Source organism: Dama dama, chromosome 22 (assembly GCF_033118175.1).
Source record: "Dama dama isolate Ldn47 chromosome 22, ASM3311817v1, whole genome shotgun sequence".
In the NCBI taxonomy this organism is placed as follows: Eukaryota; Metazoa; Chordata; class Mammalia; order Artiodactyla; family Cervidae; genus Dama; species Dama dama.
The window spans coordinates 57,590,999-58,063,451 of record NC_083702.1 but is presented as its reverse complement, the minus strand read 5'-3'; the positions used below and the strand labels follow the sequence as shown (position 1 = coordinate 58,063,451).

General features: G+C 39.4%; 2 protein-coding genes and 1 non-coding gene across 4 annotated transcripts; 2 read left to right on the top strand and 1 right to left on the bottom strand.

The window, feature by feature from the left end:
• Positions 1 to 74,512: 74,512 nt before the first annotated feature.
• CFAP54 (cilia and flagella associated protein 54) lies at positions 74,513 to 368,854 on the top strand. The gene is made up of 68 exons (XM_061125597.1): positions 74,513 to 74,840; positions 84,769 to 84,874; positions 89,069 to 89,212; positions 92,703 to 92,874; positions 97,117 to 97,175; positions 102,089 to 102,232; positions 104,018 to 104,131; positions 104,250 to 104,351; positions 109,809 to 110,007; positions 112,498 to 112,679; positions 112,762 to 112,918; positions 114,016 to 114,101; positions 116,276 to 116,410; positions 117,850 to 118,000; positions 122,202 to 122,278; positions 128,189 to 128,317; positions 128,655 to 128,781; positions 137,537 to 137,623; positions 137,715 to 137,836; positions 147,843 to 148,019; positions 151,553 to 151,645; positions 151,914 to 152,099; positions 161,756 to 161,892; positions 163,044 to 163,191; positions 164,791 to 164,946; positions 169,082 to 169,204; positions 185,711 to 185,839; positions 187,615 to 187,729; positions 189,728 to 189,817; positions 190,605 to 190,731; positions 196,478 to 196,592; positions 197,086 to 197,186; positions 202,269 to 202,499; positions 204,846 to 204,988; positions 206,880 to 207,061; positions 208,590 to 208,817; positions 214,727 to 214,950; positions 215,051 to 215,186; positions 217,654 to 217,762; positions 232,808 to 232,960; positions 235,809 to 236,003; positions 238,122 to 238,209; positions 238,503 to 238,712; positions 241,952 to 242,018; positions 244,172 to 244,354; positions 246,758 to 246,844; positions 253,011 to 253,133; positions 258,611 to 258,664; positions 263,798 to 264,005; positions 267,458 to 267,537; positions 269,120 to 269,289; positions 281,093 to 281,198; positions 283,182 to 283,326; positions 284,143 to 284,300; positions 284,472 to 284,651; positions 284,770 to 284,896; positions 291,554 to 291,709; positions 292,994 to 293,099; positions 293,968 to 294,064; positions 300,086 to 300,184; positions 300,690 to 300,831; positions 309,510 to 309,683; positions 311,136 to 311,359; positions 316,294 to 316,467; positions 334,109 to 334,215; positions 337,114 to 337,255; positions 346,018 to 346,092; positions 368,615 to 368,854. The coding sequence occupies exons 1-68, from the start codon at positions 74,524 to 74,526 to the stop codon at positions 368,732 to 368,734; spliced, it is 9,510 nt and encodes a 3,169-aa protein (XP_060981580.1). The 5' UTR covers positions 74,513 to 74,523; the 3' UTR covers positions 368,735 to 368,854.
• On the bottom strand, positions 99,575 to 99,646 carry TRNAG-ACC (transfer RNA glycine (anticodon ACC)). Its single transcript has one exon. It is a non-coding gene; the product is annotated as a tRNA-Gly (tRNA).
• Positions 368,855 to 407,690: 38,836 nt separating the features above from the next.
• Positions 407,691 to 452,326, top strand: NEDD1 (NEDD1 gamma-tubulin ring complex targeting factor). 2 transcript variants are annotated; one of them, XM_061125595.1, is made up of 16 exons: positions 407,748 to 407,804; positions 408,823 to 408,940; positions 409,963 to 410,106; positions 413,655 to 413,749; positions 417,451 to 417,567; positions 419,502 to 419,642; positions 429,026 to 429,255; positions 432,681 to 432,882; positions 433,260 to 433,458; positions 436,480 to 436,608; positions 439,206 to 439,253; positions 440,407 to 440,609; positions 441,669 to 441,822; positions 442,737 to 442,893; positions 449,948 to 450,014; positions 450,463 to 452,326. In XM_061125595.1, the coding sequence occupies exons 3-16, from the start codon at positions 409,971 to 409,973 to the stop codon at positions 450,565 to 450,567; spliced, it is 1,983 nt and encodes a 660-aa protein (XP_060981578.1). In that variant the 5' UTR covers positions 407,748 to 407,804; positions 408,823 to 408,940; positions 409,963 to 409,970; the 3' UTR covers positions 450,568 to 452,326. The 2 variants fall into 2 exon arrangements, with proteins under 2 accessions (XP_060981579.1, XP_060981578.1); XM_061125596.1 differs by lacking the exon at positions 408,823 to 408,940 and having other exon boundaries at positions 407,691 to 407,804.
• The last annotated feature ends 20,127 nt before the right edge of the window (positions 452,327 to 472,453 follow it).

Sequence of the window (472,453 nt, the reverse complement as noted above, 5' to 3'; positions counted from 1 at the left end):
GGGCCCTCCGCCGCGCGCGCCCCGCTTCTGGGGTGGCGAGAGGGCGGCGGGAGACGTGATGAGACCCCACGGGGGCGAAGTTAGGCAGTGCCTGTCCACGGCGACTGGGAGAAGAAATCTGACTGGCTCAGCCCTTCATCTTTCAACATCCCCCCACCAGCACAAAAGCTGTGGCTTAAATTATCCAAGTAATTATGTAATTTAGATGCCATTGCCACAGTTCTCTACCCGTTCTCTAGAAAGCTCGTGTCAAAGGACCCACACTTGAGCTTGATTGCTGCAACTTTTCTCCTTTATTCTGGGAGGCTGGGTGGATACGAGAGTAGCAGTCACTCACACACAGCATTTGTTCAGTTAAACTACAATCGCCTTTATATTATGTTTTTGACAATACAGTAGGTCCTTAAAGGACTGAGAGCCTCACTGGCTTGAAAGATATGCCATAAGCAATTATAATGAAAACCCGAGCTTTCTGAGAAGGGAAATAGAAGGTGCTGTGAGGACAGAAAGGAACTTGTGTTGCTGAGCTGGTTAGGTTTTGTTTTCTTGGAGGAGGGGGGCCGGAGAGAGGTTGGCCCAGTTTCTGTAAATGTTTTTACTTTCTTCTCTCCCAGAGGCTAAAAGCTAGTTCAGGAATAAAGAGCAGAGTGAAAGTGAAGACAAACTGAAGTAATACTGACCCACTTTTTTTCCTTTAAAAAGGATAAAAGCATAAAGTAAACACAAAAACATAACCCCCTAGAGGGAGATCATGAGAGGACTGAAAAGAGAATGGAAACCGGATGTAGACAACCTAAACAAGAAAAAAAAAAAACTTTAAAACCACATAAAAGGCCCGGTGAAGTGAGATATAAATATTTTTCCATTGTAATGCCCAGAAATAGACTTACTAAAATTTTAATGTAATTTCAAATCACATTATGTTCTAAGGACTTCTGACAATTATCTTCTTGGATTCCTGGGTGAATCTTTTCTCCCTAAAAATAATGTCTGCCTATTTCTCTTATTTTGTTGGACCAAACTGAACATATCTACTGTAATATTCAACAATCATACATTTCGATCTAGCCACTCCCATACATCTAAAATTACCAGAATCCATAAGTTAGCAGCATTTATGCTCTACACATATTTAACACTTGCTTATCATAACAAGAAGACAAATATATAACAAGCTGTCCTTTAGAACAAGTGGGCTTAAAAAAACAAAACTGTAATTGACACTTTTTAAATTTGTCCAAGTCAAAGAACTTTGTAATATGGCAAGAAATAGCATGATTCAGAGATCTTTTAAGGTTGGAAAGACAGAAAAGTTGGTATTTTTATAAGACCTACTTACATACCAAGTATTTATCACACCCTAGTGGCTCAGACGGTAAAGCATCTGCCCACAATGCGGGGAAACCCGGGTTCGAAAACCCGGGTTTCTTTTCCCCTGGAAAAGAAAATGGCAACGCACTCCAGTACTCTTGCCTAGAAAATTCCATGGATGGAGGAGCCTGGTGGGCTACAGTCCATGGGGTCACAAAGAGTCGGACACGACTGAGCGACTTCACTTTCACTTGCCTTATTAAAAAAAAATAATTGTACATCTTTTTTTGGACCCTTAGTAATGTTAAAAATCATAATAAAAGTAAGTTTACAAAATAATATCCTGAGTTACACATGAATAATTCCCCCTTCTATCATTATATTAGAATTACTCCATTGTAAATCAAAAGATTATTCTAATTGCCCCATCTAAAGCTGGTGAAAAGTACCTTTTCCTCTTTCTACATCTTTTATTACAACAAGGATTTCATAATTAGAGCTTAGTTAATGATTGTATCATCTATTTGTTCTTTCCATCAAAAAAATGTACTGATTACTCCTGATGTGCCAAGCACTGTTCTAGGCAGTGAAAATATAGACGTGAACAAGAACAAGATATAGCCCTTATGGAACTGTTTGTTAGTGGTAGAAACAAGCAATAAACATGTAATCACTTAAGGAATTCATAATTCATAATCATGAGAAAGCTAAAAAAATGAAATAGTAATGGAAAGGAAATTGATAGAACAGGATAAGTGGTGAGGTGAGGAAAGTCTTGATTATCAACAGAGGCTGAAAGCCATGGGTTCTTTCTTTGTATCAACTTAGTAAATTATTTAATCTAGAAAATATCACATGTGGTATTTACGTACAATGGAATATTATTCAGCTATTAAAAAGAAGGAAATGATGCTACATATGGTTGAAACCAGAGAACTTTACCCTAAGTGAAATAAGCCAATCACAGAAGCACAAATGCTTCATGATTCCATTTATATGAACTATGACAGACAATCAAATTCATAAGCAGAAAATAGGAGAAGGATTGCCAGGAGCTAGAGGGTGTAGGAAATGGAGAATGCTATTCAGTGGGTATAAAGTTTCAATTATGTAAGAAGAAAAAGTTCTAGAGGTCTGCTGTACAGCTTTGTGCCTATAGTTAACAACACTGTACTGTACCCTTAAGAATTTAAGAGGGTAGATATCTTTTAATCTATTCTTGTGCAATTGTAAAAAAAGAAAAGAAAAAGTCACATTCAGTCAAAATAAAGGGTGTGTGCATTTAGTTAATTTTTAAAACCATTTTAAAATTCACGCGTCATGATTTTGGCATGGTCGTAATATAGATTTTTTCTTCTAACCTTGTAAAATAAAGTTAAATGATAAAGTTATAAATCATCTCCCAAACTGTGCTTAATAGATATTTCCTAGAGCTTGATGGGCTTCCCAGATGGCTCATGGGTAAAAAAATCTGCCTGCCAAGCAGGAGATGCAGATTTGATCTGTGGGTAAGGAAGATCCCTGAGATGGAAGGGCGGCCATGGCAACCCACTCCAGTATTCTTGCCTGGAGAATTCCATGGACAGAGGAGCCTGGCGGGCTACAATCCACAGGGTTGCAAAGAGCCAGAAGCCACTGAGGCAACTCAGCACACAGAGTTTGGTGGGAAAGGATCGAGAAGGGTTTCAAAGTCAAACCAACTACTTAATCTCTTTTGGAAATTCACAATGCACATTTATATATTAAAAACTCTGAAAAGTCCTGACACCAAAAGTAATTTTCTCTCCAGCTGAACCAGTGTATCCCAAAATGTTCTGATCCTAGAGTAGCTTTATCACAGGACATATATGAAAATATTGAGGAACACACAATTGCTGATGAGCAGTTTGCGAAACTGCTCTCTTAAAGCCTGAGACATTTACTCTTCAGCCTCAGGAAAGGGGGTCCTTGAAGGGGAGAATTTGAAGGTCATTGAACTTTGCACAGGGTGTAGACAGAAAATCTTTTCTTTGATTCACACTTTGAGAGTGACATAGCCCAGAAAACAAATGTGAAACATGACCAGATAAGATATGGAAAAAAGAAGCTGGTTTTCTTAAGCTGGTTTTCAGTTGCCTTACATCAGTGGTTCTCAAACGATGATCTCTAAGCCAGCAGCAGCAATATCACCTGGAGATTTCTTAGAAATGAAAATTCTCAGGCTCCACCTGACACCAACTGAATCAGGAACTCTGGGATGGAGCCCAGCAAGCAGTTTTAAGTCTGCTGGATTCCAGTAAACAAAAAAGTTTGAGAATCACTTGTGTACACAACATTAATATATAGCTTTACCTGTCTACAAAACGATTTTCCACATATATGAATTTCTGGAGCTTTTCCAATTATTAATAACTGTAAAAAAGTCCTCAAAGAAATTAACTTACCAAACCGAGGGAAAGCTTTTTTGTCTATGCGCTTCTCTGTTTCGCTAGGCCAAACACATCGTACATTTATTTTTTTGCAATAAGAATGAAGCCAATTAAGCTAAGGGCAGCAATCAACTATCATCCCATAATATTACTTGAGCAAAGTAATTTTATGTTTCATAAAAGTGAGATGGTGACTGCAGCCATGAAATTAAAAGACGCTTGCTCCTTGACAGAGAAGCTATGACAAACCTAGACAGCATATTAAAAAGCAGAGACATTACTTTGCCAACAAAGGTCCATATAGTCAAAGCTATGGTTTTTCCAGTAGTCATGTATGGATGTGAGAGTTGGACCATAAGGAAGGCTGAGCGCCAATTGATGCTTTTGAACTATGGTGTTGGAGAAGACTCTTGAGAGTCCCTTGGACTGCAAGGAGATCCAACCAGTCCATCCTAAAGGAAATCAGTCCTGAAAATTCATTGGAAGGACTGATGCTGAAGCTCCAATACTTTGGCCACCTGATGCAAAGAGCTGACTCATTAGAAAAGACCCTGATGCTGGGAAAGATTGAAAGCAGGAGAAGGGGACGACAGAGGATGAGATGGTTGGATGGCGTCACTGACTCAACGGACATGAGTTTGAGCAAACTCCGGGAGATGGTGAAGGACAGGGAAGTCTGGTGTTCGGCAGTCCATGGGGTTGCAAAGAGTTGGACACAACTGAGTGACTGAACAACAACAACAAAAGTGAAACTAGCGAGACAAGTGTTATTTTCAAAGGATTTTTTTTTTAACATGCTTTGAAAACAGAACAGCTAGCCTCACCTCGACATTTAATTTTTATAAATATTTTGTACCAATCCAACATTTGCAAAACAGCTTGATACCAATGCATAATGACATGGCTGTAGCCTTTTATTTTAAAAGTTAACTGTAGAGAGTTGGTTTACAGAGTCAGATCTGTTTACAATCATTATCAGAATATCTCCATAGACATACAATTTACAAATCTGGGGAGGGAAATTTCTTCCCTGTCTACATCTTAATTTTCAAATTTTCAATGTTTGAAATACTGGATTTAACTGTAAAGGGTTAATAGATAGCATCCAGGATATTTGGTACAGTCCAGGCAACATTATAAAAATCTCTCATGAAAGTGATGTCAAGTGTCCTTACAAGGGAAACAAATCCAGAAACCAAACTCACTCTTGGCAGTTAAGGAAGGCATAGTTTTCAACCATTTCATTTTAAAATGAATCTGTTCTCTAGTTGTTGACAAAATTGCTTCATTTTTTTTTGGTCTCTAGAGTGTTAGTCTCCAGGCTTCCAGTAAGGTTCCACACAAGGCTCTATTAAGAGACTAAGCAGGAATTAAATAGTTTTTCTTTGTTTTTTAAACTTTGTGATATTAACTGCTCTTAGCTAAATTGATGGTCTGTCTACTGGGAAAAGAAAAAAAAAAGCAGGGGTGGTCTGTGAATCAGTATTTGAGCTTCCTGAGAAACGAAGCAATGCATGAAACTATCTTTAAGATTTAACAAATTCATCCCCTTAAAAAGAAAAAAAAAAAAAAAAAGTGAAGAGTTAGGTTTTTCCCTCTTAAGCATATTAAGAAGGGAGATGTGGCAATTAGCCATTTTCCCAAGGGCTTGTCGGAATGATTACTGACCTTTTTTCATCCTTGAAAGAATGAGAGGAGAGAGGGAGTAGCTGCAATGGCCTTTTCATTTGGTCATCTTTGAAATTTGGCACTGGTTCACTTTTAGAGAAGTTTATAAGGCTGATTTGTAGATGTGATCCTTCTACTCTTACTTATTAGTTCACAAGGGCAAGTTTCTCAATAAACCAACTTGCCTTACCCAAGCCAATGGGACCCTGGGATCATTTTAGAGTTGATATGACTTATGAAGAGGAGACTAGAGGAAATGTTAGTGGCATTTAACCTTCAAAAAATGAAAAACAAGAAAGAAAAAAGATGACAAGAAAGGTAAAAAGCAGGGGCAGAGAAGAAGGAAAAGAATTAAGCCTCATAAATGTAATTTTATTTCAGCCACAAGGAAGTTGCAGATGTTAATTAATATTAGACTTTATGCAATAGAAAGACTAGAAAAAGCACAGGGCTAAGCAGGTTAGTGTTGTAGCCCTGAGGCAGTATTTGCAAAGGACCTGCGCTTTGCAATCAAGTAATTGGATAGCAACCTTAGCTTTGCCACTGTGGGATTTTGGTTGGTTACTTAACTAAGAGTTTCCTCATATGTAAACTTGGGATAACATACTTACCAGGTGGTAGAAGTTGAGACAATGAGTGAAAAACACCTATATCACAGCTTTTGTAAGTAACAGAAACAGCAATTCAAACAATCTAGTGGTGGTGTTTAGTCGCTAAGTCGTATCCCACTCTTCTGAACCCCATGGACTGTAGCCTGCCAGGCTACCCAGCATTGGAGTGGGTACCCATTTCCTTCTCCAGGAGATCTTCCCGACTCAGTGATCGAACACACGTCTCCTACGTCTCCTGCATTGGCAGGCAGGTCCTTACAAATAATTTATACAAAAGGGGAATTTTGTTGTTTACATAACTGCAAAAACCAGAGGTAGTACAGGCTTCAGGGACATCCTATCCAAGAAGTGCACATGATGTTGTCAACACCAGCTTTCTCTCCTTCCTTTGGTTCTGCCTTTAGTAACCTTGGTTATCCTCCCATTAGGTCAAAAGATGGCTGTAATATTTGTAGTTCTAAACTTTCTGGTTCAAGTCTTACATGAAAAAGGGAGCAACGTCTGTAGCACAGACCTGGCTCTAATCAGCCCAGCTCGCATCCATGAACGTCACTGTGGCCAAGGCAATTGAGTGAGTGGCCACATATACTCTACCCTTAAAGCCAGGGTGGAGTTTGCTTCACCTGGATACCATACACTGAGAGTATGGGAAGAGAGGTTCCCTCCAAAACAAAATGGGGGTTTACTTTTACCGTAAGTAGGGTACGGATGCAGGCATCCACATAATTAAAATGCAAAAGGCCAGGAGCCAAGCGAGCTTTCTCCTCAGTTGGACCCAGGAAGTCTGCCTCAGAACACAGTCACTTCATCTTTCTCTTGAGCTTCAGTCTGTGCCTACCTCTTTCTCTCACGATTCTTTTCAAGCTCACTGGCATCTCTGGGATCACACCCTCACAGTTCCTAATCTAACGGAAAGGAATTTCTTTGAGAAAATTCCAAAGAAGAACTCTGATTGGTCCAACCTGGGTCATATGTGTCCACCTACAATCAAAAGAGTCCCACTGGATCATGTGGAATGGGGGAGACGAAGCTGTCTGAGAAACAGGAGGGTGCTATTAACAGATGTAAGTGGGAAGGGGTACAGGACAGTCAAAAATCACAGGGGTCTGCTGTACCTGAGTAAATGCCAAGGGCATAATCAGAAACTGCAAATTAGATAAAGTAATTTCGGTGTGGTGGGCAGGGTGAACCACAAGGATTGAGTAAATGAATGAATAAATAGATAAACTGTGGTATATTCATACTTAACATAGGACGCTACTCAACAACCAAAAGGGACTAGTTATTTATATATGCAACAGTGTGGAAGAACTCCATAATAATTATATTGAGTAAAAGAAGTCAGATGGAAAAAGAGTACACATTCTGTATGTTTCCATTTTTATAAAACTATAGGAAATGCAAATTAATCTATAGTAAGAGAAAGAAGATCAGTGACTGCTTGGGCCTGAGGGAGGGAAAGGCATGCGTACATTTGGAAGGATGATATGTTCTTTTTTTCTGTATTGTGTGAGTTTCATGGGTGTACACATGTGTGAAAACAGCAAATTGGACACTTTAGTTATGTGAAATTTATTGCGTGTTAATCATAACTTAATAATACTGTTTAAAAAGAGAGAGAGAAAATGTATTCCAAAACACTATCCTGTTTCAAGGCATTTAAAACTATTACCTCACCTGTCTGTACAAGTCTGAATTTTTCGACAGTATTATAAATGCAGACTTTTTAAAAATATTTGTATATATATATATATATATATATGTATGTGAAAGTATGCTTCACTCAGCGAAGCATCTCACCACCTCCTGCTGTTCAACCCTGTTCCTGACCCCATGGGGGTTGAGGACCCCTGGACTATAGGATTCAAAGAGTAATGATTTAAATCTCAGCTCCACTATCTGTTGTAAGGCAATGAGAAAGATGGTCAGTCTTTCTGAGCTTCAGTTTCATCATATGTAAATGGGCATATGTCATGCAGTCTTTCATGAGGATTCAAGACACCAAATGTAAAAGTGCCTAAACACAGTCTTTGGCACTTAACAGGCAATGAGTGTATGTTGGTGTTCGTCCTTCTACTGCACACCGTGACTATAAAAGTCATGCAAAAATACTGTGGTGAAAATGCATCTAGATAGGCAGAGATCTAAGTTTGTAATGCTCACGAGAAATAATCTGTTTTCTAAGAAGAGGAGCCAAAATGTTCAGAAAAAAGAAATAGATACAAACATTTTTACTGGAAGATTAGCAACTCCATTTAGAAAAGAGGTGTTTATATGCCAGTGTGTTTCATCACAAGCATTAACATTCAGATGTGAAGGGTCAGTAATAGTTACTATGAATAAAATACATGTACTTTGTGATCTGTAAAAGATTTTCCTGGAAGAAGAACAAAACACATGAATATAGATTCTTATTTTTCTACTTTTTACATCTTGTATTTATAAGTACAACTATAAAAATAAACCTCAATTTATTTTATCAGTGGTTCTCAAGCAATTTCAGGTTTGGGAAGTGGAAGAAGTCTTCCAGTTTTCATATTTACTTCTCAGTGATCACTTTGTTCAAAGTATTACTCCAACCAATAGCTATTTGGCATCTACAATGTACCATGCACTGTAAGGAACAGAAAGATAACAAGCAATGTCTCTGTCCTCCCCATGAGGGGAGAAAAAGGTCTGATCATAAGTCAAAAATAACTAATTGCATAAGATAAAAATTTGAGGAGTTCCCTGGTGGCGCCAGTGGTAAAAAATCTGCCTACCAATATAGGAGAAGCAAGAGACACAGGTTCGATCCCTGTGTTGGGAAGATCCCCTGGAGTAGAAAATGACAACCAACTCCAGTATTCTTGCCCAGAAAATTCCACACACAGGGGAGGCTGGCAGGCTACAGTCCCTGGGGTTTCAGAGTCTGACACGGCTGAGCACGCATGCCACACACCATCTGTATGCCCAGTGGTTAGGACTCAGCACTCCCTCTGCTGTTACGTGGGTTCAGTCGCTGGTGGAATGGTCAGCAAACTAAGATCCCATAGGCCACACACACAAAAAGGTAAAAATTTGAATATGCTCCTCTGGAAGAGGAGGAGAACTTCTATTGGAGAAGTGGAGGGTGTAGGAAATCAAGGCAGGCTACTCTCTTACAGACACCCGTCAACAAGCCCTTATTGGCGACTAATTAGGAGTCCAGTGTTGAGTGCTATAGAGAATACAGGAGTACCTTAAGTGGTAATCCCTGACTACATGGAATGCACAGCATGTGGTTTAATGGAATATCCTAGCCGGGAAGAATTTACAAGGTAGGCAGGCTATCTCTACTCCTTTTATAACTTAAAAAAAAAAAAAAAAAAAACTTGTCCTTTTTTTTTTTCATTTTTATTATTTAATTTTTTGTCTGAGTTGCATGGCATTTGAGATCTTAGCTCTCTGAGTAAGGAAGTACAGAGTCTTAACCACTGGACCACTGGGAAAGTCCCATCTTTTAAAACTGTTGATCTATTTATTTCAAATGCCAATGGCTTGTTAATATTAATTGAAGTATTAATAGCAATCCAGTCTCAAAAAAAAAAAAAAACAACAAAACAGCTGCTCTGTGACATGTAGAGACAAAAGGTAGGTGTTTTTCTTTGAGTGATTTGATAAACAGTGAAAAAAAGAAATCAAGACATTTTGAAATAATCTCTAGTCCTTTGCCAGATTGTGAATGGGCCATGCCATTCTTTAGCAATTTTGTTTGCATGACAATATTTTGAAAATTAAAATTTGAATTTAGTTATTTGGTTACTGCCTAGGCACTTGTTTTTAGAGAATAGTGTAGTTATGGTGAAGAGACATATAAAATTTTCATCTAGTGTTTACACATAGCAAGATTAAGTTGGGTACTAAACTTCTATTAGAAAAGTTAAGCATTTTATTTCATAATAGATGTGAATCCTTAAATTTATTTAAAAATGGTTGGTTGGTTTAGTCGCTAAGTCGTGTCCAATTCTCATGACTCCATGGACTGTAGCCTGCCAGGCTCCTCTGTCCATGGGATTCTCCAGGCGAGAATACTGGAGTGGGTTGCCGTTTCCTTCTACAGGGGGTCTTTCCCACCCAGGAATCAAAACCGGGTCTCCTGCATTGCAGGCAGTTTCTTTACCCACTGAGCTACAAGGGAATCCTTTATTTAAAAATAATCTTCAGAAATAAATTTAGTTTTTATTTGTATTGTAAGTCCATTAAATGTGAATTAATCTATTTCTTTCCCTAGAATCAAGTTTCCAACCTTCCCATCTAAAACAACTTCAGTCCTCAAATGTGGCACGTAAGTTTTTCTATTTTTCCCCTGAGAAACTGCACTTGTCCTTTTGTATCTGATTCATGTCTTCTGCTGTCTTATAAATTGCATGTCTCAGCTTTTTTTTGCAAGTCACGTACTTCCACCTCAGATTTAGGCATGTTTGTATGGCTCACTCCAGTGACACCCTGGCCAGCAATACACAACAGGCTCAAACTATATCATAATTGAGCCTGAGGGAGAGTAATTATTTTATTTGAAAGAAAGAACAAATTAGAATGAGAATCAGCTTGAAGACAGACCTTGAAAAAATGACAAAGGATGGAAGAAAAAATTATTAGGGTTTTTAAGAACTTTCTCTTTTTCTTGTAGAAGATAAAAGTGTTAATTAAATATTCTCTTCACCCATTACCTTTTTGGGTAAAAACTCTAAAATTTATAATAATATTACAAAAGAGTCAGAACACAAATGAAAGAAAATCACCCATAATTTTTCAACACAATAACTTTGACCATTGTGAAGTATCTCTCTTTAGCCTTTATTTCATATTCATGCATCTTTAAGTGAAAGTATTAGTTGCTCAGCCATGTCCAACTCTTTGCAACCCCATGGACTGTGGCCTGCCAGGCTCCTCTGTCCATGAGATTCTCCAGGCAAGAATACTCGAGTGGGTTGCCATTCCCTTCTCCAGGGGACCTTCCTGACTCAGAGATCGAACCTGGGTATCCCACATTGCAGCAGATTCTTTACCATCTGAGCCACCAGGGAAGCCTTCATATATCTTAATATACAGGTAATTTTTATCACATTCTTCATTTATGGTTATCATAAACATGTGTTTCTGTTGTCTTTACCCTATTTGCTGACTGCCTAACACTCTGGAACTTGTGTTTCCAGGGCCCTCCCCATCTTTCTGCAAAGTCTTTCCCAAAGTGTGCTTGGGAGTCACTACAGGGAATGAGCTCTTCACTTGTGTCTCTGTCTGGCCAGCTGTCATGGGTAATATTTAATTACTCTTCCCCATCGCTGGAGACTCCCATGTTTGCAGGAAGCTGAGTCTGTGAAAACCGATGCTGGCCCTGGATACTACTGACTCCCATTTTAGTTTATCCTCTTAAACCACCCACCTGATACCACCTACTTCTGCTTCAACCTACAGGGTTCCTGCTTGCAGAGAGGGGACTTTGGGCTAGGGACCTATGAATACTCTTGGGGTTCCTTAGAAGTAGGCACACATTTTTCCTGAACTACCTCCAGGGATTCTCTAGGCAAGAATACTGAAGTGGGTTACCATGCCCTCCTCCAGGGGGTCTTCCCCACCCAGGATTGAACCTGTGACTCTTATGATCCCTGCATTGTAAGGTGGGTTTATGTCCCTCTAGAATTCACTTGTGAAGTCCTAATCCCTAATATAATGGTATTAGGAAGTGGGAGCTTTAGTAAGTGACTAGGTTACGAAAGTGGAGTCCTCATGAGTGGGATCAAAGCCCTTATAAAACAAAGCTCCCTTATAAAAGGGAGCTCCAGAGAGCTCCCTTGTCCCTTCTGCCTGAAGGACTCAGTAGGAAGGTGGGTGTCTATAAAATAGGAAGTGGGCTCTTACTAGACACCAAATCTGCCAGTGCCTCAGTCTTAGACTTGCCAGCCACCAGAACTGTGAGAAATAAATTTCTGTTGTTTATAAGCCACCCAGTCTATGGCACTCTGTTGGAGCAGCCCAAATGGACTAAGACAGTGTAACATACAGAGTTCAGACAATGGCGAAATGACAAGCAGGAAAAGCTAGGGTTTGGGTTTAGGGAATAGAGACACACCCAGGTGAAGACCAGTGTTGGTTATTTAAGATACTTAAGTCTGCTAGAGGATTTGGAACTGGGACATCTGTCATTAAAGATGAAAAACAAGCAGGAACAAGATGAGGTAGGTGGCAGATGGATTTCCCAAGCAGCTGACAGGTCTAGACAGGTTGGTGGTGAAGGTTGAGAAAATCCAATAGTAACACATTTGGAACAAAAGCTTTTTTTTTTTCAGTTTTTTGTTTGTTTGTTTTTGGTTGATTGGTTGTTTTTTGTTGTGATTCCAAAGAACTTTCTTATGTGACTGTTGCATGTTCCACTGAGGAACTTTAATGGCAATAGTGTACAGAAGTCTTAGACACAGAAATTCCAGTTCTAACACTTACCATCTGTGACTTTGAGCAATTATTCCAGTGTTGTGGAGTCTCCACTGTAAAATGAGGTGGCCATATTAGTCACCATACTCAGTCGCTCAATTATGTCCGACCCTTTGTGACTCTATGGATTACAGCCTGCCAGGTTCCTCTGTCCATTGAATTTCCTAGGAAAGGATATTGGAGTGGGTTACCATTTCCTCCTCCAGGGTTATTAAATCTAGAGTTCTTAAATGTTTTGGAGAGGGGGTGTCATTCACCTCCATTGAGCAGATGAAAGAAAAGGATCACTGTCTCACAAAAATGCACATAAACATCCCTTCCAATTTGGGCACACACAATTTTATCACTTTAGAAACTGATTTCCTTCACATAGAAAAAAACTTCCAAAAATTTCCTTTTCTCATTCTTGTTTACTCATACAAATGAAGAAATTTGAAATTAATCCAAGTGTGAAAATACAAAATAGCAAAATTAAAATTCCTTCCCAAAGCAAATTTAAATGAGAAGGCTATCATCATTTGACTTGAAGAGAAGAAATTAGGGCATAGTCTTTATAACACAGTGCTTGTCATTTGTGCTATTCTATCAGTTTTAACTTTTAATTTTGATACCTAGTGGCTCATTTGTAAAGAGTCCGCCGGCAATGCAGGAGAAATAGGTTTGATCCATGGGTTGAGAAGATCCCCTGGAGAAGGGAGGGGGCAACCCTCTCCAATAATTCTTGCCTGGAGAATCCCATGGACAGAGGAACCTGGCAGGCTACAGTCCATGGGGTCATAATGAGTCAGACATTATCTAGCCACTAAATAACAACAACAATTTTGTTAGCAACAATTGAAAGAAAGCCCTAATTAACAAAGCAGATTGTAGCAAACAGATAGGCTTAGGCTGAGACACATTGGATTTCTCTAGGATTCTTCAAGCTGATATAGTCGCATCATTTCCTCTTTCCTTGGGTCAATGAGTTTGGTCATCTTTGCAAAGTCTGAATCATCTCTGCTGTTTATATCAGTGAGAAAATGATTAAAACCCACACTTAAATTTTAAGGTCAAATGAATAAAACTAACCTTTGGAGAAGTTCTGCAGTGCTTCCAGGTGTCTGTAGATTTTTGCCTTGTGAGAAACGGACACGTTTCATCACTCTTAAGCAGGGCCAAGAGACTCTCCTCCAGCACAGGCAACGTTCTTATCTGTCTGTTTCCAATCTCTTCTCCCACAGTGGCAACTTGGCCAGAAGGGCTTTTGGGGTTTCTTGGTGTGTGTATGTTTTGGTTAGCTTCCAAAATGGTGTCCTCAGAGCCTTATGCCAAAAAAAAAAATCTTACTCAATTGAACAAATAAATCAAAGCAACAAATGACTTTTCCCCTGTGGAATTATTTTAGGAGGAAATTTCAAAGAATAACTTCAGACACAGATGTACAGAACAGAATTTTGGACTCTGTGGGAGAAGGCGAGGGTGGGATGTTTCAAGAGAACAGCATCGAAACATATATGTTATCTAGGGTGAAACAGATCACCAGCCCAGGCTGGATGCATGAGACAAGTGCTCGGGCCTGGTGCAGTGGGAAGACCCAGAGGAATTGGGTGGAGAGGGAGGTGGGAGGGGGGATCGGGATGGGGAATACATGTAAATCCATGGCTGATTCATGTCAATGTATGACAAAAACCACTACAATATTGTAAAGTAATTAGCCTCCAACTAATAAAAATAAATGAAAAAAAAAAAAGAATAACTTCATATTCTGCTTCCATTTCTTGACAAAAACTTCTTTAAATCCCAATGAGTCAAATCTCTGAGTCTGGAGAAATTGATGACTTCTGTAGCAATAGGCAAAATGACTTCAGGACTGTTGGCAAGGGCTTTGGTGCCTATGCAAGGTGATGTAGACAACTGTGACTAATGGTTGTGTGTTGAGCTTCTTTCTTCATCAAAGCAGGAAAACTACATGTGTTGCCAAACACTGCATGGGCACTGTAGTTCCCAAATTTTGTTTGTAATAGCTTTTACTTGAAGAAGTAACTCTACCATTTCAAGTAATTCTGGGTCTTTGAGGTTTCCAAATGGAGCTCATAAATTAAAGTTACTTACGTTTTTTTCCAACACATATTTGACAGACATTAGAAAATGACTGGCACTTTTTTTTGCTGAAGAAACTGGCATAATTGCAAATTTCTCCAAAATAACAGACAAAATGTCAGTAAATCCAGGGCAGAGTATGTCATTTGGCAAAGGCACTGGTTCCATATTATGCCTTTTTTCCAAGCCATAATTTAACTTGACCATTGAAAAGCACAAGGTTTGTGTGTGGCTTCTTTTGTCTAGCAGTGCAATTAGAATCCTTCAGACAGGAAGTGTTGGGGTAAATGCAGGCTTCCAGAAAATTCAAGCCTTTCCAAGTTGAGCCTTCTCAAAATAAAACAAAAACAAATAACGACCAAAGCACCTCATTGTATCAGGTATTTTAAGGGTAGGGAGATACAGAGGTGTTTCTTCAGCTCTTCACCTGCTAGCTGCCACGAGCCAGAATCACAGTGTAAAATATGTAACCTTTCGCATCCCATAACAACAGAGTACAGGTGAGGAATTGAAACTCAGAAAGGATAACCAACTTGCCTAATGTCACACAGCTAGTGGCTGAGCCAAAGTTTGAAATTGGGTCTCCTTAACTCCAAAACCTGTGCTCTTAATTACTATACAAATATGAAGGAATCAGAGATGTATGTGAGAAAGTAAGTATAAGCAGAATTCTTAGCTGAAAGGTAAATATGGGATATTCATGGGAGGGGAGATTAATCGAAAGAGAAATGACTAAAAGTATTTTTGGAGAAGGTTGTTGCTCTTGCTAGTCACAAGTCATGTCCAATTCTTTGTGACCCCATGGACTGTAGCCCGCCAGGCTCCTCTCTCCATGGGATTTCCCAGGCAAGAATACTGGAGTGGGTTGCCATTTCCTTTAACAGAGGATCTTCCCGACCCAGGGATCAAACCCATGCCTTCTGCATTGGCAGACAGATTCTTTGTCGCTGAGGCAGTGTGGAAGCCCCTTTGGGGAAGGTAACGTATTACAAACAAATCCAGCTCCCTTTGTTCTTAAATCTATACTCCCAAAGAGTCTCCTGATTTGTGACTTCACCTTCACAATTGTATTTATCAAGAATGGAGCCCCAATTCACAATTTACAACTCCTTAAAAATTTCCATTGTTATTAATATCTAATGAATTTCTTTCACGTTAAACAATCTCCTGGAGGTGTTGAGCAGTAGGAGACAATTTTTCTGAGACCTAATCACACCAACTCCTTCTCTGAATTCCTTCTTTCATTCATCCCTGTATCCTCCCAGCCCTGCACAGCGGCTGGCAGTTAGAGGGCCCCCAGTAAGTGGCAGCTGACTGATAAAATACTGAAAAAGGCTTTGAAAGACTCACCAAGTCGAGTTGGCAGACTCTAATACCTAGAAACTTGTTGAAATTGTGCTGCAGGAGAAACGTTTAGATAAACTTGACCAGTTACTCCTCCTACCTCCATCCCATTAACAACATGGAGTTTGACAATGAGCAGAACCATCTTGCAGTTCTTGCCTGACAAACCTTTGTTTCAACAAGCACGTGCCTGAATTAAGCAGCTCATCTCTTGGTCCCTGTCGTCTCTTGACTCTTTATTGCAATCATTTTATGCCATTGTTTTTTTATCTTTAGAAAGCATATTTTTTCCACTGTCCTTGGCCATACTAAAATTTGTTCATTTGAATTCTGACCGCTTTGATAATACACAACAGTTAATTTGTGCTTTTTCTATTAATTCCTTCCAGAATGAAAGGGAGAAGAGCTACATTTTCTTTTTAGTTACAAACAATACTTTGCCCCTTTCCAAGCCCCTGTCACAGTATCAGGTAATCTTAGTGACAGATAACTAAAACACACAATGCTGTAGAAATGCAAAAATTCCACCTTTCTCCCGAATTATTCTTCAATAATCCAGTTTTTGCCGTTTTCCAATTGTTAGCTCGGCAAGGTGACTCTGCAGGTTTCTGTTTTTTTTTTTTTTTTTTTTTTTCTGGGGAAACACCTGTTCTTCCTGCAAAAGAAAAGCTATTGCTCTCACTAAACGAGTCTGAATGCCCTGGGAGGATTTCCTTCTGTGGCTTTGTTTGTTCCTGAAACAGGTTCTGCTGCTGAGCTTTTTCGCCTCTGCAGCTCTGGTGAAGGGAAATTCATTTTGCTGGCAATTTCTTCTATTATTAATATATTAATAGCCCTGTTTTCTTAGCAGTGCCGGTGTAAACTCTTATCAGGAGTGAAAAAAAGATAGCCTTGACTACCCACCCCCCCTTCCCCCCCACCCCGCCCCTGCCAAAAGACAGCATTTGCCTTGGGAATAAACTCCAATAATTTTCTTCTCTCTATAAACTGTTTCTATAAAAATGCAAGGGCAATCTTGGCTGATAGAATACAGTTATTTAAGTGTTAAACAATGTAAGATTCTCCTGATGAGTTCAACTTGAGTATCTGAAAGAGCCAGGAACCCATGATCCGATTCCCTGTTAGGAACCAATCTTATATTAAAACATGGCAAAACATTATCTATGAAATTTTACTGCAGTGCAGCTGGGAACTCTCTTTTTGAAATTTACTGCAGTGCAGTGGGCTGAATTTTGAGCTTGGAGGGATTCTTTGTCCAAATTCATATTCTGAAGAAATCTTAAAATTTCTTACATCTTCAATTGTGTACTGAAACTATATAAAAAATACTCTGTCTTTTAGGTCCTACTTACCTATGTCAAATAATCAAAGGTTTTGTGGACTCTTGTTATATATCTCATTATGACGGCTCACTTGGTAAATAATCTCCTTGCAATGTGGGAGACCCAGGTTTAGTCCCTGGGCTGGGAAGATCCTCTGAAGAAGGAAATGGCAACCCACTCCAGGATTCTTGCCTGGAAAATCCCATGGACAGAGGAGCCTGGTGGGCTATAGTCCGTGGAGTTGCAAAGAGACATGGCCAAAGTGACTAAGCATCATGACCACCAAAGATAGGTCATCAACATCTACTGTATTTTATTTTAAAATTCAATTTAAATAACTTTATGTAAATATACATATGTCCATGTAAGCATATGTGTATATTTTTCTCCTTCTCTTTCCTGAAATTATATTAAAATGTTTAAAACACCTCACATGAAAAGATACTAAAATACCTCACAGTGGGAAAGTCAGACAGTTCCATCCAGGCCCCACTACTTTCTATCTGCTTGACATTATTCTAAGTCTTAGTTTTTTTAATTCATAAAGCTCAGGATTTTTGTAAAGATCAAATGAGATTATTCACGTAAAGCACTTAGCACAGAGGCTGGCAAACTGTACTATTAATCATTATCAGGAGAAAAGTCAAAATCTGGGAAAAAGAAAAGCACATACTATAACCATATAGATAAATATACTGCCTTAATTGTTCAAATTAAATAGTCAGATTAATTTTTAGTTTTCTAGCTCCCACAATAGTAAGATGAAACACAATCCATTATATAAATTTGAAGTTCAAAAAGAAAGAAGCAAATTAGTTCAGAAGTAAAATTTTTGCTAACACTGAATTCCAAAAAGAAGTTCTAGAGAGTACATTGAATAATATACTGAATAATATTTTCAATGCCGTTTAACGGCAAATACTGTAATGAATTTAATATCACTGTTATTACAACCTTTGGTAAAAACCCAAAGCACCCATGGCTGATTCATTTCAATATATAGCAAAAACCACCACAATATTGTAAAGTAATTAGTCTCCAATTAAAATAAATAAATTAATTTTTCAAAAAGAACAAGAAAACCCCCAAAGCATTCAATTAAAGTGTAGCTCAGTAAAGGACTAAGTATTGTGAAACTTAATCTATGGGCTTAGTAAATATAGCCCCAATTTATAATCATATGGAATTCAAAACATCATTACAGAGTATCTGGTTTGTACAAGATACTGTCCAAGGCTCTGCAAAGATAAGCATAGATAATTTGGACTCAGTTCTTGCCCTCAAAAATCTACGAATTGTGGAGACTTCCCTGGTGGTTCAGTGATTAAGAATCTGCCTTGCAGTGCAGGGGATGTGGGTTCGATCGCTAGACGGAGAACTAAGATCCCACGTGCTGCAGAGCCACCAAGCCCGTGGGCAGCAACGAAAGATCCTGCACGCCGCAGTGAAGATCTCTTGGGCCACAGCTAAGACCCGACACAGCCAAATCAGTCAATAAACATTAAACAATAATTTACTAATTGTCAGTCATGAAAGGGAGAATAAGAAAATGACGACAAGGACTATGACTAAAGGAAACGAGTGTAAACCCCAAAGGAACATATGAAATATTCTGAAGGTCCAAGGGAAGGAAAGGTCTGTTCCTCAAACAAAGCAAGCTCAGCCTCACCTCCTGGATTCTGCATACACAGTTCCGTGTGCCTGGAAACATCTTCTCCCCGTGCAACGTATTTCATTCTCCTCTCCCTTCAGGCCTCAGCTTATGTTTTCACCGTGTCCAGGCCTTCCCTGACCCCCTATCGCAGAGGAGACTCCCCTCTCTAATTCTCTGTCTCAGCTCCTTATTTGCCATTGTTGTTTTCCTCCATAGCATCCTTTACAATTTGTGGGTATTTCATTCATTTGTTTGTCTGTCTCTTCGTGTAGCATATAAGCTCCACGGACTTATATGGAGCTTACATATAAGCTCCAGGACTAGGTCTGCCTGTGTTATCTGCCATCTAATCCTTGTTGCCTAGAACAGATTCTGGCACTCAGCAGGCGCTCTGAATATTTGTTGAACGAACCAATGAACAAACAAAAGATCGCATTTGGTTGGTAGGATCGGGACAGGGCTCATGAGAGGAAGGAGGGAATCCTTAGAATCTGGATAGTTGTAGGGAAGGGTGGGGAGAAGAGAGATGGTCCAAACAGAAGGAAACCTGTGTGTGTGCTCAGTGGTGACCAACTCTTTTGTGACCCCATGGACTTTAGCCCACCATGCTCCTCTGTCCATGGGATTTCCCCGGCAAGAACGCTGGAGTGGGTTGCATTTCCTCTTCTGGGGAATCTTTCCAACCTAGGGATCAAACCTGCATCATCAGCATTGGTAGGTAGATTCTTTACTGCTGAATCACCTAGGAAGCCCAAATAGAAGGAAAGGCATAAGCAAGTGTTGGGAGCTCAAGAAATACAAAGCATTTTCTGAGAGCAACAAACCCTGTCCACCTTTTAACGTAAGATGCACACTTATCCTTCTTCCCCCTTGTTTTTTAACATTTCCAAATGGTGTCTTATAATCATTATCTGAATGTACTGTGGTTATATCCTTTTTTTTCTCTAAAATATTATTAAATTGATAGCGTGTCTTATCATCATCTGTGGCATTTTAGAAACAGGAAAATAAAGTAATTCAGTTTCATTGGAATGTAGAGTATGGGTAGGGGAGCTGAGAAAGTTCTGTTGTAGAAGTTATGCTGTAGGCATATAACAAGGCCAATGTGGTGAATATATGCTATATTAATTTATCAACAATGAGGAGTTCCTACTGAAATTGTAGTACTATATATTTTTTTAGATTCTTTTTAAAATATATATATAAATTTAAATTAATCAATTCATTTGGCTACACCAGCTCTTAGTGGCAGCATTCAAACTCTTGGTCCAGGCGTGTTGGATCTAGTTCCAAGGATCAAGCCTGGGCTGCCTGCACTGAGAGTGCAGAGTCTTAGCCACTGGACTGCCAGGGAAATCCCTGTAATACTGTATTATCTCCTCAAAGTGTAAATTTTTCTGTAAAGATGTATTTTTCCTCGACTATTTACATATAAACATTTAACCTCAGGACAAATGCTTTGTATAGGGAACAGGAAGAGATAATTTCTCCCCATTTGACAATGAGTCTATGAGGACAGAGACATCTTCAGCAACTACATGCTACCTGCTATGGAGTAGTATTGTTAGTCCCTCAGTCGTGTCTGACTCTTTGCGACCCATGGATTGTAGCCCGCCAGGTTCCTCTGTCCATGGAATTCTCCAGGCAAGAATACTGGAGTGGTTAGCCATTCCCTCCCCCAGGGGATCTTCCCAACCCAGGGACTGAACCCGGGTTTCCTGTGTCTCCTATATTGGAGATATGGAGTAGAAGCTCTATAACTACTTATGGAATGTTAAATTAATAAAGAGTTGCAGAAGAAATGACAAATGGCATTTTACCATTCTTATACAAAAAATTATTAAGTGGATGATGGAAATAAAGGCATGGTGGGTAAGCATTTTTGATGAAGTTATTAATAATTGAGGGGATGGCTTTGGAGGCGGAAGAGGGAAGTACTTGCTTAGCCACTATTTGGAAGCAGGGGAGAGATGCGGATTGGCAAAGAGAGATGTAAAAAACTCTACCTGGGAGACAAGACACTTAAGTCCTGTTAAGCTTTATGCCCCAAATGGTGAAATGTGTGGGAGCCAGAAAGGAAGCCAGGGGAAGAAATTGTACCCAGTGGGAATTCCCTGGTGGTCCAGTGGTGAGGACTCTATGCTTTCACTGCTGAGGGTTGGATTCATTCCCTGGTTGGGAAATGAAGATCCTGCAAGCCAAGCAACACAGCCCAAAAAAAGAGACAGAGAGAGAAAAAAAGCCCCCAGTGAGGGCAGGGGGAGAAGGAAGAAGTGAGCCTCAGAACAAGAGAGGGCATGAATATGTCATGACTCACTCTTAGAGAAAGTCAGTTATGAGCCAGAAAATACACGTGGAGGTGTGTGTGTGCATGCAAAGTCGCTTCAGTTATCTCCTCCTCTTTGTGACCATATGGGCTGTAGCCCCCAGGCTCTTCTGTCCGCGGGATTTCCCAGACAAGAACATTGGAGTGGGTTGCCATGTTCTCTTCCAGGGATCTTCCCAACTCAGGGATCGAACCTGCATCTCCTGTGGCTCCCGCACTGCCGGCAGATTCTTTACGGCTGAGCCACTGGGGAGGCCCAGATGGAGGTTTACGTGTGACTATTAGAGTCATCCAGAACATCAGCAGGATCTCTCTCCCCTTCCTACAGGCAGTTTCCACACTAAACACAGGGGATATGTGAGTTCTCCCTACACCTGAGAGTTTAGTAATATCTGATTCTATTGACCTAGCTTCCCTTTTTAAAAAATTGTGATAAAATACATATAATGTAAGATTTCCCATCTCATCCCCTTGAAGTGTATAGCTCAGTGGCGTGAAGCATTTATATTGGTGTGCTACCACCATCATTGTCCATCTGTAGCACCCTCTTTATCTTCTAAAAGGGAAACTTTATACCCATTAAACCGTAACTCCCCGTGCTCCCCTCCCCACAGCCCCTGGAAACCACCGTTCTACTTTCTCTCTCTGAGTCTGACTACTCTAAATTCTTCATGAGAGTGGAATCCTACAGAACTTGTCTTTTTGCAACCGGCTTATTTCATTTAGCATATTACCTTGAGTTTCATCCTCGTAGCTCAGTCGGTAAAGAATCTGCCTGCAATGCAGGACACCCGGAGTTGATCCCTGGGTAGGGATTCCCTGGAGAAGGAAATGGCAACCCACTGCAATATTCCTGCCTGGAGAATCCCATGGACAGAGGAGCCTGGCAGGCTATAGGCATGGGCTCTCAAAAGTCAGACACAACTTAGTGGCTAAACCACCACCTCGAATTTCATGCATACTATAATGTGTGCTCAAATTGCCTTCCTTTTAAAGGCTAAATAATATTTCTTTTTTTTTTTTAACATTTATTTGTTTGGCTGCACTGGGTCTTAGTTGCAGCATGTGGGATCTAGTTCCCTGACCTGGGTTTGAACCCGAGCCCTCTGCATTGGGAGTGTGAAATCTTAGCCACTGGACCACCAGGGAAGTCCGCTAAATAATATTTCAATGTCTCTATAGACCCCACATTTTGCTTACGACCTCTCTTGACTTTAGGAGGCCCTTTTAGGGTCTCCCTTAACATCCAGAGCCATTTTTCTTGGTTGCACTCTTACCTCCCTGACATCTGTTTCTCTCCTTCTTTTCAGACTTGTTTAATGTTCCCTAAAACTTTGTCTCAGGCCCACCTCTCCCCTTCCTCTCTACTCTTTCCTTGTCTTCCCTGCCTGTTTATTTGCCAGTGTTTCCACAGGTGCAGCCTTGTGGACAAGGGCACACAGCGAACAGTGAGGAAGTGGGCCGGGCCATCTGCCTCCCCAGCCAGATCGGTAGCATCATCACCGACGACAAAGGGTCCGCGGATGTCTCAGCCAAATTGTTCTCACATCTGGAGCAGGAGTTTCAGTCTGACTGTAAAGACATGAGGCCAAGGAAGTTGACTCCGCTATGATTTCACAGGAAGGAATGGAGTGAGAATAAGCTATTGGGAGCTCAGGTGCAAGGGAACTGGTATCTGGGCTGTCTTTGATGATAGAAATACAGTTGAAGGAAAAATTAGTTTGTAAAGGAGAAACGGACACAAATTGGTGGTTGAAAATGTGGGATATAAGAAGGGACAAGTTAATGCTTTCCCTAAGGTTTTGGCCTAGAGATGCAACACACCATCTCCGTTTTGATCATGCTTAGGTCAAAAGAACACTCCCTCTGAAGATGAAATGAAGAGACCTAGTTAGACCATTGAAATTGTTTTCTTGCCAGTTCCTCCGATCCCTTTTACTTCATCCTCTAGGGTGAAATCTATGCAGAATTCAGAAAGACGCAGAAGACAGGCTGATGATGGTGTCAATTGTCTATGCTTTGCCTCCACTGATTTCCTCTAAAACTGATTTTTTTGGTTAACAACCTCATTTTTACTCTGCTTCTTCCAATCCTTCAAAAACAGCCAAGTTATGTCCCTTTATAATTATCATTGACAGGCTTTCTGAGTTTAAAAACCTCTAATAAACATGAGTTTTCTTTAAAATACAAATGATCAGTGTTTCCAGTCATGTTAAATAAAAACAACCAACAAACCTTAATCATCGATAATGGTTGAATTAGGATTTTAGGCAATGTGGTGGATAAGATATAATCCTTGTCCCATTAACATAATATAACAAATATAGAGCAACAAGACAGTCACAAGTAACAGTAACAAGGTTGCTTTTCACCTTACTCCTTCTGCTGGTGACAGCCCTCTAAATTTGGGGTACTACTGGAGGCAAGTAATTTTTTTCAGCCAAACAAAGAGGTGGGCGTGACCCGAGTTAGGCCATCAGATGTTTGCTTGCAGGAGTCTGAATCTTAAGCAGAGGAAACAAAAGACTGAGAAAGCTAACTTGCCGGTTGCTGTCTGGATCCCCAGGTTGCCCTGGTCCTGGTCTTTTCTGAGCTTGATCACGGGGCTGTGCTTCCCACTCTATGAGCGAATGCACAGACTGGGAAGTTCTTTTTTGGCCTACTTTAGCTTGTTTGCTTTACTTCCAATCAGCATTTTAGCTTGAATGCTTACAAGTGCCAGCCACTATTCAAAAGGCGTTGGGTGGGTGATGTCATTTGATCTTCAAAATAACCCTACGATTATTATTCCCTTTTGAACAAATGAAGCTGAGCCTTAGAAAGATTAAAGCTACTTGTCAAACTTGACAGAGTTAGCAAGAAATAGAACTGGGATTCAGACTCAGGTAATATGACTCGTCCTCAGCATCTAATCTCTGGGGAAGGATTATTTAGGAAAACTCATTAAGTGGATCTTTTGGTAATGAAGTGGTGGGGAAGTAGTTCTAAGAACTGGGTGAGACAAAAGGTTGTGACTTGGAACTTTCCTTAGGGAGCTACAGTCTAATTAGAAATGTCTGTGAGTGGCAAGATGGTGAAGAGTTTTATGTATCACTGTGGACAGTGACTGCAGCCATGAAATTAAAAGACACTTGCTCCTGGGAAGGAAAGCTATGACAAACCTAGACAGGATATTAAAAAGCAGAGACATTACTTTGCCTACAAAAGTCCAAATTGTCAAAGCTATAGTTTTTCCAGTAGTCATGTATGGATGTGAGAGCTGGACAGAAAAAGGGTTGAGCACTGAAAATTTGATTCTTTTGGACTGTTGGTGCTGGAGAAGACTCTGGAGATTTCCTTGGACAGCAAGGATATCAAACCAGTGCATCCTAAAGGAAATCAGTCCTGAATACTCATTGGTAGGACTGATGCTGAAGCTGAAGCTCCAGTACTTTGACCACCTGATGCGAAGCTCTGACTCGTTTGAAAAGACCCTGATGCTGGGAAAAATTGAAGGCAGGAGATGAAGGGGGCAACAGAGGATGAGATGGCTGGGTGGTATCACTGACTCAATGGACATGGGTTTGAGCAAGCTCCGGGAGATGATGATGGACAGGAAAGCCTGGCGTGCTGCAGTCCATGGGGTTGCAAAGAGTCGGACACGACTGAGTGACTGAACAGCAACAGACGAAGGTGGACCTTTAAAATGAGGCACCAGTGAAGCCTTCAGAATATGGAAGTCACAGGGTTGGCGGTTCATCTGGCAACCATCACCATGATGAATCAGAGGGTAGAGCGACCAAAGATGGGAGATGGGTCAGGAAATTCCAAGCCAGATTCCAAGCAAGGATCGACAAGGGTCTGGGCTAATGTGTGCTATCTGGAAAAATAAAGGAAGAGGTGGGTTTCAGAGACATCTAGCCTGCACTGACGCTTTAAGCTGTCTATCACATCTCTGTTTCATGCAGCCGGAAGCACACTGAGGAAGTCTTCCAGGAGCTGCCCAGACACACTTCCAGTACTGACCTTTTCCCCAACTATTCCCTACACTGCATTCTGACATGCTCCTAGTCCCCTTCCCCACTTACTACTCATCTTTACCCTTTGGACTTCACCCCAGCACTACTTCACAGATTACTGATTGGTTTCTACCACTTATAGGATGTTTTAACAGCTACAAGAAACAGACAATCCAATAAATTGTAGCCTAAGACCATAAGGGTGTTTGTTCTTTACTTAACCAGAAGCCTAAGAAAACTAAGACCATGGCATCTGGTCCCATCACTTCATGGCAAGTAGATGGGGAAACAGTGGAAAAAGTGACAGACTTTTTTTTGGGCCCCAAAATCACTGCATATGGTGACTGCAGCCATGAAATTAAAAGACGCTTACTCCTTGGAAGAAAAGTTATGACCAACCTAGATAACATATTAAAAAGCAGAGACATTACTTTGCCAACAAAGGTCCATCTAGTCAAAGCTATGGTTTTTCCAATAGTCATGTGTGGATGTGACAGTTGGACTATAAAGAAAACTGAGTGCTGAAGAATTGATGCTTTTGAACTGTGGTGTTGGAGAAGACTCTTGAGAGTCCCTTGGACTGCAAGGAGATCCAACCAGTCCATTGTAATCCGTCCAATCAGTCCTGAATATTCATTGGTAGGACTGATGCTGAAGCTGAAACTCCATTACTTTGGCAACCTGATGCGAAGAGCTGACTCATTGAAAAGACCCTGATGCTGGGAAAGATAGAAGGCGGGAGGAAAACGGGACAACAAAGTATGAGATGGTGGGATGGTATCACCGACTCAATGGACATGAGTCTGAGTAAGCTCCAGGAGTTGGTGATGGACAGGGAGGCCTGGCATGCTGCATTCCATGGGGTCGCAAAGAGTAGGACAAGACTGATCAGAAGCCTGTCTCAAAGTTGGCTTGATAATTCAACAATGGTATCAAGAAGGCATGTTCCACCTTGTATCCACAGTGAGTCTCCTTTTGTGAAGGTCAGATGGCTGCAACCACTCTAGGAAGCAAGGGGAGGGAGACAAAAGGGTTATCTCATCTTTTTTATTTTATCAGGGAAAAAAATCTTTCCTGCAAGCCCTCAACCAACTTCTCCTTACACTGCAGTGGTCAAGTTGGGGTCACATGCCCACACCTAGACCATTCACTGTCAAAGGAGAATGGGTTCAACATGACTGGATGAAAACAGTCATCACTTACCCTGTGTGCTGAGCACTTTCCCTGAACAAAAATTGAGGCTTGTTAGCAGGCAAGAAGGGGAATGGCTTTTGGTCAGGTGCCTCAAGGTGTCTGCATTGGACTAAAGGATATTGAACCTCAGCCCATCTCTCCCAACCTGCTCCATTATTCACTACCAACTGGCTCTGGGAACCCCACCCTCAATGCATCCAGCCTCTACCTCCCCTGTTACTCCAACGGGAAGTTCTTACCTGATTCCTCCCGAGTCCTTAAGCAAACGATGTGTAACAGCAGTCATTACAGAGGAACTGGCTGGCCTGGCCATTGCCGAGGTCCTTGAGGCAAGGCTGACTGACGCTCCAGGACATCAGGGGGTCATCTGAACCTCTCTTACCACTTTTACCTTCTGAGCAAAGATTTGAGAATATAGTTCTTTAAAAAAAAAAATCCCTGGAGTCTGCAAGTTGTTGGATTTTAAAGAGGTGGATAATATAAACATCCAGGATTAGAGAACAGTTTGAGGAGGAGCTGAAAGAAGAATAGAGGGTGCCAATGTGTCTGCAGATGACAGGGCTTTTGTAAGCCTCTCTTATTATCATCTTTTCTGTGGTTCATTTCACATTAAAATTTTGCTCAGTGTTTTGGCGTGGATAAACCTTGGCAATGTCTCTTTGAAAAAATAATTATCATGTATTTTTTTTTCTTTTTAAAGCCAAGCAGATTTTTTAAAATGGTTACAGCTCTGGAGTATTCATTAGTAAAATCCACTGGGCGTTTAGGAAGTGGGTATCATTAGAGTCCTGTAATGTAGCTAATTTCACTCCCCTGACCCCCTTTTCCATCTACCTTTTATTGTTCTTTCTGCTAACAATTTTAGTAACCATAAATATAAAAGAGGTAAACCTTTCCTTATTTTTTTTTTCATTTTTTAAAATATAAATTTATTTATTTTAATTAGAGGCTAAGTTTTTGCTTTTTACCATCCCCCAATGCTGTGCTGCCCTGTGCTTACCAATACCCCTGTTAACCTTCATGCCCTGAGATTTATTTTTGATTTGAGAGGAAGAAGGGCCTTGTGACTAAAAGGGGCCAACTCTCTTTGACCTCCTGAGCTTCTTCTATTTCCCTAAAATAGCTTGTCTGTGCCCCATCCTAGGCCATATTTATGCTAGGACTTCGTACTATGCCAAATAAAATATATAAGAAAATCTGAGCTCAGTTGAGAAGAACTCTAAGGAAGATAAGCTTTTAGTTAAAGAGTGTTTCATTTCTACACACACACACACATACACACACACACACACCCTCCCTGTTATCTGGCCACCCTTGATCAGTCATCGTTCACAGAAAAACCTCCTAAACTTTGCTCATTATATTCCCTTTATAGAGAAGGGCCATGACTCTCTACTTGGTTGTTCCAATGTATCCTGTTCAAAGGTGTAAGGCCTTTCTAGACATCACCTCTGTCCTATTCTCTATCTAGTCCTGTAAGAGTTTGTAAGTAGCTTTACTCAATGCTTGTAATGTCCCTGCCTGTCCCAGCCCTGTCCACTGCTGGCTGGAGTCTGGCTTCATCATTGGGCAGTGCCTTTTAGAACCAGGACACTCCATCCTCCTCTTAACCTTGATACTTAGGGAGGCAAGCTGCAGCTCAGCCCGCAATTAGCCTGAGTTTTGGGGTAGAAACATCAGCCCTTGTCAGCCAAGTGAGTTCTGCTCTTTGGGCATTATCACTGGGATGGCTGCATATTCTTTAGCCTGATTTACTCCCATATCCCCACTGTTTTCCTGTATTGCTAGACTGTGAGTGAACTCCTTGAGTGCAGGGACAGAGATGACAACCTAGAGATGACACAAACTGCAATATCTCAGTGTTAGTGAGAGTCACATTAAAGACCTTGATTTAATTTGTGTTGAGTCACGGTGCACAGGGGATTTAAATATAGAGGCTGCAAAGATTGTTCCCTTGGTGAAGGTGGCTTCAAAAACAAGCGGTTCACAGAAAAGGAAAAACAAATGATTCTTGAACATCTAAGATTATATTTAATTTCACTCATAATAAGAGAGATACAATTTAAATATATGCTGAAATGCCACTTTTCACTACCCAAATATATAAAAAGCAAAATCCTTGCTAACATGCTGTGCTGTTGAGGATATGTAATAACATACGCATAGATAGATGCACCTATTCTCTGACTACAAATTATCATTTTCAGATGTTTAGGCTAACAGATATGTAGGTAGGTGTGCAAAACAGCTACATAGAATGTTACTTATTTTTCTATTATTTCTGATATGATCAGAGTGTAACAACTCATGTTTCATCAATAATAGGCTAAGTGAGTTAATTATGGTACATCCCCATGTTGGAATACTATGTAGCCAAAAATGTTGTGGAAGTTTTTAATGTACTGATTGAAACAGTTTCCAAGATATCTGACTGGGAGAGTAACAGCATGTGGAATGCATGAAGTATCAGGAGCATGTGTATGGGGAGGGGGAATCTCACTGTTTATCCTCTTGTGCTTTTCCTCTTTTGAACCCTAACCATGCGTTACCTTTTAAAGAAAATGAAGCAAACAAAAAAAGAGCATTCAACTGTAGAGGACTAGGTCTTTTCCTGAGCAGTAAGCAGAGGGTTTGGTTTTCGCCAGATGTTCAGATTCCCTAGAAAACAGAGCCTGACGTAAGAGCTCATACACCTGGAGTGTAATCTCAGAGAAGAGTGAAGTGAGAGTGAGGAGGGAAGAAGGGAGTGAATGAAGGGAAGAAGAATGGGCACGAGGTAGTGCGTCACCGAGCTGGCCTCAGCTTCGCAACCAAACAAAGCTGATTGTTCGGTGTCCAAAGAGGCCATAGGAAGCCAGAACAGTTCAAGGATGTGATGATTTTTTTAAATTAATTTTTATTGGAGCATAGTTGATTCACAGTGCTGTGTTAGTTAGCTCCTGACACATGTGTCCGTGGATGGGAAGAAGGACAATCTATTTGCTGGGTTCTCCTGTCCCCCACCCTTCACTAGGTGAAGTCTGCTGTATTGACTCCTGTTGCCTTCTGTGATTTTCAGCCAGTCCAGGCAGCCTCTGGTGAAGTCAGAGCCTCCAGGGTCCAATGCAGCCAATCTGTACATACAGCGATCCCTCTGCGTCAGCTGACACTCTACACAGGGGCTTCTCTCCCCATTGTGTTAATGGTGGAAGCATGTCAAATGACTGTGGTGGGGGAATGGGGACCAGACACTGTTGAGTGATCTGGTATGGCACATAAATGACTCAATACCAGAGATGTTCAGGTTTGTTTTCTTAAATATACTTTATTTTTTTTTAGAGTAGTTTTAGGTAAAATTGAGCAGAAAGTACAGAGATTTCCCATATACTCTCTGGCCTCACACACTCACAGCCTCCCCCACCATTAACATCCTGACCCAAAGTGGTACTTTTGTAATAATTGATGAACCCACATCACTATCACACAAATTCAGAAGAGTTTTTTTATTTATGTTTGTTTGCTTAATAGGTGGTTGATTCATTGGTTAAAATAAGCAAGGTATTTCCTATTAACTATAAATCTCAGAGTCCCTAAGAATCTAGCTTATTTAAATCCCCCAAACACATGATCATCTTGTTTCAGTGCTAGATTATTCCATTGCACTTAAGTTGACAGATGTTTGTGTCAAAGTTGTTACAAAAGCATACTGCTGCTGCTGCGAAGTTGCTTCAGTTGTGTCCCACTCTTAGTGACCACATGGACCGCACCCTACTGGGCCCCTCTGTCCATGGGATTTTCCAGGCAAGAGTACTGGAGTGAGTTGCCATTGCTTTCTCCACAAAAGCATGCAAGTATGCTTTAAATGTACTTGCATTAAAACAAGGATGCAAGAATTAAGAAAAAACATTGCACAATAAAAGAGCACAAAATGTGCTCCATCAGGGAAGTGATTAACAGCCAAGTGAGAAGTAGATACAATAAATACTATAAGGTTTAAGCAATTCCTTTTACCTGGAGTAGTCAGGGAAGACCTGATGGTGAAACAGTAAGTTGAACTGGTTTTGAATTATGGACAAGAGTTAGAGAGGAGAATAGAAATGGTGAGGTCATTTTATCTGACAGCTGAGCCTAAGCCCAAGTTCTGAAGCTTGCAACACCATGTGTAGATGGGTTTTGTTTTTTTTTTTTCATTTTTATAAATAATAATCATGGGATGGATTGAGATAAATTCTGGAAAGGTGTATAGGTACTATTTTGTTTGAGGCTTTCAAATTATTTGCAAATAGATTAGAATTTTATTTCATAATCAAGGGAAGGTCATTGGAATTTTTGAGCAGAGCCATCATACCCTATTGGAAAACAGTTTCTGATGAAGTGTCTCCAACATACCCCTGGCCCAGACTAAATCAGAAGACATTCCCCCAGATCCTGCCATGGAAATGTCTGTAGTAGAGGCTGACCAAAGATTGAAGGTACGGGTTTCCCTAGAAAGAGATCTTGTATATTTCTGGAGCTTACTCGATCACGGTGGGGGCGGGGTGGGGTGGGGTGGGGAGAAGGATACTGTTTGTAATACTGAAATAATTTAATTCTTGTCTTCCTGTATCTTGCACAGCATAAGCGTTTTAAAGGTCTGTGTAGTTAAGGGGTGGTCTTTGAAGTCTGAATCTAGATGAGATCAGTAGAAAACTGTGAATCACTGGCCACTGAATGGAAGGTGGCAGCGTTTATCAGCACCATCTAAGACTCTAAGGCCAGCACTTACAACATCACATCCTCTCCTTTCTGCTATCAGTTGGATGCAACAGGAAACTGACGAAGGTGCTAGGCAGTTTCCTTTCTGTTCTGACCTGACTAGCTTCCTCTGCAGCTTGCTCACAGCTTATTGTAAAGGAAAATCATGAAATACCAGTGAATTTCCTCCAGTTGGATCAGGTCTAGGACAAGGAAGGAAAAGCAAATTTCTAAGATTAGTCAGTTTCCCTTTACAGCTATGAAGTTGGTTCAGGGCCTCCAGCTGAACCTTCTCTTTAGACATGTCTCTCTTATGGCTCAGCTTTGTATTATAGGCAAGATAAGGACTTGTGGCAAAGTGAGCAATGCACATTATGTACTTCTTATAGGAAATCTTGGATTCATTCATGGGAAAACTACTTGCATGGAACAGCTTATTTGATAAACTTTTTACTTTTTATTCTTCTTTGACTTCTATCAAACTCACGAGTTCCAAAGAGTTAAACAAAATACAGACAGTTCTCCTGGGTATACCCAGCAGCCCTCTTTTGCTCTTTTCTTAGTGTGACGATGGAGGAGCTGTTTCCATGGAGAATGTTTATGCAAAATTAACAAAAGAATTGATTTAGTTTTGTGGAAGAGACAGGGTTGGACTACCCAAAGAGCAAGAAGTTTTATCTAGGGTCCTAGGAGGTAAAGTGAATTTTGAGGGGTGTGAGAAGGAGTCGCTTCGACCTGTTGAAAAATGTAATGAAGAGTCTGGCATCTGAAGAATGTGACTGGCTTACTTTGTGGAAGTAATTCAACTTCAAAATAGAAATTACCATTTAAAATATCTTCTCAGCAAACAACAATGTGGAGGAACAATGCGGTATTGGATTTCACATTGAATAAGTATACTAAGTTAGCAGGTAGATGATTCTTCTGCATTCCATTCAATTTCCTGTTATTTTAACTTACCTGCTTTTAATTTCCCTTTGAAAACTCCCCTCATTTCTGTATTCATCATTATTATTAAAAATAACTCTCCCATAAATTTCCCTTTTATATATTTGCATGATTTTTAAGATGTATACTATAGAAATTCCTCTAATCCCAGGCATAAATTGTGATTGCTGTAATTGATAATGTAAAAAAGAAAGAATACAAATATATGAATCTTTGAAATATAAACAGTTGATAAAATGAATAAGGTAAGGATTCAAGGTTTAACTTTAATAGCATTTGGAGCAGCCGTTTTAACAGGCATCTGACTAGAAACAGATTTGTGGGGGCTGTGGCATTCTACTCCTTTTTTTCCCAGGGACTAATTATCTATTATTTTCCAGACTTGCTAAAATACTGCAGAGCTCTGAAAAACAACTTGGTTGATCAACTGGCAGTAGCATTATTAAACTAGCAAACAAGAGAATTTGCACACAGATAATGGGTTTAAGAATCTTTTTAGGGGATCTGTAGATTTTTACTTAACATTTATGAGAACAACATACCTTTTATTTTTGAAGATAAATCAGCTCTCTGAGGAGGTGGCTATACCCGAAATTTTTAATTAACCTGAATCAGTAAAATGGTTTCCATGATCATCATTCATAAACATTTTAATAGTGGGTTCTGGGTGAATTTGCCTAGCTAAAATTTTGGACAAAAACAGCACATGTGATTAATTTCATGTAGTCAAAATTTTAGCAGATCTGATATCCAGTCAATTGAACAAGGTTTGCATTTTTCAGAGTAGCCAATGAGTATTTTATGATATATACTCCAGTAGGCCTACAGAAACTGTGGAAAGGTCTGCTTTGCACTCCTCCCCTTGCTCTGCCCACCTTCCCCAGGTGTTGATGTCAAGGGAGATCATTAATAAACACCCTGCATGCTACAGACTCTTGTCTCAGAGCCTGCTTGCTCAACGCCCTCGGTCAGCCTTGACCTACTGGAGTGTGAGTCAGAGGAAAGGATGAAGGGATGGAGAATCATGTCATATAAGGAAGACTACACGGACAGCAAGAAAATAGGGGAGAAAAGTTTGTGTGACACAGTGACTGAGTGAGTAGACTCAAAAAAACCTAGCTTGAGGGGATTTCCCTGGTGGTTCAGTGGTAGGAACTGTGCTTCCACCGCAGGGGAGGCGTTCAGTCCCTGGGTGGGAAACTAAGATCCTGCAGGCTTTGCGATGTGGCATCCTAGCTGGGATATTCTAACTGAGAGACCAGCACAGGTTTATTAACATTCTGTGCCTCGGTTTCCTATGGGGTCAGTGATAATATTACCTAAAATTATTGTGAAAGTTAAATAAATTACTCCAGGACACTTTGAATAGTGCTTGGGACACAGTCTGCACTATATGTAAGTGTTTGCTGTTATTATTACTTGACTCATCAGATACGTGAGAGATCATGATTATGTGCAGAGGAGGATGTGACTTTATCTGAGTAGTTCCTGAGCGCATTTCCTGGACCAGCGGGCGAGAATGGCAGCAACCTTGACTTTGGCTCAAAGATGAGATCCGTCCAGGGCAATGAAGGCTTGTTTCCACTAGAGCATGGAACTTCTCTTAGGGATGTTACCAGCGTGAGAGTGGATTGGGCTGGAAACTGGAGAAGGTGAATCCTCTTGCTCTATTACAAGGGCTTTTCCTCCCGTTATCAAAGCCATCCCTCCTTCCTCAGATCAGCAGAGGACTGGAAGGAAGGAGGAATCAGAAAACAGACCTCCACCTCCTTTTGATGATTTGAACAGACTCCTTCCCAAACAGGAGGCAGAACGCTCACCCACCCAGCCATCTTTTTACTTCCCCTGTCTTTTCCCTTCCTCTCACCCAAAACCACAAAGGCAGTTGGTGGGTGTGTGGGTTTGTGTTGGTTAAAAGTGGGAATCGGGCCAAATATTCCTTTATCTCCTCATTAGTTTCTTTTTGGTATTTTTCTCTCCAACTTTTGATGGAGAAATGATCCTGGAGTTAAAGACATGAGACTTACCTTTAGCACAGTTAGAATATGCCCATATGAACAAATGGTGGAATCTTCTGGGGCTAAACTTCTTTTTTTTTTTTTTAACTTCTTCTTTTGTACAGGGAATAGTTTTGGTGGGTGTGATGATGAAGGAGGTTGTGATAGGTAATATGAAAGATTTACTGCAACATTGCATTTCAGGTGGAGATAAAGAAACCGAGTAGGACCCTGTGGGCTCCTGGGCATGGAAGCCTTTCCACAAACCCTGTTTGCTGTTTGTAGGGAATAGACTCCAGCCTCCAAGACCTCCCCTGAGTTCCAAAGGGCAAATTGAAACAGTTACTAATCAGGGAAGAGAGGGTTGCAGAGACAAGGGAGGAGCAGCTATGAAACAATAGCGCAGTCTTGGGGTCCTAGTTTCACCTCAAGGGATGCACAGAACAATATCTTTGAGCCCTTTATAGAACTAAAACCACCAAAAAATGGAAGCTGTTGTGTGTGCTAGGTCGCTTCAGTCACGCCCGACTCTTTGCAACCCCGTGGACTGTAGCCTGCCAGGCTCCACTATCCCTGGGACTCTCCAGGTGAAAATCCTGAAGTCGGGGTTACCATGCCCTCTTCCAGGGGATCTACCCGACCCAGGGACTGAACCCGCAACTCTCACCATCTCCCGTGCATTGGCAGTTGGGTTCTTTACCACTAACACCACCTGGAAAGACCCCTGGAAGATGTTAGTATTCTTCATTCCAGAGAAGACCACTTGAGGCCAGATTAAAGGAGTACAGGCCCTGCACACACCCTAATCCTTATCAGCAACCCTCTCCTTGAACAATTGCTCTAAAACTCCTAGTCAAATCCTCCTGGGTTGGACATACAGTCTTGAGAGGCACGAGCCTGCTCTGTTCCCCTTTGTCTGGCAAAGCAATAAAGCTACTCTTCTGGTGGGCTTCCCTGTGGCTCAGAAGTAAAGAATGCACGTGCAAGCAGGAGACACAGGAAACGTGAGTTCAATCCCCGGGTCAGGAAGATCACCTGGAAGAGGAAATGGCAACACGCTCTAGTACCCTTGCCTAGAAAATTCCGTGGGCAGAGGAGCCTGGCGGTCTAGTCCGTAAGGTCACAAAGAGTCAGACGTGGCCAAGCATACACACACTCTTTTCTTCTACCCCAAACTCTGTGTCCAAGACTTGATTCAGTACCGGCTCCCAGATATCAAGTTTTCAGTGTCAATACCAAACCCACAGAGCACACAAGACCCCTGCGGTGTATTTCACCATTCAGGTCCCTCCATTATAGGAGTCTTCCTAGGAATACTTGATATGTATTTATTCTAACTTATTTTTGAAGTTTTTTAATGTCTTTATTGAATTTGTTGCAGTATTGTTTCTGTTTTATGTTTTGTTTTTCTGTCCGCAAGGCATGTGGGATCTTAGCTTCCCCACCAGGTATTGAACCCATACCCCCTGCATTTGAAGATGAAGTATTAACCTCTGGACCACCAGGGAAGTCCCTAGAATACTGATTCTTGAAAGACTTTTACATTATCCTCTTAAATACACAGAACACGAATCTCATTCCTTTGGGAATCTAGTTTGAAAAGACTGTAATTAAGTTGCAGTTTAATTTGTTAAAGTAAACTATGGATTAGTTGATGATAATGTTTCCTTCACAAGAGACAAACTTTACTGATATTTTAGGGAAAATTACTTAACCCAAAAGTAACATAAATAGTAGCAACATAGAAGAATGTAGAGAAAACGTTTGGAAACAGGTAAACTCTTCAGTGGCCTCTAATTGCATGTTGTAGTAAACTTTAATTCACCTGTGCATATGACTAGCTTATGAAAAGTAAATACTGTCAGTGATGGTTAATGGTCTAGTATAACATTCAAGAATATAGACTTCAGATTCAGGCAGCTCTTTAAACAGAATCTAGGGTCAACTCCTTTCTACCTATGTGACCATTAGCTATCTCTAATCCTTAGTTTTAAAATTAATAATGTAGGGTTGTTGTGAAAATTATTTTAAATAAGCAAATATATATAGAATATCTGGTGTCAATATATTGACTAGTACTGAACAAATGGGAGATCAGTCCTGGGTGTTCATTGGAAGGACTGATGCTGAAGCTGAAACTTCAATACTCTGGCCACCTGATGTGAAGAGCTGATTCATCTGAAAAGACCCTGATGCTGGGAAAGGTTGAGGTCAGGAGGAGAAGGGGACGACAGAGGATGAGATGGTTGGATGGCATCACCGACTCAATGGACATGGGTTTGGGTAAACTCTGGGAGTTTGGTGATGGACAGGGAGGCCTGGCGTGCTGCGGTTCATGGGGTCGCGAAGAGTCGGACACGACCGAGCAACTGAAGTGAACGGAACTGAACAAATGGCAGTCATTATTCTCACCATTGGAAACTTGAAAGTGGCCAACAAATTGATTTTTCCTTTTATCTCAAGCTCAGTTTTCCCCCAGCTATAAAAAAATAATGCGGTCGGCTCTTTTTTTTTAATTTAACTCATTAATTTCCAGGGCCAACCTTCCTAACCCCAACGCATACCCAACCCTAACCCCATATATATGCTCAGGAAATAGTTGGTGAATATGAACACTTGTGGCCAAGGCTACTCCTCCTTCTGCTGCTACTCTATTGAAGATTGGCATGTCTGCCGAGGCACATCCCAGAAAGAGCTTGTCTCAGCTCTCAGCTTCAGGAGGAACTCAGAGATGAGAAGGGTTTTATTTCAATGGCAGTAATTTATAAAGGAAGGGTAGACAGATCAGCCTTGAAAACTCTAGACAGAACAAACTAAGTTGCTTTTCATTGGTTTGATGTTGGCCATCCTCGCTGCTAATGTAAATGGTAAAGTAGCTGATTAATCAATGGAGAATCAGAACAGCTCCTGCTCTGAGGATGCTTCCTGTTTTCTTAATGTTGTTACAAATCATTTTCATATGCTTATATTTTTAATGTAGATATGTATAAATTCATAGCACTATTATATTTCTGAGATTTATGCACATTGATAGATTTTTCTGGTTTGTTTCTCTACTTATTACTGTTTTGGAGTCCACTTAATGAATACATTGTTTTGATCACTAGGATAAAGTTTGGCTAAAGATGACCAACGAAAAACAAAGAGGGTCTTAAACAAGATAATAACATTTTCTCTCTGGTGTGTAAGTCCAAAGGTAGTTTTCCAGAGATGGTATGGAGTGCTGCAAACTCAGGGACCCAGCCTCCCTCTACCTGGTTACCTCACTCTGCACGGATCTCTACATACCGGTCACCTGAAAGTTTAGGATGGCCGCTCCGGCTCTAGTGGACCCATCCACATTCCGCTCACAGAAAGAAGAAAGAGAAGACATTTCGTTCTCCAATTTCACTTGCATTCTATTGGCTAAAACTTAATCATGTGATCACAGCTGTCAAAGAGCATGGGAAAAGGAATCTTTAAGTGACCACACGCCTAAAATTTGGCTGTTCAATTACTGGTGAAGAAGGGGGAAAGTAAAGTTGGGGGACCAAGTACAAGTCTCTACCTTGATGGACATTTAGGTGATTTTCAAATTTTTGCTATTACAAACAATGATGTGACAAATGGGCTTCCCAGGGGACGCAGTGATAAAGAATTCCGCCTGCCAATGCAGGAAACACAAGAGATGCAGTTTTGATCCCTGGGTTGGAAAGATCCCCTGGACTAGGAAATGGCAACCCACTTCAGTATTCTTGCCTGGAAAATTTCATGGACAGAGGAGATTACAGCTTACATGGGGTCACAAAGAGTCAGACACGATTGAGCATGCACGAACGCTGTGACAAATATTCACTATACACACACACACACACATATCTTTCTGTGCTCATGTGAAAGAATTTCTCTAGGGGAATATGTTGTTGGTGATTTCTGTTTTCAACTTTACCAATTGCTTTCCAAAATGGTTGCATCGATTTTTACTCCAGCTGTGAAAAAGTTCCTGTTTTCCCACATACTCCTAATATTTGATATCAGACTTTTTAAAAAACGTTTTTACAATCTGATGGGATTGTGGGGCTGTGACCTTGTAAAGGCAGTTTTGGTAGAGTGGCAGGAGCAGAGAAGACAGAGAGCCTGGGTTGAGAGAGAGTGGGAGACAGTGAAATCAGGCTAGTGGGTGTAAATTATGCTCTCAGCAGCTTCAGCTGCAGAAGGAATGAAGTATTAGAATTGGTGGAGCATTTGTGTTACAACTGGGGAGTCTTGAGCTGTTTGGAATAAAGCAGTAGAAAATGTACTCAAGAAATTGGGGGTAGCAATTGGAATGAATTTCCATGGGGTTTAAGATTTCAGATATGGGACATTTCCAAGTGATGATTGAAGTGGGTGTTGAAGTGGGTAGCTGCTCTTTGGTATTCCAGAGGACAGAAGGCTTTGAAGCTTGAAGCAAGCCAAATAAATTATTCATGCAGCAAATATTTTCAAGCACCTCCTAGGTGTCAGGCATTGTTCTAGAAACTGGAGTTGCATGTGGAGTAAAATAAATAGGCAAAAATCTTCTCTAAAAAGGGCTGACAGACAAAAATTGTGTAAATAAATGAGATAATTTGTGAGCGCAAAAAAACAGCTAGTAAGAAAACAGGAAAGGATGCTGTTTTAGCGAGAATTAATAGTAGTGTAGCTAGGATATTGCTCTGATGCTTCCAACTGGAGACATCAGTGTCAAGAGGCAAAAGGCAAGCCAGGTGATTGGGGTGGTATGGAATGAGGGGTTTTGCTGATTGCAAAGAAGTGCATCTTCAGAGAGAATTGTGGGTAACCTGGGTGTCCCAAAGAGAGTGTTCATAGATTGATTAGCTCTAACTGGAGACAGTCAGGAGACAAGATGCAGGTATTAAGTGATAAGAATTATTGCTTTTTATCTTGAATTTATAGTTTTTATGAATAATTTATAATTATGAACAACAGACTCTAGAATTTAGTTCCTAAGTGCCTCTAAATAGAGACTATTGAGTATCCACAGCTACTTCTTCCTTATAACAAAGGATAAAATACATAAGCTTATTTTTACCTTTTTACCCCCCTTTTCCTTCTAGAACATCTCCTTTTGGTCTTGTACAACAAGGGTTTTTTTCTCTTTTTGTTGCACAGTGTGGCATTGTGGGATCTTAGTTCTCCAACCAAGGATTGAACCCATGCCCCCTGCCGTGGGAGCACTGAGTTTTAACCACTGGACCACAGGGAAGTCCCAAGAAGGTCATTTTTATTTCTGTTAGAATGTGAAATAGTAATTGCTTGATAAATCGTGAAGTATCTCTTAATTCTCCCCCTTTTCCTTTATCTCAAAGCCTCTTTAACTTTTCGAATGTTGCAATTTCTAGAACATATCTGTAGCACAGAAAGTCAATTGCTATCAGGAAAAACAAGAATTAAGAAAAAAACTCCTTCTTCTCAAATGTCATTAGTAGAGGGGTGATACAGATTACCCCAGGAACTGGCAAAAAAAGCCTGATGCTCTTGGCAAATGAGTCAGTTGAGACGAAAATGTGAACATATTTGAACAGATATGAGTCAATGCTATTCTGGGAATGAAAAGAAGCATGGTTTACTGTATAGGCATGTATATCACTCAGTTGCAGGGAACCATGACAGGTATGACAATTACTTTTAAAGGCTTCCTTTAAAATCAAGATAATAATTTTCATTAAAATGTGGGTTTGGATGTAGATCAAACCTACATAAAATGATCATTTCTAGATGAAAATCTAGATAATAACATGATTTTAATGATTTCCTAATTCGGTTCCCAAAGCAACCAAATAGAGAGGCAGGGAGATAGAATGAAAAGAACTCTGAGTGAGGATACTGGGTGGTAATTCTGGCCTTATCACTAATTATACTAATTAGCTGTGAGCCGATGGGTGAATCACTTGATCTCTTTGAAATTAGTCTTCTTATTTGCAAAATAATGGGATTGGCTTTGAGTTTTCACTGTTCTTTTCTGACTTAAATAATATGATTTGGGATTATATACTGTAAAGGATACACAATTAGGACCCTGAGGTGACCCATAATATACCTACAGTGGAGTGGCCAGGGGCTGTGTGGAAATTTCCAAGGTATAATTTCCTGCTTTTTTTTTTTTTTTTTTTTGCAAGATTTTTATCCAGTTTTCTAGATTGATAAAGCAGAGGGAAGTCATGTGTGAATGTTTGTGCATATTAGCAAATGCTGGCTAAGGTTGAGACTGACTACATGACAGAAAATAATCCTTTAGACCAGAAACCTTTCTTTAAAATGACAAAACAATTGAGTTTGAAAAAAATTTTCTTTTGTAAGCTTCTGGTTTAAATAGTTAACTGAACTCATGAGTTAACTTCTCTTTCCATTTTAAAGCCCCACAGAAATGACAGAACTAATATAGAAGCTCTAAACCCAGAACAGCTCTAGAAAGCCAGGAACAGTGTTATTGTCTGATATGAAGGGTTTAGGTGGTGGTTAAAAATATGAGCCCTGGAACCAACTGCTGGGTTCTTAGTAAGCTGCCTACTCGCTTTGGGTCTTCCAGGCCTGGGTAAATTACTTTCCCTTTCTATGCCTCAGTGTCCTTATCTGGAAAATGAAAGTACCTACCTCTGAGAATTAATACAAGTAAAGTGATAAACAGTGCCTGACACATAAGTTTTCACATCTCACCTATAATTATTATTGTGTTCAGTTGTGTCTAACTACGGTGACCCTGTGGACTTCAGCCCTCCAAGACTCCTCTGTCCTTGGAATTTCCCAGGCAAGAGTACTGGAGTGGGTTCCCATTTCCTTCTCCAGGAGATCTTCCCAACCCAGGGATCGAAATCACATCTCCTGCATTGGCAGGCAGATTCTTTATCACTGAGCCACCTGGGAAGCCCATAATTATTGTTATTGTAGATTTAATACTGAATATTAAAACAGATGGGGTTAGTCATGGATGATAACACCCACCAGGGATTTAAATACACACACACACACACACACACACAAAAAATGTATAATCCTATTTAGGTGAAAGACGACAGCTCTGGTGACCTCTGAAAAAGAAATCTAAGATGTTAAGTAATAAAGGCAGAAGAAGGCAGCCAGTAGGATAATTAATTAAAGGGATGTGAAGTAGCTATATTAGTCTTTTATTCTGCAAGTGGTTGCTGTAGCATTTGTCCCCAGGTCTTTATGAAAGTGAAAGAGGAGAGTGAAAATGTTGGCTTAAAGCTCAACATTCAGAAAACTACGATCATGGCATCCGGTCCCATCACCTTATGGCAAATAGATGGGGAAATAGTGGAAACAGTGGCTGACTTTATTTTTCTGGGCTCCAAAATCAGTGCAGATGGTGACTGCAGCAATGAAATTAAAAGACGCTTACTCCTTGGAAGGAAAGTTATGACCAACCTAGACAGCATGTTGAAAAGCAGACCCATTACTTTGCCAACAAAGGTCTGTCTAGTCAAGGCTATCGTTTTTCCAGTGGTCATGTATGGATGTGAGAGTTGGACTATAAAGAAAGCTGAGCACCGAAGAATTGATGCTTTTGAACTATGGTGTTGGAGAAGACTCTTGAGAGTCCCTTGGACTGCAAGGACATCCAACCAGTCCATCCCGAAGGAGATCAGTCCTGGGTGTTCATTGGAAGGACTGATTGAAGCTGAAACTCCAATACTTTGGCCACCTGATGCAAAGAGCTGACTCATTGGGAAAGACCCTGATGCTGGGAAAAATTGAGGGCAGGAGGAGACGGGGATGACAGAGGATGAGATGGTTGGATGGCATCACCGACTCGATGGACATGGGTTTGTGTGAACTCCGGGAGTTGATGATGGACAGGGAGGCCTGGCGTGCTGCGGTTCATGGGGTCGCAAAGAGTCGGACACAACTGAGCGACTGAGCTGTACAGTACTGTAAAGCCATGACTTCTGCTCCCTAAATTAACTACTATGTATGCTGCCAGATTCTCCCAAGGTGGGTGCTGGGGCCAAAGAGAGAAATGGTACAGTATTTCAGCTAACTTCCATCTGTCACGAGAAGGATGAAAATGTAATCTGTTGTCTAAACTGGGACACTTTTGAGTAAAAGCAAGTGCTATTAATAATTTTGCCAGGATAAGAAATGTAACCTGTGACCGTCCTAGGCAAACCAGGACATCATCTCCCTGGGCCTTGAGGGACAGAGAGATACTGAAACCCCCAAAGCAAAGCCCACTTGTCAACACAATCACTCTCTCCTACCCCCAAAATTGCAAAGATCGCCCAGAACACAAGAATTTTATGAGTTCAAACACTCCAGCTACCTAAATAGGTCAATCTAAATCTGAACTTATAAGTGTGTTAGATGTTGAGGATTCCTGAACATTCCAACGCCTGAGTGACACCACACTGTTGAAACAAAAATGCCCTGTGTGGAAACAGAATTAATGCAAGAAGCTGAGAGATACGTACAAACTATATCCATAAAGCAAGAAGTGGTTGCTATTTTTAAAACAAGCAATTTAAGTTCTGGGAAATTAAAAAAAAAAAGAATTGTCCCTCTTTTATGGTTATAAGATTGAGCAAACTAGAAAAAGGACACTCAGCTAAATTTTAGTTCTTTCTAATTGCTTATGAATATGTTGTTGCTGCTTAGTTGCTGAAAGTCGTGTCTGACTTTTTGCGGCCCGGGGAGTGTAGCCCACCAGGCTCCTCTGTCCATGGGATTTCCCAAGCAAGAGTACTGGAGTGGGTTGCCATTTCCTTCTCCAGGGGATCTTCCCAGACCAGTGATCAAACCTGCGTCCCCTGCATTGGCTGGATGATTCTTTACCACTAAGCCACCAGGGAAACTCCTGTGTTTAAGAACATTAACTTAAAAAAATATTGCATACTTATGCAAAAAAAATTATGTTTTTCTGAAATAAATTCTAAGTATCTAAATCTCATACTTCTTCCTTTAATTGCATTTCCTTTGTCTATCCTTAGTAATTCTTTGTTATGCCAAATTTGCTTGTAAAATGTCTTTCAGTTACAGTCCAAGTTCCATTTATGCAACATAGCTTCTCCAGTTGTCAATTTGTTTCATTCTTTTGTCCATTGAACATTCATTACTGAGAAAATATGCTCAACATTAGTAATACGAGCCAGTGTACTGGCCGTTAACAATGTTAAGAAAGTTGAAGGAGACAACACAATAATACAATATTTCAGGTACAACTTGTTTTTCCATTTTGCAGGCTTATGCTGCGATGCTTTGATCAATAACATTTAAAAATGCCCACCAACAAAAAAGAGTCATGTCATTGATTTTTATTCCCTCTTCTACAACACTACACATGATCCCACTTGTTGCCATGCTGGAAGAGAATTTAGTACCACCGTGTGAAAGAATAGAATCCTTCAGGTGACTAAACTGTCACGAGTGCCACATTAGTTACTTATGTCATGTTGGAATTTCTTTTCCTGTCCATAAATCACCTTATTCCATTTACAAACAAACTCTACAGTTGGATAAATATTTCACCTGTTTTTTTAAGAAAACACATTTAACAACGGTTTTTTTTTTTGTTTTGTTTTTAAAGCAATGGGGGTACTTTAGTTGATTATCTGAGCTGAAAGACTAATACATGGTGTTAAAAGTTATTACAACTTCTGGTGCAATTATTTTATCTTCCTCATCTGAATTTCTCTTAATAAAATACTGTTATTTTATCACATCCTTTGGTAATAGTTGAGTAAGGGATACATCTCCTATGCTTAGTTGTTGGTATATGCTGATTAGTATATGACTTTCTGCTATTTTTGATATTGAGAAAACGATTGCATACTGAGAGCTTCAAAATGACTTCTTCATTATCTAATGCATGCATGCTAAGTTGCTTCAGTCCTGACGTTCATTAAATTGTTTTTAAGTGATTGAGTGTTCATTTTCTGATCAGTGGTACGAGGTATGTACTAACATTATTCTCATTTTTAAGATCAGCAAATTTTGGAATTGAGATGTGTGGTAACTCACATATGTAGCTTAGTATGTGGTTGAGCTGGAATTTGAATCGAGGTGATATTACTTAAGGCCCATGTTCTCAAGCAGTATGCTATGCTGGCTCTGTGTATAGCATAAAACCATTTTTTTAAAAAGAAAAAAGTATTTGTGTGCATGTTTATGGTTATTTTAAGAAGTGTGAAAGATACCCTACAATGTAATATTGGTTACCCCATCTAGTGGTGATAGCTTTTTCTGTATGGCTTGATCTTTTTTCAAAAAATATCCCTTGTAACGTAATAAAAATCTTAAAGTAAAAGTTTAAGTTTGCTGATACAAGTTGAAGTGATCCCATGCTATTGATGCTACAGTGTAATCATTAAGATTTAGTACCAAGCCAAGTATCTTGTTCATGGCAAATACTTGGTAAAAACTTGGAAAAATGAACAAATCACCAGCCTCTTCTGCTAGTCTTTAAACTCGTCAGGTCTGCGGACTGCATTTTATATCTGATCAGATTCTACTCTGTTACTGTGGATTCCATCAACAAATATTGTTAAACTTATGCATATATTCCCATTAAGTTGAACTATACTTCTTATTTCTTATTATAGTTTCCCTCTCCCTTTTTAAAATCACAGTCTTAAACTTTTGCCTCAAATTTTGTTTATATCATTATTTAGAAAACTGAAACTGTCTTGTAATATGTCTCCTAAGTAGTAATCAATGCATGCTATGAATAAATATTTAATGGCCTATCATGGTTTTTGTTCCTAATGAAGTGAAGTTAATACTGCAGAACTAATCTAAAAATCATCTTTAGGCTTCAAGTTGTAAAATAATATTATCGAATTTTAGAGCTTATAAGCTTTCCCTTGTTTGGGGAAATGAGTCAATTTGAACTATTTGAAATCTAATGGGTACTGTTTTCTTTGTTTCTAGAGAACACTGTATTTGAAAGACAAGGACTTTGCTTCCAATTAGACGCAGATCTTTTGCATTCAAGAGAAACCTGGAGCCTCTGGAACATACTGTGACAATCCAGTGCACTTAGCAACTGAAAAAGCGTGGGCTGAGAGTGTGTGGAGCCTGGTGACATTAAGAAATCAATTTGCAAAGAGGTGGTTTCAAATTTGCAGGCTTTTCTCAAGGTGTTGTGAAGAGGTGTTGAAGCCACGAAGGGATTAGAAAAATGACGTGCATTTCACTGCTTGTATAATATTCTGTGGTTCAAATTTCCTCTATATATCTTCTGTTCTATTTTCTCTTATTCCAAGACAGTACCATCATGCCTTGTAGACACATGTACAGAGAAAAAAAAAAAAAAACAAAACACCCTGTCTATAGTGTTTGTTTCTAATCTAAGGATCAAACCCCAGTCTTTCGCATTGCAGGCAGATTCTTTACTATCTCAGCCACCAGGGAAGTTCCTGATAATCACACACCTCTTGAAAGCTTTCCTTTTTCAGGACTATTCACTAGAAACAGGCAGACATCATAAGGCTCAGAAATTTGGGAAGCAAGGGTACTTTCTCTTCTGAGGTTAAGGTATTAAAAATGCACTTGTGTTGTAAGATATCTCCTAACAAGACAAGAAGAAAAAGGCCTGGCAATTTATTGAAGACATAATGAAGAATGTTGGAACCCTTGGGCTAAATGAGGTTAAAAAAAAAAATCCTGAAGAAGGAAAGAAAACCCAGATTTAACATATCCCAAAATGAATCAGTCATCTACCGCCCTGTCTAATCAATGATTCTGGAGTCAGCACCGGAAAATAAATCTGATTACTTTGTCTTCTTTCCCCCCAAAGTGAATTTATTATAAGGATATCCAGAAACAATGGCACGAAGGCAGCTGGCCTCTGGGAGGGAATAGAATCAGGACCAGAAAACTCTCATTAACGCAGGCAGTACTGTCTCCAGGTTCTGCCTTTTGCTTTTCAAAGACGTCTTGCTTCTTTCTCTCAAGACAACTGTCTCTGTTTTTCCAAGCTCTTGGAAGACTTGACCATTCTTACAGGCAGTTCTGTAAAAAATCCCTGGCCTCACTATCAAGTTCTACTGATTTCTGCTATGCGAAGCAGAAACTCAGTTTCAGATTCCCAGGAGAAAGAATCTGTCGGTCTAGCTAGATCAAGTGTTCTTGGCTTAATCTTCTGTAACTGGTGGTGAGATCACAGGACAAACAAGATGTCTGGGTGCATGGGGAATGGTTTTTGGAGTCAAGTAGGTTCATGTGCTGGAGAGGGAAATGGCAACTCATTCCAGTATTCTTTTCTGGAGAATTCCATGGTCAAAGGAGCCGTGGGCTACAGGCAATGGGGTCGCAGAGAGTCAGACGCAGCTGAGTGGCGCTCACACACACACACACACACACACACACATACACACACACACAGGTTCATGGGCATTGGTTATCCACGGTTGTAATGCAAGCTCCTCAAGTCATCTCTAACAGCCCTTATCTTGAATATTAACATCATTAAGATTCTTTCTGTTGCTCAAGCTTGAAAACTTGGATTCATTCTATATCTTCTTTCACCTTCCATGCTTGTCATCTATTTTTTCATTCATTCAGTCACACATTGTGGAGTGACTACTTAGTGTCCAGGCGTTCTAAGCACTTGGGAATACAATAATTAACACATCAAAAAAATAAAAAATCCCTGGCCTCACTATCAAGTTCTACTGATTCTTCACTCCTGGCTTTGCCTTTCAGTTTTTTCAACTACAGCCCTGACTCAAGACCATTCGGATTGATCCTTGTGGTTTAATGGAATCACGGGTAAGGAGTTAGAGATGGATATATGATTGACTCATTTTGGAAGTAGAACCAGGGTATCAAAGGGCCTGAAAATTCAGGGAAAACTGTTTATTCTTGAAATATGGACATACAAAATGGAATTCTAGGTAAGATGATTAAGCACTCATCAGTGAGCCTTTGGAGTAAAAATACATTATTTCAGTAGACTTATGATGTTATTTGGAGTGCAGAGTTTTAGGAACTGCCCTAATGATGTATATGTCCTTGAACGGTTGAGAGTTGAGATGAATATATGAATATACATATATATATATATATATAAAATTTATTCTGAGGCAGAAAATAAAACCTGTGCGTGTTTTAATCTGTGTTTCCTGCTGAACCCTAGAGAACAGAAGTATCATCTGCTTCTTACCCCCAGATGCTTCTCATTTGTTTCTCTCTTCTTTAAATGCATCTGTATACTATATTTCATATGTCATTTTCTGTAGTTCATTGTTTCACAAATCGAGTTCCTGCTTCATTGTGGGTATGTTGTTGTATATTAGACATGATCAAAGTTACAAGGTAAATATAGAATAACATCTAAGACAGGGTTGGCAACCCATGGCCTGCAGACCAAATCTGGCCTGCTGTCTATTTTTGCAAATAAAGTTTTTATTAGAACCCAGACACACTCATTTGTTCACTATTGTCTGTGGACGCTTTGGGGCTACAATGGCAGAACTGAGTAGTGGCAGGAGAGACCCATGGCCTGAAACACCCAAAATATTTGCAATCTGGCTTTAACAGAAGGATTTGCTAGTCGTATTCTAAGACATTAAATTACTTGAAGATTTTTGGGAAAAGGACTTTTTGAAGTTGGGGATTTAAAAATTTTTTCCACATTTCAGTGCAAGCAAAACAAGCAGAATCTCATTTCCTTTTGCTTGTGTGTGTGTGTAAAACCAGAGAGTTGAAAAAAATTCATACATGTGACAGAGAATCTGATGATTTTAGCTTTGTACTCATGATACTCCCAAGAGGGCTCGTTATTGAGATGAGAATTGAAATTATACATCAGTGGATAAAAGAAACGAAAGATTTCCCTGTAAGTTTGCTAAGCCCCACAAACAAATCTTTTGGAAAAACAAATGAGCTTGTCACCTTATCAACTATTCTTTTATATTATTATTTTGTAAAATCAGTGATGACATCTTAGGTACTTCACTAGTTTTAATTCATTTAACTCTTACAAACACCCTACAAATGAGCTACTATTCTTGTAATCTTCATTTTACAGATGAGGAAACTAATGCACAGGGAAGTTGAGTGAATTTTCTAAGGTCACACAACTAACAGGTGTTGGGCCGGGCGGTCGGACTCTGGAACTGTGTCCCTAACTCTGCGATACTCCCTTGACCATTAGCACAGTGAATCTGATGACAGCGCTGTGACAAGCACACAAGCATATTACCTATATTTACCTTGTAACTTTGATCATCTCAAACCCACAATAAGCAGCAGCTGTCAATCTAAACAATGTAAGGTATGCACAAATGTTTGCTTATTATATAACTTCAGCAATTAAATCTTTGTGTTTTTGTTTTGTTTAAAAAAAAAGACACCTGAGTAACAACTGCTTGAAAGTACTCTTTTAGTAACAAAATAGTCATGCAAATTTGGGAGGAAAAAACAACTTTTTTTCTTTACTGAAAGAGAGAAGTCTTGGTGGAGAGTACTACAATGATAATGAAAATTCATTAGCTAGAAATTGCTTGCTTCTCCCTTCAAGGTCATCTCATAAAGGATAGTAAAAGTCAAAGTTCACATAATGGAAGAAATTTGGTAAAGCCTTTGCATAGCAAAATTGAAGAGTAACCTTTTTTGATGATGCCATCAAGTGAGCAGGAATTGTAGTTAAGTGGTTGCCTGGGGAGGGGAGATAAGGGAGAGCAGCCTGAGGAGCCCAAGCCATTTAGCTGAATAGGCCAAGCTCTTGAGTAAGGCTGGAGCTGAGAAGGTATATATGCGTGTTTGTGTTTTGGGGACAGAAGTGGTCATGGTGGGGATATGGGTAGCGTGTCATGAGAGATAAGTTAGATAGTGGTCTTTGGACTTTCTTGTTTACTCCCTGAAAGCATCTCCAAAAATTCTGTATTTCCTTATATATTCTAGAATAAATTTGCAGCATGGTGTGAATATTGTATTGGCAATATATCTTATAATGGGTAGGCAGGCAGTAATGGCACCTTGTTTAAAGGAATTGGTTAATTGTTCTTTCAATGCCTCATAGTAAGATTCTAGATACTTTTGCTTTGTCAAGAATATCTAGAGGAATAGAGCAAAAGTCAATGGGGAAAAAGGAAGAGAACTTTGACTGCAGGTGCCTCTGAAAGCACAGAAATATGTGAGAAATATTTAAGAGGAAGATCTGAAAACTGACTCACTTAAAACCAGGTATGCCCAGACCTTTGGAAAATCTTGCTGTATTCCAGTGGGTAGGAGTGGCCTAGGTTGAAAACTAGGGGTTGGGTTCATCAATTCAGTTCAGTTCAGTCGCTCAGTCATGTTCAACTCTTTGCAACTCCGTGGACTCCAGCACTTCAGGCCTCCCTGTCCATCACCAACTCCCGGAGCTTACTCAGACTCATGTCCATCGAGTTGGTGATGTCATCCAATCATTTCATCCCCTTCTCCTGCTTTCAATCTTGCCCAACATAAGGGTCTTTTCCAAGGAGTCAGTTCTTCACATCAGGTGGCCAAAGTATTGAAGCTTCAGTTTGTATTGAAGCTTCAGAAAGTATTGAAGCTTTCAGTTTCAGTTTCTTCCACTGAATATTCAGGACTGATTTCCTTTAGGATTGAGTGGTTTGATGTCCTTGCCGTCCAAGGGACTCTCTAGAGTCTTCTCCAACACCACAGTTCAGAAGCATCAGTTCTTCAGTGCTCAGCTTTCTTTATGGTCCAAATCTCACATCCTTACAAGACTGCTGGAAAAACCGTAGCTTTGACTAGATGGACCTTTGCCAGCAAAGTAATGTCTCTGCTTTTTAATGTGCTGTCTAGGTTGGCCATGGCTTCCCTGATAGCTCAGTTGGTAAAGAATCTGCCTGGAATGCAGGAGACCCCGGTTCAATTCCTGGGTCAGGAAGATCCCCTGGAGAAGGGATAGGCTACCCACTCCAGTATTCTTGGACTTCCCCTGTGGCTCAGCTGGTAAAGAATCCACCTGCAATGTGGGATACCTGGGTTCGATTCCTGGGTTGGGAAGATCCCCTGGAGAAAGGAAAGGCTACCCACTCCAGCATTCTGGCCTGGAGAATTCCATGGATTGTATAGTCCTTGGGGTCACATAGTCAGACATGACTAAGTGACTTCCATTCACTAGGTTGGTCATAGCTTTTCTTCCAAGGAAAGTGCCTTTTAATTTCATGGCTGCAGTCACCATCTGCAGTAATTCTGGAGCCCAAGAAAATAAAGTCTGTCACTGTTTCCATTGTTTCCCTATCTATTTGCCATGAAGTGATGGAACTGGATACCATGATCTTAGTTTTTTAAATGTTGAGTTTTAAGCCAACTTTTTCACTCTCCCCTTTCACTTTCATAAAGAGGCTCTTTAGTTCCTTTTTACTTTCTGCCGTAAGGGTGGTGTCATCTGCATATCTGAGGTTATTGATGTTTCTCCTGGCAATCTTGATTCCAGCTTGAGCTTCATCCAGCCTGGCATTACGCATGATGTACCTTGCATATAAGTTAAATAAGCAGTGTGACAATATACAGCCTTGATGAACTCCTTTCCCAATTTGGAACCAGTCTGTTGTTTCATGTCTGGTTCTAACTGTTGCTTCGACTTTAAATATGAAACTATGAAATTAAGACAATGGTGACTCATAGAACAATATCAAACTATTTGTGTTAGCTTGACTAGATTTTCAGTTTAAAAGATCATTCTGGCCCCTTTGAATACAAGGTTGGAGAAAGGTCAGAATGGAGGCAGAAACACTAGTGTGGAGGCTTTTGCAGAATCTCACTGAAATAGGATGAAGGCCCTAGCTAAGGCTAGGACCATGGGGATGAAGAGAAAAAGACAGCCTAGAGCAGTGCTGTCCTATAGAAATATAATGCAAGACACAAATGAGAGACACATATGTCATTTTTAATTATCTAGCATCATATTAAAAAGATAGAAATCAGTAGAATTGCTTTTAATAATATATTTTAGTTAATATAGCCAATATATTGTCATTTCAAAATGTCATCAATATAAAAATGTTTTATATTCTTTTTTTTTTAACAAAGTCTTAAAAAATCTGTCTTGTATTTTACATATATAGTACATTTCAGTTTTTACTAGTTGTTTTTCAAGTGCTTGATATCCACATGGAGTTAATGGCTGCCGTATTAGATAGCACATGTCTAAAACTGGGACTGAATAGAACAGAAGAACTCAAGATAACACTGGTTCTTATTTGGGTAACTGCAATGGTGATATCCAATGGAGGGCCCAAGTGAGTGAGTTGAGGGGACCTCAGCCAATTCATAATTTCAATCAACTCCATCAAGCTGATTTAAATGATCATGCAGTCTAAATAACAATTGTGTGCTTGCCTGGAAGATGCAGCTTTAAAACTAGTCTCCTAGCTCTTCCTTCTAACCTAATTGTTACATCAACCCTCTTCTAGTATGAAAATTCTGGCACCTCTACTGGTGAGTGAGAGAAAGCAGGAGAGGAGGCGATTGAAAGATGTGTGTTTAGTCTGGATATGTTACAGTTGAGGTACTCTGGTAGCTTATATTATTCAAAATATTACCTGTTCCTCCCTGTGGGAGGATTGTAATTCCTGGCCCCACTGAGAATGTCCTTGATAGTTTTGGTTGTGTTTGAAAATGAAGTGTAAGTGAAAGTGATTGGTGCCAATTTGGGGCAGAAGCTTAAAGAGTCATTGAATGGTTCCTCTATCATTTTTCCTCCTCTGCTTCAAGGTTTGCAACATCCCACATATGGCTTGCTCTTCCAGCCTTAGTCCCAAGATGAAGAATGTGTGGAACAGAGATTAGCTGAACTACATTATTCATAAATGTGAGCAAAGGATAAAATTTTGTTTTTGTAAGCCATGGAGATACAGTATTATTTGTTACTCTAGCATAATTTAGTCTAAGGAGACTGAAGTAGTGTTTTGTACTGAAATTAGGGTGCTGCTTTAACAGAAATTTAAGATGTGTAGCACTGACTACAGAGTCAGAGAGTGGGAAGCAAGGAAGTTGTTCTTGGAGCCTAGAAAGATGACTACTCATGTTATTTAGTGATAAAACATTTGGTAAAACTGACATCTGCAATAACTTGGTAGCATAAAATATACTGAATAAACTTGGGGCTTTAGGTGAAGGGAAACAAAAAGCATGTGTTGGTTGCTATTGGCTGCAGTTGCCAAGGTACCACAAGAAAGATGTGGGAGGGGCTTCCCTGGTGGCTGAGTGGTAAAGAATCTGCCTGCCAGTTGAGGAGACGTGGGTTTGGTCCCTAGTCTGAGAAGATCCCACATACTAAGCCCATGTACCACAACTACTGAGCCTGTATTTTAGAGCCCCGAATCCACAACCACTAAAGCCCGAGTGCCCTAGAGTCCATGCTCTGCAACAAGAGAAGCCACAACAACGAGATGCACAACCTGACTAGAGAGCAGCCCCCGCTACTCACAACTAGAGAAAGCCCACGCAGCAACAAAGACCCCCCACAACCAAAACAGATAATTTGTTAAAGAGGAAAGGTGTGAGATCAGAAAAGAATCTGCTGATTCTCAAGCGAGGAAGAATGAAACAGTACAAAAACCCTAAGACTTTGCAGGTTTTTAATCCCATTTTGGTAACAGGTAAAACCAAATGCAACTCCCTGGCAGAAGCCAAACTAAAATTATGGTCATAATGCTGTTTGTATTTCTGATCATACATTCTAGTAAAAAGGTTTGGAAACCATTAGACTGAGGTTTTATGACCAATCCAGAAAGTCAGATAAAATTTTTTTTTCTTTAAACAACTTGTTATGTGACAGATAAGATCATTGGAGAGGCCTCTTTTCAGTAATCTTCCAATCTCCACTCTGCTTAAGCTTTTCCTTAGGAGACCTAGTGTTCTGGATTTCTACATCTCTCATATATTCCTCTTTATTTCTTGCCTGTAATACACTAGGAGTCATAGTATTTTAATTCATGGTAAATGAAGAAAGTTGGTGGTAGGGAGAATGAAAAGGAGAGGTAGGACCTTTGGTGGGGTCCATGTCGACCCTAAGGGTTGGAGTTGTCTTAAATATCCATGCTGTTTAGTTTCTCTGCCATGTCTGATGGTTTGCAACCACACAGACTGTAGCTTGCCAGGCTACAGTGAATCAAAATGAATCAAAGACATTTTCTTATTTATTTATTTATGGTTGCATTGGGTCTTCACTGCTGCACAAGGGCTTTCTCTAGGTCCAGTGGGCAGGGGCTCCTCTCTGCTTCTCATCCTGGGGGCTTATCTTGTTGCGGAGCACAGGCTCTAGGCGCTTGGAGCACAAGCGCTCAGCAGTTGTGGTGTGTGGGCTTTAGTTGCTCCTAGGCTTGTGGAATCTTCCTGGCCCAGGGATCAAACCCATGTTCCCTGCACTGGCGAGTGGATTCTTATCTACGGTAACATCAGGGAAGTACCCCCAAACCAAACATTTTCTCCTATTTCTGAGATTCAGGAAACAAAGCAAGTAGTGTGTAGTCCAAGATTGTGCTTCTAAATACTTTCCCCCCAAATGATGCAGTTAGTGAAAATTCTGTCTAGCTAAGGAATATAGAAATTTTAGTTTTAGTTTGTATGTATATTGTTGTGTATCTTCAGTCTTTCAAAAAAAGTATGCTTTTTTTTTTTTTTTTTCTACAATGGAAGTAATACACATTCATTGTAGAAAAACGAATATACTGAAAGGAACACAGAACAAAGATCCTCATAACCCAAAATTTTACTGATAGTAAAACTATTAAGTTTTACTTTACTTACTAAGGGATGCCAAAAAGAAAAAAAGAAAAGTTTTACTTTATAGTTACTGTTACATTTTAAAATTAACTTTAATTACATTGATACTACAGGAAGATCTTTTCTTTGTTTAAAAAAAAAAGACAAGGCTAAAATCTCACTGGATCCCCATTTTCAATTCTAGTTTCTTGACAGACATAACCAGTTTCAATAATTTATTGAGGATTTTTTCAGAACTTCTCAGCACTTTTATCCTCTCTTTCACTCTCCCATCTTCCCTGGGGCTCTTATAACATATACACACATATAAATACAAATATTATAGACCCACTTTGTGGTTCTTTCATATAGATAAATGATAACATATTGTTCACATCATTCTAAAATTTCTTTTTTAATTAAAAATTAAACATGAAAATTAACATGAAATAACAAAAAATAAAATTTATTTAACAAAAAATAAACATGAAAATTATTTTCATGTCAAAACAGAAAGATCTACCATAGATGGTCCCTGACTTGCAATTTTTGCCTTTATGATGGCATAAAAGTGATGCATGTCCAGTAGAAACTTCGTTGAATGCTGAATTTGGATCTTTCCCTGTCTAGTGATAAGGGGGATCTGCTACTGTCTCGTGGGCAGCGGCATTGAGCCCCAGCTGCCAGCCAACCTCGTGATCAGGAAGGTAAACGACTGACCCTCTGACGACTGCTCTGTACACACACGACCATACTGTTTTCACTTTCAGTACAGTACTCAGTAAACGACATGAGATATTCAGCACTTCACTGTGAAGTGATTAGGTGATTCTGCCCAACTGTTAGGCTATCGCAAGTGTTCTGAGCACATTCTGAGCCTCTCTGCTGGAGAGGCAGCCACTGGTGCCCACTGAAGTTCCATCTAGGGTAACTGAAGAGCCCAAATTGTGATGCAGGGCTGGACACTGTGTGCCCTTCTGGGAAATGGCTGTGTCTCTGGGTCCACGCACACTGGGTCTCATGGAAGCCCCATCTCTGATGATCTCTGAATTGCCCATGTGGCCATTCTTCCAGCGTTTTGAACAACAGCTCCTAGGTTCTGTAGAGATGACTGATCCATAATTAACTCCTTATCAAATGATCTCTTTGTATTCTCTTTCAAATATTCTTCCTCATTTTTTACCCTATGAATAGGCTGAAAATTTTCCAAATCTTTAAGCTTCTTTTTGGCTTGGTCGTTTCTCTCTTTCCATGTTGTCCTATAGGCTGTCAGGAGGAACCACACTGTACCTTCAGAACTTTGCTTAGAGATTGCTTCAGCTAAATATTCATTTCATTGTTCCCAAGTTTTACCTTCCACAAAACACTAGAATACAAACACAATTCAGTCAAGTTCTTTGCCACTTTCATAGAATGACCTTTCCTCTGTTGTCCAATAATACATTCCTCATTTACATCTGAGTGAGACCTCATCAGAATGGCACTTACCATCCATATATGTACCAAAATTCTGTTCAAGATTACTTAGTTATTCTCTAAGAAGATTGAGGCTTTCTCTGCAACAACTCCTATCCTCTTTTCTCTCTGAGTCCTCTCTAGACTTTCTCTAGAGAGGTCCATTCATGAGGAATGGAGGCTTTTTCTAGCATGCACATTAAAACTCTTCCAGTCTCTTTACATTACCCAGTTCCAAAGCTACTTCCACAGTTTAAGGTATTCATACAGCTTCCAATGCAGAGGGAACGGTTTTGATTCCTGGACAGAAAACTAAGAGCCCCACATGCCAGACAGCATGATCAAAAGAAAAAATCCATTGCAGACTAATAGGAAATATGTATCAGGAATATACATAAATTGACAAGGAATTGACTTGTGATTATGGAGGTTGAGAAGCCCCATGATCTGCTGTCTGAAAACTGGAGAACCAGGAAAGGCAGTTGGTAACTCAGTTCATGCCAAAGCCTGAGAACCAGAAGCGCTGATGTCCAAGGCAGGAGCAAAAAGATTTCCCAGCTCAAGCAGAGAGAACAAATGTGCCCTTCCTCTGCCCTTTTGTTCTCTTTGGACCCTCAGTGCACTGTCTGATGCCCACTCCATTGATGAGGGCAATGTTCTTTACTCAGTCTACTGATTTTAATGTTAATATTTTACACTCTAACAGACACACCCACAAATAATGTTTTACTAGCTAGCTGGGCTTCCCTTAGCTCAGTCAAGTGGACACATGAAATTAACATCGGAGCTAAGGTTACTTCCTTCTCTCCTACTTCTTGCTTCAGAATCACTTCCAAAGAAAGCACAAGCACTTAAGCTTTTACCAGAAGGGGACGACAGAGCATGAGATGGTTGGATGGCATCACCACTGACTCAATAGACGTGAGTTTGAGCAAGCTCCGGGAGTTGGTGATGGACAGAGAAGTCTGGCGTGTTGCAGTCAATGGGGTCGCAAAGAGTTGGACATGACTGAGCAAATGAACCGAACTGCTGTCTAGAGAACCCAGGTTAACACAGTGATTTGGTTTTAGTCACTAAGTTGTGTCCGACTCTTGCAACTCCATGAACTGCAGCCCACTAGGCTCCTTTGTTCATGAAATTTTCCAGGCAAGAGTAGAGGAATGGGTTGCCTTTTCCTTCTCCAGGGGATCTTCCAGACCCAGGGATCGAACCCCAATCTCCTGCATTACAGCAGATTCTTTACCGACCTAGCTACCCGGGAAGTCCAGAGTAATGAGCTATAAAATGAGCTATAAAAAGTGGCCTCCCCAGGATGGGATTTTAGACTTGAATCACCCACCATCTGAAAGCAATAGGGAGCCAATTGTGGTCATAAGTTGGGTTGGCATGCAGTGATTTCACCCATGGTTTCGTTGTGATGAGGTGTAGGTAGACAGCAAGGTATGGGGAGATTGAATAGCTATTATACTTAGTATGGGGCAATATTAATGAAAGGGATTGGAGGATGGCTTCCTTTGAGGCACTGGAAGTTCTTCAAGCATTCTCTAAAAGTCAGATTGCCTCTATTACAGCTCAGGGTAATGACTGTGTAGACTTTGCTAAAACTTGGGCCCACATCTGATTATGTAGCAGAGGTTCCAAGAAAATAATGGGATTCATAGACATAAAATGAAGATATTTAGGTAGACAAGTCTAATTTTGAGCTCTTGAATTCCTCTGAACCCTCCAGGGTCACAGAAACACCCTCTAACCACCTGCCAGAGAAAAAGTCTTCTTTTTTTTTTTTTTTTGCCTGGAGGAACATGCAATGACCTAATCTAAAGCAGGTGCCTTTCAAGATGATTCTTGTTTCCCTCTGGATATGCCCCCAACACCCTTCATTACCTCCTGGCTAAAAATCAAACACATTTCAGCACAGCCTGAACAGGAAAATACAAGCTGTGCTCTGGGAAGAAATAGCCCACATGCCAAAGGAATTGCAGGATCTGGCATACAGGGATTAGCTGAAACTGGGGGTAATGCGTTTGGAGGGTATTTTGAGTATGTTAGACCAGAAGGACAGAATGAATACAAGGACGGATGGGGTAGAATTCATTAATATGGGGGTTGTTGTTGCTATTCAGTTGCTAAGTTGTGTCTGACTCTATTGCAACCCCATGGACTGTAGCCCGCTAGGCTCCTCTGTTCATGGAATTTCCCAGGTAAGAATATTGGAGTGGGTTGCCATTTCCTCCTCCAGGGGATTTTCTCAACTCAGGGATCGAACCCACATCTCCAGCATTGGCAGGCAGATTCTTTACCAATGAGCTACCAAGGGAACCCAATATGGGGGGCTCAGCCATGATTCAGAATTCCTAATCCCATAACAAGGTAGTTTCTGGAAGTGAGGATCTGATAATGTCCTACATCAAATGAAGTGAGGATGCAGCACTTCCTTGACATGATTTTGAAGACAGGGCCAGAAAGCCCAGAGAGATAGAAATGTTAGAATGGATTTATTACATATGTCCCAAAGACCCTAATGCTGGGAGGAATTGGGGGCAGGAGGAGAAGGGGACGACAGAGGGTGAGATGGTTGGATGGCATCACTGACTCGATAGACATGGGTTTGAGTAGACTCTGGGAGTTGGTGATGGACAGGGAGGCCTGCCGTGCTGTGATTCATGGGATCTCAAAGAGTCGGACACGACTGAGCGACTGAACTGAACTGAACTGAAAGAACCTAAAGAACTTTTGGCTATGTTCCCCTAGTTGGCCAGAGGATGACTCCACTGAGGATGCCAGGAATGTAACAACAAGGTGAGTCACAGCATCTTTGGAGAAGCTTGGAAGTTTTCTGTCTTCTGTGGGCCAGGGCTGTGGGCAGTAAGGGAGTCTGCCATGAACTTTAGTTTCATCATATTAGTGGTGCTCAGTTGCTCAGTCATGACTGATTCTTTGTGACCCTGTGGACTGTAGCCCATCAGGCTTCTCTGTCCATGGGATTCTCCAGCCAAGAATACCGGAGTGGGTTGCCATGCCCTCCTCCAGGGGATCTTCCTGACAGGATATATGAGCTCAAACCCATGCTTCCTATGCCTCATGCATTGCAGGCAGATTCTTTACTGCTCAGCCACTGGGGAAGCCCATAATATTAGTGGGGATGATATAATTCCAGAATGGCAAAGTCAGGTGGTAGCAGTTAACAAAGGCCAGCATGAGATGTCGTTACCATAACGGACAGCCCAGGCCAGAGTGACAACCAAGGTGTCTCTACCTATAGGGATATGCAGTGTTGGCTAATGAATCATGGTGTTACAGGGTCAAGATAGATGGATGAGAAGGCAACAAAGTTGCTGCTTGATAAGTATAATTAGAAAAGTCAAGAAATGGTAAGCAAAAGTTCGATATTTGCTGCTGCAATGGAAAATTGTGCTTCCTCATCTAGTTTCCAGATCTCAGGCCATTCAAAAACCCCAAAATCTTTGATTGAAGGTGAGACTTAGTTTCTAGCAGAACCCTAACATGGGATTCCTAATCTGTGGCATTAGAGATTGGTAGAAGAGCCAAACGGAAGTATCTGAAACTGTCCACACACCAGAGTATTAAATTGAAGCAACACTGCACTCCAGAGGAACTGCAGCCGTTTGTTCAAGCTTCAGAGACTTAGTCAGTTTAGTCACTCAGTCATATCCGACTCTGTGACCACATGAATTGCACCACTCCAGGCTTCCCTGTCCACCACCAACTGCCGAAGCTTACTCAAACTCACATCCATCAAGTTGGTGATAGCATCCAACCCTCTCATCCTCTGTCATCCCCTTCTCCTCCTGCTTTCAATCTTTCCCAGCATCAGGGTCTTTTCAAATGAGTCATATCTTCGAATCAGGTGGCCAAAGTATTTGAGATTTAGCTTCGGCATCAGTCCTTCCAATGAGTATTCAGGACTGATTCCCTTTAGGGTGGACTGGTTGGATCTCCTTGCAGTTCAAGGGACTCTCAAGAGTTTTCTCCAACACCATAGTTCAAAAGCATCAATTCTTCAGCACTCAGCTTTCTTTATAGCCCAAATCTCACATCTATATATGACTATTGGAAAAACCATAGCTTTGACTAGATGGACATTTGTTGGCAAACTAATGTCTCTGCTTTTTAATATGCTGTCTAGGTTGGTCATAGATTTTCTTCCAAGGAGCAAGCATCTTTTAATTTCATGGCTGCAGTCACCATGTGCAGTGATTTTGGAGCCCCCCAAAATAAAGTCTCTCACTGTTTCCATTGTTTCCCCATCAGAGACTTAAAAGACACCTGGATATTACCATCCAGCATTGTGCACCACTGATGAGGATGCTAGATTGTGGAAATTTATATTCCGATCTCTCCTGGATAATGATGCTGATATCTTTGTTGTGTACCTTGACTACACTGACTTCCACTGGTAGCCTGTAATAAGTAAAGCTGTTTTATGTACCAGTCTCCTTATCTGGTCTTTCTTTTTTTTTTTTTAACTTATTTTTTATTGAAGGATACTTGCTTTACCAGAGATCAAACTGCCAACATCCATCGGATCATCAAAAAAGCAAGAGACTTCCAGAAAAACATCTACTTCTGTTTTATTGACTATGCCAAAGTCTTTGACTGTGTGGATCACAACAAACTATGGAAAATTCTGAAATAGATGGGAATACCAGACCACCTGACCTGCCTCTTGAGAAATCTGTATGCAGATCAGGAAACAACTGTTAGAACTAGACATGGAACAACAGACTGTTTCCAAATAGGAAAAGGAGTATGTCAAGGCTGTATATTGTCACCCTGCTTATTTAACTTATATGCAGAGAACATCATGAGAAATGCTGGGCTGGATGAAGCACAAGCTAGAATCAAGATTGCTGGGAGACATATCAATAACTTCAGATATGCAGATGATACCACCCTTATGGCAGAAAGCGAAGAGGACCTAAAGAGCCTGTTGATGAAAGTGAAAGAGGAGAGTGAAAAAGTTGGCTTAAAGCTCAACATTCAGAAAACTAAGATCATGGCATCTGGTCCCATCACTTCTTGGCAAATAGATGGGGAAACAGTGGAAACTAGCAGACTTTATTTTGGGGGGCTCCAAAATCATGGCAGATGGTGACTGCAGCCATGAAATTAAAAGATGCATACTCCTTGCAAGAAAAGTTATGACCAACCTAGACAGTATATTGAAAAGCAGAGACATTACTTGGCCCACAAAGGTCTGTCTAGTCAAGGCTATGATTTCTCCAGTGGTCATGTATGGCTGTGAGAGCTGGACTATAAAGAAAGCTGAGTGCTGAAGAATTGATGCTTTTGAACTGTGGTGTTGGAGAAGACTCTTGAGAATCCCTTGGACTGCAAGGAGATCCAACCAGTGCATCCTAAAAGAGATCAGTCCTGGGTGATCATTGGAAGGACTGATGATGAAGCTGAATCTCCAATCCTTTTGCCACCTGATGCGAAGAGCTGACTAATTTGAAAAGACCCTGATGTTGGGAAAGATTGAAGGCAGGAGGAGAAGGGGATGACAGAGGATTAGATGGTTGGATGGCATCACCAGCGTGATGTGTATGAGTTTGAGTAAACTCTGGGAGTTGGTGATGGACAGGGAGGCCTGGCGTGCTGCAGTCCATGGGGTCTCAAAGAGTTGGAATGAGCGACTAAACTAGTTGCTTTACAGAATTTTGTTGTTGTCTTCTGTCAAACCTCAGCCTGAATCAGCCATAGGTATACATATATCCCCTCCCTTTTGAACCTCCCTCCCATCTCCCTCCTCATCCCAACCCTCTAGGTTGAGGCAGAGCCCATGTTTGAGTTTCTTAGCCATACAGCAAATTCCCGTTGACTATCTATTTTACACATGGTAATGTAAGTTTCCATGTTACTCTTTTCATACATCTCACCCTCTCCTCCCCTCTCCCCATGTCCATAAGTCTATCCTCTATGTCTGTTTCTCCATTGCTGCCCTGTGAATAACTTCTTTAGTACCATTTTCCTAGATTCCATATATATGCTTTAGAAAATGATATCTATCTCTTTCTGACTTACTTCACTCTGTATAATAGGTTCTAGGTTCATCCACCTCATTAGAACTGTCAAAGGCATCCCTTTTTATGGCTGAGTAATATTCCATTGAGTATATATACCACTTCTTTATCCATTCATCTGTCGATGGACATCTAGGTTGCTTCCATGTTCTAGCTATTGTAAATAGTGCTGCAGTGAACTATAGGATACATGTACCTCTTTCGATTTTGGTTTCCTCAGGGTATATGTCTAGGATGGGATTGCTGGGTCATATGGTGGTTTTATTCCTAGTTTTTAAAGGAATCTCCATGCCGTCTTCCATAGTGACTGTGTCAATTTACATTCCCACCAACAGTGCAAGAGTGTTCCCTTTTCTCCACACCCTCTCCAGCATTTATTGTTTGTAGACTTTTTAATGATGGCCATTCTGATGGTATGAGGTGATATCTCATTGTAATTTTGATTTGCATGTCTCTAATAATGAGTGATGTTGAGTGTCTTTTCATGTGTTTGTTAGCCATCTGTATGTCTTCTTTGGAGAAATGTCTGTTTAGGTCTTTCCCCACTTTTTGACTGGGTTGTTTGTTTTTCTGGTATTGAGTTGTATGAGTTGCTTGTATATTTTGAAAATTAATCTTCTGTCAGTTGTTTCATTTGCTATTACTTTCTCCCATTCTGAGAGCTGTCTTTTTACCTTGTTTATAGTTTCCTTTGCTGTGCAAAAGCTTTTAAGTTTAATCAGGCCCCACTTGTTTATTTTTGTCTTTATTTCCATTACTCTAAAATGTGGGTCATAGAGGATCTTGCTTTGATTTATGTCATTGAGTGTTCTGCTTATGTTTTCCTCTAAGAGTTTTATAGTTTCTGGTCCTACATTTAGGTCTTTAATCCATTTGAGTTTATATTTGTGTATGGTGTTAGGAAGTGTTCTAGTTTCATTGTTTTACATGTACCTCTCCAGTTTTCCCAGCACCATTTATTGAAGAGGCTGTCTTTGCCCCATTGTATATTCTTGCCTCCTTTGTCAAATATAAGGTACCCATAGGTGCATGGGTTTATTTCTAGGCTTTCTGTCTTGTTCCATTGGTCTATGTTTCTGTTTTTGTGCCAGTACCATACTGTCTTGATGACTGTAGCTTTGTAGTATAGTCTGAAGTCAGGGAGGTTGACTCCTCCAGCTCCATTCTTCTTTCTTAAGACTGCTTTGGCTATTTGGCATCTTTTGTGTTTCCATATGAATTGTGAAATTTTATGTTCTAGTTCTGTGAAAAAACGCCATTGGTAATTTGATAGGGATAGCATTGAATCTGTAGCTTGCGTTTGGTAGTATAGTTATTTTCACAATCTTGGTTCTTCCTACCCAGGAACATGGAATATCTCTCCATCTGTTTATGTCATCTTTGATTTCTTTCATCAGTGTTTTATAATTTTCTGTGTATAGTTCTTTTGCTTCCTTAGGTAAATTTATTCCTAGATATTTAATTATTTTTGTTGCAATGGTGAATGGGATTGACTCCTTAATTTCTCTTTCTGATTTTTCATTGTTAGTATATAGAAATGCAAGTGATTTCTGTGTATTGATTTTGTATCCTGCAACTTTGCTAAATTCATTGATTAATTCTAGTACTCTTCTGATGCTAACTTTAGGGTTTTCTATGTAAAGCATCATGTCATCTGCAAACAGTGAGAGCTTTACTTCTTTTCTGATCTGGATTCCTTTTATTTCTTTCTTTCCTCTGATTGCTATAATTAGGACTTCCAGAACAATGTTGAATAATAGTGGGAAAAGTGGGCACCCTTATCTTCTTCCTGATCTTAGGGGGAATGCTTTCAATTTTTCACCTTTGAGAATAATGTTTGCTGCAGGCTTATTATATATGGCTTTTACTATGTTGAGGTAGGTTACTTCTATGCACATTAAAACATTTTTTTTTATTTTAAAAATTTTTTTCATTTATTTTTACTAGTTGTAGGCTAATTACTTTACAATATTGTAGTGGTTTTTTGCCATACATTGACATGAATCAGCCATGGATTTACATGTGTTTCCCATCCTGATCCCCCCTCCCACCTCCCTCCCCATCCCATCCCTTTGGGTACTCCCAGTGTACCGGCCCTGAGCACTTGTCTCATCTATGCCCATTTTTTGAAGAGTTTTAATATTAAATGGGTGCTGAATTTTGTCAAAGGCTTTTTTCTGCATCTATTGAGATTATCATATGGTTTTTATCTTTCAATTTGTTAATATGGTGTATCACATTGAATGATTTGCGTATGTTGAAGAATCCTTGTATCCTTGGAATAAACCCAATTGGATCATGGTGTATGAGCTTTTTGATGTGTTGCTGAATTGTTTGCTAAAATTTTGTTGAGGATTTTTGCCTTTATGTTCATCAGTGATATTGACCTTTAGTTTTCTTTTTCTGTGTTGTCTTTGTCTGGTTTTGGTATCAGGATGATGGTGGCTTTGTAGAATGAATTTGAAAGTGTTCCTTCCTCTGCAATTTTTTGAAAGTTTCAGAAGGATAGACATTAGCTCTTCTCTAAATGTTTGATAGAATTCTCCTGTGAAGCCATCTGGTCCTGGGCTTTTGTTTTTTGGGAGATTTTTTTGATCACAGCTTCAATTTCAGTGCTTATATTTGGATTGTTCATAATTTCTATTTCTTCCTGGTTCAGTCTTGGAAGATTGAACTTTTCTAAGAATCTGTCCATTTCTTCCAGGTTATCCATTTTATTGCCATATAACTGTTCACAATAGTCTCTTAAAATCCTTTGTATTTCTGCATTGTCTGTTGTAATCTCTCCTTTTTCATTTCTGGTTTTGTTGATTTGATTCTTCTCTCTTTTTTCCCTGGTGAGTCTAGCCAAAGGTTTGTCCATTTTGTTTATCTTCTCAAAGAACCAGCTTTTAGTTTTACTAATCTTTATCATTGTTTCTTTCATTTCTTTTTCATTTATTTCTGCTTGGCTTTTCATGATTTCTTTCCTTCTACTAATTTTCTTTTTGTTGTTCTTCTTTTTCCAGTCATTTTAGGTGTAAAGTTAGGTTGTCTATTCAATGTTTTTCTTGTTTCTTGAGGTAGGATTGTATTGCTACAAACTCCTCTCTTAGAGCTGTTTTTGCTGCATCCCATAGGTTTCATGTCATCGTGTTTTCATTGTCATTTGTTTCTAGAAATGTTTTTATTTCCCTTTTGATTTCTTCAGCAACCTGTTGGTTATTCAGAAACGTGTTGTTTAATCTCCATGTGTTTGTGTTTCTTACAGTTTTTTTTTCCTTGTAATTGATATGTAGTCTTATAGTGTTGTGGTTGGAGAAGATGTTTGATATGATTTCAACTTTCTTAAATTTGCTAAGCTTGATATGTGACCCAAGATGTGGTCTCTCCTGGAGAATGTTCCATGTACACTTAGGAAGAAGGTTTTTTCTTCCGCATTTGGATGGAATGTCCTGAAGGTATCAATGAGCTCCATCTCATGTAATGCTTCATATAACATGTTTCCTTATTAATTTTCTGTTTTGATGATCTGTCCATTGGTGTGAGTGGGGTATTAAAGTCTCCTAATATTATTGTGTTACTGTCATTTTCTCTTTTTATGTCTGGTAGTATTTGTCTTATGTATTGAGGTGCTGCTATGTTGGGTGCATGGATATTTACAATTGTTATGTCTTCCTCTTGGATTGATTCCTTGATCATTATGTAGTGTCCTTCCTTATCTCTTGTAATCTTTATTTTAAGGTTTATTTTGTCTGATATGAGGATTGCTACTCCAGCTTTCTTTTGCTTTCCATTTGCATGGAATATATTTTTCCATCCTCTCACTTTCAGTCTATATGTGTCTTTAGGTCTGAAGTGGGTTTCTTGTAGGCAGCATATATATGGGTCTTGTTTTTGTATCCATTCAACCAGTCTGTGTCTTTTGGTTGGAGCATTTAATCCATTTACATTTAAAGTAATTATTGATATATATGTTCCTATTGCTATTTTCTTAATTATTTGGGGTTGATTTTGTAGATCTTTTTCCTTCTTTTGCATTTCTTGACTGTATAAGTCCCTTTAACATTTGTTGTAAAGCTGGTTTGGTGCGACTGAATTCTCTTAACTTTTGCTTGTCTAAAAAGCTTTTTATAAAAAAAAATAAAATAAAATAAAAAGCTTTTTATTTCTCCATCAATTTTGAATGAGATCCTTGCCAGGTACCATAATCTTGGTTGTAGATTTTTCTCTTTCAGTACTTTAAATATATCCTGCCACTCCCTTCTGGCCTGCAGAGTTTCTGCTGAAAGATCAGCTGTTAAGCGTATGGGGTTTCCCTTGTATGCTACTTGTTGCTTCTCCCTTGCTGCTTTTAGTATTCTTTCTTTGTGTTTAGTCTTTGTCAGTTTGATTAGTGTGTGTCTTGGCATGTTTCTCCTTGCGTTTATCCTGTATGGGACTCTGTGCCTCTTGGACTTGACTGACTATTTCCTTTTCCATGCTGGGGAAATTTTCAGCTATAATCTCTTCAAATTTTTTCTCATACCCTTTCTTCTTCTCTTCTTTTTCTGGGACCCCTATAATTCAAATGTTGGTGCATTTGATATTGTCCCAGAGGTCTCTGAGACTATCCTCAGTTCTTTTCATTCTTTTTACTTTATTCTGTTCTTCAGAAGTTATTTCCACCATTTTGTCTTCTGGTTCACTGATTCATTCTTCTGCTTCAGATATACTGCTATTGATTCCTTCCAGAGTATTTTTAATTTCAGTAATTGTGTTGTTTATCTCTGTATGTTTATTCTTTAATTCTTCTAGGTCTTTGTTAATCAATTCTTCCATTTTCTCCATTTTGTTTTCAAGGTTTTTGATCATCTTTACTATCATTATTCTGAATTCTTTTTCAGGTTGTTTGCCTATTTCCTCTTCATTTATTTGGACTTCTGTGTTTCTAATTCGTTCCTTCATTTGTGTAGTATTTCTCTGCCTTTTCTTTTCTTTTCTTTTTGAAACTTATTGTGTTTGAGGTCTCCTTTTCCCAGGCTTCAAGGTTGAATTCTTTCTTCCTTTTGGTTTCTGCCCTCCTAAGGTTGGTCCAGTGGTTTGTACAACCTTCCTATATGGTGAGATTTGTGCTGAGTTTTTGGCTTCTTTGTTTTTCCTCTGATGGGCAAGGCTGAGTGAGGTGGTAATCCTGTCTGCTGATGATATGGTTTTTATTTTTGTTTTGTTCGTTGTCTAGATGAGGTGTCCTGCACAGGGTGCTACTGGTGGTTGTCTGGTCTTGTGTTCAAGTGGTTTCCTTTGCGTGAGTTCTCACTATCTGATACTCCCTAGGGTAGTTCTCTGGTCATCTAGTGTCTTAGAGTCAGTGCTCCCACTCCAAAGGCTCAGGGCTTGATCTCTTCTTCAGCCACATTCCAACAATGTTTCTTCTGTCACAATTAAACCGGAGGTTCAGGCTTAACAGGAGATCTTCTGGAATCTGAGACTCAGCCGCATGAGCTTTCTGCTGAGTTTGTTTTTGCTGTTCCAGTGTCCAGCACGCTGGGCTTCTTGTCATTTCCCCTCAGCTGTGTTTTCTTTGTGTTCAGCTTCCACGTGGGAGCTTTCACTGAGTTGGGCTTCTGCGGTGCTTGGCTTCCGCCTGGGGGGTGGTGGGGTGGGGGCACAATAAGCCGAGACTGTTTCAGCCAGGTTAAATCCGAGCATTGACGCCATATACGTCAGGGGAGTGTGTAAGTTCCTCGGTTCCATGTCACTGCAGCAAACATTTGAAGTGGCGGACAGACCAGTGTTACAGCTCTGTGTTACATCTCAGTTTCGTTTAGAAAGCAAAGGAAAATACATCCTTTAGGCATGAGGGTGGGTTGACCCAAAAGACATGAAGAGAAGAGAAGCCCTATCTGGTCTTCCTATTAGTCTTCGCCTGATATTTATCAAAACAATATTCACACAGTACGTTATGCATTAAAAAAAATCTTTTTCCAATGTATGTTTTGTTGTTTCACTTCTGTGGTGGTATCTTTCTTCCTTCCAAAAGTTTGCCTTTTAATATATTCAAGTTGGTTTGTATTTTCCTTTTTGTCCTGCAATTTTGTAACTTTTAGGGAAGACTTTACTGCAAGACTATAAATACATTCTGTTGGAATTTCTTCTAATATTTTGCAACAACTACATATATAATGAAATATTATATAAAACATAAAATATATATTATTATGTTTAGTATAATTGTTATATAAATTATGTATTACTCCATGACTCTCACTTAATTGATCAGAATTTGGTTTCCTACTGATTCCAGCCCTGTGACTATCTGTGGTTTTAGTTTGACTGATTCTGTCTGATTGTTGACTGTGTATAATTGTTGTCATGATCTGTGGGGCTTAGATCAGATATAACCTTCTTCATGCAAATCTTTTGTTATACCATAATAATTTTCCTTCTAAATTACATAAAATATAGACCGGTTCATACTCTTTTCTGGTTAAGGATGTTCAACGGTTCCCAACTGAATAATTATATTAACAAACATTTATACAGCACTTGGGGCTTCCCTGGTGGCTCAGCAGCAAAGAATCCACCTGTCAATGCTGGAGGTGCAGGTTCAATTCCTGGTTTAGGAAGAGCCCCTGGAGAAGGCAATGGCAACCCACTCCAGTATTCCTGCCTGGAGAAACCCATGGACAGAGAAGCCTTGCAGGCTACATTCCTTGGAGTTGCAAAGAATTGGACATGACTTAGCAACTAAACAACAACAATATAGCATTCACTATGTGCCAGGCACCATTTAAAGGGTTTTACATATATTAACTCATTTAATTCCAAACAAAACAAAACTATGAGGTATGTAATATTATTATTTCATCCCCTTTTTACAAATGAAGAAATCAAGGCACACTGAGCTTAAGTAACTTGGAAGAACTGGGGATTTAGCCATGATTTCTGGCCTGATATTAGTTTGGAATTGGATTTTTAACCTCTACATGACATTGTTTTTCTAACTGAGGTTCCCCACTGAATATAGAAATAAGTCAAAATTTCTAGCATATTTTCTAACTATCCACTTGATTTGATCATGCTTCTTTTTCCACCTCACCTTCTGCAGTCTATGACTCACCACACTAGGCAAATTTTTTAATTTAACTTGCTGTGTGTGTTTATGACTTTGTTCCTTACTCAGTCTTTTCTCTCAGTCAGGAATATCCTTCTAAATGCTCTTCATCTTGCTTTTTTTCTTTTCATCCACTCATTTATATGGGGACTTCCCTGGTGGCTCAGTGTTAAAGAATCTGCTTGCAATGCAGGAGACCATCTGCAATGCAGGAGATGCAGGTTTGATCTCTGGGTTGGGAAGATAACCTGGAGAAGGAAATGGCAACCCACTCCAGTATTCTTGCCTGGGAAATTCCATGGACAGAGAAGTCAGGTGGGCTATACAGTCCATGGGGTCACAAGAGTCAGACACGACTTAGTGACTAAACCATCACCACTCATTTATATACTCTGCCAGCAGCCAGTCTTCAGTGCTAGGTTATGACATGTGTGTTCAGTCACTCACTCATGTCTGACTTTTTATCACCCCATGGACTGTAGCCCACCAGGCTCCTCTGTCCATGGAATTTTCCAGGCAAGAATACTGGAGTGGGTTGCCATTCCCTTCTCCAGGGGATCTTCTGACCCAGGGGTTGAACCTGCATCTCCTCCACTGAGGGTGGATTCTTTACCGCTGAGCCATCAGTGCTTACCAGTAATTAGGCAAAAGCATGTTAAAAGACCTTTCTATTAATAAAGAGTGGTTATGGTTCAAGGTCAAGACACCACCTCCTCTAGAATCCTGTATCCTCTCTCCAGTCCCAGACTTCATTTTGGGGTTCCTATAGCCTTTGAAAATCTTTATCACAGCATGTTTCACAGTATGCCTTCTTCAGGGTTAGTTGTGGGTGTGTCATCTGCTTCTTGCAGGGAATATGTGGTTCATTTATGCATTTATGATATATTAAAGAAATGGCAAAATGCAAAAGTAGGAAGTCAAAAGAGATACCTGGAGCAACAGGCAAATTTGGCCTTGGAGTACAAAATGAAGCAGGGCAAAGGCTAACAGAGTTTTGCCAATAGAATGTTCTGGTCATAGCAAACACCCTCTTCCAAAAACACAAGAGAAGACTACACATGGACATCACCAGATGGTCAGTACTAAAATCAGATGATTATCTTCTTCTTAGCCAAAGATGGAGCAGTTCTATACACTCAGCAAAAGTAAGACTGGGATCTGAACTTTAAGGAGTTCACATCATGAACTCCTTATTGCCAAATTCAGACTTAAATTGAAAAAAGGAGGGAAAACCACTAGACTATTCAGGTATGACCTGAATCAAATCCCTTATAATTATACAGTGGAAGTGACAAACAGATTCAAGGGATTAGATCTGATAGATCTAATCATGCACTTCAGTTCTAGAATGCCTAAAGAACTGTGGACAGAGGTTTGTGACATTGTACAGGAGGCAGTGATCAAAACCATCCCCAATCCATGGCTGATTCATATCAATGTATGACAAAACCCACTGAAATGTTGTGAAGTGATTGGCCTCCAACTAATAAAAAAAAAAATAAATAAATAAACAAAGTGGTACCTAAAAAAAAAACCATCCCCAAGAAATGCAAAAAGGCAAAATGGTTGTCTGAAGCGGCTTTACAAATAGCTGAGAAAAGGAGAGAATAGAAAGGCAAAGAAGACAAGGAAAGATATACCCATTTGAATGCAGATTTCCAGAGAATAGCAAGGAGAAAAACAAAGACTTCCTCAGTGATCAGTGCAAAGAAATAGAGGAAAACAATAGAATGGGAAAGACTAGAGATCTCTTCAAGAAAATTAGAGATACCAGGGGAACATTTCATGGGCACAATAAAGGACAGAAATGGTATGGACCTAACAGAGCAGAAGAGATTAAGAAGAGGTGGCAAGAATACACAGAAGAACTATACAAAAAAGATCTTCATGACCCAGATAACCATGATGGTGTGATCACTTACCTAGAGCCAGACATCCTAGAATGTGAAGTCAAGTGGGCCTTAGGAAGGATCACTATGATCAAAGTTAGTGGAGGTGATGGGATTCCAGTTGAGCTATTTCAAATCCTGAAAGATGCTGCTGTGAGAGTGCTGCACTAAATATGCCAGCAAATCTGGAAAACTCAGCAGTGGCCACAGGACTGGAAAAGGTCAGTTTTCATTCCAATCCCAAAGAAGGGCAATGTCAAAGAATGTTCAAAGTACCACACAATTGCACTCATCTCACATGCTAGCAAAGTAATGCTCAAAATTCTCTAAGCCAGGTTTCAATTGTACATGAACCATGAACTTCCAGATGTTCAAGCTGGATTTAGAAAAGGCAGAGGAACCAGAGATCAAATTGCCAACATCTGTTGGATCATACGGAGAAGGCAATAGCACCCCACTCCAGTACTCTTGCCTGAAAAATCCCATGGACGGAGGAGCCTGGTAGGCTGCAGTCCATGGGGTTGCAAAGAGTCGGACATGACTGAGTGACTTCACTTTCACTTTTCACTTTTATGCATTGGAGAAGGAAATGGCAACCCACTCCAGTGTTCTTGCCTGGAGAATCCCAGGGGTGGGGTTGCACAGAGTTGGACATGACTGAAGTGACTTAGCAGTAGCAGTAGCAGTTGGATCATAGAAAAAGCAAGAGAGTTCCAGAAAAACATGTACTTCTGCTTTATTGATTACACCAAAGTCTTTGACTGTGTAGATCACGACAAACTGTGGAAAATTCTTAAATTCTTAAAGAGATGGGAATACCAGACCACCTGACCTGCCTCCTGAGAAACCTGTATGCAGGCCAAGAAGCAACAGCTAGAACCAGACATGGAACAATGGACTGGTTCCAAATTGGGAAAGGAGTATGTCAAGGCTGTATATTGTCACAGTGCTCATTTAACTTTATGTAGAGTACATCATGTGAAATGCCAGGCTGGATGAAGCACAAGCTGGAATCAAGATTTCCTAGAGAAATAACAATAACCTGGGATACACAGATGATACCACCCTTATGGCAAAAAGTGAAGAGAACTAAAGAGCCTCTTGATGAAAGTGAAAGAGGAGAGTGAAAAAGCTGGCTTAAAACACAACATTTCAAAAACTAAGATCATGGCATCTGGTCCCTTCACTTCATGGCAAATAGATGGGGAAACAATGGAAATGGTGACAGACTATTTTCTTGGGCTCTAAAATCACTATAGATGGTGACTGCAGCCATGAAATTAAAAGACGCTTGCTCCTTGGAAGAAAAGCTATGACCCACTTAGACAGCATATTAAAAAGCAGAGACATTAACTTTGCCAACAAAGGTCTGTCTAGTCAAAGCTATGATTTTTGCAGTACTTGTGTATGGATGCGAGAGTTGGACTATAAAGAAAACAGCATTGAAGAATTCATGCTTTTGAACTGTGGTGTTGGAGAAGACTCTCGAGAGTCCCTGGGACTGCAGGGAGATCAAACCCGTCAATCCTGAAGGAAATCAGTCCTGATTATTCATTGGAAGGACTGATGCTGAAGTTGATGCTCCACCTGATGCAAAGAGCTGACTCATTAGAAGAGACCCTGATGCTGGGAAAGATTGAAGGCAGGAGAAGGGGATGACAGAGGATGAGATGGTTGGATGGCATCACCGACTCAATGAACATGAGTTTAAACAAGCTCTGGGAGTTGGTGATGGACAGGGAGGCCTGGCGTGCTGCAGTCCGTGGCATCGCAAAGAGTAGGACATGACTGAGTGACTAAACTGCACTGAATGAAATGGCTCTATTTCACTGAAGGAAAGCATGAAATTAAGAATGGTCTAAATATTAGTGAGGTAGGAAAGGTAGATCTTCGTGCTTTTTTAAAAAATATCTTACATATTTGGGACAGTTCAAATGATTAACAACCACATTAGGAATAGAAAGAATATTAACTTTATTTATTCTTTCTCTAACAGTAACTTTAAATGATAAAGACTCTTGAATGGGCAAAAGGATCCCTGCAGCCTGTAGACACTTAATTTCCTTAATTATAAGGAAACAGAAATTTACATTATTTATAAGGAAGCTATTTACATTATTTAGCTGTCAGACAGTTGCAAAGCTCTATTCTTTTAGTACAGTAAAAAGAATAAAGCGAAGTGACAAGAAAATAGAAAAGGTATCCTAATAGCTGCTTCTCATTATCAGAAAGATAACATCTCAAGAATATTTTAAAAAATGAGTTAAACATAATTTAAACTGCAGAAAATGGAAATATCCATCTTACCACAGTGATGATTCCGAGTATAGCACCCATTTAAATATGCAGATGAGCTTTAAAAAACTACTGAAAGTTATGCTTTGTTAGCTTGAGTGTGTGTGCAAGGAGGAAAATGACTAAGATACAATGTTTCATAATTCAAGTATTTGAATTTAATTAGTCACATTTTCTTTTACCAGTGACTGATATGTGTCTGAGCTATGAAAGCTGTTTCTGAGAGCAGTCAGACCAAGGGGAAATAAATCTACTTTATGTGTTTTATTTTTATTTTCTTTCCTCCTCTCTGACCACTTTAATTTACATTTATCTTGCAGTTTCACTTTCATCAATATAAAAGACAGTACTCAGTGGCAAATTATACCAGCTTTTGATCTGAAGAGGACATGTTTGTTATGTAAGAATAAAAAGATGAGAAGAGAAAGAACTTATCAAGCTGACTTTTCAAAAAGGCCTATTAATACTTTTTGTAAATGCTCCAAGGATGAATTATTTCTTTAGGCCTAAATTCTTTAAAGTCTTAGCATTTTTACTGTTCACTTAGAGACAAGATAAAAATCTTAATCAAAGAATATTTCTACATTCTTATTGGAGAATTGAATTCCTTGTAGTCTGGTGTCAGAGGAGCTTGCTGCTTGCCAGGAAGGTTCTTGGGCCATAATTACCTGCCTTGAAATGCAAAATCATCATCATTTGCCTTCAAAGAATATTAGGGTACAGTACACATGACGTACTAGGCCAGTCTTGCAAATTAGCACAGGTCCAGAAAGTCTGCAAGAAATTAGGTCAGCCCTGAAAGAAATCAGTCTGTGGTCCAATAAGCTTCTTAATCTTAAGTGGGAAATTGGGCTCACAGGGTGTAAAGGTTCCTGTCTTTACAAGACGAGTAACAGTTTTCAGTGTTAAGACCCCTTTTCCTAAGCCATCAAATATTTCTGTTCCTTCTCTTAGACAATTTAACATTTATAAACAAAGCAAGTTTTGTACTTGTTGGAAACTCATACTTTAAATGTATAAATAAACTAACTATTGCCCATAGTGCAGGGAAAGAACTTCTCTTGCCCCCAAATAGTTTCCTTGAGGCCATTGCTTCCCCATCAGAAGCAAAGTCTCCTAAAATCCCCATTTAAAATGCAAAATTCTTTGAGAGTTACTACTTCAAGCATTAGTACACATTAATGTCCACAGGTTAAGGCTGAGTTAAATGCTCACGAATTTAAAATATAGTGATAATCAAGATAAAGCTGAAATACAAATGAATAAACAGAATAGTCATAACTACTATTATACTATCATATATATCTATCATATATGATATATATATCATATATATATTATATATATACTATCATATATATCATAACTGCTATAACTAATAGACACCAACATCATTCACATTTACAGACCTCAAGATCCAATAAGAGGGACCAGAGTGGATCAGTTGCATGCAATTGATTCTTAAACTGCTGTTAGATATTTTCCTATTTTCAGTTCTGTTGCTAACCTTACTTTGAGTGCATGGTGGTGGGGGAAGGTCATTTTGAGCACAGCCTTTGGAGTCTGAAGGCAGGTCCCTGACCCTCCAACGATTTACTCTGACCTTGGTCAAATGGCTAAGCCTCCCTAAACTTTGGTTTCTTAAACTGTGAAATGGGGATACTAATAATATCCTAAATTGCAAAGTTATAGTGACGATTAAATGACGTAAATGAGATTACCTGTTTCAAATGCTTAGAATAACTCCTGGCATATATTAATGAGCATCATTATTAAGTGGTCGAAGTGGAAAAAGTATAGTTTGGATATGTGATCCTAAGTTTCTGGCTCTCCTATTGGCTCTCTCTCCAGAATCCTCTGTTACCACATCTAGCGGTGAGCAAGAGAGCAAAAACAACTCAGGAGGAACACTGCTTTCTGGACAAGGTTTTTCTTCTTTTGCCCTCCAGGGGCCGCTGTATTTCCCCAAACGCTCGCGGGAAGCCTGGTTACCACGAGACCGTCGCCGGGCAACCGCGTGTACACACACCCCGGGACGGGCCCGGGTCTCGTCAACATGGCGGCGCAAGGCACCTCCTCGGTCTCTTCACCAAACGCGTCTCCCACCTCCGTGTCGCCGCCGACCCCGCCCCTGCCCTCTACTGCGATTTCGAAGTCGCCCCTGGAGTCGAAGGCGAGCTCTCTGAGCCCACAGCCTCGCTCGGCCGGCCACGAGGACTTGTTGCCCCTCGCAGTATTTTATGGGCCGCTGGACGCAAAAAACCCACTCCTGGCCACCTGTGAGAAGGAGATTCAGGAGTTGCTAGGCTTCATGAAGAGAAAGAAGGCTTTAGCTACAACGGAGGAACAGAAATATGAGTTCCACCGGCTTTGGTAAGCAGAGGCAGGGCCCTGGGGCGGGTGCTGTCCGGAGAAGACAACTCCCAGGGCCAGAGGAGGAGATGCTCTGAGGAGGCGGGCGGTGGTCCCTGGAGCTGGTCGGTGTTGCGGATGCAGAACCTGGCCAAAGGGCCCGGAGATATACACGAAGTTTAAGAAGTGAAGACTCGTCGCTATTACAATCCTTAATGCCTGGTAAATGTGTCTTGACTTCCTGCTCGGGTCAGAATAAAAGTCAGCAAAGAAATGTTTCATAATTCACCAGTTCACATAATTCAACATTTGTTCTGAGTGTCTTCTAGTTGCCGATGCATGCCAGTGAAGTTTTGGCTCACTCACAGGTTTCACAACTTTCCATGTTGTGGGTACAGTTTTGTATATGGAGGGAGAGGAATAATTTTGAGGTCACTTAGGTTCATGAAAAAGTTAATTCTTGATGCCATTCTGTGAACATTTGTACTTTATTCCTTTTTCAACTGCGACTATTAATAGCATCACAGTAACTTGTTCTTGATTTTGTGACTCATTTTGCACGTTTGCCTTTTTCGGATTCCATCACCATGTTATTATCTCGAACTGCAGACTACCTGTTTTTAAGGCTCTTTCCTGTTTGTGTTAACCATCTTTCTTTCCCAGGCAAAACACACTGCAAACCGAACAGTTAGAAATGTAGGCAAGTGGTGAAGAATACTAGAATAGTCAATAGTTTCATCTTATATTTTTCATCCATGTATTTAATATGAAGAAATAGTTTTAACTTATATTTATTATTCATTCATGGATTTAACTGCATATTTATTGAGCACCTCCTAAATATCAGGTTCCATTCCAGGAACTAGGAAAACATCAAGTTAAAAGAATATGCAAATTCATATCCCCATGGAGTATGTATTTTTGTGTCTACAAACAGCCACTAAACAAATATGTAAGGAAATTATTTTACAAGGAGGTAAGTGGTAGAAAATTAGAGAAAATTAGAGCAGGGAGGAAGATAATGATATCAGGTGGGTGTTATAATTTAAAATGGAATGGCAGGGAACATGGTCAGGGAAAGTCAGGAAAAGTGACCTTTGAGAAAGATGAGAGGGAGGTATGGTAGCAAATGATAAGATTTCTATACCAAGAGTTGGCCACACTGGGAGAATGGCAAGTGTGAAGGTCCTGGGGTGTGATTGTGACTGTGGGAAGAACATGTTCAGACAGGAGTGAGGGAGATGAAGAGTTAGTTTTTAGATATATTAAGGTTGAGATGTAATTCACCATCCAGGTAGAGTTATTATGTAGGTAGTTGGATATGTGGAGTCTGGGGGTCAGAGGAGAAATACATTTGGGATTCATCAGCGTATGGATGACATTTAAACTTTGACATTTGATGGAGTAGCTAAGGGAGTGAGTGTAGATGGAGAAGAGAGTCCAAGGGCTGAACTCGGGAACTCTCCAACACTGACAAGTAGGGGGAGATGGGGAGAAACTGGTAGAGACTAAGAAGGAGTGGCCAAAGAGGCAGAGGAAATCCAGTGGTGTACTGGAAGCCAGGTAGAAAAAGTGCTCTAAGAAGGAAGGAATGGTCAGTCAGTTGTGGCAAATCCTGCTGATGGGCCAAGTAAAATGAGAACCAAGAATTGACTAAGGAAAGTACGTTACGTGGCTAAGCTACATGTGCGCACGTGTGTGCTAAGTCGGTTCAGTCATGTCCGACTTTTTGTGGCACCGTGGATTGTGCCCCCAGGCTCCTCTGTCCGTGGGATTCTCTAGGCAAGAATACTGGAGTGGGTTGCCATGCCCTCTTCCAGGGGATCTTCCCCACCCAGGGATGGAACCTGCATCTCTTACATTTCCTGAATTAGCAGGTGGGTTCTTTACCACTAGTGCCACCTGTGAAACTCAAGCTACATATATTTATATTTTAAATGTTTCTGTTTTTGTGCCTTAGATAATAGTTTGTCTTTCCATCTCCACTGCCAACATTCCTGTTCAGACCATCACCATCGCAAATTTTCTCTGTATCCGCTTGAGTCTCAAATCTATCCTTCACATGGCAATCAGGGTGACCTTTATCAACAAATCACCCACTCCCTTATCTAAAGACTTCTGTTTCCCCTTGCTTTTAGAATAAAATTACGACTTTTTCTGGTGTCCTCTAGGGTCTGAAGCTCTGGTCTTGCCTGCCTCTTTCATCTCAGCTCATCCCTCACTTCTTCTAGGACTTTCTGGGAAAACAGACCTTTGTTTATCATCCCAGGGGCTTTATATTTGCTGCCTCCTTTGTCAGAAATGTTCTTTCCTCAATTTTTCAAGTATCTGGCTCCTTCTCTTCTTCCAGGTCTTAGTTTGGTTGTTACCTCCTTAGGAGGCCTTTCATATCTAACGAAGGGTTCACCCATCAATTTATACTTTTATTGAATATTCATTTCTTATGTATTGTCTATCTCTCCTGTTAGAATGTAAGCTTCCTGTTGAGTTTAGATGGTGATCCACTTTTTCATTGCTGTATCTCTAGCAATGTATCTCTGAGGTTTGGGATATTGTGAAGATTCAATGAATATTTGGCATTGAAAGAATTTGAGAATTATCCTTTTTTTCCCTCAATAATTGTTGATATGGGTCAATTGGTAAGTACAGTGTTGGCCCCACCTTTAAACAGAAACTCACAAACATTAAGGATTGTCGTGGACCTTAGCCATTTAACTTCTTACATGTTTAGGTATTTATTTACAGAGTAATTCTTTATTGAGTGCCTACGATATGCCAGGCCTGCACTGTTGTTACTGTTTAGTTGTTAAGGCACATCTGTCTCTTTTGTGACCCCATAGACTGTAGCCCGCCAGGGTCCTCTGTCCATGGGATTTTCTAGACAAGAGTACTAGAGTGAGTTGCTATTTCCTTCTCCAGGGGATCTTCCCAACCCAAGGATGGAAGCCCCATCTCCTGCTTGGCAGGTGAATTCTTTACCACTGAGCCACCACGGAAGCTCTAGGGCCTGCACCAATTACGGGTTATACGGCGATGAGCAAAATAGATATGGGAATCTGTGCTCATGGGAAGAGGGAGATAGGCTTTTAATGAGTCACTTTTAATAAGTGAAGGCTTTTAATAAGTCAGCACACAAACAACAAGCGCCGTGAAGGAAGAAGCTACTGAGAATTTACATGTGCCATGTATTGCCCTAAGTCCTGGGGATACAGCAATGAACCAGACCAAAACCTCCTGCCCTCTTGGTGCTTATATTCTAGAGGGGGACATAAACAATAAATATTAAATAAGTACATTTTGTGGTGTCCTAGAAAGTGATAAATGCTAGGGAGAAAAAGAGAGGAAAAGTTAAGGAGTGGGAGACAGGAGGTTGCAATCTTCAATAAGGTGGTTAGAGTAGATAGCAATTGAGTATAGTGCTTAACGGGAACATAGTGGAGACTTGCCTTCAAATGAATGGTGAGGGAGGTGACGTGAAGCTGAGATTCGAAGGATGCCCGGCAGTCCACCAGCAAGGAAGAAGAGGATAAACAGAAGGAACGATCGTGTGGGAGGATCTTGGCAGGAAAGAGGCGGGGGCCTTGGAGGAGTGGACAGAAGCCTGTTTAGCGCAGTGTGGAGAGTGTGGGTGCAGTGCTATGAGATGAGATGAGATGAGATTAGAGGGCAGATCGGGGGGTGCAAGGTTTTAGAGGCCATTTACAGAGTTTACATTTACTCCAAATGCAATGAGAAATCGTTGCTTAGTTTTTGGCAAAGAATTAACCATATGTGATATTGTTTTAAAATATGTTGTTGACTTTGTCCAAATGGAGTAATGATGGCAATGTGGAAACCAGTTAGGAGTACTGGAGGTAGGAGTTGCTTTTATAACATATTTGACAAGATGGTTATTTTTTAAAATAAAAATTGCTTATTTTTATAACTGTAGAGTCTTATATAAGTATAAAATTTGTAGTACCTAAAATACAGATTCTGATCATACCAGCAATGTCCTTAAATTTAGAGTGTGATGTATTTTAAAGGTATGCTTTTGTTATAAGGACACAAAATTTTTATATTCTTTTTACATAGTTATGTTTTTCTGCTTTAGAAAATTCTAAATATCCAGCAACAGTTACAGTCAAATAGCAATCAAAAGTGTATTAACAACCTTTCTTAAATGATGTGTGTTACATATTATATATTTTCCCTATTTAATCATTATGTAAGCCATTTCCCAGTAAGCAATTTTAACTTGAACTTATGGCTCACTTTAAAAAAAAGGAAATTCTGTTACGTAACCTTGAATGATTTATGGATTTGGTATTTTTCTTTTATGAGTAACAGACCTACTCATCATTATCTCATGTGTAAGGTTTGGGAAGAAAGAACTCTTTCAACTATGTAACTTAAGATTTCTACTTTAAATGTCTTGGATTTACTATATTTTATTTATTATAATAAATTTCATGAAGCAGAAATCAAAGTGAAAAAGGCAAAACAAACAAACCAAAACACATTTACCTTTTTAAACTTCTGTGAGCTGTGTTTTCCATACTCTTTATTTGGCATGATTACATGTGTATATTTTACTACCCTTAAATAGTATTAATCTGTCCATGAAGGCAGGAATACTCTGTATCCGCCTCCTCTCTTGTCACTGAGCTATTATCATTTAACTTTTTTTTTTGAAAGTCACTCAGTCGTGTCCAACTCTTTGAGACCCTATGGACTGTAGTCCTTGGAATTCTCCAGGTCAGAATACTGGAGTGGGTAGCCTTTCCCTTCTCCAGGGGATCTTCCCAACCCAGGGATCTAATCCAGGTCTCCCATATTGCAGGTGGATTCTTAATTAGCTGAGCCACAAGGGAAGTCCAAGAATACTGGATTGGGTAGCCTAGCCATTCTCCAGGGATTCTCCCTGACCCAGGAATCAAACCAGGGTCTCCTGCATTGCAGGCAGATTCTTTACCAAATGAGCTATCAGGGAAGCCCCATCATTTAGGTAATTAATTGACCTTTTTTTTTAACATGTTTTTGTTGAGGTTGTTCCATTAATACCCCGATGTGTACCTGATAAGTACTTGAGCCATCTTCAGTCCTTAAGTTTAGCTTCTTGCCTATATTAGTCTGCTTGGGCTACTAAGAATACTGGAGAGGGTTGCCATGCCCTCCTCCAGGGGATCTTCCTGACACAGGGATCAAACCCACATCTCCTGCATTGTAGGCAGATTCTTTACCACTGAACCATCTGGGAAGCCCAATTACTAACTTCAGTTCAGTTCAGTTGCTCAGTTGTGTCCAGTTCTTTGCAATCCCATGGACTGCAGCACCCCAGGCCTCCCTGTCCATCACCAACTCCCAGAGCTTACTGAAACTCATGTCCATCGAGTCAGTGATGCTATCCAACCATCTCATCCTCTGTGGTCCCCTTCTCCTCCCGCCTTCAATCTTTCCCAGCATCAGGGTCTTTCCCAAGGAGTCAGTTCTTCACATCAGGTGACCAAAGTATTGGAGTTTCAGCTTCAGCATCAGTCCTTCCAATGAATATTCAGGACAGATTTCCTTTAGGATGGACTGGTTGGATCTCCTTAAAGTTCAAGGGACTCTCAAGAGTCTTCTCCAACACCACAGTTCAATAGCATCAATTCTTCAGTGCTCAGCTTTCTTTATAGTCCAACTTTCACACCCATACATGACTACTGGAAAAACCATATCTTTGACTAGATGAACCTTTGTTGACAAAATAATGTCTCTGCTTTTTAATATGCTATCTAGGTTGGTCATAACTTTTCTTCCAAGGAGCAAGCATCTTTTAATTTCATGGCTGCAGTCACCATCTGCAGTGATTTTGGAGCCCCACAAAATAAAGTTTGCCACTGTTTCCACTGTTTCCCCATCTATTCTGCCATGAAGTTATGGGAACAGATGCCATGATCTAGTTTTCTGAGTGTTGAATTTTAAGCCAGCTTTTTCAGTCTCCTGTTTCACTTTCATCAAGAGGCTTTTTAGTTCTTCTTCACTTTCTGCCATAAGGGTGGTGTCATCTGCATATCTGAGGTTATAGATATTTCTCCCGGCAATCTTGATTCCAGCTTGTGCTTCCTCCAGCCCAGCGTTTCTCATGATGTTCTCTGCATATAAGTTAAATAAGTAGGCTGACAATATACAGCCTTGACGTACTCCTTTTCCTATTTGGAACCAGTTTGTTGTTCCATGTCCAGTTCTAACTGTTGCTTCTGACCTGCATACAGATTTCTCAGGAGGCAGGTTATGTGGTCTGGTATTCCCATCTCTTGAAGAATTTTCTACAGTTTGTTGTGGTCCACACAGTCAAATGCTTCGGCATAGTCAATTATTAATTAGTCAGTTTGGGCTTCTATAGCAAAATCGCATAGACTGGGTGACGTAAACAACAGAAATTTGTTTTCTCATTGTTCTGGAGGCTAGAAGTCCCAGATGAAGGTCTGGCGGCATCAGTTTCTGGTGAGAGCTCTTCTCCTGGCTTAAAAGATGTCCCCTTTGTTCTCATACAGTCTTTCCTCTGTGAAGCACACACAGAGAGAACTTGCTCGTGTCTCTTCTTAGATGGATTAGTCCCAGTGGACCAGGGCCCCACCCTCACGACCTCATTCAGCCTTAGTTACTTCCTCCGAGTCTCCTTGGAGGGAGACTGCGCGGGGGGACTTGGGCTTCAACATGTGAGTTTTGAGGAGGCACTCCCATTCAGTGTATAATACCTTTCTTACCTAGGAATTTACGAGATAGGATTGGACAACTATTAAGAGAAATTTAGATTTTTCCCTCGAGGCATTTATAATTTCCAAGAGAGAGGGAAGGAGTAAATATTAACTAAATGGGTGAACAAAATAAGCAATGATCTGCTTCCCTTTGAACTCTGGTTAGAAATCACATAGGAAACATAACCCTAAATGGACTGACTGGACAGTTGAACCTTTGAACTCTTTATAGAAAAGCATAAAGTAAAAACAAAGAATTCTTTTGCCTAGTCCTTCATCCGTTCATTCTTTCTGTCAACAAATATTTATTGAGTGCTGACTTACACTAGATATTCACTACTCTTGGGGCTGGGCAATGACTAAACAGATGACGTCCTTGCTCTCAGGGAGTTTAGATTCCAGAGGACTGGAAGGCACAGTTGTATGCTGGCTAAGAGTATAGATGCACCCTGCCTCAGTTTGATCAGCTGTATATTTGGGATATTGATACTACCCATCTCAGTTGTGAAAATGAAATGAAAAATACTCATGTTGGCAAAAGACCCAGATTAGGCAACACAATATTGAAGGAGAAGAAATTTGGAGGACTGACACTACCTGACTTCAAGACTTACTACATTGACTAAGACAGCATGGTATGGTGAAATAATGGACAAACAGATCAAAGGAACAGAATAAAGAGCCCAGATGGATGTAAATATAGGCAACTGGTCTTTCACAAAGGAGTGATGGCCATACATTGAACAAATCTTTTTAACAAATGGTGCTGCAATTGCACATCCACATGTGAAAACCCTATCTAGCTATAGACCTTATACCCTTCCCCAAAATTAACTCAAAATGGATCACAAACCTAATGGAAATTCTATGCTATAAAACTCCTAGGAGATAATATAGGAGAAATCGAGATGACCTTTAGTTTGGCAGTGGCTTTTGAGGTACAACACTGAAGACATGATCCATGAAAGAAAGAATTGATAAACTGGACTTCATGAAAATTAAAGTTTTCTGCCCTGTGAAAGACACTGTCAATAGAATGAAAGCCAAGCCACAGACTGGGAGAAAAAACTTGCAAAAGATGTATTTGATAAAGGACTACTATCTAAAATATACATGGAACTCTTAAAAACTCAGCAATAGGAAAACAACCTGATTTTAAAAATAGGCCAAAAATCTTAGCAGACATCTGCCCAAGGAAGATAAATAAATGACAAATAAATATATGAAAAGGTGCTCCAAATCATGTGTTATCAGGAAGGTGTAAGTTAAAACAACATTGAGATGCCACTACACACCTATTAGCATGGCCAGAATCCAGAACACTGACAATACCAAATGCTGACAAGGATGTGGATCAACGGAAAAATTTTCATTCACTGCTGGTGGGAAAGCAAATTGGTAAAGCCACTTGAGAAGACAGTTTGATGTTTTCTTATAAAACTAAACATATTCTTACCATATAATCCAGCAGTCATGTTCCTTAGTATTTACCCAAAGAAGCTGAAAACTTATTCCATACAAAAATCTGCACATGGATGTTTGTAACAGTTTTATACAAATTGCTAAAACTTGGACACAAACAAGATGTCTCTCAGTAAGTAAACTGGTAAACTGTGGCATACATAGACAATGGAATATTATTCAGTGCTAAAAAGAAATGAGCTATCAAGGCATGGGAAAACATGGGTGAATCTTAAATCCTCATTACTAAGTGAAAGAAGCCAATTTGAAAGTGTTACATATTGATACTACATGATTCCAACTATATGGCATCTTGAAAAAGGCAAAACTATGGAGAGAGTAGGAAGTTCAGTGGTTGGGGTTAGTGGGGAGGGAATGATGAACAGGCAGAGCACAGAAGACTTTTAGGGCGGTGAAACTACTCTCTATGATACAATGGTGGATACATGTCACTATACATTTGTCCAAGGCCATATGACGGACAGCACCAAGAATAAACCCTAACCTAAACTAGGGACACTGGGTGATAATGATGTGTTAATGTGTGAATTGTAACAAATATACCACTTTGGTGAGTGATGTTAATAACGGAGGAGGCTGTGCTTGTGCCAGAGACAGGGGCACATGGGGGAGTCTCTATGCATTCTGCTCAGTTGTTCTGTGAATCTAGAGCTACTTTAAAAAATAAAGTTGATTTTAAAAAATGCTTCCAAAGAGTCAGTCCCAGTGTTCATAGCAGCAATATTTATAATAACTAAGATATGGAAGCAGCCTAAGTGTTCTTCAAGAGATGGATGGATAAAGAAGATGTGATACACACTTGAACACTTTACACACACACACACACACACAGGAATATTACTCAGCCATAAAAAAGAATGAAATCTTGCCATTTGCAACAACATGGATAGACTTGGAGAGCATCATTATGCCAGCTGAAGGAAGTCAGCCAGAGAAAGACAAATACTTTATGATATCACTTATATGTGGAATCTAAAAAATACAACAAACTAGTAACTATTATAACAAAGAAACAGACTCACAGACATAGAGAACAAGCTGGTGGTTAACAGGGGGGAGGGGGAAGGTGTGAGGGGCCAGATAGAGGTAGGGGATTAAGAGGTACAAACTACTATGTATGCTACAAGGATATATTGCATAGCACAGGAAATATAGTCAGTGGTTGATAATAGCTATAAATGGAGTAGAGCTTTTAAAAATTGTGAATCAGTATGTAGTACATCTGAAACTATATCTCAATAAAAATATTAAAATTTTAAAATCATTACAGATGCATATAAAGAGCTGTCGGTGCTTGGTACAAAGGAAATATCACTTATAACCATAATTACATTTTTCAATAATTAGACATTGACAGTATGGCACATTAGGAAGCACAAGGGAGGAAGGATGGGGGGAAGGGATAGTTAGGGAGTTTGGGATGGACATGTACACAGTGCTATATTTAAAATGGGTGACCAACAAGGACCTCCGGTCCAGCACAGGGAACTCTGCTCGGTGTTATGAGGCAGCCTGGAGGGGAGGGGAGTCTGGGGAGAAGGGATACACGGACATGTACGGCTGAGTCCCTGTGCCATTCACAGTCCCTGAGACTGTCACAGCATTGTGCATTGGCTCTACCCCAACACAAAATTAAAAGTAAAAAAAAGGACTTAGCACAAGGTAAGTTTTTAAGGATTGCTTGCTAATTAATGTAGGTTTCCTGCTGACTTTGAAGATATCGTTTTATTTTATAATTTTTACAGTGCCACCTCTTTGTTTAATATCTGGACCAAATACGCCCCCCGGCTGCCAGCTGCCTATTACAACGAGAAGCTTCTGAAGGTTGGAGATAGCCTTTGTGAAATGAAAGTAAGTACCTCTGGAGTAAAAAGAGCCCAAATGAAACTCATTTGGCTAATTATTATTATTATTGGATAGCATTCCTCTTTTACACAATTTCTTCCCCCTGCCGCCCCCCCCCCCCGCCCGTTGGAAAAATCCAAGGGAATATGTAAAAATTTTAATGAGGCACAGTGACAGAAAAAGTGTTCACTTTTAAATTTTGTAGTTGGGATTCTCCAGAGGTGAGAGGTTCCTGAACAGAAAGACAGTTGGCTGAGGCTGAGCCGGAGCACAGACGGTAGTTAGCAGAGGGTGTGGTAGGCGCCCAGCAGGAAATGCTGAGTCATCATGTTCCTACCTCATACAAAGGAGCCCAGACCCCACTTCCTGTTGTTTTTCACATGGCTGACCTTGCCCACAGCCCTTGCAGGGCCTTGCTGCTGTGTTGCTTGCTTCCAGGTGCCTTGTCTCAATGACCTTCAGCTCCTCAACACTTTGCCGTATGTAATTGCAGCAGTCATCCCATACAGGCCCCAGTTCTTACTCAGTGTTGTATTCCAACTGAGTTCCTGCCTTATTTCTAGTTCCATTATTAATGCCTGGGTCTTGGATTGCTGCAGACTCATAGACTTGGTTTGATATGACCACACCGAGGCTGGGTTTTCAGTTAATGAAAATGTGAATTTTTCCCCATAACCTCTGGCTTGGGCCCAAATTATTCCAAGTTAAATATGAGTCTTTGGCACATGTATTAATAGGATCCTTGGACCAAGTGTTATTTTATACAAAGTGATTTTAGGCCAGACATGGTAGGGATTCTGTTACCAAGCCAGGTCCATTTTTCTGACATGAAGCGAGCCAAGCACTGAGCCGCTGAGGTTTGCAGCAGAGAAACAGTTTATTCACAAGGCAATCGGGCGAGGAACAAGTCTCAGATCTGCCTCCTGGAAGGCGAGGGAGTTGGGATATTTATGAGATATCAACAGGGTGGTCTTAGGCTCGGGGAAAGGTGATTGGAGGTGGGGGGAAGGTGAGGTAGTCGGAGTTCTGCACAGGTGCACCCGGGTTATGTGTGTATTCAAAATGGAGGTGCAGAGCCTGATGGGAGCCCAGAGCTTTTCAGCCTCTGACGTCAAAAGGCTGGTCAAGAGCCCTGGGCAGGCCTATTGTAGGGTTGGGGGTCCCAACCATCCCCCAGTTGGCTGGCTCTAGGCAAGAGCTGACTCTAGTTCCTGTAAAACAGCTGGACAGCCTGAAGCTGTCCATTCAGTTCAGTCGCTCAGTCGTGTCCGACTCTGCAACCCCATGGACTGCAGCACCCCAGGCTTCCCTGTCCATCACAAATTCCCAGAACTTGCTCAAACTCCTGTCCATTGAATCGGTGATGCCATCCAACCATCTCATCCTCTGTCCCATTCTCCTCCTGCCTCCAGTCTTTCCCAGCATCAGGTTTTTTCCAGTGAGTCAGTTCTTCCCATCAGGTGACCAAAGTATTGGAGTTTCAGCTTCACTATCAGTTCTTCCAATGAATTTTCAGGACAGATTTCCTTTAGGATGGACGGGTTGGATCTCCTTAAAGTTCAAGTGACTCTCAAGAGTCTTCTCCAACACCACAGTTCAAAAACATCAATTCTTCAGTGCTCAGCTTTCTTTATAGTCCAACTCTCACATTCATACATGACTACTGGAAAAACCACAGCTCTGACTAAATGGACTTTTGTTGGCAAAGTAATGTCTATGCTTCTTAATATGCTATCTAGGTGGGCCATAGCTCTCCTTCCAAGGAGCAAGGGTTTTTTAATTTCATGGCTGCAGTCACCATCTGCAGTGATTTTGGAGCCCCCCAAAATAAAGTCTATCACAATGTTTCCATTGTTTCCCCATCTATTTGCCCATGAAATGATGGGACCAGATGCCATGATCTTTGTTTTTTGAATTTTGAGTTTTAAGTCAACTTTTTCAGTCTCCTCTTTCACTTTCATCTAGAGGCTCTTTAGTTCTTTGCTTTCTGCCATGAAGCTGGGAAGGTAGGCAATTAAGGAGAGAGAAAAAGAAAGAGAAAAAATAACTAAAGCTACCTTAATCAGTGAAGGTAGTTTACAAACAAAGGGCTTTTAACAAACTCTTCCTTTATCTGTGTTCTGTAAGACAAGCTCATGAATTTCTATTTGTTATGAGCTTCTCTTAACTCTTTGGGGCACAATTTCAAATCTTCTCAGTCTACAGTTTTTCAGCTTCATTTTCCTCCTCCATTTCTATTTTCTGGGCTTGAATCTTTTTGGTCTGGGAGGGAAATTTACCGAATAGAGGCAAAGATGCAGAGGAACTTGCATAAGGGAGCATTAAGATCTATTTTCGGCTGCCCAAATTAAAGAATCCTCTCAGCTCCATGTAATTGGACCATGGTTCTTAGAGACTTGAAAATGCAGAGTTTGGGAAACTACAGAAAAAGAAACCCAAGTGCGATCCAACTTGTAAGCTATATTCATGTGAAATGGAATAACAGTTTTCACAAGAATTAGATGAGTGCCCCGCTCTTTATTTTTATGCTTCTCAATATAACAAGGCTTCCCTGGTGGTTCATATGGTAAGGAATCTGCCTGCAATGCAGGAGACCTGGGTTTAATACTTGGGTCAGGAAGATCCCCTGAAGAAAGAAATGGCATCCCACTCCAGTATTCTTGCCTGGAGAATTCCATAATAAGGAGCTGGTGATACACAACATGGTCTGAGGTTGTTTCAGGAGTATCCAGGTGGGTGGAGGGAGGAAGAAGGAACATGTTAGAAGTTGATAAAGCAAGTTGATAATGGGCAGTGGCCAAGCATTCAGAGTATTTCAGGTAGAATATCTAAAAGATTCACTAAAGAAACAAAGAAAATGTTTTAACTACTTTTCACTGATGGGAAAGTGGGCCAGAAAGGTATTTATAACCCTGGAAACAAACCTGAGTGGTTACTTTGGTTTCTAGAATCTATTTTTATTTTAGTTACAGTAAAGCTCATCTTGTTGGACTACTCTTGTTTTGAACCTAGATTTGAATTCATTGTGTGAATCAAGTTAGAATGGAAAAGATTCAGAATTAATTAGTGAGCAAGTAACAAACAAGTCAATAGAAATAGGAATAAAAGAGCGTTTTGACTCTGAATCTGCAGAAGGGCAAGGTAACCCAAGAGGCAGTTCACACCCAGGGCAGCTGCTCTTCCTGGAAACAGTCTCATGGGAAGAAGCAGAGGAAGGGCTGGAGCTGACTCATCTGTGGAGCCCTGCTGGCATCCACCGCCCTGAAACTTTCCAGGTCAGCTGTGCCCTGTGGGCTTCAGAAATGAGGCCTCCGACTTTGTAATGGGAACCTAAGCATGAATTAGAACTGACGAGAATCGTTAACGAACAACAGCTCAGACTGATTGGTCCTGAGGTAACTTCAGAAATGGGACATGAAAGAGCCAGCTCATCACCTGCAGTCTTCTCTTCTCTTCTCCCTTCTTTCTTTCATTCCTTCCTTTTTTCCTCTTCCTTCTTTCCTCCACCCACCCCCATTTTTTTCTCCTCTCCCTAGCTGCCCTCCCCTTCCTGTCCTTTCTTTTTTGGAGCTTAGGAGGTATCAGAGAAGCAAGGCTGGTTAAACAGTTCCTCCACTTCTGTGATTGAGTTGGTGGATTACTATCCTCTGTTGAGGTTGAACCTGCTGGATTTTGAGTATATCCATCCAGGTATTACCACACACAATACCCTGGGGAGCATCCCCGTCTTTGAAGTCTCATCTCGCAATTGTTTTGTTGTGAGGAGAATTAAATGATGCACGTGAATTGCCAAGAACAGTGTCTGTCATGTGTGTGTTTGGAAATAGTTGCGATAATGTTAACAATGATGTCATGATGGAAGTAATGGTAGTCATAGTAATTATCAACATTGACATCATTGAGAATAATACCAACATTGGGTGTGCTAGGTTGCTTCAGTCATGTCTGAGTGTTTGTGACCCTGCCAGGCTCCTCTGTCCATGGGATTCTACGGGCAGAAATACCTGAGTGGGTCGCCATTCCCTCCTCTGGAGGATCTTTTCCACCCCAGGGATCAAACCCACGTCTCTTCTGTTTCCTGCATTGGCAGGTGGGTTCTTTAGCACTAGCGCCACCTGGGAAACCCAATATCACCTGATTTTAATAATGATAAGAAAAATGGTGTTTTAAAACCTTCATCGAGTCCTTTTTCTATTTCAGGAATATAAACTGGCCCTTTTGCAGTGCTATGGCAGATATCTCCAGCAGTTCAGCATCAACTTTGATGAGACTAAAGCGGACGTGAATCAGTTCAAAGCTGTCTTTTTCCCAAAAGGCTTTGGAGACAAAACCGCAGCACATACAGTAAGATGAGAGTGGTGGCTGAAATAGCTACCACTGATGATCAGCCGTGCGGCAGTCTGCCCCTTAGTGGACAGCTTCTCCGTGTCTTTCATTTGCCTGGTGTGGTATTTACCTGTGGACTATAAGTTGCTTAGTAAATATTTTCTGTGCTGGATGAGAAAGTGCACTTATTAACTCTTGTAAAGATGCTTTGGAGATTTTGTCACTATAATCACTTATTCATCCAGTAGGCAGTTTTATTATTATTATAACTAATACTGGTAGAATGCTTTTACTCTTCAAAGTACTTTGGAAAACATTGGCTCCTCACAATAACTCTATGAGTTAGATACTGTTATTATCCCTATTGTATAAGAGAGAAAAAGAAAGCTAATCACACAGTATAATAACTAGTGACTCTGGAGAGGAAACATAGATCTTTTGATATGAAAAAAAAAAAAACCATGCTTTTTTCTAGTATACCAGCATTATTATGTTAATTGCTACCGATGAGTCACTGGTTGAGCAGTTACCATGTGCTAGGTAGTCTTCTAAATGCTTTATATGAACTGTTATCTTGCAGCCTCATTACAGTCCTAAGAGATGGGTACTATTATGCCTCTTTTACAGATAAGAAACTGAGGTTTATTGGAGAGTAAAAAACCTAGTCGTTTTAAAGCAATAGACACAGTTGGTGTTTGAACCCTAATTCGTCTGAATCCGAGGGTGTGTTATTCCAAAATTAATGATTGTTCTAGGCCTTGAAAACAACATGTGGTTTAATAAGCAGAAATGTTGAAGCATGTTTGAAGGCACATTCAATTTGCCTGTGACACAAGTGTGTGAATGAGAATACTGGGCAATGTGAGTTGGCGCTTAAATTGCATGGAGGGGAGGGGAAGGGATCCTGATACCAAGACATAATTCTTGGGACACTAGCTGATTGTCCTACAGCTCAACTCGATTCTGACTCTAGGAGGAGACAAAGTCAGATTCCACAGGTTAAGGGTTCAGTCTCACAAGACCACCCCCCATTCCCCCCCAATCCCATACCCACTTCAGATTGTTGTTGGGGTCGAAAAGATCCTCCAGGGGAGGAATGGCAACCCACTCAGGTAACTTCAGTTGTTACCTCTATTTGTGACCGACTGGCTACAAATCAGAGGTTCTTGCGACCCATCCTTGTGTTCAGTAATTTGCTGTAGTGGCTCATGGAACTTGTGAAAACATTTTAGTTATTAGATTACAGGTTTATTGTAAGCAGACATAATGCAACTCAGGAACAGCTGGAGGGAAGAGGTACATAGAGCAAGGTGTCAGGAAAGGCTGTAGTGCTTCCATGGCCCCTGCAGGCACCCCACTCCCAGCACCTCCATGTGTTCATCATCTTGGAAACTTCCTAACACCATCCTTTTGGGCTTTTATGCAGGCTTCATTGTTGTTGTTCAGTCACCAAGCCGTGTCCAGTTCTTTGAGACCTCACGGACTGTATTATGCCAGGCTCCTCTGTCCTCCACTGTCTCCTGGAGTTTGCTCTAATTTATGTCCATTGAGTCGGTGATGCTGTATAACCATCTCATCCTCTGCTGCCCCTTCTTTTGCCTTTAATGTTTCCCATCATCAGGGTCTTTTCCAGTGAGTCATCTCTTCCCATCAGGTGGCCAAAGTGTTAGAGCTTCAGCAACAGTCCTTCCAATGAATATTCAGGGTTGATTTCCTTTAGGATTGACTGGTTTGATCTCCTTGCAGTCCAAGAGAGGCTTCATTGCATAATTGTGCAATGAATCATTGGCCACTGGTTGTAGATTCAACTTCCAGCCCTTCTCCTCTTCCCTGGAGGTCAGGGGATGGGACTGAAAGTGCTAAACCTCTAATCACATGGTTGGCTCCATTGGCAACTTAACCTCCATCCTTAGCCACTTTCCAAAAGTCACCTCATTAACATAGCCAAAGATCTTTGTCACTCTCAACATTTAAAACAATTCCAAGGGTTTGGGGGGGTTGTGAGCTAGAAACTGTGGATGAAGAACAAACATATATGAGAAACATTTTGGCCATCTGAGTGGCCAAGTATATATTTCTTACAAGTTGTAATATCTCAGTGCCCCATTGGGAAGAGTGCTGAATGAAAAGTTGGAACTTTTGAGCCCCCGCCCCCTCTACTACCTTGGCCCAGGCCTCCATATCTCTTATACTATTGTGTTATCATGCTTACACTCAACCTCCCTAGCTGTGAAATCAGTTTTGTGGTGGCTAGAAATACGTGTATCTAAGCAGACAATCTGCATGGTAGAATAAGGCTCATTTGTGTTATTGAGTGTACACTCGCATAGCTTTAGTAGTTCTGATGTTTCTCTAGCCAAAATCACTCTCCTGAACTCCCCACCTATCCAGGTAACCTCATAAAGATCTCATAATCGGCATGTCCCAAAGTGAACAAACATCTTTTATCAGTCCATCACCCAAGCAGGAAACCATTGCAAGCCTCTTTCTCTCTCTTACCTCTCACTTCTAATTGGTCATTAAATGCCATGGATCTTCGACAAGACTTAGCTCTTTCCTTTCTCTTCATCCCCACTTTCAGAGCCCCATTTCAGGGCCCTTTTGTCTCTGGACAACCTCAGAAGCCTTTGATCTCTGTTAGCCTCTTGCAAGTAGCTTTGTCCCCCATCTGCTTTGCATCTTTCATACTTTTGTCAGAATTCGTTTCTAAAAAGTGTAAATCAAATACTAGTCCACATTCCTTGGAATGGTGTCCATGTTCTAACCATGGACCACTTCTGTAGCTCAATTTGTCTTAAACCTTCTTACTTTAAAAAAGACTTCCAGCTCAGTGACCACAGCAGTCGCCTTAAGCATCCCTAACACTGTGTGTGCCTGGAAGCCTTTTTCCTCTGTCAGGAGCCTTGTCTTCCTCATCTTTGACTCCCTGTTGCTTAGCAGAGTGTGGCAAACAGAGGTGCTCAATAAACATTTGCTGACAGAATTGTGTACATACATAACATCTGAATTAATATGTTAACATGCCATTAGGGAGACTTTTAAAAATTGTTTCAATCCTATATTTTTGGAAGTAGGACTTTGTACTTTTTTTTTTTTTTTTTGGCTGAGGAAAGATGATCTTAACTAAATGGATGGTTTGAATAAACTTATTTTACCGAGTTTCTTTCCATGTGTTAGTCCACTAAGGCTGCTATAGCCAAAATCCAGAGATTGGATGGCTTAAAAACATTTATTGTTCATGGTTCTGGAGACTGGTGAGTCCAAGATCAGGGGGCTGGAAGACCCTGTGTCTGGTGAAGGCCTGCTTTCCCGCTATGTTCTCATATGGCAGGGGTGAAGTTTCAACATATACATTATGGAAGGACACAAACATTTAGTCTCCTGTACTCTACTGACCTATTGAGTTAGTTATGCATAATTTGTTTCCATTTTAGTTTTTTACATTTTAAGATGTGCTTTCCTAAGTTGTGTAAACATTATTTATATTCTTTTTTTTCTCATGTTTCAGTTTCATGCTTTAAATGGCAAAAATATTTGCAACTACCAGTTGGTCTGTGACAGTGATGTGAACCTGCAGAACAAAGATTCTGTGATCCACTGTCTGCAAATCTTGTCCTCCTTCAGGCTCATCATGCAGGTGGCTTTGCCACAGGAGCACCTGTGCTGGATTATCTTCAATGGTATATATCAGTGTTCAATATTCTATTTTTCATTGTGTCTTTCAGGAAGTTATTTAAATGCCAAGTCCGATGAAGAATAGATTACCTTGTGATTTAGGTGACGTTCCTTTCATAAGAGGACAACGGGGCTCTGTTACGTTTTTAGCACATTTTAGTTTGTCCTTATGAGCAGGGACTCATGCCGCAAGTGTGTGGGTTTTCTGCTCGAGGCAGGGTCAGAGCTGTGGAGTTAATCAGTTTCACATATGAACAAAATGGGGGCGCTCAGTGAGTAAGGCGATAGTGGGTTGGCCAAAAAGTTCGTTCAGGTTCTTCTATAACATCTTACAGAAAAACCTGAACAAACTATTTGGCCAAATAAATCTAAGTGGAGAAGGATCAGAGGACCCTTGCAAGTTAGATTATTTCTAAGCATCATCTATTTATCGGTCCTCTCCTCAAATATTTTGGCCAGTGACTAGGGCTTCCTACACATCAACCTTCTCCTCCTACTTGTTTTTGAGTGAGGAACTCTGAGAATGTGCATGTATATGTGTATATGGTTTATTTATATAGATATATATTCATTGTATAGATAGACATATGTATGCATTATATATGTTTCATAAAGTGAATCTTATCTAAATCTTATCAAAATGTAACCTTTGTTTTTTTTCTTTTAAGAGTTACAATTCAAATTCAACTTAAATTCCCTTTAAAGTTAAAATTTGAAATTATAAGGAGTAACGTACAATATTGTTCTCTGGATCACATGTTCTTGTAAGAAAAAGAATGACAGTCTGTTATGAGTTTATAAGACAAGGGCAAAACAACTTGAAAGAAAGCATATTGGATTTTCTCTCGTCCATGGCGACTTACAGTATGCTTCCTAGTCTTTTCCTTCTTCACGCTCCCCAAATAATTTTTGTTGACATTTTGACTGTAATCAGACCTTACATTTGCTACCGAGATGAGACTGTCTCTGGGAGACATTTTTCAGGCCAGTGATTGTTAAACTTTTGCATCCCATCGTCATCAGAGTTGCCAGGGCCATCTCTCCGGGTGCACTGCTCATGCATCTTGGCAGGGACTGAGCCAGAGCAGAGCTTCTGTGCTCAAGAAAGGGCGATAGACCTGAGTGCTGGGCCCTGGGGTCAGGCTCTGCTTGAGAGGTGGAGATGATGCAGTGTGACTCCCTGTCTGAAATCCTTCTGAGATTCCCACAAAACCACCCCCCTCCCATTTTCTTTTTCAAAAAGATAGAACAACTCCTGTGTCTTCCACATCCTTATTCTGCTGTATGCTTTTTCTTTGGCATCATGTTCTAGATTTTATCCTGTTTCCTAAATATTTTTCTGCTCAACACTATGGTTTTAGAATCTAGCCATGTTCCTATATGTAAACCTGGCTTGTTAACTGCCTGCTGAATTGTCTTCGGCAGAGACCCATGCATGTAAGGAAGGGCACCTGGTTGGCCCTGCCTCTCTAACCTTACAGGTAGTTCTGTGGTGAGTGTCCTCACGTCGGCCCTCTCAGAGACCTGTGTGAGTTCTCTGGGATGCATGCCCAGGAGCGGGGTTCCTGGGTTGGGGGAGGTACATGCACTTACTGTCATTGGTTGCCATCCCTGTTTTAGTTAATTCATCTCAAACTTAAGTGCCAGGCATTGTTCCAGGTGTTAGGGATACAGGAGTGGACAACACACAAAAACCCTGTTTCTCATGCTGCCGTAGTACTTCAGAGAGATGATAAACAAATCAAAACTAAATGATGTATCAGGTGGTGATGAGAACTATTTGTGTGTATGCTCAGTCATGTCTGACTTTTTTGTGACCCCGTGGACTGCAGCCCACGAGTCTACTCTTCCATTGGACTTCCCAGTCAAGAGTACAGGAGTGGGTTGCCATTTCCTTCTCCAGGAGATCTTCCCGACCCAGGGATCAAACCCTCATCTCTTGCATTGGCAGGCAGATTCTTTTACTACTGAGCCACCTGGAAAGCCCCTGATGATGGAACTATGGAGGGAAATAAAGTCTAGAAAGGGATTAGTGAGAGTGATGGCTGGTCTGGGGCCTGGGCTGCAATTTTAAATAATGGTCAGGGTAGACTTCACTGGAGATTTGAATAAACACCTGGCTGAGACATCTGAGCATTCTGGGGAAGGGCATTCCAGCTGGGAGATTAGCAAGTGCAAAGACCTTGTAGTTTTAAAACTTTGGAATTTGAGTTGTGAAAAAATGACCTGAAGTCAATTTCTTAAAATACATTTGAATTTTCCTGCTAAACATTAACACTCTTTACTCTAATTGACTATTATACAATTATAAGAGCTGGTTTCTTAAGTTATTTAATCAATCTTGGTTCTTTCACAAAGTCTAACTGGGTAAATGAATATTGGATAATATTGGATAATATCTGACTTCCCAACTAACCTGAACCCAAATCATTTAAGCCTTCAAATAACCAGATTATATTGGTGGTGGCTGTCTTTGATGAAAAGGAGTCACATGTCAGGGAATCACTTGTCACAAGTCACAAGTCACTCTGTATCAGGGATTTGGTTAAAACATCAAACTAATTTCCAGAGGCATTCTGAGATCATCAAGATTCAGTTTGTGCTCCCTTTTGAACCATTTACTCTGTCTATTGGGCTTCTGCAGTGGAATCTGTAAGCCATCCCAATATTCTGAACCATCAGGGAAGAATGCTGTTATAGTCAGGATGCACTAGGGTGCAAAGATTAAAGGTACATCTTTGAAGTACCAAGGGCCCTTGTTATTCTTGAGAGCGGTCTCCTGGGGCTTTCTGAAGTCCCCCAGTTCCCATTGCTGAATGTTTGTCTGAGTTCCCTGCTCACACCTGAGTCGAGTGTTTTGTGAAGAGTCACATGTCTCCTATGCATATCCTCACTAGGCGATTTTTTTCTGAGTAACACAGTTATACAGACCAGGTCAACAAAGCTAAGTTAAGAATGCTGAACCTGAGCTCTTACTAGCTCAGTAATTGTTCCTACTGGATCTTACTGGAGATAGATAATTCTACGTCATGAGAGCAGGCACATTACAAATGCTGAGGCCCTGAATGTGAAGGACTTAATTGCATTCTCTGTGAACTTTATGGTTGTTTAAGTGTTTAAGATTTTATTCAGTGTATTTTGGTCACTGATTTGTGTCACGTTTATTATGCTAGCAGGTGCATTGTAATCAAGGGATGTGTGTTTTGGAGCAGGTGCTATTTTCTCAGAAGCTTTTTAAGTTTAAAAGTGAACATAGGATTTGTAATTGTTGAATTGTGGTGGTTATGAATTTTAGATCAAATATTTTATGGGAAATATTTAGATTGCTTGCCATTATAATTAAATGCCTTTTTAAAGCATGCTGTATTGTCTTTTGGGTTATGTTTATAGCCTGATAATATGTTTTCTATACAGAAAGATATACAGTGATGTCATTCTCCACTTGTCCTCCAAATGCTGCCATGAAATGAGCCATCTATCTTCATTTAATTATTGGCCTGATTTAAAAAATGATCATATTTGAATGATCTTACATAGGAGTTGGAAATGGCATTTTTCATCAGAGTGCTTATGGGACATACTTAATAATGGGATAGATATTATATGAAAATGAATATAATGTAACCTATTACGCATTATGAGTTTTAAATTATGAGTTTCCTTGTTGAGTATTGTGCTATATGATTAAATATGTATTCTAGTCTTATTTGGAGATAAATGTTTAGTTATGCAACTGTGAGGAAACCATGGGAACCAATTAAATTTTATATGAATTAATAAAACCACAAAGTACATACATTATGCTATTAAAATATCCTTTTGTTCAGTATATTTCAAAACTTAAACTTATATCTTGCTGTGGAGCTTGATCTGCATTTTCCTGGAAGAGCTTGGACTGTAACTTACAGCCCTGATACTAGTTGGCTAACCACATACCTCAGCTATGTCCCTGTCATGAGCTGGCTTTGTTTTATAGTAAGGTTCTCACTGACCAGTACTTTAAAATGCCTTTAAAGTAAGATTAAAAGTTTCCTGTGTTAACAGTTTTAAAATATGGTCATATTAATTCTTTTAAAAATTTAACTACAAGTTACAAAAAGTTTTGTAATGATTATAACTTTGGCCATTATCAGATTTTCTCATGAGAGAGTCATTTGTTTTGGGAACTACCAACTTAAACTATAGAAAGTGGAATGTAAAGTTCTATCATGTGACTATAAAACATATTAATCTTTTTCTCCATCTAGGTACCATTTACATTTACACTATTTGCAGAAAATTGATGATCAGAGGTCATTCTTCCAAGGTATGAAATTTACTGTCAGAATATCTTCCCCTGTATTTCCTGGTTGTCTTAAGACTTTTGTTAGCATTGAATGCTAAACAAAGAAAATTTAATGACTTAGTGTCACAAAAGTTAGTGGCTCTATCTGTATTACTAGGTATACTGTTTTTAGTTTTCCTTTAACATGATCATAAATAAAAATGTAGACAGAAAAGTATTCATGAAAAGAAAGAATTTCCTAAATGGATAAATATTTCTCCAGGGTCCCTCAGTCTTTCAGATTAGTTGTAACTTGTTAATATGATACTGAATATCCATCTAATAACTACATCTCTAGGTAGGGTAGCCATCCATTCTAGCTTGTCCAGGACAGTCCTGGTTTATGCCTGTTGTCCTGAAGTAATTACTAATAGTACTCACTTTTAAAAGTGTTGTAGTTTGGATGATAAACTGTGGTTAGCCTGTGTGTGACTTGCCGCGGAACTTGGGCCACATTTGCTTGAAGAACTTGGCCTGTACTTATGGCCCAGCTACTCGATGGGTGAACAAACACCTCAGCCATGTCAGTCATGAGCTGACGTTGTTTTATAGTAACCTTCACACTGACCTGCACTCACTGCCTAGTTTTAGCTGGAGGAAATGGCTTCTGTTGACTTCCTTACCATGTTGGTGGCACCTTTGTCTGCAGGAGACATATTTATTCCCTGTGTTCACTATCCAGTCATTGGAATGTAGGCCAAGAAAGGACAATATTCTCCCCTCGAGACCATGCTTGAGTTGTTGCTGGCATTTGCAACATTGCTATTTGAGTCTTCTCTATTGTGTGTAAATACTTGCTCTGAATATTCGGACACTTGGGACAGATATTTTTTTCCCTTATTTCCTCAAAACATAGCCAAGTATCTTAAAAACTGACAATACTTAAAAAAATAGATGGCAAGATATTTGCATGCTTAATGGATAGCATTAATTGTGTGTTCTCTCTCTCTGTTTTGTTCCTTGCATTTAAAAACTCTATTACTGACAGTGACTTAGCAAACTCTATGCCAGCTTTTCGAGTGTGAATTAAAACAAGGAGAGGCTGTACCATGCATAATGTAAATTTGGCCTACAGACTATTCCAGCGATTCTCTATTCAGTTCCAGATGATTTCCTGAAAGGAATTTAGGAAATCTCCTGTTGTGCTTGCTGTGGCAACAAATAACTGCTTCACAGAATCACCACAGTTTGGTCTGCTTATAACATTTGTCTGGCAAAGCTTTGAAGGGCAGAGATGTCTGTGCCAACATTTAGCTGTTGGTGTTTGTACTTGCTAATGCTGAGGGAATTTTGATTTAACATGATAGCCATCTTAAAATAATTTCTTATTTATATTCTGTGTAAGATTTCTTCTCTCCCCCTCATATAACGTGAGTTTCTCACTGACAGAATAAGGAAGGCCTGAAGGAAGATCATTTCATAGCCCCAGTCTTGTGGAGTGGGAGTTGGGGGAGTGAGGAATGCAAGAATTTTGGGATGGTGGGTGGCTGCACAGTTGGCACTTGCAGATCAGGGTGGAATTCTTTCAGTGTATGTTCAGTGTAATAAGGTTCAAGGAAATTAATTTTTTACCCTGAAACTCACAAACCCTCAGCTGATGAGTCGACTCCTGAGCTGAGACTCTACATGGACATGATGGGTCCATTTAATGGGGACAAGCCCTTGGCAGTCCGGCCCCATCTGAATCCTCCTGATTTTGTAGCTACTTTAGAGTTCAAGTTCATTACAGTTCAAAACAGAAGCAGAAACAGACGCGGGGTCCTCAGGTTTTTTGTGGTGTCACCCCAGAGCAATCTAAACTCCTATGCCTATAGGATTTGGTAATTATGATTACCACTTATTATTGAATATTATCGAGTCCCTTCTATGTGCTAAGTGCTGTGTGAAGGGCTCTGCATACACAATAATGCCTTGGTAGTCTTACGAGGGTGAGACCTTAAGACTATCATCACTGTCCTTTGTTGAATGAATGCTTACCATCTCTCAGGTATGCTTCCAAGCCATTTTCATGTATTACTCATTGAATCCTCATACCAGCACTTGGAGAAGGTAGCATCATCACTTTTATCTTACAGATGAGGAAGCTGAGGCCTGGAAAGGTTAATTTGCTCAAGGTTGCATATCTAGTTAGGATAGTTAGAGATGTAGCTGAGGCCAGAGCCGATGCCACTGTGTACTGCCCCTCAACCCCATCAGAACATGGCGAGTCTGTTGACAAGTTCCGTGACCCACCCTGTTTTGGTTCATCTCTGCAAATGGAGGAGTTGTGTGGAAGCTCCTGATACAATGTTGAAATATTTTCTCTTTTATTTATTTGGCTGCACTGGGTCTTAGTTGCGGTACCTGGATTCTTTATTTTAGTTGAAGCATGCGGGATCTAGTTCCCTGATCAGGAATCCAACCTGGGCCCCTGCATTGGTAGTGCAGAATCCTCGCCACTGGACCACCAGGGAAGTCCCTGAATATTTTCTGACATGACTCTGAAGGCGTCCTGAAGACCAAGACTGCTCAGGGCTCTTCATAGATGGGAAGCACTTTTGAGCTGAGGCAGGCCACCAGCATACACTTAGCGAATGCAGGGAGGGCAGTTTTCGGAAGCCTGTTTCCTTGAAGACACGTGGCCATTTGCTTTCCTTTATGGTAAGGGCTGTAGTTTCTTCTAAGGCATTTGCAACTGTAATATAGTATTCAGCAAACATTAAAGAAGTCAGTAGAATCTATTCATTCTAAAAAAAAATGTTGATTTCTGTTTCACTTTCCTATGAAACCGAAATAGTTTGATCACATTTGTGACTTCCACAGACCATCACATAAAGTTCAAGTCCAGACTGTAAAGTGCTTCTCTTTGCTGCCCCCAAAGGCTGTGAACTGAAATAAGTGACGCTGCACTGCCATCTCGTGGCTCAGCTGGTTAATCCTTGTGTGGGTCTTCCTACTTGACACCTTAACCATTCTCTTGCTAGGCTCCTAAAATTTGTTTTTTCAAAATTTTGTTCTGTTTTCTTTTAATGAAGAGACTAGTCCTGCTGAAATAATCAAATTTTTGTTAATAGAAGTAATTCTTTCTTTTATGGGTGAGAAAAAAATGCTGCAATCAAATTAAGTAGTTTTTTTTTGAAATGGCATTTCAGCTTTGAACTCTGAATGATGGTTTCTCAGAAACCCCAGTGGAATGATGGCTTTTTTTCTCTTTGCTGTAGTTGCCCCGTGTAGTGGGAACAATCCTGCTGCCCTTAGGAGTCCAGAGACCTGAACTCCAGCCCCAGCTCTGTCACTTCCAAGCAGTTTAGCCTCTTGGAGTCAGATTCGGTTACTTTTAAGGTTCCGTCTGGCACTAAAATCTGTGATGTGGGGTCTTTTATACTAAATCTGAGGCCACACCCAAGTATTATGTGAATAACTGGTAAGTGTAGCTAGTTTTATTTTATTTTTAGCTAGTTTTATTTTGAAGTATGAAAATTTGAATACCAGGAATCCTGAGAACTTTGAAAGCCACGTGTATATAAAGGGGGAAAAATTTATACATGATTTAATCCCACACCCCGCAAACCACAACTATATGAATGCAAAAATCCCCAATAGGATTTCTTTACAGCAGATAACGTGAAACTCAAGAATTTTGACAAGTGTTAATTCCATATTAGTTCACAGTGTGGCAAAATTAGCAAACAATGAGAGAAACAATTAAAGTAGCAATAAAGCAACCCTAGGTTGACTTAATAGAGATATAGGGACCAGAACCAGGGAGTGAGTGTTTCATTTTCTGTGGTCTAGTCATATACTGTACAGGGACGCTGGCCACCTCGAATAATACCATGGTAAGAGAGGGAAGCTCTGTACTGGGATGATAGAAGTGCTTGGGGATCTTTGTCCTGGAGAGTGCTGGGGAAGGGGCAGGCTGCATAGGTGCTTTCAGATTCTTGCAAGGCTGTAATTCTCAAGTTGAGTCTTGAGTGGTCTTGTGCTACTCTAGAAGGCATAACTAGGACGAATGCACTGGAGGTGTATCAAGGTGGTTGCATTTCAGGTTAAAGAAGATCATGTTTTGAAGTGTCTTCTGCTATGTGGCACACCCCTTGTTGCTGGAGGTGGGAGCTTGTGGGCAGAGAAGGTGAGGGACATCAGGTGGTGGTGCTGCAGATGCTGAGGGAGTGAAATTAGATTCTCAGCCCCTTGATGCCATGATTACTAGATTGGGAACTGAAACTTTTCAGTGAAGGTCTGTCCTCAGTCCATCAACAGACATTTGTTGTTAATAACAGTTGCATTGTTGCAATTAGCTCCTTGGGCTTCCCTTGTGGCTCAGCTGGTAAAGAATCCACCTGCAATGCAGGAGACCCTGGTTTGATCCCTGCATCAGGACGATCCCCTGGAGAAGGGATAGATTATCCACTCCAGTACTTTTGGGCTTGCCTTGTGTAGCTCAGCTGGTAAAGAATCTGCCTGCAATGTGGGAGACCTGGGTTCAATCCTCTGTGTTGGGAAGATCCCCTGGAGAAGGGAAGGGCTACCCACTCCAGTATTCTGGCCTGGGGAATTTCATGGACTGAATAGTCCACGGGGTCACAAAGAGTCGGACACGACTGAGTCACTTTCACTTTCACGCCTTTCATTGTTAGCTCCTAGACTAGGGCTGACACTTGGTAAATGTTAATCAGAATAAGCTGAGTTCATAGGACTTTAGGAGCTAGGCAGGAAGACATTGCAAAATGACTGAGATTTTGAGTTCTTGAAATTCTTCTTTAACTTTTAAATGCTTAGCTTTCAGTTGACTCTTTGTGTAGTTTTAGCATCAGTGACTTGTGCTCACCATTCTTCATTTGATTATATTGAATAAAAATTGGCATTATTCGCTTAAAATGAAGAGACATTCAGTCGTGCCCTTTCTGATTCAGGCCTTGGAATACCTCCTGTGGGCCAGTGTGTGTATGGAGTCCTCGGTGCCTCTCCTGTCCGTCAGGTACTTGACGTGGAGAGCGACTCTCTACACAGCTGTCTGCCAGTGCTGCTATGACTGCCAAGCTGGAGTTCACGGAGAGGTAGGCTACTTCTTGGGCTTCCCAGGTGGCACTAGCGGTGAAGAACCTGCCTGACAATGCGGGAGACGTAAGAGATATGGCTTCAGTCCCTGGGTCCAGAAAATCTCGTGGAGGAGCACGTGGCAACTCACTCCAGTATCCTCGCCTGGAGAATCCCATGGACAGAGGAGCCTGGTGGGTTACAGTCCACAGGGTTGCAAGGAGTCGAACACACTGAAGCGACTTGGCATGCATGGGTGCAGGCCACTTTTAAATTATGAGGATGCCAATACTTAAAAATACAGCATATTCAGCATTTTCTTCCTTAGATAAGTGGCAGGAAAACAAGCAAACCAACAAAACCCAAAGAACTGCAATGAAGCAAAGATACAAGTCCCAGGCTTTATTTGCAGACATTTGCCTGGTTTTTTCTCCATTCTGTGAATCTCTTGCTTTCACTTTCTGCTTCCCCGTTTATTCTCTGTTCACTTCCACCATCTTTGCTTCTTTTCTGAATAAGATCTCTGATATCTTCCCTTCCTCTTTATATTCTTGTATGCAAGCCACTTCCCTTCCCTGTTTAGTTTTTATATCCCATGCTATCTACTATCTGTTTTGTTTTTCTCTGCTTCCAGCCACCATTTATTTAGTATACTCTGTTTCTTATTTTTCCTCTTTTCCTGTATATATTTTTGATTAAATATTTGAAATGTAGCTTAACTGATTGGGGCTTCTATTGACCTCTGTCACATCTCTGTGAGAATGAAATCTGGTACGCTCACTATAGCATGTAGTACTCTGCTTGTCAATGGATGGGGTCTTGGTGAAAATTAGAGACAGGCATTCCTTCCTTTGGACCACCCCATCCCTGCACCAGTGTGCATAACTTGGTGAGTGCAGTGGGGTCTGGATTTCAGCAGGAGAATAGCTTAATTCAGTCCTTGTGGGATACTTTTCTAGCCTAGGATACATTCTAGAAACTACTCACCATATATGCAGAGTTAGTCTTAGTGTACTAGTGGTGGCATATTGCTATAGCTATTAAATTTATCAGGGATAGACACATTTGCGTAGTTTTAAATTTGATTCCTGTTGGAACTTTTTTCTTATTGAAAAATGTAACCCTTTATGTTACTATTATGTTCTAGAAACATCTTCATGAAAAATCATAAATTATAAATAAAATACTTGAAAGAACTGCTAAAATAAATTGCAGGAATGAAACTCATTTTGCTATTATCTCTATCATAGCAATAGAGAATTATAATAATGGTGATCTGATTAAATAAGCAAGCCTACCTTCTTCCTTTCCCCAGATATTAATAAATACTTTCTGTATGTTGGGTACTGGAAATAGAAAAATAAGCCCCTTTAAGGACCTCACAATTTAGTTGACAATGTGTACAGTTGAATAAATAATACAGCTGGTTTTGGTGGAAGAGTTAGAATTTGAGAAGAGCACTGAGGAGGGGTGTATGTGGGTGTATGTGCATGCATGTGCAATACCGGAGAAGTGGTCATCTATAAGAAGCTACTCTGTAACCCAGAATTTGAATTTCCTTACTTTTCTGAATTCTAAGGTTAGTATAGTCAACATTTCATTGACTTTAGATTTACAGAAATTAGTGGTGCTTCTAGGAAATGATTGACGGGTCAGCACTATGTTCTAAAAAAGTCAGCATCAGCCTAGAGTTTAATTCACAAATTAAATCAAATGTCTGGGAGAGTAAAACATACTCTCTTGATACATTTTTAATCACTGTACTCTAACTTCTTATGAATTAAATTTATTTTAATTGCATGTAGGCATTTGCTCGGCGCGCTTTAGCTAAAATTGATGAGTTACGGCAACTGGAATTAATGAGTTCCTCACAACCACAGGAAGAATCCAGAGAATATTATAGAGAGGCCACAATAAAGGTATAAAAATTTCGTGAGATAAATCTACTCTACTCTACAGATGATGAAGTACTTAATATCAGTAGTTGAGAAGCGTATCCCATTGATGCTTCATAAGTAATTCTTCTTTTTGAGGCAGATGGCAGTCATGATCTTCAAAAGAGGAGTATTTGAATCTAGAAGAAAAAACAAAAGTTTCTTTAGACCAAAGATAAGAGTTAACATAAAGGAAGCACAAACTGTAAGTCTCAGAACATCTTCTGTGTTTCAGACTATTTCTGCAGTGTTTATATTTTACCTCTGTGTCTGTAACGCTTGGTCATTAGGCTCTGCTGGTGGCTCAGATGGTGTAGAATCTGCCTGCAATGCAGGAGACCTAAGTTTGATCCCTGAGTCGGGAAGATCCCTTGGAAAAGGGAATGGCTGCCCACTCCAGTACACATTACTTGGAAAATCCCATGGACAGAGGAGCCTAGTGGGCTACAGTCAATGGGGTTGCAAAGCGGCCTACGACTAATGCTTTCACTGCTCAGTATTAAGTCCTGCCCCCTAACTGTGGTGACCTAGAAGGGCAGGATGGGGGCTGGGTTGGAGGGAGGCCCCAGAGGGTCGGGATGTTTGTATAAAAGCTGATTCACCTCGTTGTACAGCAGAAACCAACAGAACATTGTAAAGAGCATTCTTAACCTCCAGGTAAAAGATTCCTGCCCCCAATCCCTGCAGATAGAAGAATGTCTTCCTGATTTGAACATGGTCTTGTTTCATCCTTTCCTCAGAGCTTTTGTATCTTCGCATAATCCTAGTTTTGTAATGTTAAAGGGCAAGAAGCCGAAGAAGAGCCTGGAAAGGTTCTTCTGAGCGAGCCTTCTGAGTGAGACCGCAGAAGCCTTTTGACCACTTGGTGTCCAGTTTTGAAGGTGTTGAGGATGGAGAGGAAGTGGAGGCACCTTTTCTTACCAACTTCCGGTTTCATCTTCGGGAGTATTTAGGATGTAGGTTGGGCTTCCCTCATGGCCCCGTGGTAAAAGGATCCACCTGCCGATGCAGGAGACGTGGGTTTAATTCCTGGTTAGAGAAGATCCCATGGAGAAGGAAATGGCAACCCACTCCAGTGTTGTTACCCCGGAAATCCTGTGGACCGAGAAGCCAAAGAGTCAGACACAACTTAGTGGCGAAAATGACAACAGAATGTAGCTGCACTAGAGTAGTAAACAACCCCCATGTCTCAGGGGGCTTTAAAACAATAATTTATTTCCCACTGGAGTCAAATGTTATTATGGTTATCTGCTCATGACTGATGCTCAGGACCAAATTGAGAGGTGGTCCTCATTTGGAAAATTGCTGGGTTGTTCTGCCAGAGGAGACCTAGGAGAGCTGTGGAGGACTTCACGTAGGTAGTGATGCTCAGTATGGAACTGACTGCAGTCTTCTTTCTCACACAGCCCCTGTTGGCCACAGGTATGTTTGGCCAGTTGCACTAAGGGAGGAGAGTGGGACATAGATGTGCCTGTGGGATCCTCTGCCCTTTCTCCCTCTGCCTTTTCCCCTCTCCCACTGTCTTCCCCTGGGCCATTCGGAGCCTCAGTGTTCCTTAAATCCCAGCTCTGTATATCTTTGCAGTGCCGTGTGACTGTTCTGGACAGCTGTAAACTCTCCTCTATGAGCTTCTGCGTAGGGATTGAAAATGAAAGTGGAGGGGAAGCATATGAGCACTTTCTGACAGAAGAGATGTAGAATCTCAGAACCTGGAAGGGATTTTGGAAATCATTTGGTTCAGTCCTTTTCTGTTACAGATGGGAAAAATAAATCCCAGAGTATTTAAGCCAGCTGCTGGCAACCCTTGAACCAGAATCCAGGTCTCTAGCCCAGGGTGTTCTAAATAATCCAATGACTGCTGTTCTCTTTCCTCATTTCTTCTTATAAATATTTGAGAGGGCTTCTCTTTTCTTTTAAATGAATCCAAATATTAAATGAAAATATTATTTGGACACAGTAACTTTTCATTGCTACTTAGTGTCCATGATATATTGACTAGTGAGCCCAGACATACAGTTCATCCCTTATTGACTCATGGTGTCTAACTGGTCTAGGGTGGTAACCTGTCAAATTGTAGATAATTGATTGGATGAGCCATTGAGTAGCCTGCATCTGGTATCATTAAGTAGTAACGCTATATTGTTTGAGAGCAGGGGTCATATTTTGCAGAATGTTCTGCTTTACGCTTATGAAACCATTTTATTATGTTTCTACAAAAGAAAATAATTTCAATATGCATTAAATCTATTTTATAAAAAATTTCTGAGTTTTTAGGTCAATTGTTAACTTGCAGTAAATCATTTTGACTCAAAGGATTGTTTTGTAGGACTATTAATTCAGACTTCTCATGACTGACCACTTAGTGATTCATTCAATAAATATTTTAAAGTAACTTCTCTGTGAACAAAATATGTAGAGGTTATATTCTAGTGGGACAATTATATAATAAATAAGCAAATTAAAGCCTGTGATAAGAATTAAGAAGGAAATAATGGTGGTGATTAAATGAGTTACATGTAACGCCCCTAGAATGTTCCTGGCACATGGTAGCTCCTTAGTAGTATTAGCTGTTACTGTTATTTATTTTTCATTCATTCATTTAGTAACCATGTATCAAAGGCCTGAAAGTGAAAGTGAAGTTGCTCAGTCTTGTCTGACTCTTTGTGACCCCACTGACTGTAGCATACCAGGTTCCTCCGTCCATGGGACTTTCCAGGCAAGGGTACTGGAGTGGGTTGCCATTTCCTTCTCCAGAGGATCTTCCCGACCCAGGGATTGAACCTGGGTCTCCCACACTGAAGGCGGGTACTAAGGCCTACTGTGGTCCAAGAGTGGTGGCACATATTAATAGAAAACATGAAGTCACTGTTCTGTCTTTTTTGAGTGGCTTTGAAATAATAAGCAGGATTTGACTGGACGGGGAGAACAAGAAAACATTCTAAGTAAAGGACAAGAGCATGATAGTAGTTTGGAGGCAGAAGTAAGCAAAGGCTTTTGGCACACAGTGAGACAGTGACCCTGAGCTTGAACAGGGTGCCTGTATTATGCTGAGAAGTTAACACAGTAAGTCTCATGGCGTAGATCTCACGGGAGCCATGGCATTCAGGATTGGAACTTACCGCATGGGTTGTATCATTCAGCTTCTCATCCATCCTGACATTTTAAGAGCTATCTAGTATACCCTAGGCATAGCTCAGTTGGTAAAGAATCTGCCTGCAATGCAGGTCACCCTGGTTCAATTCCTGGGTCAGGAAGATCCCCTGGAGAAGGGAAAGACTACTGACTCCAGTATTCTGACCTGGAGAATTCCATGGACTGTATAATCCATGGGGTCACAAAGAGTCAGAAATGTCTGAGTGACTTTCACTTTCACTTTTCACCCTCAGCAGTGCATGTACCAGATTTGTCCAGTACTTTTTATTACTAGTATTTTAGTTGTTTTCCAATCCTTTGCTATTATAATTATTGATGTAGTCAATATCTTCAAGTATATTATTTTTTCCTTATTTTGTTTCCTGTGGATAAAATTTAGGGTATAGAATTTGAGTAAAGTTATAAACACTCTTATTTCTCTTGATGTATATTGCCAGATTGAATTTCTGAAATGAGTTCTCCAAGGTAACAACCTGCGTGTGCCAATCTTCAAAATAATTAAGTTTTCATAAAATGGCTTGTTTTAACTTTATTGTTTTCATCCAGCTTTCCCTTAGATTTGTATTTACTCTTTATATTTTCTCTTTAGGTGAATTATCTTTCATAGTCTTTGACCATTTATCAACTAGAGATTTTAACTTTTGAATTATATTTGAATGGGCTCATTTTTTTATAGACATGAATATTTTGTTTGTCATATTTGACAATTCAGTGTATTTTTATTACATTAGCTTTAAATATTTTTATAGACCTTTTAAAATCATTTGCTTGTTATTCATCTATAGACCTGATAAATATTCTAGTTCACTTTTTGTAGTTTCTCTACAATATTTTAAAAAACAAATTGCACTGTAATCTATCAGGGATTTATCATTTCATTTTGAATACTTCTAATTATTAGGAAGTTTATTATGTTGTTTAACTATAAAATTTTAAACATCTGTTTTAACCTATAGCAAATATCTTAGAAGAAACCCTGAGCTCTGTTTGTAAAGCAAGAGGCATGAAGTTCAAGTTTTACTGAATTTTTTTTTAATTGGAGTATAATCTCTTTACAATGTTGCATCAATTTCTGCTGTACAGCAAAGTGAACCAGCTCTATGTATATATATACCATCTCCCTCTTGGCTCTCTCTCCCACCGCCCCCCCGTCCCCCGCTCTAGGTCATCACAGAGCACCGGGCTGAGCTCTCAGGATCATATAGCAGTTTCCCACTAGCTAGCTAGCTATTTTACACATGGTTCAGATCAGTGACTCAGTCATGTCCGACTCTGCGACTCCATGGTCTACAGCACGCCAGGCTTCCCTGTTCATCACCAACTCCTGGAGCTTGCTCAAGCTCATGTTCATCAAGTTAGTGATGCCATCCAACCATCTCATTCTGTTGGCCCCTTCTCCTCCTGCCTTCAGTCTTTCCCAGCATCAGGGTCTTTTCCAGTGAGTCAGTTCTTCACAGCAGGTGGCCAAAGTACTGGAGCTTCACGGTAGTAGTGTATATATGTCAATCCTAATCTCCCAATTCATTCCACCCACCCCTTCTAGAGAAATGGCACAGATGAGTCTATTTACTGAGGGTTGTTTTTTTTTTTTTTAAAACATATCAGTCAACCTAAGGGTTGAAAACACATAGACTCTAATAAGCAGGGAAGTTGGTATTTGGAGAAAAATAGTCCAAAGCAGCTTTATTTCTGCTTTTGCCTTTCTGTCTTCCTCACTTTGCCTCAGGAAGATGAATGAAGCAAGGAAATCATGGGAAATATGGATGCCCGCTAACTAGACATGGATTCTAGAAAAGCCAACTAAAGCTATCTTTCTTATTTCCTGGTAATCTAAGTACAGAGAACAGGTCATTAGTCAGAGAAGAATGAAGTGTGTAGGTAGGCCATCTGCCAGGAGTGAACTCCTTTCAGGCAGACACAAAGTAGAGTGACGGGATCCCTAAGGGGCTGTGAGTGGTGCCTGCTTCTTTGTATCCAGTTGGTCAACTCTTCTTTTTAGCTGCTGTAAGACCCATTACTTATACTATAAAATATTATTTCCAATTTGAGTTTGGGGGCCTTCTTCATTAGCATTTCCACAGGTTTTCTAAAAATGCTCCACCCAGACTCATTGACTCTCTGGAAGTTTGGTTGGTGAATCTAAAAAGCTCTCCTGAGAGATTCTTAGGCAACTCGAGTATCAGTTCCTCAGGGCTGTAATTAAGTCGCCACAGAGCATGTGGAGGCCAATGCTGTTGTTTATTAATAAAGTGCCTTTGTAGGCTGTCTCGGAAACACAAACATATAAAGAAAGAGCAAAGTCTTTGATGTAATGGTAGCACAACATAAACTGTAATAAAATCTGGAGTGACACCTCAAAAATGAAAACCCTGGAAGCAGCTGTCTCATCAACAGGCCAGCCACTCTGTTAGCATTAATAAAGCGCACCTTACTCATCTTTGCCTTATGCCATCAGACATTGTAGAACTTTAAAAAAGTGGGCTGTATTTTTGTTTTTTTTTAATTCCAGATGCCATGGCCACGTACGGTCACAGAAAAGCTGTTGGAGGAGTTGTTCGATAGCACTGCCTCCCGCTTTCTGGCTGTTTTGGAAGCTCTCTCTGACTCAAATCGGCGAATACTACAGACTGGACCTGTTTTTACAGATGAAGTAGAAGTTCGTGATGTTGTCTCAGAACTGTTTATGGCAGGAAAAGAACTTTTAATAAGTAAATAAGTTGTTAAAATAATATTTTGTAAAAAATAAAAATACTATTTTGTGGTACAACATAAATAACAAAAATTTTAGCATGGTATTTGACACATAAGAAACCAATACCAATTTATTGATCTTTTTTCCTTAAAGATTTTTTTTTTTTTGATGTAGAACATTTTTAAAGTCTTTAGTGAATTTGTTACAATATTGCTTCTGTTTTATTTTGTATTTTTGGTTTGCTAAGAGTTTTTAATTCTGAACAGTTGTTGAATTTTATTAAAACCTTTTTCTGGGTTTTTTGAGATTTATTAAGTTCATCAAATGGATGAACTTTTTTCTATTAATATGGTGAGTTACAGTGATTACTTATATAATCTTTAATCACTCCATATTCACTGCATATTTTTGGAATAATCTTAATCTGGAGGTGAGAATTATTCTTTTGATATATTGCTTGGTTTTCTTCCTAGTGGCTAATGTTTCTGTTCATGAGATTTCTTTTCTTACAAAGTCCTTTTTGGATTTTCCTCTCAAGGTCATGTTGGCCTCAATCAGAAGCTGAGCTTTCTACCCTCTTTTTCTATTATCTGGGAGAGTTTTTGTCAGATTGGTGTTATTTCTTGCTGAAAGTTTGAATTTTCTGGTGAAGGCATTTGGACCTGGAATTTTCTCCATGGAAATGTTTTAAACTATGGATTCCATTTCTTCTATAGATATAAAATAATTTAGAATTTTGTTTTCTTTAAACAAAACCTTCTGTTTGGTAAATACTACTTTGACTTTATATTTTCAAATTTTCGTAGAATAGTTTATGACATCATCATCACCTCCTGTGTGTGCTAAGTCTCTCCAGACCTGGCTGACTCTTTGTGCCCCGGGCACTGTAGCCCACCAGGCTCTTCTGTCCATGGGGTTCTCCAGGCAAGAATCCTGGAGGGGGTTGCCTTGCTGTCCTCTGATCTTCCTTACCCAGGGATCGAACCCGCAGCTCCTCTGTTTCCTGCATTGGCAGGTGGGTTCTTTACCACTAGCAGCACCTGGGAAGCCCTGTCATCTTCTAAGTGAGCTTAAAGATATGCACGTGTGTGCCCATCTGAAGGCAAGGGGCCTCTGTACTACAGTTCGGTCTCATCTTTTCTTCACGAGGAAGATACAAGATCTCAGAGGAGAATTTCTTTGACTTCCTTCACCCACACCTGAAAATTTACCTTCATCTGCACCTTTCCTTTCCACTGTCTCTCATTAAAATGGAAGGGATGTTCTTCATCTTCCCCTTTAGGTCTTTGGGCCATATCTCTGCAAATTGCCCCTTCATGCCTATCCAACTTCCTCCCCGAATTTCCTCCTCTTGTTAGAGTCAGATTTGTTGAAGGAATTGCCTGTGTTCCCTGTGCCTCCCCTCCTACCTACACTTGGCAGTCTGCCGTCATGGACAGAGCGTCGTGGGCAACCTCCTTATTGTTCAGCTGAGAGTCCGTGCGCTTCCCCCTCTGCTTTCTGCAGCAGTTGTTGCTGACACCTTCCTCCTCGTTCAGTGCTCCCCTCTGCAGCCTTCCTGCCCGCCTGCCCTTCTGCTTGTTGGGGTTCTTTGCTCTTCTGTCCTTGGCAGCCTTCCATTGCTCGCAGCTGACCCGCTTACTTACTCACTTACAGAGTGCGATGACTCTGGAGCCATGTCCCTATTTCAGGTCTCCTTTCTGACCTCCTGGTCTGTAATATCTCGCTGTGTATTTCACTAGTTAACTCTTGCTAATTCTCTATTTTTGAGATTCTGGGTGGTCTTTCCTGACCGAACCTCCTACTCCACACCTAGCTTTGAGGCCCTTCTTATTTGTCCCCAGAGCATCCTGTGTTTGCCTACTAGGTTTCTTAAAAAATTTATTTAAAAAATATTTTATTTTTATAGATTTTATATTTTATTTTTATATTGAAAGAAAGTGAAAGGGAAAGTCACTCAGTCATGTCTGACTCTTTGTGACCCCGTGGACTATACAGTCCATGGATTTCTCCAGGCCAGAATACTGGAGTGGGTAGCCTTCCCCTTCTCCAGGGGATATTCCCAACACAGGGATCAAACCCAGGTCTCCTGCATTGCAGGTGGATTCTTTACCGTCTGAGCCACAGGGGAAGTCTAAGAATATAGGAGTGGGTAGCCTACCCCTTCTCCAGGGCATCTTCCTGACCAGGAATTGACTTTTTATATCGTATTTTATTTATTCAGTGTGTTTTTGGCTGCTGTGCAGTGTGTGGGATCTTAGTTCCCAGACCAGGGATCAAACCTGAGCCCCCTGAAGTGGAGGCACAGAGTCTTAGTCACTGGACCACCAGGGAAGTCCTTGCCCGCTACGATTTCTTGTTTTCCCCGCCAGAGTGTGATCTCTATGAAGGCGGGAGTTGTGTTTGCTTTTTTCCCTCAGTGTTTCCCGAGTGCCTGGCAGTGTCTGATATTTAATGTTTAGTAAATATTTCTTTGCACGAATGACCCTTCTCTTTTCTTTTCTAGTGTCAAATACTGGTGCAGATGGGATACTTGATTTTCCAAAAGCACGTCTTCTGGAACTTATTATAAAAAGGAAGAATCTTATTTCTGTGAATGCTGCCGTGAAATTTATAAAATTAGCTTTTATGTATGAGGAATGGAGTTTATTTGAATCTGCAGCTGGGCAGCTCATTGATTTTCTCCAGGTAATACATGCAAAACAATTGCTTTGTTTTTATGGTATTAACATGACGTTGAAGTGCTAATTGTGAGATACACTTTTCTTAGAGGCAGGATGAACCAGAGTCAAAGAAAGCGGAAAAGGATTTACTACTTCTTGTTGCGATAGAACCTTTGATCAATGTAAAGAGAAACAAAGGTTTGATCTTTCCTTTTGACAACTACAAAGAAGGTCAAGTCTATGTAAAAAAAATTGCTGTTCATGGTGAGTGTTTATTTGCCCCTTTGAAAACTTAAGATGACTTTATACACTCTCTATAGATGAAGCGAGAGAAAGAATATTCCAGGTAGAGGGAGCAGAAGTGTAAAGGCCCTGAAGTGAGAGCATGCTTGGTTGTTGAAGGGACAGCAAGGAGGCAGATATGGCTGGAGTGTTCTAGTGGTGGTACTTGCCTTGGAGAATGTGGTAAGAACTAAGATCAGAGAAATAGCTGGGTGCCTGGTCTTGCAGGTTCCTAGGCCTTGCACAGATGCTGGATTTTATTTATTTACTTAAAATACTTTTTCTTTTTTTTTTTTTTTTGTTCACACTATGGGGCATGTGGAATCTTAGTTCCCTGATCAGGGATCAAACCCACACCACCTACAGTGGAGGCACAGAGCTTTAACCACTGGACCACCAGGGAAGTCCCTGGATTTTCTTTTGCAACATGGTTTTGGGTAGAAGAATGAGGCTCTATTTTAGCCTGCTGCCTTGTTAATGAGAGGTCAGCAGGGCATCAAATCAGAGTTATCAGTTGACTTTGATAAGGAAAAGTTTGCTGTTCTCCTGTCTCTTTCCAGTATGCAGAGTTTTCCATTCTAAAACTCTTGAAGTTTTAGGAGTTATTGTATATATAAATGAACATCTGCAGCCTCTGTCTTTTAGAGAATTATTTAATACCATGTTTTATGTTTTATCACATGCTTAAGGCATTGCATGGCTGCTCAATTGTGGTAAATAATTTGTACCAAGTAATGATGCTTTTTTTTTTTTCTTCTAGTAGTTTCTGAATAGATATCTTTGTTATTTTTATTTCAACAGTCACAAATGTGTTAATATTATAAACCTTCTCAATTCCATTAAGGACATAGTTGGTATACAGATTGCAGATAATGAAAATGATAGTAGTCCATTTTAATTGAATTAAAGCCTACTTAGATTAGTTTTCAAATGGAAGCATTTAAAGTGTCTTATTGACATATTTGCCCAGATATCATTTTTGCTATTTTTGGAGAATTTCTATGTTTCTATGGATTTTCTACTTGAAATTTTGTAACAATTTTTTTTTTTTTTTTTTTGCTTCATTTCCTGTACTTTAGATACTTGTGTGAAGTCTTATGGATACTCAGAAGACATTTTCCGTTTGGCAACAACCTTGTATTCCTGTGTCTGTGACTCTCCACAGGTGAAAAAGTTATTTTGGATAATTTGTAATAGTGTCAAAAGAGGCTCTTCTCGGTAATTTAAAGCCATATTTAAAAATCACAGGAATTTCACCTTGCTGAAATTCTATACTGTTCAGTCATTAGAATAAGACATTGAGTTATATCATGACTTATAATTTTAAATCTGTATTTACTATTGTTATCATTTTGGGCATCCATCTTTTCCTTTCTGGGAAATCTCAAGGCTAGCTATATTTCTGATAATGGAGGAAATGAAGCAGTAGTTTTGATGAGAGTTAATATTCTTAATGAAACCCTGCTTTCCAGTCCCTAAGTGCAAAGCCTGGTTACTGTTTGGAGTCACTTAGCATACAATGGCCAGTATTAAATGACAAGTTGTGGGTGTGGATGTTTAAATCTAACTAGTGCAGCTCTGATTTTAAAACTGAATTCCATGGATCCTCAGAGCTTCTCTGAGGTTCCTTAGGAGCCCAACTTTAGATCATAGCACCCTGTAACCTTGAGATCCTAATGGAATTTCTTTTGAAAATTTGGTTTTACTGTTATAGAAAAATGTTTGAAAACCACAATTTTGTTCAGGAAAGTGAAACACTGTAAGGGACTTGAGAAGTTCCACTCTTATAATATTTTCTATTTATTAGTTTATGTTATAACCTGTGACAAGTATTTAATTTTTGAACTAAAAGTATTAATAGCAAATATAAGGAGTATAATGGGCAAACTAAAAACAAAAAGTTCCAATCAAGGCTGAGAACGGCATGGAATTTTCATCTCTCTGTTTTTTAAAAAACCATGTGTGTCTTATTTCAGTTCAATTCAAAAAGCATTTATTGAGCTCTGTGTTTTGTTCCCAAGCACTGTACTAAGGTACCATGTGTTCAAAATAAGTCTTAGAGCTGCCCCAAAGGAGCTCAGGGTTGGATGTATTTTTTTTTTTTTTGGTTACCTATTTTATTTTATTATTATTTTTTTCATTGATTTTTATTAGTTGGGTGTATTTTAATCATAAACTTGCTCTCTTTCTAGTTCAGCTATAATGAGTACCTTTATTTTCCTTTTGAAAAGAGCCAAAGTAACTGAACCAGGAGGAGATACACTCACGTTGGGTCATCTGTTGATATCCAGTGTGATGTTCTGTTTAGTTCCATCATGGCTCTCTTCTTTTCCGTATCTTTTCCCAGCTCCCCTCACCTTCTCCCCTTACTATTTTCTCCACTCCCTGCCCATTCTTTGTTATGTTAAACCAGAGATTTTAAAAAGAAAGAAGTATACACTCCAAATCTGGATGCAACAGATTGGCTTACATAACTTAAAAATATTTGGAACTTTTCTTTCCAAGAGAGGTCAAGTGACTTAGAGCAGTGAAGACTACTCTAGATAGAGCTAGACTGCTTAGGTTTGAATCCAGCCTCTGCTACTTTATCTTAGGGAAAATGACAAAATTTGCTTGTGCTTCAGTCTGCACCTATAAAGTGAGGATGGTTGTAGTAGTACTCACTTCATAGGTTGTTGTGAGGATTAAATTAGTTGGTGGATATCTTAGTCCATTTGAGTTTCCATAATAAAGATATCATACACTGGTTGGCTTAAACAACACTTATTTGTCTTGGTTCTGGAGGCTGAGAAATTCGGCATCAAGGCATCATCTACCTCCTGGTTCAGAAATGGCTGTCCTCTTGGTGTGCCCTCACTTGACAGAAAGAAGGAGTGTCTCATTCTCTTTCTGGGGCTCCTTTTATAAAGACACTGTTCTAGTTCTTGAGGGCTCCATCCTTATACTTCCCAATGTGTGTGTTTTAGCTGCTTGGCTGTGTCTGACTCTTTGCAACCCTATGGACTGTAGCTCACCAGGCTCTGTCCATGGAATTCTCCAGGCAAGAATACTGGAGTAGGTCACCATTTCCTTCTCCAGAAGATCTTCCCAACCCAGGGATTGAACCTGGGTCTCTTGTATTGCAGGCAGATTCTTTACCATCTGAGCCACCTGGGCACCTCCTAATACTATCACTTTGGGAGTTAGGAATTCAACATAGGAATTTTGAGTTGACCAAACAAGTCAACTGCAGTAGGTATGAAGCTCTGAGAATGTTGCCTGGCACACATTAAATGTCTTATGTTCATATCTATATATCTTATTGTTCTTATTGATTTACTTTACCACTTTTGCTTTCAGAATGCTCAGCCGGATAAGGAAATTGTTGTGGACATGATAATGTTCCTGTGGCAGAAATGCAAATTAGGGATGCAGCGGGTCACTGTGTCCAGAAATGACTATGCAAAGTTTACCCAGAAGATCAGCACTAATAAAGTATTCCTTTTTGTTTCCCTTCATATGCTTTTTGTTATTGCTAATTTCATTTGTGATGCACATTTCAAATCTAAATTTTCCCTACTTACCCACCTGCATAATTACTACTCTTTAAATGTAGTAATGAGGGAACCTTTCCTTTAAGTGTATTCCCTGCACTTCTGCTCCAGCTTAGTTTTGGGAAACAGGGAGGTGTTTCAGTTTTTTCAGGGAGGAATAAATATGGTATGTTTAAGGTTATATGAACTTGAATAAATTCATTAAGATGGTGAATAACAGAAAACAAATAGATAAGGCATTTTAGCTCCCTGGTAGCTCAGACAGTCAAGTGTCTGCCTACAATGCAGAAGACCCGGGTTTGATCCCTGGGTTGGGGAAGATCTGCTGGAGATGGAAATGGCAACCCACTCCAGTATTCATGCCTAGAAAACCCCATGGACCGAGGAGCCTGGTGGGCTACAGTCCATGGGGTCACAAAGAGTTGGACCCGACTTCACTTTTCGCTTTTCACTCTCTGTAATAGTTCTCTGTTTAGACTGAAGAGCTCTCTCGTGGAGAGGAGAAGGTGGAGCAGGTGGGTATTGTAACCTGGGAACTTAGGAGAGAGTGTTTTAACAGTAACTCAGTCTGCTGTGACTCTGGAGCCTCCTAAGATTAGCTGTATTAGGATGCATGGACATAATTTTATCATATACTCTAATGAAACAATGATCTGGGCACGTAAATGTTATTTTCCCATTTTAACTCCCAAAGGGTGATGGCTAATTTTATGTGCTGAGCTTTGAGGTGATGGGCATGAAAGGCAGATTCCAAAGCACCTGGTGTAGAGCCTGAAACACCTACTTCCCCCTCACTATTTGGGAGGACTTCGATAGTGATAGTCACTGCTGCTTTTTGAAGGGAGAATGGGAATTTTGAGGATACAGATAATCTTCACTGATACATAAAAAAGTCAGATGATAAATTTTCTATTATAGCTATAGATATGCAGACTACAAGCTAAATAATTCTTCTTCATGAGTATGTGTAAACAGAGTGATCATTAACTATCATCTTATTAGGATTATTGATTTTCTATTACTTATAATTAAGATCCACTGATAAAAAGGTGTTACTCACTCAGTCGTGTCTGGCTCTTTGCGACCCCATGCACTCTAGCCCACCAGATTCCTCTGTCCATGGGATCCTCCAGGCAGGAAACTGGGGTAGGTTGCCATTCCCTTCTCCAGGGCATCTTCCTGACCCAGGGATCGAACCCAGGTCTCCTGCATTGCAGACAGATTCTTTACCATCTCAGTCACCAGGGAAGCTAGTACCCGTATAACATTATATGATTAGAAGGTGGTGATTTCAAGGAAGTACTCGATTTTATAAAATGTGACTCTTTCTACAATGTAGTGCACTTTCAATTGATTTTACTGTGTATTTTCTCTTTTTAGTGGATTTATCTTCTGTGGCAGATAAATGAAATCATTCACTGCTATAAGATGGAAGATATTGATGTTGTGATGGTGGCAGAGGTCACGTTACGATTAAGTGAAATATTGGAGTCTTTAGGAAACCCAAGAAGAAAATTTAAAAAATTTCTAGGTAAAATATTGAATTAAAAGGCATGAGGTTCTATATATATATATATGAATATATAACCATAAGCTGTAATACTGTTTAACATCTGTTAATGGAAATCATACATTTCAATATTGTGCTTCATGGATGATTTATAATCAAAGATAGAAGTAATATAGGTTCAACCAAGTTGATGTTAAAAAATAAAAGGTTATATGCTTTCTGGTTCAGTGGCAAATGAAAATGTCTGTGTCTTCTCCTCACTCATATATTTTCCTTCTCTGTCCCTCACTGTCCACCTACACCACTCACCCTTCCCCTCCGTTCTTCCTTTTTTCTTTTCTCCCCTCATTTTAATCCTACATCCTCCTCTTCCATTTCCTGCTAGAGTTTATACTTCTTGAAGGAAGAGAACGTATTCTGGTCACCATAATTCGTGACACCATCATGCTGCCTGCCACAGAGGAAGAGCTGGAATGAGTGGATCCTTGTCCTTCTACCTTTTATCTCCTTTTTAAGTCTCTTCTCTCTTGATTCCCTCCTGTGAAAATTCTTCTTTCTTCCTTTGTCCCGTTTCTTCTTTTCTTTTTCCTCTTTATCTTCTTCCTCTTTTTGCCCCCTTCTCACTCATTCTCCTCCTCCTCTCCCTGTCCAATCCCTTCCCACCACTATTCTGCTCTCCTTCCGGGAGGTGCCTTCTCTCAGAGGATGCTGTGACCTCTTCATTCTTTCTTCTGCCTGTGATGGAACCCCAGAGTTGTCTGTGTCGTCAGGTAACTCACATATAGAAAATGAGGTAGAGGAGCATAGGGGTGCCTGCTTTCCTGTCTCACCCCTCTTATAGTGTATGTGTGACATCTGAGGGATTCGGTAATAAAATAGTTATTGTAATAATTGTTCTCCCAGAGATTCACTAATCTGGCTCCACCTATTCTCCATTGTTGAGCTCAGCTTTGCAGATTGAATTAGATAACTATGGTTCTCAAAGTTTGGTTGATAGAAGTATCACCTGGAAACGTGTTCAAAATCCGAGGCTCAGTTCTATTGCACCTCAGCTAGTATGGACTTTTCTAGTCTTGATTAGCTTACCAGGTGATTTTGATACACTTAGAAGTTTGAGGATCACTGGTCTCTGGCTAGCTAACACTTTCAATGGCTTGAAGTCATATTTTTCCCTAACTTTATAATTTCTGTTTTGTGTTGGGGTAGAGCCAGTTAACAATACTGTGGTAGTTTCAGGTGAACGGTTAATGGACTCAGTTGTGCACATACATGTATCCGTTCTCCTCCAAGCCCCCTCCCATCCAGACTGGCACATACCATTGAGTAGAGTTCTAGGTACTAGGTGATAGGGCCTTGTTGCTTATCCATTTTGAATACAGCAGTGTGTACATGACCTTCCCAGACTTCCTAACTATCCCTTCCCTGCCCTAGAACCCTTAGTACATTTTCTAAGTTTGTGAGTCTTTTTCTTTTTGTTAGTAAGTTCATTTGTAATATTTCTTTTTAGATTCCACATATAAGGGGTGTCATATGATATTACCCTTTCTCTGTCTTGAAGTCATACTTTTTGACATATCCTGTCTTAAAACATTTTTCCTTTAAAAATTTTTTATTAGGTAGAATTTCAAATAGAGACATGAAATAAGTCACTGCGTACTCCTCATCCAGCACCAGTAATTATGAACATTTTGCCAACCTTATTTAATCTCTCTTGGCAACACTTTGTTTTTTCCTGGAGAGTTTTAAGGCAGACAGCATGTCATTCACCAACAAATACCTCAGCATATACACATATGTGTGTGTGTTGGTCTATCTAACAGAAGGTTTTTTTTTTTTCTTTTTACACAACCACAATGCTATTAATACATTATACCTTACAAAATTAGCAAACATTCCTATGCCCCTGATTGTATTAAAATCTCTTAAGTTGGTTTGTTTCAATCAGGATCCAATTGAGCCCATACATTTTATTTTCCATCATGTTTCTTAAATCTCTCTCTGTAACCTATAGTCCTCCTCTCCTTACCCCTGAAGAAACTGAATCGTCTCCCTGGAAGATTTCCCACATACTGGATTTGGCCATTTGCGTCCTTATGGTGTTATCTTGTTTCTCTACCTGGTAGTTAGATCTATCAGGTTGGTTATATTCAAGTGATACATTTTCAAAAAGTTTTCTTGTCAATCTTATTTTTTTTGGCAAGCGTATTTCATGCATACTCCCTGTTGCATTGAGTCAGGAAGTATGTAATACCTGATTGTCTCACTTGTTATGATGCAAAGATTTGCCAGCAAGTTCAGATGTTGTCACTTTGACCTTTTTCCTGGATTGGTTTCCCCAGAAGCAGATTCTGAGACAAAGAGTCGAGTGTAGCAGTTAATTTGGACTGCTATCCAGGGAAGCAGGGTGGTGGAGTGAAGCGAGACAGAAGGAAAGGAAGCCAGTACAGGGTACTGGAAGTTCATAGGAAGCCTGCTGTTGTGGGTATAGGTCTCATTCCCACAAGGGGCTTCCGGAAGACTGTATAGAATGTGCCTTAGAGAGCTGGGAGGTTGGGGTGTTTGTTCGACCATCATCTGTCATGGGTTGAAGGCTACTGGAGTAGGGCTAGAGGGAAGCCAGAAGGGGTGTCTGACTTCTGTCATCTCATCCGTGGTTATTCTGTTGATTTCTTAAGTGCAGAACTTGCTTCATCAGCTATTTGGTTAATCTGATTATTTTTAATCTTGTGGTAGACACTATATTTGCTACCAATATTTTATAAAAGTAACTTGAAGCCTTAGATGATCTGTTCTTCCAGGGAAGACTTATGCTTGCTTTTGCCAGATATATGAAGGCAGTGCAACTCCAGGTTCCCCTTAATCCACTTTGAGATATTAAGATAATTTAAAGTTGAGATGCTCTTTATTCAGCCTATTTTCAGTTACTCTGACTCCTAGGATGTAGCCCCTTCTAGCTTTTCACCCTTGGTGGGCCCTGGATGCCAATCTCTGTTGCTTTAGCTCCTCAAGGCTGTCAAAGCACCATTCAGCTTCTCAGCTTACCTTTCCAGAACTGACGAAAATCTTCGGAGGGAAAAGTAGCTCAAAGGACATTCTCTAGGCCCCGGGCTCTCTTCCCAAGATCCAGGGGATACTCTCTTTCCAAGATACTGGCTATGTACTGAGACTTGCAGAAAAAAGAAAAAAAAAAACCCTGTATTTTTCCAGCTTTTCCAGCCAGGGGAATGTTTCCAGAATATCTGTTACTAGAACCAAAAAGTCTAATGATTGCTTTTAGAAAAAAAATATCTGTTTCTTATTAAATTTTATTATTTTGTTTACTTTGGGGAGACTAATGTTTTATTGTATCTTATATTCTTTAATTATGGATGGGCTTCATACAACTGATTATACTGATCCTTTGTTAAAATATTTGATTTCTAAAAATGTAATCAATATTAGAGCATGATCCATTTGTAAGTTTGAAAACATCTACGTTTATGTCATGAGCAGTTGTTCCCATTTAGATATGTAAATTTTTATTTTTCCAACAATGTTATTCTTATCATCTTATTGGCACATAAAATATGAAGTACAAGTCATTCTTTCTAAGTTAATTATGATAATCTGCTTCAAGATATTTATTAATATTTGTCTATTAAGTAATTCATTGTTTAATTGGAATTACTGAAAAATTTTTAGACCGGGAAATTAGCATTGTCATATACATTTTTATTATTTGTATTCTTTTAATTAAAGCCAGACTTCTCTGACATTTGTCTAAATTTGCTGTTATTTTATGAATGCTTTTCAATGGATTTTCCATAGAATATACAGAAAGACAATCTGTTTACCATAATATTATCATGCTGATAATCAAAATTTTTGAATTGGTTTGTTGTATTACAAAGTACTCTTAAATTTACTTTTTTAAAGACAAAATATAACTAGCTGGAAGAAATAATTTGGTATGCAACTTCTAAGTATTGAATCATTTCTAAACTCATGAATAATTAAAAAGATGACTAATTTAGCATAATGTTTTTTTATGATTATGATTCACTGTTAATTACCATTTTTTTCTGTCATCCTTTTATTTCCTCTGGTCCTTTTTCTCTCCATTTCTTCCTCTCCTACTCACTCCTTCTCTTCCTATTTTTCCTCTCTTTTATTCTCTTTTTCCTCCTTCCCTCCCTTCTTTCTTCCTCTTTCCTTCCTTCCTCTCTTTCTCTCTGTTTTTCAGATGTATCTTTAAGGAAAGGGACTAGTGAAATCCTTGGGGCTCCGAAAGGGACCATAGATATTCTTCCAATAATAAAGGTAAGGTACTGCAAAATATTTTAGAAAATACAGTTAAAAACATTTAATTTTAAATGTTTTAAAATTTAATTTTTTTAAAAAACCATTACATCTGTAAATATATACTGGTTAGTTATAGAAATAATTTTGAGCATTTAATATCTGAGAAATTATGGTTTCTGTATACATTGAGAACTATAGGAATATTTTTCTACCTTTTGTTTTTACTTTAGAAAAAAAATCCAATCAGCTTCAAAAATAAGCTAGATAAAGGGTCTTAGAAGGAGTTATAGTTATATTACTACTGATATTTTGAATGTTGTATTTCATAGACTCACATACAAGGATGTCCTCCTTAGCACCTACCTGCTTTATGAGTCCATGAGTCACAACATTCAAAAAAGTAGCTCACTTTTTATCTTGGTGCTGTGTTTGTGAGGTCGATTTGTATAGTCACAGTGATCGTTTTCACTACTACATTTTATTGGATCAAGGTTGCGCAGCTAAGTGAATTTGAAGTTAGAGTGTTTCCTTCAAAGTTCAGGCATTTAGCAATTATGCTATGCTGTCCATTGATTTAAAAAGTGTCTTCAGAATATTTGTATAAAGCACACTTTTTTAATACACAAAAATGCAAGTGCTAAGAAACTGGGTATAAATAAAATATCATAAGTATATCAGAACTTTCTTGAATATTATATTCACCTCTAATAACAGGCTTCAGGGAATGCAGTTTTGAATTTTCTATGCTGTATTGTGTCTTGAGAGTTGAAAAATTTGAAATTGACAACAGAGGAAGTTTGAACTGCATAAGAGAATGAGGGGGCATAAGAGCTGTCTGCCAGTGGCTTTTCCAGGGATCATTTGCAGTGCTTATTAAATACATAGCTTCCTATTTTCCATTTTGGACATAGTGAATCATAATTTCAGGTATGAGATTCTCAAAAGTTTGTAATTCAGGTTTAAGGTTCTTAAAAGTTTGCCAGGTAGATTCTTAAGGAAACTAGAATTTAAGGATTACTTGCTTAGAGTGCTGGCACTTATTCTGCGAGGCTTCCTACAGGAATAGGCATACTAGCAGAGGTTACAAAGTGCTAGATTTTGACTTGGATAGAAAAATTCTGGTGATTAAAGGCGCTAAATGAAATGGATTTCTTAGAAAGTGACCATGAAGAAACAGAAAATCATTTATGAATTATTGCTACTGTTTTTGAATTAGAAAAATGCACCCTTTCCTTGATATAATTTATTACCATCTGCTAGGAAATTTTCAAAATAAACATAGAAGTCTATGATGCCTACAGTGTGAATAGCACCTCTAAACTTGTGCCATGTGCTACCTGCTCAGCTATGTGGGGGTGTGTGGTATATGGAGTAGGGTTGATTCATTGATACGGCATAAGGGCATAGCAGTTGATATTGGGGGACTTGGAGTTGGATTCTGACTTTAATGTTGACTATGTGATCTTAAATAAGCTAATCTGTTTGAGTATGTGTCCTCCTTTGTAAGATGATAACAATAATACCTATTCTACTGGTAGTTTTTAAGTGGTTCTGTCCAAATGAGCTGTTGGTAACATTGTGGCACTTGGTGGCAACTCAGTTTTTCTCTTATATTTCACAGAGGGCACTGAATCTCAACCTAGAGTCTCAGAGCTATTTGGAAGGGAGTGAAGTGGGGAGGAGTGAGAATTTATAGAAAGGAAAGTCCAAAATCCATATGCTCACCTAGCAGAGTCTGCAGGTGGGGTAAACTGTATATCTTGCATGTTCGTAGTTCATGTTCAGTCCCTAAGTTGTATCCCACTCTCTGCAACCGCATGGACTGCAGCACTTCAGCTTTCCCTGTTTTTCACTGTCTCCTGGAGTTTGCTCACACTCATGTCCATTGAGTTGATGATGCCATAGCATCTAGCCATCTCATCCTCTATTGCTCCCGTTTCCTCTTGTCCTCAGTCTGTCCCAGCATCAGGGTCTTTTCCAATCAGTCAGCTCTTGGCATCAGGTGGCCAAGATATGATATCTTGCATATACACATGTAACTATTTAAAAAATATATAGGGTACTATTGTGATTATATTTTTTAAAATTTAAAGTTTTACTGAATTCATGGCTATTTTTGACAAATGGATTATAGTGTTAGTTGCTCAGTCGTGTCCAACTCTCTGTGACCCCATGGACTGTAACCCACCAGCCTCCTCTGTCCTTGGAATTCTCCAGGCAAGAATACTAAAGTGGGTAGCCATTCCCACCAGAGAATAATAAGTACCTCATAGGATTATGGTAATTTAAAAATTAGTCCACATAAAGCATTTAGCCTAGCACTCGGAACACATTTTAATTCAGTATTAGCTGTAATGATATTACAATATTAGCTGGGCTTCTCTTGTGTCTCAAATGGTAAAGAATCTGCCTGCAATGCAGGAGACCCAGGCTCAACCCCTGGGTTGGGAGGATCCCCTGGAGAAGGAATTGGCAACCCACTTCAGTACTCTTGTCTGGAGAATTCTATAGACAAAGAATTCCATGGACAGGCTATAATTCATGGGATCACAAAAGAGTCTGACATGACTGAGCAACTAACTTTCATTTTCACTAGCTGTAACGTTGACAAAACTGACGGTGGCGGTGATGACGATGCTAGAATGTGTGTGTGTGGGGGGGAGGTCTTTGAAACTTTTTGGTGTTAAAAGCTGTGCTTAGAGACTTCCGTTTGTGGCTAAATGGGAAACTAGATGACTGAAAAAAGCTCTTGCTGCAAAACACCCGGAAATTTTGGAGAAAATTGAACAAATATCCTCAAGCACACCACAGAGTTCACAAGAAAGTAAGGTAAATTCCAGGAGCCAAAATAGAAAGGAGAACTGAAAACCAGAATGGTCAGTTTATGAATAGATGCTGCAGTAGGCTGTTGGTCTCAGTTACAAAGAAATTTAAATTCACCAGTGTAAGAGGGTTCCCTTTTCTCCACACCCTCTCCAGCATTTATTGCTTGTAGACTTTTGGATAGCAGCCATCCTGACTGGCGTGTAATGGTACCTCATTGTGGTTTTGATTTGCATTTCTCTAATAAAGAGTGATGTTGAGCATCTTTTCATGTGTTTGTTAGCCATCTGTATGTCTTCTTTGGAGAAATGTCTGTTTAGTTCTTTGGCCCATTTTTTGATTGGGTCATTTATTTTTCTGGAATTTAGCTTCAAGAGTTGCTTGTATATTTTTGAGATTAATCCTTTGTCTGTTTCTTCATTTGCTATTATTTTCTCCCAATCTGAGGGCTGTCTTTTCACCTTACTTATAGTTTCCTTTGTAGTGCAAAAGCTTTTAAGTTTCATTAGGTCCCATTTGTTTAGTTTTGCTTTTATTTCCAATATTCTGGGAGGTGGGTCATAGAGGATCTTGCTGTGATTTACACTGTTGGTGGGAATGCAAACTAGTACAGCCGCTATGGAAAACAGTGTGGAGATTTCTTAAAAAACTGGAAATAGAACTGCCATATGACCCAGCAATCCCACTTCTGGGCATACACACTGAGGAAACCAGATCTGAAAGAGACACGTGCACCCCAATGTTCATCACAGCACTGTTTATAATAGCCAGGATATGGAAGCAACCTAGATGCCCATCAGCAGATGAATGGATAAGGAAGCTGTGGTACATATACACCATGGAATATTACTCAGCCATTAAAAAGAATTCATTTGAACCAGTCCTAATGAGATGGATGAAGCTGGAGCCCCTTATACAGAGTGAAGTAAGCCAGAAAGATAAAGAACATTACAGCATACTAACACATATATATGGAATTTAGAAAGATGGTAACGATAACCCTATGTGCAAAACAGAAAAAGAGACACAGAAATACAGAACAGACTTTTGAACTCTGTGGGAGAATGTGAGGGTGGGATATTTCAAAAGAACAGCATGTATACTATCTATGGTGAAACAGATCACCAGCCCAGGTGGGATGCATGAGACAGGTGCTCCGGCCTGGTGCACTGGGAAGACCCAGAGGAATCGGGTGGAGAGGGAGGTGGGAGGGGGGATCGGGATTGGGAATACATGTAAATCCATGGCTGATTCATATCAATGTATGACAAAACCCACTGGAAAAAAAAAAAATAAATAAAAAATAAAACAAACAAAAAAAAATAAATTCACCACCACGTAGGGGAAAGAGATGAGCCTTGGACACGTGAGAGATGGGGCTTGGAACTCAGACTCACACATTTAGTTAGAGCCCACAAGACTTATCCCAAGAAAAGGTCAACTAGAAAAGCATCTGCCTATTTGGTAAGGAGGTTTCTCAGTTTGGGCATTGAGAAGTGGCGTAAACAAGAGAAGGGCCCTCTTCCTAATAATTTGGGTGCCCTCATGTTGGTCTGTCATTCAGATTTACACTGCTTGAGTTGCTTAGGAAACTCTCGGAGCCTGTGATTCCTTTCTTTTTTAATTAAAAAATTTTATTGAAGTATAGTTGATTTATGATGTTGTTAATTTCTTCTGTACAGCAAAGTGATTCATTATGCATCTATATTCTTTTCCATTATGTTTTATCAGGAGATACTGAGTATAGTGCCCTGTGCTGTATGGTAGGGCGTTGTTTATGAACTTGTGATTCTTGAATGGAGATATCTAGCTATATATATGTTGAATGGATGTGTGTAATCAAATTATGTATATTCCAGAATGCAGGGATGTTTGAACACTAGAAATTCCATAATGCAATACACCACATTTTCAGATGACAAGGGAAAAATATGACCACATCATCAGAAAGAGATGCAACAAAAGCATTTGACAAAATTCAACAACGACGTTTTAAAAAATAACTCTTAACAAGTTAGGAATAGAAGAGAACTTTTGTATCCCATAAAGGGTATCAGCCAAGACCTTTAATGACCATTACACCTATGGTAAAAGATTAAAAGTAATCCCTTTATCCTGATGTAAAAACTTAGATGTCTGTCATTCTTCTAATCAACATGCCCTAGGGGTCTTAGCTGTGTGAAAAAAGAGAAGCAGAAGAAAAGGTAGACCTGTAAAGAAGTCTCAGACTAGGATAGTGACATTGCACACTTTTAGTAATAGCAGTCTAAATGTCCATTGGGAAAGAGTGGATAAGTGAATTGTGATGCAGTCCTCAGCATAATACCATTTCATCCTAGCCATAGAAGGTGAATCAGCTGCAGTGGCCTTGAACTAGAGTCAGCTGATATCATTGCTATCCCCCTTCCGTAATCAGCTTCACGCTAGAGCGAGAAAGACCTGGAGCTACATTTCACACCATCTCATTTCCATATGGTTCTAGGTTAGTCTTCCAATTAGGGGTATTTGAATGAATTTGTTATACACAAGGGAAGAAAGAGTTCTTATACTGCAGAGGAGGATGCAAGAAGATAATTGATCAGCCTTGTTGAGCAAGCCCTTGCCATTCATTTGTTTCAGTGTGGTAGACACTTGAGATTGTCACCTGGCTCCTGGATTCTTAGCTTGCTGCATGCAGTTAAGTCATCCCTGGCAGCTCTGTTGATCTTTGCTCCCCCAGGGCTTCCAGCAGTGATGGACACTTCTAGTTCTGTCCATTAAATCCCTTTCTGCTTGGAATACTTAGAGTTGCTCTGTGTTCTTAACCAGACCCTGCCAGACACCCTGAGTTGCAGGAGAAGGTTTCAGTGACATATGGTTGAGTGAAAAAAATGAACTGCAGAATTTTACAAGAGAATCAAAAACATGCAAAGCTATATTGCATCTTGTTAGTGGATACATACATATGTAGTAGAAATTTAAAAACATGCAAAAGAATGGAAACCAAATTCAAGGACAGTGGCTTCCTTGGGGAGGGGATTTTGAATTACTATTAAGTTTGGAAGTATTGTATATGATTTTTCCCTTAAATCTGAATTTTCTGTTTTGTTTATAAAATTACTTTAGAAAAAACCTGAGGAACAGCTATTTTTGGCCTATGAACTTCTTGACAGAGCCATTGGTGGTATCAATTTGAGCTGCATGTTAACTGCTTTGCCGAATGGATCGTCAGTGGTTGACCATTGCTATGCCACGGTGAGCATGAGAAACGTACATTAGACATGTTTCCCTTAACTAGGAAGCATGGGTAAGCAAAGAGTGGTCTATGGGGGCCCCCTCAGACTGGAAATGCGTTCCTCTCCTCTCAGAGGAGACCAAGGAGGGTGCAGAGTCTGAACCTGTCACTGAAAGGCCTCTGGGGAATGTGGAGAGTGATTAATTATTGTGTAAGCCAGATTTTAAAGGGTTGAGAAGTGAGCATAACTTACAGGCTAAGAATAAAATGATAACCTGAATGACAGTAGGATAGAGCTATTTTTGTATGTTTCGATAACTGTATTCCTTTTTAATTTTTGCTTCAATTCTACCGAAGCACACCCACTGTATAGATGGAGACATGTGCAAACCAGTCACACCGAATAATTTCATAATGGACTTGCATCTTGAGCTAATTCAAGCCCAGCACCGAATATCTGTTATGCTTCTTGACCAGTTGCAAGGTTAGTAATCATCAAAGCAGATAACTTGTTCTGAATCCATTTTAAGACATGTTCAAGCATGGAATCAATTTGATTTGTGAAGAATGTTCTTGTTGACTGGGTGTTTTTCAGATAAACTTTGTTGCTTTGTTTTTTCTTACTTCCCTGATTAATATCCATAGATATCTTTCATCATTTCTTTACACCTTGGTTAGCAAATCTGTAAACTTCTGAAAAATTAAATTGTTTGAGTTATAGTAAATTATTGGTATTTTATTTTTTTATTTTTTGGTATTTTATTTTATTTTATTTATTTATTTATTTATTTATTTTAAATCTTTTTTTTTTATTAGTTGGAGGCCAATCACTTCACAACATTTCAGTGGGTTTTGTCATACATTGATATGAATCAGCCATGGATTTACACGTATTCCCCATCCCGATCCCCGCTCCCACCTCCCTCTCCACCCGATTCCCCTGAGTCCTCCCAGTGCACCAGGCTGGAGCACTTGTCTCATGCATCCCACCTGGGCTGGTGATCTGTTTCACCATAGATAGTATACATGCTGTTCTTTTGAAATATCCCACCCTCACATTCTCCCACAGAGTTCAAAAGTCTGTTCTGTATTTCTGTGTCTCTTTTTCTGTTTTGCACATAGGGTTATCGTTACCATCTTTCTAAATTCCATATATATGTGTTAGTATGCTGTAATGTTCTTTATCTTTCTGGCTTACTTCACTCTGTATAAGGGGCTCCAGCTTCATCCATCTCATTAGGACTGGTTCAAATGAATTCTTTTTAATGGCTGAGTAATATTCCATGGTGTATATGTACCACAGCTTCCTTATCCATTCATCTGCTGATGGGCATCTAGGTTGCTTCCATGTCCTGGCTATTATAAACAGTGCTGCGATGAACATTGGGGTGCACGTGTCTCTTTCAGATCTGGTTTCCTCAGTGTGTATGCCCAGAAGTGGGATTGCTGGGTCATATGGCAGTTCTATTTCCAGTTTTTTAAGAAATCTCCACACTGTTTTCCATAGCGGCTGTACTAGTTTGCATTCCCACCAACAGTGTAAGAGGGTTCCCTTTTCTCCACACCCTCTCCAGCATTTATTGCTTGTAGACTTTTGGATAGCAGCCATCCTGACTGGCGTGTAATGGTACCTCATTGTGGTTTTGATTTGCATTTCTCTAATAATGAGTGATGTTGAGCATCTTTTCATGTGTTTGTTAGCCATCTGTATGTCTTCTTTGGAGAAATGTCTGTTTAGTTCTTTGGCCCATTTTTTGATTGGGTCATTTATTTTTCTGGAATTGAGCTGCAGGAGTTGCTTGTATATTTTTGAGATTAATCCTTTGTCTGTTTCTTCATTTGCTATTATTTTCTCCCAATCTGAGGGCTGTCTTTAATACCCCACTCACAACTATGGATAGATCAACTAAACAGAAAATTAACAAGGAAACACAAACCTTAAATGACACAATGGACCACCTAGACCTAATTGATATCTATAGGACATTTCACCCCAAAACAATCAACTTCACCTTTTTCTCAAGTGCACATGGAACATTCTCCAGAATAGATCACATCCTGGGCCATAAATCTGGTCTTGGAAAATTCAAAAAAATTGAAATCATTCCAGTCATCTTTTCTGACCACAGTGCAGTAAGATTAGATCTCAATTACAGGAAAAAAATTGTTAAAACTTCAAACATATGGAGGCTAAATAACACGCTTCTGAATAACCAACAAATCATAGAAGAAATCAAAAAAGAAATCAAAATATGTATAGAAATGAATGAAAATGAAAACACAACAACCCAAAACCTATGGGACACTGTAAAAGCAGTGCTAAGGGGAAGGTTCATAGCATTACAGGCTTACATCAAGAAACAAGAAAAAAACCAAATAAATAACCTAACTCTACACCTAAAGCAATTAGAGAAGGAAGAAATGAAGAACCCCAGAGTTAGCAGAAGGAAAGAAATCTTAAAAATCAGGGCAGAAATAAATGCAAAAGAAACTAAAGAGACCATAGCAAAAATCAACAAAGCTAAAAGCTGGTTTTTTGAAAAAATAAACAAAATTGACAAACCATTAGCAAGACTCATTAAGAAACAAAGAGAGAAGAACCAAATTAACAAAATTAGAAATGAAAATGGAGAGATCACAACAGACAACACTGAAATACAAAGGATCATAAGAGACTACTACCAGCAGCTCTATGCCAATAAAATGGACAACTTGGATGAAATGGACAAATTCTTAGAAAAGTATAACTTTCCAAAACTGAATCAGGAAGAAATACAAGATCTTAACAGACCCATCACAAGCAAGAAAATCGAAACAGTAATCAGAAATCTTCCAGCAAACAAAAGCCCAGGACCAGATGGCTTCACAGCTGAATTCTACCAAAAATTTAGAGAAGAGCTAACACCTATCTTACTCAAACTCTTCCAGAAAATTGCAGATGAAGGTAAGCTTCCAAACTCATTCTATGAGGCCACCATCACCCTAATTCCAAAACCAGACAAAGATGCCACCAAAAAAAGAAAACTACAGGCCAATATCACTGATGAACATAGATGCAAAAATCCTTAACAAAATTCTAGCAAACAGAATCCAACAACATATTAAAAAAATCATACACCATGACCAAGTGGGCTTTATCCCAGGTATTTTATTTTTAAAAAATTTTTTAATTAAAAAAATTTTTTAAACTTATTTATTTATTTATTTTAACTTTACAATATTGTATTGGTTTTGACATACATTGACTTGATGGGTGTACATGTGTTCCCCATCCTGAAGCCCCCTCCCACCTCCCTCCCCACCTCGTCCCTCTGGGTCATCCCAGTGCACCAGCCCCGAGCACCCTGTCTCACGCATCGAGTCTGGACTGGCGATTCGTTTCACATATGGCAATATACATGTTTCACTGCCATTCAATTAAGCAAACATTTATTGAAGTGAATATCAAGATCTGGGAGCTGTTTTCAGGCTTGGTCTAAAAGAGACACAGCCTTTAATTTTGAGCTCTAGATAAGTAAGCCAACTATAACAGGCAAGGCTATTAAATGCAGTGAAAGTGGACTCAGAGTGTTTGCTCTTGGCACACAGAAGAGTGTAACTGACAAGGTCAGGGATGGCTTCCCAAAAGAGATGAGAGCTGACCAGAAAGCTAGCAGATGTCTTTATGAAGAACACTGAAAAGGAGGCAGTCATTTTGAATGGAGAAAGCAACTTTTAGCAAGGGGGGAGCAATTATACGAAGTATAGAAACTGCTGGAATTCTCTTACGGCTGCAGTAAAGAGCACACGTGGGAGACTGACACAGCTAAGCCTAGAGGTGGATTACGGAGCTTGAAGGGTTAAAGGGTTTATATAATGTCCTGAAACTACTGAACTGGCCTGAACTGAACTGCATGGAAAAATTTAGAAAGGTATCTCTGACAGCAGTGTCAGAGGCTGGATGAGTTGGATTATGTCGCATCATATGCACGGTTTGTTGCTCAGTCGCTCAGTCATGTCCAACTCTGTGCGACCCCATGGACCCCAGCACGCCGGGCTTCCCTGTCCTTCACCATCGCCCAGAGCTTGCTCAAGCTCATGTCCATTGAGTCGGTGGTGCCATTCAACCATCTTGTCCTCTGTCATCCCCTTCTCCTCCTGCCTTCAATTTTTCCCAGCATCAATGTCTTTTCTAATGAGTCAGCTCTTCGCATCAGGTGGCCAAAGTATTGGAGCTTCAGCTTCAGCATCAGTCCTTCCAGTGAATATTCAGGATTGATTTCCTTTAGGATTGACTGGTTTGAAAATAGATTTAGTCAAATGCTGGTTAATTAAATAATATTTGAGTGCAGATTTTTTTCTCCTCAGCTTTATTAAGATATTATTGACAATTATATTTTGTAAGTTCAAGGTGTACAATGTGTAGATCTGCTACACTAATACATAGTAAAATGATTATTGTTATAGCATTAGCTAACAACTCCAGCACATTACATAGTTGCCATTTCTTTTTTTGTGGTGACAATATTTAAGATTTACTCACTTAGCAACTTGTAAATATATACTCCAGTATTATTAACTATGATCCATGCTATATATTAGTTCCCCAGAGTTTATTCTTCTTATGACTAGTAGTTTGTACCCTTTCACCAATATCTGTTTCTCCACTCCCTCAGCCCCTGGTAACTTCCACTCTACACTGTGTTTCTATGAGTTTGGCTTTTTTAGATTCCTTGTATAAGTGATACCATCCAATATTTGTCTTTCTCTGTATGATTATTTCACCTAGCATGATGCCCTCAAGTTTTATCCATGTTATTGCAAATGGCAGGATTTCCTTCTTTCTCATGACTGAATAATATTCCATTGTGCATGTGATATATATCTATATCTATCTACCTCTATATGTACATCACATCTTCTTTCTACATTCACCCATTGATGGACACTTAGGTCATTGCAATATCTTTGTTGCCATATCTTGGCTATTGTGAATAATGTTGCATTGAAAATGGGACCATAGATATCTCTGAAATCTTATTTTCATTTCCTTTGTGGATATATCCAGAAGTATATTTCTGGATCATATAGTAGTTCTATTTTTAATTTTTGGAGATCTCCATAATGTTTTCTATAGTGGCTTAACCAATTTACACCCCCACCAATAGTGCACAGTGGTTCCCTTTTATCCACATCTTCGCCAGTGTTTGTTATCTCTTGTCTTCTTGATGATCAGTTCCGTTTAGTTGCTCAGTTGTGTCCATCTCTTTGTGACCCCATGGACTGCAGCATGCCAGGCTTCCCTGTCCATCACCAACTCCTGGAGCTTACTCAGACTCATGTCCATTGAGTTAATGATGCCATCCAATCAGCTTATCCTCATCGTCCCCTTCTCTTCCCACCTTCAATCTTTCCCATCATCAGGGTCTTTTCTAATGAGTCAGTTCTTTGCATCAGGTAGCCAAATTATTGGCACTTTAGCTTCAGCATCAGTCCTTTCAATGAGTATTCAGGACTGGTTTCCTGTAGGATTGGCTAGTTTGATATCATCATTCTAGTTGATAGCCATTCTAATAGGCATGAGGTAATGTCTCCTTGTGGTTTTGAATTGCATTTTTCTGATGATTAGTAATGTTGAACATCTTTTCATGTACTAGAGAGCTATTTGTATATTTTCTTCAGAAAAATGTCATTTAGTTATTCTGCCCATTAAAATCAGAGTTTTATTATTAAATTATGTAAGTTCTTTATGTATTTTGGAGATATGTGCGTACATATATTTACATGGAATTATTATTTCTTTGCAGTATCTGGATCTGCTTGATGTTTTTCTCTGCCTTATTGAACTGCCACCCTGGCACGGATGATCTTTTTTCCTCCTGTCACCCTCTACTGTCTATGCTGCTGTCTGACTAATGTTGCCTAATGACTGCTTTTGTCATTCTTATTCAAGGACTTTACAATGGGCGTCTGTTGATGATTGTGCTATAAAGTGTGACTCCTGTATTGGGCATTCACATTTTTCTTGCAGTCTCATCTTTCTTATCTCCAATGATTATAATCATGAGAGCTATCACTTAATTAGCATTTATAATACTCTAGGTGCTGAGAGAATGGTGCAATATTTTCTGTTTTCCATGCAGGTAAATTTCCTTATCCTTTGCCATTAAAGAAACTTTATATTTTTTAATGGTGTCTGTTGATATCTTTTTATCAGGCAGTCATCATCCCATGGTGGCTCATGTGCATTAGCACAAATAATTAAACCTCAATAAAAGGGGTTTATTGTAAGGTTGTTACAGGTACCCTATTGCCAGGTCTTTTGAGAACCAGACCTAGAAAATTAAGAATGTTTATTGATATATTTTCTACCTCCCTGGGTCAGCATACCTTCATCTTCTTTTCCCTCATCCTGCTACCTATTTCCTGGACCACCATGATGGTCAGTCTCAGCTACACACCAGGTTCTCTCACTGCTCATAACCAGCTGGCAGTAATTTGTGTGTTAGTTGAAAATTTTGAGAGAGGCTCTGATTTTATCAGCCGCAGATAGAGCAGAGTGGAGATCTTCATGTGGTACCCAGAATTCTTGCAGGGAACATGGATGGAGCAATTTTGAAAAGCTTTTGAGGAAGGAAAGTGACCAAAAGTAGGTTGGATCCTATTTATCAACCTTCAAGATCATTTTATTTAAGATGAAATAGAAAATAAAATATTTTTATAACTTGAAAATTCTTCATGTTCTCATACTGTGGCTAATAAAAGAATTTAATGATAAAACTCTATTAGATTTGTTTGAATTTTTATCTATTAGTGAAAAAAGATGACCTGATAGAGGATTTGATTTAGGTCATACCTGAATGGTCTAGTGGTTTTCCCTACTTTCTTCAATTTAAATCTGAATTTGGCAATAAGGAGTTCATGATCTGAGCCACAGTCAGCTCCTGGTCTTGTTTTTGCTGACTGTATAGAGCTTTTCCACCTTTGGCTGCAAAGAATATAATCAGTCTGATTTCGGTGTTGACCATCTGGTGATGTCCATGTGTAGAGTTTTCTCTTGTGTTGTTGGAAGAAGGTGTTTGCTATGACCAGTTCTCTTGGCAAAACTCTATTAGCCTTTGCCCTGCTTCATTCTGTACTCCAAGGCCAAATTTGCCTGTTACTCCAGGTGTTTCTTGACTTCCTACTTTTGCATTCCAGTCCCCTATAATGTAAAGGACATCTTTTTTGGGTGTTAGTTCTAAAAGGTCTTGAGGTCTTTGTAGAACCATTCAACTTCAGCTTCTTCAGCATTACTGGTCAGGGCATAGACTTGGATTACTGTGATATTGAATGGTTTGCATTGGAAATGAACAGAGATCATTCTGTCGTTTTTGAAATTGCAGCCAACTACTGCATTTTGGACTCTTTTGTTGACTATGATGGCTACTCCATTTCTTCTACGGGATTCTTGCCCACCATAGTAGTTATAATGGTCATCTGAATTAAATTCACCCATTCCAGTCCATTTTAGTTCGCTGATTCCTAAAATGTCGATGTTCACTCTTGCCATCTCCTGTTTGACCACTTCCAATTTGCTTTGATTCATGCACCTAACATTCCAGGTTCCTATGCAATCTTGCTCTTTACAGCATCAGACCTTGCTTCCATCACCAGTCACATCCTCAACTGGGTGCTGTTTCTGCTTTGGCTCTGTCTCTTCATTCTTTCTGGAGTTATTTCTCCACTGATCTCCAGTAGCATATTGGGCACCTACTGACCTGGGGAGTTCCTCTTTCAGTGTCCTATCTTTTTGCCTTTTCATACTGTTCATGGGGTTCTCAAGGCAAGAATACTGAAGTAGTTTGCCATTCCCTTCTCCAGTGGACCACGTTTTGTCAGAACTCTCCACCATGACCCGTCTGTCTTGGGTGGCCCTAGATAGCAGGTAAAGCGTGAACTTCCAGATGTTCAAGCTGGTTTTAGAAAAGGCAGAGTAACCAGAGATCAAATTGCCAACATACTCTGGATCATCAAAAAAGCAAGAGAGTTCCAGAAAAACATCTATTTCTGCTTTATTGACTATGCCAAAGCCTTTGACTATGTGGATGACAAGAAACTGTGGAAAATTCTGAAAGCAATGGGAATACCAGACCACCTGACCTGCCTCTTGAGAAATCTGTATGCAGGTCAGGAAGCAACAGTTATAACTGGACATGGAACAACAGACTGGTTCCAAATAGGAAAAGGAGTATGTCAAGGCTGTATATTGTCACCCTGCTTATTTAACTTAGATGCAGAGTACATCATGGGAAATGCTGGGCTGGATGAAGCACAAGCTGGAATCAAGATTGCCAGGAGAAATATCAATAACCTCAGATATGCAGGTAACACCACCCTTATGACAGAAAGTGAAGAAGAACTAAAGAGCTTCTTGATGGAAGTGAAAGAGGAAAGTGAAAAAGTTGGCTTAAAACTCAACATTCAGAAAACTGAGATCATGACATCTGGCCCCATCACTTCATGGCAAACAGATGGGAAACAGTAGAAACAGCGGCTGACTTTATTTTTTTGGCCTCCAAAATCACTCCAGATGGTGACTGCAGCCATGAAATTAAAAGACGCTTACTCCCTGGAAGAAAAGTTATGACCAGCCTAGACAGCATATTAAAAAGCAGAGACATTACTTTGCCAACAAAGGTCTGTCTAGTCAAGGCTATGGTTTTTCCAGTAGTCGTGTATGGATGTGAGAGTTGGACTATAAGGAAAGCTGAGCACCGAAGAATTGATGCTTTTGAACTGTGGTGTTGGAGAAGACTCTTGAGAGTTCCTTGGACTGACAGGAGATTCATCCAGTCCATCCTAAAAGAAATCAGTCCTGAATATTCACTGGAAGGACTGATGTTGAAGCTGAAACTCCAGTACTTTGGCCACTGATGCAAAGAGCTGACTCATTTGAAAAGACCCTGATGCTGGGAAAGATTGAAGGTGGGAGGAGAAGGGGATGACAGAGGATGAGGTGGTTGGATGGCATCACCAACTCAATGGACTTGAGTAAACTCTGTGAGTTGGTGACAGACAGGGAGTCCTGGCGTGCTGCAGTCCATGTGGTTGAAAAAGAGTCGGACACGACTGAGCAACTGACCTGATCTGAACTGAATGATAGAGGAAGCAATAATTCACAAATAGAGACTTACTCTTTGGTGCTTTGAAATATTTCCTTTCTTGAATGTAAAGCTAACTGTAATGACCGTCTTCTTCTTTTCTTTCTTCTTCTTCAGTTTTGCAGACTCCAACTGTGAGCAAGAGTACGTCTACCAAAGGTACAGAGACACTAAAAAAAACTGCAAGCCCTGATTGTTTTACAGGTAATTAAAATTTGGAGAAAATGCCTTTCCAAATTTCTTCAAGATAGTTTTTATGTTGCCCTTTTGGTAAAATAGTTGTCTGCTTTTACAGAATTAAGTGTAATGAATAAAATAAGGAAGAATAAGCTATCTAAAGCAATTTATTTGATGCAGAAAACTCTTCTAATGTTTGAGAACGATGCGACCTGTTCTTCTCTACAGAACTACTTGACGGTAACAGTGTACCATTCCTTACTTTAGCCCAGACTTGAAACCCCTGGTAAAAATGAATGATTTATTGCTCTTTTCTAAAAATAATGTGTTGCCCTTAACATTGGATTATGAACTTTCAGATTTGCTGTGTTTAGTCCTCTCTGTGTGAAGTGAAATAGTTCTAAGCAGGAAAATTAATGTATATCTCCTGCCTTGAACTCTCTTGAGAGAGAGATTCTCCCTCTGCAGGGGGTATCTTACATAGGGAACCAAATAAAATCAGAAGGGTTCAAAATGAGGTAAACTGTAGCATGTAAGTGACACCATGCACGCATAAGTGCATTCCTTACTATGGAACTGAAATACTTAACGTCCTTAGGCTACGGCACCTTTCCTAAGATGGAGATTGCTGATTTGTGGACCAGTTGCCTTGCTGTTGTCTCTCTGTGACCTGGAAATTGTTCTGTCTTCTTACTAATTCATTATGTTGATTTTAGAGTTTAAATTCCTGAGGGGAATCACATTTCTGTTTTATTTTGTCCCTATGCATCACAAAACTTTGGTTGTGTTGGCTGAATGAATGGCACATGATAAATTGGAGACTATCAGTAGCTTGACTGACACAGGATAGAAGAGTGTAGGTCAAAGCTAGGGGGAGGATACAGAGGTGAAGAAGAGTCTGACATACAGCGGGGATCCTATAATAGAAGAGGGAAAGGAGATGGGACTGAAAGCACACACAAAGCGATTCCTCTCCAATGGAGGGTGGACTGCAGAGCAGGCACCTCATCCCTCTGATGTAGAAGGCAAGGAGCCACAGACAGATGTAGATTTCAGTAAGTCTGTTGTGGAGGCAGAGAGTTGAGTGGATACTTTCTTATCTGAATCATCTGTTAAAGTAGGAGGCAAGGAGATCTGCCAACCATGGAGTGTGGGGCTGGGTAGATGGACTGAGGAGAGAGAAGGTAATGGGAGAGTGGAGAGGAATGGATGAAGGCGCTAACTCTAAGATAAAGGACTGGCCAGCATCCTGAAGTTCAAGCTGAGGTTGAAGTCCATGGATTTCCAGAAGGCCCCATCTGAATGCTGGTATGATATTATCCTGGTGTGGTATTCTTAGTAGCTGTGACAGTAGAATTCTTGTGACAGTAGAGATCTGTACCAGATTGGATTTTTAAAAAAGTATGAAAGTATAGGTTAAAAGTTCACAATGAGAAATGGGTGCAGATTGAGTAGGGAAGGCAGTAACACCCACCAAGGCTTTTAAGGACTTGGCAAACTATGGAGATATCAAGAAATCGGGCTTCTCTATGAGGTCGGGGGCCATAAAATCAGAATTTGAGAGAGCTAGAAGGATAGGTGTTTGAAGTCAGAAAGTAGAATATTGGAATTTCAGATTTCTGGCATGTAGGGTTTCCTGATCATGAGTCCGTCACTTCATTTATCCAACAAATGGTTTTGAGGGCCTGTGATCCATTCAGCAAATGTTTCAAAGCAAGTTGACTATGTGCCTAGTATTATGCTGAGTACAGGGGATAAAAACAAAGATCCTTCCTTTATTCAACTGATACTGATGGATTGCCTAATCTTTGTGGTTTCTGCCTTCAAGATAAATCCAGTCTATGGGAAAACAGACATGTAAGTAAGTGATTATGAGTCATTGTCATAAGTGCTTTAATTGCAAGAGTGCCAGGGAAATTCAGAAAGAGAATACCTCACCCAACAGTGGAGAATGTTTGAGGAAACATTCAGAAAAGATGACACGAAGTTGAATACTGAAAGACAGGCAGGAGTTGCCAGAGACAGAGAAAGAGAAAGGTGGAAAGGACATGCAAAGCAGAGAGAACAACTTGTGCAAAGGTCCTGAGGCGGGGAGGGTCATAGAATGCTTGTTGTCCTGTAGGTCATTCGGTGTGACAGAAGCTAAGACACAATGGCAGAGGGGAGGGGGTTGTTTGGAAAGGATGGTAAAAGGTGAGGCCAGAGAGAAAGTAGAGTCTGGTTCAAAAGAAATCCAAGGGTTCTGGATGGATGCTGCCAGTATTCAAGGGGAGGAAGTCTGTCCTGGCCCTATTCAGGGAGAGCCTTGATACATTAGAATCTCCAGTATTTGAATGAAGGAATTTGATGATGGTGTTGGGCAGTCTCAGCTGACCAGGCCAAGCGGTATCTGATCTCTGTCAGAAGACTCCTGGGGTGCGTTCAGGATCCCATTTCTTAGCAGATGCTTCTACAACCAGTCTTTATTAGCTAGTGTTTGGAGGACATGGGTACTGCAGTCCTATTTCGGTGGCAAGTAAAGCTTATCTTTTAGAAACTATTTCTCTCAGGACTCATCTCATGGCCTCTTAGAGTTCAGAGAGAGTAAATCCTCCAGGATTTTCTCTTTTGTTTTATTATGACACAGTTTTGTCTTTATGCTATCACAATATACCCATTCCCCTGTTATGTCTCTATCTTTCCACTGTCGTGACTGGAAGCACACTGGAGATGTGGGAAAGCTGAAGTGTTCATTTTCTTCCCCATGTGTATCTTTTCTATTTCTTAAGTGAAACTATTTTAACTTAAGAAAAATTATAATATCCTCTTAAACTCATGAAGCATTTAGAGGCTCCACTTTTTTTTTTATGAGGGGTCCTCCATAAGGATTGTCACCAGCTGGGAAATGTTGAATATTTTTTTAGAAGTCCTGAAATTGTCCATGGCCATTTCTGCTCCTCCATGGAAATTTTTTTATCCTAGTGTTTAAAAGCTTAATGATTAGTCCTCAGGGTACTCTCATAAACGATGATGTTATGGATCAAATAGTTGCCAAAATTTCTTTCCTTAAAGAAGACAAATAAATTTCTTTCCCTTGGCAGTCATTTTTTTTCCCAGCTACATTACAGCATACTTTACATTATCATCATCTGGTAATAGAATTATCCCCAAACCAGTATCTGATGTGTCACCTGATACCATAAAAAAGATTTGGAAAGCCTGGGTCTTTGCAGAACTCCTCAATAATTCATACCGTGTTTCAGTTTTTCAGAAGTTTCCTGACCTCATACTCTCATTAGGTGTCTGTTTTATTCTAAGTCCATTAAAGGTGGACCAGATTGTTGCCACGGATAAGGGACCAACTTTTGATAAGAACCTGTTGGCTTTCCAGATGAGATGGTTGGCTTATTTTTTTTATTGTGGGGATTTATTTTTCTCATTTTACTCTCTTGGTTATTTGACTTCTGAAAGTCCTTACTGGCATTTTACACACTATACCTCTGATTTATTTTAATGGCTTGCATCTAGAACCAGCCTGAGATGTCCCTGATCTTCTGCTGATCAAGTAGAGAGGAATCAGCATATGGCTTATGATCTTCACTCTTAGTTCACTTCAGAGTCCAGTAGTGCAACACTGAGCATCTTTACAGTGCAATTTCTCACTGGGCAGAGGCAGGAATACTCCTCAATACAAGTGCTAAGGGTACCAGGGCAGATTATATACTGCTGTTTTCTGTTGAGCATCCACTTTCCTTTCCAAATGCCACCTTTGAAGGAATTTCTTTTTCCCCACTAGATGTAACCAGGTGGGACTTTTCAGGGCCACTCTTCTCAGCCAGCCAAGAGGATGACTGGTGAGGCAAGCTAGGCCGATAGGTTGTTCCCTCTTTGGAATCTGAATCTTGAGCAGAGGGATGAAAAGACAAAAACTAGTTGGCATTCAGGACTTTCCAGTTGTCTCAATGGTAAAGATTCCTCCTGCCAATGGAGGAGGGGTTCAATCTGTGGGCCGGGAAGATTCCCTGGAGGAGGAAATGGCAACCCACACCAGTATTCTTGCCTGGAAGATTCCATGGACAGAGGAGCCTGGTGGGCTATAGTCCATGAAGTTGCAAGGAGTCAGACATGACGGAGCGCGCGCGCACACACACACACACACACACACACACACACACACACAGAGTTGGCATTCATTCATTCTGATACCTGTGTCCTGATCAGATTCTTTTAGTTGTATTCTGAGGACCCTCTTACCTCTGGTCCTGCTGTGGTCAAAGTCTCATTTTCCTGTTGCTTCTGTTACCAAAGAACCCTAATTGATGCATCTAGTGATAGCCTTGTTCTGTTTGTTGAAACTTAAATCAGTAATTGACTGTTCCAAAATTCAGTTATAGTGCTTCAACTCTAAGCAAAGAGAGCATTATGGATTAGTAGATTAATTTTTATAATCAACACAAAATCTAATTTTATGGCCCTAATTTGGAACCATAACTAATGAAGACGCCCAGCCACTAGAAGTTCTAATCACTCCTGGCTTTAATGTTTCCTGGATTTACAACTCAGGGCTTCCCAGGTGGCACAGTGGTAAAGAATCTGCCTGCCATTGGAGGTGATACAAGAGACTTGGGTTTGATCCCTGGGTTGGAAGATCCCCTGGAGGAGGAAATAGCAACCTGCTCCAGTATTCTTGCCTGGAGAATCCCATGGACAGAGGAGCCTGGCGGGCTATAACCCATGGGGTCGCAGAGTCAGACATGGCTGGGGGACTGAACACAGTGTGGAACTCCTGAATCCTGTTGTATTAACTCTGTTACCAACTGAAATGATTTCCCCTATTCTGTAGCATTTTAGTCAAATCAATCCTGTTTGCTCTTTTGAGGAAGAGTATATGTAAGCCAATTTATTTCCGAGATCTTCTCAGTTCTTTTAAATTGTTCCATCTTCCTCATAAAGAGTAAACCCCTTTTTGATTCTGACCCCCCTCTTATGAGGTCGTATTTTGACCCCAAGTCTTCAAAAGAAGACTTCTTTTAGCATATTTACATTTTAGGGTTTTTTTCTTTTAAATATTTTGAGGTTATTGCAGAGAAAACATCACCTAGGTTGCCTTTTCATGCTTCTTTTAAACTTTACTTTGTATTAAGACAAGAAATCACAGTGGTTAGACGTAGAAGGTTCTTGATTAGAGCTGTGGTTCTGCTGCTGACTAGCTATATGACCAAGGTCAAGTTTCTTATGCTCTCTTAAGTTTTAATTTCTTCATTTGTAAAATGGGTGATCTTGGGGGAGATTTAATGAAATGCCTATAAAATGCTTAACATTTGGCACAGAGTAAGCAGTCAGTAAGGGCTTCCCTGGTGGTTCAGATGGTAAACAATCTGCCTGCCATGTGGGAGACCTGGGTTTGATCCCTGGGTTGGCAAGATCCCCTGGAGGAGGGCACAGGAGCCCACTGCAGTATTCGTGCCTGGGAAACCCCCGTGGATCGAAGAGCCTGGGGGGCTACAGTCACAGAGAGCGACTGAGCACAGTGCATGCAGTCGGTAAATGCTAGCCGTCGTCCTTACTACTGCTTATGTTCTCTGCCACTTTAAGCACTCTGGGATGTTCTGTTTTGTCATATCAGGATAACTTTTGGTGCTTTCAGTAGATTTTTCTTTATCGAACTACACATTTCTGTCTTTTCTCTTAGAGCTTGTAAGTAGTATATTTTATTCTCAGCAATATTCTTTGTTAGGATTCTTGGATAGGACTTAACCTACTTTTCCTCTCCTTTTGAAATGTACATAATATTGTTGAGAACCCAGAATATACTTTGGGAGATCTACTAGATGAATAATAAATATGACACTTTATCTTTCCAGTCTTACGATTGTTATCATGCCCTTCAAAGTTGCATTACATCTTTCCATAAGTGTTCTGCTGCACTGTGGATGTTAAGGCATTTTCAGATATATTTAACATCAATCTGTCCTTATAAGCATTGCATACATGCTGCGTGCATACTAAATTGCTTCTGTCATATCTGACTGTCTGTGACCCTATGGACTGTAGCCCTCCTCTCCTCTGTCCATGGGATTTCCCAGGCAAGAATACTGGAGTGGGTTGCCATGGCCTTCTCCAGGGGGTCTTCTTGACCCAGGGATCAAACCCGTGTCTCCTCTGGCTCCTGCATTGCAGGCGGATTCTTTACTGCTGATCAACCGGGGAAGCCCTTTTAAGTGTTGAGTAACTCATGAAAAGAAGTAGGTCATGTGTTCTCTAATTGGAACTATAGGGAGAGAGATTGCATTCAAATGATTGGACTTCAGTACTATTGTTTTGTGGCAATAAAACAGTATGTTTTTTTTAAAATTATTTTTTGAAATTGAAGTGTTGCTGTACAATGTCATGTAAGTAACAGGTATACAATACAGTGATTTACAACTTTTAAAGGTTCTATTCCATTTATGTGCATGCTTGGTTGCTCAGTCATGTCCGACTCTTTGTGACCCTTTGGACTGTAGCCCTCTAGGCTCCTTTGTCCATGAGATTTTTCATGCAAGAATATTGGAATGGGTTGCTGTTTGCTTCTCCAGGGGATCTTCCCAACCCAAGGATCGAACCCGTGCCTCCTGTATCTCCTGCATTGCAGGTGGATTCTTTATCTACTAAGCCACTGGGGAAGCCCTATTTCATTTATAGTCATTATAAAATACTGGTTTTATTTTCTGTGCTGTACAGGATATCTTTGTAGCTCATTTTTAAGAAGTTATTGGAGTATAGTTGATTTACACTGTTGTGTTAATCTCAGATATACATCAACAATCTTGGTTTGTAGTTTTCTTCTCTTGTATTATACTATCCTTGTCTGGTTTTGGTATCAGGGTAATGCTGGCCTTGTCAAAACAGTGTGTAAGTGTCCCCTTCTCTTCAGTTTTTTGAAATAATTTGAGAAGGATTGGAGTTAATTCTTTAAACTTCTGGTAGGAATTTACCACTGAAACCATCTAGTCCTGGACTTGTCTTTATCAGGAAGTTTTTGATTACTTATTCATTTTCTTACTTGTTACTGGTATGTTTGTGTTTTCTATTTCTTTATGGTATTTCACTCTTGGTAGGTTGTATATTACTAGAAATTTATCCACTTCTTCTAGGTTATTCAATTGTTGGCATATAATTGTTCATAGTAGTTTCTTATGATTCTTTGTGTTTCTATGGTATCAGTTGTCTCCTCTTTCATTTCTTTAATATGTGAGTCTTTCTCTATTTTTTATTCATCTAGCTAAAACTTTGTCAATTTTTTTAATCTTAAAAAACAGCTTTTGTTTTAGTTGAGCTTTTGTATTGTCTTTATGGTCTCTATTTTATTTGTTTCCCCTCTGATCCTTGTTATTTCGTCAACTAACTTTGATCTTAGGATTTTTGTTCTTCTGTTTCCTTGAAGAAATTAGATAAAAAGTTAGATAGTTTATTTGAGATCTTTGTTCTTATGGTGGACATTTTCACTATAAACCTTCTCTTAAAACTACTTTTGCTGAATCCTGTAAGTTTTGGTATGCTCTGTTTTCGTCTTAAGATACTTTTTGACTTCCCTTTTGATTTCTTTTTTAAATTAATAATCTTAAAAACTGCTCAAATGTATTTTTGGCCATTGAGCCTGTAATCATATTTTTTTTTTCTTTTGATTTATGGATAAGTTAAATTATATTCCTAGATTTCCTAGTATTAAATCGTCCTTTTATTCTTGAGGAGACAACATAATTACAGTACACTATTCCTTTAATATATTATTACATCAGTGAACTAGTATTTTATTTAGAATGTTTGCATTTGTATTTGTAAAAAGATTTCTCTGTGTTTTTAAGTGCAGTCACTTTTTCAGGTTTTGTTATCAAAGCTGTAATAGTTTTAGAATATATTTCAGAAGCTATCTATCTTTCTCTGTAGTTAGAAATTTAACAAATGACAGGAATTATCGGTTCTTTGAGATTTGAAATATTAACTTTTAATAATATCATTTAAGATTGACATGTGTGGGAAGTAGGTTTTTGGATATCTGAGTTTCTTTCGTCATTATTCCTGTGTCGAGGTTTTTCTGCTTTTAATGTATTTTTGAGTTAGCTTCTGTATTTCCGTCTCCAGTGATCAGTGATAATGTGCATCTTTTCATCTGCTCACTGGCTATTTGTGTTATCTTCTTTGGAGAGATGTCTATTCAAACCCTTTGTTTATTTTTTTTAATTTATTTTTTTATTGAAGAATAATTGCTTTACAGAATTTTGTTGTTTTCTGTCAAACCTCAGTATGACTCAGCCGTAGGAATACATGTACCCCCTCCATCTTGACCCTGCCTCCCACCTCCCTCCCACCCCACCCCTCCAGGTTGATACGGAGCCCCTCTTTGATTTCCTGAGCCAGACAGCACATTCCTGTTGGCTGTCCATTTTACACGTGGTGATGTAAGCTTCCATGTTACTCTTTCCATACATCTCCATACTCTTTCCCTCTCCCCATGTCCATAAGTCTGTTCTCTATGCCTGTTTCTCCACTGCTGCCCTGTAAATAAGTTCTTCAGTACCATTCTTCCAGATTCCATATATATGTGTTAGAATACGATATTTATCTTTCTCTTTCTGACTCACTTCACCCTGTAATAGGTTCTAGGTTCATCCACCTCATTAGAACTGACTCAAATGCATTCCTTTTAATGGCTGAGTAATATTCCATTGTGTATATGTACCACAACTTCTTTATCCATTCATCTGTCGATGGGCATCTAGGTTGCTTCCATGTTCTCAGTTCAGTTCCCTTCAGTCACTCAGTTGTGTCTGACTCTTTGTGACCCCATGAACCACAGCACACCAGGCCTCCCTGTCCATCACCAACTCCTGGAGTTTACCCAAACTCATGTCCGTTGAGTCGGTGTTGCCATCTAACCATCTCATCCTCTGTCGTCCGCTTCTCCTCCTGCCTTCAATCTTTCCCGACATCAGGGTCTTTTCAAATGAGTCAGCTCTTTGCATCAGGTGGCCATGTTCTAGCTATTGTAAATAGTGCTGCAATGAACAATGAGATACTTGTGTCTTTTTTTAATTTTGGTTTCCTCAGGTAAACCCTTTGTTCATTTTTTAGTGGAATTTTTCATTATTGTTTATTTTTATTATTTTTAAAATTTTTGCAACAGTTCTTTATATATTCTGAATACAATTCCTTTATCAAATATATGATCTGCAAATATTTTTTTCCATTCTGTCAGCTGTCTTTATTGTTTTGATTTTATCATTTGAGGTTTTTAATTTTGATGAATTTAAATTTATCTGCTTTTTCTTTTGTCGGTGTGCTTTTGGTGTCATATCTAAGAAAGCATTGTTTAACTTAAGGTTGTGAATATTTACTTCTATATTTTCTCCTAAGTATTTTATAATTTTAGCTTTTACATTTGGGTCCATAATTCATTTTGAGTTAACTGTTTGTATATAATGTGATATATGGTTCCCTCTTTTTTCTTTTGCACATGGATGTCTAATCATCTGAGCATTCTTTGTTTGAAAGGCTATTCTATTTTCTATCATTCAATTTTAGTCTTTACATGGGTTTTTGCTTTAGCACTCTATCAGAGTCTTTGCTTTTTCATTTAATATAAAAGTTTAACTCATTTACATGTATTATTGTTGATTTAGTTAGTTTTACTTTGGAAATATTTAGATTTTCTGATTTTTATGTTTTTTTTGTTTTATTGTTGTCACTAAATGTGTAACCTTTAAAAAGGTTATTGCCTTTCCTTTAGGTTTATAGAATAGATATTTGTGTATATTTTATGTCTTTCTGCTGATAGTAAGAAACCCTCAATAATATTAATTTTGTAAACCGCATATACCAATGATCATTACTTGAGAGTCACATTTCAAGTTGCATTAAGTGTAAATGTACAATTCATAAGCATAAATGCAGATAATTGTGTTACAAAATTTTTAAGGATAATGAAATATGATGGCAGATATTCAGAGGACTTGATCTGAAACTGAAATGTCTTTTATTAATGTATAATAATAATGATAAACATGTTAGACATACAGTGTAATTGTCTTAATAGCTATTTTTTACTTGTCCTTGTTTAGTAGTTAGTTTTTACTTCTGGAATATCATTCAATGCTTGAAATATGTTTTTTAAGGCCCCAAAAATACATATATCAAGATAGTGTTGTTTAACATCACCAGAATTCTCCAATAAAATGAAGTTCAAGCCCTTGAAATGTATTTTTCCTATTTTCATACTTTATCATAGGAAGCATATTCTTTGATTGAGAAGACCGAAGCAGAACAAAGTATACAATATTCATATCAGAAATGTGTGGAAACTGCCGAAAGAAAGAAAAGCAGGGTCCCTCCTCCACCCATCCTGCTGTCCCGAACTTACCGTTCTGTGACATTAAAACCTGCCCCATTTGTTTCTGATGTTAAGGTATGTTGTCTATTTTGATCTTTATCTCAAGGAAAGCATCAAAGGTACTTCAATAACTGTAATGATTGATAGTTTTACTGCTTTTAGCACTTGGATAGTCTTATTTATAAACCCTGAACACCGAGATTAGTATTTTAATGTCTTAACTACACTTAGCGTCTTCGTTGACGCTTTTGCCTTTATGCTATTTCCTGTTTGGCTCCATATAGCTTTGCTACACCCAAATATATAATAAGGAGAAATAAGAGAGAAGCATTTCTCTCGAAGTACCTTTATCACCATGACAGTCATACACTGATATACTGGCGTGCTCAGTATCAAGAAGGTTTCATTAAAATAGAGTCAGACACTTGAAGGGGATAAAAGTTACTCTGAGAACCAATGGTGAAGATAAGAAAATTGAGGGGGGGTGATTTTAGAGGCTCTTTCTAAAGTTCTTCTGAGTAAATGAGGATTGTTTTAATAAAAGGCTTCCCTGATAGCTCAGTTGGTAAAGAATCCACCTGCAATGAAGGATACCCTGGTTTGATCCCTGGGTTGGGAAGATCCCCTGGAGAAGGGAAAGGCTACCCACTCCAGTATTCTGGCCTGGAGAATTCCATGGAATATATAATCCATGGGGTCACAAAGAGTTGGACTAAATTTTTATTAAAAGAGTCTTTTAATAAAAACAAACTAATTGCAATCACATTATAAGTCATAACTCTATGTGTTTATTGAAGCCCAGCCCCAGTGCCTTGGAATTAGTCTGTGTGTGACTGTAACTTGAGATTTAGTTTCCTCACAAGCATTTGGTTCCATCTAATTAATATTTTAAGTATTACATTTTCCTCTTTTGGGTGATGAACACATGCTCTTTGATGTTGTATAAAAAACAAAGTTGTTTCTTTGATTATCCTTGGGATGTTCTGTTTGAGCTCACACTGACTTGATACAGTGGAAAGGGCATGGTCTTTGAAGTGAGACAAACACAGAGGTAGAATTCTGTATTAGATTGGGAAGCAGTATTAGATTGGGAAGTCTGAATGTACTTTCTGAACCTTCCTTAAATTTGTTTTTGTTACTTTTTCACTTGTAAAATGTTTCTGCTGTGAAAATTGAATGAGATATTATATCATATTCTTGGCATGTTAACCAAGGTCCCTACATTTCTTGTATTAACCATATGTAATAAGGTTTCCTAAAATCAGTTAATGAGGTTATACTCTGTGATTCTATTATCTGATGATTTTTTTTTCATAAATTCTGTGCAGTGATCATTATTGAGTGTCTGTTGTTAAGCTCTGTGTGAGCTAAAGTATAGAAGTAAACACAAAGCACAATTCCGTTTTTTGAGGAGTTTTAGACTAATGGGAGGTGGACGTCAATGAGAAGTAATACTACCTTCCTAATGCCTTATAATTGAAAGAATAGTAACAGCATTCATCTTATACCCAACTGTGCTATGATAAATGCATTACTGCAATTTTTAGCAGTATTAAAACTCAATTTTGGATTTGGGGGATCTGTTTTAAGAATAAGGATTCATTGGCTTTAGAAATTCAGGATAGAACTAAGACTGGATAATTTCCCAAGAGTTTTTGTTTGTTTTTTTGTAAATATTTTGATTTATTTAACCAGGGTTTTATTTTTTATGTATCTCAAATTAGTGACTAGTTTATTTCATAATGGTTAGAAATAGGAAGACATGAGAATCCCACACTTGACCTGCAGTTGTAAGACTTGTTACTCAGCACATTCTGTGAAGTTGATGTATGTTCTATGTCGGGAGAGTTGCATGCTGCTGGAAATGACACCTTCTTTTATCTACTCCTTAGCACTAGATGGTGCTGTGGGCTTAAATACATTTTCTAGTTTGTGATTTCAGCCATCTTTTGTTTTTCAAAATCCTCTTGTTAAGGCATTCGTTGCATTAACATCTACTTTGATAGCTGAAAATATTAATGTTATCTATAACATTTTACTTTCAAAGTTAGTGGTGGTTTGTCCATTGTGTCCTTACTCTTACATAGATCCTAAGGACTTATTCTTCTTATATAAACTAAGATGTTTTCATCTGGGTAACAAAATAGAAACATAAAGCCTGCTTGTAAAAATGCTTTTAGAGAAAACTTACTCTTCAAATTCTGTAGAGCTTCAAAATATGTAGAGCTTCACTTAGAGCAATAATGATCTAGGTCATAAAACAGCACAGTTCTTCCTTTTTTACCTCTATGGCACTTTTTTACATGAAAAGTCAAGGAAAGTTAGTTTCTAAGTTTTTTTCTGAGAGTCATGCTGAGCTGTTTTTTTTTCCCTCTTCTCCTGGCTTCCATCTTCCAAGTTCCTTCAGCGTGTTTTCTGTCCTTGAAGTTCTACCTTTCCTAGTGCTCTTTAATCACCTGAGAAATTTTCTTTAAAAACACAAAAGTTGGGCTATTTTGCACTAGGTATTCATATTCATTGAGGGAGGCAGGCTTGGGTAGATGTAATTTTTTTTTTAATGGTTGATTATGTACAAACTGTATTTTAAAAAACGATCCTGTTGCATAGTCAGAGTGGAGAACTACTTGTGCAGACAACACACAATTAGTGTTTTTCTGTTGACCCAGAGGGAGAAATAGCAGGTGGAGCTGTAAGAGGCAGCTGCTTCTGAGACAATTACATTCCCACCCCCCCCCCCCCCCCACTTTTTCCTAGTTTTAGAAGTTGAGATGTTGTGAGGTGGGGCCTTTGAGGAAAAGGAAACAAAATGACCCCCCTTCACCTACCCCTGGACAGTGTACCTCCTAATGATGCTTTTTCCTGGGTATCACCTCTCGCCCTTTCCCTACAGTGAGAATAATTCATGATGATGAGGAATCTCCATTATTTTGATGTTTTGGCGAAAAGACCATTATTGTCTAACCATTTAGTCAAGTTTTAAGTTTGCTTTTTTTCCCTGTGCAATTTGCATTTTGCTTTTGGTTTACATCTGTATTTAATAATTATCAAAGGAAAACAATGTTTCAGAAAATTTATAGACCAGAGGAAAAAATATTACCCATAATCTTACCATTTTATCATCCAAACTCTACTATTCTTACTTAGAAATATTTTCTTTTAGGCTTTTTCATATGCATTTTTACATTTTATTTAAAACACTACAAATTAGTGCCTTGCTTCTTTTACCACTTGCTTTTTGTCACTTATTATTAAATAAAATGTGAAAATTATTTCCGTGTTGGTCTTTTTGTCATCAAGATGAGCTCATCTTTGGAGTCACTCTCTGCCACTGTCTGAACAGTGCTTAACAACATAGGAACTGCTCACTTCATAGTAGCTAAAAGTAATTAATAATGAATAATATTTTAGTCTTGGTCCCAGGTAAACTATATTTGTATTTTTAAAAAGTGTAAACCTGAGTATTTTTGTAAACTGAGGTTTCATATTTTAAAACTTGAATAGTTATATTTTTGTATAGAAAAGTATTCCTTTTGCCACATCATGATAAAAGAAATCAAATGCTGTGTTAAACTGACTAGAGATGACAGGCTCATCTCTCTCCTTGGCAGGTCTGCTGGTACTGCATTTTGGGTCGCAAAGCGGAAGGAAGCTATGGAAAAGTAAGACTAAACGATAATCATCTCCCAAACTCAGGAGAAGCGGTATGTTGAAGTGAAAAAACATTTGAATGTCAGGAAATCTTACCAAAAAGTTTCATTAATTACAACTGAGTGTTGCTGGTTTTTTTTCCTTTATGTAATCACTGTTTCAGTGAAATTCTCTTGATTTCAGCTTGAGTCATAACTAAAATCTTAGAGTAAATGGAAAGGTTTTTTTTTTTTTAAACCTATAAAGATCACTTAATTATATTAAAAAAACCCCCTTACTTTAATTTTCCATGTGTAACTTGAAATATGTTTTTGTTAATAGATACCAGCGGATGGCAAAAGCGTTTTTGAGGTGAAAGGTTTAGAAACCAATGAAAAATACGTCTTTGCAGTTGCGGCTTACTGTTCTAGTGGAAAGCTGATTGGTGATGCTATTGGCGAGACAACTAAACCAATTCTGATTTATCCACCTCTTTCTGCTGTTACTACTCGGATGTTATTGACGCAGGTAGATGAGATTTCTCCTAATTTTTTCCTCTATTTTTTATCCTGTTAACCAGTTGCTAAGTAATTTCTGATGAGAAAACAGTCACAGCAGATATTCTGAAGCTCCTGTAATACATATTTTCCTTGACCACAGTTTAGCCTCCTAAAATATAAATCATTATTTCTCTCACTCATGAGTTTGCTGTATATAATAACATTTTTTTTCCTGTATTAAATAATATTTAAGTGCAATACATACTGATTTTAGAATTTTGGAAATAAATGTTGCCTGTTTTCCTGTCAACCAGAGCAGCAGTTCTTAACCTGAAGCAGTCTGGGCCCCCAGGGGACATATGTCAATGTCTGGAGACATTTTTGGTGGTCACCATCTAGAGGAGTGCTACTGACATTTGGAAGGTAGAGGCCGGGGATGCTGATAAGCATGCTACAATGCAAAGGACAGCATTTCCTTCCCTCAACAAAGTGTTATCTGGTCCAAAGTGTCAGTAGTGTCATGGCTGAGAAGCCCTGATCCAGATATATCCTTTTCTTTGCATGCATATGTATACATTGTTGTTTAGTTGCTAAGTTGTGTCCAACTCTTTTGCAACACCATGGACTGTAGCTCACCAGGCTCCTCTGTCCATGGGATTTCGCAGGCTAGAATACTGGTCTGGGTTGCCATTTCCATCTCCAGGGGATCTTCCCCACCCAGGGTTCAAACACACGTCTCCTGCATTGGCAGGAGGATTCTTTGCCACTGAACCACTTAGGAAGCCTGTATGTATACAAATGCACATATACATGTGTGTGAATTTATGTATAATATATAATTTTAGTCATAGTGTACATATTATTTTACATCTGATTGTTATTTATTACATAATTGACTTTTTTCCATTCCATTAAGTATTGTTTCAAAACATAATTTTTAACATTTGTATGGTATTGCATCTTAAAAATGTCACAATGTAATATATTTTTGTGTGTGTGTATACACACATACACACTGGAATACTACTCAGTCACAAAAAAAGAATGAAATAATGCCGTTTGCAGCAACATGGATGGACCCAGAGATAATCATACTTAAGTGAAGTAAGTCAGACAGAGAAAGACAAATACCACATGATGTCACTTATATGTGGAATCTAAAACATGACATAAGTGAACTTGTTTGTGAAACAAAAGTAGAGACTCACAGACATGGAAAACAAACTTATGGTCACCTAAGGGGAAAGGGAGTGGAGGAAGGATAAGTTAAGAGTTTGGGATTAACAGGTATAGACTGTATGTAAAATAGTGAAACAGTAAGGTCCTACTGTGTAGCACAGGGAACTGTGTTCAGTATTGTGTAATAAACCATAATGGAAAAGATTATGAAAAAGAATATGTGTCTATACAACTGAATCACATTGCTATACACCAGAATCTAATATAACATTATAAATAATTATTCTTCAATAAAAAATATATATCAGTTGTTTTACAATATTGTGTTAGTTTCAGGTGTACAACAACATGATTGCTTTATATATATATATATATATATATATATATGTATGTATTTTTTCAGATTACTTTCCACTGTAAGTTATTTTAAGATATTGAATATAGTTCCTTGTGCTATACAGTAAATATTAATACTTGATGATTGTTTATTTTCTGTATAGTAGTTCATAGCTGTTAATCCCACACACCTAATTTATCCCTTTCCTCCTATGGTAGCCATAAGTTTGTTCTCAATCTCTGTGGGTCTGTTTCTGCTTTGTAGATAAGTTCATTTGCATTGTGTTTTAGATTCTACATGTAAGTGATACATGGTATTTGTCTTTTTCGTCCTGCTTGCTTTACTTACTATAATATTCTCTAGGTCCATCCATGTCGCAGCAAATGGCAATATTTTATTCTTCTTAATGGCTGAGTAATATTCTATTTGCATGTGTGTGTGTACCTCACATCTTAAACCAATTATCTGTTGTTGGGCACTTGGGTTGTTCCCATGTCTTAGCTATTATAAATAGTGCTGCAGTGAACACTGGGGTCCATGAATCTTTTCAAATTATACTTTTCTCCACATATATGCCCAGGAGTGGGGTTGTTGGATCATAAACTAGTTCTATTTTTAGTTTTTTAAGGAACTTCCATCCAGTTCCCATAGTGGCTGTACCAATTTACACTCCTATCAACAGTGTAAGAGGGTTTCCTCTTTCTTCACACCCTCTCCAGCGTTTATTGTGGGTAGACTTTAGATGATGGCCATTCTGACCAATGTGAGATGATACCTCATTGTAGTTTTGATTTGTATTTCTCTAATAATTGGGGACATTGAGCATCTTTCACTGCATCTATGATTATTTTCTTAGGATCAGTTTATAGAAGTGAATTTTCTGGGTGCATAGAGACAGACCTGAGTGTAAGATGCAGATCCTCACATTAGCTGTGTGATATTAGTCGATTAACCCTCATCTATGAAGTGGAATAATAATAGTAGTTACCTCCCAGAACTGTTATGAGTATTAAATGGAATTATGCATGTCAAACATTTAACCATAGCACTTACCCCACGGTAGGCATTTAATGAATATTATTGTGGTTCTTAGTTCTGGATATACTTGTGAATTGACATTTTTTCTGAAATAATTGCCTGACTTAAAACATGTTACCAGTGAATGGGATTCTAGAAAAAAATGACTCATTGACCCAAGTCTCAAGCATATGATTTTAAGTTTATTGTTGGCTCTTCTAAATTTTATCCCATTTCTATTGTGCTATTTTTCCTCTTAATAGTTGATTAGTATTATAGGCTAAAGTCTAACTGGAATTTTATATTATCATATTTTTCAAAGAAAATTTAATTGAGAGAATTGCTAGGATTTGTCTAGCATTGGTTTAGCATGTCATTTGGGCTCATGGTTTTCTGATGTTTTGATTTCTTTGGAATCTAATATATTTCCTAATTTGCAGTGATGGAGTTATTTCAAAGTAAGGCCCCGAATATTTCATCAAGGTCTAATTTTTCTCCAGGGAGTGGTTTGACTCTTGGGCTTCATTTGGCATAACTTTCATTGAAAGTTAATAAAACGAAGTCCTAGCTATCCTGCTAGGATAATGAGAAGTGTCATAAAGTAATGGCCTGTGTTTCTTTACTGATGCTATATTTGCAGTACTGTAGTTCATTTATGACAGTCTGAGAGCATTCTCTCTCATAATGTCAAGTTGGATAAGCAAAATTTCCTCCACTTAAAATTTGAGTTTAAGTTTTTAAATTTTAGCAGGAAAATGTACCTTTCTTTTGGAACTGTGATGAAAAGCTGCTGTTTTTTATAAGAGTGGCTAATTTTTAGTTTCAAGATAATTCTGTTCTTTAAAAAATATTATCACAAATATTTTATAGTAAAATATGGAGTTACTTTGCTAAATGTTTATGAATAACTTGGCTTAGAGTTTTTGGTTATACTTTTTACTAAACATTATTTTATAAATAAAAAGTTTATAAAGTCAGGTGAATCTTTACTAGATTTTTCTCTTACTGTAGGAAACTATAATAATTTAGGCTATCTGGAAAATTTTTTGAGGAACCTTTATGAATTACATATTGTCTACATTTATTTTCCAATTTCATTCCCTTTATAGCCTCATTTCTTTTTATTATTCCCTTTTAAGTTGGGAATGACTAGATAATGTGATATAAAATATAGACAATTAGAAATCTGTGAGCAAGATTGTAGGATTTTAGGCAAATTGCTTGGTCTTAATTTCCCTATCTGTAAAACGGATACACGACCAAATGCCACATACTGCTGGATTATTGAACTACTAAATCAAATAGCAAGTGGGCACTATGACTTGTTGAGATGAGAAAGTGAGGAATATCATTTATTGAAAAACTGTTGCCTGACAGACATTTTAACATTCATTATTCCATTGATTACAGCAACTCTAAAGATAGAGGTGGTATTATTACTTTCAAGTTCAGGAAACAGATGAATTTAACCCTTCCTCTGCCAATCTCATTTTATTCCAGAAAGAGTGTCTTAGGGAGGTTAAGTAATTTACCCAAGGTTACTGCAATACTTTAGCCACCTGATGCTAAGAGCTGACTCACTGGAAAAGACTCTGATGCTGGGAAAGATTGAGGGCAGGAGGAGAAGGGGACAACAGAGGATGAGATGGTTGGACGGCATCACCAACTCAATGGACATGGGTTTGGGTGGACTCCGGGAGTTGGTGATGAACAGGGAGGCCTGGCGTGCTGTGGTCCATGGGGTCACAGACAGTTGGACAGGGCTGAGCACCTGAACCGAACTGGACTCTGTTGGTAGATGGCAAGCCTGCCATTTGAACCAGCTTGTGCCTGAACGGCTCTGTCCAGGTTCACCATCTAACATGTGCCAAGTTCATCCAGAGTTCACATCTCTCCCATCTATTCTCTTCTTAGGTTGTGCACTCCACAGGTCATCATGATCTGTGGGAGCAGTAGAGTTTGATGTTGGGTTAGGAATCACAGTGGTGGCAGGAAACTGAAATTTGTACATTTTTTCCAGTTCATATATGAATTCATTGAAACCCTGTTATTAATAGAGGTTTGCCTTTTGTCTATGACCATTAAAAAGTATAGAGCTACCAGGTAAAAGGTAGTCATCCCCATTTTTAAAGTTTATAAGAAGTTTCAACTCTTTTTTTCCCTCTTTGAACAAACAAAAATCCAATGTTTGTTTTCTGCCAGTGAATGGGTTTCTAGAAAAAAAAAGCATTTTTTAAAATCAGTCTCATCCCCACAATAGTAACCCTCATTGTAGTTGATTTTGACTTATGGTTTCAGTTAAGACCCCGATTGCAAGAAAGCCTCCCTTGGGGAAATGCAGCCAGGCCCTGGGAAGGCTGCAAAGTTCAGGCAGCTGTAAGCCTCATACCCCTGATACTCTCTATACACTTGCTTTCTTTTTCTCTCTTTAAATATTGGTTTTCCTTTCCATCTCTGGAGGGAATATGGCAGCCCCTTGAGTGTTTGTGTGTATTCCTCAATTTCAGCCATATTCTCGGACTGGTTAGCTATGTCCTAATCTTGATTCCAAATTTCTGGAAAAGAGACCTGCATTGGTTCACCCAATGTAAGAAAGAGTCTGATCTCATTTTTAATGTTTGGCTACTGACTTGTTTTTAAATCTCACCCTTCTTTGTTCCTTTGGCCCCACATCTGAGCAGGCTACTACGGAGGTCTCTGACTTCACCTTCTCCTTTGGTCCCTGCAGGAAATTTAAATGTCCCAGCTGGCAGGAACTGTGCCCAGTCCAGCCACTAACAAAGCCCAGCCTATTCCTTCTGCTCTGCCCAGGATAACCTGGGTCTGCCTGTGCCTATCCATGGGACTCTCCCAGGGAGCGCCTTGTGTGAATAATAAGCTTTCTCTCAGATCCTTGTGGTGCACGTAATGTCTTCAGCCGTAATACCTGAAGCAGACTGTGTGTGTGTATGTATGGGGTCCATCTTGCTTTGCTGTGGACCCAGCTTGCATCAGGCACTCACCCTGGGCCAGTCAATTGTGTTCTTTTATAGCACACCTCCTGGATGTTCTCTTCTGTACAGAGAGGGAAATTATCAGGAAAAGGGGAATTTTAAGTTCATGTAACACATTATTATTGAGTGCTTACTCTGTGTCCGGTATTGCTCTAGGCTAGTGATTCTAAAACTTGGACCTTAATCAGAAAGATCTGGAGTGCTGGCCTAAAGAGGTTGCTGCCCCCCACCGACAGAGTATATGGTTCACTTGGTGTGGGATAGGACCTGTAAAGTCTGCATGTTTAACAAGGTCATAGGTGAGGCAGATGCTGATGGTTCAGGGACCATACTTTGAGAACCACTGTTCTAAGTGAAGTGAGCAAAATGCCATGGTAGGAGGTAGGTAATAGACAATGAACATAGTAAAGAAATAGATTGCCTATTAATAGTATGTTAGAAGGCAAGTCCTGTGGAAAGATAGTGTAGAGTTCAGTCAGAGGAACTGGAAATGTGAAGTGGGATAAAGGAAGGTAAATTACAGTGTTACAGTGTTAAGTAAGCTGAACAGAGAAAGTGTCATCTGGAAGATGAGATGTGAACAGACATTTGAAGGAGGTGAGGGAGCAGCTCTGGAGAAAGATCCCACAGAAGGAGCTAGAAGAAGGGCCTAAAGGATTCCAAAACTGTACTTGGTATAACATAAAGAGCAAGGAGGCCAGGATGACTGGAGCAGAGGGGCCCAAAGGATTGCTCAGGGAGGTGAAAGGTGAGCGGATGGGGGGAAGTAGATCGTGATGAGAATTCCAGGCCATTGTAGCAAGTAAGGCTTTCACTGTAAGTGACTTGGACGGCCACTGGAGAGAGTCTGATGAGACAGGACAACATAACGTGACTTCTGTCTCAGAGGCTCACCCTGGCTACCGTGTCGCGCACACACCATAAGGCGTGAGTGTAGGAGCAGAGGGAGCTATTGAATACCTACTGCTGTTGTCCAGTCAGAGGTGGGAGTGGCTTGGCCAGGTGTAGTAGTTGATGTGATGAGAAGTGGCCAGATTCTGGATATATTTTGAAGGAGGAGTTAACAAGAATTCCTGTTGGAAACAATGGATAGAGAAAAATAGAGATGCCTTGAAGGTGTTTAGTCAACTGACTAGAAGGACAGACTTGGACCACAGCTGAGTTGGGGATGGCTGTGGGTAGTGCAGAGAAAAATCAGAAATTCAGCTGGGGGCATGTTAAGGTCAGATGTTATTAGATATTCAGAGAGAATTGTTGAGTAGTCAGTTAGACACGTGAATCTGGAGTTTGGGAGAGAGGTCTGGGCAGCAGAGGGAGTCGAGAGTAGTCATGTGACAACTACAGCCATGGGGCTGGGTAACAGTAGCAAGGACATGGATGCTGAGGAGAGGAGAGGTCAGAAGGCTGAGCCCTGGGGCATGCCGGTATCATGAGATTGAGGAGAAGAGGAGGAGCTTGCCAGGGTGCTGGAAAGGAATGTATTGGGTTGGCCAAAATGTTTGTTCCATAGCATCTTACGGAAAAACCCACGTACACATTTTGGGATCTAGTTCCCTGACTAGGGGTCGAACCCAGGCCCCCGGCGTTGGGACTGTGGAGTCTTAGCCATTGGATCACAGGGAAGTCCCTCCTTTAGCGCTTCTTTCTCGTTGTAACCTCACCCCCTCTAAGGTCTGTTCTGCACGTGCCTACTACTTAACCATCTGTGAACCTGGGAATATCAAACTCTCCTCTGTTAACTCACACAGACTCATGAACTTACAAACCTTTAATATTATCGTAGCATTTTTCTTGTTTTGCAACATCCACTGACTGAGCAAATAGTTATTTTTATGTTTTCACCCTTTTTTAAAAAAGTGAAATATAGTTGATTTAGTGTTGTGCCAATTTCTGCGGTACAGCAAAGTGACTCAGAAATAACTATTTTTAAAAGGCTCTATTTTAAAAGGAAAGAACATTCAGTTATAGTTTCACCAACTCCCTTACACATCATCTGTTATCATTTTCCATGGTGAATCTTAGAATTATAATGGTGTTTTAATGACCACTTAGTCCAACTTTTTCATTTGCCCAGTGTGGCCCAGAGAAGAGACCTCATCTATCACACTAAGTCTTGATTCTACTTTTTCATTTTATTTATTTTTTACTGCATATTTGGCTCTGTACAAATTATTCTACTTGTCAATACCCCAGTTTCCTTATCTGAAAAACAAGGACACTCATAGAGCTCACTTCACAGAGCTGTAATGAAGAATCAGTGCAATAATGCATGTGAAATGCTTGGTCCAGGACCTGATATCTTTAAATACTTCCATCTGATTTTCAGGGCTTTGGCTCGGTGGTAAAGAATCAGCCCTCCAATGCAGGAGATGGGGGTTCAACCCCTGGGTCAGGAAGATTGCTTGGAGAAGGAAATGGCAACCCACTCCAGTATTCTTGCCTGGGAAATTTCATGGAAAGAGGTGCCTGGTGTGCTACAGTCCATGGAGTCGTGAAGATTTGGACACGACTGAGCAAACACGCACACACACATCTGATCTGCAAGACTTTCTGAAACGCTGTCCCACTTTACCTGTGCAGTCAAACTGCCTGTGCTGCGCTTCGCTGCTCTGGTCTTGTGGACCCTCTGCGATCCCAACGGGCTGCAGCCCGCCAGGCTCCTTTGTCCATGTTCTTCTGGCAAGAATACTGGAGTGGGTTGCCATGTTCTCCTGCAGGGGGTCTTCCCAACCCAGTGATTGAATCCAGGTCCGCCTCATTGCAGGCAGATTCTTTACCAGCTAAGCCACCAGGGACGCCCACGATACTGCCTGAGTGAGTGTGAGTCGCTCAGTTGTGTCCGACTCTGCAACCCCAAGGGCTGTACAGTCCATGGAATCCTCCAGGCCAGAACACTGGAGTGGGCAGCTGTTCCCTTCTCCAGGAGACCTTCCCAGCCCAGGGTCAAAGCCAGGTCTCCCGCATTGCAGGCGGATCCTTTACCAGCTGAGCCACGAGGGAAGCCCTGCTTTTCTTCAGATTCTGATCTGTCTTTCCAGTCTCAAATGCCCTGTGGCAACGTCCTTCACAGGACCTTTTTCAGGTTCCATCTAAACTGTGCCCATTTGATCCCTGCCTTAGGGTTTACATCAAGCCCTGCTTCCTTCTTGAAGTCTTCATTTCTCCTTTTTTAAGTCTCCACAATTATGATGTGATAATTTGCAATTTTTCTGTAATTTCATGTGTTTTACCACTGTAACTTGATTAGTTTCATGGAGTATGAAATTGTTTTAAGCTTTGAAGAATCTAGATTTACAGTGCTTAGCACCAAGTAGAAACTTCATAAAAGTTTACTGGTTGGTTGATTATTAGTATTGACTTGGCAGATTTTAAAAGTTCTAGCCCTGTAAGCTATTCCTTGTGTGGAATATAGTCTAGCAACGTGTCATTTACATACTTAATGAATTTATTCATACTTAATACTCTGCCTGCTTCCACTGAGAATTTGAAGCAGCATGTAACTCATGTGGTGTGATTTCATGTCATTATACATATTTGAATTTTTAGAGATATAGTTAAAGAAATATATCCCAAAAGATATAGGTTAAGTTGATGATTTTTTCTTGCAAGCTTCTAGGTTTTTTCAGTGAAATCGTTTATTTCAGTGAAATCAGTTATTTCGCCAAATGGTGAATGTGTGAAACTTAAAACACATTATGGTGTTTTATTCCTCACTCTTTTCGGCTCTGAAGCCTTTGTTGCAAAAAAAGTTCTGAAAGCGTCAGTCAGAACCAGAGAAGAATGAAGTATATTTCATATTTTGGGTTTGGGAAATCTGATTGTTTCTCTTGGAACAGATTGTTCATTATAACAGTGTCTGTAATAAATGGAGTGCACTGCCGAGATAGATGGAAATGAAATTAATTTGGCTCAGATGTGATCTTTGTTTTGCTTATGAGAATTTGAAACATCCTTACAGAGTTTCAAATTTCCATGCAATTTAGAAATGAAAGAGATTTCAAAATGTGTTTCCCCCTTGCCGTGGCCCTGTAGAGCAGGACAGCCAGTGTGAACAACTGCAGGGAGTTAGAGTGGGATTGGGCCTTGTCAGAATTCTTGTTGAAAGTGTACACTCCCCAAACTCAAGTAATGCCTAAAAGAATGTGCTTTTTGTTGCAGGTCGCCTATCAGACTGGTAACTATGATCTGGCTAAGAAAGTTTTCTCGCCAGTCTGGGATTATTTTGTTGCTTCACCACCTCAGGGTGACCAATCCATTATTTGTTTAAGCAATATAATGACTATTACACAGAGAAGGTAATTAGAAATGTTCTTTTAGAATATTAATTTGCTTATTGAAAAGACAGGTGTTGGCTGTGAAGCCTGGAGTTAATTTATTTTCAAGTTCATGTTGAGATGGTATATGTAAAACTACTTCCAACAAGTAAAGCATAGATATTCTGAAGGTTTGGGTCCTTCTTAGAACCCAGGATGTCTCAGATGGTGAAGAATCTGCCTGTACTGCGGGGGACCCGAGTTTGATCCCTGGATTGGGAAGATCTCCTGGAGTAGGGAATGGCTAACCACTTCAGTATTCTTGCCTGGAGAATTCCATGGACTGAGGAGCCTGGCGGGCTGTAGTCAGACATGACTGAGCGACTAACACTTTCACACTTCAGGGGCAGATTTGGGACAATTGGAGGGGCAGTGTGTTAATTGCTCAGTTGTGTCCGACTCTTTGCGACCCCATGGACTGTAGCCCACCAGGCTCCTCTGTCCTTGGGATTCACCAGGCAAGAATACTGGAGTGGGTAGCCATTCCCTTCTCCTGGGGATCTTCCCCACCCAGGGATCAAGTCCACATCTCTTACATCTCCTGCATTGGCAGGTAGGTTCTTTACCATCTGAGCCACCAGTGAAGCCCAAAACTGTCTCTACTTCTCTTCATCCATCGCTGATTTTGCTATAAATAACCCTCACTTTCAGAAAGTTTATTGATTGAAATATTGGGCCTATTTTCCAAACTTCTAAGTATCTATAATGATTTCCATTATATTGATAGAAAAGAGCTATATATTTTAGAATCAGAAAATTTTGCCAATGGTTTATGTTTTATATATCCATGATATATGTCCACAGCTTAATTTTCTTAGTTATGAACTTGTTAAGAATAGTCTTTAATTTCAATTTAAACAGCTGTACAAGAGTTACTATGTTACGTACTTCTGCTGCTGCTGCTAAGTCGCTCAGTCGTGTCCGAGTCTGTGTGACCCTATGGACAGCAGCCCACCAGGCCCCTCTGTCCACAGGCTTCTCTAGGCAAGAATACTGGAGTGGGTTGCCATTTCCTCCTCTGACTTTTGCTGCTATCTTGGGATAATTGTGTTGGTATAACAAATCAAGCTACAAAATTGAACTCACATACTAAATCACCTTATACCTGTAACATCATTTACTTCTTTTTGCAGATTACATTCAGATATTTTGGCAGAGAGTTCTTCAATTCTCTTATATCTTTTTCTTAGAAATATTTTTGTAACAAGTGACATTAAAATTAAAGAAGAAAATTTTTTCTGTGATAATATTAAAGGCAATGAGATTTTCCCTTCTCAACAAGTAAGTGAATTAAAATCATTGCAAATGCGTTGATTTCTCTTGATTTGTTTCTTGATGTTTCAAGTTTATGAGCTGTGAGGATTGTATATCCTCGATTGTGAATGGACTGAGAGACCTTTGTATGATTATGCTGGTTTATTTGATATTGTTTGTAGATTTCACAGGCCTAGGCTCATGGTCCCCCCCCTTCTTTTCTATTTATATATATATATTCCTGTATAAAAGTAGTATAAATTCAAATATTCAAAATGTATAATGTATAAAGTGAAACCCATTAGAATCCTATTATCCCTAAGAATACTACATTCTTGTTTTCATGTGATTTCTCCCATTTTTAAAAATATGCATAGACAAATATGCTATTATTATTTACAAAAACGGAGTCATGATCGACTCACTGTTCTGTAACTTGCTTTTTGAATATTTTTTATAATTTATCTTGGACATGCTTTCATGCTGGTACATATCCATCTGGTACATTTTTTAAAACTATAATATTGCATCCTGTGCAGAGGCAGGGATTTAACTTCTTTCCTATTGATATGTTCTCAAGGTACTTATATATTTTGCTCTATTACACCTACAGCCTTACAATGCTCTTGCTTTTAGTAACAATCCTACATAATTTTTTTTCAATCTAAATTGAGGTTCACTTTTCTTTTTCTCCCTTCCTTCTTTATTTACTTTAGATATATGGAGACTTTTGTAATTTTTGTTTTTCTTTTACAGTTGCTTTTTTCTACCCATCCACTTATTCATTAATTAATTAGCCAATAACTTGTTCGATGAGACTGTGCCAATTTCTCTGGGTATGAAAGTAAAACAAACAAACAAACATGACTCTCTGCCTAAGACAAGTTCACAATCTTGTAGAGCCCAAGCATTCATAGCCAATGACCTGTTCCTACTAAGCTGCATTCAGCTTCTTTTTTTTTTTTTTCATCAGTTCCAGAATGCTGGACTACCATTCTAATAACAATTTGCTGTATAGAAATTTCTGGTTGCCCCTCATATTGTTTTCTTTGAATGAAATCTCTCCCCAGGAAAGAGAAAGGAGTAAGATAGGATTCTTACTCTTCTTAAGTGATGTTTAATCACAAAAAGCCTAACTTTACATTTTGCTTTAAGTAGCAGAAGTATAATAGAAGATAGGTTGGTCTACAAAAAATTTACCATTTTCTCACAAATCCAGAAGAGAAATAGACTATTAATCAAGTGGAGGCCACATTACAGCAATACTGTGTTTTAATTATTATTTGTTATAGTTATGTTTTTGAAAAAGCTAGAGTTTTCCTCCTAAAATATAGCCAAGATTTTATCTTACCAATCAAAAAAGATTGGTGCCTTTTCTGTTACTAGTGGTATTTGATTGTAATTCATAAAAAAAATTTAGGTTTAATTCTAAGATCGTCTCATTCGTATGTATCAATAGCATTACTGGGGAGTTAGAGTTGTTCCTGAATTTAGGTTTTTCTTTATATCAACATTCATGTTATTGTTAAGTTACAAGGATCACATTTCTTACCCTTTCCCCTCATTAGAGACACACAAGTTAAGTACCTGTGTTCAGCTTGAGTAACAATGCCTGTTTCTTTACAGATTGCTAGACTAATTGAATGTGAGAGAGTATTGGTGGCATTGGAACTGAGCAACTACCTAAATGATTCCAGTTATGCCCTTCAGGCTGTGACTCAGTGTTACGGCCTCCTTGCTCCTATCATTTATCACAATATTGTTTTGGTACCTGTTGTACAGGTAAGGGTTTCACCCCCTCCCCATAAGGGTAATTTTTTACAAAAGCAAGTCAACACTGCATTTTGGAAAAGAAAATACAACATGTCTCTTAGAAAGTACAGATAGGTCAAGAACCAGTATTATGACATTTCATGAGTTAACTGAAAGAAATTTTAATAATTTAAATTATATGTCTGGGAAAACATAAATGAGAATTTAAAATGTGTTTCCCTGAAAACATTCAGCCCTGTTGCTGTCCATATTTAAATATGGGTAACATACTTTTCTAGGTTTTTTTAAAACATCATTTCAATTTTTATGGTCTTGTAATGTTAGAAACAGCAATATTTATTCAAGGCATACTGTTAAAGCCATCACTGAGGGGAAAAAAAATTGGTGGGTAACCAGAAAAAAAAAACTTGATGTCTCTGTGGTGAAATTGGAATTTTTGGAAAAAAAGGTTGATAAAACTTGGCTGAAGGGATTGTATTAGTTGTATGTGTTTCCTAACAAATCACCAACACTCAATGGCTTAAAACAACACCCATTCACTATCTCATAGTTTCTGGAGGTCAGGAGGCTGGATACAGGTTGTCTGGATCTTTGGCTCAGGATCTCATCAGGTGTTGACCAGAGCTGTGGTCAGAATTTTAGCTCAGGATCAGGCTAAAATCAAGGTGTTGACCAGAGCTGTGATCTCATCTAAGGCTTGGGGTTTTCTTCCAAATTCATTGGTTGTTGAGAGATTCATTCCCTTGCAGCCATGTGATGAGTCCCTTAGTTCTGAAAGGCTGACCACCAGTGTGCTGCCACATGCCCTTCTCCACGACATGGCAGTCTGCTTCTTAAATCGTCATCCTTTCTTCTTAGAGGTGAGAGATTAGAGATGTCAGACCTACTTTGGAGTGGGGGCATGTCTCAGCACGTCCCAGACATTTCATTAATGTGTCAGGCCCCTGACTCTTCTTAGGGTTTATTTCTATCCTCTGGAGGGCAGGCATCTCACATCTTCAACATACTTGCCATTTCTTGTTTATTAGGTTCAGTTAACATGATTTATTGATGTAGTGGTCCAGTGTTTTGTTTTGAGACATGTCCACAAAGTTAAGGTCCTTTCATAAAATATTAGGTCAGAGAATGGAAGCGTTATCATTGCCCTAGGTCAAGACTCTAAATACATGTTCTTATCTGCCTGGTGTGAATTGGAGCTTCTTCTGATACTTCTTCCCCATAGGATATTATTTCTGTCTTATTGATAAAAAAGGCAACATTAGCCACCTCAAGGCACCCCCACTCCTTTTTAAAAAAAGAACTTTTTATTTTATACTGGAGTATAGCCAATTAACAATGTTGTGATAATTTCAGGTGGATAGCAAAGGGACTCAGCCATACATATACTCCTTTTATTCATTCTCACCCAAACTCCCTTTTAAGTGCTCCAGCAAAGATACCACAATGGAACAATGCCTGCAATTGGTGCTTCATTGGTTGAGTTGAGGGTAGTCCCCTGTTATCCTCTGGGATCCTACTGATTCAGGATGCATTTAACTCAGAAAGTGGATTATAGCTATGAGGGAAAGACTTAGGAAAGGAGTTTTTAAATTAAACTGTATAGTTTAGAGCAGGAAAAGATGAATGGAACAAGGGAGAGATGCCAGAAATAGGCCTCACTGTAGAAGAATGTAATGTATGATGGAATTGGCTTTCCAATTCAGTGGGAAGATGATGGATATTTTTAGTAAATGGTGGTGAAACATCTGGATATTCCTCTGAAAGAAAGTAGAACTTGACCCCTACTTTGTACCATATGTAAACAGTCCAGATATATTAAAGGCCTAAATGTAAAAGAAAGCAAAAACTTTTGGAAAAAAATAATCCCAAGAGATTCCATGTACAGTCAGTGTTGAGGAACTCTAAGCAAAATAGAACTCTTAGATATAAGAAATATTTGACTGTATTTAAATGGCAACCTATGTGTGGCAAAAAGAGCCATAACAAAGATAGTAGGCAATTTATGGATTTGGGAAAGGTATCTAACACTAATGAGGGTAACTATATATAACAAAAAGTCTTTCAACAACTGAATAAATAATTGGCGTGGGATAATAATGTGAAGTTTATAGGAGAGCAAATCCAAGTGGCCAAAAAACATAGGAAAAGATGCTCAGATTCTGAATATCCATAGAAATGCCCATTAAATCAACAATATACCACTAGCAGAATTGAAAAGATCTGTAACTCCTATTTCTGGTGAGGATGTGAGGCAAAGGTATTCTCATTCATCAATGGGAGAAATGTGAACTGTTATAGTCTTTAGAATTTGGTAATGCAAACCTAATTTTAATTAAACTGAATATAAGTAAAACTAAAAACAAATATGCCTAACATAGCAATTCCTCTGCTAGTAATTTATCTCGTGGAATAAGATTTTAGTAAATTAAAAACTGCATTTACACAGCCCAGCAATTCCTTTCTTAATGATTTATCCCGTAGATTAAAATCACCCCTAGTTCCACCCATTGCTTCCATCTGTTCTACCTACTGGGGACACAGTACCACATAATGGGGACACAATACCACATAATTTAGAGGGTCTACTGTGTCCTGGAGGATGGTACCTCACCCTCCCTGGGTATCATCTCAAAGCTGGCACATCACTTGCTGCTCATTTTGGCAACTGCATATGTAGGAGGGTAGTTTTTGTTGTGGTTTTTCTTTTTTTTTGGCCATGCCATGTTGCTTGTGAGATCTTAGTTCCCCAACCAGGGATTGAACCCACTGGACTGCCAGGAAATTCCCTGGGTAAGGATGTTTATTGTAGCTTTCTTAGTGAAGGCAAAAAAGTTGGAGACAAAGAGGACATGCAGTAATTGAAGGATGGCCAGAACTGCCAGACTGTTAAACATCAACATTAAAACTGTGCAACAGGAAGGCTCTGGAAACGGTTGCAAAATTGTGATTGGTTTACAGTAAATAATGTTATGCAACCATTAGAAATGATGAATTAAATATATAGATGTAGACTTGGAGGGATTTTTCACACAACATGCCTGAAGGGGAAATGCATAGTGCAGAAAGTGTGCTTAATTTCACTTTGTAAAATAACTAACTTCTCACTGTGTGTGAAAGTGAAAGTGCATGTGAAAGTGAAGTGAAAGTGTTAGTCGCTCAGTCATGTCTGACTCTTCGCAACCTCATGGACTCTAGCCCACCAGGTTCCTCTGTCCATGGAATTCTCCAGGCAAGAATACTGGAGAATACACACACACACACACACAGACACACACATACATACACACATAGGATTACATGAGCCCAGAGAAAACTACAAAACTGCTAGGTGGTTAACTTGATTCAGGGATATGGAACAGTAGGTTGGGAGATGGTGACGGTGGAAGGGAGGAATTAAAGCTGCATTGAAAAGAATTCATAAGTGTTCTGTGACAACAGTAATAATGTTAGATTGATGCCTTGAAGCAATTAATGTGCCCACAAAGGACCAACCTCCATATATTAATTTGTCCTTTGGGATAATCTAAATGATGAATAGATTGATGCAATCTAAATCTGCTTTTCTGATAGCAATATTGCTCAGAAGTGTGTGGCAATATTGAAAGCTAAACTTAATTGTCTAGCTCTGGATCAAATTCAGGATCACATGATATGGAGAGTAATTAAGGAAGTAAGTGCCAATATTAATTGATTTCCTGGGATATGAGTGCTTGGTTTTATTTTAAAGGAAGCTCTTATACCAAGTACCCATATTGCTGTATATTTGATATGGTACATAGTCCTTCTCTGTAAGTTTTTTTCAAGATTCTCCTAAGCCTGAATGTGATCTTTAGTTTCTTGTACACATGTAACATTTTACCTGTATCTTTTGTGGTACTTATCAGTATGGGCTTTGTTTTATCTATTTTTGTATTTATTTTATCCTCTCCACTAGATTTCAAGTTACTTTAGATGAAGGACTCATCTGAACATTGAATTTATCAATTTTATCTCAGGGTACACTTCTTTGTACAAGATGAGCAATTGGTCCATAATTATAAACAACAATAAAATGTGATGGCTTAAACTTGCATGATTTAAATAGGGTATTTTTTTAATGAGTAAAGATATTTTCAACAAAAAACATTGTGTTTCTATTTTTCAGATCTTGATAAAGTGTGTGGTGGTTTTGCAAGGACTACCAAATGTCATCCAGTCAAAGAAACATCTTGCGAGCTTTGAAAGTGTACAGCATATGATAGCTTGCTGTATCTTCTACATAACAAAGGTATCTACCTCATCCTTTAGCTAGTGTCATAAGACTTAGGAGCTCTAATGATTTAGAAAGTTACACTACTTTTAATCACAGTGATTAGAATACTTATTTATTTATTTTTCCATTTATTTTTATTAGTTGGAGGCTAATTACTTTACAATATTATAGTAGTTTTTGCCATACACTGACATGAATCAGCCATGGATTTACATGTGTTCCCCATCCTGAGCCCCCCTCCCACCTCCCTCCCCATCCCATCCCTCTGGGTCATCCCAGTGCACCAACCCTGAGCACTTGTCTCATGCATCCAACCTGGACTGGCGATCTGTTTCACACTTGATAATATACAAGTTTCGATGCTGTTCTCTCAGATCATCCCACCCTCGCCTTCTCCCATAGAGTCCAAAAGTCTGTTCTGTACATCTGTGTCTCTTTTTCTGTTTTGCATATAGGGTTATCGTTACCATCTTTCTAAATTCCATATATATATGTTAGTATGCTGTAATGTTCTTTATCTTTCTGGCTTACTTCACTCTGTATAATGGGCTCCAGTTTCATCCATCTCATTAGAACTGATTCAAATGAATTCTTTTTAATGGCTGAGTAGTATTCCATGGTGTATATGTACCACAGCTTCCTTATCCATTCGTCTGCTGATGGGCATCTAGGTTGCTTCCATGTCCTGGCTATTATAAACAGTGCTGTGATGAACATTGGGGTGCACCTGTCTCTTTCAGATCTGGTTTCCTCAGTGTGTATGCCCAGGAATGGATTGCAGTTCTATTTCCAGTTTTTTAAGGAATCTCCACACTGTTTTCCATAGTGGCTGTACTAGTTTGCATTCTCACCAATAGTGTAAGAGGGTTCCCTTTTCTCCACACCCTCTCCAGCATTTATTGCTTGTAGACTTTTGGATAGCAGCCATTCTGACTGGCGTGTAATGGTACCTCATTGAGGTTTTGATTTGCATTTCTCTGATAATGAGTGATGTTGAGCATCTTTTCATGTGTTTGTTAGCCACCTGTATGTCTTCTTTGGAGAAATGTCTGTTTAGATCTTTGGCCCATTTTTTGATTGGGTCATTTATTTTTCTGGAATTGAGCTGCAGGAGTTGCTTGTATATTTTTGAGATTAAACCTTTGTCTGTTTCTTCATTTACTATTATTTTCTCCCATTCTGAAGGCTTTCTTTTCACCTTGCTTATAGTTTCCTTTGTTGTGCAAAAGCTTTTAAGTTTAATTAGGTCCCATTTGTTTATTTTTGCTTTTATTGCCAAGATTCTGGGAGGTGGGTCATAGAGGATCTTGCTGTGATTTATGTCGGAGAGTGTTTTACCTATGTTCTCCTCTAGAAGTTTTATAGTTTCTGGTCTTACATTTAGATCTTTAATCCATTTTGAGTTTATTTTTGTGTATGGTGTTAGAAAGTGTTCTAGTTTCATTATTTTACAAGTGGTTGACCAGTTTTCCAAGCATCACTTGTTAAAGAGGTTGTCTTTTTTCCATTATATATTCTTGCCTCCTTTGTCGAAGATAAGGTGTCCCTAGGTACGTGGATTTATCTCTGGGCTTTCTATTTTGTTCCATTGGTCTATATTTCTGTCTTTGTGCCAGTACCATACTGTCTTGATGACTGTGGCTTTGTAGTAGAGCCTGAAGTCAGGCAGGTTGATTCCTCCAATTCCATTCTTCTTTCTCAAGATTGCTTTGGCTATTCGAGGTTTTTTGTATTTCCATACAAATTGTGAAATTATCTGTTCTAGTTCTGTGAAGAATACTGTTGGTAGCTTGATAGGGATTGCATTGAATCTATAGATTGCTTTGGATAGTATACTCAATTTCACAATATTGATTCTTCCAATCCATGAACACGGTATGTTTCTCCATCTATTTGTGTCCTCTTTGATTTCTTTCATCAGTGTTTTAAAGTTTTCTATGTATAGGTCTTTTGTTTCTTTAGGTGGATATACTCCTAAGTATTTTATTCTTTTTGTTGCAATGGTGAATGGTATTGTTTCCTTAATTTCTCTTTCTGTTTTCTCATTGTTAGTGTATAGGAATGCAATGGATTTCTCTGTGTTAATTGTATATACTGTAACTTTACGATATTCATTGATTAGCTCTAGTAATTTTCTGGTAGAGTCTTTAGGATTTTCTATGTAGAGGATCATGTCATCTGCAAACAGTAAGAGTTTCACTTCTTCTTTTCCTATCTGGATTCCTTTTATTTCTTTTTCTGCTCTGATTGCTGTGGCCAAAACTTCCAAAACTCTGTTGAATAGTAGTGGTGAGAGTGGGCATCCTTGTCTTGTTCCTGATTTTAGGGGAAATGCTTTCAATTTTCCACCATTGAGGATAATGTTTGCTGTGGGTTTGTCATATATAGCTTTTATTATGTTGAGGTTTGTTCCTTCTATTCCTGCATTCTGGAGAGTTTTTATCATAAATGGATGTTGAATTTTGTCAGAGGCTTTTTTCTGCATCTATTGAGATAATCATATGGTTTTTATCTTTCAATTTGTTAATGTGGTGTATTACATTGATTGATTTGTGGATATTAAAGAATCCTTGCATTCCTGGGATAAAGCCCACTTGGTCATGATGTATGATCTTTTTAATATGTTGTTGGATTCTGTTTGCTAGAATTTTGTTAAGGATTTTTGCATCTATGTTCATCAGTGATATTGGCCTGTAGTTTTCTTTTTTTGTGGCATCTTTGTCTGGTTTTGGAATTAGGGTGATGGTGGCCTCATAGAATGAGTTTGGAAGTTTACCTTCTTCTGCAATTTTCTGGAAGAGTTTAAGTAAGGTAGGTGTTAGCTCTTCTCTAAATTTTTGGTAGAATTCAGCTGTGAAGCCATCTGGTCCTGGGCTTTTGTTTGCTGGAAGATTTCTGATTACTGTTTCAATTTCTGTGCTTGTAGTGGGTCTGTTAAGATCTTCTGTTTCTTCCTGGTTCAGTTTTGGAAAGTTACACTGTTCTCAGAATTTGTCCATTTCTTCCAAGTTGTCCATTTTATTGGCATAGAGCTGCTGGTAGTAGTCTCTTATGATCCTTTGTATTTCAGTGTTGTCTGTTGTGATCTCTCCATTTTCATTTCTAATTTTGTTGATTTGGTTCTTCTCCCTTTGTTTCTTAATGAGTCTTGTTAACAGTTTGTCAATTTTGTTTATCTTTTCAAAAAACGAGCTTTTAGCTTTGTTGATTTTTGCTATGGTCTCTTTAGTTTCTTTTGCATTTATTTCTGCCCTGATTTTTAAGATTTCTTTCCTTCTGCTAACTCTGGGGTTCTTCCTTTCTTCCTTCTCTAGTTGCTTTAGGTGTAGAGTTAGGTTATTTATTTGACTTTTTTTCTTGTTTCTTGATGTAAGCCTGTAATGCTATGAAACTTCTCCTTAGCACTGCTTTTATAGTGTCCCATAGGTTTTGGGTTGTTGGTTTTTATTTTCGTTCATTTCTATGCATGTTTTGATTTCTTTTTTGATTTCTTCTATGATTTGTTGGCTATTCAGAAGCATGTTATTTAGCCTCCATATGTTTGAATTTTTAATAGATTTTTTCCTGTAATTGAGATCTAATCTTACTGCATTGTGGTCAGAAAAGATGACTGGAATGATTTCATTTTTTTTGGATTTACCAAGGTTAGATTTATGGCCCAGAATGTGATCTATTCTGGAGAAGCTTCCTTGTGCACTTGAGAAAAAGGTGAAATTGATTGTTTTGGGGTGAAATGTCCTATAGATATCAATTAGGTCTAGCTGGTCCATTGTGTCATTTAAAGTTTGTGTTTCCTTGTTAATTTTCTGTTTAGTTGATCTATCCATAGGTGTGAGTGGGGTATTAAAGTCTCCCACTATTATTGTGTTATTGTTAATTTCCCCTTTCATACTTGTTAGCATTTGCCTTACATATTGCGGTGCTCCTATGTTGGGTGCATATATATTTATAATTGTTATATCTTCTTCTTGGATTGATCCTTTGATCATTATGTAGTGTCCTTCTTTGTCTCTTTTCACATCCTTTATTTGTAAGTCTATTTTATCTGATATGAGTATTGCAACTCCTGCTTTCTTTTGGTCTCTGTTTGCATGAAATATTTTTTTCCAGCCCTTCACTTTCAGTCTGTATGTGCACCTTGTTTTGAGGTGGGTCTCTTGTAGACAGCATATATAGGGGTCTTGTTTTTGTATCCATTCAGCCAGTCTTTGTCTTTTGGTTGGGGCATTCAACCCATTTACATTTAAGGTAATTATTGATAGGTATGGTCCTGTTGCCATTTACTTTGTTGTTTTGGGTTCGCATTTATACAGCCTTTCTGTGTTTCCTGTCTAGAGAAGATCCTTTAGCATTTGTTGAAGAGCTGGTTTGGTGGTGCTGAATTCTTTCAGTTTTTGCTTGTCTGTAAAGCTTTTGAATTCTCCTTCATATCTGAATGAGATCCTTGCTGGGTACAGTAATCTGGGTTGTAGGTTATTCTCTTTCATTACTTTCAGTATGTCCTGCCATTCCCTTCTGGCCTGAAGAGTTTCTATGTATAGATCAGCTGTTATCCTTATGGGAATCCCTTTGTGTGTTATTTGTTGTTTCTCCCTTGCTGCTTTTAATATTTGTTCTTTGTGTTTGATCTGTTAATTTGATTAATATGTTTCTTGGGGTATTTTGCCTTGGGTTTATCCTGTTTGGAACTCTGTGGGTTTCTTGGACCTGTCTGACTATTTCCTTCCCCGTTTTAGGGAAGTTTTCAGCTATCTCCTTGAGTATTTTCTCATGGCCTTTCTTTTTGTCTTCTTATTCTGGGACTCCTGTGATTCCAATGTTGGGGCATTTCACATTGTCCCAGAGGTCCCTGAGGTTTTCTTCATTTCTTTTGATTCTTTTTTCCTCTCTGCTTCATTTATTTCCACCATTATATCTTCTACCTCACTTATCCTCTCTTCTGCCTCCGTTATTCTACTCTTGGTTTCCTCCAGAGTGTTTTTGATCTCATTTATTGCATTATTCATTTTTAATTGACTCTTTTTTATTTCTCCTAGGTCCTTGTTAAACATTTCTTGCATCTTCTCAATCCTTGTCTCTAGGCTATTTGTAACTCCATTTTGTTTTCAAGATTTTGGATCATTTTTATTATCATTATTCTAAATTCTTTTTCAGGTAGATTCCCTATCTCCTCCTCTTTTGTTTGGCATGGTGGGCATTTTTCATGTTCCTTTACCTGCTGGGTATTTCTCTGCCTTTTCGTCTTGTTTAGATTGCTGTGTTTGGAGTGGCCTTTCTGTATTCTGGTGGTCTGTGGTTCCTTTTTATTATGGAGGTTTCTCCCAGTGGGTGCGGTTGGACGATTGGCTTGTCAAGGTTTCCTGGTTAGGGAAGCTTGCGTCGGTGTTCTGGTGCGTGGAACTGCATTTCTTCTCTCTGGAGTGCAGTGGAGTGTCCAGTAGTGAGTTTTGAGATGGGTCTATGTGTTTGGTGTGACTTTGGGCAGCCTGTATGTTGACGCTCAGGGCTATGTTCCTGCATTGCTGGAGAATTTGCATGGTATGTCTTGCTCTGGAACTTATTGGCTCTTGTGTGGTGGTTGGTTTCAGTGTAGGTATGGAGGCTTTTGGATGATCTCTTATTACTTAATGTTCCCTGTAGTCAGGAGTTCTCTGGTGTTCTCAGGTTTTGGGCTTAAGCCTCTTGCCTCTGGCTTTCGGTCTTATTCTTCCAGTAGCCTCAAGGCTTCTCCAACTATACAGCACTGATAATAAAACTTATAGGTTAATGGTGAAAAGATTCTCCACAGTGAGGGACACCCAGAGAGGTTCACAGAGTTACATGAAGAAGAGGAGAGGGAGGAAGGACATACAGATGGGCAGGAGGAGAAAAAGGAGGACTGAAGAGGAGAGAGACAGATCTATGCAGTACTCTGTTCCCTAAGTGTTCTCTGTAGCCCAGAACACCCACAGAGATTCACAGAAATGGACTGGGAAGAGAAGTGGGAGGGAGGAAATAGAGGTGATCTGGGGGAGAAAAAGGCAAGTCAAAAGGGGGAGAGAGTAATCATCACACTCCTGAGTAAAAATGGGTACTGAATATTGGATTCTTAAATGTACAAAATTGATATCAAACACTGAAAAACAAAGATTAAAAATCTAGAGTAGAGATTAGATCCTTAAAAATACAATATTAAAAACAGAAACAAAAACACAAAAAATTTAAGAAATATATATGAAGTTCGCTTTAAAAATAGAGTCTTTTTTTTTTTTTTACAAGGTTATAGTGAAATGAAAATGAAAATTAAGGAGTAATAGAGGAGTAATAGAGGACTTTAAAAGAAAATAAAAGAAAAAAAGAAAAAGACAAAATTTTTAATTTAAAAAATAGTAAAAATATATGAAAATGAAAATTAAGGAGTAATAGAAGAGTAATAGAGGACTTTAAAAGAACATAAAAGAAAATGAAAATTAAGGAGTAACAGAGGAGTAATAGGGAATGTTAAAAGAAAATAAAGAAAAAAAAAGAAAAGAAAGTTTTTTTAAAATAAAAAAAATAGTAAAAATATATCTAGGAATTTCTCTGGAGCTGTTGTGGGCCGTGTGGGTTTGGTTCAGTTTCAGATAGCTCCTTTTTCCAGCTTACACTTCTCGATATCTATAGGCCCCATCCAGTGCAGTTGGTTTTAAATACAGGCATTTTAATCTGTTGCACCTGTCACTTCTGAAGCGGTTCCCTTTGTTTATTTGGCTTCTGTTTGCAGGTCTCTTCCGTGTCTAATTTCCTCCCTGACACAGGCGGGCGGAGGTGGTCCTTGTTCAGGTTCGCTTGTTCAGTCGCTGCGGGGAGGGAGGGGCGCTGCAGACAAATGTCACTGGCGTGTGTGGGGCGCACTCGCGGTGTTCCGGCCACACTGGGTTTGCCCCCGCTCCCGGTGTGTGCTTCCCCCGTCTACACTGCTCAGGCTCCAGGCTGCTCTACAGGGAGCGGGCCCTGGGTTGCATGCGGTTCCAGTTTTCGGGTACTCCACAAAAGCGCAGACTTGGTTGGGCCTGCGTTTTGTGCCTTCCCCGCCGGAGCAGCTCAGGCAGCCAGGAGTTTGACGAGCGCACTCTCCCCAGGTGCGGTGCGCCTTCTCCCCTCCGCGGTCCAGCCTGTTTCCGTGGTCCCAACCTCAGTTGGGTGCGCCTTGTATCTGTTCAGAGGAGCTGGTCTCTAGCCTCAGCCCTCCTGGCAGATGTCAGCCATCCAGAATCTCAGGAAGTCTTTGCTTAGAAACTGGGAGCCTGTTTGCAGTTTGGTAGGAGGTGCTGTCTCTGGGGCCGAGTTTGCCCCTTTCCCCTCACCCCTGCCTCCTGCCTCTGGCAGGGGATGAGCCGGTCCACAGCTGGCTAGCTCTTCTCTGGAATTGCTCAGTCTTTCTTTTGTTCCTAAGCAATGCCGCCCGCTCCTCTCTATTCAGCCCTCACTTGCTGGTGGCAGATGCGAGCATCTGGGGTACTTTTCTGCTGAGAGTTGCTTTTAGATGTGTAATCTGTGGGTTTTATTTATTTTTCCTCCCAATTAGGTTGCCCTCTGAGATTCGAAAACTTCCCCTAGACCTGCCCGTGAGAGGGTTTCCTGGTGTTTGGAAACGTCCTCTATTTCGACTCCCTTCCCGGGACAGCTCTCTGTCCCTAACTCTTTTGTCTCTCTTTTTATCTTTTATATTTTGTCCTACCTCCTTTCGAAGACAATGGGCTGCTTTTCTGGGTGCCTGATGTCCTCTGCTAGCGATCAGAAGCTGTCTTGTGGAGTTTGCTCAGCGTTCAAATGTTCTTTTGATGAATTTGTAGGGGAGAAAGTGGTCTCCCCGTCCTATTCCTCTGCCATCTTAGCTCCTCTGAGATCTAGAATACTTAAAATAGTACTACTTTGTTGTTATTCAGTCGCTAAGTCACATCTGACTCTTTACAACACTATGGACTGCAGCACGCCAGGCTTCCCTGTTCTTCACTATCTCCTGGAGTTTGCTCAAACTTATATCCATTGAGTTGATGATGCCATCCAACCATCTCATCCTCTGTTGCCCCCTTCTCCTTTTGCCTTCAGTCTTTCCCGGCTTCAGGGTCTCTTCCAGTGAGTTGGCTCTTTGCATCAGGTAATTAAAGTATTGGCGCTTCAGCTTCAGCATCAATCTTTCCAATGAATATTCAGGGTTGATTTCCTTTAGGATCGACTGGTTTGGTTTCCTTGCAGGCCAAGGGAATCTCAAGATTCTTCTCCATTACTTTAGTTGGGACTTAAGTTTGCTTCTGTGGAGGTCTGGCAACAGAGAGGCTTCTACTTTCTACCTTAGCAAAGAGGTCATGATTTCCTGGCAACTTATGTCCTGACCTGAGGAGCAGGAAATCGTATTCCTTTGATCACTCACTGGTTTGCCACTGTGGGATCTCTATGCCCTGGTCTGTGTAGATTCTGAGGGAGCATAAGCCATTAGCAAGAAGAAATGGTAATAAGTCACTTATGGGAACTCAGAACCCCAAGGAGAAAGAACAAGCCAAAAACTAGAATAATTGTGTTATTTGTTCTTACAGTGTTGAAAAGGATCAGAGATGACTAAAGAAAAAGAAACCTTTCAAGCAGTACGATTAGAACAGATTTAATTTTTTCTTCCAGTTTCGTTGGGATATAACCGACATACAGCACTGTATAAGTTTAAGATGTACAACATAATGACTTGATTTACATACATCATGAAGTGATTACCATAAGAAATTTTGTGAACGTGGACATCTCCTATAGATACAAAATTAAAGAAATAGAAAAAGTGTTTTTTTCTTGTGATAAACACTCTTAGAATTTACTCCCATAGTAACTTTCATACATAGCAAATTTAATTTTGGATTAAAAATTAAACAAGTGAAGATTGTGATTATACTTCTTGATTCAGATATGGAAGCTCAAGAAACCCTGCAGATGTTGAATAGTATTACCTAGAGATAAATTCAGAAGACAGATCCAGAAGTCAAAACATGAAATAAAAAAGGAGTCTGGAAGTAGAAAAGAAATACATAGATAAGTAATCATCTTTCTGAATCCAAGGCAGGATTAATGTTAGAATATATATGTAGACACATGTTGGTGAAATTCCTGAAATCCGAGGATAAGGACAAATCTTAATATTTGAGACTGAAAGAACAGGTTACTTATTTGCAATGAAAAGAGAATCAATTAGCTTCAGACTTTTTATCAGCAACACTAAAAAAAGTTAAATTCCTGGAGCAACATTTGTAGAATCCTGAGGGGAAAAGACTAAGGCCTATAAATTAATAACCAGGAAAAGATATCATTCATTTGTCAGGGCAAAATAAACATTTTTAGAAGTGCAGGCATTTAAAAAGTATTCCATCCATGTACTTATCTGAGAAAAACACTTGAGGAAATACTCTATCAAATGACAGTTGGTTCAGAACAGAAATCCCAAGATGGGGAAAGACGAAAAGGAGAGGAATAATGGGAGTGACAAATCTTGCAATATATGTATTATTAAAATTAAATGGATAATAATGATGTGATTAGGATTTTGTAATATAAATGCTAAATAGGGAGTCTTGAAATAGAAGAGTCATCCATGAAAGAAAAATCCATTAGTAACCTAGAGCTAAAGCTTCTATCCTGTTTAGGGTTGAGGGAGTGATGAGCAACTATAGATTCTTGGTGCATGTGTGTCAAAAACACACATAGTATAAAAGTACATATTGTATAACTTTATTATTTTCTTTTGAAAGGACATGTATATTTAAAGATGACTCAGGAGTATGTAGGCATGAGCTGATCTTTAAAACACTGTAGGACTTCTAAACTGTCAAAAAGGAAAAGCAAACAGAGGAATGACAGGGAGGAAAAAAGAACAAAAAAAAGTGGCAGGGACGAAACATGGCTAATTTAAAAGTAAGAAGTAAGGAAATTGAGATTGTATTTCAGATGGAAGGAATAAAATCAAGTACATTGATTACTTCACTAAGCGTGAATGACTCAAGAGAGAGAGACTGTCACATGGGCTGAAAAGTTAGATTCAAATGTGTATTATTTCAAGACACCCTGTAAAACAAAATAACAAGGAATTTGAAAAATAAATGGACACAGATATTGGGAAAATGCAAACAGAAATGAAGGAGGCGTGACAATTTTCATATCTGAAAAAGCAGAATTCAGGGTCTAAAACATGGACCAAAAATGGATAAAGAGAGACATTATGTCCATCCAGCCTGTTCTGTTGATCATCTTTTCTGTTCCCAGATGGCCTCTGCACTTTCCAGTCGTAGGGCAGTCTCATTGTGAAGTATTAAAGATCAAGTCAGAATTAAAACAAAACTTCATTTTTTATAACAGCAAATTAAAGGAGAAAAACAGGTTATATGAAAATGCTACAAAGGCACTGGATAAACCTTAGCAGCCTTTTCTAATAAACCTTAGCAACCTTTCCTAATAAAATTTCTAAGTAGGTTAGGCATGGAAGGAAGTTATTGCATAATGATAAAGACATTTACCAAAAATTTTTAGCAAATATCATGCTAAATGGCAAGTTTCTGAAGTCATTTCTTTAAAATCAGGCACAGGAGATATTGACTCTTAATACTGTGATTCATTATTTGTAGAGATTCTGTCTCATGCAACAGACAAGGGCATGAAATAATTTTGTAATGTTAGAAAAGCATAATTTGTAATTGTAAGGTCTCAAAAAACACATGAGAATCTAGCAAAAGGCTACTAAAATTAAAAAGAGAATTTATAAAGTGATATATGAATTTATAAAGTTATATAAGATACAAACTTGTTTTTATTTTTAATATGAGCAGTAGCCAGGACAGGGGAAAATATACCACTTACAATGATATACAGTATTTTAAACTTAACAAAATGTTGAAGAGCCTAAATAAAAGAAATGTGAAATCTTACTGAAAGACACAAAATAAGATCTGCACATATGGCAGGCCGCACCAAGTTCTTGAATAAGAAGACTAACTGTAATCGTAAAACGAATGTTTCCTAAAATAATATTTACATGCAATGCAGCTTTAATCAGAATCCCAATGGTGTTTCCTTGAAACTGATTAGGATTATTTAGAAGTTCTCAGTAGGTATTAAAATTTACCAAAAGTTCACTCTAGTGAAAAATGGTCTTAACAGAGTAATGGGCAAAGAGATCAGTGGAATAGAATAGAGATTCTAGGAAAAACTGGCCCTGGGTCTACAGGAAGGACTTAATATAAGAAAAAGGTGGCATTTAGGTTCATTGAGAAAATGATAATTTATTTATAAAAGGTGCCAGTATTACTGACTGTTCATCTGAGAATAAACAAAGCCAGGGCCCTTTCTCATACCATAAACAAAATGAAGTCCAGGTGGATTTGAGCATATTTGGTTGGCCTTGAAATCATGGGAGACCTTCTACAACAGGGCACAAAATTCAGAAGGTGCCAGAAAAAGTAGATATTTATCTATTTATTTATTTATCTATATTATATATATTTATCTATATATTTATTTATCTATTTGGATTACATGATAAGTAAAAAATAGTTGTTTATGGCAAGACACTATAAATAAGCTTCAAGGCAAGTATTTTTTGAAAATACAACAGATGCAGGATTATTAACATTGATTGCCTCAGATAGTAATCAATATGAAAATAGGAAATAATTTCACAGTTTGGGAAAAGAAGAATCAGACTGATTTGTAATTATGGAGGATATGATTAAATATTTCCGTCAGTTTAAAAAGTGGAACAGTGAACCAGTACCAGACGATGAATGGCCATATAATGAGGTCAGAGAGAAGCCATCGAAGGGTTTCAGATGGAATCTTTTCAAATGGAAAAGGGTTTCAAATGGGAATGCTGTAATGAGATTTGCATTTAGAAAAAAGAAATTATTCTGGTTGCACAACAGCTAATCATTAGAGGAGAATAAGACCTGAGGCAGGAAATGAGTTAGAAGGCAAGAGATGATAAACGAAGCTAGTATGGAAAAGTGGGAGATAGAATTGAAAAGGTTTCAAGAGTTGTTTATGAGATGGAATTGAATAGAGGGGGACTGGGGAGGGAGAGGGAAGAGTCCCCAGTAATCCAGATGTCTGAACAGTTGGGTGAATACAGTTTGTTGAACCCTGAGTAAGAAAGGGGGAAAAGATAATAAGTTTTGAATATATTGAATTTTGGGGCATATAAGATATTCACAGAGGCAGGAATTATATACTAAATTCTCCAAGCCAGGCTTCAACAGTACATGAACCATGAACTTCCAGATGTTCAAGCTGGATTTAGAAGAGGCAGAGGAACCAGAGATCAAATTGCCAACATCTGTTGGATCATAAAAGCAAGAGAGTTCCAGTAAAAACACCTATTTCTGCTTTATTGACTACACCAAAGCCTTTGACTGTGTGGATCACAACAAACTGTGGGAAATTCTTAAAGAGATGGTAAAACCAGACCACCTTACCTGCCTCCTGAGAAATCTATATGTAGGTTAAAAAGGACCTACATATAGGACCAGACATAGAACAACTGACTGGTTCCAAATCAGGAAAGGAGTACATCAAGGCTGTATATTGTCACCCTGCTTATTTAACTTCTATGCAGAGTACATCATGAGAAATGTTGGACTGGATGAAGCACAAGCTGAAATCAAGACTGCGGCAGAAATATCAATAACCTCAGATATGCAGATGAAACCATCCTTATTGCAGAAAGTGAATAGGAACTAAAGAGCCTCTTGATGAAAGTGAGAGAGGAGAGTGAAAAAGCTGGCTTAAAACTCAGCATTCAGAAAACTAAGATCATGGCATCTGGTTCCATCACTTAATGGGAAATAGATGGGGAAACAATGAAAACAGTGTCAGACTTTGTTTTGGGGGGCTCCAGAATCACTCCAGATGATAACTGCTGCCATGAAATTAGAAGACACTTGCTCCTTGGAAGAAAAGCTCTGACAAACCTAGATCGCATATTAAAAAGCAGAGACATGACTTTGCCGACAAAGGTCCGTCTAGTCAAAGCTATGGTTTTTCCAGTAGTCATGTATGGATGTGAGATTTGGACCATAAATAAAGCTGAGCGCCAAAGAATTGATGCTTTTGAACTGTGGTGTTGGAGAAGACTCTTGAGAGTCCCTTGGAATGTAAGGAGATCCAACTAGTCCATCGTAAAAGAAATCAGTCTTGAATATTCATTGGAAGGACTGATGATGAAGCTGAAACTCCAATACTTAGGCCACCTGATGCGAAGTGTTGACTTATTGGAAAAGACCCTGATGCTGGGCAAGATTGAAGGCAGGAGGAGAAGGGGACAATAGAGGATGAAATTGTTGGATGGCATTACTCACTCAATGGACATTAGTTTGAGCAAGCTCCCAGAGTTGGTGCTGCAGGCCTGGCATGCTGCAGTACATGGGGTCACACAGAGTTGGACACGACTGAGTGACTGAACTGACTGATATATTGGCTTGGCCAAAAGTTTGAGTTTCCTGGAAGAGCATCTGAAGCCCAATGAACTGTGGCCAACCCAATATTAATGTCAGAATTTTGATACAAGAGCTGATTTTTTCACAAACTGATAGGCTGGGAGAATCATCATTTCATGTTTCTTCCAGCCTGACAAATAGACCAAGAAACCTGACTACTCAATCCCAGATATGAGGTATTCATTTGATATAAATATATATATTCTACAGATTTTCTCTTAGGACATGTAAAGCCCAATTAGTCAGATGACCCTCTTTCTTTTCTCTGTTATGTTTTAAAGATTGGTAATCTTTCCAGATGGTTCAGTCTTTCTTCTTTAAGTAGCAGTATTTTTTTCTAAAAGTTATCAGAATTCTAAATAAAGCGCCACTTCTGAGATATGTCATCTTGTGTTTCATTATTTTTGAGTTGTTAAAAAAATTTATTATGCCAAACATCTGGCACATTTAAAAAATTTCTGTTTGTCATTTGGTATGTTAAATAGCATTGGTTTTTTTTCTTTTGTTTGGAAAAAATTCATTCTCATTTAGTATTTTCCACTGGCATATTAAAACAAGGGGAAAAGATTGCACAGTTGTCTATAAACCAAATAGGTTGGAAAGCAAAGGTGAATGAGGTGCAAATGTTAGCTCATTTCTGTTTTCTAATAACAAAACTCATTCCCTCTCATATCAATTTTATGATGAGTTGGACTGTTGTACTTGGTATTCAAGGCACTGCTTGGCCTAAACCCCTACTGCCTTTGCAAAGTTTGTTTCACCGTTTTCCTCCCCACATTCTGTCCCACAGTCAGCATTAGTTGAACACCACTGCCCTGGTCTTGCAGAAATAGTTTCAGTTCTTAGCACTTGCATTATGTAGGTCTTATCAGATATAAACAGCCCCTCACTGCTTTTCAGCCACTTATATATCCTTCACTTCCTGGGAAGTCACAGTTGTTCAGTTCAGTTCAGTCGCTCAGTTGTGTCCGACTCTTTGTGACCCCATGAATCGCAGCACGCCAGGCCTCCCTGTCCATCACCAACTCCCAGAGTTTATTCAAACTTAAGTTCATCAAGTTGATGATGCCATCCAGCCATCTCATCCTCTGTCGTCCCCTTCTTCTCCTGCCCCCAATCCCTCCCAGCATCAGGGTCTTTTCCAATGAGTCAACTCTTCGCGTGAGGTGGCTAAAGTATTGGAGTTTCAGCTTCAGCATCAGTCCTTCCAATGAACGCCCAAGACTGATCTCCTTTAGGATGGACTGGTTGGATCTCCTTGCAGTCCAAGGGACTCTCAAGAGTCTTCTCCAACACCACAGTTCAAAAGCATCAATTTTTTGGTGCTCAGCTTTCTTCACAGTCCAACTCTCACATCCATACATGACCACTGTAAAAACCATAGCCTAAACTAGATGGACCTTTGTTGGCAAAGTAATGTCTCTGCTTTTTAATATGCTATCTAGGTTGGTCATAAATTTCCTTCCAAGGAGTAAGCGTCCTTTAATTTCATGGCTGCAATCACCATCTGTAGTGATTTTAGAGCCCCCCAAAATAAAGTCTGACACTGATTCCACTGTTCACAGTTGTTACCTATCTTAAATTGTTATTGTTTAGTCGCTAAGTTGTGTCCGACTCTTTTGTGACCCTGTGAACTGCAGCACACCAGGCTCCTCTGACCATGGGATTTCCCAGGCAAGAATACTGAAGTGCGTTGCCATTTCCTTCTCCAGGGGATCTTCCTGACCTAGGGATTGAACCCATATCTCCTGCTTGTCAGGAAGTTTCTTTACCACTGACCACCAGTGGTAAAGAATCCAGTTATCTTAAGTACTAACCTATTCAACCTAACAGAATACATCTACAGATAAGTTCATACAGACTTATTTATACCCTAAGAGAGCTTCCCTGGGGGTTCATGGTGAATGTGTCCCCTTGTGTGATCTCTTGCTAGAGTAGGGTCTATGCAAATCAGATTGTAGGCCAGGGAAGCCTTCCTGGGTTAATGTTAGAGCCCAGGTTTTAATGACCAGGTAAAGCTGTATAAATAAGGAGGGAAAGCTGTTCTGGGAAAAACCTCCACTGTAGGAAGACATGAAGTCCTGACACCATGGTGAGTATCAGGACTGATACTTGATTCGATATTTTGTAAGCTGAAAACACAACACAAGGAGATGAATACTGGCAGATGACGCTGGAGAGGGAGGCAAGGGCCTGGCTAGAAGAGGCCAGTTAACGGTTTGTACCCAGGAATGCGGATGAGACTGGGTGGCAGAGCGGCTCCTTCTCTTCTTCTGAGTATAGCAGTGCTGCCCAGGGCTCGTGGAGAATCTGCCCAAACCAGCTGATCTCCAGCCTAGTTCAACATGAATGTCATGTACATCACTCACAGCTAAAAATGATCACCAAGATGTCACGAGGTCAGTAATTGTGCCATTTCACAAAGAAGACAACCCAAGACAAGAAGTGGTGGTTACGTGGCCTCTAAGAACGAGTTTGTCTTAGCGTGGCTCTTTTAAGTGGAAATGTTTTTAATAGTTAGCTTACTATAATAAAAGATGTATAACATGCCAAAAGCTGTGTGTCCCAGCTGTGCTGTGCTGTGCTCAGTCGCTCAGTCGCGTCCGACTCTTTGTGACCGCATGAACTGAAGCCCACCAGGCTCCTCTGTCCGTGTGGATTCTCCAGGCAAGAATGCTGGAGTGGGTTTCCATGCCCTCCTCCAGGGGATCTTCCCAACCCAGGGATCACATCCAGGTCTCCCGCACTGCAAGTGAATTCTTTACCATCTGAGCCACCAGGGAAGCCCCAGAGATACCAAGAATTCATTACTGATGAGATTACTGGTTTTTCATTTGTTTGTTTGTTTTTGGTCCCTTATTTAAAATACTGAAATAATACAGTTTGAATTCTAGAGGAATATGACCTGGAGGTATGCTTACATAGCAAAAACAGGGGCATTACATCCAAAACATGAAACTTGTGAATTTCTGGAAGATGATACATGGCACTTGAAAATAGATGCGAATTTCCAACAGAGATAATTAATATTTTTAATTAGGTCCTGCGTTCATGGAAGGAATATGACCTGGCAGTAATGATTATAAATTATGGAAAAAAGGTGTTGGACATCTCATCAGGTTGCAAATCTCTATTTGGTACTACAGACCAAGAGGAAATGCAAGAAGAGGTAATTGTTTATTCTTGTGTCTCATCTTTAAACATACACTATTTGAATTTTATGAGAGGTCATGTAGTGTTAGTAAATATGTTAGATAATTGATTAGTTTTTAGTTTGTCACATTTACATAAAAGAAGATGAATGTAAAGTGAAGAGCTTCTTTTTTCTTCCTTTTCTTTTAATTTTAATTACTATCCAGAAAATGAAAAGGTCTCCATGCTAGAATATTGACTAGCCCCCTGTTTCTAGTATTGATGATCAGTTAGGTGTTGATAGAGAGCTTCCTATACCCAGTTGGACTTTGGACTGAAAGCCCTCAAAGGTCTCTCCCAGACTGAAGATTTTTATTATTTTGGGTGGGTCCCTGAATGCAGTAAGTACGTCAGAGCTTTTAGCTCTGCCCCAAGTAGATTTCCTGAACTTCTTGTGACACCTACATTGTCTTCTTTATGAGGCTTCTAATGTTTGAGATAACTTTTAAGTAAGACCCATGCTGCCTCCAAGCATGGGTCTTACTAGATCTTTATTGCCTTTTCTTGAAACTATGTGGTTAACTGATTTTGTAGATAGATCAAATTTTGAAACATTGCTTAGTTTTATCCAGTTTCTGAGGTGTACTGGGAACTGCTTTCAGCCTCTTTTGTGATCAGGATTGGGGTTGAGGCTATGACCCCTAAGCCTGTTTCAATTGGAGTAGCTCTCTCTCTATTATACATGGAAAAAGCTTAAGAAAAATCCCATGGTTTCCCTGGATGAATATTTTTAGCCATAATACTTTTTTGGGTGTGTGTGGGGATTCTAGAGAAAGTTTTGATTAAGCTGAAAGTGACTTGAGGATTTTTTCTTCACCAAGTGTTGTCCACTCTCAGAGTCCATCAGCCAGCCCCTTCATGTCACTGAGGCCTTGACTCAGGGCCCTGCCCCTTCACATCATGGCAGGACAGGACCCCATCCCTCTTTCCCGGGAGCCTTTAGTCCAGCAGCAGGTTGTGATACTTCTTTCAGAGTAAGACTGTGGGGATCGAGAGTCTAGTACCTAGTTTATAGAAGTCAGAAATCGTTATAAGCATCCAGGGTCCCTCAAAGCCTTAAAGACCTTGGGAGGTCTATTTTTTCAGAGAGTGGGAGACATAAACCAGTCAGTTCTCAGGCTCAGACAGTTGAAAACATGTGGGGAGCCTGAGTGCAGACCTGCCAATTCTTAATCCACTAATTACTGATCATGTTACCTTCAATGAAAGGCAAAGTAGCAAAAGCAATTAGCTTAGTTGTAAGGAAGCTCCCTCTGGGGCCAGGAAAAAAAAAAAAGGAAAAAAAGATAAGGAAAGAAAAGGATACATTTCTGAAAGCATTTTCTTTTGAGGAGTTTGAGAGCTGTGGCTTCAGCTGCTCTCAGAAGGGTGTATGTAGGGGGGAGGGGCTGGTTAGGGGAGGAGAAATTATTGGGAGGAAGGGAAAGGGAAGAGAAGAACTATTTTGATCAACCTCCATAAAACACTTTGTATTGTGTCTGGCATTTAGTTAGACTACAATGGGTTGTTATTATTTATATTTATATATTTATGTGTTATAAATATATATATTTATATGTTCATATATAAATGTATATATGTTAACATATATGTTATTTATTGATTATTAATTATTACTACATTTAGCCATGTAGATTCATAACTTCGTCTACCAAGTATGAGAGTATGATCATAATTTAAAGAATGTTATTTGAAAATGACAATTCTTGAAACATGTTGAAGTATGTTCTGACATTTAACCAATGTTTCTAGGCTTCTTCCAAGAAGTCTTACAAGAATAAGAAGGCACAGCAGGTATTAGCACCTGAAAAAATAAATGAACAGCTGGTTTTATTGGAGACACATCTACTCAAACTGACAAAGCAATGTAATCTATTATTTTTCTTTCTGTATATTTCTGTTTAGCATTTTGTTTTTTTTTAAATAAGAAAATATTTTGTTAAAAGGATTAGAATGAGATTAGCATTTGGAAAGCCCTTTAAGGTTTATGCAGTACTTTTACATTATGTCCTTAATCCTAACAATACTCTGTTAATAAGGGATTGCTAACCCGGTTTTTTACGGATGTAACTCATAAAGATTAAGCGGTTTATTTAGGATTACATAGTTGACTTGGATTTGAGCTTAAAGCTTCTCATTCTAAAGCAGAATTTCTCAACCTCGACAATATTGCCAATTTGGGCCAGATAATTATTTGCTGTGGGGGACTGTCTCAGGCGTTGTGGATGTAAAACCGCATCTCTGGCCTTTGTCCAGAGATGCATAGCACACCGTCCCCTCAGGACTGTCTCCCCTATCTCTGCCCCTCACCTCCCCAGCTGTGACACAAATGTTGGCAAATGTAGAAGGGGAACACAACATTGAGAATCACTGTTCTAAAGGCAGAAAGGTAACTGAGAAATAAGGGATAGTGTGAGAGGTGTTAATATATGAGTGATTTGAACCATGTGAAACACTCAAGTGAAACTGATTTTAGTCATTGTGCTGTATCGTAATTTAGTAATAGACCAAAATGCTGACACAGTGATTGGAGTTTTGGAGTTTGAATCTTAGAAATCTGATTAAGAAATTGATTTAATTTCTGGTGATGACAACTGTTCTCACATTTTTAAGAAGCAGGACTTCAAACCTTCTAGAAGAACAAAAGAGTACCTAAGTTTCTCTCATTAGGAGGTTCCCCTTTTGGCCCCTTGGTTTTTGGGAAGTAACTGCCCTTGTAGAATTCTGTGTCCCCATCTCACCTCGCTGACTCTGTGCCTCAGTTATATATAGGTGGTTGTACTGTTTCAGAATTCCCTGACTTGAGTCTCTCACTTTATTTAAACACACTTCGTATCTCTGTCTCCAACTGAACTTAAGAATTGAACCCAATGCTCTATTATTTCACGTAACCTGTAAACCTAGTTTTGGGAAATCTGTAATTGCCTGGTTACATATAAAAATTATAATTTCTTAAATTATAGAAAGGGTTCTGGAAATGTGAAGGGTTCTGGAAATGTGAATTACTTATTTTCATATTATCACCCCTTCCACATTTCACTAAGGAGCGCAGTGTGAAGTTACTAGCTAAACAATAGGTTCAGTAACAAAGCAATAACAGTTTTATACAGTGGTTTCTGTGAGCCAAGAACTATTTTAAGTGTTTTATTCATATTAAAACTTATATAGTCCTTCTATAACAGTCATATGAAAAAGGTACTATCATTATCTCATTTTAAAGAGATAAACTTTTAAAGGAAAGTGAGGCACAGAGAAGGCAAGTAACTTCCCAAGGTCTCATAACTAAAATGTGTCAGACTTAGGGACTTCCCTGGTGGTCCAGTGGTTAAGACTCCATGCTCCCAGTGCAAGGGGATGGGTTCAATGCCTGGTCAGGGAACTAAGATCCTGCACCCCACATGCTGGCAGCCAGGAAAAAGTGTCAAACTGAGAGTCTTAATCCAGGCTTCCTGGCTGTAGGGGCTGTGCTGTTCTTTACTTTACACTTGACTGTCTTTTAAAGATAATTTTATTAACATGCAGTTCAAATAATTGGCAGGTTTCTGTGTCTGATATTTGTTGACAGACAATAGCTGTTTAGTAATAAAGACTCATACTTTGGAAATTCTTCCAAAGAATTCTTCCAAAGTCTATTTGGTAATAGACTCCTTGGCTTTTAGGGGAAAAAAAATGAAAGGAAAGTAATTGAATTATTGAATCTCTTAAATCTCAAAAATATGTAATTTATATTTTAAGACAAGAATTTAGGACATATAAAATGTTTACTTGGGTATTTTCCTATTTTTCACCTTCCACCAAAGGATTTTCATTTTTGGTTATTGATATTAAGCAGAACCAACAATTTACTAATTCTTTTTAACCTTAGATGTTACAACTGAACTCTCAGGAGCAGAAGATCCCATATTTCTTTACCCTATAGTTTTAAACTGGTCGGTCAAAGGTGCTGTGAAAGAAGGTAGGTTACCTTGTCATACATATGTTGCTTGCTCACCTTACTGCTGAAGATCTTTTATTCTGTGTATTCTGTTGTTGGCAGAAGATTTCAGATTCTTACCCATTAAGAATAAAGCAGACTCTTGATTGTGAAGTAAGGGAAGAGACCAAAATAGGTACATGATTTAAAATCTGAAAATATGGAACCTTGATGTTGACTTATTTTGGTAATTGGTGTTGTGTTGTTATGAAGCTTAAAAAACTAGGAACTGAAAAATGTTTTAGTGATTTTTAAGCTCAACTGTGAAGAAATAGCAGCATTATTGTTTATCTCAGAGTGAAATATAATAAGAATTAGGATGACTACTTATTCTGGCAGTTATCAGCAGTATATTTCCCCCTACCTAGTCGTATGTTAGGGAACTTTTAGGAAATCTTTCAAACACTGAGATATTTGGAAAATAAATGAAACTTAGACTATAAAGGAATGTTTGATCATAGGAAAACAACAGTCTCACCACATTTACTCCTATACATTTTTAAAAAGTAAGAAATCTGGAAAGAAGTTAAGGGACTTTGCTGGCAGCCCAGTGGTTACGACTCCGTGCTTCCAGTGCAGGGACCGTGGATTTGATTCTTTGTTGAGGAACTAAGATTCCATATGCTGCGTGGCATAGGCCAGCAACAGCAAAAAAAAGCAGGTTAATAAACTTGCCTGTTAGAACAAAATGACTAATAGCAATAGTATCCTTTCAATGCCATTAACCAAGTGTATTGGTGATTATACATGAATTTCCTTGTTTTCACAGTTATGAAATTTAAGCAGAGACCTAGATTCCTGGAATTCTTTACACAAGTTATGCAAAAATGTATGCATGATGAAAAATTTCAACTTATGGTGGAGATAACAAATCCCATCTATGACTTCTTGAAAAGGTACTGTAATATTTGTTTTATTAGCATTAACAACTTTAAAAAATGAGTAAAATTGTTCCTTAAAGATATATGGTGTGATTGTGAGTTAGTCGCTCTGTTGTGTCTGATTCTTTGAGACCCCCTGGACTGTAGCCCACCAAGCTCCTCCATTTATAGAATTCTCCAGGCAAGAATACTGAAGTAGGTTACCATTTCCTTCTCCCAGGGATCTTCCTGACCCAGGGATGGAACCTGGGTCCGTCCTGGGTCCAGGTAGATTCTTTACTATCTGAGGCACCAGGGGAGCACTAAAGTTATATAAAGTGGATGAAAAAGAGAGTGGCGTCTATGCAGATAAAACAGGCATCTAGAAGGTAGTGAGTATCTGTGTCTGGGTAAACAAATAAATACACATAAAAATGTTTGTACACCCGAATGAAAGAATAATACAGCATGTTCATATTTCTAGTAGGAAATAAATTATCCCTTTTGCTATTGAGACATGTTGGATGATTGAATTTCTGGGCCATTAGCATCTCTCACACAAACTTTGGGGTCCAGTTATTTACTTAATTTTTTCATCCAGTTTTATTGAGATATGATTGACATACAGCACTGTATAAATTTTAAGGTGGGCGACATAAAGATTTGGCTTATATACATCACTGAAATGATTACCACAGTGGGTTTGGTGAACATCCATCATCTCATATAAATGCAACATTAGCAAAGCCGAAGAATTTTTTTTCTTCCTTGTGGTGAGAATTCTCAAGATTTGCCCTCTTAAAAACTTTTATTTATAACATGTAGCATGCACGTTAGTTGCCTTTATCATGTTGTACATTGCATCCCTGGTTGTTCTTTGCCTTGTAACTGGGAGTGTGTGTCTTTGGGCTGTCTTTGGTAATTCCCCTTCCCCTCTCTTCAATGGAGTCCCGTTTGTTTACTAATGCTTTCTTTCCTTTAAGGTGTCTACAACTCATTTTAACAGGTTAAAATGATTGCTTACTTTTGCTTTTGTTTCCCTTGCCTGAGGAGACATATCTCAAAAATATATTGCTAAAATTCATGTCAAAGAGCATACTGCCTATGTTTTCTTCTAGGAGTTTTACGGTTTCAGGTTCTTCCCTTTAAGTCTTCAATCCATTTCCGGTTTATTTTTGTGTATGGTGTGGTTTTGAAGTCTGGTTTTGGCCATATACTATGCTTTTCTAATTCTCTACAGTAGCAAGCAGTTATCCCTTGGGACTCCCATATGTATATGTGAATGGAGTTCCTCAAATAGAAGTAGTAAAACTTTAAAGTTAACCCTTTTATTCACTAAGCCCAAATGGCTCTCTCTGCCCCCAAAGAAAATTGTGTTTTGTGCCAATTAGTTATGAGAGATGCCAAATGAATCCAGCTTTTCTTCCAATAGTTGGGTTTTGATTTTAAAACTGGACATAGGTCTAATCTATCTCATTGTAGGAAAAACATCAGTAACACAAGATCTACTTTAAAAATGTCAAAGAGGAACATTCTCATAAAAACCTACAAAGAAATATTCTTCCTAAAATAGGCACTTCATTTATTAGAACAAAAGCTTGAGATACATGTGCTTCATATTTTCAAAAGATGAAAGAGGAAATTGCCTTTGTTACATGAAAGCAGACCATTGTAATGAGACAGCTGGACAGAATTAGAAAGTCCCACCAAATGAACTAAACGATAGCCAAAATGAGAACCTTGGAGGCTGTAAATAATATTCTTGATACCAAAGACAATCAGAAGGCACTTTCAGTATGCACTAAAATTTGGAGGGTGACCGTGGAGGTCCAACTGAAGAAGAATAGGTAATCTGAAACAGAACAAGTGTTTGAGACCAGCGGTACAACAAAAGATGTGAGTTTGGAGACTGAGCAGTGTAAGTCAAAGGTAATGATTTCAATATTTAAGGCTGGGCAGATGTTCTAGGATGTTCTTCAAATCAAGAAATATAGAGGAGGGGCAGAAGTAACTCCTTGATTTCTACTTTGCTGGTAATATCTATTTTCTTTTTGTATTTGTATACCTGACATATTTTTGCATGAAGAAATTTTTTTCTACTTCAACAGACTAATATGCAGCAATATTTTCTTCCAATTTTTTAGTTTCACAGTTTAGATTTAGTGTTTTAATCCATATGGAATTTATTTTGGTGTAGGGATTTAGATTAAACTTTGGGATTTGTTGTCTTTAAAATTTTAATAATTTGTCTTGGGAACATTTAAAAGTAATCTCTTTGTACTTATTTTTAATGCTACCTTTTCACACTGGTGATTCTATTAATAATGCTTATAAATCACAATGAAGATATTTCATGAATTTTTATGTTCTACATAATAAAAAATCAAAGTATATGGAAATAACTGATGAAAAAGACAAGGCTAATTTGATAGAAAATAATGATATTGAGAGTTTAACATGATACTTAAAAAGAGATAGGGACATAGAAAATGTACATAACTAATAAGATTAATTTAATATATATAGTCAACTGAGACTAAACACCCTTTATATTATAGCACTTATTAAATTTTAGAAAAGTAATTTTTAAACTGCAAAATAAATCTCAATAAATCACCTAGCCTAAAATTTGTAAAGATCACATTCATACAATGCAATTCATACAATAAAACTGAAATATTATAACAAAATAAATTACTGGTATATATAATTGTATATAATTATAATATATAAAAAGAAATCTAAAAGTATAGCGCATGAAAATCATGCTAGTGAGAAGCCCAATATCAAATGTATTCAAAGCAGTAAAAACAAATTTTTAGCTTTAGAAGCTTCTGTTACTTACTAAAAGATGAAAATAAAATTAAATTAGCTTTTATTGAACTCGAGAAATTGGTAAAATAACAAAATAAATCTAAGACAGCAGAAAGAAGAAATAGAATATGTTGAAATTAATCAATTATAAATTGGTTTTAAAATAGTCCAATGGTAACTGCTAGGTTTAGTCTTTGAAGATATGAATAAATTAGGTAATTTTCTGGCCAACAAAATAAGAAAAAGTGAAATGTAAGTAATTGAAAGAGAAAATAGTCATAAATTTGGAAGTTGTTAAATTTTAGAAAACAATGTAATTTAACATGAATCAATTTGAAAATCTAACTTAAAGTGATGATTATCTGGAAAATTTTTAATTATATGAATTTATTGAAGCAGTAAAAAATTTGGAGAGATCAAAAACTTTTTAAGGCAAGTTCTCTCATAGGAACAAATACTTTTGTTTTACATAAAGTTACTTCAGGGCTTCCCAGGTGGCTCAATGGCAAAGAATCTACCTGTCAATGCAGGAGACACAGGAGATGTGGATTTGATCGCTGGGTGGGGAAGATCCCCTGGAGTAGGAAGTGGCAACCCTCTCCAGTATTCTTGCCTGAAGAATTCCATGAACAGAGGAGCTTGGTAGACTACAGTCCATGGGGTCACAAAGAGTAAGACATGACTGAGCACACACACTTCAGAGTGTAGTTGTGGCTTCCTTGTAAATTTTTACAGCAGGCTCTGATAACACATGTGCAAAAAGAGAATAAAAAAAGTAGAAAATTAGAGGTTGACTTTATTTAGAAATATACAGAATCAAAATAAAACACTAGCTTATAAATTTAGCTGTGAGAATGTAGATTTTGTTCTCAACATATCATCAGAAGTCTAAATATAATTATCACTAGTGGTCAAAGGAGTTTTTTGTGCTCAAAAGTCATGTCGTGAAGTTCAGCAGCAGCAATTCCTAGAAAATTAGAAGAAGATTTTCTGTTAAAATATGCAGTACCACACAGAAACCTATTATTCCTCCTATCTTTTAATATCATTCTGAACATCATTGGCATGCCTTAAAGTAAGAAATAGAAATTAGGATTAGAATTCATGTGATTATCACATGATAGGGTCCCCAAAATGTTTGCCAAGTGAATTCCAAGGTGAAGTACTCGGAAAATAGAAGGATTGATATCTGCAAATTATTATTTTTAACTTAACAAGTTAACTAAAAACTATCAGAACTAACAATAGAATTCCATAGGATGGGTAGATGCAAAATCAGTGCTTTGCTATGTCAACTAGAAAGTATAATGGAAAAATGATTCTGTTGTTGTGAAGTACAGGATTAAGTTTATCAGAAATTGTGAGGGGATTTAGGCTAATATAAAGAAGACCAACATCTTTTCTAAGAGGTATAAAAAAAATGACTGGAATAAATGGAGATTCATTGTACATTACTTGAGCAGATGAAATATTGTAAAGATTTCTATTATTCTCAAATTAATTTATTGGTTTAATGCAATTCCAATCAGGTTAGTTTATATGGAATGGGCTAGAATAATGAAATATATTTAAAGAATAAAAAAGGGTGAAAAGAGAGGCTTTTCTGTCTGATAAAGTATAACAGAGTTGTATTTATGAATTAATAGGCAGACAGTCATTGGAAATCAATGTTTTGGGCCAGAAGCAGGCATGATGTATGTAACCATAACAATGAATGAGCCATGAAATCAAAGATCAATAACATTGATTATATGAAAGTTTAGAAATATTATTTTTCAGAACACATCATCAACAAAATAGAAAGCAGTCAGAGCTAGGAGAAAGCATTCTATGAAGAGGTGGAGGAGTGGAGGAGTTTACTCAGTGGAAGAGCGATCTGCAGAGCATGGAGGAGATTGCTGAGAGGACGGGGAAGATGGGGCTCCATAACCTGCTCTTCTTCCCAGCTCTTTCTGGAATAATAGCAATAAAGGCATTCTGGTGGGGTGGGAGAGATAGGAGGCAGAGGACAGATCAGGCTGGTTGGAGAACAGCAGGCAACTGGGCTCAGAATGTAAGGACCAGAGCACAGACGCGATTCCCGTCTCCCACTGATCAGTGGTCCAAGCTTTGTGTTCTAGTTCAGGCAGACAAAACATTTGCCAAAATGAATGCCAGCTAGGGGAAAGGGAGAACATTGAATATTGTTGGCCGTTGGCATCCATTCTCCATCTAGGCATTCAGCCAACCATGGATGGGAAATATTCAAAAAAAATTCAAAAAAATTCCTGAAAGTTCCAAAAAAGTAAAACTTGAACTTGCCACACTCCTGTCAACTATGTACATAATATTTATGTTGTATTTACAGCTATTTATACAGAACTGAACTAATACAGAATTTGCGTTGTATTTTAAATGATTTAAAGAGATGATTTAAACTATATAGGAGGATGTGTGTAGGTTATAATAACATGCCATTTTATATAAAGACTTGAGCCTCCTTGACTTTTGGTATCTGAGAGGGTCCTGGAACTGAGCCCCTGCAGATACCCATGGGTGAGTGTAGTAATCTAAAATGCTTAGCTCCTGTTCATGTCCGAAGGTGGTAGTGGCCGGGAGCTTGCACATGAGGGAACTAAAGGGACTGAAGTCAGTTGGAAGCAAGATATCTTGTTTAGGGTCACTTGGTTTTAAAGGAAAGTGTTCACTTTTTTTTTTTTTCAGTTCGATTCTATTCCTTCTACATCATATCAATACTTTAGCTCTCATCACATTTGATGTTATGCTTTACATTTTGCTCTTTTGAGAGGCCAGCTATTCCTTGATGGGACTGGGAGTATGACAGTCTCATTTATGCATGGAATGCAACCAATTTTGGAAATGCTTCTAGAATAATTTCGGTGACCATACTCATTAAAGATTTATTACTTTGGGGTAGTTTTGCAAAATCTTGCATATGCTTTTAACTGACTTTATCTTTTTGTGATAGGAGGAATGAGTCCCTTCTCGGAATGAAAAAAAAGAAATACAAGGATACTTCTTTGTCTAGAAAGGTCATCAAACCTGTGAAGAAGTACAGAGCTGCAGTAGTGGAGATTGGAAAAGTAAGTTTCATATAAATTTTGAATTTTCAATTAGTGAACTTAAGAGATATATGTATCTAGAGATGGTTGGCTGCACTATAATTTATTATAATATTAAACAAGATAATGCCAACAAGCATAATCTTATAATTATACAATATATTTTAATTCTTAAGTTATATGCATATTTTTATAATCTTCTTTTATCTACGGTGGTACTTCTGTTACTTTTGATAAATAATTTTAATTGAAGGGCATAAAGAAATCACTGTTTTAATGTCAAGAGATAAGCATTAGAATACAAGTAAATTATGTTGTACTTGGAGAAGGCAATGGCACCCCACTCCAGTACTCTTGTCTGGAGAATCCCAGGGATAGGGGAGCCTGGTGGGCTGCCATCTATGGGGTCGCACAGAGTCGGACATGACTGAAGTGACTTAGCAGCAGCAGCATGTTGTACTCAGATTTGTGTTCAGATCTTAATTTGTAACATTTTTTTATCTCCTGTGTTAAGACTACAGAAATGAAGCCAAAAAAGAAATCTAAAAGAAAGGAAACTCTAAGAGAATTTTTGAATAAAAACCCTTTTATTTCTGAAATGCCGGAGCATGAAAGGTATTGATTGATAAATTAATTAATGTTCACTTGAGGGTTACATGTGTTATGCATTATTTTAGGCACCAGGGATACACTGGTAGACACAACAGATAGGATCACTGCCATCAGTGAGCTTACATACTAATTTATTATTAGTACTAATAATACTAATTATTCCTTCATTTTCTTTATTTAAATTATGGTATAATTTAGGTGAGTATAGAAAATAATATAAAAAATGAACATGTACTCAATATGCAATGTGCCATATAAAACATTTGGAATGCATTTCTGTCCCCCCTCTATCCCAGTAGTAATACTGTCCAAAACCTGGCATTTATCATTCTTATGAGTGGCTTTATACTTCAATTATATATATGTGTATACCCGTAAGGAACATGTGGTGTTATTTTTTACAGTTTGTTTTGCCAATATGCTTTTATTCCTCAATATTATGTTTGTGAGATTTTTTTCATGTTGATTATACATAAGTCCAGTCCACATTTCCATTATGTAAACAGTGCTACAAAGGACATTCTTATAAACATCTCCACATGTACATTTGAGAGTTTCTGGGATAAATACATAGGAGTGTAGTTTCCAGGTCATGAACATTTTAACATTTCTAGATATTGCTAAATTGCTTTAGAATTTTCATCAGTGGTATGTCAGGTTTCCATTATTCAGCATCTTCCCTGATACTTACTATTATCATCAGATTTTCACATTTTTGTGGACCTATGAGCTGTGAATTTTTATTTCTTTGATTATGAATGAGTTTAGGCAGCTTTTCATATTTGTTTAAACTCTAGGGTTTTCTGTTCTCAAGACTGCTTGTTTAGATCCTTTGCTCATTTACAACTTTTGTTTTCTCATTTATTTTTAGAGGTTTGGATACTAATGCTTTTCCCAGATGTCATTCATCCATTTGCATTTTAAAGGTCTTCTTTTTTAAATTAAAAGTTATAATTGTTAATGGGATCAAAGGTATCAGCATTTCCTTTTATTATTTTTGAAATTTTTCTCTGAGTAAAATATTTTCTTTTTCATTGTAAATATTTGATTTTACAATTGGGAATTTCATCCAACTCAAATGAATTTTTGTGAATGGTGAGAGGAAGGGTGTCTTTCTCCCCTTTTTAAGTTTCATTATACCCAATTGAATAACTCTTTTTTTTTTGAGTAGTCTATTCTTTCATTTTTGTCACTTAGCAAGTTGTCATATGTATCAAATTTAAGAAATTGTCTTTGATTTCTCGTTTTCTAGAAATTTTCTTCTGATTGTGTTCAATTTTGCTGAATATTTCTCCACTGAGATTTTTTTCTCTTTTAATCTGTGCAAAGTACATTAGTATGTAAATGTTAAACTGTGTGCAGTGTCTTTGTCTCACACCTTTGACTCCAATGGGGTGTCTTCCAAAACCAACCACTTCTCAGGGGGTTGGGACAAGACAGTGGAGTGGAAGGGCCTCGGGCTCACCTCCTCCCTCCAGCTCACCTCCTCCCTCGAGCACACCAAAATCACAGCTGCAGAACAACCGTCAATAAATAAAACTGGAAACTGCCCCCAAAGATATCCTGTATCCAAAGATACAAAACCAACCAATTCTCTGACTCCAACTGAGAGAACTGAGAGACCCTCATACACCCTTCACCTCGTTTTCTCCTAGTGGTAACACCTTGTAGAACTATAGCATAAAAATTCAATTCAATTCTATCTACCTGGAGACAGCCTTAGTCCCACCAGTTAAAGGACCCTGCCCCACCTGTGGTGCCAGCCGCAAATAGGATGGCCAGGCTACACACATTTCTGTTGCTTCTATTCCAACTAGGGGGTTCCCATAACTCCTCTTCCCCTCATTCAGGTCAGTAATTTGCTAGAATGGCGCACAGAATTCAGGAAAATATTTTGCTTATGTTTACTGGTTTATAATGGCTGCAAATGACCAGCTAGATGAAGGAGTTCATAGGATGATGTCTGAAAGGGTCCCGCGCACAGGAGCTTCTGTCTCTACGGAGTTGTGATGTGTTACTCTCCCAGCACGTGGTTGTATGTATTCACCAATCTGGAGGCCCTCTGAACTTCACTGTTAATAGGTTTTTTAAAAAACCTAGTCTGCAGTTACTCTCTCCAGAGACTGGGGGTTGAGACTGAAAGTTCCACTTGCTCATCATGTGTTTGATTTTTCTGGTGACCAACCTCTATCCTGAGGCTCTCTAACAGCCCAACCCTGAGTCACCTTACTAGACTCAGGTGTATTCCAAAGGAATTCATCATGAATAACAGGAGACTCCTGTCACTCAGGAGACTCCAAGTTTTAGGAGCTCTGTACCTGAAATAAAAGACAAAGACCAAATATATATATTTTATTACAGCATTCTAGGTCTGCCCACATACATTCATCTTTTTACCCAATGATTCAGCTTCTTTAAGATGAATAGCCAATTTGAGTCTGTGATTTTTTTTTGAGTTCTTTTTGATGAATTCTATTTTTTAGGAGATTATCCATTTTACCAAATTTTCAAATTTATTCATAAAATGTTATTATGTTTTCATGTTATTCTTTGAATCTCTGCTATATCTACAGTTACACACTGTATTTCATTCCTAACTTCATTGATTTTTGTTTTCTCTCATATTTTTGTGATTTATCTTGCCAGAGGTTTGTCTACTTTCTCCCCCATTTTGTCAAAGAGCCAAATTTTGTCTTTGTCAGTCCTCTTTATTGTGTTTATCTTCCTTTCCCTTAATTTTTTGCTTTTATACTTACTTTTATACTTCCCAGTTCCTTTTTTAAAACAGCTTCACTGAGACTTAAGGCCAGCAAAAAATGAGTTTTCCTTCTACTGTCCTAAGTTCTCCAGCTGGAACTTGGTAAAATTAGACTAACAGAAGAGTTAGTCTGTTTCTAACTGTTTAGAAGAGTTTCTCTTGTTCAAGAGGAAAAAAGCAGGAGTTTATTAACATTTGCTTATGCATGGGAGAACTCAGTGATGAGCAACTCAAAGGGGTAATTAGGATTTGGGCTTATAGGGCATCTTAAAAAGGACAGTGAATTTACAGTAGCATGACCAGGGGTGTAGGCTTTCAAGAGCAGCAGACTGTGGTAGAAATATGAGAGAAAACTAATGGAGTAAGACTTGTTTGGGCAGGTCCATCCAGGTGCTGTTTTCCCCTCTTCCTGGTCATAAAATTTCCCAGGAGAGGAGTTTTATGGCATTCTTCATCTTTTTCAGAAGTTTCTATTTTCCCTCAGATAAGGGCATCTCCAAGAAGGCATCCTTCTGCATCTATTGATTCTCATTTACCTCCAGCTCAAAATAATCCTGACGCGAAAGCGAGAGCTGTCTCCTTGCACCATCCCACCCTCTCTAGCAGGGAAGATGCCTCTGGTTCGGTCACTCTCCTTGGCCTCTTGAGGTGACTTAACCATCTCACATAGAAAGATCCCCTGGAGAAGGAAATGGCAACCCACTCCAGTATTCTTGCCTGGAAAATCCCATGGATGGAGGAGCCTGCCAGGCTACAGTCCATGGGGTCACAAAGAGTCAGACACAACTGAGCAACTTCACTTTCACAGCCATCTCACACAGGAAAAAGATTGACTTTTATTTTGGAAACTATAGTTTTAATTTTTAGGGTTGAGGTATTTAAAACATTTCTGTTTGGAAATCACATAACATTACCAAGACAACCAAGTGAAGCAAAGTGAATTGAAAGTTGCTTAATCGTGTCCAACTCTTTGTGACCCCATGGACTGTAGTCCATGAAATTCTCCAGGCCAGAATACTGGAGTGGGTAGCCTTTCCCTTCTCCAGGGAATCTTCCCAACCCAGGGATTGAACCCAGGTCTCCCACATTGCAGACAGATTCTTTACCAGCTTAGGCTCAAGGAAAGCCCAGGAATACTGGAGTGGGTAGCCTATCCTTTCTCCAGCATATTTTCCTGACCCAGGAATTGCACCGGGGTCTCCTGCATTGCAGGCAGATTCTTTTTTTTTTTTTTTTTGCAGGCAGATTCTTTACCAACTGAGCTATCAGAGAAGCTAACCAAAGATAACCAAACAACAGCAAAAAGCTCAAAAAACCTTGGATTAAAAGAAAGTCAGTCACCAACAAATAGAGAATAACTCCACACTGAATGATAATATCAACACTGCATGTCGAAAAGAGTTTCCTTCCTTCCTTCCTTCCTTTATTCTCTAGAATATCTGTCCTTCCAGTGCAGCGAGGTCGACCTTCCTTCCTTGCATCTATCCATCCCTATTTCCCTTCCTTTATTTCTGTGTGTGTGTGTTGACTCAGATTCATACTTGTTATCTATTAAAGTGAGCAAGATTCTTTAACTTACAAATTGAGATCTTTCTTCCCCCCTTTTCAGTATAAATCCGGTAGAATGAGGCAGCAGCATCATCAACTGTTTAAAAAAAAAAGATTAAGTATTTTGAAGAAATAAAGTCATGCCGTATAAACAATTATGTAACTATGAAATTAGATGGGCTACGTTGAGATTTTGATAGAAATAATTTGAAACAAATTGAATATATATTATCCTTAAAATCTGAATTATTAGCCAAAACTTGAGATATTAGTGTTTTTCAGAGCACATTGGGTATGGATGTATGAAGTTATTGCATGTAGAGTTGACTGATGTTTTATTTCCTCTGTAGTCTAGATAATGATAGGAAAAATTTGGCTCCATTGTTTTCCTTTTCCTTAAGGAAAAGAACAGAGAAATGATTTTCTTGTTTAATATTAAAGTTAGTTGATGAATGTGAACATTACCTTATAATTTGATTGTCTAATCTCAGTGGCCTTTTGGTGACAGAAGAAAAGCTGTTTGGTTTGGGCCTGGGACGCAGACAGCAGAGAGAGCCGAAGGCAGGCTGTAGTGTCCTTGTCCTCAGTGTTTATCCTCATGCCTTCCTCATTGTTTTGCTTCACACGTTTAGCACTAAGGGAATGACAAATAAGCCAGAAGCATTTGCATAAGGACAGTCAAGTGATTTCTTGCTGTACTTTGTACAAACAGGGATCATTCTTTGTTATAAAATGTCTAAAATTTCTTGTAATTGCAAAACTTCCTTTTCCCTGGACAGAAATAAGAGAGCTGATGTTCGAAAAGCAGCATATCGATTCCTGGTGGAAAACTTGAATCCTTTAATATTAAGTTATGTTAAAAAGAAGAGGTTCCATCAAATATTTCTTGAGGAGATGCCCTGGAAAGCTCAGATGAACCTGTATCTGGCAAGCGCACACTTCAGCCTGCTTTTAACAAAGCTAGGGGAACGTACAAAGATAAAATTTGGTTCTTCACCGATAATGGTCAGGTATAGTATATTGTCAATGAATACTGTTTTAGTCTCAAAAATATGGATCGTATTTGTATGTTCAGGGCTCCAATGAGGTTGGAGGTAACTTAAAGAGGTTCACAGAGTGCTTTGAAAATTTCTTACCTCAGGATCTTTCCCAAACAAGTGCTGGATATAAGTACTTATGAAGTGCTAATTTGCATACATTTGAATATGCTGTTCAATATAGCTTTCAGGGAAAGGAGAAAGTGAATTTTCCAAGAACAGTTTAACATTAATTTTGTCTCTGCATGCTCAGTCTCTCAGTTGTGTCTGATTCTTTGCTGCCCTGTGGACTCTAGCCTGTCAGGCTCCTCTGTCCATGGAATTTTCCAGGCAAGAATACTGGTGTGAGTTGACATTTACTTATCCAGGGATCTTCCCAACCCAGGGATCAAACCTGCATCTTCTTCATTGCAGGCAGATGCTTTTACCACTGAACCACCAGGGATCCCCCAAAATATTAGTAACCAAAATATTAGTAGGCTTTAGGCACATCTCTGTTTCATTAGAGGTATATTTTAAGCCTCCATAAACACAGGTCATACTTTCTTATATAATTTACACTTTCTGTCATTAATTCAAAAGATATTTTCCAGTTCTTGTTTATTTTTGGTTAAAGTACTAGAGGAGATAAAATGGGAGGTAAAAATATAAGATAAATACATAATACGGAATACCATGTAAGCAGAGTTAACTTTATGTAACCAGAGTTTTTCATTTAAAAAAACTACTCATTGAAGGAATTCCCTGAAGTCTGGTTATTAGTACTGCATGCGTTCACTGCACAAGGCATGGGTTTGATCCCGGTCAGAGAACTAAGATCCAACAAACTGCATGTTGTGGTGGTTTAGTGGTTAAGTTGTGTCTGACTCTTTGTGACCCCATGCACTGTAGCCCACCAGGCTCCTCTGTCCATGGCAAGAATACTGGAGTGGGCACAGAATACTGAAGTGGGCTGCCATTTCCTTCTCTAGGGTATTTCCCAATCCAAGGATCGAAACTGTGTCTCCTGCTTGACAGGCAGATTCTTTACCACTGAGCTACCTGGGAAGTCCAATGCAGCCAAAACCAAAACAAAACCCTCATTGAGCACTTATTAGAAACAAGGTACTGAGGTAGGCGTGAGGTGCATTCTGAGTCGAACAGGATCTACAAGTTGGAATCTGGTAGAGTGGCTCACAAATGTTCACAAATAATAGTCAATAAAGGTAAAAGGTGAAGTACACGTAAAGTCTTGGTACCTGGGAAGGAGGCTTTCTACTGGCTAAGACTGCCAGAAGAGGTTTCACGGGAGAAGCTACTCGGCCTGAGTCCTGATGGACAGGCAAGATTTAAAAATGGGCAGTAGGCAAACAAGCTTTCCGGAAAGATGGAAGAACGAGTCACAGCCCAGGAAGGAAACTCAGGACAGGAGCCCCTAGTGGTCTGACTAGAGTCTAGGGCATCTGAAAAGGAGAAATGATCAGAAGAGAAGGTCGGTACCAGTACATGAACAGTCTTAACTGTCTATAAATCTGAATTTTAATTTATATATCATGGGAGATTATTAAGGTTTTTTTTTTTTTAAACAGGGCTATGATAAGAAACTTTTCTGATAGCAAGCTGCTGGATGGATTGGAGGAAGGAGAGACTAATAATGATAGGGATATGAATTAAGAGGGTATTTATTTCAGTAATCCAGCGATAAAATATGCAGGTTGAAATCTGCAAGGAACTTGAACCCAGTTTCTGTTTCTCCAGAGTTTTGGTTAAAATAAAATTCTGGTCTATGTGGGCTAGACCAAGTTAGCATTTAGAAAGTACTTAGATTTCTTGACGGAGAAAACTTTTAGCAGTGTGACCCATTTTTGAGACTCTGAGAAGGAAAACAGTTCAGATCAGATGGGCTTCCTTATTATCCTCTGGACTTGGAGAACTCTTTTCATCTGACTGTCCAGTCACACATGACCATTCATGCAGCATTGCTTGGCAGCATGACAGTTAAACAATGACTGAAAGTCTCAGGCAGTAAAGACTCTGCCTGCAGTGTGGGAGACCTGGGTTCAATCCCTGGGCTGGGAAGATCCTCTGGAAAAGGAAAGGGCAACCCACTCCAGTATTCGTGCCTGGAGAGTTCATGGACAGAGGAGCCTGGTGGGGTACAGTCCATGGGGATGCAAAGAGCTGGACATGACTCAGTGACTTTCACTCATTCAAATTTGTATCAGGGTAACTTGGTGCTAAATCCAATTTCACTAAAACATTTATTTATTTATTTAGTATTTGACAGAATTCAATTTTGCTTCTGTTGTTTTTTTAATGAGTTTTTTTTTCCCTTTGCAGTTTCCGATCATGTGACCCTACTATGTTCTCACTGTATAATTCAGGAACAGTATTGCCAACAGGAAAATTGACTCTAGAAAACTATAAAGGGATGCTTGATTTCCTTCTTACAGCTAAAAAAAGAAAGGCTCACTTACCATCAGGTAAAATAAATACGTTATATACTATCAAATTGTCTTTAGATATTTTTATTCACAAATGGAACACACACATACACAAATACATGTTCCTTGACATGCACCCCAACAGACATTGAGTTATATGGATCATTTTCCAGTGACAGAAATTTTGTTGAGTTGTGGTATTTTGCAGAAGATTCTTATTTGTTCTATTTTTTTTTTAACTTACTACATTTTTATAACGTCACATATGTTTGGAAATATTTATATTGAATTTTCCCCTACCCCAGTTTGCCCATTCAACAAATATATTGTTCTTTTAAAAATATTCATAGCCTTCAGTGGCCAAAGTAAGGGAAAACTTGCTCTCAGGTGATGAAGGCTTGGATGAGGCAAAGTTGGTGAAGATGGAGAAACATAAACAGACTAAGAGCACCTTTTGGAGGTAGAACCTATGGGATCCATTCAGAACCTGTACTGAGTATCAATGATATACCATGCCTGGTTCTAGGCCCTTAGTGTATTCACTCACTGGGTCATTCAACAAATGTTAGCCCTGCCTGCTCTCACATGTTCAGTCCCTGGGTGGGGAAGATCCCCTGGAGGAGGAAATGGCAACCCACTCCAGCATCTTTGCCGGGAGAATCCCATGGACAGAGGAGCCTAGTGTACTACAGTTCATGGGGTTGCAAAGAATCAGACATGACTGAAGTGACTGAGCGTGCATGCAAGTTTCAGGAAAAATTCCACCAAACATTCTGCTGCAAGCAGGCATGCCAGCATCATTTCACTGCTTTCTAGTTGTACTCAGGATCTTGCCTTAGGATCTTCAGTCAGCACCTTCCATGAAAGTTTACTCCACGATGAATGAGATAATATTCTATTGGCAGGACCAGCCAATACTGTCTTCTGGTCAGGTGGCAAGGGGCTCCCAAGAGGTGGAGAGATGTGTGTGAGCAGGGCTCTCTGTTTGGGTGTTGCACTGACACTGTTCCTGAGTAGTCACCTACCTTGAATACCACTCATTTCACGAGCAAACATTCATCTCCAATATCTTTATGTTATTACAAACCCTCTTATATACGTTTTTTTTTTAAATGACACTTTAAATGCTGTATGGCTTATTGCTGGACAAGCTATTTCATATGCTGGTTAACTCTCCCAGGAGTTTTGATTCATATTTGAGGTACTTGACATGCTTTTTAATTTCTTCTGGGGTACAGTTTTACTGGTATCTGCATGTCATTCTATGACTATTAAAGTATTTAAAAGTAAATTCCCTAGACATGGAAAGAGTCCAAGTTTTCATATGTAGACTACTATATACATATATATATATCTTCTTGAGTTTTCTTTTCATCTCGCTCCCTAAGACCTCCAATGAATTTACAATAGATTCTGCAACTGAGACTTAGCATTTTAATGCAGAGTTGTAATAAGAGAATGTTTGTGGCAGAAGTCCTCCGTGGTTTTCACAGCAGAGCAACGGGAGGATGAGTGATCAGGGCTGCTGCCCTGCCTAACTGCGGGGATCCTCCTCATCTCCCAGTGTGTGTGTCCAGGGTATAGCCTGTTTGGAGGGAAGTTAAGAAAGAGTGGGATCCTGTCATTCTGCTCCCCTGAAACATGACATTCCTGCCTCTGCATCATTCCTTTGGCCAATCACCTTTGCCTGAAATGTTCTCCATACTCTTCCCCCACAGCTAAATCACAGTTCACCCCTAAGAGCTAATCTAAGCACCTCCTTCTCTGGAAACTTTCCCTGGTTCGTCACATCCATAACAATTCTCTCCTCTCTCCAAAGTAATGTAGCAGTTGTTGTCTGAATTATTCATTTGATGCTAGTCACCTATTGTGTTTTCTGAAGCTTAACTGTCTACTTTCAATAACTTTATACTTTATTTTTATACTGTAGATGCTGAAGAATTTTTGGCATTTCTTAATTCCAAAATGAGTGATGAAAATGTTTCCAAGACCCAAACGGTTTATGAATCAGACTCTCAGTCGGGACTTAGCAGTAAAGAAAAGGATCGATCAGCAAATGTGGCTCTCTTGGATCATTTTATGAAAATCTTTTTATATTGCAGGAGAGCAATGGTAAGTTGGTCCTTCTTCTTTGTTGCAGTGGACATGAATCTCAGCCCATGAATTTGGGCATGTGTGATATATTTATTTCCTTATTATTCATAATTTTAATTTCAACAGTGAGACTAAACTTGCTGGATTTTGTGTCAGTCATCTGTGAGGCTTGCCACGGTACGGAGGTCTCACACGTGGTAGAGTTGTGAGGGAGATGATGAACCCCTTTTGTCATTAGTCATCCCATCATCCAGAGCCGAGGTGCCCTTTGTCCTTGTCTACAAAGTCTCCTTGAATATTCAGACACCCCTCTGCTGCTTTCTAGCCACACCTGGGATGTGGGCTTCTCCAGTGATACCAGGGGTTCTTCTTTAGACTCTTGCTCCCTCCTGGGCATCGCATGCTCCTTTCTCTCCTCCACGAAAGGGTAAGATCTTTCTAGGCATGGGAAAGCCCTAACCCTTCCCCCTGACCTGCTTCTACAGGCTATTTGTGTCTTCTCTCAACTGCTTTTCTCTTTTTTCTTCTTAAATGTTATCTGATAGATTGTTAAACTCAGAATAGGAATTAACTACAGAGAAATTAATTTCCTTTTTCTCATAGCAAGAAGTAGAGGTACATCAAACTTCTCAAGAGGTAAGAAGAAATCTGTCCTTTCTGGACAAGAAAGACTTAAGTTCCCATATTTCTTCATGGAGTAAAGAGTGGCTTTTTAAAATATGCAAAGTCATCTCACATCATCTCCTATGGCCATGAACAATATATCCCATCCTCCTTTCTAGCAGCTTCAGGGCCCTGGAGGGTCTGGGTCCTGCTTACCTCTCAGAACTCAGCTCCTCTTTCCCTGGTGCAGTCTACTCTCCTCTCTGCAGTTCTGAAAGCACTAAGTGTGCTTCAGAACCTCCCTCTTCAGTCCTCAGGATCACCATCCATACTCTGCACCTCCTGTTCCTTCAGCCCCAAATGCCCTTCTCCTCCCGATGATCCCGCCCCTCCTTCACGTGACTTGTTCAACTCAGCATTCTGGGCTCTGCTCATGTGTCACCTGTGAGAAGACTTCTCTCCTGACCACCCTGTCCTCTCACCCTTACCAGGGTGAGCAGTTTCTACTTTAATTTCCTTTATAACACTTATCATCCCCTGAAATTGTACTTTGATATGTCTGCTTAATAGTGTCGGACTTTCCTCATCAAAAGCAGCACAAGGTCAGGCCCAGTTTCCCTTGCTCACTGAGACATTCCCAGCACTTAGAACAATGGGCATGTTGGAGTCCTAGCTCATCATTTAGTAGAGTCATAACCCGGGGCAAGTTAGCCGCATGCCTCTGTAAAATGAGGAGAATACTAGTGCATACTTACTTCATAGGAGTTGTTATATAGAATGTTATATTAGCATATAAATGTCTTACCATGGTGTCTAGCACTGTAAATAGCATATAACAAATGGTGTTAGTTACTTTTATTACTGACTTAGAGTATTAGCAGAAAAGTGAAGTCACTCAGAGATCTGTAACTTTGGCATCTTTTGAATTTTGTGGTTGTCTTAGGTTCTTGCTCACCGTGGTGGCTATTGGACTCTGCTTCAGAATTGCTGTCGGGCCCTTTGGAACTTTACTCAGGAGCTACAGATACTGCATAAACAAGCAGTGGATCTGTATAAGACATTTCCTATTAGCCAGGATAGTTTCCTCTGTATCTCTGTTTTACCATTCTATTTGGGAGCAGAATTACTTATTGACATGTTAATAGAACTACAGAATACCGATTCTATTAAGGTAAGAGTATTCGGGCAATTCTTTTTATTGTAGTTGATTAACAATTTTTTTTGTGTACCATACAGCTTGGGATAAGTAGAAATTTTATATTTTGCTTGAGTTGTTTTTTGGTTTGTCTTAATTTTGTTTGCTTTGTTATTTGGTTCACAGTATATAATGTGCACTGATGTTAATTACAAATATCTGCCTGAAAATCAGTTTCGTAAATGGAAAAGAAAGTAGCATTTATTGAGCTCCAGCTTCTACAGAAACTAACCAAAATACATTTAATCTTCATAGCAATCATTTGACAGAGGGAAAAAGAGACCCTAAAACAGATCATGTAGCTTGTTGGTTGATACTTGTTTTAGTCCCTGTTCTATTTCTTTAGATGTAGAATTTACAACCATTTCAAATCTACCACACTGTGATTTAAAGCATGAAAATAAAACTGAAAACAAAGCAAACCTCATGTAACTTAAACACATTAAAAATTAGTGAACACATAACTATTTTGAATCATGGGGTTTATAACATTTTTCAGATATAAAATATATGATAATGATAGTACAAAAGACTGGGAGGGCAAATAAAATGAAACTGTCATAAGTTTTAAAATTTTATATAAATATAAAGTGATACAGTATTAACTTTAAGTGGAATGTGATAAGTTAATTATACATTTAATAATCCCCCAAGTAACTACCAAAAAAGTGATATAGCTAAAAGGCCAAATGAAAGCTAAAACTAAAATGGAAAACTAAATAATAGTCAGTTAACTAAAGAAAGCAGGGAAAGAGGAACACAAATACGTGAAACAAATAGAAAATAGCAAATAACCTAACCCAATTATATCAATAACTATATTAAATATAAGTAGACTAAATACCCCAGTTAAAACGCAGAGATTGTCTGGATTAAAAAAAGAAAGACATGTACTTGTCCATAAGAGAAGCACTCTAGATACGAAGAAACAGATAGATTGAAAATAAAACAGTGGAAGAATTATACTATAAAAATAGTTAGCATAGAAAGGTTGATGAGGCTATATTTACATTAGATAAAATGATCTTCAAGTCAAAAAGTATTTTGAAAGTTAAAGAAGGACATTTCATAATGAGAAGAAGGTCAATTAATCAGAAAGACATTCTAATCATAAATGTGTATACACCAAATAACAGAGATTCAGAATATACTTTGGACACCCAAAGCCTGAAGAACTTTCTGCTTGGTGGACACATTGATGTACCAAGCAGATCTCACGCCCTGAATCCATGGGAAGAAGTCACAGAAGTGCCTTATCCTAGACCCATCCAGACCTGGCCCATCTTGCATTTGGCTATTCTTGGCTTGTATCCTTTATAAGAACACTGTGTCAGTGAGTTCTGAGTCATTCTAGGAAATTACTGAACCTGAGTTTACAACTGGCCAGTCAGAAGTCCAGGCGCCCCAGGACCTGTGACTGGCTTCTCCAGCGAGCACTGAGCCCGTGGGCCTCTGGAGTCTGACCCTAGCTGTGGGGTGGTTGGTGTCAGCACCGATGCGCGGTACTTTGACGGAGGCTGGAAGCAAAGCACATAGTGCGTTCGCCAAGATGGATTGTACACAGAGTCAAAAAAGAAGTCATAATAAAATGTAAAAGACTTAAGTCTTAAAGAGTATGTTTACTCTTTATAATGTAAAGAGCTACATTGTAAACAGATTAATATAATGTAGGAAGAAAAATCTTCAAATATCCGGAAATTAAACAACACAATTCTAAATAATCCATGGGTCAAAGAAGAAAACATAAGAGAAATTTAAAAAATATTTCAACTGATGATAACATATCAAAATTTTGAGATGCAATAAGCCAATGCTTAGCAGGAAATTCATAGCTTTAAATGTTTAGTAAATAGGAACAAAGATATAATATTCATCATTTAAGTGTTCATCTATAGGAGCTAGAAAACAAAGAGTAAATTAAACCCAAAGTAAGTAAAAAGAATAACGAAAATAGTAAGAAAGAAGAAAATGTTAAGAGCAGAAGTAAATTAGATTCAAAACAACCCAGAAAATTAATAAAGTCAATCAATTAATCTTTTGAAAATATTATTAAAATTGACAGAATCTTAGGAATACTGATGAATAAAAGTGAGAAAAGTGTGAATTACTATTATTAGTAACAAAAGAGGGATATGGTTACAGTTCCCATATATATTAAAAGAAAAATAAGAGAAATCATATCCAATTTTTACTAATGAATTTGATATCTTAGATGAAATGGACATGTCTATTAGTACAACGTGAAAAAACTGACACAAAAGTGATAGATAAAAATGAATTAACCTAAGTATATTAAATTGAGTTTATAATCAGAAACTTTGACATAAAACTCCAGGGCCAGAATACTTTTCTACAGAATTCTAGCAAACTTAAAGGAAGAAAGAATAAATAATATACTGTTTTTGGGGAGTGAGGCCAGCTTAACCCTGACAGGTACATCAAAAAGAAAAATATTAATCAATATTACTCATGAACATATACACGAAACTCCTTAATGAAGTATTAGCAAATTAATCCCAGCAATATATAAAATATGCAAAGAATATATATAGTATATACAAATGATGATCAAGTGGAGTTTGATCCCAGATATGTAAGGTTCACATTTGAAAATTAATCAATGTAATTCACCATACTAACAGGATAAAGGAGAAAAATCATATGGCCATTGAAATAGATACAGAAAAAGTATTTACAAAATTCTGTGTCACTTTTTCCATCTGCTCCTTCTCCACCTCTGGTTGAACCACACTCGCTCTGAGCTCTGGGTACCTGCTAAGCCAGGGAAGCTGTCATCTCCTTCTATCACAATTATTTACCTGGACCTTATCAGCCATCATGTGATGTTCCCTGACAAGTATAAGACCCTGAAGACCCTGAGCAGGCTGTGTCTGAAAGCGGAAGGGAAGATGGTCAGTGTGGCTGAGGATAAACTAGTTTCACAGAAGGAGCAGGTAAGAAATAAATCAAGGCGTTCCTGGTGGCTCAGTGGTAAAAGAATCTGCATGACAATGCAAGAGACACAAGTTTGATCCCTGATCTAGAAAGATGCCACATGCCACCAAGCAGTTAAGCCCATGTGCCACAACTATTGAGCCTAGGCTTAGAATCTGGGAGCCACAACTACTGAAGCCTGCGTGCCCTAGAGCCTGTGCTCCTCAACAAGAGACGCCACCGCAACGAGAAGTCTGTGCACTGCAACTAGAGAGTAGCCCCTACTTGCTGCAATTAAGGGAAAACTCATGCAGCAGCGAAGACCAAAATAGATAAACTTTTAAAAAAAGAAAGAAGTAAGAGATTCCGTGAACTCAATCAGAGGCAGACTTGAAGAACAGAGACCAGAAAGAATAAAGCCTTTTATGAGAGAGTCTGAAAAATAAATCAAGCATTTCCTTGCTAATTTTTTAAAAAAACTACCAGTTTTTTATTGGTGAAGATATGAATCTAGATAGTGTGGTTGCTCTACTAGACTACTGTAAGGATGGTATCACCCCATGTGTGATTTTCTTTATGAATGGTTTAGAAATGGAGAAATGTTAAGAAAGCTGGCAATAACTTTAGATCTATCACCTATAATCATAAATTATTCCATTTTTCATCCACACAGCAAGAGAACTTAGTTCCATTTATAACATCAGCAAAATGACATCTGTCTTTTATTGAGCACGTTATGTGCCAGACACTATGCTAAGGGGGCAAATTCACATAGGTCATGTATGTCACACCTGTTATTCATACCCTCACAAGCAGATGATTTTCAAGGTCTCTTCCAAGTTCAAGGTCTATGAATCTTACGGGAGAGAACGTTTATCCTTTACTTTTGTTGAGGCAAGTGGAAGCGCTCCTGGGCTTTACTACTTTTGTTGATACCTACTCTCTCCTATGCATGTTATTGTTGAGGTTACCTTTAATGGTAACACCAAATTAGGAGAGGCTAGACTTGGTTTGTTGTTATTGTTGTTTAGTCTGACCCAATGGATTGTAGCCTGCCAGGCTCTTCTATCCATGGGATTTCCCAGGCAAGAATACCAGACTGGATTGTCGTTTCTTTCTCCAGGAGATCTGCCCAACCCAGGTTTGAACCCATGTGTCCTGTGCTGGCAGGCGGATTCATTACTGCTGAGTCACCAGGGAAGCCCCGCTAACTTTATTGGGCTGTAGTCTGGCCAGTGCATGTGTGCTAAGTCGCTCAGTCGTGTCTGACTCTTGGCGACCCCATGGACTGTAGCCCACCAGGCTCCTCTGTCCATGGGATTCTCCAGGCAAGGACACCGGGGTGGGTTGCCATGCTCTTCTCTGATAGTCTGGCCAGTAGGTGGATCTAAAGGGTTTTGCTAATAAACACATGAAAAGATGCTCAACATCACTCATTATTAGAGAAATGCAAATCGAAACTGCAATGAGATATCACTTCACACCAGTCAGAATGGCCATCATCAAAAAGAATCTACAAACAACAAATGCTAGAGAGGATGTGGAGAAAAGGGAAGCCTCTTGCACTGTTGGTGAGAATGTAAATTGATACAGCCAGTATGGAAAACAGTATGGAGAGTCCTTGAAAAACTAGGAATAAAACCACCGTGTGACCCAGTAATCCCACTAGGAGGCATATACCCTGAGGAAACCAAATTGAAAAAGACACATGTACCCCAATGTTCATTACAGCACAATTTACAATAGCTAGGACATGGAAGCAACTTAGATGTCCATCAACAGATGAATGGATAAAGAAGCTGTGGTATGGATGTACAATGAAATATTACTCACCCATAAAAAGGAGTGCATTTGAGTCAGTTCTAATGAGGTGGGTGAGCCTATAGTCTATTATACAGAGTGAAGTAAGTCAGAAAGAGAAAAATGAATATTGTATAGTAACACATATATAAGGAATCTGGAAATATGGTACTGATGAAATTATTTTCAGGGCAGCAAAGGAGACACAGACATAGAGAAGAGACTGATGGACATGGTGAGGGGGAGGAAGGAGAGGACGGGATGCACGGAGAGACTAACATGGAAATACACATTAGCATGTGTAAAATAGATAGCCAATGGGAATTTACTGTATGATTGGGGAACTCAAATCTGGACTCTGTAACAACCTAGCGGGGTGGGACGGGGAGGGAAGAGGGAGGAATGTTCAAGAAGGAGGGGACATATATATATACCTATGGCTGGTTAATGTTGATGTTTGGCAGAAACCAACACAACACTGTAAAGCAAGTATCCTTCAATTAAGAATAAATTTTTAAAATTATAAGAAAGCATCTCTAGGGTGTATCAAATGCAGCAGGGACTTACAGGAAATGAATACAATAGTTACATAGTAACTCTTTAATTTTGGTGAAAAGAGGGTCTTCTAGAAGACTTTTTTCTCCCTGAGTTTGACATTTGCATCAGGGAACTGGGCAAATTTTTGTACAAACTGAATGTAACCAATGTATTAAGGAAATGTAATTATTTGTATATACTCTAGCCTGTTTTCCCTCATAACCTTGCCTTCTTTATGGGTTTAATGTTCTTACTCAGTGACTATGCACCGGGAAGGATAGTGGTGAATAACCATAGGTGGCTATTTATCTTTAGGCTTAAATAATTAGACTTGCGCAAACCTAGAAGCCCAGTCGCCGGGTCGCGCCTCAGCCCCTCAGTGCCCACGTGTGCTCACTGGCCGCTGTATGGACAGCACAGATGCAGCGCCTTTCCCTCGCCACATAAGAGCTGTTGGACAGGATCGTCAAGCTTTGATTTGCGTAATAAACACATTCAAGTTTTTCTGTTCAGTTCTTTTCCATGTTATGTTTTTAGCTATCCATTCCGTGTTCAGACCAAACATGTAGTGAAATATGAAATTTCAAAGTGTTCCTTCAATGTGCCACTTGCAGACTATTGATGAAAAAGGAGAGTTCAGTGTTCCGAGTTGCTATGGAAATATTAAAAATGATAACGGTGGTTCCAGCCTTACCTTTGAGCATCCTCTGGATGACGTCAATGTGGTCGATTTGAAATGGATCCACGACTTTGTATTAAAATCTCTGGAACTCGTCTATCAAGTAGAAAAATGGGAAACACTCGTATCACTTGCCATTCAGTTTAATACAGTTTCGCAGTGAGTACCACTGAGAGGGTGGCTAACAGTGATAGACTTCGCTGAGAAGAACGTGGCTTTACTAGTGTTTGTTTCTAATATATACTTTACTCTTATCCAGTGAAAGATATACAGAGCAAGTGACTCCACTCCTGGTTTACGCTCAGCGCCAGCTTCTACTGCAAATATCCAAGTGCAAGGGCCCAGACATCAGCCAACAGGCTTGTGTAAGATACGAGGCTGAATACAAACAGAAGGTAAGTTTGGCTCTGTTACTCATGCAGTTGTGATTTCTTATTAGTATGGATATAACTAGCAAGATTTGGGATCAGATAAATGTTGCTATTTTCACTTAGGCATTTATCATTCAAATCAGCAAACATTGTTGAGAATTGCTATTTGCAAGTATTTTCCAGATGCAGAGAAAACAAAAATTAAGTCCTTGTACACAAGGACCTTATATCCAGGTCAAAGCTGACTTACCCATTAGGCACACTGAGAAGAGTGCTGGAGACATAGCCCTTTTTTAGGAGCCATTAAATGTTTTGATTTCTTTTACAATAAGAAGAAAAAAGAAACTTTTATGTTAAAGACAGTGTTTCAGTTTTAATAATGGATTTCAAATTTCCATTTGAAATTTGAAATCTGAAAACTGAAATTTCTGAAATCTGAAAACAAATTTCAGTTTTGATGGAGCGGTAGGCCCGTGAAGGCAAAAGTACCCAGGGCTCACGAATGACATGTTGCAGCTTTAAGTTGGGGGAGGAAAGGGATACATCTATTCTCTTATTTATTAGCTTAATAAATATGTATTGGCTCCCTAAGATTAGAGTTGCTGCATTCAATTGTGCAGTCTGTGTCCTGCCCTAGGGCACTTGGCATACGTTGGGGGTGCTGAATCCAGCCCCTGCCCCACACGTTAATCCATGTGGGCTTGAGGGGCTTGCAGCCCCCCAGAGAAGACTCCCATGTTTTCCTTCTCACAGCGGCTGCTTATGGCCTTGGCATATTCTTGCCTCTTGTGTATTCTATGTAGGGAGAGCTGTGTTCTTGCTTTATGGAGTTTAGTTTCAGAAGCATGGAGGTAGGACCAGTGGATAAAAATGTAAACAGATAAAAAGATTTATGATCATCATAAATTCTCTGAAGAGGATAAAATAGGTATGGGATAGAGATAGGCTGGGGTGAGAGGTGGAAAAGTTGAGCAGAGGTGATCGGGAAGGTCTCTTGGAGATGGTCACATTTGGTGGGGAGGGGCCAGCCCTATAGTGGAAAAGAACATTCTAGTCTAAGGGGAGAACATGATCGAAGACCCTGCGATGGGACAGGAAGGAGGCCCAGGCCCTGCCGTGCCGCAGACAGGAGAGATGAGAAGGAGAAGGGGCTGCTCTGTCTGCATCTTCTTGGTGCCTCCTCCCCTTCTCCCCAGTGTCTCAGCGTTCGTACAGCCAACGCTCTGTCCTTGGTCTTCCAGCACTCTCTATCTGGGTGTTCTCCGCTGGAGAGTTAACTCAACCTGTGGCTCAAAGTGAACATCTTTATGATGATGGCTACCAAAATTACATCTTCTGTCTAGACCTTTCTCCTGTATTCTGTGCCAATGTATCCAACTGCCTGTACCAGTCAGGGTTCAATCAAGGAAGCAAAACTAGTTACAGCTGTCTGTCTCTCCCCTCCCCAAATATCCACACTGATTTTTCCCACACCTTTTCCAGTCTTGACTGAATATCACATTATCTGTGAAGACTTTTTCCTCACTGCCTTGTTTAAATGTGTGTGTCTGTTTGTCTGCTTTTCTCTATAGCATTTATAACTCTTAGTCCACTTTATCATGTACTGTATATTTTGTTTATTGTCTATTTCCGCTAGAATAAATACCACAAGAAGAGGGATTTTTGCTTATTTTGTTTTCTGCTATATCATCTATGAGCTTGGAGTAGTGCCTGGCACATAATAGGTGTTCAATAAAGATTTTTAAAATGAAGCTGGAGAGGTGGGAAGGACTAGGTCAAGTAAGATCTTAATAGGCTGGGGGAAGGAATTTGCGTTTTCTTAGACTGTCCTTACATCTCATCATAGAGGTAACTACAAGGGATGATAATAAAGAAGCATCATCTTCATCAGACTGGGGTTCAAGGATGGTTGTATTTTGAGCAGGGTTGTGGGAGTTGGGGTGGAGAAATGGAGAGAAGAGGATCTTGGACCTTTTAAAAGAATTACCTTATGTCTAAAAATACTTTGTTTCATATATTTTATCATTTTAGGACTCAATTATCTGTTAAAAAATACTTTAAAAAATACCACAGAGGACGTTAGTTCTGAAAAACTCTACCAGGGAAGTTTAAATAGCGTTAATTATGAGTAGAGGGGAAATCTGCCATTGAAAAAGCAGCCTCTGTTTTAAATATGTTTCAACTTACATAATGGGAGATATATTTAGACTAGTGGATTTATAGAACATCAGAGAAATTATTCTAATTGCTCTACATAATTTGCCTAATGCTTTTCCAGCTGTGGTATACATAAGAAATATGAAAAATTATGTAGCCGCTTTTTTCCCTCCAAAACTTCTCATGATTGAATGTTACTCTGGAGCTTTTATTTGTAGCATCTTTCTGTATCTCTTCTTTTTGGTTAATGAAAAATAAGATGAACATTTCAAGTAAGCAAAAATTTTGGCTCTAAATACCTAAGTGATATTTGTTTTCTCCTTTCTTTTTAAAGGTAACCTGCCGAAATTTCGTTGGGATACAGCTCAAGATTAATCCTCCAGCCAATAAAGTGACAGTTATAGGACAGCGAACAGATGTCCTTAAAAAGCTTATCTCTTCAGGTTGGAACCAATCTTAGCTTGAAGCTCTTTCTCTCTTCTTCAAAACAAGATTTGCTGTTGTGTTCTGCATGTCGAGTCTCCCATAATTAAAGTGTTTGCAAAATGTCTTTTGCAGATTTGACTGAAAATAATCCATTTGATATTTACCATCTTATGTTGCTATAAATGTCACTTAAGGGGAATTAAAATTCATGTCTTTTATTAGTTTAATCTGTAAGTTAAAGAAGAGAAATAAGAGAAGAGGGAGAAAGGAAATTGATGGGAAAAAGTAAAGGAGAGAAAAGACTGTTAACTTGTTGGTTTTTAAAAAAGAGTACAGCAGAAGATTCTGAAACATCATGACTCCTTTGCTTTTAGCTGGTGAGCCCTCTTGGAATGTTTTGGCAATGTGGCTTATAGGAATGAGGTGATGGGAAGGGATGAAAATGGAAGTAATGCCTCTCTCAGTGGTGGTTTTCCTGTCTCTGATTTGGGTAGAGGAAAGAAATGCAGGTCTTCCCTATGATATCTCCTGCATTGACAGGCGGGTTCTTTATCACTTGCATGACCTGGGATGCCTTGATGTGTTTGGATTCTTTCATTCATTTATCTATTGATTTTAGGTATGTATGTGTGTATGTATTTATGCATTCATTCATTCATTTCTTGAGTCAGGCAGCCATTCAGTCATTCAGCAAATATTTATTGAGTTTCTACCTTGTGTTAAGTGCTATACTAGGTCCTGAGAAACTGGGAAAGATTGAAGGCAGGAGAAGGGGATGACAGAGGACGAGATGGTTGAATGGCATCACCAACTTGATGAACATGAGTTTGAGCAAGCTCCGGGAGTTGGTGATGGACAGGGAAGCCTGGCGTGTTGCAGTCCATGGGTCACAAAGAGTCGGACACGACTGAGCAACTGAACTGAGTGACTGACTGAGGTCCTGAGAATACAAAGATGAATGAGACTAAAGATTTGTTATATGATTTACAGCCCCCTGAATGAGACCGATAAGTAAGCCAGAGATGATAGTGTAGAGTGGTAAGGTCTCTACTGTTGTGACTCCTGCTGCTGCTATAAATAATAGTTAATGGCTAGCATAATTTTTGAGAGACTCTATGTAATTTAGTGGGGTTATCATGAAAGTAAAAGGCGAAAGTTGAGAGTAGAAAGGTTGGCAGGAATTGGATAATAAGGGGTCTTAGAAGGTAGGGTAAAGAGACTCAGATTTATCAAGGGAGCTAAAGGGAGCTAGTTACAAGGGTTTAAAGAAGGAAAATGAAAAAAGACACTTCAGCAACGTGGGGAATAAGTTGGAAGGAGGCCACACGGCGGCAGGAGAGCTGCTGCTGCCTGCTTTTGGGTTTACAGATGTGATGCAGTCCTGGACTTAGACAGTGAGAACAGACGGGTGGGCAGCTGTGTGCTCGTTGGGTGAGGGGGATGCACGAGGAAGGGAGGGGCTCGAGTTGCTTTGGTTTCTGGCTTGAGTGGCTAAGTGGTTGTGGCATCTTCGTTCTATCAAAAAGTACTGAAGTGGGGGGGCAGGTTAGAGGAAAACATCTTTTCTATTACTGAGTTTGAGGTGTCTGAATAATAGCTAAGTAGAATCATCCAGTCAGTCAGTGATCAATGCAAAGAAATAGAGGCAAACAATAGAATGGGAGAGACTAGAGACCTCTTCAAGAGAATTAGAGACACCAAGGGAACTTTCATGCAAAGATGGGCACAATTAAGGACAGAAATGGTATGGACCTAACAGAAGCAGAAGATGTTAAGAAGAGGTGGCAAGAATACACAGAAAAACTATACAAAAATGACCTTCATGACCCGGATAATCACATGGTGTGATCACTCTCCTAGAGCCAGACATCCTGGAATGTGAAGTCAAGTAGGCCTTAGGAAGCATCACTATGGACAAAGCTGATGGAAGTGATGGGATTCCAGTTGAGCTATTTCAAATCCTAAAAGGTGATGCTGTGAACATGCTGCACTCTATATGCCAGCAAATCTGGAAAACTCAGCAGTGGCCAGAGGACGGGAAAAGGTCAGTTTTCATTCCAATCTCAAAGAAAGGCAATGCCAAACAATGCTAAAACTACTACACGATTGCACTCGTCTCACAGGCTAGCAAAGTAATGCACAAAATCCTTCAAGCCAGGCTTCAACAGTATGTGAACTGTGAACTTCCAGATGTTCAAGCTGGTTTTAGAAAAGGCAGAAGAATCAGAGATCAAATTGCCAACATCCATTGGATCATTGAAAAAGCAAGAGCATTCCAGAAAAACATCTACTTCTGCTTCATTGACTATTTCAAAGCCTTTGACTGTGTGGATCACAACAAACTGTGGAAAATCCTTAAAGAGATGGGAATACCAGACCACCTGACCTGCCTCCTGAGAAATCTGTATGCAGGTCAAGAAGCAGTAGTTAGAACTGGACATGGAACAACAGACTGGTTCCAAATCAGGAGAGGAATACATCAAGACTGTATATTGTCACCCTGCTTATTTAACTTATAGGCAGAGTACATCATGAAAGATGCTGGACTGGATGAAGTACAAGCTGGAATCAAGATTGCTGGGAGAAATATCAAAAACCTCAGATATGCAAATGACACCACCCTTATGGCAGAAAGTGAAGAAGAACTAAAGAGCCTCTTGATGAAAGTGAAAGAGGAGAGTGAAAAAGTTGGCTTAAAGCTCAAAATTCAGAAAACTAAGATCATGGCATCTGGTCCCAACACTTCATGGCAAATAGATGGGGAAACAGTGAAAACAGTGACAGACTTAATTTTGGGGGGGGGGGGGCTTCCAAAATCACTGCAGATGGTGACTGTAGCCATGAAATTAAAAGACACTTGCTCCTTGGAAGAAAAGTTATGACCAGCCTAGACAGCATATTAAAAAGCAGAGACATTACTTTATTGACAAAGTTCTGTCCAGTCAGAGCTATGGTTTTTCCAGTAGTCATGTATGGATGTGAGAGTTGGACTGTGAAGAAAGCTGAGTGCCGAAGAATTGATGCTTTTGAACTGTGGTATTGGGGAAGACTCTTGAGAATCCCTTGGACAGCAAGGAGATCCAACCAGTCCATCCTAAAGGAAATCAGTCCTAAATATTCATTGGAAGGACTGATGCTGAAGCTGAAACTCCAATGCTTTGGCCACCTGATGCAAAGAACTGACTCATTTGAAAAGACTCTGATGCTGGGGAAGATTGAAGGCGGGAGAAGAAGATGACAGGGGATGAGATGTTTGGATGGTATCACCAAGTCAATGGACATGAGTTCGAGTAAACTCTGGGAGTTGGTGACGGACAGGGAGGCCTGGTGTGCTGTCATCCATGGGATCGCAAAGAGTTGGACACGACTGAGTGACTGAACTGAACTGAACTGATGATTGGATACACCAGTGCGGCACTCAGAAGATTTGTATTTTCATCACCAATACATTGGTAGTGGTTGAAATCAGAGGCTTGAACAAAGTCACCCAGAGAGTGTTCTTAGGAATATGGACCTAGGGATGCCATCACTTTGGAATCTGTGTCAGTCAGAATGGGCTGGGCTATGTAGCAGTCATGAACGATTGCTGAATCTCATTGCCATAACCCAAGGAAAAGTCTGTTTTTTGCTCATGCTACTGTGTTCAGTGAAGTGAGCAGCTCATCATGGACTGATGGAATGTCCATCTTGACACAGGCTTCCGTGATTGTTTTAGAGGCAGGAGACAGAACACTCATGTTATCCTCTAGGGCAGCTATAACTGGAGGCATATAGGAAATGGTTAAGACTTTGAAGTGAGACCACACGCATATACCATACACTTTGTGCTAAGGGCTTTACGTAGATTATTTTATTATTATAGGAACTGCAATAAAGTTCACTGGACGTCAGGCACTCTGATAAGTGTTTTGTGAGTATTAGCTTACAACTGCCTGATGAGGAAGGTTTGCTGTTGTCTCCATTTTTTAGCCAGTAAAAATAATGTTTTGTATATTTTTCATATTTTATAATTTTATTTTATTTTTTTTTATTAGTTCTACCTTTAAATTTTTTTTTTTTTATTAGTTGGAGGCTAATTACTTCACAACATTTCAGTGGGTTTTGTCATACATTGATATGAATCAGCCATGGATTTACATGTATTCCCCATCCCGATCCCCGCTCCCACCTCCCTCTCCACCCGATTCCTCTGGGTCTTCCCAGTGCACCAGGCCGGAGCACTTGTCTCATGCATCCCACCTGGGCTGGTGATCTGTTTCACCATAGATAGTATACATGCTGTTCTTTTGAAATATCCCACCCTCACATTCTCCCACAGAGATCAAAAGTCTGTTCTGTATTTCTGTGTCTCTTTTTCTGTTTTGCATATAGGGTTATCGTTACCATCTTTCTAAATTCCATATATATGTGTTAGTATGCTGTAATGTTCTTTATCTTTCTGGCTTATTTCACTCTGTATCAGGGGCTCCAGCTTCATCCATCTCATTAGGACTGGTTCAAATGAATTCTTTCTAACGGCTGAGTAATATTCCATGGTGTATATGCACCACAGCTTCCTTATCCATTTGTCTGCTGATGGGCATCTAGGTTGCATCCATGTCCTGGCTATTATAAACAGTGCTGTGATGAACATTGGGGTGCACGTGTCTCTTTCAGATCTGGTTTCCTCAGTGTGTATGACCAGAAGTGGGATTGCTGGGTCAAACACATGAAAAGATGCTCAACATCACTCATTATCAGAGAAATGCAAATCAAAACCACAATGAGGTACCATTACACGCCAGTCAGGATGGCTGCTATCCAAAAGTCTACAAGCAATAAATGCTGGAGAGGGTGTGGAGAAAAGGGAACCCTCTTACACTGTTGGTGGGAATGCAAACTAGTACAGCCGCTATGGAGAACAGTGTGGAGATTTCTTAAAAAACTGGAAATAGAACTGTCATATTTTATAATTTTATATTCATAGTTTATATATAAGTGAGATGATGGCTCTTTAAACTGATACTTGAGGGTGGCACATTTTCTGCAGTTTTATTGGCTAAAGTCATGTGGCCACATCTCACTTCAAAAGGGGAGCGTAGTGTGATTGTACTCTACTCCAAGGATAAAGACAACTATGTGAAGAGCCCTAGTGACTGATGGAAAAAACAGGAGAACCCATATCTGAAAGAAACTGGGACGTGGCGTAAGAGGTGGGGGTGCACGGGCTGAGAGTGGAACAAATAAGGCCGAGGAGAGAGAGAGTGTGAGTCAGCAGTCAGAGGGGTCCGCTGAGATGCGGGGTTCTGTCCACTGTATGTGGGAGGCCACTGTCCCGGCCTTTCTGCTGTGACACCCTCACCTCAGGGTCTTGCTCTAGCTGTTTCTCCTTCCTGAACTGCTCTTCCCCCATCCAGATGGCTCTCTGATAAACCCCTCACTTCCTTACAGTCTTCGTGTGCCTCTCATCTTTTCAGTGAGGCTTACCCTGACCATTCTATTTGTTTTTTCCATTTATTTTTATTAGTTGGAGGCTAATTACTTTACAATATTGTAGTGGTTTTTGCCATACATTGACATGAGTCAGCCATGGATTTACATGTGTTCCCCATCCCGATCCCCCCTCCTGCCTCCCTCCCCATCCCATCCCTCTGGGTCTTCCCAGTGCACCAGACCTGAGCACTTGTCTCATGCATCCAACCTGGGCTGGTGCTGACCATTCTATTTGAAACTGCATCCTGCTTCCTTCCTTCCAATTCCCCTTACCCTAATAAATGTATTCTTTTTTTTTCCTGTGAAGCACTTATAGCCGCTTAACACATTCTATAACGCAGTTTTTAAAAAATTGTATTTATTGACTACTAGTCTGTCTCCACTGATGAAAGGTAAGCTCTGTGAGGTCAAGGACGATTGGTTTGTTCGTCGATGGAATCCACATGCCTTCATCAGTACCTGACACGTGGTAGGAGCTCAGTGTCCGCTTGCGGAACGACTGACTCTAACAGTAGTGGTTTCAAAGCAGTGGTTGTCAGCGCGATGGCAGTCTTGTGTGTGGTGGGTGCGGCCGTGGGAAGTGTGCCTGCTCAGAGGTGCTGAGTGAGCGCTGCCTTTGGTGAAGCTTAGACGTGAAAGAAGAGAAAGAAGCGGGAGCAGCCAGAAGGGAAAGTGGAGCCCAGGGGGTCTTTGTTTTACTTGTGTGGTTGTTTTAGTAGAAGAAAAGGAGGATATTTCTATATTAAATGGAGAGAGCCAGGAGAGAGGGACAGCCCGGAGAGAAAGATATTTGATCAGGCAAGGAGCTTGAGCATAAACGAGGCAGAAAATGGGATATACGGGGCTTAGGAGGTTGGGACACCCCTGATGCTAGATAGGAAAGGAAGGAGAGAACAGGTTCAAACGCAGGAAAATTTGTAGATGGTAGTGGTAGAAGTTGAAGGCGTCTTTACCGGGCATTAGAGATTTTCTTAATGAAGCAGGGGGTTGAGAGCACAGCCAAGGTTGAGATTCCAGGAGGGATGAGAGGTGGTGGACTGGAAAATAGGAGAAAGGAAGATGGGAGGGCTGCAGAGCAGTGTAGATGATCCAGTTGAGTAGGGTTGGTGACCATGAACTTGTAGGTTTTACCGCCAGTGCTAAGTTATTTCCTCATATTCAGTGAACAACAGGAGGACCAGCTACCCCTCATCAATCATGTGTGACTAGTTCCAAAGAGCATGTTTCTTCCTGGGTGTGTTTTCCTTTTCTTCATCTTGTCTGTCAGACCTCTGGAGAGCCCCCAACTTGGGATCCATAACTCAGAATGTGATTTATACTGCCCCCTGCATCCTAAAAAGAACTGGCAACAAATGTGAGAAAATATGTCAAAAATGCTTGTTATCAATCTTCTGGTTACCGGGGGGTGGGGGGTTGGGAGAGGGGTGAATTGGGAGATTGGGACTAACATATACACATTATTATACATAAAATAGATAACTGTTAGGGACCTGCTATACAGCGCAGGGAATTCCACTCAGGACTCTGTAACGAACTCTGTGGGAGAAGAATCTTCAAAAGAGTGGATACGTGTATCTGCGTGGCTGATTCTCCTTGCAGTGCAGCAGACACTAACACAACAGTGTAGATCAAATATACTCCACCAACAACGAAAAGAACATGCTTGTTATCAAAATGATGGCTAACATCTAAGAGCCAGGAAAAGCACACCTAGGAAAACTCTAGACCCATGTGACCAGGAGGTGCTTAATGGCAATGACTGCTATGTGTCAGGAAAGCACGTTGCCAGTCTGTTGTTAGGTTATATTTGGAAAGGCAAGAGGTGGGTGGTAGGGCAGAAAGAAAGATGGGGTCCTCAGGCTTCAGTGATCCTTTGAGCTGGTTCTCAATGGTGGTGGAGGCACAGCTAGTTTGAGCGATGAACAGAGTTGTTGTTGTTTAGCCTCTAAGTCACGTCTGATTCTTTTGTGGCCCCATGGACTGTACCCCTCCAGGCTCCTCCGTCCATGGAATTCTCCAGGCAAGAATACTGGAGTGGGTTGCCATTTCCTTCTTCAGGGGATCTTTCCGATCCAGAGATCGAACCTGAGTTTCCTGCACTGGCAGGGGGAGTCTTTACTGCTGAGTCACTTAGGAAGCCCATGGACAGAATAGGAGTATTCAGATAGATAAAATCTAAAAAATATTGTAATGGCAGTAATAATTGATTGAGCCAGTACTTTATTATCTTCTGGTGGCTCAGATGGTAAAGAATCTGCCTGCAGTGCAGGAGATCTGAGTTCAATCCCTGGGTCAGGAAGATCCTCTAAAGAAGGGAATGGCTACCCACTCCAGTATTCTTGCCTGGAGAATTCCACGAACAAAGGAGCCTGGTGGGCTACAGTCCATGGGGTTGCAAAGAGTCAGACATAACTGAGCTACTAACTCTTCAACAATTGTAGGAGGTAGATATTGTTATACTTATATTACACATTAGAGAATTAAATGTTACAAGTGAGTGCTGGAATCATGATTCAAACCCTGGTCTGTCTGATTGCTCACAGGGCTCCACTGAGCTATCAGGTCTGTCTGTCATTTGTCCCTTTTCAGGTTAGATTCTCTTCTTAACTTACAGCATTCAAGAAAAAATTTGCTATATATCAGTAGTCCTGGGGAGACAGATATTTTATTGTTACTTGTTATGATAGTTGCACAATTTTAAGATGATCCTGCATAACTACTACAGGTTTTGCACTGAACCTTTATCATTAAAATCTTAGCATCCCCCTGATAGCGCCTTATAAAACTTTAGGACCTCTGTGTCTAGGAGCATAATTTGGCCTGTGCTTTTGGGCTTATTGGGCAAATTTTTAGGATGCTGAATTTTTTTTTCAGTGTACTAAATTCAGATCATTAATGTGTTTATAAGCATGATGGTCCTTATGTATATCACCATGACATGTTTGCAATTCTTAAAAGAATTAAAAAAAAAAGACCAAGTATACTCCTGATGGTTTCCACCCCAGATTGCTGCTTTAGAACATCATAGATTTTCTTTTGGCATAATAACATTTGGTGATAGTGCTTGATACATTTAATTCTTCAGAACAGATAACTGTAACGCTCTGGTGCCTAGGAACATTTGGTATTCTCATTATTTAACAGCATTCTATTCTCCCTCTAGCTATTTAATAATGCATATGTAATTTGGTACAGTCTCTGTAGGATTTGGAGGAGTGAGAATACCTTACTTTATAGATGATTTTTTGTATGGATGAGTAACCCGCCTGCTTGTTAGGCTTCAAAGGGGTGATAACTCTGTGGGTCTGCCTTTTATTGTAGCTGTTTTTGCTTTCTGTCTGGGATCTCTCTCTTCAGTTTTGACCTTCCTGGCGTCTAAGTTCTCTAACAGGATAATTCAGTCATCACGTGTGTTGGAATTTTGAACCCTTTGGCTGGTGTGTTTTATTAGTGCCTCTGGGCATTTGGACTGATGTCACCAAAAGTGTAGAAAGTGGCCCAAATTTTGTATCACTCACTGGGATCCTTCCCTGTTGAGCCCATCTCTCTGGAGTCATTGGCATTTCAATTTTAATGTCTACACTGGTACATGAGAGACGTAGTAAATCTAGTCTTTTCTCTCCTCCTCCTCCTTATTTTTACCTATTTCAAACTGTTGAGGCTATTAGTGCCTTTAAAATAGCTTCTGAATTATCCATAGAAGTTCTCAGAGAGGGACCCCTTGAGACAGAGATGGCAGAATAAGGCCTGCAAGCTAATGATATTTCCTTATTGTTTTGCATCATTTATCTCCTGTAGACAGCCACCAAAACACCAACAGAAGCCTAATTAGACAATAAGAGAAAAAAAGGGTATACTAGGGCTTGAAAGAAGGGAAAAAAAGTAAGGTAAAATATAATTTAGGAAAACAACAAAGAGGAATGATTTATAAGCATATATTTGCTAAAAAGTAGCAGTATGATTTTATTCAGAGCCCGTATTTTAAAGATGGCAGACATCTCCCCTTTTCCCTCTTATAATCCCTAATCGCTGGCATGCCTTTGTGACTTTTACTCCAGAACGTAAGCTCTGGGAGAGCAGGGAGTGTGTCTGTTTTGTTCACTTGTACCTGCTCGGCGCCTGGCATGGCACCTGTGCTGGTGCTCAGTGGGCATTTTTAAAACATATGAGCGGCAGTCATCATGTGAGCTCCATTTACTAACTGCTTCCTCCGTGACCAGTGCTGTGCTGGACATGTCACAGACAGGTTAAAACATAGTGTCCAGTAACTCCTGGAGGTAAATTTTTACCATCCCAGTTTTAACAGATCTTGCAAATGAAGGCCTGAGAAAGTTACTGTCTGAAAATATTAGTATGTGAGGGCTTCCAGTTTCCTCCTTTTCCTTGCTTTGCTGAACTTCTTTCCCTCATCTCACTCCCTATGGAAGAAAAAAAATGCAAGCCAAGCTCTTGAATTCTGGCAGGAAGAGTGGAGAAACAAAGCAGAAACCTATGATCTTCAGGGCGTTGTGCATAAGGGTTGGGGTGGGAGGGGAGAGGGCATGCCTTGTCAGGACTCATGCAGGACTGTGCCTGCTTAGAGGAGTGGGGTGGTTGAGACAAGGTGGAGGGGCAGGAGAGCGAAGTTGGCAGGAGAAGAGTGTGACCTGTGCCTCATTATTTGATCCTCTTAAATGTGTGACAGGGAAGTGTGTCATGAGTGAACTTGCTGGGGGCACAGATGCACCTCTCAACGTGGCCGTGTTCCTGGTTTGACCAGAGCCTCCAGGGTTTCTAGACATCAAGGTGTAATGAAAGATGGGTCTCCATGGCTGTTGAATGTGACCCCATGTTATTAATTTCACCAAGACTTCACTGGGCTTACAAGGACCCCAGACTTAATCTGTATTATTCTCAAAGTATCTCTGTGCCCACATTAGCAGGCCTTAAATTAGGATCATTGCCTGTTCCCCAAATCTGACACCCTTTGGGAAACTATTTGGGAAAGGCATCAGACTAAAACCCTGCTTCTCTCTCTTATGTCTTGTAAGAGCTTAAAACAAGTGTCATGTTTAAAACAAGTCATGTTTGACTCTTTGTGACCCCATGGACTATATAGCCCACCAGGCTCCTCTGTCCATGGGATTTCCCAAGAAAGAATACTAGAGTTGGGTTGCCTTTTCGTTCTCCAGTTAAGACAAGTGAATGTCCCTCAAATTCACTTTTCCTCCTTTGTAAAGTATGAGTGACATTTATCTCTACTAGTTGTAGGATACTGTGACAATAAGTTGAGATCAAGGCCTATGGAAGTGATTATTAATAAAGTTTGTTCCAAGCATTTAGCTTTGAAAACTGTTGTTGTTCATTCATGTAATAAATATTTATTGAGCACATACCATGTAATAGGTACAGTTATAGGCCAGGGGTGAATTCAGTGGATAAAATAGGCAAAAATCTCTGCTCTCACAGAACTTGCATTTTAGTGGTCAGAGACAATCAATAAATAAGTAAAACCCATAACAGATCAGAAGCTAACGGGTGCTGAGAAGAAAAGAAAACTTGCGACAATTTTGAGAGTGATCAAAGAAGGCCTCACTGAGGAGTTAACAGTTAAGTCATAAGCTTGAGAAGCTGAGGAATCAGACCTGGGGATATTTGAGGGCAGAACGTTCTAGGACAAAGTGAACCACCGGTGCCAAGACCCTTGGGTGGAAGCATGCCAATGTGAGAGGGAGTAAGGGGGAGAAAAGTAAGGTCACAGGGAATCTCTTCTTGGTGGGCCTTAGAGGTCACTCCAAGGACACTGGTGTATGCTCTAGGTGATGGGGTAGTCTTGGACAGGGGTGTAACATGAGATAACTTATATTTTAAAAGGGATAGCTTATCTTTTAAAAGGGGTCCTCTGGTTCTTTGTTGAGAGTGGCAAGGGTAGAGATGGGGAGAATGGTTAGGGGGTGGTCGGAGTGATTCAGAAAGAGATGGTAGGTCTTAGAACACAGTGGAATGGAAGTGGTGAGTAGATCTCTGGAGAGATGGTGGTGCTCCAGACATTTTCTGAATGGGGAGCCTCCAGGTTTGTTGTGAATTTGACTTGGGGCTTGAGATGAAATAACAAGTCAAGGATGATGCCAGCTTGTGGTCTGAGCAACTGGAAAAATAGAACCACTCTTTAATAAGATGAGGAAAGACTATTAAAGGAGTAGGTTTAGGGAGGAAAGATTTGGAAATCAGTTGGGAACATGCTAAGTGTGAGATGTCCATTAAATGCCCAGCAGAGGAGACCAGTGGATAAGTGAGCCTGGACTTCAAGAGAGATGGGGCCAGAGATAGAAATTTGGGAGCCACCAGCATGTAGACACTTAGACTAGATGAGATCATCAAGGGTGTGAATGTGTTACTGAACTGAGTTCTTGGACTCTTTAATCAATAGGAATTGATAAGGGACAGGATGAAATTCAGGCAAGGCTTCACTGGGACTTATGCTACAGCACAAAGGAATGAGAAGTAATAGGTTCCCTTCCTTGGTCTCCTACTGGCAGGGGAGCCAGTTTCTGAAATTGGGCGTGAGATCAGGTCAGCGTGCTGGCAGGGGAATCACCGAGGCTGTCTCCCCGTGCCCCGGCGGTTCTATGTGCAGCACCTTGCTTTTGCTCCAGGCCCCAGAGATGGCAGATGCGTTTTGGCCTTTGTGTATGTTATTGTTCATGATTTGCCCCAACTGTGCATGCACACAGTTGTTTTTAGTCCCTTATAGTTTCTCTGTATTCTATTGCTGGAGGAGACGTTTGTCCAGATGCGAGTATTCCAGTAAAGGGTCCCAGGTTCCAGCCTGTCTCAAATGTTAGTTAAGAAGAAAAGAGAGGCAGTCTAAGGGTTGTGCCTTGGGACTTTCAAATATTAAGAGTTTGGGTTGACGAGGATGAATTAGCAAAGAGGGCTAAGAAGGAGGGGTCAGTAGGTTGGTAAAGGACCTGTAAGCCAAGTGAAGAAAGTATTACAAGGAGGAAGGAGTTAGCAACCGGGTCAAATGTTGTTGAAAATTTGTGAGATAAAGGCTAAAAATTGAACACTAGATTTATTTTAGTGAAGATCCTTGGGGTGAAATAATTGGGGAAAAGTCTGCTTTAAGCAGGTTTAAGAGAGAATGGGGAACAATGAAAATAGAACTTTTTGAGGACTTTTATTATAAAATGGAGCAGAGAGATAGGATGGTGGCTTGAAGGGAAAGAAGGGTCAAGAGAAAGCGTTTAAAAAATTTTTTTAAGAAGTTTAGATATAGTCTCTGTGCTATACTTTATAGTTTCAGAACTTACTTGTCTTTTAATTGACATTTGTACCTTTGGGTCACTGTCACCCGTTTTGCCCACCACCCCGCAACTCTGCCTTTGGCAACCACCAGTCTCTTCTCTGTTTGAGTTCGATTTTTTTAGATTCCAAATGTATGTGAGATCATTCACTGTTTGCCTTTGTCTGTCTGATCAGGGCTTATCTATGTTGTCACAAATGGCAGGGTTTCCTTCTTTTTTATGGCTCTGAATAATATTCCACTGGGTAAATACCACATTCTCTCTATCCATTCATTTGTTGATGGGCCCTTAAGTTGTTTCCATGTCCTGGCTATCGTAACTAATGCTGCAATGAACACAAAATTTTTGATGATTTTTAAAAATAGGAAAAAAAGCAAAACAAAACGTTGACTCAGCAGAGGGAAAAACTGGTGACTGGGAGGAGAGAGGAGAATTGCTGGAGTGATGACCTTGCAGTGCAGATGGCAGGGGGACTGGGGGCTGTGTGGGTCTCGGGGCAGGGGCTTGCAGGAAATCCACTTGGGGTCCTGCCATTTATTCCCACTGAGGTAGGAAGCAAGGTCATCAGCCCTGAAAGGTGGATAAGAAACAATTTCCACTCCTGTTTTTTTCTTCACCTAGTAGCCAATTAACCATTCTCTAATCACTTCTACCATTGGGATTTCCCGTGTCCCTCCCTCATTCCCACTGCTCCCACCTTAGTCAAGTTCAAATCATACTATGTCGGTGTTGTAACCTCACAACCTCTCAGCCATCACCCTCTTTCTATTGCAGCCTGCTGTGCATACAACTGCTGGCTCACGCTTCCTAAAATATGAATCTCTTTCTGCCGGGGTCTTACTCAAAACGCTTTCTTGGCTGCCCATTAAAGAGGATGAAGGCCACATACGCAGTGAGGGCTTTAGGCCTCTGGAAACCCTTCTTGGTTCAAAAGGACTGGCTGTGTCATCTCACTGTGCCTTGCATTGCCACTTTAATCCTGATTCCACCCTCTCCTGTGCAAGCTGGTTCTGTGACCCAAGGGACGCTGAGACTTCTCTATGCCTGATTCTCCTCATCTGTAAAAGGAGGATATAATGGGACATACCTCTTATGAGTGTTGCTAGAATTTAATGAGACTGTCACAGTGTTTATTTAGAATAGTTACTCAGCTATTCTTTTTGAGATTTTTTCGATGTGGACCATTTTTAAAGTCTTTTTTGAATTTGTTGCAATAATCCTTCTATTTTAAGTTTTGGCTTTTTGGCATGTGGACTCTTAGTTCCCTGATCAAGGCTTGAACCCCCAGCCCCTGCATTGGAAGGGAAGTCTTAACCAGTGGACCTCCAGGGACGTCCCAGATTCAGCTCTGCTCATTCTATCTGAGACCCCTTCCCTTACTTCCTGATAATCTTCCCTGTTCTCTAAGACACAGCTGGCATGCCTTTTCCCCCCAAGAACTGTTTCTTGCTCATCCTTTCCTTCCTGCACTGATCTCTCTTCTTTCTCTCCATCCTTTTGGCCTGTCCCCAGACACTCATAAAGGGTGGATTTCTTGAGAGCAAAGGTCATGCCTCTTAAGCTGTTACAGCCCTGTTCCCTAGCAAGTTGCTGGACTCTCACGACTTCAGATTTGACAGGGGTTATTTGACCTGTTCAATTCGTTGAAGGGGTAAATTTGTCGTTCAGTCTGAAGCCTGTGTGTCCTCTCTCCCATGTGCTTGCTTCATGGCGTATGCAGCTGGTCTGCAGCCTAATTCATGGGTCTGTCCAGAGACCTCACAGCAACTCTGCCAACATCTGCCCTTCTGGCCACTTTTCAGGATGCCTTTTCAGTTCCATACCTGTTTATGGCTTCATCTTCTTTTCCTCTGCTTTCTCCAGTGTTAGAAAGCTGTCTTTTCCTTCTCTTAAGAGAGCAATTGCCCATCTCCAAGCTTCTTTGTTTCCTCCTTTCGTCTCTTTCCCAAGGCACCTTGGCTTTGAAGAGGGTGCTGAAAAGGAGCAGATTATTTCATCTTTTATGATCAGCAAAGGAAAAAGTAGGAGGCTTCATAAGGAAAATTGGCAAGATCTAAAGTTATTTGCATTTCATACGAATCAAAAGTTTTCTAAGTTTTTTTTTCTTTTTTTAAAAAGAACTGTCAAATAAAACAAGAAAAAAAAATTGATCTGAACATTGAAACACCTGCTGCAGACCTGGGGGCTTTGAATTTAGCAGCTTTAGTTTGGGCTCAAGAAATTCTCTGAATTAGAAAGGCTTTTGCTTCTCCTTGGCTTGCTGCAACATTTCATTTCTAACGTCACTCTTCCCTTTCCTTTCAGAATACAGCAGAGCCAAAGAGCTCCTCTGCGTGCCTGTGGATGTGACAGACACTCTGAGATGTTTTAGAGAGACCTTGGAAAAATCCAAATATCACAACAGATCAATCCGGCACAGCAGAAAGTTGCTTTCGTTATTTCTCGCACAGACACAAGGTGAAATACAGTCATTAATCGCTCCTATGCACCTGCGGGAATGGGTTCTGGGACCCCCTGTGGATACCAAAATCCGTGGAGGCACATGTCCCTTACAGTCAGCTCCCCCCTGCCTGGTATCCATGGCTCTGCATCTCCAGAAACAGAGGGCTGACTGTGCTTGCTCTGTGTTCCTATCTCTTTATTTCCACAGGGTACCACCCTGTGGGTCTACCTTGTTCTGCAGTAGGTTCCTTCTTCCCCCACTTGCATGCCCGCTTTCAGCTGCCTTTCGCTTTTTTCTTCTTGTCCAGTGGATCACACCTCTGTTTCCCACACTTGATTCCAACCAAAGCACTGCCTCACTCATCTGCTTGTATGCCTTCTGAGTATACTCCCTTGAGTGGAGTAAATAGGAAAGCAGTGTTAATGTTTGATTCCATACCTCTGTGTCCTTACTATTTGCTTTGCAAGTATGGTGCTATCGTCTTGTTTTATTTTCGTAGTAGATGAATTGATTCGTACAGAATTAACTACAGTCTTTACCAAAGCACTACTTTATCAATGTCAAACAAATAGATGCATTTTAATATACACACCAGTAAAATTCCTTAGTAATACCATAGATTTTTATCTTAGCTTTAAAAAAAAAGATATTCATTATGTTTGGTTACTTTACACTTGTATTCTCCCTTCTCAAAGTCTGTTGATTTGTAAGCTCAGTCAAAGCAGGGCTTCAAGTGGTTAACCTCAGAGAGAGAAAGGATACTCAAATGTAGGTTAAGAAATCCCAAATTACCTACATTTAGGTAATCTAAAATCCTAATTTATGTTTATAATCCTTACTGTTCAAGTTTATCAGAATAATAAAATTACATTTATTTTAATAAACTTAAAATAATAGTATTTTAAAGTTATTAATAATAGATTTAAATTTAGCATCTAAGATGCTAATATTCTCTGAACTGATATTTTTTTTTTATTAGTTGAAGGCTAATTACTTTACAATATTGTAGTGGTTTTTGTCATACATTGACATGAATCAGCCATGGATTTACATGTGTTCCCCATCCCAATCCCCACTCCTTCCTCCCTCTCCATCCCATCCCTCTGGGTCTTCTCAGTGCACCAACCCTGAGCACTTGTCTCATGCATCCAACCTGGGCTGGTGATCTGTTTCACCCTTGATAATATACATGTTTCAATGCTGTTCTCTCAGATCATCCCACCCTCGCCTTCTCCCATAGAGTCCAAAAGTCTGTTCTGTACATCTGTGTCTCTTTTTCTGTTTTGCATATAGGATTATCATTACCATCTTTTTAAATTCCATATATATGCGTTAGTATACTGTATTGGTCTTTATCTTTCTGGCTTACTTCACTCTGTATAATGGGCTCCAGTTTCATCTATCTCATTAGAACTGATTCAAATGAATTATTTTTAATGGCTGAGTAATAGTCCATGGTGTATATGTACCATAGCTTCCTTATCCATTCATCTGCTGATGGGCATCTAGGTTGCTTCCATGTCCTGGCAATTATAAATAGTGCTGCGATGAACATTCGGGTGCACGTGTCTCTTTCAGATCTGGTTTCCCCGGTGTGTATGCCCAGGAGTGGGATTGCTGGGTCATATGGCAGTTCTATTTCCAGTTTTTTAAGGAATCTCGACACTTGAGCTGATATTTTAGAAATTAAATCAATTATTTTTTTTTACAACTACTGACAGAAGTTTACTTATGTATATAATATATGTATATGTGTATGTATATATGTATATATATATAAAGTATGTATGTATGCATGTATGAATGCCTATATGTGTCGTTGTCGCTCCCCTTCTCCCCCTAAAAAGCACTTGTTATGATATGTACCCACAGATTTTGGTTGTATTGTCCACAGACACACTTTACATTAAATTAGCCCGCCATATCATGTTTTTGAGCTTCCCTGTGGCTCAGATGGTAAAGAATCCGCCTGTAATGCGGGAGACCTCGGTTCGATCCCTGGGTTTGAAAGGTCCTGTGGAGGAGGGCATGGCAACCCACTCCAGTATTCTCGCCTGGAGAATATCTATGGACAGGGAAGCCTGGTGCGCTATAGTCCATGGGGTCTCAAAAAGTGGGACACAGCTGAGCGACTAAGCACAGCATGTTGTGTTTAAGCTCCTTTGGTTATGGTGCATGTTAACAGTGGGGAAGGGTGTGAATTGAAAAAAAAGTAGATACAGTTCCTAAGGATGGTTTACACCACTTCATTCTGAATCTCACCTAGTATTAATACTAAGATACCTTCAGAAGTTTATCTCCAGTCCTTGGCTGTAGACCTAAATCCATTTTAGCTTCTCTCTCCCTCAGGTTTTTAACTCCTTCCCCTAGAATATTTTCCCCTTTCTTTTCCTTGTGTGTTCTCTGACCTTACACAGACACAGATTCTTTCCTATTTCTTTCCCCTCAGGTCAGAAGTACCTGTATGTTGCGCCTATCCCAGAGGTCTCTGCCCCAGAGGCAAACTAACATCTTACTGTTGGAAACTCTTTTAAGAAAGTAAACTCAAACTGCACAACTTCTCCCCCTCCGCCCCCCACCCCAATCCCCAGGAGGAGCAAAGCATTATCTCAAACTTTGCTTTCCACCAAACTGCCCTCCATGCTATTCCTTCTGAGGTAATTCGAGTGTAGAGCACGTTGACGCAACAGACCCTTCAGAAGGCTCTTCAGAAGGCAACAGAGCCCCTCGAACTATAAATGAGGCTCAACTCTGTGTAAGCCCTTCCTTCTCCCTTTCTATTTCTCCTAGTTTTTCCCTCCTCATAAACTTCCCTTCTTTCTCCATTTGTAAGCTTCTTTTTAAATTTTCCCGTGAATTTAGGAGACAAAGGAGGAGTGAACAATTTGAAATTTGCTCCTGGGAAGGTGGAGTTCTCCCTGGGGACAGAAGAGATGCACATGCCGACGCCCCCCGACCTTTCTCAGGAGCACTTCCGAGTCTTCAGCTCAGTGGAGAAGAGCAGGCTTCCCTCCTCACAACTCGGACTCGTGATTTCTTCTTATTATGAAACTATTAGTAAGGTTTATTCATTATATGTTCATTTTCAATATGATCTGCCACATTAATGTTGAGATTGCATTTGGTCTTGAAATGATACCTTTTTTAATATATTTTTTATTGACGTATAGTTGATTTACAATATTGTGTTAGTTTCATCTGTATAGCAAAGTGATTTGGTTTTATATATATGTGTATATATTTTCAGATTATTCTACATTGTAGGTTATTACAAGATATTGAATATAGCTCCCTGTGCTGTACAGTAACTGAAATGTCATCTGTAGAAGTGTGATGAAAGAGCTTGAACATAGAGTCTATTCATCACACCCTTGTAGGCAGTAACAGAGCAGTGAGGAGACAGGCCGCTGCCAACCCCCTCCCGTGATCGTCTCCAGCCTAGCTGTTGCCATTGCGAGATTCTAGGTGCCCTCCCACTTATCCCGTTTTAACTAAATCTGTGACCCGTTTATTGAGATGTGGCCACTGTTACGTGCTTTTGCTTTGCCCCGGCTGGTTCCATTTTCCTGGTCTTTCCACTTGATTTGGCTTTTCTACAAATTCAGCAGTATAAATTCAACATGTTGTAGACCCAATGTTCCCCTTTTTTATAACAGGAAATATTCCCCCTTTAGTGCCTGAAATAAACTTTGTATTAATATACTCTGCCTATACACATTATTTAAAAAAATAAATATGAAGTTCTAAATATCAATTGAAGGGTAAATGAAATGAAATCACTTTTTAATAAAAGAATCTATTTGTTAATATGTAAGAGGTTAGGTGGGCTTCCCAGGTGGCCCAGTGATAAAGAACCTGCCTGCCAATGCAGGAGATGTGGGTTCAATCCCTGGGTTGGGACGATCCCCTGGAGAAGGACATGGCAACCCACTGCAGTCTCCTTGCCTGGAGAATTACACAGACAGAGAAGGCTGGTGGGCTGCAGTCCATGGAGCTGCAGAGTCAGACATGACTGAGCAACTGAAAAACAACAGTCGCAGCAAGAGCTTAGGCGCCGGAGGCACAGAGAAGCGGTCAGATGCTTGGACATGGTGCGCACGGCATACAGGGTGCACGGGAAGATGGCAGCTGCAGACGCAGACTGATACAAGCGTATTATACTGGTTACTCAGGTACTGTTAGCACTGTTAATTTTGGTGCCATGATGTTCTAAAATGGCAAATGTAGGGCCTTCTAAACAAAAACAAAATATTACGGGGATTGCGTTTCTGGAAAACTGCACATTTTGAAAACATGCAAAAATACCCTTTCTATGTATAAAATGAAGTTAGATGTTAGACTCAGATAATTGTCTACAGGTTTCTCATCTTTTTCCTCCCTGTGGGGGAAGGTTCTGTCCATTGCAGGCCCCCCAGTGCCAGGTCCTCACTGAGGAAACACTAGCAGTTGCCCCATTGTGACAAATAACAACCCCCTTCCTCAGATTTCTAAAACACCCACTAGCCAGTGGTGCTGCCCTCATTAGGAACCAGTGCCATGTTAGATGGGTGTTTTTTTGGCTGCACATCCTGGAATGCATGCATTCCTCAGAAAGCAACAACAAATTCAGGTGACAGTAAAGCTGTGCTTTTCTGCATTTGGGTGAGGGAAGACTCTGATATGCTGCACTCTTGTCACATCTCTGACCCAAACCAAACCATTCAGGCCTTCCCGTCTGCTGTAAGGCAGTGTTCGCGTTTTCCCCTTGGCATTCAGATGCCTCAGTAACCTCACCACTACTGCTCTTCAGCCTCCCCCAAAACCGCATTCTGGCCACACGTGACATTTCTGTGTTTTATACCCAGTCCGGTCTCCCTGCTGTGCTTTTTCTGGATTCTTTCTCCTTCACCATCTTGACCTGCCTCACTCTTATTCTATCTGCTTTATTCACGTTTCCTACCTGTTAGATCCAATCTTTTTTCCTCCCTCTTAGAACCACTTTCCTACTCCCTAACATTCAAACAGAACATCGTTTGTTCTCTGTGGCTATATCATGTGACATTTAGAGGGTCTATTAATGTCAAGTTTGCTTATCTACACAGTCAAGGTATAAAGCAATTTAAAATATTCTTGCATATATAAAGGAAATATTTTACAGGGACTGACATTTGTTCTTTCACTTGATTAAAAATACAGATGTTCTTCAAACCAGCAATCAAAGAAGTCTTAATGTGCAGGCATTGCATGAACTTGGAAATCTTCTCATCTTCGCACAAAAGAAAAGGTAGCTTGTTTACTGACTAGTAAAACAAGGAGAACTCTGTTCACTTGAAAAATGTTTAACTATTGTGAGAAAATGCACCATCTTTCGTAAATTTTAGTTCTTGGATAATATTCCATTGCTGTGTTTTAGTCATCAAATGCTACTGGAGAGAAATGGTTATGAGCAATAAATGGCACAGATCCATTCTCTAACATTTTGATGAAAATGTTTATTCAATGCATTTTCCTTCCTTTTTGAAACATAGATTTAACAACACAGATCTCATGCTGCCCAATGCCCCGTTTCTGTTTCAGGGCTGCTTTTAAGTGTTGGAGTCAGGCTCTGGATAATATTTTCAGAAAAGAAGATGTGCTCCATACATGGAAGGAGCTTGGCAGCTCGCTCACCAATGCCACTGATGGCCAGTTACCTCCAGGTTCCAAAGACTACAGTGAGGAGCTCCTGTCCAAAGGCGGCATCTGGGGGTGTCTGCAGGGAGCGGTGATATCAGCAAAGATAGCACAGTGCGTGTGACGCTGGAGCCGTCTGTGTGGGACCTGGGGCCTTCCTTGGTGGGCCACCCCCCGGGCCACGTGGGGTGCCTCCCACACACGGGGTTCGGGGCAGCTGCTTTCATGTCCTGTGGCCTCTTACACACTTCACTTGTTTGGAGCAGCTCCGTTCATGCCGTGTGGCCTCTTACACGCTTCACTTGTTGGCGCTGTTGCTTGTTCAAGACCGTCCCCTCCCCCTGTAGCCTGGCCACCTCTGGGATGCGAGCACAGCATGGGCACAGGTCTTTGCTTTGTTCACCACTGTCTCCCACTGCCCAGCATGGAGATGGCATTCAGTAACTGTTTGCGGAATGAATGACCGAGTGGATGAACAGTTGGTAGGTGAGCAAGAATAAGTGTGGAGGCAGGCCAACTGAGGCTTAATTTAAGAGCCTTCTAATAACTCTGGGCGCCCCCCGGCAAGTTACTCATCCTCTCTGAGCCCACTATTCTCATCTGTAAACCATGGTGACAGAAATTACATGACATACCGTATTCATTTGCTAGTACAGACTCGTGACGGAATACCATTGTGTGAGAGACTTACCGTCTCACAGTCTTGGAGTCTTGACATCTGAGATTGAGCTGTTGCCAGGGTGGCTTCTTCCGAGGCCTCTCCCCTGCTCATAGGTAACTCTTCTCAGCCTCTTCTCACAGAGTCTTCCTTTCTGGGTGTGTCTGTGTCCTAAGCTTCTCCTCCTGTAAGGACACCTCTCATATGGGATGACGGCCTACCCTAATGACTTCGTTTTAACCTGATCACTTCTTTAAAGACCCCATTTCTTAGTCACATTCTGAGGTTACTAGGGGTTAGGATTTCAACTTAGGAAATTTGGGTGTGCTTATGTGTCAGTGGCTCAGTCGTGTCTGACTCCTTGTGATGCCATGGACTGTAGCCCGCCAGGCTTCTCTGTCCGTGGGATTTCCCAGGCAACAATAGTGGAGTGGGTTGCTACTTCCTTCTCCAGGGGATCTTCCTGCTCTGGGGATTGAACACGGGTCTCCTGCATTGGCAGGCAGATTCTTTACCACTGAGCCACCAGGGAAGACCCAGTGGGGCATATAATCAAGCCCATAACACAGACTGTATTAGTTTCCTCTTGATGGTGCAGCAAATTCCACAAAGTTCAGTGGCCTGAAACAATACTGATTTATTGTCTTACGGTTATGGAGGGCAGAGGTCCTAAAATCCAAGAGTTGGCAGGGCTGAGCTTCCTCCAGAGGTTCTGGGGGTGAATCTGTTGTTGCCTGTCTCATCTTCCCGAGGCCTCCTGCATTCTTTGTCTTCTGTCTTCAGGACCCACAGACTTTCATCTTCCTTTTTGTCAGTATGCTTCTATCCTCACATCTTCTCTGACTCTGACCCTCCTATCTTTCTCTTGAAGGACCTTGGTGATTACACTGAACCCACGTGGATAATTTAGTAGAACTTTCCCTCCCATCTCAGGGCCCTTAATTTAATAACATCTGCAGGTTTTTTTTTTTCCCCACTGCATCATATAACTGGAAGGAGCTTAGTTTCCCGACCAGATCATAGATTGAACCCTGGCTGTCTGCAATGAAAGCGTAGAGTCCTAACTGTGGGACACCAGGGAATTCCCTTCTTTTTTTTTTTTTTTTTTGCCACATGAGCAACTTACACATGGGTTTAGGGAATTAGGATGCTGGTATCGTTGGGCAGCCGTTTTTCAGCCTGCCACACATGACATATGTCGAAGTCTTATCACAGTGCCTTATGTCTACTTAGGACTCACAGATATCTTAAATATTGGATTAATGTGAAAAACATAAAAAGTATGAAGAGAGTAGAGGTATAGCTTTCCGTTATCTCTGTCGTTACAGTATAAGGCATGATAGGCAAAACATCTGCACAGTATTGTGAGCTGTAGAGAAAATTTTTAAAAACAGTAACTTGTCTTAGTTCACGATCACATTGTTTTCAGAGAATTAGCATTTGGGCAAGGGAAGTATGGAATTACCATTTTAAAAGTATAAAACGTTCAAAGATTTTTTTTTTAAAACTCTGTCGTTTGATTTTTCTTTTGCTCTCCTGAGAAGGAACTCTTCCTTTCACACACACACACACACACACACACACACAAAAACAGAAAAGCTGAGAAAGGTTCCCAGCTTGAAAAGAACAGCTTACAGCATTCCTGCCTGAGGACACCTTAGCCAGAGGTCTCTGGGCCTCTGAAGTTGTTACTTAGTGATTTTCAATCAACAGAAAGTCATTTCCTGGGTTACCCAGCTGAAAGTCTGACTTCACAGGCTCTGTGGTACTCCAGGGGTTTTGGCTATTCTTGGAGACTCCCTGAGGAGAAGAAACTTTTCTCTCCCACCGCTCAGCAGGCAAAGCACCTCACAAAGAAGCTGAACTCAGACTGGTGGTATTAATACAGTGAAGTCCACTGGTGTTAAAATAAGACTTAGGAGAAGGTAATGTGGTTTATAGTCACAAATGCGAGTTTCAAGACCCGTATAAAGAAAACTCAGACTCTACTAAGGGACATGAAATGAGACAGTAATAAACACAGAGTTACCTCAATCTTTGGTGGAAAGATTTAATATCATAAATGGATCCATAATTTGCTGGTGAGGAAATACAGTGTTTCAGTCTATGAGAAGAAATTAATTAATTGTGCTCATCAAAAAACTTTAAAATTGTGCACCTCCTTTCCCCCAAAATTCCACTTCTAGGGATTTATCCACTGGAAGTAATAGGACAAGTGCTCAAAAATGTAGGTACGACAATGTGTGTTTCAACAATGGAAAAAAACCAAATGGAGATGAATATTTTAATGCTCTGGTACATGTGTCTGATAAAAATATTAAATTCTGTAAAATAATTATATAACTGATTATGTTCAATAATAGAAAATTTGTTTATAAAAATATATATTGCATAATTTCAGTCTTAATGTGAATGTGCATCTGTATAATTATATATAGAAGGAAATCTAGAAGGAAATTAACTGAAATGTTACTGGTAATCATGTTTAGGTGGTAGCATTATTGGTGAATTTTCATTTTATTTTTTTCTGTCTTTCAGTGTTTTAAATCTTACATGAGGATATAGCACTTTTAGAATTAAAAATTAAAATTTTAACTTTAAATTAAAGGCTACTTTAATTTTGAGTTAAGATCTATGAATATTAGAGTAAAAATATTCGTGGAACATTATCTCTGAATCAGTTTCTTTTTCTTAGATTTATTCAGACATTGGATGTTGAAAAGAGAACCAACTGTTGCCTTTTATCAGCATTCCTCTTTCAGGTAACACTTCATATGCGTTGTTCTGTAGTAGCACAGCCATTTAATTAGTAAAAATTTTTTAAAATGCAGTGGTTTATTACATTCATAAAACTGACATTAGGAAAATAACATGAACCTTGATTAAATATCCTACGCCCATCTTTCCTTTGATGACTGAACCCCTGTGGCATTTTTACCTTTAGTATCCAGCAGGGTCAGTTTTCTCGTGTTCACTATAGATGGAGAAGTTTTGCAGATAAGGAAACTGAGTCTTCTGTCCTTCTTTCATGGAGCAGTGAAGCCAGTCTGATTGAGTCTAAAGGGTTGCCCTGCCTCATCTTGAAATAAACTTTTGCTTAATTGCATGATGTAAAATATGCCATATAATGCAAGCCAAAAATAAGTTGAAGACTACAGAAGTAGAGTGTCTGCAGTTCTTAGTTTGATTTTACTGAAGAAGATAGGAGCTTTTATCCAAAATGTAAGACATTCTGAGATTCAGGAATGTAGCCAGGGGCTTCTGCAATCTCCTAGAGGTCCTGTTTACTTTGAAGGATGGAATACCCTTGTTCTGTGTATCAGAGAGTCTGATAGCTTATGAAATCTGGGTATATAAGATCTTTGAGACAGGTTTCTTGGATTATATGGCCAGAATTTTTAGTTTTCTTATGTTTCATACACCCCTTGCCAGTGCTTCAAAGGGACGAGGTAGAAGAGGCAAGGATGCAGAGGGAATGATAATCCGAATCAGATTTCTTCTGTTGCATCCTTTACTTTCTCCTGATATTCCTCATTCTTGAAGATAATGCTATTTATATTTTAGAAAATAAGTAATTTTTTTGCTTAAATGTGGACAGCATTTCTTAGTAATTTGATACCTAAAATAAAAATTAGCTCTGGGATTTATTTTAAAAACCTGTTCATTCTTTTCATGATTTTAAAGCAAATTTGTGAAACTAAAAATTAAAAAATTGCATAATATTTTAGACTAGGTATCTTATAAGTTTAATGAGCAGTCTGATTAAAGTTATTCCTGATATATGCATTAAAATAATTTGATGATGCATTTGTCATCAAGAAATGTCATTGTTTAAGATAACATAAGAAGCACTCCTAAATGTACAATTTGGTTTTGTGTATTCATCTTGTTTCTGAATGTCTGGCACAATGTTGGTCATATAAATTGTATTTAGAAAGACGGGTCAGATTAAACCAATTACCTTTTCACTTAATTCAGTTAAAAATTTAGAATCACCTCTGCTTGATTTAGACTTCTGAAGTATGTTTTCCCTTCCTCTACTTGTAGGTTGGTAGAGTGGAGAAAACATAGATTTTTGAGTCAGATAGACACGTCTTTGAATATTCTTTTTGCCAGCATTAACTGGGTGACCTCAGAGAAGTTAATCGTTTCAGCCTCAATTATATCACTTGTGAGATAATAAGTCTTCCTCCTAGGGGTGGGTTAAGTGAGGATGAAATGAGATAATATTTATGAAGAATAAACTAAGAGTGCCTAACACAAAGCCAACTCTCAACAAATGATAAAATAATGATAATTTCTTCTTAAGATAATAAGTATCCAACTACCATGGAGTTTAAAAGGCCCATTGTCAGTGATAAAGCATTTGGAACCTATAGTGATGAGAATATAAATAGGTAACTTTCATTGACGTTTTCAAACTGTGGTGCTAGAGAAGACTTTTGAGAGTCCCTTGGATAGCAAGGGGATCAAACCAGTCCATCCTAAAGGAAATCAACCCTGAATATTCACTGGAAGGACTTAAGCTCCAGTATTCTGGCCACCTGTTGTGAAGAACTGACTCATTGGAAAAGGCCCTGATGCTGGGAAAAATTGAGGGCAGGAGGAGAAGAGGGTGACAGGATGAGATGGTTGGACGGCATCACTGACAATGGATCTGAGTTTGACCAAACTCCAGGAGATGGTGAAGGACAGGGAAGCTTGGTGTGCTGCAGTCCTTGGGGTCACAAAGTGGTGGACACTGCTTAGCAACTGATCAACAACAAACAACCCTTTATTATGGGGTACAGTGTGCTAGGCAGCACAGAGCACTTTGGGAAGGAATGCACTTATTCCCCATATCCTTTAAATGCTTATCTCTCTTGTTGTTCCAAATACAAGTTCCAGCTGGTCATTTCACCTTTTTCGAACTCAGGGTCTGCTTAGAACCACACTGCCACATCCTAAAGCTGAACGTTGCTACGCTCAGTATGAAATCACTCAGCTTCTCCCAGGCATCGAGCTCTTCTCAGACAGATACCGGGCTGACATCTGCTCCGTCATTGCGAGTCTGTATTACGTCATCCGCGAGCTGCACTTTGCTAAGCAAAATCTAGTAGTAAGTGATTTGCAAAATCAACAAATCTTAATTCACTTAATTCACCCCACTTATATTGTACTTTTTACTTGGCAGGGTTAAATTTTACTATTGCTCTTGTGATCAATTCTTGTTTAACTTTTAAACTCTTTTCAGGATTCTGATCTATACTTCAAAATAAAATAATTAATGTTCTTTCTTTAACATCACTATTTGCATGCCATTTTGGATACAATAGCCAGGTCTATTTGATTTGGTTCTCTCTGTTTTTAACTCTATTATTTATCGTTTTTTCCCCCTTAAGATATGGTGAAATTGACTAGAATGTTTAACTGGTCTGGAACACGGAAATCTAGTGCACTTACAACTTCACTTTATTGTCATGAAGGAATATCAGTATCAAAACTATGGGAGTATTTCTTTATTGAGACAAACTTATCTTTGTGTCTGTCTCATCTCTTCTATGTTAAGGGCACATCTAAGTGAAAAACAGATTCTAAATATGAAATTAAAGACAGACACTTCTTAATATCCTAAGAAATTAAAAGGCCCAAATGAAAACTCATTTCCTTTGGGAAAATAAGTCACAAATCATAAATTTGAAGTTGATTTCATTTTAGACATAAATTAGTATTTTCTGTTGGTCTTTCCTCCTTTATCTTAGTTTTTCTTTTCTCTTCCTCTGTGCTGTTTCCTCTACTGTTGTCTGTCTTTTCCCACTGTGCTTGCTTCTTAACATCTGTTCTTCTTTCTTTCTGCTTCTTCCCCTTTCCTCTATAATTTTAATACTTACCTTATTTTTTTCTCCTACGTTATTTTCTGTTCTCTTGTTCTAAATTAACTCTCTCCTTGTTTTGAAAAGATTTATTGTCCCCTGAAATTAGTTATTAAATTATAATGTCATGTGTTAATGCGAAAAGGTTGATACATGCTTGTAATACTTGGCAGATTTGGCACACACAAAAAATGTTTATTAGAAAAAAATAACAAAAGCAGTGTTCCTCTCATTGTTAAGGGGATTCATTTCTGGATTTAGAAAATAGTTTTACCTATTCCCTGGGTAACCTTTAGCTGTCTAGTCCTATTCATATATAATACATATCACTGCACTGGAAAAGAAATGAGACTTTTTTCTCTGAAGCTTAAGAAATTGAGAACATTTTTCTGAATAATTGAGCTGTTGGCAGCAATAAAGTGGTGTGTTTTTATTTCTCACTAAAGAAAAGATACAATCTCAAAGGTGATAGCCAACCCTTATTGTTTTGTACTGCATTAATTGTAGAAAAAGTTATTGTTATGTTTGCAGAGCATCATTATGGAAAAATGTACTGTGTTATGTTTGAAATCATTTAAGACCAGTTCTAATCCTCTGTAAAAGCTGTTGCTATTAGCAGCTGCCAGTTGACTGACAATGAGAGATTCCTTAGCTGAACTTGCAAGATGTAAACAGTTTCCATTTTGTATTAACTACCTTCTAGAAGTACCTAAGGAGATTGCTATAATACATAAAATTTACCAAGCGACCCCTTGCTGTGGAATCATGGGAAATAGTTTGCTAAATAATAAGGATCCAAGTCCCTATTCTTGCTCCATCTCCCTTTGATGGGGCAGGACCCAGCTGCAGGGAGTGAACTTCAGTTTTAAGTTGCAGTTAGGAGCTGTTCAAAAGTCCAGGCAAAACTATCCCTCAACACTCACCTTTAGCTGGATCGTGTTTAGGTCAGCTGAAAAATTGGTAGTCTACAAGCTTTCACATACATCTATGGGACATCAAGAAGACTTGAACTTTGGGGTTAATTCTAGGAAAATAAAAATATTATGTGAAGAGTAAGCTTGAGTTTTAAGCAGTAGAATATATGTTCTGTGATGGCAAGGACTTAGATTTTTTCTTCATTCAACAATGTCTGACATTCATATGACAGGCATGTTATACTTTTTTTGCTGATAGAGATATTTCAATTGAAGACAATAGCAGTTGACATTGAGATGAATAAATAGGAGCTATTAGGGGACATGGATGTGATTTGTTTTAAATTCTGCATTTATTTGATAGCTTATTTGCTAGAATGTTTCCACAGGCTTCAGTAATTCATATATGTATGTTGCATTAAATTTTTTCAAGAAAGATGATTAACTTGAGTTTTATTTTTCCATGCTTATGGAAATGTGAAACCTAGGTTTGAGTACCAAGTGGCATATACTTGGAACTATAAGTCACTGATAGCACTTTGAAGTTTTGATAAAATCGTGAAGCATATGCTAGGCATATCATTTCACTTATACCAAATAGTACAGTCTTTTAATATATAAAAAATAAATCATGATTTTGTACATCTCTTGCATTAATATTTGGATAAATTGTATTGTTGGATTGTTAACTTGATAACATATGTTTCAAAACAAAGAATGTTTTTCTCTTGGTAGATTCTGCCTCTTCTTGCATTGTACCAATATTTTGTTTCTGTAATTTGCCAAGACCTAGTCAAAAATCTGGAAGCAAGAATCCTCAAGGTATGTTTCAAGCTTTTAAGACATTTGGTATTTTTCAACTATTGAAGATATCATCTTAAATTACTTTGGTTCTAGTACTCATAATCATAAGCTGATAGTAATACATGGTGTTGAACTGATGTTAAAAAGCTTACACAGCATTATCATAAAGTGTAAGAAAGAGCTGGGTAGAAAGCTTAAATCATTTTATGCTTTGTTTTGTTGTTGTTCAGTCCCCAAGTCGTGTCCAACTCTTCTGCTACCCCATGGACTGTAGCCCGCCAGGCTCCTCTGTCCATGGGATTTTCTGGGCAATTTTATGCTCAGGCCCACAGTAAAATGAGGAACAGCTACCCCCTAGTAACAGGCTAACCTAACAACATTCAGTCCAGAAATCACCATTTCTGAATGACTGGTTTCTCATGAAGACTAATGAGTCATTTTCCAAAGTTTGTGAGTTGTTTTTGCTAAGGATCTTTTGTATATCATGGTGCACAAGAGTTTTTCATGGCATAGGTAGTTGAAGTGATAAAATTCATGAATACTAAATTACAACTAATTATGTAACCTGTAGAAGTCAGGAGGCTCTTTACCTCCAAGATTCATGTGTAGTTGGCTTGAGCCCCATGTGGAGTGCAGAATGTCAAGCATCTCCTTTTCTCTGTTTTTTTCCCTGGTCACTGATTGTCAGAGGCTTCCACTTATGTTGAATTTGTTTTGTACCTGGATCCTCTCAATAGCCAGCAAATTTGCTCCCTGTTCTGCACTTCCTCATCTCTAATACGGAATCCAACCCTATTCCATATTTTACACACACACACACACACATTGCATTCACCTAAGGTCTTTATTTCTATATCAGATTTTACTGAAAATTGGGAACATAAGGCAAGTTTGTTGTTGTTTTTAGTTGCTGAGTCATGTCTGATTCTTTTGTGACTGCATGGACAGTAGCCCACCTGGCTCCTCTGTCCACAGGATTTCCCAGGAAGAATACTGGAGTTGGTTGCTACTTCCTTCTCCAGAGAATCTTCCTGACCCAGAGATCAAGCCCACGTCTCCTACATTGGCAGACATGTTCTTTACCATGGACTCTCTAGGGAGGCACTTGCAACTTAGAATATTTGGCATCTCTGAGTTTAAAATATTTCATGATGGTAAATTCTCCACAACACACTCTAAAAAAAAATTAAAAAGCCTTGGTTTGTAGCATTTGCAATTTCCATGGGATAAATACTCCCACTGCAATTGACTTCAGCCTGCCAACTAGGCATTACTGAACATGGGGTTGGGACAAGATGTGCATGCTCAGTTAGGGGTGAGTGGCACCAACACTCCCTTGGCTGAGCTGTCCTTCTCCTTTTTTGGAAAAACCCTCCTTCCTCAGATCCTTTATATGTTGTAACAAGGGAAAATAAGATTTCCCTTTGAGCTCCTCTCTCCAGGACCCAACCTGTGAGCCTGTGTTTTCAGACCAAATAGTCTATCATACCCTATTTCTTAATAAAGATAATACGTTCTCTAAGAGAAGTTCTGGTGCTCTTAAGATAATACATTTTAACCTAGGAATAAGTAATTGGTTTTCAGCCATGAATTCTGAGTTACTGAACTCTTTAAGAGTTCTCTGGCTTTTGAATTTCAATAACACTGTTTAAAAAGCTGCATACAACTTTTCTCTCTCTGTTTTTAAGATAGTACTCTCTTCAAAACTGAAAAATTCTTGAGGCTAGGGCGTGTGTCTTATCATCTTTTGTTTCCCTATAGTGTCTTGAGTAGTAAATTCATATCCTTGATATTCAGTAGTTAATTATTAAATTGAATTTAAAGTCTTTAGACATATATCATGTGCCTACTGTCCACTCTCCTTGGTGTTCAGTGGGAGCTCAGCAAGAAGATACTTGGTAAATGTTTACTGCTTTATCTCTGAAGCAACATTCATCAAGTATCTCCTAATAAAGGCACCGTTAGTAACTCTGATCGAAAAAAATGTAACCCATGGCCCTTGCTTGTAAGGAAGTGAAAATGGGGAAGAGAGATAGGACATTATATGTGTGCCTCCCAGTTGATCATTTGCAGATGAGTGATGAACACCATTTCCAGGAGCTTGAAAGAGGGGGACAGGGCTTTGGGTCTTTCGGCTTTACCAAGTACATGGGTAAGATTTAGGTTTGAAAAGAGCAGAACTGACTGAGCAGGAGAGGGAAGAAGGGAGCATTGTCGGCCGACAACCGTGTGAAGGGTGCAGAGGTGAGAAAGTGTTGACTTGTTTTAGGGGGCTGAGGGGGCTTGGTTAGACTGGAGTGGGGGTCTTGAGTAGGCAAGTTGGAGAAGATGGCATGAGGACACCAGAGGCCCAGGATGTGGAGGAGACCGTGGGTCCAGTCTTGGACTCCAAGCTGAGATGTAATGTGGAGGGTGAGCAGTGAGAGAAAGGAGGAGGTGTGGAGTCAGAGAGGGGTGTCGCCAGGAGACAAGAAGCATGGCAGGGTTGCAGTGATCATCAGGACCATGTCAGAAGGAGGTCAGAAGGGCACTGAAAGAATCTGCAACAAAGGTTTTGACTGTGCCTATTTCTTATTGGATTGTTAGTACTTGGCAACTCTTTTTGTTCTAGAGTAGCTTAAAAGTCAGTGAAGAACTATGGAGAGCCTCCTGTAGTCTTGGGCTGAGAGGGGGAATTCAAGACACCATTTTGATGAGGAGAAGGATGAGATCAGATGTGTCTGGTAGGAGTGTCAGGAGTAGAGGGAGATGAGACTAGGATCTTACTGGCGTAGCATGACTAGAAACTCAACTATAGCATTGCCAGAATCCATGAAAAGGGGCAATTGTTGCATCAGACAGAAGAAGGAATGACAGCCCCTGTGAGTAATTTGTCTGACCTTCCTGAACTAAACTGGGGTCAGTGAGTGGGAAAAGAGAAAAGTCACAGTCAGGAAACAGTAAGCAGTGATGCTTTCTGACAAATCAAACAGCAGTAAATCACACTGTTAAGTCTCTACCAGTGCGCTAATGTCTTTCAGGGAAAGCTTTAAGACCTCTTTATGATCCACTTGTCCGGCTTCCTAAAAGAGGTATCACTCTCAAAACATCCAGCATTCCTGGGAAGGGTACCAATAGTTCTGTATTTGTGTGACTGAATGGTTGATTTATGGGTGGTTCTTTTTTCCACCTGGCTTGTTTATGTTCACAGTGTTTCTGAAAATACATGTCTATTATTATCACCATGGCTTTTTCAAATGGTCAGATTCATTTGATAAACTGAACCAGAGGTAGCCTGAACAGTTACAAGTGGTCCATGTACAGCAATCTCACATTCAAGACCAGAGGAGACTGACCTCACACAGATATGGGGAAATGTTTCCTCTAAGGAGCAGAGAGTTCAGTCACCTCCCTAATGCCTGCTTTGGTATTATATGACACCAGGGAGATTGGAGCCCAAAGTGTTTTAGGCAAGAGCCAAAGTGTGCAACTCAATAGACAAGCCATTTTCTCTTCATTAAAAATATTCTCCTGACTTTGTGTGTTTTATTTTTATGTTCTTGTCACATCCTGTTTCCTTCTAACTCACCTTCTTTTTATTTCTTTAAAATTGATACACTCTTGAGTTCCTAAGATAATATAAAGGAAAGGAAAGTAAGATGAGTATACGTGTCAAGGATAAATTGGATTTTGTTTTAGATATATGTCACCTTCATCCAAGTGTGTGTTTTACCCCCTGCTCCCAGTTTACTATTTTCTGTCCTCTATGAAGTCACTTGTTGCTGTTCAGCAGCTAAGTTGTGTCTGACTCTTTGCAGTTCTATGGACCGCAGCACACCAGTCTTCCCTGTCCTTCACTATCTCCCGGAGTTTGCTCAAACTCATGTCCATTGAGTCAATGATGCCATCCAACAATCTCATCCTCTGCCACCTTCTCCTTTTGCCTTCAATCTTTCCCAGCATCAGGGTCTTTTCCAATGAGATGGCTGTTTGCATAGGTGGCCAAAGTATTGGCGCTCCAGCATCAGTCCTTCCAATAAATATTCAATGTTGATTTCCTTTAGGGTTGACTGATTTGATCTGGCTGTTCAAGGGGCTCTCAAGAGTCTTCTCCAGCACCACAGTTTGAAAGCATGAATTCTTCAGTGCTCAGCCTTCTTTATGGTCCAGCTCTCACATCCATACATGACTACAACAAGAAGCATAGCTTTGACTAGATGGACCTTTGTTGGCAAAGTAATGTCTCTGCTTTCTAATATGCTGTCTAGGTTTTGTCATAGCTTTCCTTCCAAGGTGCAAGTGCCTTTTAATTTCATGGCTGCAGTCCCCATCCATAGTGATCTTGGAGCCCAACAAAATAAGGTCTGTCTCTGTTTCCACTTTCTCCCCGATTTGCCATGAAGTGATGGGACCAGATGCCATGATCTTAATTTTTTTGAATGCTGAGTTTTAAGTCAGCTTTTTCACTCTCCTCTTTCACCCTTATCAAGAGGCTCTTTAGTTCCTCTTCACTGTCTGCCATTAGAATGGTATCATCTTCTTATCTGAGGTTGTTGATATGTCTCTGGCAGTCTTGATCCCAGCTTGTGATTCACTAGATGTTTTAAAACATCAGTCAGGTGCAGACCCTGCCCTGTTAAAAACTCTTCAGTCACTTACCCTGCAGAGAATCAGATCCCGAGGCTCCACTCTGGTTGACTGGCCGCCACTCACATCTAGCTGCCAGCCCTCTTCTCCTCTGTCTAAGCTCCCGCCACACAGGCTGTTCCCTGAACTCACCAGGACCCCGGGGTTGCTTCTGTCACCACATGACCTTTGTCTTCTCGGTGCCCTCAGCAGATTTTCACATCTCCCTCCATCGTATCATTTCCCAAATATTCTCTTGAAAGTTTTCTTCTCAGAGAAGTCCCTCCTGATCACAATTTGAAACATAGTATTTTATCAGTAACTTTTATGTCTTTTCACATTGGATATATCTTCATGTATCACTTAAATTCAGCTAATCATTTATACAGTGGATGTAACCTTCAAGATGGGTCTGTGCAGAAGAGAAGCTCAATATACATGTTGAACAAATGCATGTATTTGATCGGGATCTTTCCTTTTCTTCCTGTAATTTTCTTATGGAAAGTTTTGCTAGGTTGTATTCAAAACAAACCATGTACAATATATAGTTCCCAATTGACTAATGCTGTTAAGTACATGTCTGTAAAATCGACAGTGTCCATTCATTGTGGATAAGAAAACGAACAGCTGATGCACTGTGGAATTCATCTCCTGGTTTGTTTGACATCACTCAGAGTGTTGGAGAAACCCGAAGTGTTTTGTTTTGTCTTTCTTGTGCATTTGTCTGGCTGCCTGGGGTCTCAGATGTGGGATGCAGAATCTTCCGCTGCAGCCTGCGGGCTTCTCTCTGATTGTGTTGCACAGGCTTCAGAGCGTGACAGTTCAGTAGTTGTGGCAAATGGGCTAGTTGCCCTGTGGCATGTGGGCCCTTAATCCCCGACCAGGGATGGAGAGTCCCCTGTTTGGGAGGCGGCTTCTTAACCGTTGGGCCACCAGCAAAGTCCCTGTTTTGTCTTTGTTTGAAACCATAGTTTTTTGTTGTTGTTCAGTAGCTCAGCAGTGTCTGACTCTTTGTGATCCCATGGACTGCAGCACGCCAGGCCTTCCGATCCTTCACTGTCTCCTGGAGTTTGCTCAAACTCATGTCCATTGAGTCAGTGATGCCATCCAGCTGGCTCACGCCCTGCCATCCTGTTCTCTTGCCCTCAGTCTTTCCTAGCATCAGTGTCTTTTCCGATGAGTCTTTTGCAATGAGTTGGTGACATCAGGTGGTCAAAGTATTAGCCATACTTTACCATGGGGACAAAAGAAGGAAGTAAATTGTTTAAAATGCTTCCATGTCTATCTTATTTCTTTAAAAGTGTTTGCATCTGTTATCACTGATGAATGGCCATTGTCTTGAAAAGTCACTTGCTGTGACTCCCTAGTTTCTTGGTCTCTGTCCACGTGAGCGGGCTCAGGCACAGACACACGCGTCCCCACAGCCGTGCTGTCTGAGTGTTAACTGATAGCGCATCACCAGTATGAAGCAGACGTCTTGGATCTCAGGGAGTTGATGAGTTTTCTCTAAAATTTTAATTTTGTAAGTAAAACAAATGGTTTAATTTAATATCTCTCTCTTGTTTTTGTTCCTTTAAAGATAGAAGTCCTTACAGATTTAGGATTCTTTTCCGAAGCCTTTCACGAGCTATCCCAGATATTTTATGCGAAAAACATGCCTTCTTCAGTACCCACTGGCTGTAAACCTACTGGAAAAATGAAGGTAAACCTGCCGATTTAATTCAAAGCTGTTTTTTTAACCTTTTCAAGGTCCTTTTGAAAACTACATTCCTAAAATCTAGGAAATCCTTCCACTAACGGTATTTACACGTCTCTGGCACTGCAGACTTCTTTTAAGGCTGATTATTGCGCTAATCGCTCAGTAGTGTCTGACTCTTTGCCACCCCATGGACTCCTCTGTCCATGACAGCCTCCTCTGTCATGGAATTCTCCAGTCAAGAGTACTGGAGTGAGTTGTCATGCCCTTCCCCAGGGGATCTTCCTGACCTAGGATCAGAGCTGGGTCTCCCGAATTGCAGGCAGATTCTTTACGCGTGAGCCACCATGACTGATGAGAGCTAACCTCAGACATACACAAGGCTTCCTTTGTCTGAAATGGACGGGTGGGTGGCAAGACAGGGATGGGATTGTGGTCTGGGTGTAGGTTTTGACTGTGGAATTTTGACTCTGTGTTATCATGGAAAGTCTCAGGGGACATATTTATTAGCCACTGCCTCTTAGACCTTTGAATCTGAGCTTGTAATTTCTAATTAATATTTTTAGTCAAAAGTTTTATTTGGATATTTTGCTTTACATATTAATACTTTATACCAAAAAGTTAAGCATATGTTCAAATTCCTTCTGATTTTTGTGAGGAGAAAATGTTCTAGTTTGTCAAGTCTTATTGGACTGGGAGAGAGTTTTACCTGGCTTGCTTGATTGGCGTTTATAATTGCATAAGTGAAGCATCTTGCAAATGAATGTGTGTGAGTCACTCAGCCGTGTCCGACTCTTTGTGACCCCACGGACTGTAGCCCACCAGGCTCCTCCATCCATGAAATCTTCTAGGCAAGAGTACTGGAGTGGGTTGCCATTTCCTTCTCCGGGGGATCGTCTCCCGAATTGCGGGCAGGATTCCCAGGGAATCCCAGGGACTGAATGCTGACCTTTAAATTTAAATCAGAGTGAGCTATCATTTCCTCTGCTTTGGTGTCTGCAGTAGTCTGGGAATCACTGGGAGATCTTGCTTAGGCTGGGTATTTGGACGCTCATCCAGGGGCCAGCAGTAAAGGACATAGGAGGAGGGAACAAGTCAGTTTCCTAGGAGGGACCCTGTGAGTGAGGAGTGAGACTGAGACACAACACGTGCTGGCGGGATTCCCGTCTGGAGGACCTCAGAGAAACTGTGGGATGGCTGTACGTCTTGAAAAATGTTTGCAGAGGCTGACAGTATATTTACATGTAATGCATGCATTACTTCAGTGTGTTCACTAAAATGCTGCTGCTTTTTCTCAGTATGACTGCTAAGGTGTTAATGTTTATTGTACTGAGGCAGCCTAAAAGGAAGGCTTCCCTCGTGGCTCAGACAGTGAAGAATCTGTCTACCATGTGGAGACCCGGGTTTGATTCTTTTACTTTTCAGCCTAGGTGATAGGATATGTGTGTGTGGGTCTATACACCTACAGTTTCAGCCAACCATGGTTCAAAATATTCGGAAAAAAATTCCAGAAGGTTCCAAAAGGTAAAATTGAAATTTGCCTGCTAGCAATTGCTTACGTAACATTTACATTGTATTCACAGGTACTTACATAGCATTTACATTGAATTAGACATTATAAATAATCTAGAGATGATTTAAGGTGTATGGGAGGATATGCCTAAGATATGTGCAAATACTGAGCTATTTCATATAAGTACTTAAGCATTGCAGATTTTGGTAAAGGAGGTTGGGGGATGAATCCTGGAAACAGTCCTCCACTGTATTTCTAGCTAGCTGTCTATCTGGGAGTCTGTTGGGTCTTTTGGTTCATTTCCTATGGCCCAACTAATTCATCTTGTTACCTGGGTTAAATGATCAGTGTTTTCTTGTTTTTTTCTCAAGTAACAACCTTTTCTTATTGTAAATAGTTTTGTTATTAAAATCATATTTTAATTCATTGGAAAATATTTATTGAATGCTGACTGAATATAGGCACTATTCCAGACATGGAGACAGAGCCATGGAAAGGTAAATGGAGTTCTTGCCTTCCTGAAGGCACATACCCACTGGGGAGTCTAGTGAGGAAGACAAATAATAAACATTTTAAGCACATAACTATATGTCAGTTGGTGACAGTGGTGTGAAGGATGATCAAGTTGAGTTGAGGGGACAGGAAGTGGCCAGAGTGGTGGGCGGCTGTCTTACTGAGGGTCGTTTGGGAAATCTAATAAGGACTGGAAGCTTTGAGGGAACAACCTTCCACATAAGAGGAAGTACAAGAGGAAAGGCCTGGAAGATGTGCTTGTGGAAAATTAGGGAGGCCGTGTGAGGCTGGGCCATGTGAGCCCAGACTGGAGAGAGAAAGGAGGAGGACAGGGCCGCGCCCAGGAGCTAGGTCATGCTGGGTCACACAGGGCTGGGTGAGGACTCGAGTTTGCTCTGAACAGGAGAAGCCTGGTGAAGCTTTGAGAGGACTGATGTGATAGTAGTGACTTTCACAGAACCACGTGCTTGCTATTTGGGGAATGGATGGTGCATGAGGTTGAGTGTAAATAGCGAGACCAGGGAGAAGGGCTTTGCAAATGAGCTGAGTGAGGCATGGCAGTGGTTAGAGGTAACAGGGGTGGAAGGAAAGAAATGTGGTGACATTCTGGATGTGTCGCTAAGGCAGAGCTGACAGCATCTGCTGATGCTGGTTGAGATAGAGGAGGTAAGAGAAAGAAGTTAAGCATGACCACACAGCTTCAACATGAGCAGCTGGTAGGAAAGTGTTTTCATTGACTGAGATGGGGAGTCCTGCTGCTCTGAGGCAGGGTGGAGCGTGTTAAGTGTGAGATTCCTAGTAGACAAACAGGTGGAGAGGCTGCCTGTGTAGGTGCAGAGAGTATATGATTCAGAGGAGAGGTTAGGGCTGCAGGTAAATTTGGGAGCATTAACAGAGAGCTAAAAAAAATCATGGGACTGGATGAAATCAGCTGGGGACCAAGGCAGAGTGAAAAGTAGAAGTCAGAGGGCTGGACGTTGGGATCCTCCACACGTAGGGTCCAGAAGACAAGAAGGAAAGGGAAGTCAGCTGGGTAGAATGGGAAGCAAGAGAAAGTTTTCAGTAGTCACTGGTATCACCAAAACAAATAAACAAGCAGCCTGAAACTCACATGCTCAGTCACTTCAGTTGTGTCCGACTCTCTGTGACGTATGGACTATAGCCCGCCAATCCAAACTGAAACTCATGTTTACAGATAAATTCCAAACTTCGTTTTTTTTTTATCAACTAGTTTGCATAAGACAAAAGTGGGGGCAAATTGTCTCCTGATAGACTGTGACTTCATATTTTTTATTCTCAAAGTTATTGTGCAGCTTTCCAGCTTCAGTTGGGAATTTAAAAAGCGTAATTAAAAGAGGAAGTGCATTCAGGGTTTATAATTAAAATAGGTGCCAATGTTATTAGGCTGCAGGCTAGTTATTTAAAGAAAGGATTAATGAATTAGATTTCAGTGTAAAAGCAGTTACTGAAAAAAATCTTACAGATTATGATTGGACTTTTCACAGGCTTTTAAAAAATTCTATTTTTAAACATGCTCATATTGAGTTTCTGTTCTCATCACCAAATCTAAAGTCCCGTCATTAAACTTCTTCAAATTATATCACCAGAAGTCTCACCCTGGATTTGCTTACTCACCTTTCAATGTATTCAAGGAGATAAAGGCTATCTTCAAAAAAAAAAAAAAAAAAAAAGAAATGTCTTTAAACACTTACCAACACTTTCTTCCCTTAAGAGCTATGCATGATGTCTTGATTTAGGGGTCCCTCAAAAGCAGATCCTGAGATAAATATTTGGGAACAAGTAGTGTGTTCAGGGGGCTTCCCTTGTGGCTCAGCTGGTAAAGAATGCGCCTCTCAGCAATGTGGGAGATCTAGATTTGATCCCTGGGTTGGGAAGATCTCCTGGAGAAGGGAAAGGCTACCCACTCCAGTATTCTGGCCTGGAGAATTCCATAGACTCTATAGATATTGTCCATGGGGTCACAAGAGTCGGACACGACTGAGCAACTTTCACTTTGACAGTGTGTTTGGGCAGTGACTCCAGGAAGAACTGTGAGTAAGGGGGACAGTCAGACAGCGAAATAAGGAAAACCACTCCAGAGAGTGTTAATGAGATCACTGCCATGGGCAGTCGGGGCCACGGAGAGACAGTCCCTCACCCCTCATAGGTAGTGGCTGCTCCTTATGTGTCCAGCCTCTCCTGAAACTCTCTTGTGGCCGCAGACTGTCCTCAGGTAGAGAGGTCCAGGTGCTTGAAGTAGGATACCATCCACATATGAGTGACCTATTCATGGAAGATGCTAGTGACTTCCCGGTGACCAAGAGGATGTGAGTGAGATATTAGTACTGATGCCTGAGAACAGGTGCCTTTTTAAAAGGTCTTCTGTACTAAGAGGGATGCACACTCACAATGATACAACAGTGTTCTGCAGCAAATGAATAGAATATTTTCTAAGGCAACATTATATTTAGAACATATTAGCAGGTAATTCACAAACAAGGAAAGAACCACAAAAGGCATCATTCTGAAGAGTAATACAATTTTACCTCAAACTGGCAGAAAAAGATATAGGCGCTAATATGTAATGCTATTGAAACTGCACTGATCCTTTTCGTACCACATGGGTGGAAGGTAAGCTGAGCTCTGTGTATGTCAGTCGCTCAGTCGTGTCTGACTCTTTGTGACCCCATGGACTATCGCCCGCCAGTTTCCTCTGTCCCTGGGATTTTCCAGGCAAGAATACTGGAATGGGTTGCCATTTCCTCCTCCAGGGGGTCTTCCCGACACAGGGATGGAATCCAGGTCTCCTGCACTGCAGGCAGATTCTTTACTGTCTCAGCCACCAGGGAAGCCTCTTATTCTTATGACCCAGCACTTCTGCTTCCAGGAATCTATTCAAAGGTGCTAATCAGAAATACTCATCACCAATATTATTTAGTACAGGGCTGAATGGTGGGGTGAAGGTGGAAAGTGGTCCTCTTATGTGTCTAACAATAGGCAAGAGGATAAGTTATTATGCTACTGGGATTGGCCAAAATGTTCTCTCAGGTTTTTCCATAGGATGTTACAGAAAAACCAGAACAAACTTTTTGGCCAACCCCAATGCATTCGTAGGCTAGAATGTCACTGAGCTGTTGGATGGGGTTTACAAATAACTTAATGGCTTGGGAAAATAATTATGATGTAACATTTAGTGAAAAGGAATACAAATCCATATATAAAGCTTTAAAATACATCAGAAGGAAGTTGGTAGTAAAGACACCAAGATATTAACATTAACAACCTAAAGATGTTTTTGCTTTCTTCTTTATACTATACTTGCCTTTTCTGACTAGAGCATGTATTACTTTTATAGTAAAACTGGTGTTTAAAAATAGTTTTAGAACACATTAATGCTTTCATCTAAAGGACCACTCAGTACTCTTGTTTCTAACGTTAACATTTTGTATATTGACAGCTATTTCAATCATTTGACTCGGCAAAACCTCTTATTAGTAAAGAAAATATGCAGGTAAGGATAACATTTTATAAACTTTGGCTATTTAGTGTGGATAATTTTTGAGTCATTTCAATCTATTTGGTGTGTATAATCTTTGTTTTTGAGCACCTGCTGTGAATATAGTCTTTTATTCTAGTAAAGGGATGTTACCTCCAAATACTGAAGCCAGTGGTATGGTTGGACCCAAACTGATCTGCTTTTCAGGTGCAACAAACATCAGTTACTGCTCCTCAATTTTTCAGTTATACATGCATCTTCAGTGTCTTATCTAGCCATGCCAAGCATCTAATATTTATCTTAGTTACCTAGTAACTTTGATCATAAGTAAAGGATTTTCTATTAGGCCACCTATTCAATACTGCTTTTACTTAGACCCTTGCCCCAGTCTAAGATGACCTCTCAACCAGTGTTTGGAAGGTTTTCTGTTCTTTTTCAGTTTTTTACTGGGATGAAATCGACACATAATGTTGTGTAAATGTGAGATGCACAACTGCATTGATTTGATACTTTTATGTACTGCAGGGTTAGCTAAAGGAATATTTTCATATGGCATTTTCATAAACAATTCCTCTGACTTTCCCACTATTTTTTACAAAGAGAGGACCAGATTGCCCATCTCAGTAAGTTTGTTCTTGTCAATAATTGAATGATTGGGTTTTAAGCTTTTGATGACCTATGAGCATTTAAGTATATTTTTTCAAGTCATTAAAAAAAATCTTAAAAGAGTACCAGCTATTTGTTCCACTAGAAAGTGTTAATGTGGAAGGTTGGTAGGGTGATCATTGTTAATGGGGTTGCAGACAGGTGAGTGGTTCACACAGCCAAGTGATGGTTAATGCATCTAGCCAGACACATGTAGTTTTTGTTTTTCTAATGCTCAGAAACAGCATTCTGTTCTACTAAGTATTAATTTTTATGAAATAATTTTGAGAGACTTTTCCTAAAAATTGCTTTATTTTTTCTTCCGTAATTTTGATATACCCACCTTTTATTAAATATGTAATCTTATTACTTATCTATTATTGTTCATTTTATTCCACAAACTTCACTTTTAATTATCCTTCAAGTGACTCATTGTTTTTGTCTTAAAATTTGTTTTAATTTACAACCAAGTTGTCTGACATGAAAGAGCTGGTATTAGGAAGATACAAATACATATTCAACTTTCATTTTAGTGTTCTGAGACCTTGGGGTGTTTCAGGATATTTATTTCTTTCCAGTCATAAATGCCAGGGCATCCTGAAAACACTTCTTTTGGTTTTGGTTATAAAAGTAGTTTGGGGTATAAACAGAATGTCTGTCTGATTTTTTTTTTTTTTAAAGAGGCTGACATTATAATGGAAAACCGATTTCTATTAGTTAACTAATTAAAACAGAACTGTTAGTCTGCTTAAGACTCTTCAGATTACATTTTATATTTTCTGTAGAAAGAGAAAGGAGTGTTAGATAGCATTACTAATTAATCTTCTTTTGATCCTCAAGTGTTTGTGTGTAATTGTCAGGGCTCATTAAATCACTGTTTGCTGTGGATAAAAAAGAGAAACCTTCTCCTACACATCCCTCCACCCCTAACCAGTCTGAAGTTCCTTTTTCTAGATGGAGAATGTCAACCGTTTTCCTAGTACAACCATTAGTTACCAAATCAGTCTCAGAGTCGCTCCCTGTCTGGTTCTGATGCGGGTATTGTTTTCCGCCCTTTACAAGAGGTTAAGCAAGGAGAGTGAACAGCAACAACAGATCTCCCACTGCCAGCACTGGCTCAAAATCTCTCCAACGATGAGATTTTTCTTTTTCAGTTCACATAAGGCAAATAATTTCCTTCTCTTTAGAATCGATAGTCCTGGCATCTGCTTTTTATATTAAGTCAACAAATATTTACCAGGAGCCTGTTGTGTACAAGGCACAATTCTCGAGCTGTCAAATAAATGCATCAGTTAATCAACAATACGGATTCCAAGCCCTCAGAGAGCTTATAGTTTAGTGGGCGAGACTAGTAATAAACATGATATATGTCTAAACATTATAAATGAGTAAATTATATAGTATGCTAGAAGGTGGACCATGCTGCAGGGGAGAATGAGCCCAGCAGCCAATAAAGAGGGTGGGCTGGAGTGGTAATTTTGAATGAGGCAATCAGCTTAGTCATCACTGAGGGGACATTGGTGAACAGACCTGGAGCAGATAAAGTTGCAAGTCATATGAAATCTGGAGAAAGAATACTCTTAGAACAGGCCACAGCGGGTGCAAAGGCCCTGAGGCAGGATTGCCTACTTAGTAAGGGACACCTTGGCCAGTGTTCCTTGAGTTCTGTGAGCGATGGGAGAACAGTAGGAGATGGGTCAGAGAGGTAACGGGGTGGCCAGTGGTGGGGTGCCCAAATGGAGAAGGGCCTTGTAGGGCTTTCATCATCCAGGCTCTTACTCTGAACAAAAGGAGGAGCCACTGGAAGATTCAGGGCAGAGGTGTGGCCTGATCTACGTTTTTTTTAAAATTTATAATTTATTTATTTTTGACTGTGCTGGGTCTTCTCTGCTGCACGGACTTTTCTCTAGTTGCAGTGTAGGGACTCCTGTCTAGTTGTGGTGCATGGGCTTCTCATCGCAGTGGCTTCGTTTGTTGCAGAGCGCGTGGGCTCAGTGCTGAGGCTCCTGGTTTCTTGAGCATATGCTCAGTAGTTGTGGCACGTGGGCTTTGTTGCTCCGCGGTATGTGGGATCTTCCGGAATCAGGGATCAAACCCATGTCCCCTACATTGGCAGGCAGATACTTTACCACTGAGCCACCAGGGAAGCCCTGCTTATGTTTTAAAGGGGTCACTTTAGCAAATCTGCAGAGTCTACTGTGTGTGCCAGGTAGGTACTATTATGGTGCTGTCAATCAGACACATTAACCAATCAACAATACAGTCAAATTCTCAGTCCTCATAGAGCTTATATTTTGTGTGTATGTGTGTGTGTGTGGTGGGGAGGTGTGGAAACCAGGAATAAGATTTTGGCCATGTTGAGTTTGAGATGTCTGTTAGACCTCTAAATGGAAGCATTGAGTCAGAAGTTGATTACATGAGTCTTGAGTTAGAAGAGAAGTTGGAGCTAGACACAAACATGTTAGGACTTAGCATCTAGATGAGATTAAAAACATGAGCCTGATTAAGATCATCTAAGGGGAGAGAATGAGGGTACAGAAGGGGACCAAGCCCTGGGACACTACAGTACTTAGAGGTCTGGGAGAAGAGGAGGAACCAGCAAAGATGACTGAAAAGGAGGAGTGGCTAGAAGAGGAAAAGAAGCAAGGGAGTGTGGTGGCTTGAAAGCCAAGAGAGGAGCATTTTCAAAAGAGGGAAGGTTTCATAGTGTCAAATATTGCTGACAAATGCAGTCCTGTCATTCACCAAGTCTTAAACATTCATTTTAATAAAACATTTAATAACTCTGCAGTTAGAATGCATTTTACAGTTGCAGGCATATAAATGTTTAATTGGCATATAAAATAATGGTGTCTTAGATTAACATAACATAGCATATGAAGCAGGCTTCCCTGGTGGCTCAGATGGTAAAGAATTCACCTACAATGCAGGAGTCCCAGGTTCGATCCCTGGGTCAGGAAGATCCCCTGGAGAAGGGAATGGCTACTCACTCCAGGATTCTTGCCTATGAAAACTAAGAACTGAACAATGGATTTAGCCTAGAGTAGGCCATTGATGACTTTGACCAGAGGATTTCAATGTAAGGATGGAGTATGTTTACAAGAAAATGAAAGGAGAGAGATTGGAATAATGACAACCTTGGGGGTTGTTGTTGTAAACAGAAGTGAAAATTCGAGTAGTAAATGGAGAGGGAAGTCAGAATGTAGAGAGTTATCGGTTTTTAAAATGGAGAAGACAGTGTACTGATGAGAATGTCTCTGTAGGAAGGAAACACTTTTTACAAATGGAAGTGTAGCTGATTTACCATGTTGTATTAATTTCTGCTGTACGGCAGAGCGATTCAGTTTACACACATACGTTCTTTTTCATGCTCTTTTCCGTCATGGTGTATCACAGGATACTGGATTTAGCTCTCTGTGTCACACAGCAGGACCTTCTTGTTCATCCACTCCACATATGATAGCTTACGCTAACTCCAGACTCCCAGTGTGTCCGTTCCATCTCCCCTCCCTTGGCAACCACAGCTCTGTTCACTGTGTCTGTGAGTCTGCTCCTGTTTTGTAGATAAGTTTGCTCATGCCATATTTTAGATTCCACGTGTAAGTGATATCATGTGGCATTTGTCAGAAAGGGAACACTTAGGCTGTAGGAGAGAACGACTGATCAGGCTGGTGGGGGTGGGACTGATGACCTCCCTAGGCAGTGACACCAGCCGTGGGAAGCAGGCGGGAAGGCCGGGCAGCGAGGCGGGTGCATGGCGGGGCGGGGCTGTGGGCTCTGTGGGCACTACCCTGACTGCTTCCGTTTGCTCATCTGAGTAGAGGAAGCAAGGTTATTCGCTGGGAGGGGCATTGGGGAGGAAGTGTTAGAATTTAGAAGCAAAAGGGCATGAATTGGTTGCCTAAGGAGAGAGCAAGAGTGAATGGACTGGGAAGATGTCGGATGATGACCAGGTGGCACTGAGGCTTGGTCAGGAATGTAAAGTGGGCCCACTTAGAACAGTTGCCAGGGAAGTGTGAGTGCAGGGGACGGCCAGGAAGTTGAGGGAGTCCTCACGGTGGCCATTCTCGTGACCGACCCAGAATCTAAGCTGGGGAGGCGTTGTTTGTCTGCCTCTTCTTCCTCTTCTTCCATCCTATGGGCCCTGATTCACTTGAGCTAAAGCAGAGCGGCCAGCATGCGTGGCTGGTGAGCTTTTTAGTTGCTCTGTTTTGATAGGTTGTCCCGTCCTTGATGCCAGCACTGGGTTCACTTGCATTGCGTGGCAGGGCTGACTTGTGGGGTGGGTCACCCACCAGTGAGGAACGGCAGGAGCTCTGTGGACCTGCTGGCATCGTATGACATCACGTCTCTCTCACTGGACTTGCCAATTACACTCCTTCATGTCTAGCCCTCCATTCCTTCATCCTGTGCCAAGTGAGGACTGTAGAAGGACTGAAGCTAATATCTGAAAACAGTATTTTACTACTTTTCCTGATTCTCATTTTTTCTCCATTTTTTTAGGCACTTGATGATTTAATAAATAAAGGCATGCCTGTAATTCTGGTTACAATCAGCCAGCAACATCTCTTAAATAAGTTTTTATTTGTTAAAGCATACTTTTTCATAAATGTGGCTGCAACAATAAATTGTGTCCCAGAACAGATAGTGAAACCAGTCGGCCATGGAGTTATGAATGAGAAAAGCAGACCAAATCTTCCAAACTTGAAAGGTAACATTTTATTTTATTTATTTTTTGCTTATTTCTCTTTTTATTTCCTTTCCCTTCCAATTCCCCACTCTACCCACTATAGTCCATATAAACATTCTAGCAGGTATTCTTTCATAGTTTTCTCTGAGTTCACTTAATGACACATATGTGCTTAAGTCTAGGTGCCGTATCCACCAATTTATCTGCATATATGTCTACTTTTTTTTACATTATGTACAGTTGACCCTTGAGTAACACAGGTTTGAATTGCGCAGGTCCACTGGTATATCAAATTTTTTCAGTAGTGAACATTTCAATACCGCAAATCTGTGGTTGGTTGACTCTACAGATGCTAAACAGTGGATATAGAGGACTGCCTATACCAAGCATCGAGTATAAATTATTCATGGATTTTTGACTGCATGGAGGGTCAGTGCCCCTAACCTCTATGTTGATCAAGGGTCAGCTGCACAAACAAAATCAGATTTGTCATTTGCTTAACAGATGATGTATTTTTCATTTTTCTGCTTTCCGCAATTCTTACGTAGAAAGCTTTGCTAAGCCACCCCAAGTCAACTGCTTTGCTTGGTCTCCCATCTCGGCTGTGTGGTGCTCTATGCTGCGAACATCCCATGATTTATTCAACCATTCCTTTGTTGTGTGTTCATTTTGTTTCCAGGATATGGAATCTCTGTATATCCCTAGATACCGCCATATCCAGGGATATGCAGAAGCACTCCATATCCATATTATAGTATATATTTCTATGGGATAAGATATCCATGGATGGAATTTATAGCCCATATATACATATAAAACTATATAAGCATTTTGCAAATGTAATAATGTTGCCTTAAAATAGTTTTTTTTTAACCTCTAAGTATGATATTAACTGTGAGTTTTTCATAGCTGTCCTTTGTCACGTAGAGGAATTTCTCTTCTGTTCCTAAGTTGTTGAGTGATCTTATCATGAAAGGGTGTTCAGTTCAGTTCAGTTCAGTTCAGTCACTCAGTAGTGTCCAACTCTTTGCGACCCCATAGACTGCAGCACACCAGGCCTCCCTGTCCATCACCAACTCCCGGAGTTTACTCAAACTCACGCTCATTGAGTCAGCGATGGCATCCAACCATCTTATCCTCTGTTGTCCCCTTCTCCTCCTGCCTTCAGTCTTTCCCAGCATAAGGGTCTTTTCCAGTGAGTCAGTTCTTCACATCAGGTGGCCAAAGTATTGGAGTTTCAGCTTCAGTATTAGTCCTTCCAATGAATATTCAGGACTGATTTCCTTTGGGATGGACTGGTTTGATCTCCTTGCAGTCCAACAGACTCTCAAGAGTCTTCTCCAACACCACAGTTCAAAAGCATCAATTCTTCGGCACTCAGCTTTCTTTATAGTCCAATTCTCACATCCACACATGACTACTGGAAAAACCATAACTTTGTCTAGATGGACCTTTGTCAGCAGTGTCTCTGCTTTTTAATATGCTGTCTAGGTTGGTCATAGCTTTTCTTCCAAGGAGCAAGCATCTTTTAATTTCATGGCTGCAGTCGCCACCTGGAGTGATTTTGGAGCCCAGGAAAATAAAGTCTGTCTCTGTTTCCATTGTTTATCCATCTGTTTGCCATGAAGTGATGGGACCAGATGCCATGACTGTAGTTTTTTGAAAGTTGAGTTTTAAGCCAGCTTTTTCACTCTCCTCTTTCACTTTCATCAAGAGGCTCTTTAGTTTCTTTTCACTTTCTGCCGTAAGGGTGGTATCATCTGTGTATCTGAGGTTATTGATATTTCTCCCAGCAATCTTGATTCCAGCTTGTGCTTTATCCAGCCCAGCATTTTGCATGATATACTCTGCATATAAGTTAAATATGGTGTTGGATTTTATTAAATGTTTTTGCTGTGTCTGTTAAGATGATTATATGTTTTTTATTTTGTATTCTATCAATAAGGGTGTATTGGTTGATTTTTGAGTGTTTAATCATCCTTGCTTTCTTGGGATAAATCCCACTGGTCATGGTGTAACATCTTTATATATATTCCTGGATTGTTTGCTAGGATTTTCTTAAAGATTTTTGCATCCATATTCATATGATACATTGTGTAGTTTTTTCTTTTTTTCTTATGATGTCTTTGTCTAGTTTTGGTATCAGAATAATATGACCTCTGTTTTAAAGTGTAAGTTTTATTATTATTCAGGTATGGTAAGGCCAACTGTGGAGAAGGAAATGCAACCCACTCCAGTATTCTTGACTTGATAATCCTGTGGACAGAGGAGCCTGGCGGGCTACAGTCCATGGGATCACAGAGTTGGATATGACTGAGTGACTAACACTTTCACACACACACACCTAAGGCCAACAGATGAACTGACTGCCAGTGAAAACATAGTTTGTTATTTAGAGCCCCCAAGAGGGAGGGGCTTAATACAACATGGGACTGCTGCTCAGGAGGCAGACAGAGCCCGAGGGAGATGTGGGTCAGACCCTTCCCAGGGCTTCCCCAGCCAGCCTCCAGGCATTTGTCCTCTATCCTTGTCTTTCTTGCCCTTTCCCTTGGGGAAGAAGACCACCTCCCAGATCTTTCTTCTGGGCCCTGTTTCATCCTCAGCTGACCCTTAGCTCCAGAGCCTCCTAATTTAGGAGAAGAGCCAGGTAGGTTGAAGTTGGAAGGGAGGAAGTCAAGAGTATTCAGTTTCATGTTATTCTGGACTCCCTGTTCCACTTGGCAAACTTAGCCTCTTTACGTGGGTCATTTGTGCATTAATTCCTAGTCAAATAAGGACTTGTCATTTTCCCCCCTCTTGTAGCCAGGCTTACTAAAGCAGGCAAAGACTGCAATCTAAATTGTCTCAGTTCTCCCTTGCTCAGAATGAGGACTGGCTTTGGATTGTAGGTAGGCATGTCAAGATGTTTGAGGATTGTAGGTTGTGCTGTTCCAAATGGCCTCACTCTCTTGTCTTAGAGTGACGGTGCAGATCAGCAGTACTGATACCTCCAAGGAGATCTTACTGAGATATTATAAACATCTAGAAGACTCAGAATACTTTGAGAGCCAGATAGGATCCCAGGTGAGGAACCACTCCTTTGTATCAGTAGTCGATTAACTTGAATGGCATCAACAAACATATGAAAGATCCTTTCAGAATTGTCTTGGAGAAGGAAATGGCAACGTACTCCAGTATTCTTGCCTGGAGAATCCCTTGGACAAAGGAGCCAGGTGGGCTACTCCATGGGGTCATAGAGTTGGACACAACTGAGTGACTGACACACACATACACAATTTGTTTTAAGAATCAGCTGTAGTCTTATGATGTATGATAGTTGAGGACCAGTGTATATAGCAATATATTTCTAATTATCATTGTGGTTGATTTTTAAACATTGTATTTCCCAACTAATGGTAAGTTTTATAAATTAGAATTCACATTTAAGCTACCCGTAGATATATGTAGTTCTTCCAAAATGTTGTGTTTTGTAGAGTTGTGTTTAAAGGACGAGGGAGGCTCACTTTATCATCTGACAAAATTGAAAGAGAACTTTGCTCTTAGCACACTAAAGGTAAGTTTAAAAAAAAAAATTCTCAAATCATAGTGAGTCAGTTACCAAAATGCCCACTCTTAGGCCCTGGCCAGGCCAACTTTCAGGTTTGTGCTCACTGTTGTGAAATCTGTTACTTTTCTTTCCCAAGCATGGGCTGGGGCCAGAGATGGGTCTACTCCCCATGAGAAAAGCAGATGCTGAGTGGTGTCAGACTTTGACCTTTTAACTCAGTTAAGTTGTTGTGGAAAATAAGATTTATTATTTGATGGGATCTAAGCTTTCCGTACCCTGTTTGGCATCTCCTAATCTCAACAGTGATTGACAACAGCAGCAACAACAGAACCATATATTCAGTGACATGTATTATACATGACAGACACTTTGCATTATATTTAATTCTCACAACTCTGTGATGTACCTGTTAATCATTTTTGAACTATATTGTGCTGAATGATGAATAAATTGAGGCTTAGACAATAAGAAATTCACTAATGCCATGTAATTGATAAAATACAGATCATGTTCTTAACCATTATATTAAATTACCCTAGTCCTTACATAATATTTACTTCCCTATACAAAGAAGTCTTCAGAGACCTGTTCCTTGAAAGTTTAGTTGGGCTCTTTTTCTTTTGCTAATTAGTACTGGTTGTCCACTGTAAAATCTTGTTATCTTCACATTACAAGTTAGATGAGCATAGTTTAATTTGAAATACAATTGATCCTCATTGTTTACAGATTCAGTATTTGCTGATTTGCTAAAATTTACTTGTAACCTCCAAATCAAAGCCCTTGGCTCTTTCGTAGTCATTTGGGGACCTGCACAGAGCATTGAAGAATTTGATTTTTCTGACATGCGCATTCTCAGCCAAGTTGAACAAGACAATGGTGACTTTTTGTTTCCACTCTCATACTATAAACAAGTGTCCCTTTTCATGGTGTATTTATTGCCAAGCTTTTCACATTTTTGTGGGGGTTTTGTCATTTCACTATTTGAAATGGCCCCTAAGCATAAAGCTGAAATGCTGTCTAGTAATCCTAAGTTCAAGAAGGCTGTGATGTGCCTTTTGAAGAACATGTGTGTGTTTGACAAGCTTCAGTCAGGCATGAGTTATAGAGCTCCTGGCTGTGAGTTCAGGATTAATGAATCTACAGTATGTATTCGATTATGTGTCTTTAAACATAGACACACATTAAACAAGGTTACATATTGATCAGCTGACAAAAATGGTGTGACCAGAGGCTTGTAGGAACCTATCCCTGTATTTCCCCTAGGAGTAATGCTTCAGCATCACTGACTCAGTGTTGGCAGGACCTTTGCAGAACACAGCTACTGTGAATAAGCAAGTATGGGCATCCGCTGTGTGTGCAGTAAAGGGTCACTGTCCTGCACCTTACTCCTGCCGTTACTTCTCTTTTCATTCTCTGCTACCTTTTCCTGTTCACTGAGCCCTCTTCTCTGATGACTTTGTTCAGATTTCCTTTTTGCTCTTCCATTCATTGTTACTTTTTAGTACGTAAAAAATATTTGCTGAGTAAGGATGAGACGTGGTCTGTATCATGTCTGGACTTGGGTGACTGCGTGGTATTCTTTCTTTAGTCAATTTTACTGACAGAAGCTGAAGACAAGCTCAACACCCTTCTGCCAGAGATGGAACATCCAAGCCATAAGGACCTCTCTCAGTGTTCTGCTGGTGAGCTGGAGATTGTGGTGGAGGCCAGACTGCAGCTGGCTGCCATCGCCCTGCAGAGACACCGGGCAGCATACAGGCGAGTGTCTGCACAGACGATTTCTTCCTCACCCTGACTTGTTCAGTATTCTCAGTTTTATGTAAGCTCCATAACTTCCTAGATGAATAGAGCAGACTAATGATTCAGGGTTTCTTTTTTTACATGTTACTACACTTAAAACTATAGTCCTCAACAAATGAGTTGGTTTATTAAAGCACATAGCTCGGATGTTTCATGTCAAACATTAGCAAATTCACAGGCCTCTCCTTTTAAAAATTAATCTATTTTTTTAAAAGGCAGAATCTAAATTCCTTAGAGCTTTTTACAGATAACACCTGTGGAATGTTTTTTTCCCAACCAGTAACAATGGATAACAGATAACAATATTAAAAATTAACTCTGTTTTTAAGAAGTTACTATGAACTATGCTGTGCTGAACCACTGAATAAACTGTTGTAGGTGGCAGATTTTTTTTAATGTGATGCAATTGCTAATGTCAGATTTTTCCTTTCATTTGTCCACTGATTGATTCATATATAGTGATCAGTATCTGTTGACATGACAAGTCGCTTCAGTCGTGTCTGATTCTTTGTAATCCCGTGGACTGTAGCTTGCAAGGCTCCTCTGTCCGTGGGACTGTCCAGGCAAGAATACTGGAATGGGTTGTCATGTCCTCCTCCAGGGGATCTTCCTGACCCAGGGGTTGTAACCACATCCCTTATGTTTCCTGCAGTGGCAGGCAAGTTCTTTACCACTAGTGCCACCGGGGGCTTCTCCCACAGTCTGCAGTGTGGGAGACCTAGGTTAGATCACTTTTCACTTTCTTTCATCTGCTGAGTACCTCTTTCTTGGGCTCTGTTCTAGACACTGAGGATACAAAGATGAATAGAATATAGTTTCTATATTCAAAAGCTCATAGACATATAAATACTTGAGTAGTTAAAATACTTCTCAATGATTTTTTAATATTGAATAATATAGAAATATACTTTAAAGAGCTTCCCATATCAGTTATGATCATCACCTCTATCATGAGTATACTTTCAAAAGTGATGTTTTGAATAATGAGCAAATTTCTTATATTAACATTCATTCATTCATTCACAAAATAATTTAGGGGCATCTACAATACGCTAAGCACAGTCCTAAGTTCTGTATCCCAGTAGGCAAAAAATACATAACAATATTGACAAAAATCCTACCCTCATGGAGTTTATAATCTAATAGAAGATAAACAGGCTGACAATAAACTGTAAACCTAACAGTTAGGTAAACTGTATAGTGTAGCCAAAAATAAGTGTTACGGAGAATATCTGAAGGCAGGAGGAAAAGGAAGGGTATCCTTTTAAAATTGTGCTGTTGTAGTAAAGAGAATGACTCCATTTAGATGTTCATTAACTGACTGTTCCCACTCCCCCTTCTCCTGCCCCATGCCCAGACAAGCAGAGAAGAAAGCCTAGTTGCCCCCTCCTTTGGTGTTGGTGGGCAGTTTAAGCCACACAGACGCTGACCCGCACCTGGGAGGCCTTAAACCAGCCCCGCCTGTTAACCACCATAAAGCCTAGGCAGTTGCCTTTCTCTTCTCTCTTTAGACGTTTTCACCTGTTTGGGAGGCGGCTGTGCCCTTCCTGGATAGTTTCCCTATGGAAGTAGTCAATGTCTGCATAGTCTTATTGATGTGCTTGGCATTGGTGCTGACATATAGCCCAAATCTGGGGTGGCCAGGTTAGATTTCTTGATGAGGTGACATCTGAACAGATAAACATGGGGGTTGCCCACGCAAACACCTGTAGACAGAGTGTTGTAGGCTGTCAGGGACAGCACAGGGCCTCTTGTGGCTAAACGCAGCAGGTGAGAGTTTTCAGAGGTCCTCACGGATGTCCTTGGTGGGGGAGGCAGATCATAAAGGGTTTGTGGCCAGGGTGAAGACTCTGGCTTTTCCTCTGAGGGCACTAGGGAGTCATAGTGTTTTGAGCAGAAGAATGACGTGATCCGATTTTCACTTCCAAGGGATGACTCCAGTTGTTAGGTGGAGAATTGGTTGTAGGAGAGAAAGTTTTTGAAAGCAGAGAGATCAGCTGGGGAAGCTGTTGTAATAAGAAGAAAGATGTTAGTGGTTCTGAAAAGGGTGGTAGCACTGAGGGTGCTGAGAAGTCATTGGATTCCGGGTGTATTTTGAAAGTAGAGCCGTTAGAATCTGCTGAAATTAGCTGTAGAGTAGTGAGAAAAAGAGAGGAGTTTCAAAAGAAATTGTCCCTCACCAAAATGGGGAAGACCGCAGAAGTACAGGTTATTTAAGGGAGAGATCTGAAGTCACATTTTGTGCGTGTTTATATTGAGATGTCCCTTTGAGGTACAGTTGGCAATGTCAAATATTCTTGGAGTCTTTAGAATATAGATAGTATTTAAAGCCTCTGTTTTGTAAAATATGTATTTGTTTGGCTGCCCCAGGTCTTAGTTGTGGCATGGGGCATGTAGGATCTAGTTCCCTGACCAGGGATTGAACCTGGGCCCCCTGCATTGGGAATGCGGCAGAATCTTAGTTACTGGACGACCAGGGAAGTCCTTTAAAGCCTTTATAATGAATGAGATTCCTTAGGGAGTGTGAGTAGATGAATGAAAGAAAAAGACCAAGGACTGAGGGTTGGGTATGGTAAAAGATTGGGGAGAAAATGAGTAACCAGCCAAGGAAACTGAGAAGAAATGACTAGTTAAAAAAAAAAAAGAAAGAAAAGAAAACCAAGAGATTATGAAATCTGGAAATCCACGTGAAGAGAGTGTGTCAAGGAGAATGGAGTGATAAGCTGTGCCAAGAGCTCCATAGATGGAGATGAGAACAGAGAATTGGCAATTGGATGATTTATAAACATGGACATCACCAGTGCTTTGTACTTTGACAGGAGTAATTTTTGAAGGTAATGGGGAAAGAACATGTTTAGAGTGGTTTTATGATAACATGTGAGGAGAGAGATTGGAGTACGCAAGTAAAGATGATTCTTTTGAGGAATTTTCATGTAAAGGGAAGTAGAGGAATAGGGTGAAGTTGGTAGAAGTAGGATCAAGAAACGTTTTTTTGAGATGAGAGCAACAATAATGTATTATATACTGATGAAAACGACCCAGGAGAGAGAGTGAATCTGATGCTCTGATATAATTTGTACACAGTAGGGTAGGATTCTAGTCCAGTCTTCTCTGTTTCTCTAATGCAGAATAAAATTATCCCCTTGCTTGGGATTTCAGAAAGGTCTCTGGGGACTAGCCAGGAATCTGCTTGCTGCCTGCCCTGAGTATAGTTGGAAAAAGAGTAACCCAAGACAAATAAGTTCCTCAGATGGATGCTTTTGGCAAGTGCAGGGTCCAGACTGGCACTGACAATGAAATGCAGAAACCTTGAGAAATGAACTTTGAAACTGGTCTTGACATCACAAAGCTGGAACAAAGACAAAGCCAAATTTGTCTCATAGAGATTAACTTAGGAAATGCAGGACTCCCATGGAAAATAACTGCTGGTAAAGTTAGCACAGAAGCAAATACCATAAACCAAATGAGGAAACAGCCTCAGAAGAGAGCAGGCTTTGCAGCCCAAGATATGAACTGTTCAAAGATGTGAAGGATGGAAGAGAATGAGACAAGATTATAAAAGGAATAGGTGAATTTAGGGAAAAAAAACACTAAATAGAGATTTTAGAACTGAAAAATATAATCATTGAATGAAAAGAAGAAATGATCAAATTAGATGGAAACAATTTTTTCCCTCTCCTTTCTCAGTATACTGAAATTCTGTGCATTAGGCCCTATGCATTGGATCCAGAATTTGGAAAGGGACTTAATTTTTTAGATGGCCATTCTCTTTAAACAGAAGTGCTCCTACAGCCTTTGCAAGCAAAGGGGGGTTTCTGCTGAACTGACTCCCCCTTTGCTTGTGCTTAGATTGGTAACATACAGTCGTCTCATCATTGTGAGCCTTGATTGAAGGCTTTCCATGGTTGTTATTCAGTCGCTAAATTGCAACCTCATGGACTGTAGCTCGCTGGGCTCCACTGAGTCCACATCTAAATTTGATTTTATGTTAGAAACAGTACAGGTTTGGGGGAATTTATAAATTTTTGTGGTTTCTAAGCAGTGATGAAAATCCATAAAGTCTGTTTGGGGCAGTGATTCTCAAATATGGTCTGCAGATCTCTGGATGTTCCTGAGACACTTTCAGGGAGGTCTGTGAGGTTAGAACTATTTTTATGTTAGTTTATAATATAGTAAACTATGTGTATAATAGTTTATAAAGCGAAGATGTTTTTTGCCTTTTCTGTGTGTTGTTATTTGCAATTGATGCTGCAAAAGCAACAGTGGTAAAACTTCCATCAGCTCACCATGAATCAAAGCAGTGACACCAAAGCCAACTAGTTGTCCTTCTGTTCTTCACTGCTGCATGCTTGCGATTAAAAAAAAAGACAAGGCAGATTCACTTAAGAATGCTTTTGCTGAAGCAGTAGAATCTGTTACATTCATAAATACCTATTCTTAAATAAATTTGTAATAATCTGTGGGAATATATTAAGTGGGAAGTGTACCTCAAATTGTGGTTCCAAATAGGAAAAGGAGTACATCAAGGCTGAATATTGTCACCCTCCTTATTTAACTTATATGCAGAGTACATCATGAGAAATGCTGGGCTAGAGGAAGCACAAGCTGGAATCAAGACTGCTGGGAGAAATATCAATAACCTCAGATATGCAGATGACACCACCCTTATGGCAGAGAGTGAAGAGGAACTAAAAAGCCTCTTGATGAAAGTGAAAGAGGAGAGTAAAAAAGTTGGCTTAAAGCTGAACGTTCAGAAAACTAAGATCCTGGCATCTGATGGGGAGACAGTGGAAAAACAGTGTCAGACTTTATTTTTTGGGGGTCCAAAATCACTGCGGACGGTGACTGCAGCCATGAAATTAAAAGACGCTTACTCCTTGGAAGGAAATTTATGACCAACCTAGAGAGCATTTTAAAAAGCAGAGACATTACTTTGCCAACAAAGGTCCGTCTGGTCAAGGATATGGTTTTTCCAGTGGTCAGGTATGGATGTGAGAGTTGGACTGTGGAGAAAGCTAAGTGCTGAAAAATTGATGCTTTTGAACTATGGTGTTGGAGAAGACTCTTGAGAGTCCCTTGGACTGCAAGGAGATCCAGCCAGTCCATCCTAATGGAGATCAGTCCTGGGTGTTCATTGGAAGGACTGATGCTGAAGCTGAAACTCCAATACTTTGGCCACCTCATGTGAAGAGTTGACTCATTGGGAAAGACCCTGATGCTGGGAGGGATTGGGGGCAGGAGGCGAAGGGGACGACAGAGGATGAGATGGTTGGATGGCATCACTGACTCAATGGACATGAGTTTGAGTAAACTCCAGGAGTTGGTGATGGACAGGGAGGCCTGGCGTGCTGCGATTCATGGGGTCGCAAAGAGTTGGACACAACTGAGCAACTTAACTGAACTGAACTGTACCTCAAGCACTCCCTCTGCGTAGCACAGTCTGATGGCTGTCCTGAGGAAGAGAATGCATGTGGATGAATTGAGAGCTGGCTAAGCTGTTTTTCTCATGGAACAACATTTTTGTTTGTAAAAACAACTGACAAACCATGATTATTCAGAGTTGGGTATTTGACAGGCATTTTGTTGAAAATGAGTGAAATGAACATGCCATTTCTAGGAAAACAACTAATTGTTTTTGTTGCCAGTGATAAAATCTAAACTTGCATGAGAAAACTGGAGTTTTGGAAAATTTGTATTTGCCATCATGAGCTTGACAGTTTTCTAATGCTTAGGTTTTTTGGATGAGACTGGCGGTGACATTAATGGGCATTGTTTTTTAAAAATTGTGTAATGAAATGCTTCAACATCAAGGGGATCTGTATAACTCAGGGAGATTATGTTTTCTAAATGACCGCATATGATGTTCCCAAATCCTGGTTAACAAGAAAGACCATTAGGTTTTCATGTAACTGAGTAGGAAAAGTGCATCAGTGGATGGGATTACATTTCACATAGCAACAAAGTTAAGAAACTATAATTTGTTGGGCTTCCCTGGTGGCTCAGACAAGAATCTGCCTGCAATGCGGGAGGCCTGGGTTTGATCCCTGGGTTGGGAAGATCTCCTGAAGGAGGGCACAACAATGCACTCCAGTATTCTTGTTTGGAAAATCCCCATGGACAGAGGAGCCTGGTGGGCTACCATTCATGGGGGTGCAAAGAGTCTGACATGATTGAGCAACTAAGCATATCATTTGTCACATGTTGGTATAGTATCAAGGAAGAATATTCACAATTATTTGAAGAGGCTCTTAAAATACTCCTCCCATGTCCAGTCACTATCTGTGTGAGGCCTAGTCTTCTGTACTTCAACCAAACATTATGTCACAACAGACTGACTAGTCTTCTATTCAGTAGATTTTCTCTTTTCAAGTCAGATATTAAAGAGATTTGCAAAATGCAAAAACAATGGCATCTTTCTCACTATTTTTTGTTTTTGAAAATATATTTTCCATAAAATACATTATTTATATTGAAATGTAATGAGGTTTTATTTTTAAATGAGTTAGTAAATGTTAATGAATTTAAACATGACTCAATTTAATTTCCAATATGGTAAATATTGATAGAGCTCTTTGATGGTTCTCAATAATTTTTAAGAATGTAAATGGGTGTTTAGATTAAAAAGAAAACTTGGACCCACTGGTTTAAAGTATTGGCACATTTGTAACCATCTTTAAACTACACTGGTAGTTGGTTAAAATAGGCTTACATGGCTCAGAGGGTAAAGAACAGGCCTGCAATGCAGGAGATACAGGAGGCATGGCTTCGATCCCTGGGGTACTGAGATTCCCTGGAGGAAGAAATGGCAACCCAGTATTCTTGCCTGGGAAATTCTGTGGGCAGAGGAGCCTGGTGGGCTACAGTCCAAAGGATTGCAAAGAGGCAGACATGACTGAGCGACTAAGTACACATGATAATACACCATTTTCCCCCCTGAAGTCTGAAGACAAAGGAACTTTTACTATATTATTTCCTATAGAAAATAAATGATTTGAATATATCATATGTAAATATATATTTAGAAAATATTTATATATCTTAATATATATTATATATATATGATTATGTGTGTTATCACTATATAGAATATATATGTGTATCTGTATATGGAAAATAATGAATATATGATTTCCCATGGTGGCAGATGGAACTGTTTTCTCCAAACTGTGTCTCAGAGAGCAATAGCAACTGTGGAAAATATTTCTTGTCTCCTACTTTCTTTGTTTCCCCAGCTCTCTACATGTCTTATATATACCCTTTTAGTGTGGAGGATAAGAGTGATTTTTCTCTTTAGTGAAGACGAATGAAATGAGAAACTAAACATTACAAAATAGCATAGAAAGGAATGTCACAACGGAACTTTAATTTGACAACCAGATAGATGTATGCAAATAATATGCAAGTATACCAGAATCGCACCAATTTTAAGTCCATGAGCCAGGCCCTTGGGACAAAACCTGCGAAAACTTTGTTATTGCTGGCTGTCGGTGACAGCGCTGTCACTTGGGAAAGTCTACTGTCAGGATGAATGTGTTTTTGCGGGTGAACTTCACCCTCTGTGAGCTTCTGTTTGGGCGCTGCGGAGAGTGTTGGACAGTCCCTTTTCCAAATGATGGTTAGCTTGACATTTCATGATTCTTCTAATAAAATTATGGGTCAAGGAAATTGAAAGGCACGTTCCCTCAGGTGACAGGTGGAGTAAGCCACATAGATTTATGAGAACAAACTGACCATTTCTGTCATAAATGTTAATAAGAAATAAATGAGATCAAAGTTACGCAAACTGTATTTCTACTCCTTTCAGGGCTGCCTATCTATTTCAGAATCCCGTCGTCTTCTTTTTTTTTAATGTTCCTTTCTATTCTCCTTTGTATTTAATTTATTGTCTAAATCGGATAACATTTGAGCCTTTTAATTTTGTGTCAGAATGAAATGTCCTTCTGTTGGGATTCAGACTGTTTATAGTCAGTAATCCTCCTGCACTTTCTGTCTGCCTAGTGCAGAGGAGAAAACTGGAAGTTTTCCCTTGTGCAACTAAGCAGCACCAGGTGGATTGAGACATACCAGTATGTTTATATTTTGTTCACTAAGTTTTGGGGTTTGCAAGATTCCAAACTTTATATCTCACTTCTCTTGAAATCAGAATTAGGCCTTCAGATCAGAAGAGTGAGATAAGTGCTGTTTTCTTCTTCCAGGTTCTCTAGTTGCTATCCTGTGCTAACTCTGAAGCCACTCGATAAACAAAGTGCCTTAGAAGCGTGTTTGTAGCCTTCAGGGAGGAAGGGTGTACGGGAGAGGAGATTCTGTACCTGTACACAAACCCCATCAACATTATGTTGTTTTTGTTTGTTTGTTTGTTTCTTGCTTGCTTGTTTGATTTTAACTTTTTTTTAAAAAACTAGTTTAGATAATCACAAGCCATATTTTAGAATATACAAGTATCTAAACCAGTTTAATGACCGAGTAAAAATCCTGAGAGTTTGAAATTCAGTAATGGCTGAAAAGCTTTGATGCTGGTTAACAACTCAGAAAAAAACCAATTTAGTCCTTGCATTTTCCCTGTCCAACTTTATACATCAATAATGACAGCTAGGAGGATTATAGCAAGGATGCACTGAATACCGTCTGTTTGCTGAGCACTCCTCTTTTCTGAGAACATCCTGCTCTCAATAGAATGCCAACTCTGTGAGGTCAGGTACTGACCTCGAGATTTGCTTCTGGCCCACAGCAGGTGCTCAATACATATTTTTTTTAGCATATAAAAGACTAATATCCTTTAATATCCTTAAGATAACCCCATTTAATGAAGCTTACTGAGTAGAATGCAAGGCAAGAGACATTAAAAAACTGGACAAAGAGGGCCTTTAGGTACAGTTAACAATAATCAGATAGTAATATAAATGTGGGACCAAGTAACACTGTGCCAGGATAAACAGAACGCAGTGTGTTAGAATTGTAAAAAGGAAGAGGCCACACAGCAGAAGGATGAGTCTGAGAATGCTGCCGGCTCCAGTGGCCTGGGTTCTGATCCTGCCTCCCTTTCTACCCGAGTCACCTTCGTTGTTCAGTCGCTCAGACGTGTGTGGCTCTTTGTGACTCCCTGGACTGCAGCACGCCAGCCTTCCCTGTCCTTCACTATCTGCTCAAACCCATGTCCATTGAGTCACCTTAGGCAAGTCATTTAGCATTTCTGGGTCTCAATTAACTCATCTATCAAATAGGAATGATAATAATGCATACTTTGTAGGTTTGTGGTGGGGATTAATTCACAGAAAGCACAACATAGCTCCTGGCAGGTGGTAAACACAGTAAACGCCAGTTACCATTTTAAAAAAAGATTGAGGGAAGACGAGGGAGAGGATATCTTTTAATACAACATGTGGGTGCGTACCAAAAAAAAAAGGCTTTAAAATGTAATGAAGATCTGAGCATGTGTACATACCTTGGGAGCCTATACACAGAGACTATATACCTTCTTAGGAGTGTCCCTGGGCCCTGATGAAGACCCTAACTGACCCAAAGGAGATGGTGTACTGACCACAGCCAGGGAGGCTCTGGAAGGAGGACCAGGGAAATGACATGATCTGATTTACATCTTGAAGAGAGATTGATGTGGCCACTGGGTAGAGACGAGGACCACAGGGGTGGGAGCCATATCAGACAGGCTGGCCAGGAAGCTATCTGGCCTGGAGATGTTGGTGGCTTTAATGGAGGCATTAGCAGTAGCAGTGAAGGAAGGAAGGAGCCGCTGGATAGTATCCAGATTTGAAGGTGAAGCCGACAGAACTTGTTGTCAGATTGAACATAGAGTGTGAGGCAAAGGGGAAGCAGTGGTGATACTGGGCTCTTGATCTGGGGTAGAGAACAGGAAGGAGGATAGGTTTGGTGGAGGAGGCGGAAGGGAGGAGGAGGCGGAGGGGCTCTGCTTTTAACCCATCCGGTTTCCTAGGCCTTTTATACAGTTCATGAGGTTCTCACGCACGTGTACTGGGGTGGTATGCCATTCCCTCCTCCGGTGGGCAGAAGGTTTGCTATTCCCTTCTACCAAGGGCAGAAGGAGAAGAGGGCGTCAGAAGATGAGATGGCTGGACAGTATCACTGATGCAACAAACGTGAATTTGGGCAAACCCCGGGAGACGGTGAGGGGCAGGGAGGCCTGGAGTGCTGCAGTCCATGGGGTCACAAAGAGTTGGACACGACTGGGCGACTGAGCAACAAGTTTCCTAGGGCTAGCATAACAAAGTACCTAAGACTGGGTCTTAAAACAACAGAACTTTATTGTCTCACAGTTCTGGAGGCTGACTGTCCAAAAATCAGGGCGTTGTCAGGACCTCGCTCTTTTTGGCAGCTCTGGAGGGAGCCCTTCCTCACCTCTTGTTGCTGCCAGCAATCTTTGGTGTTCCGCATCGTGTAGATGCATCACTCCAGTCACGGGCTGCCTTCTCCCCATGTGTCTTCACATCAACTTCCCTCTGGGCATGTTTGTTTCTCTGTCCACACCTGTCTTTCTGTCCAAATTCCCCCGTTTGTAAGGACACTGGTTATATTGGAATGCGGCTTTCCAGGTAACACTAGTGGTTTCCAGGTAACACCTGCCAATGCAGGAGACGCAAGAGACGTGGGTTCGATCCCTCGGTCAGGAAGATCTCCTGGAGAAGGAATTGGCAACTGTCTCCAGTATTCTTGCCTGGAGAATCCCATGGACAGAGGAGCCTGGCGGGCTATAGTCCATAGGGTCGCAAAAAGTCAGACATGACTGAAGCGACTTAGAACAGCATGTAACACGTAATGACCTTGTTTTAGCTTGTTTACCTCTGTCAAGACTCTATTTACAGGTCAGAATGCACGCTGAGGCACAGAGGGTTAGGACCTCAACACGGTTTAGCTCATAACACCTCTTAAATGTGATTGTTATTTACTATTCAAGTGGAGAGATCAAGTGAGCAATTAGATAAATGGATATAGTGTCCATTTGGCTTTCATCCAGTCTGTGTATAAAGTAGCATAACAACAAGCATTGCAGGTAGATTATTCTGCATTTGAATTTTGTTTGGGTCTAGACTTTCAAATGAGAAGACCTGTTGACATATATTATTAAAATATTTCGAAAAAGTGTGACATCAATTATATGTATATCATCATACAGGGAAAGAGGATGGGATGATTTAAAGTGAAGAAAAACTTACATCCCGGGCAACAGGAAGTGAGAAGAGTTCCTATCTCCTGGCTTCTGTTTTCTTCATTAAGTCCATTTACCTCTTGGCACTGCTAGATACTAATTGAGCAAAAATTTTCAAGAGTTTCCAAGTGCATAGCATTAAGCAGCACAGTTTTGTGGCATCAAAAAAATCTGGAGAACCATATTCTGATGTATGGAAAATACATCTGTGCTCATTTTATTAATGAGTGTGTGAGTAAATTTTGTTTTAGATCTTGGAAACATTCATTCTTTTGTTTGCACTTTTCATTTAAAAATATTTTTTAACTTCTATTGTGTCTGAGCCACTAGATGCTGGATTTTTGCAAGGAATCAGATAAATTAGGTGAGACTATACAGTGGTTTGCAGGCAGTTAAATAGTGTGATAAGTACCATCTTGTGGTTAAGACCACACCAGGGCACACAGACAGGGCACCTAATAGTTTTAGGTGGGGTGGGTGGGAATATGGGGAGGGTTTTTCTGGAGGAAGAGACTTAGGAAATAAGGGATAAATGCCACAAGTGTAATAGTAATAATGTTTAAATTATATTCTCTATTTTAGTGCTGCGATAGTATTTTCCACACTTAAACTTCTCCAGGATTCAAAACTTTTTAAAAAGAAGGTAGTAGAAGATGAGTCAGAGAATGGCACCTCTCCAGGAAGTTATGTATGTATGGATTTAATGTTTATCCTTATAATACTTATTATGGAATAATTATTGACATACTAGGACACTGTCTCATTATTTAAATGAAACAAAGGGGTAAAGTACTGAAAACATTGAGTTCAGAATAAAAAGATCTGTGTTTAAGTCCCATGTTGATGCTATTTATTAGTCAGTATACCTTGAGCAAGTTCTTTAAAATTTTTTAAAAGAGCTGTGTAATCTCATTTAGGAACTGATGAAATTGGATGTAATAGTGACTGAAGTCCCACCAGATATATCATTCTAGTCTTCTAGATCTGGTGTCACCAGTAAATGAAGTTGTTTCACAATACTTGGTCTTCATTTCACTTTCAATTATATTTGTTCTTTAGCATTACCAGTGTGACACGTGTGCTGTTTCCCATCTTGAATTTCTCACAATTAGATTCTTCTGCTCTTAAGCTCTCAAATCTATATGGCAACTGGTGTCTCACATTCTTTGAAATTTTATGGACTTCAATTAGACCAAGTAATTTAATAATACAGGATTGTTTAGGATTAAAATATAAAGATTCAGTACACTAAACCCTTGCTCATTTTAAAATGAATAAAATAAAGCTTAAGCTTTACTAATAAAATTGCTACTATCTAAGTCTTTACAAAACAAAACTAATTGACTCATTTCTTACTATATTAAAAGCAATATATATGCTAAAAAGCAATCTGATTCTGAAAATTTACTTAGAGTGGTGGTTGTCAGTTGGGGGTGATTTTGCCTCTCAGGGGACATTTGCAGTGCCTAGAGACATTTCGGTTGTTCTAACTAGAGGCAATGCTAATGACATCTACTGGGTGGAAGCCAGGGATGTTGCTCAACATCATGTAACACATGCGACGATTCCCCCACAACAAGTATCTGGCCCAGAATGTCAGTCATGCTGAGGCCGAGAAGCCCTGATTTAGATTAAGCATGACTTGGCTTTTCAACAGTAACAGGCATATAGGTGGAGATTAAGGTACACAGATAGGTATTTGTAGTAGACCCCTCATTCTAATCATGATCCTCTCCCTGGTTCTCTCTTCCCTTCTTACTCTGGTCCCAGGAACAGCTCACCCTCTCCTCCTCGGCACCTCACCCGTCAGTCTCTTTAGCTCCCACCAAGTCCAGGTCACAGCTCCTTGATAACAGATGTTGCTGACTGGTTGGAGATGGTGAACTGTCAGAGATGCACAGCAGGAAATTCCTAGAACAAAGAGGCATTGTTGTAGATGAAGTGTCTAAGATTGATAGCTCTCAGACAATTGTTAGCTCTCAATTGAAGAGCTCCTTTGTCACCTCCCTCCCATTGGTCACTTCCTTTGTAAAGTTAAACAATAAGGATAGTAAGTCATAAAATATGTCAGCAGCACCTAGCAATATAGCTTAGTCAGTTAAGACTGTGGGCTCTAAAGTCAGAAAGACGCAAGTGTGAATCCTGACCTCTGCCAGAATATGATGGGATTTAAGAAAATTGTTAGCCTCCCTAGGCTTCACTTCTCAACTCTGAAAAACAGAGAATAACAATAACCGCTCTTTGGTTTGTCAGGAGGATTAAGTGAGATAATATGTATAAATCATGTAGCACAGCCCCTGGCACGTAATAAGCACTCAATAATTAGCCAATATTGCTGTTTTTCAGCCTTTAAAATGATGGTCACAAAATCTTTGAAGGTATGGAAACTGTTGATATAGTTTGCAATGAAAAATTCAGACTGTAAATCTAGTTTTCAACAGTGGGTACACAGAGAAAAAGAAAGTACTTAAATGAGGATCAGTGTTAATAGTGATTTTACTTGTTTTTTGTGTATCTTTTATGTTTTATAGAATGTTAAAGAATAATTTCTAAAATTAAAAATTTAACGCTATTAAATGGTATCAATGCTTCCCTTAACTTATATTTAACACTACGCTAGAACTTGGGCATTTTTAAGTGGAAAGCTAATCATCATTTTGATATTGTTTAGGCGACTGAAAGTAAAGACGACAGTTTTTTAGATCCTATTTCCCTAAATTCTCGAGAATATTTCAACATTCATCTGTGGTTGAGGTGCCGCTTAGCCTTGGTGACTGCATTTGTTGCCCAGATTCGTGGCATTGGAATCGTGAAAGGTACAAATATCCTGTCTCTTCAATCAAAGCTTTCATAAAATTTAATTTTACTTAGGTAACAGAGGTTTTATTGGGATGTATTTTATTATAACATTAACATTTTATAACTTCTTAGCTTGATCTGTTTCCAGAATTTTAAAAATTGAGATATTAAATGAGGATAATCATTTTCAGCAGTCCCTTGTATCACTGAAAATGGCATATATGTTACTGATGTATGCATCGCAGGCAATGAGATTTTGGAATACTAATGCCCAAGCCTTCCTGTCATCTAGGAAGACGGCCTGGTGCAGGGGTCCAGAGAGTGGCTTCTGGAGCCACCCTGCTTTGAGTTCAAATTCTCTATCCACCACTTTCTTGCTGTGTGATCTTGGCCAAATAACTTAATCCCCCTATGCCCCAGTTTCCTCCTCTGTAAAATAGAAATAGGGTACCTACTTCATAGGATTATTTCCAGGATAAATGGGTTAAATTTCTAAAGGTCCGAGATTACAGCCTGGCACCTACAAATATTAGTACTAGCAGTGGTTAATAGTTATCTCTATGTGAGCCTATCTATTTACCCATCTCTACCATCTCCCAAATTAAATTAATTCATGCAATATCATTATTACTTTTGCAGCATTTGAATACTCTAAAGTACTTCCCCAAAATTACATTTATTTTCAATATTTCATGTAGTTTTGTTTTCCATCTTTGCATCTTCCTTTTCTTCTATTTTATACAATATTCCTATGATAAATTTTGAGGATATTATGCTTATACAGTTTTTTGCTTTCTCGGTGCATTTGAAGTAACTGCATTTGTTTATTTTAGAAAACGATATAACAGATTATGTGAGCCTTATCAATGAAGTGTGTGTGGAGGCAAAAGCTGCAGGTGACAGGGAGCTGCAGGCTGAATTCTTGATGCAAGCTGTAATTATCGGCCTACAAGAAAAGCATTTAAAGGCAGACATCATAAAAAGCCTTCAGGTAGGAAGGCAGCCTCATCCACATTGATATTTACTGAAGGATTCTGGTTAGAATAAAATGAGAGAGTTTAAATTTCCATTAGTTACTGCTTGTATGGCCATCAATATGGCCAGCTCTTGTTTCAGTGAATTGTAAATGGTACCATCAGATGTAATAATTTTATTTTAATAGGAGGTAATACAGTTGCTTGAAGGGCATGACTTTATTTCTCCTCGATCTCATTTAACCTTGGTGAGAAGTATGCTTTTGCTGGATGATTTAACAAAAGCTGAGAAATTCAAGGAAACTCCATCTTCGAAAATAGAAACATTGTATTTGTTGACTCAGTCTCACAGCATTCTTATAGAACAGGTGAGAATGCTTTACTGTCCAAAAGATTTAGAAACTTACTCTTCTTTTTCTTATTGCAGACCTTTCTTGTCTTATTAGACACATTAGCTAACTACTTATTAAAATGTTTCTTTTACAGATGATAAGTTTTGGAGAAACAATTGAATTGCCTTCATCAAACACTGACTATGCAAGTCCATTACTGCCTTTGAAAAATATTTATCTTCCTCATGTCATGTTATTGGCCAAAACAAAAATGAGAATTGGTAAGGACACTTAAACATATATTTAAGACACTGATAAAAAAGTTTAATTTATTTTCAAGCAGTTTATCTTGTGAGTGCGTTTAATTTGGGGCAATATTTATGAATACCCAGATTCCATTTATTTAAAAAATAGTTGAAAAAATTATTATTAGTGCCATGTTATTCCTTGCACACAAAGGCATTTAATTAAATAGCTGGTTATACAAAGCTATTTACACAGTGTAATCCTTTAGTTGAAAAGTAGTTTGTATGGAAGGATACTTGATAGTGGAAATGTTAGAAGGCAATTATCTACTCAGTTCTTTCTTTTGCTGATGAAGGAACAGACATCTGATCACCTACCATGTGCCAGCCTCCATGTGAGGTCCTGGGAAGCTACTGGGGATGAAAACAGATGTAGTTCCTGCTCTTAACCTTGAAGATAGAGATAAATAAGTAAACAAATCATATACAGGAATGAATATTATATCATTTATCATATTATAAATATTGTATAAAACATTTTAATATTTATTCAATATTCATACATTTTAATAATATTTAGAAAATTTAATACAACATATATTTTATAGAAATCTGCATTTGATAACAACTATATAGGAAATCTGCAAGGATATAGAAAACTTAAATATGACGATGAGTGTAATTAGTGTTAGAAAAGATGTGGATAAGGTCTATTGATAAAGAATGGCAAAGGAAGGGGTGTCTATTTAAGTACTGAATAGAATAATTGGGAAAGGCCTCTTTGGGGAGGTGGTATTTAATTCTGGACTGTAAGTATTATGCATATGCATAGTGGAATCATGAATATTGCATAGTGAAGTCATGCATAGTGGAGGCAGAGCAAGCAGTGAGTTGTAGGTTCTGAGGTCAGGACACACTTGACATATTCCAGAACTGCAAGGAGACCATTACAGCCAGAGCAGAGTGGGGTAGGGGCAGCCCAATGGGAGGAGGTGATCAGGGAGCAGTTTATGTTTCAGAGGATTACCCTGGCTGTTGGGTGAAGAATAGATTGGAGGATAGCCTGAAGCCAGCCAAGAGAGGACCTGATTGTAGAAGGTAGACCAGTAAGCCAGAGAGGGTGTGTGTGTGTGTGTGTGTGTGTGTGTGTGTGTGTGTGTGTGTGTGTGCGCTCAGTTGCTCAGTCATGTCAGACTTTTTGTGGCCCCATGAACTGTAGCCTGCCAGGCTTCTCTGCCCATGGGACTTTCCAGGCAAGAGTACTGGAGTGGAGTGTCATTTCCTTCTTCAGGGGATCTTCCTGATTCAGAGATCGAATCAGCGTCTATTACATTTCCTGCATTGGCAGGCAGATTGTTTACCATATAACTCCTAGGAAACCAGTATTGCTACCCTTCACAGGAGCTCACAGACACTGTTGACCCAAAGCTATGTGCCTCTAGCTCCAAGGCTCTTCTCTGTCTCAGAGGGCTGAAAATCTTGTAACAGCTCTCTTTGTTCTAACCTATATTAATCATGCCTTAAAAAAAAAAGAAAGAAAGAAATGTATATCTGGGCTTTCCTGGTGGCTTAGTGTAAAGAATCCACCTGCCAGTGCGTGGGTACAATCCACTCAAGCCACCAAGCAGCTAAACCCATGCCCCACAGCTACTGAGCCTGTGCTCTGGAGCCTGGAGCTGTGACTGCTGAGTCCCACCTGCCCTAGAGTCCATGCTCTCCAGCAAGAGAAGTCACCACAGTGAGAAGCCCCTGCAGTGCAAGGGGCTAGAGGGTAGCCTCCACTTAGCACAACTAGAGAAAAGCCAGCGCACCAACAAAGACGAAACTCAGCCAAAAATAAATAAATAAATAAATAAAATTATTTTTTAAAATGTATTCCTGATGCTTTGACATCCGGAGTCTTGCTGACTAGGGAGGGACTTCTCCTCTCAGGGTTAGCCAGTTCTTAGAGGTTAATTAACCACTTTCCTGGGATGGTGACTTTTATATGCAAACCAGCTTTTCTAGCCCACACCCAGAACCTTTAGTGAGTTTGCTGGGTTCCTACCCTTCGGGCCAATATTTCTCTGCCCTAATCACCCTAGAGACAAATATACACTACTAGCAGAGATCACTGAAATTATATAAACTAGCCAATCCTAAACCTTAGTCTGCTTACACTACCCACCCACTCCTTTCCACAAAAAACACAATAAAAACTCTTGCCCACATTTTCCCCTTGCGCCTCTGTTACCCTGTCCAAGCTCGCTCTTCTTGCCACACAACAGGCCGATATATCAGAGACGAGGTGTTGAGGCAAGGAATACGACTTTAATCAGAAAGCCATCTGACCGAGAAGATGACAGACTAACGTCTCAAAATAGCCATCTTATCGGAGTCTGGATGCCACTATCTTTTATGGAACACAGAGCAGAGTGGGGTGAGGAACTAAAGTAAAGAGGCCATTCGTCTTGCAAATATCTCCTGGAATGGTCAACCTCACAGAGTACGTGCATTTAATTTCTACCTTTCTGTAGCTGTCCCCAGCTGGATAGGACCAGGGCGTCTCCCTGAACAAAGGCACTTTGGCTTCACATTCAGACAGAGTGGCAGTGTTCCCTGAGGCAGACCGTTGTGTATGGTCACTGTGCTTTTAATAAGCAAAAGCAGTAGGAAGCAGGGGTTAAACCGAAGAAACAGACCCAGCGGGAGCAGGGTTTTGCTCCTCGCTGGAGCACCTCTGCCTCCTGACTGGTCCTCACGCTGCTCTGGGCTGCCCTGCTGGCGCGTGTGCCCAGGTCCTCGTGAGACCTTTGAGCAGAAAGAAGCCATTCTTTTCAGTGGCTATCATCTCCTGACCAGCTGACCTTGTCACACTTAAATAACCGCCAAACCAACATTTTGGAGCTCACCACTCACCTGCTGGGCCCCACTTACGTCCCGTTCCAGCAGCTGCTCAGCTCAGGAGAGGCTGGTGATTGGACTAGAGTTGGGGAGGGAGGGTAACAGAAGTGTGTTCAAACTGCCCAGAATCTTTTCCCCTTACTCCCCTTCTTCTCCTCCTCATCATGATTATTATTATTTTATGATTATCATCATTTATGAATTTTATTGCTGTAGGGAAATCCATTCACCCCTATTATTAATGTTTCCTTATTTATGAAATCAGGCTAGCCTAGCTGACCTGCAGAATTCCTGTCCTGTTCACTGATCCCATGAGAGCTATTTTCCTACATTTTTAGCCCACAATTTATATTATCAATATATTGGATTTCTACAAGAACTTAAAGCACAGATTGTGTTAAGTTGTGCAGATTGTGTTAAATGCATTCTCTGCTCTCCTGCCTTACTAATCCTGAAGATGTGTCACCACTCAGTGGCAATACTGCTGCTGATTTTTAGACTCCCTTGAAGCAGAACAGCTTGCTTTCTGTTATGTTATATTAAATACCAACTTAAAGAACAAAAACCAAAAGCAGCTCTTCTGTCAAAACAACATCAGCTTCACAACATCTTTTTCACAGTCTTGATGTTTATTGCAAAAAGGAGTGCTTCAATATTATGAAGCATAAAAATCCTCTGATTTGATGTTTCTCTACAGTTTTCCTTTACAGTGATAGTATAGATTGCATTGCAAGAACAGAGGAACTTAGGTTTTTTTTTTCTTTGTGAAAACCTCTTACAGAGAAAGACATTTTGAGATTATTTTCCTAAAACAACAAAAAGCTAAGTATCATGATTATTAAAGATTATTTTTCCCATTAATGACTGAACCTAGAGCTTCCTTATTAGTTGAAGAAGTAGATTACTGATTGAAGAAAGGTTCAAGAATAATGCGGGGGAGTGGAACTATAACTGGGAGCCATCATCTTTGCCTTCAAAGGATCTGTTATCTAGTTAGGGAGAGAGAGAGAAAAGTCAATTTCTGTAACAATTCTATTTCTAGTTTTAACAAAAACATAGAAAACAAGTACTATTATTGTATGTCAGTACTTATTTGTAGTACTGTAGTACACATTGTGGACAAGGCAATGGCACCCCACTCCAGCGCTCTTGCCTGGAAAATCCCGCGGATGGAGGAGCCTGGTGGGCTGCCGTCCATGGGGTCGCTAAGAGTCGGACACGACTGAGCGACTTCACTTTCATTTTTCACTTTCATGCATTGGAGAAGGAAATGGCAACCCACTCCAGTGTTCTTGCCTGGAGAATCCCAGGGACGGGGGAGCCTGGTGGGCTGCCGTCTATGGGGTCGCACAGAGTCGGATCATGACTGAAGCGACTTAGCAGCAGTACACATTGTACATGTATATAAGTGCCTCCATGACGTGAAGAGACTTGATTTTTTTGTTTTATGTTAATAAACAGTTGTAGTGTATTTTGAAACAATAAGCAAGACATGTAAGAATGGGAGAGGTATTGAGATGTGAGGTGGTATAGGACAAATGGTATTAGCATATCCTTTCTTGCCTGCCATCTGATCATTGGTGGTGATTATTGGGTTTAAGAGCATGGACTCTGGAGAAAGAATTCTGGTCCAGTTCCCTCCAGGAAATCACTCCACTCCTCTGTGTGTTCAGTTTCCTCTCTCATAAGATGTGGGTAAGAAAAGTACCAATCTCACGGGATGAAGTGAGCGGACTGTGTAGCATGTTTAGAAGGGCACCTGGCTTGGTCTCAGAACTTCACAGGTGTCAGCCATTCTCATTGTTCCGTGCCAGGCCTCCTTCCTCTCTTAGGGAGCCCCAGGAAGCAAGCCTTCAGTTTCCTCATCTCCATTTCTCAGTAAAGTGCCTTGTCCAGAGGAAGGGCTGTGTGACTTCTCCTTGGATGAGAGAGAGGGAGGGAGAAAGACCCTTTCCCCCACCATCCTTCTACTCAAATAGCTCATTCGTAAACTACACATTTACAAAAAAAAAAAAAAACCCTAGGCTTCTTAAAAACTCTTTGTAGGGCCTGGCATCTTGGATTTCAAATTTTTAGAACTCAAAGAAACCTCTGATAGTTTCTGGTTCTGCTGCCTCAGTGCTCAGTGGCATGTAGGGACCATTCAGAGCCTCTGGTGACACAGTAACTCCAATGCCTGGCTTGCGCCCAGCATTCCAGCTGGAACCCAGAGTTGTATCATTCTGCAACTCTACACTGCCTTTCTCTTCACACTCCCCCTACTATGCCTGTTAAGCTATTCTATCAATACAACTTTCCCACCCAGTTGCCTTTTACTTTTATCTCAACATTTTTCTTCTTTAAACGTATCAAAGGTGATCACAGTTGCCCGCCTTGGTGGCCGTCCTCAGTAGGCAGGCATCCTGACCTTTCTCAGGTCTGGCCCAGGGCTCCTATAACCTGCTACCACAGTGTCCTGGGCTTTCACTGCCGACACAGTCAGCCACGCGGTATTTTGATTGCCTGTCTGGCCGTTCACAGTCCCTGTTAGACATTAAGCTCCAGGGTCTCTCTCTTAAGGGGTTTGCTGCAGAGTCGTGGTTTAGGGTATGGGTCCTGGCGCTGGACTGCCTAGGTTCAGATTGTATGATTTTGGGCAATTTACTTAAACTTAACTGTGCCGCTGCTTTTTCCTCTGTAACATGAGCATAATAATGATACCCACTCAGAGTTGGAAGGATTGCATGAGATAATGCATAAGTACTTGGGATGGTACCTGGCATTGTAGGAACCTTAGTTCTTATTTTCCACTTTTCTCTCTCTTATCCAGTGCCTAAGAATTCAGAAAATATTTGTGGAATAAATGTCTGTCTGTCTTTGAGGTGATTAGAAATTAAATCTAATGCCCCTTCAATAATACAATAATCCTTTATTATGTTAAGAAGTAATGGGACCATACCAGAAGTGTGACGTGAGGTCTTTGTCCATAATGGGTTTGCCAACAAGTTGTAATGAGAAAATATGCAATGTGAGGAACCATTATAGAACTAAATAGGAATTACTGCCTATTAATACATGCAGATTTTATTGGGAACAACATTAAACTTTATAAAACTTCCCAGTGTTTCACTACTAACAACCTTATCTCTGGAACCCAGAAGTTATGTAGAGCATTGTGAACTTTTAGAATGGAAAAAGACTCAAGAGATTATTCTTCATCTTATAAATGAGAAAAATGTTGAAATTTATCAAAGACCAAGTTTCAAAAGGCTGTTGTTTATAGTTCATTGAAATATTTGGATACTGAGTTTCCTTAAAGTGTTTCTTCAATGCTAAAAACTAAAGACACCTAGAATTCTACTCTTTTTTTTTCTTTTTTTTTGGCCTTGCTAAGGGCTTATGGGAGCTCATTTCCTGACCAGGGATTAAACCCAGGGCACAGCAGTGAAAGCCTGGAATCTTAACCACTAGGCTACCAGGGACCCTCCTCCGCCCACACACCCAGACTTCTTAACTGCACCTATGGTGAGAGGAGTCTGTTAACTGGGAGGTTGGGTATGAATGGGGGTGTGTGTGTGCTGTCGATTCATTTGTGTCCGACTCTGCAACCACATGGACCTTAACCTGCCAGGCTTCTCTGTTCATGGGTTTCTCTAAGCAAGAATACTGGAGTGGGTTGCCATGCCCTCCTCCAGGGGATCTTCCCGACCCAGGGATCGAACTGGCATCTCCTGCATTGCAGGCAGGTTCTTTATACTAGCACCACCCGCGAAGCCTTTGATATGAACACTATGTATATTTCTCCCTCTTAATCTAATGTCTTTCTTTTAGGACATACAGTGGCCAAGCAAGTATATTATACCAGTAAAAAGAAGGATTCTTCAAAGTGGTTACCTGCCCTTCATTTTTTTGAAATAGCTTTGAAGCTCGCTAGGACATCAGGAACAGAAGAACATGAGGTGGAAGCTGAAATCTTTTTTCAGAAAGGTAAGATGTATTTGGGGTCACAACTATGATAAAGTTTGGTGAAACTTTTTTTCCTATTAACAAAAGACTTCTTAAAAATCTGGTCACTGATTATATTAAATGTTAATTTTACAAAGGGTGTGGTGTTGATAAACACCTTGATGTCTCTGCCAAACTGAGTTTTGGATAAAATGAACATGCTTATATTAAGTTTACATCTAGAAAGGGAAAAAATACTCCTATTTTCATTTCTTTTATAAACAACTGGCTTTCCTTACACAAAGTTTCACGTTTGACACAAAAATCTCATTATCAGTCATTTAGCTGTGAAAAATGTTACTTAAAGAATGCTTAGGAGATATTTTTATGCATAATTTCATTACTTAGCTGAAATAGCCAGTTTCTGTAAAAGATACCTACCCATTTAAATAGCTATAGCATATCTGTACTTATAACTTACAATACACATTTGCATAATGCATTCATATAACTTTGTTGTGGCCATTTTAGCCCTGAGAGAAGTGATGATGACAACTGGTATCATTTATTGAACATCTACTAGGTATAAAGCACTGTAATCAGTGTGTTACATCTCATATTGCCAGTTCCTACAATAGCTCTACAAGGTAGGCATGATCAATCCTGGTTGGCAGATGAGGGCAGTCTGGGTAAATAGCCATCTATATGTCAAGAGCTACTAAATGCCCAGATGTGAACTTCACATGAGGTGGCTCTATGCTCTGTCCACATGCTGCATGGAAACTGTCAATCCTTTTCATAGTGATTATGAGATTTCTCTTTCCAGTCCTTCTGGCTATAGAAGTAGCATTCCAGCGCCCAGCTTTTGAAGGCTGCAGCTCACCATGAGGGAGGGGGAGCTGTGTGCACACGAGAGCATTTGCATCATCTGTGTTGGTTTTCCAGTGTTTGCTGATTTTCTAGGATTTGTTTCCAGCAAAGGTGTTTCCTATGATGCCTGCAGTGATGGAGGAAAGAAGAAAATGGATGTAGATTAAAGGAATGCACTGCAGAAGGAAGTGAGAGCACAAAGTAAGGAAATGGAAGGAAAATAGGATGATAACACTTGTGTCTGAACAGTGAAAGGAGGCAGGGGAGCCTTGAGGTGCCCAGGGAAGGAAGCAGGAGCTCTTTCCCCGATGGCGTACCTTCCAGCAGGAAACAAGAGATGGACACACAAGGAGAGCACATCCAGTTTTCCAAATTTCCAGCGTAAAATATTTGTTCTGAAGTCCTCAATGGTAGAAAAAAGAAAATCGATCTTTGTATATCCTTTTTCTCTTTCAGGCAAAATAGAATGTCAAATATTGATGGAAGAGAAACCTCCAACTTTGCAACTTGAGAGTCTGTTTGAAGCTATACAGCTAAGCTTGAGACATGATCAAAATTCAGGGTAAAAAAAGAAAAGACCTTTCCATTATCACAGTATGTGTTTGGATTTGAGTGCCGTGTTCTGGGTGTATGTTGAAATGACTGGGGACACTCTCGTGGCAGGGCTAGTTTGGGGTGTCCACTGTCCACCTGGCTCACTGACTTCCTTTTCAAGCTCGTTGCTTGGGGCTCCTCCCCACGGCTCCGTTCTCAGTGACAGGTGATGACAGCAGTTAGCCTGGTGACATACTGGACTGAAAATCACTCTGGGCTACACTCAGCTTGCTCTCCTGTCAGTCCCAGGATGCAGGAACTTCCACCGGATGTGAAACTGTATCGAGGAGGGGTTTGTCACGCTGGTTCATCAGTGCCAAGGCTGGCCAGCTCAATTCTATATAATGACTTACTGCACTGATTTAAATGACCCTGTCTGACAGGTTTGAGAGTGGACACAGCCCTCACCCACACCGAGTCGTGGCTTTCAGCGTAACTCTGTGTGTCTGTTTAGGATCTGATCAGTGTAGGAGGGTCGAGACAGAGACCTGTTTGCCAGGCGGGTCTCTGCAGGCTGACTGTCACTTCTGTAGTGCCTCGTGTGCTGGAATATTCCAGAATGGCCTTGATGCTGGACTTCCTTGCAGTCATGGCAGGAGGACAGCACAGGACAAGGAAGAACACGCAGCTGTCTGTGAGAGCTTCTGATTTCAGTAGGGAGGAATTTAAGCACCAGTGTTTAAGCCACAGGTGCTATGAAAAAAGGGTCAGTTTGGAACAGATGCTAGTTTTGCCTGTTTTTACCTTCATTTGCTCAGAAATTGTTGTCACATGATACAAAATGATGCTTATGAGTAGTGAGACTATGTAGTAAGTACAGTGTTTTATTGTTTTAGGTTGATAAGAGACTCCTACCTTGAAATAGCCTTATTATTTTTACACATGAAGAAGTCAAAGAGCAAACTTTCAGTGTCACCATTGACGATTATTAAGGTAATAAATGATTTTATTAGAAATATAAAGTATTAAATGTAAAGTATATTGCCTTTTAGCTTGCTTATTTTGCTACCTCTGGTATGGATATAAAGAGACATTTTTCTTTGTGACTTGGAGGAATTAATTCATTATTTTAAGCTCATACTCATATTTAGGTACCTCTTTGGACATTTTTACATAAGATTCTGGAAATGGATTTCATTTGGAGATTTTTGCCTGTTAAAATATTATCCATGAAATGTAGGTGCATATAAATATGCTCAGTCATTGGGATTGATCAGGTGTTTGCAGGAAATGACACATTGCTTAAGCTGATAGACGAGTGTGGTTTTCATTACTGATGTGGCTGGCAAACAGATCATCTTTTGATAAGAAACGTCACTCATTCATTTATCACGTATCTATTGAGATGTCCTATGCCCAGACTGTATTCTGGAAGGTGACAGAGCAGGTCCAGGACAGTCTGAGTGCTTGTCCCCATGCACTTCCTCTTCAGTGGAGGGAGACAGGCAGTAAACCTGTAAGGAGGAAGGGTGGGAGGGAGTGAGGGAGGAAGAGAAGGGAAGGGAGGTTGGGGGTATTTTAGGTGGGGAAGTTTAGGATTAAGAAATAACTTGAGTTGGTGGGATTGTGAATGACTGCAGTGGAAAGAGGTGAAAAGTGAGATTTGATCATTTGGGAGGGAGCCTTGCAGGGGGGCAGAGGCATGCACTCCATCGAGCAGTGCTTCCAAATAAGGGGCAGAAACATCTCCAGGGATCCTGTGATCCTGTTGAGGTCAGAGGTTCAGCCTTTCTCAGGAGCTCCTAGAAATGCCAATGCTGCTGGTCTGTGGACCACACCTGAGTACCCAGGATTCAGACAGGGAGATTTTCTTTCTTTTTTTAAAAAATTAATTAACTAATTTTAATTGAAGGCTAATTACAACATTGTAGTGGGTTTTGCCATACATCGACATGAATCAGCCGCAGATGCAAATGTGTTCCCCATCCAGAACCCCCTCCCACCTCCCTCCCCATCCCATCCCCCAGGGTCATCCCAGTGCACCAGCCCTGAGCACCCTAGACAGGGAGATTTTCTAGGCAGGAAGTTGGGTGGGGAACTTTGTTTTAATTTTTTTTTTTAAACTTGGTTTTTATTTTTCAAAAAATACTATCTAATTGTTTATTCTGTAGATTTCAGTAGGCTTTATATATTTCATTCTCATTAAATAATCCTCTGACCCACCAAAAAAATCTCTTCAGAAAATTTTGATGTCAAATCTCTAATCTTTGAGACAACATAAACATGATTTAAATCCTGTAGACAAATAGGCTTTCAGTCAGTTGGAACAACTTAAATGGTTGCTGCCTTAGGTGGGTAACAGCTATTTTTTTTTTTTTCATCAAAATGATTACATAGAAAACTTACTTTTGTGATATGATACACATCTTTACATCCAATAAGAGAAAACAGAAATCTTTGTTTCCATGGCAATTTGCAATGCAGATTAATAAGATGCTAGGATAAAAAATATATCACCTTTTGGGCCTTCTCTAGGGAGCTGTTCATAATTAGGAGCTTGAACAAATAAGATTTGAGTGAAAGAATAGTATAGCTCCAGTGACTGAACAGCGACAACAAACACAATATGGGCATTATTTTCTGTATATCTTGACACAGCATAAATATTTTAGCAAGACCTACAATTATTAGACACACAGAAAACAGTCAAAAACAACAAAAATTCATCTAGGCATATTCAGACCATTGAAATAGAACATTTAAAATATGTCCTAGTAAAGACAATTGCTATATAGATACTGAAAAGAAAGCATTATTGTTTCACTGATATGGAGTCTGGAGTATAGTGACTGTCAGCCTGGTTGGGTTGGAGTCCTAGCTTCATAACACAGTATTAATACCAGCGGGACCAAAGCCTTTCTAACCCAAGTTCCCGTATCTGTGAAATGAAGGTGAGGGTACCCCTTAGAGTAGCTAGGAAGATTAAGTAAAATAAAAGACTTGGCACATAATAAGTACCCAAAAGAAAACCCAAAAAGAGGTGAGGGGACTATCCTTTATCATTATGTAACTCTGACTAGACTCCAACATTGTATCTTTCTGAAGGATTTTGTACATAGTAGGTATCCAATAGTTATTTGTTAGTTGAACTATTTCTTGAACATTCATTCATGTATTCATTTGTCAAACAAACACTTATTGAGTGCTCAATGTATGCCAAGCATGTTACTCTCTTCCCCTAAGAAGCACAGAGGAGCAAAGGAAAGAAATAATTGTATTGTGATGTACTGAGGCCTATAATAAGATAGGTCAAGTAGGGAAGTGGAGCAAAGTAGCTAATTCTGCTTTGGGGGAATGTAAGAGAAAGCTTTACAGATGAGATGAGTTTTGGAGGATAAGTAGAAGTTTTCCAAGGAATTGAGAGAAAAAATAGTTCAAAGAGAGAGATTATCAAATACATGTTTAGAAAATAGATTTATTGAAGCATAAATTATATCTGTGAAATTAACCTATTTTAAGAGTGCAATTCATAGATGTTTAATAATTTTACATGTTGTGTTAACTATCATCACCATCCAGTTTTAGAACATCTCCCTCATCTTCAAAAGATCCCAAGTGCCCATTTGCTGTCATTCCCATTTCTACCTCTAGTCCCAGGTAGCCATTAGTCTGTTTTCTGTCTCTGTAGATTTATCTTTTCTGGATAGTTCACTTAAATGGAATCATACAGTATGTAATCTTTCATGCCTGCTTCTTTCATGTGGCATCATGTTCCTGGGGGTCACCCATTTTGTAACATGTAACAATATTTGTTCCTTTTACTTCTGAGTAGTGTTCCTTTATATAGTTTTATTACCTTTTCTTGATTCATTCAACTGGAGCTGGATATATGAATTGTTGCCACTTTGGGCTATTATGAATTATGCTTTGAATATTCATATATAGATTTAAATATTTTAAACTTTATTTTTAATTGGAGGATGGCTGCTTTACAATAATGTGTTGGCTTCTGCCAGACAACAACGTGAATCAGCCATGAGTATACACATGTCCGCTCCCTCTTGGACCTCCCCTAACCCCTACCCCCTCCCACCCATCTGGGTTTCACAGAGTACCACGGCTGAGCCCCCTCAGCTACTGTTATGCAGTAGCTTCCTTTTAGCTGTCTGTTTTACATATGGTAATGTGTATGTCTCAGTGCTGCTCTCTCAATTCCAGATACAGATTTTTTCTGTGAACGTGTTTTCAGTTCCTTTGGGTGTTTTCCTAAGAATGGAACTTCTGGGTCATACTTCAGCTCTTTGTTTAGCCTGTTGATGATCTGTTACATTGTTTTCCTAAGTGCTGTACCATTGTGTATTCCTACCAGCAGTGTATGAGGGTTTCAGTTTCTCCACATCCTTGCAAGCAGTTGTTATTATTTATCTTTTTGATTGTAGCCATCCTAGTGGGTATTAAGCAGTATTTCATTAGGATTTTGATTTGCATATCCCTAATGGCCATTTGTATATCTTCTTTAGGACAATATCTACTCAAATCTTTTGCCCATAAACTAAATTGAGTTATCTTTTTTATCATTGAGTTATAAGACTTTTAAAACATATGTATTCTAGATATATGTCCCTTATCAGATATATAATTTATAGGTATTTTTTCGAGTTGATGGCTTGTCTTTTCATGCAATTAATGGTATCTTTAGAAACAAGAGTTTTTACTTTTAATGAAGTACAGTTTATCTTTTTTTTATATATATTTTGTGGTTTTAGTAGCACCTTACCTAACCCCAGATTTTGAAGATTTTCTCCTGTGTTTTCTTCTAAAAGTTTTTCAGCTTTAATGCTTAAGTACATCATGGTACATTTTGAATTAAGTTTTGTGTAAAGTGTGAGGTAAGGCTCTAATTTCTTTATTTTTGCACATAGATATTAATTTGTCTGAGCATCACTTGTTGTAAAGACTATCTTTTCTTTATTGAATTGCCTTGGCTCCCTTGTCAAAAACTTTATTGATCAAAAGTATAAATATTTATTCCTAGACTTCCAATTCTATTCCATTGATCTATAATTCTACCTTTATGTGAGTATCCACTGTCTTGATTACTGTATGGCTTGTAGTGAGTTTTTTGAAATTGGAAAGTATCTGTCTTCCAATTATGTTCTTCCTTTTCAAAGTTATTTTCCCTTTGAATCTTTTCCATTTCTTCTTCATTTTAGAATCTGCTTGTCAGTTTCTGCCAAAACGCAGAATTTTGGTACAGATTATGTTGAATCTACAAGTAATTTGTGGACATTTGGCATGTTAACAATTTTGAATCCTCAATTCATGTATACGAACTCTCTTCATTTATTTAGATATTAATTTTTCTTGATAGTATTTTTTTACTTTTCAGTATGCACATTTTATACATTTTTGTTAAGATTATTTCTATCATGAATGGGTATTTTCTTAATTTCACTTTCAGATTGTTCATTACTGATACAATTGATTTATGAATATTGAGTTTTGTATCTTGTGACCTTGCTAAGCACATTTATTAATTCTAGAGGAGTGTATGTGTGTGTGTGTGTGTGTGTGTGTGTGTGTGTGTGTATCTTGGGATTTTCTACATATAGGATCATGTTCCTTGCAAACAATTTAACTTCATTTCCTATTCTAGATGCATTTTAAAATTTTTCTTACCTGTTTGTATAGGCTAGTATCTCATATGCAGTGTTGAACACCTCCCATGTAAAAAATGCCCATCATATTTTTTTTCCTGCTTCCATTCTGAGCTCAAGTTTGACCTCAATAAAACCTTCCTTTCAATTCAAAATGAACTTTCTTTTTTGAATGTCTGTGTCACTAATTGTTCATACAATATAGTTACTTAATGTTATTCTGTACCCAATGCCTATTAGCCTTGTGTCCAGAATTAAATAGGTAAATTGCCCAAGGTTATAGTCAGTAAGCTGGCAGTGGCCACCCCAGAGCCTAAGCAGTGTTATTACAGCTAGTGAGGATGGTCTTCATATTTGGAACAGGGCTACTTTGCTTAGATTTTAGATTCCCCATGGACCGATCTCTCCAGGTATCACCTGTCTCCAAGTTTAACACTTGATCTAGTCACATTTGTGCATTGTTTTTCCTGCTAGGCATCAGCTTTACTCATTGCTTTTCCTTTCCTTTTTTTCCTTTTTCTTTTTCTTATTGCCAGAAGTAAAAAATGTATTTTTGTTATTGCTTATTTTATTGTTGAAGATCTAAAAAACTCAGGCAAAATATGAACATCAACAAATAGTTATTCCAGATTAGTTGAATCTTTAAATTTGACTATTAAAACAGACAGCTACTATGTTGCTGGCAAGGTTTCTGTTTACTTCTGTGTTACTGACTTTTTTATATTTAAAAGCTGAACACACATGCCACACACGCAGACCCTCACAGTGCACACATCTCTGTTCATTGTCACTTTTTGCTATTCTTAGAACTTCATGATTACAGTCATCCTTTTAACAGTTCTGTAGTTAGAAAGCTGATGGCAAATACCTATCCAAAAATCTTTAAGTAGTATTCCTATTTCTGACATCTTTACACACAATACATATTCAATTTATAGATATTCTGTTAAAATGGTAAATAACACTTAAAATGCCATTTCTGTTTATTTTATTGATATTCAAATAATGTAAGCTCATCTAGAAAATCACACAAAAAAGTTAAATATAATTAAATTACCCATAAAACCTGGGATAACCACTGTTGATAATTTTCTCTGTTTGTGTATACAGAGAAATATAGATGTACCTATCTTTTAAAAAATGGGATCATACTTTGCATGTTATTTTGTAACCTACACTTTTCTTTTGCTAATATGATTAGGATATCTTCATGTTGATAGATGCATGTACATTATTATTCTTAATGGCTACACAATGTTACACTAAAATCTCATCTTCAGAAGATTAGAAAATCTATCATTAAACTTTATGATATCTTTATCTGTCTTTATCATAAAATATTTGCCATATTTTGTAGGCTCTTCCCAGAAGGCATAGTTCTATTAAAGAACCAATAATAAATAAACATGAAATGTACAGTTCATTTGCCTGGATTGCAATAAGAGCTGCTGCACAGGTTGGTGTGATTTTTATTTAATTCTTCTCTTTACTGTCACATCTGTTAAGGCAACACAATCTATTTATTCAAGAGAAAGAAAAATTTCACATTCTTTGAGATTTGTGCCAATGATATTTCTTTGGGGCGATTAGAAGTGCTCTTTATATGTGTAGTGTTTTTAATCTCTATTAGCCAGACTTGGTTTTGTTTGTTTCAACTTTTCTTTAATGAAAGTATTGACAGATAACACATGTGCACGTATTTGGGGAAATATCTGTCACAGCTAGGTGAGGGAGCCTATTCAGAGTGACTTATTTATTGATTCAATTGTCAACAATCATGATTTGTTTGACTATGATGCATAGTACATGCAGAGGATCACATATTGTTTTTCAGATTGTGTTTATCTTTCCTCCAATGTATACCAAATGTTATGAATTTGCTTTTTCACATTCTTCACCTAATGGATATCTATGAATCAAAAAGCTTGCATTTATGAATTCTAATTATGCATTAATTTTAGGTCAGTGAGGCTGTGCTGGCAATTAATCTACTTATTGGAAAGAAGAATGCTAGAACTGATAAAGTTAGCCAAGGGGCATTATCAAATATCCCAGAATTTGCTTCCATGGATCTTTTGTCTTCATACACAGATTATTTACTTGGTATGTTTGGATGTTGAGCATTTTATATACATATAATGTATAATCAAGTTTCAAAGATTTAATTCTAGAGATTTGTTGGGTTTTAACTTTAAAACAACAATGGTTTGGGAAACCTCTAAGACCCTGAAAGGGCAAATCTTAGGGTATAGCTGCTAAAACACAGAGGCCCCTGCTTGCTGTATGTACATATATGTTATTCCATTCACTGCTGCATTTCAGGTGCAGGGTTGTGTGGGGAAAAAATGATATTTCCTGATGGCCTGTTTATTTTCCAGTTCACACATTTCAAATGAAACTTTGTGGGATTATTTATTTGAGAGACCTTCTCCGAGCCTCTGTAATGTGTACCTACTCTTACACTCAGATATAGCTCCCTGTTTCTTTTCTTAGTTCTTTTATATTTGTGTGTGTGTGCTTTTGCATGTTTAAGCTTTTTCTCTTATTAAACTATCATCAGCTTCCTGAGGGCAGGGAAGTTAGCTATTTGATTTGCCAAGGGCTCTCCTTAGAGACAATGGAGACGATGGAAACAAGAGACAAGAAGAAACAGTGGAAACAGTGAGACACTTTGTTTTCTTGGGCTCCAAGATCACTGCAGATGGTGACTGCAGTCATGAAATCAAAAGATGCTGTCTCCTTGGAAGAAAAGCTGTGACCAGTCTAGATAGCATACTGAAAAGCAGAGCCATTGCCTTGCCGACAAAGGTCCATCTAATCAAAGCTATAGTTTTTCCAGTAGTCATGTATAGATCTGAGAGTTGGACCATAAAGAAAGCTGAGTCCTAAAGAATTGATGCGTTTGAACTGTGGTGTTGGAGAAGACTCTTGAGAGTCCCCTGGACTGCAAGGAGATCCAGCCAGTCCATCCTAAAGGACATCAGTCTTGAATATTCATTGGAAGGACTGATGCTGAAGGTGAAACTCCAATACTTTGTTCACCTGATGCAAAGAACTGACTCATTTGAAAAGACCCTGATGCTGGGAAAGACTGAAGGCAGGAGGAGAAGGGGACCATCTTCTTGATGGGCCATCTCCATGAGATGGTTGGATGGTATCACTGACTTGATCGACGTGAGTTTGAGCAAGCTCTGGGAGTCAGTGATAGACAGGGAAGCCTCGGGTGCTACAGTCCATGGGGTTGCAAAGAATCGGACGTGAATGAGCATGAGCACATACTACAGAAAATCATATGTTACTTATACCTAGCAAGGATTGATATTAATATTTGTTAAATGAATGAATGAAAAAAAAGTTAGTGGAATTTAAATTTAACCTTACTATATTTTTTTAAAATTTGTAACTCTGCTGTTGGTTACAATAAACTATAGTATAAATCTGTAAGTCACACCAGCAATAACATAAATACTGAACAGTCACTTTATGTTTTTGCCCATTCATTCATTCAAAAAATATTGAGTGCTCTTTTGTGCTAAGCACTAGGATAGGTTCTAAGAAGCAAGATGCTGGAATTTTACTTCCAGAAGGATATGTTAGTAACAACAGTAGATTTTGCTTGACATTGGGTGAGCATTGAGCCAAAGGGGAAGAAAAGTGTTAACTTTAACTTGATGGGGTAACCTGATTAGGTAGTCTTCCTAAAGCCTCTAAAATCACTCTGGTAGGCTGGAACTTACTGCTGAAGGGTTGAGTCAACCTTAGCTGAAGAGTTTGTGTCTGAAATCATCTCCTTCTTTGGCTCTCTTCTGAAGAATAGGTGGCCCAGACTATTTTCCAAACTAAAATGGTTTGCTCTGAGGTTAAACCATCAGATGGATTTTTTTAATGCTAAGGTGTTGTCTTCTTATTTTTATTGCCTGGTGGGATTTTGCTTTGTCAGCCTTCTGGTCCATGACCTGGATCTCAGACAGGGTGCATGGTTTTCCTTAGGGACCCCAAAGGTAGGCTCTCGGGGGACAAAGCCGGGCAGTATGGCAGCAGGGGTTGGTCACTGCTTTTTTCTCTTGACCCTGCGTGGCCACTCAGTTTTCCCTGCTTCAGAACGCAGGAAAGCAGTCCTCTGAGAAACATACATTATTGTTTTACCACAAAGGGAATGCAGTATTAATAATGAAGAGGTTTCAGCTAACACCCTGATCCTGTCAAACCACTGAATTTCTTTCAGCCTCATTGTCCTTAATCTGTAGACTGAGTGAATTTGATTTATTTATGAAGAAGACTGAAATCTGAATTTTAAGACTGTGATTCCAACTACCAACGTGGCTATTTCTTTTTCACAGTGGCCCCTTTTTCCTCAGATAGATCTGGTCTACTTTATCCTGCTCTGTTTTCTCATGCTTTAAGTTTTTAGGACAGAGATAACAAATAAGTTATATCTGAAATTCTGTGTTGATCAGTTATTGCCAAAATTGCAGTGTATACCAACGACCCTAAAACTCAGTGGAAGGACACCGTGACTTCTTTCTTTTACTCGTCTCCTGTGTCCTGCGTCAGGCTGCAGGCCAAGTTCCGGTGCACTTCACATACATTTGTTACGACACCCAGGGTAAAGAGGCAGTGACTGCTTGGGGGCTGCTCTTCTCAGGGGACAAACCAGGGCACAAGCCCAAGCCCAAGCACAGAAGCACACCCAAGACCTCTCTTAGGTTACATCCCATTAGTCACAACAAGTCCTAGGGCCGCGTCCCGTGTCAGTGAGGCATGGAATTAGACTCTGCCTTCAGAGGAAGGAAGAGGGGTGTGCATGTTTGTGGGATGATAATCCAAGCTACTGGGCTTCTAGGTGGCGCTGCTGGTAAAGGATCTGCCTGCCAATGCAGGAGACATAGGAGACACAGGTTTGATCCCGGGGTTGAGAAGATCCCCTGGAGGAGGGCATGGCAACCCATTCCAGTATTGCCTGGAGAATCCCAGGGACAGAGGAGCCTGGCAGGCTACAGTCCGTGGGGTCTCAAAGAGTTAGACACTACTGAATGACTGAGTGTACACACACATAACCCACACTATGGCTCAGTTCAGTTCAGTTGTTCAGTTGTGTCTGACTCTTTGTGACCCCATGGACTGCAGCACCCCAGGCCTCCCTGTCCATCACCATCTCCCAGAGCTTACTCAAACTCATGTCCATTGAGTCAGTGATGCCATCCAGCCATCTCATCCTCTGATATCCCCTTCTCCTCCCGCCTTCAATCTTTCCCAGCATCAGGGTCTTTTCAAAAGAGTCAGCTCTTTGCATCAGGTGGCCAAAGTATTGGGGCTTCAGCTTCAGCATCAGTCCTTCCTATGAACATTCAGCACTGATTTCCTTTAGGATGCACTGGTTGGATCTCGGCTGGCAGCCAGCTAAGAAGAATTCTGAACTGCTGTGTGGCAGGACTGGAAAAAGTGCCGCCGTGGTCAGTTAGGGGTCACACATGGGCACACACAGTGGGGAATGGCATCTCCTAACCAGACGGTCCTAGTTGATCCAAGTGGGCTAATAGTCTTCATCACAACTGCGCCTGACGCTGGAATCGATGCTTTACTTTTCTGTTTCAGTGGTCTTTGTAGCAGCTTCCAATTTTTGGTTTCCGTTTTGTACCCATTAACACTCCTTCACTGCTGTACAAAGATACTAATTTGAAATGACCTGATTTTTAAAAACTTGTTTTTCTTTTTAAATTATTTTTTGGCTATGGTGGGTCTTCGTTGCTGCACAAGGGCTTTCTCTCTGCAGCAAGCAGGGGCTCACTCTTCAGTGTGGAACGTGGATTTCTTGTTGCAGTGGCTTCTCTTGTTGCAGAGCGCTGGCTCCAGGCGCACGGGCTTCAGTGGTTGCAGAGTGTGGGTTCAGCAGTTGTGTGCGAGCTTAGTTGCTCGGCAGCGTGTGGGGTCTTCCCCGACCAGGGATCAAACGGATGCCCCTTGCATTGCAAGGTGGACTCTTAACCACTGGACCACCAGGGAAGCCCTGAAATGACCAAATTTTTTAAGCCCAACTCATTTTGTATTTTGACTTGTGAATAATAATTTTGCTCTCCAGTATTCTTCTAGCAGTTTGATCATAAATTACTGTTAGAATTTCTCTCACTTCAGTATTTGGCTTGGAAGGAAATATTGAATCCCCAACTGACTGCTTCAAATACCCAGATGGCAGTGAGGTTCATATTAGAATGAATTGCTAAAGGGCAACAACAACAAATAAAAATTGTTTGACTTTCCTTGTGTTAGCATACATTAGCATCCAGGAGAAAACCTCTTCACTCATCTTACCTTCACTAGCATTGATCTGCACATGATGTGGTAAAGGATATTCATTGTTATTGAGTTAGAGCACTATATAGCTATTTCTGTCCAGCGGGAAGTAGGGAGAGGTCAAGAACACACCAAGGACTAGGTCTTGCTGCCCATAAACTTCTAGTCTTTAGCAACCAGTTGGAAATGATATACATGCATTTTTTAAGAGGACCATATTTTAAGCTAAAGCTGGACACAGGCTGGGTAGGCATTTGAGTTTTTTAGGAACGTTTTTTTTTTTCCTGGAAGAAGTACATGTGAGGCAGATACAAATGGACTAGAGGCATGGATACCAGGTAGAAGGGAAGCTTATTTTCTCAGCACTCCGAGCAATTGACAATCAGAGAAGCATGGTGACAGAATAGACCAGTCATGTGTGAAGGATGGACTAAAGATCATCTTGCCAGAACCAGAGAGCAATTGTATGATGTCTATAGAACAGTGAGAGTTGAGAGGTGCAGCCGGCCCAGTTTACTGAGGTTCCTTTTACGTTGTCTTGTAGGAATACAGACCCTGAAATGATGCCCACTGCCAACACGGGACCGTATTTAGATTGAATGCAAAAAACACTCAGTATCTACTTGGGGCCCCGTTATATTCAAATACATTCCATCTTTCTGTCTTGATTTTCTTGCGGCCTTAATAAAAAATTCTGCTAGGATTAAAAATTATTAAATTCTGTAATATGTTTTGAATTAAAAGTGACATTCAGGGTCAGTAGTTCTGGATGCAGCCTCTCACAACTAAATACACTTGATATACAGAAAAATATAAATATGTGTCATGCCAAAAATGAATGTTGATGAACCTACTGTCAGAACATAAAGAGAGATCTATGGAGCAGAACCAAGAATCAACTGATCCTTAGTATTAATACATGCTTTGCCTCTTGAGACGGAGAAAACCTTCCATCCTGGAAAAATGCAATTTGTCTTTCCTGTTCTGCCTTGTCCCTGGCTCAGAGATATGAGTCAATGCCAACTAAAAACTCGGATGTCATTCCTCTACTGCTATCCTATTTTCTATTCCTCTGAGACACAATTTCTCATACCGGTGGGGAGCTAGAAGGACACACTGTATCTTCAAATCCCAAATAATTATACCACCTACAGGTGAGAATGGAGGTACGTTATTCATGCCAGCAGCACTGATCATGTACTTGCATGCATGTGTGTGCTCACATGCTGCACCAGTTCAGGCAATGAGGATACGACGAGAATTATCCTCAGTGAAGCAGAGGCCCCAAATCAGTGTAACCAGGCAGTCCTGGCTGGAGGTGGTGGAAACCATTGCAAAGGGGTGCTTCTAAATGCAGGGTATAAGGGACTCTCCCTCCAAAATATTCTTCTAAAGATAAACTTACAAATAGCACAGATAATACATGGACAAATTTTGGCCTCATTTTTGGATTGTAAAGACAAAATAATTGTAAACAGAAAAAGCAGACTTTCTACAAAAGAACAAAAACTAACCTGGTCTTATTTTTTCTCTGTGACATTAAAGACTACATAACATTGGCCACATAAACGTAGAGGTTCTTTTTTGCTTTTAATTTAGCCCAGTTTTTTGCACAGGTAATTTATTCTCAAGAGTCACGGTTCAAAATCCATAGATGGGTATGGAGAGACTGTCTCTCTTCCATCTTCTCTGTAAGTGACTCGGTGCTCTTCCCCGGAGGGAAACAGCGTTGTCAGAATGCACGTGTGTGTGCTAGGCTGCTTCAGTTGTGTCCAACTCTTGGCAACTCTTTGGACTGTAGCCCACCAGGCTCCTCTGTCCCTGGGATTCTTCAGGCAAGAAGACTGGAGTGGATTGTCAGGCCTTCCTGTAGGGGATATTCTCAACCCAGGAATCGAACCATGGGGTCTCCTGCATTGCAACTTTACCAACTGACCTACCAGGGAACCACTAGTACCATACCAATATCCTATGCCTGCTATAACAAATAGCCACAAATTCAGTGGCTTAAAGCAACACAATGTATTATCTTACAGTTCTGGTGTTCTGAAGCCCAACATAGGCCTTTATTGGGCTAAAATTAAGGTGTCAGCAGGCTACTTTCCTCTGGAGGCATTGAGGGAGAATGTCTCCTTACTTACTTATAGTCTCAGATTATGGTCAAGACATAACTATGGCATAAATCCAAAAGTTATCAAAGAAAAGGTTAATAATTTATACTACTTAGAAATGAAAATTTCTTCATGGCACACAATTACCGTAAAGAGGGTTAAATAACACCTGATAATTGAAAAGATATATTTGCAAATACTATCACAGTTAAAGGGTTTGTTTCTATAATAAAGAGCTTCTGTGTGTGGGGGGGTGCTTAGTCATTCAGTCGTGTCTGACTCTTTGCGACCCCGTGGACTGTAGCCACCAAGCTCCCTCCATAGGATTCTCCAGGCAAGAATATTGGAGTGGGTTGCCGTTTCCTCCTCCAGGGGCTCTTCCTGACCCCAGGATCAAACTCCTCTCTCCTACATTGCAGGTGGATTCTTTACCACTGAGCCACTTGGGAAGCCCAATAAAGAGCTTCTACAAGTATTTAAGGGAAAGGCATGGACCCTTTTACTAGTTTATGGAAGTCTATTTGGAATATGTAAAAAATTACAAGTGGATACAATTTTAGTTTTTCCAAATGGCTACCCTATTTCTGTACTTCTTACTAATTTCTACTGATCTGTCTATTCAGGATTCAGTACCAAACTATTTTAATTATTATAGCCTTATAATATATTTAGTATCTACTAGAATAAATCCTCACTTATTACTCTTTCTTGTAAAAATTGTGTTTCTTTTATGGCTATTTTTTCTACTTTGGAAACAACTTGTCTAGTTTGAGAAAGTTCTCTCATAATTTTATTGAAGTTGCATTACCTTTATATTTTAGCTTAGAAATAACATGTTTTTATTCTTTTGAGTCATCTTAACCAAGAATATTGTATGTCTTATATTTTTAGTTCATTTTCATGCCTTTTTTTAAAAAAAAAAAATAAGTCTCTTAGGAGTGTTTTAACATTTTCTTTAAGTAGATCTTATATGATTCTTGTTAGACTTATTTCTCAGATAAGATATTTTATCTTATTAGTAGTATTGCAAAATTTTTTCATTAGCTTTCTATTGGTTGTTGTTTTTGTGTACGGAGGCTATTGATAGCTCTGTATTACTTAACTATCTTTAGATATTTTTCCTTACTTTATCCTTCATGAGCAAAATCTAGGTTAGCACATGTCTTCTGTAAAGGGCCAGATAGTAATATTTTATGTTTTGTGCTCTCTGTTGCAAGTATTCAGCTTTGCTGTGTTACTGTGAAGAAACCATAGACAGAATGTAAATGAGCATGGCTGTATTCCATTCTTAAGGACACTGACATTTGATTTTCATATAACTTTCACATATCACAAAATATTAATTTTTTCAAACACTTAAAAATATAAAAACCATTCTTAGCTTATGGGTCATACATAAACATACATAAACATGCATAAACATACATAAACATAGCCCATGGACTAGAGTTTCTCCTCATAGATCTAATTAATTCTCATTGTTGCTGCTGCCAAGTCGCTTCAGTCGTGTCCGACTCTGTGCGACCCCATAGACGGCAGCCCACCAGACTCCCCCGTCCCTGGGATTCTCCAGGCAAGAACACTGGAGTGGGTTGCCATTTCCTTCTCCAATGCATGAAAGTGAAAAGTGAAAGTGAAGTCGCTCAGTCGTGTCCAACTCTTCGCGACCCCATGGACTCCAGCCTACCAGGCTCCTCCGTCCATGGGATTTTCCAGGCAAGAGTACTGAAGTGGGATGCCTTTGCCTTCTCCGAATTAATTCTCATTAGTGCCGTCAAATTAATGCTTCTATTTGTTCAAGTTTCCTTTTTTTTTTTTTTTGTAACACAATGCTGCCATGAATATATTGTGCGGGACTCCTGGTGCATGTATCTGAGTGTCTGCATTTAAAATTCTGTTAGCCTCTGCCCAGGAATTTGCTGTCACAAATCGTATATGAGAATTATGGTATCTTCACATTTATTGCTTTCAGATTTTAGTTTCTGTTAATTGCTGAGGAATGTGAAATGGTATTTCATCTTAATTTATCTGATTTTTAATGATGCTAAAAATTTTGGCCATTTGGTTTTCCTTTTCTACAAGTTGCCTGTTGAAATTCTTTGCCCATGTTTCTGTTGGACTATCTGACTTTTTCTTATTGATTACATAGTAGAGAGAAAATAACTTATTATCTGGTGTTTTAAACATGTTTTCTCAGTCCATGGTTTGTTATTTATGATTGGTGTCTTTTGTGATACAAATTTTTTTTAATTGAATGCAATCCTAAGTGTTAATATTTCCTTTATAAATTGTGCTTTTCTTTTTTCACATATGGTTATTTTTCAAGGAAAACATAATATTTGTATTCTAATTTTTTTTTTTTTTTTTTTTTACTTTCAGATAACTACCAAGTTGTCTTCCAGAGTGGCTGTACATTTTCTTACCTTAGTGAAGAGGTATATGAGGATGTAGATTCTCAGAAAAAAAACCCAATTAAAGTGGATATTACATGGATTCTTCTGCTGCGCTACTATATTCACCTACAAAGAATTAATAATATGAGCAAATTGCTAGGTAGGCCTTTGAAAGAACATATTCCTTTCCAGTTATTAAGTCATGTTTCTTACTTAGAACTATAAAATATGTTTGACGTCTTTCTGAGTGACCTCTCATCAGAAGATGGAAGTTTCAGGGATTCTTCGTCTGATATACAGGGACCTTTGAAAAGAACAGTATTTCGATGTATTTTAAGACATCCTTAGAAGAAGGCATCCAGAGACTTTCGCCAAGATTACTGAAGTACCGTGTGTCTCAAAACAGTTAAGAATCAGAATGACCCTAATGTAACAGCTTATAAAATGAACAAGGTGAAATCTTTGGCATTAAGGAGAGAATATCTAGTATTTAAAGAGAAAGACAGGATATTTAACTCTATGAAGTTTTGAGTTTTGTTTGTTGTTGTTTTTATTTTAAAATCATTGGTGCTGTCTAAAGAATAGCCAAAAAAAAACTGTTATAATCTATGTCACAGTCTCTCCTCTTGTGATTTTGTGACGATGTGTTTATCTGTGCCCATGAAATTGGCGAGCCAGTGTTGCTTATGAGGGCAAACAACAAAGACAGCTTGACTAAGGCAGCACCCAGTGATGGGGAAATCAGCGGGGCAAAGAGGCCAAGTCCCCGAGCAGCTCAGCCTGGTCATCAGAGTTAGTGACGGGAGAGGCCAGCACTGGGAAAGGTGGTGGGTAAAAGCTGCATCGTGATAGGGCCAGTTCAGTAGCGAAGGAAGTGGGTATAATCCAGCACGGTGGGCCCCGGTGATGCCCTCCTGTTATCAATTCAGCTCCCGCTGGATTCACCTGCTGGTATCTCCTGTGTCAATCGTGCACATTTTGCTTCTTTCTGCTCTGGGCTTTCTTAGAAGTGACCGAGGCCCAGCATATAGGCAGGATAGCCTGGAAGCACCAGGGGCTGCACGCATTCAGGAGTAGCCTGCAACTGCTGAGGGAGGGAGCTGGTTGATAGATACTCCAACAGGCCAGCCCCCTGATGGAACAGCTTCCCGTGTTTTTCCTTAGGAGGTCCTCAGCAGAACTGAGCTCTCCTCGTCCATGGCTGGAGCCCTTTCCTAACTCACTGTCGTCGACTCTTTTCTTCTCTGTCACACGTTTCCCATTCTCTCACTTGAGATCAGTTTTCAGATAAATTACCTGAACCTGAATTTTTGCTTTAAGATTTTTTTTTGGCTGGGGATGGGGATCCCCAGAGAAGACAGCAAGATGGAATGTTCTGCTTTGTTAAGCTTGAAGCCAGAAGTAGGACCCCAGGGTTCTGAGGTGTTCTTTCCCTCCTGTGGCCAGAAGCAATTCTGTTAGAGTATAAGCTTGCAAGATGGAGGAAGGCTATGGGCAGCCACTGGGTGAGGTGGGAACGTGCAGGAGTGAGACTAGCAAGCAAAGGACGGCAATATTGAGACCATTCTGTTATCTAACATGATCCTATAGTAGTTTTTGTTTTTCCTTTAAGCATCTCTGAAGCCAGGATCTGGGATGTCTTTGCCAGATGACACTCTTCTCACTTCTCTTTTTAACTCTGGATTGATTTTGCGCCAAAAAGAAATGCATTTTTTCCTTAAAAGATTCTTACAGCTATATTCTTCTTCTTGTATTGATGAATTTCCAAAAGAACTATTTCAAGTCATGGAAAATCCACCTGTTCTAGAAAATGTCTTATATGATTCAGCAAGCAAGGTAATGTTTAAAACATGATATAATTATATGTTTCTTGGAAGACTTAATCATCCTTTTATTTCTGAAAGAAGCACATTAACCTCCATAAGGACACAAAGGTTTTTAGTTTCCTCAGAGGTTTTACCTGAGGAAACTTTTACCACAGAGAAAAGCCAACCAGACATGCTGGTTTTCTGTTTTCATAGGTTCTGTTTTGCTGCTCTTATAAGCCTTCAAAATGTCCCAGACTTTTCTGTATTCCTACACATCACAACTTCTCTCAGAGTCATTTTGCCAAGAAGTTATACAAATTTCAATATAATACCCTATAAGGAAACTAGACTGAGAATTTCTCAATCTATACCCAATTTCTGTACCTTTGTTTTACATGTGTAATAAAAAGCATTCATTTTTATTTTTAGCAATCATGAGAATGCTAAGGGTAAACGGCAAGTTTTTAAATAAATTAAAAGTTTGAAGATTTTGTGGGGGGGAGGGAAAGTGTTATTCAGTTGGATGGACTTCCCCAAAATATGTAATATGGAAACCTCTTTTAAGTTATCTATTGAAGAGACGTAAAAGAGGGTCTTGAGCAAGCTACTAGGGTCTTGAGTAATAGTAATTTTTAAATAAACAACCAAAATGGGTAGATTGGAAGATACTGAAAAAGTATAAAGAGTTTCAGTAAAAATGGAGATTTGTTTCAAATTTGGTATGTTCGACAAGCATATGTTGGATACTAACAATATGCCAGACACTCTTAGGTGGTGGAGAAAGCAGTGGATAAGGCATAGTCTCTGGTGTGGTGGTAGAGAAAGATTGGCAGAGTTAGCATGAAAGAAAATGGCAGCACCTCACAGATGCTCTTTAAGAAAAACATGGCAAGGTTAATAGCAGAAAGAGTATGAAAACCAAAACGTTAGTTCTGCTGTCAGTAGCATGTAAGGCTGATTGGCAAAGTGTAAGTGAAAAGAAGTTATCCGAGAAAGAGATAATGAAACAGCCAAGCTTATGGTCATGAGGAATGAGAATGAAGAGATGGATATAAAAGATGTTGCTTAAGTAAAATTGAAAACAAAACACCTTAGTGACTTTATGGGGATGGCAAGAGAAGAGGGAATGAGAAAAGTTTTATCCCATCATTTGGAACCTCTGTCTGTGATCCCTAGAGCATGGTAACACCATTAGCAGATACAATGGGGGCAGGAGAGTGAGGATGTTTGTGGACAAGGCTTGTATGTTCTGCTTTGAAATTGTAGTAGAGAACCCAAGAGAACATAGGGTAAATTTTCAATATGTATTTGTGAAATGAATAAATCAAGTGATTTGCATAGAATTCTTTCAAACCTAGGGGGAAAAAAACCCACTGATTTATTTTGAGTTATCTTGACTTTGGATTTCACCATATAGCCCTTTAATTTTTACAATTATACCCATACCAGACACATTCATGTTTCTGTTGTCAACTGTCCCAGAGAAGTGGCCTGAAAATGTGGCTTGTTCCCAACGGGAACCTTTGCTATCTTATCCTACTGGAGTATATTAACCTTATGTTTAGGGCTTCCCTGATAGCTCAGTTGGTAAAGAATCTGCCTGCAGCGCAGGAGACCTGGGTTCAATCCCTGGGTTGGGAAGGTCCCCTGGAAGAGGGAAAGGCTACCCTCTCCAGTATTCTGACCTGGAGAATTCCAGTCCATGGAGTCACAAAGAGTCAGACACAACTGAGCCGCTTTCACTTTCACTTTCAACCTTGTGTTTGGGGTAAATACAAATAAAATTTTAAAAAGATCATTCTTTGGAACAAGAGAGGAGGGTGATTTTAAAAAGCGGTGGAAAGACCCACTAAGGAATATTTATGGATTCAGTTAAGTGAGTCTCAACTGGGGTTATTGCCCCCAGGGCAGTGTATTGCAATCCACACAGGAGGATTTTTCAGATTACTTCTTAGATACTGGAAGTATTGGAATGCCCCAAACTCAGTGCCCCTATTTCCTGTCCCAGATTCTAAGTCATTTGAGAAATAAAAGAGTAAGACATACTGAGATTAAAAAATACCTTACTTTATGAGTCATGCCGTTGATATTCTAGGATATGGTTTATATTTACTGGTAAATGGTCTCCCTAGTAGTGATTAGCAAAGTTGACAGTTCAGTTCTACCAGTCCGGGCTGATGGGTTTTGGTGGAGAGGGGGGTCATTACAGGTCTCTTTAAAACCTGAGGGGACAGAAACCCCTTTAAAATCTGTTGCATGAAGGAGCAGAGGATGTTCACTCCCTGAAAACAGTATGCTCGGAAGAAGAGTAGAATTATGCATTTCCAAAATTCTTTTTCTCAAATTCACTGATCAAGTAACTCTCTCTAGAGAGAGGAGCAGAGAGAAGGTGAAAAGGCCTGGGATGCATTGTTAATGTCTGGCTCTCCACTTGGCAGGAACCAATGGAGTAGGATCAGGTCATTTCCATCTAACACAGCTGTCCGAGTCACCCCTCCTCGGACCTGAGACTGCCCTGAGGATTCCGTCCATGTGCCCCAGATACCTCGGGTGTTTCGGAATAGAAGAGGGAGATTGAGAGGGCTGAGAACTATAGTTTCAGTGGATGTATTCTTGTGAATATTTTATAAGATTTTGAAAACTAATGTATGTGATTTCTTAAATACTGTTCTGAAAGGAGCTTTGCTGAGCATTTCATTATTAAGGGCAGCCTATCATTACCCAGGTCCTAAAGATGGTGCTCCAAATGTACAACCTTGAACACAGTGTAAATACATACAGTATTTCTAATGCAGTTATGATATCAAAGGGTTGTTTCACCGTGTTTGCTCTTTATTTTGATATAATTAGTGGAACACTCTCCCAGAATAATCAGCCCTGGAGATCACTGTCGCTTGCCTGACAGGTGCAAGCCACCTAATCATGTGTTCGTTTCACTGGGGTAGACAGCTAATGAGCATAAAACCTTTTGGATTTTTAAAAAAGTAAACTCCAAGCTTGGCTGACTTTTATAATAACATTTCTGAGCCTTTAATCACTCAGGAGGCCATTTCAATCAAGCCCTTCCCATAATTTTGTACTTAAACCTGTTTCTCCCCCACAAAGAAGTAGATGCATTTCCAGAACCATCATATATACATGTCATGCTCATCAGCTTTGTGAGTCTGCCTGTCATCAAGTCTATTGAAGCTTTATGATGGAAAAACAAAGACGCCAAACAAATCATATTAAAAATTCCAGAAAGGGCATGATTAAAATGGTGCACAGTGCTGAGTTATTCATGTTTAGTCTGCGTGCCCGTGACAGACTGCGTGAGGTCAGACATTTGATTAGTGCAGAGTGATTTGATGTTTATAGTACATGACGAACAAGAGTGCTTCTGGTAGGTCTGTTGTTTCATTCCTTTCAAAGAATAAATCAAACGTATCAAAAGTACCCAGTGTATAGCCCATTGACTAGCTGATGTAATTAATCCCATTAGGAGTTAGATATTGTGTTTTTTAAAAGAGAAAAGAAAATTAAATGCTTATATTAATATTGATTTCTATTGCAGTTCATTATTATTAGGCTATTGTGTGAATAAACACTATATATATGTTGACATAGAAGGTATTTACTTTTTATTTTTCTCCACTTAGCTAGTTATTAAATATGAATTCTTTGCTAAAATAGTTGTCAGAAGCTCTGAAAGGCACTCAGATAGGAAAAAAAATGAACATTTTTTTCCCTGAATCAATTATTTATCTGAGTTTTTGGTAAACTGCCTGACATAGAGTTAATAATTTTATTTATTGTGCATGTTGGTCATACTTTTAGTATCCTAGTGCTAATAAATGAGGATTCTGGCTTATCATATCCTTTTATGATAGTCTCTAGACATTTTAGAATAGTTTTCACCTTTAGTATTGCCTTTCAGTGAAGACATATTTTTTTTCTTTTATCAGTAGACAACCAGAAAGGTCAATGTATTTATTTCTCTTTTTATTTTATTTTGAAGACTTTGCATTGACAGTCTTCAGTTGTATCTTGAATAGGCTCAGAAATGGAAGGTAGAGAGTCTTACGGAAACACCAGGCCTTTCTTTACAGTCACGGACATGTTCCCTGTGGTCACCAAACCTTGAGTGCCTTTGGAGGTCAAGATTTAGTAGAAGAACTGCTTTCCAGTTACCACACTGTAATCTTGGGAATAATGAGAATTTAATTTTGAAAATAGTTTACACTCCACTGAAGAAGGCCCTTTTTAGAAGTGAGATATTATTATCATTATTATTATCTTTCTGGCTAGACTCTACTTTTGTTGACAGCAATCATGCTTTACTGTTTTTAGCTACCTTAAAGAACTAAGTAAATATTTTATGAAATCACCAATTGCAGTCTACACATTTGTGCTTCTTGAAAACTCCTGATTCAGCAACCAAGTTCTATCGAATAAGCTGAGCCCAGATTAACCAAGACTAAACTTGCAAACCAGCCACATTCATTTAAAGACGGAATGAAAGTAATGAATTTTGACCTCTTAGAGCAAAAACTGTGTCTTATTTTTCATAAGGTACTACAAAAAAAATGCTGTTGTAAAGCAGATGATAAATTGTAACCAAACCCTTAGTATATATACACCAGTGAATAAGCCAGAGGGAAAGTAGATGTTCTTAGACTCTATGATGATCTTGAGACTGAAGTGATAGCACTGTTATTTCCCCTCTAGATCGTTACTCTTGGATATTCACCAAAGTGGGAGACATTTGTTGAGTCCACTGGGTTTTGAAGTATATTTTTTTTCCACAGAAGAATCTTCTCTGTGGTAATTAGGAGGTTTTAAGACCTACATCCCTAAAGCAAGCTGAGATGATTCCCAGAGTTTTCCAGTATAGTCACTATTGAATGAAAATTGAATGAATGTCTTAACTATTGAATACATTCATTGCCAGCAATAAAATGAATGTTTCTGTTTGTTCCCCAGACAGGAATACCTGATGCTTTTCTGCACTCTGATTTCTCATTAAAGACCATTACCAGCACACTGTATGGAGATGTGGTGCCATCTGTCATGGCAACACAAGCTTTAAACAAAGAGCTTTGCTTTCAGTGGTACATTCCTCCCCTGGTAAAACCTCCAAAGGAAACAGAACCTATGGTATGTAATATAATTACAAAGCTAAGTCTTAAATTTGGATGTAAAGTTTAACAGAGCCATTGTAAGAGTAGAGAATATCCTCTAATCATATAAGCAGAAATGTACAGCAATTTAGAATCTATATTGTCTAGTAAAACAACCGTGCAAGTAACTAAGAAATCTTGAGAATGTCTGCTTCCTGTTGATCATTTTCCTTTTTCCTGAACTTAAAGAGAAACTTTTCAGTGTATCACCATTATATGTGACATTAAATGTTTTCATATAGTTATCCTTTATCACATTAAGGAGATTTTTTTCCTACTTCCACTTTGATAGAAAGTTTTATCATGAATATTTTACTGTATATATTAAGATGACTTTATGACTTATCTCTTTTAATATGGTAGTTGATTTTATATGTTAAATCAACCATGTGCTCCTGAAATTGGCCATGATGTATTAATTTTATTGGATTCAGTTGGCCAATGTTTCCTAATGAATTTTTGCCACTGTTTTCAAGAGAAATGGGGCTTCCCTTGTTCAGCTGGTAAAGAATCTGCCTGCAATGTGGGAGACCTAGGTTCAATCCCTGGGTTGGGAAGATCCCGTGGAGAAGGGAAAGGCTACCCACTCCAGTATTCTGGCCTGGAGAATTCCATGAACTGTATAGTCCATGGGGTCGTGAAGAGTTGGACACAACTGAGTGACTTTCACTCAAGAGTAATATTGGGCTATAATTTTTCCTTTTTGTACTATCTTTGTCAGATATTTTCTGTATGAGGCTTTTGTTAGGCTTATAAAATTCACTGATAAATAAAATCATGGTTTTCTGTTCAATGGTGAAGTTTGTGTAAGTTTGTGGTGGTGATGTAGTTGTTACGTTGTGTCTGACTCTTGCCATCCCGTGGACTGTAGCCCGCCAGACTTCTCTGTTTATGGGGATTCTCCAGGCAAGAATACTGGAGTGGGTTGCCATTTCCTTCTCCAGGGGATCTTCCTGACCCAGGGACTGAACCAGAGACTCTTGCATGTCCTGCATGGTAGGCGAATTCTTTATCACTGAGCTTGGTTCAGTTCAGTCGTTCAGCTGTGTCTGACTCTTTGCTACCCCATGGACTGCAGCATGCCAGGCTTCCCTGTCCATCACCAACTCCCAGAGTTTGCTCAAACTCATGTCCATCGAGTTGGTGATGCCATCCAACCATCTAATCCTCTGTTGTCCCTGTCTCCTCCTGCCTTCAATCTTTCCCAGAATCAGTCTTTTCCAATGAGTGAGTTCTTTGCTTAGGTGGCCAAAGTTTTGGAGTTTCAGCTTCAGCATCAGCCCTTCCAATGAATATTCAGGACTGACTTCCTTTAGGATGGACTGGTTGGATCTTCTTGCTGTCCAAGGCACTCTCAAGAGTCTTCTCCAAAACCATAGTTCAAAAGTGTCAGTTCTTCAGCAATCGGCTTTCTTTACAGCCAAACTCTTACATCCATACATGACTACTGGAAAAACCATAGTTTTCATTAGATGGACCTTTGTTGGTAAAGTAATGTCTCTGCTTTTTAATATGCTATGTGGGTCTATGTGGGTCATAGCTTTTCTTCCAAGGAGCAAGCGTCTTTTGATTTCATGGCTGCAGTCACCATCTGATTTTGGAGCCCCCCAAAATAAAGTCTGTCACTGTTTCCATTGTTTTCCCGTCTATTTGCTGTGGAGTAATGGGGCCAGATGCCATGATTTTAGTTTTTTGAATGTTGAGTTTTAAACCAACTTTTTCACTCTCCTCTTCCACTTTCATCGAGAGGCTCTTTAGTTCTTCTTCGCTTTCTGCCATAAGGGTGGTGTCATCTGCATATCTGAGGTTATTGATATTTCTCCTGGCAATCTTGATTCCAGCTTGTGCTTCATCCAGCCAGGCACTTCTCATGATGTACTCTGGATATAAGTTAAATAAGCAGGGTGACAATATTGATGTATTGTATGTATTGATGTATTCCTTTCCCAATTTGGAACCAGTCTGTTGTTCCATGTCCGACTCTAATTGTTGCTTCTTGACCTGCATACAGATTTCTCAGGAGGCAGGTAAGGTGGTCTGGTATTCCCATTTCTTTAAGAATTTTCCACAGTTTGTTGTGATCCACACAGTCCAGGGTTGTAAGTTTGGAGTAACCCTTTTTCTCAGATATTTGCTAGGAGTTTATCAAAGTAAAGCATTTATGTTTTTGTTGTGAGACAATATAAGATTAGTGATATAATTCTCCATAGTTAGAGGCAGTCTTTAAGCAATAGTACTAACAACGTGCTGGTTTTCAGAGCTGGTATCAGTTCTGGTTGGGCTAATATCTGTTCTAATGGTAAGTGCGTGTGTCAAAACAAGTTTTAAGTATTTTAACTATCACCCCTGTTATAGAACATTGGGATTTTCTCTCTCTTCTTGAGTCAGTTTTGTCTAAAGTTGCTTTTTCTAGGAATTTTTCCATTTTATTTAAAATTTCTCTCATTTTTTTGAATAAAGCTAATGGCTACTCACTCCAGTATTCATGCCTGGAGAATCCCATGGACAGAGGAGTCTGGTGGGCTACAGTCCATGGGGTTGCAAAGAGTCAGACACGACTGAGCGACTAAGCACACATGCTCATCTTTTTAACCAATCAGTGTATTTGTAGCTGAAGTGCCCCTTTTGACACTTTATATTGCTTATCTGTGCATTTTTTCTTGGTTATTGTCAGCAGAGATTTCTCATTAATTAATTTTATTTCATTAATCCTATATATCTTTCTTCTACTTTTTTTAATGTGTGTCTGTGTTTTCTTTTCCTAACTGACTTCTTGAGATATATGTTTAGCTCAGTATTTAGTCCTTTCTTAATCTATGCATTTAAGGCTATCAGTTTCTCTCTAAATTTTGCTTTGGCTTCATCCTAAAATTTTTATTGTAGTATTGTCATTATCTTTCAGTAAAAAATAACTTTTTAAATTTCCAATATGATTTCTTCTTTGACTTACAAGTCATTTCAGTATGTTTCTGAAATTACAAACTATATGAAGCTTTTCTAGTTATCTTTTGTTATTTATTCCTCAATTATTTTGTTCTGTGTTAATAAAAAATATTCTATATGATTGACATTTGTTGAAACTTGCTTTTTCACCAGGAAATGTTTATTGTGTAAATATTCCATTACTTTTAAAAAGAATGTGCTCTCCTCAGTTGTTGAGGCAGTGTTGATATATGTGCAATAGGTGTTTGTGTAGTCTTACTCAGGTACTCTGCATCCTTACTGACTTTTCTATTTTTGTTTGGCTTATTTTTTTAAATCAAGAACTGTTGACCCTTGAACAACATAGGAGTCAGGGTGCTGGCCTTCTACACAGATGAAAAATCTATGTGTAACTTTACAGTTGGCTTTCCACATCCACATTTGTGGATTCAGCCAACCATGGGTTGTGTATAATAGTATAATAGTACATATTTATTGAAAAAAATTCTCATAAAGTAGGACCTGTACAATTCAAACCTATGTGCTCAAGAGATTTTACCATTCAATTCTGTCACTGAGATTGTTGTTGTTTTGGTTTCTTCTTGTAGTTCTGTCAAATTTTGCTTTATATAATTGGAGGCTTTGTTCTTAGGTACAATCAGATTGACAAGTTTGTGACTTCTTGGCGATTTCAGTATTTTGTCATTTTGAAGTGACTTCTGGCCTTTTCATAAGAATGCCTTTTCCCTCATAAAGTCTGCCTTGTTTGATATTACTAGAGGAAAATGACTTTCTCATGGTTATTATTTTCACAATTTCTTTTTCCAGCCTTTTGCTTTCAACCCTTTTGTGTCCTTGTGTTTTAGTTGTATTTTTAAATAAAAATACATGCTTGGATATCTTAAAATGCAGTCTGACAACATTGTATTTTGACTAGCAAAGTTAATCCAGTCACACTTAATATAAATGCTACTGTATTTGTTTTGAAATCTGCCATATTATTCTAAACTTTTACTTCTCTCAGTTTTCTGTCTTTCTCTCATTTGGGGGACTGATTATTTTTCTCACTTGTTTTTGCTCTCTGAATTTTGAAATTATGCTTTTGCTGTGCTTTTAGTGGTTGCGCCTCAGGACAACATACATACTTACCAATTTTAAAGTCAATGAATAATGTCTTTATTCCTGTAATGACTTATATTATTGTACATTTTCTTTTTAGCAACCAAGATAATTTTTTTAAATTTTATACAAGAGTTATTTTCCTTTAGAATTTTCTATATATTCAACATCTGCTTTGCTTTCTGTTCCCTCTTGCATTTTAGACTTTCCATTTAGGATCACTTCTTTCTGTTGAAGTATATATTTTGAAATTTCTTTTGGTGAGCATCTTCTGGAGGCAAACACTCTCAATTTTTGTTTGCCTGACAAATATCATTGTTTTACATTATCTAGGAAATAAATTTTTATGGAGTAGAGAATTCAAGCTTGGAAATTATTCTCTTTTAGTACATTGAAAATGTTACTTTTTCATTTCCAGTGTTGCTCTTGAGAGTCAAATTGCTGTTGCTTTAAAAAATGTTCTGACTTCTTTGATGAACCACTTTGGAGGCTGTCTTTGCACAGTTTTTACTAGGAATGGTCTTCTTTTTGCTTATTTTGCTTTTGTTAGTGTAGTGGTTAAGAATACAGGTTGAAGGGCCCTCAGAATGGGGCAGATCAAACTCCTGTTTTGAATCCCAGTTCTGTTATTATACTTAGTGATTTTGTGACCTTTGGTAGATGAGTTAAGTTTTCTGTATCATGACCCCAGAGATAACTGTGTAAATGTGTTAGTCACTCAGTTGTGTCTAACTCTTTGCGATTCCATTGACTGTAGACCACCAGGCTCCTCTGTCCATGGAATTCTCCCGGCAAGAATACTGGAGTGGGTTGCCATTCCCTTCTCCAGGGGATCTTCCTGACCCAGGGATCGAACCCGTGTCTCTTATATCTCCTGCATTGGCAGGCAGGTTCTTTACCATCTGAGCTACCAAGGAAGCCCTAATTGTGTAAATGTAACCTAAATAGTAGTTGTTATTTATTATTATGTGATTTTAACATTATTACACTATTTTAAAGTTTAATAACTTCAAATACACATGTAATACACTTGGTAAGCATCATTTTTAAAACACCTTTTAAGGTGTACCAGCAATATTTCCCTAGAGATACTTCAGGTGCCAATGTTGTGTAGAAAAGAGAGTAAAATCTGAGTAACCAGCAAAATTGAAGTGCATAGCAAACAGGAGAACAAACTTAATTCCTCTCTGAATGCTGTTTAAAAATTTGTATCACAAGCATAACTCATTTTAATGTCTATTATCTTCAATTCTGAATCTTTATCCATGTCTGTGTTCTTATGTGTGTATAGATATTTGCAATAGGGCTAACGGGGGCAGGAGGAGAGGCGGGCAAGTATTCGGGAGCAGTTCAGTATCAGTGCCTGAACTCTTTGGAGATGGAACAGTGATTCCAATTCTGGGAGAGTCTTGAAGAGGGGTCAAGCTTTGAAAAATGGGACAATTGGTCACTATCACCTTTTGCAGAGGAACCTTCCACTATAGGATTCCTTTGATTTCTGCTGTCTCTAAGAAGGGCCTCGGGCTCTTTCCCATGAAAGATTTCCCATATATTTTTGCCCTGTTCAGCACTTTTTATCTTTATTTATTTATTTATTTTGCCTCCTGCAATGGACTGCTCCTGCAGTTCCCAGCTCTTGAGTGCTGTGCCCTCTAGCAGTGCCTCTGGTAGCTTCTGCTGCTCCTTGACTCATGTGCCCTGTGTCAGATGGTGAAACCTCCAGAGCCCACCCTTTCTTTACTCTCAAGCACAGCTTCTCCCAACAGCCCCTCCATTCTGCTTCTCTCCGCTGGCAACCTAGGGCAACTCCGGATCTGTTATATATTCCTCCTACCCATACAAAAAAGAGAAACTTTAACACCTCACTTCCCAGAAACTTTTAAAGCTGTTTCTCATATTTTGAAAGTACTCATCTTCCCACCCTTTCCATGTTAAATCCTTGCCAGATATTCCATATGCATTTTAAAATAAAAAATCTGTGGTCTCTTTTGGGGGAATTTAGTGCAGTAATTTTCAAATCACCATTCCAGGAATCCTCATGGGTCATGGAGTCAATGTAGTGGGTCATGAGTAGTATTTTTTTTTAAGAAATTAAATATAAGAAGGCAATATCAGAATGCACTACATACAGTAAGTGGAAGTGTTTTCTGAAACATTTGTTTCAGGATAGATTCTGTTAAAAAGAGCATTTCTAGATCGACGTTCAGCATTCTGAAGAATTTGTTTACTGGCTGACAAGAGAACCAACAGAGTGATAAAAGAGGATATCCACTCAGAAAGGCTTTGGAAACAGAAGGATGACATCGTTGGGAAACAGATTGTTTACCCCAACAGTTAGTTTTAAAAAATGAGGAACAAAGCATAAAGTTCATTTCACAAGGCCACAGAAATATCACATCCCTATCAGTCTAGGGCAGGATGATCTGGGGGAGTTAATGCTCAGACTGCATCTGTGACTGATAATTAGAATAACAAGGTTTCATGCATCAGCAATCACATCTGACAATTAGCATGGACCCATGAACTGGTGTCAGACAGAGATTAGAAGTGGAGCACCAACTAACAAACTCTAATTTAAACAGGTTGCTTGAGTAATTTTTGTAAGCCACAAGCAAAGACACAGAACACACAGTTTTCCTTTCTTAGTTCAGGGACATTTTTTTCCACCTTTGACAATAAGTATGTATGTATTGGGCCATGATAAAAGATGCAGTGGCTGCCATAAATCTCAGCTACACAATCAGGAAATACTGATTTGGGAGAGCTAGATGTTCTCAAACCTAAGAGTCTATTTTTTCAGAAGACAATGCTAAAATTTGTTTGATGATTTAAATATTATATGTGAGCATTCATCTATTCATTATATTAAACCTTCAGTATAGAGTTTAACGTTGGAAAAACTGGGTGAAGCTCATGAAACCCCATGAGATGATACAGGTATTCTACTTCATTAACTTCACAACAGCTCTATAGGATAGGTACAGTTGTCCCTCAGTATCCACAAGAGATTGGTTCAGAAGCCCCTCAGATATCCACCAAAATCCAGAGATGCCCAGTCCCTTATATAAAATGGCAGAAATGTGTGCTAAGTAGCTTCAGTCATGTCTGACTCTTTGCAACGCTATGGACGGTACCCCAGCAGGCTCCTCTGTCCCTGGGATTCTGCAGATAAGAATACTGGAGTGGGTTGCCATGCCCTTTTCCAGGAGATCTTCCCAACCCAGGGATCGAACCCACACTTCTTATGTCTCCTGCACTGGCAAGCAGGTTCTTTACCACTGGTGACACCTGGGAAGCCCCATAAAATGGCATAGCATTTGCACATACACTCTGCACATCCTTCTGTATACGTTAAATCATCTCCCCATTGGTTATAAAACCTAATATGATGTAAATGTTATGTAGATAGTTGCCGGAACATGGCAAATTCAAATTTTGGTTTTTGAAACTTCCAGAATTTTTAAAAGTATTTTTGATTCGCAAGTTGTTGGATCCATGGATGCAGAAACCCTGGATCCAAAAGGCTGAGAATTGTTATTAGCTGCATTTTACAAAAGAGGAAACTGAGACACAGTATGGAGGAAGACTAGTTGGCAAGGAGTCAGAATTGGAGAGTCTGTCCCTAAGTCTGCACTCCTAGGCATGGTGTTACACTGAATCCTCAGATGACAATCCTGGATGCAGGCACGTCCAGACTCTAGGCAGGGTGGTGATGAAAATTAATATCTGACTAAGGGCTTGAAGGTTTCCAGGGACTCAAAGGATCATTGAATAACAGTGTAAGTTACCATAATTTAATTCACCTACTCAATCCACTTCAGTTTATTTACTACACTGAATCAGAAATGCCAGTAGGAACTAAGGTGCCAGTGACATAAAAGTAGAAGTCTGGGGACTGAGGATTTGGAGATAAAATTTTTAGATAATTCAGAGGGCCAAATATTTCCATGCCATGATACTTTAAATTGATAGCTGGGAAAACTTTAACTTCTTAAGTATAGGGGTTATAAATTATACTATCCTATTTAACAGAATTACCTTTAGTAGAATATAATAGAACCATACATGTTATTCATTGAAACTTCTTTACAATCAAAACATCTTTTGAACCATTTCAGTGTCTCCTAAGGACAATTACTGAAGAGACTGCCAGAGCCTATCGTTCTAATGAACCTCCCAGACACTGGCATTAAAAAGAGTTGTGAAGAATGACTGATTTATACAGAAGACTACAGCTTAGCCTTAAGGAGATAGAACCATGACCAAAGGTTTGATGGTCCAAGTTTGCCTCAAAATTACACTTTAGGGCCTTTAGCTTTAACACACCTCATATTCTTGCTATTTTCAGCATCCAGGGTAACCAGTAGGATGCCTATTTGAGGTTCAGAATGAGACTGGAGTTATGTTTGTAACTTGATCAGGCTTAAGGAATGCAACCCAGAGCAAGCAGCGCAGGGGAGGGGCAATAAAGCTTCGGTGGCCGACCCTTCCTTTTGGCCTGAGACCTAAGTTGGAGGGATGCAAACCACTGCAGGGGGTATTGTGTTGAAGGCAGCTGCACAGCCCAAGGCTTGTTCTTCAGAGGCCACAGAAGTGGTAGGCAGACAAGCATGATCAAGTTAAAGAAGTCTGATCAGGCGAAGCTTGCCAGATTCCATCTGGCAAGTGAAAACACAGATTTGTACAGAGCTAAAATAGTTCTTGGAGATAAATTTATTCAGAAGCCCAACAAGTCTGGGAACAAGAAACATGGAGCTAGTGCTCTTTTCTGGAGGTTTTTATACCCCTAAGAAGAGCAAGACACTATTTCAGGGTCCCAAACAAACAGGCTATGCATTCAAGACAAGCTGAGGCCTAGCTGGATAGTAAAGGATGAGTTAGGATTCCTGGGGAAACTAACAAGTCTTCGTAAAAGCAGAAGCTCAATGTTATTAACTTGGATGTTAGGAGTGCTATAACTAAGATCCTACAGATGCCCAGGACATCCCCTGAGGTCTTCTAGATTCTCGGACTTGTTGGCTAAGTGATTAACTAGAGTTGGTCCTGCATATGAGGCCCAAGATTACCTCCAGCTTCTGGGAACTGGGGAAGACAAAAGTTGGATAAGTGAGGCAGGAACTGGCATCTGATAGTCCCTGGTCCTTGCAGAGTGTGGTCAGGAACCAATAACACCAGCACCCCTGGAAGCTCATTAGAAATGCAGAATCTTGAACCTCACTTTAGACCCACTGAATCAGAGTATACATTTTAATTGCACGTTCTAAAATGTATGCACTTTCAAGTTTGAGAAACACTGGTCTAGACTGGTGCTACCAATGCACTTATACTCTAATGATCACTCTCCAAGAAGTATTCTATTGCCAATTCATATAGTGGGCTTCACAGGTAACCTCTGATTTCTTTTGGTCCCACCCAAGTTAAATATCAGAACTGAAAGGAAACTAGAATACCTAAGCAACATTCTCATTTTACAGATGAGAAACAAAATTCCATAGGGGTAAAATAACCAATGTCACAACTCATTAGTGACAAAAAATAAGAATGCAAACCTAGGTCTTTTCATTTTGAATATTAATTTCTACATAAAATGTGTATAACTAACTGCTTACTAATTAATAAAGCATTTATTGAATACATACTGTGTGCCAAGCATTTTGTTGGGTGATTAAGATATCAAGATGAGGAAATTACAAATCAGCTCAAGCTAATGGAAGTGGAAAGTAGATTCTTCTTTCACTGTTCCTGGGCTGTAAGGACAAGACAATTTTTTTAAAAAGTGAAGTATAATTGATTTCTAATATTATATTAGTTTCAGCATAATGATTTCATATTTTTATACATCACAAAATAATCACCATGAAAAGTCTAGTTACCATCTGTCACCATACAAAGTTGTTACAATATGATTGACTATATTTCCTATGTTGTATATTATATCCCTGTGACTTATTTATTTTGTAACTGAAAGTTTGTAGCTGTTAATCTCCTTCAACTATTTCACTCATCCCCCAACCCCTCTCTCCACTGAGGACCAAAAGTTTATTCTCTGTATCTATGAATCTGTTTCTGTTTTGTTATATTTCATCGTGTTTTTTAGATTCCACATATAAATGAAATCTTGTCGTATTTGTCTTTCTCCATCTGACTTATTTCACTTAGCATAATACCCTCTAGGTCTATCCATGTTGTCCCAAATAGCAAGATCTCAGTATTTTTATGGCTGAGAAATATATAATTTTCATTGGCATATATATATATATATTTAATTTTGAATTAGTGTTTTTTGCAGAGGTGGGATTGTTGGATCCTATGGTAGATCTCTCTTTAATTAATTTTTTTCCTATAGTGGCTGTACCAGTTTACGTTTCTACCAGCAGTGCTTCAGAGCTCCCTTTTCTCCACATCCTCACAACACTTGCTGTTTGTTGTCTTTTTTATGATAGCTGCCCCTTTAGGTGTGAGGTGATGTCTCTCTGTGGTTTCGATTTGCATTTCCCTCATAATTTTTGACACTGAGCAGTTTTTCACGTGCATGTTGACCATCAATGTGTCTTCTTTGGAAGAATGTCTGATGTCCTTTCAGATGTCCAGTTTTTAACCAGTTTTGCTAATTTGTTGCTTTTTTTGAGGTTGAGTTGCCTGAGTTCTTTGTATAGTTTGAATACTAATGTCTTACTGGATATATAATTTGCCAGATTCAAAAAAATATTGCTAAGGCCAATATCAAAGGGCATATTACCTATGTTTTCTTCTAGAAGCTTTATGGTTTCAGGTCTTACATTTAAGTCTTTAATCCACTTGAGTTTGAGTTTATTTGTATATACAGTGTGAGAGTAGTCCAGTTTAATTCTTTTGCATGTAGTTGTCCAGTTTTCTGAACACCATTTATTGAAGAAGTAGTCTTTTTCCCATTGTATATCTTTGCCTTCTGTTGTAGATTAATTAACTGTATAGGTGTGGGTTTATTTCTGGGCTCTCTATTCTGTTCCATTGATCTAGGTGTCTGTTTTTGTGCCAGTACCATTCTGTGTTGATTGATATAGCTTTGTAGTAGGATTTGAAATCAGGGAGTATGATATCTCCAGCTTTGTTCTTATTTATCAAGATTCAGTTCAGTTGCTCATTCGTGTCCAGCTCTTTGCAGTCCCATGGACTGCAGCGCGCTAGGCTTTCCTGTGCATCACCAACTCCCAAAGGCTACTCAAACTCATGTCCATCACGTCAGTGATGCTATCCAACCATCTCATCCCCTGTCATCCCCTTCTTCTCCTGCCTTCAATCTTTCCCAGCATCAGGGTCTTTTCCAGTGAGTCAGTTCTTTGCATCAGGTGGCCAGAGTATTGGAGTTTCAGCTTCAGCATCAGTCCTTCCAATGAATATTCAGGACTGATTTCCTTTAGGATGGACTGGTTGGATCTCCTTTCAGTCCAAGGGACTCTCAAGACTATTCTCCAACACCACAGTTCAAAATCATCAGTTCTTCGACACTCAGCTTTCTTTATAGTCCAACTCTCACATCTATACATGACTACTGGAAAAACCATAGCTTTGACTAGATGGACCTTTGTTGGTAAAGTTATGTCTCTGCTTTTTAATATGCTGTCTAGGTTGGTCATAGCTTTTCTTCCAAGGAGCAAGTGTCTTTTAATTTCATGGCTGTGGTCACCATCTGCAGTGATTTTGGAGCCCCCGAAGAATAAAATCTTTCACTGTTTCCGTTGTTTCCCCATTTGTCCTAGTTCTGTGAAAACTTCCATTTGTATTTCAATAGAGATTACATTGAATCTGTAGGTTGTCTTGGGTAATATGGTCATTTTAACAGTTTTAATTCTTCCAGTTCATGAACACAGTTTATCTCTCCATTTGTTTCTATTGTTTTCAGTTTCTTTTTATCAATGTCTTATAGTTTTCTGAGTACAGGTCTTTCTTTTACCTCCTTGGTTAGATCTATAACTAGGTATTTTATTCTTTTTGATGAAATTGTAAATGGGATTCTTTGCTCCTTCTGATAGCTCATTGTTGGCATATAGAGATGCAACATATTTCTGTATATTAATTTTGTATTCTGAAACTTCATCGAACTTCATTTATATTAGTTCTAATAGTTTTTCTTGTGGTGTCTTTAGGATTTTCTATATATAGTATCATGTCATCTTCAGACAGTGACAGTTTCACTTCTTTCTCTAAAATTTGGATACCATTTATCTTTTTTTCTTGTCTGATTGCTATGCCTAGGACTTCAAACACTATATTAAATAAAAGTGGTCATAGTGGGCATTCTTGTCTTACTCCTGGACTTAGAGAAAAAGCATGATGTTGGTTTTAAGTTTGTCATGTATGGCTTTTATTATATTGTTGAGGTATGTTCTCTTTTATACTCATGTTGTTGAAATTTTTTTTCATCATAAATGGATGTAGAATTTGTCAGAAACTTTTTGTGCATCTATTGAGATAATCCTGTAATTTTTATTCTTCAATCTGTTAATGTGGTGCATCACATTGATTGATTTGCAGATACTGAGTCATCTTGCATCCTGAGATAAATCTCAGTTGATCATGATGTATACACAAGACAATTTTAAATATAATATCCCTCAGTGTTTGTAAAAAATCACATCACTTTTTTTTTTCATTGAAAAAGTCTTTTCAGAAGTGAATAAGGAAGCATTGGAAAATTTTTCATGGGTGTATTACCTCCTGAAAAATCCAGTCCTGGGTATGCAAGGTGATATAACTTATCCCTGAGGGTAAAGACAAATTGGGAATAGAACTAAGCACTATTCTCAACTGAAAACTAAGTGGATTAGATGAGGACAAGCTGGGGGATCAGATGGGAAGCTGGTTTGGGATTAGCAGCAGATCTAAGAGAATATGGAAAGTGAGGTATCCAGGTCAGGTAAGGAGCCAGGGATGATCATGGGGTACAAATGACAACAATAATGCTCTAAATACTGCTTAAAGTAATTCACATTTACTCAGTCCTCCCACTGATCCATTGGATGAAGAGTACCGTATCTTTTACTTTACAAATGAGAACACAGAGGCATAATGTTTTAATAATTTTCCCAAGATCACACAGCCAGTAAGTGGTGGAGGCAAACCCAGGCACCCTGGCGCCAGAGCTCAGGCTCACAACAACTCTGTGAGTTTAGTGCTTTATTATTTAATTACAGCCCTATTTTATTCAAGTTAATTTTGACTTCAGGCTTTTATACTTTGAATCCAATTATCTATGCCAGTCTTCAGTTAAGTTCAGTTAAGGAAGGCTTTAAAGTGTGTTGCAAAACCATTGACAAGTATCAGTTTTAGGAGGGAGAGCGTCATTTTCATAATCAGGAGTTAAATATAAAGCATGACTTCTATTTAAAATTTTCAACTTTTGAAATTTGATTTCAAATTTGGAATTTGATTAGTTCTTAGCAGATTAATGGAAATTTCAGAAATAATAAAGATACTAACATGTACCAGGTATATGACTGAGCTGCTTGCTATGCACCTGAAACTATCACACCATTGTTCTTCAGTTATACTCCAATATAAAATAAAAAGTTTAAAGAAAAAAAAATGTATCAGATGCTGTAAGCACTGCTAAAAAAGTACAAGGTATGACTCCCGTCCTCAGAGATTTTATATGCTAGCCTGGGAGTCAAGGCTAACAAACACAGACTAAGAGCAAACACCATGAAGCACTGTGAGATCTTGAGCTCGTCTCTCTGGGATTCATTTCATTCTCCTTCCAGAAACGTTTCATCAAATTTTCCAAAGTTTGAAAAGTCAAATATTTTTAATGAGTAAAAAAGAACAATTCTCTGTCTAGCTCTCCTTCTCCCTGAATCTCTCTTCAGATGTAATTGCCTCAAACTCTTTCAACTGTTTTTGTTTGGTTGTTTTTCTTTCTCCCATTTAACTAAATTATGTGCCCAGGTGATGATTTCTCAAGTGATCAGCCTTACACGCTCTTCTCTGCACATTCTCCTAACTGAGTCCTGTCACAATTCTTAAACCATAGTCAGTGTTTAGATTATGACCATGTAAATATCACTCACTGCTGAGCCAAATAAGGTACTATTTCCTTTCTTGTCTTCTTTCCTGCAGGGGGCGGGGGGGAGGGTGCGGAAACCGCCTCACTTCTGTTTCACTTAGTATTCTCTGTATTTGAGAATCTCTTATTCTTCCTAAGGTTTCAGATAACTATACAGTCCTTCTCCATGTGGACAAACTCATCAGCTTGTCTCTTAGTTCCTTTTTTCTTTCCTTCAGAGACATGCTTCAAACTGGACCAGTTACTTTCATGACTCAGATATCATCTTCAGAGCCCATTCTCCATCCTCCTAATAATTCCTTTCTCTCTGAGTTGGATTCCCTCACTCCCATGTTCCTCTCTGTCTTGGCTTGCTCTCTCATGTTAAATGAACACATCTTCCATCTTCCCGAGAAAGAGTGTGCTGGAGGTTCTGGTAATTCAGAGCTCACCAGACTCCACAAATTGCATCCATGGAAGGCTCTAGTAAAGAATAAAGCATGGCAAGTTGAAGAAAGCACAGATAACCATTAGAGAGACTCAGGTACCCCAGAAGAGCTGCCTGGTTCCTCTCTCAGTTACTCGGGACACACGCTATCTATGGGTCATGAACCACTGAAATATGGTGAGATAATGTTGGCTTCAAGAAAGCTTTTGTCTTACTTGGGTGGAATCTTTCATAAGTCTCTGATCATGTAGTCAAAGCCAGACTGTGGGGCCAGACTCAATGACAGAAGTGATGATAACAATAGACTCCAGATATAAGTAATCAACATGTGTGTTTTCTACAAAACAAACAAACAAACAAACAAAAAAACGCTGGTAAGCTGGCACAGGCAGCCTCCTGGGTGTGTTTCACACCCCAAAACAGAGCTATGTTAATTACTTGCTAGTACATTCCATTCAGCTTTGGTCAAGGAATAATTCCATGATTTCAGTCCTCTGAGATGATTACTAAGGTGGCGATGGATTGACATTATTCCTGCACCTACATAGGAAGTAAAGAGACCTTATATACCTGACAAAAGGTCATCATTTTAATACTTAATTCACTGTTGTCTCGGCATAGAATTCTAGGTTGAAAACTATTTTCCCTCAAAATGTAGGAGGCACTCACTTCTCATTGTCTCTGGGAATTCTGCTTTGCTGTTCAGAGTTCTGTTCCCATTCTGATTCCAAGTTGTTTATTTGTGATGTCTTTCCTCTGCAGACTCTGGGGATCCCCCTCTGTCCCCTGTGTTGTAAAGTTGCATGGTGCTCCTTGGTGTGGGTATTGTTCTGGATCCTTAGGGTGCCTCTTTCAGTATATGCAGTTTATTCTTCAGTTCATGTAGATTTGTTTCTTAGATAATTTGCTCCCTCTAATGATCTCTGCACTTTTTGGAATTTCTGTTATTCAGATATTGAGCCTATTAGATTGTTTACTTTTCTCATCTTCCCCCACTCCCCGCCGTTTATGTTTTTAAATTTAGGTTTATTTGGGGGGAGATATATTTAACTTTATATTTCAGTAATCTTTTATTGATTAGTTGTTATGACCATATTTTTTTTTTAATTTAAGAGTGCTTATTCTCTGTTCCATTTTAATGGCATTGTGTTATTTTGTAGATGCAACATTGGCCTTTTTCTGTCTGAGGGTATTAATTATGGTTTCATTGACATTTTCTTCTGCTCTCTGTCCTGTATCTGATTCTCCAAGTCCCTTTCTTACATTATTTCTAGTCTCTACCTTTCATTTCATGTCTAGTGACCCTTGGCTGTTCACTCATGTTTGAGAAAATGAGAATCATATTTAGTCAGGCTTATGGACTTTTGGCCTCACTGCAGTGTAACTGAGCTAGCAGTTTCATTGGAGGATCCTGAAGTTAGTATCTGAAGTTCTCTTCTCTTCATCTGGTAAATTTTCCCCAAGAGGATCTTTCAGATTCCTGCTTGGTTTTCTACATCCTGGGTAGGGGCTAGAGTGGGATAAAGGGATGCCTCTTGTTCAGAATACGGACTTTCACTTATCAATGTTTTCAATTCAGCATTTCATTCCTGGACTAATGTCCTTCCTGAGCATAGATCTTCTTTTTCTAAAATTTTTTATTGGAGGATAATTGGTTTACAATATTGTGTTGGTTTCTGCCATACATCAACATGAATCAGCCATAAGTATACATATGTCTCCCCTCTCTTGAACCTCCCTCCCTCCCCGTTCCACCCCTCCAGGCTGTCGCAGAGAGCCTGATTTGAGCTCCCTGAATCACAGAGCAAACTCCTCCTGGCTATCTTTTTTACATACGGTAATTTGTATGCATCAGTGCCACCCTCAGTTCCCCACCCTCTCCTTCCCCCACTGTGTCCACAGCTGTGTTCTCCATGTCTGCATCTCATAGATCTTCTTTGATTTAACCTCAACAGAGAGAGGAGTGAAAGACCTTCGGCTGGCGTAGAAGAGGCAGAGAAGGCGGAAGGGAGCCTCCTGGTTGCAAGGGCTCAGAGCAGCGCTGGGAGGGAGGTTGTTCCTGAGGCCGTTGAGGCTCTTGGTCACGCTTGTCCTCGGCAGCACGCTGAGGCCAGGTGGGACGCCACCTTTCCCCTCTGCTGACCCAGCTATGCTCTTCAGGTGCTTTCACGGCGCTGCTTCCGTCTCTCGTCGGCTTCATTTGCTCTTTTGCTTCTGTCTTTGTGAATTTATGCCTTTAAGAAATTTTTTATTCTTAATTCTTATTGGGAGACTGCAGGATCTTAGCTTCCTGATCCCTCATAGGGATCGAACCTGTGCCACCTGGGGTAGGAGTGCAGAATTCTAACCACTGGACTGCCAGGGAGTTTCCCACATCCCTCTACTCTCACTTTAGTTTGACTTGAGAGGAACCAGAGATAAATGAGTGCACTTTATTAGTCAATTTTGATCATCAACTCTGGGGCGCAGCTTTCTTACATCTAAAATGAAGGACTTAGAGCGGACCACCTCTAAGTTTCACTGAATCTCAAATTCTGTGAATTCATTATAAAGAGGTGCCATAGAGTGTAGGACTGACTCTAAGAACTGTCAAGAGTTCAAACATTAGGTAAATTACTAAAGCATGAGTCATCAGGTGAAGTTTCATCTTAGAGGTGGGGGCTGAAAAGTTGTGTGTGGATTGCATGCACAAAGAGAATAAGAAGGAACTTGCCTGAGTGCACAAAAGTAGTCAAGACCACGGATGGGGAAGGGGCGTATTGAGAAGGAGCGGGAAATCAAGTTGGATATTCACCACGTATACATTAGAACTTGTTGCAGAGGACCTTCAAAGGCTAAAATTTAAACTTAACTGCAGGAAGAAGTGTCAGTCTTCAAAAATAATATAATCTTAGTTCCAACTAGCATTTATTTTTATCTCATAACCTTTGCACAATTCTTGTTCATATCATTTCTCTTTAAAGTGAATTGGGGGAAAAACCTCATTTTTTCTTTCAAAGAAAAACCTTTTAAAGTATAATGACATTGTTTTGAGAACCAATGCTGTAGTTTTTGAGGTGGAGTATAATTTTGATGTCACATTTGAGATGTTTTTTCATTTTCTTACAGGTTTTATTGTTGTATGCATATAATATGAAGCCCCTGAATATTTCTGATGTTGCATCTACTGCTTGCAACAGTGTGTATGTAGGCTCTTTCTGGGTTCCACTAAAAAGGCAAGTAAAGATGGATTATCTGCAATTCTAACCCTCTTTGCTGATGTTTTCATAAGGTTGGCTGTCTCAGTAATATACAAGGTAAATCCAGGAGAACTTTTGGAAGACATTTTTGGAAGAATCTTCCGTTTACTTAGAGAAGTATGATATTGCAGTGGTTAAGAGCATGAGCTCTGACTTCAGTCTGCTTTGGTTCACATGGCCTTCCCTATCCCAGTATCCTTGACCAGGCTACTTAACCTCTGTGTGCCTCAGTCTCCTTATCAATAAAATAGGGATAATAATAGGACCTGGAGTATTTTGGATATTTTGTTGGAGTATTGTCCTAGTATTGATGGCTCAGAAGGTAAAGAATTCGCCTGCAATGTGGGAGACCTGGGTTTGATCCCTGGGTTGGGAAGATCCCCTGGAGGAGGGCATGGCAGCCCACTCTAGTGTCCTAGCCTGGAGAATCCCCATGGAGAGAGGAGTCTGGCGGGCTGCAGTCCATGGGGTCCCAGAGAGTCAGACACGACTGAGCGACTAGGCACAGCAAATTATTGGAGTAACAGTTCCTAGTACTTCATAAACAGATCACAGAGAGTACAAAGATACTGTCTGCACTATATTTTGCCTGTAGTTTAGGGCGTGTTTTAAAAATAACTTAATGTGACTCTGTATTAAGTTGTAATTAAGCCCAAACTCCATCCCCATCCTGGCCTCATCCTTCCCTCTCTGCCCAGTCCTATATGTTGGCCAATCCTATCTGTTCCCCCATCAAAATTCTCTGCATCAACCACACTGTTTACCTACCTCTTCATCCAACAGTGAATGGAGACTCTTAACTTTCCCTCATGCCTGGGTTCTGTCTTCTGATTTTACCCTATTCAATTCCTTGTTTGTTTTCAGTGTTTTTCTTTGCTTAGTTAATTTAGTTGTGATTCCACTATTTGCTACTCTCGTGACCCTAACCCTAACCCATTCCATTTTCTCATTTCTGAGATGGAAATAATACTTTGCCTACCTTTGGGGGTTATTGTTGGGATCAAGATAGACAGTATATGCATATGCGTTGCATGCATGTATAATATATGCATATACTTTGCAAAACCAAAAGCACCAGGCAAATGTCAGGTCTCTTCACAGCCTCCTGCACCTGTTGGCCTCAGCTCTTTCCCCTGTTCGGCACCTACTAAGTGCTCAGTGAACAGAGACTTGGTGCTTCTCCGTCCTTCCGAGGAGAGTCTGGTTCCTGCTCCCTGATTTCCATTTGGAAGGACTTCCTGGCCTCACCATGAAAGGGAATAAAACAAGAGATGTTTTAAGAGCTGGCATACTTTGAATTATTCAGTCAACTTTCTTTTCCTGTTTTAGGTTTTTTCAGTGAAATGGCAGAAAATCTTAGACATAAGACTATACTGGCACCACTAAGCCACAACATTGGGAGATCATGCTCCTACCTTTGTTGTTGTTCAGTCACTAAGTCATGCCCAATTCTGCTCTTACCTTGTACATCCAAAATGTAGCAGGATTTATTTTTCAGAACCGCTTGATGAAAAAGATTATAATTTCTGCAGAACAGAATGTAATGAAACTGACAGGATTCTTTTTTTTTTTTTTTTAACTACAAAACAGTCTTGATTTTGGTGTGTTTATGATCAACAGTAGGGTGACTAAAGTTAGGGACACGCCCCTGTCACTGAGGCTCTTATCGGGGAAGGTACCTGACAAATGTTCATCAGACCCATCCCTTGGTGATACAGTAAAAATAGACTATTTCTCTCACCCAGGGTGGAGTTCCTTGTGTCCCTATGAGGGTCAAGATAAGGGCAATCTATAGGGAGTTGCTCTTGTTAACCATCCTTTAGAAGGCAAAGTAAGCGGATGCTGTGGAAAACTGGAGAAATGATGTTCCTGCATTTGTTCCTGATGTCATTTTGGTTTTTTGCATCATCTACTTCTTTTACATGAGAATTCCCCTCCATCCCTGGATAGAGACCTGTGGCTGCATGCACATTTATGCACGCACCTGTTCTCTGCACACCTGGATCCTAGAGTCCCTGGGAGCCCTGCAGGTGGCTGCTTGCCTCCTTTCACTGTTTCAGTGCTTTTCCAGCTTCTGACCTCACTGACTAGTTAGCCTCTGCCTTCGCACCTCCACAAGTCACTGGACTGTGACTCCAGACGCTTTCTGGCCTCAGTGTAGTTACCACTTTGTCCTCTGCCCTGATCCTTGGCTTTTGCTCTTCCTTCTTTCTCGACTCTTCTCCCGAACCCCGCCTCCCCACACAGTGCTCGTCACTGTGCGGGCTCCTCGACTGGTCTCTTAGAGCCGTGGCTGACGAGTCCTAATCCTTAGCTTCAGACCAGCCTGCCAGTCGGAGGTGGTACCGAGTTTAAGCAGAGTGGATCTTTTGTCACTACCTGGTGTTTCTTTGCCCGCGTAGATATTTATTTCCTTTATTTTCATCTTAAGCATCATTTTGGCTGTCTACATTTCTTTTCTCACCATGCCTCTGTGCTTGTGCTGCTGTGCTTAGTCATATCCATCTCCTTGCAACCCCATGGACCATAGCCCGCCAGGTTCCTCTGTCCATGGGATTTTCCAGGCAAGAATACTGGAGTGGTTGCCATTTCCTCCTCCAGGGAATCTCTATTATGCCTTTGCCAGTTTATAAATCTGACTGGGTGTATAACTAAATCATAAACATTATACAGATGAGAATCACATCTCTTGGCTCATGTCTCTTGAATGAAGGAATAATTGAATGAATGATGTTTGGCGGGGGTGGGGGGGTTGCCAGAAATCTAAGTGTTAAATAACTAAGGATTTATTTTACACATATTATTGGTTCTGGGAATAAATGAAGGCCTTTCTTAACTTTTCAAATAAAATGCATATGTATTTGTTATTTTTAGAGTTATTTCAGTTCATGAGAAACTATCTAATCTTGCGCAAATTGCTGAAATATCATTGCCAACAACTCCTAAAGTTACTTCAAATGAAAATTTACGTGAAGTAGAGGAAACAGAAGAGCAATCAGTTGATGCAGAAATGGAAGTAAGTTAATGGAAAATTATGTTGCAGGATGGATGTCATTATCCATAATCATTTAAATTATTTTTTACTTTGTCAGGGCAGAACTAAACATAGATAACTAAATGTTATCTACGTAACTAAATGTAGATCATGTGGTTCTTCTGGCCTTTACTTTCTCTACTTAGAGAACCAAATATGACCCAACTTTTGGACACATAAGTAATGTTTTCTTCAAAGCTCTTCTAATACTAAGAATCAGATGGTAATGAAAACAGAGCCCACCTAGAGAAGTTATTCAGATATCACTGTGGCTCCTAAGAAACAATGCTCTGTAGCTTTATAAGTGTTACTTTTAATTTTTCACTCTAATATTTGAGCATTTTTATTATGCAAATAATATGTGAAGAAAAATGAGAAAATATAGATAAGCATATATCTTTCAGACTTTTTCTGCACATCTATATTTTTCTAACCAGAAAAAAGGCATATTATATTAACGTTATAGTGTGTTATTCATCTGATTACAGAGTTGAGTGGTTTTGTGATGACTGATGTTCATGTTTTGGAGGAAAGGGTTATTTCTCTTGTATTCCTTATGCATTCTAAACCTGTTGAGAAATGCAACACAGGAAATGGATACTGTATATGGAGACGTCAAAACCTCAGCACCGTTGCTGATAAAACTGATTAGCAAACATGGCATTGGATCTATGGCCAAATAAGCTTATTACCATTCCACCCCTGAATTAGCCAGACTTGCCCACCTAGTCACACAGTTATCTAGCATACTTTTGTGACCATAGGATTTCCACCACTCCCCTCCTGCCCCAGAAGGCTGACCACATGGAGAAGCAGAGGATAATAGTCCTGTAGGCAGGGTGCCTCCAAAAACGTAAGCAAAGATTACCTTGATGGGGCTGAGCCTAGCACACTCTGTTGCTTTTCTCAGACTCATCAATCAGATGAGTGACTCTGCTCTTCTGGCTAGGTCTGAAAGAAGCTCCCAGTGTCCTTCCTTCTCAGGAGTGGAGTGGAAGTTCCTCATCCTTTATGGAAAAATGAGAGAAGCAGAGAATGTGTGTCCTCCCCTAACCACTTGCTCTTTGAATTTCCATTTGTACATTCATCCAGTTCCTTGAGATATATGTTCCCTAGTTACTGCAGCAATTTTTTTTTGGAAAAAAAAATCAACTAGATGGACAAGGTTTAAAATGAAAAGGGACAGTCTCCTGCCCAACCTGTCCACAACCTGCTGTCCTGCAAGCAGTCCACTTGCAACTCTTTTTTTTTTTTTTTAATTTATTTATTTTTTCAGTGGGTTTTGTCATACATTGACATGAATCAGCAATACATTTACACGTATTCCCCATCCCGATCCCACCTCCCTCTCCATATGGAATTTAGAAAGATGGTAACGACAACCCTATATGCAAAACAGAAAAAGAGACACAGATGTACAGAACACTTGCAACTCTTTCAGTCGTTCCTTTTGTTATTTAGTTCCAAGTCTATAAATAATTTGCAGAATCAGTTGCGAAAAACAAGGCAACCAACACAACTTCAAATCCAAGTGAGTCCACCAGGCTCTGTGGCCCCTGACACCAGCCTCCAGGCTGGCAGAGCGTCCATTCTCTGGAGCATCTCCAGGCACTGGGATGTGGCAAAGGAAGGGAACACATCATAGCCTGGCTCTGCACATTTGCATCGTGTCACTTCCTCTCACGTGTCTTTGGATGAATAAGTCACAAGCCATGCCAACAATTCTGCTACCAACTTGGCAAGAGGAAAGCCAGAAAAGCTGACGAATAATGCTAATGAGAGCCCAAAACAATTAGTTTTCTCCCTTGATGTACCAATTTCACACAGTTCTGTTGATTTTACCATGATGTGTAAGGACTTGAATCCCTGCTACTTCTCCACTGTTCTTTTCCCTTCCCTTTCTAGATATGGTTATATCACAGGATTTAATTAAGCCAGCATTCAGTGTTTACGTTATTATAACTCTCTGAACAGCGCTCACAGTTTAGAGAGGGTACTGTGGTTATTTTCCTTTCCTGTAGAAGGTTTGATTTTTCCTCTCTCTGTCTTTTTTCTTAGCTTCTCTCTGATCATTACATGAGATCTGTCATGTTCATCCATAAATTTTCTTACCCAAGCATTAATGCTTATGTCTCAACTCTTCTTTCCCTTCCTGGAGGCCCCTCTCTGATTCTGGGTAAGGACTGGTCACCCCCAGTGCCGGCAGCACAGCTCTAATTCTGGGACCTCCCTCTGCTGCTTTTCTGTTTGAATTCCCTGCCACTTGGGTCCCATATATGTTTTACTTCTCTGTTAGCTTTTAGGATCTTTCCTTTATTTTTGAACTGCTGAATCTTTTTTTTTAATCACTTTTTGCTAGTTTGATATTTAATTGGTTATCAACAAGAAAACATTTTTAATTTTTAAAGAGTATTATTGGCATGGGCTCACTTGGTTGTCTTGTTTACCTCATCTTCATACCAGTTACGGGAAAGTGCAAAATCTAGCAGCTCTCCTGATCTTCGGGATACACATGTGGGTGTTTTTCAGCCTAAGTTTACCGACGGAGTGAATGAGTGCAGTTTCCATTGCTGTGAAAGCACCAGTCCAGCTGTAAGAGGATGATCAGGCAGGAACAGTTCGTCTTTGCAAAGAAACAGCTTTCCAGAGTTTGCATCAGCTGTGCCCTGTGCCTGCATTTATTGTAGAACTGATAGCTTAGAATTTTAGCTGCACATCCTGTACAGGTCCTCAAATGTTATGACACAAATTACCAGATGTTTAACGATAGCAATACTTTCCTGAGTCCTTATAATAAATCTCCTGGTAGATCAGACATCTCAAGCTCATGAGATTCATATATGTAATTCTTTTCCTAAAGTGCATTGTTGCCCTTTCACATCTGTTTTCAAGAACTCATTTTTAAAATTCTTTCATAAATCTCTTCAATCGTAGTTTTTTAGTCACAGACCAAACTTAACAGGTTGCTGTCCCTGAGCCATAACCCAGACTACTCTTTGCTGAAATTGTCCTTGAATCCATTATTATATAGTTCATAAAAGGAAAGTGATGGTATTTCTCCTGAACCCATTTGTCTTCCCAGCTGACACTGTCTGAGACAGGAGATTGAGTGTCCATAAGAGTAAGGATTCTAGGTTGTGCTCTGCCACTCAGCTTTACTACCAAGGCTTAGTCACCTGACCTTCCCTGGGACTAGTTTTCTCCTTGTCCCTCACCGTGATCTTCTCACTCAGATACCACTGAGATGAAGAGATGGCTCCTTGGTGAGAATGAGTCATCAGAAGTTCCCTGGGAGTCAGATGTCGGTATCAAGCTCATCCCCTTGAGCCCAGCTCCTGAGTCAAGGAGTTGACTATGAATACAAACAAATTAGGAATAAACAGGGAAAGTGGGGGCATTTGGCAGGCAGAGGGACGAATCCAGACCCCCACCCTGCCTGAGTCAAGCTTTGCATCTTGCTTTCATGTCCTGACTAGAGTGATATATATGAGTGACTCAGTTCTTGAGAAGAATAAATTCCTTTCAGTCCTGATGTTCTCCTCTGTATTTTTGAGTTTGTTTTATTCTCCAACTTAAAAATGTTTCTTCAACTTTAATTAGGGCATTTTGAGGTGTGTTCCAGTTCTGGTAGTTATTTATATATACAGGAATGTCACAAAATGAGGAAAAAACTAATATTTTCAGTGTAGGTGAATTAGCAAACAAATTAATTCACAACATTTGAAAGTTGTGAAATATAACGTTTTCTTTTTTCCAGTATGCTAACCAACATGTAAGGGAATAAAGCACTTAGGTTCTGGGTTATATCAAATAAATTCCATTGACTAAAATCTGCTGGTTCGTTGTCATGACAACCTTCACTTGGAGCTAATTAGAATTTAACTAGGACACTTGAAGAGATCGATTCTGGTTGGGAATTGGACAGGATTTCATAACCTCTATAATCTAATATATTTACTTCTGTCACAGTATAGATTTTTGGTGGGTTGTTAAACATAAAGGTTCAGAAAATGTGCCTTTGGTTGATATGGGAGGCAGTGAATCTTGTTGATATGGGAGGTAGTGAATCTGGTTGATATGGGCGGTAGTGAATCTTGTTATATTTCTCATTCCCTTCCTTTTTTTTTTTTCTTTTTTCCCCTCCAAATCCCTATGGTCTACAATAAGCCAAAAACTTGAGAACACAGATATTAATTTAAGATGTTTTGGGAGGGCTACAGAACAGGTGTTCCAGTCACTTCTGGCTTGAAAACATGTCCTTTTTCCAAAATGAACAACACTGGCTCTGAATCACTGGGTTATTTTAACCTGTCATTCTTTGCTTTATGGGGTATCTTCAGAGCATATCAGGTGCTTTAAGGCGTATGAAAGATACAAACCATTCTGCTTTTAAGACACAAATACCTTTTTGGAATGATAACAACATAGTGACACAAAAAGCCTAAAATAATATTTACCAGGTCATCTAAAATGAGTTTAGTAAACATGTGTGGGACACCCGATTGTATAAGGCAATTAAAGTTAGTTCACATATCCCCAATATCAAAGTACTGTGAAAACATAGAACAAAATACAACTAAGCATTAGCATGAACTAACACATTATTTTTGAGAGACTGGTATGTGCAAAAATTTTCTAGGCTTGAGAAGATAAGAACATACTGAAATCAGTACAATTAAGTCCCTGTCAGGAGAGCTTAATCACTGGATGAGTATGGTCATAGGTACCCAGATGTTGTTCGTAATGAGCCCAGCTGCCTGGTGGCCCTTAGCAAGCAAAGTCTGGCATTCAAAGAAACATAAATTTAATATTCAAAACAGTTGAAAATGCATCTAAATCTTTATGGAGCCTCTCATAAGGACATCTGAGAGGGAATCCTTTCATCATATACAGCGTAACTCCTTTAAATCTCCTTTTCCCAACTGCCTTGTTCTTCGTGCCTCTCTGGCATCCGTGGCCGCTCTCTAACCTCTGAACCTATCCCTCCAGCCCAGGTGGTGCTAGTGGTAAAGAATCCACCTGCTAATGCTGGATATGGGAGATGTGGGTTCAATCCCTGGGTCGGGAAGATCCCCTGGAGTTGGAAATGGCAACCCACTCCAGTATTCTTGCCTGGAAAATATCATGAACAGAGGAGCCTGGCTACAGTCCATGGGGTTGCAAAGAGCTGGACATGACGGAGCAACTAAGCATGAACTCCCTCCAATTCAGTCTGCATGGAGTGTTTTGCCTGCTCTCAGCTTCCCACTCTGGCTCAACTCCTGATTACTGAAGTCGCTTTGTCTCCCTGACACCTTCCCGTTTTCCTGTTTCCTCCATTCTGGGTGCTACACTTACACAAAAGAGCAAGGTTGCTAGAATCCTTCCTTCTCAATGGGGGGACTGTTGATGGCAACTATTCTAAGTTATCATTTAAACAAATCTCATTCACATAGATGTGTGTGTGTGTGTGTTAAAAGAGAAAACTGAACTAGACTTGGTCCTTGCTTCAGTAGGTCAGGCAGCGTTCTGTTAGCCTCTGTAGATTGAAATAAAGACCATGTTTCTTTGCACCCCCAAATACCCTGTGCCCCCTTACTATTGTATATTGTTTTGGCCATTATCTCTTTCTGTGTCTCTTCCTACCTCTTGACTTTGAATTCCTTTGCTTGGGGGTCTGCTTCATCTTTTGATGTTCAATACCTTGCCCAGTAGCTGACATATAGTGCCTCTTCAGTAGTTGCTCATGAAACTTCTCATTGGAGACCTATGGAGAGCACCCACTCCAGACCAAGGATCCAGCAGGAGATGAGATGTGAAGTCATGGAGCTGGATGTTATATCGGGGTGTCAGGGGTGCAGGGTGAATGTAGGACCCTGGGAAAGCAGAGCTGGGTGAGGGGTGGGGGTTGGAGAAAGTGGGGGCAGCACCCAGAAGAGCATCCCATGACCCCTCCTGAGATTTGCTAAGATAACCCTGATGGCATGTGGAGGAGGGATGCGGGAAGCAAGAGTTTGGAGGATGGAAAGCAATTTAGAATTTTTTTTTTTTTCTTAAAACTGGTGAATGACCATGAAAAACTTCAAAGTCAAAAAGTTGGCTCTGTTAGTTTTGAAGTAACTCAGAGGCCCTCCACTCACAGAATCAACAGATGCTCCTTCTTAAGGGGGAAATGGCAAATATTGAGCAAGAGACCGTCTGTGCCCTTCCGGCCCCCCTTGCCAACTGCAGCGTCCCTCTGGCAGCCTTCCCAGGAACTGATGAGCTTGTCACTTCCCTTGTCTTTGTTTCTGAGGCAGAAAGGTCATGGGAGGTCCCTCTCAGCCCAACAGCACGTCAGCCAGTTTCCAACATCTATGCGTGGTCTACCTGAAATAACACCAAAGAAATAGAACGTTGTTGAGGCAAAATTTCTGTTCACTGTGTGTTGAGACAGACCGTGGAAGGCATTTATCAAAAAACATGGCTGTCTCCATCTGTTATGTGAAATGTTTAATGATACAGACAGTGTTGTTTTGCTTGATAGCTCTTGATGAAATCATGACAGTGGCCCATCACAGATATTATTGCAACCTTCTGTATAGAAAGAAAACATACTTTACCCAGTCCTAAGAACTCAATTAGAAACATAGAAATAGGGACAAACAAGAATATGTAAGAACACACTCCAAGATGTGTGTTGCCCAGTCTAGTAACGGGGGCAAGACTGCAAAGGTCACCATAGAGAGCTGGTGACCCCGATGAGTGCTGGATGTCCTGCTGCCTTCCATCCTTTCCAGTCCCATGAATGCTGCCCTACTTCTGGTCATGATGCTTCCCGCCCAATGTGAGACGCCTCCTATCTAATTGCTTTCTCTTATCTCTTCTTAGGCTAGTTAACCTTTAAACAGTGGCCAGATGGCCAGAATTATTAATATTTTCTTAAAGCAATCATTATCCCCTCAGTCCAGTGCCTCTCAATTTCCTAAGCAACAAAACCCAAATTCCTTACATTTACATGTCCTGTTATGAGTATACTTCTCAGTCTTATTCCTCACCACTCTTACCACCAAGCTTCCAATACACTTCCATGGTAAAGATCATACCAGGCTCTTTATGTTCCTTGGGTATCTGCTGTTACATTGCTTACATGGCTCCCTCCATCCTTGTCCCCACCCTCTGCCAGCTACTACTTTCTCATGTCTCAATTCCCTTTCTCCAGGAAATGTTCCCTGTTCCATATACATATTACTCTCTCTCCCATCTCTAGGCTCTTATAACATGTCCTAGCTACCCATGTTCTGACCATGCCTACCTGGCGTATTATTTAGTCTAGTATGAATCTATTTTTTTTTTCAGTTCTTTATACACTTTGTAAGGACAGGGTCTGTTTCTTTATCTTCGTGTTCCACACTGCCTAGTAGAATGCCTTAGATATATTTGTTAAAGTGAATAGAATTAGCTATAGCTTTGGAACTCCAAATTTTGATCTTTTCTATGTTTGTGCATTTGTTAAAACTTTAATATGAGTTCAGTTGTTTCTTTATCTTAAGGCTTTTAGCCAGCCTTGGTGAGCGTTAATTTAAAAATGAATGCACTTTGATCATTTTCATATTTCTGGATGTTAGTACATGTATTTACTAATAGTACTGAAATAAAAGCAAGCTGTCGAAAGATGTGAGCAGCACTGTGAGATAAGCAGTTTATCTCTGACAGTCTTATGATCATGACTCCTTTAGTTGTAAGTAAAGAAACTTTATCAGTACTTACACTAACCCAAATGAAATAGGTTTGGTAAGGAGGCAGTGCTTGGCAGGGCATGGTCAGTAAGCTCTTGTGTAACCAAGGACCAGGGACCAAACACAGTGTACCCCACAGAAAATGAAACTTGGAGAGTCAGGAGCCAAGAGTGCACACGGCCCCATAGGGGGCGTAAGTTCTCCTTTATCTGTTCCTCCTCCTCCTCCTTATACATCTGGTCCTGGGGCTGCTTTCTCCTCCTCCTGCTGGGACCTCTCAGCTCATGCAGCCAGTACCGCTGACAGCTCTCTTCTGTCGTCTTTCCTTATGTAAAATCCCAGTGATGGAGAATCTGATTGGTTCAACCCTGCCTACAGGTTGATCTCTCCTGGGTCCAGTGTCCACCCAGAAACACAGCTGTGGCCATACAGTAGGGGCCTCAGCAGTGTCCTCAACAGTGGACTGAGGATGATGCTGACTCTTCCTCTTTTTGAAAATACTTATTTATTTGTCCTTGCCAGGTCTTAGTTGCAGCACCTGGGACTTCACAGCTAAGAGTTCACATGCCCCTGCTGAGATCCTACCTGCTACCACTCTCTTCCTCTTTGTTTACTCTTTCCAGTTTTGTTTTTTTTGTCAATTCCCAACTGTTCAGCTTTTCTTAAACCCTTTCTGAGATCCAACCCTCTTTATTCCAGGGCTCTCTTCTCAGAAGAAAAGTAGTCTTCCAAAATCTTATTTTGGTGTAAATTCCTTTACCTGTTCTTCTGTAACATATGAATTTTAATGGTGAATTTGCAGGGGGAAAAATCCTAAAATAATGTATTATTCATCATTAAATCTTATATTTTGTGGCTATTCTGTATCTTTTCAAGTAACTGTAATTACTTTAAAGATTGTGACCTCTGAATACCTCTAAATTTCATCCTGGGAACTAGGGTTAGAGAATGATGTAGCAAAAGACAAATGGAACAAATAATTTGTAACTAAAATACCCAGTATTTTACCAATAAGATCAACCTCACTGTGTTGTCTTTTATTTCTAGAACATGATTATTGTCTGTTGCAATGAAATAGTATCCTTGTTTTTGAGTGATGAAATGGCAACTCCACTATCTGAGGTATGTATCTCTTTTAAAACTGTATCTGATTCTCTCACAAGTATGTTGTTGCTATGGAAATGGAATTGCAGAAAACATCTATTATGAAAGTATCAAGGGCCTAACCCTCCTTAATTAATGTGAAAAAAGTGATAAACATGAGTTTGTAACAGCATGTTATTTTGGTTAGACATATTTTTTGTTAGAAAATAAACTAGTACAGAAATTTGTGAAGAGGATAATCTTAAAATCATCTCAAACCTTCCATTTAGAGAATAACCACTATTAACATTTTGGAAAATGTCTTACATATTTTTCATATATAATTAGACTTTAGAATTTTTACATCAGTGGGATCATTCTGCACACACATATTTTAACTTTTTTTTTTTTTTATTCAGCAATAGTGTTAACGGAGATATTTTTTGTGTAAAGTCTACCCTGTTCAATTTAATGCCTACATAACAGTTTCTTTTGTATATTGTCATGTCAGGCTTTATTTATATAATTAGATCTTTATTCATGGATCTTGAAGTTGATGGATTCTAGTACATACTTATTTCACCCTTCTGCATTACCCATCCTCCAAGTTAATTGCTAGGAATAGGATTTTGGAGTAAAAAGCATATACCCATGGTCCCTGGTTTACAGTGATTCAACTTATGATTTTTTAACTTTACAGTATTGTGAAAGCAGTACCTATTCAGTAGAAACTGTACTTCGAGTTTTGAATTTTGAACTTTTCCCAGGCTAGTGATATGCAGTCTGATACTTGTAATGCTTGGCAACAGCAGTGAGCCACAGCTCCCATCAACCACATGATCCCAAGAGGAAACAATCCATACATGTAACCACCATTCTGTTTTTAACTTTCAGTACAGTATGCAATACATGTGCATAATAAGTATGCATAAGCTACTCAACACTTTATTGTAAAGTTGGCTTTGTTTTAGATGACCGTGTCCCACTGAGGGCTAATGTATGCTAATGTATGTGTTTTGAGCACTTTTAAGGTGTGCGCTAGGCTAAGCTCTGATGTTTGGTAGGTTAGGTATATTAAGGATATTTTTGACTTAAAATATTTTCAGCCCACGATGAGTTTATCCATTTATTGTTTCTGTTCAGTTGCTCAGTTGTGTCCAGCTCTTTTTGACCCCATGGACTGCAGCATGCCAAGCTTCCCTGTCCTTCACCAACTCCTGGAGTTTGCTCAATTCAACTCCATTGAGTCAGTGGTGCTATCCAACCAACTCATCTTCTGCCATCCCCTTCTCCCTCCTGCCTTCAGTCTTTCCCAGCATTACGGTCTTTTCTAATGAGTCAGCTCTTCGCATCAGGTGGCCAAACTATTGGAGCTTCAGCTTCAGCATCAGTCCTTCCAATGAATATTCAGGATTGATTTCCTTTAGGATTGACTGGTTTGATCTCTCTGCAGATCCATTTATTGACCCATTTATTGGGACATCACAAAGAGTCAGACACTTTTCACAACCCCTTCCTAAATCAAGAAAGACCTGTATATACCTTATTGTGGTTAGCCATATATAATATAAAATTTATCATTTTAATCATTTCTAAAGTGTATTTTTTTCCATTTATTTTTATTAGTTGGAGGCTAATTACTTTACAAAATTGTAGTGCTTTTTGCCATACATTGACATGAATCAGCCATGGATTTACATGTGTTCCCCTTCCCAATCCCCCTTCCCACCTCCCTCTCCATCCCATCCCTCTGGGTCTTCCCAGTGCACCAGCCCTGAGCACTTGTCTCATGCATCCAACCTGGGCTGGTGATCTGTTTCATCCTTGATAGTATACTTGTTTCAGTGCTATTCTCTCAGAACATCCCATGTCTCTTTTTCTGTTTTGCATATAGGGTTATCATTACCATCTTTTTAAATTCCATATATATTTGTTAGTGTACTGTATTGGTCTTTATCTTTCTGGCTTACTTCACTCTATATAATGGGCTCCAGTTTCATCCATCTCATTAGAACTGATTCAAGTGAATTCTTTTTAATGGCTGAGTAATATTCCATAGTGTATATGTACCACAGCTTCCTTCTCCATTCGTCTGCTGATGGGCATCTAGGTTGCTTCCATGTCCTAGCTATTATAAATGGTGCTGTGATGAACATTGGGGTACATGTGTCTCTTTCAGATCTAGTTTCCTTGGTGTGTATGCCTAGGAGTGGGATTGCTGGGTCATATGGCAGTTCTATTTCCAGTTTTTTAAGAAATCTCCACACTGTTCTCCATAGTGGCTGTACTAGTTTGCATTCCCACCAACAGTGTAAGAGGGTTCCCTTTTCTCCACACCCTCTCCAGCATTTATTGCTTATAGACTTTTGGATAGCAGCCATCCTGACTGGTGTGTAATGGTACCTCTTTGAGGTTTTGATTTGCATTTCTCTGATAATGAGTGATGTTGAGCATCTTTTCATGTGTTTGTTAGCCATCTGTATGTCTTCTTTGGAGAAATGTCTGTTTAGATCTTTGGCCCATTTTTTGATTGGGTCATTTATTTTTCTGGAATTGAGCTGCAGGAGTTGCTTATATATTTTTGATATTAATCCTATGTCTGTTTCTTCATTTGCTATTATTTTCTCCCATTCTGAAGGCTTTCTTTTCACCTTGCTTATAGTTTCCTTTGTTGTGCAAAAGCTTTTAAGTTTCATAAGGTCCCATTTGTTTATTTTTGCTTTTATTTCCAATATTCCAGGAGGTGGATCATAGAGGATCTTGCTGTGATTTATGTCAGAGAGTGTTTTGCCTATGTTCTCCTCTAGGAGTTTTATAGTTTCTGGTCTTACATTTAGGTCTTTAATTCATTTTGAACTTATTTTTGGGTATGGTGTTAGAAAGTGTTCTAGTTTCATTCTTTTACAAGTGGTTGACCAGTTTTCCCAGCACCACTTATTAAAGAGGTTGTCTTTTTTCCATTGTACATTCTTGCCTCCTTTGTTGAAGATAAGGTGTCCATAGGTCCATGGATTTATCTCTGGGCTTCCTATTTTGTTCCATTGATCTATATTTCTGTCTTTGTGCCAGTACCATACTGTCTTGATGACTGTGGCTTTGTAGTAGAGCCTGAAGTCAGGCAGGTTGATTCCTCCAGTTCCATTCTTCTTTCTCAAGATTGCTTTGGCTATTTGAGGTTTTTTGCATTTCCATACAAATTGTGACATTATTTGTTCTCCTTCTGTGAAGAATACTGTTGGTAGCTTGATAGGAATTGCGTTGAGTCTATAGATTGCTTTGAGTCGTATACTCATTTTCACAATATTGATTCTTCCAATCCATGAACATGGTATATTTCTCCATCTATTTGTGTCCTCTACATTCAAAATGTTGTGCAAACATCTCCTCCATTCATCTCCACAGATTTTTCACCATCCCAATTAGAAACTTTGTACCCATTAAATAATAACTCCCCATTTCCTCTCCTCCCCAAGTTCCTGGTAACCTTTGTTCTACTATTTGCCTGTTCTGAACATTGCATATAGATTGAGTCATACAATATTGTTTTTTTTTGTGGCTAGCTTAGTTCATCTGGACTTCCCAGGTAGTGCTAGTGGTAGAGAGTCTGCCTGCCAATGCAGGAGACATAAGAGATGCAGGTTCAATCCTTAGGATGGGAAGATCCCCTGGAATAGGAAGTGACAACCCACTCTCCATTCTTGCCTGGAGAATCCCATGGACACAGGAGCCTTGTGGGCTATAGTCCATGGGGCCACAAAGAGTCAGACATGACTGAGTGACCAACAGACACATTTCATTTAGCACAATGTTTTCAAAGTGTATCCATGCTTTAGCATGTATCAGCACTGAATTCCTTTTTAAGACTAAATAATATTCCATTGTATGCATTTACCATATTCGTTTATCCACCCTTCTGTGGATAGATGAACATGCGAGGTAGTTCTGTTTTTGGCTCTTGTAAATGATGCTACCATAAACATGAGTGTAAGTGTCTAGGTAAATACCTAGGAGAGGAATTGTTGGCTCAAATGGTAATTCTGAGCTTAACTTCTTAAGGACCCCCGAGAGCTGCACCATTTCACATTCCCACCAACACTGCAAGAGCATTCTGAAATCTCCATTTCCTCACCAACACATATTTTCTCTTTTTTGAATGTAGCCATATTAATGTATGTAAAGTGGTATCTCATTGTGATTTTGACCTGCATTTCTCTAAAACTGATTTAGTTGAGAATCCTTCATGTGCCTATTACCCTTTTGTATATCTTTGGAGAAATGTCTGTTTAATCCTTTGCCCTTTTTTAATGGGCATTTACAATTTGGTGTATAATTGCAAATGGCCACCAGTTTTCTCTCCTATCTGTAGTAGTGACAGGCCCAGTTTACCCACATACCCATCCACACTAGTTCTCTTCCTCTTTCTGCTCTCTCTCTCCCTCCCCCTTACACCCCTCCTCCCCTCCTCTTCTTTCTCTTCTTCTGACTGTTGTACATCTAACAAGTAAAAAATGACATTTTCAATTATTTTATATTTATTAATAGTAAGGCCAAATATAGTTCATATAGTTCATGTTTCTCCTTTTGTGGAATGGTGTTCAATCATGTAACTGATGAACAAATACATAGAGTGAGTTGCGCATGTTCATCTATCCACCGAAGGGTGGATAAACGAATATGGTAAATGCATACAATGGAATATTATTTAGTCTTAAAAAGGAATTCAGTGCTGATACATGCTAAAGCATGGATACACTTTGAAAACATTGTGCTAAATGAAATGTGTCTGTTGGTCACTCAGTCATGTCTGACTCTTTGTGGCCCCATGGACTATAGCCCACAAGGCTCCTGTGTCCATGGGATTCTCCAGGCAAGAATGGAGAGTGGGTTGTCACTTCCTATTCCAGGCTCTTTTATAGACCCTAGAGAGCCTGCTGTGAATGAGTAACAAGGACCCCACACTCTTGGAGCTGCTATTTTTTTTGTGGAGGGAAACAGTAAATAAGTAAATAAGATAATGCCACACTTTGTTAAGTGCTACGAAGGAAAAAACAGGGTGAGATGTTAGAGTGGGGTTGGCAGGCTGCGCCCAGTTTGCCAACTATACTTGGCCAACTGCCTGTTTGTAAATAAAGTTTTATTGGAACACAGCCATGTTCATTTGTTTACCAGTGGGTCTAAAGCTGCTTTCAAACTACAACAGCAGAGCTGAGTGGTTTTGACAGAGACCATATAACCTGCAAAGCCTAAGCCATTTGCCATCTGGCCCTTTACAGAAAAAGTACGCGTATCCCTGTGATAGGAAGTAACAGAGGATGGGTCAGCAGGTTGGATGGGCGGTAAGGGAAGACTGCTCTTAGGAGACTGTATTTTAGTAAGACTTGGAACATCACACGTGTCCCTGCCACTAGTGCTCTGGCTTCTCTGGAGCAGGGGTGATGCTCTCGCAGTCTTTGAATGAATTCCTACAGTGCCTTGTACAGGACATCACTTGGTTACTGTTTCTTGAACTGAATTAAATTCTCTTTAATTTTCAATATCTGAAATTTAATATCTGATTAATTTTTTTTCATCTGGCCATTCATATTCTTGTCCCATTTTTTAAAGTGAAGACCTTAATTTTTTTTATTGTGGAAATGTGTAGAATTACTACAGCAGACCATTGGTAATTAAAAGATCAGGCTTAAATCTCATTTTGTACAAACCGTGGTTTACAAGGGCTTCCCTGGTGGATCAGATGGTAAAGAATCTGCCTGCAATGCAAGAGTATGTCACAGAAAAAAATTGGTTTTTAAACACACATGATTTATAACATTAATGGGCTTTGGCTCCTGACAGACCTGGGTTGAAATCCCAACCTTGGATCTTGTTTGACCCAAAGGCAAATTATTTAACTTCTCTAAGCTTCAGTTTTCTCAGATATAAAGTGGGATAATAATACCAATAATGCCTCACAATCTTGAGGATTAAAGTAAATAAAGTATGTTAGTATTGGGAGTAGGGTCTAGTGCAAATAGGGGCTTCTCAGCTGGCGCTAGTGGTAAAGAACCCGCTTGCCAATGCAGGAGACCTAAAAGATGCACATTCAATCCCTGGGTCAGGAAGATCCCCTGGAGGAGGGCATGGTAACTCCCTCCATATTCTTGCCTGGAGAATCCCATGGACAGAGGAACCTCATGGGCTACCGTCCATGGGGTCACAAAGAGTCAAACACGACTGAAATGACTTAGCACAGCATAGCTAGTACAAATAAATGTTTAGTAAATTATTAACTATTTCATTGTCATCATCATTATCTTTACCATGGTCCTGCCTTCTGTGTTTGAATTCTTCAAGCTCTAATCAACTAATTTCAACTGATTTTTAAGATACAAATTTGTTCTGAAACATTGACAGAAAAGGAGAGCAATGGTGCTAAAGATAGAAAACCAGGAGTCATTTTCTGTTCCTGTAGCATAAGTCACTGTTGGTCTTGGAGAAATTAAGTCAAGGTGCAAGATTCCAACATGAGATCCCAGTCTTGCATCTTTGGTCCAAGAGAAGGTGCCTCCAATTGACCCCATGCTAACCCCTCCACTGAGAGCTAGACTTAACCTGATAGTGCTGGTTGGGGCATGGGCATTTACAAGCTTGTTCCAAGAAATAAATTGTCAGAAAAATACAATTACATGCTTTTTTTTTTTTTTTTTTTTTGTCACTGGGATGAGATCTTGCTGTTTAGTTCCTTACTGAACCTACCTATTATAATTGCCTTTGCTTGTATTGCCTCTTCTTGATTAAAATAAATATTGCCACATAGCTTGTGACAAAAAGAACCTGCGACTAGCAAGGAAATGAAGTAAGAGAATGAGTGCTCCATGCTGACCTTCTTACCACACAGTGCAAATGACAATTAGGTATATTTTTTGGTGTGCCAGTGATGAAGCTATCCTTTTATTGCCTACATAAATTCAAATTACTACAATTTCCAAGTTATCAGATAGGATTTAAATATGATGCCGAAAATATTGTTTCTGCTCTTGCTGTGACTGACTGTGGGGAGGACTAAGTCATCTTACACAACTCTCTGTTCATTGGTAATTATTGACTTCCAGCAGTATGAAGAACACTGTTTCAGCCATTTTGGGAAAATGCAGTTGGCCACAACATCCAATAAAGCATTCCTAATTTCTAGGCCTCTTCCTGCTCTAAGCAGACACTGCTCCTGGCCAACTGTTTAGTCAGTTTTTAAAAATTCAGCTGCTATGGAGTTGCTGTGTGTTTATACAAAGACAGCGGAAAAACGAGGTGGATTCTCGACATACCCTTTGAAATAAGCTGTGCAGTTTTTCTGGTTTGGATGGGGTTGCATGTGTCCCTGTTTATGTAGGAGAGCTTCCATATCACTTTTTGGGGAGCTGGTAAGTCCGAGAAGGTAGTGCTATGCTTTTTAACTTCCTTTGGCTAATTCTGTTACATGACCATACACCTCTTGGTTTCTTTTTAACAAAATTTCCCAAATGGTAACAATGAGAATACCATCTTTAAACTGTCATTTACAGCATGGAGAACAAGCTATTCTATAGTTTATTAAGTATTAAAAAATTAATTCTATTAATATAACTTCTTTTGGTTGAGAGTTGCAGGGTTTTTGGTACCAGCTAAGAGCTGTCTGAATAGATTTTATGGATATCAAGAATTACATCTTTCTTCTGTGAGACATTATCATTCTGTCCTCAAGTGAAGAGTATCCTTTGTATGTAAGTTCATGAGACATCCACTTAATATTCTTATATTCTTTTGAAGACAATGCCGGATGACATCATTTCCACACTGCTTTTAAGACACAGCTCTGACTTTGATTCCATCCGCTCACTGTTCACTTCCAACTGTCAAATTTGGCTAAAGGAAAAAGAAAGCCCTTAAGAAAAGGCCAGGCTATTAATGTGCTCTTCAAAATGCTAAGAAAAGACTAAGCTGTTTATAGCATTTTCAAAACGCTCATCTCCCAGAGATTTGCCAGCAACAGTGTCAAGGTGAAACAGCTCTCACTCGTCCAGGAGCCAAGAGCCTTTGTGTTCCCTGTGCTCAAGGCACTGGTCCCACTTTTCTCAGACATGCAATTGGGGGTGTAGTGATACTTGGATGTAATTTAAACCAAAATATAGTCATGAACCTGATATTGTGTATTTACTGGAAAAGTGGCGAGAAGTATGTGCGCTGCTTGAGAAAGCAAGCCTGGCTTCATTTTGGATACAGCTGTATTTCAGAATCAAGGGGACAGTTTCCCAAAGTTGAGTCACTTTGTATAACTTCAGAGGTGGTGAGAGGCAAGGACATTCTTAGCAGATCTGTTCATTGCTTTCTATCTCACTGCAAACTGAATTAAGTGCTTAGTTTTCACTCACTTCATCCATTTTTTGGTAATGATTTTGTCTTGATTAAAAAACTGGTCCCTTAACAGTGTAATTATAATGCACTTTAGGGGGATGCTGATTTTTGCCCCACATTTCTGAATCAGTGGACAGATCTTTTGAAAGGCTCTGAATTAGAGTTCTTTATATTCAAATAAATCTACAGAGGAGAAACTGGTGTAAATTTACCCATTTTCCTGGTTATACTTTGGACACCAGCCTTTCCGAGATTTTTGCCCTGTTTCCCGTCTCTCAGGCAACTGATACTGCCGTTATGTTCTCTTCTCAACCACCCGTGAGAGCACAGCGTGGTGGAAAGAGTGCTCTACGAACACCCGAGCCCCAGCGTTACTCCTGTGGACAAGCCATTTGTCCTTAAAGACCTCAGGTCACTTCCATGCTGTTGAAGGTCTCAGAAGCAATGTATTTTAGCAGATAAAAGCATGATTTGATTCTTAGTTCCACCATCTATTATGATGTGATGGTGAGCTACTCACATTTCCTTCTCTGCTTCAGCTCCTTACCATTACTTTGATGATAGCTCCTCCTCGTGTAGGATTACATTAGAGACAGGGCGTGACACATCTGATATACTGCCTGTCAACACCATGTGTAAGCTTCCAATACGCTGCGGCCATCTTTATTTTCCCCAGACTTGAAATAATGGGAAATGAGTCATTTCTTCATTTGATCATTAATAACTCTCTGCATTAGTGACCTTTGGCCTATCTGAATGCTTGCAACTTTTCAAAAGAGCAAATAGACATTTAATATAATTTTAATATTATTTTTCAACCATTCTTCATTATAGACTCACATGAAATAAAAATATAACATAATAATGTAGTACAGCATGAAGCTATATTACAATATCACAACCAGGATATTGACATTAATAAAGTCAGACTACAGAACAATTTCATCACAACAAGGACCCCTCCTATTGTCCTTTTATAGTCACTCCCAACTCTCACACCACCTCCCCCCAACCCTGGCTGTTGACAATGACTAATCTATTGTCCATTTCTATAGTTTTGTCATTTTAAGAATGTTATATTAGAAGAACCATACAGTATGGAAGCTTTGAGGATTGGTATTTTTCCCCCTCAGCTTAATTTTCTGGAGAATCGTTAAACTATGCTTTTGATGAACAAAAAATCCATATAGATATTGACACGTTTTACTTTGGCCACACAATCAGCATTAGCCCGAGAGTGCCTGAAGTGGTAGCAGGCACACAGGATGGGTTAGATGTTCAGGGAGGCTCAGGCTGGATCCCAATCTGATTCATCTTCTTACTGCCGCTCCTCCTCCTCTTCCTCCTTCTCTTTCCTTGCCCCCTCCCGTCCACAGCCTCTTATTAATATTGACAGACCGAAGGCTGACTGCTCAACCTAGAGATCCTGAAAAAAAAGCTAGAAAGAAATACTTTGTGTGAAACTGCTTTGTAAATTGTATGCTCTGCTACACTTCTTATCAGAAATTGCCAGTCAGTGGTGGCCATGCAGGAAGAATGGTTGGCAGCTGCTTGCGGGGTATGTGGATGTGAACAAAGGGGTTAGCCTGAGCTGTGTTCCCTCCTCACACCAGAGCTCACAGGGCTGCCCTCTCGTTTCTGCTGCAGCGGGAGCTGCTGACCAACAAAGCCCTTCATGCTTTCCCTCTCACCAACAAAGTCCTGTGAACAAAATGCCAACATCACTTCACATTCCTTGTTAAGTCTTTGCTCTGAAAAAGAGCCCCCTGTTTAGAGTTGCCAGATGTTAAGCTTACTGAACTCCTTCATAAAAAAAAGCATCAAGAAATGCCAAGTATTGTTCAAACTCTGGAGTTTTTATTTCGGTCTCCCAGGTCAAAAGCCCGTAAGCAGACCAGTCACAGCTGTTCTGAAGGGAACCCAGAGTTGGCATTTGGACCCAGTTAAAGTGTTTCTTTCTGCAACTTTGCTGCTGAGAGCGAATGACCTGACCTTTAAGTGGAGTCAAACCCTTAGCGCTGATGGAATGTCCCCTATTCAGGAATACAGTCAGGGGAGAGCAAGCTTGCCAGAGTGTCCATGTCTGAGTCAGGACGTAGCTTAGGCTATGTTCTATGAACAAATACCCCGTGAACTGGCAATAAAGGTTTATTTCTCATAAAAGTCCAGCAAGGGGAGGGCAACTCACCTTCAGCTTGTAATTCTTCTATCTGGACTACCTGGCCTCCCAGTCAGAGGAGAAGAGGGCTGGGGATTTTGCACGATGTTTTTAAGTTGGGTGATTATAGATATTCAGGTTTGCCTGCAGCAGTCAGAGTGTATACCTGTTGATTTGGTGTAATAGCTAATATGGTTGGTGGTGGTTTAGTCACTAAGTTCTGTCTGACTCTTTTGTGACCTCATGGACTATAGCCCACCAGACTCCCCTGTCCATGAGATTTCCCAGGCGAAAATACTGGACTGGGTTACCATTTCCTTCTCAGGGGATCTTCCCGACCCAGGGATTGAACCCTCGTCTCCTGCATTGCTATACAGTGAGCGAAAATAAGACTGGGAGCTGACTGTGGCTCAGATCATGAACTCCTTATTGCCAAATTCAGGTTTAAATTGAAGAAAGTAGGGAAAACCACTAGATCATTCAGGTATGACCTAAATCAAATCGATTTAGATTATACACTGGAAGTGAGAAATAGATTCAGGGGATTAGATCTGATAGACAGAGTGCCTGAAGAACTATGAATGGAGGTTCATGACATTGTACAGGAGGCAGTGATCAAGACCCTCCCCAAGAAAAAGAAATGCAAAAAGGCAAAATGGTTGTCTGACAAAGCCTTACGAATAGCTGAGAAAAGAAGAGAAGCTAAAGGCAAAGGAGAAAAGGAAAGATATTCCCATTTGAATGCAGACTTCCAAAGAATAACAAGGAGAGATAAGAAAGCCTTTACTCAGGGATCAATGCAAAGAAATAGAGGAAAACAATAGACTGGGAAAGATTAGAGATCTCTTGAAGAAAATGAGAGATACCAAGGGAATATTTCATGCAAATATGAGCACAATAAGGGACAGAAATGGTATGGACCTAACAGAAGCAGAAGATATTAAGAAGAGGTGGCAAGAGTACACAGAACTACATAGAAAAGATCTTCATGACCCAGATCACCAAGATCGTGTGATCACTTACCTAGAGCCAGACATCCTGGAATGTAAAGTCAAGTGGGCCTTAGGAAGTATCACTATGAACAAAGATAGTGGAGGTGATGGAATTCCAGTTAAGCTATTTAAAATCCTGAAAGATGATGCTATGAAAGTGCTCCATTCAGTATGCCAGCAAATCTGGAAAACTCAGCAATGGCCACAGGACTGGAAAAGGTCAGTTTTCATTCCCATCCCAAAGAAAGGCAAAGCCAAAGAATGCTCAAACTACCACACAATTGTACTCATCTCACACACTAACAAAGTACTACACAAAATTCTCCAAGTCAAGCTTCAACAGTACATGAACTGTGAACTTCCAGATGTTCAAACTGGATTTAGAAGAGGCAGAGGAACCAGAGATCAAATTGCCAGCATCTGCTGGATCATCAAAAAAGCAAGAGAGTTTCAGAAAAACATCTACTTTTGCTTTATTGACTATGCCAAAGCCTTTGACTGTGTGGATCACAATAAACTGAGGAAAATTCTTAAACAGATGGGAATACCAGGCCATATGACCTGCCTCCTGAGAAATCTGTATGCAGGTCAAAAAACAACAGTTAGATCCGGACCTGGGACAACAGACTGGTTCCAAATAGAGAAAGGAGTATGTCAAGGCTATATATTGTCACCCTGCTTATTTAACTTATATGCAGAGTACATCATGAGAAATGCTGGGCTGGATGAAGCACAAGCTGGAATCAAGATTGCCAGGAGAAATATCAATAACCTCAAGATATGCAGATTGTGCCACCCTTATGGCAGAAAGTGAAGAAGAACTGAAGAGCCTCTTGATGAAAATGAAAGAGGAGAGTGAAAAAGTTGGCTTAAAACTCAATATTCAGAAAACTAAGATCATGGCATCTGGTCCCATCACTTCATGACCAATAGATGGGGGAACAATGGAAACAGTGAGAGGTTTTATTTTGGGGGGCTCCAAAAATCACTGCTGATGGTGACTGAAGCCATGAAATTAAAAACTACTTGCTCCTTGGAAGAAAAGCTATGACCAACCTAGACAGCATATTAAAAAGCAGAGACATTACTTTGCCAACAAAGGTCCATCTAGTCAAATCTATGGTTTTCCCAATAGTCATGTATGGATGTGAGAGTTGGACTATAAAGAAAGCTGAGGGCTGAGGAATTGATGCTTTTGAACTGTGGTGTTGGAGAATAGTTTTGAGAGTCCCTTGGACAGCAAGGATATCCAACCAGTCCATCCTAAAGGAAATCAGTCCTGAATATTCATTGGAAGGACTGATATTGAAGCTGAAACTCCAACACTTTGGCCACCTGATTCACTGGAAAAGACCCTGATGCTGGGAAAGATAGAAGGCAGGAGGAGAAGGGGATGACAGAGGATAAGATGGTTGGATGGCATCATTGATGCGATGGACATAAGTTTGAGTAAACTCTGGAAGGTGGTGATGGACAGGGAAGCCTGGCGTGCTGCAGTCCATGGGGTCACAGAGAGACACAACTGAGCGACTGAACTGAACTCCAGCACTGCAGGCAGATTCTTTACTGCTGAGCTACCAGGGAGGCCCAGTAGTTAGTATACTTCCCTTTATTCTCAAGAGTCTCCCGGTTTAGGCAATAAATTAAGTTGACCATTTGTAAGAGCCAGCATGGAATCCGTGTCATAATTTCTGCTCAGATCCTATTGGCCTCACCCTAATGTGCAAGGATGTAGAGAACCATGGAGGAACAAGTATGTACTTTATTTAGTGAGCACTAATACCTTCTGGCACTGCAGGCATCTGCAGAAATGCCATGAATTTTTTAAACACTTAATTCAGTAGCTTCAATTACCAAAACTCTGTTGAGAAGAAATGATATAAATGTGATATTCTTCTGAACCAAGCTGTCTCATTTAATCACACGTTTTTGTAGGTTGCATCATGCTCCCCCTCCAAGAGATGTGTACACCCTAACCCCTAGAACCCATTATTTTATATGACCAGACAGACTTTGTAGATCAGGTTTAGGATATTGAGGTGGCAGTGATTATCCTGAATTATTTGCATGGGCCCTAAATGTAGTCCCAAGTATCCTTGCCACAGGGAGGCGGAAGGAGACTTGACAGCAGAAGAGGAGATGGCAAAGTGATGATGGAAGCCAAGATTGGAGTGATGTACTCTGAGGATGGAACAGGCAGCCATATTCCAAGACAGGTGGACTCTAGAGGCTAAAATAGGCAAAGAAGCAGGTTCTTTGCTGACAGCCTCCAGGAGGAACCAGCCCTGCCTCCACCCTGACTTTAGCCCCGTGAAACTGAATTCAGGTTTCTTAGCTCCAGGCCTGTAAGAGAGCAAACCTGTACTGTTGTAAGCCACGAGGTTTGTATGTTAACAGCAGCAGGCAGTTAATCCTCACTGCACTCTGAAGTTCTTTCAGAACGTGACTTTAGGTTTCTGTTTCTGTTTAGATTTCTATTAAAAAAAAAAAATCTTTACATGTGAGAAAAGTAAGTTACTTGCCCAAGGTCCCTTAACTGGTTAGCGTTAGAGCCAGGTTTTATACCCAGGCAGACTGGCTTCCCAGGTCACACTTCTAACCACTGTGCAGCACTGCCTCTGCCCTTCTGCTCCGCTGCCCTTGAACTCTGCCTGCAGTGCCTCTCAAACATGAAACACCCCTCTCCTCCCACATTCCCCCAACTCCAGGCCCCTGCTCCTCACACCGGCTCTGTGGGCCCCTGGACTCGTTTTCAGCTCCCGCTTTGGGGGAAAAAAATTATGTAAAGTTCTAGGCCTTCCATAGGGAATTTCTCAAGAAAAGTTAAGCTGCAGGCAAAATTATTGAATTTCTTCATATTCAAGTTATGGGAGGACATTATTTGAGGGAAGATATTATTTCTGAAGCTTCTTCCTACTCCTTAGTTTCTACTTCTCTTCCTCATACTCCAGAGGGGGAAATGTTCCTGAGGGTAATCAAATAAAGTGATTAATAGCAATAATACTGGGAATGTATTAAGTTCGTTTTACCATGACCCAGAAAATAAGTCTCTAGGAATCTAGTATAAAAAATTTCAATACATTAAATCTCCCATCAGCTCGTATTGGCTATATACTAGTATGTGTTTTTCTGCCAAATTGCCATTTGCTTAATGGCTTCCCTGGTGGCTCAGATGGTTAAGAATCTGCCTGCAATGCAGGAGACTCAGGTTCAATCCCTCGGTTGGGAAGATCCCCTGGAGAAGGAAATGGCAACCCACTCCAGTATTCTTGCCTGGAGAGTCCCATGGACAGAGGAGCCTGGCGGGTACAGTCCATGGGGTCACAAAAAGTCAGATACAACTGAGTCAGAAGCAACTAACACACACACACACACACACACACACACACACACACACACAGAGTTAACCACTGAATTAAATTTTTACACCTTTGTGGCCCCTGAAGAACTTGTATTCTCAGCTATGGGAATGTGTGGACCAATAGCCTTCAACCCTCAACACTCTCCAGGAATTGCCTGCCTCAAGGCATGGCCTTTCTCAGGGGGGGCAGGAAGATGTCTGTATCTAATTACTGGTTGATATGGTGAAATGACCCGACCCCCCAAAACCACATTTAGGACAACTCTAAAGGGCCATTGCAGCTTCACCACTCCCCATGGGGTTGGCATGGGGTTTGTTGTGAGCACACTGCAGCCCATCTTCTCTCTCTCTGCTGAATCCTGCTTTCTCTCCTTTCCCCATGTGTGTTGATCCCAAGGGACTGCCCTGATAAACTTCCTAAAAGCGAAGTTCCATATCAGGCTCTGCTTCCCAGGAACCTGAACCACAACAATGAGTTAAAAAATAAATAAAAAATGAAGATTCCCCAACTGGTGATGAGTTCGTAAGAGTGCTCAATTAATCTTTATTTATTGGCACTGAAAGAGTTCTAAAGGAACTTGGAAACATTCTTGCTGGTTTAAAGTTTATTTTCTAATGTAAAAGTGAGGGGAAAACATCATACACAAGTCACCCACTCATGATTAAAAATACATTCTACAGTGTGACCCAGAGTTCAATCACATTTTCCTTTGACCTCCATTTTAACAGTTAATTTACAAATGAAATAAAGTCTGTAAAGCAAAGATTCCAGCACATATCCAGTCCTCAATAAATACAGGCTTCCCTTGTCAGAGAAACACTTTTTCCCCAGAGTTAAAAAAAAGGACTTGATAAAACTTTAAAGCCATTTTCTGAAAATAAAGGCAATGATGTAAGAACAATGTCATCACATATAGAACAATATCAGAATTTATACATCTCCACAGAGAGTGAGGAATAGACACTCAGTTTTACAGCACATTGAGTATTAGCATTTGTATTCAATCACCTAACCCAGAACACTGTTCCTTTAATTCTTCCTCCAACCCCTGATTATAAGCACTGAATCCTTGGCCACGAACTTGCATCTGGCCTTTATGCCTTATGCACTTCATTGTTGGTTGTATAACTCCTGCTTCCTGTTCTGATTAGAGTTTGATGTTTTGAAGGGGATTTGCCCTGTTTGAGACCCTTTATTAGTTCTTTATTTGGTGAAAAAGACTTTGCTGGAGTGAGAGAGCAGCCGTTCTTTCTGCACAATAGGGGTCAGGTTTCAAAAGCTCTTTTCTCTGGGACTTAGACTCTTGAGTCCTCAAAAAGTCCTCAAAAGAAGCCTGGATATCTACAGCCTAAACTTTTTACTTTTCTCTTAATGGTCTCTTTTGGTCTTAAAGGATTGTTTTCTTAAATAGTTCTGTATAAAAAGCATATACCCATAATGGAGCTATTGGTGCCAGTACTATCATTTTTCATCACATCAGGCCTTGGCTCAGCCTGGGGTAGGATATGAAGGGCAGGCAATGTGTGCAGAAGGGGTACCAGGGAGGAGGAGGAAGAGTGAAGGAAAAGCCCAAAGGCATTCAGTGGCGAAACACTGCCCTAATCTATATAATACCAGATACAAGTCTTATAGGATTTTCTGGACACACTAGCTGATGCTACAGTTTTCTGCCACCAACTGGATGCCCAGCAAGCCAATTCTTTTCAGACACCACTATGAAGAGTTAGCACAGACTCCCACAGGTGAAGGTCTCAGTCCAAGAATGCCCCCATTTCAGATGCCAGCTTAAGTGAGGTGCCCAGGTTACCTACGCTTCTGCCACAGCAGACTGCAAATTCAGAAGTTCCCCCAGTGTTCCTTAAGGTTTGATAATTTGTTATAATAACTCACAAAACTCAGGAAAACACTTTGCTTAAGTTTACTAGTTTATTATCCCAGGTGGCACTAGTGGTAAGAACCTGCCTGCCAATGCAGGAGACACGAGAGATGCAGGTTCAACCCCTTAGTCAGAAAGATCCCCTGAAGGAGAGCATGGCAACCACTCTGGTATTCTTGCCTGGAGAATCCCATGAACAGAGAAGCCTGGAGGCCAGTAGTCCATAGTGTCGCACAGAGTCGTACACTGAAGCAACTCAGTACACATGCAGCATGCACCAGTTTTTTGTAAAGGATACAACTGAGGAATAGCCAAATACAAAAAGATGCATTAGGGCAAGACATAGGGGTTGGAAGGAGCAGAGTTTCCATACCCTCCTTGAGTGTATCACCCTCCCAGCACATCAGTTTGTTTACCAACCAAGAAATTCCTTAAAATGTGTCATTTAAGGAAGCATTTTGCTTTCGTTTTGTTTGTGTTTTGCCCTACTGTGTGTCATGTAGGACCTTAGCACCTGGACCAGGAATCAAACCCATGCCCCCTGCAATGGAAGCATGGAGTCTCAACCACTGGACCTCCCGGGAAGTCCTCATCATGGAGTTTTTATTGAGGTCTCATTACATAGGCACAGTTGATTTAATCATTGGACATTGGTGATTGAACTCCATCTTCAGTTGCTCTTCCCTCCCCAAAGGTTGAGTTATTAGACTGGAAGTTTACCCCTCTAATCACATGGTTGGTTTTCCTGGTGACCAACCTCATCCTGAAGCTATCTAGGCATCTTTCCTCACCTTAGTCATTTTATAAGCATATGAAAGAAAATTTCCAAGGTTTTAGGAGCTCTGTACCAAAAACCGAGACATAGACCAAATATTTATTTATTATTGTGTCATAACTGTAAAGTATGAACATCACCTAATATTGATTTTTTAACATATATCCCAATGAATGTAGTCTCCCTCAATATTAGCTCCTCTCATGGAGGTGCTCTTCATTTATTTCAATAAAGAAGCCATTGTCCTAAACATTTTTGGCATCTACTTAGATGTGAAAATGGAGACAGGTCTCCTTATGTTGCTGAAATATTTTCAGCTGGGTTGAAACCTTTGGTTTCCTGATCATAAGGGGTAATATGTCTGAGCAAGAATTGCCCTTTATTAAAAGGTGAACTCTACTCAAGAGCTCAAGGAAATAGCCAGGGTTCGGTGGTTGCAGAGTGTCAGTAACTGTGATGGTGATGGGCATGATGATTTAAGAATAGATCCTATTCTTAGGCAGTACGACAATCGAACCAGTTTTCAGAACATATGCTTTCTCTGCCATAATCTTGTCTTCAATTTTTAAATTTCTTCTTCTCTGCAAAATGTCTTTTTAACAATGTTATTTCTTTAAATTTTAATTTAAAAGATTTCTATTATCTTACCAGTCTGACTCTTTGATCTGATATTATGTTTTTTTAAAATACTTCTTTTCTGTTATATTTAAATTTTATTAATACAAAAACTCAGTTGATGAAAAAGATAATTTTGTTCCCAGAAAAGTGTGAAATTTCTATGTCTGATAGAGTTGTTTATAAGCCTTCCTCATTTTCCTTAGAGTTAGGTGCTATTTCTGTTAGACTGGGGAGAATAACATTATTGGTGATAATGGGATCCACTTGGTCATATAAAGTATAGAGAAACCAAATACATCTGTTAATAGTTCCCTCTCATTTGAAACTTTTATTAGTTGGGTCACTAGTCATTCATGATATCAACTCCTAAGTAAGCTAGTATCACATTATCTTTTCTACTGTGAAATGCATCTTTTTCCCCCAATCCAAAAAAAAAAAAAAAAAAAATCCAATAAATCACTAACTTCAAAGATTCAGGTGATATATAGAGAAGATATAGAAAACATGGTAGGAAAAGACAGGTGAGAATGCTGTATAAAAACAGTATTTGTTTTCCTGCCTTGAAGCTATTCTTTTTATGTCTGTGACTCTGTGTTTAAGGTTCTTGAAAGGACACAAAATTAAATCCATCTGTATCACAGTGCTTGCACTTTTTCATATCCCACTTAGCAATTATGCTGTGCTGTGCTTAATCACTCAGTCCTGTCCAACTCTTTGTGACCCCGTGGACTGTAGCCTGCCAGGCTCTTCTGTCCATGGGATTCTCCAGGCAGGAATACTGGAGTGGGTTGCCATGCCCTCCTCCACCTAACAATCATAAGAGTAGGTAAATCTAATTGTTTAGTGGTTATTTGGCCTTCTCCCTTTTTTTCTTAGCTTATTAAAACTTAAAATCAATGAAAAGGCAACTGACATTGGGTTGAGAGAAATAAGCAGATGTCTCAAAGGAGGTGCTCAGTAAAAAACTCAGTGCCTCAAGAAAACTCATAGATACTTTGAAGACAGTACAACTTTTCTTTCAATCAAGGAAAATAGTGAGAGCAAAGGAACAAAAGTAATAAATCTTTCGTTATGGTAAGATCTAGTTTTCATGCTGAGACTCATATAAAATACAGCATTGGCGAGTAACCTTTAATGCTCCAGTGGCTTTCAGAAGCCGTCTGAGCAAGTTCAAGTCCAGGCCAGGTTTTAATGAAACCCTTCACTGTGCCCCACCTTGATGGACTTCCTTTGCCTTCCTTGTACTGTTTCATACTTTCATCCTCTCTAGGCAGGCAAAATCACCATCCTGTCTTTGACATTGCTCCTTGAATCATAATCTACTTGAACTAAATTACAGTCTGCTACCTATCAAGGTATTTTTTCCTTTATTTCTATAAAACCTTTCCTAATCCAGGTAAAGCAACCAAGATTCTCTGTTATCTTATCCATATCAATTTGGGCTCAAGACTATTTACTAAACACATACAATACTTCTCAATAATTATATGATTGCCAATATTATCTCTGATGAATGACAAATAAAGAAATTCTATAATTTCACTTGGAACCTAACTTTTCCTGAGAAATTCTCTAAGGAAAACCCAGAACTGTCCATAAAATTTCTGAAAGCCAATACTGGAGAAGTGTCCAAAGTGCCCCAGAGACCATGGGGAAAATTTTTAATCAAGGAGATGAAAGTTTTGTTCATGGTAAAGTATTATGCACTAATAAAATAATTGAAAAAGACACAAATAAATGGAAAGATATTATGTGTTCATGGATTGGAAAAATTATTATTGTTAAAATAACTGGGTAGAGAGGGAGGTGGGAGGGGGGATCAGGATGGGGAATACATGTAAATCCATGGCTGATTCATGTCAATGTATGACAAAAACCACTACAATATTGTAATTAGCCTCCAACTAATAAAAAATAAATGGGAAAAAAAAACAGCAAAAATAAAATAAAATAAAATAACCATATTACTCAAAGAAAATGAAAGTGTTAGTCACTCAGATGTGTCTGACTTTGTGCGACCCCATGGACTGTAGCCTGCCAGGCACCTCTGTTCATGGGATTCTCCAGGCAAAAATACTGGAGTGGATAAGCCATTCCCTTTTCCAAGGAATCTTCCTGATCCAGGGATCAACCCCCCATCTCCTGCATTGCAGGCAGATTCTTTATTGTCCTAGCCACCAGGGAAGTATTACTCAAAGCAATATATAAATTTAATTCAATCCCTATCAAAATTCCAATGGCAGAGTTCACAAAAATAGAACAAAAAGTTTTAAAATTTGTATCAAAACACAAAAGACCCTGAATAGCCAAAGCAATCCTGAGAAAGAAGAATGAAACTGGAGGAATCATGCTCCCTCACTTCAAACTATCCTACAAAGCTATAGTAATCAAAACAGCATGGTATTAGCTCAAAAATAGACACATGGATCAATGGAAAAAGATAGAAAGCCTAGAAATAAACCCACATACTTATGGTCAATTAATCTACAAAAGAGAGAAGGAAATGGCAACCCACTCCAGTATTCTTGCCTGGAAAATCCTGTGGACAGAGGAGCCTGGAGGGCTGCTATACATAGGGTCGCACAGAGTCGGACACAACTGAAGTGACTTAGCATGCATGCAGTCTACAAAAAAAGAGGCAAGAGTGTACAATGATGAGAAAATAGTCCCTTCAGTAAGTGGTGCTAGGAAAACTAAACAGGCACATGTAAAATAGTGAAATTAGAACATTCTCAAATATCACACACAAAGATAAACTCAAAATGGTCTAAAGGCCTAAATGCTGGACCAGACACTATAAGGAGAGTACAGGCGGAACACTCTGACATAAATCACAGCAAGATTGTATTTGAATCCATCTGTTACTCAAGACAGTGAAGAATCTGCCTGTAATGTAGGAGACTGTGATTCAATCCCTAGGTTGGGAAGATTCCCTGGAGAAGGGAATGGGTACCCACTCCAGTCCAGTATTCCTCCCTGGAGAATTCCATGGACAGAGGAGCCTGACAGACTGCAGTCCATGGGGCCGCAAAGAGTCATACACGACTGAGCAACTTAACACTTTCACTTTTTCCTAGAGTAATGAAAATAAAAACAAAAATAAACAAATGGGACCTAATTATACTTAAAAGCTTTTGCACAGCAAAGGAAACCATAAACAAAGTGATAAGACAACCTATGGAATGGGAGAAATTATTTGCAAGTGATGAGACTGACAGTGGATTAATTTTCAAAATATATGAACAACTTATACAGCTCAATATCAAAAAAACATGTTCAGTTCAGTTCAGTCGCTCAGTCATGTCCAACTCTTTGCGACCCCATGGACTGCAGCATGCCAGGCCTCCCTGTCCATCACCAACTCCCAGAGTTTGCTCAACTCATGTCCATTGAGTTGGTGATGCCATCTCTGTTGTTTTGGAAAGATACTCTTGAAACTGCTAACACTGATTACTTCAGAATTAAGAAATCATAATATTATTAATTTTCCAAGTCTTTATTATCTGAAGTTATAGAAAGTATTGGAATGCTTTTATCATTTTTTGATCCAATCAAGTGAAGAAAAAGAAATGAAAACCAGCCTCTATTTTTAAGTTCATTGTATTTTCTTCAGAATAAAAGTTTAATTTAACAAGAAGACAAGACACTAATAAAACTTGTCCTCTAGTTTCTTACAAAGATTCAGGGCCCCAAGGCTTTAATTCATGGTGACCATTTTACATGCTATTTGCTCGTATATCTTCGCAAGTATCTAAGTCTGCATGAAGTGCTTTCCCAGAAACAAGTAAACACTTGTTTTCTTTCCTTCATTTTTGATCTCTCCTTCTTGCCCTTCTTCCCACTTAAATTACCAGTGTGCCATGACCCCAGAAACAATCTTTATTTTCCATTTTTCAGATGACTTTGGCTGCACTAGTCCTCAACGTGGTAACCATGTGTTTTCTTTCAGAAAGAAGGAGCTCCAAACATAATTCACTTTACCATGTCAGAATTTAAACTCAAAATGAGGGGGAGAGATTTGTTCACTGCACAGTGTGTTCTGAGGGGAAGTGGTTCATTAGGAACTGGACTAAAATTCCTAAACTTAAAATAATATGCAATGCTTATATAAAATCAAATGATGCATATTTCTAGAAATGTCTACCATTTTATAGGCTCATTTTTGTAGATTTACAGACATGAATCTGTGTGCCACTTTTATATATTCATAGATATGAGTCTTATTAGGATAGAAAATGATATATGGGACATTTCAGCAAAGTAGAGATGTGAAATTTTGTGTCTTAGGCAAGAGTTAAGAATATTTCACATAAGATCATTACCTAGAATTGGTATTTGTGTGTTTTGAGAATGTTACTTCAGTCAATAGTTTGAAACAATGCATTTCGTGAATGCTTTTATGTTTTTTCTCAGGTCCCATTTGATGTCTCGCTGCCATCTATATTCAGTCTGGAGAGACTTTTTGATCTTGCTAGTGGCTGTATCGTATCGGGAGGAAGCCTTTTCAACTGGATGGTGTCAATTATTCCCTGAACATCCTTTGTATGTTAGCCTTATAAAGGGATTGTTATTGGTTTACTTGGTTTGTAATAAACTTTCAGAGCTATCCTCTTATACTAAGCAAAATAAAATTGCTTTTTTACACAAGCTAAATTTATCTAAAAATCATAGTTAAGAGTAATGTCTTCAATGATATTTGAATTAAAATACAAAGCTGTTGCTTATTAAAAACTGTCTTACAGAGCCAGTCATGGAAAATATGTTTGTTCACAGTGCAACATTCCCACTTTTGTATAATGTTGAGGTTGTCTTTGGATGCCCATACAGCAAGACTGAAATTAAGCCAGTGGTTCTTGACCAGGGTCAGCTTTGGCTCTCAGGTAGCATTTGGCAGTGTCCAGATATTTTGTTATTATTATTACTATAACTCCAAAGAGAGTGGGCTTCCCAAGTGGCTCAGTGTTAAAGACTCCATCTGCCAATGCAGGAGACACAGGAAACACTAGTTATATCCCTGAGTCAGGAAGGTCCCCTGGAAAAGGAAATGGCAACCCACTCCAGTATTCCTTGCCTTGAGAATTCCACTAGCAGAGGAGCCTGGTGTGCTGCAGTCCATGGGGTTGCAGAGAGTCTGATACAACTGAGTGAACATGCAGCGCTCAAAGAGCGTACTACCAGCATCTACTGGGTAGAAGCCAGGGATGCTGTGAAATGGTCTACAATGACCAGAAGGGCCCCCCACGACCAATGATCATCTGGCGTAAATTATCCGTGCCAAGGCTGAGAATCTCTTAATAAACCTCAAGTCAACTCAAAGTAATCAGTCAACTTTAGAAGTTTGTAGGTGTGGTTTGAGAAGAAATCTACAGTGAATTAGACTTTTCATATTTTATACTTCTGAGAGATAGCATTGCATAAAGTTTTAGAACATGGACTATGGAACTATATAGGCGTGAATTTGAATAGTAACTTTACCACTTGCTGGTTTTTCTACTTTGAGAAAGCAATACATTCTTTAAGACTTCCTTTCTTTATCTATAGAATGAGAATATTAATAGAATGGCTGTGAGGATTAAATTAAGTGATATGATTAAAAGAAACTTCAGTAACTGAAGTTTTTTTTTTTGGTTTAATATTTTTATTACAAATCATGGGGATGCACTTATCTTAATGAACAGTGTATATTTCCTTTGAATTATGGATTAAGAAAAATGTCTAGGAATGGAATTATTTTTAAAATTTTATCATATTTTGTAATGTTGTCATCCCAATTCTTTACCCAATTTTTTAAAATTTATTTTAATTGGAGGCTAATTACTTTACAATATTGTGGTGGTTTCACCATAGATTCACTTGAATCAGCCATGGGTGTACATGTGTTCCCCATCCTGAAACCCCGCCTCCCACCTCCCTCCCCATCCCATCCCTCAGGGTCATCCCAGTGCACCAGCCATGAGCACCCTGTTTCATGCATCTAACCTGGACTGGTGATCTATTTCACAAATGATAATATACATGTTTTAATGATATTCTTTCAAATCATCCCACCCTCACCTTCTCCCACAGAGTCCAGAAGTCTGTTCTTTACATCTGTGTCTCTTTTGCTGTCTTGCATATAGGGTCACCATTACCATCTTTCTAAATTCCATATAAATGCATTAATATACTGTATTGGTGTTTTCCTTTCTGACTTACTTCGCTCTGCATAATAGGATCCAGTTTCATCCACCTCATTAGAACTGATTCAAATGCGTTCTTTTTAATGCCTGAGTAATATTCCATTGTGTATATGTACCACAACTTTCTTATCCATTCGTCTGCTGATGGGCATCTAGGTTGCTTCCATGTCCTGGCTATTATAAACAGTGCTGTGATGAACACTGGGGTACACGTGTCTCAGTCCTGGTTTTTTTGGTGTGTATGCCCAGCAGTGGGATTGCTGGGTCGTATGGCAGTTCTATTTCCAGTTTTTTTTTAATGAATCTCTACACTGTTCTACATTGTGGCTGTACCAGTTTGCATTCCCACCAACATTCACTTGCATTTACACCAAGTGTAAGAGTGTTCCTTTTTCTCCGCACCCTCTCTAGCATTTATTGTTTGTAGACTTTGATAGCAGCCATTCTGACTGGCGTGAGATGGTACCTCATTGTGTTTTTGATTTGCATTTCTCTGATAATGAGTGATGTTGAGCATCTTTTCATGTGTTTGTTAGCCATCTGTAGGTCTTCTTTGGAGAAATGTCTGTTTAGTTCTTTGGCCCATTTTTTGACTGGGTCACTTATTTTTCTGGAATTGAGCTTCAGGAGTTGCTTGTATATTTTTGGGATTCGTTCTTTGCCAGTTGCTTCATTTGCTATTATTTTCTCCCATTCTGAAGGCTGTCTTTTCACCTTGCTTATAGTTTCCTTCATTGTGCAAAAGCTTGTAAGTTTAATTAGGTCCCATTTGTTTATATTTGCTTTTATTTCCATTACTCTGGGAGGTGGGTCATATAGAGGATCCTGCTGTGATTTATGTCAGAGAGTGCTTTGCCTATGTTTTCCTCTAGGAGTTTTATAGTTTCTGGATTTACATTTAGATATTTAATCCATTTTGAGTTTATTTTTGTGTATGGTGTTAGAAAGTGTTCTCGTTTCATTCTTTTACAAGTGGTTGACCAGTTTTCCCAGCACCAGTTGTTAAAGATATGGTCTTTTCTCCATTGTATATTCTTGCCTCCTTTGTCAATGATAAGGTGTCCATAGGTACGTGGATTTATCTCTGGGCTTTCTATTCTGTTCCATTGATCTATGTTTCTGTCTTTGTGCCAGTACCATACTGTCTTGATGACTGTTGCTTTGTAATATTGCCTGAAGTCAGGCAAGTTGATTCTTCCATTTTCATTCTTCTTTCTCAAGATTGCTTTGGCTATTCAAGGTTTTTTGCACTTCCATACAAATTGTGAAATTATTTTTTCTAGTTCTCTGAAAAATACTGTTGGTAGCTTGATAGGGATAGCATTGACTTGCTGGGAGGGATTAGGGGCAGGAGGAGAAGGGGATGACAGAGGATGAGATGGCTGGATGGCATCACTGACTCGATGGGCATGAGTTTGACCGGGAGTTGGTGATGGACAGGGAGGCCTGGCGTGCTGTGATTCATGGGGTCGCAAAGAGTCGGACACAACTGAGCAACTGAACTGAACTGAACTGAACTGATAGATTGCTTTGGGTACTATACTCATTTTCACTATATTGATTCTTCTGATCCATGAACATGGTATATTTCTCCATCTATTTGTGTCATCTTTGATTTCTTTCATCAGTGTTTTATAGTTTCCTATATATAGGTCTTTTGTTTCTTTTGGTAGATTTATTCCTAAGTATTTTATTCTTTTTGTTGCAACTGTGAATGGAACTGTTTCCTTAATTTCTCTTTCTGTTTTCTCATTGTTAGTGTATAGGAATGCAAGGGATTTCTGTGTGTTAATTTTATATCCTGCAACTTTACTATATTCATTGATTAGCTCTAGTAATTTTCTGGTGGAGTCTTATAGGGTTTTCTATGTAGAGGATAATGTCGTCTGCAAACAGTGAGAGGTTTATTTCTTCTTTTCTAGTCTGGATTCCTTTTATTTCTTTTTCTTCTCTGATTGCTGTGGCTAAAACTTCCAAAACTATGTTGAATAGTAGTGGTGAGAGTGGGCACCCTTGTCTTGTTCCTGACTTTAGGGGAAATGCTTTCAATTTTTCACCATTGAGGACGATGTTTGCTGTGGGTTTGTCATATATGGCTTTTATTATGTTGAGGTATGTTCCTTCTATGTCTGATTTCTGGAGGGTTTTTTTTTATCATAAATGAATGTTGAAATTTGTCAAAGGCTTTCTCTGCATCTGTTGAGATAATCATGTGGTTTTTATCTTTCAATTTGTTAAAGTGGTGTATCACATTGATTGATATGCAAATATTGATGAATCCTTGTGTCCCTGGGGTAAAGCCCACTTGGTCATGATGTATGATCTTTTTAATATGTTGTTGGATTCTGTTTGCTAGAATTTTGTTAAGGATTTTTGCATCTATGTTTATCAGTGATATTGGCCTGTAGTTTTCCTTTTTTGTGGCATATTTGTCTGGTTTTGGTATTAGGGTGATGGTGGCCTCATAGAATGAGTTTGGAAGCTTACCTTCCTCTGCAGTTTTCTGGAAGAGTTTGACTGGGATAGGTGTTAGCTCTTCTCTAAATTTTTGGTAGAATTCAGCTGTGAAGCCATCTGGTCCTGGGCTTTTGTTTGTTGGAAGATTTCTGATTACAGTTTCGATTTCTGTGCTTGTGATTGATCTGTTAAGATTTTCTATTTCTTCCTGGTTCAGTTTTGGAAAGTTATACTTTTCTAAGAATTTGTCCATGTCTTCCAAGTTGTCCATTTTATTTGCATATAGTTGCTGATAGTAGTCTCTTATGATCCTTTGCATTTCTGTGTTGTCTGTTGTGATTTCTTCAATTTCATTTCTAATTTTGTTGATTTGATAGTAGCTGAAGTATTAATAGTCATCATGCTAGGACTTGTCATTTTCCTGACAAACTGGAAGAGGATCAGGCATCCTGACCCACTTTGTTTAATATCAGAGAATGCTTTACACAAGTGTTTCCTACATACTGGCTCACGAATGGATATTCATGGTAAAATGAAAAAATAAGGAAACATAAATATGTTTTTTTCTAAAGTTAAATGTGTTCAATGAACTACTCTTTATTTGAAGATGGATTTTCTGCTTACTGTTCATGTTAAAATGGCCTTTCTTTTTAATTTTTTATTGGAAATTGAAATATAGTTGACTTACAATGTTATGTTAGTTTTAGGTATACAGCAAAGTGATTCACACACACACACAGACACACACACAAAAACATATATATATTCTCATACATATATATATCTCACATATTATATTTTTACATCCTCTTGCATTATAGGTTTTTATAAGATATTGAATAGAGTTCCCTGTGCTATATGAATAAGTCACTGATGGTTATGTATTTTATATATAGTAGTGTGTATATTTTAATCCCTAACTCCTAATTTATCACCCCTGTCCACTTTCCCCTTTGGTAGCCATAGTTTTTTCTATGTCTGTGAGTCTATTTATGTCTTATTTAGGTTCATTTGTATAGTTTTTTAGATTCCACATATAAGCAATATATGATATTTGTCTCTGTCTTATTTCACTTAGTATAATAATTGCTAGGTCCATCCATGTTCCTGCAAATGTCAGTATTTTATTTTTTATGGTTCAGTAATACTCCAGTGTGTGTATCTATCCATCTATATCCATGTCTTTACCTGTTCATCTGTTGATGGACACAGGCTGTTTCCATGTTTTGGCTGTTGTACATAGTGCTGCTATGGACACTGGGGTGCATGTATCTTTTCAAATTATGTTTTTCTCAAGATATGTGGCCAGGGGAGAGATTGCAGGATCATATGGTTGCTTGATTTTAGTTTTTTGAGGAACTTCCATACTCTTCTCCATAGTGGCTGTACCAATTCACATTCCCACCAATAGTGTATTTTCTCCACATCCTCTCCAGCATTTATTATTTGCAGACTTTTGGATGTTGGCCATTCTGACTGGTGTGAGGTAATACCTCATTGTAGCTTTGACTTGCATTTCTCCAGTAGTTAGCGATGTTGAATATCTTTTCGTGCACCTTTGGCCCTCTGTATGTCTACTTTAGAGAAATATCTTTTTAGATTTCCTGCCCATTTTTTTATTGGGTTGTTTGTACTCACAATAATTATGATGATGATGCATGTAGGATGACTGACTCTGGGTCACAGATGAGGGGAAAAGCACATCAGCAGTTCTGCAACTTGTCCAGTGATCCCATTCAGAGATAGAGCCAGGGTCTGGCTGGAGAATTTGGACTCTTTGTTGCTGACCTGGCTTCCTGAGCCCTTTTTCCTACTCGACTGCTCTGAAAATTTTGAAAATCAGGGGAGAGGAAGACAGAGCTGAAGCTCAAGCTAGAACTGGAATACCTATGGGAGAACACCCTAGAAACAGTTGAAAATCCCTCGTAGACCTGAATGAATAGCCAAAGAAGTCATGAGGCATCTCCAGTGTGATCTGTGCCAATATATTGACTTCCTTTGAGAAAGGTAGGTGCCTTCCTACTATTGGGCTTCCCAGCTGGCTCAAAAGGTAAAGAATCCGCCTGCAATGCAGGAGACCTTGGTTCAAACCCTGGGTTGGGAAGATCCCCTGGAGAAGGAAATGGCAACCCCCTCCGGTATTCTTGCCTGGAGAATTCCACGGGCAGAGGAGCCTGGCGGACTACAGTCCATGGATTCATAAAGAACCAGACACGACTGAGTGACTAACACTGTACACTTCCTAATATTACTGATAGTATTTCAGCACATTTTTTACTTTCTCCCCCACATTTAGTAATGTACAGATGCTGTCATTCTTAGGTGTTGTTTTGACTGAGAGAAATACTGTCTGAAATGGCACCGACCCTGCAGTCACAGTTTCCCCACTTTAAACCATCATTCCAAAAATTCCCCATCTCTTCTAACTTTCTGTGTGAGGCAGTGAGGAAATATGATGAACTGGCTGAAGTACAAACAAAAAGAAAATTCAAAATCTACTAGGATGAAAGATGTGTTTGTTTCCAGAGATGTCTTTCAGATTTTTCTTTAAAGACCAAATTACACAATTTGCAGCTGCTTCCCCCCCACCCATGTAGCATACAGTATCTACAGATGCTTTATAGCAGGCACCTGCAATGTTTTCTATTTAATTATAACAGAATGACAGGCGACAATGTGAAATGGAAGAGAAGGAGACGGGGTTGGGGAGGAAAGCAAGGAGAGAGAAGAGCAGCGGGTGCCAGCAGCTAAGTGATGGGCAATAAAACCCCAGCACTCCCCATATCTTTCTCCCTATCAGTCTCCAAGAGATTGCTTTAGAAATTGACCACCTGCCGGCTATTCAAAGCCTTAAATGCAGTAGTCTCGGTTCAGTACACATGTAGGCACTTTCCATATTCCCCAGCCCGTTGCCTTGTTCTCCTTCGCTGAATTGCAGAGGGAGAAAAATGGTACATTTCTGGAGAGTACTAGAAGCTTGGCTTCAGCCTCTGGTCTGCTTTGCCCTTCTTTACCCTCCTGGACAGCCTTATGCAGATGGCAGAGTGTAGGGCTTCCAGATCTCTTCAAGTGCTTCCCAGTGCCCTGATCACGTGGCTCTCAACAGTGCCCACAAGCACACAGCTCTGCATTGTTTTGCTTCACAGCAAGGTCTTATGACCTTAGCCCAAGAGTGTCATAAGAGCCCACCACACAGTCCTTTGGCAGTCATTTGGCTTGAGACTGAGTACGTCATTGTTGGGTGATGTATCTTTTAAGCTACAGGGTGTCCACAAGGCCTGGAAACTTGGGTGAGATATACATAAGATTATCATGGACATCCTCAATCCATAGAAAAATAGAATATTATTCTAAACTTAAATATTATCTATGTGTGCATAGGAATGGACAAGCCACTAACTGGGAGTTGGGAAGACAGTAGTGGATCCAGAAGTCCACTGTTTAACCACCTTTTCTTATCTTCTCATATTTGAAATGCTCATGATACATCCTTGAAAGAAGCTCCCACCCATATGCCCAAGGAAATATGTAAAAGTGTTCACTGATGCCTAGATTACAATAGCAAAACAAAAAAGGAAACCTGCCAAATATCCCTCATATGAAGAATGGATAAGTAATAGTGTAATCATATAGTAGAGTGTTACATAGAACATATAAATGAATGAATAATATACTACTACAGAGAAACTGTAAATGAATTAAAGAGACATATCAATCTGGATATGCTTCAAAAAGTAGGTTGAGCAAGAGAAAAAAAAAGTGACATAAAATACATATAGGAGATACCATTTAAATAATAGTTTTGAAAATAAGCAAAATGACATAGTACATAGTATTTGTGGATGTATAGTTATATACTAAACTTTTTTAAGTCAAGTTAAGTAAAGATCAATACTAAATTCAAGTTTGTGGTTCTCTCTTGGATAAAGGAAGAAAATGAGGCCAAGTAAGAATTCCCCAGAGGTTTTACCTGCAAAATTTTCTTTCTTAAACTGAGTGATTGTCATATTGGTTTCTACTTTTTTGCATACATGATATATTTCATAAATTAAAAAGAAACACATCATTTACCTTCCTCATCTTGTTGACCAGCAAGCTTAATATAGCAGTGGGCTCACCTATTAGTAAATAACTCTTAAATGTAAGTTATGACTCTGGTCTCATTATATAACTATAACTGCATTGTTCACATCTAGTTCCATTATTTGGGGTTTTAATGACAGCTAAAAATAATTTAAAAACTAATGTCAAACTATATAGGTGCCCAATTTTAGAAAACTCAGCCCTTGAAAATATTAATTTTTATTATAAGATAGTAGAGCCTCAATAAATGTTTAATTAAATTGAGGTGGATTACCAGTGCAATTCTTATCTTTTATAAGTTCCCTAATTATACTTTATTTGATTTTCCAAAATGAGATAAATGCCAAACTTTTCACATGACTGCTTAGTTATACAAAATGAGGTTCACTTGTAAAATCTATCTGCTCTCCATAATTTAAGTGTTTTTAAAAATATATTAAGGAAGAAGTTTCTCCTTGCTAAAGATCATTTCCTATTTTTACTTTAGACTTCAGTAAAGCTTTATGAGTTGCAACTTTGACACTAAAATTTCCATGGCAACAGACTTTTTTGTCATAAACACAGGCATGATTAAGAAGAAGGCTTTAATGACAGCAGTTTTCTTCATAATTAAATTCATTACTTAAAATGCTGGGTTAAGATGCATAGGAATTTTATTACAACAAAGACGTTTTCAACTGGAGCTTTTGAGATGACACAAAATTAATTGCTATGAAATTGCCTTTGGTCGTATTTGATATTTAAGATAACATTTATACGTTTTGTATTTAATAGCTTAGACTAGAACATGTCTAAAACCATATTCTGCCCAAGGGCTAATCACCCTGAACCCTCCCTTTAAATTGTCCACAATGTGAAAACTCAGTTGATTTCTAAGTATTCCACAACTTTTCCAATTTAATTCTCCCCAACAAAATTCACAGGCATTTCTTGACCTGATTTCTCTTCTTGTCATTATAAAAGCAATTCAGAACTGATGGAGAGGATTTGCAAAATACCGAAAGGTACAAAGTGGAAAATAAAAGTTACTCAGAAATCCTCTACTGAGAAACAACCAATGTTAGCATTTATATGTTTTTCCTGTAGCACATCTGTCTTCCCTAATAACCAGAAAAAAAAAAAAAAAAACCCTTCAGACTGAAAAGTATAGAGATTTGTGACAATTATCCATATGTCCTAAGGTTTAGCTCAGATGGGCTTTTTCAGAGTCTATTGACTGGGAATATTTCTGAGTTGGGAATATTTAATCCTGGTGGTTGGGATGAAATGCAGTTAGAAAAATCAGGATGTAAGTGAATCCAAAGGAATTGTTCAGAGTTCTCCTTTCAAGTAATAAGGTGTGTATGGTAATGATCCATAGGAGGGGAAAAAAGTCCTTTGGAGGCTGTTAGTTTTGTCCTTTGGAGTCTGGTCATTTAATCTCTCTTTCAAAGAAACATTAGTATTTCCCTGACAAACAGCTCATTCATTCATGGACCCATTTTTTCATTTGATGGATTTTTTTCTGGGCCTTTGCTTCCTGGCAGAAATGTCGCTTCTCACTCTTTTTATTTAAAAAAAGACTTATCAAGTGCCCTCTATAGGCCAGTTGAGGAATGCCACTTAGGCAGTCCCTGCCTTCAAAAACTCACATCTAATGATGCCAGCTCTTCTTTCCATATTCTGCTGGGATCTCTCCAACCATGAACTTGTATTTTAGCTTCCTTCTGGTGCTTCCTTGTAAACACACATATACTCTGTCACAGCCACTCTATCCTATACATGCTTATCTGCATGTCTGTTCCCCTCCTTGAGGTCAGGGAGCAAGGTAGGTGAATTCTGTCAACTACAAGTTGGTGCTTGCCATATACTGCTACAGGACTTGCCAGGTGGCTCAGACAGTAAAGTATCTGCCTGCAATGCAGGAAACTGGGTTTCGATCCCTGGGTCAGAAAGATCCCCCGGAGAAGGGAGTGGCAACACACTCCAGTATTCTTGCCTGGAGACTCCCTTGGACATAGGAGGAGCCTGGTGGGCTACAGTCCATGGGATTACAAAGAGTCAGACATGACTGAGTGACTAACAGTTTCACTTCATCTACCCCTATAAGGGTTAAATCATGTGCTGCTACAGCTGCTGATTTTCAAAACCCCCTGAAAGGAGTTTCAGGGTAGAAAGCAGAAATGAAGCACTCTGTGGTCAGGGGGAAAACTGACAGAACAGGTCTTCAGAGAAAAGAGTTAGATATTTTCAGGAGCTGATTTTATGAACCCAATTCTTGTATCTCTTCATATCTAGAAAAGCACTAAAATCCTTCATAGTGACATCTGCTTCTTGTGACTAGCAGAAACCTTCTGGAAAAAACATATGTTTGATTGCATGTATTCCCCCTTCATCAGAATCACGTATATACTGACCTCCCCACTGCCTCTTTGGAGCAGTTTCTCAGAGCCATCTGAGGTGTTGTATCCCAGGCTATATTCATTTTTTCCCAAATAAAACTTGACCCACAACTCTCACATTGTACAATTTTTTTAAGTCAACAATTTCAAGGAAACCAATTTATTTTTCCATTGTTTATGGGAGTTTCTCATCAAGTTTTGTTTTGTATTTCTTTGACTAAAACTGAGGTTGGATTTTTTTTTTTCACATTTGTTATCTGCCCATTGCATTTTTTTTTTTCCTGTTTTTGTATCTTTTTAGGACCTTTCCCCAGTTTTTTACTTGCATGTTCACATATTTTTCTCTTGTTGCCTTCCAAGATTCCTCACAATCAAGACTTTTCACCCTTTTTATATGTCTTATATATTTTGGTCAGGTTTTCATTTGCCTCTCAGTTTTCATTTACTGTTTGGTAATTCTTATTTTTAAAACTGTGGCAGTCAAATTGAGAGCATTTAGTTTTACTCAGACTTGTTCAAAAAGGGATTTAAGGGGACTTACAAATAAGCATTTGTTAAAACCAGAGAAGAAGCATGAGGCCAAGAAAACAAATAAAAGGAGAAAAGTAAGATGGAGCCAGAAGTTGTGCTAATTTCTTGGAAAAAGATGCTGCTCCAAGCTTCAGTCTTACTAGTGGCCAGCCACAGAGACAGCTGCATGCTGTCCTGCAGCATGTGTTGGCGAATGAATACAGCACATTACAGATCAACTTTGTAATGAGGAGAAAGCAGGCCGTGGGCTCAGAAGGACTGCTGCTGTTCCTGGTGCTAACTCCAGAAAACAGGTTTTGCTGAGGCTCCTCATGGGAATTTGCTCTAAATAAACTATGTCTTCAGCAGCAGCCTACAGTAAAATACAACACATTTCATGGATTATTTCAAGGACTGTAGGCTTCTCTTTCAAGCGTTTTTCATTTATTTTATTTTTGCAAAACCGTATCCATTTCTGATTAATTAGTTTACAACAATTTGGCAGGCATATAGCTAGGGATGGATGTCAAGGAAGGGATATTTTTATTGATCTTAAGAATAGTTTCATTTTTGTCTGAGGAAAAATACTTCAATGTGTTTTTTTTCCCTTAGAGCAATTTCACTGGTTAAATATATTTTCCGAATATATTTGGGGTGGCATGGAAAAACACCCAAATGGCTATTTTCCAAAACTTCAAAGACTGATGCTCCGAGTTACTTGAACTAAGTTGGTTTATCAGTCTTGACACTACATTTGGAATGAACACAAGATGCAACCAGCACTGCAGCCATCAGACAACCACAAATATATTGTTCTACATGAGGTGCTGCAAGTCAAATTCTAAAACAGAGAAAAGAGAATTGATTTTTGCAAGAGCTGGGGAGACATGCAAATGCTCTTATTTTGTGTGCTTTTTCTGGATTGAAGGGAAATAATTTTTCTTACATAAAAAGTTAATATTTTTTGCTGATTGAGGGTTATAATTTTTTTTAGATTAGCGGATTCATAGGTTTAAAAGAACTATAAAGGTTATTCAGTTGAATTCTCTAGGCTTAATCTCCTTTGAAATGTCTCCATCAAGGAACAACCAGCACCCACTTAAGTAGCATCATAGCCTTGCGGTTAAAAGAACCAATACATCAGGTCATGTGAGTTAGGGTCTTGGTTTCCTTGTTTATCATCCTTATGAACTTGGGCAAGTTTCTTAAACTCTCTGAACTTGTTTGCTCATCTGTCAACTGGGGACAGATGAAGCACCAAAATCAGTGATCTAGCAGATACTGAATACTCAATAACAGTGATCTCTTACTATCATTACCACTATCTCATTCTTATATTATTATACATACCTTCCAGGAAAGTTCAGTTCTGTCTAAAACGACCAGAATTTTGTGTTTCTAGTAATAAGGGGAGTTCATTTTTGACAATAGCAGAGTAACATTTATTGAATGACCATCTGCTCATCACAATTTTGAATTTTCAACTAAAAAAACCAGCATAAACAATTATAAGATCCAAATTAAAATAACTGAAGCTCCTGGGAAATGACTGGAAATATGCAGATACTAGAGGATACATGATCATTGCAATAAGGGAAACCAACTAGGTAAGGTCCTCACTGGACAGCTTTTTCCTTGAGGACATGCCTCATTTGTAACGTAGTTGAGGAAGAGAGCTCAGGAAGAGGCTGACAGACTGGATTAAGGATTCAGAGGTCAGACTGTGGCATTGCCAGAATTTCTGGAGTTAAGGGGGGGATGTTCCAGAATGCAGGGAGGCAGGACGGGGTGCCCCCCCTGTCTGTGCACAAATTCTCCTCAAATTGTTGGCAGACTACCCGATTGCAGATGCTCACAATGAGACCTCAGGGAGTCCAGTGGAAAGCACCAGCAGAAAGGTCAAAGCACTGGTCCCCAACCTTTTTGGCACCAGGGACCAGGTTCCCAGAGGTTGATTTTTCCATGGACCAGACGAGGTGGGGTGGGGTTGGGGGAAGGGTTTGGGGATGATTCAAGTCCTTTACATTTATTGTGTGCTTTATTTCTATTATTATTGCATTTTTGTTGTTTATTCACTCAGTCGTCTCCAACTCTTTTGAGACCCCATGAACAGGTTCCTCTGTCCATGGGATTTCCCAGGCAAGAATAATGGAGATGGTTGCATTTCCTTCTCCAATTGGTACATTGTGATATATATAATGAAATAATCTCACAACTCACTGTAATGCAGAATCAGTGGAAGCCCTGAGCTTGTTTTCCTGCAACTAACTGGTCCCATCTGGGGGTGATGGGGGCTATGGCTCCCCAGCGCTAGCATCACCACCTCAGCTCCACCTCAGATCATCAAGCATTAGATTCATAGGAATGTGCAGCCTAGATCTCTTGAAGCAGATGTCTAGTGACACCTAGAAGTAGCAGGGTTTGTGCTTCTATGTCACCGCTGATCTGACAGGAGGCGGAGCTCAGGTGGTAGTGTGAATGATGGGGAGCAGCTGCACATACAGATAAAGCTTCACTTGCTCCCCCACAGCCTGCCTCCTGTTAGCAGCCTGGCTCCTACCTTGGGGTTGGAGGAACTGCTGCTCAGGTGCTCAGACCCTTGGGTTAAAGATTTTAAGCAGAGATTTCATCTAATGCTTGATGCTGGAGAGACAAGGTTTGGAATTCAAGTCCAGCAAAGTAAGGACTTACTAAATTCTTTGTGCTTTTTTCATTGAAATCCTAAGAGGGTTACATGTTAAGAATAAAGATGCAGATGAAGGACTACAAATGAGGCCCAAGAACAAAACAACAAGGAGCCCATCCTGTCAAGTCTCCCCAAGATCAAGGTCATTCATTAGTATTTCAACAGTCTACTAAACAAAACTCAACACATCCCAAAGTAAGATAATGTATCATCTATAACACATTGCTCGCAGTGTACAGTATACAACAAAAAATTACTGCATATTCAGAGAAGCAGGAAAATACAGTTGACAGTCAAGGGAAAAAACAATGAAACAGAACCACAAAGTCCAAATGTTAGAATTAGCAGATAATGACTTTAAAATAATTATGATATACAAGAAACGAATCTACTGGGAAAGATTGATATAAAGGTTGATGAGATGGGAATATCAAGAAAGATATGGAAACTAATTTTTAAAAGTAGAAATCCTTGGGCTGAAAACTAAAATATTTAAAATTAAAAATTCATTGGATGAACTTAACAGCAAATTAGGTATCACAGAAGAAAATTAAGGGATGGAGAAATGTATACCACACAAATACTGAATGTAAGAAAGTTGGTGTGACTTTTATTAACATTAAGATATATTTCAAGGCATGGATTACTGCCAGAGGCAAAACAGAACATTTCAAAGTGATAAAAGCATCAATTCTTTAAGATGACATAATCCTAAGTGTGTATGTATCTAATTAATAAATGTTTATTTTCTCAACATCTGATATAGGGAGAGTTGCCTTGATTTGGAAGATGTTTGATATGTCTCTTGGAGCAGGGGGCTTCTCTGAGTCAAGGGTGTGAGCTAGCTCTGCTGCCTCAGAGAGGCATGTGGTGGTATTTAGTTACTAAGTCTTGTCCAGCTCTTTTGCAAATCCATGGACTGTAGCCCACCAGGCTCCTCTGTTTGTGGGATTTCCCAGTCAGGAATTCTGGAGTGGGTTGCCATTTCCTCCTCCAGGGTGTCTTCCCAACTCAGGGATCAAACCCACGTTTCTGGCATCTCCTGCATTGGCAGGTGGATTCTTTACCACCAAGTCACCGTGGAAGCCACCAGAGAGGTAGGTAAAACTACTTAACTTGAGACAAAAAGACAGAGTTAACAATCTTTCCATTTTGCCCAGGACTGAGATATTTTCTTGGGACATGGAACTTTCAGTGCAAAAATCAGGACACTCTCTAAACTGGAAAAAGTCCCAGGCAGTCTGAAAGACTACAAAGGGAGGAACAGAGAATAAAGAGAGATTGTTTTTGATGTTTGTAAGTCTGTTTCTATTTTGTAAATAAATTCATTTGCATTGTTTTTTAGGTTCCACATATAAGTGATGCCATATGGCACTTGTCTTATTCTATCTGATTTACTTCACTTGGTATGATCATCTCTAGGTCCACCCACGTTGCTGCAAATGGCGTTATTTAATTTTTTTTGTGACTGAGTAGTATTCCATTGAGTACATATAACACATCTTCTTTATCCATTGAATTGCTTTAGATATCTGCTATAAATTGTTTATATCAGGGGTTCACTGGTGGCACAGTGGTACAGAATCCACCTGCCAATGCAGGAGTTACGGTTCCATCCCTGGCCTGGAGAGATCCCACATGCCACGGGTCGTCTGAGCTGGTGCGTCGCAGCCACCGAGCCTATGCTCTAGAGCTCGGCGGCTGCAGCTCCTGAGGTCTGCACACCCGACAGCCTGTGCTCCACAGAAGAGGTCACCCCCTGGGAGGCTTGTACATCACAACTAGAGGGTGACCCTCCTCGCCACAACTAGAGAGAAGCCTGTACAGCAATGAAGACCCAGCACAGCTGATAATAAATAAATAAACAAACATTAAAGATAATAAATAAATAAACAAACAGTAAAATAATTATTTACATCAGAGTGCCAGTTGGTCCCAAAAGACTCTCAGGGAAAGGAGAATGTGACAGTGTGTGTGGGTGGGTGTCTGTGTATGCATTCCCATGGAATTACCCCAATGCCATCGGATGATGCTTCAGCAATCCTTATAATAGCTATCCCTCTACTTAAAATGGAGTTACATCCTGATAAACTCATTGTAAGTTGAGAGTATCATAAGTAAAAACACGCAGATAATACACCTAACCTACCGAACATCAAAGCTTAGCCTAGGCTACCTTAACCATGCTCAGAACACCTACATTAGCCTGCAGTTGGGCAAATTTGTCTAATACAATGCTGTTTTCTAATAAGGTGTTGAATATCTCCTGTAATTTATTGAAAACTATAATGAAAGTGAAAAATAGAATGTTTTGTGGGTCCAGAATCACTGTAAGTGTATCAGCTGTTGACATTCATGATCTTGTGGCTGACTGGGAGCTGTGGCTCACTGCAGCTGCCCAGCATCATCAGAGATTACTGTACCAATTATCACTAGCCTGGGAAAAGATCAAAATTCAAAGTATGGTTTCTACTGAATGCACATCGACTTTGCACCATTGTAAAGTCAAAAATCATGAGTGGATCCCTTGTGGGACCATTTATATTTCTAGCATACTCATGGTAAAAAGGAAGTATTCTGATTGCTCTTTTTTTCCTCCTCAAGGCATGAATAAAACTTAGAAATAAGTCAAGACTGTGACCTTAGACTGAGGAATTTTTCAGCAATATCTGTCAGCTTTTGGAGATTTGGTGGGAAGAAGTAGACATGAGTCAACGTCTTGCTTGCACAGAAGGCTGCAGTTCAGACTCGGGTCTTGTTCCACTTGATCATTTATGATATATCCAAGTGCTCCAGACATTGCTTTGAGAGTTTGCTCTTGCTCAACTGGCCTCTGATAGCCATTAGGATGTCTTAGCTCCCACTGAAGCCGTTTAACTACTTCCCTTCCTGTTACTTATAGATCTGTCTCTTCAGCATGTCAAATGATCTACTTCCTTATCAAGTTGCTTTAGCTTCTCCAGTCATTTCTGTCTTTTGAAAAGAACAAAATTTCAAAATAACAATGAGTTTTGCTTGCATACTTAGTTCTTCATTTATTCAATACACATTTTTTTTTTTTTGCAAGCAAGCATATTGGTTTTAATGATAACATAATGTTTGGGATCGATGAACAAAAAATATTCTAAAGACCACTTATTTGCATTTTAAATAGTATTAAGAAAAAGTCACTCCTCATTTTAAAGATGATGATGATCTTGATGGTGATTCTTGTTTGTGACTGATACACATTTTTTTATCATTGCTATACACTAGACACAGTGCCAGAGTTTGAGAATACAAAGATCTGTGAGCTGTGGTCCAGCCCATGAGATGCTTACAGTCTATTAAGGACAACAGAAATGCAGACTTACAATTCATGGTACAACAATATAGATGTTAGAAAGAAGCCTGAACCAAATGTTGAGGGAGAGAGGGAACGAACAAGGGTTCACAGAGGAGATAAGGCAGATACTCCATCAGGGAAAGAAAGAACAAAAGAGGGAAGAAAGGCAAGAATGAGAGTCCCTAGCCCCAGACACTGTTAGCTGAACCACCAGAACGACTACTTTCAGAAGGAGGAAGAGTTGAGAAGATGTATTGGGTAGATGAAATGCCTAATGAGAGCATAAATGAGGAGAATTGCTTCTAACAGCATATGAGAAGATAATTTTTATCAGATAATGAAATTGTTTTCAGTCTTCAGAATGAAAATAAATCCCTTGCTAATGCAAATCATGCTAATAAAGGGAGTGAGAGAGAATGTCGGAATTACACTTGGCTGGCGGTAGGCAGAAACAGAACCTAAATAGTCTAGGAGAAAAAAAAAGAAAGATAATGAAGTAATCAAAATAATTGCTTAATAGGGAATGTGAAAGATCTGAAATGTTAAATTATAAATGTACATTTTCAAGAAAAATGAGGTGACCTTAAGGAACAGATTGGAAACCCAAATTCATGCCGGGTAGAAACGATGCTTTTCATTAGCAAAGCTGAGGATTAATTAAATCTGGCGGAAGCTCTTTGAAATCCACAAGTGCAAGTTACATTAGAATACAATATAACCAGCATATTGGTATCATAATTAATGATTAGCATGGACTTCTCTATTAAACTTGTTCTGGCGTAGTGATGTAACAGATGTGAAATGAAGAGGACAAAAATGTGTTATTTAAAAACCAAAATTGACTTTAGGAGAATCTGCTTTCAAAAGTAGGAAGGGAAGCATAGTTTATTTAGTGAGGAATATATTCTTCCCTCCCCCCTTTGAAATTGCCTTGAGACCCATCCCACGCATGATGGAGGGGCACTGTGCCCCTCACCAACCTCTGTAGGGAACAGGGAAGAGAGGGGAAGAAGGTGGTTTATCAATTATTTTTCATTTATCTCTGAATTGATCTCTTGCTTCAGCTATATAGCTTCAGAGGCTGGTAGTAGAGCTCAGTGCTTCTCAAGACAGAAGAGTTGGAGAAAATGGTCCATTGTTTATAGAGCATATTGGTGTTTAGTTGCTCAGTTGTGTCCAACTCTTTGTGACCCCAGGGACCACCAGGCTCCTCTGTCCATGGGATTTCCCAGGCAAGAATACTGGTGTGTTTGCCATTTCCTCCTCCAGGGATCTTCCTGACCCAGGGATCGACCCGAGTCTCCTCCATTGCCGGCAGATTCTTTACTCCTGAGCCCCCAGGGAAGCCCTCATTCACTGGGGAGACCAATGGAGAGGCAGAATAGGAAAAGAAAGAACCCTGAGGGGGAAAGAGTGAGAAATTAATTCCTTAAGGGAAGGAAGACATAAATTGCCTTCCCTTGCTCCAGGCACAAATGCTTTCTGTGAGAGACTATCAACTTGGAAAACAAGAAAGACTGGTCCCGGACTAGGGTGCATGAGGGAAGATGATTCTTAAACTGAACTGGTTCAGAGAATTCTGAGCCAAAGGTGATATAAAAATGTAAAATGCAATCCAATCCCAGAATCTTGGAAATATACAGAGCTGGCAAGAGACAGAAACTAACCTACAGTCTTGGGGGATGGCATGTGATAAGATGGAATTACAGCCAAGTTTACTCTAATGATGGGCTAACTCACCTAATATTGCATATTAGAGGTGGATTTTATGTTTGGCTGTTACTCTGAGTTTGGCGTGAAGATTTTAATTTTGAGTTTGTTTTGTGACACCCAAACTTTGGACTATTTAGAGATGCTTCTCTCAGTCACATTTAAAAGATTTCTGAAAATCTATTCAGATTCTATTCTGAAAATCCTTGCAGAAAGTGGAAATAGCCACATATATAATGAAGGAGTCTTTTGGGCCTAGAAAAGAAAACAATAGTCTCAAAGGCCCTTGTTGAATCATCTAACTTCGGAGAAAACAAAACAGAACTTTAGTTCCGCCCTGATGATCCAGGCTGGTTCCATCTATCTTGGACTTATCACCCCCTGTCCGGAAACCTTCCACCCCCTACACCTGCCCAGAAGAGTTATCACCCCCTGCCCAACTACAAATGTCATCTCAACAAAAGAATATTTAAAATATCCCACCTGAATAACGTTTCCCTTATCGCTTCCACAAACCTCTCTATAAATATGAAGCCTCCCTGATCCCTCTCAGCGCTCAGCCTGGTCATTAGGCCGACTGTCGCCCCTCCTTGCCTGAATAAAGGTAACCTACTTCTGTTGAGGTCATCTTTTCTTTTCTGCCTCGCCCAAACTATACCTAACATATAATTTTTAACTTTTACAAAAATTATTTACTAGGCTGCATCTGATATTCGTTGCAACATCCAAGATCTTTAGTTAAGGCATGTGGGATCTAGTTCCCTGATCAGGGATTGAACCCAGGCCCCCTGAACTGAGAGCTCGGAGTCTTAGCCACTGGACCACCAGGGACATTCCTTAAATTTGTTTTTTAATGCAATAAATTTTTTTTGTGATAACCAGAATGGAAATTTGCCCTACTTCCCTAGACTGTTCACAACTGGTGACTAAGTGACACAGATACTGAGTCTGGCCGGTCCCTATGAGACGGAGGTCTCCCGTGAGAAGTGACTCTGGCTCTAGGATTCCCCATTATCCAGACAGATCTTCCCTGTCTCCACCATGGTTTACATCATTCCCTGGCTTTACCATCATTCTTCCTTCCCCTTCATAGTTGTTTCATTTTATGGATATCTTGAACATAAAATCCAGTTCTGAATCTGCTGCTCATAGCATCAAGGATTTTTCACCCCTCACTCTGGAAACACTTTTATGGGAGTAAAAAGTACATTCTTCTCTACCCTTCTAGGTTCACTGACTCAGGTTCTCTGAACTAGATGACCAAAGACAGATTAGCAAAAGAAAAGCAGAATTTATTAATGTGTGTAGCATGCATACACTTGGGAGAAATTCAGTGATAAGTAACTCAAAGGGATGGTTAGAACTTGGGCTTATAGAGCACCTTAACAAAGGATAATAGATTCCTAGAGAAGGAAATGGCAACCCACTTCAGTGTTCTTGCCTGGAAATCCCATGGACCTTGCAGGTGGTAGTCCCTGGGGTAGCAAAAGAGTTGGGCATGACTTAGTGACAGACTTTCTTTTCAAAAAGGATAATAGATTCCTAGAGAAGTGAAAAGACCAAAAAAAAAAAAAAAAAAAAGGTTATAGTTTTTCAAGGATGGCAAATGGCAGGGAGGTAAATATATGGTGGAAACCACTGGAGTATATTTTGTTGTGCAGGCCATCTCGGTGCTAACTTTCTGTTTTCTTCATGGCCATAAACTTCTCTGGGAGAGGGGATTTATCAGTAGTCATCATTTCTCAGAAGATTCTGCTTTTCAATAGACATGAAAATCTCTGGGAAGGTTTCTTTCTGCATCTATTGAATCTCAAATGCTTTCAGCGCAAAATAATCCTTATCCTGAAGTGGCATATTTCAGGGTGGCATGTTTTGATCCCCTAGACACTACACTGTGGGGTAAGGAATCTGGTATCCTGAGAGGCTTCAGATGACATGTCCTGGGAGAGTGGGGCAGTTGACCTCACAAGGGTGGACTGTCCTGGGAAGCAAGAGCTAGGAGGGGTCAGAACAAGCAGATTGCCCTTCTCCCTTCCCCTCAGTCTGAGGCATTGTTTCTCTCTACAGTCATCTTGAGGAATCCTAAATACTCCACAAACACATCTGCTGAGCAAATCGGTATAGCTCTTCCAGGCTCATCGTGAAGCAGTGGCCAGTGTGGTAACATAGCTCACAACCCTTCTTCTTTCAGTCAAGTCTTCCTCCCTCGACCTAAGATTACCCCTCCCTGTCTCCTGTATAAAGCACCAGAACTGATTTCTGGCCTTTACTTCTGTTGTCTAGGAAACCTGGGCTAAGACAAGTTTTAAACAAATCCTCTATATAGATATACAAGTAAGAAATAGCAGCCGTAGGTGGAGGAAAATAGTCTAGACTTAGACAATAGTACATTTGGACACCTAAAGGCAAAATGGAGGCTGACTTTTCTGGAAGTTGAAAGAAGTTCAATTTTCCTGGAGCAGAACAAGCCTGGGCAGTGCAGGTCAGGGCTGTGAGGGGACTGGCTGGAGAGGCACCTGGTCACAAATTATTGTAGGGGACATATTAAGGAGTTATGAAAGCAACAAAGGACTTGCAGCTCTGGAATAACAGATTTGCATTTCAGATCTCTGTGGCCGCAGTAAGGATACTAGATTGAAAGTGGGCAAGGGAGAGGTGTATTGATCTTTGCAAATATTCCCTAGGGTTGTGGTATTGATGTTAATTTTTATGATAAAGTGAAAGTAGCCTATTACACAGGCCTTCCCAGGTGGTTCAGCAGTAAAGAATCTACCTGCCACACGGGTGGCTCAGGTCCCATCTGTGGGAGGGGATGATCCCCTGGAGGAGAAAATGGCAACCCACTCCAGTATTCTTGCCTGGGAAATCCCATGAACAGAGGAGTCTGGCAGCCTACAGTCTGGGCAGGGGTAGGGATAGGTGTCACAAAGAGTCAGACATGACTTAGTGACTGAACAAAAACAACAACAAACTTCCTCTAACATTTAAACAATGTTCTTTGAATAAGACAGCATCTTATAGCTTCCCTCATTAATTAATGAATTAATGAAAGTCTTTGTCCTGTATTCATCTAATATTTCTATGAGTATAGTGTTTTAATTTGTGAAAATTATATTTTGATGGGGAAAAACCTATGATATACAGTATAAGCAATAATGACAATAATTATTAATATGTACTGGTACTATTTACCTTAATCATACCAGAAAAGAGAGTCAAGAGACTGGTACTTAATAACCATGTCATTTTCTTCATTAGCACCTACTTCACCTTGGTTTCAAGACATACACTTTTGTTCTCTAGATATTGCTTTTTCCCCCAGTTTCTCTCTCTTCTCTTCTTTGGGAACTCTTATTTTACTATACATGTTTTAGGGCTTTCCATTCTGTCCTCTCTCTTAATGTGTCTTATATTTTCCATCCTGGTGTCTTTCTGGATAATGTCTTTAAATTTACCTTTCAGTTTGCTAATTCAGATTTTGTGTAATTCTTGTGCAGTTTGGGCTAAGGTTGGGCTTTTCCAGAGGGGATTTTGCCAGGAACTCTCTCTGAGAGAGCAATTATGTTGATAATATCTCAGTTTGAGAGTCCCAGGTCAAATAGTGAAGAGCTGGGCCATGGCAACAAATTCTCAGGGGAGATTTTTTTTTTTTAACCAAAAGACATAGGAGATTAGATAAGATTTCTTGTTCTTTACCTATGCTAATGAGCAGACATTTATCTAGTCCATTACCTGTGGAGAGTGAAGTCTATGTTCATTTCCTACTGTTGCTATAGTTTTATAGGTCAGAAGGCCAAGATGTATATCACTGGGCTAAAATCGAAGTGTCAGCAGGCCTGTTTTTTTTTTTTTTTTTCTGGAGACTCCAGGGGAGAAGCCATTCTTTGTTTTTCCTTGCTTCTAGAGGCTGCTCACATTCCTTGGTTGGTGGCCCCTTTCCATCTTCAAAACCGTCAGTGGTGGGTTAGTCTTCCTCATGTTGCATGGCCCTGACCTTCTCTTCTGTCTTCCTCCTCCAATTTTAAGGACCCTTGTGACAATAAAACTGAATGGGGCCCTGTGGGACTCCCAGGCATAGAGGCCTTTCTGTCTCACATTTCTTGTAGGAAGACTCCAGCCATTATAACCTTCAATGATTCCCAAGTGTGAATTCGAACAATTGCTAAAAAAGGCAGGAATAGCCAAGAAATCACCTGACATAAGATTAAAGGGACCAGAGAAGTTCATCAAAATTAGGAGACTGACCACCTGAGATGAGATTAAGGGGGCTTCCTTGGTGGCTCAGTGGTAAAGAACCTGCCTGCCAATGCAGGAGACTCGGGTTTGATCCCTGATCCGGGAAGATTCCAGAACAACTAAGCCCATGTGCCACAATCATTGAGCCTGTGCTCTAGAGCCTCGGAGCCACAGCTACTGAGCCTCCTTGCCGAAACTACTGAAGCCCATGCACCTTCGAGTCTGTGCTCTGCAATAAGAGAAACCATAACAATGGGAAGCCCGCACACCAACCTTGAATATTCATTGGAAGGACTGATGCTGAAGCTCCAGTTTTTTGGCCACCTGATGTGAAGAGCCAATTCCTTGAAAATGCCCCTGATGCTGGGAAAGATAGAGGGCAGAAGGAGAAGGGAGTGACAGAGGATGAGATGGTTGGATGGCATCACCGACTCAATGGACATGAGTTTGAGCAAACTCTGGGAGACAGTGAAGGACAGGGAAGCCTGGTGTGCTGCAGTGTGGGATCACAAAGAGTAGGACACAACTTAGCTACTGAACAACTGCTTGCCTCCACTAGAGAAAGCCTGAGTACAGCAGAGAAGACCCATTGCAGCCGAAAAGAAATAAAATTATATTTTTAAAAAAAGGTGAGATCAAAGGATTCAAGCCCTATTCACACCCTAATCTTGCCAGGGACCCCAACTTTGAACAGCTGTTATAAAAACCCTCATCAAGTTCTCAGGGGTGGAGACAGAGTGTTTTTAAGCAGAAGCCTGTTGTGTCCCCCTTTGCCTGGCAAAGCAATAAAGCTATCCTTTTCTACTTCACCCAAATCTCTGTCTCCAGGATTTGATTTGGCACTGGTGTACAGAGGCCAAGCTTTCAACAACAATAACATTAGGAACACTCAGATAACCCAGGATAATCTTGTTATTTTAGAGTGTTAGTCACTCAGTCCTGTTTGACTCTATGCAACCCCATGGACCATAGCCTGCCAGGGTCCTTTGTCCATGGAATTCTCCAGGCAAGAATGCTGGAGTGGGTTGCCATTTCCTACTCCAGGGGATCTTTCCCACCCAGGGGTTGACCCATGTCTCCTGCATCGCAGGCTAATTCTTTCCCGTCTGAGCCACTAGGGATGGGTAACATTCACAGACTCTTGGCATTAGGATATAGAACTCTTTGAGGAGTCATTTTCTGCAAACCACAGAGTTTTCTGAGAATCTCAGCTTTTATGCCAGAATCTTTGTTCTAACTTGCCATTCTTTGAAGTTCCAGGCCTCACAGTTATTAAAACCTATGTGCGTGCTTAGTCACTTGAATCGTGTCCAACTCTTTGCCACCCTACAGACCATAGCCTGCCAGGCTCCTCTGTCCATGGAATTCTCCAGGTCAGAATACTGGAGTGGGTAGCCCTTCCCTTCTCCAGGGGATCTTCCCAACCCAGGGATCGAACCCAGGTCTCCCACATTGAAGGTGGATTCTTTACCGTCTGAGCTACCAGGGAAGCCCATTAAAATCCATATCCTTAGGTTAACCAAACCAAATACTTCATCCAGGGAGATTGCAGGATCTCTTTACCTTGGATTTCATTTCTCCCTTTCCTTCATTGGGGATTTCCTAGAATAAGAAATCTTACTATTTAAAGGAATATTTGTTACATTTAACCAGCATTTCTAGGGGTTCACAGAGAATTTGGGAATTAACTGGCCAACAGTAATGCCAGAAAAATAAATTTCCAGTATGATCATATTCAATCAATGGGGTATAGAGGCACGGGCTTCCCAGATGATGCTAGTGGTAAAGAACCCCCCCTGCCAGTGCAGGTTAGACGTGAGTCGCAGGTTCAATCCCTGGATCAGGAAGATCTCTTGTAGGAGGAAATGGCAACCCACTCCAGTATTGTTGCCTGGAGAATCCCATGGACAGAGGAGCCTGGAGGATGGCAGGCCATTGGGTCATACAGAGTTGGGCAAGACTGAAGTGGCTCAGCACACATGCATGACCAGAGGCACATATAGCATACACTCAGATACTTAAAGAAAGATCAAGCTATAATGTTTTAAGACTAAAATGTATTCCATCATCCTGACTTGAAAAATACACTTCTGTCAGGACCTGTAAGGCCAGATCTGGATGTAGGATTCTCAGGTTCCCTGAGGCTCTGTGCAGGACTTTGGTTGGACAAGGTAAGATGCCCTGGGCTGCTGTCTGTCCTTCTCTTCACACCTGGCTCCATGCAGCACTGTGAGACCTCACATATGGGTGCCTGATCCCCTCCACCCTCCCCACCCTCTGTCCAAAGCTTTGGCAACTTGGCAATCATGGCTGCTTCTCGTGTTGTGTATACAAATAGCAAGTTCTGGCCCAAACTGAAAGAGCCTGGAAAGAATTCCATGAAGGATTTAGACATTCGCTGAGAGCAGTCTAGGCAGGAAATGGTTCTGGGCACCTGAGGTTAAAGGGAGGAGCGTGGACTTCAGCAGGCCAGTCCCCTTAAAACCATACAACTCAGAGTGGGACTTGAACCCATGCACCAGAACTCCATCCCAGCCAAAACCCAGATGGGGACTTGAATCCACGTTTTTTTAATTGAGATCACACACCTGGTTTCAGGACTTAATGAAGCTCAGGTTCTTTTTCTTTTTTTTTAAACACCAGAAACATTTTGTATTGGGGTATAATTGATTAACAATGTAGTGATAGTTTCAGGTGAAGGGCTAAGGGACTCAGCCATATGTATACATGTATCCATTTTCACCCAAACCCCTCTTCCATCCAGGCTGAAGCTCAGGTTCTTAATGTGTCTTTGCAGGAAGAATTCAGTGAGAGACAAAGTGATAGGTAAGAAGTGGATTTATTTAGAGAGAAACACTCCACAGACAGAGTAGGGGCCATTTCAGAAGCTGAGAGCTACACCAGGGTACGGGGTTGTCAGTTTTTATATGGATGGGTAATTTCATAGGCTAGTGAGTAGGAGGAGAGAAGGCAATGGCACCCCACTCCAGTACTCTTGCCTGGAAAATCCCATGGACGGAGGAGCCTGGTAGGCTGCAGTCCATGCGGTCGTGAAGAGTCTGACACGACTGAGTGACTTCACTTTCACTTTTCACTTTCATGCATTGGAGAAGGCAATGGCAACCCACTCCAGTGTTCTTGCCTGGAGAATCCCAGGGACGGGGGAGCCTGGTGGGCTGCCGTCTGTGGGGTCGCACAGAGTCAGACACGACTGAAGCGACTTAGTAGAAGCAGTAGCAGCAGCAGCAGAGAGTAGGAGGAGGATTATAGCTACTTTGCGGAAGAGGTGGGGATGTCCAGGTTTGGGCCACTACCCACTCTTTGACGTTTATGGAACTGTCATGGTGTCTGGGGTGGGTCATTTGGCTTGCTAGTGGATGCCAACTCATCCACCATCTTGGACCTAATTATTTTGAATCAGTTTATGTTGTGTCCTTGGGCTATGCCAGTTTTTGAAGGTTTTGCCCTGCCCCCTTCCCTCCTGTTTCACCCTTAGGCCTATGGATCTTGCTCTGCGGGCAGGGGAGTGGCCAGAGAACACTTTTCTAAAGCACCATGCCCTGGGCAGGAGGCCCTCTCGCCTGGCTCTCAGCATAGTTCTGCAATTGGCTGCCAAAGTATTTCCACTTGTACCTGGGCTGTAAGTTACAACTGTCCCAAGTTATTTCTTGGTTCTCCTATTGCAATAGCTTGCTAATTGGTATCCTGACCACTAGTGTGATGCTTGGTCATTAAGAGGCAGAAAACCTGTTTGGAATCCTGGCCTTGCTACTTATTAGCTAAATAACTTTAGGCTAGTCAACTAATCTTTTTTGAGTCTCCATTTGCCCAACATAACTGCTCTCAAATTCTTGACTCACAGAAACTATGAGAAATAATAAGCATTTGTTGTGTTAAACCATTGTTTTCTGGATAAATTTGTTAAGCAGAAACACAAAATTAATATATTACCATTCTACCCCTGCTTCTCAAATTATGGCCTTGATATCCATTACCTCAGAGAGCCTTTCTAAAGTAATAATGGGAATTTCCTAATTCCCTAATATGGGAATTCCCCGGTGGTCCAGCGGTTAGGACTCAGCACTCTCACTCCCGGGACATGGCTTCAATCCCTAGTCAGGGAACTAAGATCTTACAAGCTGCATGACCAAAAATAAAAATAAAAACCTAATATAAAAACAATAATGTGGATCTTTAATTAGAAATACATTAAAACAGTCTGCCTGTTGTATGCTATTAATTCCTCAATATTCTAAGCCTGGATTTTTTTTTTTTTTTCAAGATAAAGGTTAAAAAAAATACTAGTAAATTGTACATGCCAGGTCCAACCCCTCTAATACCAGTGACTCTTCTCATGACATAAATGAAGGTATTGTACCGTGGGGGATGGAGGCAGTTCCTTACAACTAAGTAAGGAACCTTACTCTTCCTGCCTTTTTCTGGTAGTACTGAGGAATTGAGAAATAGACTGGTTTGGGCAAACACTGTTTATAATTCTAACCAGGACTAGGAGATTCAAGCTGCCTGTAGAACCTGACCAATGTCTAAGATAATCATGAACATAACTGGCTTGAGGGATCTTAGCTTCCCGCCCCAGGATGGAACCTGCACCGCTCACAGTAGGAGCACAGAGTCCTGACCACTCTGTGCCTGACTCCAGGGCGCTGGGCTGCCAGGGGATTCTCCCAGAATTGTCTTTTACAATGTGAAGAATGCTAGTTCATTGTATTCTTATTCTGAGACATTAACACCTGTTCCTAATTTCTTCAGTTTTGTTATTTATTCTTTCTTGCAGTATATGTTTATATTTACCAAGTACCTTCTCTATGCTAGCTCCCATAGAATACAAACTAAATAAAACATTTGTTCTACTCTCAAGGAACTTAGAGTCTAATAGAGAAAGAGAAGTTATAGTCTAATAGAAAAGAAAGAGACGCTCTTAAGAAAGTGATTCTTTTGCATGAAGAGGAAGCACATGTGTTCCTGGGACATGCATGTATGTCTATTTTAAAGGTAGGGAAGTGACACTGCTGGGTTGTTGTTTACTCTTTACTGACATTTAACATGAGTTCAGTTCAGTTCAGTTCAGTTGCTCAGTTGTGTCTGACTCTTAGTGACTCCATGGACTGCAACACTCCAGGCTTCCCTGCCCATCACCAATTCCTGGAGCCTGCTCAAACTCATGTCCATTGAGTCGTGATGCCACCCAACCATCTCATCCGCTGTCGTCCCTTTCTCCTCCTGCCTTCAATCTTTCCCAGCATCAGGGTCTTTTCCAATGAGCCAGCTCTTCGCATCAGGTGGCCAAAGTATTGGAGTTTCAGCTTCAGCATCTGTCCTTCCAATGAATGAATATTTAGGACTGATTTCCTTTAGAATTGACTGGTTTGATCTCCTTGCATTTAAGATACATACAGAAAATTGCACAAATCCTAAATATGTAACTCAATGAATTTTTTCAAAATGAACTTAGTAACCAGCATCTAGATAAAGAAATAGAACTTTACTAGTACCCAAGAAGCCCTTTTCTGGTCAATACTTCAGGAAGGGGAAGAAAACATATCAAAACAACTTTTTTTTTTTTTTTTCTTTTCAATCATCTGCTTGATGCATACCTTCCTGCATCATGAGTCACCCTCAGACCATTATTAGTCAGTCTTTAAAAACAGTTTCTCTGAGACAACTCCTTCCTCCTCATAAACTGAAATCAGTGATGAAAGTCCAGGTGAAGTAGAGTAAACATTTCCAGTTGTCAAACTAACAGCCAGGAAGCATTTTTTCTTTCCAAAAGTTGGGTCTGGACTCATGGAAATTTCAAGAAAAAAAAAAATCCATTAGGTCATCAGGTGAAGGATTGTTCCCTCGGATATAATTCCTAGTTTTTTTCTTTACTTTAAAATGAGAGCAGCTGTTCTTATTCAAAGTCAAGCTGTACACATAAAGCAAACCTAATGTATCCTTTATTTAGAAGTAGATGGCAAGCATGCATAGAACCAATTAGATAGTACAACCCCATGATGCACCATCAAAGCTTGCGGCAGGGTTTTAGAAACCTAGTGATACAGAGTGTCTTTTATTTTGTGTTTAGAAAGCCTAGGACAGATATCTGACCCAAAGGTGAACCTTACATGGGTACAATCAGACAAAGCACTTTCCATCGAAATGTAGGAGTTCAGAGCTGTGGTGTTCAAGATTCCTTGAGTGCTAATATCTATCCGTAGCTATGAGAAATGCAAAAAGTCACTCTTTGGGTTGAATCTTCCTTTAATCTTCCTTTGACCTTTTCTAGAAGTAAGAGTGGGTCTGTAGTCAGCAAACAACACAGGTTGGGGTCTCTTGGATCAGGTATTTGAAGTTTCCTCATGGAATTAGAAAAGAGTAAAGAAAACATGAATCACAGCATGTATGTTGTAAATTTCCATCACATTGTTTAGTGACTTTCTCCAAAGAACTTTAAGCTTATTTGCAAAACATAAGCAAAACTAATAGCTCTTTTAAGGAGAAACCTTATTTTTGTTTTCTGCAATTATAGCATTTACCATAGCACTTGGGACATGGTAAGTATTTGTTAAATATTAGTTGACTGACAAATGGCTGTGTGTACTGAACTGAGTTAAAAATTTATCCTAAAAGCTCTGGGTGTCACTTCCTGAGGCATGTTTAGAAGAGTAAAACAATCCTATTTCCTTTGTAGGAAGGCACTCTGCAGTATGCCAGGATCCTCTGTCCTCCACTATCTCCTGGAGTTTGCTCACATTTATGTCCATTAACTTGGTAATGCTATCTAACTATCTCATCCTCTGTCATCCCCTTATCCTTTTGCCTTCAATCCTTCCCAGCATCAGGGTCATTTCCAATGAGATGGCTCTTTGCATCAGGGGGCCAAAATATTGGAGCTTCAGCTTCAGAATCAGTCCTTCCAATGAATATTCAGGGTTGATTTCCTTTAGGATTGACTGGTTTGATTTCCTTGCTGTCCACGTGACTCTCAAGAGTCTTCTCCAGCACCACAGTTTCAAAGCATCCATTCTTCATTGCTCAGCCTTCTTTATGGACCACCTCTCACATCCATACAAGACTACTGAAAAAACCATAGCTTAGACCCTATGGAGCTTTGTCTGCAAAGTGATGCCTCTCCTTTATAATATGCTGTCTAGGTTTGTCATAGCTTTCCTTCAAAGGAGCAAGTGTCTTTTAATTTTATGGCTGCAGTCAACCATCTGCAGTGATTTTGGAGTCCAAGAAAATAAAATATGTCACTGTTTCCACAACTATCTGCCACGAAATGATGGGACCGAATGCCATGATCTTAGTTTTTTGAATGCTGAGTTTTAAGCCAACTTTTTCACTCTCCTCATTCACCCTCATCAAGAAGCTCTTTAGTTCCTCTTCACTTTTCTGCTATTTAGAGTGGCTTCATCTGCACATCTTAGGTTGTGGATATTTCCCACAGTGGTGATATCCCAGACTAAAGTAGGGGATTGTTAGGACTCCTCTGGTATCTCAGCTGGTAAAGAATCCACCTGCAGTGCAGGAGACCCTGTTTCAATTCCTGGGTTGGAAAGATCCCCTGGAGAAGGGATAGGCTACCCACTCCTGTCTTCTTGGGCTTCCCTGGTGGCTCAGATGGGAAAGAATCTGCCTGCAATGCGGGAGACCTGGGTTCAATCCCTGGGTTGGGAAGATACCCTGGAGGAGGGCATGGCAACCAACTCTAGTATTCTTGCCTGGAGAATCCCCGTGGACAGAGGAGCTAAGTCCATGGGCTAAAGTCCATGGGGTCGCAAAGAGCCAGACATGACTGAACCACTAAGCACAGTACAGCACAGGGGGTTGTTGTGGTAAAAAGTGGCATTAATTTGAAGGCTACACAGAAAGTGCAATCTACATGATCTATATGATCATGTCATTGATAGAATGTGGAGGGAGAGAGAAGATAGGGGAGGGTGATTCTAACAATGATTCTTGGGGTTACAGTTTGGCCTTTTGGATGGGTGATGAATTAACTGGTTGAGATGCAGAATATAGCAGGTGGAGGAGCAGGTTTGGTGTCAAAAACAATAGGGTTTCTTCAGCCCCTTTGGGTTTTAGATGCTCGTGGGACATCTGATATATAGTAAATACAGTACAAATGGTTTTTGAAGCCATGAGTTTTAATGCTATTTCACAGGAAGAAAGGCATAGCATGAAAATCCAGAGGGCAAAGAAAGAGACCATGATGGAGGGGCTAGAGAGGTGGGATAAAAGCTGGGGAAGAAAGAGAACAGAGCTAATGAAGATATGTACTTCAAAGAGATTGAATGAGGTAAAGACTGTGAAGTCAGACTGGATATCTTGGAACTAATATGTGAGAACAGTAACTGAGTCTCTTTGATCACAAGCACTGGAAACTCAAATCAGCTTAAGGAATTTATTGGTTCATGTTAATGGGAAGCAGAAGGGAGGATCCAGAGTCTTAATTAATATTAATACCATTTTCTGCCTATCTCTACCATAACCCATCACAAGTCTACTATACCATTGCAAGCCTGTCCTTCACTGCAAACAAACATCCTGTCCATGGAGGGGGACAAACCATAGGTGGCTCTGGGCTCTTATTTTCTCAGCTCTGTAAAACCAGAGGAAATGTCTCTTTTTCCATTTCAGAATACATAACTTGCTAGAAAGAACTCTGATTGGTCAAGACAGCCAGGATCATGAGCCTACCCTTAAAGCAAGGGGCAGATACTGAGAATGGTGACTCCACCAAAATCACATGATTTGAGGAAGGAGGAATAGATCCAAAAGAAAGAGGAGGAAAATGTGCTGTTTCCAGAATCTAGGGTAGGAATGGAGGGTAACTAAAAACAACAGATGTCTACAATCTGTTGAATGATGCTGGTGGAAGCCAGTTTGCAGTTGAAACCCAGTCAGCTTTTTAGACTCAGCTGTCACAGATACTGTTTCAAAAACTAAGACACATTCTCACAGACTATGCTTCATTTTGAAAATGCTTGCCTATTAATTGAACATATGGATTAAAATACATGTATTCCCTAAAAGTCACACATAAGAGAGGCAGGCTTTTCACTCCTTTATGGTAATTGAAATTTTTGGCATGAGAGAAGATTATAAGGTTATAGGATTTAAAAATAAATAAAAACACTAGAAAGTTTTTCAAGGTGTTCCCTTTTGGAGTCTGTACATTTATCCTAGCAGTGATGTTACTGCATAAGACAGTTTTGAAAGTTCTCTTTTGAATTTGCCTCTGGCTTGAAGGGGTAAAAATCCATGTCTCTTAAGGGCTAATTTGAATTTTGAAAAAACCTAATTTGTCATTTGGAATAGAATGTGGTGAAAAGGGCAGGTTAGAGGCATACAGCACAATCACGTAATCCAATAATGAGATAGATTGATTTTTCTCTCCAAGACCCTAATGACCTCCTCTCCTCTTTCTTCTTCTCTCTCTCCCTCCTCCAGTAGCTCTTACATGTTCATCCAGATTAATCTTTCTGAAGCATAACTCCAATAATATCACTACCTTTTTCAAAATCTGTCAATGACTTGAACTACTGATTTGAAAATATCCAAGCTCTTTGGTCTGAAAGTCAAGACTATTTGTAGTCTCACTGAAGTTTGTTATTTGTTCTCCCTTTCAGCACCCCCAAACTGAACTCTTGAATATTCTCTATGAATTCTTAACTTGTTGTTTTCTATCCGTGACCAGTTTCTATCTCGCCCTTGTGACAGATCCCAGCATCCGCACGTGCTCTTCTCCCCAAGTCCTGCCCTCCAGTTGATTATTCTCGATTCCTTTCACCCAAGACTGACAAGTCATTCTCACACCATGGGAATGTCTAAACTGCTAGTTTCTATGTATCTGATATTTTGTGGGTATCTGGTGTTAGATTGTTGTGATGTTCTAGTTATTGATAATAATGATATATTTAATATAGCACTAGAATATAAAAGAAGTGGACAATAGTAAGACATCTAATCCAGATTACATTGATCTTTACAGTCTAATCAAAAGAGTAAGCGTAGCCTTTAGAGACAGATAGATTTTAATCCTAACTTTGTTGTTTATTAAATGGGTATCTTTACACAATCTATTATAAAAATTTCTCTAAGCATCCATCCTCTCCTTTGTAAAATGGAAATAATGACACTAGTTTCATAAATTTGTTGTGAGGATTAGAAGAGGTCATGGAAAAGGTTTTGAAAAGAATCTTAGAGAGAAGACTTCTTCTATAAGCATGAGAAAATTCAGAAACTGTAAATACTGATATTTTGTTTGCATAAAATGTAAACATGTTTATGTGGCAAAAAAATACCAGAACCAAAGCCAAAGTGGGTAAACTCTTTGCAATGTTTATGACACATAAAGGGATTGTTTTAATTCATACATCAATAAGGAAAAAGACGAATCCAGTAGGAAAAAAAATACAGACATAGGTCTCAAAAATAATCCATAGAAAAGGAAATATAAATAGCTTTTAAACATGTAAAAAGATGCTCAACCTCATATGTAATAAAGCAAATGCAAATTAAAACTCAGTGATACACTGTTTCTCACCTGAGGGGAATGTACACAGATACAACTTCTTTGAAAGACAATTTGGCAATGACCATAAAATTTATGCACATACTCTTCTGAGCAATTCCATTTCTGGGGATGCACATATCTATGCTGTCCAATACAGTACCCTGTGGCAACATGTTATTACTGAGCACTTGAAAGGTGGCTCATCTGAATTGAGATGTACATTATGTATAAAATACACACTGAATTCCAAAGACTTAGTACAAAGAAAGAATGTAAAATATCTCATTATTAATTTTTTATAATGACTTAAAAAGATCCATCTAGTCAAAGCTATGGTTTTTCTAGTAGTCATGTAAAGATGTGAGAGTTGGACCATAAGAAGGCTAAGCACCAAAAACTGATGCTTTAGAACTGTGGTGCTGGAGAAGGCTCTTGAGAGTCCCTTAGACTGCAAGGAGATCAAACCAGTCAATCCTAAAGGAGATCAGTCCTGAATATTCACTGGAAGGACTGATGCTGAAGTTGAAAATCCAATACTTTGGCCACCTGATGCGATGAGTCAAGTCATTGGAAAAGACCCTGATGCTGGGAAAGATTGAAAGCAAAAGGAGGAGGGGGTGGCAGAGGATGAGACGGTTAGATAGCATCACTGACTCAATGGACATAAATTAGAGCAAACACCAGGAGATAGTGGAGGACAGAGGAGTCTGGCATGCTGCAGTCCATGGGATTGCAAAGAGCTGGACATGACTGAGAGACTGAAAAACAACAACCATATGTTGAAAAGACAATAGTGCCTTAAATATAATATATTAATAAGAGCAATTTTAAATGTCTGCTTTAACTACTAGAACATTTGACATTTTGTATGTTGCTCACTTATGAATAGTGATAACATATATGGTTCTACTTGCATGTATGAGAAACTATGTGTGCATAAAGAATATCTGGAAACATCTTTAGTATTCACTAACAGCTGCTGCTGCTGCTGCTAAGTCGCTTCAGTCGTGTCCGACTCTGTGCCACCCCATAGACGGCAGCCCACCAGGCTCCCCCATCCCTGGGATTCTCCAGGCAAGAATATGGGAGTGGGTTGCCATTGCCTTCTCTGTTCACTAACAGAGGCTTCACTAAATAAAATATGATACATCCACAGAGTGGAATATCATGTGACCAGGAAAAGGAATGAGACTAATAAGTACTAAGATGGGTAACTCTCCAATATAAAGTTAAAAAATAAAGCACAAAACTTTAGCTTCCTTTAGGATATAGTAAGTTAATGTTTGTGTTCAGTGTACATTGAAGAAATTTAGAAGAAATTATATAAAATTGGACATATGCATAGAATATGTATGTAGAATAGAATATGTAGAAGGGTACACAAGAAATTATTTCTAGTTATTGTCCTAAAGAAACCTGAGAGGCCTGCATATAGCAGGCCAAGTAACAACAATTAGAACTGGACATGGAACAACGGACTGGTTCAAAATTGGGAAAGGAGTATGTCAAGACTGTATATTGTCACCCTGCTTATTTAACTTATATGCAGAGTATATCATACAAAATACTAGGCTGGATGAATCACAAACTGGAATCAAGATTTCCAGGAGAAAATCAACAACCTCAGATATACAGATGATACCACTCTAATGGCAGAGAGTGAAGAGGAACTAAAGAGCCTTTTGACGGTAAAAGAGGGAAGTGAAAAAGCTGGCTTAAAACTCAGCATTCAAAAACTAAGATCATGGCATCAGGTCCCATCACTTCATGGCAAATAGATGGGGAAAAAGTGGAAACAGGGACTGATTTTATTTTCTTGGGCTCCAAAATTGCTGCAGATGGTAACTGCAGCCAAGAAATTAGAAGACGCTTACTCCTTGGAAGAAAAGCTATGATAAAGCTAGACAGCATATTAAAAAGCAAAGGTATGACTTTGCTGACAAAGATCCATATGATTTTTGTCAGTAGTCAAGGCTATGGTTTTTTTTAAAGCAACTGAACAACAATTGTCCTAAAGGAAGGTAATTGTGACTCAGTATCAGGGGTAGAGGAAGATTTATTTTTAACTCTACCTCTTTGCACTCATTAGCCAATGTCTTTACAATACGTATTAATTACCTATTCAGAAAAAAATACAATTACACATTTTCATTTTTTTCACAAAAAGCTCAAGAAGAATTTCCCAAAGTCAGTTATGACAGCTTAACAATTTAGGTTAAGTTTTTAAAAAATAGAGCTGATAAGCCATGGTGTCCTGCACACAGTAGGTGCCTGAGAAATATCCATTCATCTCCCTTCTCCACACCTGGACTAGTAGCACAGGTACTGTAACAGCACCTTTTTGTTTAGGGATGTCGTAGGTGCTAACTTCATGCTACGGCTCTGGAGATGTCAAGTGTTAACTGGGCTGAGGCTGCCCTGATCCTGTGACATGCCCTGGAAATTAGTTATTTCGCCCCAATAAATCCCAGAAATATGTTTGCTTACTTTTTATACCCCCTCATCAAAATGGAAGACAGCTTGTATAATGTATATCTTCACAGTTAGTGTGGTATTGTAAGCTGTCTGCAAATTTTATTACTACATAAGGGCTGAAGCAAACTTTTCCAGTTATTACATCCTCTTGCACTAACATGCTCACTCTCCTTGTCAGTCTCTTGATTCTTCGGCAGTTTAAACACTCTCTTTTATTTCTGTATCAGAGACTCTGTGTGCCTTGCTAACCTCTTTGTCGACTTCAGTCACCTCTTCTCACTTTCATGAAGTTTGTTGATTGATTGCTTCTCACAGGGTATGGCTGACTTTCCAGCCTTTTGTCTAAATTTAAAACACTGGAGCCATCCTTCAGAAAGTACACAGCGCTCAATCAATTGCATTTGCTCATAAAATATCTTTTGTTTTTTGGAACAAAAGTCTCTTGATTCTGACTCCTTATTTTCATTCCCATTGCTTCTGCCTGAGTCCAGGTCCTCTTCATCTTGTCTGGAATATGTCAATTAGCTCTTAACTAGTCGGCATGTTCTCAGACTCCCTACCAGCAGTCCATTTTCCACTTTACTAGTAAATTTTAAAAACAGGGTTCTGAAAAACAGATTTATGCATTCATTCATCAAACATTTATTAAACAACTCCTTTGTGTCAGGCATCATGCTAGGAACTGGGAACACAAAGACATATTTTTCCTATGCAGGCACTGTGAGCTTTAAGTCTAGTCCAGGGGGTCAATGAGTATACGAAAACATGATTTATAGTCCATGAGGGTAGGCCCAGTATGCCATGGCAGAAGCCAGCAGGGGGGACAGTTTCTCAGTCTTTGCCACTTGATCAAATTGGAGAGAGGCAGAGGGACGTGTTTTAACACGCCCTCTCCAAGGGCAAAGGCTGGACAAGTGACGCATAGCATGTGTGATCAGTAAGGCTGAACAGATAGTCAAGAGGAGCTGCAAACAACAGCATGAGGCAGTGAAGGGCCTGGTGCTCAGTTGCTCGGTCGTGTCCGACTCTTTGCGACCTCATGGACCGAAGCCCACCAGACTTCTCTGTCCAAGGAATTTTCCAGGCAAGAATACTGGAGTGGGTTGCCATTTCCTCCTTGAGGGGATCTTCCTGACCCAGGGATCAAACCCGAGTTGCTTTCATCGCCTGCACTGGCAGGTGGACACTTTACCACTCGCACCACCTGCAAAGGAGTTTCGACTTTATTCTAAAGGGCCTAGGTTTTAAGGAGAGTAGTTGTATGATCAGATTTGTATGCTATAAAGAGCATCATGGTAAGAGTTTCAGTAGTTCAGTTGCTCAGCCTTGTCCAACTCTTTGTGATGGCATGGACTGCAGCACGCCAGGCTTCTCTGTCCATCACCAATTCCTGGAGCTTGCTCAAACTTATGCCCATCGAGTTGGTGATGCCATCCAACCATCTCATCCTCTGTCATCCCCTTCACCTTCTGCCTTAAATCTATAATAACACACACAGATACATATATATATAGACTTTATACACACTATACTATATACTTTATAACACACATATATACTTTATACACACTATACTATATACTTTATAACACATATATATACTTTATACACACTGTACTACATATAACACACACATATATATACTTTATGCATATACAGACATATAGAACTTAGCAAAGTGTGTGCTCTATAAATATCATTATATATGTCATTGTATCAATGTTATATATTAATGTATCATATATTGTTTCATATATTCTAATCTTCACTTTCCTGTCTTCATTATCAGAGATTTAGCTGTCTTTTCTTTCTTCTATTTGCCCTTATCCTTCCTGTTCCTACTCTTACCCTATTTCATCTCCAACTTTTTGGCTCCCATCCCTTTCAAAATTGATTTAATAACCTCAAGAACTCTACACTACAATTAAGGCAGTTGCTGCTCCCTGTCTTTCTCGTTTTGAGGCGCCCTATCAATCTTTACAACTTTTTTAGGACTTCAATTTCTGCTCTGAAAAAGTGTTTTTTCCACACTTATTAGTTTTCCAGTTATTTGCAATATTGGTGCAAATAACCAGGACTTATGTACCGAGTTCAAAAACACAATCCAAGTATGTACTTGTGCTGAAAGAATAATAACACTGTTTGTAGAAGAAATGCCCTATATTTTATTTTATAAGGACTCTCAGCAAAAATTTTCAGTAGAGCTTTAGAAAAGGGCCCTGGTATAAGGAGCATATGAAAGCTCAATTCACCTACTCCTTTTTCCACTCTGAGAAGCATCTCCTTCCAAAAAATTCCCAACTAGATGGGAATGTTCCTGACCCCACAGCACGATTTTGAAAAAAAAAAAATCACAGGTTTTGAAGTCTGATAACTCATGACACTTGTGCTTTCCATTATTTCTTAGCTTTTCTCATCGTGTCTCCTGGTTTGTAAATTGCATCTCCTATTCTCGGCTCTCCATGGTTTCCTCTTCCGGGAAGCCTTTCCCAAACCCACATCCATGTTCATTTCCCTTTCATACATTTTGTACATTTTCTCTGAGGCAACTCTCAAGAGTTTCCGCTTTTCATTTAAGTAATTATTTATGATCGTTTGCCCCTTATACTGGACTGTAGCTCCACCGGGCTAGAGACCACGAGCGCTGACTGAACCCCTGTATTCCCAGGCTAAACTCAGCACTGTACACCCAGTCTAGACGAGTGCCTGGCATGCCAGAGGCAGTCAGCCAACAAATGGATGACAAAAGGGAAGCAGCCAGCGGCACCAGCCCTCCCTGGCGCAGAGAGGAGCCGCCCAGGCCCTCAGTTCCCGCCCTCCCCTCCCAGGCGCTGGGATCAGGACCCGAACCCCGGCACATCACTGTCCCCGGCCTAGCGCTGTCAACTTGAGCCCCTCCTTGGGGAAGCGCCTCTCCTGGTGACGCCGCTCAGAGGCGGGACTTCCGGCCGCCGAAGTTTAACAGTTCAGGCGGGAGCCGGAAGCCCAGCGCCGGAGCGGGCCGCGCTGAGGCCCCCGGTGTACGGCGGCTGAAAGGTGAGGTTCCGGAGGTACCGGGTAGGGCCCGCCGCCCGCCGCTTACTTGCCCTCTCCTCGTTCCCCACCCGCCCTCCGATCACCTCAGGGAGCGGGTCGGAGGTCCCTGGGCTCCCCGCGACCCAGCGGGTCGGGCAGGGGCGCGGTGGCCGGGTTGGCGCGGAAGTGCCCGCGAGCCGCGGGCCGGGGTCGCGCACCTCCGCCTGCGGCGGCCTCCGGTCAGGCCTGAGGGGTGGCCCGGGTCGACTGGGGCAGGTCGGCGGCGGCCCCGGGGGTCTGCACTGACTCCGGAAAGTTTGCCGCTTGCCCGCAGTCCCGTTACCTTTTTGTAAACCTCTCAAATTTGACTCGTTTAGCAGGCGCTCAAATGCATTTAACAAAGTAACTCCAGTTGAGCAAGACTCCTACGAGTAAAATGCATTATGGGTGAAAGAAAGTTGGAGAGCTTTGGCTTAAGCTGAGTGTAGTGAGTTGCTTCTTGTAGCCGCGAGGCTGATGGTGTTACGGCCGTGTGTCCTGACAGCTTAGTTTGATGGGAGCCTCTTTCTGAGGCTAGTGTGCTCAGTCCTCAGAACACTGGGTGATGGGCCTTTCCCCGCTCTACTTTGAGAGGAGCAAACTGACTGTCACCTAACTCTGGGGCAGGTCATCTGAGCCGGGACCAAAGTGATCTTTCCGCTACATTACACCAATCAACAGGTGTGGTCTAAGATTACAGTAAAGACATCTTTCAGTGTTGTTTCCTGGGTTTACAGATGCATTTCCAGCGTTTCATTGTTGTTGAGTAGGAATCCAAAGGGCATAAGTTATAACAGGTTAAGGCACCAAATCCAAACACTGTGTCTACATTTCAACAGGTGACTAAGGGCTCTTAGTAGAACTGTGTTTATCTGCTGAATGAAGCAGAGTGAATCACATAAGTGACTTTTCTAGTTAACGAAATTTCAGCCTCATAAACACATTAAAAATTTTGCCTCTTGAGAGTTGAAAGGGCCCTGTATTTTATTATGTCTTTAAGTTGTCCTCCGAAATATACTCACAAATGTGATGTTTTGTTGATGACTGGGATACCTGTCTGTGACATCACTTATGCTCTGCCACACTCTTGACACTGTCCGCACCAGGAAGATGTGAAGGTATATTTTTACACCCTTCCCTCCCCTTCCCCTATCTCCCAGGCTGTTTTGACCATTTTTCCCCTTACCCATCATGCATTACTATGTGTGTTTTGTCTTCTAGACTGCCTTGGTTTGTGAAATCACTTTGTAGCAATTATGCATTCGAACTGTGTACTGTGAATAGATAATACAAGCGAAGGCATTGTGGATCAGGTGTTGGTATAGGGACTTAGTGACATTTTCTCAGGTTGTATTTGCTAATTTTAGAGTTACTTGGAAGACCTGCAGTGGTGGGATTCTAACCTGCAGGAGTGCTACAGTTTATCATATTTTTTTTTTTTAAGAGGAGGAAGTTACCTATCCAACAGTTATTTGTTGAATACCAGCTGTGTGCCAGGAATGTTTGAAGACCAGTAATTAACAAGACAAGACAAAAATTCCTGCCCTTGAGATCTTTGTTTTGCTCAAGTCAAGGGCCACAGATGTTATGAGAATAAGAATTGCAGATAGCAGGAAGGGCCATGAAAAAATGGAACAGGAGAATGGGATATAGAACAATGGGTATGGAGTTGCTTTAGCCATGGTGGTCAGCAAAGGCCTTTCTGAGGAAGAAACAGGAGCTGAGACTGGGATGATGTGAAGGAGATGACCATGGGAAACTGGGAAAGGTCGTTCCTGGCAGACTAGGTAACAAACACTTGGGGGTGAGAAAGAAGGCCAGTGTGTTTGGCGGCCCCAGGGAAGAAAGGAAGGTTACATCAGTTTATGAAACACTCCGCACTAAGGAGGCTGCACTTCATTTTAATTGCCGTGGAGAGCCACTGGGAAGGTCAACTAAGACTGTGATCTGGTTTACCTTTCAGGAAGATCAGCTTTTTTTTTAGTAACTCAGCTTTGTGGTGAGCGCAGTCTCTGGGACACAAGTGAATGTGTGGAGCCACTTGTTTTGGATAAGATGCCTCATTTTAACTCTTTTTGTTTGTTTGTTTTAAACCTATTCTTAATTGTTTTTAAAGCATGTTGTTTTAAACAATTTGTAGGTGCAGTCATGCAGGAGAACCTCAGATTTGCCTCATCGGGAGACGATGTTAAAATATGGGACGCTTCCTCGTTGACGCTGGTGGATAAGTTCAGCCCGCACGCTGCGCCTCATGTTATTAGCTCAGTGTGCTGGAGCAGCAACAGTATCCTTTTAAAAATAAAATAGCCACTATGTTAAACATCCAGTAGCGATGAAACTTCTGTGTGTGATCCATAATGAGAAATATATTTGGCATAGCTGTGAAAGATAAAGTGAAATAGGAATTTAATAAACAGTATGTCATATGATAGGGGCTTTCCAGGTGGCTCAGTATTAAAGAATCCACCTGCCAAGCAGGAAATGTGGGTTCAATGCCTGGATCAGGAAGATCCATTGGAGAAGGAAATGGCAACCCACTCTAGTATTCTTGCTTGGGAAATCCCATGGACAGAGGAGCCAGGCAGGCTATATAGTCCATGGGGTTACAAAGATTCGGACATGACTTAGCGACTAAGCAATGACACATCATATGATTGAAAACTGATATTCTTCATTGATTTCATTTAAAAAATTTATTTGCAACCCACTACATTGTAAAGCACTGCTATGAAAAATATATGTTAGCTACTAGATGCTGACTATAGAGTTTTGTTATCAACAGTTCGTTATTGAATTAAATGGAATAAGGTAGGTAATGGTGGAAATAACCCTAAAAGTTCTGGAATGATGTTTTGCATCTACATTTGCGTATTTGTGGATCTAGTTGGGAAATTAAAGACAGAACTTGAAGACAAAAGCAAAACTTGAAGGAGGAGATAAAAATCGTAGAACATTTCCATGTTACTGATGTATTTTCTGTATTTCTCTTCCATTGTATCTGTGTTGAAAATAGTCTTGTTTCCCAAGAAGACAGATAAATTACCTTGATTGAATTTTCCTAAGGTTTTTATGTTTCTGATTCCCACCCTTCCTTTTTTAGTAAATTTCTGTGTACTAGGTTCCTTCAATTTTGTCCACTCTTTGCGACCCTACGGACTGTAGCCCACCAGGCTGCTCTGTCCATGGGATTCTTCAGGCAAGAATGCTGGTGTGGGTTGCTATGCCCTCCTCCAGGGAACCTTCCCAACCACGGGATTGAACCCGCATCTCTTAAGTCTCCGGCATTGGCAGGCAGTTTCTTTACCACTAGTGCCACTTGGGAAGCCCAAACTTAGTTATTTGGCTTCTTTGAGTCTTAGTTGAGTCATGTGTGATCTTTTATTGCGGTGTGCAGGCTCTGTGCAGGCTCTTTATTTGTGGCGCTCCCCAGTGGCATGTAGGATCTTAGTTCCCTGACCAGGAATCAAACCCATGTCCCTTCCATTGCCAGGCAGACCCTCAGCCACTGGACTACCAGGGAAGTTCCTGGTGGATAAAATGAACTCATAAATAGGGATTTCTCACTATCTCACTACTAACATTTTGGGCCAGATACTGTTTTGTCATGGAGGCTGCCCTGTGCATTGTAGGATGGTTAAAAGCCTTCCTGACCTCTACCAGTGAGATACCAGTAGCCCCCGTGGTGACAGCTGTGAAGCATCTTCAGAATTGCCACATGTCAATTCTGTGAGGGGCCAGAATCGTCCTCAGTTGGGAACCGTTGCTGGAAACAACTGTGCTGTTACCACCTTTTGTATGAAAATGTTCTGTATTCTTGGTGTGGTAGAGATAATTATTCTTTTGTGGAACTGATACACTGTTTCTTAAACAACAGATAAAGCTTGAACATGTGCCTGATCTTATCAGTATCAAAGTAGTAATATTCTGCTTCCTGATGAAAGTAAAAATATCAAAGCTTTAAAATATGAATGATTCATGAACAAAAACATTAGAAAGTTTTCATGCCCAGTCTAATTATTCTTGTACATATATAACAAAAATGACAAGTTTTCTTATTGAATTAAACTTTCCTCTTCATCATTCCTTGATTTTGTATTAAAGTAGCAAAGTAAGTTACTTTGGCTCCCTGTTGATCAAACTCCTGTGAGGGGAATGCATTTTTGAAGGCCTCTGCAGATTTGAGTTGGGGGCAATGTTTAAAAAGAGTGATAAATATGTGATATTGCTTCTATTATTAGATTTTTATTATGTTTAGAGCTAATTTTCCCTGTTACTTACTGCATAAAAGTACCAATTCTTAGTGATTATTTTTTATTCCAAGGAGTTTTATTAGGAGTTGGCATTTACTGATAAACCACTTAAAGGTCTAGCAACAAAACTGATGTGACTATGACTATGTGATGGTGTCCTTTGGGTTTTGGAAACTGGTTTTATTTCTGTAGTTTTCTTGTATAAGTACATGTGCACTGGAAACCTTTGTATAGTTTTATTCCTATTGAGGCTTTGATGCCTTCCATAGAGGTTAGTTACTGAAGACCAAGGGATTCCTGGACTCAGATATTTGGGGAACGCTTAGTGTGGATTCCAAGGACAGAGTTAATGGTGAGGTGCCATGAAGATCAATTTTCTTTTTTTTCTTTAATCAGTTAATTATTTTTTTGGCCCTCCAGGTAATACTCCTCACTTTCTTAAGACTTCTAAAACTATATGAGAAATAAATGGAGTAACTTGAGTTCACTTTTGTAGTATCTTCCTTCAGTCCTTTCTTTAATATACTCTATAGAGAAGAGTGACAGTAAACATAGGAAGAAGCCAAGGAAAGGGAAGATGATTTATTTTTCTCAATGCTGTAAAATCTGAATAGGTGGAAGTGATTTTGTTTGAATCATATATCATGATAAAATTACAGTCCATGGTCTGTTCACAAAATAGCTGAATGTTCTACAAATCACTTAAAGTAATGCAGTTTGGACTTTGCTTGTTAAGTGTATATTTAAACTTCTGATATTTTGTTTTGACTCTCAAAATCAGGTTCTTGGTTGTATTATTGTTGTTAGTCATGTAAGTTTTAAAATACTTACATTAAAAAAAATACTTACATTATTTTGTGTTTACTGATTATTTCACTTATTTATGTGAAATAAGGTAAATTTAATTTTAAATTATTAAATCAAATTTTAAATATTATTTTAATAATTTAAAATTGTATTTTAAATAATTTAAATTTAATTGAGCTAAAATAAAGTTAAAATAAAACTCATAGTTGCTGTGTAATCACACTTACTTACATTTGCTACATTATAATACTCTTAATATATTTAAAATTGAAATGCTCTATCACAAACATTCCAGTCCATTCCATTCCAGAAAATATCAAGCTTTATTTTTTAGTGGAAAAATAGGAGACTAATGTGGATATTTGCTTCCTAGCTTAAATTTTTATCAAGCACTGCATTACTAAATAATTATCTTAAACCATGTTTATAGAAGAAAAGGCTGATTGGTTTTTGCTTGATGTTGCTTTTATCATGCTCTCATTCTTGAAGGATAAAATTAGACCTTCTGGCCTACTCTTTGAAAATGGGGTAGTATTTCACACGGGTTAAGTAGCTTTCGAGTGATAGCAAAGTCAAAACGGATAGTTCTTCCTGAAGTAGTAAAGAGAATTAGTAATTAGTAATCTGAGCCAGTTTTGAAAGCTAATGTATCAGCTATATTCATTGTTTGTCATCTTTTTAGTGTGCTTGCTTTTATCGTCACATTTCTTTATAATGATAGCCGAGTGCTAGAGCTGCTCTTGGATTGTTTGATGCTCCATAACTCTTGATTTAGATAACTTTCTAGTGACAGCATCTTCCAGTGGTGACAAAATAGTTGTCTCAAGTTGCAAATGTAAACCTGTCCCGATTTTAGAGCTTGGTGAAGGGGTAAGTGATTTTTTTTTTTTTTTTTAACTTTTAAAAATCTTAGTCCTGCTTGCGTGGTAATTGTTTATTTATTATGATGCTAACAACTAAATATAAAGGAGTTTAAAAGCATTATTCTTAACCTGAGCTTAAAATAATACAATTAACACTTGAAGGTGAGATAAGTGTGCTTACTGATATATCTTTAGGCAAAATAATATTGGATCCTAGGGGAGCAATCAAAGACTTGGATTTTGTCAGCTAGGTAGCATCTCCGTTTTCCCTCTGTTGGAGGTTTCCTGTTATTGCTGTGACTTTTTAGGACTATGTTCCACCAAGGTTCCTAGGTTGATCTGACCACAAGAGTCCTAATGATGTAGCCCTTCCCTTACTAACAATGGGCTCAGCACCATCAGCTAAAGACCCTTATCTGATGGTGACCTTCTGCTTTAGCTTTGGTCCAATGGGTACTGCCTGAGCCTCTCCAAGCCCTTCTGTAACAGAATGGGCTTTGTCAAAATGGACTTTGGTCCCAGAGCATTTAAATGAATTTCTCACTGTATATTCTTACCCTTTTGTTTCATAAGTTAATCCCTCCGATTCAGGATAATACTGGCTTTTTCATTTCCAATCATACATTTCTTGAAATTTGTTTCCATTTTAAATAAGATCTAAATAAAAAGGAATATATAGGTGGTGGTTCTTTTTTTAAATTTCAAAGTTTTATAGTGGACTCTAAACCATAATGAATTGTCATGATTTTATACATTGGAGTAGATAGGGTGACCCAATTAGTAATTGCTCTACTCCAGTTGCTTTGGAGTAGAACACAGCAGGACCACACAATATAAGTTCATCTAACATATTAATAAAAATGACTTAGAATTTCTAGCAGTCCTTTCCTAGAGGTGTCTGGTAGGATTGACCTCAGCATCAGTTCCAGCCCACAGGTGATGGAGACGGGGACAGATAGAATGTGTGTTAAGGGTAGGAATGGCAGTTGCCTTTCAGCCTCAGTAAGTGGAGTTGAGGCATGTGGGATCTAGTTCGCGGACCAAGGATTGAATCTGCATCCCCAGAGTGCCACTGGGGAGTACAGGTAAACTGTACTCTTGAAGAGCAGGCAGAACATCTTAGTCATTTTTGGATCTTCAGATCATGTCCAAGTTGATCAGCGAACATTTGTTGAATTAAATATCAACATAAAAACTGTTTTGATTTCGGGACTGCCCTGGTAGTCCAGTGGTTAAGAATCCTCCTTCCAGTGCAAGGGATGCAGGGTCGATCCCTGGTCCAGGAACTAGGTCTCACATGCCTCAACAAAAGACCCTGCATGCTGCAACTAAGACCCGACACAGCCAAAACAAATAAAAAGCCAAAAAACAAAAACAATTTTGATTTTCACTTCTGCCAGTACTTAAGGTGGAACTTTATATTTAAAGTCCATATTAATTTTCTTTGATTTTGTATTTTACCTCTCTAAAGTAGACAGATTGGTCTTGACAGTATGATAATGGATATGATAACCTAGAAATTTGACCTGATGTTATCTTCAGATTTAAAAATTCTACCCATTGCTTTTGTGTTAGGATACAGGATTCCTGTAATAACCAATTTCCATTAATTATTTAAGTTCATTAGCTACATTAATAATATATTAACATAAAAAAAATCCTCTCTAATTAGGGTAAGCAGCTAAAAATATAGGTTTTGTTCTGAACCCTTACGAATAATTTCAGTTATTTTCGATGATTGGAATTTTAATATATTGATCTTTGATGGATGCCATTCTTATCTGTTTTATTTAAAGGTAAACTCCTGATCTGCAGTAATAACCAGATTCTAAATTTTATTCGTCTATTTAGACCAAAGTCAGTTCCTCGAATGATGTCTGCGAGAGAGTTATAGTGACCATACTGAAATATTGATGTACTGTGCCCCTGATATTTTTGTGTATTAATAATTTTGACTCGGTTAGAATTTCAAAGCTGGAAGAAACCTTGGGGGAGAGAGGGGGGTGGGGCATCTGCACCCTGTTAAGAATCTGGTGCTCTCTTGAGCAGAGGATGTTTTTGAAATGCGTGGACTATCAAGAACAATAGATCTGGTCCTCATCTCTCATTTCTCAAAGGTAGAACGTAGGCTCGGAAAGATGAGATTACTTGCCTAGAGCTACGTAATTTGCCTTAAGTCTCAAAATGTACCCTTTGGAATTAATTTCTATTCCCCCCCTTATGGTGTTCAGCTGGAGTGGGGATAATTAATGTAACTGTGTAGTGTATCTGAAAGTTAATAGGAAAAAAAACAACAATGCAGCACTGTAGCATAGTTACTGATGATACCACCAGATAGATGACATGCATACATACTCATTGTGAGAAAACTTGGTTACCACTGTATTTTTAGCCATTTGTTCTATAAATATTTATTGAACATGGATATGGTCTTTGCTCTAAGGAAACTGACATTCTGATGCGAGACAGACAGTAAATGAGTAAACAGTACCCAGTGATAGTGCTAAGTTGTTATGCAGAGAGCTGAAATACGTTATTGAGTTAGCAGGTTACAGTAGGTGGGGAAGGGAAGTCTTCTGAAGTTGTGGTATTTAAGTTGATGTCTACTGATCAGGTGAAGTCATTCAAGCCAAGGTTCAGGGGAATTAACTTTCCAGGCGAGAATAGCTATGTAGAAGTCTGGAGGCAAATATAGTGTTATTACATTTAAGGAGTGGAAGATGGTCCTTGTGCCTAGAGAATCAGTGGGTGGGGAGGAAACTGGTGAGAGAGCAGTTAGGAAAGGACTAGATGAGTAGGGCAATGAAAGCCAGGTTAGTGACGAGTTTGGAATTTAGGTGTGATTGGAAGCCACTGAGGATTTTAAGATGAGACACACATGGTCTGATTTACATTTCATGAAGGTCACACTCTGTATGGAACATGAAATGCAGGGAAGCAAGAGTGGAAGGCAGACCACCAGTTAGGAGGCTGCTGTTGTGCTTTGACAAGTTTTGGATCAGGGTGCTTGCAGTGACAGTAGATAGAGAGGGGTCCCTGTGGGGTATATTTTAGGGTTGGAGTTTAGAGAACTTGCTGATAGACTTGAGTGGAGGGAGAACGAGGAATCAAGGTTCCTTCTGAACTTCTGTCTTGAGTAGCTGGATGAATGGGACCTTTCAGTAGGGGGGAAGAGTGTAGAGTTAGTTTCTGATGACAAGGATGTTTGAGACTTGGTCCATTTGGGGGAGACGCACTGTGACTTGGGACTAGTATCTTGTCCTCTTTATAAAACTTCCCCCTCTGTAAATTGAAGGATTTAAGCTAGGTATTCTTCAAAGTCTCCTCTACCGTTAGAGTTTTCTGAGCTGTGGGTTGATTTTAATTTGAGATATTCTGTGGAGTATAAGAGCAGGTTTTGTTAAAGGGAAATATGCAGGGCGAGTAAGCCCTCAAGGGGCTCCGAGACTTGCTGGTTTCCTAAGCTTCCTCTGTCACCACCTTTATGTGGAAAGAACATGAATCTGGTTGATTTCCTTAAAGCCATTTTGAACACTTTGCAGACTATTGAATCCTTGTGAAAGATGATGAGAGCTGAATCTTTAGTATAAGAATTGACATGTGTATAGCATTTCATTCAAATGTTTTTCATGTGCTTACCAAGTGTTAGCTAAGAACTGAAAGTCAGCTCTGGTCTCTATTAACATGACTTTTTTTTTTTTTAAATAGCAAAAGCAGACATGTGTCAGTTTAAATTCAACATCTATGTATTTGGTAAGCGGAGGCCTAAATAAGACTGTTAATATTTGGGATTTAAAATCAAAAAGAGTTCATCGATCTCTTAAGGTAAGCAACTTTTAAAAAAAATCTTTACAGAAATGTGTTTATTAGTGATTACCAAAATTTAATTTTGAGCTTATATGATAAAAATAAGCAGCTTCAGAATGAAGTGAGATATGTTAGGGAATATAAAGATGTATAGCCAAAAGCTTACTTTTTTGAGTTTATTTTTCCTTCCATGTATGTTACTATGTTATTGTGTTGCTGGGGTTAAAACTTTTTCCTTATTTTTTCACTTTCTTATGCTCTTGAGTGGACCACTTCCTTCATTTTAAAAAAAATATAGTTTATTGTCATTAAAGATCTTTTTAATGCTTTTTGAAAAAATGAGAGTGATTTTGGGATGATAGTATTCAATGTGGTAATCAGTTTGGCGATATGGCTTCTTAGTTCTCTGCTGCTATTTGTGTTATTTTTGTGTGTATTTTCATGTTGGTAATAAAATGTTTCTAAAATAGTTTACTATTTATTTTTTTCATTTATTTTTATTTGTTGGAGGCTAATTACTTTACAATATTGTAGTGGTTTTTGCCATACATTGACAGGAATCAGCCATGGATTTACATGTCTTCCTATTTATAATTAGTGTTTCTTTAAATAGCTTTTGCAGTTTCAGAAAATGAAAATAATCATTGTGAAAGCCTCTGGTTGTGATTGCTTTTTTGGACTTCTGTTGTTTTAGTATTTGGAAGTTCATCTTTAAAATTGCTTTCAATTTTTGTCTTTTAAAAAACTTTTAATATGCGAAATTTAAAACATATTTTATATATACACACACATACCTACAAAGAGAAGGAATTTCCTAAAATGTAAAGGCATCTCCTAGCATGCTTCAGGGACCATTTGAGAAAGTTGTAAAATAAGTGGAATATTATAGTTACAATTATTGTTATTACATTAATTAGATACAAAGATGGGTTTGTTTCTGTTATTAAGATGTGACATCAAGTTGTTAAAAACTATGCTGACCACTGTGCTTTTAGGCTAGATATCTTTAATTTGGTCTTGGAAAACATAATCCTTGTAAACTCAATTTGTTCTAAACTAAACGGTTTTATTTCCTCAATATGGATTCCCCTATGGATCAGGGAAACAGTGCTGGTATAATGGGAGGAAAATAAGCTTGAATCCTAGCTTTGCCACCGGCAGTTCTGTGAGCTTGCAGTTTGTTAACCTTAGTTAACTCATCTGTAAAATAGAAAAAATGACTTCGCTTCCCATGCTTGTTCTAAAGATTAATAATAATTAAAACTCCAGCCTAAGTTGGTACTCAACAGATGGGAAGCAGCGTCTATCAAATCTCAAACATGCTTTCTCAATTCAGCTTTGGGGCTTTTTTTTTTTTTTTGCTCTCTTCTATTTTACAGTGTTCGGTTTCATTCTCCTTACCCTAACTTACCTCTTAATCACTTTCTTTAAGGTTGACCCGAGGCTTCCTGTCTTCTGTAAAGCTTCGTCAACTCAGGTCATAGTGACGCCTCTTTGGCATTCCTCTGACACTTTGCCCCTGCCACTCATTTAGAATTCATTCTGCCATTTGCATGTTCACTTAAACGTCCTGTCTTCCCAATTGAACAGTAATATTCTCAAGGGCAGGGACTCTCGTAAGAGTCAACTTGCAATAAATGATACTTGTCGGTGGAAGTGAATTCTCTAATGTAGGCATAATGCCATTTAGGAAATTACCTTTCCTTTTTCTCTCTTGTTTCATAGTGCCTGATCATTGTATGGTTATGAAAAATAAATCTCTGTTCCCTGAAAAGACTTGGTGCTGATCAGATAGTTTACTACTCATTTGAGTACTTTTTTTTTTTAAGATTATTTTGAGGAAAATGTTAAAGCAAATATTAGATTGACAAATATACAATGTTTACAAAAAAATATGAAAAATATGCTGTTTGAAGGTTGTGTGGCACTCTATTTACTGTCCTTTCTTTCAGGATCATAAAGATGAAGTAACTTGTGTAACATATAATTGGAATGACTGCTACGTTGCTTCTGGATCTCTCAGTGGTGAAATTATTTTGCACAGTGTAACCACTAATTTATCTAGTACTCCATTTGGTCATGGTAATAACCAGGTACAGTATGGGTTTATTCAAAACAAAGTTGATAAGAGATTTTTAATTATCTTACATAAGGCAATAAATTTAAGTTTTTAAAATTAAGTATTTAAAATTTGCACTTAGTGTGCTTGAAAAACTTACAGGTAGCTATTTTTTAATGGTAGTATTTTAAAACTAGTATATATTAGATGATGGAGCTTATATGAGTTTAGTTATGCTTTGAATGGTCACATGCTCCTAGAACTTAACTGCAGATAAAAAACACAAATAATTACTAACAGATTAAGCCTAAAACATGGATATTAATCTATGACACTACAATTACAGAAGTATCACATAACTTAAACTGTGCCAGCTACAAGACAGATATATATGTTCATAAATACTCTGATGGACATGGAGTATTTGTTTTTAGGCACAGGGCAAATAGAGTTTTCTTTTTTGTTTGTTTCAAGTATGTGATAGTTAAAGTATCAAGGCATATTTATGTATTTCGGGTTAATACAGGAGTATTTAAGGAAATACTTTATGTTTTATAAAGGAAATACTTTATAAATGCTTTTATAAAGCAAAATTAGTTACTGAATTTTTCTTTATAAAAAATTAGTCTGTAAAATTCCTAAAAGAATAAATTTAGTTTCTCAAGAAATCTAGTTCTTGACTAACTTTCCATGAAATTATCCACAGGAATATCCCATAAGGTGCAAGTTCTTTTACTCTTACTTTTTATTGTAATCACTTTGGCCATATTTTTAGGTAAAATATGGGAGTGCTCCAGTTTTGAAAAGCCTTAAAATCATTCTTTGAACAGTTTATGTTTAGTGTTCAAGGAAAATTTAACAAGTATTAAACATATACAGAAAAAAGTCTTTTCTCAGATTTCATGTATATTGAGGTAATAGAGATATGATTAGGTTTATGAGAAAGTGAGAGATTGTTGAGAAACAATCTTATGGTCATTCAGAACAGAGAAAAAACTACCTGATTGGGAATAACAGAGAGGAAATTGAAGAAGGGACAGTTGCAGCTGGGTCTAAGGGTTTGTTTTGTTTACTGCTGTTTCATTTGATTCTGCCTTGTACTAGGTTTAGCTCTTTGCATAGTAGTTGGAACTATCTCTTGTTTCCTTGTCCTCAGCTGTTGTCTAACTTTGTGCCTTACACGGAAAAGATCTCCAATAAATATGTGAATGGATGAGCACATTTAAAGATAAAGATTTTAAGACACTAATAAAGAGCTTTGGGAGAGGAGCATTTTATTTGGAGGAAATCATACAAACAAAAATAAAGAGAAAGGAAAGTATATGGGTTTTAAGTAGGAGCTAATGTTGATATGGGACTTTGAATACCAGACCGAAGGCTTGGCTTTTATTTTGGAAGACAGGGAAAACTAGTCAGAATATTTTGATTAGTTGAATGTCAGAACCATAGAATCCTTGAACTGAGAAAAGCCTTTAGAGGTAACCTCATTTTCTGCATTTTATGGATGAAGATAAGTGATTTACCACAGAGAATGATTAATATGGCCATAAAGATAGGAAGTAATATTTTGTTTTTGTAATTTTTTGGTTATTTTTATTATAACTGAGACATAAAACCTAAGCACATAGATAGTGGAACTATTGGGGAAAAAAATCCAGTGTTCAAATAGATGACTTGCTTTTTGAAGAAACATAGTACTCGTCTCCTTCCTCTTCTACTTGTTTCGTCTCCTTCCTCCTCTCCGTCCTCTTTCTTCTTTTCCTTCCCCCTCCTCCTTCCCTTCTCCCTCCCCCAACTTCCCTTCTCCTCCTCTTCCTTCTTTTCCCTCTTTCTCTTTTTCTTTTCCTCTTCTTTGGAAGAAGCATGATATATTAGAATCATGATAAGTTTAGATTTATAAATTCTGGGTTGACTTTTCAGTAACTTAAATATTAGGTTAGATACTGCCATGTATTTTCTCTAAGTTTTTACTGTATTTTACTGGAGAGTTTTGGTTATTGCTCTTGGGCTTATTCTCTGTAAAATATTAAAGTTTTAAAAATTGAGATATATACAAGGTACATACAATAAAGTACATATATCTTAAATATACAGCTTGATGAATTTTTATACATGCATACATACACCTGTGTAACTACATACTACCAAAATCAAGATACAGAACATTCCTGGCATACCATAGGTCTCCCTCTTAACCCTTTCCAGTCACTACCTCATATTTCTTAGAAGAATTGTATGTGTCTGGTTTCTTCTGGTCTTCATTATGGTTGTTGCATGGAATAGTAGTTTATACTGCTTTAATTCCTGTGAAGTGTTCCATTATAAGGATATACCACCATTTATCCATTGTACTATTGATGGATGTATGAGCTGTTTCTCATTTGTATCTATTGTGAGAAAGCTACTGTGAATATTCTCATATGAGTCTTTTTGTGGATACATGTTTTCATTCCTCTTGAGTAAATACTCAGGGGTGAAATTGCTGGGTCTTAGGGTAGGCATTAAGTTTTACTTCATTAAAAATTGTCAAAAAGTTTTTAAAGTGCTTGTGCCATTGATTATGTCTGTAAGCAATGTATGTGAGATCCAGCTGTTCCACGTTTTTGCTCCTTGTCTTGCTTATTCACTTCAGCCACTTTGATGGTTGTGTAATTGTATCTCATGATGGTTTTAATTTGCATTTCTCTGTTGAATGAGTTGGGCACACTTTCGTATACTTTCTTTTGTGACTATTCAGGTCTGTTCCCTTTTGTTTGGGGTTGTGTTTTTCTGATTGATTTATAGTTTATTCTGTTTTCCAGTTGGAGTCATCCTTTGGCTATACATGTTGCATCATATGTCTTCTTTTTTAGCCTATGGCTTTCCTTTTCACTCTCTTAATGCCTTTAAAAAATGAACAGAAGTTCTTAAATGTATGTCTATTGTGCTCCATTTCAAAGTAGTTTTTGTATGTGGTATGAGATGGGATTCATCTTTCCATACAGGTATATGATTATGCCAGCATTATTTATTGCAAAGACCATTCAACTGCCACTGGGGTGAGTGTAGGTGATGAGAGGGTTTGGAGAACATTCCAGGTAGAGGTTATCACCTTTATAGAATTCTTACCACCATTTATTGTGTTTCAAGTACAGTAATTGTCACTTTATATATATTTTCTCACTTATTCTTTGCTGCTCACTTCTGAGGTATAGGTTATTCTCATTTTAAAAATGAGAAAACTGAGATTCCAGGACTTAGAGACCACAAAATCCTTAATTGACTGACTTGAAGGTCAACTCTTGAAGAGTGGTAGCATTGTTTCCTTTTGGGTCTCTCTGTGGTTCAGGGGCAGCTAAATGTGTAAGTATTTGAGGATCCAAAGCTTCAGGAAACTTGGCAACGTTCTCTTGTGACTTTGTGCAGGAGTCCCAAATTTTATTATCTCTTCTTCACATAAAAGAAATGTATTTTAAAATGCTAGGTGGCAGGTTGCTGTATTGTTGATTTTCAAAGGATTTTCATTGATTACTTTGCATGGCAGACCTGAATTTATCTCCTAGTTTAGGAAGACAGTAATGCTGAAAGCTTATCTCTTGTGCAAGGTCAGATGAACTGCAGCCTAGACTTTCATGTCCCCGCTGCTTCCCGCTCGGGCAGTTGGCCTCTCTGTGAGCTTTTCTGGGTGTAGTGTTATGTCGTAACCACATGTTTATTTGAAGGCAGCTGTGTGAGCCTGGGCACGTGACTTAGCTCTCAAGTCTCCTTTTCCTTAACTGTCAGGTGAGAATGAAAATATACTCTCAATAAGGTTTTTGTTTTGTTGTTTTTAGGGCTAAATGAGATGCTAATATAGTTCGTAATATGTGATAGGAGGTCAGGGAGCTTTTGATAAATAATCATATTAATTTATTAAAATAGCTTTTGTGATTAACTTCTGCAAACTGCTTTGCGTCTTTAGGTTTAATGCATTCCCTCCAGACTGACCAGTTATAACTTGACCTCAGGAATCATAATTTGTGTTTTAGAGCAATACAGAGTAAGGAGAGTGTTAAGAAGGTGAAGAAATGAAACTGGAGCATGTTGATTTTTTTCTCTTTTCCTGGAACAAATTGTTTATATATTTTTCGTGTACTATATTCATTTTTCTTTACACCATTAAAGCAGAGTGCCTGGGCTTTCTGTAAATACCAGTCGGTCTCTATGTATGTAAGTATGCAGTCTGTTTTCTTAGTGAAGAAAGTCGAAGTTATGATTCTGCATATTTACATTTCCATTTTGCAGGCAGCATAATTGAAATCTGTGGAGTTTTAAAAATTGATTCCTCAAAATTCATTTAAGATTTCAAGTATATTAAATACTCATTTTAGACATTCAAACAATGTTCATAAACATTTCAACTCTAAAAATTGACATCATCCAATTCCAGTATACTGTTATCCAGTCAATTTCCTATGCTGATCAGTTTTACTATAGGGTTTGGGTTAATGAGAAAAATAGTAGGTAGGGCACATCTAATGATTAAATTAAAAATTTCTAATTTTGTTTCTGTGAGCAATCAAGAATTTGAAATCTTTAAAAATCATCGGATTGCTTTCTTAGCAAAAGTGACAAAACCACAGAGTCTCACTGAATCTTTATACTGAATTTCATGTTAGAAATGAGATTGCCTGAATATATTTAGACTCTTACTTTGAAGTGTCTGAGCTGAATTGAAGCTATTAGTTTTCTGTGGATCGCAGTGTCTATCTGCAAGGGCAAAAAGCCTTACTGCTTCTGCAGAGCTGCCAGGGCTGACACACTCCTTAGATTATAATTGCAAGTCACTATTTGGCAAGTTCAGCAGCTTAGGCTCACCAGCAGGTTAACCGGTGTCGCCTTTCTCAGACTGTAGCCTTTTTAAAAGCAGTTAAAATGTGGATATTTTATTGATTCCTTAGATTTAAAAGTGATCTTTAAATGTAATATCTGTGAGATTTTAAATACAACATTTTCAGTGTGTGTTAAATAAGTCCATTTTCTTCAGTGAAATTTTTGACATTTTAGATACAGATTCTATAAATATTCATAAGCATTTTGAGTATAGAGACCTGGTAAATAATTATTAGTTATATTTTAAAAATAATTATTTTATCAAGAAAGAGTTTAATTCCAATTTGGTTGACTTGGTTGACTGGTTTTGTTTATGTCTGAGCTTTGGCACTCAAGAACTTTGACTTACTACAAAGATTTGTATCTAGAGTAGTGGTTTCCTGTATGTTATATGGGGGCATTGGTATACAGTTGTGTATTATGATATAAAATGTCCTTGATTAACTCAATATATTTCCTAGGTATTTGTCCACTTTTCTAGCCTTCATATTATGTTTTTGAGCAGTTTTGTGATTGACATGTTGGTGTAAAACAAACTTCTGTATCTTTATATATTGCTTCTTAAAGTATTATTTTGTCCTTTGATTTTGATCTTCTAAATTTTCTTTAACAGGAAGTGATTGGAAGAATGCTTTCTTGCAGTTTATCTGTGTGGCTCTGTCTTCCTTCCATAAATTTATAACTGCCCCATTGTTTCAGTCTTCCGCTTTTTCTTCCTAGTGTTCCGTCCTAGGTGTTCTCATTGCTAGTCTTCACAGTTACAATTTTTAGTGGCTGTATCATATTCCACTGTTCAGATGCCAGTTTATGTAGATAATCCTATACTTTAGGTATTTTCCAAATTTTTATAATCACAATGAATAACATATGTTAATACTATTTCTGTAAGTATATGTTTTCTGCTTTTGACTTTTTCTTTGAGATTAAAAATTCTCTTTCAGTATAACTCTGTAGCAGGCTCACATTTTCTTTCCTTGAGGAGTTAAAATGTGTTACTCTTATCATTTTTGGTCTCAAATGTCTGATCATAATTTAAGTATTTTTTTCCTTATAAGTTATTTGTTCTTTTTCCTATATGTGCAGAGATTTTTTTTTTCCTTTAAAATCCAGTAATTCTTCTAGATTGTGTCCTGGTTTTGGTTATTCTGTATTGCTATTTTTAGGTACATGGTATGATCAGTTAATATGTAATTTCAAATCTTTTTTTCCTTCAGGGAGTTTTCTTGAATTACAGTTTTTAGTATTTGATATTTTCTTTATCTTTGTTTTTTCTTTGTTGTATCTTCTTCAGTGATTTACTACTTTCATATCATTTTTAACTTTTTCCCTTGTTTTTAATTTTTAAAAATTCTTTCCTTTTGACCTATATTTAAGTTATATTTGTTATATAAATATTTGTTATATTTATTCATTCTGTATTCCTTATACATTTAATGAAGGCTATGTAGTGTAGCCTTCTTTCCTTTTTTTAGCCTTCATCTTTAAAAGGATTAAAATTTCTAATTTTTTTCCAAGTTCTGACACCTCATTTTTGAGTTTTCTAATTCTGACTTACATTGTTTTTTTTAATGTCTTATATCATTTTACTGTCTTTTTGGGCATCTGTTGAGAATGTCTTCTTTCTTGTTCTCCTTGTCCTCATAATAACTTTATCTGCGGTTCATCTGTGAAGTCAGTTTCCCTCAACTCTACAGCAGAGATGGAGTTTAGAGGGTAACTCTTCTGAGTTAGCTTGGTTTTGTTCTGCTGCTGGACTTGTATGTGAATCTTCACTCTCCTTCTACTATCTTGACTCCAACCTGTTCAGGTTTGTTTCCACTGCTAGTAGTGTCTCCTCAGTATGGAGCCCTGACCTGGGAAGGAGATGCCTTGGCTGGACAGTTTTGGGGGTGTTCTAGCCCTTCAGACCTTTCTGCAAACTTCTGGGACAGAACTACTAATGCTGATTCTATGGATATTCCTGGTTTAGCTGATATTGTCAGATTGGCCACCACACTTTCCCGTGGATACATTTTGGCTACGTGGGGCTCTTCCTGTTCTCAAATCTTTCTCAGTCCCTGTGATTTCCCGCTGCTTCCTCCTGCTCAGATGTTAATACTATGAAGGACTATGGCTGTTAAATGTTTGATCTACTAGTGTATTTTGGGGCTCATGGGGACACCTGAAATGGTCTAGTTTTACTGTAAATGTTGTTCATGGGGTTTTAGTTTTGCTATCTGGTTTGCTATCTGTAACACATACACACTCACACATTATACTCACGCTCTGTGCTGGGATTCCCAAGACCAGGTTTGATGCTGCACTGGGAGGACTCACAGGACTCAGTGCAGAGAGGTGGTGTTCGTGGCCATGATTTATTACAGTGGAAGGATGCAAAGCACATCAGCAAAGGGAAAAAGGTGCACAGGGTGAAGGCCCAGGGAAACCAGGCGTGAGCTTCCACGAGTCTTCTCTCAGTGGAGTAGATGTGTTTAATTTTTCCAGGATCAAATTCTGACAGCATGTATGGAACATCGTTTACCGGGGAAGCTTGTTAGAGACTGATTGGCCAGGGACTTTGTTGGAGGCTGGTTATCTTGACATCCTCTGCCTAGCATGTACTGAAATTCCAATTTCTAATAAGGAAAGCAGGTGTTCATCCATGGTTCAGTCATCAACCATATCTTTTGCACAAACTTTGTGCCAGTTTGGGCACAGTGAGCCACTCTTTATCAGTCAGTGAGCCACTGTCTTCAGTTAGGGTGGTGGGAACCCCCCAAAAATCCAAGTTTGAAGACTCCAGCCAAGGGCCAATCTTGAAAGCAGGACTTTATAAGGATAACAGTCTTAGGCCTGCTTGTGCACACATCCACACACAAATGGAGGGATTTAGGGAGATTGAAAAACTCTGCCATGGTCGTAACCTCTATCTTCTCAGAGTCCTCCAGTTACAAGGACTTTGGGCAAGACAGAATTAGGTTCAGATTTCTGGCTTTGAAGAAGTTATTGCTGCAGTGGTATGAAGGGTAGATAGCAAGCCACTGAGAATGGAAATAGGTGACAGATGATTGGTGCTTGCAAGAAGACAAGCGAGTGAAGAGGAGGGAGGAATGGAGTTGAAGGGATACCGTGTATATTAATATTTATGAGACTCTGTGTGTGTATAAAAGGCTTCCCTGTGGCTCAGCGGGACAGAATCCTGCTGCTAATGCAGGAGACAGGGCTTGATCCCTGATCCAGGAAGATCCCCTGGAGAAGGAAATGGCAACCCACTCCAGTATTCTTGCCTGAGAAATTCCATGGACAGAGGAGCCTGGTGGGCTACAGTCCATGTGGTTGCAGAGTCAGACACAACTTAGCAATTAAGCAACGGCATAGTGATTATCTTACCTTAGGTGTCAGGTTGCAAATACTCCGTTTCCTTAGACAGACTATGTTATTCTTACATATTTTTTGTTGTTGTTGAGGGCTAATACTTACTATTTTGAAACATCTTAGAAGTAGAATATGAGTTTTTAATATGTAAAAGCTAGTGGAATCTAAATTTCAAATTTTAAGTCTTTTTTGAAGTGTGTTAGATTAGATAGAACAAACAAAAAGCCTTCAGGTTTGACTTTTGTTCTGTGGCAGTTTTATCTGGGACCTGTATGTGTAGCTGATAACTGCCAACTATGATTCATTCAATGATTCATTGCTTTCCTTGAGACTATAAATAAAAGTGTCTTGTGGCTAGTTTCCCAATCTTGTGGCTTCTGCTTAATATTGATGTCTATACTTTTATTTTGCTTAAATGTAAAAAATCAGGTGATTGTGAAATATTTAATTCTCAACACAATAAATGATAGTATCAGCCAAGTTAGAAAGTAACATTTTAGTAAAAGTAAATAAAATTCATCCACTTTCAGTCTCAGAAGACCTGCTTACTCAAACTAGATCTTTGTTTATTCCTGTCCAGCAGAAACTGGAAAAAAATCTCCACTACCTCCAGAGATGAGTGTTTTAGAGAAAGGCTAGCGTTGCCCTCAGGCCAATGCTTTTGAAAGAATGGTAGGCCATCCCCAGTCTAGAGTGTTGCCAATACCCCTTTCATATTTAGTTTATTTTTTATTGTGCTTCCACTGTTGAAATGCCAGCACATCGGATTCAAAGAAATATATTCAAATATCAAAAATGTTTATTGGAAACAAATACAGACTATTATTACTTATTCTTTACCTGTGTTCCCTTGTACTTATTCATGATCTGTCTGTGACTGGGTCTTTTATTTAGGTGGAATGTTCTAATCCTGATGAATTAATATAGTTTACCTCAATATATTGTATTTTTCTTCTGTAAAAGAGGTGAGTGAGGTAACTCTGCTCTGACATAATAAAATCATGAGTACTGTTCACTTGCTAGAATTAGGATCTTATAGCCCACTAAATGATTTTATGGTTGTCCTGATTATGAAACCTGTTATGCCATAAACCAGAGAAGTTCTGAATCCCTTGTGAATAATATGGTTGGTATTTGCCCATTATTTATACCTTATATAAAATGTTCTTATGTATGCTTACAATTACATAGAATTTATTTTTATTTTCCTAGTCTGTTCGGCACTTGAAGTACTCCTTATTTAAGAAATCACTCCTGGGCAGTGTTTCAGATAATGGAATAGTAACTCTCTGGGATGTGCATAGTCAGAGTCCATACCATAACTTTGACAGTACACATAAAGCTCCGGCTTCAGGCATCTGTTTTTCTCCTGTCAATGAACTGCTATTTGTAACTGTGGGCTTGGATAAAAGAATCATTCTCTATGACACTTCAAGTAAGAAGTAAGTATAACATGCTCATTTCTTAATTTAGTAACAAATAATTATTTCACTAGTAGCCATATTTGTGATTTGCATAGACCTCTGATGAATGTTAAAAGGTCTAGAGATTACACACCTCTGATGAATGATAAAAGGTCTAGAGATTACACATTTGCTGTCTAACAAGGTAAAATTTTCTCTTTTTCTTCCCATGTGCAGAAAAAACTTGATGAGATGTGGGTGTTCTTTAGAGTACTTCTGGGTGATGAATGTTGAGGGGTAGCATGTTGACGATTTCACATCTTTATTTTAGCATGCATGCCATGTTATTCTCTTCAGAATGCAACTAAATTTGTATATTTTTAAAGCAACATGATTAATTTGCTTTAAAATTACTTCAGTGTCTAGAGCAGGGTTTCTAAGCCTTGGCATTTGGGGCTGGATAAGTCTTGGTTGTGGGGAGCTGTCTTGAGCATTGTGGGATATTCAGCCTGGCCCCTACTTACTATTAGATTGGTGCAAAAGTAATTGTGGTTTTACACTTGAAATTTGCCATTTGACATTGAAATATATTCTTAAATAAATGTGGCTGTGTTACTGTTGCTGTCGTTCAGTCGTTCAGTTGTGTCCGACTCTTTGCAACCCCATGGACCGTGGCATGCCAATCTTCACTGTCCTTCACAACCTCCCGGAGTTTGCTCAAACTCATGTCCATTGAGTCTGTGATGCCATCCAACCATCTCATCCTCTGTTGTCCTCTTCTCCTACTGCCTTCAGTCTTTACCAGCGTCAGCAGGTCGCCAAAGTTTTGGAGCTTATGTTATAGATCATTTTAATGCACATTTACCACTTTTTTTTTTTTTTGCTAATACTTATTACTTGCTGTTTTTTAAAAACCATTATTTATTTTTATTTATTTATTTATTTGACTTTGCTGGGTCTTAGTTGCAGCATGTGAGATCTAGTTCCCTGACCAGGGATCAAAACCCTGCCCCCTGCATTGGGAGCATGGTGTCTTAGCCACTAGACCACTGGGGACGTCCCTGCTGTTTATTTTATATTTATTTTAGACTATGGAAATGATGTTGGACTTTTTTGGGGGCTCAGGTGGTAAAGAATCTGCCTGCAATGCAGGAGACCTGGGTTCAATCCCTGGGTTGAGAGGGTCTCCTGGAGAAGGGAATGGCTACTCACTTCAGTATTCTTGCCTGGAGAATTCCATGGACTGAGGAGCCTGGTGGGCTACAGTCCATGGGGTTGCAAAGAATTGGACTTGACTGAGTGACTAACACTTTTACACTTTACATGGAAATGATGTTAGACAAAAAGCAAATTTGAGTGATTTTCTTATTCAAGTTTAAAATGCGTCATAAAGCATCAGAGATGACTCACAACATCAGCAATGTATTTGGCTCAGGAACTGCTAACAAATATACAGTGCAGTGGTGGTTCAAGAAGTTTTACAAAGGAGACAAGAGCCTTGATGACTGAGGAGCGTAGTAGCCAGCCATCAGAAGTTGACAACGACCAGCTGAGAGCATCACTGACGCTGATCCTTTTACAGCTACCTGAGAAGTTGCCAAAGAATTTAGTGTTGACTGTTCTATGATTGTTCAACATTTGAAGCAAATTGGAAAGGTGAAAAAGCTTGGTAAGTGGGTGCCTCATGAGCTGACCGAAAATTAAAAAAATCATTTTGAATCTTCGCTTCCTCTATGCAACAGCAACAAACCATTTCTTGTTTGGATAATGATGTGCAGTGAAGAGTGGATTTTACACAATAACCAGTGACGACCAGTTCAGTGATTGGACCAAGAGGAAGCTCCAAAGCATTTCCCAAAGCCAAACTTGCACCAAAAAAGGTCATGGTCACTATTTGGTGGTCCAAATCCACTGCAGCTTTCTGAATCCTAGGGAAACCATTACATCTGAGAAGTATGCTCAGCAAATCAATGAGATGCACTGAAAACTGCAATGCCTGCAGCCAGCATTGGTCAACGGATGGGCCCAATTCTCCATGGCAGCACCCCACCACACGTCACACAACCAACGCTTCACAAGTTGAACAAATCGGGCTACAAAGTTTTGCCTCATCCGCCATATTCACCTGACCTCTTGCCTACTGACTACCACTTCTTCAATCATCTCGACAACTTTTTGCAGGGAAAACGCTTCCACAACCAGCAGGATGCAGAAATTGCTTTCCAAGAGTTCGTTGAATCCTGAAACATGGATTTTTATGTTATTTGTTGTTGGCAAAATGTGTTGATTGTAACGGTTCCTATTTTAATTAAAAAAAGATGTGTTTGAGCCTAGTTATAATGACTTAAAAGTCACAGTCTGAAACCACAGTTATGCTTGCACCCACCTAATAGATGTTAATAATACTCCTCAAATTAGCAAAGGTAGCAAAATTACCCCCAGTTGAGAACCCCTAATATAGCGTTAAAGGGTATGTGATTCTCTGAGTAGCTAGGGCTGTTTTGCCTTCTTGTCCTTCTTAGGTTATAAATGTGCTTGGTTAGCTTAAACAAACAAACAAAAAAAGGCTTCAGGAGTGCTGGAGGTATATTCAAGACATCTACCAGTATTTGAAGATCATGAGGAGAGAAGTGGAAATGATGTGTTAATCCTACTAGGGAAGGACCTACTGTAAGCCTCCTTTTAAAGTTGACTGTTACCTATTTCACTCTTCTTTTTGTATCTTTTTCCTTATTCTTTGTTATTCTGTTATTTTGAGCTAATTTACTGAGAACCCTAACAGTAAGCCATTCCTCTCATATACCAGACACCCCAGCAAGGAGCTCAGCTTAGCTTCCAGCAGTTAAGCCTCATGAGTTCTAGCTTTTGGGTTAAGAGATGCAGAACTAAGAGCAAAGTAGCAGCTGCTTCCTTGTCAAAGGTCACAGTCCTCTTGAGGCCCAAGCAGGTCCCTAAATGGAAGGAGATACTTACAGCCTGCTTAGCCCTGAGGTTGTGTGTTTATGTGTGTTATTTGCTCAGTCATGTCTGACTCTGTGACCCCAAGAACTATAGCCCACCAGGCTCCTCTGTCCATGGAATTCTCCAGGCAAGAATGCTGGAGTGGGTTGCCATTCCCTTCTCCAGAACCCTGAGGCTATAGAGCCCTTACTTGTGGAGTCATATTCACTGCCAAAATAATAATTACTCAAGAAATAGGTCCTGTTTCTAGAAAGTATAGAATGTATCTGTTAGATGTGAATAGAAAAATAGGATGGAGTGCTTAGCAGTTCCTTATATTAGAAATGTCTCTAGGTCTAATTCTAAACTTCTACTTTAAGCAGGTATTTGAGATGGGTATTCTAAGTAAATAACTTTGCTGAATTCCAAGTAACTTTGGTTTTTGTTTACAGTTATTTGTATGTTGTACAGGCTTAAATGAGTACATCCACATGTCTATATATACTTTGCTGTCCTTTCCAAAGGCTCGTGAAAACTTTAGTGGCTGATGCTCCTCTGACTGCAGTGGATTTCATGCCTGATGGAGCCACTTTGGCTATTGGATCCTCCCGTGGGAAAATATATCAATATGATTTAAGGATGCTGAAATCACCAATTAAAACCATCAGTGCACATAAGACATCTGTGCAGTGTATAGCATTTCAGTACTCCACTGTTCTTTCTAAGGTAAGATATTTTCTTTTCAGCATTTTTTGATTGTACTAAATAAATCTGGATCAGAGTATAGAAGTCATATGTTGTCAATTATACACAGTGTACTTTTGCTTCATAATCATTCATATCAAAGCATTTATAATAATTTTAGTATAAATCCTTTTGATACTTAGTTTTAAAACTTTATTTATTTGTACTTTTCATAATTCACCGTCTTTAAAACTATAAAAGGCTTTTATGGTTCAGAGGGACACTCACATTCATCAGCGAGCTTAAGATTTCTAAGGGGAAAAAAATATTTTTCAGATGAATAGGGAATTTATAAAATATTAATGTATAGTATGGAGCATTAGAAACCTGAGCTTTTTACATATTCCATTACATTTCAGTCAGGTTTGAATAAGGGCTGTTCAAATAAGCCCACAGCTGTGAACAAACGCACTGTTAATGTGAGCGCCGGTGGAGGAGGAGCCCAGAATCCTGGAGTGGTCAGAGAAGCAGCCACCACATCCCTTGCCACAGTTCTGCCCCAGCCCACGGTAGCCGCTGTGGGAAAGGGAACAGCAGGTGCTCCTCAAGACAAAGCAGGTAACTGTTGCTTATATATAGTCCTTGGAGTTCCCATCCTGTATCCTCCCCAAGTGAATGTCGTTATCACTTTTCTCAAGAACCTAGAATTTTAATTCACTTGAGGACTTGGGTAAAATTATTAGTAGATAGTGAAAATTGAAAAAGTGATAAGTTCCACTTTAGCTCTAACTTTTTAAAAAAAAATTAATGAAAGACTCTTCACTTATTCTGTTTAGCTGAACTTCTGTTTTAAGAAATATTATCTTAAAAGCAGAATAATGCCCATTCAGAAGTACTGCTATGAACTAGATGACTTTTCATTGCATCTTTAGCTGAATCAATAGAGAATATGAAACTTTGATGCTTTCATTATGATTTGATCTCTTAGTTAAAAAAAAGCTATTAATGGCTCTTTTACTTCATATTTCAAAATGGAAAGTAAATCAGGTGGTGAAATGAATATATTTAAGTGCTGAATAGTGCCTGGCACGAATTAAGCAGTAAATTTGTCATTTGTTAAATAAAAGGGAATGAAAATGTTGCAATTTTTAAATAATTTCTATTCTGATAATCTTATCAGTTCTTAAGTGAGAGTTCATTTAGACTTTGTAAAGGTATAATGTGGTGATAAGCTTCCCCATACTTCTTGTAGAAAATACTCTTCACCTACAATAAATAATTCCCTAAATTCCTGAAAGGCTTTTTGTTTTTATTTTAAGAAATCATGCTATACTGTCAACTTTCAACATATTTTTTTAAAGTCTGCATGATATACCAGTATGTCCCCAAAGTACTCTTATCAGAATTGAACGTACTCATGTCTTTTTTGATTTTCAGGATAAGTACTTAACTTGAATACAAATACTTGGTGGTGCTTTTTCAATTTATTATGAGTTTACTATTTCCAAGTATAAGCAAAACTTTAATTTGTTATTTTTAATAGTGTGGAATAGGTTTTTTAAACAAATAGTAAGTATATTCACTATAAATTTTCTGTGAATATCTGTATCATCCTTACATAAAAATCATTACAAATTATATAGAAAATAATAAGTTTCTTATTTAAGAACTTGTAGGAATGAATACTATTGCTGTCTCTTTAAAAGAATAAATGTTGCATTAACTATATTATGAGAACTGGCATTTTTCAAAATTACTATTTTATTCATGATTTTCAAAAATTAAACAAAATAAAGATTTTTGTCATTTATTGTAATCTTGTTGAAGTCTCAGTGTCTTTCATTTAATTTTTAATAAGGAAGGTTATATGTAACAATGGCAACACTAATTTGATGTTCTAGACTTGGGTCTGCGGGGCATTATTTAATGATAATTCTTGGCTGATTAGCAGTTTCTGGCAAAATGAATGCTTACTGTGTATTCCCAAGGAGTTAGAAGTTTGTTTTATTAATTTTATTTTAAAAGAAGCGCAGACTTACAGAAAAGTTTGAATAACACTGAAAAGAACTCTTGGGCTCTGGTATGTCCTTTAGCAGATTCACCGTTTTGTAAACTCTGCCACATTTGCTTCATCATCTTCCCTCTCTCAGCTCACACACACAGGTATACGTTTTTACTCTCCTCTGAAGCATTGAGAATATATTAGGCTTCGGTCTTAGGACTGTCACCTTCCTACCTGGATGACGCTAGGCAGTTTTCTAAACCACTCGTTAGTCTCATTTTTCTCTTCCATAGATAATATTTAACATTTAGAGTTATTGTGAAAATTATCAAAAGTGCCTGGTGGATGTAGGCACCCAATGAATTATAATGTTGTAAGTATTGTCATTACGATCATTATTGTTACTATTACTTTAAGCATCATGTAAAATAAGTTTAAAATTTGAAAAAAGTTCATATGGCTTTCTACTGAAGGTGTCCTAATTTAGTTATTGAAAACAACCTCTGCAGGCTTGTTGCTGTTGCTCTTTTTCAGTAGGAAACAGCCATTGAAGAAGTGAAAAATTATACTTTCACAGTATTTTCTAATGATACCAAGCTTCTATTTCATAAAGCTCCAGAGGCTAGAGTTACTCATTCAAACATGTTAAGGACCTAGAAAAAGGAGAGGAAATTTCCTCTGTATAACCGTTTGTACTCTTGGTATAAACACCCTTCAGTGATGGTGATAAATGTTTGGTCATATTTTAACTTTCTGTGAGCTTACTATTAGTTAGGTTTATTTCATTAACCAGGCTTGGACATTTTTTAATATTTTGAACAGAGCGAATCTTTGTTTTTATCCCAGGCTTTTTCAGGTTTCATTTGAGACCAAGATGGCAAATAAAACACCTTTAAAAACAAGGACAGAAATATGCTACCGATTCAAGTGCCAAACTTTCATCAAAGTTCTTGATTCTCTAGAACTCAGTCCTTGACCCAGAAATGAGCAAGAGGTTACTGAGCCTGCAGAATTCCTCTTAAAACGTCCCTGCCCTAAAGTCTTATTTAGAGAGAAAGCAAACTTTCTGCATAGCTGCGTGTCTCTATTATTAGTCTACTGTACTGTTCTTTATGAGTTTGGTTTCCTTCCTGTCCAGAAGCTGTCCTAAGATTACTGAAGGCCTTTAAGGTCAGTAATGCTAAGAGCAGTGTGAGGTTCCCACTGTTAGTGAAGAAAAAGATAAAGAAGGGAAAAGAAGAGATCCGAAATTCACTGCATGTTGGGAAAGGGAACTAACATTTGAATACTGCTGTGTATTTGGTGTTGTACTATCTGCCTTAGAGACATTTTTTAATCATTGTAAATGACCCTGAGTCAGTCACTAACAGTAAGCTGTGCTCAGTATACTTTGTGTAAGAAAAATACATAAAGTACTTAGAAAAGTTCTATCAAAATGGATTTAAAAAATGGTGTTATATAAATAAGTTAGTTGCTTTTGAGGAGCCCTTCATTCCATGAAAATGATGGTTAACTGAGCTATTGTTTATTTGTGGTATTACCAATGATATAGGTAAGACATTAGTTTTTAGTTTCTAGCTTCTCATGATAAACTTATTTACATATAATAACTTATTTTTATATCCAATTTCTATAAGGTCTGCCTCGAAGCATAAACACCGATACTTTATCAAAGGAAACGGAGAGTGGGAAAAATCAGGATTTCTCCAGCTTTGATGATTCTGGAAAAAGTAGTTTAGGTGACATGTTCTCACCTGTCAGAGACGGTAAGTCTATTCACATCAGAGGATCATGTTCTCTTGCTCTGGTGGCCATAACGTTTTTATTCTGGCTAAAAGATGGGGATAATAGCTTCAGTCTCATGCTATTCATGACAGTTGCTGATTTTCTCAGTCCCTGAGGTGGTATCTTTCCCTTTGCCCTGAGATTTCAAATGTTATCTTTCTAAAATATATGCTAATAGTTTACACATGGGAACCAAACAAATAGCTCTCAAGTTAGCATTTTTAATTTCCACTGAAGTTTCTTGCAGGAAATTCTGCCTCCACAGACAGTCTTTTACTTGTATTTATTTCTAAGAAAGTCTGCCCCAAATCTTGGATATTTTGATAGACAGAAAATATCTTCCTAACATTAAAAAAAAAAAAATGTTCCTTTGATTATTAGTAACTGGTATTAAGGGTTTTCATGGAGAAATATGGCTGGGGGTTAGATTGCCTCATCTTTTACACTAACTGTGTATGAAAGTACCCTCAACACACACACACACTCATTCACTCTCCATAGCTAGTAGGTGTTCACACACACACATACACACTCACTCACTCACTCCCTCTTTCCTCTCCCCACATCACTAGTAGGCATTGCCATTGAAAAGAAATAAACCTAAAAAATGAAACAAAAAAACCTCTGCCAGTTTTTAAATAGAAACATTATGCATCACTGTTGTTCACTCTCTATGAACTAGGCACATGGTTTGGCTGTACTTTTTTTGGTGCTAATGTTCATACTGTTTTCTTTAATGGGATAGTCTCACTACTAACAGCAGTTTTATCAACAGTATGGGGTAAATTTCTAGAGGACAATTTGGCAGACGTAAATATTCATACTTTTCGTCCTGTTAATTCCATTTCTATAAGTTTACCTTAAAAGATGTTCAGAGAAACCCTCAGAGATTTGTGTTTGCTGTTTATTTATAATAATAAAAAACAGGAGTGAATCTAAATGTCAGCAGCATCAGGGTGTTTAATTTATTATATCCACTCATGATCTTATAAAATTTAATTTTTTACTTTAACATTGTCTTTCAAAATTTTCTTCAACTAATTTCACAAGTGGAAAGGATAAATATATATGTAATGGTACAGGATTATTGTGTCTTCTACCTTACCCTGGCTTGAAAATGACTCCTTAAATTGCCCAAATTCCTACTTCTGTCTAATAAAAGAGGAAGGATTCCTTTCTTTCAGAGTGAAGAGCGGTCATACTACATAGTTGAGGGGTAAGGAGAGGAAAGATGCGGGCAAAGCAGGTAGAAGTGGCTTGGGCTGGAGATCAGAAAGGTTTTGGAGTTTAGTACCCAACTGGGGATCTTTGTTTATGAGAATCACTGGAGTGATTTTTTATTTGAATTTAATTTTTTAATTGAAGGGGTTTTTTGGAAGTATTTGAGTTACAAATAAAATCTTCTTTAACGGTGTTTGATGGTAAAGTACAGGATATAAACTCCCTTTTAATTGCTTTTGCTATTTAAAAAAGATATGATTAGAATTTGAGCCATATGCCCTTCCATTTATTAGAGTTTGATATTAATAAGAAAAAATGTTGATACTATAGTACTGGTTTTCACTGTCAAGAGGTTTGAATTTTAATCTCTAAGAGTCAATACTACTTAGGTAAAAGGCTTCATCTTTTTGTGCCTCAGTTTCTTCATCTTTTAAATAATACCTTTGCTTTTGTTAGGAAAAAATGAGTAACTTCTAAAAATGTGTGTTGTATGATTGCTGCTGCTGCTGCTGCTAAGTCGCTTCAGTCGTGTCCGACCCTTTGCGACCCCACAGACAGCAGCCCACCAGGCTCCCCTGTCCCTGGGATTCTCCAGGCAAGAACACTGGAGTGGGTTGCCATTTCCTTCTAGTATGATTACTAGATGTAATACACACATGCAGACAGAGATATGAATGAATGGAGTTATAGATGAAAGTCCTACTCGTGTGATAATCACGTATGATAATTCATTGGCCATTTGCACTTCTGGGGAATTTTTAAGTGACCTTTCCCCATTTTTATGTTAATTCATTAAAATTGAGATAAGCAGTTTTTGGTTGTTAATTCATAACTGAATAATATTACAGTATTGAAATATTCTTAAACATATTCTGTCATTGAAAAGATGTTAATAAAACCTTAATTTTTAATTAACATTGTATTGTTTGCAAAATATTTTTACATTATTTCAGTTGATCCTTAAAACAGTTTTCTGAGGTGGTCAGGGCATTGTCCCCATGATATAAGTGTAGAAACTGAAGCATAGTTGGTCTTGTCCAAGGTTACAAAGCTGTTAAGTGATATAGGCAGACCTGGATTACAGGTCTTTGGAGCCTTCTCCAGTGCTTTTTCTAGTATACCTTGCTGTCTCATTAAATGACTCTATACCATAGAATTATCTTTTCATATTTGCTACCATGCATGAAGGTAAAAGAACGAAAAGAGAATTTTTAGGAGTACTAGCTTTACCTTCATTTAGATTTTTCTTCATAAAATCATTAGTCTCTGAACTCTTTAGGGAATGGATAGGAAGCCTAAATTGCCATGGCTTCTTTTTGCATTTTTTTAAAAATTTTATTTTCTAATTTTATTATAGATGCTGTAGTTAACAAAGGAGGTGATGAGTCCATAGGCAAAGGAGATGGTAAGAACCATTGAGAAGTGGTTTTATCAACCTTAAAAGTGATTTTGTGTTACCTACTTCTGTGTAACAAATTACCCCATCATTTTGAAGCTTAAAAGAATATTTATCATCTCATAATTGTGGATTAAGAATCCAAGCATGGCTTAGCTGGATGCCTTTGGTTTCAGGTATCTCACCATGCTTTAACTCGGGTGTCAACAGGACTGCTGTCATCTCAGAGTATGACTGGGCAAGGATCTGCTTCCAAATTCACTCATGTGGCTGTCGGCTAAAGATACCAGTCCTTCCTCATGTGGGCAGCTGACAGCACAGCAGCTGACTTCACTCAGAGCTGGTGTGAGACGGAGAGGGCAGTCAGGATGGAAGCTAAGGACTTCCCTAGTGGTCCAGTGGTTCAGAATCTGCCTGCCAGTGCAGGCGTCACAGGCTCGATCCCTGGTCCAAGATGATTGCACATACCGCGGAGCATCTAAGCCCGTGCACCACAGCTACTGAAGCCCATGCCTTAGAGCCTGTCTGTACACCTCAGCACGAGAGGCCGCTGCAGTGAGAAGCACATGTGCAGTAATGAAGACCCGGCACGGCCAAAAGTAAATAAATGAAATATTTTTAAAAAGATGGACGCCACGGTGTGTTTGTAACTTAACCTTGGAAGCGAGGTCCACCACTTTTGCTATAAGCTCTTTGTTAGAAGCAAGTTCCTAGGTCCAACCCACATTCTAAGGGAGGTGACTGTATGAGGCTGTGGATCCTTGGGAGGAGGCACGGTTCTTGAGGAGCCATCTTAGAGGCTGTCTACCAAGATCCACCACAGATACATACCAAATTGACAGTTTTATCAATTAAAACAGTCATCATGCTTTGCAGTTTTCAGCATATCTTCACATACAGTATCTCTTTTATACCTCATCTTTTAGGGCAGTGGATATCATCATTCATAAGATCACTTAAACAGTCACAAAGAGTTTTACAACTTTACCCCAAAAACTCAAATGAAGTAAGGGGTAGAGCTGACAAGTGAACTTGTCTACTGAATCCAGATCCCATGTCTTCCTATTCTGTTAAAATATCTATTATGTTAAGTGCTCTTCTTAAATATCCAAGACTGGGGGACAGTCCATGTAAGTGCTGGCTTTTTTCTTTTCTTTTTCAGGCCTTGACTTTCTACCACAATTGAACTCAGTGTTTCCTCCAAGAAAAAATCCAGTAGTTTCAAGCACTTCAGTATTGCATTCTAGTCCTCTTAATGTCTTTATGGGGTCTCCTGGGAAAGAAGAAAATGAAAATCATGATCTGACAGCTGAATCTAAGAAAATGTATCTGGGAAAACAGGAATCTAAAGACTCCTTCAAGCAGGTATCTGCCTGTAAATGATATTGAACTCACTGCGTGTGTTTATTACTAGCAAGTATAATGCATCTCATCACTAGAAAGCAGGCAGCTGCCACTGGATATGTCCTAATTATTGACAGTGCTGTGCACTTACTAGGTGGAAAATATTCTTAAATCTTGATGTCACATGTTAGAAACTGAAGAACACTTTTGAAATCTGTCTTTGGATATGTTGGAGGTAACAGCAGGTATAATCTTACATTGTTTTTTTCCCTAAGACAAGATACTTGATTTAACTGTCTGTAAGAATATTTTATCCCTGAATTCTTTTAGAATGTATTTTCATTGCAGCACAAAGCACTGAGTTGGTGGTTCTTTACCCTAAGTCTTAGAGCAAATTGACGGTGCTGAGAATGTGATTCATCATCATTACCTTCTGCTGTAATCTAATAGGGTCTATTGTTTAGTATGTCTATTTCATATTTATCTTTTAGAATGGTATTGAAAAGATATTTAAGAAATATGAAAATTTTTTGACTTATTTTTCAAATATTCCTGACTAGTTATCACATGAGAGTTTGGGGATTTATTTTTTATTTATTTTTTGGCCTGTGATTGCCATCTTAAATGATATTCAACAGCAGATTCTTAGTAAATAAGTTTTTCCTTGTCATCATCAAAATCATCAAAATTGTTTTTGATTAGTAAAGTTAATTATTTTGCCATAGCCCTAGCAACATTTTCTTTTCTCCTTCAAGATTCCTTTCTAGTCTTCCTTTTTCTGACCCTGTTTACTGGGGAAAAATAGAGAAAAGTAGATACAAATTATATGGGTAATATGGATAAAACCAGAATTTTTTTAACTTTTTATTTTGTATTCATAGCCAGTTAACAAGCAGTGCTGTGATAGTTTCAGGTGAACAGCAAAGGGACTCAGCCATCCACATACGTGTGTCCATTCTCCCCCAGGCTCCCCCCCATCCAGGCTGCCACATAACATTGAGCAGGGTTCCCTGTGCTGTACAGTAGGTCCTTTGGATAAAACCAGAATTTATATATTAATTATTTATTTTAAATGTGAAGTTTGCAAAGTTGATCTCCGGTGCTGAAACTGGAAATCTAAATGCCTCTCCATCATCTAACCAAACAAGAAGCCCTGAGAAATTTGAAAAGCCAGAAAAAGAAATTGAAGCCCAGTTAATAAATGAACCTCCAGGCAATGGATCCTCAACTCCAAGTAAGTACATAAAACTTCTGATGTTTGAGTGTTAAGTTGAAAACTCCCATTATTTAACTTGTAAAGGATAAGTTGACATTGATCACAGATGAAAAAGTTAAAGGAATTTAAAATTTGTGTCACTTCTCTAGTGCATGACTCTCTTACTAGAAGACAATAAAATGAAGGGTTAAATTCAACCAGATTAATTTGGTACTCTTTGGGTATGAATTTCATTTTCAATCCAATATGTAAGTGTCTTGTCTACTGTGGTACAGATAGGAATATAATATAGGGTCATTAACTACCTGAAAATGTCTTTTTCTTTTTCCATATTAAAATTCTGTCTATATAGAGTTCATGGCAGAGACCCTAAAAACTTGGTCACATTTAAAGCAATATTAGGTTTAGCGATGAGAAGCTGTTTTATATAAATACCTGTATTTTGAGGTTTCTGTGGATATATTGCATTAGCTTAAACTCTAGGGCTTTGCCTGAGAACTACTTTGCTCCTGTGTCCCTTCTGTTTATTTCTAATAGTCTTGGTTCATCCAGCAGCTTGTCACATTCATTTTTTGTAAGAGAAAATGGTTCAGAGATCCTTTAAGACTTAATTCCTCTGTCAGATGTTATTGCATTAGGCAGTTGGCAATTTATATATATATATATATATATATATATATATATATATATATATATATATATATATATATATATGAATGACTATTAGAAATAATGTCATAGAAAGTTTCTAAGACTTGTATTCCAGACAGTGAATTTTTCTAAATGTCATAGGAGCACTGTTTTTTTTTGGGGGGGGGGGGGAACGGGGTTTGCCAGTTTTTTAGGCTTTCTCATGCTAAATCATATGTAGAAGTGTTTGATGTCTCTTAGTCCAAGTTGACTATTAATATTTTCTCAAATTTTTGTTTCAGATCCAAAGATAGCATCCTCTGTTACTGCTGGAGTTGCTAGTTCACTATCAGAAAAAATCGTTGATACCATTGGAAATAGTCGGCCAAATGCACCGTTGTCATCTGTTCAGATCCGTTTTATTCAGAACATGATACAGGAAACCCTGGATGACTTTAGGTAATTGGGAAATTACTCTTTCTATCTAGACTTTGACTAGCTTTTTTTGTTAGGTGTAAAACCGTAACTATGAGCAATGGTGGTGGTTACTACTTTTGCCTAGGTTCTGGGATCTGTAGAAACGTAGAAGACATGATGAGCTTTGTGAATCTTTAAGTGCTGAATTTAGTTTATATCAGCTAGGAAAAGGCACGTTTCCTTGGGGCAGTTATTAGAGGACTTGACAGTGTAGTGGCTGGCTGCCATTGTGAATTTTTTTATCATTAAAATGTGGACAGATTCTGATAGGCTCAAATAGGATTCCTACAATATTTATAGACCACCTGTTAACTATGCTATGTGCGGTAATGTGGTAGAGAAAGATATTTTTAAAGGAATTCTGAATATTTTCAAATAGAATGTGTCAGAATATACCTGGTCGCTCAGACGGTAAAGAATCTGACCCCAACACAGGAGACCCAGGTTCGATCCCTGGATCAGGAAGATCCCCTGGAGAAGGGAACGGCTGCCCACTCCAGTACTCTTGCTTAGAGAATTTCATGGACAGAGGAGCCTGGTGGGCTACAGTGGATGGGATCGCAGAGAGTTGGACACAACTGAGCAACTCACACACAGAAAATTATTAACACATAATTTTAAGAAGTTCTTGCCTGGATCTGCCCTTGTCTTCTCATTCTGAATTTTGAAGATTGGAAGAATGTTCTAGAGTGTTGGTTCCTTTTACGTGTCTTCTCAATAAATTTTGAAAGCTCTTTTCATGTTTTTTTTTTTCCCCTTTCTGACCCTTACTTACTTAGTACTCTTGCTCAGATTTGGAATGTCATGAGCAAGAATGTTGGAGAAGATGTGCAATTTTTGTTGTTACATGTTTCTTTTTAATGTTAAAAATGTTTTGAAAAAAATTTAAATGTTAACTATATTTTTAAAGAAAAATAATCATTTTGACTTTTTAAATTAATTAATTTAAATTGGAGGATAATTACTTTACAGTATCGTGGTGGTTTTTGCCATACAACAACATGAATCCCAGAGGAGGAAATGGCAACCCACTCCAGTACTCTTGCCTAGAGAATTCTGTGGACAGAGGAGCCTGGTGGGCTGCTGTCCATGGGGTCATACAGAGTCGGACAGGACTGAAGCGACTTAGCATGCATGCATGCATTGGAGAAGGAAATGGCAACCCACTCCAGTATTCTTGCCTGGAGAATCCCAGGGACGGGGGTGCTTGGTGGGCTGACATCTATGGGGTTGCACAGTTGGACATGACTGAAGCAACTTAGCAGCAGCAGCAGCAACATGAATCAGCCATGGGTGCACATGTGTCCCCCCATCCTGAAAGCCCCTCCTACCTCCCTCCCTACCTACATCCCTCTGGGTTGTCCCAGAGCACTGGCTTTGAGTATCCTGCTTCATGCATCGAACTTGCACTGGTCATCTATTTTACATGTGGTAATATACATGTTTCAATGCTATTCTCTCAAACCATCCCATCCTTGCCTTATCCCACAGAGTCCCAAAGTCTGTTCTTTACATCTGTGTCTCTTGCTGTCTTGCATATAGGGTCGTTGTTACCGTCTTTCTAAATTCCATATATATGTGTTAATAGACTGTATTGTTGTTTCTCTTTCTACTTACTTCACTCTGTATAATAGGCTCCAGTTTCATCCACCTCATCAGAACGGACTTAAATGTGTTCCTTTTTATAGCTGAATAATATTCCATGGTGTATATGTACCACAGCTTCCTATCCATTCATCTGCCGATGGACATCTAGGTTGCTTCCATGTCCTGGCTATTGTAAGCAGTGCTGCGATGAACATTGGGGTACACGTGTCTCTTTCATGTCTGGTTTCCTCAGTGTGTATGCCCAGCAGTGGGATGCTAGGTATGGCACTTGTTTCCAGTTTTTTTAACGAAATCTCCACACTGTTCTCCATAGTGGCTGTACTAATTTGCATTCCCACCAACAGTGTAAGAGGGTTCCTTTTTCTCCACACTCTCTCCAGTATTTATTGTTTGTAGACTTTGATAGTGGCCATTCTGACCAGCATGAGATGATACCTCATTGTAGTTTTGATTTGCATTTCTCTGATAATGAGTGATATTGAGCATCTTTTCATGTGTTTATTAGCCATCTGTTATGTCTTCTTTGGAGAAATGTCTGTTTAGTTCTTTTGCCCACTTTTTGATTGTGTTGTTCATTTTTCTGGTATCATTTTGACATTTATAATGTGTCTCGTATGTATTGGTACTGAGGATACAAAAACAGGTGATCTGCCCACAAAGACATATATAGTGTGTCCTGCTATGATGTGTGTTTCTTTGATGTGAAGTAACTCATTTGTAAATAGGGCAGTGATGACAGTATGATGAGGAAGTTTAGTTGGTTCATGTAACAGCTACCAAAACAAAGAACATGAACACAGGTGGAGGCTGCAAGCCACCGATTTATGTCCATCTCTTTCTCTTCCCTTCCTCTTAATTTGGTTAGGCTATGTGCTGTGTGTTAGGAAGTGCTTATTTTGTGATTTTTTTCCCCCCATCTTTGGGCATTTTATTTTTGACTTCATGCTTGAGAGCCCCAGTCCTTCCTCTTATCTTCTTTCCCCTTTTATCAAGTAATCCTCACTTTTATTAGGGTAAAATCTTTGATTATTCAGTATTTAAGCTGTGCCAGTATTTTATTAGGATTTAATTGTTAGCGCTCTGGTTACAAAGTTTATATAGATTTTGAGTGATCTTTCAGAGTCCTTTTCCTTTAAATTCTGTTATTTTCTTTTCTTTTTTTTTCTTTCTCAGTGTTATGGTAAGAATACTTACTATGAGATCTGCTCTCTTGGAATTTCAAGTGTATAGTGTAATGGTATTGCTAACTGTACACACGTGTTGAACAGCAGGCCTCTTGAACTTACTCATTTTGTGTAACTGAAATTTTCTGTTCATCAGTTAGCATCTCCCTGTTTCCCTTTCTCCCCAGCCCCAACACCCACAATCCTGTTCCTTGCTTCCATGAGTTTTCTTAGCTATCTGGTGACTATTTTATTAGACTTCTCATGCACATGGACTATGCAGTCTTTGTGTCTCTGTGTCTGACTTATCTCACTTAGCATCGTGTCCTCCAGGTTCACCTGTGTTGCCACATGTCACAACTTCTTTCTGTTTTAAGGCTGAATAATATTCCGTTTATGCATATGCCACATTTAAAAAAATCTGGTCCTATTATTTTCCATACATTGTTTTTAAAAATATGAGCTATTTCAGGAATGTGTCTGTGGGGAAAAAAAGAGCAGAATTGTCTGGATCCAGCTAATATCTGGATAAGATGATGTGGAACAAAGCAGTGTTGAAAAGACAGAAAGGGAGAAGTTACGCTGGGGCAAATTTAGAAAGAAATCACTGTCCTGCCTTCAGCTTTCAGCTTGCGTTGTGTGCCCATACCTAGGGCGTGAGGGCGGCTAGGGGCCCCTGTCCACTCTTCTTCCCCTCCATCACCCATAGGCAGCCTCTGCTTAGACACCCACTGAGGGCCTGGAATGACTCAGAGGATTTCTGTAAATTTAGCTGCTCTTACTTCAGCCTTTAGTATGTCTTGCCAGCCAGACCTTAGAACAAGGTGCAGATGGGGCTCTCTGCTAGCTGCTCACCCTCAGCCCGGAGGCAACCTTTTCCGTGAGGGCCTTCATGCTTCAGGGGGGTCACTCAGTTCCCCTCTGCTGCCCTAAGTCTTCACCAGGCTCTGTGCCCCAGGGGGGCGCTCTTTCAGCCTTCCTGCTTTGCCCCTAATTTTTATAGAGCATTCAGTGAAGGCCTGTGGTGAAAAGTTGTTGAGTGAATGGAGACTTTATATTTGGCTGGGATTCCTTGGGATTCTAAACTCGCGGCAGTCTTCACTTGGCCTTTAAAAATCTAGAGAAGTTTCATCTAGTTCTCCTTACCCTGTCAGTGGCAGCTTTCTTACCTCACTGCTGTTGTCAAGGATGAAAACAATTGTGGGTCTCTCTTCTTTTGGAGGGACTCACCATTTTCTGGATTTAAATTCACTTAGATTTCTTTGTACTCTCAAAGTTGAATTTGTTTTCGAATGTATGATTTTATAGGTTATCTGGCTTGTGCTCATTATTAGAGTTGGAGAGCTTGCATCCTAGGCAGAAGTCTGCAGGTTTACTTCTGTTGTCTTTCAAGATTTATGTTTCCTCTGGCAAGCAAATCGCTTCCTGGATTTTTAGTTTGTTTCTGGTTTTTAATCTTGGTGGGTCCTGAACTTTAACCTCCAATTCTAAAGCATCACAAGGCCTCCCAAATCCTTTTCTTCTCTTTAGGGGCCAGTTTATGTTTGGTTTCCTGCCATCTAACCTCAGTACAGGCACAACTTAGGAGTCAAAGATGTCTTGAGGGGGAAATTGCACAGTTTCAGGTTTACTTTCTACTGGTACCCCCTGCCCAGAAACCTTGCAGCTCTGACTGCCTTGGGAGCTCTGAATTCTAATACTCCCCAGCCCAGTGAGACTGTCTCAGACTCTGGGCCACTGCGTTCCCTCCCAGTCTCCCTTCCCCACACTGTGGAATCAGCTCACCCCCAGAGGTGAGCAGACGTAGTTGTGGAGCTTACCTAGTAGATCCCCTTGTTTACGGTAGCGCAGAGTCGGACACAACTGAAATGACTTAGCAGCAGCAGCAGCAGGGCTACCGGTCCTGGCTGCCTCAGTGGTTCTGTGGCGCCTTCACCTCTTGTTTCTGTTTCTTTGTGTTTTTAATACAGCATTTGTCATAGCTAAAAACAGGAGAGAAACTTTTTAAAAAGTACTTGTCATTGTTGCAATAGAAAGAATAAGATACTTGGGAATAAATCTAAGGATGGTAAAGATCTGTGTAGAAGAACATTTAAAAATGTGTTAGCACTAACAAACATGGGAAGATGTTGTGAGCCGTCAGTTCTTTTAAATTGGTCTATAAGGTTGAACGCAATTCCAATCAAATCCCAACTGGGCTTTTTGGAAGAAGATGATGAGATAATTCCAAAATGTATATGAAAAAAGGAAGATCTGAGAATAACCAAGGCACCAGAAAAGAATAAGGTTGAAGGGGACTAGTTTGTCAGATAGATAAGCTATAATTAAAGTAGTGTAGCATTAGCACAGAGTGGACAGATTTTGCAAAGGAATCAAATGTATCCCAAAGAAGCCTATGTATGTGTGGAAATGTGATATATCACAGAGGAAATGTATAGATCCCTGTTCCGTGCTATTTAAAAAATCAGTTCCATACAGAGTAGAAGTTTAAATGGAAGAAGTTTAGGCATTGTAGGAGAATTTATATATGACTTCAGGTTTAGCAAGTTACTTAAATATAAGAGGGTACACTACCTATAAAAATAGATTGGTAAATTTACATTAATAGTAGGTTAGTAAATTTGAGAATGTCAGTAGGAAGTGTTCATCCAGGACACCATTAATAAAATGAAAAGACAAAAGATATCTGCAGTGCTCATATAGCCAATAGAGGATCAGATTATGTAAAGAACCGTTATGAATAATTTCTTTTAAAAAGACATTCAATAGAACAACAGTTTAAAGACTTAGACAAGCATTTCACTGAAGAATAGTATATGAACATAGGTAAAGTTGCTCAACCCTGCAAATTAACCAGAGAACTGAAAATGCAATTGGTTACCATTTCATACCCAGTAGATGGAAACACAGTTGTAAAGTCTGGCAACACCAAGTCTTGGTGTGGATGTAGAGCTAGAGGAACTCTTTTTATTCTGATGATGAGCATGTCCATTGATACTACCACTTTGGAAAATAATTTGTATTATTTTGTAAGTCTGAACAGTGTATCTTTCCATCATACCTGTGACTCAGCATATCTTGGATATATTATCTACAGAAACTGGCACATGTGGGTTGGAAGACAGATACATTATTGTTTATAACAACATTTTAATAATAAACACTTATAAATAGCTCAATTTGACAGAAGAATGTACACTAGTACAGATCAATGAATTATAAATAGAATATGACCTTGAAAACATGATACTGGATTATTTGTAACTGTACACTACTCAGGACTACATAGGATATGGTACCCTTTTTGTAATGCTCAAAAGCAAGCATAACAAAAATACATTGACTACAGATTCTATGTTATGCAAAAATACATAAATACACACATATATATTTTAAAAAACATTTCTTTGCTCTGACAAATTCCAGGGAATAGTGACTTCTTTCTTGGACTTCTCCCAGGAGTGAAGTGAGCAGCACCACAGGAAGCGTCTGTGATTTTCATTATGTTCTAGCCCATAATTTCTGTGGCAGTGACACACAGATATTCCTTTTATTATTACATTTCATAACTTTTATGTCTTCTCTTTCTTTTTGGCCATGCCATGTGGCTTGTGGGATCTTAGTTCCCCGACCAGGGGTTGAACCCTAGCCATGGAAGTGAAAGCCCAGAGCCCTAACCACTGGGCCATCTGGGAATTCCCACTCTTATGGTTTTGCAGGCATGACTTAATTGCATTTTCTTGAGTAAACCTCTGTTATAATTAGGATCTTTGCATTCTGCTGGAAGTTTTTTTTTTTTTTTAATAGCTTAAATGTTGATAATAGTTAAAACATTGTAACCTAGAGCATTATCTGTATTTCACTGTAACATAAACCTGTGTCTTTCCTTAATGATGATTTCTGTATTAAGGAATGTAGTGTAATGAGAGTTCCGGAGGTAGACAGCTGGGTTTATATCCTAGCTGTAACATGTACTAGTTGTGTGACTTTGGTTGAGTTATAACTTCTCTGTGACTCAGTTACATGGGTAAAATAGAGGTGGTAATTCTACCTCGTTGTGAAGAGTAAATGAGTTCTTACATCTAAGTATGAGACACAGAGACTAGCACACAGTAAATAAATACTAGGTGCAGTGGTATCTTTACTATTATTATAATAACTGTTAACAGTAATGTGAAATAATAAGAGTATAGTCATTTTCTTGAGTGATTCTAGAATTGGTAAAACTGCTCTAATTCTAATAAACATTATATGTTCTCCCCTAGAGAAGCATGCCATAGGGACATTGTGAATTTGCAAGTGGAGATGATTAAACAGTTTCATATGCAATTGGTATGTATTGACATGTTTTATTGTAAGTGTGCATAGCTGTGGATCTAAAAAGTCCATGAAAGGGTGATGTATTCTTACTTAGTTATACCTAATTGCTAAGAAATAAAGAGTGTTTTAGAAATTTAGTAAATAAAATAGATTTTAACTAGTCACTCTTCTTTATAACCTGTGATAGTTAAGGCTACTTTTTCACAGCTAGTTTTTTTTTTGGGGGGCAGTAAGTAAGCAAACACCTTTCCAAATGTGCAAATGTAAGCTTTCCAAATATGTAAATTTTACCAGTGCTCTTTCATTTATATTAGCAAAGTAGTAAGGGTGGTTAAATTGAGAAAAAAATTACTTAGTTAATCGAACATGAGAAAAATGATAGCTAAAAATGTGTAAAACAATGTCAAATAAATGTGAAATGCCAGTAATTTGAAAAAAAATTTTTTTCCCCCTTTTCTAGAATGAAATGCATTCTTTGTTGGAAAGATACTCAGTGAATGAAGGTTTAGTGGCAGAAATTGAAAGACTACGAGAAGAAAACAAAAGACTGCGGGCACACTTTTGAAATTTCAGTGAATACTTTGATGTTTTGTAATTTGGGGAAGGTTCTGACAACACAGAACTACATGAAATCAGTATTGTTTTCATAACCTCTGGGAGAAAAAATTTTTTTCAGTAAAAGGGTGATGGGATTTTATACCAATCACTATTTCATCTTTTCTGTCAAACATATTTATATTTTTGTATTAAAAACTGTACACTATGTCATCTGCCTAAGAGGAAAGCCAACAGAGTCTTTATTTTATGGAAGCTTTGGCTATACACTAAGTGCCCTTTTTCATGAAAAAATTGTGCAAAAAAATAGGTTATGTATGTTTTTTAATCATCCTTTCTAAACATAATATTTTTGGTTGACAGTTGCCTTCCAAATTTTTTTGGATGTTTGATGATTAAAGAGTGTGATATACCTTCTATTTTTATGGAGAAAGTAAGTTTAATTGGTGTTTTGTGTTTCTAAGCAATTGACTAATAAAACACAAAGTTGGTTAGTAATTATTTTGTTAACTTGGTTAAGTCAAGTATAACTATTATTTATTACTTGTACATTTGATAAGAAAATTTTCAGATTTTGAATTGCACAGATCACATTATATCTATTGCATTACTCTTTTATACTTCTAACTGATCACTACTCTGATTGATATTTTGTAGTTAATTTTACCTATGAAAACTTTTAAGGGTTTATAAGACTCAATCAGAACTGCGTATCTGCTGATTATCTCATTAATTAACAGCATAAAATGTATACTATAATGTTTTAGTCACTATGAATCAGCTTAGTAATCAGTGAAAATTTCATATTATACTAAGTATTACAGTATTAGTCCATTTTTTCTTCTCCCAAATGAGGTGTGGTTTATTTTGTTCTGTGGTTTAATATCATTAACTTTCTTTAATCCTTTTCTGTGCTGTATGTAATATTTTTATATTATTGACCCACTATAAAATAAATAAAAATTTTTTTAAAAAAACAGGAAGGTTAATTGTCAAAAGAATTTACACCTCTTTGACAATAAGGGAATGTTGCATGCTGTGATCTACATTTTTAGTGGTATAAGATTAAGAGGGCCGCTGGCTTATTTGCCTCTTGTAGTCTCTTGTCCCAAAGATTTAAACTATACCTTGTATATAGCACTCCTGCTCAATTTTAACTTTTGAGATGAAAGTATTTACTAAAATAAAAAAGAAGTCTAGCTGGATTACTAACTTCTTCCTTCTAGGTGATGAAAGATTTTAAGGATATATTTAGTAAGTGTAAAGTACTAATAATTACTTCAAGAAATAAATTACTTTGTCTTAGTGGAATACATTTGTATTAAAGCATAAGGGAGCTTCCCTGATGGCACCAGTGCTGAAGAACCCACCTCCCAGTTCAGGAGACATGAGACCCAGGTTCAGTCCATGAGCAGGGAGATCCTCTGAAGGAGGGCAGGGCAACGCATTGCAGTATTCTTGCCTGGAGAATTCCCGGGACAGAGGAGCCTGGCAGACGGCAGTCCATAGGGTCGCAGAGAGCTGGAGACACTGGAGTGACCTAGCACGCAAAGCATAAAGGGACGCTAAGATAATCTCTCTTTCCGGACAGGTAATGAAAGCATTATGGCTTGTAACAAGTTTTACCGCATATCATTATCAAACAGATTTAGAAGACATAAAAGTGTGTTTTGCATTATCCGTTAATATTTTCATATTGCCTTTTTCTGTAAATGCACATAATGTATATTAAAAGAAGTTAGATAAATAAAATAATTTTGGTAACCTTATGCATATAGATGAAACATTTTTTGTCATGGAATTTAAAAGCTAAGTAAGTAAAAAAAGTTAAATTTTAAATGGTAAAAATGGGAAATCAGAAATTGAATTTTAGCCTCTAGCCAAAATAGAATAATAGAGATTAGATTTACACAATGCAACCAAATTTTAAAAAGACACAAAATACTTGAAATTCGAGTTTTCAAATACTGAAGTTTTAAAAATAAACTCAACTTGGAATTCTTTACCTAGAGAAAATATCTTTAAAAATTAAAAGTAAAACTTCTTCAGACCTAGAAAGGTTGAAAGAATTTATCACAAGCTAACTTTTGCCCTACAGGAAACATTAAAAGTACCAGATAGAAATCTGCTTCTATGCAAAGGAATGAAGAGCAACAAAAATGGTAAATATGTTAACAAATATAAAGCCTTTCCCCCCCTTATTTTAAATTATCTTTAAAGGGTAGCAGACTATTTACTTTTTTTTTTTGTGACAGTCGCTCAGTTGTGTCTGATTCTTTGAGACGTCATGGCTGTAGCCCACCAGGCTCCTCTGCCCATGGGGTTTTCCAGGCAAGAATACTGGAGTGGGTTGCCATTTCCTTCTCCAGGATTAGCAGACTATTTAAAGCAAAAATAATAACAATGTATTATGTGGTTAACATATACAGTGTTAACAACTGTAAAGTGAAATGTCTGACAAGAGTATCTATCTTCAAGGGTGGGAGGAGGGAAATGAAAGTATACTACTCTAAGGTTCTTTAACTGTGAAGCAGAGTACTACATGAAAGTAGGATGCTACAAGCTAAACATGTGTACTGTAAACCCCAAAGTAACCACAAAAGAAAAACAGTTCTAGTTAGTAAATCAACAAAGTTGATAAAATGTAGCCATTAAAAAAAATCCAAAAGAAGCAAAGAAAAGAACAAGGGGCAAAGAATAAATGGGACAACAGAAAATAAACAGTGAATGGTAGATTTAAGCAGCAATATCAATAATTACATTAAGTATAAATTATCAAATACCCTTATGAAATTGAATTTTTTTATCTAGCTGTATACTAAATCAATGAAATCCACCTTAAATTTGAAGATACAAATAGTTTAAATACAAAAAGTTGAAGTAAAGAGTTAGTATATATACTGAACTGAATGGAAATAAAAGCAGATTATCATATTTTGTGGGAATCAGCTAAAGCGGTACTTACAGGTAAATTTATATCATTAAATATCTTTATTGGAAAAGGAAAAGGCTCAATAGCATTAGCTTCCACCTTAAGTTAGAAAAATAGCATGTGAAAACCCCAAAGAAGCAAATGAAAAAAGATTAGAGAATACAATGCAAAACAAAAGTCAACTGAGGAAGTCAGTGAAAGTAAAAGCTAGTGCTTTGAGATCAAACCTTTAGCTAACCAGTTGAGAAACAAACAAAAAACCCTAAATTACCGGTATCAGGAATGAAAGAAGTGACATCACTATAGACATGTGATACTCAGGTATAAATTTGATCAAAGTTATGTGTGACCTATACTCTGAATTCTACGAAACATTACTGAGAGAATGTAAACCTAAGTAAATGATATGCCAGGTTCATAGACTGAAAGGCTCAACATTGTTAAATATCAGTTTTTCCCATATTGATTTTCCAATTCAATGTAATAATAAAAATTTTAGCAGAAACTATTTTTCTCTTCAGCTATGTCTAATTTAGCATTTACCTAATCTGGTAAGTATTTAATATCATCTATTATATTTTTCACCCTAGAATTTCCATTTTGTTATTTTATAGTTTCTAATTCTCAGTGAAATCTCCTAATTCCTTAAGTATATTGATTTTAGTTTTTTTTTTAATTTAAAATTAATGGATTTTTTTTTGTAACCTATACTGAAACAAAACTAGAAAAAAGGTGTGAAGTACATAACATGTGTATGTTTATCACTTACAATTAATTTGAATTTATCTTGAGAAAACAAGAACATTAAACAAATCAAGTAGTTTAAATCACCACATTAAGGATCATCTCAATAGATACAGAAAGGTATCTGATAAAAGTTATTAATGATTCGTGGTAATCTTATAAACTGAATAGAAGAAATTTTCTTTATCCTGAGAAAATATATCAGAAACCTACTGCAAATATTTTGTTTTCTTTTTTAAATGAGATATAGTTAATTTTCAGTAGTATGTGTTTCAGGTGTGCAACATAGTGATTCATAATTTTCAAAGATTATACTTCATTTATAGTTATAAAATATTAGTTATATTCCCTGTGCTGTATAGCGTTTCCTTGTAGCTTGTTTATTTCTTCTATCAGTTCAGATCAGTCAATCAGTCGTGTTCGACTCTTTGCGACCCTGTGGACTGCAGCACGTCAGGCTTCCCTGTCCATCACCAACTCCCAAAACTTGCTCAAACTCTTGTCCATCAAGTCAGTGATGCCATCCAACCATCTTATCCTCTGTTGTCCCCTTCTGCCTTCAATCTTTCCCAGCATCAGGGTCTTTTCCAATGAGTCAGTTCTGTGCATCAGGTGGCCAAAGTATTGGAGTTTCAGCTTCAGCATCAGTCCTTCCAATGAATATTCAGGACTCATTTCCTTCAGGATTGACTGGTTTGATCTTGCAGGCCAAGAGATTCTCAAAGAGTCTTCTCCAACACCACAGTTCAAAAGCATCAATTCTTTGGTGCTCAACCTTCTTTATAGTCCGACTCTCACATCCATACATGATTACTGGAAAAACCATAGCTTTAACTAGATGGACCTTTGTCGGCAAAGTAACATCTCTGCTTTTTAATATGCTGTCTAGGTTGGTCATAACTTTCCTTCCAAGGAGTAAGCGTCTTTTAATTTCATGGCTGCAGTCACCATCTGCAGTGATTTTGGAGCCCAGGAAAATAAAGTCTGTCATTGTTTCCCCATCTATTTGCCATGAAGTGATGGGACTGGATGTCATGATCTTAGTTTTTTAAATGTTGAATTTTAAGCCAGCTTTTACACTCTCCTCTTTGACTTTCATCAAGAGGCTCTTTAGTTCTTCACTTTCTCCCATAGGGTGGTGTCATCTGCATATCTGAGGTTATTGATATTTCTCCCAGGAATCTTGATTCCAGCTTGTGCTTCATCCAGCCCAGCATTTCACATGATGTACTCTGCATATAAGTTAAATAAGCAGGGTGACAATATACAGCCTTGATGTACTCCTTTCCCAACTTGGAACCAGTCTGTTGTTCCATGTCCAGTTCTAACTGTTGCTTCTTGACCTGCACACAGATTTCTCAGGAGGCAGATCAGGTGGTCTGGTATTCTCATCTCTTGAATTTTCCACAGTTTGTTGTGATCCACACATCTATGCTATTTTATACGTAGCAGTTTGTAACTCCTAATCCCCTGTGCCTATCTTACTCCCCCCTTAGTTATTTGCGAGTCTGGGTCTGATAACTAATACCTGGATATCCTGTGCTTTTGTTTCTATTTTACATTATTTCAGTTTTTGGTCACATTGTGTCATCTGTTCTTGAATATTTCTTTATTGAGTGATTGATCTCATAAAAAATTGTAGGAATTCTTTGAGTTTCAGTGCTATTATCGTCTGTCTGAGAAGTTTTACCTCCACTGTGGCAAGCAGCCAGGCTAGGGGAATGAGCATGCCCATGGCACCTTAATGCAATCAGGGATTGAGGTGCTTCCTAGTTGAGTTGAAATTTCTGGTTTATTCTCATGTTAAAGGTTTAACCCTTCAGAGTTCCAAACAAACTCTGGAGTTCGACAGGACTGTCCTACTTGGCAAGTTATGAACTCTAATTTTTATTTCTCCAACTCTTCTTTTCAAGTTCTGCTTCTTACCTTATATCAATAAGGTTTAGATGTATTAGTTTGCAGTGGAAGTTAAAATGCCAGACAAGTTAATACTGTAGATAATCACTGTATATTTCTAGTAAAGAATTATTTTATATATTAAATGATCAAGTTCCACATATTTATCTTAGATGGAGCTCTTAAAGCCTACAGAGACAAAAAGATAAAGAGATAGTCTGTTCAGACTTAGATTATTTGTGGGAAAATCAAGGATGTAGCTATGGAAACTAGTTAGAAGTGCTGAAAGGAAAAAAAAAGTAGTTTGGTAGACCCAATAATTCTTAAAATGTGGTTTGGTGAGCCCTGAGAATTTCCAAGATTCTTTTGGGGGCCTGTGAGGTCAAAATTATTATAGTACTTAAAACATTGTCCTTTTCATTCTTATTTTCTCATGAGCTTAAAGTGAAGCTTTCTAGTGTGGTTACATCACTGTCTTGACACCTAATCAAAGCGGTTCTTGTTTATTCTTGTACTTTCTAGAATTTTCAAAGGTAGCTGTTTGAATAATTTTTCTTCAATAATTTTTAATAGTACAAAAGATACCTGATACTAAGAAAATATAGGACCTGCAGTATGCCTTTTCAAGTGGTATAAAGGACACTTAAGAAGCTTAAGGGCGTGGTCTCACATGAGTCTGATACGCACCTATTAGTAATAGTAATTAAGTTGGGAGAGAGAGAAGCATGTCTGGAAAATAATTATGGGTGGAAAGTAATTGTGGATATGACTTTTGGTTCACTGAGTAGACTGGTATCAAATGCATAAACATTTACAAAGTGTTTTAAATGGTAGATTCAGCAAAAGCAGTGCTGCCACCTAGGACTAAAAGTGGAGTGAGGCTTTTCAAAGATATAAAAAATTATCTAAGCCCTCAACTTTGTAATGCAGGAGGCAGGCTGAGAAAGTCACTCAAGTTGCCAAAATGACCTGTCTTCCAAAGCCCTTTTCAGAAATGATTGAGGTGAAGAAAAACAAAGAACATCTTGAAAAGCAGTCAGAAACGTGAGGAACAGTGGATTTGGGGGACATCCCTAGGGGGCAGAGCGCAGGTCTAATTAAGAAACATTTCCCATCCATAGAGCACCTGCGGCCCACCTGGATTTCAGAGTTGCTGTGGGTCAGTGACTGCTGGGAGTCTCCCGTTCTTCGAAAATAGGAGTGTCTATTGCAGTTATCCTGTCCTAGTTTCTCTGTTTGTAGGCTCCCTCTGTGTATGTACACCTCAGGAGTAGCTCATGCTTCTGTTTATTGTTCTATAAACAAAGAGCAGTGCATTGTTCTTATTATGATGAAACATATCTGAATATGGTGTAGATTGCGTGCATGCTAAGTCACTTCATGTCCAGCGCTTTGCAACCCTATGGACCATAGCCTGCCAGACTCCTCTGTTCATGGGATTCTCCAGGCAAAAATGCTGGAGTGGGTTGCCATGCCCTCCTCCAGGGGATCTTCCTGACCCACGAATTTGAACCTCATCTCTTATGTCTCCTGCATTGGCAGGCGGGTTCTTTACCACTAGTGCCACCTGGGAAGAGCCTAGTGCAGATTAAAAGTCTTAAACAGCCTGATGCTGTGATTGAATGTGACTTTTAGAGTCCTGGGGTTGGGGTGAGCATATATTGCATTTGGGAAGAAAATGAATTGCTGTGGCCTGGAGGCCAGAGCGTGGTGTGTTGCATTTTTGTCACCAGTCCTAAATCCCAAGCTGCATTCCTGCCCTTTGCCCTTTGACATCGCAGTTCTTTCTGCTAAAGAGGTGAATATGTTTCCCCTCCTTGTGACTGCGTTTGGCCTTGTGGCTTGATTTGGCCAATAAAGCAGAAATGATGGTGTGCCAGTTCCAAACCCAGGCTTTCAGAGCTCTTGCATATTTCCACTTGCTCTCTTGTACCCCTGACATGGACCTTAAAAAACAAAACTAAACACAAAAAGCTACCCAGGCCAGCTGCTGGTCCCAAGAAAGCTGAGATGCAGAGCTGCTCAGTCAAACGCAGCTTAATCCAGCCCAATAGACCCTTAGATTTCTGGGGACAAACGCCTATCATGGTATGCCATTGGGAGTTTCTTGGTTGTTTATTATGCAGCAATAGATAACTGATAAACATCTTGGCTCACCTTTATTCCAGCTGCTGTGATTTGGAGCTTCTCATGCTTTGCTGAGATTACAGGAGCCTCTTAATTAGACCTTGGGTGTTCCTCTATTCTTACCTGTTGTATACACTTCTACTAGTGTTGTCCTCACCCAAAAGGCAAATCTCATTGTCCACAGAAAAAGACCGCATGTAACCTTTGGCATGGCATCCTGATCCTTCCTGCGGCTCTGCACACCCTGCCCCAGATATTTCAGTCTCGGGCACCAGAAAGTACCATACCGTTTCATAGATCTAGGCAACTACTTCCTCTGTTCTCTCTGCCTGACAAACCCCTACAGATCCTTCAGGACACTTATCACATGTCACCTCTTTTGTGACATTTTCCCATGACCTAAAGGCAATCATGCTCTCTTCCCTGTGTCTAAAAATTAATTTCCTATCAAAGTTCTTAAAGAATTAGGATGGTCTGTCTCTAGGTCTCTCTCTTCATAGGCAGAGGCAGTTTTGGAAAACTTGCTGTAGATGCAATACCTGGTGTGATGCTTAAACTTCATAGAGGTTCAATATCATCTTATCTAATTGTATTCATTGTTGAATAATTGGAAAACATGTAGGAATTGTTATAAATTATTTCTGTATGGTGTTTATGATATTTGCAGTAAACTGGAAATTTGATTCATAATTCTTCCTTCTTTGCACATGTCAAATAATAGTATTTATAGTAGTAGGATACATTTATGAACATAGAAAAGTGACAATAATGGTTGAAGATAGTTGACATGCCCTTGATGTGTAGATACTGTGGGTCCCTTTCAACTGAAATCTGACAACCAGCTCACTTAAAATTAAAATGTCAAAAATCAATTATGCTTCATTTTGCATTCAGACAAATTGAACTTTTCAAAATTTGGTTTGAAGCACATCTTATGTCAAAAGACACCTACTCTATTATTTGAATACTAGTGATATGAGAGAACATTTTACTTCTCATTTTTAAAGATGATCATACACACTAAATCTTTATCTTCCAAAAAAGGAATTGAAGAATATCTGGATGTCTAAATATTGCTATCATTATTGAACTCTCTTTAAATAGCAAAGTCATTGACTTTGGCAAAGAACAAAGTTGCCTGAATTTAGCAGGGAATTGCTGGGATGTGGCCTACACGAAGAAGCTGGTACAAGAGAAGACTGGAGAGGAAGGTGGTCTAGATCATGAAGGCCTTTGTGTGACATGGCCAAGAGCTTATTTATCCAATAAGCAGGTATGTTTGCTGTAGATTATGGAATGAGGGGGCTGACTGCACTGTTTCTACTCTTGTTAGAAAGTGTGCAGACTCTTAAGTGTGGCCACCATCTTCAGCTTTGTTAGGTAAGTGTAACTGACACTCATTTCGTACTAGTTTGGCTTTGGAAGTCTGAAAGCGGAATAGCACATCCTGTGAGTGTGGGTGTGAGGCAATCTGAGTGGGTATATAGGATGTCCCTTTTTGTGCTGTCCATGGGGTTCTCCATGCAGGAATACTGGAGTGGGTTGCCATTGCCTTCTCCAGTGGACCACATTTGTCAGAACTCTTCACGCTGACCTGTCCATCTGGGGTGGCCCTGCGCAGCATGGCTCGTGGCTTCATTGAGTCACCCAAGCTGCTTTGGTGCAACAAAGCTGTGACCTAAGAAGGGAGTCATAGCATGCTGAAGAACTGATACTTTTGAATTGTGGTGCTTGAAAAGACTCGAGTCCCTTGGAAAGCAAGGGGATCAAACTGGTCAATCCTAAAGGAAATCAACCCTGAATATTCATTGAAAGGACTGTTGCCAAAGCTGAAACTCCAGTACTTGGCCACCTGATGTGAAGAGCCCTCTCATTGGAAAAGACCCTGATACTGGGAAAGATTGAAGGAAGGAGGAGAAGGGGATGACAGAGGATGAGATGGTTGGATGGCATCACTGACTCAGTGGACGTGAGTTTGAGCAAATTCCAGGAGACCATGAAGGAGAGGGGAGCCTGGCATGCTGTAGTCCATGGGGTTGCAAAGAATCAGACATGACTTGGTGACTGGGCAACAACAACTGAAGTTTGATTTGTTGGGGTTTCTCTCAGGATTAGTGGTAGATAATACTCTCAGGCATTATCCCCATGTCTGGGCAACTCCCATGGGAGATTCCATTCTTGACTGTGCTTCAGGAGAGATGTTTCAACAGAGGACTCACTTCTGCCCCCTTGTCTTCATTTTTTTCATCATTCATTCAGTGAATAGCAGTCATGTCCTATGTGCTAAGCACTGGGAATCATACTGAAGAGCACACTCATTGAGCAGAAAAAAACAGATATATTAATGGAAACTGAATACTCACGGGCTAAGAGTGAGGAGTGGGGTATATGCACAGGGCAGCAGAGAGGGGTTTTAGTTGCAATCTGAGAGTAGTGTCTGAGAGGCTTCCTGGAGGAAACAGGAGGGTGCTGAACTGAGGAGTACAGGCGAGTAAACACCTGGTGGAGAGGGAGGAAGCTGTACCTCTAAGACAGGAGGCTGGAAATGGGTGTAGGACCTGCCAGGGTCACGCAGGGGAAGCAGGATGTGAACTGCAGTGATGAGCCCTGTCATCATCAGGAGGCTTGGGAGTATGCTGAGGTTCTAGGATTCTCTTTGGAGGAGCCAGTCAAGAGTTTTTAATCATGAATATGACACAACCAGCTTTAGAATAATGACTCAGATCACAGTGAAGAGAATGGTTTTGAGCGAATTAGATTAAGGGCAGTGATGTTATTGCAGTGTTGGGGCTGCTATAACAAAATACCATGACTGGGTGGTTTAGGAATAACAAGAATGTATTTTCACAATTCTGGAGGATGGGAAGTCCAAGATCAAGGACCAAATATGGTCCTGCTTTCTGGTGCATAGAAGGTACCTTCTCACTGTATCCTAACGTGGGAGCAGAGGTGAAGGACCTCTCTGTGGCCTCTTTTATAAGAACACTAATCCTATTCAGGAAGGCTTGTCTCTCATGACTTATCACCTCCAAAAGCTTCCACTTCCTAACACCTTCACCTTGGGGGTTATGATTTCAATGTATGAATTTGGGGGGATGCAAATATTCAGATCATAGCATTCATCATTTAAGAGACTGTTCAATCTTCCAGGTAAGAAACACACCATGCCTGAACCGTCAAAAGATTGGAAAACTATTTGGAGGATGAAATAAGCAAAGCTTGATCAAAAAGATAGTGGATTTAAACTGGAATGCATCTAGACCTGTTACACATTAAGTGGGCTATTGATTTGAGAAGGCTTTTTAAGGTTTAATAATTATCCTAAAGCCCTAATTTTCAAAGTGTTTTAAACATTAAAGCTATGAAGAGAAATTTGATAGTTTCTAACATCTGTTGAACATCACCTCCTTTAATATCTATAGATGTCAGTTGCTGTGATTTGTTTTTGAATATGGACCCATCTTTTGTTTGAGAGATGGTCAGGAAGGAGTACTCCTTTCATATGGTGTTGTATTTTTCCCCCTAGTATTTTACTTCAGTGTTTCAATTCTATTTTCATAGCAATATAAATTTATAATTATCTTTGCTAGATTTTTGTACAGGGGATGTTAGCTTCTTAACAAAATTAGGTTGAGTTAAATACATTTATCTAGTCTAGCATACCAGTAAGATTAAAAATAATGTTATAAAGTGACATTTTATACCATATATGTTTATTATGGTAGTTGTAAATTTATTTTATAAGCATGATGAACCGTCTTTTTATGCCAATCTTTATAACTTGAAGCATAATATCTTGATTTTAAATTATTGCAGTGGCTCTGAATCTCTTCTTTGTTTTTATTATATATAAATTGACCATATCAGTCACAGCAATGACTTATTTGATGCTGGGTCATCAACTTCCTGTGATAGAATTAATCCTATGAGAACACTCTGACTCAGAGAGCAGAGGCGAGGAAGGATTGCAGCAGGATAGGTTTGGACTCTTTCATGTGCTATATTGTACGATAAGTATGCTCTTCTGTTTGTTTGTTTGTTTGTTTGTTTTTCTGGTTGCATTTTGATCCTTAAAACTGCTGTCTTTTTTTTTTTTTTTCTTTCATCTGAAAGCAACAAACTAAAAGCCAAAGAAACTGCTAAGAATGAAAGCCTAAGGCAGGGGGTAGGGGTGGGAAGTGACACATTCTATTGTAAAGTAGAGCAAATCAAATTAAAGCATTCAATAGTCACTTTACTTTATTGGGGAATTGGCTACAAAAGCATTTAAATTTTGTTCTAACCAATATATTCTTTCAATCATTCATTTAGTATTTAAGTCATTTAGGAAAATAAGAAACACATAGCAACAACAAAAACATCTTCAGTAGCATAGAATGTATATTAGTTTCTACTTATGCATAAAAAATTGCCACAAATTAACAGCTTCAAGCAATCCACAATTTATTGTCATGTGTCTGACATGGCACAACTGGTTTCTCTGCTCAGGGTATTACAGGGCGATAATCAAGGTGATGGCTAGGGCTGCGTTCTCATCAAGAATGGCTTGACTGGGGAAGAATTCGTTTCCAAGGGCATTCAGGCTGTTGGCAGCGTTTGTTTTCTTGTGGCCACATGCCTAAAGCCACCACTTTTCACTGGCCATCACTTACTGGCTGCCCAAAGTTCTTTGTTACCTTCTCTGCTATGGCTACTTCATTATCCTCACAAGTGAAGTTTCTTGCTTCACAGAACATCCAGTCTCTCTTTTGAGGGATTTCACCTGAATAAGTTAGTTCCTCCCTCCTGCAACCTGAATAATTTCCCTGCTAATTGGTCAACACCAACTGACTTAGGACGTTAATTTCATTGGCAAGATTTCTTCACCTTTGCTGTGTTGTTTTGGGTCCAGGTAAGTCACAGGTTCTACCCACACTCAACGGTAAGGGATTATACACAGTGAGAACACTCAGGGGAGTTACACACTGGGGCCTCCCTAGACTCTTCCCCCCAGAGAGTTTCATCTTACCACACATTTCTCATATCAATGTTTTATTAGAAAGCTGTACTTTTATCTTTTAGAGTGAGGGGAAGGGGCAGTTTTTCAAGACTGTGGTTGTCAGCTGTATCGTGGGCTTTAAATTCGGAATCTCACCTTCCAGTCTTACCCTCTCAAGCCCTGGGTACCAGTGTGGGCCACTTGCTGCTCCCAAACATGTCACTGTCTTTCATCATAATTTATTACTGTTAAATGCTTATCTCTGAAAACCTCTCCTTTCCCATTCTTACTCATTTTTCAAGACCTAGCTAAATTTACACATTCTGTAGTAGAGTTTTGATGACTTTCTCAGAGAAAACATCTCTGTTCCCATGATCATTTTTAGAAGCCTTTTTCATATGAACTTTTATCTGGAGTTACAGCTGTTTGTTTATATACCTTTTTCCTTGCTTTCTTTGTATCACAAATTATGGCTTACTCTTTTCTGCATCTCTAACCCCTTACCTCTAGTACAGGACTTGACTCCTGTGGGGGAGTACAGTAGGTACTCCCTGGATTAAACTTAGTAAGTGAAAAGAGAAAATGAACTAGAGTAAGTAGTAAAATAATTGTAGGAAAATAGGGTAAGAGAAAACAAGAAAACAGTATTGTGGACAGACTACAATGACGTAATTTTTACTGGTTTTTATCAGAATGTGAGGATGGGAATGTGAAGGCGCATAGTTGTGCATAAGTCTACAAAAGTCAGATGATGGAGGGTCTTGAAATTTCCAGGCTAGAAAATGTGGAGTTCATGGAACTTTAAATCTAGTGAGGAATAGACATAGTCTCACATATACTTTAATTTCAAGTTGTGTAAAGCTCCATAGAGGAAATGTACAGTATGTTAAAATAGCAATTGGCAAGGAGACCTGATCCAGCAGAGGTCAACTGAACATGTCACATTTGAGGTGAGACCTGAAAGCTGAGTAGGAGAAAAGGTAAAGGTAAAGAGTGAATGGTAAAGAGTGGTAAATCGGGCTGAAGAGGAAATTCAGAATCAGGTCCTGCAGAGCTCTGCAGGCCACATTACCATTTGGTCTTTATCCTATGAACAATGGGAGAAAATTGAAAAATTTAACATAAGGTAGGTTTGAAATGGGGGCTTCCCTGGTGGCTCTGACGTTAAGGAATCTGCCTGCAATGTGGGAGAGCTGGGTTTGATCCCTGACTTGGGAAGATCCCCTGGAGGAGGGCATGGCAACCCACTGCAGTATTCTTGTCTGGAGAATCCCCGTGGACAGAGGGGCCTGGGGGCGGGGGCGGGGGTACAGTCCGTGGTGTCACAAAGAGTTGGACTCAACCGAGCGACTAAGCACAGCATAGCACAGGCTTGAAGTGGGGATAAGAGAACGAGAGAAGGAGGGAGATGATTTGTCTTTTTAAAAGATTCCCTGGATAATGGAGTAAAAGAGTACAAGAACAGAGGCAGGTCTAGTCAGGCGGCCTTTCAATGGCGCGGAGCGGAGGCCACAGCAATCTGATCTTGGCAATGCAGAGGAACTTGAGAGGACTGGACAGGTTTCAGATCTATCATGGAGACTCAGTTCATAGGAGTTGGATATGGAAAGTGAAGGAGAGGGAAATGTTCCTAGCTTCCCTGGATAGAAAAATGGTGGTACCCAGAAAGAACAGTGGAATATGGACACATTTGGGGATGTTGGAGACCATGAAGTCTGCTTTGGAAATGTCGAGGTGTTTGTATTGTATGGCCTGATGGATACATATAGGTCTTAAGCTCAGAAGAGAAATCTGCATAAGAGATAATAAGGGTTCCTGTATATCCATGGCCAACTGGTTTTTTTGTTTTTGTTTTTGGTAGTATATTTTTCAAAGGATGGAATTTAAAAAATGTTTTTAATTATTTATTTTTAATTGGAGGTCAACTAATTTTTGGCAAAGATGCCAAGACCATTCAGTGGGGGAAAGAACAGTCTCCTTAACAAATGGTTCTGGGATAACTGGATATCCACACACAAAAGAATGGAGTTAGATTCCTATCTCGTGTTGTTTACAAAAATTAACTCAAAATGAGTACTCAGGAGACCTAAACTTAAGAGCTAAAACTTTAAAACTCTTTCTTCTGAAAGTATTGGGGCAAGTCTTCATGACCTTGGATTTGGAAATATATTTTTTCCTCTTTTAATGACTTCTTATATATGATACCAAAGCAAAGGCAGCAATAACAAAGAAGGATAATTTGGACTTCATCAACACTGAAAACTTCTGTGCATCAAAGAACACTATCACAAGAGTAAAATGTCAGCCTACAAAACTGGAGAAACGAATTGCAAATTGTATGTCTATTAAAGGTCTAGTATCCAGAATATATAAAGAGCTCTTACAACTCAAAAGCAAAGTGACAAACAACCCAATTTAAAAATGGACAAAGGATTAGAAAATGGACAAAGGACTAGAATAGACATTTTTTCCAAAGAAGATATATATATATATATATATATATATAAAGCTAAAAATCATATGATAAGATACTCAGTGTCATTATTCATTAGGCAAATGCAAATCAAAACCACAACACATGGTCCTTTGCATCAATCAGGATGGCCATAATTTTTAAAAAATGAAAATAACAAGTGTTGGCCAAGATGTGGAGAAATTAGGACCCTCATACACTGCTGGTGAAAATATAAATTGGTGCAGCAATTTTGGAGAATGTTTAGCAATTATTCAAGTTAGTAAGTTACCTGCTCTTCCAGGTAGCTCAGCTGGTAAAGAATCCGCCTGCACGGCAGGAGGCCCCGGTTCAATTCCTGGGTCAGGGAGTCTCCCTGGAGAAGGGACAGACTACCCACTCTAGCATTCTTGGGCTTCTCTGGTGGTGCAGACAGTAAAGAATCTGCCTGCAATGTGGGAGACCTGGATTCAATTCCTGGTTGGGAAGATACCATGGAGGAGGGCATGGAAACCCACTCTAGTAATCTTGCCTGGAGAATCCCCATGGACAGAGGAAGCTGGGGGGCTACATGTTCCGGGTCACAAAGAGTAGGACACGACTGAGCAACGAAGCACACAGTAAGTTGAACACAGAAAAAAACGGCCCAGCAGTTTCACTCCTACGTGTATACTGCCCCATCCTTAGGGGCTTTTTGGTTTGCTGGCTCTCTCTCTCCCTCTGTCAGTTGTTCCACTGACTTGTCAGTATAGTCAGATGGCTGAGGTATCAGAATGTAGCAGGTATTTCATTTACTAATAAAGTACATATTAAGAATCTACTGTGCACTAGTCCTGGGTATAAAAAAGAAAACAGATGAGTCAAGATCTCAAATTTTTCTATTTTGAAGGTAGTGTTTAATTAGTTTCCAGTACTCTTTTTGATATTGCATAGCAATTTTCTTGGCTACACTCAAATAAAAAATAAATGACATTTTTTATATGTATAATGTGAGGACTCAGAAGAGTTTAAGAATGAATCCCCCACGGACTTAGAGTATGCATTTCAAGATTTAGTCAATGTTGTACACACATGTGCTCATATTTGTTTCACATCTTGTAGTTATTGTTTATAGCACATACAGTGTGGTGTAACTTGTTATGGAGTCAGATAGCAGGTTCTTTCTGTTCATCCAAATTTTCCGGTCTTGAAGCTATTGATAATATTCTTTGAGACATTCAACTTGTTTTGCTTTCATAATGAATTTTTGGCTCATGAGTTTTCACTCTGTCCAGGAGTTCACCAGTCTGATGTTTGATTTGATGTCTAGCATATGCAAGCATATTTCTACCTTCAAGGAGTAATGGATGACTTACTTCTGTGGTTCTTAAAAATAGTGAGTGACGACTCACTCAGATTCCATCCTATTCAGAGAGTAAGCACTCATTTATTCAGTCAATTTATTTCTTCAGTTTATCCTGTGACTCTAAGTCCATAGTCCTTTTTTTTTTTTTGACATGAACCATTTTTAAAGTCTTCGTTGAATTTGTTACAGTATTGCTTCTGTTTTATGTGTTGGCGGGTGTTTTTTTTTTGGCCAGGAAGCATGTGGGATCTTAGCTCCCCAACTAGAGATCAAACCTGCACCCCCTGCATTGAAAGGTGAAGTCTTAACCACTGGACCACCAGGGAAGTCCCTAAGTCCATCGTCTTTTATCTGAAAGTGTTTGGGGCTTTGGAATTTATAATTTTTTCATTTAAAAAAATTAAGAGCTTGTGCCTTAGCCTGTCTGACCATCCTTGCAGGGTCTGTAGCAGCATCCTATAAGCACACACACACTAGTTGTTCCTTAGCAAAACACAGGAATAGTCACATTACGTGGGGTGAGTGAGGACCGTGGGCAGCCTCATGTCTATGCAGGGCATGTCTGTTTTGACACCAGATGAGTTACAAAGGGATTTCTGGTTTTCATAGGTTTGTGGATTTTGGAATCTCAGACTGGGAATGTTTGTTTGCTAACAAAAAGGTAAGATGTAGTGCCTTCCCTCAAAGGACACAGACACTTCATGTTTTCTCTATTAAGTCTTCTCTGTTTGTTATAAGCCAGCTCAAATGTGTTTAGATTTTTTTTTTTAAAGGAAGGTATTGGTGTTGGAGTGACTTATTGATTCAATAATTGAAAAGTCTAGCAGGCAAATTTTGGACAATGCTGTACTCAGGGATAAAATAATGCCATTTGGCTGGTTTCTCTTCATCTTTCACACACCTTCTCTTCCAGAGGTTTCAGTCTCTCTGTCTCTATATGCTCTAAGCCAACTCTTTTGTGGTGACAAAGATGGCTAGGGCAGGTCATTTCATAGTTAAGTTTTCTAGGGAAGAAAAAGAGCCCCATTTCCTGTTGGAGCATTCCCAGAAAAAATCTTTTTGCATTTCATTGGCTCTGATCTGGTCACATGCCATCTGTCACTGAGGTCAGAGAGATGAAGTGGGCTGATTGGTCTAGACTGGTCATGTGATCCACCTTGGCATCAGGAGAGTTAAGCACATGAACTGAGCAGGTGGAATTTTCTCACACAAAAGCTGGGAGCTGTTGCCAGAAGACATGGGGAATGTTGGGTGGCAAAGCATTCGTGTAGACATTCATGGGTTGACACCGAATTTCCTTTGTAATTAAAATTCTTCTGATGGAATACAGTGGAGTTAATATCAGTTGATTTGGTCAGCTGATATATAACTTTCTTGCTGATCATATAACTTTCCTGCTGATTATATAGCAAAACATTATTACTCTTTTATATGTACCAAAATATATACGAGCCTGCAAGTCTAAAATCAAAATTGACTCTAAATTGAACTCCTCATCAGACCATAAGAATATACAGCCTGGAACCCAATTACCTTCATTTGAATCTTTGCTTCACCCACTTTCTTGGATGAGTTACTTAACCTCTTCGTACTTGTTTTCTTGTGTGTAAAGCAAGTGTAATGGTAGCTTCTACCTCACCAGGTTGGTTTGAGGACCCCACGAATTAATATATGTAAAGCATTTAGAATGGGGTTTGACACATAGTAAGTGTGCTATAGACTTTAGCTATTATTATTATTATTCCATAGGGTAACACTAACTCTGAAATTCCCCATGGTGAAGTAGGAATTTTTACAGCATGGATATTAACATTTCTGTGCCTTTAACTAATATTGCAGCTGCCCTGTGTACATTATTATGGGAAATGCCATTTGTTTTATTGTCAGATTAAAGTTTAAAAAATAAGCCAACCATAATTTTTTTTTCAGAAAGCATTTATTTTGACCCAAGAGATTCCAGTCAGCCTTATAAACTTAGAAAGTGTAAATCCTTCCTGAACTGATGGAAAATGAATCCAATTTCAAATCCCAAACCAGATTCCTGTTTTTGTTGCTATTCTTCCCCTAAAGAGACAGAACCTGATGTTTTCACAGTGTATATAAAACAAATTTTAAGATCCATATATAGCACAGTATTTACCACCCACCCCTATCCATGGTCGTGAATATCATAAATTCTTTAAATTTCCCAAACATGAGATAAATGTCAGACCATTCTATAAATTGACTTTATGAGGCATTTCTGAGCTGAGCTTTCTGACATTCACTCCAATGTTTCCATAGTAACTAATGTGTTCAGAAGGGGAAAAGCAGGAGGAGATGAAAAACAAAGGAGACGATCCAAATAAAAGAGATGCATAAGTAAGGGAGAGTAGAAGGTTCCATAACTTTGAACCATTGCTTCTTGCAGGAGACAAGCATTCTTGTTCATAGGAGCAGCCTCCCCTGCTGGCTGACTGATTCAGGGGGTCCTTACTGGGAAAAACTCCCAAAGTTTGACCGACTGATACCCAACTACACTTGGACAACGTTTCAATAATGCTAATTTAGACTAGTCCTTCCCCGTTTTAATCTTATTTTTTCCTCTCTTTGGAGGTCCGTTAGTTACCACGGTAACAGTGAAGTAATTTGTGGCTGTCACTGAATTGTCAAAAAAATGCAGTATCAAGTCAATTTAAAGGATAGTTGGAAATGGAGTGGGGCAACACAGGTGTTACTGAACATCACAATTTGCAAACATTGAAGTAAAGACTGCTAGAACTCTCCTAAAGTATAGGTTCTCTTTTCAAATCTTATTCAATGGTGGCTGATTTGTTGCACTTAAAATCAGATTTTACTGACCAATTATTCTCTCGTAATGGAGAAGGAAATGGCAACCCATTCCAGTATGCTTGCCTGGAGAATCCCATGGACAGAGGAGCCTGGTGGGCTGCGATCCATGAGGTTGCAGAGAGTCAGCCACGACTGAGCACACAGCACATTCTCTCATGATGTCCGGAGCACAGCACCTTTTTCTTATTAAACGTCAACAAACTTGCTTCAATGAAAATGTGTTTAAACCCCAGGTTGTTTGTAGGCTTGATCAGGTTAGAGAGGAAAAGTTTTTTCCTGAACCATTTGAGGAGAAAAATATAGACATCTGACTCAGGGAAATAGGCACTTGTTGATAAGCAAAACCGTGGCCCCTCAAAATGTCCGTGTCCTAACCCCGCAAACTTGTGAGTACTGGTATATAAAACAGTGTATATAAAACAAATTTAAAAATCCTTACATAGCTCCACCCCAGTCCATGATAATGAATATCACAAATTCTTACATGGCAAAAGTGACTTTGTCGATATGATTAAATTAAGGATCTTGAGATAGGAAGAATATCCTGGATTACTGAGGTGGGCCCACAGATAACCTCAAGGGTCCTTATAAGAGGAAGGTGGGACAGCAGAAGCAGAGATGAGAGTGATGCGGGTCCAGGAGCCAAACTATGCAGGCAGCCTTTAGCTGCTGAACAAGGCAAAGAAACAAATTCTTCCCCAGAGCTTGCAGAGGGAGCATAGCCCTGCCGATACCTTGATTTTAGCCCAGTGACACCTTTGACCTCCAGAATTGTAGGGGAATAAATGCGTGTCATTTGAAGTCACTGTTTGCAGTGATTTATTACAGCAGCAGTAGGAGAATAATAGAGCATTGTTTGCAGTCTCTGGCCCCATCAGTTCCTCTAAGACGGGGTCATTTTGGTATTTACTTGGCTGCAGAAAATGAAGCCAGTCCTGGTTGTAGGCTGAACATTGTGAGTGTCACTGACTGAGGGTCCTGTGAGTAGGGTGTTCTCTGTGTGATACTTTAGGGCCCTTGGATCTGGTGCAGGTACTTAGATCTGCCAGTTACTGAGGCAACACAGACCTCCAAAGTCCTGGCTTGAACACCACAGGAGAACAAATGCTTGCAGGTCCTGGGTGAAAAGTCCTTGAGAGAGAACTTTTGTGCTCATAATCCATCTCTCTATGAAAGGGCATCTGTCTTTCCACTAGATTGTACATGTGTCAATGGTAGACATCCAGCTTTATGGAAATCTGTAAATCTCACATTTCCCAGCACCATTCTGAGCCCCCAGCAGATACGATGAGAAATAACAACTCCTCCTTCTCTGAGTTACTTCCTGTTTTGTTTTTTTTTTTTTCCATTTATTTTACTTTTACCATCCAGGTGCTGTGTAAAGCATCTGATGTGTATTATCTCATCCAATGCTTACAACTCTGAGAGAACCCCTGTTTTCATTCTATAGATGTCAAAATAGAGATTCAGTGACTAGACTGAAAGGTAAAAAGTGAGTCAGTGGCAGAGTTGGGCTTGCTGTGTCTTGCTGACCCACCACTTCTAATTGCTGCCTTGCCGCCAGGCCAGAAGCACTATGGGGTGGGTGTTAGTGGCCTTTCTTCTCTATGGCCCCCAGTTAATACCCTTCATCCTCTGAGCTCCAGCTTTGGCTCTTACGCACTCCTGCAGGGGGTGGAGGAGGGGAATGAGAAGGTTGCAGAGGGCTGAGGGCTCAAGACTGATGGAAGGCAGGTATTTTGGGTACTGAGGCCTCTTTGACCTTTAGAGAATGGTTATTTCAGATAGGAATCTGGTGTCCATAAATTAGCACAATTCTATAGCTTTATGCTTTCTTGATTTATTTTCCTCCATCCTTCCCTGTGTCAGGCAGAATTCTAAGATGACTTGCATCTTCTGCTTGTGTCCTCCCCCCGCCAGCGCACACATTAAAGCCCTAATCTTCAATGTAACAGTATTAGGAGATGGAGCCTTGGAAGGTAATTCCAAGGGGTAGAGCCTATCATGGAGATATTCGAGCCCTTAAAAGAAGAGATACTAGAGACATGATCACTTTCTCTGGCTGTGAGGATAAAATGAGAAGGCCTCTATCTGCACACCAGGAAATGGGCTGTCACTGGGAACTGAGCCAGCTGGGAACTAAGCCAGCCAGCAACTTGACCTTGGATGATGTGAAATAAATTCGTTTGTTTAAGCCACCCAGTCTATGGTATTTGTTGTTGTTGTTTAGTGGCTAAGTCATGTCTGACTCTTGGAACCCTATGGACTGTAACCCCCAGGCTCCTCTGTCCCATGGGCTTTCTTGGGCAAAAATATTGGAGTGGTTTGCCATTTTCTCCTCCAGGGGATCTTCCCAACCCAGGTATTGAACCTGAGTCTCCTGCACTGCAGGCAGATTCTTTATCACAGAGCCACTTGGGAAGCCCGTCCCTTCCATTACCATTGATCTATTAACTTTAAGGTAAAGAAGGCTTTGCTTTCCCCCGGAAAAGCCAGGAATGAACAAACCCTCTCTCCCACAGTTGGATGGATGAAGTTGATGTAGATTCAAACACCTAATAACTCCTAACAGTTTCCAAAGACTGAGCAT

What these genes read in the sequence shown, in the direction of transcription:
- CFAP54 (XM_061125597.1), top strand. Translation starts at nt 74,524, where the DNA reads ATGGCGGCGCAAGGCACCTCCTCGGTCTCTTCACCAAACGCGTCTCCC. An exon ending in AAGCTGGAGTTCACGGAGAG is followed by an intron (nt 102,233 to 104,017) that starts GTAGGCTACTTC and finishes AATTGCATGTAG; the next exon opens with GCATTTGCTCGGCGCGCTTT. An exon ending in CAGTTGATGCAGAAATGGAA is followed by an intron (nt 337,256 to 346,017) that starts GTAAGTTAATGG and finishes TTTTATTTCTAG; the next exon opens with AACATGATTATTGTCTGTTG.
- NEDD1 (XM_061125596.1), top strand. Translation starts at nt 409,971, where the DNA reads ATGCAGGAGAACCTCAGATTTGCCTCATCGGGAGACGATGTTAAAATA. An exon ending in CTAAAGACTCCTTCAAGCAG is followed by an intron (nt 440,610 to 441,668) that starts GTATCTGCCTGT and finishes TTAAATGTGAAG; the next exon opens with TTTGCAAAGTTGATCTCCGG. An exon ending in GAAACCCTGGATGACTTTAG is followed by an intron (nt 442,894 to 449,947) that starts GTAATTGGGAAA and finishes GTTCTCCCCTAG; the next exon opens with AGAAGCATGCCATAGGGACA.